The sequence below is a fragment of the Eubalaena glacialis genome, chromosome 1 (assembly GCF_028564815.1).
Source record: "Eubalaena glacialis isolate mEubGla1 chromosome 1, mEubGla1.1.hap2.+ XY, whole genome shotgun sequence".
NCBI classification, from domain to species: Eukaryota; Metazoa; Chordata; class Mammalia; order Artiodactyla; family Balaenidae; genus Eubalaena; species Eubalaena glacialis.
In genome coordinates this window covers 196,375,318-196,952,033 of record NC_083716.1, presented here as the reverse complement: position 1 = coordinate 196,952,033, position 576,716 = coordinate 196,375,318, and the positions used below count along the sequence as shown (strand labels likewise).

At 38.5% G+C, this 576,716-nt stretch overlaps 5 protein-coding genes and 2 long non-coding RNA genes across 15 annotated transcripts; 4 read left to right on the top strand and 3 right to left on the bottom strand.

Moving 5' to 3' along the window:
* Positions 1–29,174: 29,174 nt before the first annotated feature.
* STAT4 (signal transducer and activator of transcription 4) lies at positions 29,175–121,314 on the top strand. Of its 2 annotated transcripts, XM_061203425.1 has the most exons (24): positions 29,175–29,335; positions 31,819–31,947; positions 33,263–33,407; positions 82,546–82,644; positions 85,506–85,598; positions 86,523–86,601; positions 89,498–89,583; positions 91,090–91,241; positions 92,876–93,034; positions 93,840–93,932; positions 96,733–96,792; positions 97,094–97,111; positions 97,198–97,291; positions 99,081–99,125; positions 109,453–109,536; positions 111,060–111,158; positions 113,553–113,688; positions 115,285–115,334; positions 115,571–115,665; positions 116,800–116,936; positions 117,270–117,461; positions 118,926–118,992; positions 119,916–120,024; positions 121,074–121,314. In XM_061203425.1, the coding sequence occupies exons 2-24, from the start codon at positions 31,820–31,822 to the stop codon at positions 121,098–121,100; spliced, it is 2,247 nt and encodes a 748-aa protein (XP_061059408.1). In that variant the 5' UTR covers positions 29,175–29,335; position 31,819; the 3' UTR covers positions 121,101–121,314. The 2 variants fall into 2 exon arrangements, with proteins under 2 accessions (XP_061059408.1, XP_061059399.1); XM_061203416.1 differs by lacking the exon at positions 121,074–121,314 and having other exon boundaries at positions 119,916–120,066.
* A 9,225-nt stretch (positions 121,315–130,539) lies between these two features.
* Positions 130,540–173,108, top strand: STAT1 (signal transducer and activator of transcription 1). Of its 2 annotated transcripts, none has more exons than XM_061185905.1 (25): positions 130,540–130,705; positions 131,029–131,181; positions 133,814–133,942; positions 134,693–134,837; positions 141,505–141,603; positions 144,759–144,848; positions 145,851–145,929; positions 147,039–147,130; positions 147,323–147,474; positions 149,781–149,939; positions 151,742–151,834; positions 153,371–153,430; positions 155,940–155,969; positions 156,073–156,166; positions 157,378–157,419; positions 158,699–158,782; positions 159,229–159,327; positions 160,430–160,565; positions 161,961–162,010; positions 162,727–162,821; positions 163,968–164,113; positions 165,664–165,849; positions 166,814–166,889; positions 167,784–167,883; positions 171,952–173,108. In XM_061185905.1, the coding sequence occupies exons 3-25, from the start codon at positions 133,815–133,817 to the stop codon at positions 171,964–171,966; spliced, it is 2,250 nt and encodes a 749-aa protein (XP_061041888.1). In that variant the 5' UTR covers positions 130,540–130,705; positions 131,029–131,181; position 133,814; the 3' UTR covers positions 171,967–173,108. The 2 variants fall into 2 exon arrangements, with proteins under 2 accessions (XP_061041888.1, XP_061041897.1); XM_061185914.1 differs by lacking the exon at positions 130,540–130,705 and adding an exon at positions 130,712–130,813.
* A 2,734-nt stretch (positions 173,109–175,842) lies between these two features.
* GLS (glutaminase) lies at positions 175,843–255,784 on the bottom strand. Of its 3 annotated transcripts, XM_061185878.1 has the most exons (18): positions 255,122–255,784; positions 241,843–241,939; positions 241,366–241,487; positions 236,734–236,863; positions 235,920–235,999; positions 232,852–233,015; positions 228,271–228,329; positions 220,483–220,515; positions 220,335–220,393; positions 217,105–217,171; positions 216,472–216,522; positions 213,825–214,001; positions 211,516–211,647; positions 210,402–210,494; positions 182,669–182,730; positions 181,458–181,534; positions 181,309–181,372; positions 175,843–178,544 (listed from the first exon to the last, which is right to left on the bottom strand). In XM_061185878.1, exons 1-18 carry the CDS (start codon positions 255,529–255,531, stop codon positions 178,388–178,390), a joined length of 2,034 nt encoding a protein of 677 aa, XP_061041861.1. In that variant the 5' UTR covers positions 255,532–255,784; the 3' UTR covers positions 175,843–178,387. The 3 variants fall into 3 exon arrangements, with proteins under 3 accessions (XP_061041861.1, XP_061041871.1, XP_061041879.1); XM_061185888.1 differs by lacking the exons at positions 175,843–178,544; positions 181,309–181,372; positions 181,458–181,534; positions 182,669–182,730 and adding an exon at positions 208,749–209,366; XM_061185896.1 differs by lacking the exons at positions 175,843–178,544; positions 181,309–181,372; positions 181,458–181,534; positions 182,669–182,730 and adding an exon at positions 209,348–209,425.
* A 230-nt stretch (positions 255,785–256,014) lies between these two features.
* LOC133088075 (uncharacterized) lies at positions 256,015–508,250 on the top strand. Of its 3 annotated transcripts, XR_009700487.1 has the most exons (5): positions 256,015–256,254; positions 259,591–259,696; positions 397,124–397,208; positions 484,434–484,490; positions 508,210–508,250. It is a non-coding gene; the product is annotated as an uncharacterized LOC133088075 (long non-coding RNA). The 3 variants fall into 3 exon arrangements; XR_009700489.1 differs by lacking the exon at positions 484,434–484,490 and having other exon boundaries at positions 508,210–508,248; XR_009700488.1 differs by lacking the exons at positions 484,434–484,490; positions 508,210–508,250 and adding an exon at positions 445,970–446,016.
* LOC133099638 (endonuclease V-like) lies at positions 354,326–355,252 on the bottom strand. Its single transcript, XM_061203404.1, is given in 3 exon segments — positions 354,326–354,480; positions 354,483–354,799; positions 354,802–355,252. Coding segments are annotated over 3 exon segments (861 nt in total). The 3' UTR covers positions 354,326–354,387.
* On the bottom strand, positions 470,684–514,272 carry NAB1 (NGFI-A binding protein 1). 3 transcript variants are annotated; one of them, XM_061185844.1, is made up of 9 exons: positions 514,023–514,272; positions 513,090–513,193; positions 503,355–504,192; positions 492,681–492,814; positions 490,232–490,283; positions 479,320–479,409; positions 476,982–477,144; positions 474,763–474,879; positions 470,684–473,203 (listed from the first exon to the last, which is right to left on the bottom strand). In XM_061185844.1, the coding sequence occupies exons 3-9, from the start codon at positions 504,171–504,173 to the stop codon at positions 473,115–473,117; spliced, it is 1,464 nt and encodes a 487-aa protein (XP_061041827.1). In that variant the 5' UTR covers positions 504,174–504,192; positions 513,090–513,193; positions 514,023–514,272; the 3' UTR covers positions 470,684–473,114. The 3 variants fall into 3 exon arrangements, with proteins under 3 accessions (XP_061041827.1, XP_061041819.1, XP_061041836.1); XM_061185836.1 differs by lacking the exon at positions 513,090–513,193; XM_061185853.1 differs by lacking the exon at positions 513,090–513,193 and having other exon boundaries at positions 476,982–477,141.
* Positions 513,912–574,305, top strand: LOC133088088 (uncharacterized). Its single transcript, XR_009700490.1, has 3 exons — positions 513,912–514,014; positions 538,343–538,456; positions 574,044–574,305. It is a non-coding gene; the product is annotated as an uncharacterized LOC133088088 (long non-coding RNA).
* The last annotated feature ends 2,411 nt before the right edge of the window (positions 574,306–576,716 follow it).

Below are 576,716 nucleotides of genomic sequence, written 5' to 3'. Positions count from 1 at the left end.
CCAGGCTAGTGTTGTTTAAAGACTTTTTGTTCCAAAACCAACAACAGCACTTCAAAGTTACATAGTATCTTTCCTTCAGTGTTCTTACAACAGTTCCTAGACATCACCTCACGAAACCGACACCTTCAAAAGACTTTGATAAAGGCGAGAGTGGGTGCCAGCTAACCCCCCTGTCCCCCGCCCTACACTTGCCTTATCCGTGTGATATTGCGGAATGAGGCCTGCGCTGGAGGGAGGTGGTCTCGCTTCTCCACTTACTGTTTGGCTTGAGAGGGTCACCTAAGCTTTGTAAAGCTCACGCGTCTCATCTGAAAAATATGGAGGCTGAACCAAATGATTTGCATGCTTTCCAGTCCTGTGAGCCTATGAAATTCTGATATGGGGAAAGGTTCTCATTACGAGAGGTAGAGCGTCAACTTGCCACGCAGTGAAGTGGGCTTAACTTTAACATCAGGCTTTATTTCCTTGAAGGGAAAGTGAATATACTAGGCCCAGTTTCTGTGCCACCCAGATCCACTCATCCTCACCTATTCAATAAAACCTGGCCCTGGCCATTAGCCTTCTTTCCTAACTAGGAAGGGCCTGGCTGCAGCCCATCCATTGCTGCAGTCGTAAGGCCTGGCTTCTGCTGTTGCTGGAGCTGTCACCACAGACGGAAAAGCTTCCACAGACGTGACCAGCTAAGGAGAACAGACGGCTGTGACCACGCGCTGCCTGGATTGGGCCTTCAGAAGCTCCAGGGTCTTCCTGGAGGGGGTGATGAAACAACTCCGATGTGGCGGGAAATTGACATAATGGGGTGAAGTCTGACCAATGGGAGACAAGAAATGAGAGGCCACCTGCACATAAACTCCTTGCCCTTTCCCCCTCAACAGACTGTTCCAAATGCAGTTATTTTCATATTGTCCCTCTGGGGATGTCCTTATTTTATTTATTTATTTTTTGTGTGGCCCCGTCAGGTCTTAGTTGCAGCACGCGGGCTCTTCACTGTGGTGCGCGGACTTCTCTCTAGTTGCGGCACATGGGCTCAGTAGTTAGTAGTTGCGGTGTGCAGGCTTAGTTGCCCCGCGGCATGTGGGATCTTAGTTCCCCGACCAGGGATTGAGCCCTGGTCCCCTGCATTGGAAGGCGGATTCTTAACCACTGGACCACCGGGGAAGCCCCGGGATGTCTTTTTAAGACTGAGCAACTAATGTGTTTGTGGCGAGGCTCTGGCTAGCTCGGTCATGCACCTCCTTGTGTTTGTTCTTCCTCATTCCCGTCCTCATTTCTCTTTGCCCACTGCGATGCCACCCTACGGTTAAGTGTTAGCACAGAAAATTTTGCCTCAGGTTCTGTTTTCTAAGAACCTAGGCAAATACAGTGGTATAGGGAGTGCCCTTAGAAGTCAGACGTTCAGGATAGAAGTGTGGATCCCCATTTGTGGTGGTAAACTGAAAGCCCCTAATCCCTGGCATGCAGTGATGTCACAATTGCTAAGATATTCACCTGGGTTTAATTGGCATGTGGTATAGGTGGAAGGCAAGATATTGGTGTGTCAAGTGGCTGCTGTACCTGGTGGATGAAGGGGAAGTGATAATTAACAGAACTGTCTTATGGAGTAGCTGCTTTTGATGGCTTTGGAAGATTTACAAAATGGAATAACAGGCTCAGGAAAGCTAATTGCCCACTTACAGCATGCTGTGAGAGCCAGAGGGTATCTATGGCAGCTTTTAAAATTCTCTTGTCTCCTACAGCTACAAGGCAGACAAGGAAGAAAATCGTGTCCAGGATTGCATGTTATAGGGTGGCAAACTTTCAAAGTAGACAAAATGCACAGCCCAACGTGCTCGTATGTCAAAGTGAGGGTCTGGAGAGGAAGAGTAATAACCTGAGACCTAGAATGGGGACATTTGAGTGAACAAACCTGATCATCGTGAATGTCCAAATGTCCCTGCCCCTCCTTCCTGGCTGGGAGAAATGGCCCCTTCTCCCTCCCCAGAGGAGAAAAACTTCTACTTGTCCTGAACAATGTAATGATCTCATCTGAAGTCTTGTTCTCCTCAAGATCTGCCCCCTTGCCTTCAGGTTGATAATCACGGTAACATCTCAGAACAGCCTGGCCACAGAGGGTGCTTTGGTCCACAGGGATCGTTGGTGATGGGTAATGGATCATGACCATCCTAGGAGTGAGATGGATAGGCAGCCAGCCAGAATGTTGTGTTCTCACTCTCTCACTTTAGCTACCAGATCTCTATAAAGAAGGCCCAGTTTCAGAAGTGGCCCAGAGGCAAAAGGGATGTGCAACCAGTCCAGGCTGCAGCGAGGGCTGCTCTGCCACTTGAGCCATGTGACTCACCTGGCTGGAAGGTTCTAAATGTATCTGTGGGTGAGAATACTGCGTAGAATCTCTGAAAAGGCTCATTAGAAGAATCATAGCACAGACCCTCATGATTCTGGAGCACAGTTTCATCTTTTGTGGCAGAGAACAACTCCCTATTTGGAAAAATAGCATGATGCTCATCCCAAATAAAAATTTAGTCCTCATCACGGAACACCAAGTGACTGTGAAACACAGCTGCACATCATGAGCCGAGTGCTATCAGATCCACCAAATCACAGGGCCGGGTGGAGATGACCGCAATGCATGACACAATAGAAGAGGCACATTCAGGATTAGACTGAAGTCAGTCCAGGACACCTGAGTAAATTACAGAGGCAGGTGGCCTAGGCTCGTTTTCCCTAACTCTATTGTACCTGTCCTTCAATCTACACCTATGGCATCATCAGGGGTTCCCTATGGCAACTGTCAGAGGGAGAAAGGACTTGGGCCTGGTTCACAAAAGGGACAGTGTAATATGTTGGTTCCAGCCAGGGCTAAGCTGCTGCTCAAAACTGACCCTGAAGGAAAGTGGTTAAGAGAAATCCTTCCATTGGGCAGAGTTAAGGGCAATACATTGGTCATCCATTTCATATTGAAGGAGAAGTGGCCTGAGGAAAGGATGTATACTGACTCCTGAGCAGTGGGAAGTGACTTGATTGAATGACCAGTACTTAGACGGAACAAGACACGAGACAAGGATGTCTACCAAAAATGCACGTACACAGACTAATGGGAGTGAACAAAATGCACGCAGATCTGTTATCACATACTAATATGTGCCAGAGAACAGCAATCTCATACCAAGCTCTCAACAAACAATGTTAGTCAGCTCCTTACTGAGTCATCCAGTGCTTATGCAATGGGGCCATGAAACCAATGTGGCAAGAATGGAAACTAAGCATGGATCAAAAAGACATGGACTCCCTCTCAAGAAGGCTGAGGCTAGCTCCTGCCGCTACTGAATTCCCGCTTGCCAGGATCAGAGACTGACACTGAGCCTTTGATATGGCCTCAGTCTTGGAAAGACCTGCCAGCCAGCTGGTGGCAGGTCAATTACATCACACCCCTTCTACCTTAAAGAGAGCAGTGATTCATACTTGCCTAAATTGATACTTTGGAGATGGATTTGCCCTCCCTGCCCACAGTACCTGTGCCGACACCACCATCTAAGGACCCACATAGCACCAAATCTACTAACTTTATACATGTGACCTTTCCTCAGAGTAAAGGACTTATTTTATAACAAAAGAAGTGCAACAACAGGCTCATGACTGTATAGTTCACTAGTCTTAAAATGCATTCTATCACTCAGAAGCAGCTAGCTTGATAGAAGAGTGGAATGGCCTTTGGAAATCTCAGCTAAGGTACCAGAAAAGGGACAACACCTTGTAGGGTTGGGGTGCTGTCCTTCATGGTGTGATTGATTAGATAGATAGATGTCCTATATGATATAGCGTTGGCCCTGTTCCACCATAACTCCAAGTGACCCACCTGCAGAATTTGAGCTTCTCATGCCCACAGACTCAGTCTCTGCTAAATTAAGGTGTTCTGCCTCCCCGGGTGGGAACTCTTTGGCCAGGGGTTCCACTGAACTGAGGGCTAAAACTACCACCTGACCTCTTTGGGCTCCACATGCCAGTGAACCAGTAGGCAAAAAAAGAGTTACGATACTGGCAGGCATGATTGATGATGATTCCCTTGAAGAGAGAGGGTTGCTGGTACAGAGAGAAATATGTCTAGAACCCAGGGGATTCACTGGGACTTCTCTTGGCTCATCTGTGTCCAATAATATCTATTAAAGGGCAATGCATCAAAAATGATTTGATAAGAATAAGGCAACTAAGGGCTGAAACACTTCAGAAATGAAGGTCTGTGTCACCATACCAGGCAAACAACCAAACCAGACCAAAATGTTGGTCAAGGGTAAGGAAAATCTAGAATGGGTAGTGAGGGGATGAATGATGAGTGTCAGTGCTGCCCAGGGATTGGCTGCAGCAGCAAGGGCTGTAGCTTGGTTTGTTAACCTTCTTTAAGCCTTTTAAGAGATTACAACTGACCAAAGGACTGGATTGCATTCCCCCTTTCAGGAAAAGAAAGAACTTCTTATTATCATAAGGATAATAAAGTCAGGATACCAGGTCTGAGTAGCCCGAGGGAGGGGTCATGTCTGTGAAGGGACAACTACCATGTTGCCAGCATCATACTCACTCTCAGACTCTGTTGTGATGCTTCTCATCATCAAGGGAAGAATCAAGGTGTTTCTATGAAACCAGTCCAAACAGTAAGTCTTGATAAAGGGAAGCACTGGGATGGGGGAGGGGACGAGGTCAGGGGAGGAGTGATTCAAGAGCCAGTTCTTGATTCCAACACTGGTTCTTGGACCAGCAAGAAGAGCCGGCACATGCTGCCCTGAGGGTACGAATTGGCTAAAAATCTAAAGTGTGCTTGATGTTCAGCAAGGCTGAGGCTTGCCCAGCAATTTTCCACCAAGAAATGCAGAGTCATCAAGGAAAGAACAGACCTCCTGTCAACTAGATCAGCCACCTCAGAACCAAAGTGTGGAATGAAGAAAATGAGAAGACTTTTGCACTTTTTGTTTGTGTTAAATAAAACCTCAAATGGGGTGTGTATGTGTGTGTGTGTACGTACACAACACACATACGACAGCAGTAGAGGGTAAAAGGAAGAAAACTTAAACTTCTCAGAAAAACCCACAAAAGCAATCTGGGGAGATTCTGAGAGGAGCATAGATACATATCACTTTGTTTAAATCTGAATTGAAGAGGAAGAGAAAAGAAGACTAGGACTTTGTCATTGAACTCTCTACACTGATAATCACTGGATTGAGGTTCAGGTGACCATGAAATGGGCTGTACTTGAGACTCAGAAAGTAAAGACAATGAAGCTAAAGAATCAAAAAAATCCAGTCTATGTGACAAGTCAATACTCAATGAACTAAATTGGGCATCTATAAAGGATCTCCCTACCCACTGCCGCCATAGTTTCTGCTCACATAGTAAAGTAGTTTTGTATTCAAATTACACAAGGATGTGATGAACTATAGGAAGACTCAATAAATATTTATGGAATGAAAAATAGTTACTGCAGAATTCTAAGGCAATGCTAGAAAATCCCTCTAAATTTCTAAGGCCCAAACAAACAACTTTATCGAGATACTAGTCTCTAGTAAAGACTTTTTTTATTATTCCTGGTAATTGTAAAACTGGTTATTTGGAAGGAAGGACTTAAATTGTGTATTAGCAGTATAATAGGGTTCTTTGAGAAACAGAACCAATAGGATGTATGTGCATGTGTGTGTGTGTGTGTGTGTGTGTGTGAGAGAGAGAGAGAGAGAGAGAGACACAGAGAGCGAGAGACACACACAGAGACACACAGAGAGACAGAGCGAAAGATACACAGAGAGAGAGACACAGATACACAGAGAGAGAGAGAGAGACACAGAGAGAGAGAGAGAGATTCATTTTAAGGAACTGGCTCACACAACACAACTGTGGAGATACAAGTCCAAGATCTGCAGGGTAGGCTGGCAGGCTGGAGACTCAGGGAAGAGTAGCAATTGAGTCCAAATGCAGTCTGCTGGAAGAATTCAATTTTCATCAGAGGACATCTGTCTTTTTTTTTATTAAATCCTTCAACTGATTGGATGAGGCCCACCCACTGTCTGGAGGGTAGTCTGCATCACTCAAAGTCTACTGATTTAAATGTTAATCTTATCTAAAAAATATCTTCACGAAATAATGTTTGACCTAATATCTGGGTACCATGACCTAACCAAGTGGACATATAAAATTAACCATTACAAGCAGTAAGTGAATATTCAAGCATATTTAATTGGATTATAAAGTTGTTTCTTTGCATTGAGACAATGAGTGTATTTTTTGAGTTTGCAACATCAATGCTTTGACTTAGTTGTTAAGTAGTACGTTTAAAATACATGAAAGTGATTCATGCTCTGTGAACTCCAAGACATCAGGTCCTAAGTGTGGCCAGTTAACACCCTAAACTTTTGTGATGTGTTGGGTTGTGGTAAGGTGACCAATTCGTTTTGGTTTTCCTAGGACTCCCTTGGCTTTAGTACTAAAAATCCCACTTCCTCAGAGACTCTTCCATCCCAGCAAACCAGGCCACTGGTCACCATAGTGTGCTGTGCTAAAACCTTCCTTGCTTCCCAAGAGGAGCAGGGATTTAAGGATGGTTTGTGCTGACAATAAAATAATTTAGGTTTGGACAGATGTGAATTACTTCATGATGCTTTCTGCCTCTGCCTTGGAAAGAATCCTAAAACAAGCAAAGAGAACCCGAGATGGGGCATTATCCCTGGGTGACTTTATCATTTGATATGACTAATTGGGAATTTTACCAGAACAATTTTGGCAATCTCACATCCAAAATAAGGTATAACCTCACTGTTTGCTTCCGTGGGCCTGAGGACCAAAGTCAGGACCTCCGTCAGGAGGCAGCTGCCCTGGTGGTGGGCATTAAACCAGGTCGGTGATTGGTTCTGCCCTCCTCTAGGACATAGGAGCACCCATGACAACACAAGACTGGGTCCACCGGTGGCCAGGGCCCTCCTCATGGCCACAGCATTCCACCTTGGCAAAGATACACCTCTGTCACCTACACATGGCGTTTGTCTATTTCCTGGATTCATTTGCTTGAGCGGTATGTAGACAAATGTTTAGGATTCTAAAAATTATTTGGGACTGTAGACTAGAACCATAGAGTTCCTGAGTTTTGGGAAAATGGTTGAGAGGAGAGACCAGAGGATGCTGACACCTGGTCAACCTCCCACCTCCAAGACACACCCTGAGATACTCCCCTTTCATTTACTTTACATTCTGGGCATCCACACCAGGTTCTGTTTAATGAAAATATTCTTTTTTTGCTAAAATGTTTGAAAACAAAAATATAGGATACAAAATATTTAACATTCACCTCTACAGATATGATTATGAATACTTTAAAGCACTTGAGTGCCGAAATGACCCCAATATGCAATATCTTAAGCCACATAAATATTTTTTTTCTTTTTTTTTCATTTCCAAATATAGCATTCCCCCACCCTCCTGCTTTTTTTAAAAAAGATGTTAAGGCTGAGAACTTGAATGATTAGGTTCAAAGTCTAGCGCTGCCATTTTCTAGCTTTCTTACTGTGACAAGTAAACTTAAGCTATGTGAGCCTCTGTTTCCTTGTGTATAACATGAGTATAATGATGCTGACTTTCTGGGTTCTGTGAGGGTTAAATGAAATAATGCACATAAAGTGCCTGGCATGTAGTTGCTTAATAAATGGTAACTACTATTCTAATAAACTGACCACGAAACTTCACGACCAAGCCTCTGCATACCTCTCCAGTCTCACCTCTCACCATCCCCTTACAGTTCACCCTATTCTGGCTTGAACATCCTTTCAAGTTCTGGCAGACACTTAAATCACTTTCAGAATAAAGAAATTAAAGAGTTTTCTTATATGGATTTGGGAAAGGGTGGCAGAAGATGCCTAAAGTGTGAACTCATCATGCCATCCTGCCCCCAAATCTCCTTCTGTGCTTTGAATATGCTGTTCTCATCTGCCTGTGGTCCTGTTTCTCATCTTCTTCACCAGACTAATCATTAATGCTCCCCCAAGGTTCAGCTCAAGTGTCACCTCTTCAGGAAGCTTTCCCCTTACTCCTCCCACCTAGATTAGAGGCAGCCTCCTCTGCAATCTACCATGGAACCCATGAGAAGGCCCTGTAAATGTATGCTTTAACATTTTAGCCCTCACAAGACTATTGTAGCAAACACATCTCATGGTGCGTGTATGACCATAGCCTGTTGTAAGAGGATCTCGCTACTCAGAGCTCTGGGGTGGTCATGTTTTGTACACCCTGCTCCTCTCCACGCTAACTTTCCCCTCCTCAGATGAAACTGTAATAATTAGGAGCACCTGACCCAAGGTCTTCGCCATGAACTACAACGTATGACTTGTCACCTATGGCAGTAGTTTCAGTCCTATTTGTGCATCAGTATCACCACTGGAATTTTAAAACAAATACACATGCTGCGCTTTCCATCCGCAAAGATTCTGAGTCAGTAGGTCCAGGATGGGTCCATGCATGGATATTTTTTAAAAGCCCTCAGCTGATTCTGAGAGGCATCCAGGATAAATGACTCTCTCAACTAGCACAGAAAGAAGACCTTGCCTAATTAGATCTTACTGGAAATTTGAATAAAGAAACATGGAAGGAATTTTATAATGAGCTTGGAATGAAAACGGACAGAATTTCATGGGATTGAACAAGGGTTATGGAAAGTCAAAGGCACTCATCATATGAGGTGACCAGGGAGCAGAGCATACGTGGATGGTGAAGTTGGTCCTTAGAGAGAGGACAATGGAGCTGATGTGTAGGCAGAAGCTAACCAAGCGAGAGAGCAAGAAACACAGAGATGGAGCGTCACAGAGAAAGACAGAAAGGACAGAGGCAGAGAAAGAGAATAAGAGAGAGAAACAGGCAGAGAGAGAGAAAGAGGGAGAGAGAGAGGGAGAAAGAGAAACCTCTTTTAGAACTGCCACCATTAACCTAGTTCCCCAAAATAGAAACCTTGGCCTTCTCTTTTGTTTTTGGCAAGCTTCTACTCAGCCTTCAAAACCTAGCTCAAAATTCACCCCAGTGTTGCCTTTCACCTTCTCCAGGCAGTGTTAGCTTATTCGAAAGCTCCTCCCTTCCCCATTAGCCCGTGAGCTCCTCAAAGAAAAGGGCTCTTTTGTTTGTCTCCGATTTCCCAGAAGGCACTTGTGAGGTGTTATCACTGAGTCTGGGGGATTGTAGTAATCGGTGAGCAATAATTTGAGAGCCAGGGCATTGCTGTGTGCAGAGGCTGTGTGTATGATTCTGTACCCCCAGACTCTGCTCCTGCATTGCAATGTCTTGTATTCATCTGCATTTGCATGCACAGACCCTCTGGATGCTCCAAAGAGACTTTCCCCAAAGTTTCTGGAGATGACAGTTCTGGGAAGCAAAGAAAAGCAGGTGGGGAGAAGAAGCCATTTGTCCATGTTGGTATTTGGACTACCTAGATGTACAAAAGAACAATTTCTTTCCTTTTTATTTTGAATCCTAAGAAAGTGCCCCAATAAGAAGACTTAATCTTGAAAAGGGAGAAGATGGAAATGTGAATTAACTCATTCTCCATGACCTGAACCACTTAAAGCCTCTAACTAAGCTTGGGGGGCAGAAATATGAGTTCAATCAATGTTGAAACAATCGTTCTGATGTGGAAATGTACATGCAAAGAGCAATTGCTTTTCTTTTTTTTTTTTAATATTTATTTATTCATTTATTTTGGCTGCGCCGGGTCTTAGTTGCAGCACGTGGGATCTTCGCTGCAGCACGCGGACCTCTTAGTTGTGGCATGCGTGTGGGATCTAGTTCCCCAACCAGGGATCAAACCCTGGCTCCTGCATTGGGAGCACAGCGTCTTACCCATTGGACCACCAGGGAAGTCCCTCAAAGAGCTATTTCTGACCAGTTTTTATTTTGTATACTTTTTTCCCTTTGACAGTGATGGCAAATGGAACAAGACTTTTGTTCACTAGAGGAAGCTCAGTAACATGTATCAGGGCAATTAACTTGAAAGTCTCTAGTGGCTAAGCATGGTTCAGGGGCCTACTGAATGTCAATTCAAGGCCTCTCATGAATCCTGTTTGCTTCCACTAGCTGAAAAAATACATTAAAATCTTGAATTATGTGCTAAACATTTTCATTTTGGTCATGACTCCCACTTGAGTCACTTGGTATTAGATGGAAAATGAGTAGGAAGGGACAGATCTCTGCCAACTGGAAGGATAGAGGCTAGTCTGGGCAGAGCATTTCGTAGGATGCAGATTTGAGTGTAAGCCAACTATTTTTAAAATCCTCCTTCTTGTAAGCTAGTGCGTGACCTCCATACGGGGGAGGGGATTCCGGAGGTACATATTTGCCATCTGAAGTGGCCTGTGCAATTCATCTAGAAACCTGCATCACTGAGAACTTGAAATTAATCATAGTGATGAACAAGGAGAACAAGCTGGGGCAGAGAGGTCAGTTTCGTTTGATAAGAATGGAACGCGTGGTCTAGCTGGGAATGTGCTGACATTCATTACATTCAGGAAAATTCTCCACAGCCTCTCCCTCTGGAGAGGATTCCTGGGAAAGAGAAGGGCTCCCTGTGAAGCTATAAAAAAGAGAACCCCTAAAAACCCTGGCTTTTGATGGTGTCCAGAATCACGGTGACCCTAACACCATCAGATGCCACTCTTTTTAGTCCTGCAAGGGAAAACATCTTTCCCTTCACACCTGGTGGGGTTTCCTGTGTTTGTCCGAAGCATGTTAGAAGCAGAATGCCTAGTTAGTAACCAAGCACCAGCTGGAGCTGTTTTCTACCAAATACATGGTTTTTATCTTGAAGCTCTCTGTTCCATTGTTCTTCAGAGCTGTGAAGGGCTTGTAAACTAGCTAACCGCATCTCCCACTTTGGCCTGGGAAACCAAACGCAGATCTGGCTTAAACTTCAAGCAGGCTAGAGGCAAATTTTATTGAGTTTTGTTGCTGTTATTCATTTTTGAAAGAGGCAGCAGTGGGAATGGCATTTGAAGTTTGCTTTCAGTGTTTGGGGAAATAGGCATCTATCACTATAAAAGACATTTTCTTCAAAATATGAAAGAACTCCTCACTGTTTCAGCTTAGCTCTTGAAATTGAAATGTTTAGGGAGAAGTGGATATCTGGTAATAGAGGATGATGAACTTAAGGGGGTGAGAGAAGATATGAAAAGTCATCGAATACAATTCCTTGGTTTAATAAGACCATAATCTGTAATTTTCTTTTGAAGTGATGCAGCCTGGAAATAGGTATTGCAGATGAGTCTAGGTCCTTGTACTTCTCTGCTTCTATGTCTTGGAACTGTCATTCACAAATTCTACTCTGCCGTCTCTGAAGATGACTTTTGAATCTGCGTGTGCAGTGGAATTGGCATCAAACAGAGCTGGGTTAAAATCTCAACTTGGCCACTTTACTGCTGTTTGACCTTGCATAAATTACTTGACCACTGTGACTCTCCTGATGAGTCTAATACAAGTTGATATCTCACCTGGCTTTAACCTATTACAGTTCATTATTCAGTATTGGTTCTCCTCATCTATAATAATAATTATCTTGCAGGGATGATTTTTAAGACTAAATGAGATAATACTATTTCCCCTACTTGGGTAATGCACACAACTCCTTTTAAGTAAAAAATTGTGTGAAATTCAGTATTTACGAAATTATTTTTATCATAAGGTTACTTAAGTCTTGGTGCTGAGTTGTGAATAGTGTCATAGACACCCATACTTGAGTGGGCTTATGGAACCACACCCCTCTAAAATCCACTGAGAAATCTTCAACAGAGGAGTTATATGTTACCTGCATCTTATAAAAAGATCACTTTGGCAACAATTTTGAGGATGGCTTGGAGTGGCTGAGAAGTCAGGGGAGGCCAACTGGGCCCTAGAAATACTCCAAACTCATAAGCCTGACATTCAAAACACCACGGCTCTTTCACTGCTCGCTAGCATTGCCCACTTCTATTTGCCAGTATGAAGCGTCTGCTCCTTCCCAAAACTCACTGTGTTTTCCTGTCTACTTGGCCTTTACTGACACCTTTCTCATCACTTACAACATCTTCTCCCAGTCCTTATCAAGGATCCTAACCCCAACTAGGGTCCATCTTCTCCACTCAGTCTTCCTTAGTTTGTTCAAATGACCTAATATGAATCACAGATCACCTTGTACTGAGGTATTTATGTTCAGTACTATGATTTGTCTCTTTCAGCAATTGGGATCAAATTTGATGGCAGGGACAAGTCTTTTACAGGTTGGTGTCTCACTTGGCTTTAACCTATTACAGGCCATTGCTCAGTGTTGGTTCTCAGTAACTTACTGAATTAATAATGAATAAATAAACCACCCACTGACTCATCTTGTAGAGACATCTGTATACAGGTATAAGGAAATTATTTAGTAAATGCCTAAAATCTATTCAAATTGGATATTTTACATTAAGTTCATAAGTGAAAAGTGAGAGTTCATTTAAGATATAGAAGCTTGTCAGAGATTTTTAAATGAAGCTTATTTAATGAGCTATTTTACAAAAGAACATGTACAATAATGGAAAGCCACAGAAAGTGGGAGTGATGTAGAAACATGCTTTCAAGAAAAACATTTTACTAATTTACAAGGAAAGTAAAAATAGAAGCAAACAGTGAAAAGACTGAAATAATCTTTTTTCTATATGTTTTATGTTTCTTTTACTTCTGACCATGACAAAAACAAAGTTGCAGATAAAACAGCACTTTTAGTTGGTAAGAGCAGGTCACTGGTTTGCAATACATAGAAACTATAAAACAGTAAGAAAAAAAGTCAGAAACCTAGGATCTATAGACAAGGCTGGAATGCTACTCTAAACCGTAAGTTTAAAAAGTCAAAATGAAGCAAAGTCATAATTTAAAAAGCTATTTTAAGAACTGTTTTTTTGAATTCTTGTCCTAGTTTACACCAAATCTTAAAAGTACTTAAGGACTTAGTTACATCTTAACTGTTATTCTTGGCCACTTTACAATTAGTTTGATAATTTTTTAAATAGAAAAGTCAGTACTGATTAGATCATAATCAAAATGCTCCCCAATGCAGCTGTTCCCATTGGGGAAAAACTTAACGAGCTGTTCATAATTTTTATTTTCTTTACACCTCATAAGGTGCCTTGCAAAAACAAGGCATTTAATAAGTGTTTGGTGAATGAGTGAATGAATGAATGAATAAATGAATGAAGAATGAATAAATAAATAGTACTGCACAAAGCAGTCATCCACTGACAGCTCTTTGAATGATGGGCAAAGTGTCTCAAAGGAACAAAACCGTCCTCATTGGTCTGTGGTTGGAAATTCAGTTTTTTAAGGAACAGAAAAAGGCACAACATCTTAGATTAGCTCAACCCCCTTGGTTTTATACCCTGGTACAAAGTATGTCCCTAGCTGTGGTCTCCAACCCCCCTTACTCCCACCTGGAGACCCAGCCTTGTCATGGCTTCTCAGCTTGGCTGTGTACTCTGCACCACTGGTCCCAGCTCTGACACACACATATAATTTACCTATTATTTGTCAATAGATTAAAATACTAGATTGGTCTGGGGAAAATGTAGTTCATGTAAAGTCAGTATCTTATTCTAGTCACATTATTCACTGTGGCAATTTTTTCCCTTGCTATAAAAGTTGAGCTTACAGGTCTTTAATTTTTGGAACTAAACCTATTTCCCTTTTATTACACAATCGTTTTATGTTGGCTCTTTTCCCAGTGTGCGGGCACTTCCTCAGTCCTCCATGAAATGTTAAAGCATAACAGATGTAACTCGGCAAAACTTCAACCAATTCAGCAAGTTCACTGTGAAGTAAGTCATACTCCCTGTAAGTTTGAAGACAGCTTCTTTATAAACAATCTACTGTCAGTCTCTTGTTCTCTTTCTGGGGCTCTCTGTCCTTATTTCTAGTCCCTAGTGTGGTACTATTTTGATATTCTATCAATCACATTGCTTCTAATAGAAATTCAACTCCAAGTTGCTTAAGGGAATAAAAGGAGTATTCATTTCCTAGGTTAGCCAGGAAGTCCAAGGGTCCAGGGCTTTAGATACAACTAGATCCAGAGACATATGTTGGCTTTGTTGAATAACACCTTCCATAGACAGGGGAGGAGGCCACTGAGAGTTCCAGGCTTACATGGTCCTTACCATTCATGATCCCGAAGAGAGAGAGTCAGAGAGATTGAGTGCCCTGATTGGCCATCCTGGGTCCTACCATGAGTCTGAAAACATGGGTGATTCTGAGGAATAAGGCATTGCTGGGTTGAGATTACTGCGTTCTTCACAACAAAGACCAAATTGGAGTAGGAATCTGACAGCCAATCTGGATAGTCCTAGCCTCCCACCTCCAGATATTATAAAATGCACTTTGAGAATTTGAATTAGCCATATATGTATTCAACATTTGATTGTAAGAAGAAAATACACTCAGGAACAAGGTAGACTCTCCAGTTCATAAAAAGAGCAAAGCCTAGGGATGAGAAATCAAGCATTTCAGCTGTGCTATTGAATAAATTCAATCAGCTGAATAAATAAGCCTGAAACAATAGCCCTTTCTGAGCCAGAGTTCACACAATACAGTACACAGCAAAGGTGAAAGCCTCTCCAGACGCGAGGGCCCTCGAGGACTTTCCCCCTTGTTGGCCTTGTCCTGTAAAGGTGTTCTCGGCAGTAACCTGACCTTGAGTTTTGCGCAGGCGTCATTTACAAGAGTTAATTACCTTTCACCAGGTACCATTTACTCTGTTGGTTATCTCCAAAGAAAAGAGCAGCACTGTGTTGGAAGCTCCCATTTAAGGAATCAAGTAGAGAGGAGCACAGCCAACTAAAACAGATTTGGTGCTCTGTCAGTATTGCCAGAGAAGACAGCACAACGAAGTCAGTGTAGCTCTTACTACTTGGCCCTTTGCCTTAAATAAAGTGTTAGATTCCCTATCTGGGGATTCTGCCCTTGGCTGGAAAGATGAGTTGCCTGGATGATCTAATCATTTTTTTCTCCTCTTGCCAACCACTGTATGTAATCCATTGTTATCATTATTAAGCAACACAGAGTGGCTTTCTCTGGGAATGGCATAGGAAGTTAGAAATACAAACACAGGGAATACAGCCTTCCCCTATGATGTCAGCTTCTGTTTTAGCTTAAATATTTTTAGAGGATATCTCAGTTAAGCCAGACGTCTTGTTTACAATGGGGCAGTATTACAGAGTGTGAGAGAGAGGACAATACACTCATAGTACAAGTTACCACTATACAACCATGTCAGAGTTTCACGTTACATCTGGTTAACTGGCTGCTGCCGATACGGCCAAACATGACAAGCTTCTCTGCCCTGAATCTACAGATTGAACGCCATCTAAAAGGGAGTTTGAATAGCTAGCTAGCTCTTTGGTACATTACCAGGGATCTTAGTATTTATGAGAACGAACATTATTTTTATTAATTAATCTTTGATGTCATAGCAACACTTGATAAAGATGACTACCACCCAAATTTCCCTGTGGATTTTTCTGCCCCTTGTAGCAAATGAGGAAGTGAATGCAGAGACCTTGCCTTTATATGACAAGTGAATTGGATTATTAGGGAAAGTTCTCTGGAAAAACCAGTGAACCAACAAATAAGCAGTAGTGGCTCTAGAATTTCCATAAAGAGAGAACTTAAAAGTAGCACCTTTTCTGGAATGGACAGCCAAAGAATTTGTCTTGAAGGTGAATTTGTGTAACAAGTACACCATATCTACTTAGACAACGTGTTTTTTGGTGGGTGACGTGGTGAATGTTATGGAAAGGCAAGAGATTCCTGATCTCTTGGCAGTACCGCTCTGGGTAAATTTGAAAAACCCAAGTAAATAAAGTGCAAACAATGATTTTTATCTAAATTGACCAAATTCCTGGCTCAGATCTCACCTAGGCATGAACCTGACAGTGTCACCGTTCAGGTATTCAGGTTAAGCCAAGCCAAGAATAAAGCCCCACCATTCGTTGACCTAAGTATTATTGTTCACATCACCGCTGCTCCCCTACACATCCATCCTGGTGTAAAGTACTATCCAACACACTTGCCGTAGAGCAAGTTGGTGGGTCTAGTTTATCAATTCTGTAAACCCTGTGATGTCTCAGGGACAAGGCCGTTATTCAGTCACAGATGACAAAAGCCTAGAGAATAATACTTGTCTCGTTTAAATGTGAAAGGAACTGTTATAGATAAATTCAGAAGAAGCCTCCATCTTTAGTCGCTCTGTGAGTTGGTTTCCCTGTGAGAATAGTGCCCTCTGGTGCTTCTTTAATGTTCTAGCCTTCAAATTGGCTAGGGAAGAGAAAACCTTTACAACTTGACCAACTGGAAAGATTTAGGTAATAGGATTGGCTGTCCTTAAAATAGCACTTTTCCATTAAAGACTGTGTTCTTCATTGTGCCTCAGACTCCGCACCCCCATTGTTCTAATATAACATAAAACTAGGAAGAAACTCGGTAGTTGACACAGACAGATCAATGCAGGCAGCAGCCAAACAGACAAGATATACGTTTATTGCAGCTCAGCAGCGGTGATTTGCAAAGTCAAACATTTCTTAAGAGAAAAAAGATAGCAATCCTTCATTTTTAAGATTTAGTTCATTATTTTCACACCCAATGTAGCTACAGATGGAGGTTCACCTTCCGTGGAGACATCTAATTTAGTTTAGTTTCCTTTCGTTTAGATTGGTTTTGGACGGCACAGTCGTTGGTAATTTCTACATATGGAAGAAAAAAAATGCTATTCCCTTCTCATGACAGTTTTTCAGAAATCAGATATTTGTTACAGGTGGTTATTTGCTTTAGAGATTTTTTTTTTTCTTTCTTTTTTTGCTTGTAGCAAGGAATTCCAAGCTGGTGAAGATGGGAAACAGGTTTTTTTCTACAAAGATTTGTTATAACAACTCTCATAATCTCCAGATCTCCAGAGAGGGATACTAGTCTGAAATTTGGGGGGCAAAACTAAATACAAAACTATTGCTCCAACTAGTTAAGTCTGCATCTGGTTGCTTCATTCTTTTAAGATCAAGCTGATGAATGAGAGGGGAGAGAAAGGAGCTGTTTTGGTTCATGTCTTCCAAAATGCTCACATTCATCCATCTTGCCAAACTGGGTAGTATTTGCCTTGGTTCTCCTCTTCCTCCCTCTTCCCTTTCTCTTTCTTTTTGGGGGAACCCCCAGGAGATAATGTAACTGTGTGTAGAATGATTAGGGCTTGGAAATACTGCTTTAAAACTGAGAAGGCACACTAGTAGCATTCACGCCTGCAGATGTGTGTTATTTGGTTAGAACAGTGTAAGTCCACACTGTGTATTGTGAGGTGTACCTGTGTGTGCAGGGGGAGGGCTTACACTTTTTTGAATTATGCCAACAATTGAAATGCAAGAGATTTTTCCTTAAAAATCCAGATTTGCAGCTTCTCCTGAAAGACTTTCCAGAGAAAAAAGATTTTCAGGTATCTGTTAGAAAGGTTCTCCACAAGCCCATTATCTTCCTGCCCCAGGAGGCCTTTGAGTTCACAGCACCGGATTTACGGCCATTCCTTTTTTTTTTTTTTAAATTGAAGTACATTGATTTACAATGTTGTGTTAATTTCTGCTGTACAACAAAGTGATTCAGTTATACATATATATACATTCTTTTTAAAAATTCTTTTCCATTGCAGTTTCTCACAGGATATTGACTATAGTTCCCTGTGCTATACAGTAGGACATTTATCCATTTATCCATTCTATATATAATGTTTATCCATTCTATATATAATGGTTTGCATCTGCTAACCCCAAATCCCCAATCCATCTCTCTCCCACCCACAGGGCCATTCTTCATTGGTTGGCTTTCTGTTAATATACAGACCACTGGGGCTTGTGTTGAACTTCCGAAGGGTCCTATCAAAATACTCATCCGCAGCCCTATCAGCTCCATCTCACTAACCTACTCTGTTCCCTCCAACCATAATATGAAATTTCATGCTTTCCCTTTGCACTCTTTTTTTCCTAGTAGCCCAGGAAAGAAATGCTCATGGTTCAGAGATGATGCACCTTCAAACATCTCCACCTACCTCTCCCCATAGTGGCTCTCACGCTGAACCATCTTGGTCAGATGTCCGGAGGTAATTATCCTGTGACTACTTAGAAGGAAGGTGCCAAAGCTCCCACCCAGAGCCTCAGATGCCCACAACAACCTTAAAATTAGAAAAAGCATCCTTTCCTCTGACTAGATGAACCCCAGCACTGAGACTCATATCTTGGAAATTAAAACAGTGTAGATTTCAGTCCTCACCTATCCTCCCACCCAGTTCCCCTTGTGCAGTGAACAAACTGAACAGCTATTCTCAGAGGCCCTGGTACCAGCTAACTTTGTTTATGATGGCTCTTCCATAGCGTCTTTTTGTTCAGGTTATTTTCTTCGTTGTCCAGAAGGATACCAATCTAAGTCCTGCATCAGCGTCTTACATCTTCAGGAAGGCTGAGCATCACCGTCCCTCCCATGCCTGAATACGGTTCTTTCATCCTTCACTTTTTCTTGCTAACCATGTCTCCTGGATTTTCTGGCTACTTCAGTTCATTTTGGTCTTTAACTCTTCTGAATTCCTGTGGCATTCATGCCTAGTATTTTAGGTCAACTGAGAATTTATTAGTCTCATATATGCTTATTTTGTCTTCTCTGTCAATTTGATATCTCCTCCTGGAGATCCCTCCCTAAATCATTCTCATTCTGATGAGCACAGTGTAGGAGTTTAGTAAATATTTCACACTGAAGTGAGTGGATTTCCAAACAAGTATACAGCTCCAGCACCTAAAAGAATCTATGAGGACTTCTGCTTTGGACATGATGAATTAATAGGGATTAAGGTTGCCAGATAAAACCCAAGAAGCCCCATTAAATTTGAATTTCAGATATAATTATACTATAAGTATGGGTTATGATAAAAAGTATTTGTTGTTGGTCTGATATTCAGATTTAACTGGGAGTCTTGCCTTGATGAGTTTTGCTACATCTGGCAAATCTTCCAGGGGTGGATTTACCCTCCTGCCTTAAACAACTTTGAAAAAAACTGAAAAATATATGAAACAATGGTTTTCAGACATTGGTGAATAGGCAGTGCAAGAGAATGATCCCTGAGAGAAGTGAAGAAATGAGGCAATTTTTATGATTGCCCTAGCTTACTTTTTGGAAAAAGTTTCCAGGCTGCTGCACAGTAAGAGGGAACTCAAACAGAGCCTGGCAGGCTTGCTGAAGTTGAGAGCTTGGGGAGGCCAAGTTGGCTAGAATCGACAGGACAGAGCACCAGAAAGGAGACTGCAGAAGGCTCCCCTTGATTCTTCAGCTGAGTACTGATCACTACCTGTGTGTGAAGGAACTACCCAAAGTTGGGGGGAAAACCACTAGAAAGGAGAGGGTGGGACAATTTCTGGAGTTCACACAGGGCTAGGCATAGTTCATATTCCCAACAGCTAGAATGGAACAAGCCCATAATACACGACAAAGGCAGAAATTGGCAAACTGGATAAAAAAGCAAGATCCAATTATAGGCTACCCACAAGAAACCAGCTTCAAATATAAATTAATTAATTAATTAAAAGTAAAATATTAGGGAAATAATATGCCATGCTAACATGAATCAAAGAAAATGGCTATATAAATATAAGACAAATAGACTTCAGAGCAAAAAACATTATCATGGATAAAGAGGGATTTCATAATGATAAAGGGGGAAAGCATCAAGAGGACAAAATAATCCTAAATGTTTATCACTTAATAGTAGCGCTTCTAAATACATGAAACAAAAGACAGAACAGAACTGGAAGGAGAAATACACAAATGCAGAATTATAGTTGAAGATTTCAATGCTCCTCTGATAATAATAGTTTGAATAAATAGGTAGAAAATCAGAAATGATGTAGAAGACTTGAACAATACTATCAACCAACTTGACCTAATTGATGTTAATAGAACACTCTACTCAACAGCAAAAGAGACCACCATCCTAAATATTGACCAAGATAAACCATATTCTGTGCTATAAAACAAGAATCAATAAAGTTAAAATAATTCAAATAATTAAAAAGTATAATCTCTAACCACAATGGAATTAAATTCAAAACAGATAACAGAAAGATATCTGGAAAATCTCCACATATTTGGAAACTAAATGACACACTTCTTAAAAAAAACCCATATGTCAAAGAAAGAATCATAAGGAAAATTAGAAAGTATTTTCAACAGAATGAATGAAAATTAAAATACAGTATATCAAAATTTGTGGGATGTAGCTAAAGCAGTGGTAAAGGGGAAATATGTACATGCTTATATTAGAAAAGAAAGTCCAATCAATGATCTAAGCATCTATCTTAAGACACGTGAAAAAAGCAAATTGAAACCAAAGTAAGCAGAAGAATGGAAATAATAAAAGCAAGAGCAGGGATTAATAAAATAACAGAAAAATGGAGAAACCAATGAAACCAAAAGCTTGTTCTTTATGATCAATAAAATTGATAATCTTCTAGTCAGATTGTCTTGGAAAAAAGAAAGAAAGAAATTACTGGTATCAGGACTGAGAGAGGTGACATTACTACAGATTCTACAGATGTTAAAAAGAGCAAAAAGGGAACATGAACAACTTTATGTCTATAAATATAACAATTTAATTAAAATGGATACAGTTTTTTAATTGAAGTATAGTTGATTTCTAATATTGTGTTAGTTTCAGGTATATAGTAAAGTGATTTGGATATATATATAACCAAAAGAATTTTTAAAATATATATTTTATATATAAATAAATATTATATAAAAAAATATATTTCCATTATAATTTAGTACAAGATACTGAGTATAGTTCCCTGTGCTATACAGTAAATCCTTGTTGTTTATCTATTTGATATATAGTAGTGTGCATCTGTTAATCCCATACTCCCAATTTATCCCTCTCCCCCTTCCCCTTTGGTAACCATAAATTTGTTTTCTATGTCTGAGTCTGTTTCTGTTTTGTAAATAAATTCATTTGTACTATTTTTTAGATTCTACATGTAAGTGATATATAATATTTGTCTTTCTCTGCTGACTTACTTCACTTAGTATGATAATCTCTAGGTCCATCCATGTTGCTGCAAGTGGCATTATTTCATTCTTTTTTATGGCTGAGTAGTATTCCATTGTATATATGTACCATGCCTTCTTTATCCATTCCTTCTGTTGAAGGACATTTAGGTTGTCTCCATGTCTTGGCCATTGTAAATAGTGCTGCAATGAATATAGGGGTGCATGTGTCTTTTTGAATTATGGTTTTCTCTGGGTATATGTCCAAAAGTGGGATTGCTGGATCATGTGGTAACTCTATTTTTAGTTTTTTAAGGAAACTCTGTATAGTTTTCCATAGTGGCTGTACCAATTTACATTCCCACCAACAGTGTCGGAGGGTTCCCTTTTCTCCACACCCTCTCCAGCACTTATTATTTTTAGACTTTTTAATGATGGCCATTCTGACCTGTGTAAGGGGATACCTAATTGTAGTTTTGATTTGCATTTCTCTAATAGTTAGTAATGATGAGCATCTTTTCATGTGCCCTGTTGACCCTCTGTAAGTCTTCTTTGGAGAAATGTCTATTTAGGTCTTCTGCCCCTTTTTTGATTGGGTTGTTTCTTTTGTTGTTATTGAGTTGTATGAGCTGTTTGTATATTTTGGAAATTAAGTTCTTGTAGGTCGCATTGCTGGCAAATGTTTTCTCCCAGTCTGTAGGTTGTCTTTTCATTTTGTTTATGGTTTCCTTTGCTTTACAAAAGCTTATAAGTTTGATTAGGAAAGTTTAGCAAGGTCACAGAATGCAATGTCAATATACTAAAGTTAATTGCAATGAACAAGTAGAAGTTGAATTTTTTAAAAAACCATTTATAATCACACCAAAAAAGAAGCAATTTGGCATAAATCTAACAAAAATGTATAGGATTTATATACAAAACACTAATGAAAGAAATCAAAGGCTTAAATAAATGGAAAGATATACCACACTTTTAAAAATACTCTTTTCATTTCCTTCAATAGTACCACAACAAAAACCATGTTGGTCATTCATGAAGCCTGGAAGAGATGAAGGAGGTGGGCAACAGAGACAAAAAATAACTTGATATAGATCGTTAGACATGGGTCATTAGACCTCACTACTCAAAACTTTCCACTGACCCCCATTTTGAGGCAAGTTTTGTGCCATGTTTTGTTTTCTCTCCCATTCTTTCCCCATCTTCAACTTCCTCTATCTTCCTGTATCTTCCTCTTTCCCTTCCTTTCTTTTTTTCTCTCCTATCTGCTTCATTCTCCCAATTTCTATTTTTGTCTTTAAGTGGAGTCCTTTAGCTGTTTTTTTCACTTTTTCCTACCACCCCAAACACCTTAACCAGTCTTTTCCTAAGTAAAGATCATGCTCTCCCCAAAATATCTGAAAGAGAGAATGAGAGAGAGAGAAATTGAAAGATAACCTCCTCTTCCCTCTTCAACTTGGTGTTCAGATAGAATTGATGTACATTAAATCATTATATTAATTTATATAACTATTAATAATTGTATAAATGTGAGATATTATTATACTTTTCAAGTGTAGTGAAAACCTTGGTAGGAATTAAGGGACTCAACAAGAAAAGTCATCAGAAAGAGCCCTTCTCAGGACAGACTATGATAATAGAGCCCTTCATTAGCTCTTCTCTCTGTTCAGTAAACATTCCTTGAATACCTGCTCTATGCCAGGCACTGAGCTGGACACTGAAACACAAAGAAAAATAACATTTAGTCCTGACCCCCTAAATATTCTGTCCAGAGAAAGAATTGTATATGAAAAATACATAAAATAGAATAGGGTGGTTAAGGGCTATTTAACTGGCCACACAAGCAGATTTTTTTTTTTTTTGGAAGAGTCTACAATTCAAATATCCTAGCCTGGAGCTTCCCTGGTGGAGCAATGGTTAAGAATCCGCCTGCCAATGCATGGGACACGGGTTTGAGCCCTGGTCCGGGAAGATCCCACATGCCACGGAGCAACTAAGCCCGTGCGCCACAACTACTGAGCCTGTGCTCTAGAGCCAGCGAGCCACAACTACTGAGCCCGTGTGCCACAACTACTGAAGCCCCGTGCACCTAGAGCCTGTGCTCCACAAGAGAAGCCACCACAATGAGAAGCCCACGCACTACAACAGAGAGTAGCCCCTGCTCACCACAACTACAGAAAGGCCACGCGCAGCAACGAAGACTCAATGCAGCCAAAAATAAATAAATAAAATAGATACAACATTAAAGAAATTAAAAGAAAAAATGTTAAAAAAAAAAAAAACAAATAACCTAGCCTGCTGCCAAACTTCGTTTTCTAATTTGTGGCTCAGCAGAAACGGTCACCTCATATACAGTATAAACAAGATGCTGTAGAAGCACGTAATTTGCTAAATGTTTTGGAACTCTGTTGGCAATGTGTCTACCGTCATGATACATCAAGGACTTTTAAATGCATGGCTAATTGTCCATATGCTCCACAGAAACGCTGGAGAATCAGAGTACCTGCATCATCTCTAACCAATAGACTAGGTAATGAGCCTCTCTATTTTGGAATTTGTGCTTAGATCCTTAAATTTACCTCTTCCATAGCTCTCTGAGCAATTTATTCCTTTTATTATCAGAGCAGATAAGATTTTTAGTAAAGCTGAATGCTTTCAAGTGCTGTTTCTGGAGTCAGACAGGCCTGTGTTTGAATCCTAAATCTGCCCCTTACCATCGGATTAACATTGACCAAATCTTCTAGCTTCATTAAGCCAGGTCTCCTTGTCTGTCACTTGGAGATAAGAATGATACTTAGTCCTGGGGTGTATTGTGAGGATTAGGTAAAACAATGCATGTGAAGTTCTCAGCACCTTGCCCGCCATGGAGTTAAAGCTGAAAAAGTGCTATTACGGGAAAGTGCTATTACAAAGGCCCATTTGTAAGTTGCAATACTGCCGAGTGGGCAGTAGAGGGAGCACTGTCACTGGGAACTGGACTCGAGAACTCTAACTTAAGATAGGTAGTAAGCCCCTGTACAAGACATTGTTTTGGTGGAGCTTGAGTGACCTATACACAGATGAGCTACTAAGACCCACACCAGACTGCCTTGTCCCAATAATCCTGCTGTACCACTCATTTGATACCAGCTACCTCGGAATCCGGGGTATATTTCTGTATGTATTGATAACGTGTTCTGTCAGTCCAGCATCCAACTCTAACTCACCCCCGTTCCCTTGGGACACACAAGAGAGGAAGCTTGGACAGGAGAGGTAAGGTGCCACCACAAAAATAAAAACAAAACAAACAAATGTTTATATTCTTTGTATAAGAATTGGGAGAGGGGCTTCCCTGGTGGCGCAGTGGTTGACAGTCTGCCTGCCAATGCAGGGAACACGGGTTCGAGCCCTGGTCTGGGAGGATCTCATATGCCGCGGAGCAACTAGGCCCGTGAGCCACAACTACTGAGCCTGCGCGTCTGGAGCCTGTGCTCCGCAACAAGAGAGGCCGCGATAGTGAGAGGCCCGTGCACCGCGATGAAGAGTGGCCCCAGCTTGCCGCAACTAGAGAGCCTTCGCACAGAAACGAAGACCCAACACAGCCAAAAATAAAATAAAAGAAAATAAAATAAAAGAATTGGGAGAACGTGAAGCTGGCTTACACCCTGCGGCAGGGAGAGTGATACCCCTTCTCTTCCGGTCTCACTGCCTCCAAAATAAGCAGCTCTACTTAGCACAGCAGAAGAAGCAGTCAGAAGAATTGACTGAATCCTCTCTGCCTCCAGTTTACAGGTGTGAACCTGCTTATCTCACTTTAACTCTCTTCATCTCATCTCCATTTGAAACCCCGTCTGGACAACGATGGGGAAGGGAAGATGGAGGGTTAACCTAGTGACCTCCAAAGTTTCTTACAACCTGGTTATGTTTATTATTCTATTAGCAATAGCTACTGAGCATTTTTTCTTATCTCATTCCTGACATTAGATCTTTGAATCTTCCCAGCAATTTCGTGTGAGCTATAATATCCCCATTTTTACAGGGAGTTTGGGACTCAGAGGTTAGGTAGCTTAACCAGCTTGGTACTGCTCGAAAGTGGCAAAATCAGAACTAGAATCTATTTTTCTGAAAGCCTATCATCTGGTATTTCCTTCTTAAAATGAGGCAAAAAAAAAAAAATTAGTAGTAGGGCTTAAAACGAGGGCAATTAGGGGATCATTTAAAGGGGAGAGAGAAATCTCTGAAGGCCTTTGAGCTTGGGAAACTTTATGGGGATTGCACTTTAGAGTGTTTTTGTTTGTTTTGCTTTGGATTCTTTTGGGGGATATTTTTGGTTTGGGGTTTTTTTTTTTGTTTTTGTTTGGTTTCATTTCTTGGGTTTTTGTTTTGTTTTGTTTGTTTTTTGTTTTCTGGCTCTGAGGCACTGATGAGGCCAAGGCCAGTGTAGGGTCAAAAAATTGGGAACCTAGCTTTTTAGACTTGATTCTAAGAAAGAGAAGCAAAGTGGATATAGAGATACCCTTTCTTAGAAGCGTGGCTTAGTTCATGAAATAGAAGAGGAAACAGAGGTTAAGCATATGTTTTAACCAAGAAAAAGTATTCATTTGGGTGGAGATTCCCTCATGATCTATACCTCTGGGTGACTGACTACCATGTACAGGAGATGGATGGAGCAGGGGTTCTGAAAGTGCTGTCTAAGGACCCCTGAGGATAGTCCCCCAGGTCTTTTCAGGGGGTCCGCCAGGGTAAAACTATTCTTATAATAATACTATTTTGCCTTTTCACTCTGTTGACATTTGCACTGATGGCACCAAAGCAATGATGGGTAACGTTGATGCCTTAGCATGAACCAAGGCAATGGTGCCAAATTATCCTAGTAGTCATTGCATTCTTCACCACCACACACTTAAAATTTTCTAAATGCCAGTTTGAGTTAAGAATTTTCAGTGAAGCAGGAAAACATATTAATTGTATTAAATCTCAGACCTTGAATCCATGTCTCTTAATATTCTGTGTGATGAAATGGCACATACACATATTAATATATGATGGTCATTTCAAGGAAAAGCACTTGTGTGACTGTTTGAGTTGCCCGCCCACTGTCCCGGCCAATTTTACTTGAAAGAATGACTGACAAACTATGGCTATACGGACGTGGGAATTTGGAAGACATTTTCCTGAAAGCGAACAAAGTGAGACTGTCACGTCAAGGAAAACAATTGGTAATATCTGTTGCCAATAACAAAATTGGAGCTTTTAAGCAAAAACTAGAATTTGGGAAACTTGTATCTGTCATCATGAGTTTAACAGCTTTCAAATACTTAAAATACTTTTCTAATGAGATCAGTGGTGATATTAACTAATGTGATTTTCTGATATTGTATGATGAAGTGTGTCAGCATTTGGAAGAGCTGCATAATTCAGTGAGCCAATATTTTCCAAATGGACAGTGTGTGATATTACAAAATTATTAGTGAGTAAGAGTTCAATTCAAAATACAAGGTATACCAATGGATTTTAATGTAACAGTATATATAAAGTTCGCTGATATGGTTTCACATTCCACAATACAACTAACTCTTAAGGAACTACCACTTTTTGAGTTTTGGTATGGTATCAAAGAAGAATACCCACATTATCTGAACAGGCTGCTAAAATGCTCTTCCCTTTTCCGATTACATATCTGTGTGAGTCCAGACTTTCTTCAAATACTTCAACCAAAACAATATTTTGCAATAAATTAAATGTAGAAGCAGATATAAGAATCCAGCTGTCTTCTCTCAAAGCAGACATTAAAGAGATTTTTTTTAATGTAAATCAATGCCACTCTTCTGTTTTTTGTGTGTCTATGTTGGAGAATACGCTTGTTTTCCATTTTAAAAATGTTTAGCACATAATGGGTTTATGACTATAATTTTCGATGAATAGATGTTTTAATTTTTCTCAGATTTAATTTTAAGTACAATAAATTAAAAAATGAATACGGAATAGAAATACACAAAAATTCTTTGGGCTTGTCAACAATTTTTAAGGGTATAAAGGTGTCTTGAGACCAAACAGTTTGAGAACTGCTAGGAGCATCCCAAGGTGAGGTCCTTAAAAGGAAGAAGGGAACAAACTCTCTGCTTCGTACAGCAGTCACTCAACAGTTGAATATAATGATGATAAAGACCTGCAAAACCAATATGACTAATACTATAAGGCAGGAAGTGAAAAGTGTTAAGTGAGTGGGCTAGGTCTCCACTGTCCAGTATGGTAGCCACTAGCCACATGTGGCTACTAAGCACTTGAAATGTGGCTAGTCCTAACTGAGATATCCTTGAAGTGCCAAATACACACCAGACTTCACAGATTTAGTATGAAATAAGTTTTTTAAATTGAAGTATAGTTTATTTACAATGTTGTGTTCGTTTCTGGTGTACAGCAGAGTGATTCAGTTATACATGTATATATACATATTCTTTTTCATATTCTTTCCTATTATGGTTTATTATAGGATATTGAATATAGTTCCCTGTGCTATACAGTAGGACCTTGTTGTTAATCTATGGAATGCTCTCATTAATAACTTTTTATATTGATTATATGCTGAAATGTTAATATTCTGTATTTTTAATGTGGCTACTAGAAACAAACATATGTGGCTTGCATTTTTTTTCTCTTGGACTGCACTAGTTTGGACGGGAAGTACGATGAGATTTCAGAGCAGGGAAAAGTTGCTTATGGGTTGGGGTCATCAGTGAAATCACTGAGAAGGAGAGGATTTCAATAAGTAGACAAGTCGGGGGAAGAAACTGCAGTTGAAGGGAGCATCAGTACTGAAATATGAGAGGTTCATCTAGGGAGCAGAGAAGACTGGTCTTCATCAGATCATAGGCTTTCGTTGGGGGGGGGAGAAAAGTTTCCAGGAGAGGTTAGGACCAAGTTGTACAGAACTTTGAGTGCCTTGAATCTGGACTTTTTCCTATAGGCAGTGACCTCTTCCCCAGAAGAAACCCAGGCTTTGCCCCGTAGCTTACGGAACAGCTCAAATGAGGCACTTTCTTCAGGTGGGGACAGAGCAAGCATAAGCTCCTGGAAACCGCCCAGTGAGCAAGCAGCCAGGACCATCTCTACCTGACCAGTGAATTTAGAGGGATGACTTTGAATTTAGATGCGTGACTTTGGGGTTGATTGACTTATTTTTTGTGAATGAGGGAGAGGGGTAGTAAATTTAATCACATGATAATAATGTCTCCTGAAAGAGGAGGAGAATCCTGTGCGATGCTGGTCCGGACGATGGTGAAGCAAGGCCTTTGACCTTGGCAGATGGCTCTAGGCATGTACATAAGCAGATTGAGGCATTCTTTCTACCTCCTTTTGTCTATCTTCCTTTATTTTTGTCTTTATTTTCCTGAACTTTTGTAGAACTCTTACTGCGTGTCAGGGTGTTAACATCTGGCTCCGAAGAGATGAAAGGAAAAGAGCACTAAGGAGGGAGTTGAAACCCCCAGACTCTTATCCAGCCTCTGCAGCTAACTCATTGAGTAACTCTGGTCACCTCTCTGGGCCTCAGTCTTTTCAGATATGAAAGAGGAATCAGAACCAGACGAAGCCAAGGCTCCCTCCAGCTCTGTGATTCTAGGACCAGCCCATGTCACAATGGGAGAAGGGCACCAGGTGTGGGGAGGGAAGGAGGATACTGGGCTAGTAAGGGCAGGAGTCCACCTGCACAGGAGCTGGCCCAAACCTTTGGGTGAGGTTGTCCTCCTCCCGGCGAGCAGACCCTGCTGGAATCCGCGCACAGTGAAGTCTTCGATTTGCTGTTTTCATCCTGGCGACGTACCCCTTTCATCCCAGGGGCTGGCTCTTACCAAGATGAGTGGAGTCTGTAAGGAGGAGGCTGGGAAGCCAGGAATTTAGCTCCAGGCAAGTAAGTCTGCAGGGGGTCTCAGATGGTCTGGGGAAACCGGAAGAAAATGAGTGTGTGTGACCCCCCTCCCACGCCCCTCCTCCTGACACCCACGGGCCACAGGCAGTGGCCGGAGTGATTGATGGGGATGAGGAAAGGGCGCCCTGCGAAGCGGCTTCAGCCAGACTGTTTCTGGTCTTCAGCTTTTCTAGAAGAGAGAGTGGGTGGGAACGACCCAAGTAAAGTCCCAGAGACTCAACGCTGACGCACAGGAAAGCCTCAAGTGGGAGGAGAAATGCAAATCCCCTACTGACGATGGTGTCAGCGGCTGGGTTCTGGGGACCTTGAAGGGCGATTCCGACTTTGGACTTGAGCACCGCCTGGGACCCGGGCTGAGAGAGCCAGGTAAGGAGGCAGACCACACCTTGGCGTTGCTTCTCCGGAGCAGCGCGGGCCAGGAAATGCTCTGCAGGACGCTGCGGCGCCTAGCTGTTTCCTTGCTGTTTTGACAGTTACTTCACGTTAACCTAGCTGAGGATGGGTAGTTTTAAAAAGAAGCGATCGACTCCACGATTCAAAGGTGCGCCGTGGCGGGTCTCTCGGCGAGACTCGGGCGCTCTGCCCCCGAGAATGTGAACGGTGGGTGGGACCGTTGTGGCTGCTGCGGAGGTGTGTCCTCGCGAAGGGCGGAGTGGGCGCCCCCTTCACTTTCTTAGCCGTCTTGTCTCAACTGTAATGTCTGACATTAGATTGCATGCCTCGGTTTCAGCAGACAGCCCCGCAGCTGAGGTAGTTAGTGACTGAGGCTTTGAGGAGAGCAGTGATATTTTAGGGCAGGTCGCCTCCTTTGCATGCTGCGGCTCATCTCAGACCCAAAGTGGCACCATTAGCTGCCAGGCGGTGGGACAAAATGCCCGTTTATTGGGATCTTCTAGGACCAGGCATTCAAAGAGACTAGGCAGGCACTCAGTTTTCAAAAGAAATGCTCCATAGTTTTCTTGGGATGGGAGAATTAGCCCGTAGAGAGTGAAAGAAGTTTTTAGAATCCTTTAAAGGCATTTCTAGAAGCTGCAATAGAAAAGAATGTCCTAAGACTGTGAACCTATCTTTTCCCTTTTCAGCCTTGAGTTCAGCTCTCTGGAGGATGGACTCAGGTCCTAGGAGTGATCTCTCTAACTTTAGGATGGGTTCAGTCCAGTTAATTCTTAGTAAGAAAACAGATTTTCATCCAAATCATAGCAAGGGTTTAACAATAGTAGCAATTACAATTGTAATGCTATTTTCAGCACCTGTTCTCTTGTCATTAACTAGAATAAGTTGATAGAGCAGGGCAATGGCAATAGTAACATGGGAACAAATCTTCCAATTTTGGGTGGAATATGGTTACACCCAGCATCTAGAAAGACAACCATGTCTGGTGTCAGGAGACCTCAGGTTGATCCTTAGGAGCTGCGCATCTTGGGCAGGAGTCGTTTTGCCTATGTGTCCCTCAGATGTTTTACATTTTAAAGCTGGGGTAATACTATCCACCTGTGCTATTCGTAGCATCAGGAGTGCCACTCATTCTTCTCTTAATGAGCACTTATTGAGCACTTACAACACACCTAGGATTTTATGTGTAAATATAAAGTGATAGGAAAGTGAAACATTTCTTTTTTCCAGTTGCTTTCTTTAAGCAAAACATTGGCAGTAATCTTTTCCTAATACATTTAGGTCAGGGAAAAGGTGCCCCCAAATGGTTCCATTTGAAACCTGAGGAATATGTATATGAAATATATGAAATTTATTATCATGATGTTCTGTAGGCAAAAGTAAATCTTAACTTACCTACAAGATAGGTTGAAATACTATCGTGATTGATCACATAAAAGTTTTTTCGGTTTGATCTAGAATTACTGACAAAACAATAAAAAATTTGACTTAAAAAAAGTAAAATACTGTAATTTCAAGGAGAGATGTCATATTAATTTCCCTGAGTTAAGAAATATGTCTAAAGCTTCTAAACTGGACAGAGTGGGGTTATGTTGGGGAAACACATACTTTTGTTTTATGACGGGCTGCTAACTATGTATCAAGTGTGGTTTCTTCTTAAGTATCTTGAGGGTTTAACTACTGTCCGATGCACATCAGAGACTAATTAAAAGTAGACTTTAAAAGCTTTGCCCAGCCATAGCGGATCATTACAGAGAGAAAGAAAAATATTTATTTGTCCAGAGGTATTTTGAACTGAAAAATTTAGAGCCCACGGAAGTGTATACATGAAACTCTTCATAAAGATAAGTCTGAATTAGACTAGAAGTCTTAGAACATAAGGCTGACTCTAGAAGCCAGATAAATCTGAAATAAAGAAAAAAGAATTAGGGAGTTTTATATAAAAGAAGCTTTTATTGGGTGTTCCTCACACATAAAGCCCTAAGAGGGTCTTAGGAGGTATAGTTGAGTATGTTATTTGCCTTCAAGTTGCTCAAAGCCTAATAGTGTAGAGGCAGCAAGGGATAGGGAAGGAGCTTGTTGAGAATACAAACCTGTGTACACAGGTGTGGGGTAGGGTGAGGGGTGTTGAGCGGGAGTGAAAGCTTTCTAGAGAAGGCGGAACCAGAGTTTCTGTTAGAACAAAGAAGGACGTGGCTTGGGGGCCGAGAAAGAATCTTGTTTCCTTCACTAGTGATGACGTAGGAAAAAGCTCAGAATTACATTATCTTTGGATTGAAAACGTTTTAGCATTTCTGTTTTCTTTAATTGGGTGACTATAAGAGAAGAGAAATTTTTTCTCCAGTTACTTGATGGACAACATTGTCTTTGTCTGAAATCCAAGAAAAAAAGAAAACATGTACCATAGTTATTAATTAACATTATTTTTAAACTCTAATTTTCCCTCTTCTTTGTAGTATGACTCAATGGAATCAAGTCCAACAGTTAGAAATAAAATTTTTGGAGCAAGTTGATCAATTCTATGATGACAACTTTCCTATGGAAATTCGGCATCTGTTGGCCCAGTGGATTGAAAATCAAGACTGGTAAGATCAAACATTATTGTATTTTCCCTAGAGGTTGATGCACAAATGCTTTATGCTCTATCCACATGGATTTATTCTATGGTCCACTTTTGACTCAGTTGATACATTCTTATCAGGTAAAGAACTTTCTTTGAGGATTTGGAAAGCTTCCTTAACGGAGGAGAATCATTGTCCTTTCTGGTTTCATCCATTGTAGATGAAAACTTAATGGTTCTAGTGCTTTGTTTTTTATAAGCTAAACTCCAACGATTTCTAAGTATTAAAAAGACAAGAAGTAAATCTATTGTTTATATCAATTCTCTATCACAGACTCAATATAAATATTTTTCTTAACATGTGTTACGAACATTTTTAAAGCTCTATTCACCTTGTACAATTAAAAAAATTTTTTGCTTTAAATAGTTGTCTTAAAATTTTTCTTGTGATAAAATATACATAACATAAAATTTACCATTTTAACCATTTGTTAGGTTTACAGTTTAGTGGCATTAAGTATATTCACACTGTTGTGCATCCATCTCCAGAACTTTTTCATCTTCCCAAACTGAAACTGTGTACTCGTTAAATAATAACTCCTCCTCATTCTCTCCACCCCGGCCCCTGGCAACCATTATTCTGTTTTCTGTCTCTGAATTCGACTAGTCTAGGTACTTCATATAAGTGTAATCACACAATATTCGTTATTTTGTGACTGACATTTTACTTAGCATATTCTTTCAAGGTTCATTCATATGAGTAACATGTATCAGAATTTCCTTCCTTTTTAAGACTGAATAATATTCTATTGTATGTATCTACTACATTTTATTTATTCATTCATCCTTCAGTGAACATCTGAGTTGTTTCCACCTTTCAGCTATTGTGAATAAAGCTGATATAAATGTTGATGTCAAGTATCTACTCAAGTCCCTGCTTTCAATTCTTTTAAGTATCTACCCAGAAGTGAAATTGTATATAATTTTTTGTTTATAATTTGAGGAATCTCCATACTGTCTTCTACAGTGGCTGTACCATTTTCCATTGCCACCAGCAATATATAAGGGTTCCAGTTTTACATCCTCACCAAAACTTATTTTGTGTTTTCAATAATAGCCATCCTAATAGGTGTGAAGTGGTACCTCATGGTTTGATTTGCATTTCCCTAATGATTAGTGATGTTGAATATACTTTCATGTGTACAATTTAATTTTTAAAAACCAGTAAATGCTTATCACTGTGGGATATATTTATCACTTTAAAATGATTATGGTTAAAAAAAAAAGTAGACATTTTACTAAGTTGTTTCCTGCTGTGTAATAACACTTTTGTTTTTTAGGGAGGCAGCATCTAACAATGAAACCATGGCAACAATTCTTCTTCAAAACTTGTTACTACAACTGGATGAACAGTTAGGTCGCGTTTCCAAAGAGAAAAATCTGCTTTTAATACACAACCTAAAAAGAATTAGGAAAGTCCTTCAGGTGAGAATGCATTCTACTTTTAAAAAATATTTGGATTTACAAGTCTTAAATTTAGCAAAAAAGAAAAAAAAAAAAAAGTAGCCTTATCTTACTTCCAAACCAGATGTAAGAGGGAAAAAGCTGAATTCTCTTACTATTTTAAATTTTGTGCTTAATTTTATTTCATTACCCAATGTTTGTTTTTCACCAACTGTTGAATCTAAAATACACCACAAGTGGGAGGGTATGTGATTTGCATGTGACTGTTTACTAGTTATGATCAAATTGAGAATGTGGAACAGGGATTTGAAAGATTCTAGGTTCATGGCTATCTCTCCGTCCTCCCTTGCCTTTGTCTCTTATGTAACAATTTAGAGTTGGTAGTGTTCTCGTTCATAGGTGGAGGCATTATGGTTGTGTGTATCCTTCCCGATTTGGTTCAAACTTCACCTCCTTCAAAAGCATTCTGTGGTGCCCTGTAGCTACCTATTCCAAAAGTTCACCCAGGCAAAGCCCATCTCTCTGTGTTCCCATGACACCTCCAACACATCTGTACCATAGCATTTAGTATATTCTACATTAGTGTTATTTCTAAGTTTTTCTTCTCCCTCAAATTGTGGGTTACTTGAGGCAAGGACTTTATATTCAGCTTTGAATTCCCAGTGCCCACCACACAGCTGGACATATAGTAGGTGTGTAATATTCATTGATTAAAGGGATGAATGAATGAAGTAAGTGAAACAGAGATCTAAAGAATTAAGGGCAGACTAATAATGACCTAAACACAGAGATGCTTATGAAACAAACTCTGAACGTGGACAGCTCTAATATTTACTGAGTGCCTATACAACGTATTAGACAACATGAAATATACATATGCCATTTCTCAGTGAGGCATCTTTAGAATCTCAAAATTACAATTAATGCATTTTTACAAAAATTTTCCTAGACTATAATAGAAATGTGCTTGATGTTACTAACACTTGTGAGAGGGACATAGATATTAATTTTTTATTGTTGTTTAGATTGTTGTTTTTAATTGATGTTATTGTTTTATTGTTGTTTGGGTTGGATTTTTTCATTGTTGTTTTACTGTTACCTTTGCCCTTGTAATCCCCTACAAATTTGCAAGACACTTGGCTGTGGGTAGGAAATGAACTTGTTGCCAACAAAACAGGATTTTTCACAGTGTAAAGCAAACTATCTCTTCCAGAGGTAAGACATTTAACCTTGGCTTCATTAGTTAGTGCTCTAATCAATAAACCTAAGACAGGGGTGTGGCATACTGCTACCCACAAGTCAAATGTGGTCGCTGCCTGTTCTTGTATGGTCCATGGCTAAGAATGGCTTTTACATTAAGTGGTTGAAAAAGAATAAAAGTAAAATAAATAAGTGGCATGAAAATTATAGGAAATTCAAATTTCTGTATTTTAGTGGAATGCAGCTTGCTTAGTCAGTTACGTATTGACTCTGGCTGCTTTTGCACTGCAGTGGCACCGTTGAGTAGTTGTAACAGAGACCGTATGGCTCCAAAGCCTAAAATAAAAATGTGTATATGTGTATTGTGTGCATGTGTGTGTGTGTGTGTGCACACACGTGTGTGTCTGTATTAAGCGTATTTATCTGGCCATTTATAGGAAAGGTTGCTGACCCTTGGTCTTTGCTAGAGGGACATGGGTGGGTAAAATAGGTGATGCATGGCCTTTGGAAATTCTGATTCTCAAAATGTGGTCTTGGGCAAGTCACTTCATTTTTCTAAATTCCTATATCTTTTCATGTAAATGAGGTTGATTATTATCTACCTTTTGGGATTGTAAGAAGGACTGAAGCTTTTATTCTGGCAAAAAAAATAGGCTTTCAAAAAAGGGACCTTTTTGTTGATAGGGAAAGTAGCAGGATCTTCTTAGTGTAAATCAAGGGTAAGTGTCCAGCCCATCATTTTTCTGAGTGGGGTTAAGATTGTGAGGGAGCCCAAGAACCGGCGGTAATTCCCAGTCACATTTCAGCTCAAGCACAAACGTCTCTGCTTATGTCATGGGCCTTCCAGCATCTTGTCTCTGTCGACCTTTTCCAATAAACTGCCCCAAGCTCCTCAACATTCCTGCCCCAGAAAAATAGATCTACTCCTTGTTCCTGAGCACAACCAGCTCACTCTTGCATGACTCTGGGCCTTTGTCCGTGACAGTCTCATGGCCAGGAATGCTCTGCCGCCTCTCTTCCTCCAGTCCAGCTCCCATTCATCCCTCGAGGAGCTGTGGAGGTCCCAGGGCAGCAAGGAAGCCTTCACCAGTGCTTTACCCCTTATTCTCATTCCTCACAGAGCGTGGGCTGCAAGATAAGCAGTATCTCATCTGTGCTGGATGTGTCTAAGCAGGTCACAAGCTCTTTGAAGTTAAAAGCCTGAGTTCCTTTTGTGACCTTCCTCTTCCCTCCAGTACCCAGCATGGTTCTACTATGAACTTGAGACTCCCAAAACAGTTTGATTGGTTAGGATATTTTGTCTTTATTTTTTTAAATTTATTTTGGCCGTGCTGTGAGGCTCGTGGGATCTTAGTTCCCCAACCAGGAATTGAACCCATGCCCCCTGCAGTGGAAGCTCAGAGTCCCAACCACTGGACCGCCAGGGAATTCCCTGGTTAGGATATTTTGAATGGACAAAATCATTTGCTCTTTCCTTTGATTTATAAACTATACTTATTGGGTATTTATATTAATTCAGAACATCGCCAATTATGTTAAGACAAGTCTTTTTGATAAAACAAGATCCCCCTCCCCTCAAAAGAAAAAAAAAAACACCTCCTGCTGAAAGAATAGTATCACTGTTCTTACCTGGTTTGAACATTTTCATCCTCTGGCATTTTAAATACAATCCATCGTAACTATTATAGCATAAAAGAACAAACAGTATGGTATCAGGGGAACTAAGCAGGTATAGGTAAATTTATTTTAGCCCTTGACAGAGCAACTGGGATCTCCAGTTTCAATATTTTAATTTACTATTTATATCCCACCTACTTCTGATAAGAACTTGGAATGGCTTGTTATAAAAGACAAACAAAACCATTGAACCAAGAGTCAAGGCAATCTCCGAGGTGGAAGCAGCGAACACTAATGTCCAGGTCGCCTTAGTCCCTCTAAGGGGGGAGGTAGACTCAGGTGAAGGCCAGGAGCAAGGACTATGCTGGGTTGAATCCTGGCTCTGTGACTTCCTTGCTGTGTGGCTCAGGGCAAGATGTTTACACTCTCTGGCCTCAGTTTCCTCAGCGGTGTGAGTGGAATCACAATGGTACCTACTCCACAGGGATGTTAGGAGCATTAAAAAAAATTGTAAAGCATGTGGTAAGGACTGTATTAGGATTTGCTAAAAATAAATATCTGTCCCAGATATTTCAGGAATGCTTCGCCCTGTTCTTAGGACTTTTTTTAAAAAAAACAATAGACTTTATTTTTTTAGAGCAGCTTTAGGTTTACAGAAAAATTGAGCAGAAAGTACAGAAAGCTCCCATATACTCCCTCTCCACCTGCCTCTCCCCAGTTTCCCGTATTATTATCTGGCATTGGTTTTGTACATTTGTTTCAGTTGATGAACCTATTGTGGTACATTATTATTAAAGTCCAAGATTGCATTAGGGTTTACTCTTTGTGTTGTACAAGTCTATAAGTTTTGACAATGCATGATGTCATGTATCCACCATTTCAGTTTCACTGCCCTAAACATTTCCTCTGCTCCACCAATTCATTTGTCCGTCCCTCCCCCACTCCCTAACTCCTGGCAACCACTAATCTTTTTACACTATAGTTTTACCTTTTCCAGAATGTCATATAGTTGAAATCATACAGTATGTAGACTTTCCAGATTGGCTTTCCTCACTTAGTAATATGCTTTTAAGTTTCCTCCGTGTCTTTTTGTAGCGTGATAGCTCTTTTTATCGCTGAATGATATTCCTTTTTATGGCGGTACTACAGTTTGTTTATCCATGTTGGGGATTTATAAACAAAGCTGATATTAACATTTATGTGTAGGTTTTTGTGTGCGTATGAGTTTTCAATACATTTGGGTAAATACCTTGGAGCTTGATTGCTGGATCTTTGTTCTTGGACTTCCTAGTGAAAATCTCTTTTCCTTATTCATCTTCCTGTCTGTGTTAGTCTGTTCTGGATGCTATAACAAAAGTACGATTGATTGGATGGATTTTAAATAAAAGACATTTATTTTTCACAGTTCTGGATAGGAAGCCCAAGATCAAGGTGCTGGCACATGCAACGTCTGATTCAGCTTTCTGGTTCATAGATGGCTGTCTTTTCCCTGTAACCTCACAGGGAAGCTCTCTAGGTTCTCTTTTAAAAGAACACTAATCCCATTCAAGAGGGCTCTGCCCTTATGACCTAATCACTTATCAGAGGCTTCACCTCCTAATACCATCACATCAGGGGTTAGGATTTCAACATATGAACTGGGGAGACACAAATATTCAGCCTCTAACAACCCTTCTCTCTCTTTCTGCCTCAGAATGACTAAAAAAATTAAAATGGTACATATTCATAATTTTAAAAAATGAAGCAATACAAAAATATGAAATAATCCAAAATCTACTCCCCAGATATAACCATATTAATATTTCATGAACATCATTTCTAACATACATATATATATGTATGTGTATATATATATATATATATATATATATATATATATATACACATACATACATATATATATATGCAGATAGTAGGGCAGGCTGCTATTGACATTTTATACTCAGTTGCTATCAGTATCTTTGTAGCCTTCTGTGCCCCCACCCCCATCTCCACTCTGCTCTCTCCCCACCTGCAGTAACCACTAATCTAAATTTTAAGTTATAGAACCAAAAAAAATGTTAAACTATAAAACAGAACTGTGGGTAGGAGCTGACCTGGTGGCTGTCATATATTCTTAGATTCTAGAAATACAGGCCCCAAGCATGATAAATAAAAAGAAACTGCAGGACACCAGAGAGGAAGAAAAAGTCCTAAAAGTAGCAAGAGAGACCAAATCTATTACCTACATAAAAATGAGAGAGAAACTGAAAGCCAAATTTAAAACAGTATTAAGTGAGAGACGAGTGGAATAAACTCTTCACAGAGCTGGAGTACAATATCCATCAACTTAGACTTCTATACCCAGCTCAATTATTATACAAAATTAAAAGTTCACTACAATGGTATGCTCACAGAAGGAACTACGAAAGGGAATCAGACACAGATGTTAAGCGCACATGCTAAAATTTCAAAAGTACCACTACAAAAAGTGAAAATAGAGTGCATGAAAGATTGAAAGTGCCCAATAAGATATCAGAAAAAAATATCCATTATGTGGACAAAACTTAGCAATTCTAAGACAAACTGTAGTTTTTTCAAGGATGTATCTAAAACATGAAATAACAAAGTAATGAGATCAAAGAGGTGAGCTGGGCTGTCTTGTATAGAAGCTTGTGGGCCTTGGTCAGGAATCTGAGTCTTATACTGAGTGTGATAGGAAACCATTGAGAGGTTTGAGCAGAGGTGTGACATGAACTGATTTCTGTTCTTTAAGCTTACTCTGACAAATGAATTGTAGTTAGTCAAGGAACAATCAGGGAGATCTGTTAGAAAATTCCATTGATTTTTTAAAGCAACATACTGAAGTCAATCTTTTTCTATCACTGTGGGTTTATCAACTCTCCTAAACTTCTAGAAGTTTTTGCTTTGTGTATTTGTTACTATGTTGTGAGGAGCATAAGTACAAGATAATATTGGTGAATGCAACTTTTAAAAAATCAATGTAAAATATCCTCTTTGACCCCTTTATTAAGTTTGCATTTTGAAATTTTATTGTGTGGCTTTCTTTTTGTTACCATTTGCTAATAGGCACATGAATCCATCTCTTCATTTTCCTACCTTGTCTGTCACTTTATACTGAGTCTTTTATAAATATCACGTAACCAATCTTATTATCTAGTCAACAAATATTTAATAAGTTCTTATGTTATCAGTCACATCTTAAGCACTAGGAATACAATTGGAGGACGTCATGAAGCTTACAGTCTAAAAAATTCACACATTTTTGTTTTTAACTTATGGGAACTTCTATGGCTATCCCTCACAAATTAGTGTTAGGGAAGTAAGGGGAAACAGGCAACAGCAAACTTGTCTGAAAGTAGAAAAAAACTCCATCTATTAGAAGGCTGAGTTCAGGGTTTTGGTGTTAAGTCTGTGGTTAGTAATCCCACCGCCTACAGAGCATTTTTCACCCACCAGGGTAATGAGTCAATTAGTGAGAGTTTTAGACTCTGTGTGTGAGGGGGAGTGAGCAAAGGCAACCCACACCTAGCATGTTCTATTCTCTGTACCCCCATGTACACCTCTTTCTCAGAGGTGTTTGGATTTGCCTGAACAAAAATACGTGTTGGAGTTGAAAGCTCCTCAGAAGTTGGGCAAACAGTGGTTGCTTCCTGTCCCGTCTGTAAAAAACCTATTGTTGGTTCTGAGTATCAGGTGATGTGAGATTTTTAACATGACAAAGTGAAGAATAGGAGACAGTATTTTGCGATATGGGGGAGAAAAAAGTTGCTTTAACTGCTGAGCAGCTCTGAATCTGCCAGATTGTATCCTCTAATTCATGCTGCTTTCTCAGTTCACTCCTCTTCCTTCCTCTCTGTACACCACATGCAAGAGAGGCCACCTCAACCTCCAACCTGAACAGAGCCTGGTGTAGCCACTCGGTGTTAACTCTGAAAGAGCTGAATGGAGGGTTCAATCTTTCAGGTCATTTTCTGCACATGGGCGGCAGCCAGTGTGTCATTTTCAGGCCACAGTTATTTCCCCAAGTCCTCAGCACACACCCCCAAAATCTGTTTTCCTCTGAGAAACTTACCTGATGCCAATATCACAATGCTCATATTTCAAAGGCTAAGAGACCTGTATGTCGTGCCATCTAAGATGAAATGGGAGTTAGCTGTCAAGATTTTGTTTGCTGTGTAATCTGGGACAGCCAACAGAAGGTAGATGGTGTGCATCACAATCCTTGTCCTGTGCACGTCGCACTAAACTAGAAATCCAGCGTGATCAACTCAAGATCCCACCCACCTGAAACTTTATTCATGGATCATTTTGTGCATATTCCCCCAAGCCTTCATCTTATCCAAACCTAGATTGCTCTCCCTCCTTATTAAGTTTTTTCTCACAGTTTATTACTTGTCTATAACGATTTGTCCTTTCCCTCTTTGTGAAATAATTACTTTGTCTATAGTGCACATGTTTTTAAATTCCAAATGATAGTTTGGATTTCTTAAAGTAGGGCTCATATAATTTGCTTAGTGGGTATACTAAGTATCTACTTCATAGACATTTGTTGATCGAATATTGGTTTCATCATATGGATTTTAACAGCAGGCTTGTATTGATTGCAGAAAATACAAGGGGGAAAAGGACATAGATAAAACTCTGATGTTCAAAGAGTCTGTGATCTAGAATGGAGACCAAAGTGCAGATAAATATTTATGATGCAGTGTGATAGGCACCATGGTCAAGGGATCTGCAGTCATAATTGGCAGAGTTGGGAACATTTGAGCTGTTTCCAGTAGGATGATTCTGAACTCTCTGAAGAGAAAAAGGGAGGAAAGGGAATCATGTACAGAGGGAAAAGCAGGAGCAAGACTGGGGAATCCCTATTGTGCAAACAAGCTTCGCACTTCAAGCATTAAAGGGGAGTTGTATGAGGACCTTGAACGCCATGCTAAGCAATTTGGACTTTGGCAATGGGGAGCCATCAAAGGTTTTTAAGCCAAAGTGTGACATGAATATAGGTTTTTTAAAAAACATATACAGAGCAAGCTTTATCTCTAGAAAGACCCATCCCTTATCTGCTGTAGGCAAAAGAATATTGGAGAATTCTCCTAAGGCTGAAAGTTTTTTCTTTCCTCATTCCAGCCCCTACTCTCCCTCTCCTCAAATCATCTAAATTTAGAGAATGAGCCAGAGATTGGATACGTTTCATTTTCCCTAACACAAAAACCAGCTATGGTGTTCCCAAGGGAAAAAAAAAACCTAAATTATTCATATGATGAAAAATCAAGTCCAACTCTTGGTTTTGGGAAACATGAAACCTGTGCAATTTATCCAGGAGCTGTCAAGGAAAGTCCAGACACAGGGATGAGGCCTGAATCTGCCAGCCTGACAACTGTAACAGAAGCTTTAGAGGAGCTACCAACCCCAGAGAGAGCAGTCACCCCCAAGAATAAATTATCAATAGATTTCTATAGCCCTAGTGTGACAACTAACCTCACCACTGAGAACATGGGTGGAGAAACACAGATACCAGTTGAGGAAGAGGACATGAAAATGTTCAGTGTCGTAAGTTGACTTTTACTATCCATGGGTTTCATTTGCTGGGAGTGTCATGGTGGCTGTGAAGAAAAAGCTGAGCAGATATTCACCTTAAAAGTAGGAGAATTGTATCATTCTGCCAGCAGTTTTTTAAAAATTAGTTTCTTATTTTAGTTGTCCCTATCTCACGGAGATGAAGACGCATAGGAAAGCTAGCTACACTGTTCTAAATCCATTGTGACCTGGGAACTTTCCAAAAAGATACTTAGTCAAAACCAAGATAGCTTATAAGACTGGTTACCTTAGTATTTGCCACTTAAAACATTTTTGTACAAGTGAGTATAATAAAAGGGTAAAAATGGGAGCAAAAATAAACAAATCTACTTGTAAACAAGCTAGTCAATATAATCCAAGTCCATTAGAAACTAATTTATGTTTAGTTTTAAAATTGTGAATTGAGTGAGTAATGATCAAGTTGCTATCTAAACTTTGTGTATAATTAGATTTAGTTCATAGGCATTGAGTAACTGCCTTTAATTGGTCCAAATCACTTTAAAGGCATCCATTGTAATTTATCAATGAAAAGTTCATTGTTGGTTTTTTTCACCAAGTCACCAGGTACCCTCTGAGCTTACATTACTGATTTCTCCAGAAATGACCTGGGGGACAAAAGATTTGCTCAATTGACCTATCTCTCACACTTCTTCCTTTAAAAAAATGAGGATCCAGAGCCAAGTACTTGGTACTTGGTTGATCATCAGCATCTATTTACCATAATCCTCTGATTGGCTACTTTGGTTGAGAACATAGTGACATCACTCCCAGCTGCTGAGTGGGCTCCTAAGTGCACAGTGAGGTGCTAAAGTGGTACAGGTAGCCAAGAACTACGTTTACCAGAAAAATGAGAAGAACCTCCTGTGTGCCTATGGAGTCAAGAACCTGCCTATTTTCTGTCTTTGAATCTGTGATTTCTGCCTCAGTAGAAAGATGTGGAAATGAGAAAATAAGCAGTACCATATTAAACTTTTAAAAAACAGCTAGCTGCCTTTCCTACTTTTACCAGGCTTTCATAACTTACCTCATCTCTGTCAGGATTTATTTTGGGAAAACTTAATATCTCATTGGTTCTCTGTAGTTCAGTACACCATCAACTCACCATTTCTCCTCCTCTAGACTCTTCTATTTCTTCCTCTGAACAATAAAAAGTCTTCCAGAGAAAGAGGTAGAGATAGAGAGATAGAGATAGAGACAGAGACAGAGGCTTCATGGCAATGGTGTGGAGGATAGCGTGGCAGAGGTGAACATTGAGGCACAGAGACCTGTTTGCATATTATTGCAGTAGTTCAAGGGATGCTGAGCTAGACAATGACAAGGATAAAAAAAAAGTGCTGGAGTTGTGAGATAATTTGGTAAAAGAATTGACACATAATGAGTGAACAGCTATGAAATGTGTGAGAGAGCAGAGCAAGAAATAAGAGGTGATTGAGAGTTTTAGTCTGGGTTATTACATGATGTTGATGCATAATGAAGATTAGGTTTGGGGAAGGAAGTGAGATAACAAGACGAGTTTGATGAATTCTATGTGAAGTGCAGTGGGAAGTTAATGGGAAATAACTGGAACTAATGTGTCTACATACTTACCTGTCTCCTCCACAAGGCTGTGAGCTCCTTGGCTTATACATCTGTGCAACCCTAGAGTGCTTAACACAAGCCCAGCACGTCGTAGGGACTCAGTGTCTTATTTAATAAATGAAGAGTTCAATTGACGTTGAAAATGTGAATGTCACCTTGTTGCAATGAGTATCCCTAAATAAATGGAGCAAATATAATGTCATTATTGCAAATATAGTTTAGATCCCTAAACTCAGTTCACAGGATAAGATTTTCTTGCTGAGATCAGCAATTTCTAAGGATGGAGGAAATTGGCATTGGGAAGAAGTGTTTTTAGAGTGTGTGGTAACTGAGAATTCAGACTGGGTGGGACCAGAAGCAGCAAAAGCTGAGAAACCTTTCAGAGAAGGGAACACTAAGCATCTGGAAGCCTGGAAAAGATGTACTAACTCAGGAGAGGAGGAAGGGCTGAAGTGAAATTGAGTCTGAGACAATTGTTCTAGGACTAGCCTTCACCTGGGAAGGGGGAGGTGGTCTTTCTGAACCCATACCAGCTCCTCAGGAGCTAAGTGTCAAGAGCTCTAACTCTTTGTATTCCAGGAGTACAAAAGATTTTGAAGTTCCTCAGACAATAAAGCACAGTACAATGACAAAGTGATTGTTAGAAATTTCTTAGGAGGGCTTCTGCCATTCCTTTGCACTGCCCATTCCACTTTCATGATAATTGAATCTTTCCATCAATGAACATGGTATGTCATTATACTTAATCAGGTCTTTGTCTATGTTCTTTAGTGTTATTTTTAAGCCTTCATCATAAAGTTATAGTATACCTTTCCTTAGATTTATCCCTAAATTTTTTTTTTTACATTTTATTGATATTTGAGTGGTATCTTTATTTTAGGCACTCTAACGTTTATTTTTAAATATATTTTATTGAAGTAGAGTTGATTTACAATGCTGTGTTAATTTCTGCTGTACAACAAAGTGATTCAGTTATACATATATATATTCTTATTCATATTGTTTTCCATTTTGCTTTATCACAGGATATTGAATATAGTTCCCTGTATATAGTAGGACCTTGTTGTTTATCCATACTGTATATGCTAGTTTGCATCTGCTAATCCCAAACTCCTAATCCTTCCATCTCCCACCCCCCTCCCCCTTGGCAACAAGTCTGTTCTCTATGTCTATGAGTCTGTTTCGTAGATATGTTCATTTGTGTCAGATTTTAGATTCCACATATAAGTAATATCACATGGTATTTGTCTTTCTCTTTCTGACTTACTTCACTTAGTATGATAATCTCTAGGTCCATCCATGTTGCTCCAAATGGCATTATTTCATTCTTTTTATGGCTGAATAATATTCCATTGTGTGTGTGTGTGTGTGTGCATATATATATACTACATCTTCTTTATCCATTCATCTGTCAATGGAGTTTTAGGTTGTTTCCATGTCTTGGCTATTGTAAATAGTTCTGCTATGAACATAGGAGTGCACATATCTTTTCAAATTATAGTTTTGTCTGGATATATGCCCAGGAGTGGGATTGCTGGATCATATGGTAACTCTATTTTTAGTTTTTTGGGGAACCCTCACACTGTTTTCCATAGTGGCTGCACCAATTTACATTCCCACCAACAGTGTAAGAGGGTTCCCTTTTCTCCACACCCTCTCCAACATTTATTATTTGTAAACTTTTTAATGATGGCCATTCTGACCGATGTGAGGTGGTACCTCATTGTAGTTTTGATTTGCATTTCTCTAATAATTAACAATGATGACCATCTTTACATGTGCCTGTTGGCCATCTGTGTGTGGTATCTTTTTCTCTATTATGCTTTCTATATGATTATTGCTAGTCCATAGAAATACTACTGATGTTTGAATACAGATTTTCCTGAACTCTCTTATTGATTCTAACTTTGTGTGGACTCTCTTTTTTACTTTATCTAGACGAGCATATCATCCGCAAATAAGGAGAGATTTGGTTGTTCCTTTTTGAGATTTATGCTTATTTCTTTCTCTTATCAGTTAGGAATTTCATTACAATATTGAAGTGAAGTAGTCATAGCAGGTGAAATGTTTTATTAAGATAATGCTTGCTATAGGTTTATGGTGTTAAGGAAATTTTCTTATAATCCTGATTTACAGATATTTTTAGAAATCTTGACGAATATTATTATTATTATTTTTCTGGCCACACCATGCAGCCTGTGGGATCTTAGTTCCCCCACCAGGGATCGAACCCGTGTCCCCTGTGGTGGAAGCATGGAGTCTTAACCACTGGACCGCTAGGGAAGTCCCACCAATATTACATTTTATCAAATGATTTTTCTGCATTTCTTAAGATAATTATATACTTATCTCCTATAATCCATACTTAAGGTGTATAACATAGATTTTCTTATATTGAACCATTGTTACATTCCTGAGATAAACTCATTTTTATATACTGCTGAATGATTTGCTAATATTTTATATAGGATTTTGCATCTATTGCAAATATATCCGTTTCTTTTATAGTTCTTATCTGGTTTTAATATCAGTATTATACTAACCTTATAAAATGAGTTGGAAATGTTACCTCTTCTTTTATTCTCCAAAGTAGAGATTACTTGATGGGATACAAAGCCACAATCTAAGGGTTTTTTCTTTAATATATTTTATATTTTTTTAAAAAATTGTGTACAGTATGATGATTTGATATACACGTACATAATGAAAGGATTACTGCAGTCAAGCTAATTAATATTATCTCACTTAGTTATCACTTTTGTGTGTATGATAAGAGCACCTGAAATCTACTCTCTTAGCGTACTTCCATCATTATTAACTATAGTCATCATGCTGTACATTAGATCTCTAGACTTATTCATCCTACATAACTGCAACTTTGTGCCCTTTGACCAACATCTCCCCAATCTTCCTCCACCCCCAAGCTTCTGGTAATCACCTGAAACATCCATATGTTTAGGTCTTTAATCTCTCTCGGCAGTGTTTTACAGTGTTCTTCTGCAGGTCTTTCGTATCTTATGAATGCACCATACTTTACCCAGTCTTCTAGAACTGGGCATCTAGTTTCCAGTTTTCACTCCATTACATCTTTACAAGCACAGTGAAATTTAAAACCTCACCTCTAACTTTTGTTTGTCATTTTTAAGTGCTATAATTATCATCTTAAAGTGCTGTATTGTATCTTACACTCGCTACTCATTCTCCCCTTCCTATATTCTCATCTACAAGCAAGAAGTCAAAGGGCAAAGAAGGATAACTCAGGGTGTCCCACCCTTTGGTTTTTTTTTTTTTTTTTTTTTTTTAGCTGTGTTGGGTCTTCGCTTCTGTGCGAGGGCTCTCCCCAGCTGCGGCAAGCGGGGGCTACTCTTCATCGCGGTGCGCGGGCCTCTCACTATCGCGGCCTCTCTTGTTGCGGAGCACGGGCTCCAGATGCGCAGGCTCAGCAGTTGTGACTCATGGGCCCAGTCGCTCCGCGGCATGTGGGATCCTCCCAGACCAGGGCTCGAACCCGTGTCCCCTGCACCAGCAGGCAGACTCCCAACCACTGCGCCACCAGGGAAGCCCCCGCTCTTTGGTTTTGAAAACCACAGCTGAACCACTTCAATCTCTTTCCTGTTATTTAAAATCTCTAGGGAAGGGTATTGCAAGAACAGACTTTGTAACCTTCTAATACCAACATGGTCATCAGAAAATGCCTTCTTTTGTCATTCTGCTGTAAATTAAACCCATTTTCCCATTATTCACTTGTCAGTGAATGAAAAAACTTACCAGTGAATGGAAGAACATCTGGTTTTTATTTTTTAAAAGTAGTTCTCCGTGAATTAGAAAACAGAAACTGTATTTTGGGGGCTATTAATTTCCCATGTCTTTAACTCTTTTAGCTGTACATATTGGTCCTAATCTCCAACCTTGCTAATCAATTAATAAACATGCACTTGTTGGTAATCTGCTCTATAGGAGGCCTTTTAATAAGCATGTGAACACTTTTTCAGGTATCCTCAGAGGCAGCCAACTGTCACGAGTTATTAACCCTCAAACAATACAAATCCAGAGACTGACAGGTGGTTTATCTCTAAGTTCCTGTAGGTTCTATCTTTTTGCTAATGTAGCTCTATATCATACCTACTGATTTTTAAAGAACTTTATTTCTTATCACAAACGTGATGTACATCCAATAATGAAAGTTTAGAAAACATAGATAAGTAAAAAGGAAGAAAATCATCTGTAATCCAATCTTTAACTGATAACCACTGTTAACATTATAGTATTATAAAATAGTATATTATAGTATATTTCCTGCCAATATTTCTACTCAAATATATCTTTCAACTTATTTTAAAAATTGATATTGTTTTATATCCTTCCTAAGCTTAATACAGTCAGTTAAATAATCAACCAACCAACCATGGAATGGCATTCCATGCCATTAAATACTCTTTTTCAGTATCATTTGTATTCACCTATTAATTGGACATTTATTACTTTTTCCTGTTTTTTACCAATATAAACAAGTGAAGAACACATACCTATTGTCAAAATTTCATTCATATTTATGATTATTCTGTTAGAATGGTGGGTTTTAACTCTAGGCATCAAAATCGCTTATAGAGTTGTTGTTTTTAATATACCCACTATTGACATGAGTGAAAACTGATATATTATTAATGAGAATAACACTAGTTACTGTACTAAATAAACTATCAGACAATAGGATTTTATTTATCATGCACATAACAGTTTAATATTGGTTACTCTGTAGATAAGTGGGTGGATTTCCTTTTCATTGCAATTCAGGGATCCAAGTTTCTTCCAAGTATGGCTTGGCTATTGCAAAGGGATGTCTTTGGAGATAGACAGGAGCCAGAGAAAGAGCATGAAGTCACAGCCACATCTAAGATTCCTTGGCCTAGTAATGACACACTATGTATGCATCCCATTAGCAAGAACTAGTTACACTCCTTCCACACCATGCAAGGAATGCTAGGCAGTGTAATCTCTGAATGGGCTGCCACTTTCCACTTCAAAGGACTTACTGCATCCTATCAGAGAGGAAGCAGGAATTTGAGGGGACAGGTAAGTATGTCTGCCACATTTAGTAAAACCATTTTGGAAAGCAGTTTGTCAATATCAAAGTTTAGTGCAACTCATGAATTCCATTTCTGGATATCTATCCTACAGAAATTCTCACACAGGTAAAAAGAAGGATATCCATACAATGATGTTTTTGGTCTTGTTATTTATAATAACAAAATGTGAAAATGATCTCAGATGTCCATCTTTAAATGATCTCAATGGTTAAATAAATTGAATTATTAACATCCATAAACAGCTATTAAAATATTAGATCTGAATATACTGAAATAGAATAATAACTATAATATATGTTATAGAGTGAAAAAATGCAGAACAACGTGTTCTCTCTGATTACCCACAGGGAGTGAAGGGAGGAAGTGGAGGATGGGGAAGGATTTTAACTTTTTAAACTTTTTTAACTTTTAACTTTTTTAACTTTTTTAAAACTTTTTTTAAACTTTTTTAACTTCCAGCAATTTTAACTTTTCTATTACCTGAAATTAAAAAAAAAAAAAGCCCAAATGACAACAGTATTTTCAAAACCCAGGTTCCCAGACCTTGCCCCAAATCTACAGAATCAGAATCTCCAGGGAGTGGGGCCCAGAAATGTGTAGTTCATAAAAGCTTCACAAGGGATTCTGATAAATTGCCAAGGTGGAGACCACAATCTTAGGATAAATTTCTAAAAGTGGAATTACTATGTCAGAGGGTATGAAAAATGTCAAGGCTCTTGATAAGAATTGCCAAATTGTCCTTTAGTAACGTACCAATTCACATTACCACCAGCAGTGTGTAAAAGCTCATTCCACCATCAACACTGAGTGGTGCAAAGTGTTTTCATCTTTGCCAGTTTGAATAATGAAAAATGGTACCTCTGATTTATTTCGACAGAAGCGCTCGTTTGGTGCATCTGGTTCTCTTTCGGGGACATTCCGTCCCATCTGTCTTCCTCTTGAATTTTGTAGTGAGATTCATCACCCTAAGTTAGCATTTCGTTATAAAAATCACTTGGGGAACTTGTTAAAAATGTAGATTTCTAGCCCCCGTTTCCAATTCTGATCGAACAGCTTGAAGATGTGGTTTGGGACTATGAAGAGGAGGGGTAGGATTCAGAGAGTTTACAAAGGAGAGATGCATCCCAGGCAGAAGCAACAGAAGAAGAAATGAGCAGTGGTGGATTTAGTTTATGGGTATTTCATATCCCTAGGATAGATGCTTTGCTCATGATTTGCCAGGCCCTCTGCCCAGGACCTAGCTCCCCTTTCCTCCCAGCATTCATTCACCAGCCCAAGACCTATCTCCATGTCATTAAAATCCGCATCGATTTCTCCCTCCTCCGCACTCCCCCAGCCCTTAGTGTCTGAACAACTCACCCTGACACTTAATCACATGCTGCAATTACTTTAGATAGATGAGAATCGACTTACAGTAATAAAGATATAGTCTAATGAAAGTTGTAGAAATATTATTTCAGGACAAGAAGAAATGCCCCAGGATAGCCTGGAAAATAATCCTGCAATAAATTACTTTTGTGTTGACACTAAATTAGAAGCAATGGCATCTCTATAGAAGATGAAAATTGAAGTCAGGCAGCCTTAAAGAATTAGAAACGAGTGCTTCTCTGTCAAAACAAAACAGAGGTCACTTTTTACAATATCTTCCAAACTGGCAAAGATTAAAAACCCTTGATACCACTCGGGACTGAGCGGTATCGTGGACTGAGCAACCCAGGTGATTCTTATGATCAGACAAGTTTGGGAAAGAGTGCCTCTCAGTCAGTATTCTCAACATTGCCTGCTTATTAGAATCATCAGAAACACATTTAAAAATTAGCCATGCTCAGCTCCATCCCAGAGATTCTGTTTCAATTGGGATTTTTTAAAGCTCCTCAGTTGATTATAATGTGGAGCCAAGATTGAGACACCTTGCCCAAGGCAATGCAAAAAAAAAAATCATGTGTAGATAGCACATATAATGTATCTTATTATTTTTTGCCACTTTAAATGGAGGGGATAAATGAGTTGCTTTTCTAGTGGAAATGCTGGATTCCCAAGGATTTATTTAGTATTTCCCTCAAATCCATTGTCATTTGTGAGAAGTTTGAATAAGTTTACTTTTATTCATTCATTCATTCATCCAACAAGTATATGCATTGAGGAAGTTCTCTGTCAGGAGCATTGCTGATGTTGGGGATATTGACTTCATGGTGTGTATAATCTACCAGAGCAGATGGAAATTTAAGTAATTGCAAGTAATTACGTTGGAGCTGAATCTGTGGGTAGGCTTTAGTGATGTTCTGCTTTAGCCAAGAAAGTTAACCGTTATGGACCATTCCCAAAATATGCCACCTGTCTTAATTGAATGCATTGTGTTTAAAAAGAAGCTTTTCTAAATCTTTTAGGTTATTTCTTCTAATTTATTGTAAATCTAGTTATTTTATTAGAAGATAATTTTCTATGGTACTCAGGGGTATTTCTTTCTAACCTGAAATAACATTTCTCAACTTTTAACATTTCTCAACTTTCATTAGGCTATTTTTGTTTATTATGACTAAGCTGATTGTTCTTTATCTAAACTTTATATTGCAAAGTAAATTGTATACCAACAAGACCAGCTGACAAGGGCATGAGTCCAGGTTGGAATGTAGTGGCCAGTAGGATCCTGTAGAGAAGGGGGTTACCAGATCGTAGGTCTAAAAGCATTGCATTATCAAACTGTTTCCCTCTTGTCGACATCAGTGGACAAAGGGTACATGTGATGTTTGTCTCATGTTGGGAACTGGAAACAATGGAAGGAGCCATCAAGATTTCCATCTGTCAGTCATGACATTTACCCAAAGTATTTCATGTTATAAGCAGAGTACATTCCAAGTAAATGCAGTTTTTCTGACAATTCAACATCATTCAAAGTTTTTCTCATGATCATAAGGTTCATTTGAACCATAGGTTCCATGACCATACGTTCATTAATCCCATTTGACTAATCCCTTACTCCTGCAAGAATTAAGCGCTACTATATAATAGACACAATCTTAACTGGTCTTTTCACGTAGCCCTGCTTGAAAACAACAAAGGACCTAATATGTAGAATCAGAGTACATTTTTGGACCCCCAAGAATTGATATATATTGATTACTATAGTCCTGGTATAACGTATGTAAGATGATACCTAATTTATTAAGGAATTCTTCACTGTGCATTGGTAAGAAGTCATTATTTCCAAGGACCAGCCTGGACCCCCAAATACTTAAATGTAGCCCAAGATCCTCATTGGAAACATGGAGCTGTAAGCTATTGCAATTTTGCTACAGCGGGGGCATCATTCTGTCCAACTGTGCACAGATGAATAAGGACCCTAATTAAAATGCTGCATAGGCTTTTGGGGAGTCTGATAAAGTAGCATTAAGCACAAGACCAATGCAGATGTTTTCAAAACAGTAGAGCTTTCAAGGTCTTGAAGTATGGTTGACAGGCTATGACCTGCACAGATGTGCTAGGCTGGGGGGAAAGAGAGGACCCCTCTTATGAAGCTGTGTGTCCTGGTGTGAGACTGCCTAGGTTGCTTTATTGCAAGTCACATTAAGTTGTCCTAGGGCCCAACAGCTGCTTTGGTTTTCTTTGTGTTTTTTTTTTGGCCTCGCCACATGGCTTGCGGGATATTAGTCCCCCGACCAGGGATCCAACCCAGGCCCACAGTAGTGAAGTGCCGAGTCCTAATGCTTTGCTTTTCTTTAATTTCCTATCTGCCTATGAGCCCTGACCCTTCCTCAGCCGAGACACATCCAGTTTCTTGTCCTCTTGGGTTGGCATTGTTTATGAACCTGTCTGACAGCATGAGGCAAGACATGACCACCAGCTAGAAGGGAGAGCCCAGTGTACACACACTACTTCAGGAGCAGTTGAGGCGTATTACTGAGGTCAGGACTTACCAGCCCGTCCAACTTCAGGCCTGTATATGCTTAACTAAGAAATTATGGAGCTGGGAGAATGGAGTTGCTCTTTTTGCTTCAGTGAGGCTGTGTGAGTGAGGAGGCTGTGTTCAAATACTTCTTAAAAAATGATACAAATGAACTTATTTACAAAACAGAAACAGACTCACAGATTTAGAGAACGAATTTACAAATTTACGGTTTACGGGTCGGGGGGAAGGGTGGGGGGAGGGATAGATTGAGAGTTTGGAATTGACATGTACACACTGCTATATTTAAAATAAAATGCCTTTCCATTAAAAAAAAAAAAGAATTCTTATAAACACAAGGTGAAAGCACATAAGTAAAAGGAAGACCCCTCCTTGTGCTTAGTTTGGACCAAAGCCTAGAGTTCAAACTAGCCTTTAAAAAACATACCCTTTCCATCATCCTGCTTGACTTCATGAAGAAAAACTAAAGGACACAATACAGATTAAATCCAACTCCTCCTTAAGAGTACAGATCAAATCACACTTTCTCATTGGATTGATCTCTAACCCCAAAGAAGAATTATTTTCTTCTCTGGGCTTTGAACAATAACTTTGTTCACACCATTGATAAAGCAGACATGTCATGGCTGTTTACATATCTGTTTTCTATTAGATTGTGAGTTTTTGAGAGCAAACAGCCAGGAATCACTTTGGCAAATGGGCTTTTAGTGAACTGGTTTTTGACAAATTGACCTGGTGGTAGAATTATATTTTATTCAACTTTCCCCATTACTTAGCACAATCTCTGGCACGTAGCAGATGTTCCATAAGTGTTGGTGGAATTGAAAAACAGATAACATTTTTTTTTCTGTTTATAAAAGTAATGCACTTCCATGCTTGTCCAAAAAAAATGTGGAATATAGAGGGAAATATCAACAAATTTAACTTTTGAGCACACAAACTAGTTTTGAGAACCAAAAACTAATAGTAGCAATCAATGATGACAACACAGAAACCAAGGCATATGAAATGTTGCCATTGAAAGTGGGACTATACCTTCCCCTGACCCAACAAAACACTGGTTAGCTGCTAAATTGAATTGGAAGCAGACCTCCGTCCTCTTCCATTTTCATATTTGCTGTCTCCCCCTCAAAGGAATCCTCTAATCTCTCTACCCCTCAAGGGGCACGATCAATAGCACTGACCCTATGGCAGGTGAGCTATTTTGGTAGGAGAGCCCCAGTGCTTTGATTGCGATGAAGGTGACGTCACATGTTATAAGTTGTGTCGTGATGGTGTTCTCACTAGAAGTGACTTCATATTTCTAATAAATGCTCAGCTGAAAAATACACAGAGGATGGAAAACACAAATTATGCAACTGAGAACTGTGACTTCCTGTTGCACTTTGTGGAGGAGGTGAGAATAGAACAGTAAGAGAGAAACTATTCTTAAATGCTTCTTTTTTGACATATTGTTTCTTCTTTTGCTTTTACCACTATCTATACTATACAGAGAGAACACTACATTATCTGTTTATTACACTATATGTATAAGCATCCTAGAAAAATAGCATTTTAGATATAGAAAGGACCTTAGAAATAATGAACATCTATGCAACAAATAACCAGCAAAACGGTTTTTTTGTTGTTGTTGTTGTCATTTTGGTTTTTTTTAGAGAAAGGAACATTGTCTTGATATGTGGTCTCATTATCAAGACTTTGATAAGACTTCAGGCTATAAATCTTTTTTAAGTTTTATGTCTTGTTCAGCTTTAAAAACGCTATTAGCAGCTTAGCATTGCATACAGCAACACTTAAGCCTTGAGGTTTTCATTAATTTCATTGATAATTATTCCCCTGTCTCTATGACAATTCAGTTGCTTAAACTAAGTCTAAAAAGCTACCTACATTGTAAAACAATTGTGGCCCAGACTAAATTCTAAGAGCAGCTTCCTGTATATCACACTTTGCTCAGACCACAGCTTTCTTAAGAAACAGTGTATTTTAAACATCAGATTTGATCAACCATAACCTCTAGGGGAGCCTCCTGTCTGTGGTAGTTTTGAGCAGAAGAGAGAGAGGCAAAAAGTACATATGAAAACATTTTCTCTATATAAATCACTTTCTCTATTTTAAAAACCTATAACGTTCATACAACATTCTCTGCTGCTCTTGGGGAGAACTTCCTCTGTGAAAAAGCTGCTTTTAAAAAAATTTAAAATTTCCACAGATTTTCATTATACTGCTTTCTGTAATTATTTTTCCTTGATACTATTTCCCTGGTCCTTTTGCTGAAACTCCCACTTGAAGCACTCTCTAAAGTTTACCTTTAACCTATTTAATCCCTCTTTCAAATGACAAAAGATGGTGAAAGTTGGCCCTGGTGGCACCTAGTTGCCTTCCTACATCTCCCTGAGAGGCCAAAAGTTTCCTAGAGTTTCTTAAACCACTTCAGCCTTGTTCAAGTTTGGCTACCTTGTGTGAGATTCTGAGCATTATTTACATCAAACTTTTTTATTATATCATTTCAACACTTTCCCTTCTCTTAAATTAATAAATTTTGAATAAGAGTTTGTCTCCCACATCTCAAGCCCTGTACCATGCACCTGCCATAGCTCTCAAGGTTAAAGGAACAACTATGATATAGGCACTAAGAGTGAAGGTCAGATTCAAAGAAGGGAAATATGGAGGAGGTGATGCTTCTTTGGTGTGGTTTTCTCAGCACCCAGATCAGTGCCTGGCAATAATTGTTGTTCAATACAAATTTGTGGAATGAACCAATGAATGAATGAATAAGTGGCATCAGTAATATCTGCAAGCACTGGCAGAATCTTTATAAACAGAGGTGTGAGCAGGTGTCACAGGTGGACAAAACTATGTATGCAAAGGCACAGAGGTAGGAAAGCAGTGTGAGGAGACATAGGAACCTGGACCAGGCAATTTGTGGGCACCCTTGGCCCATGCACTTGAGTCATGGGAAGATGGGTCAGAGCAATGGAGAACTATGGGGATGCCCTTCACATGATGGAGCACAGTGAACTGGCATGGGGCGCAGGGCAGAAAATCCTTTTCCTTAATATTGGTTTGGCCAAAAAGTTCGTTCGGGGTTTTCTGTAACATCTTATGGAAAAACCCAAACGACCGTTTTGACCAACCCAATATTTGCTCTCCAAATACATATATATAGACATAGGACTACAAATTGTCTGTTTAATCTGAGTCACAGAATACTTATTAACTACTTTTGAGAAATGACCTTGAATTTTCTTCCTATGGTTTGTCCAAAGAGCCCTAGACCTGAAGTCGGAGTGTCTGTGTTCCACTCGTTAGCTGGATGACTTACCCTCCTTCTGCTTCAGTTTTCTTACCTGCAGAATGGGGGTAATATTAGGACTTACCTCACATAGCTGTTAAAACTAAGATGATGTCTGGGAAAGTAATAACAAAAGTTTCATTTTTCATAGATTGATTCATTGCTGCTTTTGGGTTCATCACTATCCTATATTATACATAGATTGTGCCACAATATCTGCTTGTATGAAATATGTAAATGCATACACATAGCCGTACATACTCATACATGTGCATGAATACATCTTAGAATAATGGTGCATGCTTAGTATACCCCAATACCTAATTTTATTAGCTCATTTAATCCTCACAACAACTCTGTGAGGTAGCTACTGTTATTTCCCCCATTTTACAGGTGAGAGAACTAAGGCTTAGAAAGGTCACACAGCTAGGAGGTGAGAGAACTAAGATACAATCTCAGTTTTTCTGAATCTAGAGCCTGTGCCCAAAATATTATACACATGTAGGTACTTTCCCCAATTTTTTCTTTATATTTCTCTGAAAAAATATAGTTTATGATAATTTCAATAATTTATTGAGATATAATGACGTACAATAAACACATATTTAAAGTATACAATTTGAGAAGTTCTGACACAAGTATCCACCCATGAAGCCATTACCACAATCAAGATAATGAACATATCCATCACCTCTAAAAGCTTCCCTGGGTCCTCCCTTCTATGCCTGCCTGCCCTGGGTCCCTTCCACAGGCAACCACTGATCTCCTTTTGCTTACTAAAGATTAGTTTGCATTTTCTCGAGTTTTTATATAAATAGAACCACACTTTGTACTATCCTTTTTAACTGGCATCTTTAACTCAGCATAATTATTTTGAGTTTATTACTTTTCGTTGCTGAGTAGTATTCCATTGTATGTATGTACTGTAACAAGTTTGTTTATGATCATTTTTAATAATTCCCTATACCCTGCAATATGCAAGAAGTAAAAAAGCAAATCAGATTCTTAAACGTGGTGATAGTCCGTTCCCCTTAATTTATATTTCTTTTAATACTTAGTATCATGTTTCCCTGAAACATTAAGTAGATGTCTAAACTGAAAAAGAGTGAGATAGAGAGTTAAGAGAGAAGAGAACAGAGGATGGGTAAGATTTGTCTCCCAGATGTAATATCACTCTGGTCTTTCAAAACCATGTTAATTTTGAAATTTTACCCTCACAGGCATGCATATAAAATCTATATTTTTGTATTCTATATATAAAGTTCTACATTTGAAATATTATGTTTGCAATTAAATTAATCCAATATGGTGCTATAAACTACGGAAACTCACTCCATGATACAGTGCTTCAATTGTAACAGTTGAAATTCATACTTCTTTTCTTTGGTGATATAGTTGTAAGTGACCAATAAATTTTCCCACTTTAGATACACTTATACCATGAAAAAACACTTTAAAGAAAGACTAATGACTCTTTTTTCCAGAGTTGCAGACTGAAATCAATATGACACCTGGCTCCAGATGATATAGTAGAAAGACCCATGGATCTTAGGCTGGGATCTGGCTTCCCTTCTCCTCAGTTTCCCTGTTTGTAAAACAAGAACAATAGCTCTCTTGAAGGGCGGCACTGGGCTTTAAGTAAGAAGGCGTTTGAGAACCTATGGCACATGGAAGATATTTATAAATGGTATTTCCTCTCCCTGCCCTTCCCGAGTCCTTTTTCCTAGAGACTTCCTTAGGCTCCCAGGGAACTTAAGGCTTAAGGACTCCTTTTACCATTCCTGTTTTAGCACTTTTCATATACTTTCTTCCCAACATGTATCACAGAGGCAGGCGCATAGCTGGTGCTGGAATATTTGTTGAATGAAGGCCTGAAGGGGACCTTTTCATCCTAGCACTGGGCATCAAACCAAATCCATGGTTGTGCAGACTGAGGAATGGGAGCGATTGTTCTGCGGCCTGTTCCCATGAAAGGCATGAAGCAGTGTCTCTCTGGGGGAACTGAGGCCATTGTGTGGTTGGCATTTGCTGCGGGGCCTTGTAGATTGTGCTGTCGGTTGGTTGTTGGATCTTGGGTGGGAGGTGACAGCTCAGATTGGAAACCAGGGGTTTGCTAATTGTGGTCTTTCTTTGTGCATGAGGCCACCTGGGAAATGTAACAGCTTATCAAGGGCCGTTTAGCATAGCTGGAGTGTTGGCACACCCTCAAAGCCAGTGATTAATAAACCAAGTACCTTGCCATTGTGCGAAGTGCAAATATCAGTTTCCAGGGAGTCAATCAAGAGACCCTTGTGAGACTTTAAATGCTTAGAAACTTGAGCATGTTGAGTGAGAAAGAGAAAATGGCAGAATTGTTGCCAACATCAATAGGTTTGCTTAGACAGTGTTTCTGGGTCTGCAGTTAGGCCTTTTTCCACCAGTGGTTTGTTCTGTGTGTTCTGAGCCTCCATCCTCTGTACTCGTTCCCGCTCCAAAAAAGAAAGCCAGAGTTGAACTCTAAATGACCACATAAAACCAACAGTGGGGTTGTTTTGAGGGATGGAGTGGGACATGAGAAATAACAAGACTGAGAAATAAAATGTTTTCAAAAACATTTTTAAAACCACTGGAATCAGAGAAATTCAATGCAATGTAAAAAAGAAAAATGGCTAACCTGTGTAAACTTCTCCCTCCACTATTATAGAAAGACTTCTGGAGGGGCAGGAAAATTTGGTCTGAATTTCAGGTCGGCCTCTAACAAGGTCAATGGCTGCAAGGAAGCCACTTCACTTCGAGAATGCTCATTTCCCCCATTTGTGAACTAGTGATTCATGGCATCTATCCTACTGAACTACTTAGAAGAGGACAGACAAATGCAAGCAAATTGAGGACAGACAAACTGAACACAGGACTTAGCACATAGTGTTCAATAGATCTTTGTTGCATGAATGCCTGAAGGAGGCCTCCTCATCTTAGCTATACAAATGGAAAACACCCTTCTGGCTTCCCTCCTTATCTTTAAAAAGATTTCATCATATTTTATAAGTTTCTCTGAAAAGCTGAATTTTCATCAGAACTAATAGAGTTTCCTTTCTGCCTCTGTTCTGGTATCTGTAAAATGGGGATAAATCCATCTGCCTCCCAAAGTGTGTGTGAGAACCATAGGAAATCAGCGAAAGTGCTTAATGCACACCCAGCGTGCCGCCGCTCAAAAAGCATCTAAAAACGCTGCTTTTCTCAGGAGCAGAAACACACAGCTGTTTGCTAATACTTGTCAGTATCTGAAACCATTCAGATAGGTGGAGAGTCTCTTTGATAATAGGAAAGTAAATAAAGCTAATACTTTGCAATTTTCCATTAGAAACCAAGAGGTTTCTGTTTTTGCCAAATGGAAAAAGATTTGTCACACATGCAGTTTTAATTTTCAGGTAGTTTAGTAGACATGGAAAATTCAATTAAGAAAAGCTATTTTGTTAGTGAATCTCTATCAAATTTTTTAAGGGCATGTACCCAGAGTTTTAGAGTTTTAGGGGAGTTTCCATTAGTGAATAGCACTTGTTTTGGCTGTGACCTTTTGGCTGGTTTAAACCTGTCAGGTCCAACCACAGAATCATGGTCCCAGGGCACAAACTTGTTTTCTCCTTTTAACCTATTCGCCACCCCTGTTTTGCTGATGCTGACCAAAAGGTTTCCTTTTCTAAGTAAGAAAAATTCATCTGCTTAACTTCGTATAACTTGTATGCATAAATTGAAGTGAAATAAGCAATATTTCATCTGTCCCTTTTCTTCTTCCCCCACCGCCTCCTCCTCTTCATTTCATATTTGACTTATTTGTCCTGAACATGCCAAAATCAGTTTCTGAATCTGTTTCTCAGCGCATCACTGCATGTAAGTGAAAAAGTATCTGTTTCCAAAAGAATATTCATCTAGAACAATACTGTAACTATCATTACATTTATATATAAATAAGTTCCCTTTTTTTCCCTGTTACATCTCCATAAGTTAAACAATGGATAATCTCTTTATTTCATCCTTGGTATGCTTCATAAATTACATAATAGTTTTCAGAGATCATAGAAACTACCTCTCTTTGTAAAATGTGGGCACTGATCAAGTAAGAAACATTCTATAGAAATTGGGGCCCTTCAGCCTATAGAAAATTTGGGACTTCCCCACATAATAAATACTTGATGAAAAACTAGAGCTATCATTGAGATTCTCTTTCTGTGACCAGACATTAAAACAGCAGGAAGGGGTAATAATAATCCAGATTGAAACAATGAAAGACAAAGAATTATACCTTGAATATTTCCACTTAGCCTGGGTAAACTGAAGCCATACTCACTGACCTGCTAACACATGTATATGGAATCTAAAAAGAAAAAAAAATGGTTCTGAAGAACCTAGGGGCAGGACAGGAATAAAGACGCAGATGTAGAGAATGGACTTGAGGACACGGGGAGGAGGAAGGGTAAGCTGAGACGAAGTGAGAGAGTGGCATGGACTTACATATACTACCAAATGTAAAATAGATAGCTAGTGGGAAGCAGCCGCATAGCACAGGGAGATCAGCTTGGTGCTTTGTGACCACCTAGAGGGGTGGGATAGGGAGGGTAAGAGGGAGATACAAGAGGGAGGAGATATGGGGATATATGTATATGTATAGCTGATTCACTTTGTTATACAGCAGAAACTAACACAACATTGTAAAGCAATTATACTCCAATAAAGATGTTAAAACACACACACACACACATTAAAACTAAAAAGGGGAAACAATTTTAAAACAATAGCATAATGTTTAAGTGCACATGCATTCATGAATCAGACTACCCGGGTTGACTCCTGGTTCTGATTTACTAGCTATGTGACCTTTGACACGTTACTCAATCCCTCTGCACCTCACTATCCTTATCTTCCCTATCAAATGGGGAGAGTAGTAGTGCTATGCCCATTATCAAAGGGCTGTTATGGACTAGATGACATAATTCATGTAAAGAGCTTAGCATGGTGCCTGGTACTCAAAAAGCCCTCAATACATGTTATTTTATAAATATTACCATATCTAGAACTGAGTGTAAATGACATGTTTCTTTAAGTCTGGTAACAGGACAATTACAAAAAAGAAATAAGGATGATTTGGGGAATTTCAGCTCATAAACATGCTTGCAGTACATACAGAGGTCATCACACTAGGTTTGACCTTGGGGATAAAAGGATGACTATCACACCATAGATCTCACAGAACAAGAAGGCTAATCTCTGAAACTTTTAAGCACTTTTCATCTTACTAACCTCCCTGGACACTGCATTAAAAAAAAAAAACCTCTATTTATTCCGTGCAATCACAAGTTTCTGCTGATGTTAAGTGTGTAGAAGTACTTGAATTCAGCAGCTATGCAGATCAGCAGATCAGTATCAAATGCAATATCACTTGACTGACACACTAGGTATATCACCAAACACTAAACATGTCACCTCTTCAGATAGCAACATCCTTGTGTAGTTTACTTTACCTAGAGGATTCCAGGAATGCTCTCTCATAAAACTGAGGTTTCTCCACATACTGTAATATTCCTAATGGGATCTGGCCTAATTCTAATGCTGGGCATAGGCATATGCTGTCACAGGGATGCAGTCTTGCTCTGCCCCTAAAGGATGTATGTTTGCTTTAACTAAAATGATTTGATGAATCATACACATTTTATTCTTCAGAAAGCTCCTTAAATTGGACACATTTTTATTTTTTTCCTATGCAGCCACGAAACCGTGAAACTTAAACAGAATTAGGCATGTGTTTTGACTTGTCTCCTGCTTTGCCAAGTTGGAAAATTCCCAGTACCGAGTGATCTGTTTGCCAGCAAAGCCACAAAAGTACAAATGAGACCCCAAGGGTTACGAGTTCTTTTGTAATATCTGTGTTCTAATGAATGGCTAATTATTTTTGGCTTGAGACCCATTAATAACAAAACAAAAATTAGGAGAGCTGGAATTCTAACACCATTTAATCCAACTCTTAATGTTACTGATGATTCAGTTGAGGCCATAATGACCTGACCAAAATTCCTCAGTAACAGAAAAGCTGACCAGCGATCTTTCTCCTGCTCATTCTCCTGAAGCAGTCCTCACAGCAAATCCCAGTGATACACCCACAGTCTTAGGTTATCATAAGCCTCTAGGCTGATGCCAACACTATCCCACTCCAGAAGTTAAGGGTTAGCTATTTTCCATTCATATGTGTTAGCAAGGATAGCAAATACTATATTTAAAAATCAGGAACAACCTGAATGTTCATAACAGGGAACTCGTTCCATAACTGTGGCCTAGCCAAATAATTCAGTGACACACATTTATTTAGCATCATGTTTTTGAAGGCTGTTTAATGCCATGGAAAAATTATCTTGATGTGTTATTTACTAAGTGAAAACTATGGAATACAAACTTTCATCTCAGTTTATATCATACTATATATACATATTAGGAAAAAATAATTTTAAAAACCTGGAAGTAAATTACATAAAAATGTTACCGATGCTTATCTTTAGTGAGTAAAATTAGGCATGATTTTAATTTTTTATGTGTAATTTTCTTGTGTTTCATATATTTTATACAGTGGATATGGATTATATTTATAATCTGAAAGACAAAGATTGTTATTTTAAACAATCCAATGTATTCATAATCAACTAGAAGAGAGGTGTCGGCAGCTGTAAGGACCATCCCCTTTTAAAAGTAAGATGTCAGCATGAATATGACGCATGATATACGTGCCATGAACTCATGACTTTGGCTTGACTAGGACAGTGTAAAGACTGTGGCTTTTATTTTGAAATGAGAAACCACTGGAAGGTTTTGGTAGAGGAGTGGCATGATCCAACTTAGATTTTAACAAGATCTCTCTGGTTGCCATGTTTAGCCAGGTTGAACAAGGATGGTCGTGGTAGAGGCAGTGAGAAAGTTTGAATTCCAACTAGTTATCCATCACAATGTTAGGTTTTGAAACCTATTTTCCTACAACCTATATTTATTATATGGGGATTTATATTTTTTTATATCTTTATTGGAGTATAATTGCTTTACAATGTTGTGTTACTTTCTGCTGTACAACAAAGTGAATCAGCTATATGTATACATATATCCCCATGTCCCCTCCCTCTTGAGCCTCCCTCCCACCCTCCCTATCCCACCCCTCTAGGTGGTCACAAAGCATCGAGCTGATCTCCCTGTGCTATGCTATATGGGGATTTAAATATGTATTTTATATATATTTTATCAGTAGAACTTGTGATGAACTGACAAAGCATTGGGTCTTCTCCATGAAAATAACACCAAGTCTGATTTTTCCTTTCCTTCTCAAACACCTGCTTCTATACCAACAGTTACTCTGTCTCTATGGAGCCAGGTAAGATGGGCCTTTGGGACTTCTCTGTCCAATCACCAGAAGAACCAAGTCTTAGTCCAGTGGGCATCAAGCACCAGCCAGGGCCCATCCTTAATAAAATTTTCACCAGTCAGCAGCAAAATAAGAAAATTTGTGAAGTCAAATTTATTCCTTTTAAAGGATTTTTTAAAAAATTCTATAATATTGTGTATCCTTTCCAGTCATTTGGGATAGGAATGTTCTGTTTTTTTGAAATGATGATGATATGCATGGCAATGTTTGTGGAGCTTTCCTTATACACTTATTTAAGCAGAATAAAAAAGTTGACAACTTTATATCAGTCACCAAAACTTCTACTATTTTCTGGTCCACGAAATCCTCACGTCTGGAAAACACAGCATTAGTCTGTATGGCAAAATCTTCTTCACATGTGCCTACTGTGAATGTCTTTTTTTTTGTTTTTTTTTTGGTAACTGAATGAGAAATGACCACTAATTCTACAATTTTGTATCCACAATCTACTTTTATCCTTTCCCAGAAAACAAATGTTAGTTGGAACTGAACATGGGAAAAACATAATTCATTGGTTTAATTCCTTCATCGTTAACGCTTTGTTCAGTTAGAACAGAGTGAGTTTTTCTTTGATTATATAAGTAATGCATATTAATTATAGGAAATATGGAAAATAAAGGCAAAAAGTAGATATTTATCCATAATTCTACCATCCAGATTTCTACCATGGTTGATACTTTAATGTATTTTTTCTTATCATTTAAAATGTATTATAGATGGATGCATGCATTTTTTCACAAAATGGAGATTATATGGTTGTTCCTTTACTATATTACATCAAAAAGCTATCACAGAGGCTCTGATACCTAGAAAGCTTAGCAACCCATTACTCATAGTCTCAAACCTTGTTTGCTCATCAGAAATGTACAAATGAAATTACATATATTTGAAAGGCTGGTGTGATGAAAAACATAGGCAAACTAGGGAAAAACTACAGATTCCCCAAAGTCTGTGAAACTTCCTTCATGTTAAAATAGAGATTAATAGACATTAAAGACATATTAGCAACTCAGTGAGACTAATATGGTAAAAATAGTGACAACCATTTTTTAAAAATCAAATTATGCTTCAGCTTGAATAGAACCAACCCTATGAGCAAGAGAAATAGGGCTTTCTATTTTTGCTATTAGGAACTCTGACAAGAGATTAAATTTTAGCACATCCCTAAAGATGTCTTTTTCAGTCTACTATAGTGCCTGGAAATCATACCTTTGACTTTGGTAACAAAGACTTCAAGTTTACAATTGTATATAAAAATCTCTCCAAGCTTTTAGATAAAATACATAAGAGGAAAAAAAAGACAAATACATACAACATTAAAACCTAAAATGACTGGACAGTTAAATACCAGAACATGAGTGAAATCTATACCAGTATGAGACAAATAAAAACTAAATCAGGAAAATCAACCCCACATTCATCCATTGAAACATTGCCTAAAGATACATACCCAGGATATGAAAAAATCCTCATAACAAGAGACTGCCAAGCTCAAATTGATGTATTGAAAAACCAGCACACTTCTGAAAATGATCTACTCCACAATATGAAGAGTTTTTCAGGAAACCATCTGAATAAAATAGGAACAGAAATCTAAAAGAGGCAAATAGGTTTAAATGAAAATTTCAAACAGATAATATGAAAAGAGGGAGATGATAACTAAGTTGGAAGGGATTTTAAGAGGGAAAAAGAGAAACAGTAGAATTAAATCCATGTTGGACACAGGAAAGGATAGAATTGATACTATGGAGAATAAATAAGTGATGTGGGATGTATGCTTGAAGCACCCAATGTAGTGAAGTGAAGGAAAATGGAATATGGAAATCAGAGACAGAAGGGCCAACACACATATAATTGGTGAAGAGACCAGAACAAATGGAACAAAAATAACAACTGAAAATATATTCTAGAAGAATACTTTCTTGGGATGACAAAGAAAAGATTTAGGCATGCACGTATGCTAAATTCCTTATTTTGACCTGGGAATTTCAAAGCTTAACTTTTACTCCAGATACTTAAAATGAGGCTTCAATGGCAGTGTCATACAGCCATGGCATCTTGTGACTGGTGCAAGAGAAAATGGCAGAATTAGAGATGGTGCAACTGGGAATTGTACATAATCCACAGCCCATTCTATTAATGTGGCAGTGCATAGAGGAGTATGTGGTGAATGTGAGGTTATCCACCAGGTGGTTGTGGTGAAAACTAAGTTGTGAACTATTGGGTGCAAAAACCAGTTTTGATAAATTCAATGATAATTGCTATAAGTATGTAAAACTGTATTTATATCTTCCAAAATAGTGGAGAGGGTGACAGAAAAGAAGTGTAGACTATATAGCAAAAGACAGGCAAAGGAAATAGAAAACTGGTGACAGAGTAAAACCAAACATATTAAATATGGCAGTGAATGCAAGTGGATTGAGCTCTCTTCTTAAAAATAAGAAGATTCTTACTTAGAATCAAAACAGAAAATTCAATGACATGCTATTTACAAACAACCCCTAAAATGAGGTATAAGAAAGCTAAAAGTAAAAGGTTGGGCAAAGATATATCAGGCAAATGGAGAGAAAAAGAAAGTATGATCACTATATATTGTTATAATAGCAATAATAAAATAGAAATGAGATATAATGGCTGACATTTATTTAGTGCTCAGGACATGTAACATCTCATTTAATCCTCATGGTGGTTCTGAGGTTGTTAGACAATGCCAAATTCCAGTTCAGAAGCAATAATCAGGACAAATATTGTATTATTATCAGAGACAATTTCAAATGAAACTATAACTTTCACAGATCAATATGCACCAAATATATTGAATCAAAATATAAAGTAAAAATTATAAGTACAAGAAGAAATGAGAGGGCTTCCCTGGTGGCGCAGTGGTTAAGAATCTGCCTTCCAATGCAGGGGACACGGGTTCGAGCCCTGGTCTGGGAAGATCCCACATGCTGTGGAACAACTAAGCCCATGTACCACAACTACTGAGCCTGCGCTCTAGAGCCCGTGAGCCACAACTACTGAACACGCATGCTACAACTACTGAAGCCTGCGCGCCCTAGAGCCCGTGCTCTGCAACAAGAGAAGCCACTGCAATGAGAAGCCCGTGCACCACAACGAAGAGTAGCCCCCTCTCCCCACAACTAGAGAAAGCCCGCACACAGCAACAAAGACCCAACACAGCTAAAAATAAATAAATAAATAAATAAATTTTTAAAAATAAAAAAGAATGAGAGAAAGCAAGTAGTAGTGGGCCACTTTAATAAACTTTTCTTAGTTTCTGACATATCAAGTAGGCAAAACCATAAATGAACAAGATCTAAATACTGTAATTTAATGAGGTTGGTTTAATCAAGAATATATAATATCACAGCATTTTAATGGTGAAAAATTATAAATAGTCTAAATGCCAACAGTGGAGAATTTATTCAATAAATCAGACTAGGGCTAAACTAACCATTCAACAGCTATTAAAAATGATATTGTAGATGTTTTAATGACATTGTGATTTAATTATCAATTAAATGGAAAAGCAGATATGTAATAATATATAAAGTGTGCTCTAAATTTTATTTTTTAAAATGTCAGTAAATATATGTACATTTGCACATGGAGAAAATAAACTAAATGGGCACATTAAATGTTAACATCAGTTATCTCCAGATCTTGTGATTACGGGTGTCTTTTATTAGTGATTTTTGCATTTAAAAATTTCTCTTCAAAGGATATTTTTGCTTCTGCAATCTAAGCAAAACATAATTGACCTTTGTTTAATGATTGACTCTGATCTTATGAACATCCCACTTGATTCTCACAATTTAAGAGAGAAAGGCAGGGTACAGATTTTAAAGGGGAGGAAATCAAAGCTCAGAGAGGTAAAGTGGCTTTTTTTTTTTTTAATGTCATAGTTAATGGCAGGGCTGGGGTAAAACCCTGACTCTGACCTCAAATCCTGAGGACTTTCCAGTGCCTTCTGTGTAAACCATGTCTCCACAAAGACCTGGCTCAGCATGGCAAGTGGTCCAGGCCCTCAGGTAATAAAATATATATAAACCCATGTATATTGTATAAACCCTTACAGCTTAATAGGATTTTCCATCCAAGATGATAGGAGAAAGAGGCAACTACATTTGATTATAGGCTCTATATGAGCAAGAAGTGTGGGGGAAGGAGACGAATACATTTTGATGGAAGCTGACAGTACAAATAGTCCTGGAAGCCAGAGCTGGTCATCTTAAAAGGCTCAGGCACCTGAGGGATGAATTTCACATGGTTAGCGTCTTTTCTAGCGTGGCCTTGAGAGAAAATGTCCCTTTAAATATAAACATGTTAGTGTGACTTGCATTTTAAGCCTAAAGACCACTTTGAAGTGTCACTCTGGGTATCTGTAAACCAACATTAGGATTCCCAGTTTTAGAACTAGCTCTGAGACCTAGGCCCATGGTCACAGTTGAGTAATAGGTCATTTGGGCACTCACTTTCCATTTTCATGAGCTATTAACAACCCTTCAGTTTCCATTTCTCTCAGTAGCTGAATGGTATTAATACCTCCACTACAATTCAAATAGATTTCAGATTTTTGTTCAATGGAAAATGTACAGGGACACTTTGAGGATTGCTTCATAAATGTCAATGATCTTCAGAGAATGGTTTTATTTCTTCCGGTTGGAATGATTTTTCCACTTTTGGATTTAGGAGTTCTAATTTTTGCACAATATGTAAATTAATAAAAAAATTTTACTGTGGTCTTTTTTTTTTTGAATCAAAAATGAAACTGCTTTATTATCAAATATTTTCATTTGAAGCTCTTAAAGCATTCAATACATAGGAAAATAATTTCAATAAACACATTTGATAATAAAAAAATGTCAGAAACTTAAAATTTCAAGATCAAAGAGAGTCAATGATACAATTGGAAGAGACTAATATGTTCTAATATATGTACTATGGTCTTTTTTGATATGATGAAAATAGCTTTCTAGTTTTCCCCCAATTGCTTAAATAACACAAATCTTTGTAAAAATTCAAACAATAGTGAAAAGTCTAAGAAGAAACTAAAACTCCCCTAAAATTCCACCAAAATAAAATAACCACCATTATCATTTTTGTCACTATCTTTTCATGTTTTTACTGCACACTCACATATAATTTACCATAAATTAGACATAAAACATGCTGCTTTTTTATTACAAACTTTTTTTCCTTTCTTTTTCCCTTACCTCCATCCACACCGTCACCCCCAAAGGCATCAGTGTTAACAATCAATGGGCACTCTTCCATACCTAGATCTGATTTATAAATAAAATGGGAACATGTATAATTTATCCCCACGTATATTGCATGTGTTTGTTTGTTTTTTATTTATTTTATTTTTGGCTGCGTTGAGTCTTCGTTGCTGTGCGCGGGCTTTCTCTAGTTGTGGGGAGAGGGGGCTACTCTTCGTTGCGGTGTGCGGCTTCTCATTGCGGTGGCTTGTCGCGGAGCACAGGCTCTAGGCATACAGGTTTCAGTAGCTGTGGTGCGCGGGCTCAGTAGTTGTAGCTCGCGGGCTCTGGAGCGCAAGCTCAGTTATTGTGGCTCACGGGCTTAGTTGCTCCGCGGCATGTGGGATCTTCCCAGACCAGGGCTCGAACCCGTGTCCCCTGCATTGGAGATGGATTCTTAACCACTGCGCCACCAGGAAGTCCCTATTGTGTGTGTTTTTACGGAATTTTGTAACTGAGAAGTTTTGTTAATTTCTCTGCTTTCCAAACTTTATATCACAGAAATCTCTGGATGTTAATGGTAGCAAATGGTCCATGGAGTGGATGTGCCATAATTTATTGAGTCATTCCCATTAGTGGAGCAAGCACTTTAATTCCAGTTTTCTCTACCATAGTGTTGTAACAAACAGCCTTGTGGGTGTGTTCATATGGGCTAGTGCTCTTATTTTTATGGGATAGATTCCTAGAAATGTATTTACTAGTCAAAGATATTGATATAAGTATTTTAAATTTTAATAGGTATTGTCAAGATTGCTTTCCAAAATAGGTTGTAAAATTTACATTTCCATCAGCAAAGTGTATGAAGACCCTCTTTCCCATAACTCCATTAATAGCAGGTATTTTCATTCCTTTTCATTTTTGCCTACCTGATTGTTAGGAAATAGTATCTCTTTTTACTTTGCTTTTCTCTGACTACATGTGAGGCTGGGCATTCTTTTTCACATGTATTAGTTACTTGGATGTGCCCTTTGTCAATTCCCCATTCACTTTCTTCTATTGGGCTCTCTCATCAATTTTGAAGGGTTCTTTATATATTAAAATGTTACTTTAAAAATATTTTTCATTGTAAATAACTCTTTCATATGAGTTACTAATATTTACCTCAATCTATCATAAGTCTTTTGGCTTTATGACACCTTTTCCATACAAAAAAATCTTTAAATGTGGTGAAAAATCCACCTTTTCGTATAGTTTCGAGGGGTCTAGCCTTGGTTAAAAGTCTCCCAACTCTTAAATTATACATGTTTTCCTGAATTTTATTCTAACTTTTCTTTAAAAATTGTCTTTAATCTACATAGAATTCTTTCTATCGAGATCCAACTTTTTCTTCTGGATTGATAGACAATTATACTAGCAAGATTCTTTAATCATTTTTTTCCCAACTGAACTGAAATGCCATCTTTTTGCATGTTAATTTTCTCATGTAATAATTCTCCACCACCCTCTGTTATGCTCTGCTAGTCTAGTTATATGTCAAAGCTATTGATTATAATGTAAGTTATATAGTATATTTATACCTTATAAATAAATATACTACACTTTGCAGTATATTTCAGGATCTTGTATGGCAAGTCCTCCTCCCCTCAACTTGTAGACAATGACCTGGTGGTTAATTGGTTGAAAGCACACACTCTGGAGTCAAATTGAATCTTGGCTTCAAGTTGCTTCACATCTTTCTATCTCAGCATACCTATCTGTAAAATCAGGATGATAGTACTGATCACAAACAGTTACTGTGAAGATTAAATGAAATAGAACATAGAACACTTAGAAAATTCCCTGATGTATTTTAAGCACTGAAAAATTAATTAGCTTTTGTAATTTTCTTAACTGTTGTGCAACATTTCTTTCATATGAACTTTATTGCCTCTTTCTTTCAATCCAAGTCCTCCAAAAGCAACTCTTGGAAGTCTAACTTCAATTGCATTAAATATATGTATTCATTTTGGGATAATTAACATTTTTAGAATAAAGTCCCACATCCTAAAATTCTGTTATGCTTATTCTATGTTGTGTTTTTAATCTATGCCATCTCAGATCTTGTTTAAAGTCTTTAGTATGACCCTAGTTTAATTGATGTAAAATGTGTACCTTTCTTGTTAAATTTATTCCTAAGTTTTAAAAATACTTTCCTTACTATTTTGAATGCAACATTATCCCCATTGTCAGTCTGAGATGATTATTGCCAGTGTAGAAAAAAAGTGTCATCTTGTTTATTCATTCTAGAATTTTTTTTTAGTCTCTTGTTTTTTCTAGATACACACTTATATCCGCAACAAGAAAGATGTGTGTATACCTTCTTTATCAATATTTACACTTAGGATTCCATTTTCTTGTCTTTATACTCTCATCTAAATATTCTTCGATTATAATGATGATGTATCCTTGTTATCATGAGAGCAAGGGTGAAAGGGTGACTGAAGGATCCTACTAGACGTAAGCAAAGGACATCGATTCTTTTACTATCAGTAAAGGATGTGTCTTACCATACAGAGAGCAGGAGACTCAGAGCATCATCCCCACTGTTCACATCTCCCCAAGGCAACCTCACTACCAGTGACAGTGGTCAACCAGGGTGAGGATCCCATCAGGTCTTTGAGAAGCAAAGTTGCCATCTCCAGGAATATTTCATACTTTGCTGTCCTCTTCCAACTAATCTCAAGACTCTAGTTTTATATCTTCCTGGCTACTAGGGTTAGGTGACTAATAAAAACTCCAGAAGAATTTAAAGACAGCATCTTCACCAACACTGAGATTGAATAATATGCTTTTTCTATTGTTTCTCAGGAAGGAATTATTGTAATTTATTTATCTTCTCATTTGATTATTCAACAAGCATTTATGAGGTTCCTATAAGGTGACAGCTACTTCAAGTTCCATCTTGAAGAAGACCAGTTCCTGATCTTGAAAGATGCTGAGTATAGATGGGGAATAAGACATAGAAATAAATAATGGAAATGCTACGTGGTAAGTTTTATGATACAAATTGGTATCGAGAAGTGTGCAAGATCTAGAATTTTACCTTCCTCTCAAACTAACAAATGAGCTTGTTATTGTTTCATGGGTGCCAGATAAAACATGAGACTTCCGGATCAGTGGCAAAGACTTTATTATTCACAGCAAAAGTAGTAGTCAGAGCTTCATGCCCATTTGCATTGGTTTCCCATGTCCCCCAGGTCCTACAGGGGTGACACAGATCCAGCACACTCAGTGGGTTGTGTAACAGGAGAGGAACAATGAGCTTGAGGAATTCACTGCTTTTATAACTAGGGGAAGCAAGCCTGCTCTTTAACTGGGGGGAGACGTTAGGTCATCACTTAAGGTTGCTTGCTGCAAATACAACCCGGAAAAATGAGACGATTTATGAGTGGTCAGGGCCTTGTATTCTTGGCATACCAGCAAGATCACACAGGGGCACTCAGGGTCCATATCAGATTGCCTCTACAAATAGCAAGTATAACTGCCAGAGGTTATTAAGACCTAAGTCATCTCAGGAAAAGTGATTTAATAATTTTACAATCAAGCACATGGTCATTTTCTGTTGGTTTGTTTAACCACTGCAACTATCTTGAGGTTCCATAAAGAAAGGTTAATCCTTGAACAGATTTATCATAGGAAATATTATAAAGATAATTTCCAGGGAAAATAAAATTAAATGCACCTGTGGCTGTAGGGGTCCAGTTAAATAAACAAGGAATGCATTTTTAATAAAGCAGTAGTGATTTGGAAAGGTCATAGTTTGTGGAATAAGATAAATCTGGTTTTTGAAGAGCTCCTTCACCTTAGCTTCTGAATTCTATGACTTTTCACAAATGACATGACCTCTGGGCTTCCTAATATGTACCTTGCAGGCTATTGTCAGCTTTTATAATGCACCCAGCATATAATAGGTATTCAGTAAATGACAGGTTCTGTTATTGTTATGTTCAAACATATAAATGATAAGTAGAGTTTGTTAGCATCTAACTTGTTCTCTTCCTGTCATTTTGAATTAAGCAATTCATTTATCTCAATTACAAGACTCTGAGTTCCCCAAAAGCATTGAATTTTAGTCATCATAATGATCTAACTAGGTTCCAACTCTCCTTTTTTCTCTTCTCACCTGAATAACAAATTTTCAAAGCCAACATTCATATTTTACAAAAACCTTTGCATAAATAAAGCAAAGAGAAAGATCTGATATGGAGTATATATGTGTAATTTATCACTACTTATTTCGTTTTAATCATATAAGTAACACATGCTTAATTATTTTTTAAAATTCCAACAATACCAAAGAATTGAGGTAAAAGTGAAAATATCCAGCCACCCAATCCCATTTCCCCAAGGATGATCATTAATGAGAGTTTGTCACATTCCTTCCCAGGCCTTTTTCTTTGCATAGAAAATGTAGTATTGATCATTTTCTTCCAAAGATGTTATGAATTATGCTCAGGTGGGAGCACTGTATTATTATTTCTAATTGCTAGCTTGTATGAGTTGAGTTTTTATTCAAAGCAGCTTTTAATGCATTTGTGCCCGTGTGCAAGTTAATCCTAAAGAAATGCTGGGAAAGTCCCTACTCTTTAATGTTTTGAAAACCCCCAATACATAGTCTTCCTTTTTCTGGAGTTTATTTTGTATTCATGTAAATATATTTCCCAGAATACAACTCGGTGTTCATTGGCTTCTTAATCAGTTTTCTTCCTTTCTGTGAAACTAATAAGAAGATTTTTATCTTGTTTTTACTGATTTACCATTTATGAGCTTTAAACTCTCCTAACACCCTGATGAGGCAACATAGAAAACTCCTTCTATTTTTAGAGCGCTTTACAAGTTACAAAGCTCTTTCTCAATTGTCTGGCATGCTCCTCACAGTGACTCTATGACGAATGATAAGTATTATTATCTCAACTGACTAAGGGGCAATTAGAGTAATGAAGGTTAAGAAGTGACTTGCCTAAGGTCACACAGCTAGTAACAGCCACAAATGCAGGTTCCCCTGACTTTATATAGAGAATGTTCCAGCTGCTTCACAGAGCAATTGTCTAGGATGAGTTAAGCCTTCACAGACATAGAACATGCTGCCAGAAATAGACTCCAAATTTATAAAAAACATACTTGATGCCTTTAAGAAGTATTTTCTTTTAATTTAAAAAATAGACCAAGACAAACTGTTTATACCTGCAGTTAATTTTTAGTTAGTTTGTTTTAAAATGGATGTATTATTATTAGCATAAATAGAAATGGGGCATTAATTATTTGTATCCATGGAGAATCTATACCTCACTTCTCTTTATTTATTTATTTATTTATTTATGGCTATGTTGGGTCTTCGTTTCTGTGCGAGGGCTTTCTCTAGTTGCGGCAAGCGGGGGCCACTCTTCATCGCGGTGCGCGGGCCTCTTCACTATCGCGGCCTCTCTTGTTGCGGAGCACAGGCTCCAGATGCGCAGGCTCAGTAGTTGTGGCTCACAGGCCCAGTTGCCCCGCGGCATGTGGGATCTTCCCAGACCAGGGCTCGAACCTGTGTCCCCTGCATTGGCAGGCAGATTCTCAACCACTGCGCCACCAGGGAACCCCCTACCTCACTTCTCTTTTATCAAGAAAATCTTTGTGGTGATGAGAGAATTTAAAACTAACTGAACGAGAGAGGCAGGCAACTCTAGTCATTTGAATTTGTTCATTCCTGGCAAAAGGAACAGCACAAAGATATGTGAGAACTATGACTTCAGAATGACAATATTTAAAAATAAGCTTAATTTTTTTTTTCTTCAGAGCTGTCTCAGTTTACAGAATAATTGAGTGGAAAGTACGGAGAGTTCCCATATACTCCCTTAGCCTCTCCCCCACACCCCCGGCAGAGATCCCCTATTATTAACATCTTGAATTATTAGTGTTGTACATTTGTTATAATTGATGAACCAATAATACATTATTATTAGATAAAGTTCATAGTTTGCATTAGGGTTCATTCTTTGTGTTACACAGTTCTTTGAGTTCTAACAAATGCCTAATGTCATGTATCCACCGTCACAGTAGCATACAGAATAGTTTCACTGCCCTGAAAATCCCCTGTGCTCCACCTATTCAGCCCTCCATCCCTCCCCTCAAACCTCTGGCAGCCACTGATCTTTTTACTGTCTCCATAGTTTTGCCTTACAGTATTCCCGTAGCAATATGTTTTCAAGTTCCCTCCATGTCTTTGTGTAGCTTGACAGCTCATTTCTTTTCTATCACTGAATAATACTCCGTCATAGAAGTCTACACAGTTTGCTTATCCATTCACCCATTCAAGGACATCTTGGTTGCTTCCAAGTTTTGATGATTATGAATAAGGTTGCTATAAATATTTGTATGCTGATTTTTATGTGAACATAAGCTTTTAATTCATTTGGGTAAATACCTAGGAGCATGATTGCTGGTTTGTATGATAAGAGTATTTTTAGCTTTGTGAGAAACTGCCAAACTGTCTTCCAAAGTGGCTGTACCATTTAATAGTTCCTGTTGCACCATATGCTCACCAGCATTTGGTGAGGTCAGCGTTTTGAATTTTAACCTAATAGATGTGGAGTGGTACCTTATTGTTATTTTAATTAGCATGAAAGAAAATTGCTTTTTAAATCTATTAGACTGACCATTCTACATCTAAATCAGCCTTAAGACAACTGAATTAGCTCTTCTTCAATTTAGTAGTTTTTTTTTTCACCGTAGACATATCCTTATGATTCTAGTGAGGAAATCTTAGGAAGAAGCCATTAAGAAAAATCGTGTGCTCAGAACAAAGAGAAGGAAACAATAAGAGGCTGAAGCTGAGAGCGTGTTGTCATGGCCAGTGTGTTTGACACTGGTAAGGAGCAAGGATAAACATGATTTAACAACAGTATTCGGGATGATAAAAGGGGAGAGAGTGAGCTGGCAGCCGGAAGTGTGCAGTAGATTGCAGATTGCCAATAAAAACGTGAATGAAAACATTTTACTCTGTAATTGGAGACAACTGCTTCATATCTCAGAGGTACCATAAAAGAAGAAATATCAACATTTGAGTGTAGTATGGTTGCAGGTAGTTTAAAAAAATGAGATGTCAAAAATTTCTCAAATTGAGGTTAGGAGGAGAGCTGGAATAGCAGAGGCAGGGGCTGCCCTGCCCATATCCCCTTGGACCTTATCATTTTAGTTCAATCAGGTGGACTTAAAAATGCCAGCATCTGTGTCTTTTTGCTTTAGGGCTAATAACAACAAGAGCTGATGTAAAAATACTCCAGTTCCCAAAGGCCTTGGGTAGATAACTCTAAGGCACATGTTCTACCCTATTCCCAGGGTTCCCAGCCAATCTTAGCCAATGGCTGGATAACACACCCTTTACTGGATGCCTTCTCTTCCTCCTCTCACTTACCCGCTCCCATAACTGTGTTTTTTGGGATAAACTCCCAATTATATTTCTTGCACTGGAATCTTTGTCTCAGGGTTAACTTCTGGAGAAATCTAGGCTCAGACACTTGTTGGTTACATGTTTCTTCAGAATCCTACTTCCCCTTTGGTTACTGTTGCCTTCCTCTTTAAAGGCTCTCCTGAAACTTCTTTTATTTGCCCTGGGACCCATTACTCTCAACCTGCAGGTGCCAGGTCACTGCAGCCAGAGAGCACATCTGATAAATCCTTCACAATGCAGAGGAAATTAATTAAATGTAGTGTTAACTCTCCCTCATATCTTTGCATTCTAAAGGGGATCCTGGGGGAAGAGACTCAAAAGAGTGAAAGTCTAGTTGTGAAATCTCAAATTTCGTGCCACCTGAACGGAGGAGGTTATTTTGAGCAGCCTTATCACTTTCTTTACCTCTGACTCTGGTAGTCCTTGGACCACCTGGGGGAAAAAGAGTAGATGAACTAGTCATTCTTTAGTGACAAGTCAAATTTAGAAATTAGATGGAAGGTAGTAGAATTTGAAGGAAAGCCAAGGAATTTAGCATAAAGCAGCAAAAATCATAAAATAAAACACTTGTTGATTCTAAGACACCTTTTTTCTGCATTTTAACATCTCTGAAATCAAAATGCATCTTATATTCAATAGCATTTCTTAATTGCTATTGTCAGGTAGCAATCACAATGGCATTGCCATTTCCTGTGATATAAAATTGGGTCATAGCTGTTCATGTTGTTGTCACTTCAGTTGAATTATGTGCACAGTTGGTACAACACATTGAATTTAATTGCTGTTTAAGTGTTGTCAGTATAATACTGTGATTTAGGATTGAAACAAATAGTTTTCATGTATGCAGAATGGGACAGGAACAAATCAGCAGGGCATAATTTGATATTTGTTAAACAAGTTAATAGTCACTAGATGGATGGTCCTAAATTCCATATTTTCTTAGAAAGCAACAATAAAGTGCTTTGCAGGATGTAAGAAAGGAAGGAAGATGTCCACTAGTAGAAGCTGTATTATATTTTATTACTGAGACTCATGCAAAAGGATTGCCTATGATACACAAAGCAACAGTGACAAGAGAAATCGGCAAATTCCTCACAATAGATGAATAAAACCTCAGCACAATAGCAGGCTGGAGTAAATGAATCATGCATTGCCCAGGATTATCATTAAGATGTACAATATCCATTTATCAGAAACTTCCTGCTGATTTTGAACAGAATGCACTTAACTTCCAGCATGATGCCATTGAGGAAAAATTAAAATATGTGTTTAATCAAGTAGGTAATGCTGGGAATTGGGGGTGGTTTTCTTTGACAAGACAAAATTACACTGTCAATGCAAAAGGATTTTTTTTTAATTTTATTATTTTTTTTAATTGGAGTATAGTTGCTTTACAATGTTGTGTTAGTTTCTGTTGCACAGCAAAGCAAATCAGTTATACGTATACATATATCCACTCTTTTTTAGATTTCCTTCCCATTTAGGTCACCACAGATCATTGAGTAGATTTCCCAGTGCTATAATAGGTTCTCATTAGTTATCTATTTTATACATAGTAGTGTATATATGTCAATCCCAATCTCCTACTTCGTCCCACCCTCCCCTTCCCCCCTTGGTAACCATAAGTTTGTTCTCTACATCTGTAACTCTATTTCTGCTTTGCAAATAAGGTCATTTGTACCATTTTTCTAGATTCTACATATAAGCAATATTATACAACACTTATTTTTCTGTTTCTGACTTATTTCACTCTGTATGACAGTCTCTAGGTCTATCCACGTCTCTGCCAATGCCACTATTTTGTTCCTTTTTATGGCTGAGTAATATTCCATTGTATATATGCACCACATCTTCTTTATCCATTCCTGTACTGATGGACATTTAGGTTGCTTCCATGTCCTGGCTATTGTAAATAGCGCTGCAATGAACATTAGGGTGCATGCATCCTTTCAAATTATGGTTTTCTCCAGATATATGCCTAGGAGTGGGATTGCTGTGTCGTATGATAGCTCTATTTTTAGTTTTTTAAGGTTTTTTAGGGTTTTTTAACCCTAACCCTAACTGTAACCTCCATACTGTTATCCATAGTGGCTATACCAATTTATATTCCCACCAAAAGTGTAAGAGGGTTCCCCAAAAGGATCTTTAAAAAGATCAAGAGTACGAGTTTGGATTATGAAAAGCAGTGTATCACTGTAATCTTACGCCTAACTGCCAACTGCTGAAGGTACCACCATATTTAATTTAAACTGTAAACAATGTCTACGAATAGGAACTTCTTCAAAGATGTTATTAGGAGTGAACCAAAAAAGTACAGGTGGCGGTTGAGCTGATAGAGGATTGGTTAGACATCTTCTGGAACAGACATCTAGGAACCTGCTATATAGTCTAGTTCTCAGTGACTTTATGGACATGTATCTGAACAGTTGCCTAATAGTTTCATGTAAAAGTACAATGGTTGTGAATCATGATGGCATAACTAGGCCACTGCAACCCCTCAATGATTCAGTCATCAAGTCATTTCAGGACCATTTGCAGAAGGAATATGAGTGAGTCCTGGTTCTTGTCTGAAAACTTTCTGTTGAAAACTTCTGGTAAGATCAAGGAAGTGCCAGCATCAAAACTCACAGAATGTAGATAATAGTGGTGCACATTTTAAAGAAATGCTGCATCACTGACTTTCTTGATGGCCCAGAGGACATTATTTTATGGGAAAAAACATGAATGCCAATGAATCTAATTTGAAAAGAGATTCAGAAAAGTTGAATTGTAAATATGCAAAGAAGTTTTATGAATACATAACCAATTTATTTCATATATATTTACCCTTTTACATAGGTACGATGTGAATATGTGGTATTAAATATCTATATCTATGTTTAAATAAATCAAGAATTCTTTCAATAGGATAAAATAAAAATTCTAAGTGATAATAAGCATTATGTCATAGTTTATATTTTTGTTTCAAGGCAAAAAGCATTCTTAACAATAAAGGTCGGTTCATAGTAATGAAAGATTTGACTCACTAGTAATACATAACAAGTCTGAATGTGTATGAAAGAACCACAAGAAGAAAAATTCACAAACTAGATTTTAACATGCCTCTTTCAATATTTGATAAAATTAATGAGGCAAAAAAATCAGCAAGGATGCAGAAATTTGAACAAAACAATTAACAAAGTTGGGTTAATAAACTTGTATAAGACATTTGCACCCAACAACTGCAGAATTCACATTTTTTACAAGCTCACATGGAATATTTACAAAAAGTCCATATGCTGGGCCACAAAGCAAGTTTCAATAAATTTTAAGTGACTGAAGTCATTCAGAACATCTATTCTTATCAGAATCTTAAAATCTATAACAATCAATAAAAAGGATAATAGAAAATCCCTATCTTTGGAAATTAACCAGTACATTTCTAAATAAATCATAGTATGAAGGTGAAGTTCTGATTGATATTAGATAAATGAAAAGGGGAAAAAATGTTATCAATACTCATACAAGATATGATTTGTATTTGCAGAAAATCCAAAAGAATCTATAGATGAATTTTTAGACTTGGTAATAGATATTACAAGTACATTATTAGAATTATTAAGAATTTAGCAAAGTTGCTGGATTTAAAGTCAATATATAAAAGTCAAATATATTTCTACATACCAGTGAAAACAATTAGGAAAGAAAGATACTATCCACTATGAAAAATACCAGCTACATAGAAATAAACCTAACAAAAAATGTATAAGATCTCTGTGGAAAATTATAATGCTTAATAGAGAGACATTAAAGAAGACTTAAATAAATAGATTAGAACACAAAGATGCCAAGTATCTAAAGATTTAGTGCCATTCAAATTCTCAACTTGTGTGTGTGTGTATGTGTGTTTGTAGCTTGACAAGGTGATTCTAAAATTTATGCGAAAAATGCAAAGAAAAGCTATTCTACTTGACGTCAAAAAACTTATTATACAACTCTAGTAATTAAGACAGTCTGTTGATAAAGCAGGTAGACCCATAAGATGGGATGGAGTCAGAAGCAAACCCATCCATATATGGGCACTTGATTTATGACAGTTGGCCCAGCAGAGCAATGGTAAAAGAACAGAATGTTCAATAAATATTGTTGGAACTGATGTTCATATAGAAAAAAGTGAAAGGGACCTCTCATTATTAACAAGCTCCAAGTGAATTACAATTAAGGGCAAAATTCTAAAGGCTTAAGATATATTTATATAGGAATAAACCTCCATGGCTGTAGATTAGGGAAAGATTTGTTAAGTCATAAAAAGCACTAACCATAAACAGAAGAGTTAATAAATTTGACTTCTTTAAAATTAAAAACTTCTATTTATTGACACTAAGAGATAGTGAAAAGAGAGCCACAGAGTAGAAGATATTTGCAGTACCTACACGTAAGAGAGACAGACACTCTGGAAAAAGGGCAATTTCCCTTCTGTCCTTCCTCCCACCAACACACACTTAGGGGTGGGTTTTCTTTTGTTTTTTTGTTTCTGTTTTTCTGTTGTTGCTTTTTTGGGGGGGTGGGGGTGTCCATGGTCCATATACATGGTAACTACTGAAAGGTGAACATAACTACATCTTTGATACGAAAATTTTAAATGCTAATTTGAGACTCACAGACATAGAAAACAAACTTATGGTTAACAAAAGGGAAAGTGGAGGGGGGTGGGATAAACTAGAAGTCTGGGATTAACAGATACACACTACTATCTACAAAACAGATAAACAACAAAGACCTACTGTATAGTACAGGGAACTATATTCAATATTTTGTAATAACCTATAATGGAAAAGAATTATACATATATGGCTGAATCACTTTGCTGTACACCTGAAACTAACACAACATTGTAAATCAACTATACTTCAATAAAAAAAAAATTTTAAAAACCTGATCATTAAGAAAAGTGCTACTTTGGTTTTTGAATCTATAGCGGTCAATTTTCCATAAGATGTTTTCGTCTGACACATTTAAGTGAGAGCTAAGTTAGGAAAAATGCAAAAGGAAAGTGAAAAAATAGCCTGAATAAAAACAATAGTGATTCTTTACTCTTAACAAAGGAGAAAAAAATGAATAATTTAACCTCACAAGACAAGGGGGAAACCAAATCTGAAAGGGAAGGTAAAAGAAGTTCAAGCAGGAAAGAAAAATGAAAAAGTATAGACAAAGGAGCTGAGAAATGCTGAAAGATAGTATCTGGATAATCAGCAATGAAGAACTCCTGTAACAGTGAGAAAAACAAAGACAAATAGTGGTGATTCTTGGGATCTTAGAGGAACTCCTGATCTTGGATAGGAAAAGCTTTCAACGTTACGTAAATAACAGTCTCCAAATTAGTCCTGGGAGAAACCCTTTATTTTCATCAGTGGAATATTTTTAAAATAAAGGCAAAATGAGCAAACATAGCTTTTCTTGGTGAGTTAAATGGAAGGTATATGGGAAAACAAATCAATGGGAAAATTTAAAAACAAGAACAAATTCAAACTAGGGAGAATCTGAAATTGTCAGCATGCAGGAATCAGAAATTTGCTATCCCTGCTTAATGAATAGGATAATTTTAATTTCTTTACCTTAAGAGTTTCTGTCAATTCATTTTTGTTTTTTTCTTTTGGAGTGTCCTCATTTAAAGGGGAAAAACGTTTTAAAAGCTATAGAATATGGAAAAGCAGGAAACCAGATATTTGGTGTTTACCCTAGTTTTTCAAATAGAAATGCTAATTAGAATGCATCATCTAATAGAATTGTGGCAATGGTCAAGGCCTTAAAAATGTTTACAACCAATAACCTCATTTCTTTCCAAGAAAGACCCTTTGGTTTACTAGTCTGTATAATCTACTTTTGATTATTAATTTTCCACTTTTATCTTTTCTGCTATTGCCCTTTTGGCCATTTCATGGATAATTAGCACCTCCTTCAGACAGGAGGGCAGAGGGAAACTAAATAAATGCATTTGTCTACATTTATTGTGTTTCCTGTTAATCCTGCCATGGAAGGGTCTAGTAACAAAGAAGTTTAACACTACTGACTAAAATGATGGTGTTGTTCAAATTAATCCTGTAAACCGAGAAAACCTATAGGTGCCTGGCAGGTAAAGTAAATGAGTGCCTAGGTCACTCAGTGGTGGATACTATGGTAACTATGGGTAGTACATGTTCCCCTGAAGGGATTACAATATTTCAACTTACACAACATACCTTATGGCTGAATTAGACCCACAGGCTGCCAGTTTATAATATCTGAACCATTAGCATTGGTAATAAAAAAATGTATATGCTTAGATGTCATAAAAATATTGTTGCTAAAATGTGTGATAGAGTTTCTCTCTAGCATACCGATATAGTTATGAGCTAATTGACATGAAGAGCACCAAACAGGGACCAAAAGAAATGCGTTAAGCACACCATGTAGTACAGAGTTAACAAATGAACAGCTGGGACCACCCTAGTTCATAACAATTTACAAAGAAGTAACTCTTGTAAAACTTATCCTAAGCCCAAAGTAAACTGATCCTCCTGAGTGTGTGTTCAGGGCCTTTCCTACAGAGGTGCTCAAGAACTATTTTTAATTATTAAAAATAACTTTTAGAGACAGAACAATATGCTGCATAGGCATCTACATTCACAATATTAGTTTCTGTGGCTTTATAATAGAATAGGTTGTTGAAACAAATCCCAAATAATTGCACATATTTATTTGGAGATTATTTTTGATTTGCAAATAGTTATGTATATATTTAAGATTTTGTGTTGTTTTTGTTCACTTTTTTTCAGGGAAAATTTCATGGAAATCCAATGCATGTGTCTGTGGTTATTTCAAATTGTTTAAGGGAAGAGAGGAGAATATTGGCTGCAGCCAACATGCCTGTTCAGGTAACATTTTCTTCCATTGTAATCTTGTTATCACCTGGAAGTCAATTTTTCTGAAACAGAAATTCTTGTCTTCTTTCCAGCCATCTTCTTCTACCTATGTTAATAGTCCCATCATCCTTCCACTCACTTGGAATCAAGGTCTTGGGATTATCTTTGAATAGTTCCTTTTCTCTGCCTCCTTATTGAGATAACTACCAAGTCTTTCCAGAGTTTGTTTCTGGAATCCTATCTATACATCCTTTTCTGTTTCCACTGCTCACACTCTGGTCCATGGTCTTACTATATCAGTTGAGGAATAGAGTAACCACCTCCTGGCTGAATTCCTAACTACCATTTAGGCTCTGTTTCTCTCAGCATGTCTATCCTCAGGGATTGATCTTGCTCAAACCCTTCAGTAGTTCCCAATTTCCTACCCCACAAGTCCAAACGACTCCACGAGCAGGAATTTTGTCTTACAGAAACTCCATAAATATTTGCTTGTTTATTGTTTCAGTGTGCTTTGCCCTGCCAATAATATTTTAGATTATATTTTATCCCACTATGCTGAATGAACTCAGAGCCCCCATCAAAGATAAGTAGAGGAATATGAAGTCCCTGGGAATACTTTTTCAGTTAATCCTTTTGAAAAAGGAAAGAGCATGTGAATAATCAGCTTTCCACATGTCACACTCCATAAGTTAGTAAATCACACTAGTGTATTTATTTTTGAAGATCCAAGAAAAGTATCTTTTTTCAACTATTAAAAATTCTCAGATTTAGTTGCTGTCAGGTTATGGTTGTTTTTAGAGAAGTATGAAGCTTTAACAACTTACTCTTATTTTTTAGATGATAAAGAAGAATGGTATCACCTTTATTTAATTTAAAATCTAAAGTTAGTGAGTTTCTAAAGTAAATGTAGTTTGATTCAGTGCTTTTGGGTGAAAATTGAGATGCTGTTACTAATATATGATATTCTCATATATATTCTGAGCTGTCTTTTTTTGTAGCCCTCTTATCTCTAGTCATTTTGTCTGTGTGTGTGTGTGTTGTTGTTGTTCTCTTCAAATGTCAGGTATCAGCCAAATTAGAAACATTTATTTGAATAGATGCTCATCAAAATCATTCCACAAATAATCTGCTAGTGCTACATAATACCACAAAAGAAACACTGGTTTGTAAATTTCGAACCAGTAGACAAATATATGGAGATACACACACACACACACACACACACACACACACACACACAAATAATGGGGGCCAAAATGAGAGTGAATTTTACAAAGGCTTTACCCACCTGAAGAATGTGATGTAGTTGAAAAAACACTTGATTGACAGTCAAGGACCTGGGTTCCACTTGAGGTTCTGCCACTGATTTGCCATAGATCTTACTTAGTCAAGTCATCATCCTTTCTAACCATACGTCCCCATCCAAGGGTAAGGTGAAGGGTTTACTGACATTGTAACTCTCAACTCCAGATAGCTACGTAAACGTTATATCTAAGGAACGTACTCAATGCCAGATTATTAGAGTGGCCAAGAAATGGGGCTTGCGGTTCCTAACGGCGCAGACCGGTAGCGGTCCGTGGCCCTGGGGTTGGGGACCCCTGCTATAAACCATCCTCTCCTTTGGGGTGAAATGGGGAGAATAAGGGGGAAGAGAAAGGGTTGCTTCTTCATTCACCTGCCTGGGACATAGAGGCTTCTCCCCCACTAGGGAAAGTAAAGCATAAATGAAGCTAGATCACATTTGGAGCCCAAAGTGGTTAGCACCAGAGTTTGGACTTTACTGTAGTTGGTGGTGAGCAAAATGGGAGAGCCTTGACATCTCCAGACTTGCCTTTGAATTTTGGTAAAGGACGAAGGAGAAGGATGGGGCTGGAGACCAGGAAACCTGAACTCAGGTGGTGGGAGGGATATGCAGAATGTCACACATGAGAATAAATCAAAGAGAAAGCTACTCTTGGAATTTAGGAAAGGAATTTAGGATCCTCAGATGAACACATCACTGTTAAAAAGTTCTTTGAAAAGAAGGAAACAATGTTGTCCTTCTGTGCAGCCAACAGAAACATTTCACAACATTCCACTGACCTTACAGCTTCAAACATAATGAGTACAGCTGTTAAAAATCATGATTTTCATATATATTTAATCACACAGAAAGCTGTTTACAATGTGTTACAGAATGAAAAATAAAGTTATAAAATCATACTTAATATGAAAATAAAAAAGAAAGAAATGGGGCTTGGAGTAGCTGGTTAGCCTTTCTATTTAACCAGCCTAACATTTTTACATATTCTTTAGCAAACTCCCTTTGTTCCAATGTAAAAATAAATCTCATCCTGGCAGATTCAACATCCCTAATTCTGAATTTAAGTCCAACTTAATGTAGTTTCACTATACTAATTTTTAAATTACATGTATTCATTTTATAGAATTTCAAAAGCAATATGGGTCTGTTATAGAAAAGTAGGGGGAAAAAATTTAACCATAAAATCATCTGTAATTTTACTGCTCAAAGATAGCACATGATAATATTTTGGTATGTGTGTTCTTCCAGTCACATGTACTTGAGTTTACATGTCTATACATATATCCAGATTTTTATAAATAAATAAATAAATAAGTATAAATATATATACATACATATGCAAGCAACAGAGATCACAAACATATGGTGTCTTATAATTTGCTCTATTTCTTAACAATTTAACACTACTTGTATGTCATTAAATATTTTTCTACAGCATGGTTTTTAATGGCTGTAGAGTATTTCATATCATACTCATCCATACCTCAGTTCAAAGTATATTGCATACACTACATTCTTCATAAACCTGTTTTATCAACATCATTGAAATTTCAAGATATTGATTTTCCAGGGACCTCTGGAGAAAACCTTACAAAGTTCTTCAGTTTCAGAACGACAGAGGAATGTGGAGCACAAAGTGGCTGCCATTAAAAATAGTGTGCAGGTGAGTGATCTCTTACAGACACCAGGAAAGTCTAGCTGTTGTCACCATACTATGCATCTTTCTCTTATGTGCCCAAAGTTAGTGCGTACAGAAATCATAGGGTAATTTGTTATAAGATAAATATCTCTCACACACTATGTTCATATTAGAAAAAATTTCTTTGTGGGAAGCTTTTAACTTCAATTTACTGGAGATTAGGGTTTCCGCACCAGACTCCATCAGTGAGAAGCCATGTGACCTTAGGCGAGTAAGCTGCTTCACACCTCTAAACCTCTGCTTCTTCATCTGTAAAAGTGAGGATAACCACTGTAACAGGATTGTTGTGAGGACTACGTGAGATAATACTATATGAAAAGCCTTTAGCTCAGATCTTGACACCGTTATATCTGAGCAGAAAAACATCACCAGGTTTGGAGAAGAGTAAAAGTAAAAATCTCAAAGACAAATGAACGGGAGGCACAGAGGAGCCACAGATATTTTTTTTCTGAGAGGTAGAGAGGAAAAAAATTTAGACTCAGTTGTCATAAACTATATCGTTTGAGAATGGAGATTTTAAGCAAAAAGATAGTTGGTACATTAATACAGAGTTGTATGGAGCTAAAAGGAAAAAAGTATCCATACTCTCAGATAAGAAAAATATTAGTTGCATCATTTGGAATTAACTGAGAAATGAGAGGCAAGATGCTGAAATTTGCAAACACTCAGGAAGAGAAAATGGAAGAGCAACTTCAGTCTGGTTCTTCTAGCGCTATTCAACATTCATGGGCATTAGCTCTTTAGAAATGTAGATTCTGTATAGTTAGTCTGGGATATTACTGGGAATTGCAAGCACCAAACAGTGTATTTTGAAATACTGATGATGGATGATGTTGTTGTATTGACGTGCTTAATTGTAACAACAGAGTATGTTTTCTTTGTAAAAAGATGACAGAACAAGACACCAAATATTTAGAAGATCTGCAAGATGAATTTGACTACAGGTATAAAACAATTCAGACAATGGGTAAGTTTTTGTTTTGTCTATAATTCCACATAGGGACATAAAGGCAATGTGACTAGGGTTTCTTCTTTCCTGCAGAATTGATAAATTGATCCCTTTTTTTGAAGAGAGGGTGCAGGAGAAGTTAATTTATTTTGCTTCATCCTTTTCTCTCCATATAAATATATCTTTTTACCCATGATTCAAAGTAAATTATAAAGCTCATGAGAAATCACCCCTATTTCAGGATGCATCTCCAAAAAGTAAGAACGTTCTCCTATAGAATCAAAATATCATTATCACAACTAAGAAAAGTAATAATAATTGTCTAATATGATCAGGAAATTACTAATATTATCTCTAGGTGAGTTATTTAATATAATTTTTAAAAATTAAAAGTAGAAATGTGACTCACTGTAGGAAATTTAGAAAGTAGAAAAAAGTATTACAAGATTAAAAACCACACAAAATTCTGCTATCTAGTTATAAACACTGTCAAAATGTTAGTATATTTTCTTCCAGCCTTTTTCCTACACGTTGAAATACATACATACCTATTTATTTACGAAAAATTGAAATCATCTTGTACATAGTTTTTTGTATAGCATTTTAAGCTAAAGTTTTATTTTATGTATTTCCTCATATAAAAAAATCTTCAAAACGTAATTTCAATAATTGTATAAATACCAAAATGTAAGGACACTGAAATTTATTTGACTATTTCATTGTGGTTAAATATTGAGGTTGTTTACAATTAGATGTTTTTTAAGAAATGTAAGGAAAGAATGATAAAATTTATAAAGTCTATGATTTACAAGTAATAACATTTAAAGTGTGTTGCATTTAGTGGGACAATTGGAGAAATTCTCATTAGTTCTAGATTAGTTAATAGGATTGTAGCAGTGTTAATCTTCTGGCTTTGAACATTGTACTATGCTTATCTAAGACATTAGAAGAAGCTGGATGAAGGATATATGGGAACTCTGTACTATTTTTGTAACTTTTTTGTAATTCTAAAATAATTTTGAAAAACACATTAGATATAAATTCTTTTTACAGATGATTTACAGAATCATCCTTAACTACTGAAACGTTAGCTTAAAATTTATCTGGAAGGAAGTAGTATGGATGATTGTGATCAAATTCTTTATTAACTTTCCATCTAAGATTTAAAAGAGAGGATATTAGTTTTTCCTGGCATAGGTGAGATGTGACATGTTCTTCTGGCACCTTCAGGATGTCTTGACTCCCATGAAATGTTATTAAATATGTTCATAATTGTATGTACAATGTTTTTACCTTTGGAAGAAATGACACAAACACAGGTTTCATCAGCTTATCAAAGGGGTCCATGATTCTTAAAAGGTTTAGAACAACTACACATTTAATCAAGCATTACAATTCATTGAAAGCAGCCTCAGCCTAAATTTCATATGTGAACTATGAATTTTATGAAATAGAATATACATTGAAATATACTGTTTTACATTAAAACAGTAAAGTTATTTTGAACTTAATATATTACAATTAGAGTTACTTTAGTATCTTACAGTGCTTCATAAGCATTATGAAGAATAAAAATGATTATTACTAAATCAACAAATATTTTGTTGATTATAAGTGAAAGGAAATGTTTTAAGGGAAATGAAAGATACATGGGAAACAAGTTATATCTTTGCTGGTGAAGACTGGAAAGTATTAGCTAATGAAGTTTTGAAATGATAAAATGCCATATCAGCAGGATTTTGCTACATATGGGATCTAGGAATTCGTGAATTTGTGAATTAATACAACCAGAAATGACTTCTTGGAGATCAGTGCTATTTTGTCGAGGACTTTGCCACAGTGTTGTTCAGGGGCCTCTTTTCACAATAACACAATTCAGATCAGCATTCCAAAACTTCATTTATTATAGAGATGAGCGGTTGGTATAAGCAGTCACTTACTATATACCAATAAAGTTTAAAGTTCAAATTAAATAATACGATGTTTATTGTACATCTGTCATTTAAGAGGATAAATCATTTTGGGTTTTGTTCAGTCAGAGATTTTTCTTAATTTGCAACTCTTTCCCACTTCTGGTTTTACTGTGAGGCTAGCCTGTTTTGCAAAGAAAAAGAGAAAGCAAAGGATTTAGTCTTTATTATTAATGAGACTATGTACTATAAAATGGCAACTCTTCCAGGAGATGGAGTAAAGGCATCAGGAGGGGTCAAGTATGATTTAATCATAGGCACAGAGAAGGGCCCCTTTTCTTTCTTACACATCCCAACCAACCAAGGTCATTATTAATGTAGAGATGATCTAATAAAGAATCCGTTACAGGGGCTTCCCTGGTGGCGCAGTGGTTGGGAGTCTGCCTGCCAATGCGGGGGACACGGGTTCGAGCCCTGCTCTGGGAAGATCCCACATGCCGCGGAGCAACTAGGCGCGTGAGTCACAACTACTGAGCCTGCGCGTCTGGAGCCTGTGCTCCGCAACAAGAGAGGCCGCGACAGTGAGAGGCCCGCGCACCGCGATGAAGAGTGGCCCCCGCTTGCCACAACTAGAGAAAGCCCTCGCACAGAAACGAAGACCCAACACAGCCAAAATAAATATAATAAATAAATAAATTAAAAAAAAAAAAAAAAAAGAATCCGTTATAAAAACATGTATATCTCCTCTCTCCTTGCCCCCAAAAGGACCATTGTGTGAAGAATGGTGTTCTCTCAAGGTCTGTAAGAGAGAGCTCATCTCTGGCATGCTTGGATGTAATCCTTCCTGGCAGCCAGGGATTTACTTTTAAACTCGTCACTAATGGCCCCATTTAGGCTCTTGCATCATGGGATCTTAGGATGGCAGGTTACAGCTGGCTTTGGCTTTCAGGACAGAGAACTTTGCCTTGGAGAGGACTCTAAGTCTGATCTCTTTTCCTTCACAGATCAGGGTGACAAGAACAGTGCCCTAATGAATCAGGAAGTTTTGACTCTGCAGGAAATGCTGAACAGCCTGGACTTCAAAAGAAAGGCTAGTGAAGAACTTTAATTTGGTCTTTTGCCTATTTTTCTTCTTTTTCTACATCTAGTCCTACTAGATTAAGCTCTGAAATTAAGCTCTTTGATTTTATCAGTTCCATTTATGCTGAATGAATAAAAGGCAGTGTTTCTAGGAAGAGTATCATACTGTTTGCCATGCTTCTTCACCTAAGTTTACAAAGCAGAACCCTTCTAGAGTCTATTTATCCTGCTTATGTGGTACATGTACTGTAGCTACCATTAATTTCAAGGTGAACATTTTACCCAGTTTTTATTTGCCACTATTTCAGACATGACTGTTTTAGTTGCTATACTTAATATGCTGGAATGGGTTCTACTGCACATGTATAATTAAAATATTACTTGACGACTACTAAAACTTTGTTGCAGAAATAAGTGTCCCAGTTTCTATTCTGAAAAATGACATTGTGCTAAATAATTTTGTAGATTTCAGGAGAGTCCATTGAGACCTGAACATGTTCAATCTAACCTCTTCCCAAGGAGAGGAAGAAAATTTTCTGGCTCAATAAAATATTTTAAAAGAGGAGAAATATCTCTCAATTCTACCTCTCCTTGAAAATAGATGCAATTGAAATTTAACCAGTCACTGAAATCAATAGTTTATTTCTAAAAGTTTGGCTTCATCTTTTTGTGCAGGAATTTGTGTAAGCACAAATAAATGTAAAATTTATTTTCACCCTAAATTAATTATAAACTTAAACAGTTATATATCAGATTTTAAACATGTAAATATTTAACCCAAGATAAACTTAATGCTTTTATGCATAATAAATCTATGCTATACATTTTATGCATGCCATCTTATTCTACTTTAAATAAGATTTTAAGGAGAAGGGGAGTCTTAGAAATAATTCAGTCCATTCACCTGACTGTATAGATGAGAAGATCAAGTCGCAACAAAGTTAAATGGCTTGTCCAAATTCACATAGCTGTGGCAAAGCCAGGGTAGAAATTCATATCTTCTAATCCCTAGGCCTTTGAAAGTTATATTTTCCCACTATGCTTCCCCAAACCCAGATAAAGTGGTACTAAAAACTAACACAGAAAGGCTTAAATTCTAGTCAGTACATTTAAAAATAAATGCATAAACATATTTATAAGAATATAAATTCAATTTATAAATGACTTGTTAAGAAGCAGATATATGGCTTTTATGACTACGGGATTCAATATTGTCACAGGAGTTACAAATTCAACCTACTTATAGTAAATGATATTATGAGAGTATTATGTGCTATTATGAGAATGTTAACTGTGGTCATGCTTCTTTCTTCATGACATTATTGAATTGCAATAATTTAATTATTTGAAAAGGCAGTGCCATGGCAGATAGAAGGTAGTATTTGGTAAAATATTTGGTCAAAATTTTAACCAAGGCTTTATCTCCCAGGTCAGACAAATTATTTTATAGGTTAAATTATGAGTAGCTTTGGTTGTGTGTCATAAGAATCTTCTCAGTAGTTACTTTTGTCTTCAGGAAGCCCTCAGTAAGATGACACAAATAGTGAATGAGACGGACTTGTTAATGAACAGCACCCTGGTGGAGGAGCTGCAAGACTGGAAGAGGCGACAGCAAGTCGCCTGCATCGGAGGTCCACTCCACAATGGGCTCGACCAGCTCCAAAACTGGTAAAACGAACTGAATTGAGTTTCTAGTGAAAACCACAGGAAGTACACAACAGTGTCGCTTAGCCAGAGAATACAGGCTTAGACCCAAATGTCAATTCATTCAGCTTATTGATGGCTTATTAGCAGCTGGAACTCTACCGTTGAAAACAAATGGATGTAATTGTCTGAGTGTTCTTAATTTCCGTTCCTTTGGGGAGAAAAATAAAGCATCTATAGAAATCTATAGAATGCATAAGAATTGCTTATTTTCTCATCTGATATATCAATCTTAAAAGACTCAAATGAACTTTTTCAAATCAGCAATAAATACACTTTCTTGAAGGGCATGAGAAGCACTGGCTTCAAACACTATATCTCATTTTTAAAATGTGTATCTTAAGGTGTCAGAGTTAAACATTAGTTCTGTGTTTTCAACAAAGTGATTTATTTTTGTATTTAAATGAAAAAATCTCAAATGGCTAATACAACATGGCATCCCCGGCCTGTGTACACATGCATACATGCAATTATGTACAGATATTATCCTTTGTATTAAAAAAAATGTTTTTTGGTTTTCCCCTTCATCGATGTAAAAGAAAACTATGTGAGTGAAAGAACAATTAGAAAATATAATGAAAAAGAAGGAAAAATTTCAGTTGAAATCTAAAATTGCTTCCCAAGGGTACAATCCAATACAATGAAAAAGCACAGTAACTGGGCACACTTGCACTAAAAGGTCTGCACTGCCAGGCCTGCTTCTCAAGAAAAGTAACTGGGCTCTTTTTTAAATTTATTGATTTTCCTTGGGGAGATACTTTGATTCTCTAACCTCACTGTACTCTGTTGTTGTGAAAACAAGATAAACAACAAAGGGAGCATAGCAGATAATGGTGCTCATACCAAATTCAGTAGGGGGTTCGCAGTTCTTTCTACACTGTTATGTGGGGAATAAACTTTCAGTAGAAGGAGCTGCTGTCAGGGCACATGGACTTAGCAAGTCTCACGAGACTTCTGCCTCCTCTTAGTTGGAGGCCCCTTCTGTGTGCCTTTCAATCTCCCTCTTTCCCAGACTTCCAGCCCAAGCTGCCACCTCTGTTTCTAAGGTAAGATCCAAGGTAAAACTCTAAGCAGATACCTTTCTCCAGGAAGATCCACTGATAATTTTTTGGCTAATACTTAGGACCTGTAAAAAATGTATATGGGGGGGGGGGTCATACAGTTTTTTTCTTCAGTATTCTTACACATAACATTCTTCATATCATGTATTTTTAAAGTTTTAAATTTGCTCTCTTTGCCCTTTAGTGAGTGCAATATTTTTAAAATATATGTGTTTAACAGACTTTTTAAAAAGGATAATTAAAAGGGATTTGGTTCCAGATGTTGACAAAATTTCCTAAACGATTTCTTGTCTATAACTGAAGGTAAAAATTTTTAAACATTGAAAACAGTTAACATCTATCATGCATTTTAGCAAAAAGCTGGGTTAGGAAAACAAACATTTAAAAAAAAAACTGTCACTAACCTTTAATGGAATTAAGTGACTAATTTAATTAATTTAATAATTATTTGGTAATATTTGCTAAATATGGTTAATAGTTAAAATGGTGGATTGTTAAGTGGAAAACTATCTGCGTTTTTCATTTGCTGTTCGATAGCTTTACACTGTTGGCAGAAAGTCTGTTCCAACTCAGAAGGCAGTTGGAGAAATTAGAGGAGCAGTCTACCAAAATGACATATGAAGGGGATCCCATCCCACTGCAAAGAGCACATCTGCTAGAAAGAGTCACCTTCTTGATCTACACCCTTTTTAAGAAGTAAGTCAACACTTTGCTATACACCTGAAACCAAAACAACATTGTACATCAACTATACTTCAATTTAAAAAAAAAAAAAGGAGTAAGTCAAATGTTATCCATTTAAATGCCTCCTGGGAGCCTCAGTCCTGTGGAGTTGGGAGGACACCCTGGCTAGGCTTTTGGTGTTCAAGTGAAGGAGTGGGAGGGAGGTGTTAAACAGTGAGCCTCAGGGTGCAGAGAATAAAGCTCCAGGCAGTTCCAGAAACATTTCTACTCTTCATTATTTATTCATCAACACTTCTCCCACCACCTAACTTGGTTTCTCATGAGCCACCACATCACCCACCCAAAGTTCATTTTTCATCTTTTAGAAGACACGATTTCAAGGATTTCTTCTCAAGTATATATCCAAGAAATGAAGGGTGGAGAACATGTTTATGTTTATAAGCTCATCTAAAGGAAAAAAAAAATACTAGTGTGTACCAGAAATCCTAATGTCTAGCTCAAAAATGGCATGAAATTAACTTTCTACTTGATGTTTAGTATGATAAAAATAGACTGGGGCTTTTATTCTTGACCCAATTATAACAATTAAGAATTCTTTACTGTTGTTACTTAGGGACAATCTTTAGGTATTTCCCATCTCCTGGTATTTATTTATGAGAAGTCTTGGAAAGATTTGAGCTTAACAAGGGTTTGAATGTCTTCTAAGTGTAGAAAGTTTGGATTTTATAAGAGGACAGCATCCTGTTACTCTGTGGTTTTCAGCCTGTCAGTGTTTCCAGTGTTTTCAAATGACGTGCTTTATTTCCTTTGAACGCAGCTCGTTTGTGGTTGAACGACAGCCATGCATGCCAACCCACCCTCAGAGGCCGATGGTACTCAAAACTCTCATTCAGTTTACTGTAAAGCTAAGGTAGGCAGAACGCATTCTCTCATTTCGTACTTATGATGCCATAGCCACTGTGTGATTAAGGCTAGTTTCTCTCATTGTGCCTTTCATTCAACTATTCTTTACTGAGCACCTCCTGCATGCCCAGCACTCAGCTATGGTAAATACCCACAGAAATGTTAAGGTGAGAGCCCTGCTTGTAAAGAGTAGAACAATGAAGATGAGGACGTGAGAGTTATTAGCATGAAAGTATGAAATCACAATATCGGACAACATGGGATTAATTGCTCAAAAGGCTGGCTTGAGAGAAAACTGGGGAGCCTGGAGAATGCTTTGTGGTCACTGAGGAAGGACCTTGAGGGAAGAGCAGGGGTGTGGGAGAGTGAGACTATAGAAATAATGACCTCCTGGGTCTGTTTTGTAAGCATGGGGAGCAGGGAGAGAGAGAATTGAGTAGATAGATTGGAGACAGATTATGGAAGGGTTTGAATATCCTATCCAGGAAATATAGTGGAACATTCTTCACCTGTGATCACCCAGCAACTAGCTTATTGGATTGTCCATGAAAAATCTCAACACCACGATTTTCAGTACATCCTTATTATGTACCTGATTTAAAGAGAAATGATTATGTTGTTGCCGCTTTATCTGTGTATCTGATCCTTTTCATTTGCATGAGCAAACTAAAGCATACAGCTTTCCCTAATGACACTCTTAAAATAATGAGTTTGACTTCAAACTTTCAAAGATTTTCATCATGCCTCAATCTCTGAGTCCCAAAGCTTTACATTTCTAATCACTAGGTCACCTCTGGAAAGCTGAAATTCCAGACTAGAGGTGGTGATGCCATGATAGATGGTGATTTAGGATCCCATGATAGCATCCCTGATCACAGATCACTATTGCAACTCCATTTTAAGTTTAGTTTAGTTTAGTTTCATTTTATCGAGATATAATTGACATACAACACTGTATAAGTTTAAGCATAATGACTTGACATACTTAAGTTGCAAAATGATTACTACAATAAGTTTAGTTGACATCTATCACCTAGGAACTTCATTTTTAAAAGGAAGGCATTTGTCTTTCGTTTGCATTTCAGAAACCCTTCTTGAAATTCTTAATCATTTCTTTTGTGTGAATTTGCACCAAGACTTTAAGAAACAAAAACAAAAGGCAGAGACCAGGTTCCTTTTTAAAATTTTATGATTTTCAGAAGGTGTTCCTTCCTCATCCCCACATCTCTATATAGCCCAGAAAATTGTAACACTAAAAGGAAATAGGATAGAAGGGTGGTATATATGCTACTTTTCCTTGAGACACCCCCATAGATGCTATGTTCAGTCTAAGATGCTCTGTGGGACGAAGGGGAAGATGAGTAGGGACTGCTCAGCAAAGAGTTCTGAGTGGAAGAGGTCCCTGAATGGCGTGGTGTTTGAACTGATTGCCAGAGGCATAGACCATTAATCCCTGGCTTAGGTGTTCTGCCTTCCTCTTCCATCTAACTGTTCGGTCCCCATCCTTCTTCTCTGTACACTGTTCTCCACTGTCTTGATAGATGATCCTTTACTTAGTATTCAAGATTTTCCCTAAAACTCCTCTCTACCATAGCATTCCATCCTCCTGTTTCAAAGGAAGGGGGTGACATGGGACTCCCTTTTGTCATCAGCATCCTACAGTGAATGAGATTCTTCCTGAAATAGGATAGAGAGGAATGCAGAGGGGAAAAACATCTTGTCTTACTTCATATGACCTCCTCACCCCTCACTACCAACAGCTGTACACTTATTATATCCCAAGCCCTGAAACCAATCCTGGCAGGATTTTTAAGGAACCTTTGCTACATTATTTTTGTTTTGTTTGGGCTGTCTGTTATCTATGATTGTATTTCTCTAATGCCATTCAGTTGCTTATTACCATTCTCTATATTCCAGCTCTTTGGCTAGACTTCTTCCTTTGATGTGTAGCCATGTCTACTCTGCTCCTTCCCTAATCTTCACTATGCCAGTTTCCCAGTGCCTGGGGCTGTACTGGGTCTATATGAGGAGTTAAATACATGCTGAGTGAATGAACAAGGTTTGGGATGAGTGCATAAATGAATGAGTGAGTGAGTGACTGAATGAACGTCTCTGAAACTGAACTGAACCTGCAGAGAGGGTATGTCAGAGGGTACAGCTCGGAAGAGTTGGGAAAAGCTAAGGAGTGAAGGAGGGCTGAACAAGAAGGAATTAAAGGAATTGTTATTCTGACCTTTGATCATTTGTTTGTTTGAAGTTAGGTCTTTTTTAGTTATGAACATTTTTGCTGTTACTTAAATATAGTATCTTTAAAGACTGCAAATGCATTTGAAGTGGAATTTTCCTTATTCTACCAGAGTCCTAGTCTTTCTCAGTATTTTACCATAAAACAGTTATCAAAACATTTAGTCTTACTAAGCTTACAATTTTTTTATAATATGATAATAAAATGGAGCCACATTAATAGACTTGCAAAATTTTTTTTTTATACATTTAACCCAAATTTGGGCTTTAGCCAAAATATATAACTATTTTTCTGACCTAGCCAATGTGTTATCCAACACACATCAACTGAAGCAATATGGAAACACTTTCCAAGTATGTGTTATATTAAGTGGCTGATGTCAATATTAGTAACATGGCAAAGTAAAGAGGAATTGGACATTTTAAAAACACACTAACATATGACTGGAAATAATGTGAGTTTGATTTATATGTATTTGCTGTAAATATATTTAAATCTTTAAATATAAAAAGGCTTTTAGCCATTAAAATTTTTATCTTTAATTCTTTATGTGTCTTTCCAGACTACTGATAAAATTACCAGAACTAAACTATCAGGTAAAGGTGAAAGCATCAATTGACAAGTAAGTTTCTAATTTCATTTTGAAACATGAAAATGTAAGACTTTTAAAAAAGAACTGTCCTTATTTTATAGAATAATTTAAAACTTTTAAATTTACTTCTCTAACATTACATATCAATGTACTTCAAATATTTGACTTTGAAGTTCAAACATTTTACAGAACTCCAAGGAAGACTTACTTTAAAAATTTTACTATAAAGACTTGAAATGAAATTTTATATACTATCCCCTAAAGTGTCATAGAAAAATTGTTATTAGATCTTTTAAATAACTCATTTTAAAGAATCTTCTTGGTTTTACAGGAATGTTTCAACTCTAAGGTAAGACATTTACTTTAGAATTTTCGGCTGTTCTCATAAATATATTTTACCTGAGACCATGTAAACAGCCAAGATTTTCTCTCTAGCAATCGAAGATTTGTGCTTTGTGGAACTCACGTCAAAGCCATGTCCATTGAAGAATCTTCCAGTGGGAGTCTCTCTGTAGAATTTCGGCATTTGGTGAGTCTGGCAGTAAAATTACACAAGCTTTTTTTCCCCTCCAAATTAGACACATTTAAGCTAATAGGCCTTATAATTTAACGTGTTTTGTTCTTTAGTGTTTCTTATGCGAATTAAGGGCCATACTGAGAAATAAAACATGCCATCATTGAAGAATTTTAACTGGTAAAAAGAACACTGAACCTTAACCCTGAAGGTGTGAGTTCTTAACAATGGTGATGTTGTACCTAAGTATATGTCTTAATTAGTTAAAATATTTTGGTAATAATGACAGAGATAATCTGTCTTACAGTTAATAGGCATTCCTGGTTTCATTTTTTAAATCTCCCAAATGATACCAGTAATGACATGTCTGGCTAAAGGCTCTTTCATTTTAGGAGGATTAGCCTGAGGAAATATGATGTTTCTGGGTGTGAGTTGCACAGTTTGCCTTGGCATTTCTAGAAAGCTTCTGACCCAGCCTCATCCTGTTACTTCTTGCTTTTACCACTTCCTCTTAACCTAGAGTTCTCTTCCTGCTTTCTTTCTAATTCTTTGCATAGTTCTTAGATTCCCAAAGACCCTGTTGCTTGTCTTGCCAAAAATGTTGCTCATCTGGTTTATCAGCATTTGGGAGGTACCTCACCTGAATGTTGGGGCACCACTGAAGCAGTCTCTAAAGGTCTACTTCCTAAAAGATAAAATTTATGGTAACAGAAAGATATCTGCATACATAAATTTATGCTGGTTTTCATTTTTTATTTTGTTTTTGTTTGGTCTTCAGTACTGAAGAGTACATTTCTTTGTAACTGAATCCCTCTATATGACACTGCTAAATCAATAAAATGTAATGAGGAGTGATGACATATACATCCTTATAACTAGAACTCTTTTTGCTTAAGTTCAATTCCTATTTTCAAGGAACTTTCAATAATGGCCAATGTTTGCTAATAAGTGAAGCAGTAAGATGCCCTTCTGTCTCCCAAAAGAGTCACTTGGAAAAGGAAGGACAAGGAACAAACCAAAAAGTGGTGGGTCTCTATTCCAGCAGAGATAATATATAAAATAACAAAACCTTAGTTTTCATGGTGCTTTTCTAGTTGCTAAGCATTTTCACGTATATTATCTTTTACATAATACTTTAATCACTTTTTAATACAAAAGTAAATATAGAAAATCAGAGAAAAAATTAAAAACCACCTATGAGCCCGACACCTTGACATAACATACTTATTTTTACATTTTCATTCGTATATATATATTCTTTTTGTTAAGTGGGATCAGATTGTACACACTAATTTTTTTTCTGTCCTTTTTTTTCCCATTAAGTAATCTGTGTCATGAACAGTTTTGTGTCTCCTGCTCTCATGGCATTTAGTAGCTCACTGTGCCATGTGGCACGCTGCCCCATTGTCTATTTCCCCAGGCCTGTGTGTTAGACTTGATTTCGTAGGCTTTGAGAATCATCACGGCTGAGCTCAGATGATACTTGTCAGGTACAAAGGAGTGCTGAATAGATTCTAAAACATCCCAGCATGAGTTCCTCTTTCCAAAATGTGACTGAAAAACACAGTCTTATGCCAGCTTGCTCCCTTATCTCAACCAAAGTTCCTAAAGTGGCATACCTTGAGATGAAACAGGAAGCTCCTTTCTGTTGAATCCGGGCAGCTATGTCACATCAGGTTTCAGTGAGTTAGAAAACATCTCGGTTACTGTTCTAGAAGTCAAAATTATGGGCCAAGAAAACCCCAACTTGATATTTAGCTGATAATGCTTCTCCATCTAAACACTGTTGTTTTCTTTTACAAAGCAACCAAAGGAAATGAAGTCTAGTGCTGGAAACAAAGGAAATGAGGTAGGAAATATTTTCTCCAAAAGAATCTTTCTAGGAAATAATCCTATAATGTCTTATTTTTACAAAGCTCTTAAACTGCCCTTTATATTTTTATATAAAGTCAAATTCATGTTTCTCTAATTATACATGTAAAGCTCGATAAATTGCAGACAGTATGAGAAATTTTGTTACTAAAATAGAAAATGCATATAACACCCTCCTAAGAAAATGACTATTAATATTTTGGTTCACATCATTCTAGACTTTTATCTTTTATCTAGACTTTTATACTTTGAAAGTATATATACACATTGTTTCATAACCTGCTTTTTTTAATCACATAGCAATGTGAGATGAACAGCTTTCCATAAACTTAAATACTCTTGGAGAACATGATTTAAAGTGGTTGCATTATATTGCTATAATTTCTCTAGTCAGTCCATTATTATAAAATATCTTAAAATCACTCATTTTCCAAGATAAGAGGTAAGTCTTGAACATCATGACACAGTATGTGAAAATCACAAGTGAAAAACAGTTCTATTACTTTATGGTATCAATTACCTTGCTCTTATATTAAAGTTGGCATTTCACTGGATGAATCGATTAAAAGAACAAACTGGTGCAGCCCAAGTGTTCGAGTTTGAGTCAATAAATAATAGAGTGGTCAAATCCTGGATTGGAAGTGGCTTTGAGAATCAGCTATTTAGGTGACCTAGATACTAAGGCATATGTTTATGCCCTACGTATTTGGAATTAGAAAACCTGGGTTTGAGTCCATTCTGACAGTGACCAAAAATGTGATCCTTGGCAAATGATCTGATGGAAAAATATTGCATTTTTTTTCCTCTAAGAGATCAGAGTAGTAATTCCCAGTGCTCCCTGCTCAGAGAAACTGCATATGTAAGACCACCTGCATGATGCAGTTAAAAAGCAATGAGGCTTGTTTCTAGTATGGATCCAATCTCCTGGCTTTATAGTCACAGCTCCTATGAGAAATCCCTTTGAATTATTTGGAAGAAAAAAAGCACTTTATAAATCCAGCCTTCAACTGCAGTCAATCTAGCCCACTCCACAAAACCACAAAGATCCATCACAACAGGTTTTATGCTCTACATTTTCCCTTCCAAGAATTCTTCATTCCCTTAATCGTATCTTAAAGATCTTTTGCCAAATATCACAGCCTCACCGAGGATGAGCTAAGCTTTCCTCCCAGGGTAGAACCTTGGCTTAGGGCAGAGCATCAGACAGGTTTCTCAGCCCAGATATCACAGGAGCAAAGCTTTTGAGTTTAAGGATATTCTAGTAAACCAAACAAGTAGGAGTTATTCTTCTCACCTTATAGAAATCCATAAAGGTTTTCCAAAATTCCTAGTTGAAACATTAGCTCATTATAAATAAAAGCCCATTTCATGATTATCCCTGGAATTTTGGCCAGAGTTGCAAACAGTATTTCATGCAGTGACCTCCCTGAATAGTATTTACTAAGTCTGAATAGACTGAGCACAATGCTTCTAAACTCTTCTTAAGGAAAACAAATCAAATGGGAATAAATCTAAATCCCTGAACTCTTTAGTACCTTGTCATCTTTGTGAATGTAAGATCAAAATCTTTACTTGGATTTCTCTAGAGACAGAAATCTAAGTAAATCATCTTCTACTATAGAAAAACAATGTCTCATTAACACTGCCTACTTATCTCTCTTTGAATTTATTTCCTCTCATTTTCTGATTAATAACAAAATCATATGGTTATATCAGAATGATTTTATTTCTTCCTTTTCTTTTTTTTCCGAGTTTGCTGGAGCTGGATAATTTTATTTTAAGCTATTCTTTGAGCTCCCCCTGTTGACAGAATTTTAATATGACTCCTAGGTACATTTAAAACAAACCATAGACTTGAATGCTATATTACGTGCCACAGGAACAATTGAAAAGTCACACAATATATGAAGTGGACTCAGAAAGATGAGCCTGGGGAATCAGGGGCTTGGCTCGGCAGTAGGGGTGACGAAAGGAAAGTCAGGAAAGAGTGGGGGAAGATCTGATGATAAAATGGGCTTCATAAATTAATGGGGCCAGGGATTGAAGTAACCAAACTTTAGGGAGAACAGGAAGCTAGGACGTTATAACCTCATTTTCGAATTTCAAACAGCAGCTGTCGCTTATCGCTTATCTGTGAGCACCTGAAGCAGGAGTTCACAGCCTGATAAGAACTTATTTGACAAATCCTCGTGTGGCATTTACTATATATCGGGCACTGTCTAAGAGCTTCACTGGCATTGATTTATGTAGCTCTTGCAAAAGGCTATGAAGTAGATACCGTCAGTGTCATACTTATTTTGGCTAGGGAAACTGAGGCACAGCGTGGTGGGGCTAAGATGATTCAAACCATAGCAGTCTGGCTCCCATGTCCATGCTCTTGGCCGCTGTGCTGTGCTCCCTCTGTAGTCATGACACTTTCCCTTGGAGAGGCTGCCCTGGTTGGCCCTCCTCTTTGACCCCTGCTGCCCCTTTATCTCATCCCAGCCCGCCACTTGCTGAGATTCCTATGAGGGAGATCTTTGCGGGTTTGCAAACAGCATCTCATCCTTTCCTCTCTGTTCCAGCTGCTGCTGTCATTGTCCTCACTTTACCCACCTGCTCAGAAATCACATAGCTACCTCGCACCGGAATCCTTACGAAGGGTAGAAGGAATTTAAAATAATGCTTCCTGAGAAAACGTTGACTTCTCCCTTATCTCCTGCGTGCATCGGTGCGGTGGTGGAAATAGCACTGCCCACGGCTCTGCATCTTACAGGCAGCTGACCTTGTGCTAGCTTTTTTTTTTTTAATTAATTTATTTATTTTTGGCTGTGTTGGGTCTTCGTTTCTGTGCGAGGGCTTTCTCTAGTTGTGGCAAGCGGGGGCCACTCTTCATCGCGGTGTGCGGGCCTCTCACTATCGCGGCCTCTCTTGTTGCGGAGCACAGGCTCCAGACGCGCAGGCTCAGTAGTTGTGGCTCATGAGCCTAGTTGCTCCGCGGCAAGTGGGATTCTCCCAGAGCAGGGCTCGAACCCGTGTCCCCTGCATTAGCAGGCAGATTCTCAACCACTGCACCACCAGGGAAGCCGTGCTAGCTATTTTACCTCACCAACTCCTTAAATATAAAGTAGTTTCATGTTAACCTGCACTTCATAGAGTTGTTGTGAGGACCACTCGAGATGGCGTGTGTGAGAGTCAATTGCCGTGTGCTGTGCGGATGTCTGCTGTGGGCTTCCTGATCAGCCCTCCAGGCTGCCCCCTCTATAAAGAGCAGATGGGGAAATGGCTCTAAAGGTGGTACCTGGCCTAGGATAAACCACTAATCCTTATCCTTCCTCCTCTGCCCACCTGCTAGCTGCTCTGCTGGAAACATTCCCTTCCAAGGGCCAGTGAGCATGGCTTTCTGGCTCCAGGTCCATGAAACCTCAGACCACCCCATATATAGGCCCCTTTTATAGGATTGCACGTCTACCTGCTGCCTGCCCCATCACCACACCCCACAGCTTTGGGTCCCTCAGTTCTACGTTTGTGGTTGTGAGAGCTTAGACTGAATACTCATTAAATGATCACGGACACACCATGACAGTTTCCCCAAGATTGCCAATCCAAACCTCCTTAGAATTGCAGCACCCCGTGTCTGTTTGACTCTGAGATTAGCCTGGAAGAGGGGACCTGTCAGGATGTGCATGGGCGCCTGGCTCTAGCATTGGGTGAAGGGAGAACGTTGATGTTGCCCTAGACTCATGCTGTCCCCAGAAGGCCAGGGAGAACAATGGCGCCACCTCCTTGGTTGGGGCTTGGTGAAGGGTGGAGCTCTGGGTCCCCCACCCCTGTTTCAATCAATCAGCTCTATTTTAAGTATTTTACAGATTGGGACCCAGGTGGGAAATTTACTTTTAAGAATATGCTCCAGGGTTAAAAAAGATTTGAAAACCGTTAGATTAGTCAATCTCTGCAGTTCCTTTGACTGAGATTCTGTAATCCTCAGAAGTGCAACAGAGGGTAGGGTCATTTTTTTCAAAATGAATTTGATTTTGAGAATTTGCTTTGAAATGAGGAATCTGTAGACATGCTATCTACAGATTCCCAGGAAGCAACCTTTCCCAGAGGTCCTTAGAGCCAGCTAGAGAGTGATTGTTGAAGTGCAGAAATTGTTTGAACAGGGAGGCTGGAATTGCAGTGTCTCGAGTTTGCTCTGTCAGTAGGCTTTAACTGATAAATGACAGTTTTAGTCACAGACTGAGGTGTTAAGTAATTTTGTTTATGTGGTGGAAAGTCATGAAGCACAAAGAAGCTATCAGTAAAGCCTGGGTGACTTGAGTTTCGTTGAACAAAATAGCCAGACAGATGTTCTTTCAAGGTTCAGTGTTCTCAAACACAGAGCCACCACTCACACTCCAACTAGCTTGAGCATTTTCACAGGGAGTTGATTTCCTTCTGAACTAGTTTAAGTAGTTGCAATGCTTTCTTAAGACAAGCGTTGGTACAAGAATAACACTAAAAGCGTAGACTTTTTCTGCAACACCCTCCATACAATCCCCTTATATTATGGGCTGAGAATTTGTTGTCACTTTACATTCGTTTCCTATGATTCTGTGATTAAGGTCTGTCTCTCATGTGACTGTACCATTATTCCCCCTCTTATTGTTTCCCAGCATCTAGGCCAGTGGTCTCCACATGGTAGGGACTCAACAGGTACTCATTAAGCAAACGGATTATTGCAGTTGTTTTCTATTCCACATAGTTTTCCATGTGCTGCATTATCATAGAGTATGGCTTGTTAAGAGACAAGCAATATAAACAATAAGGTCCTACTGTATAGCATAGGAAACTGTATTCAATATCTTGTAATAAACCATAATGGAAAAGAATATGAAAGAGAATATGTATATATATGTATTACTGAATCACTTTGCTGTACACCAGAAACTAACACAACATTGTAAATTAACTATACTTCAGTTAAAAAAATACCAAAAAATAAAAAAAGACGAGCAAGAAATTTAGATGAAAATCATCCTTATCCCAGTCATATTTTCTTAACAGAGGTTGTCTTTCAAGTCAAAATCCAAAAGCCATAACCACTTGTTAACATATTCTAGGTTTTCAGGGTGTGCTGTTAGATACTGAGCAGAGGTAACATAAAAGAATATGGTGACATCTATACCTACCTTTCATCAGTTTGTGTATTTTTTTTTCCAGGTGAGCCCTGGTCAGGTTGTTCAGCCAGTTTTCCAGTTTCTTAGCAGATTATCCAGTGGGTACAATACAGTCAATCCAGTTATAATATCAATGTCATACAATATAAATATCATAAATATGGATATTTTAAATCTCTAACCATCTCAGATGGTTAAAATGGCTTTTAATACAGACATTAATTGTACATCTTATCTATGATATTTTGCCAATGTGTAAGGAATGGACCCTGGGAATGTGAGATTGAATAGTGTCTCTGGCTTGGACTGCACTGATAAAATAATAAAGACTGTGATTGATGGCCATTCAAGCTTTGAAAATTAATGACACTCTCTTCTGTCAGAACTGCTCGTCTCCAGTCATGTGTATTGACCGTCAGCTTCCTTGTTGGATTTCATTCTAAATGTGCCTCACAGTTGCATCAGGGGTTTTAAGTAAACATTAAAAATTAGTTTGAATCACTGAGAAAACCTCTCACCATCCACATTACAGTTCAATAAAGTAATATTTAAAGTACAAAGTCTTTTTCCAAAGTTAATGGACAACACTGTGTGTCATTGCTCTGTTTGTGGAGTCCTGCCATTTACACAGTGAGCACACAACTGCCATAACCCAAAGATCTGAGGGAATTATCCATAATGAATTATCTTATCATATATGTATGTACACATTTAATCATATAAATTAAACTATAGAGGCTAGAATGGGGGAGGGATAAGCACTCAAAAGGCTCCCTTTGGCTGCCCTCCAGCTGTGGCCCTCCCTACAGAGAAAGATGTCTGAGCGGTCAAGGCTATGTGCTCACCCAGAGCCTAGGGCTGCAGAATTCCCAGCCCAAAAGACCTCAAGCCCACTTCCAGGGCTTGTACAGACCTCTTCCCCAGGTATACTCTTTCAAGCACAGATGACACCATCAATGCAAACATTTCTAGGCACAAGGAGAGACCTAGGGGCCACACTAGTCAAAGTAAGCCCCTCACAGAGGTGGGAGAGAGGGGGATGGGCAACGGTCCAGGATGGCCAAGCTCTCCCCAGGCCAGCATGTTTGTGGGACCTTGAGGAGTTAAAAGCTGGCCAGTTAGGTTATGTGAAAGCTTAGCTGTCAAGGCAGGAGACTAGACCATATTTTAACAGTTTGTTAACTTGCTTTGTAACAGCTAAATAGTTAGACATACGGTATGTGGTCTCCACCTGTGTGCTTGCCTCAGGCTTCTAAATGTGCTCCCCAGGCTTGTGTCCTGTCCGCCACTGAACTCAGTGAGAATGTGAGTAGCCCCCGTTAGTGAACGTGGACTTGTGGATTCTTCATTTGTCTCAGTGTTTGCATAGAGTAAACACTTCCTCCCCATGGGGCAGTGAGATTTTCTGTTGTTTAAAAAAATGTGGTTTTTGTTCACCTTGGTGCCTGAACATAGCCAACTACTTCATGTCATGCTCAATCAAAGGAAGAGCAATTTATTTATTTCAACATGTAAGGGGATGTCAGGGGAGGGAGCTGTCTGTTTGGTGTGTTGGGAGTAATTTTAGGGGTGGTCTAAGGGAATTTTCAAGAGGAATTTTCAGGAACATAACTTTCTACTAATCCAGTAAGAAGCAATCTCACCAGGTCAGTCTAGGTTACTCCAGGCAGTATAAGGTACCACAGTGATCTAGCCCAAGGGAGAGAGGAGTTTTTAATTTTCTATTTCCTTCTCAGTAACAAATTCTATTTTAATGTGCCTCATTATCACCAAAGTCTTCCCCATGTAGTCATTATTCATATCGTCATATTAGAACTATTTTTATTTTTTGAAATTTAATACCAATGGATTCCAGCTTATTGTCAACATATATTCAGCGGTAGATGTCCCTTTCCCTCAGAGCTGACTCAGCCACCCCCAACCCCACCCTGACTTTTCTAACCTAGATAATTCCACTTCTGTTCATATGTTCCCCCAGGGCTTGTTTTTAAAATTGTTTTGGCTTTCTGTACCATCTCTAAATTTTCCACATCCCTTTTGAGATGAAACACAATGTGGATACATCGCATTGAGAATAATTGCCTCATAAATTCCATCCGGGGTTTTTGTTAAAATGCAGAATCTGGTTCAGTAGGCCTGGGATGAGGCCAGAAATCCTGTTTTTCTAACAAGCTTTTAGATGATGACAGTACTGCTGGTCCTGGGCACATAGCAAGTTGCTGTCAGATTTCATCATGGAAAAACAGCAATTTCTGTCCCACTCCTTCCTGCTCCAAACCCACTCCCCAGAGATGACCATTTTTTGAGCTGTAGTTATCATGCTAATATCATACTGATACTTCCTGATTTTTTAATTTTATACACTTAACTCCTGAATTATTTCTATAAAAGATTAAGCTATGGCTCTCTCTCTCTTTTTAAACTTTTTATTTTACATTGGAGAATAGTTGATTAACAATGTTGTGTTAGTTTCAGGTGTACAGCAAAGTGATTCAGTTATACATATAAATGTATCTATTCTTTTTCAAATTCTTTTCCCACTTAGGTTGTTACATAATATTGAGCAGAGTTCCCTGTTCTATACAGTAGTTCCTTGATGGTTACCCATTTTAAATTAAGCTATGGCTCTCTTATACCAGCTCTTCATACATACGAATTTCACCCATCTTCAAAATATTATCATATAACGTATTTTGGTTAGTTAATATATTCAATGTTTACATTACTATGATTATATAAAAATTGTTAACAGCTGAACCATATAACAGTATGATTATATTTCCATTCTTGTATTATTTTAGTTTTCCCTGGATTTATTAGTTGCCTCAGATTTTTTATTTAATCAATTTATTTTATGTACCTGTTACTAATGTAGCCCCAAACTTTCCTTCAGAACTTGAAAACTCCTTAAAATATAGTCATACAGGTCCATCTGAATTTCTGTCTTTCTTTTTCTTTTTGGCAACATCCCTCTGGGAACCCTCCATCTCTTGCTCCAATCTGGGCTGATTGCCCTCTGATCCTGTTGCACATCATGTTTTGTTTTTTTGTTTTTTTAAACTTACTCTCACCATCATCCTGGGGAGTGCATCTCCTACTTTACTAGGTATTGAGACATTATTCTCAAAAAGTGATTGTACCAACTCCCATCAGAATGTATAAGAGTTACCATTGGGTTATGCCTTTGATAGTTCCTCTACTCCATTTCCTCTGTTCTCTTCCTGGAACTTCTGCTTGTTGTTTTGAGTTTGTTGATTCTTTATTTGTTATCTTTTCTATCCTATTTTTTATTTCTTTGGGGTTTTTTTGTTTTTTGTTTTTTTGTTTTTACTTTCTGGGACATTTCCTCAGCCCTACTTTCAACTCTTCTATTGTTTTGTCTATTTCTCTTATTATATTTTTAATTGTTCATCATTCTTTTCTGAATGTTCCTTTTGGTAGTATACTATTCTTCTTTCATGGATGTAATATATTGGTTACATCTGTAAGGATGTAACATCTGAAGTCTTTTAAACATCTTTAAGAACTCTTTAATGAACAAAACATATATATATATATACTAAAGTATATAGAGAAATACAATGAACCTTCATTTTTACATCACCCAGCTTCAAGAATAATTAACATTTTCCCTATCTTAGTTAATCTATTTTCCCCATAAACACACACATTTTTCCTGGAGTACTTAAATTCCAGATAGTGTAGCATCTTACTCATTGATATTTTGGTAGGTATCTCTTATCTAGAAGATAAAATTTTTAAAAAACCTAACCATAATACACTTATCACAAAAAAAACCAAAAATAGCATTTACTTAAAATCTTTCCTTAATAAAACTCCATTATTTGTTCAAATTTCTCCACTACCTGGAAAAGATCTTCTTAGAGCTGGTTTGTGCAAATCAGTATCCAAGCAATGTTCACCCATCACAGTGGTTGATTTGCCCCTTTCCTATGCCATTTATTTGTTGAGATAATGTATAAAACTGAGCCTGATATACGTTTTTTTATTATAGTTGTTTTAAACTTTTCATTTGCTTTTTGCATTATCTCTTTTTTTCTGAGTTCTTGGTTGTTGATTTTTGTATCTGCATTTCATGTGAGAGGCTTTGTCAAATGTTGGATGACCATTAGCTTACTGTTTAAGAGCACTAAAAAACTGGAAGTTCTGTGTGCATGGTAGGGATTTAGACTTAAGAGTGATTATTAGGACCTGGCTGTCTCACTGGGGGATCCCTGAAGGCAGTACCTGTAAGTTGTTTCTCCTTTGGTCTGGTTACCTCCCGGATATCTCTCCTGGAGGTGTCAAGCAGAGACAGGGGCATGGGCTTCCCCTAGATTTGACAGGATCTTCCCACACAGCACCTCACTCTGCCCTCATCTTGGCCTTGTATCCAAAATGCAGAGAGCCTCTCTAGTTCCTCTGATACATCCGCTCCAGAGAGTAAACTTCCTGTCTCCCACCAGTGTTGGGGAATGTTGGGAACCTCGTTGCATGGGTTGGGGCTAGTAACTGCTCCTCCTGTTCAGCCCTCACTCCGGACTCAGGGGGCCCAGTGCTTCCAACCCCTGGTTCTGAGACACACTACCCCTACTGCCACCCTCGCTCCACACTCCCCTACCTCTCATTTCAAGACCTAGATTACAGTTTTGTTTTCTTGGAAAGTAAATAAAACCCTAGCTATTACTTTACTGAAGTTTCTGGAAGGAGCTGGGGGAAGTACACGTTTTCCGCCTACCATGTTTAACCAGAAGGAAATCTTGCTTTTTCTAAAAAAACAAATCCATTATGACATTGACTTGTTTCGTTTATAGCTACACACATCTGGCTTGCTTTTATTAATGGTTGGTAAGTCAAAAGGACTAATTTCCAAAATTAAAAATAAGGAACAATTTGTCTGAATTCAACTGATGAAAATATGCTGGAATTGTAAAAACTAGAAATTATATTGTTTTGGAGACTTAAAATCATTCTGTTTGTGGAAATGAAGATTTCTCAAACTCTGTATATACTTTAAATAACCTTTTAAATAATAAGAAGGAATGTTCCATAATAGGAGGTGTTTGAGGGTATTTACTTTAAGAATTTACTAATGTTTATAAAAGCATGCCTAATAATAGATAACAACTATGTATTTGTAAGATAGCAATTTCTTTCTCCCCTTAGGGCTGTCACATGGTGACTGAGGAGCTTCATTCCATAACATTTGAGACACAGATCTGCCTCTACGGCCTGACCATAGATTTGGAGGTAGGTATTTCAAGGAATATCTACTATTTACTAATAACATTTTCAGGAATTGGTCATCATTGGAAGATGAAAGCTCAGTATTTTCTAGGTTTTAGTACATTCCTTATTCATCATTTTTGTTTTAATTTAGAAAATCAGTATGTCAAATATTCACTGATTAGTCCACATATATTATTCTGGTTAAATATAAATGATAAAATCTCACAGTCATTATGATTCAAGACTTATTGAATAATTTGTTGCCCAGACTGTTTGTTTGTCTGTTTGTTTGTTTGTTTTCTGGGATTCCCTGAGTCATGGATACTCAGAGGAAAGCCTAAAGAGAAATAAGTATACTTGAACCATGTCATGTATGATACATTTTCAAAATTTTAACGTGTACATAAAAATCCCTCAGAAGAAAGGTTTTTATAGTATAATGAGCAAAGACCAATGATAGGAACATTAACGGTACATTGTTTTGATCCTCTTATAACAGTTACTATTGAACTCAAAGAAGGAATAAGGAAACTGGGGATTAAGTTGAACATGATTGACAATGAGCTCCTTGAAGGCAGGACATTACACCTTTACCCCTCCATTACCTGTGCCTAGCACAATGCCTAGCACATAATAGATGCTCAACATTTGTTGAATAAATGAATGAGTGCATGAATGAACAAACACAATTTCACACGCTTGAATATGGTCCTATTTGTAGGATATGTTGTTTTAGAGTTCTGCCTTTGCTCTTTTATCTTAACGAATGTAAACCTGTTTATAAAATTTTCCATGGAATTTTTCCTCATCTCTTTTCCTTAAATGTCTGTTTCCATGAGCTATTAAGTTCCTCAGGTGGGTATTTCACTGTCTACAAGCAACCTAACCTCCGTTAATGGGAAGGGACTAATGTAAGTTTGTTAGAGTCCCAGACTAGTCTGTGAAGCCTGTTTATTCCATAAGGTTGAAAACTTCAGCACGATAGTACTAAGTTGAGTGCCATGACAACAGATGAGGCAGCTCTATCTCTCCCATAGTGCTTTGTATTCCAAGATCGCTTGCCTCTCCATCTTCTACAATTAAAACTCCCATATCTGATACTGACATTAATTAGATGTTAGATCATAATTTGAATATATTAATCCATTCCAGAGATAAGTTTTAAATAGATTCTTAATGTAATTTATTAAGAGGAAATTTGCTAAGTCAATACAAGCTCTAATTAGTTACATTTTAGGCAGTACATGATATAAGAAAGTAAAAATATCTCCACAATGTCAAGGAAGATATTGGAGCTGACTGACCAAGCACTCTGAAAGGATTCCTATTTGTATAGCTCCTTTCCTCCCTGTACCTTGACTCATATATGCTCAGAAGGTTCCAGTGCCTTCATGAATCATTTTAGTGACCAAGGCAGTGTAGACACCACTGCCTTGGAGGAGTGGGGTTGGCTTGAGATGGCCTTTTAGGGGAGAGGGCCAAGTGTAAAATCAGTGTAAGGTACTACTATCTGTAATAACTGTGCTATTTTTTTTTTTAACCAGACCTGCTCATTACCTGTGGTGATGATTTCCAATGTCAGTCAGTTACCTAATGCTTGGGCATCCATCATTTGGTACAATGTGTCCACCAATGATTCCCAGGTACAGTCTCTCTCTATTCCTGTTTCTCCTCCTTTAATTCTATTTGATTTGTTTTATTGTTAACAAAACCCATCTGCCCCAAAAGATGTGTGTGTGTGTGTGTGTGTGTGTGTGTGTATATAAATTTTGGCGTGTCTTTGTGGGTTGTTTATTCCAAAATTCCAATATATTCAGTTGTATGATTCCTCCCTCATGTCATATTTAAAGTAATATGTTCTGATGTACTTGGACCCTGAGAGAGTTCTGGCTAGCTGAAGTGACAGACAGGTATTCTTTATTTCTGAAGGTCTGGTCAGCTCCCAACTCTGTGCATCACAGAGGGTTCTAGGGCCATCCTGTGGCTCTGTTAACTAGGCTCTGGGGAGACTCCTCTCTCCAGAATTTGATGTCTGACTGTTGTGTTTACCTCCTCAACTACTTCTGGCCACACCTTATCCACACAGGCTCTTCCACAAAGGTAGAGAATTGGTTTCAAATAAGTGACTAGAATATTCATCAATCTCGCCTAACGACACTATACAAATTTTCAAGTTGATTATAGATTTAATCCATTCTAGGCTCAAATTGGGTTTTAATGCCATCTGGTGGTTATTTAAGATATGGAAGAAAAATTGGCCTCAAGTTTCAAAGCAAGCAGAGAATAGAAGCTCTTCTTAAAAGACGGCCAAGGAAGGGTGTGGCAAAAAAGATGAGTCAGCATTTCCCCTTGTTCCCTCTTACAAAACCCCAGTGTGTTGTCCTGGAAACCACCAAGGTCTAGAGAAAATAGGTCAAATGTAAATATTTCTTCTTGATTCAAAGCAAATGTTTCTTCCAAAGGGAAGAATTCTTTTACCTCAGGTCCTAGCAATAGGAATAGTCATGATGAGTCAGCTACAAGTGTTCCTTCCCTTTTGTTTTAATGTGCCTAATAAGGAAACAGCATGGAAAATGACTCAGCCCTGTTCCTTCTCATCCTCTGGTGCCCTGGCATCTGAGGGAGATTAACTGCAGAGAGGAACGCTGTACAGAGTGCCCTGTGCCTTACTTCCTCTCAGCCTGCAGTGAGAACAGAACTCACTAGAAAAGTTACCTGGTCTGTAAAGCCAAAATCAGCCAACACTTCTGAGATTTAATGTCATTCCCCATTAGGAGCTACACGTTTGGAGCTTTTCATCCAATTCCAGGATGTAGGAAGGAAGATGGAATACTCCTCTGTCCTCCAGCCTCAGAGTGCAGTGCTGCTACACTTAGCTTTCTTCAGCATCCTTCTTCTATAGGAAAGCCACCAAAGTTGTCACACTAACCGTCTCAGATTCTGCTCTAGTCTTGGATGAGGAATCTGGAGATGTATTTCATATACAGCTCCTAACACATAAATGCACAGCCTACATACAGAGTTCAGCAGAACAAGTAACTCTGGTTTCTCTTCCTAACTCTATTCTGCTTCAAAACCTAAGCTCCTAGACCTTGATTATGTTCTATGCTTTTTGGTCATTTGTCCAGACATAATCCTTAGGTTCAAGGAACACTGCCCCTCTAGGAATTCTTTCTCTCCATTCCTCCCCTACCTATTTCTCACTCCTTCTTGGATGCTGTGTCCTCTTTTATTGCCACCTTCTGAAGTCTCTTGAGTTGGTTCCTTTTCTTGCTGCCCAGCTTAGTTCAGGTTCGCCAAAGGCCTTCTCCCCATACTGCAATGGATTTCTTAATTCCTCCCCCCACCCTTCCCTTCTTAAAACATCTTTCTCGGCTTTCACACCTTCTGCTTTCCAGTAATCTGAGGTGAAGTCTTCTGTTCCACCACTGTTGACCCATTTTCTGGCACAAACAATCTTACTTACAGTTGATCATACAAAAGACCCTCTTGTCTAGAGCAAAATAAGAAAAGACCACAATCCTATCCATAAAACAGGAGTCCCAGGTTAATTATGATTCATATTATAGGGTCCCCTTCCTTAGCCTGGGACTTAACTGTTTTTGTGCTTTGGGATGCTTTGTCTGGTCAAGGTATAACTTGTACCAATCCATGATAAACCAATTAAATAACATGATATAGGTTTTGTTTAAGATTAATATTATTTCAGAAGAGAGTATTTGTCTAACTTGTTGAACAGTGTTCAGTACTTGTATGAGTTGGTTGATAGACTATAGTCCAGCGAAAGTTAAAGAGCTACCCAGTGATTCTTTCAAGGATAAGATAGAGCCATATATTATATTAGACTCAAAGAACAAGGGACTCTTTAGGAAAAGGCAAAATCAGTCTTACTATAAAAGCACAACAGAGATGAGACAATAGTGCTGTATTATTAACTTAGGCTGGCCTAAAGAGTTTAAATCAGGAATCCTATATGTTGAACTACAGTGTGTTCGATGTGATTAATACATATAATCATCACTACAACTCTGTTTCAGAACTTGGTTTTCTTTAATAATCCTCCATCTGCCACTTTGAGTCAACTCCTGGAAGTGATGAGCTGGCAGTTTTCATCATATGTTGGCCGTGGCCTGAACTCAGATCAACTCAATATGCTGGCCGAGAAACTTACAGGTAAGAGCTGGTAGATGTGGAGGACTTGCCCCTGTTTTTGGTACTCAAGCGTTTTAAAGAATGAGGGTGATATTACTATTAATAATAATAATGATCATCACAATTTATTGAGCGCCTACTATATCGCTGGGCATAGGGCTAAATGCTATATTATCTTTCTCACAAAATTTCCTTAAGGCAGAATATTGAGGATAATTCATTCTATCCATTTTATACATGGGGATACTTAAGTTCAGAGGTTAAGTGACTTGCCACAGCTAGTACATACTAGAGCCAAGATGCAGGCCAGGGCTGTCCAGTTCTAAAGCCCCTTCCTTTCCACTCCACACTCCAGGCTCCAGGGTGTTCTTATGCCATTTCCACTGAATGCACTGTGAAGCCTTAATGGTGCCTTGATCTTCATATTAATGTTGTAATGGTCATTAACCAACTGGAAAACAGCTGATCCCAGGATCAGGAAATTTATTAGAAATTTAAAACTATCCAGGTAATACTTAATTCTTCATATCGAGAAAATTTCAGTTTTGACTGATATTTCTAAAGTTTGCAAAATAGTCACTGGTGCTCCATGTAGTGACTACAGTGTAAGCTTTTTACAAAAGAATTTTAAAAGATATGTATATTTTGACAAGTATGGGGTGAACACATTTGGCACCAAGAAAAGAGTTAAAATTGAATTTGTATACATTTCTAGTTAAAGTAGAGCCAAAGATGAATTTGAGCAGCAGTAGTAGAATCGTGTGTGATTTGGTTAATTTTGACTTACAAGTGATGCTGGGTCGCCCTTGTCCTTACTATCCGATCAATTAGTGTTTAAATAAATTGGAAATATTAAAAAATTTACTTAATGTAAATATCCTTTTTGATCCTTATTTAATTCATAAACCACAATAGTAGACATTCAATAAATATTTGTTAATGAGTGAATAAATCTTTTAAATATATACAGTATAACCCAACACAGCCATAAATAAATTAATTAATTAATTTAAAAAATATATATATACAGTATAAATAGCAGCCATATCCTTTCGGATCTTCATCAAATTATTCTCATAATTTCCTTAAATTTTAGATAGAACCTCTTTTTTCATTGTCCTGGATCAAAACAGTCAGTGGTTCTTTATTGCCAAGTGGATCTCTAGTTCATTCTTTTCATGACAATATTCAAGACTTCTGGCATTCTGGCTTTCACAGATTTATTTTATAATGTTTATTTACCAACATTAGGCTGCTCTTACTTTTTCCTATATAAGCTGTGTTCATATCCACTACGCCTCATCCTACATTATTCTTGCTACTGGAGTGGCCTCTTCCTTCTCCTCTGACAATTTATATCCTATCCATTCATGGAGGTCTTGTTCTAGACACCCACCCACTTCCTAAGGCTATCTTTAGCTCCTCCATTGAAAAGAATTCTTTCCTAGATAAAAAAATTTCATGATATCTTTTATTTTTACTGTTTCTAGCATTAAATACACTGTAAACCCACTGCTTAGGAAATGCTTAGCAGCGGTCAGGGGGAGATCTAAATTGAGCACCAAATTGAGGAGTCTAATTGTTTAATAAAAATCTCATTCTTTTCTTTCATTTTAGTCCAGTCTAGCTACAGTGATGGTCATCTCACGTGGGCCAAGTTCTGCAAGGTACAAACAGGGGGAGGGGTAGCATCATTTAGATTTTTTTTTTAGTGTTCCTTTTTAAGCCCCCATATCATAATTTGGGATTTCGAGGATTTCCTGGATAAGGTTATTTTAAGAAGAAACTCGAAACTGTTTTTTCATTTAAAGGAAATATTTCATTGAAAAAAGGAACTTGAATTACCATACCAACATTACTATTGAAATAATCATTGACCTAACATGTTTGTTTATTCCAATAGGAGCACTTACCTGGTAAATCATTTACCTTTTGGACATGGCTTGAAGCAATATTAGACCTAATTAAGAAACACATTCTTCCCCTTTGGATTGATGGGTGAGTTACAGCCTATATTTTCTATATGAACTCATTAGGTTCTTATTTTTATACTGTCAATTTTTTTCCCTTTTTTAAAAAATTGAAGTATAGTTGATTTACAATATCGTGTTAGTTTCAGGTGTACAGCACAGTGATTCAGTTATACATACATATACATATATATGTATATATATATTCCTTTTTAGATACTTTTACCTTATAGGTTATTAAAAAGCATTGCGTATAGTTTCCTGTGCTATACAGTAGGTCCTTGTTGGTTATCTATTTTATATACAGTAGTGTGTATATGTTAATCCCAACATAAATCCTAATTTATCCCTCCCTCCAACTCCCTTTCCCCTTTGGTAACCATTAGTTTATTTTCTATGTCTGAGAGTCTGTTTCTGTTTTGTAAATAAATTCATTTGTATTATTTTTTAGATTCCACATATTAGTGATATCATATAATATTTGTCTTTCTCTGTCTGACTTCACTTAGTATGATATCCTCTAGGTCCATCCATGTTGCTGCAAATGGCAATATTTCATTCTTTTTTATGGCTAAGATTCCATTGTATAGATATACTGCATCTTCTTAAGCCAATTGTCAGTTGATGGACACTTAGGTTGCTTCCATACCTTGACTGTTGTAAATAAGGCTGCTATGAACATTAATAATAAATGCTGGAGAGGGTGTGGAGAAACGGGAACACTTGTACACTATTGGTAGGAATGTAAATTGGTGCAGCCACTATGGAGAACAGTGCGGAGGTTCCTTAAAAAAAAAAAAAAAATAGAGTTACCATATGATCCAGCAATCCCACTCCTGGGCATATATCCAGAAAAGACAAAAACTCTAATTTAAAAGACACATGCACCCCAATGTTCATAACTGCATTATTTATAATAGTCCCTTTTTCTTTTCTTTCCTTTTTAAGCATATCTAGTGTCATAGTATGGAAAGTAGTTGCAGTTTCTTACACTTTATAGAGTATTAATATTTACTTTAATCTGTATAAGAGTATTTCAGGCACTATTGACTTTTGATTATATCACAACAAATTCAGGTCTGTTCTTTGTGAAAGCAATAAATGCAAATGCAATAAATTATAGTCTTTGATCAGATAAAACTATGCCATGTTCTATTTTTAGGTATGTCATGGGCTTTGTTAGCAAAGAGAAGGAACGACTCTTGCTAAAGGATAAAATGCCTGGAACCTTTTTGTTAAGATTCAGTGAAAGCCACCTTGGAGGAATAACTTTCACCTGGGTGGACCATTCTGAAAATGGTACATGCTCACTATTATTTATTCACGTGAAATTAGTATTGTGATTGGTTACTGGTCTTTCCATCTTCAGAAGTGTGTGGCCTGTTGTTCTGTCTTTTATGTGTTCGGTGGGTTTGAATATTAGTTGTTACAGTTGTTTCAGAAGAGGGTAGCATGAATTTCTCACAGCCTATGTGGGTGTCCTCTATCACGTGGCAATCTGTACTGTCCACATGCAGAGAAGGGCTAGCATTGTTTTACAACCAGTGACATGAAGATAATGTGGGTAGGAAGAATGGCCACAAAGAATGCCTGCAGGAACCTGAATATTCCCTCTGTTTTCTCTTTTTCCAGGAGAAGTGAGATTCCACTCTGTAGAGCCCTACAACAAAGGCCGGTTGTCTGCTCTGCCATTTGCTGACATCCTTCGAGACTACAAGGTTATTATGGCTGAAAACATTCCTGAAAACCCTCTGAAGTACCTCTATCCTGATATTCCCAAAGACAAAGCCTTCGGTAAACACTACAGCTGCCAGCCATGTGAAGGTTAGGTTCTTTCCGTTTGCTTTTCTTCTTAAGATTTTGGAAAATAATCTCAGATTGGAGTAAAGTAAATGAAGTTCTTCCCTTTATGTTTACTTCGATCGTTATAAGATCTAAGAGGTATGTGGAGGTCAAAGCCGTAGAAATGAAGTGGTGTGTCAGCAGTTCCTGAAAAGGAACAGCTGGGGCTGTCCAGCTAGCAGAGCAGTTAGTAATCAGTAGCTGTAGCCGGACTTCGCCATGGCCATGGGAGCCTCTCAGCCACTGGTAGAGTTTCGGTTTTCTCCTTTCTAATAAGAGTGGCACCAACTTCACCTCTGCCTGGGGAGAGGAAAAGAAAGAGGAGGTAATGATTAGAAAGCTGTTAAAAGTTAGGCAAGGCTGTTTTTTTACAAAAGAAGCTCAGGGTTGATAAGCTTTATATTTTTTACTTACTGTAGTCTCACAACTCAGAAAGTATTGTTCATTTGCCAGGGAGGGGACAAGGGGGTCTGTGCTTCATACCCCGCCTCACAGCCTATCAATAACAAGTCTTGACGTACCTGCCTTTTCTGGTTGTATCCTAAGGGTCTAAAATGATACCTGGCCAAAACAGGCATTTGGAAAATATTTGTTGAATACATGAAAAGAACATTCATGAAATAGCTATATAATTGTAATGTAAGTTCACTATTCTGTTTCTTTAAATCGAAGTATATACAATCCATTACAATATTTCATCTGTAGCAACTAAATACATGAGCACCATCATGTGGAATATTGTACAGCTGTCACTCACAGGTGGTGACTTGCTGCCACCCTCCTTCATCCCCCTCCGAAGCAAACAAAAGACAACAACCACCACAAAAACCTGTGGCTTTTAAGTGTTTCTACATCTGACTGAATGAAATAACAAATGTCAATGCAACAAATTACAGCTGAAAAATTACAGTTGGTCCTTACGATTGGATCACGCACAAGTTCAACGTGGTATACCAGAGAAATCTGGGGGGTGGGTTCCAAGGTGAGGTTTGCACATGACTGTTACTACAGCGCAGCAGTGCTTTTAGTAACACTGATGTCTGTGCCTCAAAACTTTGTGTAATTATAAGATTATGATTGGTGTCAGTTTTAATGAAAAGAATTGCATTACTATAAATCCCCAATCCATGAATAAATCTGTCCTTATAATTAAACTTAAATGTAACATGGAAGACAGGTAATATAGTTGATTCCCAATTTTTCTCACACAGTTTAGAGCATTAATATGTAAAGTCAGATTAGGCCTGCCAAGAGATTTGTTTCTCTCTTCTTGCACATTTTATGCTCATCTAAAATGCTGTTTCATCTATTCAACTAAAAAAATTTGTGAATCACTAGACAATTGTATTATCTCTTCTTTTTAGTATCACATACCTTTTTAGACTTTTTTTTTCTAATTTTATCAATAATAATAACATTTTTCCCCAACATGCCTTTCTTTTCCAGTTTCAAGACCAACAGAAAGGGGAGACAAAGGTTATGTCCCTTCTGTATTTATCCCCATCTCAACAATGTAAGTAATCTTAGTCACATGTAAAATAATTCTTATTGAACTTGTCCAAAAAAAGCTGGAAATTTAAGAGTAGAGCAGGGTACATATAACTGAGAATAAAGCATTTTAATGCTCAATGTCCCATTACCTTTAACACATAAAGCTAGTCTTCAGGATGCACCACAGCCCATCACGAAGGAATTCTAAAGTTGCCCTTTTATATGCCTTATATTCCATAGCAGGCTGAATGCTCTGATTTCAAATGATGAATTAGGCATCTCAGTGTCACAAATAGATGAAGTCCTAGAAATGAGTTCTGTTGGGGTGATGGAAATTTCCCCCTCTACCCCTTCCAGTTCTTATGGCTGGACTAATAATAAAATTGACACAAGGTAGATTAACAGGATAAAAGGAACAAATTTTAAGTCGTGTGCATAGAAGTCTCATAGAAATGACTGAAGAAATGGCTAAAACAGGAAGCTTTTATTCTTTTTGGGCAAAAAGTCAATAAATTTGTGAGGAATCGACAGGACAAAGATACTTAGGCTTTGGGTGCTTAAGTCGTGAAGAATCTAAACAGAGTTTGGGCCTGGGGTATTAAATTAAAGAAGTAACAAGGTTCATTTGTATAGGCTTCTCAGCCCCGAATGAATCCCCTATCTCTGGCAAGAAGGATGTTCTTCCACCTCCAGATGCAAGGAGGGCGTCTCTCACAGAAGAGATTTATTTCCTGCTTTCAGGGAGGCAGAGAGGAGGGTCAGAGTGTCCCTCCTGCATTGGTTCTTTCTTAAGTAACTTAAGTCATTTAATTCAAAATAATCAGTATGCCACTGAGGCACATTTTGGGGTGGCCTGCCCTGAGCCCTAACAGTTCCTAACACAGTAAGTCACTACAAGCTATTATTTTTAATCCTTTTCCATATTTACCCTGTCATCTCTTTAAGCCGAAGTGATTCAACGGAGACACATTCTCCAACAGACCTTCTTCCCATGTCGCCAAGTGTGTACGCAGTGCTGAGAGAAAACCTGAGTCCCACAACAATTGAGACTGCAGTATGTCCCCTTTCTTTCCATTGCTGTCAAGGGCATTTCTGAGGAAGCGAAAGTGGTGTGTGAATCAATGGGGGGTGAAGATCTGCAGTGAGAAAACACATTTGTTGGAACAAATCCATGAGCATAACACAAGGGGTGTCCGTCTGTATGGTCCTGCGTGTTGCTGATGTTATGGGCATTGAAAGCAGATACCTACACTGACTTGAACTGCTTTGAGGTCTTTCCATCAAAAGCCATCCAAGGGCAAAATATCTCTGTATCCCCCTACTCCAGTACACTTCATCCCTACTTCCACCATCGGCCCCACCAATCCCCACCACTCTCCCCACTGTAGCAGACAATACTTATCTGTCATTATACGTAAGTCTAGTTTAATATTTTATTTTAGCAATTCAAGCACCACAAATTCCAATTTTTCTTGATTATTTGCCTTATTGGTCCTGTCCTGGGAGCTTCTTCAAGTAGTATATGAACAACAATCAATAGCAGCATAATAATACTCTTTGGAGAACTGAGTCATAATCTTATATGCTACTATGTGCTTTAGGATGCATTCTATGTAGTATTATTCCCCAATATTGTCAAGCAGTTCAAAACCCCAATTACATTAGGATGCATGTACATCAGAATAATAGATTCTTAGCGGGACCCTGAGCTCCAAGAGATTAGTGTCTGGCTATAAATCAAGTGGTTTTTAGTCCTTCTCTTGAAGATTTCCAGGGATAGAAAAACTTATTCCAATGTTAATTGTCCTTAAATCATTTAGTTATAAGAGGACTTTTGCTACATTTTACACCCGTTTCTTCATTACGTTTTTGTGGGATGAATAGGCCTCCTTAAAATCGTTTTTATTTATTTTAAAGTTGCCTTTTATTTTAGATTGATCAACCTTAGTTACTTTTGTAAGTACTGTACTTAGTAGTTAATTGGTAGAAAGATTATGAAGTAAAGTATGTATTTAGTAGACAAGAGAATGTTTACCTAAGAAATGGTGACTTACTTGCAAAACAATAGTTTGCTCAAAGGTCATTTTCATTTTTCAATTTTAGATGCAGTCTCCCTATTCTGCTGAATGACTGGATAAGCTCTTGACCCTCAAAAGAAGGAAGCAAATGAAAAAGTTTAAGACTGATCTTTGCCAACAATCACATCTTGTTTCTTCAGCTTTGTATATACTGGTTTCCAGGAAATGGTCAAGTCTGAAGCTTTCCTCTCACCAGTATGACACCCGCAAATGGGAATGTCATGATTGAAATGCTAAAAACCAAAGCTTCAGATAAACTTGTGAGATAAAACACTTTAAGAAACCAATGTTGATATAATATTAACAAAAGACTCATTTGTATGTATTTGTTTCATTTCTGATTCTGTTTCTCTTGTGTTACTTATGATTTTGGCTCTAGCAGGTTTAAGTGTTAAGATTTCACAACAGGTCAAAAATAACAAAGTCACATGCACATTACTCAAAAACCAGCAGGATGGCCTGATGGAAAAGCCGAATAAGCTAATGTCCTGAGTTCTAGCAAGTAAGAGTCATCACACTAGATACAAGATGGAAGTAATGACAGGGCATTAACAGCAGCAGTTCACACGGTGTGTGTCCAGGGGTGAATTAGGAAGCCTCTTGGTTGCTATGTCAACATTGTCCTAACTTCAGGATTCACAGCTGCTGGTACCACGGCCAGGGACACCTCTCCTATTAGGGAGAGGGATCCAGAGTCATTCCTGGTGGTATCTCAGGCAAACCGCACTAAAAGCAGACACATGGGTAAAAAATCTCATGAAATGAGGACTGGGAGGAAGATAACAACACTGGCCGTGGGTGAGTGATTTAATCCCTGGGTTGTGTGTTCTTCATCTCTGGAAGAGTTTAGGCTAGGTGGCCTATGGTCCTTTCCAGCTCTAAGAGTCTCCAGTCCCGTGAATCCAACCTGAGCCAGGGGAAAGGAATTTAGGATGAGAAGTTCCATCCCTGGTGATGCAGGAGGGGAGGTGGTTTACTGAATGGCAATGCATGTATACGGGCTGCAGGTCTACTTTGATCCTTCCCTTGCCCGGACTGAATGCTTAGTGGTGCCATTGAACAGCTGCTGCCCTTAGTAATAGTGTGGGATCTCCCAGTGCCCAAGCCCTGGGGAGCTCTCCATGTCTCCAGGCCCTAGAGAAGCTGCTGAGCCAGGTAAGGAAGTCATGATGCTGAGGCATCTGCCATGACCAGCCACAAAATGTCCTGAGGCTGGTGTCCAAGGTAAGCCCTGACTGCAGAGTCAGAGATGGCAGTCCCCTGTGGGGTGTTCCTCACTAACTTCTTTAACCCATTTCCCGTCTTCCAGGTAGGTCAAACAAGGAGAAGCTAATGTTTGATGGAAAAGATTTCAAAGAAAAAAAAAAAAAGCTTTTAATGTAACCTGCCTTCTCCCTTAGAGAGATTCCATCCTATCCATCTCATCCTTTATACCCCCCCGACATGATCCTAGATTGTTCCTATGGGACAAACTCTGCACCTGTCCCAAGGCCAATTCCCTTACTCCTTTGCAAGCTCTTGACAGTATTCTTTGGGTGAAGGTGTCTGTTCAATGTAGGACCACAGGCTAACTCAAGGTGCATTTTCCCAGTCTCCACTTCTCTTCACCAGACCAATTTTCTTGAAATTCAAATATATCAATTGGCAGCAGAAGCGGAAGAAATAATTTTAAACTTGGTTTGAGAAGGAAATTTCCTACCGGGAAATACTCATAAACAATTGGATTTAGATACCAAAAAATGTTGCAGAAGCTTTTTTTTTTTTAAATTTATTTATTTTATTTATTTTTGGCTGTGTTGGGTCTTCGTTGCGCATGGGTTTTCTCTAGTTGCGTCAAGCGGGGCCTGCTCTTTGTCCCGGTGCGCGGGCTTCTCACTGTGGTGGCTTCTCTCGTTGTGGAGCACGGGCTCTAGGCCCGCGGGCTTCAGTAGTTGCGGCTCGCGGGCTCTGGAGCGCAGGCTCAGTAGTTGTGGCGCACGGGCTTAGTTGCTCCGCGGCATGTGGGATCTTCCCGGACCAGGGCTCGAACCCATGTCCCCTGCATTGGCAGACGGATTCTTAACCACTGCGCCACCAGGGAAATCCCGCAGAAGCTTTTTATTCCCTGGAAAATATTAAAAGTATGATGGACTCTCACTTATTTCAGAAGAATTTTGAAAAGCTTGTAAATATAGAGCCTGGCAGAAGAATGTCAAGGTTTCGTATATGTGATCACAGCCATCTTTGTTATTTGGAGGTAGACAGTACAAGGACATTTGTAGTTTACTCCCTATAATAGAGGCAGAGGCCTCAGTAAGAATAAGAGTTCAGTAAGTGGCTATTTTTCATTTAGATTCAGAAAATCAAAATCAAGTTCTTGATCCCAGGGTAAAGAGTTATTTCCAGCGGTGTGAGTCTTGCATTCCAGAAACCATCTCTGTGGGGGTAATGGGATTTTGTCAGGAGATTCTTGGGGATACCTGTTTAGATCAGGATAAGGTGTGCTGCATGAGATGGAAATACAATGGGAAGGGAATTTAGACCACATTTCCACCAAATCCTACCCCAGAATATTTTTTTTTCTGCCAACTAATAGCAAAATAAGCAGCATTTAATGAAGCAAAATGTAAATTTATTTTCAAAATATTAATCACCTTTTCACTTCTCCCTCCAACCATCCAAGACCAATCACAGATGCCCATTTTGCTAATTCCTTTTCAAATTCTTATTAATGTAAAGACTCACTTTGACCAATTGTACTGAATATCAATGTCTTTATCTGGAATAAATGGTGAAAGAAGGCAGCTGCCAGTGGATTTCCTCAGTCATAAGGTAACAAGGAAGGCTCCCCAAAGAACCAGGAACAAGGAGGATACTTCTGGCAAAGCCGAGGGAGTTTTCTGTACCTCATATGGTTCAGGAGGCCCATGTACTCCCTGCAGTAGCAGGAAGAGAATTAGGGGTCAAAGCATCCTAGTGCTGAGTTCCAACAGCAGGTAATTATAGTCCGAACTGTGCAAACTGGTCTCGCTGTGCACACACTCCAATTTCTGACAGACTGTTTTTCCTTTTTTTCAAATTGACTGTGAACACTGATTGATTTGACTGACTGCACTTCTAAAAGTCTGGCTTAGTGAAGCATAATTTACACATAATAAAATTCATCCTTTTCCAACAAACCCATACAGTTGTGTAACCACCACTGTAAGACATAGAACATTTCCACCAGAGTCCTCACAAAGAGGACACTATGAAAACATGATGAAGGACATTCTCCACAATATCCTTAGAGTAAATACAACAAACAATTCCATGTGGCCTCTTATGTAGACAGAGGGCTCTATTTAGAATAAATCGGATCATTTTACTTCTTGCTTAAAATCTTCAAAGGGCTCATGGTGCTGTGGATTGGCAGTTCCTAGCTGGGGTATGTGGATAGAATTCTGGAGAGTCATGAGTTTGAATGGCAGAAGTTAAAGCTTTATATTCACAAACTTCTAACTGAAACTTAGAGTTTCCTTCAATTAGGAACAAAGGTAACAAACTGTAAACCACACCACGTTTTTGTCACATTACAGTTGTTACACTTATCTCAAAATATTGCTTATGCTAAGCACGATTTTGAAATTGCATTCATCCGACCCACTGCTAGATCTTACTTAATGCCATTAATAAAGAAGCACTTATATTACTCTATCACAAAGGTGGTTTTACTATTTTGATCTCTGTATTTCAATGTAATTGGTTTCCTATTTAATCTTATGCATTTTATTTTATTCAACAAAAAACATTAACCTTTGAAAGAGCTCATAGGTTCATCAGACTGCCAAAGGAGTCCATGGCACAAAAAATAGTTAAGAATCCCACCTCTGGATGAAGACTCTAATTCTCAACAGATCTTTCCAAAGTCATATATTATTTAGTCTCTTCTTAGTCTTCAACTTATTCCTCAACACTTCTCCCCAACAATAGCTTCTCATCCTCCAAAATATACACAAGACTGAACTACTTTCAGTTTCTTTCATGGCCCATGCTCACTCTCGCCTCCCTCTGCTGTATCCTCTCAGGTCTCCAACCCCAGCCCACCTACCCTCTCACCTCAATAACATTCACACATCCTTCAGGCTCTGGAAAGCCTTCCTGCCCAACACACACACACACACACACACACACACACACGTGCACATGTGTAGGGCTCAGGTCACATCATGCCTCCTCCATATCCTCTACATTACCCAGCACCATTCTTATCACCTTGGTTATAAATGCGTATCATCTGTCTTCATTAGACTCTAAGCAAGCTCTGTATGTACAGGGACAAAGAAGCCCTTGTTCACAGTTATATCCCTAAAATCTAGCACAGTCTGCCTCTTAATAAATACTAGTTAATGATTTAGTGTTTGAACTAAAGGACATACAGGACAGTAGTTAGTTCCTTTCTTTCCTTTGCTCCTTGATCCACCTGCAAGACAAGGCTAGAATTCCCTTTATAACCCTCCAAACTCTAAAATTGTGGAACAGTCCCCGATATTTTACTTCAAACTGATTAACCAAAACACACTTGCTATTGCTCAAAAAACATAGGACGTTTCCTCTACTTCACCTCACTCATGACTTCCAAACACTATAGAAATGCTCTGGAATTAGACTGTCCGTTAGCTCACTCTAACTTCCCTTTAATTTAGGTATCTCATGTGTGCCTAGCATCCCAGGCTTCTGTCCACCCACAGATGAATCAAGTGTTCCTGAAATTTCCCCTTAATTCCCCGTGATTAAACTCATTGCCTTTATTACTCCCGCCCCTGGTAAAAGTCCCACACTACTCTCTCTTACTTAGGCTGGACAGTCATCCACTGAGATGTCTCACAGGCTGCTGCAGATGGAAAGAACCCTAGAGGCCCTCCAGACAGCGTGGAGATGGGGGAGAGGTTGGAGGGGTGTGGAGGAGTGGTGCTCTCCCTGAAGTTTTTTGGAATACACCTGTTCTTAATCCTCCTCCCCCTCAATTCTAGCTCAATAGGCTAGAGCCTGTGCTGAGGTCTGAATGGTTGATTTAACCTCTGATTCCTTATCCCAGGGTTATTCATTCAAAAATATTTTTGAGACTATGTATCAGGCATTGCCTTTTTCAACCAGGGTTTCCTATCTGAACCACAAGACACAGAAAGTGATTTGCTTGACTATTTTCTCAGTTCTCCCAAGGATGGTACATAGTGCCATTCTAGATAAACAGGAGAGAAGGTAATTAATACACAGATGCCCCGGGCATTAGGCTTAATTCTCTCGTGCAACCTGAGATGAGACAGGCTGTAACACAGCACAAAGTCCCTCCTGTTGTGAGGAGAGATGAGAACAGACAAGCAAATAATAAAGGACAGATTTAATAAGTGCTATGAAGAATATAAATGTGACATAGAGTAACTGGAAGAAATGGTCATTGAAGGTCTCTCTGAGGAGATGACATTTGAGCTGAGACCTAAAGAATGAGAAGAAGCAAGCCCATTCCACAGCTGGGAACACAGCATCCTAAAGCAACAGCATACACATACATAGAACCCAGGCAGGTAAAAGCTGGGGGTACTTGAGGAACAGGAACAGAAAGAAGTCACAGGGTGGGGAGTATAGAAGAGCATGGAGAGAGTAGGACAAGATGTGTAGGAGAGGGAGACAAGATCAGATGGTGTAGGGCTCTACTGGGAGAGTGGAAGGCTCTGGATTTTATTGCAAATGCTTTAGGAAGGAGTGGTGTTATAATTCGTTTCTTCATTATATCTAAGTTTTCATTTGTTTTAAGTAAACATGTAACAAGGTTTCTATAGAAGAACCCTCCCCTCCCTCCAGTACCCCTACCAGGGACCTCATGGGTGTGCAATGTGTGCATCTATAGAGGGCAGAACAGTCAGAGGCTCCACACCTGGTTTAGTGCTCTGCCTTTGCCTTCTTGAAATTCTTAATAAGTTTGAATAAGGGGCCTCTTGTTTTCATTTTGCACTGGGCCTGCAAATCATATAGCGGGTCCTGTCCTCTCCTAACAGGAAAAATAGATGTCCATTTGCATTCTGGGAATTATGTAAAGTGCCCTTGCAGCCCTGGGGACTGGTGCTCACTGTCAGGAGGCCAGAAGCTGTGGTCCAGTAAGGTGGAGCCCATCACACACTGGAGGTCTTAGGTTGGTCCCCAGGTCACCGTAAGTAGATAGAGCTTTTTAAAGAATGGTTGCGCAGAGCCCAAAGAAACGCTGTCCATGCCTCCTAGAACCATTCAGTAAGTAACACACATAGCAGGCTGGGCCAAAACAATTTTTTCTGGTCCTGCCAAACTTTCAAAGTCATGGTCCGGTGACTAAATTATTCTTCTCCATTATACTTCTTCCCCACTCCCTCTGGTATAATCACCATAAGGAAGAAGGTAGGGATTGGGGGTGAGAAGTGGGAGCGGCGAGAAGACGCCAGAAGAAAGAGAAAAGCCCCCTCTGCAGATCTAGAAAAAGACAGTTGAAGAAACAGCCAGCCTCCCACCTTCATCTTTGGATTAAGGGCAGTCAAACCAGCTGGGTAAGGGTCAGAGCTGGAAAGACTAATGAGATCTGAGTTAGCATGTGTGCAGACTGTGTAGACAGAGAAGTGAGGGAGAAAAAAGGGACGTCTCCAGGCCACGGGAAGAAAAAGATGGAAGAGGATGGGTAAGGTTTCCAGCACATAAAGCAATTAGAAAACGTCCCCCGCCCTCCCTCCAAAGTTAAGAGGCACCCAGGCCCCCGCCGCTGCCTTTCATCGTGTCCAGGACCACTATTCTCGGACTCGGGCAGGGAGGGCGCCGGGCAGCAACGGCCGGGCCCGGGCGAGCGTGCGGATCCCGCCCTCGCGGAGGCTGCGAGAGGGAACCGGCGACTGGGCGGGCTGTCAGCTGGAAAGCCCCGGGCCCGCGCCTGCGTACTGCTCCCTCCATCTCTACTTTCACTTTTCGGTTTCTTGTCAATTCTGCTACTTCTCGCTCCCAGACTATTTCCCCGAAAGCACGTGGGGCGGCTCTTCTGAGCAGCCGCGTCCCTCCCGCCACGCGCCGGGCCAGCTATTTTGGAAACTTATCAAACAGCCTGACAGACTGCACCTCCCCGAGTGTACCTCATCTTGGGCGGGCCTGGGCTGCTCTTCTGAAAGCACAGGACTTCAAAAGGTGCTCGTGAGGGTGTTTGGTCTACGAATGTAATACTGCTCGTAATAGACATTAAAAAAAAAAAAGAAGAAGAAGAAGAAAAGTAAAGAAAATTATAAGAAGTAACCCACCACCCCGGAACATGTTAGGGACATTCTGTAGAGGATCCAGACTAGCAGGCAAAGTTTGTGTTTATCATAAATGCAATGAGAGTTGTCAAGACTTTTGAGCAGGGAATGACTGTATAAATAAGGTGCTTTAGAGAATTTAATGTGGCAAATACAGTCGAGGGGGAGAGGACAGAAAAAAGGTAGTGTAACTGGCATCTACTGTAGCATCGCAGTTCTGAACTGATGAAGGCCTACAGTGGGGTATTGTCAATGATGGGAAAACTAAGGCAGATAAAGGCATAGGGAAGGAAGCATCCACAGAACTTGATGACAATCAGAATGTGGAGAGCCAAAGAGAAACATCCTATTTGCAGCTGTTAAGATTATTTAATTTCCCTGTCAATACTGAAGCTAGTCTCTGTGCAAATTTTACAGTACCAGAAAAAAATATGTTTAACATATTATCTACCTTTCATAGAGCTTTTCTCAGACATTGTCTGGGCCCTTAGTACAGGGTGTTAGTAGAAGGGGAAGGACTTTTTTTGGTGTCCTGGCATCTTTTTCACAGAAGGCTGCTACTTTGGTACCAAGGGTCATTGCTATCAGTACCGGCTTTGTGAGGGTGAATATGTGACAAGAGGAAGGAGCATATAGATGTGAGAAGGGAAAAAACTATAATAGATACACATATAAGCATACCTCTGGGAAATTATTTAGAGCCTTTTCCTACCCAAAGTTGCGTTATTATTCTAGGCTTGATTCAAGTCCCACCTACTTAGAGGAACCAATTGATTTTCTGTGCACGCATTCCAAGAAGATCTAGTCTAGGCTGGCCTCAGAGATGCCTACCTGGGGAAGTGACATTTAAGCTTAGATTTTAGCTAAGACATAAAAGATGAGTTAGCCCGCAAAGAAGTTGGGGGAGGGGGACATTGGCTCAAGGGGCTTTCCAGATGGAGGACTACTGGTGAGAAGGCCCTGAGTTTGTGGAAAGAGCTTGTCTTATTTGAAGAACAAAAATGCTGAAGTAAGGAAAGAGTGGCACAAGATGGGGTTAAAGAAAGTGATGGGGAAACCAGGGCTTTATAGGTTACATTAAGAAATTTGGATTTTGTAAGAAAAGCCATCAGAGGATTTTCAGGTTGGCAAACACATGATCTGCTTTGCAATTAAAAGACAAACAAACCACTCAAACTGCTGTAGGGAATATGGATTAAACGGGAGTTAAGAACTGAAGTGAGGCAGCCATTTGGGGAATCTACTGCGAGAATCCAAATGAGAGAAAAGGGGGGATGGTGTGGGAGATGGCAAGAAGCGATGAGACTTGAGAAATATTTAGGTGGAAGAATCAACAAGGCTTGAGGACTGGTGGGGGTGAGAAGGCAATGTCAAAGGTGGCTCCTAGTTTTCTGGCATGCGCCAGTTCTAGAAAAAGGGCAGGTTTCAGGAGAAAGATGATGAGTTGGTTCTGAACACAACTAGTTTTTAGAGCTTACCAGACATCCAAGTGGAGGGTCAAGTGTGGGCTGTACACGTGGGTGTGGAGCTCAGAGGAGACGTGTGGACAGGGTACCCGTGTAGAAGTTCTACATATCTAGAAGGACATTGAAGCTGTGGATGAGGTCATCACAGGACAGCCTGAGAACTGTAGGTAAAGTAGACCAAGATCCGTACCCTGACCACACTTTGAACGGTTTGGTGGTGGAGGAGGAGCAGAGGATGGAAAAAGGATAGCAGAGAGGTAGGAAGAAGCAAGCGAAGTGTGTCGGCATCATGGCCCAGGAAGAAGTGTTAAAGGGTGGAGGTGTCAACTGTGCAGAAGGTTTCTGAGTGGTCAAGTAAGGTGAGGACAGAAAAGCGTCCCCTGGGTTTAGCAACATGGAGGTCAGCTGCTAAGCCGAGCGTCTAGAATGACAACGTCTCCACCTGTGTCCTCTGCCTCGAATTCTCAGGTTTGGGGCTGATATAAGGATCTCCAAGTTTGGGCCTCTGCAAACACATAACTTCCTTTTAGTTGTTCTCTAAAACATGTGTAAACATAACCCGCAACTTGCAACACAGAGCTGAGCTTCACCTCTTCCACATGGGGGCCCTCCCCGAATTCTAAGGAAAGACCCAGCGGGTTGGCAGAGCAGTGGCCCCGGGGGGGAGGCGGCGCGCGGTCGGAACAGCCGCTTCCTATTGGCCGAGAGCGGCAGCAACCCGGTGATTGGCGGGAGCGGAAGGAGGCGGGGCGTCTGGCCCTACCTTTTCTCCCGGGTGGTACTTTCGCTTTGCTGCGGTTAGTTTGCGGAGAGCCAGTCGCACCCGGGACGACGCCGGTCAGACCCCAGAAAGCAGAGGCGACCCGGCGCGCCCGGGAGAGGCAGCACGGCCGCGCCTTCGCCCACCTCTGCAGGATCCGGAGCGCAGAGTGAGTGGGCGTGAGGTTCCGGGTGCCGGGGTGGGACGTTCCTGGACCGCCGTGGTCGGGGCCCAGCGGCCGGATGCCCGGCGAGGGCGGGCTTCAAAGTGCTGACAGGTAAATCCGTTATCCGGGAAAGAACGCGTATCCCAGGTGTTGTTTTCGGTGATGGCACGGTTGCCCCAGCCAGTCGTGCTCTGGTAGTAGAAAATGTCTTGTGAAATAGAATCCTGCGCCCCTCCCCCGCCGAAAATACTGCATCTCCCCATTTACCCTCATTTTTCTCTCTTCGCCGCCGCTTCCATCAGAGTCATGTTTTCTTCTCTCCGCAGAAAGTTTTCATTTGCCGTGTGCCACCCCCAGAGAGCTAAGTTATACGCTCGCACGCTGTGCATACAAACCCAGCAGTCTTGGCATCTGACGTGCTGTGTGTAGCTGCCGCTTGTGCTGAATCCCCAGCCCTTCGCTGGGGCACAAGGTGACAGGTTAGTAAAATGTTCACGAAACGAATGAATGAGTATGTGACTTTGGAACTTAATTATATGTCTGTATTTAAGGATAAAAGAGCTTAATGTGCTCCTGGAATGTAAAAGTGATAATTAGTTCCTGCAGACCCCCAAATAATATAATTAGTCTTTAAAACAAATTCTGACTAGTACCAAAGAGTTTGGGGGAAGAAAAACAGGTGTGTGATTGTGCTTTAAATGTTGTTTGTATAAGTTGGATAGTTTGTTTTTATGGGACAGAAATAAGACTTGAGCCTCCAGCACAATCCAGTTTGCAGTTTAATGCAGGACTCAAACTTGTTGGACCATAATATGGTTTGCCCTTTACTTTCTAATTCAATCTGAAATCTACTAGATTTCACTTCAACAGACTACTATTGAGTACATAATATGTGCAGGACACTATCCATGGTGCAGACGATGTATAAAAAAAAGATAGTCCCAGCAACTCTGAAGCTTACATGCTGCAGGGGAGACATCATAGAGCTTTTTAAGGAAGACAGGGACTGATGCTCTAATAGAGATACAAAATGTAATGAGGCGCACGTTAATGAAAGCTTAATTATCTCTGGGTGAGTCTCAGACAGCTTATGGAGGAAGGGCTATTTGTACCTACCTTTGAATGCTGGTAGAATTTAGAGAGGCAGAATGTGGAAAAGCTGTTTTCAAGGGTGAGTGACAGCTGGAGCAGTGCAGAAAAAAAAAGTAGGTAATTTGGTGACTGGGTTGCTTTGTTAATGGATGAAAATAGGGTCAGAGTGGAAATCAGCCTGGTAATGGGCAAACTGTAGCAATTTTGAACTAGAGAATGATGTGGTCAAAACCTGTGTGCAGCAGAAGGCCAGATTGGGAAAGAGTGTTGGAGGCAAGGTGGTTGGAGGTCTTGGGACTGGAGAGGAAGAAGTCAGGTAACTGGGGGATGGTCTTGCCACTCCCTGTGCTGGTAACAAGTTTTGTGAGAAGAGGGAATGGATTCTGGATTTGTTAGCATGAATTTATTGATTGCCTGCTTTGTGCCAGGTGCTGTATCTGTATTAGGTCATTCAGTCTTAAACAACCACCGTGTTGAGAGGGAAGTGAGTAACTTGAGGTCACTCACCTAAACAGAGGTGTTGCAGTCCCCGCTGGTTGACCCTCTGGCCAGCATATTTACTTTAGGCGTATCCTTATTAGACACCTAGTAGGGAGGGAGAGCGCCAAAGATTTAGAGTCTTCCACTCAGGTAAAGTAAATTCGAAGTGAAAAATCAAATTGCTACAGCAAGTGTAGCAAAGGTGTGGACTTGGGTCCATTCGTACTGGTATTTGTGATGGTGACTAGCTTTGTAGCCTCACCACATCCTTACCTTCCTTTGGACAGAGATTTGTGGAGTAGACATGACTTCATGCCTGCACAGGTATGCTTGCCAACAAGCATGCATACGCTCTTCCACGCCCTGCTTGAAAATCCAGACCTCTTCCTCAGGCCTGGTAGGACAAGGTTCACTTATATCTACTCTGAATGTTGTCAGCTGTGCACTGATGTAAATCCTAATTTACGCTATGGTGAAGAGAGGCTTTTCATTTTCCTAATGGATGTTCGGACTTAAATCAGGTGTTTTAATTTTTAATCTTCAGAACTGCTATGTAAAAGTTGACTTGCTGTTATCCAAAGAGATAGTATTATTTTATCCTTTCAGATTACATTTAACAATGTTGTTTCAGTCTTTAAAAATTATTACTTAGGTTTAAGAATTCTTGTGCAGACTTGTTGTTTGCAGTAGGCAAAGAGGAAAATATATCTCTTTTAAAAGATATATAACCTGGGAATTCCCTGGCGGTCCAGTAGTTAGGGCTGTTCGATTCCACTGCAGGGGTCACGGTTTTGATCCCAGGTTGGGGAACTAAGATCCTGCATGCCGTGCAGTGTGGCCAAAAAAAAAAAAAAGAAGATATATATCAAAAATAATTCATTTTAATCACTTGAATCATAAAATATAAAACACCAGTTTAAAATTCTTTGGGTTAAATTACAAATGTTCTATAATTTATAAGAGCAATTTCAGGGAGAGTTCTTGCGATTTGTCCTAAAGCAAATCTAATTAGTGTTTTCCATTGATTTATTTGATAAAAGAGTAGATTCATTTTAAAGGCATATGAACACCTACTGTATGCCCAGCACTGTTCTGAAGATGCAGCAGTGAACAACCCCCCCCACTCCCAAATCCTTCCCTTCATGCGGGGAAAATAGACACTAATCAAAATAAAAAAGAAAATATGTGGTAGGTCAGATGGTGGTAAGTGCGATGGAGAAGAATACATCGGGGAGGAAGGATAGTATTTTCCAAGGTGAGAGGTGGTGTCAATTTAAATAAGGTGGCCAGAGGAGGCTTCCCTGAGGTGCTGACATTTGAGCAAAGACCTGAAGATGTGTTTTTTGGAGAAGAAAAAAACTTTGACCCAAAACTCAATTAAAAAACAGGCTTTGAAATATAGACACCATTTTAAAAGTATATTTCAAAGGCAAATTATGTTTTTAATTAAGCAAGATATTTAGAAGAAGCACAATGCTAGACAGGCTTTCTTTGGAGCTGTGGGCTTCCATTTGTGATCTGTATTCTGTTTCCCTATAGGATGTCCCAGTGGTATGAGCTTCAGCAGCTTGACTCCAAATTCCTGGAGCAGGTTCACCAGCTCTATGATGACAGTTTTCCCATGGAAATCAGACAGTATCTGGCACAGTGGCTAGAAAAGCAAGACTGGTAAGGAAAACTCACTTGACAGAAGAAGGAGTTTTTCTACACTTTTAAAATAACTTGTTGATTAAGTGGCTTGGAACTACATTGACTGGAAGATGAATCTCATCAGTAGCCATTGGGATTACCTGTTGCAGAAAAGAGTGTTGCCTTGAAAAATGGCATGTGTCTCTAGAAAACTAAATGCATTAGTCATTAATTTTATGTATTTGTCGATTTAATTATACATCCTCCTAAATGCTTTGCACAAGTTAGATAATGCTGACACCAATTATTTCCAAGTTAGGATCCAGGTTATAGAAAGAAGTAAGTTAAAAGTAATAATTAAAGCCAAGTTTTGGTAGAACACTGATTAGAAGTATGAAGAAAGTAAAAAAAAAAAATTAAGGAAATATCTCTTAAAACTGGTATATGTTCTATTTTACAATTTATTGTTTGCTCATTGCAAATATTTCAAATGTTCTGAAAGTATTTGACGTAGAAAGTGAAGGCCCCTGTTGATTTTTTGCCTCCAGAGATAATCGCCATTAACAGTTTTGTGCACAGTCTTGGAGTGCTAGAATTTTTCATGCTAATTGTATATAATAGAAATATTGTACAAACTGCTGCTAATAGCAATGGCAGTTTCAAAAGAAGGAAATAAAACCCAAGAAAACACTTTAAATTATTTTTAGTCATTTCAACATGGAAAGCAGTGTTTATTTTGTCGTTTTAAAGTAGTATCTAAATGAAATGTGTCAATTTTGAATCTCCTAGGGAGCATGCCGCCAATGACGTTTCATTTGCTACCATCCGTTTTCACGACCTCCTATCGCAGCTGGATGATCAATACAGTCGCTTTTCTTTGGAGAATAATTTTTTGTTGCAGCATAACATAAGGAAAAGCAAGCGTAATCTTCAGGTATGACCTAGTTTTTGCGTTTAAGTTGAAATGTTTCCATGTTTACATAAGAATTTTTTTCATTCAGCAAATACTATTGAGCACACACTCATTGGTATTTAGAAAAGTACAGACACTATAAATAAACTACCATTATGTAGCTAATATTTTATAGCAGAAGTAAAATAAAATATCAATTCATTTTGTAAACATAAGGAGTATTCAGGCTGAAGGGTATCACTTAGACGTAAGTAATTCTGAGAGAAATTCGATGCTATGATCTTGTCTTATTAAAAGCCGTTGATATTTAAATTGAAGAAAAAGGGTTTTATTTTAAGAGCAGTGAGCTGTAGTAACATGTTAAAGCTCAAAGGAACTTTAGTGATGAGTCCAGTCTAAGTGCTTGGTATACAGATGAAGAGTAAGTCCAGAAAGTGTTGAAAGTTTTGACGTCTCTAAGGCTCAGTAGTGAGGTGGTGAATTGGAGCTGACTCCACCTTGCCATGCTTCTGCTGAAGTTGCCCCCCCTTGGAAGAAAAAGTCAAAGGGAGTTGCACGCAGGTGAGAGTATGCTGCAGAGTTTTGGGAGTTCTTCATCAGTACTCCCAGCATCCCTTAAGCCTGGCTACCATTTTTATTTCTGTATTAATGGAACTTTTCTGTTTTAATGGAGGTGAGTGCTCTCATTTTCTTGTTTTACTCCTCACAACCAAACTGTTCAACTTAGGTAATTAGAAGCTTTTTTTTCCCCCTCTGTGAATGTGTGTATGATTTTATAATACCAGTGAGTGGGAAAGCCAAATTAACTTTGCAGAAATTTGCTCTCCTACAGATTTTGCTTGATAATACCTGTTATAAAGAGGCACGATTGCCGGTATTTTGCAAACTAGCTTTGACAAGAAAACAAAAACTGAGAAGAATATCTTTGGTCTAATTCAAATCAGAGGCCAACAGATAAATTAATTGAGGAATATCATGGATAATTTTTGTATCATTTGCATTATCTCAGGATCCTAACAAGATAATTGGGCCCAAGAACAATAAAATTAAAGTATTATAGGAACTACATATGGAAATACTTGTTTTTTTAATCAAGAAATAATTTAGGAACCTGCGCTTAATTGGACAGTTAAAGCAGCTTTTGTCATAGTTCGTAAAAAGAATATTTTGATTTTATCAAAAATAGCTTATGTAGAATTTAATAAGTGCAGGATGAGCTTTCTTTTTTTTTTCTTTAAAGCTGGTATTTATTTTATTGAACTCAGTAAGTACATAAAATTTAAAGACTCCACATTGCCATATATGCAGCTATTTCCTTTCACTACTAAAGATAATTGAAGTATAGCCACTGCCTTTGGAAATGTACCAACTCACTACAGAGCATAAAAGTATATAATAAACTACTACATGTTGGTTAAATGGGAGATTGCATTCTTTTTTTTTTTAATTTTTGAATTTTATTTATTTTGTTATACAGCAGGTTCTTATTAGTCATCAATTTTATACACATCAGTGTATACATGTCAATCCCAATCGCCCAATTCATCACACCACCATCCCAACCCCCCCGCGGCTTTCCCCCCTTAGTGTCCATACATTTGTTCTCTACATCTGTGTCTCAACTTCTGCCCTGCAAACCGGTTCATCTGTACCAATTTTCTAGGTTCCACATACATGCGTTAATATACGATATTTGTTTTTCTCTTTCTGACTTACTTCACTCTGTATGACAGTCTCTAGATTCATCCACGTCTCTACAAATGACCCAATTTTGTTCCTTTTTATGGCTGAGTAATACTCCATTGTATATATGTACCACATCTTCTTTATCCATTCATCTGTCGATGGGCATTTAGGTTGCTTCCATGACCTGGCTATTGTAAATAGTGCTGCAGTGAACATTGGGGTGCATGTGTCTTTTTGAAATATGGTTTTCTCTGGGTATATGCCCAGTAGTGGATCATATGGTAATTCTATTTTTAGTTTTTTAAGGAACCTCCATATTGTTCTCCATAGTGGCTGTATCAATTTACATTCCCACCAACAGTGCAAGAGGGTTCCCTTTTCTCCACACCCTCTCCAGCATCTGTTGTTTGTAGATTTTCTGATGATGCCCATTCTAACTGGTGTGAGGTGATACCTCATTGTAATTTTGATTTGCATTTCTCTAATAATTAGTGATGTTGAGCAGCTTTTCATGTGCTTCTTGGCCATCTGTATGTCTTCTTTGGAGAAATGTCTATTTAGGTCTTCTGCCCATTTTTGGATTGGGTTTTTTTTTTTTTTAATATTGAGCTGCATGAGCTGTTTATATATTTTGGAGATTAATCCTTTGTCTGTTGATTGGTTTGCAAATATTTTCTCCCATTCTGAGGGTTGTCTTTTCGTCTTGTTTATGGTTTCCTTTGTTGTGCAATAGCTTTTAAGTTTCATTAGGTCCCACTTGTTTATTTTTGTTTTTATTTCCATTACTCTAGGAGGTGGATCAAAAAAGATCTTGCTGCGATATATGTCAAAGAGTGTTCTTCCTATGTTTTCCTTTAAGAGTTTTATAGTGTCTGGTCTTACATTTAGGTCTCGAATCCATTTTGAGTTTATTTTTGTGTATGGTGTTAGGGAGTGTTCTAATTTCATTCTTTTACATGTAGCTGTCCAGTTTTCCCAGCACCACTTATTGAAGAGACTGTCTTTTCTCCATTGTATATCCTTGCCTCCTTTGTCATAGATTAGTTGACCATAGGTGCATGGCTTTATCTCTGGGCTTTCTATCCTGTTCCATTGATATATATTTCTGTTTTTGTGCCAGTACCATATTGTCTTGATTACTGTAGCTTTGTGGTATAGTCTGAAGTCAGGGAGTCTGATTCCTCCAGCTCCGCTTTTTTCCCTCAAGACTGCTTTGGCTATTCGGGGTCTTTTGTGTCTCCATACAAATTTTAAGATTTTTTGTTCTAGTTCTGTAAAAAATGCCATTGGTAATTTGACAGGGATTGAATTGAATCTGTAGATTACTTTGGGTAGTATAGTCATTTTCACAATATTGATTCTTCCAATCCAAGAACATGGTATATCTCTCCATCTGTTGGTATCATCTTTAATTTCTTTCATCAGTGTCTTATAGTTTTCTGCATACAGGTCTTTTGTTTCCCTAGGTAGGTTTATTCCTAGGTATTTTATTCTTTTTGTTGCAGTGGTAAATGGGAGTGTTTCCTTAATTTCTCTTTCAGATTATTCATCATTAGTGTATAGGAATGCAAGAGATTTCTGTGTATTAATTTTGTATCCTGCAACTTTACCAAATTCATTGATTAGCTCTAGTAGTTTTCTGGTGGCATTTTTAGGATTCTCTATGTATAGTATCATGTCATCTGCAAACAGTGACAGTTTTACTTCTTTTCCAATTTGTATTCCTTTTATTTCTTTTTCTTTGATTGCCGTGGCTACGACTTCCAAAACTATGTTGAATAATAGTGGCGAGAGTGGACACCCTTGTCTTGTTCCTGATCTTAGAGGAAATGCTTTCAGTTTTTCACCATTGAGAATGATGTTTGCTGTGGGTTTGTCGTATATGGCCTTTATTATGTTGAGGTAGGTTCCCTCTATGCCCACTCTCTGGAGAGTTTTTATCATAAATGGGTGTTGAATTTTGTCAAAAGCTTTTTCTGCATCTATTGAGATGATCATATGGTTTTTCTTCTTCAATTTGTTAATATGGTGTATCACATTGATTGATTTGCGTATATTGAAGAATCCTTGCATCCCTGGGATAAATCCCACTTGATCATGGTGTATGATCCTTATAATGTATTGTTGGATTCTGTTTGCTAGTATTTTGTTGAGGATTTTTGCATCTATATTCATCAGTGATATTGGTCTGTAATTTTCTTTTTTTGTAGTATGTTTGTCTGGTTTTGGTATCAGCGTGATGGTGGTCTCATAGAATGAGTTTGGGAGTGTTCCTTCCTCTGCAATGTTTTGGAAGAGTTTGAGAAGGATGGGTGTTAGCTCTTCTCTAAATGTTTGATAGAATTCGCCTGTGAAGCCATCTGGTCCTGGACTTTTGTTTGTTGGAAGATTTTTAATCACAGTTTCAATTTCATTACTTGTGATTGGTCTGTTCATATTTTCTATTTCTTCCTGGTTCAGTATTGGAAGGTTATACCTTTCTAAGAATTTGTCCATTTCTTCCAGGTTGTCCATTTTATTGGCATAGAGTTGCTTGTAGTAGTCTCTTAGGATGCTTTGTATTTCTGCGGTGTCTGTTGTAACTTCTCCTTTTTCATTTCTAATTTTATTGATTTGAGTCCTCTCCCTCTTTTTCTTGATGGGTCTGGCTAATGGTTTATCAATTTTGTTTATCTTCTCAAAGAACCAGCTTTTAGTTTTGTTGATCTTTGCTGTTGTTTTCTTTGTTTCTATTTCGTTTATTTCTGCTCTGATCTTTATGATTTCTTTCCTTCTGCTAACTTTGGGTTTTGTTTGTTCTTCTTTCTCTAGTTCCTTTAGATGTAATGTTAGATTGTTTATTTGAGATTTTTCTTGTTTCTTGAGGTAGGCTTGTATAGCTATAAACTTCCCTCTTAGAACTGCTTTTGCTGCATCCCATAGGTTTTGGATCATCGTGTTTTCATTGTCATTTGTCTCTAGGTATTTTTTGATTTCCTCTTTGATTTCTTCAGTGATCTCTTGGTTATTTAGTAATGTACTGTTTAGCCTCCATGTGTTTGTGTTTTTTACGTTTTTTTCCCTGTAATTCATTTCTAATCTCATAGCGTTGTGGTCAGAAAAGATGCTTGATATGATTTCAGTTTTCTTAAATTTACTGAGGCTTGATTTGTGACCCAAGATGTGATCTATCCTGGAGAATGTTCTGTGCGCACTTGAGAAGAAAGTGTTATCTGCTGTTTTTGGATGGAATGTCCTATAAATATCAATTAAATCTATCTGGTCTGTTATGTCATTTAAAGCTTGTGTTTCCTTATTTATTTTCATTTTGGATGATCTGTCCATTGGTGTAAGTGAGGTGTTAAAGTCCCCCACTATTATTGTGTTACTGTCGATTTCCTCTTTTATAGCTGTTGGCAGTTGCCTTATGTACTGAGGTGCTCCTATGTTGGGTGCATATATATTTATAATTTTATATCTTCTTCTTGGATTGATCCCTTGATCATTATGTAGTGTCCTTCCTTGTCTCTTGTAACATTCTTTATTTAAAGTCTATTTTATGTGATATGAGTATTGCTACTCCAGCTTTCTTTTGATTTTCATTTGCATGGAATATCTTTTTCCATCCCCTCACTTTCAGTCTGTATGTGTCCCTAGGTCTGAAGTGGGTCTCTTGTAGACAGCATATATATGGGTCTTGTTTTTGTATCCATTCTGCAAGCCTGTTTCTTTTGGTTGGAGCATTTAATCCATTCACGTTTAAGGTAATTATCAATACGTCTTTTCCTATGACCATTTTCTGAGTTGTTTTGGGTTTGTTTTTGTAGGTCCTTTTCTTCTCTTGTGTTTCCCACTTAGAGAAGTTCCTTTAGCATTTGTTGTAGAGCTGGTTTGGTGGTGCTGAATTCTCTTAGCTTTTGCTTGTCTGTAAAGCTTTTGATTTCTCCATCGAATCTGAATGAGATCCTTGCCGGGTAGAGTAATCTTGGTTGTAGGTTCTTCCCTTTCATCACTTTAAGTATATCATGCCACTTTCTTCTGGCTTGTAGAGTTTCTGCTGAGAAATCAGCTGTTAACCTTATGGGAGTTCCCTTGTATGTTATTTGTCATTTTTCCCTTGCTGCTTTCAGTAATTTTTCTTTGTCTTTAATTTTTGCCAATTTGATTACTATGTGTCTCGGCATGTTTCTCCTTGGGTTTATCCTGTATGGGACTCGCTGTGCTTCCTGGACTTGGGTGGCTATTTCCTTTCCCATGTTAGGGAAGTTTTCGACTATAATCTCTTCAAATATTTTCTCCGGTCCTTTCTCTCTCTCTCTTCTCCTTCTGGGAGCCCTATAATGTGAATGTTGTTGCGTTTAATGTTGTCCCAGAGGTCTCTTAGGCTGTCTTCATTTCTTTTCTTTCTTTTTTCTTTATTATGTTCCACAGCAGTGAATACCACCATTCTGTCTTCCAGGTCACTTATCCATTCTTCTGCCTCAGTTATTCTGCTATTGATTCCTTCTAGTGTAGTTTTCATTTCAGTTTTTGTATTGTTCATCTCTGTTTGTTTGTTCTTTAATTCTTCTTGGTCTTTGTTAAGCATTTCTTGCATCTTCTCGGTCTTTGCCTACATTCTTTTTTCCGAGGTCCTGGATCATCTTCACTATCATTATTCTGAATTCTTTTTCTGGAAGGTTGCCTATCTCCACTTCATTTAGTTGTTTTTCTGGGGTTTTATCTTGTTCCTTCATCTGGTACATAGCCCTCTGCCTTTTTATCTTGTCTGTCTTTCTGTGAATGTGGTTTTTGTTCCACAGGTTGCAGGATTGTAGTTCTTGCTTCTGCTGTCTGCCCTCTGGTGGATGAGGCTATCTAAGAGGCTTGTGTAAGTTTCCTGATGGGAGGGACTGGTGGTGGGTAGAGCTGACTAGGATGAGGTTTCTTAATGGATATGAACAAACTCATTTCAGTGTATAATACACAATGGTTTAAACATTCTGAAATTTAATTTATTTTTATTCTAACAACCCATGTCTAGGATAATTTTCAGGAAGACCCAATACAGATGTCTATGATCATCTGTAACTGTCTGAAGGAGGAAAGAAAGATCTTGGAAAATGCCCAGAGATTCAATCAGGTACTTTTTTCCTAATTGAACACAAAGGATAATAAAGAAATAAAAACTCATTCATTCATCCAACAAGTATTACTGAGGCCCTGTTTCAAGGCAGTGGTGACTAGCCCTCTGATTTTATAGCCCCAAGAAGTGGGGAAAAACAGATATAGAGATTTTGAAAGGACCCCAATCTAATGGAAGTCATCCTAGTGAGGGAGGGAGACAACACAAAAACAAAATCTTTTCACATAGTGATAGCTGTTATGAAGATGGTAAATCAGTATACTGTGTGGACAGTAGTGGAGTGTCAGGTTGTTTCTTTAGGTCATGGTCAGGGACACCTCTGGGGTGCTGGGGCAGGAAAGGAAGCAGAAGACAGTGGGCTCTTGCAGCAGACTGAGGGAGCGGAGGGGAAGTGCATGAGGTAGAGGTGCAGTCAATGGAGGTGGGAAGAAGTGGACAGATTCCGTTATGTTCTGGATGTGGTACCAATAGGGCTTATACTGAAGGATCAGATGTGAGAGTGAGAAGGAGCCAAGAGTAGAGGGTGAGTCTGATTTGTGACTTGCTTTTCTTAGAGATACTGTTTACTGAGCTGGGGAAGACAGGGAAGGGACAGGAGTAGGGCTTTTGCAGGGCACAGTAGGTTTTGGAGAAGAATGGGTTGATGGGAAAATCAGCAGCTTTGTTTTCAATAGGACCGAGATAACTGTTAGATATCTAAGACAACCAAACAGTGAATGAGTCAGAGTTATACTAATACCAAGACTTTTTTATCATGATTTTACTAATCCTAATACAAACCGTCCTGGTGATTAGGGTTCAGCAGGTTTTTGAAGTTGCCATGGCATTGATTCATGCCTTTCATTGATGGGGTGGTGGGAACAACCCAGCAGGGAGACAGTTGTGAAACCACTACAGTATGAGTTACTCTGGCTGAGACCATTCCAGTATGACAGGGAGAAGGCCAGAGTACGCAGTGGAATGTGTCCTATGTGCATTTCTCTAACGAATAACTAACAAAGTGTGCTGTGAGATTGGGAGGTGGGGGGTGGAGAGAGAGAATTTAAGTAGTGGCATTGAATGCCATTTGCCGTGCACTTTCTGAGCATTTGCCCCAGTCCTTGTGAATCTGCTGCTTCCCCGGGCATTTAGTTCCTGTCTCCCTGTCACGGTGAAAGCACCTTGCTGCACTGAGCATTTAAAGATACATATTATTTGTTCTAAACTCAGACTGGCTAGTTCATCCTGGACCCAGCCTAGTGAGCAAAGGTGTCTATCAGGAGGAAGAGCTGGCTGCATTGTCTCCTCTGAGAGAGGTGTGCCTTCTTCAGTATGGCATGCACCTGGGAGACTTTCAGCAGGAAATTTTGACTATCCTGTGGGATTTTCATGTTAAGAGCACTATGCAATGGGCTGCTCCTGTATCTCAGATAGACTTGGGAGGACAGTCAAGAAGAGAGGTGGGCAGAAGAGTGAACTGTCCACCTTGGTACCTAAGCATTTCTCTCCTCGTTTGGCCCGGAGTCAGCACTGGGAGGCAGAGGAGGTGATTTCTGCTCTCCCAGATCAGCCCCATCTCCTGGGTGTGCTTTGGTCTCAAAGGCATGTCAGCTTTTGACCTTTTAAAAATGTGAGGTTCCTGGGAAGAGGTTCATTTTCAGCCTCTCAGAGGACACCTGACTTATCCGTGAACCCCTGGGACGAGGTTAGTGGACTGCCCAGCTGCGAGCAAGAGAAGCAAGACCTTCCTGGGATTTGAGGGAAGGTCCTGGATGTCTGGGGGTATCGAAAAGATGCTGAAAAGGATGACAAAATCGAACACTCATCCCTGATTTTAAAAAATTCAATAAAATAGGAATTGATGGATACCTCCTTAACCTATTAAAATATACATCTCCTGGTTCTAAAACAGTATCTTACTTCACTGACAAAACATCAGTAAGTCAGAACCACGGCAAGGATGTCCGGTATTTCCACTGCTGCTTAGCATTGTATTAGTGGTATTGCAGTTGACAAGAGGAAGCCATTAGAAGCATAAGAATTAAAAACAACATCATAAATATATTGGCTTTCCCTGAGTTAATTCATAATTTTAATGTGATCCCGATAAAAATAGCAAATTGTTTTCTGGCTATCAAGGATGAAGACTAACTATACCCATTGCATCTGGGATGATATTCATTATTACTTTATAGGAGCAGATATTCATTGAAGTCCTTAATGGCAGTACTGTTCAATTTTTTAACGTTTTTTAAAAGTTAATTTTTATTGAAATATAGTTGATTTACAATGTTGTGTTAGTTTCAAGTGTTCAAGTGTACAGCAAAGTGATTCAGTTATGTACACACACATACACACACACACACACACATATATATTCTTTTTTAGATTCTTCTCCGTTATAGGTTATTACAAGGTATTGCGTATAGTTCCCTGTGTTACACATTTAGGTACTTGTTTGTTATCTGTTTTAAATATAGTTTTATATGTTAATCCCATACTCCTAATTTACCCCTCCCCCGACCTTTTTCCTTTGGTAACCATAAATTTGCTTTCTATGTCTGTGAGTCTATTTCTGTTTTGTAAATAAGCTCATTTGCATCATTATTTTAGATTCCACATATAAGCAATATCATATGATATTTGTCTTTGTACTGTTCAATTTTGATATACCTCTGAATTATCTGGAATCTTGTCAAAATGGGGTTTCTGATTCAGTAATCAGATTAGGACCTGAAATTCTGCATTTCCAACAAGCTCCCAGGTGGTAAGATTCTGCTTGTCTGGGGACCACACTGTGAATTGCATGGCTTTGAGACAAATGAGTACAGGGTTAATGAGAATAATGTTGTCTACAGAATTTGAGAAACTAAAATAACTTCCTGTGTGGTCCCATGCAACTGTATGAACTAATGGAAAATTCCAGAAATACTATTTATTTTAGGCATGAACTGAGCCTGGTCTTTCTGTAGGCTTGTTAACAGTTAGCCAGTATTTTCCGGGGCCTTGGGAACTGAGCTTTTCTTGTGCACACTCATGTGGGAGGCCTGCAGGAGGTTTTGGAAGGTCCGGGAGTTAGGTGGGGCACGGGGTAGACTTGACTTTGGAGCATAACCAGCAGGTAAATATGACAGAGGAAGTAATGGCTGTTAACTGTGTACCTTCCATTACAGGCTCAGGCAGGGAATATTCAGAATACTGTAATGTTAGACAAACAGAAGGAGCTTGACAGCAGAGTCAGAAATGTGAAGGACAAAGTTATGGTGAGTATTTAGTAACTGTATACATCTTCTTTGTAACTTTTTGTAGAGGAAAAAAGGTTTCAACTGCTCTAGTGTAAGCATTGTAACTGATTTCAGGCTTTTAAGTAGTTGAGAAGAAAAGTTTCGCTCAAGTTGGAAACCCTAAGTAAACAAATTGGTGAAACCAATGAGCAGATAGACATTTTTGGCCCGTTACAACTTCCAAACATTGAGCTTATCTTTTCCTTCCTTGCAAGATTGTGCAGTAACTGTTGACTTTGCCCTATCACCCAGTAAACTAGCTGTTGCCGCTCTAAATAGCCCTTTATGTCTGCACCTCTCAAATGGGGGTGTTCCTGGGGTTACATAGAGCCCTAGGATAAACATGGTCTTCCTCAAGCACCTGTTTTATTCTAAGACTTGGAAGGGGAACAAAAACATCTCAAACAAGGAAATTCTGATGTATTTCTGATTAGAATAAAATATCCACAATACTTTTAAGATAAAACTTCCCAGACATTTATGGAGGTGGTGCCCTTGGTGGTATGTGTCCACTCCCCTCCACTGTGGGTGCTGTTTGGGGGAAAGGGTGAGGAGTCCAGCCTTGCACTGGGCCTGTATCTGTGGAAACGGCCTTTCTGCTGAGGGGCCGGCTCTCCTGTGGGCCTTTGGGTCACGCCAGCATGGCCTTGACTTTATGCTTCAGATGGCATGTTGCCAGACTCCAGGTTCTTTGGAGCAACTTTGTCTTGCTGCCTCTGAGAGAAACACTTCATTAAAGTAGACATCAAGTGGCCCAGTCCAGAAATGGCTATATATTTTCTTTCCTAAAAAGGTTATTATATACTAGCTAAAGAGATAGAAATTATTTCATACGTGTGCTTAGAATTTTGCAAGTCTAATCCATCTTTGAGGGAGCAGGATTGCATCCATGGTTTTCTGGGTCCTATAGTACCAGTAATCTGTCTCCTAAAGTCTTTGTCCTAAGTATGGTGGGAAACTTGTTTCTGTCTTTATTTGTAGTGTATAGAGCATGAAATCAAGACCCTAGAAGATTTACAGGATGAATATGACTTTAAATGCAAAACCTTGCAGAACAGAGGTAAGAGTTAACATTTAAAACAGTGTCCATTGCCTGTAATTTTTTCTACCTACACTAGATAACAAAGGCAGATACTCCTTCATATTTACCAAACATTTTAAGACTCTGAATTGCTAGTCTTGGCTTCTTGGTGACCCAGGCCAGGGTTTTTTAACCTCAGTGCTATTGACATTTTGGACCAGATAACTGTTTTGGGGGTTGTCCTGTGCATTGTAGGATGTTTAGCAGCATCCCTGATTTCTGCCCACCAGGTGACAGTAGAACTATCCCCAGTCCCCAGTGGTGACAACCAAAACTGTCTCCAAACATTGCCAAGTGATCCCTGGGGGGCAAAATCGCCCCCAGTTAATACATACTGGTTACGTGCTATTCACTTTACTTACTGTGCCTAGCCCACTGATGGACATAGACGGATATGTGTGTGGAGCTCCCCTGCCCTAATAACTAAAGTTCCTCCAAATATTCCAGCCCCACTTGTATACTCCACAGGTGAAGTTTAGCATTTTTCACGTTTTAAAGCAGTTTCGCTCGGATTTTGTTGTTGTTGCTCGTTTTTAATGATGACAGGACATCCACTGAAAATAATCCAAAAGTGTGCATTGTGTAGAACAGGCAGGGTACTGCTGTAACCCTAGCAATCATTTGGAGGATACCATGGTAAAATGGAGAGATTATTAGTAATAATTTGATAATAATTTAATAATAAAAGTATGAGAGAAAGAAACCTCAATTACAATTTCCTAATTGTCTGCTTCTCTGTAAAGCCACAGAGATTCTTTGTATCAATTTTTTTTTAACTGAGGTTGTGAATTTTGTCACTTATATTCATTTAGGTAATATTCTGACAGTGACTTAAGAACCAGACAGTACTGTTTCCCGTTTACGTGAGTCATTGAAAACAAGGACTTTGTTTCAGTGTGTCCAGTTTTTGTACTTAGGCCATTTTTCCTGTTTTGTTCCTTCAGCAATGATTGAAGAAAAACCAACCTTTGACCTATCTCCAGATAGCATTTGGATCATATTTTTCCTAAATGGATGTGAATCTTGGCTTCAGTTGGTTTTGTCTTCTTTTATATTTATATTTATCTGCTGTCTCTCCCAATTCACAGAACATGAAACCAATGGTGTGGCAAAGAATGATCAGAAACAGGAACAGATGTTACTCCAGAAGATGTATTTAATGCTTGACAATAAGAGAAAGGTAGTGATTCACTTTCCAGAATAACATGTCGCTTTTGTCACAGACTGTAAATAATAATGGACTTGAAGTTTGGAATAGAGGCAAAATTATTTTTATTACCATTTCACTTAGAGCAACCCAGTTGAGATGAAAGAATAAAATTCAGTGATTAAAGATGAGTTTATTTCGCTCTGTCTCTTTCTCTCCCTTTAGGAAGTAGTTCACAAAATAATAGAGTTGTTGAATGCCACCGAACTTACCCAGAAAGCCCTGATTAATGACGAACTTGTGGAATGGAAGCGGAGACAGCAGAGTGCCTGTATCGGGGGACCCCCCAATGCTTGCCTCGATCAGCTGCAGAACTGGTAAGATTCTCCAAAGCAGAATATTGGCAGCTGACTGGCTGACCATATAAACTCGTAAAGTGCACGTTCCAGCTGTGTTGGTTGAATGGACTCTGTCAAACCTTTGTTTTAGAGTTTGATGTAGTCCAACTGCTTCTTGCCATGGAAACACTTGAAAAGCACAGTGTTAATCACACCTGTGGCCACGTTCAGCCCCATTCTGCATGGTTTGGAGGACTCCTCTCCCTGCTGTATGTGTACCGTGGGACATGTCATCTGTGCCAACACACCAGTGACATGGTCATCACACAACACAGTTAACAACTTGAGTCCCAAGGTTTTATTAAAAACAAAAGGGCATTATACAGGCTTACATGAAATAACAGTTTGTGGGCCATACGTTTCAGTCATCCGTCTAGTAAATACTTATGAAATGCTGTATGCCAGGTCCTGGGCTAGGACCTGGAACACAAGGTGAATGATTCTTGGTCGTTGCCAGTAAGGAGCTCTCAGTGTGGAGGCAGGAGATGGGCGTGGTAATAACTGTTCAGTGAAAGGTTGCCAGGGCTCCAGCGGAGACCGTCCAGAGTTCATGGAGGATGAAGGAAGGAGTCACCAGGAAAGATTAATGAGACAAAGTGGTCTTGCACGGACTCGAGAGTGAATAGGAAAACTTCACGTAGACCAGGAAGGAGAAGAGTGTGGACGGGGCAGAGGGGAGGGGAGGCTGGCATGAGCCGGGGCCCGCTGCTGGATGACTAGAGAGTCGGGTGCCAGAGAGGGAAGGAAGAAAGTGGAGCTGGCAAGAGGCTGGAGCCTGGTCACGGAGGTTCCCATACTGTGCTGGGGACTCCGGGACTTTACCCAGTGGACACCGGTGAGCCGGGCAGGCCTTTTATTTAAGTGGAGGTTCATTTCTCTGATTTTTTATTTAGGTCACTCTGGGTGAAGCCTGAGGATAGAATAGAGACAGAAAGGCCAGTTGGTCTGCTCTGAGGGTATTAGCGTAGTCCAGGGGAGGGCTGACAGAGCTGAGCAGAGGGGATGGAAGCGGTAGAATCAGTGGGTAGGAGGGGGTGGTGGCCTGGAGCAGTTCTGAAGGGCCCAAGGACCAGAGATCTCATGAGATTACTTTCTGGATTGCTGTTTTTAAAAATTCGCAGTAGTCAGCCATTGATTTTTATTCTGTGAGTTGCCATGCCATATCCCAGTTTTTTGTGGATAGGAATGGAGCTCCCCAGCCCAGTGTGCCCCCGTGAGCCTTGTGAGATGCTGACCTCCGAGCCCCCGAGGTGCCCAGTGAGGCCCCCTGCTGTCCGGGGCCCCCATGGTCACCTTAGGCCACAAGGAGCCTCCTGCAGAGATGTGAATACCCCTCAGTATCCCCCACTGTGCAGTACAAGGATTGTCGGCATTTTCCTGTGTGTCGTGGCCTGAACAAGGTTGGGAATCACCGGGTTAGAATCCCTCTGGAACTCACCCACCCACCGTTATCCTGCCTCTCATTTCATGGCCGTGGGCTGTGCTCTCAGTGCTTCAAACTGGATTCAAGGAATGGAAACACCGAGTGAAAGAGATGTTTTTCACTGGGGAATAGATGTTCTTCTGTCATTCCTCCAGGCCAGTGAAATGAACTTCCACAGCTTGACTTGGCTCAGAGGCTGCATCGTCTTTGGTGGTTTCCTGTCAGGACGGAGGAACCTGAAAGCAGTCGCTAGGTTTTCTCCTTGGTTTATGCATATATTTTGAGTGTCTAGATTGCGCACATTGCCTTCTCCTTTCAGTTCAGTGACACAGTAACCTCTGTTCCCTCGTCTCCTCCTAACCCGGCCTGCATCCCCTCTCGGCCTTGCTTCCTCAGCGTCCAGGTTGCCCTCTTGCTCCTCTCTGCACAGTGTCACTGCCCTGATAGAAAAATCTGCAGGGGCCCCTCACTGCTCCACACATCACTGCCCACAGCATCTGCCTTGTCGTGTCCCCTGCCTCTGTCCCCCCCCCACTCCCTTTGCCCTGTCCCTTTAAGTCCCAATTATCTCACAGCTCAGTTGAAGTCACAGATTCCCTAGCAGCCTCCACCCCAACCCATCTCTCCTTAGGTCCATCTCAGTGGGATGCAGAGGTTTTTTAATCTGGGCTGTAATCGTCCGTGCACGTTAGCTTTTTCACACAAATCAGGTTTGTTCTGTTTCTCCCTGCACTTCAGAGCTGGGCAGATAATATCGTGTGTTGTCTGTAAAAAGTACTTGTTGGTTTTCCGTGATTCTGTTTAATCCAGGCTGCTTTGGGACTGTTTCTGATGGAGACGCCTGTGGCTTGTACCTTCCCAGGTTCACCATAGTGGCGGAGAGTCTGCAGCAGGTTCGTCAGCAGCTTAAAAAGCTTGAGGAGTTGGAACAGAAATACACCTATGAACATGACCCTATCACAAAAAACAAACAAGCGTTATGGGACCGCACCTTCAGCCTCTTCCAGCAGCTCATTCAGAGGTAACTTGAGGGAGATGTTTTTGTACCTTTTGCAATTATTTTACCCAGAGGAAAATTTTTCTGGTAATTCAGATAATTTAGAAGGGTTTAATAGGTTATGTAAAATTTTTTATGGCTTCCCCGAATCAGGTCTTCCCGAATTCCTTGCTTATGTCGATGGCCTGTCATTCTTGTGACCGTTCAGACTGGTTACCAGTCTCCTTCCCCGTGGCCAGTCTGTGACGAGACCTGTCTAGTCTAACCTGATGATTATTTGTCCTCTCTTTCCCATTCCATGGTCTCATCACGTTTCAAGCTCTCAGATCCTCTCTACTGAATGTTGCATGGTAACCTCGCAAATGGTCCCTCCCAAGCCCCTTCCTCCCTGTCCCTGTGACCCTGTGCTCTCCCAGAGCAGAGTTCAATCAGGTTTTTTGCCACCTGCTAATCTCAGGGGAGCCCCGCATCTGGTCACCCAAGCCGCACCTGCACAGCCTGGCCCTCACTAGCCACTCCAGAATTAGCTTCTATACGTGCCCCATTTCCAGGCAGACTTGACTTCGTGCCCACCCTGGACATTTGCTTCTGCCTTCCTCTCCCAACAGTATTTTCTCTGCCTCAGAGCTTTCTTCTCTTGTACCTCATTTTGAAACCGCATCCTGAACGTTTCACCTTATATCTCATCGTGAAATCTTCCCAGAGTTCCCGGGCAGATGTTGTCTCCCTTCCGGATCTGCATAGTTCATTCTTTATTTTTCTCCCGTTCTGGATTTTATTATATCATTGTCTGTGTATTTCTGTTTTCTTTGTCGTAAATTGAAAGGTCCTAGTAGACAGAGATGTGCCTTTGTCATCTTCTTCCCCAACCAGGGCCTTACATAGTACCTTGCCCATGGGTAGGTGTTTCAGATATGCTTAGTAGGTAAACAAATGGCACTAAGTAGAAGAGTAGAGTTCATATTGCAATTTTTTAAATGCTAACATAATAAAAATGTCTTTGGTTCCCTGTGGCTAATGTCCAAACAGGAATGCCTAGATGTTGGATTTTGAAATAATCGAGGACATTTACTTAGGTTTTGGAATGCAAATTTCATTCTTTTTTTAAAATTAAATTTAATGTTTGGAAATGTTTATTAGATAATAAATATTACTAAACAATTTTAAAATCAATTTTCCAAAGGATGTTAAAATATCAGTTTCAAATTGCGGTAAGCAATATGGTGCATGGTTCACTTTCAACTGTAGTAAAATTTATTTTTATCTTGTTTTTATTTTTTTATTTTATTTTACTTTATTTATTTATTTTTGGCCACGCCACGAGGCATGCAGAATCTTAGCTCCCTGACCAGGGATTGAACCCATGCCCCCTTCAGTGGAAGCATGGAGTCCTAACCACTGGACCACCAGGGACTTCCCTATTTTTATTTTTAAATTGAGATATTATTGACATATAACCTTGTATTAGTTTCAGATGTACAACATAATGATTTGATATTTGTATATATTGTGAAATGATCACCACACTAAGTCTAATTAGCAAATTTGATTCTTAAATTTGTAAATGAACAGAATCCCATTCAGAATTTTCATTGTTGAAGAGTATCACAGTTCACTGCAGTTACTCTGATTTTGTTGAGTGCAATAGATTTGGGGATTTCTTTACTGACTAGAAAACCTCACTTTATTCATCCAATTTGTTAGAATCTTTCAAAACTTTTTTTTAGCTTGTGCCCTCTAACCCCCTCTCCTCTTTAGGGAAAATAACCTTTTACTGCCTCAACATTAATGGAAATGCTAATTTACCCTTTGCTGGGAATTTACAGCTCGTTTGTGGTGGAAAGACAGCCCTGCATGCCAACTCATCCTCAGAGGCCATTGGTCCTGAAGACTGGAGTACAATTCACTGTGAAGTTGAGGTAATAAAGAAAAGACCCTGCACCTCCTATCACAAAGTTTGCACCCCAGCTTCCTTTCACAACACTGTTATATATGGTGCTTTAGAGGAAGTAATGTTGCAGTAGGCATTTTAATATGAATTCTTATTTAGAATATCTAAGAGTCTTGTCTTTTCTATTCAGACTAGAAATATAAGAGATATGTGTATATGCACACACACACACACACAGCTGATTTTTTTCCAGTTATAGATGTAATGAATGTTTACTGTAAATAGGAATTCAAAACTGCAGAACTGCATATAGTAGAGAGTAGAAGTTCCCAGCAGCCTCATCCCCTCTTGAGCATAAACTCATAACCTGAGCTTTACATTCCCCCCAAAATGTATGCAGTGTGTGTGAATGTGGACTTAGGACAGGTACATTTTTCTGCTGAGTGTGTTCATAGCTTTCGTCAGATTCTCAAAGTTGTATGTGATCTAAATATCTGTAGACCACCGTGGTAAACAGCCTGGTGTCAGTCCTCCCAGAATTTTGTCCACGTCTACCTAAATATATAAATAAATACATTGTACTTATGCATTTTTTTTTTCATGCATAGACACACAAATATACATGACATACAGTGTTTCATTTTTAGAAACTAGGGTTCTGCTGTCTGTTCTTTGGCAGCCTGTTTTTCTCCTTCATAATAAATTGTGGAAGTGTTTCCACGTTAGAACGTACAGCTTTTACAGCTTTACTTCCTTCTGTTGCACGGCTGCATTCATTGAGCTCTTCCTCTGCTGACAAGCAGCTGGACTCAGAAGAGCCGCACTTGCCTTCAGAGTTGGCCCTAGTCCTTTTCTCCAGGGTGCTGCTGAGTTAGGTCCGCAGGTGCTACCTGTTGGCTGCCAGTGAACAGCACCACGCTTTAGCACCGGTGAGGTCCCAGAACTCACAGCTGGCAGGAGGAGAAATCTAATCCCATCATCTGCGTCACTAAAGGGAGCCAACCAGTGAGGGGCGCCTTCCCCAGGTCTCCAGCTCATCAGAGCAGAGCACACCTGAGTCTCAGCCCACGGCTCCTTGCATCTTTCCACACTGCCCTGGGGGTGATTATAGATGTGACCTTCACTTTCCTGATTATGGGTGATAGTTTTTATTTTCTCCCAGCAGAATAAGCATTAGATACAAGTTTTAGTAAAGGGCAGTGTTTGCTATTTTTACCTATAGAATTAGCCCAAAATAGAAATTTTGATAAAACTCAGCATTGGCGAGGCGATACAGGGAAGCAGATACCCTCACTAATGTTTGGTGGGAATATAAAATCAGTGCTGCTCTCTGTCAGAATTTAATGTTACAGTTTTGTCCCAGCAGTTTCACAGCTAGGAATTTATCCTACAAATACACTTTAAAAACATCCAAGTAGACATACAAGGATGTCACTTCCATTGTTTGTAATAACCAAAAACTGGATGAGGTGGGGGTTATTGAAATGTTCATCAATAGGGAATTGGCATGATAAATAAATGGTAACATAATTTTTAAGAGTAATTATGACTTTTTTCTTTTCAGATTGTTGGTGAAATTGCAAGAGCTGAATTATAACTTGAAAGTCAAAGTCTTATTTGATAAGTAAGATATCTTTAATATTATCTAAGATACATGTACTATTGAAATGCTGGTTTTGTTAACTAATCATGGACTTTTGCACTGGGGCTGTTTGTAAGTGATCCCAGCACATTGAAATTGATAGCTCCTGTTCTGGATGTTGGGAGCATCCCCTAGATCTGGTATCAAGGTGCTTGTGCCTTTTTAGACTATAAGTGAACAAAAGAATGAGTGCATTTTATGCATATGAGCTTGTAATGATCAAGTCTCCAAGCAGCTACCACCCCTCCTCCTAGGCCAGCCCTAGAGGAAGGGCCCTTGATCAAACTCCAGGCCACCATGATTCTGCAGCCAGTGTGGACTTGTTTCTGGAGTGAAGCTGACAGCATCCTGGGGGGCCTGTGTAGAGCCTGCTGGCTTCACACTTGTCTCTTCTGGGCAGTAAGAACCCAGGAATGGGCAGGATCTCTCATGGGGTCTAAATGGAGCAGGCCCATCCTGTTTTGTCCTTAGTCCCTGGAACTGAACTATCAGTGACCTAAGCACTTACATTAAGGAACAAGATGGCTTAGCCCCTGCCATCCCCCCTTGATATATTTAATGCTTTTGTTGGTGCGTGTAACATACTGGTTTACCAAGTTTCAAAACCATTTATGATAATCCAAGTCATTTTCCTCTGGCTTTTTATCTCTTTCCATTCCTGTAACTATAGCCTTCTTTGTAGCATAGTCTGTGCCTTTGCTTTTCTCCCATCATCTTTGGTTTCTCTGTGTATCAGTTTACTTTTGCTGCATAAAAACCCCAAAACTTAGTGGCTTAAACTCTAAAACTTATTAATTTCTCTTATGCTGTGGGCTGTGTGTGGTCCTTCTGGTCTGGGCTGGCTTGGTTGTTGCTGGGTGGTCTAGCATGGCCTTGTATGTGTCTGTCTCTGCTGGGATAACTGGGCCCTTCTCTGTCGGGCTTTCAAAGAGGCCAGCCTGGGCTTTCTCATACGGCAGCGATGTTCCAAGTGGGTCAGAGCAGCAGCGTGCTGGGCCTGTTAGGCTAGACTTGGAACTTGTACGGCACCACTCCCATCCATTGTATGGGGAAAAGCAAGTCAAAGTCCCCTGAGATTCAAGGGACAGGGAAATACATTCTGTCTCTTGAAAGGAGAAGCTGCAGAGGCTTTGTGGCCACTGCAGTTTACCACACTCTGCTTAACTCAGTCTCTCTTTCAGTTTGTTCTTGCTCTTTTGTCTTTTCTGTCTGTTCCAGTTCTGAGTTTTCTTCTTAGCTTTGACAAGGTAGCTTTGTATCACACTATTCCTTTTATTGTGAATTTTCTTTTTTTGCACAACAATGTGGGTATATTTAATGCCACTGAACTGCATGCTTAAAATACTTAAAATAATAAATTTTCTGTTATGTATATTTTACCACAATTTAAAAAACTGAGATGCCACACTGGAGAAACTCAAGTTGAAGGACATTCCATAAAACACCTGAGCAGTGATACTCAAAAGTGTCAAAAACTTCAAAGACAAGGAACGTGTGAGAACGTGTTACAGACCAGAGGAGGCTAGGGTGATATGATGACAAATGTAACGTGGGGTCCTGGCCGGAGTCCTGGGGCAGGAGAAGGACGCTGGGGGGGAAGTGATGAAGTCCAGGTGAAGTGTCGAGTTAGCTAATTGTCATATGCCAAGGCTGGCTTCTTGGTCATTAGAAATATTCCGTGGTTATGAAGTGTAAGTTCTTTTTTTTTTTTTTTTCCAGATGGGAAAATTGGTCACTGTTATAACTGACGGTGATTCTCATTCACAAAAGCATTGAACTTCTAGTTGAGACAGGAAAGGAAGCTAACTCACTTAACTATGAGTGCGCTAATGATCTCTTAACCTTCGCCTGCGCCTGACAGATACATTATTTGTCCGGAACATGACGACGTTATTGCTGCATTTGTATAAGATACAGGTCTCTCAAGATTTTAACCTCAGATTTAAAACTTAAACTTGATAGTCTCCCCAAATAATTGACTATTCAAGTACTTCTCTGAAAGCGTTAAAAATAACAGAGAACAAAAATAAGGATCGAGCTGTCACTTTGGAAGGTCCTCTGAGTTGTGTAGCCACAGAGCAGCGCTCTCTGCTCAGTCCCCAGTGCTTAGCTCGGTGCCTCGGAAAGACACCGACTGAGTCACTGCTCAACAAATAGCCATAACTCAGGCTTACGTTTACTGAGGGTGTGCTCTGTGCTCTCTTCACCGGGTAACAAGTTTCTTTCTCCCAGTGTCCTGTATGGTTGGTGCTATTAGCATGATGTACAGTGGAGAAAGGTGAGGCCCAGACAGTTTATTTGCCCAAGGTCACTCAGCAAAACTTGGCAGTGCTGGTGCGGGTTGATTGAGGGACTGAGTGAGTGAATGAAAGGGCTGAACAGCCCCATTATTTGTTATTGATCTTGTACTTTTATATTTTTGTTAAAACTTATCTCAAATTTTAAATACACGTATATGATCATATATATATATATTTTTTTTTTTTTGCAGAGATGTGAATGAGAGAAATACAGTAAAAGGGTACGTGAAGTACTTTGCGCTATATTTTACTATCGCTTTGTTTGTTTATGTGTTGGTTTAACAGTTCCCAGCCTTTTAAGTATTTGTACCCTGTATTGTCTAGGTTTAGAAAGTTCAACATTTTGGGCACTCACACGAAGGTGATGAACATGGAGGAGTCCACCAATGGAAGTCTGGCGGCAGAATTCCGACACCTGGTAGGGAGATCAGTTTCCCCCTTTTCTGTTGTGTCTGGTTTATTAGGACTTGATTTGTGATCGAGTGGCACTTTGTGCCCTGTGGGATGGGCAGGGCACCCCCTAGGAGAAGACTTCCTAGAATTCATGGCTGGTGACTTCAGCAGCACTTGGGGAATCTTGGTTCCTCCTCCTTAACCCAGGACTGTTCACTCTGTTTCCTGCCAGTCTTTCTCTCAGAGATACCTTCTTTGGGGGGTAGTGATCTCAGTAAAATATTCCATAAACCAGTGTGCACATAAGCTATCTGTACATGGTTCCTCCAGGACCTCAGTGATCACTCACTCTAGATTCTTGGAATTTTCCCAGAGGTCATTATTGCCCCACATCCTGACCGTTCCTTCTCCCGCTCCAAGCGTGGCAGGCCCCAGGAGTCTCTCTTTGGCCCCTTCTTCACCACCTCCCTCCTGGGGTCTTGCCCACAACCACTGTCTCCAGCACTTTGTCTCCAGAGGAGTAGGGCCCGGGCACCGGGCAGTGGAAATCAGCAGAGGGGTTTAAGTGGGTGGTGCCTTCTCTCCTCTCTCCCTGAGAATCGGGGCTGCCAGTTGTTCTGTAGATGTGTTGGTGCTGAGCCCTGCTCACTTCCTGGGCTGGAGCCTGCAGGGAGGTTCAAAGCATCCTTTTTTTTATTGGCAACCATTTCGTGAACCCGCAAACTCAGAGTTGGGAAGCTAGACCTTGTGTGAGAGCCTCGGTCCAACCCAGGAGTCTGAGGGTGTCCAGAGCTGCTCTGGGGGCTCCAAGTTGCTCCCTTATAACCTGCGTGGTTGAAGTCCTTTTGAGGGCAGTCTTAGAGGCCTGAGTCACAGGCCTGGGAGACTCTGCGGAGGGAAAGGCAAGAGAAGCTGTGCCCTGAGCCTGGGGAGCATGAAACAGAAGGAAGGTGATGGGGGCTGGTTCGGGGAAAGCTAGCCTGGGGAGGGAGCAGCACGGTGCTCCCTGGGATGCTTCCGAGCCCTGTGGTGTTCGCAGGGGGTCAGAATGCTGGGAAAAGGCACTCTGCCTCGTGAACCCACACAAGGGTCACTTCACCTCCTGTTCTGCATTCTGAAAGTAATTTCACTTCCTTCATTCTTTCTAAGTCCTCACTTTGGTTTGATTTGTAGATGAAAATAGCAACTTTGATGATTATGGTACTGTTTACTAAGATTTTTTTTTTTTTTTTGTAGCAACTGAAAGAACAGAAAAACGCCGGTGCTAGAACCAACGAGGTGAGTCTTTCTCTCTTGTGATTGGTCTCTAACTAGCAGGTCTGTCCAGTGAGGTTGGCTCCGTGGCCCCGGGGGCCAGGGACACGTCACAGAGGGGTGAGCAGCAGGAAGACCCAGCAGGCAAGGGCAGTGGACAAGCGTTGGGACATGGTGTATCTGTCATAACGGTAAAACCACTCTGTGCTTGTGCTTTATGGTTGTCAAGTGATTTTGCACATGAATTTATTGGCCCCTCAACAGACAGCCCAGCAGAGTAGGTACGGTGGGCTACTGTGTTATTCACATTTCACAGGTGAAGAAGTTGGACCACAGGAAGTTTGCAGGATTTAGCTAAGGGTGCACAGGGAGTTACCTGTCAGAGCTAGAACTAGAGGCCAGCTTCATGACTGCCCTGCCAAAAACGATGTGTGCCGAGAGGGTTTTCCTGCCACGTGTCCCCTACCCAGTGCATCATCCTTCTGTCAGTTTCATTTTCGCAGCCAGTCCTTGAGGAGCTGTGTTTGTGAGGCATTCAGATATGAAGCATGGGCAGAGGACAGAATGCCTGGAGCTGCTTTGGTTTGGACCGGTTGTCATCCTTTGTGCCTGCATGGCACGCACGCTGTCTTTCCCCACGACAGCCAGCAGAGGTCGTGTGGGACAGTGGGACAGGCACCGGCCCGGGCCTGACCAGCCCTGGTTTGGATCTTGACTATCCTTGTGACCTCCCAGAGATTTAGTTTCCTCTCCTGTGAGCAGGGATGGCAGCCACATCTCTCTGGTTCTAAGTTGTTGTGATGCTCGTGTAAAATAATATGTATGAAGGTGCTTTGAACACTATAACCTTTCTACCCATACCAAGACACTTTATGACCAGCCAGGCTTATGCAAATCAGCCCTCCCGATAGAAAATCACACCTGGAACACGTGTACACTTTCCACCCCATGTCAGCCTGAGGTGTGCAGCCCGCACACACCCTCAGAAGGGGCTGAGGGCCAGGATGCCTTAGGTCATGAATAAACCCATTAGAAGTTGCTGTTTCCCTATCGACATTTTTTTCCCCTTAATCCATATCCCTTGCCATAATATCAGAAATCTGATCTTTGAGAGAACAGTGAGATACTCGGGATAATGAAATCTGGGATAGATGGTCAAAAATTGGAATGTTCTTCTGAATTGCAGCTGGTTAGGTTCAGGCTTTCTGCAGCCTGTTGCAAAAAATGCTTAGTAGGCTCTTGCAAGTTGCAGGATCAGTGAATGAATCGCTATATTCCTTTTGTTTCCCTTTTCTCTTTTAAGGGTCCTCTCATCGTTACTGAAGAGCTTCACTCCCTTAGTTTTGAAACCCAGTTGTGCCAGCCTGGTTTGGTCATTGAACTTGAGGTAAGACTTACATGTTCCAGATGTGGAAAACTTTATTTTTACTTTAAACTGTTACGTGTATTTTTATTTCTCAATTTTTATTTTAGATGTATTTACCTAATTGCTAAAAAAGATTATTGTTTTCAGCCAGTACTATCTTGATGTTAATGTAATCGTTCAGGCAGCTAGAGAACTGAATTAACCTTCACATACTATAAGCTAAATGTTCCAGTTGAGATGTCCTATGTTAATTTTTTATATGAAGCATTGAAACTTATTTCTTAAAAGATATATCAAAGACAAATTCAACTACGAACCAAAGAACATACCTTTACATTCTTAATTTTCAAATATAAAAGATAATGCAAATGTACAAGGAATCCCTTGCTTAGTTGTGAGGCTGCATAGTGGTCTGAAGGTGATGTTTCTGTGATTCAGATGATTTCAAGGTCTTTGTCATCTTCTAGACGACCTCTCTGCCCATCGTGGTGATCTCCAATGTCAGCCAGCTCCCGAGTGGTTGGGCCTCCATCCTGTGGTACAACATGCTGGTGGCAGAACCCAGGGTATGGAAAACACATCTACTTTCATACCAGGGGTTAACCAGAGACCTCATGCTCTAGCCTCTGCATATCTGAAAGAGCCCTTAAGGGCCAGATGTTGAAGGAAAAGTGGCACAACTCAAGTGGCATTGCTAAGGATTGGAGTAATTCTGGAAAAGCGAAGCATGTGTATGTATTAGAAATGAGAATTATGATTTTCCTTCCATGTGAATAAGCTCAGGCAACAGATAATTTCATACGGCTTTTACTGTGGAAGAGGTCCTTTATTTTTATGCTTTTTAAAAAATGTATATATGCTAAATAAATCTGCTCCATTCTTAGGGTGTGGATACTCTAATACGGTTGATTAACTACAGTTGATTCTGGTTACTCACTGTACTTAAAGTCCTTTGAAGTCACTGTGAACAGAGTTGGCAGATACTGAACCACTGCGTCTAGGGGAAACACGGGGTTAGGTTCCCATGAGCCTCTGGCACAACCTTTGCATTTGCTGATCAATACATAACCTTGTTTTGTTTAAAGATCCCTTATCTAATATACTTGTTGATTCATTAACATTGAACTCATGGCAAGCAGCTTTATAACTCACATCTGAACAAAGCTTATATATCACATGCATTTTCTCCATAAGGCACTTTGGAACATTAGACAGCACTTCAGCCCTGCACTTGAGGGCCATGTTAAATATGAAATCACCAACAAAAAAGCATATGAACATGCCAAAACTGTGGCACTAAACAGACCTCAAAAAAGACACTCGGGTATAGTGTGAGAGCTGAAATAGGGAGGCAGATCATAGCTTTGTTTGACCTCACCTGGAAACATAACATGTTCGGCAACTCAAACTTTTCACTGCTGTGTGCCTGGGTACATCTGCAAATGACTGCAGACGTGCCACGAATATTGATTTGGGAGTTAAATTTTAGTGAGTTGATGAATTCCCAAATGTGAATCTGCAAATAATGAGGATTTCTCTTCTTTAGCTGTGAAAACATCTGTGTGTCATAGACGAGAACTGAACTTTGGCACAGATCCATGTTTCAGTGCCAAGCTTGTGACTGGTGGCTCGTCAGTAGCCCTTAGCTTCTTGGTGTTTTCTCTCTAGAATCTGTCCTTCTTCCTGAACCCACCTTGTGCACGATGGTCTCAGCTTTCAGAGGTGCTGAGTTGGCAGTTTTCTTCTGTCACCAAAAGAGGTCTAAATGTGGACCAGCTGAACATGCTGGGAGAGAAACTTCTTGGTATGAGCATATTCACTTTTTACGTAACTAACAATTGAAATTAATAAAATATCTTGACTTGCTCCTTTCCTCCTCTTTGCTCTTTATTTTGTTCAGGGTAGGAGAGTGTTAAAATCTATTGGCTTTTCCAGCAGCAGTTTATTATAGCTAAGTGAGAATGATGCCTCACCTTAGAAGGAGATAGAGACCTGATAAAAGATTTAAATGAATCATTTCCCCATTATCTCATATTCACATTTCTGAACAGGGTTCCTAGGGGAAAGATGTCTAAATTATGTAAAATATATTACTTGCGGCTTAAATAAATTCTTTGAGAAATATGAAGTTTTATTAACCTTGGGGAGAAAAACAGTAAGCCCCCAACATGGTAAGAATAAGGTCCTCGGGCTGCCCACCACACAGCACACGCCCAGGTCTCTTACATCAGGTGGCCCAGGTGTGAGGAGACACTGATGCCCGTGACCAGCACTGCCTGATGATGGGCAGGGTGCAGCCCATGATAGAGAATTCCCTTTCAGTGGCTAATGTCATGGATTTATTAGTGTCCCACACTAAGGAAATCTAAGACCTACTAGTCTCAAGGTCAGATCTTCAATGAATGGGACTATCTGAACTATTTCTTTAAAAATCCACGGTCACCTTTTTTTCCAAATTTGCTTTCTATATAGCAGAACTGCATGTACTGCAAACACCAGTAGGCTTTTCCTAACCAAATGGCTCTCAGCAGTGCCTTCTCTTGGCCATGCAGCTGTCACAGTGAGAGTCTTGTGCAATTTAATAAAAAGTAAGAAGTCATTCCTATTCCTTTCCCTTATTTGGTGAGAGTTAAGACAGATATCTTTTCTGCCTACAATGGCTTATTTGGGGTTCTCTGTGAAGAGAGATGTCAGGCTCACCACCTCTTACGGCCAGGCTTCTTCAATTTATGTAGCTGATAACCCCGAGGCTTCCTTCCCCTCTCACTTCTCTCAGTGGGCTTTTGACTTGCATCGACCTCCCTGAGCCTGTGTCCTATTTGGAGGAGGGCTGAGGGAAATGCCTAATTAATATCTAAAATAATCTTGTAAAGTCAAGTGTCAGTTAAATCGATCACCTAGGGGTGATCTTGGTCTTAGTTTGAACTTGAAAAAAATTCCTCAGGGTCACCGGGAGAGGAGCCTGCCAAGGAGGGAGAGGGAAGCAATGGGAAATGATATTGCACAAGGGGGACCAAATCGAGGCTTCTCCAGAAAGCACAAGTGATTGTATTAGTGAATCTGAGAATATCCACTGTGTACCCACAACCTTCCTTTGTTGAGTGTTGGCTCTTTGAGAGCAAATACAACAGCCATCAGTCCAGCCAAAGCTTCAGAATTGATTTCCATTTCCTTAAAAAACTTATTTTTATTTGTTTAGGTCCCAGTGCTGGCCCTGATGGTCTTATTCCATGGACTCGCTTCTGTAAGGTGGGTGCTGTCTGGAGTTTATGCTCTGAGTGCTTTCCGCTCTCTGTTGAGGGTCTCGGATTTCTCGCCCTGGTGCCGGCTGCACTGTGCTAGCTTTGGCGTGTTCCTCTCGCCCACGGAACCCCTAGGGCAAGTTGTTTACTTTCCTTCAGCGCAATGAAGGTTAGTCTCCAAGCGCGAGTCTGACAGGAAGCACCTGCCTGGGTGATAACATTCTCTCATATCCGACATGAGTCTTCTGTTTGCTCACGCTGACCCCTGGCCTGGCAGCGTTTTAGCCCCGTCCATGAGTAACGTGTGGTCTGTGCCGGCGTCGACAGCCTGCTGGGCCGGAGGGGTGTCTTGAGCCTGCTCAAGCAGTGAGACCAGTTGGGGGGAATAATCAGACCCCGCTAGGGTCACCAGACAGTGCTGACAAGCTCACGCTACTGGAGTTAAGTAGTGTGAAGGCAACTGGTATTCTGGGATCACCCTGGAGGTCATTCCCTGGCTGGGTCGCTAATGTTTGGAGAGGGAAGCAGACAGAGCCTGGCTCAGGAAATGGAGAGCTTGGTGTCTGAAAGCTGGTAAGAGGGGAGGGACGGCTCTGTAGGGGGCAGTGCTAGCTTTGGCAGCTGGGCAGTCTTTGCAAACTAAAACCTGATGGCGGGAGGAGACATGCTAAGTCACTGTTTTGGCTTTCTTGGTTTCTAATGTGTGCATCTGTATACTTGCAGGAAAATATAAATGATAAAAATTTTCCTTTCTGGCTTTGGATTGAAAGCATCCTTGAACTCATTAAAAAACACCTGCTCTGTCTCTGGAATGATGGGTAAGGGCCATTGATAGGTGTATTTTTTTTTTTTTTTTTTTTTTTTAATAAATTTATTTATTGATTTATTTCTATTTTTGGCTGCATTGGGTCTTCGTTGCTGCATGTGGGCTTCTCTCTAGTTGTGGCGAGCGGGGGCCACCCTTCACTGCGGTGCGCGGGCTTCTCATTGCGGCGGCTCCCCCCGTTGCAGACCACGGGCTCTAGGCATGCGGGCCTCAATAGTTGTGCTTCGATGGCTCTAGAGTGCAGGCTCAGTAGTTGTGGCTCACGGGCCCAGCCGCTCCGCGGCACGTGGGATCCTCCCGGACCAGGGCCCGAACCCATGCCCTCTGCACTGGCAGGCGGACTCTCAACCACTGTGTCACCAGGGAAGCCCGATAGGTGTATTTTTGAAACATATGTTGAGCACACACTCCATTACTGCAAGGCTGAGATAGGCCTGACCCAGACAGACTTCATTATTTGGCAAGACTTGGGTGCATCTCACAGAAACAGATGCTTGCAGGCTGTCCCTTCAGGCATTCACGATAGTAGACCCTCATAAGATTAAAATTATATTTCCATAGTATATGTATATGAATTTTCAAAGCTAAATTTAAAAACCCTGAGTGCCATTCATGCCTTCATTCATTCTACAAAAATTTCTTGAGCACCTGCTTTATTGCCTCCAAGTAAGGAAGAAAAAACTTTTTTGGCTCGGTAAATTGTTTCTAATTTTTTCCCAGGGTCAGTTGATATTTCAGCAAAGACTTTAACTTGGTCAGAGGTCTAGAATATGAAAATGGATTGTCTGAGCCTTTCTCTTCACTAGAAAGGATGCATGAATTCAGACATTTTCATGGCCTTCAGAATCCCCAGGTGAAAATGAAAGCCTCATTAATCCAGCAAGTATTTATTGATCATCTGTAGCATCCAACGGGCACCATGTTAATGAGCTTTTTTGGGACTTCAGCATATATATGTATGAGTGAAATGCTTCCTGAAGTGTCAATGAAATAGATTTTAAAGCATCTAAAATAGTCGATACATTTCTATCCTGTGTTCTTGTGTCAAGTTGCAGTCATCTTGATTTGTAAGTGAACGTGAAAATTACAGTCATGACTGAACCTCAGAGTACCTCCATCAATCCCTTTCCATGTGCAGGTGTATCGTGGGCTTTATCAGCAAGGAGCGAGAGCGGGCTCTGCTGAAAGACCAGCAGCCGGGGACATTCTTGCTGCGGTTCAGTGAGAGCTGCCGGGAAGGGGCCATCACGTTCACATGGGTGGAGCGGCCCCAGAATGGAGGTGGTAAGCCAAGACACCTGCACACACACCGATTCAAAATGTGGGTGCAAGCCCTTCTTCGCTGCAAATCAACTCATACAAATAATGAGCTTTTGACATACAATTGCAGCTCCTCCACTTATCCCCAGCTGAGCTTCCCCAGTAGGATTTAATACATCACCAAGGGCTATTTGGGATTCGTTGCGTGGAACATATTGTGCAAATGATGGTTTTTTTTTAAAAGACAAGGCCACATTCTTTCCTTTTTGTCAGGTTTGTCACCTGTAGGTGAAAGATGCAAGTCAGTATGACTGGCAGTCATTTATTGGGAGGAAACCCATAGTGCACAGGCGTGAGCTTCCAGACCCACGGAAGGGAATCCCATGTGGATGTGCACAGATGAGGGCAGGCTCTGTGAGAGGGGTCCTGGGACTGGGTGCAGCCCTCCACCCTGCCTTCTGACAGAGAAGGCTCGTGCACGTTTATCTGGGTTATATCTTGGGTTTCTGTTTGACCAAGTGCATCCATGGCAAAAACAATTCCGAAAACCTACGCGTTATGAAACAGGTTTCTGGGGAATGAGAAACAGGTTTCAGTGGAGACAAGAAAGTGATAAAGACAAACTGGTGACTTTTCACTCTTGCTTGTAGTTTGCTCTGTTTGAAGGATTGGAGGGAAAACTGATTTGTTCCAGTGACTTGCGCTTTCAGTTAGAAGATGCAAAAAGATGGGATACTTTTCTTGTTCTATTTTTTTTTTCTTCCGGTAAAAAAACAGGAGAGCTGGGATTAGAGCCCAGTGAGGACAGGAGATGGTAGAGCCTGCCCTTTTCTTCTTCTCCCCTGGTAGTTCTTTCCTGAACTTGCTGAGAGATGGAACTAGCAAACCAGACAAAGATGAAAACCGTTGGCAACCGGAAAGTTGAAAGCAGGGCAGCACCAGCTACAAAGCTTTGGTCTGAAGTTCTAGAGCAGAGTCCCCAGAGCACCTGACAGCAGCCTCTGGAATGTGTGCCCCAAAAGTGAAATCCTGGATCAGTTAGGAAGCGGGATTCCAATGAAGTCTGGGACTAAGACCAAGAGTGAATTAAACTGTGTTTTTTTACATTAAGGGTTAGAGAAAAAAATAGCAAATAGGGTCTCTTTTTGGTTTGTTTAAAAAGTTGTTTTCCATGTGTTGTCGTTGTTTATTTTCATTTTTCAATATGAAAAGAAAGACAAAGTGAGTTTATCTTCTAGTAACTTAATCTATGGCTTGAGCCAAGAAGACCCAATTAGTAATTAGTTATTTTAAAGGTATTTAATAACTTTCTTTTGGCTAGACTTACAAATCTAAGTAAATAATGACAAATGCAGTATTACCGAGAGTAATGATGGCCTTTATTTTTCCTATTTTAAAGAAAGGATAATAATCTATTTAGGAATAAAGCAGTTACATGCTCTGTGATGTAACTCCTAGATTGTGTTTAGTTCTTACCAGGTTCTGTCAAATCCATGAACTCTGCAGTGTTTGTTTCTCTCCTGTATTGTTGCGGGATATTCTGTGGGACTCACTTTGCTTTTTCTTCCTTTTAGAATCTTGCTTCCACGCGGTTGAACCCTACACAAAGAAAGAACTTTCTGCTGTTACTTTCCCTGACATTATTCGCAATTACAAAGTCATGGCCGCTGAGAATATTCCAGAGAATCCCTTGAAGTTTCTGTATCCAAATATTGATAAAGACCATGCCTTTGGAAAGTACTACTCCAGGCCAAAGGAAGGTAAGTGGGCAGAGTGTGCAAGCATTGCCCGATGAGTCATAGCACAGCTCAGTCGTTCCTGTGGTTGTGTTCTCCCTTCATCTAGTCCAGAGGTTTGCGGGAGACAGGCTTTCACCCCACACACTGCCCTTGCCTTCCTATCAGTGCAGGGTGCCAGCACAGACTCCCCCATGCCATGTCACTAGCCCACCCCTTCTTTTGAATTGGTAAAAGCAGGCTTTCTAATAAACAGCGCAGTTGAAACATAATACATTGTTTGGCCTGATACAGATAGTAAGAAAGGAGTAAATGGTTTTTGATCTTAGGGGTGTCGGAGAAGGTCCATTTCTGGTCGCGTGTACTCGTTACATTTTTACTTTTTCTACGTGGAGGGGTAAAATGAAGGACCTGTGATGGTCACCTGCTTTATGTCAGCCTGCTCCTGAAATTGAGGAAATGGAGGCCCGGGCGAAGTGAAGTGGTCCCTTCATGGTGACCTGATAAGTTATTAGGTCACATCACTGAGAGCACGTCTAAGCTTAGCACACGGGTCTCCCGCTGCTTAGTCTTCATTGAACCACATTTGAGAAAGTGGAAGTTAGACTAATCTGGTTTGGAATGCACCAGCAAAGTTAATGGATCAGTAGTCTCAATATTAGCACAATTACTTTGGGGAGAAGATGCACCCAGCTTACCTTGACAGATGTGTTTATTACACCAACCAGGCCAGGACCATAAACCAGATTAAACTTCTGTAGGATTTCAAGCCTTGGAAAGAGAACCGTCTTAGCTTGACTTCTGTGCTGAAATGTGCCTCCCCTTTTCGTCTGGTTGTTTCTGCATTCGCACTACAATTTCAGGTGACCCAGGCAGGGAGTCTAACCTGACCGCCAAGGAAAACAGTCCAGTCTTGATCAAAGAAAAAGTTGATTGTTCTTGTGTAATTTCTGCTAACGGAAAGTGTACATGATGTGTTTGCTTCTAGCGCCAGAGCCTATGGAACTTGATGGCCCTAAAGGAACAGGATATATCAAGACTGAATTGATTTCTGTGTCTGAAGTGTAAGTGAACACAGAAGAGTGACATGTTTAAAATCCTCAAACAAGCCCCCCTCCTGGCTGGGGCCTGTTGAAGATGCTTGTTCTTTGCTTTTCCATTGTAATTGTTGCTGCCACCATCACAGATGGACCCGTGGAAAGATCCTAATTAGAGATCCTGGTGTCACTGCCTATCAGCGTTTTATTGCCTTTATAAAAACAAACAAACAAACAACAAACCCAAAAAATCCAAAAAAACAAAGTTGTATTTAAGGTATATAAGTTCTCCCCAAACTGATATTTTGAAAAAGTGTAAATAAAATGAACAAAAATTGATCAGAGTGGGAAAGCAGTTCTTTTCAATCTAGAAAAGGCCAAAGTAATGACTGAGATACATTTTTTTCCGTTTGCTTTTATTTTGTTGTTTCATTTTGTAAAAGGTAGAAAAAATTTTGGAAAAGTCATTGTCAGTTATTTGGCCTGCAGCACTGTCTTGGGGTGAATGGATGTAGCCTTCATGTAAAAACCCTCTGGAGCAGCTTTATCTGCATACAGACCTCAAGGTAGGGATGAGGGACTCCCCAGACATTTCTCTGGCGCTTTTCGGGCCAGGGTAGGTGACACAACTGCACAAGCTCGTGCCCATGTTCACCCAGGCAGAAGCGGTGCAGGATCCAGACTGGCTATTTCTGGCTCACATCTCTAGAGTACAGTGTGTTTCCCAAGGGGCCGGGCTGGGGACATGAGCCTCTCGAGATCTGTCCTTTTTCAAATGTATTTTACAAGTGTATACACTTCCCTGAAATAAAAATCTAAAATGATGATTCAGTCACAGGCCAAAGATGAAATGGCAAAGTTTGCACCACTGCTTTCATAATCTAGATGTTAACATTTCCTGTTTCCTTCTCCCCATTTTAGTCACCCTTCTCAACTTCAGACCACAGACAACCTTCTTCCCATGTCTCCTGAGGAGTTTGACGAGGTGTCTCGGATAGTGGGCGCTGTAGAATTTGACATGGTGAGTACCACACGGGGACGCTTTCAGCACGCTGAGTGTTTGCTCTCTGAGGCAGGGAGGGTGCCTGGCAGACCCTGGGCCTGTCTGTGAGCTCTCAGAAGGAGCCTCTGGCAGAGCCCAGAAGGGTGTTTTTTAGATTAGCTATGACAAGTTGGAGCCTGCTGTGTTTGAACAAGCTACATCGTCACCAGGATTTTTACTCCTGGCCTTCAGCACCTTCCAAGAAATAATGACATTTCAAATATTTAAAAGCTCCCCCTCTGCCTTTTAAAGTTGTCCACATAGAAATCTCATATGTTAAGGAACTAGGATTTCTCTGATAAGAAAATGTTTTCCTTTTGGCCCGTTGTTTCAGCACTGTGTCTGGGTGAAGAGGTGTTATTTTTAGGAAGGGAGGAGACTAATGCTTGGTATACAGTCATTATAGAGACTTGGGCAGCCACAGCGAAACACTTTACCTGATTTATGTTTGAGAACTAACTTGTACCGCTAGCACCTGGGGCTGTGAAGGGCTTTGCCAAGAGTAAAAAGTTCAAGGACTGAAGCAGAGTGTCATGAGTACCATGATAGGGATGGGAACAGGGCTGTCCACGAAAGAGTGCATCTTTCTTTGGGAGAATGTTTTTCAGTGTGTCAAATAGTATTGTTTGCCTGTCAACCTGAAATCCTTACCCTTAAAGATTTTATTTATTTATTTATTTTGATTGGCTGGATTTTTGCTCATGCTGTTTTAGTTTTAAGCTCTTTTCCACATGAAGCTATTCCAGTTCATTTTTTATAAATTTATCTATTTTATTTATTTAGTTTTGGCTGCGTTGGGTCTTCGTTGCTGTGCGCGGGCTTTCTCTAGTTGTGGCGAGCGGGGGCTACTCTTCATTGCGGTGCGCGGGCTTCTCATTGCGGTGGCTTCTCTTGTTGCGGAGCACAGGCCCTAGGCACACGGGCTTCAGTAGTTGTGGCACGTGAGCTCAGTAGTTTTGGCTCGCGGGCTCTAGAGCGCGGGCTCAGTAGTTGTGGCACACGGGCTTAGTTGCTCCGCGGCATGTGGGATCTTCCTGGACCAGGGCTCGAACCCGTGTCCCCTGCATTGGTAGGTGGATTCTTAATCACTGTGCCACCCGGGAAGCCCCCCAGTTCATTTTTTTAAATTTGCTTAATGTTTTAAAGAAAAGCCTCTCTCAGTCATTACTGGCCTTTCTCCATCACTGGTGCCTGGCACAGACTGCTCAGCGATGCAGGAGGGAAGACAGGATGAGGGGAGAGGGCACCATCTCCCAACGTTCAGGGTCGCACATCCCTGCGTTCAGGGAATGCATTTGTGCGGCATTAGTAATATCTGTTTAGACTCAGGTTTCTGGTATGTAATCTTTTCCTTATCCTTTTCCCTCACCTGAAGAAGTACAGGCTAAAATCTTTACACCCTCCTGATTGTTAAGGCTGAAAAAAAATCACTTAGAAAAATGCTTAGGTAGTGTAATAGCACAATAGTTCTGTTCCTATTGGCGAGTGAAAGATGAACCTTGTACCTGTGTAAGGTTGCATCCTCTGTTGGAATGTAGCTCCCCACACTGCTCTGAAGTGTTTTGTGAGCCCTACACAAAAATGGAATAACTGTAAAGCCCTATTTAGAAAGTGTAAGATCGATGGACAGAACCAAAGAACGGCACGATCTTCTTTTTCTCCTCCTTTGCTGTTCCTGAGCAAGTTACATCATCATCATGGTCATCACCACCATTAATCGGTGACACTTGTTAAGCACTTACTGTGTACCAGGCACTCCACGGGTAGTAACTTAGTCCTCACAACAGCCTTCTGAGTTAGGTATTACTGTTTTTCCCACTTTACAGATGTAGAAAAAAGAGGCTCTCCAAAACTATGAAACTTGACTAAGATTAAGTAGTTAGTAAATGAGGGAACGAATATTTGAATCCACCTGGGGTGTCTCTAGACTGCATGTTCTTGTCTACTCTCCTGGAATGCCCCCCACAGAAAGCTGATCTCTGATTCATTCAAAACCTGCACCCAAGAGAAGCTGTTTGCACTTGACACTGAGTATGTGTTGTTCTGGTTTGTTAAGACGAAGGCAGTGTAGCCTTTGGGTGAGAGGCCTGTGTTTGGGATTTGGAAATCAGAGCTCCAACTCTGTCATACCATTATGCCCTGTGACCTGGAGAAAATAAGATGGATTAGTCCCCTCCATCTGTGCATGCAGTATGACTGCTTTCTCTGTGCTCTCGGAACGATACTGTGAGAGCAATTTAATTACTCTAAATAAATGCCAGGAAATGGTTTTGTGGCTCTGGATCCCCTCTCCCCCTGCCCAGGAGCCATCCATTTCATTCCAGCTGATTTCATTCATTTCATTTGTAGAATAAAATAAATCCATTTTTATAGACACGCACACACACAGATCTCCAGAGTAAACCCATAGAAGATTTAAGAGCTATAATATGGGCACAGCACTGGTTAGACAAAATTAAAGTTGGATTAGTCTCTGCATTGGGTGGACTCCACCTTGTCTGTCCCAAATTGTCCTCAACCTTGGCCACGATTTCCTTTCCGCATCCATCCACTCTTGGAGTTAGAGCATATGCTCTGAAATAGACCTTTCATGGAGCTGGCTGGTTTCGGCCATGTCTGGAGGTTGCAGCCCTGGACCAGGGGGCACTGGGGCCAACGCCTGGTGCCGCCTCAGTAGCAGAAGGACCGCAGGCTCCTGAGAGACAGAGCACCAGTGTTTTCTATAGCCTGGCTTCAGTGCTTGTTTAGTCTGGCTTTCCTGTACAATAAACTTTTTCCTCTGGGACTACATGAGAACCAGTCTCCTCTCCTAGAGGCCTTTGGGCAAAGCTTGGACAAAGCTGATAGTAATTTAATGATAAATATTAAATAACACTTATTAATTGTCTGCTATTTTCCATCTAGTCTACTAAGCATTCTACATATGCTGTATAATTTAATCCTCTCAACAAATCTATCTGTTAGAGACTATTAGTCTCCTTTGAATAGATGAGGACCTTGGGATTTAGAGGTTAAGTAACATGACTTGGTCACACAGCTAGTAAGAGACAGTGACAGGATTTGAATCCAGGGTCGCTTGCTTTCTCTCTCTCTCTCTCTCTGAAGACCACCATCTTTACATATTTTACTCTCAGCCAGACTGAAACATAGGGGCAAAACCTTCATTGTGCTTTTTAATCCAAAATATTTTCCTAGGAGCCACTATGTACCACCCACTATTGAGTCCTCGGGATTAAAAAAAAAAAAGACTCAAGAGGCTTGTAGTCTAGAGCTGTGTTGCTATTGGTGTTTTGGGTCTGAATGATTCTCTGTTATGGGGCCGTGCTATGCGTTGCAGAATGTATAGTAGCATCCCTGGCCACTACTCACTAGATGCCAGTAGCACACACACCTCCACACCCGGTCATGACAATCCAAAATGTCTCCAGATGTTGCCAGAGGACAGAATCACCCCTGGTCGAGAGCACCTGGTCTAAGGGGAGAGCCCAGCATGGAAGTGAGATAGGAAGTCGGTGGCAGGCCGGTGTCCTTTGGATGAGCAATTCACTGCCTCCGAGGGGGCCTGCTGGGGGAGGTGGAGGGGTCCCTAATGATTCTACTTCTCTAGCCTCTACCTGAGACTCATTCGTTTGTTATTCCTGCTGAGTGGCCTTTAAGGAAAATTCGTCATTTCCCCCAAATCCCTCTCTCCCTCTGGCATACAGCTCAGCATTGCCTCACTCTTGTTTTGCATGAGCAGATTTGCCACGTTGCTCTGTCCCCAGACTTGCATACTAGCAAAAAGCTTTATGCAGCTTGGATGAATTGACAGAATTAAGCCAGCAGGCTGCAGAGTAATAATCCATCAGCTTAGGTGACATAAAAGGTCTCTATTAGTCCAGGAGAAAGGATAGCACATGCTGAAGGCCCTCTAATTCCATGGTGGTTTTTTGCCGGGGGATGTGTCTTTCTACTACTCCATTGTAGAACACACAAGTAATGTTAAATATATGAGTCTGCGTTTTACAAGAGCAGTGTAATAAATGTAACCACATTTTCTTTTTACAGATGAATGCGGTATAAGAGCATGAATTTTTCTCATCCTCTCTGGTGACATTTTTCCTTCCCACCTGTGATTCCCTCCTGCTACTCTGTTCCTTCACATCCTGTGTTTCTAGGGAAACAAAAGAAAGGCCAGCAAATTCGCTGCAACCTGTTGATAGCAAGTGGATTTTTCCCTAATTCAGAAACATCTGTTACTCTGAAGGGCTTCATGCATCTTATTGAAGGTAAAATTGAAAGGCCCTCTCCACAGAGTGGGTTTTACAAATAAAAAACATCCAGATACACCAAAAACATCAGAACTAGAATGAGAGTCCTTTGGGAAAGGTGAAATATTTAGCAGCATCTAGCAAATGCCATGCCTAGAGTCAGTGCTCAGTTGTTATCGGTGGTTGGGTAGATCACACGGTTATTTAGGCAACTGCTTCATGCAGGATTGGCATATTTCTATTCTGGAGAATTCTTATTTGTTCTCTCTGCTTTAAACGTGGCTAGAAGTTTTCCAATGGTTTGCCTATGAAATAGTGCAAAGTTAAGTTTATATAGAATTACCTCACCTCTTTATTGAAGGTAGCCGTCCTGTGTCTGGGCAGAGGATAAAAGTTGTGTTCTTTATTATATCTTCCACACTAGCCATTGAAAGCTAGAGACAAATTCTCTCTCGGGAGAATTAGTTTTTCTGTTTGTTATGGCTTTATGATACTGGCTAATATCAAATGGAAAGAAGTAAACTTTCCAAATTCGTGAGTAGTGTTTTCCGTTTAAACTTTAATATCCAAAGCTGAATATATTCTGCCTTCATCACGGTCACTAGTAAATGAAATTGTCTTCACAGTTCTATCAAGGGAGCCAAACTATTAACAGCTCTCTTAAGGTAAATCCTGTTATTTTTCAAAAAGTTGAAATTAATTGTAGATGTAGACAAACTCAGAAATTTAATGCATGTTTCTTAAATGGGTTCACTTGTCTTTATTGTTATTAGCTGGTATTTAGTCTTAGTCATAAAATTTTCAAATTGAGAAGAGAAAATAGTAACTGACAAATCATTAACCAGAGATTATGAGAGTCAAATAATTTGAAAACTCACCCTGTGTAACTGCATTGAGAATTGCGTATTTTTCACTGATAAATGTGTTTCTCTCACAAATACATTGCAAATGGTTCCACTGTCTCTCTTGTGCTTTTTCTAGACCCTTTTTGGACTGGATGATGTTTTGTGAAGTGTGTTGTGTTACTTACCTTGTCCCTTCATTAGCACTGACACGCAAAAAAGTGGTTTAGGGAGTGGGTTTGACAGGGTTCTTCTAGATAACATTCACAAACTGCTGTCTGCAGCTGCATCTTATTTTTCTCCTGTCACCACCACAATCGTACTGTTATGTAAATACTGTATTTTTCTGGTGGGAATAAAGTTTCCTTGAAGTCTATCTCAAAATTAAAGCTAAAGTATATGTACTGCATTAAATATAATATGCACATGGTACTTTCCTTCGTATTAAACACAAATCAAGGCCTCCTCTCAGATTTTACATAAGATGATTGACATCAACCTGACTGGGTTTGCGTTGACTTTTTAAATTGAAGTGATGAAGGAACAAAGATGACAGTTAAAAAAAATTGTTTCTAATTGCTAATATTTAACTATTTGGTATATTTTTGCCCTCTAAGAATGCTTTGGCATAGTTTCATTTTACTGCACCAGTCAAGAGACTTTGTTTACTTTTAAAAAGTATTAAAATTATAAAGTTAGTCTCTTACAAATAATATATTGTATAAAGATTTAAAAAGTTACTGGCATTATGTGTAGGTTTGATGTTTTTCTCATCTTATGATTAAGCATAAAAATATATCAGTCCTTATTTTTAAATACGATTAATACCGTTTTCCTAAGTGTTACCCTTTCTTACCCAGATTAAGATAGGTTGGTGGAAGAGATCAGAGGAAACATTATTGAAACAAGCTATAATGAGTACCATAAATAGCAAACAAACAAAAGTCCTTTGGTCTTGGTGACCACCAGAGCTGCCTCCAAATGCAGAAATAATTTGGCATTTATTTTAAAATGAATTTCAGTACTGCTATAATGCAAGTTTTTAACTTTTAAAATACATGTAAAATGGGACTCTGTATTGTGTCCATAGCAGCATCTAAACTCCACACCTCCTTGATGAGGTGAGGTATTACTTTCTGAGAAGTTACTACACCCACACAAAAAGCTGCCATTTTTTCCTCCAAAAATGTTATAAGCTAGAAAGCTGTGCCCTTCTCAAAGTAAAAGGCATTGTGTGCTGGAAAAAAATAGTAAAATAAAAGAATCGCCAAGTTAGATGTAAGTCTGGCAGGTTAGACTCAACTGTTGTTTGATGAGCTATCAGGGAATAGTGGTATAAGCTTGAATTCTGGCCTCATAGCAAATATGACTGTTCTCACCTCCCTATCTGTAGTATTTACATCTAGGAAATATAAAGTTTCTTCATAACGAACATGAAGAGTTGTATTTCTCCAAGGAGTGAAGTAGATAATGCCCTGCCTAGCCGGTATGTTTGTATTTCTATATAATTGATCATTGTAAGAAGTCACTAAATAGATCCTGGCTAAGGGATGTTTGTGTGTTTTAAGAGTATTTCTGGTATGGGGTTTTATAAGCCTAGGACTTTATGCACCACTCAGGACAAATTTCTCCCTTTTCAGGAAAGTGTCTTCTGAGATGGCAATAAATAGATTTTGCTATTTAGTCAGCATTCAATGATGGAAGTCGATTTGTTGCCTGTAAGTTGAAATGGAGTATTAAGTCTTAATTGAACAAAGCACTCCTTTCACATCTGACTATCCCAGGAAAATAGAAGTTGTTTTGAAAGCTCTGGTACCTACTTTTTGAACTGGGATGCTGTGCCCAGAGTAAGGGGTGCTTACTCAAGTGGCTTCTTTGGTTAGTTAAGATTCATTCATTTATTAGTTCACCAGATATATACTGAGCACCTGCCATGAGCCAGGCACTATTCTAGATGGTTGGGAAACGAAGTCGGTAAACTAAAACAGACAAAGATCTCTAGTTTGGTGGAACTTAAGATGTTCTGAGATACTGGATCATATGTTCTGGTACCAACATCTTACCTATTAAAACTTAAGAAAGCTTTTGTGAAGCAAACAGACAAAAGCTACAAATAATTTAAAGAGTATACAAAAATATACACAGTTTCAAAGTAATGGCATTCATCTATGAAAGGGTGAGAAGATTAGAGATTTCAGATATCTCTTCCAGTTCTAAAATGTCAGTAATACAGACAAATAAACACGTTTGACTGCTATAGCAAAGCAAATTACTTTGTGACAAACAACTTTGTTGAAAATGGACAGCCATGGTATACGTGGTGTTCGTGTGCCTTCTCTGTGGTTAGAAAACTGTATGCTAACCCTAAACCAGAGGTTTCTGGCATTGGGAGTGAATGCCATTTCACACACCCATGGACCAGGTGGGAGCTGCCATTACCAGCTTGTCCTACGCAGACCCCAGTGTGGCAGCTCCACAAATAGATGTCAAGACTTTTGTGAAAATACCCTCTCTTCTCATTAAAGGAGGTTAGAACCCTCCTAGTGAAAGATTCAATGCAGCAAATATTTACTGAGCACCTCCTAACTGTAAAAGGATAGTGTTAGCTTCTAAGAGGACTAGAAACATGCCTGCCTGTCTTCTCACCTTCAGGGATGAACTGCTTACAGAACTGTCATCTTAGTCATTGCGGTAACCCCACTGGACACCGTGCATAGTACCTGGCCCACAGAAGGCATTAAAAATGCCTCGACATAGTTCCTGTGTTCAGTGGAGTTCCCAACCCAGTGATATAAGAGAAAACCTTTAAAAAAATTCATTTTCAGTTTTTTTTTGATACATGTATTTATTAAGCTGTAAAAAGCAACACTACCTAATTTCATTTAAAATAAATATTTTCCAATTTCAGAATACTTACAACTTACAGTTTTAAGATTAGATTCACTTTGGGAGGTTCTGGAAGCAAATACATTCATAGCTGTACAATCCCCAGGAAGAATCTAAATCCAACATCAGGTCATTCAGTCCCTGCCAGGCAGGTAACAGCATTAAATGGTTGATAGCTAATCCAGCTCTGCAGCTAAAGGGCAGTGTGGGCGCAGTGGGGTACAGCACATTACACTCAAAGATGAGATGATAATTAGAACTGAGACCAGCAAAAACAACAGTGTATACAAAGCTTTAAATAAACACCACCATATAGAGCTCTGTGGTACAGAAAAAGCACATATGATCCTAAAGCCAAAACAAAAAGATCTTTGGAGTATACTGATGGCAGCAGTTAACAGCACAGTTAAAAGCATTTAAATCAAATGTAGTCATTATTATCACCAGCCAACAGCAAACAGCCAGAGCAGGAACCAGTGTACAGTCATAAATAACCTCATGGGTAAATAAGGGCATATTTAACTAAACCACAAAGATTTCGCAAAATAGTTATAATCTGAGAAAAGATGAAAACTCTTTGTTCCCAAATAATAGTTAGAACCTCTTTTTATTAGAGAAAAACCTCAAAATCATTGGTAATCTTTAAGCTGTGTAATTGAACCATCTTAATGTTTCATTTAAATCACACAGAGCAAGCTGCTGTTTGAGCAGTTATTTCAGTTGATTTCTATTAAAGAGTGTCTACCCCATAATATCTTTGGGAATAATGCTGTTCCTCTGCAGCGTTTTACAAATACCACCTGTCTACATGTCTTGATAGATCCATGAGGCAGGAACACAGCAGCAAGGCTGGACACCCACCCACCATACTCCCCACAGAAGCACACACACGAGAATGGCTTCATGCCTGATGCAGCTCAGTTAAGGAACACCGGCGTGTTCCACCAAAAGAACACGTCTAGGTTAATAAGGGGGCAATGGCTGAAGTCACTGATTTATACTGGAAGCAATAATCGAAACACTTGGAGGCTGCTGGAGTGGGAAAGGAGCCATCAGGCATGATAAAGCTTGGAAGCAGCAGTGTGTGCTGATAGAAAAAGAAAAAAAAATAAAGGAATTTGGTATATTAATGAAACAACCAGCATTCATGTAGTTGAGGATTCTGCACATTTCACTAAACACAGCTTCAAAGAAGTCCATTTGTGTGTGTGTGTGTGTGCGTATGTGCCTGTGTGTGTGCTTAATATCAGAAGTCCTTATTAACATACCCTTTTACCTCTGAGGTATGACAGGATAACGTATGTGTGCAGTTCCTCTCCAAGACAAACGATGGGTCTCGATTTAAAATGAAATGGCCTTTTCTTATGATTAAACTCTAAAAAGTCCACAAAAAATATAAGGTAGAAAATCAATCAGGAGAAAACTGGAGTGATCTAGTGATCCCCCAAATATCTTGATGCAGACTTTTAATGACAGGTTTAAAAACAAATGTTATTTGTAGCAGTTCCCATACCTTCATAATAACTTTGGTAGCTTAGAGCACTTCTGAATTTATCTTTATCCTGAAAGCTGAAAAATATCTTCTTAAAGAGCTGCAGTAGCACATCCCTTCCTTTTATTGGCCGATGAATTTGACTAATTTGTACTTACTTAGCTTAGTAATTTGTCTCTGGTTCATCTCCTATAGACAAATGGCATAGTTACAGCTCAGATGCCAGGGACATTATTGTGGAAAACATGAAAACTGCATAGTATGCCAGCACCCACTTTCCCAGCTAAAGGAAAGAGGCAAATAGCTAAACATCTGGGAAGAGAGGCTGGTCTAAGGGGATACAGAAAAAGGAAATTATTTCAAAAATTATTTTAACTACATTCACACATATGTTTTGGTCACCAAACATATCTTAAACAGATTCCCTGATAAAATCTAGTCAGAATTGGTCTAGCCTACTAATATTATTAACTATTATAATTTTTAAAGAGTCACATCATGAAGCTAGGGTGACAGGAGATATTTCAAACACATCACCATAAGTGCATATAACTGTTCAAACACTCAAACGAAGTACATATTTGAAGTCATGAAAATCACACTGTTTTGCTTCTAAAGGCAGCCTTGACCCATTTGGACAGACTGTACAACAGAGTTTAATTTATAAATGCATATCAGCAGGTCATCACCATAAATTGAAAATTCACAAAATACACAAAAATAAATCACGAAGACCACACAGTTAAGCTAGCATTGGTAACTGTTTCTTTTACATCGAATTATACAATGCGCGAGGTAAATATTGCTCACATTATGGAGGGAGATTGTTTTATTTCTATTTTTTCCCAAAGAGATCAGATTTGTCCTGTGTGCACAATGAAGAAAACTCCAGTAACACTGAAATGACAAATGTTGTAAAATATACATCACTACCAGATAGAAATACACATGTTCTTCATAATCATTTTCCACAATTAAATAGGTAAGTGATTTAAATCTTGGGCTTAAGACCATTATAACAGTCCATCAAGATTCTTATGGACGGTTTGATTCTCCTTTCCATTGTCGGAATCTCCTTGAGGCGTGTACTGGACCTGGTATTCCTGCAGGATTTTAAATACATCATGGTGTCCAAAGTGCAGCGCTTCATCCATGGGAGTATTATTCCACCTAAACAAGTAGCACAGCATGGACTGGGTCATTAGGTAATTTCTGTACAAAGATGATAATCCAGCATTCTTAGATTTTAAATGCTGGTTAAAGGGCCATTCAAATTTAGCTATTTAAGCAATATTACAAGTAATATTGATGAAAGGCAGAAAGGGATTTATAATCCAAAAAGTGGTCTTGGAGACAACTTGGGATATGGGGAGGAAGAGAAAACTACCTTCTGCAAAAGGGTCTTGTTCACATTATCTAAGTGCTTATGAATGGGAAGTTCTAGTGTTGACAGATAGATAGACTCTAGTATTTCTAAATTTTAACTTCATGGAAAGCCCAAAGGATCACTCTTTAAATAGAATGTTCAAGGAAAAATCAGCTCTATAGCATCTATCACCCTAGCCTTTGGTAGAAAATTTGTGTTCCTGTCAATGTAAAATCACAGTAAATCTCAGAAGTCTGGTAATAACCACGATCTTATTAGGGCTCAAATATACTTTGGAGGAGCAAGACTGGCCTCAGAGGAACTGACATTTTCATCATCTCCGGTAAGGATGGGACTCTCGGGGCTCAACTGGACCACTGCACAGCCAGAAGAACAGCTACCCTTTCCACAGGAAGTGTGTTTCTGAGCTGTGCTCTTTAGAGTCATATAGATGAAGACTGGAGACAAGAAGAAAGGAAGAGTTGCCAGCAGTGGTTAATCAGCTAATTAGCCTTTTGAAAGAGGAGCCAACCCTGTAAATCACAACCCAAGTAAATGACAGAGCATGATAATTAGCTCCCTAGTACTTCACAAACTATTAAGCTTCTCTTCTCATCCACTCTCTGCTTTATGTCACTTCACTTCTCCATGGCTACCAGGCTCTCTGACTCCACTTTTTCACACGCCACTCTCACCAGCTTCTGGTTTTCCTTCTTTCTTTATTCTTAACCTTTTACCTTCTCAGTGGGGCCCCAATATGGAACTCAAAGGTTTTTAAAACAATCTCATTTAAAAAATATTATTGAATAAAGTTTGTAACCCGGTCTTAATTTTTAAAATCAGGTAAGTAACATTTTACATGTATCTTTGTGCTTCTCAAAAAACTGCTAAATTAAGTTGCCTTTTACTTCTACATTGGCCTTCATTAAGTTAGGGAGTCAGTGGCCTGAAACCGGGAGGTGGGGTGACTTCTCAATCACCTACAGCGTATAATTATCTCTTTCTGGAAAAACTGAATGTTAACTGCAAGTTATCTTTTTTTTACAACTCTTCTTTTCCATGAAGTAATGCAAAATATCAGCTCTAAAGTATACACTAAATCTGCTCAAGCCTATTTTACAATTTGAGGTGACACTGATTCAATGAAATAGAGAAAAAAGACGTGTTGGTCTAGCTTACATTCTCAAATCATGAATACTCAGTTACCAAGTTAGTTACTGAGCTAACTTTTGCCTCTCAGATGGGTGTTTCTGCTTTCACATTCCTAGAGGCCAATTTAGGGCAAAAACCAGAACAAAACATTTTGATCCTTAAACATGCAAAGCGCAGTAAATATTTCCAGCCTGTAATAGTGTTTTACTTGGGATTATAAATACTGGGGGCAGGGGAAAACACTCTCTTCAGTTTCTTGCTCTAGAAAGAGCTGGTATGGGCATTACATTTGAGGATAAAAGGGAGAATTGTCACCCTAACATGAGGTTTTAGAATATTGCCAATAAAGATCATGATTTTAGGTAATCAAAGTGTTACCATACTTATAAAATTGCTAACAGTTTTCAGACACTGATGTCATAACTTTTCTGCATATCTTGCAAGCTGAGCTAATAAAACCCAAACCACTAATATAAAAAATAGTAAAACCTTACTAAAACAGAAAGATCTAATAGCTAGAGAATAATCAACTTGCTCCAAACTTACTTCATATAGACCTCAAATACCCAAACTTCTAATCATAAATATCAAACCTCTCCCACCAAGTATTTTTTTTCTGTTCTTCTGAACCTTTATTCTCATTACTCACTGACTCATCCAGTTATGTAACTCCAGTTATATAACATGCCAGTATATTAGTACAGGCTTGACTTTAAGCATATGTATATATGTACGCTGCACTCTTACCCCTCCCTTGACTATCCACTTTGTGAACAGTATTTTACGGCAGGATGAATGTAAATTTGCCATGTGGACCAGAAGGGAGAGGAGAGGAGCAGAACATATTCCAGGCATATTTCTCCCCCTCTGTCTAGAGTGCCCTTCTCTTCCTTCTGTGCCCTCAAATCTCATCTCTTCCCCAAAGCACTGGTTAAAATTCAACTTCCATGAAGCTTTCTAAAACTGACTCCAACCAAATCCAGGAATTTCAACAAACTCCAATATATTCATTTTAGAGGTCTGTAACAGTAGTCTCCTTACACGTATTTAATATGCCCCTGCAAATGTTTATCTTGTCTACCCTGTGTAGTCAAAAGGCCCACGAGGATAAAATTCCTATTTTATCTTTCCAGACACCAAGCATTGTTTTCTTCATACAATACGATGACTGACAGACTAACCAAGAAAATTCTAAGAGAACTTCCTTAGGTAAGAAAGAGGATATAGGAGAGAGAATGATCTACTGAACAGAAACAAGGTTTTGTTGGTTGCCTTTATAAGGCTCCATAGCAAGTTCAATAACGACTCCAACATATACATAGTGGATTTAAATATACCACCATTTAACTATTATAGCCCTGTATGATAAAACACTGGCGTGCCAATTATATGTTAGAAAGTAACTTAAGGGCTCACCTGTCCTTGGGGAAAGGATTTACTTTGCAGGCTTCCAGCAAAAATTTAACAACTTCAACATGACCTACATCCAAAACAAAACAAGCAGGTTTTAGTATTAAGTAGAAATTAAGTCTGAAAAAAAAATAAATGAGTGGTTCATATATTACCCTCTGCAGCAGCTACATGGAGTGCTGTTCTAGAATCGTAGTCTCGCTGTTCCATGTCCATGGCTGACAAAGCAAATCTGAAAATTTGTTAAGTATAGCTATTCATTATATAAAAAATTTAATTCACTCTTGTAACATTTCCTCCATCAGTTCAGTCTAAGGTCCTGTGAGACAGGTGTCATCCTTCACCAGGCTCACTAATGGGACACCCTGTTTAACCAGTACACAGACACCTTGAGTAAATGCCACTTCACCGTTCTTCCTTAGCTTTGCTCTTTTTGGATAAGAAGAAATGTTCACCATCTCTCACAGGATTAAGCTTCATTACATTATTGTCCAAAACACAAGAATGGTGGCACAACGATACCCTAAATTTGCACATGGGAAGGGCAAGAAACTAACAACTATACTAAAGTTAAATGTTTTCACTAAGGCTCCCATTCTTTAACATTTTACAGTCTACAGATTACAAGTACTAACCAGACTTTAAAATTAAAAAAATACAGTGCACATTTTTATTGAAATAAAGGTATGTGAGTTTAAGGTATACAACATGTTGATTTGATACATTTGTATATTGCAAGGCGATTACCACTGTAGTGTTGGCAAACATCTCATTCATGTGACATAATTTTCATTTCTTTTTTGTTGTGAGAACAATTAAGATCTATTCTCTTAGCAGCTTTGAAGTTTATAATACAATACTGCTGATGCAAGTACTAATCACACTTTAAAATGAAGGTGGAAATTAAGCATAGACATTTTTCCACCTTAAAGTTCAGTTGCAACTCTCTACAAGAGACCTTATGTTAAGTATACAGTCCTATATGGCCTTTCCAACACTGGGGATCTGCAGAACACCAAGTGCCCCTATTTGCCCACCCCCCTCACCTCCAAAGATGGAGAGTGGTGGGTAGATGGGGATTGAAAAGTCATTGTCCAATTCCAGTAAAACACTAATACCAATTAGCCAGATTAATTGAACAGTTACCACTTGGGAAAACAGAGGACTGGGCTTTTATAGGAGGTTGAAAAGGGAAGACTGTACAGCAAGACTAAGGCACTGGAAGTGGGAACTTAATATAACTTTGGATCATTTTTATTAGAGGAAAATGGCAGTGAGACTTTATTTAGCTTTAAAGTGGCCCTTTGCCCAGAAGCAACTTCATAAACATCTGTAAGCCATATGCTAACCCACCCTGTTAACATACCTTCGAAGTGCAGATACATCTCCAGTATACGCAGCAAACAAAAGGTTTATCACCGACTTTACCTGTGAAGAAAAGAAAGTTCAGGTATCCACAGGGGAAAATAAATACATAGAATGTACAACTGTCACCAGGTAAGTGATTTCCATGTTCTTTGAACACTTCAGCTGGGTCACACACAAAAATTTATCGTAAGTATACTGCTGTAACCAAAAAGAACACACGTGTGTTTTTTTCTTTTTAAATAGAGGATTATGAGGGGAAATCCAACAATAAAGAGACATGAGGGAAGGAATAGAATGATATCAATTGGCACAAAAGAATGGAAACTTCTGACCTGTGAAACACACATAGTTGCGGCAACTGAAAATTGGAACCTTTCTCATTTAGTATGTCTCAGTGGTGGGAGCTGACTTATATACTCATAAAATTCACATCACATCATTATTAAAAACTAAGTCATGCTATATAAATGTCTAATCCCTGCCAACAATCCCTGTCCTCACCAATCACTGGCTTCTTTGGAAATCTTCAGAGACAACATTCAGTATTAATCATCTCAAACTTACTATACTTCAGTGAACTATACTTCACTGGAAAGGCAGTCTTCAGTTCGATGGCCAGGCAGTACAAATGGGGGCATTCTCAGAGCCTGTGACACTGCCTCGGCCCAAAAGGTGGATAAACTCCCAAAATATTAAGTCACTGACATTGAGCGCTCCAAGAATTCATAGTGTATCTTCTTTTGATATTATCCACTTTCTTGTCATTAATTAAGGAAGAGGCTAGTTATCCTAAAGGCCACTGGATTTTGGTCTGCTTTCATAAAGACTATCCAACCCTGTTTTTGAGAAACCAAACTATTGAACATACACTGTTCATAAATACTTCATAAATCCCCACTTTTGTCTTAAACTTTGCAACTTCAACATTCATATTGATCATCCAACTGATATTGGACTCAATGGTAGAAAACAGTTTACCTGGAGGGATGGAAAGTAACCCAGCTATCCACAAACAAAGCCACAGCCCTGGAAGATCTAGATCTTAACCTGGACATTCTACCTTTCCACTACAGCTTCCCTTTCCCACAACCTGTGAACTTTTAAATCGAACTGGAACTAACCATTGCTGGACTTCCCTAATTCAGCATTTTCAAAATGTGTTCTGCAGAAACTAGTTCACAAAGGCGCCATGAAAAAAAGGGTTCCGTGGTCAGCTATTTTCTTAAAATATTAAATCCCCTTCTTGGAGATACAGAGCCTTTCGTATGCACATGAAAAGTTCTGCAGTACAGGAACGTAACCAGCTGAGCACACCCCCCCAAATTTTACTGCTACTTACTGTTATTTTTGAGATCACTCCAAAAAACCTTACTCTTCATCTTTCAGTCCATTAGCTTCCCTTCGGGCTACCCTTTACTACTCCTGCCCAGCCTGCACTCTGTCAGTCTCCTACTAACCCCCAAGTCAAGAACAGTTTTCTCAACGTGGGTGGGAGTTTAACAGAATCACCCAGAATGTTTTACAAGTATATGTAAGCATCTCTCCTCCCATTTCTAGTCGTCCTATTCCCACACCTCAATTTGACACATTTTAGGGGATACAATATTTTGAAAAAAGTCTCCAGGTGATTTTGTTATGCACTCTTCTGGGTTATGAACCACAGTTTCAGGTGCCCTTAACGTTTAAAAATTGGATCAGTTTGGAATTCTCAATTCCCTTGTGCTCTTGGGTCCACAGAAAAACACGATGGGCTATTACAAATTATTCTTCATATTTCCAACTGGTCTCTCATCACTGCTTGACAATTTTTTCTCTTATTGGTTCCCTTTTATACTTTATTCAGACCTTTAATACCAGTGGTGACCCCCAAAACATATGACCCCTAACCACAACTTTACTAAGATGATAAATTGTTTCCATCTCTCCTTCCTCTCTTACGCAAAATACCGGCTTCGAATACCTATTCTCTCTTCCTTTCCTCCTTTACTGGTTCCCTCATCTCTGCCTTAATACAGACACAACCATCCTATTTTGAAAAACCAATATATAACCCCATTGTTACCCCCTTTCAGTGCATATTTTCTGAAAGTAGTTTATATTTTTAATTCCCTGCAAATTACCTTCATACCCACTATCACCTCTCAGTAGTACCCTCAAAAGCTTCAGCAGCCTTCCTTAGCCCTGATCCTTTCTGACCTCTCCAACATGCCCCGCCCTCACTCCTTGTTTTCCATAATGCTGATTACCAGGGTCTTCCTCCTGTTGACTGCTTTGCAGAGTCATTTCCCACTTTCCACTGCCTGATAATACCCCAAAGGCAGTCTCCATACTTCTTGTTTTTCAACGTAATTTCCCTCAAAGGTTTCATATATCCCTTTGGGCAGAATGACTTCCCAATACACATCTTTAATCTAAATCTCTATTCCTAAACCCTAATTCTACAGCTCCACCTGCTTGTCATGCTGTCATTTCAAACTCAAACTACAGAGAGCAAACCTCTCTGTAGCCCCAATGGCCTGGCCTCCAAAAGTCCATATCCATCTGCCTACTTGACACTGCTCGAATTAGAATTTGATTTCCACCACCTTCCCTCACCCCAAGTTAGCTCCTCTTGCACAGTCCCTCATTTTGGGATGACACTACAATTTATCCAGTTGCTGAGGCCAAAAACTGAGTCATGATCCAGGGCTGCTGCATTTGATGGCACAGACTGAGCCCCCCACCAGGATGCCGGGCCAAGTAGGGGTACTCAGCCCGTGCTCCTCTCACCTACCTCTGGTGCCCAGCGCCCAGGTATGTCTATGGGAGGAAGGGAGCCCTCTTCACAGAAACGTGCTGAGAGGGTCTGCTTACACCAAGAGGCAGAACTAGCTTTTTCTAATTCACGCAAACCGACCATATAGACTCTGGGAGTATTCCTGCATTCTATTTCATACAACCCACATCGAGCTCAACACATTTGCTCCACCTCCAAAATATACTTGGAATCCCACCACTTACCACCTCCATTACTATCACCCTAGGCTCTGAGTCACCACCTTATCTCACCTGGCAGACTGCCTCCTAACTGTTCCACTTGTTCAACTCTGCTGCCACAGGGATCTTTTGAAAACATAGATTGTGGCACTCCCAGTGACTTTCTGTGAAACCTAGAATAAAATCCAAACTCCTTACCGTGGCTTTCAGGACACTAAATGCTCTGTTCCCTGGTTACATTGTGCATCTCATTCCCTACCGCTCTGCCCCTTGCGGCTCTCTCCAGGCAGGTGTGTCTTCTTGCTGGTCCTCGGGGCACTCAGGGCCTACACTTGCTGTGCTGCTGCCTGGGATGCTCTTTCCCCAGGTAGTGAGGAGGCTCCACTCCTCACTTCATTCAGGTCTCTACTCAAATGTTACCTCACTGACTCTAAAACATTGCCCTCTTTTTCATCACTCCTTATCCCTTATCTTGCTTTTCTCTTCAGAGGACTTATCATTATCTGACATATATACACTTACACACACACACACACACACACACACACACACACGTTTCTTGTCTCCCCCACTAAACATAAGGTCCAATTAGGCAGAGACCTTGTCTTTTCTCTTCCCCACTATAACCACAGTGCCTACCACACATAAGTACTCATTAAATATAGGCTGACTCAAATCAACACACTGTACAAGTTAAACTTACACAATGGTATATGTCAATTATATTTCAATTAACAAGTGTTGACTGACTAAATCAATATTCTCTCCAGAAGCATCAAATATTCAAATTGCTACTGGCATTTGGGGATTAAACTGTAATCATTATTAATTCTTCTACCTCCCTTGACTTTTACTTCTTCAAATGTCATTACCACATCTATTCAAGCCTCCTAACTGGGGCCTCTGCTTCTAGTCCTTCTTCCACCCTCCAAAACCTTCCCACATATGTCTAATCATCTTCTCAAAACGGTGCTGTGACCACTAAAGATTTCTCAGCAAGGGAGTATCCAAAAAACAAAAACAAAAAATCCCCAAATCATTCCTGATAAAATTTAAATTCATTAGCCTTGCATTCAAGATTCTTCAGTGTAAACCTCAACTTCAACAGAGTAAAACTGGTCTCTCTCACTACCCTTGTTTTGTTTTTATCTTAGTGCCTATGCTCCTTTCTTTGGAACATCTAGATTCCTAATCAAATCCTTCCCGTCCCGCAAGGGCTAGCTTGAAAGCCCCTTCCCCCAAGCATCCCATCCAGCATTCACTATCCATGTAGCTTGTTGTCAGTTACCCACATAGTGCTTTGTGACAGCACGTGCCAAGGAGTCATCAATTAGATACCTTCTGCTCCTACTAAACCATAGTACATACTATTTATTTCCTGAAAGTACCTTTTCTCCACCCATTTCTCACTGCAATGTTATTCTTAATCCCTTCTCTGTGAGCCCTACACCAATCTCTTAAATCAGAAGTCATCTCTGCTACATTTGCCTCACTATGGCACTATCACATATGGTATATTTACTTGTGTTTCTTATCTCCCCCACTACTCAAGAGAAATCCAGAATTCTTATGTGCAAATCATTGATATATTAACTACCCATAGTTCTTACTCTTTAAAGTATATTATCCTTCTAAGCAATAAATCCTTGACCTATTTCAGTTACTGTATGCATGAACTACATCCCTTTTTAAAATTCTGTATTTAGACCAAGCAAGTTTGAAGATATTTTATTATATATCGTATATACCACTTAGTCACTTAATTATTCAATATTTCCAAAGCTCTAAAAGAAAATTCCTTATTAATGAGACCCAAGAAAGGCTGATTTTAGGGTATAATCAATTTCTTGAGGGTATACTACTAACAAACACTTTATTCACAAGCATGTTTCAGCTCACAGAGAAATATAAAATGTGTCATTCACTCCAAGACAGAAAAACACTAGGAGGCAGCACACGCACAAAGCACCATTTAAAACTAAAACTACGAATGCCTCTTTACTCTAGCAAATAGCCACCTATATTTTTAAGGTTTGCATAAATCAAGAAATGAGCTATGAGTAGAATGCCAAGAAAGACAATGGAACAGTTTAACAGTTTTGAGACAGCAGATGGAGTGTTATTTCACTTAGGGACAGTCCACTTCGTGGCCTGTTAAAAGAGTTCCATAAATACTCCTCAAACTGACACACCCTCTGGAATGACTGCTATGACAAACCAAACTGAAGGAGAGGACAACCTATAAGATGACTCATCCAACTCCAAGCCAACTGTTGCAAAGGATGTAGGTGTGCTAGCCACTGATCAAGCCTCATTCTCCTCATCTCCCAATGGATACTTGAGTTATATTAATTTTGAAATACCTGTCAAGAAGGCCAGGGTCCAGAAAACAGTGAGTTAACTAACAGTAACTGCCAGAGGCATGGACCCTGTGTTTTGATGAATCATTCCTCAGTACAAAGAAACAGAGCTTATACAGCAGAACAGTAGCCCATGTAAATCAAGGACTCTGATGTTTAATGTATGTCTCTGCCTAGCAAAAAGAAACTTCACTTGGGCAGGTAGCCACTAAAAATTTATAAATTAAATGTTAAGTTCTCCTTTTATTTGCAGATTTTCCAGTACTACTAGATTTTCCTTATCAAATATCTTTATCGGAACCTGCCAGAACCAGGCAACCTTATCTTAGTTTATTTGTACAAAGTTATGACAACAGTGGAACAAAAATGTAACAGTTCATATGAGTTCATTTAACACTGGCATGCTTGGCATATCAAAATCATACTTTTTTTCCCAAAAAAGCTAGAAGCAGTTATAGATTCTACCAATTTTACAAGTCTAAAACATGACATTCCTCTCTCCAATCCTATCATTCTATTTATTTTGAGCCTGTTTAAAAGTTGAATTGTGTATCTTTTGTATCTTCCTCCCAAATACCCTAATTCTGTACAAGTAGCAATTTTTAGAATTACATAAGCATATTACTTTGTATTTATAGTAATTTATAGTGAATGACCTTGAAAAATTCAACATAAAAAATTATAACTGTTTTTAAACATCTTTGACAGGCTTGCTGTAAAATATAATTTTATTTATTACTACCACTAAGGTTAAAGGCCTTGGCTCAAGGTCATATAGCATATGAATTAGTAATGTAGCTGGGATACATTTCCAATTCTTAATAGATCTCAGACTGTATCCAAAGGATAGAAGTAAACTAAAAGACTAAATAGCAATTTAACTTTAATCCATAAAGATCCTTTGCCAAAATATTGGAAGGAAGGAAGGAAATATGGGAGGACAGGAGTGGAGAAGGTAGAGGAGGAGAGAGATGAGGGAGGGAGGGAGGGAAGATGCATACATTGGCTTGACACTTCAAGTATTTTATTTCCAATTCTATTACCAACTGCAAAACTGTGGTTTCCCTTGTTTTTCATCATTAGTTTCTGTCTTCATACAAAGACTAATTCGTCCTTTTGGAAAGGCTTTAATGAAAAAAAGCAGGTAACTGAAAATCCATCCTTCTGTTCCTACTATGTCCAGTTTGACGTAAGCTGCTCTCTCATTTCTAGCTCACTACAGTATCTGTTGCTGTGGAACGGATACTCTTCACCATCTGTTAAATAAACCATCATCACTCCAGATCCAATTCTGTTTTAAATGCTTACCTCCAACTTGGCCTTTTATAGCCTTTTAATGAAAATAAATTTTCAGCCTTCTTTCATAAATATTTTTCTTAAGGTCAGGTTAAAAAAATACAAGCCTGTATAGTGTAGCTAAAGAAAAACTTTAAATTTCCAGCAAATGTAAATTAATCACTTGCCAACAAGGTTAGAAATATAAACCTGTACAACGTGTATGTGATCAAAGATATTCTCTCTTTCCCTTACTACTGAGTTTAACACTTGTATGGATGTGTAAAACAAAGTTATGATTAGACAGTCTGAGTATGAGGCCACATGTTCCTAAGCTTTCCAATGACTTATTCAGACACAATTATTAATATATAGTTGGCCTTCCATATCCGTGGGTTCCGCATATGTGAATACAGAGGGCTGACTGTAAGCATCCTCGGATTTTAATATCTGTGGTGGGATAAGGAGGAATCCTGGAACCAATCTCCAAGGATACTGAGGGACGACTCTTGCTATATATAGACAAAACTAATCCAACTGACATGATCAGAGGATTAGAGAAAATCCTTTATAGGAATAACAGTTCAGCAACTTCATGACCACATTTCCAAATTTCTACACAAATGCAGGAGGTTCTCATACTATAATTTTAGTAGAGAAGAATAAATCAAACAGTAAATTTTACTCTAAAAAGAGAGTATAGAAATTTCACTTACAAAATACAACCTCAAAATGGCAGCTCCAAACACTGCATTTTGCTCTCCGTCAGCTAAGTGATAAACTCTCTTAAGCATACCATTTTCAAAATTTCTCAATGAGTAGATTAATTTGTAATAAATTTACTTACTCTTAAACTAAGAAGTCACAATTATATCAAAGAAATCTAACAACCCATGAAGACAAAATAATTAGGATTATGTATTTTTTACAACAAAATAGCTAATATATAGCACCTACTCTCCCTGGACTGAACTAAGTGCTTTAAGTGTTGTTGTCCCTGTTATTATTCAAAGGAACTTGAGCAAGGTAATAGTGCTGGTAAGTGGCAGAACGAGGGCTCAGGCGCAGTCTGTCTGACGCCAGGGTCTGTGTTTTTCAACCTCTACTCATTATCCACTGGGCCAAGAGATTCCTAACAAAACCTGAGATGAGATTTCCTCACCAATATGGTACCAAGACGAAAATATGTTGTGATAGAAAATCAGAAAATAGCATCTAAGAAACAATTTACAGGGAAATCAGAGATACTAATTTTCTATTGAGGTGCTTTTTTTAATTGAAGAGAAAATAAGGGAACAAAACAAATCATTCAATTCAGCATATCAATACCAAAAAGAAAAAAAAAGAAAGTATCTTCATTCTTTAAGTCTCTGAAAATGAAATACGAGTTTTGGGTTAATGTGAATAGAGCAAGTATGACTGCTACAGCATTGGCAGCAAATAAACTTCTTATCTCAGTGGCTCATATTATTCTGGTAAATGCCAATGAATGGTCTAAAGATACCAATGGGCTCATAAGCAACCCTCCTTTTATATCCGAGTATTAAAGTAGCTAACAACATATCTTTGTGTGGGCTGACAAACAGCACTCTAATTAAGAAGCAAGCAGCAAACAGGAGAAAAATAGAAATGAGCAGGGCAAAGGCAGCTATTCCTTTGAAGAACAAAAGTGCCTTTTCCATGTGGCAGACCTAAGAGTATTTGTACTGCACTGACAACTATCAAAGTTTTATTTATATTCACTATCTTCCTGGTTCTCTTCCTCTCTTATGCAAATAAATATTTATAAAACTCTATGACGATTAGTTAACATTCATTAGTGTTCAGATAGAAAACAAGGTGCCACACTTCTGGCACGATAAAGTGTCATGCTTATTTACAATTATTATTAACAAAAAAGACAAGTACACAAAACTCCAAAGAGTCAAAGAAACTAAAAGCAAAGAGTAAGAAGATAGGAAAAAAAATTGGTCACCAAATGCTTGTACATACTACTTTAAAAAAAATCAGGATCAGGGCCACTGGAATTACAAGATGCTATACTATGTGGTATAAATTAAAAATAAGGAAATACAAACAAGTTCCCTGAAAGAGATAGGGTTCTCTTTCTGATGAGAAACAAAACAAAGTTTTGGCAGCAATAGAGACAGAATTATTTCAATTTAGAGTTAAAGGACCTGACTCTCCTTTGCATGCCCTGAATACTGCTACCACAACAAAGCAAGGCACATGTACATGACTACTCTACAGTTATTCCAGTCACAATACATCCTTACTGATTGCTTTTAGGAAAAAAAATCCCTCATTTTCATCGGTCTCCAGAGAGCCATACTTAAGTCTCTACATTCTTTAATGTTCATTTCACAGTTCTATTGTGAAAACTCCAACATGTGTGCTTTATGGACAACACACAGAGAACAGGTACATTAACGATATGTTTCTCTAGTGCTATGTACTTTTCAAAACGCCTTCACAGACGTTCTAATTTGATTACTATTCAAGTTATGCGAACATATTCCTCCCGCATATGATACAAGAAGCTGCTGGAGAATAGGATGTTTTTAAGACCCTCAAAAATAAAGCAACAGGGAATCCCCTGGCGGTCCAGTGGTTAAGAATCTGCGCTTCCACTGCAGGGGGCATGGGTTCGATCCCTGGTTAGGGAACTAGGCTCCCACATGCTGTGCGGCACAGCCAAAAAAATAAAATAAAATAATAAAACAGAACAATGGAAGAATTAAACAACAGAAAAACATATTTTAAAAAAATAAAAAATAAAATAAAGCAACATAACATTTTATATATACATAATTAGGCCTTATCATGAGACTGCTTACACCTATCTATATTTAAACATTTATAATTCTTATCAGTAATACTTTATTCTGTGAAGCAAGGAGGATGGACATGACAAAATTATACCCAAAATTCACTTGTTAGTGTAATCTATATTAGTTAAAAATTCTTTAAGTAGAACCAGCTTCTAAAAGGAAAAAAGACCTTCTAAGTCTAAAAGACCCTAAAAGCATGCCTTCTATGTAGGAAGGGTCTAAAGTACATTCGAAAGCCTACTTTTAAAATCAATTTCTGGTAAATGCTCTAAAACCCCTTGCCTGATCTTCTGCAGTTCCTAAACCCAAATTTGGGATACAGCCATAGGATACAGGGTGGGGTGGGAGTGGGAGGTACAACAGAACAGATTGCCAGGACTATAAATCTGTGGTTACCAACATCAATAGTATTCTAACAATGTCACCATGTTTCTCTCAGCTCTCTCTCCCACTCTCCAAGAACAAACATTTCCTATCTTCTCTATGCTCTGAAACCTCACAGCCTCACTCCAACCCCACAACTCATTCTTAGCAGAAAGCCTTCTTTCATATTCTTCAGGAAAATGGAAACCAGTGGACAGAAACTGTCTCAACCTCCTCCTACCATGTCTGCAAATCTACCTACCTGCCTGCTTGCCTCTCAATGACCTACTTTATTGGAGGAGATGCTATTCCTTCCACCAAACCTAATCTTCCACTGTGCTAAGAGCTCCATCTCTTTCCAGGGATCTCACTTTATTGGCCTTTTCTTCTCTTTTGTATCTACTTCAAGCTTTCCTTCTTTACTTTTCTATCAGCTGCCAAACCTGCTCTACTCCCAATAGTTCTCTGACCTTTAAATCTCAAAGCTAATAAAATATTCTTAGAAGGTGGGGAGGAAGTTACCAATATGGGCTACCAATATTGTATTTTCTGAGTGCAAACAATAAAAACAATCCTACCATCTACTATTATCATTTACTAAATAAAAAGACATTGTAACACCAAAGGAAAGAAAATTAGGAAGGACATCATGTAAATGGATACTCATCTTACTTAACACTCATCTGCTTTGGTACAGATGACTGCTCAGAAATTCTTAAAATACTCTTTGACTTCTGATAACTACACTATGCTGGATTTTCTCTTCTCTGGCCTCTTTTCCCAAATGGAGCCCTACCACTCTTACTTTCAAAATGGAAGTTCCTTAGGGTTCCTTCTCATTTCACACTGTCTCCTGGAGCAATCTCACATACCTCCCCACAGCTCTGAATCTACTCTTCCATTCTGACCACTCACACAATTCTGTCTCCAGCTTGGACCAACCTCCTAAATTCTAGGCCTGTATCTGACACTTACTCAACATCACTACTTGGATATCTCACAAATACAGACATGCCAAAAAGACGTTAGCTTTCACACACTGCTAATTGCCTACCCATTATCCATTTCCTACCCTGTTAGTATGGACTAATAGAATTTCTATTTGTTAGGGGTAGCAATAAGCCCAATTAAAAAATAGTTCCCTAGATTCCCTTACATCTAGTCTGGCCAGTGAGTGTCAGATGGGTGTCTGGGAAACTTTTTTTACCTGATTTAGGTGTCACTCTTTCTTCTACTTTGACCATACAAGTGAGGCCAAAAGTGAAACACCTATCTGGCAACTATAAGGTGGCAGGCATGAAGTCTAACATCCACACACTAAGGTTGGTCAGAGCAGAAAGCATACCTTACTGATGGCACTAGTCCTAGATTATCTACCCCCAGACTTGTTATATTAGAAAAATAACCCCATTTGTCTAAACCACTGTTGATCAACCTCCTGATATCTATAGTCAAACAGATCCCTAATTGTTACAACCAAAATTAATTTGTTTCTGTACTTCCAAAGTTTGCAAGAGGAAACTGCCCTTTTGTTCTTACTAAAAACATGGTAGTCAACTTGGTATCTCATTCTTTTTCACCCACCAAATACTATCAACAAGTGCTGACAATTTCATCTCTTAAACATATATATCTATCTACTTTTTCCACCTCCAATACCCTATTCTAAGCCACTACCACATCTCATTTCGGGCCCAGAACTTCTACTTTTGTCTCCCTCTAATCTGTTCCCACAGAGCAGTGTTTAAAGACCAAATCATGTCATTCCTCTTCTTAAAAGTCTTCAAGTTTCCAACTGCACTTTGAATAGTCCAGAACTCTTAATATGGCATATAAAACCCTACATAAATGTTTGCCAAACTGTGTTCAGAGAAGTACCTGGAGCAGAAACACCTGGGATGCTTATTAAAAATGCAGATTTTAAAATCAATCTTTGGGGTTGGGCTTTAGGAATCTCCATTTTAAAATTAGGACACTAACAATTCAGATGCACATTAAAATATGAGAAGGCCTACCCTTACATAATGTGATCTTATCTCTAAGACTCATCCAGGGCCAATCTCTGTTCACCTTGCCTCACATTTGCTTTCTTTCACCTTCTGAAATGTGCTAAACTCCTTCCTGTCCTGGAGCCTTTAAAACCAGACTATTCTATTAATCCTACTCTGCCCTTCCTCTCATTCTAAATTTAACTATCACCTTTCATGGAAAACCATACCTCTTCATCCAGGTAAAATGAGGTCTTTGTGTTATACCCTCTCTTAGCACTCTCCTCTGTACTTTTCCTTTCATTTATTACCATCATATTTGATTAGTATTTTTTAAAGATATAAAATATTAAAGATACAGCTAACTATTTCCCCTGCATCCACTCCCTTTCCTCCCAGAGGTAAGCTTTACTGAAGACTGGAGTGCATGTTCTTATACTTTAACTACGTTGTGTATTTGTCTCAAAAAGTCTGTTATGGGTATATAAAAAGTGTCATATGGTATATATCATTTCACCTCCTTTATAGCAGTTAAAATGAACTAGATAGATCTACATGTATCAGTATGAACATATTACTTATCACCTTTTAATTATTTTAGTAATGATTTATTCAATATCTGCAACCCCCTCTAGATTGCAAACACCAGGAGCTGGATCATACTTGTCTCATTAACCACTGCAAACATTAAGCACTCTGCAGTTTCTAGCACATAATAGGCAATAAATAAATAAACACTAGTTGAATGAAGAACTAATTCATGAATGAATAATGAACAAGATAATGCTAAGGTTAGTTTATATAAAATCTGACTCTCTGCCAAATTAAATTAGTGAAATATCTTGAATTAATTCTGTTACGTGCTGTTTAAACAAAAACTAATAAATACTGAGGGATAACTGGTTCTTAATAGAAAGAAAGAAAAATAATTTTAAAGGTTATATGTATTAATTTATATAAAAGGATCTAATTTTGGACATTGGTGGGGGACCTACACATAGCAACAGAAAAGAAGAGGAGAAAACACACACAAGAGGAAAACAAAATTCTTGGTATATAGAAGAGATGAGAAATTGTTTGGTAACTAAGTAAAACAGGGACTAACAATATTGAAGAGGAAACCTAGAGACCAGAAGAGTCTTAGCCACTTTCTTACAGCTACATAAGTGGGAAAGCAACTTCATAGAAAAAATGGACTACCTGACCACTTTTGTACCGTACTACATTATTATAAAAGCAATTCTGGAAGAAAGGAGAACAGATGGAAAATATGTACATTTACAACTCACCACCAGAATATAGGCACAGGGAAAGGCAGAAGTTATTTTTTAAATACACTTTAATAGCAGAATTGTTTCCTCATAGTCTAGTATACATGGCATATTTTTGTGATTTTTGCTTATATTTAACAGTCATTAAACTAAAAATCAAATGTATAGGACAACTGTAAATGTCTCTAAATGAGGATAGAATATTTCATTATTTCATCTTTTCATCACTGAATCATTCTAGTTTTGTTGGTTTCCAAAAAAAATTTATACTAAAAACAAGTGCAGGGGCTTCCCTGGTGGCGCAGTGGTTAAGAATCCGCCTGCCAATGCAGGGGACACGGGTTCGAACCCTGGCCTGGGAAGATCCCACATGCTGCAGAGCAACTAAGCCCGTGTGCCACAACTACTGAGCCTGCACTCTAGAGCCCGCAAGCCACAACTACTGAGCCCGCATGCCACAACTACTGAAGCCTGCGTGCCTAGAGCCCATGCTCTGCAACAAGAGAAGCCACAACAATGAGAAGCTGACGCACCGGAAAGAAGAGTAGCCCCTGCTTGCCACAACTAGAGAAAGCCTGTGTGCAGCAACAAAGACCCAACACAGCCAAAAATAAAAATTAATTAATTAATTTAAAAAAAAAAGTGCAGATGTGAACAAAGACACATTCATTTTTGGTAATAAAGTTCCAGATCACAGAACTTTTATACATAAATAGGATTAATGAAAACCCCTAACTTTGAGTTCTGTGAAAAGTAAGGATTTATAAGAGTTTTAATAAATTGAGTTTAGCTAATAGACATTTAGAGGAGACAAACAAACGGACGGAAAAATGCATCTTCTGAATCTGGAAGGGGAGGGAACTCTTCCAAGCTCATTTTACAAGGCCACCATCACCCTGATACCAAAACCGGACAGATATCACAAAAAAAGAAAATTACACGTCAGTATTCCTGATGAACATAGATGCAAAAGTCCTCAACAAAATATTAGCAAAGCAAATTCAGCAATTCATTAAAAGGATCATACACCATGATCAAGTAGGATTTATTGCAGGGATGCAAGGATGGTTCAACGTCCACAAATCAGTAAATGTGTTCCACCAAATTAACAAAATGAAGGATAAAAATCATAAGATCATCTCAATAGATGCAGAAAAAGCATTTGACAAAATTCAACATCCATTTAGGATAAAAACTCTCAACAAAGTGGGCATAGAGGGAATGTATCTCAACATAATAAAGACCATATATGACAAGTCCACAGCTACCACCACACTCAACAGTGAAAAGCTGAAAGCTTTTCTTCTAAGATCAGGAACAAAATAAGGATGCCCACTCACCATTTTTATTCAACATAGTATTGGAAGTCCTAGATAAAGCAATCAAGACAAGAAAAAGAAATAAAAGAAATCCAAATTGGAAAGGAAAAAGTAAAACTGTCACTATTTGCAGATGATATGATATTATATATAGAAATTTAAAGGCTCCATCAAAAAACTGTTAGAATAACCAAATTCAGTGAAGTTGTAGGATACAAAATCAATACACAAAAGTCTGTTGCATTTCTATACACTAATAACAAACTATCAAAAAAGAGAAATTAAGAAAACAATCTCATTTGCAATTGCATCAAAAAGAATAAAACACCTAGGAACAACTTTAACCAAGGAGGTGAAAGACCTGCATTGAAAACTACAAGGCATTAATGAAAGAAACTGCAGACAACACAAATAAACAAAAAAACATTCTGCGTTCATGAACTGGAATACTGTTAAAATGTCCATACTGCCCAAATTAATATACAGATTCAATGCAATCCCTATAAAAATTACAATGGTATTTTTCACAGAAATAGAAAAAAAATCTAAAATTTGTACAGAACCACAAAAGACCCCAAATAACCACAGCAATCTTGAGAAAGAAAAACAAAGCTGGAGGCATCACACTCCCTGATGTCAAATCATATTACAAAGCTACAGTAATTAAAACAGATGGTATTGGCATAAAAACAGATACAGAGATCAATGGACCAGAATAGAACCCAGATATAAACCCAAACATATATGGTCAATTAATTTACAACAAAGGAACCAAAAATATACAATGGAGAAAGGACAGTCTCTTCAATAAACAGTGTTGGGGAAACTGGACAGCCACATGCAAAAGAATGACACTGGACCACTATCATACACCATACACAAAAATTAACTAAAAATGGATTAAAAAACTTGAACCTAAGACCTAAAATCATAAAACTCCTAGAAAAAACATAAGCAGTAAGCTCCTTGACACAGGTCTTGTGATGATATTTTTGAATCTGACACCAAAAGCAAAAGCAAAAATAAACAAGCAGGACTATATCAAACTAAAAACTTCTACACAGCAAAGGAAACCATCAACAAAATGAAAAGGCAACCTACTTAATGGGAGAAAATATTTGCAAATCGTACGTCTGATAAGGGGCTAATATCCAAAATATGTAAAGATTTCATACAACTCAGCAATACAAAAAATAGTCCAATTAAAGAATGAGATCTAAATAGACATTTTTCCAAAGACATTCAGACGGCCAACAGGTACATGAAAATATGCTCTACATCATTATCGGGGAAATGCAAATCAAAACCACAGTGAGATATCACACCTGTTAGAATGGTTATTATCAAAAAGACTAGAAACAACAGGTGTTGGCGAGGATGCAGAGAAAAGGGAACCCTTGTACACTGTTGGTGGGAATGTAAATTGGTACAGCCACTATGGAAAACAGTACGGAGGTTACTCAAAAAATTAAAAATAGAACTACCATATGATCCAGCAATTCCATTTCTGGGCATTTATTGAAGAAAATGAAAACACTAACTTGAAAAGATATATGCACCTCCATTTTCACTGCAGCATACAGAAACAAAGTGTCCATCAATAATAGTCAACATACAGAAACAAAGTGTCCATCAATGGATGAGCAGATAAAAAGTTGTAAGACACACACACAGGAATATTACTGGGCCATAAAAAAGAAAAAAATCTTGCCATTTAAGACAACATGGATGGACTTCAAGGGCATTGTACTACATGAAGTAAGGCACACAGAGAAAGACAAATACTGTATGATCTCTCTCATATTTGGAATCTAAAAACAGAAAAACAAGCTCATAGATACAGAGGACAGATTGGTGGCTGTAAGAGGTGGGAGTGGAGGGTGGGGAAAATGGGTGAAGAGCCCCCAAACCGACTTCTAGAGCATTGAAGAGCCTACTCAGAATCAGGCAGAAACTTTGCGAACGGGCTATTATCACCAGTATCAGTTCTTAAAGAAGTTCTTTATTGTTTCCTATACTTAAAAATATTTGTAATTTTAACATTCCAAAAAGATAAACAATATTCTGTCAAGTAGCCCAGGTGGCCATTAACTCCAAGAATCCAGCTAAAGAAGGCTTTTTCTTGATTCAACAATTAACTATGTAATGATACAGACTGAAGTACCTAAGTTAGCCTTTTCTGGGGGTGCCTGCTTAACAAAGTTTGAGATTTCAAAATTATTAAGATACAACAGTGACATAAGTTCATTTTTTGTAGATACAACACTATTTGAAATTATCTTATGTAGTTACTTATCTAGGCTGTTATTTTCTGTATTGACTCCTGGTATTTATGGTCTATGAGATCATGTCTCATGTGATCTTGCCCAGAACATAGAGTAGTTCCTGTCTTGTAGTAGGTGCTCCAAATTGCTGCATAAAGGCAAATGAACAAATGAATAAACTTTTGCACCTATTTTGCACGTTATTTGTAAAACACTTTTTAACTTCTCTAGTAGTACTGCCTTCCTCCCTTTTCCTTGCATCTCTACAAAGGAAGTTGTCTAGGGCAAAATAAATTACAACACGGTCACTGGGTTTGGCCCCAAGTCCTGTAAAACCTGTTTGTTTTTGTGCATTTGGTCCAGCAGCCAGCAAATACTTCATGAAGACAGCTAATTGTAGTTTTCTAATCAGGAGGGTGGCACATTATTACTTCAGTCTGAACCAGTCCTTTCTCTTTTCTCCTTTCTGCTGAAGATTTACAGTCAACAAGAAGCTTAATGAGATGGTTTTAAAGTGAGCTTAAAAAAAAAAAATTCATGTGTTTATAGACTCTTAGGCTTATATTTAGTCATCTATTTGGTAGGAGTGGGTGAACAGATAATTGTACTTTAAATAAATGTCAGGATTTGAAGGGTGAATTTTATTAACTTACCAAATTGGAAATATTTTAAGAATTATATTCTTAATTCTAAATATTTTAAGAATTATAGTGAAAAATCAGTGGTAGATTGAGTCACTGTACAAAATTTCCTTTATCTATCAATATTAGACTTGAGCCGTACAACTTTAGGTCAAACTCATTTGGCATTATGTACATTTACAGACAAGTCAGTGTCTATTATTGTTACTTACTGAAGAAAAGCTGACAGTGACATAAAAATGTTGGCTATTATTTTTTCTCTTGGTACATATTTAAAGATTTTTTGGTTACCACCCTTCATTTTATCCCTTCAACCTTCCAGGGATTGCTTAGTCAGTTATCAAACACCTGGCATTTTTTTCAAGTTTTATATTCTAAAGTTTTCTAGATAAGAAATGAAAAAAAGTAACTCACTGATTTACCGTATTGAGTTGGCACAGGGTAACAAATTTGTGCCAATATAATATTAAAGAATGGCATATTTCTGAACCTCTAGCTGAGTGGAATTAAGTGAGCCAAACATACAATTGATGAAATTGAAATTTTATCTAGGAGTCCCAAGGATGTTTAGATGCCAGTGTTATTTAATGTGCTTGCTGGTATATGGCACAGAAAACTCAGCCCCATCAATCCTAGAGTTAGAGAATTGAGGCAGCCTCCCTGTTTCTACAGATTGTAACCATCACAGGGGGAGGAAACTTGCCTCTTAGAGCAGCATCTCCAACACCTAACATACTGCCTGAACACTGTGTGTGTGTGTGTGTGTGTGTGTGTAAATAGAAAAATGAAAAGAAAGGCAAAACAAAACTCAGAAATTCATGCCCACAGTACATCACATCAGGCTACCCACTCAGATCCTATGCCCAACCACCAGCACTCATTGATGCTATGTAAGTCCAAAAAATACTAGGTACACCAAAAGTTTCAATCTATTAAAAACTTCTGCAGAAGATCCCAAATTCTTAACTAACGCAAAATTCTAAATCTCGCCACGGCAATGAATAAGAACTTTCGCAAAAAGCAAAAACTGTGAAACACAATATGCAAACAGCAGCAGCTCTCTATCCAAAAGCCCCATATGTACAAGGTAAGTGTACTAACATGCCACTAAGTAGATCATTACATGACAAAGCCCAACATGTAAGGGATACCAAATAAACAACAGTGATGGTTCTGTGGCAGACATATATGGTGGATGTAAAATAAAATTGCACAACAGAGACAAAATAAAAATTAAAGCTTCTCCAGTTTTTATTACTTGGCTAAAAACACAGCAATTAGTTTTTTCTCCTTTGCTTCTCCTTTAGGTGAAAAAGAAAAAATGTCATACGATGACTGTTGTAACAGCATATTTTAGTTGAAACACTTCACAAACAGGTAATAGAAAGTTAAGCTCTACTTCCCTCCTCCCGAAAACCATTCTCTGAAGTTTCTCTTTCGGGTAAAAAGAGGAAACATTAAGGCAGACATATTTTATTGGTATGATTAAAGAGGATTAATAGTATTAGTCACCACAAGAATTTTAACAAAATCACTTGTCCTGCAACTTTAAAGGATGTGATGTCAATGAAGTTCCATTTTGCAGAAAATATAACATTTATTCATTTCAATTCAAAGTAGAAACAATATTATTCAGTTCATTTCTTTATTTAAGTTATAAATCTTGTGCATAGACCTGGACCCACAGATGCATGTATTCAAAGTTGATTGTAAAATAAATTACCAACAATAAGCTATATCATATTGAAAAAAAGTTTACACTTTAACACGTATGGATTAAAAAAAATTTTTTTTAATAAAAGTAGAGTGGCAAATGTCAACAACATTAAAAGATTTGGAAATGAACATATCAGCACTATGAAGATTTGAAAATGAAAACCCACTTTATGAGCAACTTTGATATAATTTTTAAAGTTACCTCATTTTCAGCCAATAATTAATTATGATAGGAAAGGATGAAAAAGAAAGTATACTCAAGATTAACAGATTTTGAGTTTTTCAATTAGGATCTTTAATTTTGAGGGACTATAAGAAAGAACAAAAAATAGACCTTGGATTGAGTTCAATAAATAATTTATATCACATCATTAATCTCTTTTAAATGGAAACAAGACTTAAGTTTTATGTTATCCCCTCAAAGGACGAATTGTAATGATCCTTAGCGATGATTCGTGAAAGGCATACACAAAATAATGAAAACTAAAAATTCTAAGCTAAGGAAAAGTTTAACAAGAGGCTGAAGATCATGATTTTAATTTGGATCTTACAATGGAATGGTCCAAACATGAACAGTTATATTTGCATAACTGATGCTAATATTTCAGCATCATTCTAATTTTAATAGATATAAGGTGAAAGCAAGCAGAGCTTATTTGAACAAGAGCCAGTCATTTTAAAGTTCAGGTTCTCACCTATACAAACTTGTGGGGAGAAGAGCTTCCTAGGCAAGTTTAAATTTTGAGAAGAAACTGGTACTTTTTTTAAAGAGTAATAATATTTAAGTTTTAACATTTAAGTCCACTAAGTCTCTTAAAAATTAATGCATTTCAAGAACAGCAATATATTTACTTCATGAATAAAAAATAAAAATCCCAGAACTATGAAAAAGATGGATGCTAAGGACAAGACACACAACAGAGTAATAGACAAATACAGAGCCTTATTCTGAAGCCATTCAAAGATCCAAACATCTAAAATAAAAACAATGTGCTGGGAAAAGCTAACCTGAAAAGAAAAAAAAAAATTTTTTTTTTTCCCCAGAAAACATTTGTTTAGAACTCCAATAATCTTTTCGTTACTTAAAATCTTTTTACTTATATATTTAGCCTAATCCCAAAGAAATTTAATTTAAAAAGCCAGTGGTGCAACACTTATTTTTAAAGTCACATTTCTGCTACTCTTTACTTTCTTTCAAAGGTTCTGGGGTAATGTTTTATTTTTAGAACTACTGTATAATTGTGACATTCACTTCTAACTTTACTAGTCTTTATAAACTTGGCATATAACTATATACTAGAAAAATACAATTAAGTAGTTTTAATAAACACTGATGGGACAATCAGTTTGCCAAATAACTTACAGTCATATTAACCAGTACTGCTAATTATGCTTCTCAATAAAAATAAACCACCAACAAATAACTGTCCCAAAAAACATAAAATAAACTAACCCCATCAAAAAAGAGAAAATAAAAGTAAATATGTTAATTGAGAAAGCAAGGTGCTACCTGGAAAAGAGGGTTGGGAGGAATGGGAGTTTGCACCAGATAATCTTTAAGATTACTTTCTAGCTCAACCATGTGATTCTAATAAATTACAAGATTACGGTAAATGAAAGAACATCAAAGATCTAGAAAGCATGAACTATGTTTTAAAAATAAAACAAATTCTTCAACTGTTTACAGGATATGAATTAAAATTATAACTAAGGGTTCCAAGTGGAATTGCTAGGCCAAAGAGATTTTCATTATATAAACAAAAATCACCAGAAATATAATATGAAACAGACATTTAAAACTGTCTCAGGTAAGAATTTTTCCTTTTAAAAGCTAAGCCCTCCAAATAGATAATTTTAATCATCTGATACATTAGGACTGAAAACATTTCAGCAAGGTAAATACTTGATGAAATAAAAATCATTATTTTTTATAATACTATATTCAGAAAAATCAGGTCCTCACATATTAAACTTTGGCTTAAAGTATATCAAATTGTTCTCTACCACTGAGATTTTAACTAAAATATTTTCGAATTAGTAGATGAAATTTAGAGTTAGAAGTCTAATAATAATAACAGTGTTATGAGATCAACTGCCAGAATTTGTCATTTCATTACTCTTTTCTATGAGCCTCCATACTGGACTGCTTACAGAGTTCATCAAAGCACTTGGAATCAAGGATCATCTCTTGTTCACTTATTTATTTAACCAAAACATAACAGTTCCCAATAACAAGTGCTTTGTAATTTATGCCAAAAATACCACGGACACCACCAGAAAAACAATGTGATAAGTGCTAATTAGTAGCCTATTCATTTTAATTAAAGGTCAATGGATCAGGAAGCCATTATAAAAGTTCTGATCAGTGCTGGTTTTACACATTTTACATATCTTAAAAATCTCTATAGCTACAACTTATTAAAATTACTAACAGATCTACAATCTACAAAACAGGTACGGTTAACTAAGTCAACCTTAAAATAAATTTCCTTCCTTTTGTATGCTCACAATATAAATTTAGAAAGGAATGTTTTAAAACCACAATAAAATCAGTTCATTAAATAAAGATTTATGATCAGTCTATTTAACAATTTTTTTTTTTAAAAAGTACCTTTTCTATTACTATTTAAGTAGTTAAGGACTCTAAAAAAAGTCAAGTTTTGCCAGCTCTGTTTTATATTGGATAGATTTTTGCCCTAGATGACCTTATAGTAGTTTTAAAAGCAAAAAGTCCAGACTAAGACAGTGTAATTTCTAAATTTCTTCAATGTGCATTGTATGGTATTCACATTAATAAACTACTACTGGATCAGAAAGAGGGAGAAGAGGAAAAAAAGAATCTCTCCTAGTCCAGTTAAATTCCTTCCATTTCTAAACAGTGTAGAAAACAAATGTTTTAACTGTGTTACAATCTGAAATAAAAGTGGTTGAACTTGACATACTTTTAATGTATGTTCATGTATAATTTTGGCCTTGAACTACTCCATGACAGTGAATGGACTAAAGTAACCTGAATAAATGTGCGTAAAAATCTGAGAGATGGGCCATGATGAATCATAACAAGCCCCATCTCCAACATCTGGTTTTAATTAAATATTATATTTAACATAAAATGGTAAAGAAGGAACTGAACAGAAAGCATGTTACTTTAAAAAAAAAAAAAAAGCATTCTAGCATTTTCAAGACCATCATGGAGAAAAAACAAATTTTTACAAATGAATAGCAAAGACTCTTAAAACTAAAAATTGTGTACTATTTTTAGAATAAAACTATTCCATAAAGTAAACTGTTCAAACTAAGAAGTACATTATTTTAAGTTGAATACAATCCTTCAATATAATAATTTTGGACACTACTTCAGCTTCCACATGAAATCTGATGTTCTTGCTTTCCGTTTTGTGGAGTTCTCCAATATCATTATTCTACTCTGACAGTGCTAGTAGTGAATGGGAGCAAAACAGAAACCACAAATCTTTAAAGGTAAATTGAACAAGTAAAATATGTTATATTTTATAAATTCTGGGGCAGCAAAAATGTTCCAAGTTCTCTTACGACAAAACCTGGAATAGATCGATGAACCATTTACACATGACGTACTATGAAAAAATAATTGTTGCTGATTTTTAGGCTATGGATAATGGACATAGATAAATATAAAGATAGATAGACATCTATTAGATATACACACACATACATTGTATATAAATTATCAGGATACAGACTGACAATATCAGTCTATATCAGTGGTTCTTTCCACATACGTACATGCCTATGAAACTACACTGTCAGATCAAGCTCTGAGTTACCTCTCTGCTTCAAATGGATTAAAAACATCAACAACAAAAACAACCCCAAATGTATCTTTAATAGCAAGTGATCACAAACTTACATATTGAATATACCATGACAATGGAACTGCCTATTTACTAATCCCAAAAGAACTTTATGAAAAAATCCCACAAATACAAATTCCTGTAAACAACAGTATTTCCCCTTCAAACAGTTTTAAAAACTTCTACAATATATTGGGGATGTCTTCTCTGGATATGAATGGAAGGTTTCATCAAACAAGAATTTAAAGTACTGTATTTGACCTACAATGCATGTAACCTCATTATAATTTAGATCATGCTGTGGAAATATACTAAGTTCCTTCTGAAAGTTAAATTCCTTAAAAAGTAGTTAGGGTGAATTTCAATATTACAGTTATTCTACTCAATATACATTCTACTGGGACTGACAGTTCTATTCTAAAGCAATAATACTCTTCATTTGATTTTAGCAACATGTTATTCCTACTCTGGACAACAGGTAAAACAACAATTACATAGTGAATCATGGATATTCTTCCTCAGAAAGCAGAAAGAACCTGCAAATGGGGTAGTGGGTTTTTGGGTTTTTTTTTTTTAAGTTGTCAAAGGGAAAAACAAAAAAAAAAAAATTGGGAGAAAAGTCTTTCTTCAAATACTTCTAGTACAACCAATAGAAAAACATCCTCCCCGCAAAAAAAAAAACCCACCAACGCTATACTGCCTTAAAAAAAAAGTATCGGGCTTCCCTGGTGGCGCAGTGGTTGAGAGTCTGCCTGCTAATGCAGAGGACACGGGTTCGAGCCCTGGTCTGGGAAGATCCCACATGCCGCGGAGCAACTAGGCCCGTGAGCCACAACTGCTGAGCCTGCGCGTCTGGAGCCTGTGCTCCGCAACAAGAGAGGCGCGATGGTGAGAGGCCCGCGCACCGCGATGAAGAGTGGCCCCCGCTTGCCGCAACTGGAGAGAGCCCTCGCACAGAAACGAAGACCCAACATAGTCAAAAATAAATAAATAAAAAAAAAAAAAAAAAAAAAAAAACTAATAGCTGTTGCATGTTGGAAAGATCTTTATTAAAAAAAAAAAAAAAAAGTATCAAATGAAGCCCTTGAGTATTTCTATACTTCCTCTCCACAGCAGCCTCAGAATTAACTAAAAATATAAAGCATTTTAATAATATCTTCATAAAGGATGACTTTTTAAGTTAAAATTCCAACTATTGTACTTAAAATGCTGAAGTTGCTTTCATTAAAAAAAAAACAATAAAATCAGCTTAAAATAAATTTATTGTACAATACAAAAAGTAGGCATACTGGAAAATAAAAGGTACATTAATATACAAAGCAAATAAAAGAAAGCTAAATAACACAAATGGTTTAATCCAAACACTAAGATAAAATGCACAACATTTATGCTAAAAATAAAGTATTTCAGAAAGGATATGTATTTCAAATGAAATGTTAATGATGGAAAAAAAAGAAAAACAAATATGCTAACTTCAAAATGCTTGAATATCAAGAATCAGTAATGGCATAAACATTAAATCCAACAATACTGGGTACTTTTCAAGAACTTTATTTGAAAAGATATTTAAAATACTGAAAGAATCAAAATAATGTCTTTAAATCCAGCAAAGGTTTTCCTTTTTTTTTTTTTTGAAAAATAAAGTTTGGGGGCCTATTCACAATATCTTCCCTCTTCTTCCATTTATACCTTCCTACAAAAATTTCTGGATGCTCATCCTTAACAAGATTCTATAAACGAAGTAACTTAGGTAACCCTACTCCACTGGTAAGTGTGTATTTAAGCCTTACCAACATAATAAGTGGCACAAATTAACATAATTTTGAAATCTATACAAATATGGACACAATATGAAACATTAAGTTTCCATTTTATAAAGTAAAACCTACCTCCAAATGAAATAGTAAAATGTAACAATTAGAGCACAGGGGTGAAAAAAATAAAGCCTGTTTTGCAAACTATAAATTAAGACATTCAGTTCCCCAAAGCACAATAGCTCTGTGAAACTAATTCGAATGACACTGTTCAAAGGTACAGCAGAGGTAAGGCCTTCAGACACACCATTCTCATGTAAATGGCCAAACCAGAAGCATCCAGTTAGGATATGCATCTGTACATCAGAGAAACATTGAATTAGCCATAAAATCCTTGGTAATATCCTCTAAAACCTAACGTATAATTATTTAAATATATGTTTAATACTTCAGTTAGGCCAAAAGACTTTTGACCAAGTTTGGAAAGGAACTTCTTTTCCTAATATCATAGTTCCCAAACTCATATAATCAAGACTTTCTATATCTGTATATCTGTATTTGCACTAGCATCTAAATCATCCAGGAAAAAACTTTTTGCTACACTACAATTACTTTTATAGACTTTACCCTACCACATGTATGCCATGATACTAAGAAACTATCAACTTCTCCTTCTGACCTCACCCCTGCCCTCCAAAATCTTGAAGCTGTGGGGGAACTGCGGGGAGAACCAGAGAGGTATATAGAGGAAGGAAGAAGTGTGAATAGGTCCTACACAGTTTTACAATCACTTTGCCAAGACTGACTTTAAACATTGTGAATTATTGAAATTAGGTTGTGTAGAACCTATAGTCCTTTTCTTAAAAACAAGTTTTGATTCTCAATATCGCATTTATATAACCAAACAAAAGGATTCAGATCTAACAGGCATTTTAGTAGCATACTAACTACCTTCAGACTGAATTCATTTCCTAAATATTCTAAAAGAATTCAAATAAAACAAACTTTATGAGATGTTATTATAATTTATCATAAAAGATTCATTAGCATTTGTGAAATTATTAAAAGCTAAAAACCAAGATTCACCATTCATACTTAAATATAACATGGAAAAAGTTACGTGGATATTACGAAAATAAAATTGCTCAGGTAAACATTTCACTTGAAGACACTCCCTGTTGCTCCTTCTGAGTAACCATTATAGCTTTTTAACAATGAAACATGTCATATTACATCTGAAATTCTTTGGCTGGAATGCTTTAATAACATAAGACACTCCTGTACATGACAAATCTGACAGAACAAAGGAGTTGCAAAGTGAAAAAGCAAAGACATTTTAAAGTGTTTGATAAAATTTTAAATAAATTTTTAAAACTTTAAAGCCAAAAAAAAAAGTTAAAGCCAATCTATTACTAAAAATAGCATAATATCTTAAGCTAATTTTATAATCTACTGCTATATTAAATAATTTGGAATTTATTATTAAGTCTTTTTATTTTTGTATTTAGCACAGAAATACTTTCTATTGCTACTAGAGACATCATGTCAGTTTTAAAACTGGAAAAGAAAAAACAAAATGGATGAAATTTATGAGTTCAGTGTGTGGGTTTCAGAACCAAGAAATTACAAATTTCTGTTACTATTTTAAGATGGGATTATCTGACTGCATATATAGTTAAAATTTTAATTACACCAAGAAAAATTTTTAAGAAATTTTTCCTTTCATTTTTTAAAAATAAAGCAAATTTGCTTTATTTACTTATAAATACTTTTTAAAAGACTGACAAATCCACTTTTTAATCTATTAACTTTACACAAAGATTAAAAGAAAAAAAAGCTTTATGGCTCCAGCACCCAAGGTTGAGAACACAAAAAACTCAAATAAATATAGTATGCCAGAAAACTAAAGATGTTTGAAAGGTTAAATGAAGAACATTCTGAAACTAGAACCCATTTCTTTAGCTTTTCTCTCCCAGACTTTCCATTCTATATACTACAGTTGTAGAGATGTCCTCATTTGACTCAGGTGACACTTTTTTCCATACTGTCTCTTTTAAAGCAAGTTCTTGTTGGAGACTTTCATAGTCCAATGGTCCAAAGGAATGCTAGTTGTTCAAGCAACATACATAATTTATTAGTGCACTTGAGTGAAGAAAGGTCCAAGCTATAAAACGGTATTTTTCAATGAATGTTATTAAAATCTGTTAACATTTACACCCACCACCATCTGATGTTTTGCTCCATGTTACTCATGTTGATGCCCATGGAAGTTTCTATTCTGTTGGCTTTGCATAATTCTCATATATTATTAGAAGTTACTTTGATTGGAACTAACGATAGGTAAATTTACTTAGTATGTGTTAAAATTTTTTTCTACTTATAAGTGCTTCATACATATTAACTTCAAGTCTAGTTAGGTAATTTTACTCTAAACATTTTCCATTTGGGATGCAAAGAAATTTAAATTCAAAACAAGTCCTTTAGTGAACAACAACAAAGACAAAAAAAAATCTTGTTCCTGGAATGTGAGCCCTGACTCCTTTAAAAAGGAGTATGTATGTGCAAAAATATGAAGCCAAACACACTGATAATAAACAAATATTACCTTAAAATAAGTGTCAGGAATATTGCATTAAATATTGCACTTCTACAGAAAAATACTTCATCTATGGTGACCTATAAAACTTACTATGAAGCTTTGTCAGGTCTCTCACTAATACTATAATCCTTTCCCATTTACATATCCATCCACATCAAAATAAACTTCAATTTAAGACTATAACTGACAAATATTAAGAGTAAAAACAGACTTTCTCTTTACAGCATGTAGCACTTTCCAATTTGTCTTCTTTTAACAGAATCAGTTTTTTAAAATATTGCTTAAAATAGCAGAAAAATGGGGAAAGGGAGAAACCCAACCCCTGCTCCTAGGCTAACCAGTTCCAATTTAAATAAAACAGTAATATTTAATATCTATGTACTATTGGTCCAGGATGATAATGTCAACAATTTTTTTACACTCATTTGTTATTAGTAAAGATATGAGGCCACTAACAAACTAAACTAAGTTTTACTTAAACTGGTGAACTTCATTTTCTCTCTCAGAAAAAATTACATAATAATCTAAGAATTTTGCTTACCCTTTGATCACCACCTTCTCTTCGAGGATCAAGTTTTTTTGCAAAGTGTCTCAAATTATCATAGTTATGGAAATTACACAGAGAAACAAGATCCTGTAATTAAACAAAACAGGTATAAGAAACTGGCTAGTCATTGGCTATAGTTTTTTCATATTTTAATAAATTACACTAATACTGTCCAACTTAACTACTATCTCATGGAAAGGACCATTGCATGTTAATAAAGCAGCATGATGCGTCAAGAAGAGAACTGAAATCAGAATAAGAAGACGTGGATTACAGATTTTGAAAACACTGCTTACTAGCCTGACCCTAGGGCTCAGCCACTCAAATTGTTTAACTGCCGTTTCCTGTAAAATGGGCATTATAATAATAGGCCACATGAAATAATTTTTCTATCAAATAACTATAAAGCTGCACAAAAATATAAAGAAATATTATGGTTATAATCTATTTTAATCTATAAGGAATCCAATGTCACTCTCTAGTTTTTCTAAAATATGTAAAACTGAAAAATAAATTGGAATTTTAATTGAGAAAGTCTGCAGAAAAAATTATACTTAGTGCAGACTATAGGAAGTAGTAAATGTAAATAAAACCAGAAGATAAAATATTAGCAAGACTTGGGTAACAACATAAAATACTGAACTAGTTAAGAGTAGTAATAATTTTAAATTGCAGTACTTATGTCCTCAAAAAAAAAAAAAAAAAAAGACTTTTAAAGGTAGTTTATGGATAAAGATATTCAACCATGCAAATTAAAGATGACAGTGTAAACTATAATAATCTTTCATTTATGTTGGGATTTAAATGACTTCTTCAAGTTTAATATCTTTTGCTGAGCTTTGGAAACTGAAAACTAATTATAACCATGAAAATTAAAATATGAGCATCAAACAAATGTAATTTGTAATTAGTGAGGATGATTATATGGGAGCTGTGTGGTAGAGGCAATTTAAAGCTCCCTTATGAACATGTCCATGGCTACCGAGTAACTGACAGACTGGCAGTGAGAGTGCCAACAATCAATAAACTCTGGAAATGAGCAAAAAAGTAGAATCATCAGATGGCTCAACTTATATGATCATTATTTTCACTAAGAAAATATGCTTACGTGACAGAAGTGAATTCCCTTAACACTGTTGCCCATCTTGTCCAGGGGAGGAGACCAGCACATCATGCCCATGACATTGGGGACAACTAAAAGAATGCCCCCAGCAACTCCAGATTTTGCAGGAAGACCAACCTGAAAATAATTTGAAAAAAAAATGGACATTCATGTTAACATTTTAAAATAAGAAAAGTCATGTCCAACAATAAGGGAACTGGTTAAAATATTATGGTATATATATCCATATAGAATTCCAACATTAAAAATGTTGTAGATATGTATTTATCAACATGTTTATAATATAGTAAATGAAAAGAGTTATAAAACAGTTGGGATATATTTAAATATAGGAAAAAATTTGAAAGATATACTCTAAGGAATTAAAGTAGATTACATCTAAGTTGTGGGGCTATGCACATTTTTATTTTATTCTTTTTGACTATATTTTCTTATTGCTTTATAACAAACATGTATTGCTGTAAAGTATGAAGTGATTTTCAAAAAATATTTTATGACTAAAACAATGAGAAATTATCTCTTCTTAGAAGATTCTCTATGGTATGCTGGCAGAGAAATTCTAAAGAATAGAGATAAGATGGTACTAATTCAAATTAATCCTCTTCAAAACATTTAAGCTTACATTATGTCAAATTTGACAACAATTATGACAAAAGACAAAATTAATGTCATCAGGGCAGTGTTCATTAATGGCTTACTAACCATTCAGACCTCTTGCTAGAAGTAATCTTGCACAAAAGTAACAAAACAAAATAATCACCTGAATGGGACCTACCAATTTACAGGGAATACCAGGGACAAAGGAAGGGACGTAATAAGCAAAATCAAAACTCTAAGAAACTGTACAGGAAAAAATGACCTAGTTTTTTCAACCAAAAATAACAAGAAAAAAGAGGTTAAGGGGGAGACTAAAGATTTAAAAAATAATAATAGAGGCACAACCAACCACAATGTATGGCCCTTATTTGTAACCCAAGTGAAACAAATTGTAAAATAATAATTAAGATAATCCAGATAATCTGAATATTGACTAAATATTTTTTAAAATTTATTTTATTGAAGTACAGTTGATTTACAACATTGTGTTATTTTCTGCTGTACAGCAAAGTGATTCAATTATACATATACTCTTTTTCATATTCTTTTCCATTATTGACTAAATATTTTGATGATATTAAAGATTAAAATTCTTTTCAGATTTTTATACATAACAATGGTGCTGTGTATTTTTTAGAGCCCTTATCATTTAGAATTACATACTGAACTATGAAAAGGGTAGGGGAACTGGGTGTAATATAGATGAAACAAGATTGGTCATGTATTGATAATTACTGAAGTTGAGTGACGGGTAACTATTTATTTATTTATTTTTATTGAAGTATAGTTAATTTACAATGTTGTGTCAGTTTCAGGTATACAGCAAAGTGATTCAGTTATATATATATGTTTTTTGTTTGTTTGTTTTAGATTCTTTTCCCTTATATGTTATTACAAAATATTGAGTAGAGTTCCCTGTGCTATACAGTAGGTCCTGTTATCTATTTTAAATATAGTAGTGTGTATATATTAATCCCAAACTCCTAATTTATGCCTCACCCCCTTCCCCTTTGGTAACCATAAGTTTGTTTTCTATGTCTGTGGATCTATTTCTGTTCTGTATATAATTTCATTTGTATCATTTTTCTTTTAGATTCCACACATAAGTAATACCATATGATATTTGTCTTTCTCTAACTTTAAATGCATCTATTTTTCTATTTTTAAAATTTTCAAAATAAATTTTTAGGGCATTATGACTAGACATAGAATGAAACAAGAAAAGTCTGTAACATTTCACAAGTGGCAAATGCACAACAGAGCTTAAAGGAGTATATTTTTGTTAAGTTTTAACTTTAATATACTTTAAGTCCTTTAAAACACCTATGGCTGTAACCAAAGATGTTAAACATCACAGTTACGCACTCCTTCTGAACTTAAAGAATTCCTGAGGTACGTAATCACCATAATATTAAACATTAGCAACTAAAAGTAAAGTCTGTACTAAGCCTGTACAGTGAAATGCCTTAAAAATAAAAGTGATAATGTTCTATAAATTAAGCTTCAAGTTCTTAAGAACATGTCGTAGACTGCTTAACTCTATTTCTTACCAATTCTGTAACAAATTAACCTTGAAAACAAGCCTCTCTCTCAAAAATTAATGTACAGCTCTAGAAGCAAAGTTCAAACTGTATTTTTAAAAGAACTAGTCCAGACTAGTTTCCTGCCAGAGAAATTAAGATTAAACAATTACTTACATGGAAAGCAAACTGCCCCGAGAAATCATACATGCCACAGGAATGCATCAAACTGAGTGTATTTCGAACTGCTTCAGGACTCAGTACTCGTTCACCAGTAATTGGGCAGAAGCCACCATTAGCCAGTGTTGCTGCCATCACACTAGCTGATTCACAAGTTACTTCAATGGAGCATAGCTAAAAGGAAGAAAAAACTAAATTCTGAAAATTTAGGCTCACATTATTTTTAGTAGTACAGTTGACCTCTAAGATAATCTGTGTCATCTGGTATTTCAAACAGATCTGAAATATTTCTTCCAAAGGGATAACTTGATGACATAGAAAGATTTAAATGTGAACAATGTTCTAGCCCCTTTAAGGTTTATCCTAACTTGCCCAGTTATTCAGTCTTTTAATGGCAGACCTAAGATAGGAAGAGCCAGCTCCTAAGCACTAAGATTTGTAATTGCCTCATGTGATATTCATGTGATATTCAAACTTGCTTAAATATTAATGCTTTCTGTAGGATACACAAACATAATTATTTTTAACTCAACAGGGAAAAAAGAGCCGTGATCTATTTTTAAAATAAAGCAACATACATCAGTATTATGATAGTTAGCATCTACATGAGAAACTGCTACTTTAAGAAAAAAATTACTGACATCTTGCCTGTAACAAAGCTCAGCATCCCCATACGGCAACATGCAAAGGACTAAAGGAAAAAAATCTAAGACAGTTCTAGCCTGCATGTTCTGTGTGCCCCAAACCAAAATGTTACATTTTAAACCATTTATTAACATTCAAATAGTTATTTGATATTGACTATGGGTGCTAGATATACTATAATGAATGAAAAAAGCAAAGTCCAGGTACACTGTAGGGTGAAATTTTTGCATTTCAATATAATCAAAATAATGGCAATAGTTTACCACACCAAACCCAAATTTACCCATAAAACTAAAACAATAAATAAATGCTCTATTTTACTTTTCACTAACAGCAACCAAAACTGAGAGGAAAGTGGAAGAGAAGGAGAAGGTAGGAAGTAGGAAGAAAAAGACATGACAGTTCTCAACTTATAATTTTCCTTTCTCATACCAAGATCTTTAAGAGGCACAAAGGGGTTTAGAAATAGCAATAAGGAAACTAACTGCAGTGAATTTGAAAACTGATTAGGAGCCACTTTTTGACTGACTTCCACTTTTGCCTATTTATGTTAAAACCCCTTCTCTATTTCTTCAAAACTACAGAATCTACTTATTATATGGACCCACATAGCAAAGACTTATAGTACAGGTGATTTAATTATGAAAGGTTTTCGAAAAGAAGTAAGATTTAAACTCCAATGACCAATTCCTACTTTATAATTAGGATTAATGGAAATTTTGTTTGTCATAAGGTGATACACTTCCAATTTGACAAATAGCAATTTAAGAGTACTCTCCTGGTAGCCTGAAAGATGTTCAGTTAGATGCAGCCCTTCTCCAAGAGAGCAAGTAAGTTTTCTATTATGGCTGTCTCTTGATTTTTGCCCTGAAGTATAGAAATTTCACAGTAGATTAGTAGCACCTAAGCTATCACAGCCAAAGTTAAATACGTGTACCAAAGGAAAAGAAACTTTAACATGTGGAAGAAATCCATATAGGCTAGGGAAAAAATAAGGGACACTGGATAAAAAGTAAATATGACACTGTATTTCATATAACATTTTATAGTTTCAAAGGAATTTCACATACATCTCATGTACTTGTCCAATGTAATGCAGGAAGTTAGGTCAAGCATATGCTACAGATAATGAAACCAGGGTTCAGTAATTGAAACCAAGTCACATGGCTAAAACGTAGCCAGGTTAGACTGATTTTCTATTGATAGTCTGGATTCCCAATTCATAGTTCTTCACAATGGGCAGGTGACAAACTGTGACCTGGACTTCCATCAAAATCTACTCGTTATCAACTTTCCTTATATATTCTTTACGATTACTAAAAGGTTCCCTTAAACAGTAAAGGCAGGCAACGTAAGGTAAAACAGAAATTAACAATAATTAATTTGTTATTATGTAGCTTCACATTACAAACTCATCAGAAGCACCAATGGCATTAAATCTGTAAGAATGAATTGAACTGAAAATATGGGGGAAAGAGAGGGATGTCCAGGAAGGCTATCTTAAATTGAGTTATATACCACAGAAGATTATGTAAATGGCCCCCTCCCCCATGAATATGGAAAGCTACTCTAACTTATTAGAAAATCTATTATGTGACACTGTAGAAATGAACTAAACAAACTGAGAAAATGCCATTTTAGAATGTTGATATGAACCTTCTGATAAAGAAACAAGTAACTCCTTCAAACAAAATTTTAAAACTAAGAAAACAGAGCTCGGTTTATAATAAAGAGAAGCCAATTGCTGAAGCTGTACATTATTTTTCATACTTCTTAAATATAATGTTTTTATAGAAAAAAACATTTCCCTGTTACATTCTGAGACATCACTTTTTAGGAGATACAGACACACGATTGCCTTTAACAAGGACATTTTTTCGAAAGTCAATGGGAAATGTATTTTCTCTCGGCCTAGAGCCAAGATTTCAGAGACATCTATATTCTGCAAAATGTGACACACCCATTTATGTACATAATTCATATAGTTAAAATAAATTACCTGGAAATAGAAGTCTAATATACCAACCATGTCTGTGCCTTCTGGAAAACACTGAAAAAATAGAAAGGCAATTAAAAATATAGGCATACAGGGAAAAAAAAATGCATACAAGTAAAAGATACATGGAGATTAAATTTAAAATATACACACGTTTCATTCTAATTGAGAACAAAATAGCACACAACCTATAAAAGGGTGCAAACATGAAATAATGAAGAACAATAAATCAAAATTACACCACGTAATTATCTAGATTTCTAGATACTACTTTAACTGGCAATGATAAACTGATTCATAATTCATGAACCAAGTTACTAGACCAGCCACTTAAAATTTAAAAATCAAGTGTAACCAGCAACAGTCAAGCATTATGCTTTTGAAAAATGGGCCAATCCTTAAGCAAAATTTGCAATACTATAACTAGTCAAATATTTGAATACTACCAAATACAAATTGCTTGAATATTAACACTTTGATAGTATTAACTCAAGAGTGTTTAGCAAAAACCTCTGCACCTTAGTCATAGGTAGCTGCTTAAAAGCTATTGTTGAGTTTTATTATACTTCATGTATTTTAATAAAATTTTTTATTTAATAAATAAAATAATCTGAAATAGAAACAGAATTTAAAAACCTTTTTTTCTTTTAAGTAATATCCTATTGCAAAATTTCGATCTCCACTTTCTCTTTCAGACTGAAACCTAAAAGAAAAAAGAAAACATTTGATCCATTTATTTACTTTCTGTAAAAGCATGATTGTTCTGTAGGTTAATTTGTATAGCAAAGTGCAGTATAAAGAACACTGACCTAAGAGTCAAGGCTGCTGGGTTCCAGTCCCAGTTCTGTCAACAGGTTAGCTATGTGGCCTTGGGCAAGTCATTTAAGTAACAATTCTTTCTGCCTTAATTTTCTCAGCTGTAAAAGGACTGAAATGAACTAGGTCCTTTCTAGTCTTCATATTTTGTGAAGAAGCTAATTTTTAAATTATCAAATATTCAACTGTTAAAATTTACTATTAATTACAGACTCTTCTGACTCCCCCCAGAAGTACACTAAATAGTCAATTCCAACTGAGGGAATCCATGGAAATTTCACTGAGAGAGAGAGACATGAAATGGACCTTACAGCATTTGCTGGATTAATAAATTTCTGGGGGAAGCCTAGGAAGTGGCAAATATTATACAGCATGAACAAAGTTATAAAAGACAAGACTTCATTAAAAAATAGCAAATATTCTGATGTATCTGGGAAAACAGTTTCATGGAGAAGAGTGGAGAAATACCAAACCAACAAAGGAGACTAGGACCAAATTATCAAGACTGATAAATGCTAAAAAATGTAATGGCTACTGATTACCTACAAAATGAAAGTTTGAAGGCTTTTGAACAAGTTACCTTATCAGATCTACATTTTAGAAGGATAACTCTGACATCAGTTTGGGAAAAGGGAAAAAGAAAGGATGAATGATATTATTAGAAGACTACTGTAATGAGAGCTATAGGAAGCCTTAACTTAGGTAGTGATAGGAATGGAAGGAGAGGTATGATCAAACATGAGAGCAGTGGACAAGTCTTCCGACCTAATGGGAAAGAGGAGAAACAGGGTAAAGTCTGGTACAAAGCCTAGATTTCTAACGTAGTCTACAGAAAGGATGGCAATATCAACTGACATTGGGATCCTTAGGGCAACGAGCAGTTCAGTAAGGAAGAGAATGAGTTTTGACTTAGATTTTATCTGTGGTACATTTGAGAGCTCAACCTATAAGAGTTCAGAAGGGGGACTTTCCTGGTGGCACAGTGGTTAAGAATCCGCCTACCAATGCAGGGGACATGGGTTCGAGCCCTGGTCCAGGAAGATCCCACATGCCGCAGAGCAACTAAGCCCATACGCCACAACTACTGAGCCTGTACTCTAGGGCCCGTGAGCCACAACTACTGAGCCCACGTGCCACAACTACTGAAGCCCACGTGCCTAGAGCCCGTGCTCCACAACAAGAGAAGCCACCACAGTGAGAAGCCCGCACACTGGAACAAAGAGTAGCCCCCGCTCGTCGCAACTAGAGAAAGCCCGCGCGCAGCAACAAAGACCCAACAAAGCCAAAAATAAATAAATTAAAAAAAAAAAAGAGAGTCCAGAAGGCTGCTGCTAAAAGAGGAACTGTGTGTGACACTCTTCTTATTATTGATCAGGGGCGGACAGCTCCTTCTAACTGCACATTTTAATATTTCTATGGTCGGAAAAAAAATGTTGGATATGGAAAAGTTCTTGGAAATTAACTTGTCAACTTGTCATACTTTTAAAAAAAAATCAATATAGTATAGATAAAGTACTGACAATTCAGCAATGATCACAGCGCCTACCACATAGTTCTGTTCATCAAACACTGTGTTCAGTACTTACTATCCACTAGATAACAGGAATACAGAAATGAATTGGAAGATACTCTATCCAGGTCTTAAGGAAGTCAGAGTCTAATGGTGATGACGAGGCAAAAAGAGACATAGAATCATAGAATAAGTTCAATAAAATATGGTAATATGAGAGCACAGAAGGAAGGTGAGATGAGATTCATAAAAAACTTCCTGGAAAAGATCCTTAAGCTGATGAATAAAAGCTGGTAAGGCAGACAGCGTGAAATACAAAGCATCACCTAGTTTAGTTTTCATGCCAAAACTGCTTAAGCTTTATCTAATCACAAGGAAACAATCAGACCTATTCAAAATGAAGAATGTCCACTACAGCCCATGGGTCAGATGTGGCCCATGCTTTTATAAATAAAGTTTTTTGGAACACAGCCTCATAGTGTTTATTGCTTGCTTTCCTACTGAAACAGTGGAATTGAATAGTTGCAACAGAGACCATATGGCCCCCAAGTACAAAATATTTACTATCTGGTCCTTCACAGAAAAAGTTAATTCCTGTTCTATAAGACAAATGGTTGGTACTCTTCGAAAAAAGCCAGTTAGTAAAATTTTAAAAAGGGTCTAGGGTAGGGGGACTGTTCTATTTTAAAAAGACAAAAAAGACATAACAAAAGTTATGCATGACACTGATTTGTTCCTGAAAAAAATAAAGGCCATAAAAGGCATTTACAGGACAGTTGAGGACATTTATATATTGATTAATATCATGATATTTTAAAATTAATGTTAATGTTCTTAATAAATGTGTTGATGGCATTGTGATTATAAAGGAGAATGTCCTTATTCTTAGCATACACATGCTGAGTAATTTAAGGGTGAAGTAGCATGAGGTCTACAACTTAATTTCAAACAGTTCTGAAAAAAAAAACCCCCACATATATGTATATTTACACATATGTACATGTATATGTATGTAGAGATACACACTTATTTTAAACTGTCCATCTAAAGAGAGAGAGACAGGTTGAGAAAAAGCAAATGAGACAAAATATTAATCAGAAAATATAAGTGAAAGATATCCAGATTTTCATATTTTGTCTTTCAGCTTTTCTGTAGATTTGCAAATTTCAAAATAAAAAGTCGGGGTAAAAATCAAGTTAGCCAGGCACAAAGAGATTATGAGGTAAGACAGTATTATAGGCAAAGAGAAAATTGAGAAAGTGCCAGTCACTTAAGGTAAACTTAGGGTCTCTTCTAATTCTATGATTTCCCACAAGAAGTTTATCAAAACTAGTTAAAGCATTATAGGTGTCCTCCCTCAGGTAATTTAGAAATCATACATTTCTCTCTAATGACCAAATTCTAATTACTTATTCACTGAAGTATACATACATGGAGTAACAAAACAGTATTTAAAATAAAACTCTATAATCTAGATTTTTAAAATTAATTTCACGAGATCTGACCTATCATAAAAACCTAAATCATAAATCAGACTCACGTTGCATTATTGAATCCAACATATTCATTACCAGCCATCTTATTCAAAAACTGCATTACCTATAAACCAAAATTAGAAAGTATTTTTAGTAATCAAAAAACAAATATAAAGAATGTAGCATGAAAACTGAATTCTATATTGTACTTACATAGTCAAATTTTTCAGCATTATTCACTCCTTGCTGCAAAGAAATGAGACATAAATATGTTAATATAGGGCCCCACCCCAGTTAAGCTTTAAGTGAATATAATATCAAAATTCCAAACTGCTATCATTATAATTAATATACTGCACATTAGTACTTTTAAATCTAGGAAATACTTCTAAGGTAATTTAATATTTACATAAGCTTTTTTTATATGTTCTTACATTAACACCCATATGTTGAGAATGGATCTGAATTACAAAGGGAATGCTTTATTTTAAGTATAACTTTTCCCAACCCAAAGTTACAGAAGTTTAAATATAAGCTCCTCAAACCCCCTTATCCTTCATAACACCACATAATCTGTTCGAATGTATGTTATTTATTTAATTTCACATTTTAAAAAAACTTAAAATAAAGTTTTACCCTTAGCAAAGAATTAGGTATATATAAATTATGGTTTTCAATCAAGAACAATCTACTTATATTTCTAAAATAAACTTAAACCAGTATTACTGTTAGAAAATGAGTTATGTTGCAAAGCTATCTTTTACAATTCTAGTATATGTAAACATTCTGGATACATTTTACTAATGTAGAGAAAGCTCTACCTTTAATATCTCACTTGTTACAACAATACTTGAACTAAAAAAATTATATTTCATAGTCTAAAAAAATTAGCTACATTTGTATTTAGCATTATGCCAATTCAGAGTATGGAAGATGTATTGTTTCATCACTTCTATTTCTGACATGTTAGCTACTGCAAATGTCAATAGGAAAAACCTATGTAATGTAGATCAGTTCAAGTAGCCAAATGGTTTCATTTTACCTCGGCGAAGTTTACAAAGCAGTAAGTTGTAGATCTGAAATCAAACGTATTAATTGGTGATGTGCACCCAAAAGAAACAATACATCTCTAATTTTTAAAACAAGTTTAAAATGAAGTAATTTGACAACTAAAATTGTAAAAACGAAAATTTTTAACTGTACCCTCAAAAAACCCAAAACAATACACTTTAAAATTTTATTTGGTGGGGGGGGGGGACTTGTACCAGAGTATTATTTAATTGAATAAAGCCAGGTTCATTATCCACTTTACAAGTGGATTAGGATGTGGCTGATAATCTGTGAAACCTTACAAATCAACTTATTTGAGAAAGAATGTGCAATCACATACACAATCAGTAGCTGGAAAGAACACCACACTATTTCATCAAAATCAGGCATTAACAAAGTTTAAACAAGTTAAGAATAATTTAGCTACAACCATATAGTAATCACTATCTATGTATTTTCTCTAAAGCGTCCTTTGACATATTTTTAAGTTTTCTTTCTTTAGAATACACCAGAAATCAAAATGTAGAAATGTAACTCCAAAGCTGTTCAATGAAAAATAATTAAAAGAAGAAATTACCAACTTCATTGAACTGTTGCAGTTGTCAAAATATTCCATAGATCCTAATGCTGTAAAATATGTAACAACATTTAAACCACAAGAACCTTTTTAACCTTTGAAAAAGCACAAAAAACAACTCTTTTGGAAAAGGACGTCAGCATTTGCATTGGGATGTCACATGGATAATTACTGGTTATACAATTAATCAATGTAAAATAAACAAGTTATATTTGAACTTTCATTCTCTGACATAAACTGTACCCTATAAAACTAATACAAATTTTCTTTGTTTAGCTGTCATGTTTAATTTTTAAAAAACCAAAAACTGTCTCAACTCTTGACTATGGTCACATTCTTGGTCTACTTTGCAGCATACTAAATTAAAGTACAATTAGGTTTTACTTCTATGCTATTTTAAAGAAACAACTGGTATTTATCAATGTCTATCATAATATAACATTTTGGGTAAGCTACTTGAAATGTCCTGGCAGATTACGTAAACAGGCAAAATAAAATATTTGAATGATTGTGTTGACTCAAGAAAGTCTCTACTCAAAACTTCCCAATTTAAATGTAAAAGTACTTGATTAATGTTTCTTCTTCTTATCTACCTAGAAAGAGCATTTAATTGAAGTCAATAAAATATATTCCCCCCTGTATTCTCTTGGAAAGATTTCACGTACCCCAGGGATATGTGGGATTTAGTAATCATTATAAGATGTCACGTCATTTTAATTTTCAAAAATTTACAGTATAAAGTTTATGTGCAAAGATGTTAGAAAAAAACACACATACACATACCAAATAACCTAGAGTAAATGCCCCCAGCCCCTGCACCGCCCTGCCAAAGCAAAAACACAAACTGTTAAAAAAAAAAATCATCATTTCTCCAGTAGTGAGGTACAGAGGGGTGAAGGAACAGATGTTATGAAAATTGAAGCCAGGAATGGGTAGATGGGGGATGGTTATACTTTTCTGCTTATTTTGTGTATGTTTGAAATTTTTCATACAAAATTAAAGGAAAAATGTTTATTTGCTAATAATTTTGCACAGTAATTACAAAACTGTTCCTTTAGAATATTTTCTTTCTTTTTTGAAATAGTAACTGATTTTTAATTAGTTCATGTATCAGTGGATATTTTCTATTGTTAGAATAGAAGTTTAAATTCTCTTACTATTCTAAATTTTTACAGATGTACAAGTTGAGAAATCCTGCTGACAACAGATGAGTAGATGGAAATAGGAAAGACTTTGTTATGGCAATGCACTCAATCCTTTACACATTTATCTCATTACATACAAAGGTCACACAGTAAAATATACCCTGAAAAACTACACTTAATGCTCTCATTAACTAACAACTTGATCAGATCCTCTTTCCATTTTGTTGAAACCAAAAATCTGGAAACAACCTGGTATATAAGATTTGTTCCCAGTCATTACAGTGATTCACATCCTCAATACCATGACCACAATATTTCAAAATGTTCTCTTTTGATGGTGCCCAAGACGTTTTTACAACCTGAAGCAGTGCACCACAGTAAAATTTAGGACACGAGAAGTATATACCTTTTGGAAAATGGGAGGAAACCTAGACCAAAGGCAGGTTAATTTTAAGAAAGGCACATATGGAAACAGATTTAGAAACTGATAGTCTTAAAACTATCAATGCCTCTTTATCTCTTGGAAAAATATTCCCATGCCCAGGGATATGTTTATTTCAGTTTTAAGTCACTGCACAAGCATTATTAGATATCACATTATTTTAATCTTAAAATTACAGTAATTTATATTAACTATGGTAGGAAAACTTAAAAAAGATAAACTGGACAAAATACAGTTACCAAAATTTCTAACCCATTTACCACATGACTTTTAAAAAGCAAACCATGTGGTTTGTTTGAAAAGGTTAGTAATCAGACCTTGAGATTAGAAAATTATACAAATTTATTTTTCTATAAACATATCTATCAAGTTAAAGAATTTACATTCCTTTGAGGAAAACTTTTATGAATGAAAATTTGATAAAGAAGCACTGAGTTTTAACACTGGCTATTAAAAGAATTAATAAGTATACTGGAGTAGTTTTATAACGTGTTTATACAACATACTCATGAACTGAATCATGTATTATACATCACAACACAAGTGAAAATATCACTATTAACAGGGACACGTGCCAATAAATTTAATATTAATATGACTCATTTAAAGTCAATGCATTAATCACAGTTATTTTGTAAGTAAATCACTTGATTCCATTCATAAAGTATGGAGGTGTAGAAGCAAACTGAAAATTAGAAATCATAGAGGAAAAAGGCATAGGAGAAAGAGGCAAAAAGAGGTAACTAAAAATGATTTTACAAAACACTTGGTTTAATCTCTCCAAAGAAAATGTTTTAAAGCTAAATAATACGTGAGAATTAATATAAATATTACAGGTGAAAAATAATGTTCTAAATCTAGTATTTTCATAGATTAGCCCTAAAAATAAAGTAACAAAAAAGGGAATTCTGTTGACAACAAATTACCCGCCTTTTATTTGAGGAAAAAAACCCTCAAGCACATCAACTGATATGATCATGAAGTAAATAAGCCAATATAATCCTTTCTTATGAATGTTACCAAGTTCAAGGTATCATCCATTGCTCCCCAGAGCCACAAACTGCCTTAAAAATGTGGCTTATAAGCATGTGTAACAGGTGATTGCTAACATGACCAAACTGAACATTACACACATATTAACTAAATTTGTCTTGATTTTTTAATGGAGCATGATTAAATTATTTTTTTTAAAAAAAGAGAGGAATAAACCTCCAATATTTTAAACTCAAAAATACTTCTGATTAAAAAAAAAATCAAGTCCTTCAAATGACAAACACCAGAAACTACTACCAGAATAGAGACACAAACATAGAAGACAATGTGACTTGCTCTTTATCTTTAAAATTAAAAAGCAGAAGTGTGACAATTATAATATGTTGTCCTTATTTTTCCACTCTAGCCCTCAAGTTATGAGAAGATCTTAACTTCTAAACTGAAACTAAGTGAGATTCAAAAATTATGTAAGGATGCTGCTATTTCATCTGGAGTAACTGTGCTTTCAAATTTATTTTTACTCTTTCCTTTAAATCAAGCAACCACATTATCATCATCAAATAAAACCAAGTGCATCAAAAAGTATTCCTTTAAGTTTAGCAGCTACCACAGAGAAAGAGAGAGGAAGTATAGTACCTTCATGGTTTTTTAAATTATGTGCCTTTTAAGTACAAAAATGACATTTGTTTTTATGAAGGTATTTACCTATATAGTGTTTAAAATTTTAAGTATTGGAATTTTCCTACAAGTTTAGTAGTTAAGAATTTATGCAACACGTTCCTTCTGTCCAAATTCTCCTTTTTTACACAATCTGCTAATCCTTTTGAACATTTGCTCTGCCTCTTCCCCCATTTTCCTGAGGACCACCACCAATCCTACAAGGGAAAAATATCAATACTACAAAATTATGAAATAGAGTCTTACTAAAGACTCCAGTAATTTGTGTGTGTGGGGGGGGGGGGGAGGGGGAATAACATGAGGGGAACGTTTTAATAGCTCCATAATAAAGTTCTGAATTTTGAAAGAAAAAAATAGCCTTACGGTCATCAGCTAAAAGCTAAAAAACAGAATTCACATCTAATAGCCATGGTAAAATGGCCACACTTTGTGTACTCAAAGTGCAAGCTCCTTGAGAAGAAGCCTAGTTCCTTATGGATAGCAAGCACTGACTAATGTCCAAAGAATGACTGTATACACTCACTGAAAATTAGATTGACTTTTAATCCAAAAACTAGTATCTTCTGTAAAAGTTAAATTAGGAAAATAAAATTTCTGCCTTTTGGACAATATAACTATGCTAGGTAAAGACAAAAATGTCATCAAGAGAAATAGCAAACACCTACATTAAAAATGGTAGAGTGAATTTGAATGAATAGCAAACAGAAAATTGGGAGACTTAGCTCAAGCCCAATTCTACTGCTGTTAGAACCTATCCAGTCTGTTTCCTCATCTTATCTATTTATAGAGTAAGAAGGCTGAGCTTGAAAACCCCTTCAGCCATGGTTTTATTACTTCAATTTCAACTACCAATTCATCAATATTATCTGATCATATAATCTGCAGAGATCACAGATAGGTATTTATAAAAGTTTTGAATTCTTTTTTAAAAAGTCCAAGAAAAGTATTACATTCTGGGACAGTTTTACACAGAGGTGTGTCAAGCTTATCCCTTCAAGATTTAGATGAACTTCATTAAAAAAGAAAAAAAAACCCAAACCAAAAAAACCCCCAAAACTCGTGAAACAACTTCTAAAAATAAAACAAAAAAGGTCAAAGAAACTGACCTTAAATATGAACCACATCCCAAAGCCTCATTTCCAACTTTGTCAGTAAATTTACAATTTTTCTAAATTTAAAAACACTGATCAAATTTGTAAATACAAGATGACTTAGTTAAATGTTTGCACAGTTGGATGCAACCACACTTATGCTGTGTATGTGTGTTTTTTTTAACTGTTTCTAAGTACTCACATTAATGTTGCTCATTGTATAGTTTATGGCTTGTGACTAAACATCATATCATGATGTGATATGACCAGACATGCATTTCCCACATGCAGCATTTCAGTGTAGCATATTAAGCCCATGAATCATTAAACAAAAGATGTTTAACTGCATGCAGTTAAGCAAGACTTCTATTAATCATTTACATATGCCCTTTCTTGAAAATACTATTGGTGTGCTATGTTAATCTTTTTCCAGTGTAAGAGTTCTTAAACTGAGATCCATGGGTCAGCTTCAAAGGGTCTGTGAATTCCCTACAGTTTATATAAAATCATGGTATGTGAACATTTTTTCTGGGAAGACCCAAAAAAGGTTCAGAACCATTCTAGTGGTTTTCTCATCAAGCACTAATACACACATTTTATTATCATAACTTTCCTTACCTCTAACTTAAGTTACTTGTTCAAATCTGAACAATTATTAATGAGACTTTTCTCTCATCACAGTACTTACTGAATTTCATTGTAAGGGCCCATTTACTGGTGTATACCCCACGTTATACTGTAAGTTGTGGCATGACTGTGCCTAGTACATATTCATATTATTATTTTCTATAATAAACACATAGTTTCTTTCACCTCAAACTGACAACTTTTCTCTTATGTAAAACAGTGACAACTAGATTATAGTGAGCAAACTGAAAATTTTCATAGCCTAAAATTAGTTACATTAAAAAATAATACTTGGCTATAATATCTACATCACTAGAGTTACAAGGATTAAGTGGGCCAGTGCTTATGAAGCATTTGCTCTAAAATAACAACATATATATTCTTAAGATAGTACTCTTCTATTTTAAAGGCTTTTCTCATGAATGAAGAAAAAAATTCATTAAAGTTAAGAGAGGATTTCTAGCATACAAATTAGATGAATTTTTATTAACTGGGCCAAGGGTATAATTTATATTCAAACATTCCTTGTGTAACTAGGGTATCCCATCTTCAGAAATGCATCTACAAAGGAATATAGCTATGTTTTTTTCAAGCATGGAATAGATGCGTACAGATTTACTGAAGAAAGTATATAAATGTTCCAAACACAAATGAAATATAATTGAATACCAATGAAACTTATAATTAGAAATTAAAAATCTAAGCAGTATCACAGAATAGAACCATTTTCAAATACTTATTTCAATACATTAGTGTTTCCAATTATTAAGGCAAACTAGACACTTAACAAAAGAAACAAAACATACCATGTAAACCAGAGTAGGAAAATAATATAACTCAATAACTGGAATAAGTGTTATTTAGTTATTACATGATCCAAGTAAAACAAATGAAACAAGTTCAAATGAAAACTGTGATTACAGCTAATGAAAGTATAAAGGACTTGAGACCAGTCAAGGGTACATGTACTTTGTTTTAACACAAAGTACCAGAACATTTTTCCCTACATATGCTGATGACAAACATCAAACAGTAACAGGCTGTTACTTCTGTTTACATCTGTTCATTCTAGAAGAGCCAAAAAGAAGAGAAAGAAAAAAATATTAAAACTTTAAGAAGAAAAACTTCTGTGACTACTGTTCAGAAGAGACTTCTTTTTGAATTTTTGCCAGATCTTCAGGTCAAGAGTAACTGTTAGAATTTATAATGAGTCATCTGTTTTTAATTTTGTCCTTGAAATTACATCATTTATTTTGAAATAAATAAAAATCCTAACCTTATGCCATACCATTAAACACCAAAAGAAAATTTTTCACATTTCTACATAAATTAAGATTCCTCTTTATGCCTTAGTATTTAAAATTTTTACTAGATTAAAAGGAAATGTCAACATTTTACCTTTATTAATGAAGTCACAACAATTGCTCCAGCATTTACCATAGGATTGTGTGGTTTATCTGAAAATATAAAAGCAATAGCATTACTTTAAGTACCTGATATAATTTTCTGTGATGCACAGGTACTTCCCATGAACATACATCTATTTTCTTTATGTAAGCCACTGTTACAGTTCTTTTTGGGGGTTGGGGGTGGAGAGTGGAGGAGTGCATTAAAACGTCAGTTACACATCAAACCAGTAATACACTTCTAAGAAGCTGCTATAATTATACAGGCAAACAAAGATTCAGGTACAGAAAGACAGTGAATAGTGCTGTAAGAGCACATCCAAATTTCCTAACTCTGCCATTTGATCCTGGGCAAGTAACTGAACTTCACTGTGCCTCAATTTTCCCATCTGTAAACTGGGAGTAATAAGAGCACCAATACCTTAGCAAGTCATAATACTTCAATGAATTAAAAAACATGAAATGCTTTGGCACAGCACTAAGCAATCAAATAATATTATTATTAAAAATCACCTTGGAAAAAGCATATCTAGTGTGGACCCAATTTTACTTTTTTAAAGTATTTTATTTTTGTGTTTATGTATATACATATACATATGCAGGAAATGAAAACAGGTGATACAGATAGCATAAAAAGATTACAGGGTATTTAAGTTGTATTCAGCATGCTTTCTATATTTCCTGACAATAAGGATGTATTTCTTGTATAATTACAAAATTTCTTAAAATATAAGTTCATCCAAAATTCTACCTCTTCTCCTAATTCTTACAACAAACAGAATTTCAAATCTCAGCTGATTATACTGTCATTCATAGCACAGCACAAACGCCAAACACAAAACTCTTAGGGCACTGAAAACATTTATTTGAAAGCATAATTCCTAATCTATCTGTTCGTGGTAGTAATTTACTTCTTTGGGAACAAGTTCTTATCTAACTTGACACATCTAGTAGAATTCATAAGTTATTGCTACATTATTAGTCTCCTTGAATTTTAAGCAAGTTACCTTCTGTGAGATGAGTCTACAGCTAAACAAGGAAATTCTTCAACTGTTCAAGAGTTACTATATGACCCAGCAATTCCACTCTCAGGTATATAACGAAGAGAAATAAAAACATGTGTACACAAAAACTTGTACACAAATGTTCTCAGCAGTATTACTGATAATAGTCAAAAAGTGAAAAATAACCCACAACCCAAACATCCTGCCAAATGATGAATGGGTAAACAAAATGTGGTATTATTATCCAAACAATGGAATATTATCCAGCAATTAAAAAATGAAGTACTGACATAAGCCACAACATGAAAGCACCTTGAAAACATTATGCTTAGTAAAACAGGCCAGTCATAAAGACCAAATATAATGATTCCATTTATATAAAGACCAAATATAATGGTTCTGTTTATATGAAATGTCCAGAACAGGCAAATCCATAGAGACGGAAAGCAGATTACTAGTTTCCATGGGTAGAAGAGAAATAGGTATTGACTACTAATACCCCTAATACCTAGGGTATCTTTTGGGAGTGATAAAAGTGTCCCCAAATTGACTGTGGTCATGGTTGTACAACTCTATGAATATACTAAAAGCCATTAAATTGTACATTTTGAATGAGTAAATTATGTAGCAGGTAAATTATATTTCAATACAACTGTTAAAAATGTTTAGTTAAAAAAATCAATAATGACAAAAAATTGGGTAACTTAACAGTACAACATTTTCCTCAATATAAGATTAACAATATGATTTAGTAGCTAGCTATGCTTTAAATAGTGTACACTTTGGGTTATCCATGATAATGACAAGTTCCAAAAGTTAAAATAAAACAGTACAGGTATACTATCTAAGTAGTACAGTCAGGATTTCACCTATTTCAAATTATGCTAAGGGAAGTCTGCTTTCTTTGAGATCACACAAAATGACAGCAATAGTTGTCATAGAATACTACGCAACAAAAGGGAAGCCAAGAAACAAAAAATTTCCAGTATTATCTAAAAGAAAAACCACATGCAGACACAGAAATCAAAATATGGAAATCAGGCTGTGCTAAATTAGTTTATACTCGTATTTGTGTATATTCATGTATCTGTCCTTTCATTTTTTTTTTTTTTGGACGTTATCAGGTTTAGACTCTAGGGACCTAGGAGGTAGCTAATGTGTGTATTCCAAATGGTACCACATAAATGTGGGCATTTACTATTTTCTAAATCATAACTATTCAGCAAAAACTACATAAGCTACATTTAAGAAGATCTTCCAAGAACACTAAAGCATTTCATGGCATGACAGAGCAATTTTCAGATGTAAGCACTGCTCACTCTGACTTTGGCTCAAAAGCCAGACATCTGAACACTTGGAAATACACCAGAGATATTAAAACACCAGCTTTACTGCATTATAAAACCTCAGTCTAAAAGTGGAAATCTCCTTTTCCACTCTGCTCTGCCATAGTTAGAAGGGAAGAACTGAAGGGTTCAGTTTAGAATTTTTAATTTAAAAAGAATTATGACAACAGAAATAACACAAGCTAATTAATAAAGGCTACTATCTGAAGTAATGACATTATATTAGCTTAGTATAATGACAAAATGGACATGGGTGACATCTGAAATTTTGGGGCATGTTTTTAACTAGAATGCAAAAAATTGATTAATTTTAACAAATATTTATTCTTTCTAAGGGGATAAAACAAGCAAAAAATTCTTCCATATTATACCAGAAAAAGCTTTTCAAACTAAGTATATGAGCCTTACAAAGATGTGGTTCATGACTGAGGCTGATATTAAAAGAGTAACTACTATAATTTCTTTATCTATTCATTATATTCAGATTAATGTTAATTTATCATCACAATCTTATAAAGCTAGGATAATATTAATACAGTTGTTTCTTTTAATTTTATAATGCTAGGTAGACACACATGCACATACACAGAGTGTAGTTTCACCACCAATTACCCTTGAAATTTTCAATATAAAAAAGACCCACAAACTTTTCTTGCTGGGGCTAATCTAAAACCAAGACTCTAGAGCACAGAACCTATGCAGAACTCAAGAAGGAGTGGTATGGTATAGTGAGGCCTTCATTTTCCCATTATTTCCCAGATTCCTGGTATTGGCTCAGGCTTGGAAAAAGTCAAAGAATATCAAGGCAAACCTCTTGTTAAACTTTATATTCAGTTATTACAAAACAGTGCTAAATTCCTGAGTTCTTATTGTGATTTTTGTTCTTATAGACTTAGTGTCAATAAAATGTACGTGGCAAAAAAATGTATTACTTACCATGTTAAAGTCATTTACCCCAAGCCTATTTTATTTTTTTGTTTTTGAAATACTTCTTCACATTCAAATTCCTATATTTGTTAATTTCTACTCTTTAAATACCTCTCTCAAAACCAGTCAATTCACCAGAACCACCTAGTTTATTCAAGTTTGTATTTTTGGGAAAATAGTAATTTTTCTTGTAAAATGTTTAATCTTGTGAGAACAAAAATATTCTTTCCATATTAAATCTAGATGTCAGTGAGTTTAATAAATAAGGTACTTCTGCATATGATGTCCTTATTGAAGTTGCTAGTTTACAGTAATCTCCATAAAATCAAATGTAGCATCAGGATAGAAAGATTATGGTAAAATAAGTAGGAAAATGCAACTGCCCTCAAAACAAACAGAAAGAGAAGCATAAGAAAGTATCAGTCTTGTAACTTCATTTAAAAAACTCATAAAACAATACTGAGTATAAGGCATATTTTTTATTTTTCATCCAGCAGAAAGAAAAAATACAAAAGTATATTTCTCACAACCATTACTGTAATCACTGAATTCCTTCACTCTTGTTTTCTTCAATTCTATTTTAACTTGTCACACAATGAGGAACCTAGCATATGCCTGAAAGATTAAAAAACAGAAACAAATCTATAGGTTGGTGTTTAGATTTAAAACCTCTATCAGATCAAAAGTACTAACTACCTTTGTCCTCCCCTTTTCTTTTGGATTCCTGTAAAGCAATAAGACTTGTTAGTTATCCAACTATTTAACACAAGATATTTCTTTCAAATACTAAATGTTATGAAGGAGAAAAAACAAAACACCACCTCAACCACGGCCACCATTATAGCTTTCTATTATGGAAGTTTTCAAATATATACAATATACAAAAGTAGAAAGAAAAGAATATAAGCATGCATGTACCCATCATTTAGTTTCAATGATTACCAACATACAGTAATGATCACATGCAGCACTCCCAGCTACACTCCACTGAATTATCTTAAAGGAAATTCCGGACCCTGTGAGATTTTATAAGATATTCCCTTATAGGTGGTTATAAAGTGAAAATCTTACTTCCTGCCTGTCTTTTCTCTAGCCCACTTTCCAGTGGTATGAGATGCCTAAAAAACCTGTTTTTTAAAGTAGGTTAACTATCTCTATGGGTTTCACAGAAATTCCATGACAAATGAAAAAGTATCAATGCTTTTAATTTTCTTCTTCTTCGAAAAAAAAACTAGTTAGATTTACACAGGAAAATGAGGTATTTCTTCTTCCCAGTAACTTTTATATAATTCTTACCATCTTCATTTAAGAACAGTTTGTTGAACCTTAATCCACTTGGCTCTTTCCCAACATATCGATGCACATATTCTGTTCCAAGATCATTAACAGCAATGGCATATTTCAAAGGTTTTACACAGGATTGAAGGCAAAATGGAACTTTGGTATCTCCAATAGAATGCCTATTTAAAAAATAATTAAGATCAACTGTGAAAAAATGTAACAATAACTGGAGCTGTTATTTACATGTTAATTCTAATTTATAACAGTTTTCCCATAATTCAACAGCAAGTTTACTTGGATATTGAAGAATAAATGTAAGTATGTTTATTTTAAGAGGGATACTGCAATAAAAAGGCAAAAGCTTACAAGTACTCAGGTAATAGACTGGTTCAAAATTAGATAATAAGTAATGTAAAAAATTGCCTCTGAGGGCAAGAGGGTATGGCCCTCCTTACTCCTATCTGTATTCAATCATATAAAATGAACTAGCCCTTTTAGAAATTAGTCACAATTTTTTTTACTCATAGCTTTAATCATGGCTAAACTGTGGTTAGTTTTTAAATGGAGCTCAGTTTATTCAATACCACTCTCTGAGACCCTGTCTATAAATGCCTCATCTTGTGAACCATATCTATTGACAATTTCAGCCCCATTAAAAGAAACAGCAACCAGTTTTATAAACCTGACAGAGCTGGCACTAACGGCAATCATTATCACCATGTAGATAAACAACAGAACAAACTAAGATGCAAATGAAATAGAGAATAGGTTTGAAAATGAAAAAACTGTGACTGGCCCCATTACAATGTAAGCTTCACAAGGGCAGTGATCTTTGTTTTATTTGCTGAAGTATCCCAGGTGCCCCAAACAATGTTCCAACACATTACAGGCACTCATTTATTCGAGTGAAATTTATTCATAGGGAAACTGGGCACTATAATAACTACCCCTGGGCAAACAGGGGTTTAATGGAGACATCAGAGAGACACCTTACTTCTAAGTATATGATGGAATATAAATAAATATGTATATATATGTATAAAAATATGTAATATTTTTCCTGTCAAATTTATGAATAACTTCTAATTCAGACCATAACTTCAATTTGGCAATCATTCTGAAACCCGACAAAAGCCTGTCTTACTACCTTTGGATTTAAAAATACCTATGTTCTAGCCCAAAGTCAAGTTTCTTATCTCTAGATAAGAAAACTGAACTAAAAGAATCATCTCTACACACAAAGTATGTTTAAGAAGAAAAAACACGTGTGCAATAATTAGGTGATAATAATTTCTTCAATATAAAAATTTCCACTACATGATAAACCATTTCCTCCAAATACAAAAAAATAGGAATACCACTCCCTACTGGAATTTGCTCCGTAAGGATAAGCTATGTCTTCTCACGCATTTGTGTCTGTTCATAGCATCCGATATTTAATTCAACACACAAGTGTTTAGTACATTTCACAGGCCCAGATAAGGATAAAAGCCTGTCATAATGGAGAGAACAATGGACTGGAATTTAAGAGACCCAGGTGCTAGTTTCACCTCTGCCAGTTTTATACAAACTCTGAGCCTCAGATTCCTTATTGTAAGAATGAATGAGACAAACCACATTTTTTTTTTAACTGTAAATATTTGAGGAAGATAAGTGGTAAAAAATAAAAGGATCACTTACAATGAAGGCACTTAAGAGATACAAATTTTAATAAATGGGTGGAAAAGCTTTAACTGGGACACTATCTTGAAAAATAAAATATAAAATTATATGGCTAAATGACTTGTAGTTTTAACAAAATTTAGGATAAAATTGTATCTCTGATATAAATTCATCAAGCTGTATACACCTAGGAGTTGTATATCTCATTTTATGTAAGTTATATTTTAATGAAAAAAGAAATAATTACCTTAGTGAAAGCAAAGAAAAAACCAGAAAGATTATACCTCTGAGCTAAAGTCTTCAAATGAGTAAAAAAAAATTGATTTTTCTTTTTCTGGCATAATTTTTCTGACTGATAAAACCAAATTGCAACATGATAAGAAATCTTATGTCTGACTCATAGCATAATAAAAAAGGTCATGCTTAAAAAAATATTTCAGAACTCTGTCCATTTTTAAAAGGGCCTCTCTTAATTTACTTTTTATTGACTTTTTTTAAAATTAATTAATTTATTTATTTATTTTTGGCTGTGTTGGGTCTTCGTTTCTGTGCGAGGGCTTTCTCTAGTTGTAGCAAGCAGGGGCCACTCTTCATCGCGGTGCGCGGGCCTCTCACTATCGCGGCCTCTCTTGTTGCGGAGCACAGGCTCCAGACGCGCAGGCTCAGTAGTTGTGGCTCACGGGCCCAGTTGCTCCGCGGCATGTGGGATCTTCCCAGACCAGGGCTCGAACCCGTGTCCCCTGCATTGGCAGGTGGATTCTCAACCACTGCACCACCAAGGATGCCCTTTTATTGACTTTTTAAATTAAATCATTCTATTTGAAGTGCCCTCATATTGTTATCCTTTTTATAATTCTGCTGGATCATCAAATGTCAGTGGTTATGCCTGGAAGGTGAGTACATCCCAAAGATCACCTTCATAGACTTCATGAAATCCTGTGTCTTTTGAAAATGACTGATGGGTAAGAGACTATATTACATTATGTTGCCTTAACTACCATGCTAATCATATAAGCAGCAAGAGGAACAAAGATAATGACAGGATAGGTAACCCATGTTAAGCCAAGAAAGGTGAACTAATTTTATTAGTGGTCAGTTCATTGGTGAATAATTTCATGTTCTGCCAAATCCACTTTTCCTAAGCAAATGTATAACTGTAGTTCCTTGAACAATAGCATTCAAGTAACAAGACTACAACTGGGAATAAGATAGATGAAATGCCTCATAAAATTTAGTATAAGGTATTGTTTCAGTTGAGTTTTCTAACTTAAACTAAAATCTAAACTTCTTTACCTTCTTGAATTTATGTCAGGTCAGGGGGCTAATTACTATTACAGAAGAGGCTCCTCTCTACCTCATGTTCACTGTTATGCAAAATTTAAGGCTTAGAGTTGGTTTTGATGGATCTGAAATAAACTTACCTCTGTCCATCTACTGTACAAACGGACACACCCCACAAATCAGGACTGAACTTGGCTAACTGAGGAATATAATCTGCAACCTATCCAAAACAATGGCAAGAAATTAACAGATATAATATAGGCAAATAGTATTTTCTTCTACCAAAAAATTGATCTCAATTTAGCTTCCACCAATGAACAGTTATTTTATAGTACTCAGTGGTTTTGTAGTCTATCTTTTATAACAATATTCATAAAAACTAAGGGCACAACAGACTTGAGGATTACAAGTGAAATCTAAGTGACTTCTCTCAGTCTCCATCACCTACTATGTTTTCCAATGCATACTGTCTTCCTAAAAAAGCACAGTCTAAAAGAGGAACTAGGACTTGATATTTTTTTTAAGGGAAACAGAGAATTTCTTTAATCAGGGTCATGCTAATACGGTTTCATTACCTAAAAACTTTCAATATGGAGAATACATAAAATAGCACTTATATTATGTAGAGGATTTTTAAAACTGGGAACATTTTATTTAATGTTCAAGGATATCATACCTGCAGAAATTCCCAGTAAGCTACTTTTTAATTAATTAAAAATTTAAAAGCCATCTCAATCATTTGAAAATCAAAAAGAACTCTTAAGCTTAGATCTCTTTTTAGCCAAAATAACAATTAACTATTTGAAATATTTTAAAAGCACTTATTCCAGTGGCTTCCCTTAAATTTCTTAATTAGCAAAACACAAAACTACACAATTTTACTCTCTATACCTCAAGTTTAGTTGAATTTATTAAGTGATAGGCTTAGGAAAATATTCACATCAAAAACATTACCTTTCCTCCAGACTGCTTTTTAGCACTCTCATATAACTCATCAATGTGTGAAGTAAAAGACATAAAGTCAGGAATGACAAACTTTCTTCTAAAGGCTTGTGTCAACAAAACAATGTTGCTTTGAACACATCTGTGGAATATGAGAAAAAATTAATAGACTGGGTACCTTTCAAATATTAGTACTTGCTAATAATAACAATATTAATCAGGAGAATACTCAAACAATAAAGAAATTCAACATTTTAAACAACAAACTAAATTCTATAAATTATACTCTTTCTACATTATTTTCTTTCCTTCAAGCAGCCTTTCATGTAGCTGCTTGTAAGCTGTTGAACAAGTTAAAGAAATAAATTAGCCTAAAAATTGTGTCAAAGATTAAAACAGCAGAGCATTCCACCAGATTAAGTACCAAGACCATCTAAAAACAAGCTTTTCAGCCTACCAGAGTTGATAAGCATTCAGCATGACATTTGGTTAACAAAAATCAGACTTTAATACATAGTTGAGATCCTGTTTATTTTTCCATGAAATAACCTCAGCCATATATCCTTTAATTTCTACGTATTACTAGTATTTCACAAAAAAATAAACATTTTGTATTTTAATATATTTTTCCTAAACTACATTTTGAAAAATTTGCATTTCTAAGCTAAAAAAAAGGGAAATAATACCAACTTTATTTAGTCAGATTTGTCTCTTATATGAAATACTTATTAAAATGCTTATAAAAATAATATATAACTTTAAAAATTATATACAGTAGTATAATTTTATATTATTTGAATCACCAAAAATATTAAATTACATTATTCTATTCACTGTAAGATGTGTATTACATTGTAGAATAAAATTGTTTCACTGTTAAAAATTATTTAAAAGATATGGTAAACCATTTGGATGGGAGAGCATGAAATCTAATGACGTGAACCAATATTCTACTTTGTTTTAAAAAGGATTCAAGCTAGAAAATCAATTTATTAATGTAACCTTAAAGAGTTTAAAAATAGGTAACAGCCAGCCATATACTCTAAACTCATCTTCTTAAGAGAGTCTCAGAAACTTAGTAATAGAATAGTTAACTGATAAAGGAAGACATTTGCAGACCTGAGCATCAAGCCATAATACCAACTTAAGACTAAGCCCATAACAGACTAAAAAGTACTAAGTTTCAATTACTATTTATCCTGTTTAACCCTCAAAACATGAACACTTTGAGAAGATGATTTCCCCACTTTACAGATAAGAAAAATCTGTGTTTAACTTGCAAGTAAATAACATGCACTAATTATAAATGGAGAGTCGGAGAAGTAGACACTCTCGGTATTTCTTTTTCAATCCATGGTAAATGATAAATTTTTAAATCTCAGTATCTTAATTCAAGTTGTTCTAAATGAAACATCAAATTAGAATTAAAAGTCAGCTATCACACTTTAACTATTAATAAAAATCCAGAATATATACTCACTTGGTCAACATAAAATTAAACATTGATTTAAAATAAAATAGGTTATTTTCACTGATAAAGATGTGTTTCAGTTACAACATGAAAAAGTTACAGTCTTAATTTCCATTATTAATCTACAGACGTAGAAATAATTGACATCCAAGAGATAACAAATATTTACTTCAATAAACTTTGATAAATTTTGACACAGTTTCAATGTTAATCTAATAAATACTTTTTGCCATTGACTTAATATTTAATATGCTCCAACCAGCAATTCAACTTGCACGTGAGTTGCAAGTAATATATAACAAAAGACACATTTCTCAGCAGAAAGAAGTTAGGACAATTCCTGATCTTAAATCACTATATCTGTATCAAATCAAATCTACATGCCCCCTTTTTTAAGAAGTATTACATGAGAAAATATGAGGACTGCCAAACAAACATAAATTATTAACCTTACTATTTAACTACTCAAAATTAAACAGCACTTTTAAAAGGAGGCTTTATCATTAACAATATTGTACAGTCAGTGAAACTGGGATTTTTTTTTTTGCTCTATCAGAAGGTGTTCGTAAAGCTGTGCTAACAGCCTTCACTGGTGAATTACTACGGCCAACCAAGGCAATACCATTCAAAAGAGTGTCTAGCTGCACACTGATGAACAAACTGTAATGTTTTTCTTGGGAATTATTTTAATATAGATGTCATGAATCTAAGTAGAAAATCAGAAGGCATATAAAGTGACCTGAGGAGGAAGTGCTTATGCTTTTCAACAAGTCACATCTTTCTCATGCTTTGTTCAGTTTTCTCATCTGTAAACTGGTAATAATAATTTTTCTTTCCTTCTTTACTTAAATGTTTAGGGTTAGCAACTGTAATGTACATCAATGTTTTACAAAATATCTCACATATAATTTTTCATTAGTAAAATAACACAGTGGATAAGAATTTTTTAAGAAAAAGCAAATACAAAGACTACCATTCATTTCCTCCAAAACAAAAAAGATAAAAAAATTATGATCACACATAAAAATACTTCTAATATTTATATGGCTAAAGATGCATGAATAAATAAGGCATTCCTTTTCAACACAAATTTTCTACTTCTATTGAGATTATCAGCATTAAAAACAATTTATTATCTAGATAGGTACAGGCAGTCTCCAACTTTCAAATAGACCATGCTCCAAAAAGTATGCATAGAACTCATCTTCCCATTCAGAAAAAATTCTACATATTAGTTGTTTCTCAATTACCCTCAAAGGCTAAATATATTAAGCAACAATGTATTTTAGGTAAAATATCAACACATTGACTTCAACCAAACCTTTCCACTTTCCTTTATAAATTACTTCTTTGGGAAAATGAATTCCATTGTACCCACTTGCATGGAGGTGAGATAATTTATTTCTGGCAACACTAACTAGAAAACTTCTCATTTTGAAAACAGAGAAAAAACTTCTCTGAAGCAATCACCGTTCCAGGCGACCTGAAAAGGTTCATAGTCAGAGGTTTTGAATCACCTCATTCTAGGGATGAAAAGAGAAATCATATGCCTATAGACGTAAACTTCTCCACTGCTTGTTCACATATACCACTAAGCATTTGTCAAGTTGGGAACTGCCTATATTACAATCATCAATTTTTTTAAAAAATTGGATTAGTGTTTAAAATAATGCTGATTGTTATTTTTTAATATACTTATGGATAGAAAATTTTATGATTGTTTCCTGGCTTCATACTCAATGTATTTAAATTACTTTTAATTTCATATTTAAACAGAGCAATATGTTTATGAAGCACAAAAGAAATTTAACCGGTACTAAAAAGGTATAAAATACTGCTTTCACTTAGGAATTCCAAAGCAATTCCTTATACCCATTATCAACAGACCTACCTACCAACTCTCTGACAACTTCATTCTCAGATATACCAAAATAACTCCCCAGAAGGCACCACAATCAAGATACTTTGCACAGAGAGTTCATGAACACTAAAAATAAAATAATCTTTACTGCAAAGGCACAGCTAACTAGCAGTGATTTCCTTCCCTTCACAAAGAAACAGGTTCTGAAGATTCAAAATTCCTAACACCAATTCCAACATGGAACTAAAATCTACACTTTATAAGGTCAGCTGAGTTCACAGAATCAAGAACCTTGTGGTGAAAAGACAGATCTAAAATTGCCAGCAGTGCTTCACAGTATGCCAAGATACTTGGGAGGATCTCAGTTAAATACTTATACCTTCAGATTACTTAATATTCCAGGATATTCCCAGGAGATATCTAGAACAAATCATCCAGTCCCCAAAAGACAATAAAAGAAAAAATAAATAAAAATGCATACATACAAATAAACTTTCAAGGTAGATGCTGGAATTCTTTGGATCTATTCCAACCTAAGCCTACGGTCTGGAAAAAGCCAGTATCTTACAGTAGTGTTTACAGTTTTATACTAGTTTTCATTTAATTTTAGTTGTAAAATACCATTTACCTCCTTGGGATCCATAACAAACTTGCTGTCTATTAAATCATTAAGCAATCAGACAAGTAGGAACACATTTATGAAGATAAATAATAAAGATATGCAAATATAAGGAAGTCAAAATAAATATTCTCATTCAACCAAATCAAGGCATTAATGTCCAAAGTTAGCATTAAGTTTAAATATTATGAAAAAAGCAAAAATAGCCAAAAGCCTATGTAATAATATCTCTGAAGAGAGGAGAGAAGCAGACAACAGAGACATATAAAACTAACGAATACAGGCTGCCTGAAGCCTTCTCATATTATGGTGTCATCTAAAACACCTTGCAGGAAAGAACAGAGACCACGTTGAGAAAGGCTGCAAGACATGCAGATGAATTAAGAGATCAATTTAAACCATGACAGGACAAAGAGTGTGCTCTATTCAAACCGAATGCAATCTCCAGGTACTATAAATTGGAAACATCCGTGGCTACATTTCCTCAGAACAGTTTCAAAGTATATTCTTAGCCCCAATGTATTATAGAACTTTAATGTGCACCAAGTTGTTCCAAACAATTTATAAGTCCCCTCCCCCCTTTTTTTCAGTTACACAGGAAGCACTGGCCTTCAAAGATGCCATTTTGTTTTAAAAGAAACATCACCATATAGCATAGCAAATGACCATTAAAGGTTTGGCAGAAATTTTTACTTTTTAAAAAGATCTTTGTCTAGCATGACACCATCTGATGTTGTTTGAAGAGTTAATCTTAACATATCCATACACTCTTTCAACCTGGGATCAGACGTTCGCAATCCTGTAGATTTGAGTGCCTGTTTTTAAAAAAATAAGAGTTTGTAAATATATAGTGCAAATAAGGTATATGCTTATTCCAACTACAAGTTTTTAATTCTTGTATATAAAAACTTCTACACAAGACCTGAGTATGTATATGGCATTTTAGTGTCACTATTACCCACTTTCTGGACAAGTTTCTCATTGTTTCTTTCATTTTCTTTCACTGATTACCTTGAAATGAGCATGATGAAAATTTGAAAATAAGAGAAACAGTGTCAGTCAGAATCTACACGTCGGATGACCTTTAAGACTACATTTCAATATTACCATATTATTGATTCAGTATTACTGATTTTTAAAAAGTGAAGATAGAAAAATATAAAAACTTACTGTAATAAATTTATGAACAGGTATTTTCTCTTGTCCTTCTGCGATTGTATAGAATAGCAAATCTTCCAAGCTAGGTAACAGACCCTGCTTTATTTTACTAAAGGGGGAAAAAAGAAGACAAAATTAACCCTTATGTGAACATTCAAGTGGATTTTAGCTATATCCATTTAAAAATAATCACTGAACCAGACTACAGTTGAGTTGATCTATTCATCAAGACCTACTATCATAATAAATGCTGATTTACCAAAATCAAAGAGTATTACTGAAACTGCACTGAAAAACAAGTTTAAAAAATGATTCATTAATTAATACAGATATCTTTTAATCCCAAGTTTTAAAATCTTGAGTACTATTTCTAGTGGTGCTAATGCCTAGCCATCTGTTATGGTAATACCTTCCTGTACAGCCTAATACAATCACCCAATACTAATTATGGAGCTTAGCAAATGTTCAGGTAAGAGTCAATACTTTGTCCTCTTGTTGTTATTGTTTTTTAATATGATGACTCTACATATATATTGTTCAAATAGTTAACCTGATTGTAAATCTGGGGGAGAGAACAATTAAGTACTGGACAGTGAAGACTAGTGCATAAGTTCTTGAATCCTGGCTACAATACTTACTAGCTGAGTCACCTTGGATAAAATTAATAAACCTTTCTGTGAATCAATTTCTTCATTTGAGAAAGGGAGATAATAGGGCCTACCTCACAGGGTTCTTGTGAGAATCAGTTGACTTAATACATTCAATATCTTTAGAGCACTGCCTGGCAGAGAGTAAGTACTCAATCGTTGGTAGTTGTAGTTACTATTTCTAAAGTGACCTAGGCTTTTACATGTACAGATCAAATGCCACAAATCACAAAGACTGTTAGAATAAAAATATTACCATAAAAATACATTAAAATCTAGTATAAGGTGCTATGATTAACCAAACTTTTAATCAAGAAAAATTTTTTCCTATCTGTTGAAAAGCTTTCAGGTAAACAAACTATAATGAACCTATTTAATGCCTTCTTTTTTGGGGCTCTGAAACTGAAATGAACACATTTCAATATTCTGAACATCTATGACTGTCATAAGTATTATAGTGATGTTATAAGAATTTTAGATCTAGGGCAGACCAATCCCCTCTCCATCCATCACTATTTATTAAAATCAAAGGTAGAAATATATTATGTGTGTGTATATGTATATATGTGTATATATATAAAATATCTGGGAAGACTTTACCTGTATTTCAAGAAAGAGAGAAAATTAGAGAGTGGTCCATATATTTCTAACTTAAAAGACAATAGAATACAGTGTTGTTTCACAGAGCATGTACATTTACATATGGACATATAAAATTTCTCCTAAAAGACACATTAATGTTGGCATTAATATCATTTATACTTCTTTTCAAAGCTGTTATACCAACTTTTAGTTCTTAAAGTCAACCCTAAAGTATAGAAATTTCATACCAATGTTTAAAAAAAAACTAACACATAGGATTATTGTAATTTAATGATATATCCCGGATATATAATTATTCCCTGAAACAATTTTGGCTCTTAAAGACCTTTTTAAAATGTATTTGGAATATTTTAATAATAAGAGTTAAAATTTATTGATCACTTTTGTTAAGTACTCCGCTGTTTTACATTCGTTCTAATTTAATCCCTCCAATGATGTCATAACAGAAGGTACCATTATCCAAAATATAGTATGGTTCCTGGTACACAGTAGAAGCTCAATTTATTTATTGTTTGTTAAAAAAAATGACTGACTCTATCCCCATTTCACAGAGGCTTAGACAGGTCAACAAACTTCCCAAAACTGCAAAGTGGTAGAGATATAGTTAGAACCTCTGTTTCTCTGAATCCAGAGTCCAAACTATATACCACTACAGTTTTACTGGCTCTCAAACATACCAGCTAGTTATTACTTTTATAAGGTACAATTTTTCTAAGTTTTACCCTGATCTAAAACCACTAAACAGGATTCAACAATACTGATGACTTAATATAATACATTTAAAGAAAAACTGAGCCAGCTGTCAAAAACAATCAGTGGAAAATAACATACCAATTATTTACAGAAAGTGGTTTGTCAAATAAACTTCAGATCGTGGTAGTTTATCACTTTAAAAAACTGCGGAATAAGCTTTCTATGTATTTATCACACCAGTAAATGGTATTTGTTTTGCCTAAAAGCTATATGTAAGTAACATAAAATATACACTTCTTTAGCTTATGGTACACATAGGGCAAAAAAATTAAAATGACCATGTTTACTTCCACAGCTAGCAAAAAAAGGTAAATATTTATTTGCTTTTGGACAAGAGACTAATTTTTATCCATAGGAGAGAGATTTAAGGCATCCCTAAAAAATATGCTCGCAAAATAAATGTTCAAAATTGATTTTTTTTAAAAAAGTACTACCAATCTCAGCATTTAAAAGCTCAGACTCTGATCTGAGAATGAGTTCACTTCAACAGTCTGGTGAACAAATGCAAAGATTCTCCGCAAACAACACACAGAAATTATTCCAAAGACCTTTCTTGGTATTACCCGCTTTTCTTTCCCCAAATTTAATATGGCTTTGTGGCAACGCTTCATGATAATACATTTTGCTCTTAAAACTCAAAAGCTAAAAATTATAGTTTTCAGACTATATAGTAACTAGGATATTCTTGAGAAGTATTTAAGTTTTAATGACAAAAAAATAGACTATAACAGGCTTTCAAATTGTAGTATCAACAATTGTTGATAAGCCCTCAGATTCCCTAAGGAAAAACATGAATGGTTATGACACTCAGCAACTAAAATGGGATATACATAAAAGATTAGTAAATCCAAAGTAAAGTCCTTGTTTCATGCCTTGTTATTCCTTCCCTTTTATTCTCCCTCATTTCCTTTCTAATTTCTGCCTTTAAGATCTTTTCACCGCCATTTTGTTCCTTCTTTTACCCATTCCTTCTCCAACTTTACCCTCACAAAATACCTGCCTACAACACAGAAATGATTTCTTTAAAAAATTTTTTTAAAAAATCCCATGTATTTAACTGGCATCTATAACATGTACAGCATTATATTAGTCATTACTTACAGTCTAAAAGGGAAATAGAAGACATACATCATGAGGAATTACAAGAAAGAAACAATGGGATCCAATCACTGGAAAATTACTTCACTGTGGACTAATAAGGTAAAGTTTTAGGAAAGGTGGAATTAGAGCTAGACTTGAAAGATGGGTAGAAGCTGGAAATATGGCAACAGAAGAGGATTTCCGGCCAAGGAAATAGAATGACCACAGCAAAGAAGGTAACCATTCACTGGGTATTCACAAAGAACAGCAAACAGAGCACAGTATATGTGAATTAAGGTGCCTGTTTCCACCCATGAGCTGTTAAAATACCTAATTTTCAGGGTTGAGAGAGATCTATATAAATCAACCAATAAATGAAGAGACTACCAAAAATTTACATATGGAGTTTAAATTCAGGGGCAATTTCTGCAAACATGAAAAGAGACACTGTCTTTGATTACTGATCAACCAGTTTCCCAATACCAAAGGACAATTAAAACTCCTCAGTCTGATATTCAGTTTATAATTTGGCTTGGTACTAACTATTCTATCAAAATTTTCTAAGTAAAAAACTGTACTATCAAATTAAAGGAGGAAAATGAACTGCAAAATGAGAAGAGGAAAAGAAATGGAAACTAACTATATTGTTTTATTGTTAAATAATGTTTCATATTACTTGACCTTTCCAAACTATAAAGGCTGGAGTAATGTCTGTCTTTCTTTTCTTTTGTCAACCCCATATAACTCAAATGCATAATATAGTGAGGTAAACCTATTAGATAATCAAAACCTTTCAACTAGATTAAAAAAAAATGATGCCCACTGATAGAATAAAAAAGAATGCTTTGGTGTTTTTACTTGTCTTCATTTTAAAACAATGATCTTTAAAAAATATTTGGAGTTGTTTCCAAATCAGTTTATCATTTTGATTTTCAGAGTGATCTGATTGATAGAAAGTGTCCATCAACACCAGTAAATTAGCAGATTAAACCTGTGAGGTTGAAAGTTGAATTGATAGTGGCTGACCATATACCATTGTAAGTCTGACAAAGTGATAAATTCTGCTCATCCTCTAAATCATTTTGCCCCAAGGCTAATTATTGGGGAATTTAAAAACAAAATCTTACATCTTTTAAAGTTTTATTGTTAAAAAAGGACTTTCTGTTGTTTCATCTTATAACTTCATGTGATAAAGCAAAGTGGGTAAACTGTCCCCTATTTACAGATAAGGACAGAGTCTCAAAGTCAAGCAATATGTATGTCCAATGTCACACAACTCTTAAGTGACTGGACCAGATTTAGTCCTAGAAAGCCAGTACTTGGCTCCTAATCCCAGATTCCTCCTGCTATGCCACACCGGCTGTGCTGAGTTGTTACGCTCCAGTTTATGAGGAATACCTGGAGTTTACTCAGAATAATGAAAGATGAGACTCCTTACATATTGAAGAATTTCTAACCAAAATGCTAATAGGGGAATTACTTATGTTAGATGACTAAACTGTTATTCTGCCTTGTTGAAACTGTACCTTGTACAAAGCAAGGATGAGATTATATTAAATTAGGGCTGCTGTTTTGGCTGGACTTTATTTAAATTTATTCAAGAGCAAGTCAAAGTAAGAAGCACAAAAGCCAGCTTTACGTAAGGAAGTGGCCAGGCTGTCCACATCAGCTGATGGCAATCTGTCCATGTGTAGAGCTTTAGAAGTCTAACCCAGGGGGACAGTCTGCCTGACTCCGATGGGAGAATGAGGACCTGGGCAGATCAAGTCCCTAAAGTCCAACTCTGTTAGTCCTTCCAACCTTGTATTCCTTCAGTCAAGTATCGGTTAACAAATCATTCTAGTTGTAAAAATACAGATGTGTGAATTCTGTTACTGCAATCACTTTGATATCACACTAGAGATGACTTCTTCAAAATAACTAAAATATATAGGTAGAAGTTAACAAAAGGCAGACCAGCTACACATAAGGAAAAATAAAACAACTCTGAAAATGGAATGGGCTGCCTTCAAAGGGACTAAATTCTCTTGTCAAGAAGTATTCAAGCAGAGATGAATAACAACCTGTAGGGAGTATAACAGAAGAGAAAAAACCTTCAGCTGTGGAGATGGGTTTTTAAGGTCTCTTCGAATACTGAACCTAAAAAAGTAATCAATTCAATAAAGTACTTTATTAATCTCCTAATATTGGAAGAAAAAACAAAATAAGTCCTAATATTGTACAAACTCGGTTAGGTCATTTAATACCTGTAGCCAGTTTATAAAAAATGTAAAATGAGGTGGAACTAGATGCCTTTAAAGTCACTTCCAACTCTAATTCTCAGTTTTTTAGCTGCTCAAAATGGACGTCCTCCTAAACTCCTACACTAAAGATCATAAACTTTACTCACTCAGGACCTATAGATACATATTTTACATATAAAGCTTAATTATCTGGGTTCTTTAAAAAAGTAATGGGAGTACTTAATACCACTGAACTGTACACTTAAAAATGGTCAAAATAGTAAATTTTATGTTACATTAATTTTACCTCAAATTTTTTTTAAAGCTAAGGGAAATTAGATATAGAAGGTGAAAGTGAGGGAAAATAGCTAAAGTGGGGACATGGAGGCCAAGAACAAAATGTAGCAACTGATATAAGATACAAAAATCCACAGAAGAACAAACCATTCAAAACAGAATCAATCAGAGTAGGAGAGAACACCTTACACAAATAAATACATTTTAGAGCAGGGGCCGCTAATAGCATACTACCGCAATGGCCACAGGTTTTTGTAAATCAAGTTCTATTGCAAGACAGCCATGCCTACTCATTTACCTATTGTCTATGGCTTCTTCACTACAACAGCTGATCTGAATAGTTTTAACAGACCAGATAGCTTGTGAAGCCAAAAATATGTACTATTTGACCCTTCAGAGAAAAAGTTTGCCAACACTTGTCTTAGAACATCACTGTATTTTAGCACAGTATAGTAACACCCCCTTACAGTAAACCTAAGTTGAACAAGAAATGTTAAACTCTATTTTTTATAATATAAATTTTAATATGGCAGAAAAATAGGCAACATTTTCTAAGGAGACTTATGCTGAAAACAGTTTAGAAATTAAAAAGTTTGATGTTTGAGGATAAAAGAGAATACAACTGGATAATGCCGATAAACAGCTGTACAAATCCATTCATAATCTTTTTCATAACTTTTTTCAATGTGAGGATGCTTACTGTTATACATACTAGAAACAGGCTATTAGGATAGCAGACTAGGACAGTAGGGTAGAGATTTACAAATTTAAAATTTAACAGATGTGTTTTCTCTGATGATAGAAGTTATCATAATGAGAAATCTTAAAAGTAACTATAAGGAGGCAAGGAAAAACAACGTCTATTCTCACAAACCACAACTGCTAACATCATTTTGGTTTATTTCCTTCTATTACTTTTTGTAAGCAACTTGAGATCAAACCGCATAGAAAATTTTGTATTATAACTTTTGACTTAACATTATATTTTCCTGTATCCCTAAAAAATATCTGTATTCATTTTATATTACTGAATAAGAAATTCTCATGTGGATGTACCATAACTGACTTAACCATTCCACTTATGTGGACCACAAGTTTTTCCCCACTTTTCTCTAATAAGCATAATACTGTGCCAAAAATATTAGTGAATAAATCTTTCTGCACCTCAGTTTGTTCTGTTAGCCTAGATTCCTAAAAAGGTACAAATATAGTTAAAGTTTTTCTACAGTTTAAAAACTGTTCTTCAGAAAGTCTGTACTCTTTTAATAACTCCCACCAAGAATCTAAGTGCCTATGTCATTCAAAATATCCTCATCAAGGTGACAATTTAAAAATCTTCTTTTGAGGCCTATACCAGAAATTAGTAGGGGGAAAAAAAAAGTCTAAATCCTGAAAGCTATCAAACTTTTGTTCATTATGCAACATTGATAATTCATTGTTTTAAAATAGTACTTCCACTGTAAACATTTCTTTAGAAATCACCAACCAGAGAATACTTCCCAAAGGAAGCCAAGATTAACATTTCCTTCTATTACACTGTAGGTGGTCAGAAAAATCACCAAGCACAGTTCTCAGTCCTATGCACCTGTCTCTTATAACCAAAGCAATTTTATACCTGAGTAGATTCCAGGATAAAATCATAGTAACAGCATCTCTACCTGAAAGCTATTTACCTTATTTAGAGATATCTATAATTAGATATATATCTGTTCACTTAGCTTTAAGCATTCCCTTTAGTATCAAATGACTTAACAAGTGAAATGGCACACAACGGCAATTCCTTGGTTTATATAGGATTTGAAGACTGAGGTCCTTAAAAAATGCAAATCCTACAAGGAGACTTTCAGTTTCTACAGTCATAATTTTTCTTCACCTCAGTGTCACAAGAAGGAAGTAGTGCAGCTTTTTACTGATTTTTTAAAACCTGAAGAAACCCACAAATATCTTCCAACAAATTTCTCTTCAAGGTGACTTTTATCTCTTTCAGACTAAAATTGTGTCTCCCCCCCCTCCACCCCACCCCCACTGTTCCCTACATACAAGCCTTCACCAAAAAAGACTGAATTCTATTTGGTAGTCACTTCCTGAGTTAGTTGATTTTTAGGTAGGCAGACTTCTTTGTAAAAACGTAAAGCCTAGAAACAAGAAGCTGAAACTCAAGTAGACTAAACTTCAGAATCTCATTTATGCTCCTTCAGTGAACTACATCTAAGTATTAATTAAGAGCATGCAGTTTATTACAGATTATGTCCAGATATTATCAATAGCTAAATAGATACATGTGGTTTAAAATAAACATTAGGCAGCAAAAAATTTTATGATGTACGTTATGGCTGGCCATTCAAACAAAACTAAAACTCACTGATAACTGTAATCTAGAAAAAAATTTTGATATTGAAGAAATCGCAAATAAGATGACTGAGGGGTTCACTGAGAAGCCCCACACCCAAAATTAAATACATTTTCAATCCTGATTTTAGTTTAAGTGAATTGTAAACATGTTCACTTTTACAAATTAAAAGCAAATGCATTATTAAAGGATCATAACAGAATTTGTCCCCTATTTCAACACAGGTTCTTTCTACTCCAAAATATATTATGTATATTTCCCAAATACTGCTTCAACCTCGTTATCAGTACTATTCTATACAGTAGACCTAATTCAATGTTGCTGAAATGCTTAAGTACTTAATCTTTGAAACTCAATTTGCACAGCATGTGGGGTAACGATTCTTTCCCCCTTGATTTCCACTGATTAAGAATAAATATGAACTACTAAAATAAAATCATATTATCTGAAGCTAGCGGAAATCATTTTTGTTTGCACCTTCTCTTTTAATATATTTCTAACTATATAGATGAACAAACATACAATTAACTGCATCATGGGTATGCAGTTTTTTACAGATACTACCAAACTGCCTTCCAAAACAGTTGAATTTATACTACCATCAGCAACGTAAGAGTTCCTATTTCCTATACTTTTGGCATCACTTAATTTAACATCTGCCAATCTGACAGGGGGAAAATGATCTTGTTTTAATGGAATACTTTCAATATTGTAACCTGTATGAATTACCTATTTTCTAAAGAGCATACACGTGCTGATACTTTCGCAGCATGGTCCTTCTTTCTCTTTCCCTTTCTAATTAAACAATAAAATGCCGAAACAAAAAGTAACTTAAAAATATGTGCCCTCTTTCCCACCTGCCAACCCTTCCCAGAGATCCTTCACTAAGACAGAATATACACTTCTGGGTTTTACAGAAATGAAGCATGGCATTCTTTAGAGAGAAGAGACAGTGTGATAAAAACGTTCATGTTGGGCAATAATTGGCATAAAATAAAGGTTAATCAAGAATCTCAAATGTTACATAGCATTGTTTGATATAATGCTAATCCCAGTCCATACTGGTTTTCTGGAAGGAGTGGTATTTTGAAATTAAAACTCTATAATTAATCTTGAAACAACATGCAAAATAGATTGAAATGAGACAAAAGAATGGATATGGAGGTACAGATTTTAAATCTGAAGTCATCAGATATGTGGAGATAAATATGAGAACAAAGCTTGGATGAAAGATGAACTATTATCTACACGAAGATTAGAGGATATGCCATGGAGAAGGTAGACAAGTGGGAAAGAAGCAAAGGCCTCTCAGCCTCAGGGTTTACCCAGTGAGCAAACCCAAAAAGAGCCACAGAACAAGAGAGAACAATTTAAAAAATGAAGAGATGCTATAAAGCACAGGAAGCTCAGCTCGGTACTCTGTGACAACCTAGATGGGTGAGATGGGGGGCTGGGCTGGGAGAGGATACAGGTATACGTATAGCTGATTCACTTCATTGTACAGTGGAAACGAACACAACATTGTGAAGCAATTATATTCCAAAAAAAATACTACTAATAAAATCTGTGAGGAAAATAAAATAAAATAAAAAATGAAGAGAGCCATGCAAAGTGGTTTCCAAAATGATGGAATAATAGTAACAAAATTAAATAAGAGCACTGCAGGGAAAACTCAGCAATGAACATTATATTTTTCTGTAAGATATTTAGGACAGTAGTAAAATCTTAACCTTAACCAGTGACCTAAACCAGAATTGAAGTTGGTTGAAGGAGATGGCTAGGATGACAGTGGTTCAAAGAGTCTGACTATGAAAAAAGATAAGAAGATAACTCACTTACATCCTACCTCCTTCCAGAATATAATACGGTATGGTTAGTAAAATATAAAGTTAGACCAAGGGAAGGAGGAAAAGCAAATATCCCAGCCACATAAACTAATAAAATTGCTATGGTTAAGTATTAAATTCACTCTGAGCTTACTGGTAAGCAGGGCAAAAAAGTAAACAGTGCATATCACATTTTCACAGAAGTACAATGATCTCTCAAGAGAAATTTTTTCTGGAAACCAAAAAAAAAAAAGAAATTTCTCATTTGAGCCTAAAATTCAAAGGCCAAAGTCCTTGTAAGGTTTTACAAAAAATGAAGCAATTTTTTAAAATGAGAAATTATAGAGTATTTAACAAATGCCCAATATTGTCCTAATAAGCCTTTTACAAAATGTTAACTCATTTAATTTTCACGTGGCTATTTTTTTTAATAATCCTCTATAGAATCTGGCAGAAACCTAAGTGAGTGCTGGCATTCCAGATGGCTTGATGATTCAGGGATGACCTATGCTTTGGAAGCTGAGCATAAGAAAGGATAACAGGATCAGCTGGAATCTTACCTCCCAGAATGAGAGAAATGTTTACCACAAAGTCAAAATGGATGAAGTCAAGGGAAGAAAGCTACATTTAAAAACCAGATCATTCAGGAAATAGAACCTTTAACCAGATTAAAAATTTTTTTCACAATCTTGAGGCCAGTGCTCTTAATTTTATAATGCAATTTGGAGATAACTGGGGTTCACTCTTGAAATCCTTGATTGAAAGCTCTCAGGTTTATCATATACCTAGATTGCCCCTAAACCCATCTAGCTATTGCTCCAAACTTTGGTGGCAAAAACAGACTCCTTTGAACTAAGGTAAACAAGGTTTCGTTATTGGCCATTCAAACTCCCAGGGCATCTGAGCAAATATTCTTTTTTTAAAAAATTTTTTTTAAAGTTTATTTTATATATTTAATATAATTATATTTAATACTTTTATTAATTTTAATATATTGAGGTTTTTCTGTTTTTGGGGTTTTTTTTAACATCTTTATTGGAGTATAATTGCTTTACAATGGTGTTAGTTTCTGCTTTATAACAAAGTGAATCAGCTATATGCATACATATATCCCCATATCCCCTCCCTCTTGCGTCTCCCTCCCACCCTCCCTATCCCACCCCTCTAGGTGGTCACAGAGCACCGTGCTGATCTCCCCGTGCTATGCAGCTGCTTCCCACTAGCTATCTATTTTACATTTGGTAGTGTATATATGTCCATGCCACTCTCTCACTTCGTCCCAGCTTACTCTTCCCCCTCCCAGTGTCCTCAAGTCCATTCTCTACGTCTGCGTCTTTATTCCTGTCCTGCCCCTAGGTTCTTCAGAACCTTTTTTTTTTTATATTCAATATATATGTGTTAGCATACGGTATTTTTCTCTTTCTGACTTACTTCACTATGCATGACAGACTCTAGGTCCATCCACCTCACTACAAATAACTCAATTTCATTTCTTTTTATGGCTGAGTAATATTCCATTCTATATACGTGCCACATCTTCTTTATCCATTCATCTGTCTATGGACGCTTACATTGCTTCCATGTCCTGGCTATTGTAAATAGAGCTGCAATGAACATTGTGATACATGACTCTTTTTGAATTATGGTTTTCTCAGGGTATATGACCAGTAGTGGGACTGAGCAAATATTCTTGAAGGATTCCCTCACTAGACAGGTTTTTTTGGGGGGCTGGGAGGGACAGGATGGGACATTTTTTATGTAGAGTTGTCAGTAAGTATTAGACAAAATAGTGTTTCAAAGTTATTGCTATGAAATGATTTCTTATTTTGAAGGCAATGGAGCTAGAAGCTTCTGGGAAACATGTAAATCACAAAAGCAGCTCAATTTTCTATCTGACAAAAGGGGAAAAAAGAGGGATACAAGAGCCACTGAAGAGAGAGAATGCAAGACATATTTTCAATAGAAAGCCGTTCCCATCATATAACCTTTAAGGACAACTTCTAAATGCTAGTAACCTCATTTTTCAATTCTGGGCACCTGAACTTAAACTTGTTACATGCCTGGTAATTCAGATGATGTTAAGTAAGGTAAGTGAGTACCAAATGAAATTAAGCATACACATTCTAGTCTCTCAAGAACATTAAAGAGGTAGATATTTGACAAAAGTCTAGCTTTTTAGAATGTGAACACATTTGAGTCATCCAACTGAAGATGTTAAATGACCTGCCCACAGTCATAAGGCTACTTTGTGGCACAAAACCATTATCACAGGATATCACAAATTTTGCTCATCACCAAGTGATTTTTTTTTAAATAACATTTTTCAGCCTGGGAGAACAACTTTAGCTTGGAATGCTTTAGAAAGGTGCCAATTTCAATTACAGGAAACATTAAGCCAGGTCTGAGACTGAAAGTATAAGAATCACACTTTCAGTTTGACTTAAGATACTGTGGGGCTGGAAAAAGCAATGTAAGTAGAAGGGAAGCAAAACAGGTCACATAACGTCAGTGCAAAGTCAGAAAAATAGCAGGATATAAAGAAAGAAGGCAGGTAAATTTTTACCTACAGTGAGAAAACAAAGCTTGCGTCCATTTATATTAACTCAAGACAAAATATCCAGGAAATTGCCTCACATACTGCGTAGGAAAAACCAATTTTGTTTTAAAACTCAACTGCTGTGCGGAATAGATGAGTTAACACCCTATCACTATTTATGTAAGCCACAAACGCTACTTAACTCGGGTTTTTTCAGAGTTAGCGTTTTACCCGTCACATTTCATCTTGGCTATTTTGAGTTGTATTTTCAAAAATTCGCCCATCTTATGGAAGATGTCAGGCCAAAGCTGGTCCCCAGTGCCAACAGGTGGTCTGTACTGCGTGCCCCGTCTCCTCGGCCACATGACCCTTTTCCTCCTAATCTCCTTTCGGAAGCATTATTTCCGGTGCCCCAGATGGCTCTACACACGCCTTAAGAAGCCACTCCAGAAATATTCAGAATACTCTGCTACGTTAGGCTTCCAAAGAGACGGTGGCAGAGATGGAAGGAGGGCAGGCAGAGGGGAAACTGGAGCCTAGAAAAGCAGCGAGTCAGGAAGGCACACGCTTTGCCCATCGCCCGACTCCGAAATGTCACTCGGTGATGTTCGTGGGGCACCACCCACCAAGAGCTGGGCGGGCGGCCAGGCGCTGCAGCCCGGAGCCGGGGCGCTGAGCACGCGGCGTGGGCCGGGCTGCCACAGCTCCAGAGCGGGGGGGTGGCAGACGGGCCCCTCCGGCCCCTTGGCTGCTCCACCCGGCGGCGGGGAAGGGAAGTGAGGGCCGAGCGAGGGGCTCAGGCGGGGAAGGCGCGGGCGGGGCCGGGCCTAATCACATGGCGCAGACTGCGCAGACCGCCCGGCATCTCTTTCTTTCTCCTTCTCGAACCTCCGCTCCCATCCCGCCCCACCGCAGGCCCCTCCCGGGCCCGGGCCCCACGCGGGACAAGGCCTCCTGCGCCTCGCGGAGACACTCACTTTTCGCCTGAAGCCACCAGCTCCTTGCCCTCGCTGTTGCCGAACCCGTCTGTCTCCCCCGGGCCGTCCTTGGGGTCGGACGCCGGCGGGGCCGCGGGCGGCGACGCCCCGGGCTGCGGCTGCTGCGGCGGCGGCTGCTGCTGCGGCTGCTGCGTGCCCCCCTTGCCCAGCTCCTGCAGGATCTCCGAGGGGGAGCTAGACAGGCCCCTCACGAGGGGCCCCGCCGGCCGGCCGCCCCCGCCCCACCACGGGTAGAGCCGCGCGGCGGCCGCCGGGCCCGCTCGTCCCTCGCCCCGGGGGCGCCGGCACAGGGTGGCGAGGGGCTGCGCCCGCCTCAGAACCGCGCAGGCGGCGGCGGGCGGGCGAAGGAGCAGGTCCCGCAGCATCGCCGAGCCTCGCAGCCGCATCATGCCGCCGGGTCCGTCAGTGCCCGCTCAACAGGGGAGGATGCTCCGGACGTGGGCGGGCGCTCTCCTCCGGGAACTTGGTCTCCGGCGGGACGGCCAGAGGGCAAAAGAGGGCAGGGACAGTGAGGTGGGTGTGGTTCCGGCTGCGGCTCCCACAAGCTCCGCCACCGCTGCCGCTGCTTCTGAGGCTGCCCGCGACCGCTTCTCTCACTGTGGAGGACTCCGCACTGAGGCTGAGGCGCAGGGGCGGGCCCGAGACATTCGGCGCTCACCCTCCCGGGGGCGGGAGGACGCCGGCGGCCTGCCCCCTTCGCCTGCTCCGATTAGCTCAGATCCCCGACCTCGCTTCTGATTGGTGACTGGAGCAGCCAAATTTCTCTCGGCGCCCGATGCGCGGAGAGTCGTGCGGAGGACTGGCGGGGGACGGGGGAGGGGAGGAGTCAAACTGACGTGTGAGGCAGGGCAGCCAAGCAGGGCTCTGGAGTAGTCCTTTACTTCTCGCTTCGTCAGCACCGAGAGTGCCCTCGTTGGGAACTGGGGCCTTAGCGGTCTCGTCATTTACGAAGCGGATGGGCTTCTGGACTCTGGGGCCTCGAACTGTTTCGAAGACTGATGGGCAAGAGCCCCTGCAGCCCAGGGGCCGGCGGTCAGGGGGCTTGGCCGGGGCTGGAGTTTGGCCGTCGGAGCTCGGCTGGTCAAAGCTTGCCGCTGGTCCCCGGCTATCCGGTAAGGGCGTGTGGCGACGCCTCTGAGGGCCGCGGACCCGCGGCGGCAGCCCCAGACGAGCTTGTCCCTCTCCCAAATGTTACATTTACTTGAAACTTTCCATGGTTGGCGACTGTCCAGATGTGAAGTGTTTTGGAAAAAATGAGCAAAATCCTTTCAGCTATGCGACTTAGCCATTTGGAGGATTGGAGTTCGGGGGACCTCAAAGAGAGAGGGGGAAATTCCAGAACACGACAGCTTTCCTTTTTAAAAATTGCTTTTTAAAATGCAAAATTGTAGACACTTTCCTACTTTAAAGCTGCTTCATCGTTGTAAAATAGAAGCATACGGATACTGGTTCTCTAAATCGTTTTCAGCCTAGTATCACTTTATCCATTTATCCTTTTGGACCTGTAGGAAAAGAGTTCTAAGGTGGTGATAAACTCTGAATTTTTCTTTAAGCCTACATGTACAGTCCACGCCAAAAAAACAAAAAACAAACAAACAAAAAAACGAAAAACACAGACTTTAGATGATATCCTGAAGCAATTAGGTTTAAATGCATGGATTCACAAAGGTTACTGGGATAATTTTTATGAAACGGGAAGGGTGTGTGTCAGGTGCATCGTTAACTGATCATCAGATTTAGTAATCATCATCTTAAAATATTGCACTAGATTAGTAATTAGGAAATCTGATTGTACCTACAGGTTATGTGACCTTTGGCATGTCACAGGCTTGCCATGTTTAAGTTTTTTCTATCTACTCTTTAACCAGAAGAACATGGAAAAAGCTGTATGTGTAGAGCACTTAACCACATTTTTTTAAGACAATTGCAAATTATTTAGAGGGCTTTTATTACTACTTAATATTACCTGTCACTAAAATTTGGTAAGAGTCAAAGTAACAATATATTCAGGAAAAGGAACATTAAGTTTTGGAGGAAAGGTAACATACTACGTCTGCCTAACATTTCCAGTCTGACTTATCAAAGACATGAACCTGAATATTGTTCCATCTCTTAGATATAACTAGTTAAAGGACTGCCTCCTTTCTCTCAGCCACATCCAAGCTACTGACAAATCCAATTATTATTTTCCTCCTGCTTTTTCTCTTAGTTTCTCTAATTTTCCTATGAAAATTCTTCCCAGTGTTTAAGGGTTTAAATACTTTATAGTATACTTAACAAATGTAGAAAGTAAACCTAGTAAAAGATAATTTTTTAGAGTTTCAGCTTTCAAGGATGAGCTGGTGAGAATGGACTGATGTTACTCCTGACATTTAGAAGAGTCCGCTGAAATTTAACCCCTTGTTTGAGAAGACCAATAAAAAGTTAGCAAATTGAAACTACTATAAATTGAATTAAAATGTGACTCATTAGTACTTTAATTTGATTATTTTCTTCATCTTATATAATTTTTTAAATCTTTAGTGATTTTTAAAATCAAATACAACTTTGGAACTATGAGTTGGAGTTAATTACTATTTCCATTAGGTTAATTATTCACCTATTGAGTCATATAATCATATAAAATAAAGTCTATCACTGTACAAGCATTTTATACACATACAATAGTCTACCAAAATTCCTACAAATAGAAAATGGCTCTTCAGATTAACATGCGGCTGGGTTGTCAGAGCTACTCTTAGACTTCCTCTTTGCTACTAGATACGTGCAGCTATCCTACAATAGGTTGTGGTCTCATAGCCATTGAGAAGGTAGTCAATCATAGAAAGGAAAAATTGGAATTTTTGCACTTCGTATTTATTCTAAGTAGAAGAACAGTTCCTGAGCTTCTGTGTTCTTTTGAAGATTAGAAAAGGCTAATGTTTCAAGATGGTAATGTAACCTATATATAAGTTCCAGATCTTGCCCTTCGTAAAAACTAAAAGGGTATTATCACAAAAACTAAATAGAAAATAGTTCTCCTTTGACTAACAGCTTAAAAGAGTTGCCTAAGTTTTTTAGGTTTGTTGGTTTGTTTGAAATTCTTCTGTTTAGAGAATAGAGTAAGGTTCAGGAAACCTCTAAACAAGCTTCTGCTACTACTTCCCTTTCTTTTCTTGGTTTCCTGCTTTAACTGGCCAACTTCCTAGCCTCGCTGATAAACCCTGCCAAACATAACTTATTTTTCCAAAGCTGAATTTAGATCTTTATTAAAGTATTATAAATCCCTCATCTATAAAATGGGGATAATATTGGTATCATATCTCATAGGGTTGTTGTATTAAATGAATCAATACATGTAAAGCACTTGGAACAATGCTAGTTGCACTCTATAAGTGTTAGCTATAATTATTATTTTTCCATGAGTGAATAAATTTTGTTGTGCAATGTGATTAGTTGCCACATCTATTATTGAAAAGGCAAACTGGGAATTGTTTTAAACCATCTAATCATAAAATAGCATTTAAGAAGAAGCTAGCTCCCTAAAATGAGATCATTTTCTTCATTTTTAGAAAACAAACCAATAATTTCCAAAGTATCTTAAAATACAGAGAGACTGCTGCAAAGACAGATTAAGCAAAGCTGGGCTCAGTGCCCAACATACCAGCTACTTACAAATAACTAAAAAAAAAGTAGTAAACAAAGAATTGCTAGACCAAAAAAAAAAAAAAAGCTGGCCTGAATATACATGTCACATACAATTAAGGCTAAAAATCTATCCTTTGCCATCTATGTAAAGTAAAATGAACTTCTGTTCCTTGCAACATCACACAAAAATGGCAAGAGAGATTTTAATCACATCTGAAGAGACTATTTGCATGGTCTCATTTAAAATACTAACTATATGAAATTCTTTTTGAGGGTCCCCTGATGGCTGGGATGGAAGTGCAGTGGTAATCAGTCATTTTTCTTCATTCAGAGTGATATGGTAAAGATTTCAGTTAGTTCAGTTTATAAATTAATATTGTTTAGACTTAGATCACAATTACACGCATGGGGCCTCCAGATATTTATTGATTTTTTCAAAGTGATTTTAATTTCTTATTTTTTTGTAGATTCATAGAAAATATTAAATTGGACTAAATCCCATCCTAGATATCAGAAGGTCTTACTTGTATATTAGCAAAACCTAAAAAAGTTTTGATTTTACAAGTATCCTAAAAGTCAGTCAAAAGGATACCTATTTGACTATGAAAACAACCTCTGTGGTGGATTGTATTACTGTTCCCAAATATTTTTGTCCCTCTCAATGGGAGGTCTTTACTTCCTCACCTTGTTGAATGGCAGGCTTGGCCTTATGCCTTTGTTCAACGAAATGTGAATGGAAGTGATGTAGGCCACTGCTGAGCAGATAATGTGAGTCATCACTTGGTTCTATCATCTCTCTTTTCCTTTTGGTACATGAACAGCAGGTTCCAAAGAGGGGATGATTCCTTTACCTGGGTCCCAGATTGATGGAACAAAGCTGAAGATGACTGTGGTTGACAAACAACATGAAGAGAAATAAACCTTACTGTAAGTAATTTCAACTTGGGCATTATTACCATAGAATGACTTAGGTTGACTGATAATATCATCCAACTTGAATGAAAATTTGACAGCCATGAGACTAATATTGATAACAAAGAGTATTTGAGAACTCTGAAAGATAGGCAGTCGTCCTCTAGAGCAGTGGTCCCCAACCTTTTTGGCACTAGGGACTGGTTTCCTGGAAGACAGTTTTTCCACGTGTGCGGGGGGAAGGGTTCAGGCGGTAATGTGAACGATGGAGAGTGATGGGGAGCGGCAGATGAAGTTTCGCTCTCTCACCTGCCGCTCACCTCCTGTGAGGCCTGGTTCCTAACAGGCTGTGGACCAGTACCTGTCTGCAGCCTGCAGGTTTGGGACCCCTGCTCTAGAGCAGATGAAACTGAGAACCACTGAGAGGACAATCAGAATAGGCATATTCAGAATAGGCATTCTCTTTCAGGGATGATTAAAACCAAAGTTCAGCTAGGAGATGTTTGATATATATATATATTTGGACACTTTGGGGAAAATTAACAGTGGTTTGAAGTATGAGCTCCATATCAATTATGCTATGTTGGTTTTATGCTCTGAAATCTAATGTTGGTTCCACATCTGAAATTTGTCACATTTTCTAAGCCCTGGAAAAGAAAAATGAACCTGGACTTTTGTCACTTTATGCGCATCAAATGGTAAGATCATATTACCAGTTTGGAAAACAATTACTGAACCCTGCTGAAATCATTATTTATGGAGCTAAATCCAAAATTCAGACATTTGGGAAAATAGCATCAGAGTCCACAGCAATGTATTTTGATGTTCTGAGGTGAAGAGAAATCAGTATTCATTCTCTGTAAAGAGCAGGTTCCTTCAAATTATCTTTACTTTTCAAGCATCTGACATCTACAGTTAGCATGTGAGTCCCTCTGTCTAATTATAAGTCGCAAGAGGCAACTCTACAAAAGAAAGGTTGACTTGTGATAGCGCTGCTTCTCATAGTGACAACACCATGTGGTATGTTGTGACGCAGAGCTTTATTCATATGCACTCAGATAGTACAACAAACAAACGGTGTGACGTATAAAAAAAATCTCTGTAGAAACAATCTAAACGTTTATCAGTAGGAGAATGGAGTAAAATGATGTGATATTTCTACATAATGAGATAAAATATGTTATTTAAAATGAATGATCCCCAGTATCATGTATTAAAGTGGATAAGTTTCAAAAACAAATTACAGATGGATATGTATTTTATGATACCATGATTATAAAATTGTAAAATGTGCAAAACAACATATTATTTATAGATGTATACATATGTGGTTTCAAAAGTTTCAAATGTGCATAAGAATGATAAACATCTAATTCAGTGCAGTGGTTATTATCTCTGGGTATGTAAAATGGGGAATGGGATTGAAGAAATGTACAAAGAGCTTCAACTGTAATGAATGAACTGTCTGTAATGACTGAATTTTAAATTTAATTTATTTATTTTTGGCTGCATTGGGTCTTCGTTGCTGTGCCCAGCCTTTCTCTAGTTGCAGCGAGTGGGGGCTACTCTTTGTTGCGGTGCGCAGGCTTCTCTCATTGCGGTGGCTTCTCTTGCTGCAGAGCACGGGCTCTAGGCTCGCCGGCTTCAGTAGCTGTGGCACGTGGGCTCAGTAGTTGTGGCTTGCAGGATCTAGGGTGCAGGCTCAGTAGTTGTGGCGCACAGGCTTAGCTGATCCTCAGCATATGGGATATTCCAAGACCAGGGCTCGAACCCGTGTCCCCTGCATTGGCAGGCAGGTTCTTAAGCACTGTGCCACCGGGGAAGTCCCTGTAATGACTGAATTTTTAAATAATAATTTTTTAAATCTGAAGTGAATATGGTACCGCGATAATTGATACACAGGTGTTTGTTATATTCTCTTTTTCTCTGCGGTTGAAATATTTCCTAATTAAAGAAATGAAGCTTCGTTATAATGTTGAAAGCCATTACTTTTCTCTAAAAATTATAAGTGTAGAAAATCTTACAAATCCAGTATTCAATTTTTAATGTTTCCTTTTAAACCTTTTTTAATTTTGCCTAACCAATGCTGGGTGATACAAGTAGTAGGCATATATTTACCTTGTAAATATAGTTCAGGTGTGCAACCAACAAACAACATCCTTGAACTAAAGGCTTTACAAAAGGTACAAATGACTAATATTTAGCTGAAAAACCTATATAAAAAATTATCTGGTTCTTGACTATATCAAACATAAATATGAAAGCAATTCTTTAATTAATACAATATGAATAAAAGTACATCCTTTTTTCCTTTGAATTTAAAGAAGTTATTTATCTTTGTAACATTCCTGTTGGGGACAGGTGTTAATTGTTAAATTTTATGGCTATAGAAATTATAAGTTAATAAGATAACGCAGCTAATTAATAATACAGTTGGCAAAGACATGCCCTCCAGCAAGATGTGGCCCTTGCCCTCATTTATTTTGAACCATTGAAGAAGTGCCTACAAGAGATATGCTCATTGGTGCAAAAACACCACATGGCTCTTAAAAATCTTTAAGAGTAATTTCCCCAGTGGGAGGCTCCGTAAGTAACTTGAGTAAAGCAGACCAGGTTAATATGTTAGGGAATGATGAAGCCCAGTAAGGTGGAATCGGAATGGTCTGTCTAAAGGGGCAGTAGTTAATCCACTCCAGCCAATTTTAGCTAAGTGGAATGCAGGCACATTTAGATAAACCTTCGGATTCTTTAAGATAATACAGAAATATGATTTTAAGAAATAAACAAAATTATCTGACTTTTAAATGCAGCTCATTCAATTTTCTTTTAACACTGTGCTAGTCAAACAAAACATCTACAAGAATAATTTGGCGCATGGGCCATCATGTTTCCAACTCTGCCCAGAACAATCAGATGATGATAGCAATATAACGTTTTTGAGGTTTATTCCTGGAGCAGATTCTACTCCAGACCATTAGTCGTAGCCAGTCATGGAAATTCCATTTCCCTTGAAATTGCTGCAGCTATCTTAGTACCAGGAGAGAGCCAGCCTTAAGGCAAACCCAACATGCCAAGGCCAACAGAGTGGAGAGATAGAAAGAATCTGGAATCTCCATGATATTCATGGGCTACTGACTCAACCAACTCTGATGCCTTCCCTCCTTAGTTACACGTGATACATTTCTTTAGTATTTAAACCATCTTGGATCTGGGTTTCCATTAAGACAACCTGACTGATTCAAAATCACATTATAGAAGACTCTTTCTCTGTGTTTATCTTTCTCTTTGTCCTGAGTGCAATTTATCAAACCTTTTTCTCTCTCATTTTTTAACCCCACTAAATTATATTATCTATGTTTTAACCTATTTACATATTATATGACTCCCCCAATTGTTTGGGGACCATATATGATACCCTTGCATGATTTAAAATAAAGGGATGGAGTTAGAGATAAAGTAAGCATTAAGGAGCCTGCCCCAACCTTCAGTTTGGATCCTGAATCACTTCTATAACTCTAGATTTGCTTCCCTTCTGTCCCAACAAAAAATACTGAGACATATTAAGACAACCAACTTTACCTTTTTGCTAAACTAGACTTCCCTACCTGTTTCTGATTGGTTAGTGTTTGAACCTTAACTTGCTGCTATTTATTCTTGCCAAAATGATCAATTTTCCTTGGCTTAACCAACTTTCCTCCTTGGAGTCTTTCCTTACACCATTCTTATCACCTTATATGTCCTCAGCCCCTTTCTCTATCCATCAAAATTCCACTGACCCTTCAAGGTCCCCATCATATATCTTCATGGTGCTCTCCAATTTCTTACATAATAGCCTTTTGCCTCATAACAAGCCATTTGAGATGGGCAGGTACATACAGTCTCATTTTGCAGGTGAGAAAATTGACACAAACATTAAATAATCTGTTCAACATTTTAGTGACTTGCCTTAAAAGTACCACGTATTTCTTGACTCTATCCTTACTATTACCCCTTACCATTCCCATCTGGATATACCTTCTGTTTCCTAAGAACTCAGCTCAAATATTGTCTCCTCTTCAAAGCCTTCCTTGACCTCTCTGGGAAGAGTTCAAGGGTTCTTTCACTCTATATCAGGGCTTATTTGGTAATATATTCATTATTCTATTACTCTAATTATTCATGTTCACCTCTGTCCCAACTGGACAGGATAATTTAAATATTTTAGCTTTCAACATATCCACTATCATTTTGAATAATATCATTTGCAATAACATAATTGAGGCTGTTTAATATAACGTAGGAGTTTATTAACTAGAAAATAAAAGAAATATATTAGAACAAATAAAACTTTCACAATTTTATTTGAATCTTGAGTAAATTCCTTCCCTATTATATTATACAAAGAGGAGGATGCTTATTAAAAATTCAAACTGAAAAAGGACTTTATAAGCACCCTGTTTTTTAGTGACTGTCTACCTGTGCCAACCACCGTACGGGAGCTTAGATTACACAGATGAATAAGACATAGTCTTTTGGTCTAAGGAGGTAGATGAAACACAGATACATAAAGTCCTAATTAAAATACAGTATTCTGGATGCCATAAATATTATGTATATATGTATATTCAATGGATAAAGATGATATAAAATAAGTTCTTTCAGGGAGATTTTGGAATATTCTAGAAAGTAGGTGATATTTGCCAGATAGAAACTCAGGTGTAAGAGGTTAACAAGGGCATTCTGTCAAGAACAAAAAAGAGTGAAGTTAAATGGTAGGTTCAGGGAATTACCAGAGCAATCTGGTGTGGTATTATTAACACTCTCCACTAAATACTTCCAGTCTCCTCCTGTGTAGGATTGCATGTCCCTGCTCCCTAGAAGTTGGATGTATCCATGCAGCTTGCTTTGGCCAGGGAAATGTGATTATAAGCTTAAAAAGCCAATGCATAATTTTTTACTGTCTCTTTCCCTATGCCATTCTAACTATTAATGCTTAAAGCTGGTGGCTGCTGTCTACCTAGGTCTCTGAGTTCAGAGAAAGAAACTGTTACTTTTAAGTTTCTCTGCTTTTGGGGCTGCCCTTTCCTGATTGATCCATCTAATATGAGAGGAAGGTAGGAGAAAGAGCATTGGATCATAGAGAAGCCGGTCCTACTGGCAGCACGTAGAAAGGTCAGCCTATAAAATGACCATTTACCTAAAAGTGTTTGCACAAAATATTTGAATCAGTGAATTCATGTAAACATATTTTATGCTTTTTCAGTTAAATTCCACTTCTGACTAGCTGTTCTTATTTCCACAACTAACTCTGAAGCTGACAAATGTAATTTGAATCAAGAAATAGGTGTCTTCATAATCCATCTTTACTTAATCTCACAGTTACATAATAACTGACTTATTCCCATCAGTGTTCCAGATGCAGAAAAAAGTATCCAGAGGCATCTGCCGCCTTGATATATATTAGCTACACTTGGTGATTAGGACTGGATGCTAGTACATTTCTACTGCAAGAGGCATGGTACAAAGGAAAATGCTTACAATTTCGGAGGGGGACAGGCTTATGTATTAATTCCAGCATGGTGTAGTGCCTTCACACAGTACTGTCTTCATGGATTTTACCTCCCAGCTAAAACTGATTCATTTTAACAGGGGTTTGTAGAAATAATGTCTTAATCCAAGAGAGTGACTAAAATAGTGAGAACTTGACATCTCGTGATAGGCAAAAACAGGAGGACTTTGTGTTAGTTAGCACATGAGCTTTGCTAACATACTACCTGAAAGGAGGAGCTAAGAAGATAGTATATACTGTATAGGTAAGTTTATAGGAAGAGAAAATGAGGTCTAAAAAGGTCTAGATGTGAAGGGGTATCCTAAGCTGTAAGCACATGAGGCCAAGGGCCCATGAATAGGTTGGGATACACATCTTAAGACACCAGAAACACTAAGAGGAAAACCAAAGGGAGAGGATGGGGAAAAAAGACAATGACTCTGGAGATAAACTTAGTTTCCTTCATAATGTTGTTTTTCCTAAGTAATTTGTGACATAGGCCAAAGGAAATGCCTCAAGTGTTTATACTTGGGATCTGCCCAAATATTGAGAGGAAAATCAAGTCCTTGTACAGTAAGAAATACAATAAATAAATTTTAAGTCTAATTTTGAAGACTAAATTTGTGGTTCTTTATTAAAAAGTGTAAAAATGTATATGGGTCTCTAAAGTCTTTCTGAACTGAGAGTCAGGCAAGTAGAATTTAGCTTGAGCCTGGCCATTGCACCGCTGGTGGACCTAGGAAGTCCCTTGATCTGTCACTGCCTCAGTTGCCTTGTGGGAAGATTAGCCTAAGTGACCTTAAATGTGCCGCCGTGAACTGTGATTCTGAGCACTGATTACAAGCAGTTGTGGCTCTTATCTAGAGATTATTATCACTTACTGATGAAATCTCATGTCTATTTTTTTCCAACAGATATTATGGGAATTGCAGGTGATACATTATAAATATCAAACAAGGTTACAGAATGTTTCAAGTCCAGTCACCAGACAAAACTTATAAGGAGCCTAGCATATAGCAGTTTTGCAAGAGCAATGAAGGGTTCACACACCTTTTGCTTAATAATCAAAGATTTTTAAAGGAATGGTATGAGAAGGGACAAAGGCATACACAGCTAAGAACCTCAGGGCCTGGGTAGGAACTTGTCCCAGTGTGTGGAACAGTGTCCCTGTAACCTGGTTGGTACAACTTCAATCTCGATGGATTTTCCCCCAGTGGTAGACATTATCAGAATGTAAAGGCAACTATATTCAAGGGTAATTCATGTACTGTGTAGCCGGCTGACATTCACACTCATGGCAGGGGGCTCTGTAGTCACTCAGTGTGCACGTGCTCACTGTCATTAGAGGCAGCTGTTGCCTCTAAGAGCCCTGCAGACTCTTCCAACAGTCTCCAGGACAGTATTTTGGTGCAAACCTTAGTGTGTGCTTTCAGAGAATCATTAGCGAAAGGAGATAACCAGAAGTAAATAGAAAGCAGGTGGACTGGTACAAATGGTGTTGCAAAAATACTTTTCAAGTCAATTACTGTAGGCTTTTTTTTTTTGTACTTTTTAAGGGGATGGGATATCTAGGCTCCACTTATCTCTAAATAATAAAACTTTTCACTCCTAGCAACCGCTTCCTGGAAAACAACCTGACAAAAAGATCAAAACAGTGAAAAGAGGTCTTTCGCATATTTAACAATGATAAGAGAGGTTTTAAGAGCAGAATCCTGTAATAGCTTCAATCGTACGGCTATATCCACTCTCTCTCAGATGAACAGCCAGGGTCAGGAATACCCTTGCTGAAAAAAAAACATGTATTAACCTTTCTGTGATCACTGCATTCTGGATATGACTATCAACTACCTACAGAATTTTATGAGGAAACAAACATTGGATTTTATTGGCTGTAAAGTAAGCCCTATGCATTCACTGCACAATAATAAGACAAATTGCACTCATTTCCTTGCTTCTCCCTGTGCTATGCTGGGCAGTTTATATAATCTCAAAGGGCCTCTCAGTTCCCTTACTTGTAACATGAAGATGCTAACACCCACTCTGTGGGGCTGTTGTGAGAATTAAGTGAGTAATGCATGTGTATTGTTCAGGGACAGGCCCACGCAGAAATTCAACAGATGTTAGCTCCTTGTCCCTTGCAGTTCATTTCTATCCAGAAGCCAGAGTGATCTTCTTAAGCTATAAATCAGATCATGTTACTCTCCAGCTTAAAACCGTTAATGGCTTCCCATTACCCTTAGGATAAAATTAAAAATTTGCAATCTTCCTTAGAAGGCCTCCTTGGCTCTACCTAAATTGTAGCTGCATCTTCAACCAGTCTCCCACTGAGGTTTATGCTCTGGCCACAGCTGCCTTCTTTCAAGTCTTCAAATAAGCCAGACCTATCTCATGGCTCCTGCATGGTAGTAGTACAAGGGGAGAGTTGGGGGGCTTTATCTTTTATCTTTTAATATTCTATTCATCAAGCCCATCTTTTCTTTGATATGCACAATTGATATTTTAAAAATCTATGTAAAATGCTATGCAAAAACAGCTTGTAGCCCACCACTCAGAGTCAAATCGCTGCCTCTAAGGCCCTCCTAAATTGTAATTTGGGAACTGTCACTGCTTCTGCACGTGCTGTTCCCTCTGCCTGAAACCCTCACCTTTCCTCTTTGTTGCTGGTGAAATCTTACTCTTTAGGTCTCAGCTTAAATGTCACCTAGTCAAATATGCTTGCTTGTTAAGAACTCTCATAGCTCCTGTTCTTTTCTTTCAAGAAAATGGATAATCCTATGTGACTACTTCTCTTCTACTGGACTCTAAGGTTCATAAGGGCCAGGATAGCACGGCTGCTTCATTCAAGGCCATAGTCTGACATAGAGAAGGGATGTGGGAAATGCTTTTTGCTGACGTTAAAGATTTACTAACTAATAAAGTCCACCCAAAGTTATAGCAGAAGGTCTGACCCTGACATGAAAAATTGAAGAGCATTACTCCAGCCATCCTGATGTCAAATTTTGAGGGTCCTTCTTGAGTCAACATGCAGGAGCAAAAGAGAAAGAAAATGCCTCCATCAAAGACTGTACCTTTGTACCCTGGGCTCTTTCTACTTCCTCTTTAACTCACTTCCTTTCTTCCGTCCTGTTCACTGCACTTCAACAGATGGTTCTGGAGCAAAACTAAACTTTATGTAGAAAGAGGGATTTGAGAAGGAGGAAGTGCAGAGGCCACCAACTATGAACAGAAGAGATGAGCCATGAGTACTGCCTCAAGGCATTCCCTCTCCCGAGCTCTCAGCAGAAAAGACCCTGCCAGGTATATCTTTGTACCTTGCTTCTAGTCTGTGTCACATGTGCTTTGGATCATTTATCAATGAGCTAAGCTACCTGTTTTAGTTTCCTGAGTTGTGCTTTTGCATAGGTCTCTGAAGAGAAGTAGTAATATCCTTTTCTGTTTGGATTCCAGATTTGGCCCCATGTTTGTTTTAGTCATGACAGCACACTTTATGGCCTGCCACCTCTTCCAACAACTCAGGATGCTTTTATAGGAGACCCTGTCTTCCCTCCCTTCCTTCCATGATACTTAATGAAATGTCCCTAAGTGCCAAAGACAGTGCTAGGTACTATCCCTTCTGCATTCTCTGGCCTTGGCAGTCTATCTAGATTGACAGTCTCTCCTGCATTTTCTTATCCATTTTGAGTCTTCGCTCCTATCTAGCTTTGATTTTTCTTTAAGGTTCCTCTCCCCAGCCTGGTCTCACATCATCCTTTAGACTATCCCTGTTTGGAAACTCCCAATGTGGAAGGTAGGTCCTAGGGAAGTTCTTGGAGAGATTTCCATGTCTGTGTTTAAATATATATTACCACTTAACCACCCGGTCTGAGGCTCCTCTGAGTGAGGACCCGAGGCCCTTCCTCTGAAGTATGAGAACACAGTGGCATCTGCTTTGTCAGGGCCCTTTGTGTTTTAAGTTTGCTCAGAATTTCTATCCTTCCATTAGTTGAGATGGCCACATATTCTGGTCTTTGTCTCCAAAATTCTACTGTGTGTCTTGCCTACTGAATAAGATAAACAGAATCAGAACAGTCATGGTGTCAATGATCTATTTTTTATACTGTATTTCATTTGCTTTCTTTGCCCCCTTCACTCCAACTTTCTATGGCAGTTTTCCCTCGCTACATTAAAAATAGCTTTCTGGAAACTTTCATGGAAATTCTTGTGTATAATAGTGTGAATTTAAGAAATCATCTTCCAGGCAGATATCTTTAAGTTTTATCTTTACAGAGTTTAAGGTTTTGGCATTCAGCTGCTTAAACCCCTGTAAAGAAATTTCATCCCATAGTGTCTTTGTCTCCTCTAAAAATCACACCCCAGAAGATCTGTCTGTTCCACCCATAAGTGAGCCCTGCCCTGTCCTGATGTTCCAAACCCTCCCCTTTGGGTTCTAACAGTCACCTCAATTCTCAGGGCACATTCCTCCTCTGCTCCTATTTACAGAAACTACCCACTTCAGTCCTAATCTTGCAAAACCAAGCAAACTGCCCAGGAGATGAGAATGGGGAGAGACCATAGTCTGTAGCCTGTGGTTTTATTTAGTTAGCAAAGACTAACTTCAGAAAGGTGTCGGTGCTTCTAGTCACACATTTTCTACACTTTGGCACAACCCCTCATCTTGCAGGAGCGTCAGTAGGGAGAAAAGAGGCTAAGAAATCTCTCCATACTGTGCCTAAACACCATGGATTCAGATGTATTATGTCTAGTCCAAAAAAGTACAGAAGTGTAGAATCATGGAGGTGAGAAGTCAGGGACTTGAGAAATATAGCCCACTCCTCTATCTGTTCATGAATCCCTCTAACATTCCTCAAATTGGCCATCCAGCCACAGTTTTAAAAAAAAGATTTTTAAAATAATAATGAGCCTAATTCTAAAACCCTAATCAGTATTTCTCAAAGAATGGTTTGCAGACAGCCTGCATCAGAATCACCTGGGTGCTACTGATGGGTCCTTGGGCTCTACCCTAGTTGGACGGAATCCTAGACTCTGGGGGCAGGGTGCAGGGGGAGTCTCTACCCCCAGGTGTTTCTTGTGCATGCTAAAGTCTGAGACCCTGCATTCTAACAGGGATCTGCCGAGGCAGATTTACCAGGGCTGGAGAAAGACTTTTTGTGCCTTGAGTGGAGCAGTCCGTGCCTGCAGGCATTTTCACAAGAATGTGGTAAAACAGCTGCTACAAACCTACCCTCAACATTTTTTTCCACATCACACTCAGGGCAGCCAAGAGCGGTTATGAAGCTGGCAGATGCATAGGTTTCTACTTCCCGATGAAGATGAAGAAAAGAAGCCATTCCCTGTACCAAGGAGAGGGAGACTGAGCAGAATATTAACATCGCACTTAGTGCTGGTGAAATCATGTTCCAGGCCCTCTGGCAGTATATCTAGGCAACCATACTAAGGGAAAAGGTTTGAACATTAATGACAGTCTGGAGAAACTGTGATTTATAAGGAAGCATAAGTAAATGCATCTAGGCCATGTGGAGCATATCATAGTCAGTTTGTTCAAAAAACCAGAACACAGGACGCGAAAAGGAAAACTATGAAAGTAATTTAGCTACAATTCAAAGTATAGTAAAACAAGCCTTAATAGTTTAACCATTTCAACAAAACAGCGTATTTTTAGAACAAGGAGGGCAGTGCAGCTCTCCCTATGGAGGAGGCCCGTGTTGAGCATTCCAGAAAACCACGGAGCCCCTGAGCTCAGTATACAAGGGTCGGCTGTGTTGAAAATGCAAGAGCCAGAAATGACACATACCAAGCAGATGACCAAAAACTGACCAAAAGCTAACCAAGAGAGAACAGAGAAATCCATTCTTCTTTCTCCTAGAGAGGAAAAAGTGTCACACTGCACCTCTCTTAACCTCCTTCCACCTCCCTCCCTGAAGAAAGAGCATTAGACTAGGAATCAGAAAACCTAGATTCTAATCCTGGCTCTGCTACTCTATGATTTTAACCACCAAATTTAATATTCCCAGCTCTTCATTTCTTCACCTAGATGTAATAGGATGTCTTGACTAGAATGTACTTTAAAATTTGTGAACTTTTTTTGTGTGTGTTTTTGGTTTCTACAAATAAATATTAATTCATCTTTCATGTGAACTGTTTCTTTGTTTTAGGAAGAAAAAAAATAGAATGGTTTCTTTTAGTTACACAAAAAAAGAGCAAGAACCGTTAACCTGAATGGGACATTAAACACTATGGTTTGGTAAGGGAAATGGCTGATTGTGTAGCCTTGGGCTAGATTTCTATCTCCAAGTCCCCTGTGTGAGTGTGTGTGTTCACGTTTACTTGTATTTCAGTGGTAGGGAAAGAAAACATTTTTCTTGGAAGCATATAAACAGAATAGGGAACACACAGAGAATGCTGCTTCTCCCTTCTGTTGAGACAAGTTTTTGTTTAAAGGTGATAGAGGAAGAAATTCTATTTTGAGAGACACTGGGTGCTAGCAATGGGGGTCTTGGAGACCAGTTGACTGTAGAGGGGGGCTTTCTCCCACCTTCCATGGCTCTGCTGGGTAAAGGCAGAATTAGGAGTGACATCCCTGACATGCATCATGCTTAACAGTGTTTAGCAGTAGTGGCAGCAGTTTTCTTAAGGAAGCTTCAGTTGCAGTGGACATTGGCAAGAGGGAACCCAAGTAGGAGAGGAGAGACTTGATTTGTCTCTCCATGTGAGGCACCCCTGTCGGTGACTCTCAGAAAATAACAGGGAGAAGATTTTCAAGTTGGTAGGAGTAGTGTGTGAAGTACAGCTATCATACAAGACTTGTACTGGTGGCATTCGAGGTAAGCTTTGTATAGGCTCAGCAGCGCTGCTCAATATACACTGGCTGGCCTGCTGTGCAGAGCTGCCTGAAGAGAATTAGGGCCTGGGGACAGGATTATTTGACACCCAGATATGATGGTTTTGCTCATCTTACATAACTTGCTTGCCTCTGGTAATCTGGGGAGCCAACATATAAATCCTGTGATCCTCCCATCATCGTAGGATTAACTCCTCCTTAAATTCTACTAGTTGCTGCCTTGTTACTTCCTCTGTTATAGCCCATTTAGTAGTGAATGGAATGACCTGTGGCCCTTTCCTCCACTAGAGGGCAGAGGCTTGTCTTATGGAAGCCTCTATCTCCTGGTACAGTGCCTTACTCCTACCAGGCACTCAATAAATAAACCCAGGTCTTAGAGACCTAGATTTGCAGTTCAGTGCCATGTTATCCCAAACAAATTACTAACCTCTCTAAGATCCAGCTTCTTTATTTGAAAATGTTGATAATAATGCTTGTGCCATGAGGTTGGTTTAATAATCAAATGAAATAATGGTCATCTTGTGTCTGGCACACAATAAATGCATAATGATACCTTGTTACTAACAATCAGAGTTTGTTGAATTGAATATGGTTCAGGGGAAGAATCACCAAGAGCTATGGCTATCACACTAGAAGAAAAGAATGAATGTTTTTCAACTCATCCACTCCTTCGAGGGCCTTCTATGGGCTAAGCACTGTGCTCAGGCACTGGAGATAGAATAATATCAACATGGCCCCTGCATTCCTGAACTCAAAGTAGAGTCACTTTATTTTCCTATGTTGGTATCCGACCAACACTTGGACCATTAGAGAAGAAATATAATTGACTTTCTTATCCACATAACCAAAAATTTAACCACCTATATCACACCAAATCAGCAGCATTATGTCCCAAATGTCCAATATTTAAAGTGGAAGCCAATCTTAATCCTTAGTTCGGAAATAATCATTAATATTGTGAGAACATGTCCATTTTCTCAAAAGCCATGTCCCTACCTTACATCCTCTCAAAGCTACCACAGATATTATATATTTTACTTTTAAATAAACTGCTTTAAAATTTATTTTCCGTATGATTTTCTTGTCAGTCATGTTCTTTGAGCATTATTTAATAAAATAGCACTATTGCCATTCATGAGCCTTCTACACATATATCTTATCTAAATGAAAACAAAAGGACTTTACTCCTCCAGTGAAACTCTTTATGGCCCCTGAAACTTTGATCTACCCACCATAAACTGGAAATGCATTTTGCTATGATGTTATGTAGTGCTTATCCTTACCCACATCTTTAAACCATTTAATCCTAAGATTGTGAAAAATTAATGACTAATAGAAATTGACTTATTAAAACTGTGTCCAGTGAGAAATTTTTTTAAAAAAATCTATATTTTAGTGGGTTACCATGGCATTTGAGACAATGGTACTTCCATTCTTATTTTTCCTTATGTACTGATTCTTTAAAAATGATCTTTTGAATGAGACCAAATGTGACTCCAACAGTAGTTAGATGAAATTCTGAAGTTATGTTCCCCCCAAGGGAATAGTTTCTTCCAGGGATGCTGTCACAATATTAGAAAGATCAATGTCAAAGCACAGAACGACTCCTCACTAAGATGCCATCTGAAGAAAGCCTTGATTTTCAGAAAAATTTCCCATCCTTTTAGTCTGAATTTCTGACTCATGTTAAGAGAGTCGACTGGCATTAGTCTGAAGATATTGAAGGGAAAGTTCATGTCAGCTTTTGCCCATTCACACACTGTATTCCTGAACAGAGATATGGTCTCTGGAGGTCCAAGGCAACTCGACCCCTTGGAGGATGTGGCTGTCGGAGCATGTTGTATTTCCCATTAGAGAAGGTTCTAACGGGCCCTAAAAAGGGTTGGCTGAAAGTTCTCACCAAGGTTGTTCCACACATTTGGACATTTGTAGGAGGCATGTTGGTTGTCACAGTGACTGGGCAGGTGGGCTGGCAGGGGATATCCTTTTGGAATTTAGTGAGTTGAGACCAGGGATGCTAAAATATCCTGCCATGTATAATACCATTTTATAAAACTAAGAATTGTCCTGCCCCAAATGCCACTTTCATCCCTTTTTTGAGAAATAAGTTTTCTTCCAATAGGAACTGTGGAAAACTGGGCTGGGCTTATTGAAACAGAGAATGCTACAAAGGCGGGGAAGAAACCACCTGCCTCTCACAGATTTTGGTAAGCATGCTATTAGGAACTCTTCTAAGCAATGCAAACACTTAGCCCATTTCTTTTTTCCCAGCCCTCCTCAGGAGAGGGGAACAATGTTGGCAGCCCCTCAAATGATGTATTTGATGGACACAAGAAGATTGATCAATCATGCATGTGGAAATCCCCACCATTAGAGTCATTTCTATGCATTTAGATATTGTCTCTAAAAAAAGGAGAGTAAAATGTAAATATGTTACTCAAAAGGATAAAATTAGAACATACCTTAGCATGGATTAATTTACCAGATTAGCTAGTTGGCATTTTGGCAACTAGTCCTTAAGAAAATAGATTATAAGCAAGTGATTTTGATACAGCCGTATTAAAAGAAGGAATTGGAATGCAGAGAATTTCCAGAGCTGAGCCATGAGACCTCTGAGAGATCAGGAGAGGCTATTGGGTGCCTCAAATAGAGATCAAAACAGAGAAGACAGCTAAACAATTTTGCCCATATTGTACCCATACTGGTGCTGCTATAAGCTTTCTGAAAAGAAATATTTCAATGAGAAAATAACCTTATTTGAGGGCAGAAACAGTATCTTTTCTTTGCTTAATTCCACAGTGCTTTGTACAATGAACACAATAAAATTTGACACTTAAGGAGTAAAAAATAATGTGTCTTAGATTGGCTTGCTGGAAAGCTATCAAATTCCAGGTTCAAGAAAATATACACCCACACAAAGTTTTGTTTTGTGTTTTAAGTTCACAGTACAATTTTTATGAACCTGAGCATACAAGCTGCTTTCTTTAAGCATGAGGAATGCTTCCAGGTGTTTCAGAGCAAATTGAAACTGGATAAAAGTGAAGTGGACTTTAAACTCCACATCAGCACTCTATATTTGAAAAGATTAGACCACTTTCTCTTATTTTATGTAGAATCACAAATTTTAAGATCTGAAACAATGTAAATGAAAATAATCCTGTCGAAATAATAAATGACCGCGGTTTACCTTGGAAGTTGGTGTTTTTCTCAAGTAAGACGATAATAGTAATAATAACAAGAAGTTATTCTTAAAATTCTTAAAATGTATTCTTAAAATGTTATAATACAAATGTAAATAAGACATGAGTATTTTGTTTTATTTAACGTATTGCATCTCAAATGTTCTTAAAGTACACTCTCGAAGTAGCTCTTAAGCCCCGTGTTAAAAAATCTATTGCTATAGCTTATTGTAAACCCAAAATATATACCTGGAAGTCTTGAAAAATATGCTCTTGAATTCTGTACATGTGAGAAAATTGTAAAGAAGACCCTTGATTGAGTGCAGAGTATCAGCACTGCCAACTGTCACTCTCCTTAATGTTTTTAGTTTTAAAGGTACACATTTGGATCCAGGGACACAGCCTATGCAGTCTTTCCACAAATTAAATAAAGGTGCCTGTTTTTAGGGGCAGATGAAGTCTCCCCCACCCCTCAGAGAATGAATTTTGATAAGTGAAATTGGGTCTGGATTTCAGTTCCCCTAGCTGTTCCATCAAGTGTCTGCGTAACACTCACACTAAAAATCTGTCTGTGGCTGCCCTACTCACATCTCATAGTCTTAAGTCTTCTCACCTCTAAGGTCTATCTGCATTTTCTGTTAATCTTTATTTTTGCCTAGACTCTTTGTTGACCCCTTAGTATTCTTTTTCTGTCTCCTTTCCATTCCTTCCTACACTCACCTCTCCCCCATCCTGCTTTCTTAGGGAGAGACTTCCACAGAGCCAGAGGAGACTGATGACATTTGATGTCAGGAACTGTGGTATTTCACCTGGGGGTTCCCAGCACCTGGCATGTAGGTGGCATGATGTACCCCATTCATGTTTGATGGATGAATAAATGAACACATATGAGGGTATCTCACTAGTTAAGCAATCCAAGTTCCCATCATTTGATTAGTGGAAAATCCAATATTAAAACCCTGAAAAGAGGTAATTTCTATACCTGTGGAAGGATTTCAACTTCCACATTGGCTCCCCTTGACTCCTCTTCCAGACAACCTCCCCCATCAGACTAGTCCTAATACTAACCTGTGAAGAAAAAATTTTAGTCAAACCTGCTGGGGGCAAAAATCCTACTTAATATTTTTAAACTTAAGAAATTATGTTTGGTTTATTGCCTGTTGAGAATATCTGGACTGCATTATGGCAATAATGCATTAGTGCCTCACTGCATTAGTGGCAACAATGAAATGTTGACTGCGAGGTTTCCTCTTCCATTCTCTGGGGCCAATTGAAAATGTTTTACACATTTAAAATTAGCTTTCATTCAATTTCAAAATGTTTCTCCTATCTCAAACACATATCAATTTCTTTCTTTTTGAGTTTAGTGTTAGTAACAAAATAACTTAAAATGTCTGTAGACCAGATGGAACAATGATAATAACAACAGAATAATATAGGGACACTTTTACACGTGTTATACTGAAAGAAGAAAAATGAGTATTTCAGAATTTCATTTTTCTGACAGTGGTAAATTCCAGTATCCAGGGCTCTGAGCCCCATGTACTTTCCCTGTTTGGGAACTGTACTAATGGGGTTGACTTAAAAATACATCATGATCATTAAAAGATTTTCTTCTGAATCTACTTTACTGTTAATACAAACCTGCCTCCATATGCTCTAGTGTCAAGAAGTCATTGGTTAGGAGTGATGTCAGTTAATAAATATAGAAGAAATAATAGAAACAGAAAATTACCATTTGGCAGTCATCACTATAATAATTTATTTAGGGAGGTGTGTGTGTTTGTATGTGTGTGTATGTGTGTAAAGAGAGAGAGAAAGACTGCAAATGTAGCAAAATGTTAACAACTGTTGAATTTAGGTGAAGAGTATATGGGTACTTTTTTATTTTTCATTCAACTCTTTTATAGGTTTGAAAATAATAAGTTTGAAGAGAAGGTAGTTGATTAGAAATTTTATATGGAGCTTGGGACTGTGAACTAGGGCCCAAAATACGAAATTTGGTCTATAAAACGCTTTTTTTTTAACCCACTAAACCAAGGATAATATAACAAGGTGACAAGCCTGAGTCACTGGGCCTCTAAGTTTTGGGTGAAATTGAGAGATATGCCGTCTTGAAAACAGAATCAAATTTTGTTTTCATTTATTCATTCAGCAAACGATTTTTGAATCCCTATCATATGCCGATATGTTCTTTGTGCTGCAGAAACAGCTGTCAACAAAACAGAAAGGTCCTGCTCTTAGCGCACACTGCATGGAGGTAGAAACATCAACAAACACATAAACAAAGAAATGAACAAACTAATTTTAGAGAATGGTAACCATGGAGAACATCAAACATGATGTGATAGTGGGTGACCAAGGTGGAGGAGTGTTACCTCTGACTGCAGGCTTCTTTGAGCCGGCAACATTAAACTGAGGCCTGGGATGACACAAAGGACATGCCACACAAAGAACTCTCAAGGCAGAGGGAGAGCAAATGAGAGACATACACAAGCTTAGTGTATTTCAGTAGCTGCAATAAGGTGAGTGTGGCCAGAGCAAGGAAGAGAGAGGAAGAGGCCCAATAGGGAGTTGTGCAACAGGAAGCCTCTGGAGGATTTTCAGTGGGGGAGTCATGTGACCTGATGGGCTTGCTGGGTGGAGAACGTGATGAAGAGGGCAAAAAGTGGAATTACGAACACTAGTTAGAAAGCTATTGCTGAGGTCCCAGGTGAGAGATGATAGTGGAGTAGACTCAGGTCCCAGGGATGGAAATGGAGAAAGATGGACAGACATTTTGAAGTATGAGTCAGTATGGATCGGATATTAGAGGAAAAGAAGAATAAAGATGAACAATATAAATGAAATATCCAAACCAATTTCAAGGCTTGATCAATGAAAGGTACAGTCACGACTATTTTACTTCTACTAGAAAAATGAATTGGATTTGAAGAGCTGATATTTTATCTTTACAAGAGTGATCCCCTGGGGGACAGGTCCAAGCAGAGCAGAAAAGGCTGAACTACAGTAGACATCCTGCAAGGAATCCTATGAGCTAGGCTGACCTCTGCCTTTCCCAGTCCTTGACGGTGCTGAGAAAAGGATGGAGGACCCAGGGAGATAGTGCAAAATCCTCCATCACATTGGTCCACCTGTCTCATTTTGATACCTCACTGACATGAAGAGCTGTTTGATATTTTGAATTTCCAAAGAGATTTATGTTATTTCCCTAATTTTTTCCATTTAAATGTACAGATTTTTCCAGAAACTGGCAGGCTTCCCAGATTCTGGAAATCAAGATTTTTGAGTATCTCAGCAATAACTTTTGGATACTAGCTTTGCCCACAGAACTTGTTTATGACACATCATCATATTTTACCCTATTATGAGATGGCATGTTTCCATTTCCTTACACATTTAAAAGGGGAGAGGGCGGGAGGAGTAATTAGTAGTTCCGAGCAATACTAACAAAATGTGTTTTGCTATGGCTTCATTTTGAAATCCCTAAATGTATGATTACAAATTAATATAATGCAAGAGAAGCTTTATTTGTTTGATCAAAAATCTAACTAAGAAACATTCTAAATAGAAAAGACTGATTATCCTATTTTTAAAATCCTGAACCATTCTCTCTTACTTTATAGCACTCAAGTTTTAAGTTTGGTTATGGTGGAGCTGATAGAGATTGTATTTAGAAGTCCATATTTTAAGGTTCAGTTTGCTTATTCAATTATTGATCAATGAAAGATTCCAAATGACAAGGGAATCCTATGGTCTGGTATATTTCAGAGTCTATGTCTTTCTATAAAGTTAAGACCACATAATTGGCAGAATTTTAAGGACTCATTAACTCTTTATTATTAGTAGTATCACTATTGTTATTTTATAACAGCTTTTTTGAGATATAATTTACATACTATATAATTCTCCTATTTAAAGTGTGTAATTCAGTTTTTTAGCATATGTCACAGTATTGTGCAACCACCACCCCAATCAACTTTAGAATATTTTCAACATCCCAAAAGGAAACTCAATTACCCCTAACATTCCCTAGGCCCTCATTATGGATTTTTTTTCAATTTTTTATTGTGGTAAAATACACATAACATAAAATTTGTCATCTTAACTATTTTTAAATGTACAGTTCAGTGGTATTAAGTGGTACTGTTATGCATCCATCACTACGTATCCACTCCAGAGTTTTTTTCACTTGTGAAACTAAAACTATATCCATTTGGCAATAACCCTCCATTCCCCCCTTACCCCATCCCCTAGCAACCACAATTCCGTTTTCTGCCTTTATGATTTTGACTTCCTTAAGTACCTCATGTAAGTGAAATACAACATTTGTCCTTTTGTGGCTAGCTTATTTCCCTTAATGTAACATCCTCAAATTTCATCTACATTGTAGCATATGTCAGAATTTCCTTTCTTTTTAAAGTTGACTGATGAAGGACTTATTGTGTCATTTGCTATTTGTTTTCTATATGCTTTCTGGCTTTTTGTCCCCATTTTCTGCATTTCTGTCTTCTTTTGTGTTTAGTTTTTTTTGTAGTGAAATGTTTAAATTCCTTCCTCATTTTCTTTTGTGTATATTCTGTATCATTTTATTTATAGTTACCATGGGAATTACATTTAATATTCCAAAGTTATAACACTCAAATTTGGACTTATGCCTCTTAACTTCAATAACATATAGAAGTTCTGCTCCTGGGCTTCCCTGGTGGTGCAGTGGTTAAAAATCCACCTGCTAATGTAAGGGACACAGGTTTGAGCCCTGGTCCGGGAAGATCCCACATGCCGCAGAGCAACTAAGCCCATGCGCCACAACTACTGAGCCTGTGCTCTGGAGCCCGTGAGCCACAACTACTGAGCCCACGTGCCACAACTACTGAAGCCTGCATGCCTAGAGCCCGTGCTCTGCAACAAGAGAAGCCACCGCAATGAGAAGCCTGCGTGCTGCAACGAAGAGTAGCCCCTGCTCACCACAACTAGAGAAAGCCCGCACGCAGCAAGGAAGACCTAACACAGCCAATAAATTAATTAATTAATTTTTTAAAAAAAGCAGCTCTGCTCCTTTGCATCTCCATTCCTACTGCTTTTAGTTGTTGATGTCACAAAATTACATCTTTTTACATTGTGTGTCCAAACCATAAAATAATTTGTAAGTTATTAGTCTCTTGAACAATGCAGAAAAAAGGGGAGTTACAAACATTGTAGCAAAAACACTAGCTTTTATAATTGCCCATGTGTTTACCTTTATTGAGATCTTTATTTCTTCACATGGCTTCAAGTTACTGCCTAGTGTTCCTTCATTTCAATCTGCAGAACTCCCTAGAGCATTTCTTGCAGGACAGGTCCAGTGGTCATGAACTCCCTCAGCTTTTGTTTATCTGGGAATGTCTTAATTTCTCCCTCACTTTTGAAGGACAGTTTTGCCAGATATAGGATTCTTGGTTGACTTTGTTTTTTCTTTTATAACGTTGAATATATTAGCCCACTGCCTTCTGGCTCCAAAGTTTCTGATGAGAAATCTGCTAGTAATCTGACTGAGGATCCCTTTTATGTGATAAGTTGCTTCTCTCTTGCTGCTTTCAAGAATCTCTTTGCCTTTGGTGTTTGACAATTTGATTACAGTGTGTCTCAGTGTGTGCTTCTTTGAGTTCATCCTGCTTGAGTTTCATTGAAGTTTTGAATATTTATATTCATGACTTTTATCAAATATGGAAGGTTTTTGTCCCTTATTTCTTTAAACATTCTCTCTACCCCTTTCGCTCTCTCTTCTCCTTCTGGGACTTCCACTATCTGTATGCTGGTCTGCTTGATGGTATCCTACAGGTCCCTTATGTTCTGTTCACTTTTCTTCAATCTTTTTCTTTATGTTTCTCAGGCTCAATAATTTCCATTATCCTATTCTGAGTTTGCTGATTCTTTTTTCCACCTGCTCAAATCTGCTTTTGAGTCCCTATAGTGAGTCTTTCATTTCAGTTATTATACTTTTCAGCTCCAGAATTTTGGTTTCTTTTTAGGTTTTCCATCTCTTTATTGATATTTCCATTTTTTTTCATGTGTTTTCTTGACTTCCTCCATGTCTTCCTTTAATTCTTTCAGCATCTTTAAGACAGTTGTTTTTTCTTTCTTTTTGTTGAAATATAGTTGATTTACAATATTACATTAGTTTCATGTGTACAACATAGTGATTCATAGTTAAATAGTGATTTTTATAGATTGTACTCCATTTAAATTGCTCTGGGAACTTCCCTGGCAGTCCAGTGGTTGGGACTTCGCCTTCCAATGCAGGGGGTACAGGTTCGATCCCTGATCGGGGAGTTAAGATCCCACATGCCTCCCACATGCCTCGGCACCAAAAAACCAAAACATAAAAACAGAAGCAATATTGTAACAAATTCAAAAAAGACTTTAAAAATGGTCCACATCAAAAAATCTTTAAAAAAATAATAAAGTTATTATAAAATATTGGCTATGTTCCCTGTGCTGTACAATATATCCTGATAGCTTATTTATTTATTTAACATCTTTATTGGAGTATAACTGCTTTACAATGTTGTGTTAGTTTCTGCTGTATAACAAAGTGAATCAGCTATACGTATACATATATCCCCATATCCCCTCCCTCTTGCATCTCCCTCCCACCCTCCCTACCCCACCCCTCTAGGTGGTCACAAAGTAGCTTATTTATTTTATACATGCTAGTTTGTACCTCCTAGTCCCCTACCACTATGTCACCCCTTCCCTCTGACCTCTTCCAGCTGGTAACCTCTATATCTATGAGTGTTTGCTGTTTTATTATATTCATTAATTTGTTTTATTTTTTAGATTCCACATATAAGTGATAACATACAGTATTTGTCTTTCTCTGTCTGACTTATTTCACTTAGCACAATACCTTCCAGGTCTATCCATGTTGTTGCAAATGGCAAATTTTCATTCTTTTTAAATGGATGAGTAATATTCCATTGTATATATGTACCACATCTTCTTTAACCATTCATTTGTTGGTAGATAAGTAGGTTGCTTCTCTATCTTGGCTATCGTAAATAATGATGCTACAAACATTGAGGTGTATGTATCTTTTCTTTTTTTAAAAAAATGTATCCACTCTTTTAGATTCTATTCCCATACAGGTCATTACAGAGTATTGAGTAGAGTTCCCTGTGCTATACAGTAGGTTCTTATTAGTTATCTATTTTATATATAGTAGTGTATATATGTCAATCCCAATCTCCCAATTTATCTCTCCCCCCACCCTTGCTCCCCTGGTAACCATAAGTTTGTTTTCTACATCTGTTACTCTATTTCAGTTTTGTAAATAGGTTCATTTGTACTATTTTTTTAGATTCCACATATAAGTGATATCAAATGATATTTGTCTTTTTCTGTCTGACTTACTTCACTCAGTATAACCATTTCTAGGTCCATCCATGTCGCTGCAAATGACATTATTTTGTTCTTTTTTTATGGCTGAGTAATATTCCATTGTGTGTGTGACATATATATATATATATATATATACACACACACACACACACACACACACACATATCTTTTCATATTAGTGTTTTTGTTTTCTTTGGATATATACCTAGGAGTGGAATTGCTGGATCATATGGTAGTTCTATTTTTAGTTTTTGAGGAGCCTCCATACTGTGTTCTATAGTGGCTGCACCACTTTACATTCCCATCAACAGTGTACAAGGGTTCCCTCTTCTCCATATCCTTGCTGACATTTGTTATTTGTCGTCATTTTGATGATAGCCTTTCTGACAACCATGAGATGATATCTTATTGTGGTTTTCATTTGCATTTCTCTGATGATTAGCAGTATTGAGTATCTTTTTATGTGCCTGTTGGCCATCTGTCTGTCTTCTTTGGAAAAATGTCTATTCAGGTCTTATGACCACTTTTTAATTGGGTTGTTTGTTTGTTTTTTAAAGCACTTGAGTATCTTTTTTTAAAATTAATTAATTAATTTATTATTTTTGTCTGGGTTGGGTCTTCATTGCTGGGCACGGGCTTTCTCTAGTTGCAGCGAGCGGGGGCTACTCTTCGTTGCAGTGTACAGGCTTCTCATTGCAGTGGCTTCTCTTGTTGCAGAGCACGGGCTCTAGGCACGCGGGCTTCAATAGTTGTGGCACGCGGGCTCAGTAGTTGTGCCTTACGGACTCTAGAGCACAAGCTCAGTAGTTGTGGTGCACGGGCTTAGTTGCTCCATGGCATGTGGGATCTTCCCAGACCAGAGATTGAACCCGTGTCCCCTGCATTGGCAGGTGGATTCTTAACCACTGTGCCACCAGGGAAGTCCCGGTTGTTTGTTTTTTTGATATTGAATTGTATGAGCTATTTATATATTTTGGATACTAACCCTTTATCTCTCATATAACTTGCAAATATTTGTTACCATTCAGTAGGTTGTTCTTTTATTTTGTTGATGTTTTCCTTTGCTGTGCAAAAGCTTTTACATTTAATTAGGCCCCATTTTTTATTTTTGCTTTTGTTTCCTTTGCCTGAGGAGACAGATCCAAAAAAATAATATTGCTATAATTTATGTCAAAGAATGTATTGCCGAGATTGGTTCAAGATGGCGGACTAGAAGGACATGCTCTCACTCCCTCTTACAAGAACACCAGAATCACAGCTAACTGCTGAACAATCATTGACAGGAAGGCACTGGAACTCACCAAAAAAGATACCCCACAAACAAAGACAAAGGAGAAGCCACAATGAGACAGGAGGAGGGGCACAATCACAATAAAATCGAATCCCATAACTGCTGGGTGGGTGACTCACAAACTGGAGAACACTTATACCACAGAAGTCCACCCACTGGAATGAAAGTTCTGAGCCCTACACCAGGTTTCCCAATCTGGGGTCCGGCAACGGGAGGAGGAATTCCTAGAGAATCAGACTTTGAAGACTAGTGGAATTTGATTGCAGGGCTTCAACAGGACTGGGGGAAACAGAGACTCCACTCTTGGAGGGCACACACAAAGTAGTGTGCTCATCGGGACCCACGGGAAGTAGCAGTGACCCCATAGGAGACTGAAGCAGACCTACCTGCTAGTGTTGGAGGGTCTCCTGCAGAGGCGGGGGGTGGCTCTGTGTCACCGTGAGGACGAGGACACTGGCAGCAGAAGTTCTGGGAAGTACTCCTTGGCGTGAGCCCTCCCAGAGTCTGCCATTAGCCCCACCAAAGAGCCTGCTTAGGCTCCAGTGTTGGGTCACCTCAGGCCAACCAACCAACAGGGAGGGAACCCATCCCCACCCATCAGCAGACAAGTGGATTAAAGTTTTACTGAGCTCTGCCCACCAAAGCAACATCCAGCTCTACCCACCACCAGTCCCTCCCACCAGTAAACTTGCACAAGCCTCTTAGATAGCCTCATCCACCAGAGGACAGACAGCAGAAGCAAGAAGAACTACAATCCTGCAGCCTGTGGAACAAAAACCACATTCACAGAAAGATAGACAAGATGAAAAGGCAGAGGGCTATGTACCAGATGAAGGAACAAGATAAAACCCCAGAAAAACAACTAAATGAAGTGGAGATAGGCAACCTTCCAGAAAAAGAATTCAGAATAATGATAGTAAAGATGATCCTGGACCTCGGAAAAAGAATGGAGGCAAAGATCAAGAAGATGCAAGAAATGTTTAACAAACACCTAGAAGAATTAAAGAACAAACAGACAGAGATGAACAATACAATAACTGAAATGAAAACTACACTAGAAGGAATCAAGAGCAGAATAACTGAGGCAGAAGAACGGTTAAGTGACCTGGAAGACAGAATGGTGGAATTCACTGCTGTGGAACAGAAAAAAGAAAAAAGAATGAAAAGAAATGAAGACAGCCTAAGAGACCACTGGGACAACATTAAACACAACAACATTCACATTATAGGGATCCCAGAAGGAGAAGAGAGAGAGAAAGGACCCGAAAAAATATTTGAAGAGATTATAGTAGAAAACATCCCTAACATGGGAAAGGAAATAGCCACCCAAGTCCAGGAAGCACGGAGAGTCCCATACAGGATAAACCCAAGGAGAAACACGCTGAGACACATAGTAATCAAATTGGCAAAAATTAAAGACAAAGAAAAATTATTGAAAGCAGCAAGGGAAAAACAAAAAATAGCATACAAGGGAACTCCCATAAGGTCAACAGCTGATTTCTCAGCAGAAACTCTACAAGCCAGAAGGGAGTGGCATGCTGTACTTAAAGTGATGAAAGGGAAGAATCTACAACCAATATCACTCTACCCGGCAAAGATCTCATGCAGATTCAATGGAGAAATCAAAAGCTTTACAGACAAGCAAAAGCTAAGAGAATTCAGCACCACCAAACCAGCTCTACAACAAATGCTAAAGGAACTTCTCTAAGTGGGAAACACAAGAGAAGAAAAGGACCTATAAAAACAAACCCAAAACAATTGAGAAATTGGTCACAGTAACATACATATCGATAATTACCTTAAACGTGAATGGATTAAATGCTCCAATCAAAGGACACAGGCTTGTTGAATGGATATAAAAACAAGACCCGTATATATGCTGTCTATGAGAGACCCACTTCAGACCTAGGGACACATTCAGACTGAAAGTGAGGGGATGGAAAAACTGATTCCATGCAAATGGAAATCAAAAGAAAGCTGGAGTAGCTATACTCATACCAGATAAAATAGACTTTAAAGAATGTTACAAGAGACAAGGAAGGACACTACATAATGATCAAGGGATCAATCCAAGAAGAAGATATAACAATTATAAATATATATGCACCCAACATAGGAGCACCTCAATACATAAGGCAACAGCTAACAGCTATAAAAGAGGAAATTGACAGTAACACAATAATAGTGGGGGATTTTAACACCCCACTTACACCAATGGACAGGTCATCCAAAATGAAAATAACTAAGGAAACACAGGCTTTAAATGACACAATACACCAGATAGATTTAATTGATATTTATAGGACATTCCATCCAAAAACAGCAGATTACACTTTCTTCTCAACTGCGCACGGAACATTCTCCAGGATAGATCACACCTTGGGTCACAAATCAAGCCTTGGTAAATTTAAGAAAATTGAAATCATATCAAGCATCTTTTCTGACCACAGTGCTATGAGATTAGAAATGAATTACAGGGGAAAAAACGTTAAAAACACAAACACATGGAGGCTAAACAATACGTTACTAAATAACCAAGAGATCACTGAAGAAATCAAAGAGGAAATCAAAAAATACCTAGAGACAAATGACAATGAAAACACGATGATCCAAAATCTATGGGATGCAGCAAAAGCAGTTCTAAGAGGGAAGTTTATAGCTATACAAGCCTACCTCAAGAAACAACAAATATCTCAAGTAAACAATCTAACCTTACACCTAAAGGAACTAGAGAAAGAAGAACGAACAAAACCCAAAGTTAGCAGAAGGAAAGAAATCATAAAGATCAGAGCAGAAATAAATGAAATAGAAACAAAGAAAACAATAGCAAAGATCAATAAAAATAAAAGGTGGTTCTTTGAAAAGATAAACAAAATTGATAAACCATTACATTAGCCAGACTCATCAAGAAAAAGAGGGAGAGGACTCAAATCAATAAAAGTAGAAATGAAAAAGGAGAAGTTACAACAGACACCGCAGAAATACAAAGCATCCTAAGAGACTACTACAAGCAACTCTATGCCAATAAAATGGACAACCTGGAAGAAATGGACAAATTCTTAGAAAGGTATAACCTTCCAAGACTGAACCAGGAAGAAACAGAAAATATGAACAGACCAGTCACAAGTAAAGAAATTGAAACTGTGATTAAAAATCTTCCAACAAACAAAAGTCCAGGACCAGATGGCTTCACAGGTGAATTCTATCAAACATTTAGAGAAGAGCTAACCATCCTTCTCAAACTCTTCCCAAAAATTGCAGAGGAAGGAACACTCCCAAGCTCATTCTGTGAGGCCAACATCACCATGATACCAAAACCAGACAAACATACTACCAAAAAAGAAAATTACAGACCAATATCACTGATGAATATAGATGCAAAAATCCTCAACAAAATACTAGCAAACAGAATCCAACAACGCATTAAAAGGATCATACACCACGATCAAGTGGGACTTATCCCAGGGATGCAAGGATTCTTCAATATATGCAAATCAATCAATGTGATACACCATATTAACAAATTGAAGAAGAAAAACCATATGATCATCTCAATAGATGCAGAAAAAGCTTTTGACAAAATTCAACACCCATTTATAATAAAAACTCTCCAGAAAGTGGGCATAGAGGGAACCTACCTCAACATAATAAAGACCATATACAACAAACCCACAGCAAACATCATTCTCAATGGTGAAAAACTGAAAGCATTTCCTCTAAGATCAGGAGTGAGACAACGATGTCCACTCTCATCACTATTATTCCACATAGTTTTGGAAGTCCTAGCCACGGCAATCAGAGAAGAAAAAGAAATAAAACGAATACAAATTGGAACAGAAGTAGTAAAACTGTCACTGTTTGCAGATGACATGATACTATACATAGAGAATTCTAAAGATGCCACCAGAAAACTAAATCTCTTGCATTCCTATACACTAAGGATGAAAAATCTGAAAGAGAAATTAAGGAAACACTTCCATTGACCATTGCAACAAAAAGAACAAAATACCTAGGAATAAACCTACCTAGGGAGACAAAAGACCTGTATGCAGAAAACTATAAGACACTGATGAAAGAAATTAAAGATGATACCAACAGATGGAGAGATATTCCATGTTCTTGGATTGGAAGAATCAATATTGAGAAAATGACTATACTACCCAAAGCAATCTACAGATTCAATGCAATCCCTATCAAATTACCAATGGCATTTTTTACAGAACTAGGAGAAAAAATCTTAAAATTTGTATGGAGACACAAAAGACCACGAATAGCCAAAGCAGTCTTGAGGGAAAGAAACTGAGCTGGAGGAATCAGACTCCCTGACTTCAGACTATACTACAAAGCTACAATAATCAAGACAATATCGTACTAGCACCGAAACAGAAATGTAGATCAATGGACCAGGATAGAAAGCCCAGAGATAAACCCACGCACCTATGGTCAACTAGTCTATGACAAAGGAGGCAAGTATATACAATGGAGAAAAGACAGTTTTCAATAAGTGGTGCTGGGAAAACTAGACAGCTACATGTAAAAGAATGAAATTAGAACACTCCCTAACACCATACAGAAAAATAAACTCAAAATGGGTTAGAGGCCTAAATGTAAGACCGGGCACTGTAAAACTCTTAGAGGAAAACATAGGAGGAACACTCTTTGACATCAATCACAGCAAGATCTTTTTTGATCCACCCCCTAGAGTAATGGAAATAAAAACAAAAATAATTCATAAAAAGGAACAAAATTGGGTCATTTGTAGAGATGTGGATGAATCTAGAGACTGTCATACAGAGTGAAGTAAGTCAGAAGGAGAATAACAAATATCTTGTATTAATGCATATATGTGGAACCTGGATAAATGTTACAGATGAACCGGTTTGCAGGGCAGAAATAGAGACACAGATGTAGAGAACAAACGTATGGACACCAAGGGGGGAAAGCAGTGGGTAGTGGGGGTGCTGGTGTGATGAATTGGGAGATTGGGATTGACATGTGTACACTGATGTGTATAAAATGGATGACTAATAAGAACCTGCTGTATAAAAAAATAAAATAAAATAAAATAAATAATAAATAAATAAAAAATAAAAAATAAAAAAGTGTATTGCCTATGTTTTCTTCTAGGAGTTTTATGGTTTTCAGTCTTACATTTAGGTCCTTAATCTTTTTCGAGTTTATTTTTGTATGTGGTGTGAAAAAATACTCTAGTTTCATTCTTTTACATTTAGATATCCATTTTCCCAGTGCCACTTATTAAAAGACTGTCTTTTCCTCATTGTTATTCTTTCATCCTTTGTTGTAGATTAATTGACCGTAAGTGCATGGATTTATTTCTAGGCTGTCTGTTCTGTTCCGTTGAGCTTATTGTCTGTTTTGTGCCAGTGCCATACTGTTTTGATGACTGTAGCTTTGTAGTATAGTCTGAATTCAGGGTGCATGTTACCTCCAGCTTTGTTCTTTTTTCTCAAGATTGTTTTGGCAGTTTGGGGTCTGGGAGGTGGGGAATGATAGCTGCTACTGTGCTAAGAGCTGAAATTGTCCAAAATTAACCAAAATTTACCATCCAAGCCTTCCCCTGGAAGTTGTAAATCTTCAAAGGACTCCAGAGTTTCAAAATTGTTACATCAGACAGATTCCGTGAGTGCAATTGTTGTCTAGCTGGAGAGACATTCCTAGCGCTTCCTACTCTGCCATCTTCCCCAAAGACTCACTAACTTTTGACTAAAAGTCTCTTTCACTATGAGGATCTTGTTCATCTGCATCCTAATTATTAAACCCTCAGGATTAGAAAAACAGCCATCTTTGGCCTCCAAAGCATTTTCCAAACTGTAATATTTTGTATAGTGTTCTACACTTTGTTTTTATCATATGTATTATTTTGATTCTTTACAATAACATGGGGGAAGTAGTAAGGGCAAATAGTGTTATCCCTATCTTATAATCAAGAAAGTTAAGCCTTAGGGTACGAGTAAATATTAATGATTACTCAGTGAGCGATAGAGTAACAATTTGAACCAAACATTTTTCACTCAAAGCTAGAGCTCTGTCTGCCACCCCAAACTACCTCTATAGAGCAACAGTAACTTCTCTATAAAATCAGAAAGTTTGGCTCTGAATAGTGAGCACAGTCTAAAAAGAAATATCCTCGCTGTCAAAGCTATCACTGACCTTGGAAACCATCACTAGCTCTCTCTGCATGTTCTGATTGTGAGTGAACTCACAGAAGAGTGAGAAGAAGGCAAAAAGGAAGAGGATGCTATCTTTTTTATCTCCTCCAGCAGTTTTTTTCCACTTGCTAGAGAGAGAATGAGATAGGTAAGAAGTTAGGAAACTGTGTCTAAGCAAGCTCCTCATGGCAGCTGTGCAATTCTTGCTTTTACTTGAAACTAAGAGAATGATCAGATGCCAAATTGGTTTGAAGTAAAAAAATATATAGCCTCTCTAGGAGGGCCCTGATTCCTTCAGGATGTGGATTTAGGATGAATATCCAAATTTCTGTTTCAGTGAGAGGATAAGAACAGCGTTAGAATAAAGTAATTTAAAGTAGTTAAGCATTAGTGAAAAACATATAAAATTATACCTAAAATTTGGTCATTTAAAAATACGTTGATCACTGTATTAATTTTCAATTATTGTATTCCTTGATGGTACAATGTTGTTTTTAGCAACAAAAGTTAAAATTTTTACTTAAAGAAGTCTAGAAGGTTAATGCATATAGTCTTTCTTGTAACCATACTTCCTGCCTTAGCCCGATTATTTGGATGAAGAGTTCACACACTAAAATGCCACAGAGGCCAGGCAGGTAACCTGAAGCAGGCTGGGTGTAAGCACATGTGCATATATTATATGAATGATGGAGTGCTGGAGACAGCCTGGCTCTCCAAATGGGGCAGCTGGAGTCAGCTACAACCAACTGTTATCTTGAGGAAACACAGAGCCAGTAATTGCTAGATATTCTGATTTTTTCCAGAAAAACTGAAAATCTATATTTTTATGTGAACACTCCTGATTTTTAAATGTTGACTTAAATTTAAAATGAACAAGCCAACAAACCACTTGAACCAAACAAAATATGGCTGCTGGCCACTAATTTATCTCTGGTTCTGACCATGTGATAAGATATTTATTGCCACCTGGTGGTAGCTTTCCTCAATTCTAGCTTTAATTTTAAAGGATGATGTGACAGCAAATTTCAGTGTTTGGCTTACTTGTGTGAGGAGCATGGTCCTGCTGGGTGGGCGAATTGCCCACTTCCAATATCCATGCCAGTGCCTCCTTATATTGGCACAAATGGCCAAAGTGAAAATCAGCACTAAAATAAGAGTTGGTGATTCAAATACTGAAAATAAATGTTCATTAACACAGATATTTATGTGATAATCAGTACAATATGGAGTTATTTTTACGCCTATGTTATCAAATATTCAGGGTGTATGTTGGGCACAGCTAAAGCAAGGAGTCAGAAACGTGGGGTTATTGTCTTGGGCCCTTGCGGCTGCAAGACTGAGCATCAGGACCATGACTCACTCAGGCAGTTGGCCAATTCCCCAAATGGTACTAAAAACGACCTGAAATACAGTTTTCTCATCTGTAAAATATGGGGATAATAATACCACCTGCCCCATAGGGCTATAAAAACTCAGTGTCCTCAGCACGCTTTTTTTTGGTGCGGGGGGGAGCTTTTCTTATATATGAATGCAGTGAGCCCAACCTACTGCCATACCCTTTGGTCAGCAAGGCACACAGGTAAGACGGGCTTATCTTCTAAGCACACCCTCTGCCCAAACTGGGTGTGGCTTTTCTGAGACTTCCTCATTCTCTTCTTTAAGGTTGATTTCTTTTAACCTGATGTTCCCATATAAAAATGTTTGGAGCAGAAAATGGGAGAATACAGTGTGATTTGGGCTGGTTTCCACTCCCACCTCAATGTCAACCATGTAGTTAGAGCATATGAAAGATGTGTTTGCTTGAAAGGATCTCGAATACTAATTTGTGATGGAAAATTACAGGAACCCATCAGAAAAGAATTATTATAAAATACCACCTTTCACAGGGGAGTTGAGAGTGCCTTCATCTGCACTTTGCTTACTTTTTTTTTTTAAACTGGGAGACTGGAATAGTAGAAAAGTTCCTAAGATTCCAAACAAATAATTTAAAACCATGAATTACTAGGCCCAGGAGTTTTTTTAAAAACCAGTATAATACAAGAAATTCCTCTAATTAAAAAAAATCTTATAGACACTCACTTTCATGTCTTTCATATTTAAATGTGAGGATGTATTGAAGGAAAACAAGGGCTGCTAAAAATTAAAATCTACCCAGTTCTGAGAGTTATTAACATGAATATTAAAACAAGAAGATGTCATACTCCAAAGAGAAAACAGACAGCGTATTAATACCAAATATGAAGTGAGAGTATGAACAGTGTGAATAACTTTGTAAAAAAAATACTACAGTACTTACATATTTAAAGGATTCAGCAGAAAAGAAGTTATGTGCTTGTTCCAATGCTAAGATTTGTGGAGTTCCTTTTCTTGCACTATCTTCAGTTTTTGTTTACTTTGAAAATTCCTCACATTGGCTTATAGTCATGCTTCACATTGAAATCATTTAGGTGATGGTTAGGTTTTGTATCTACATTACATAAAGGTGATAATATTTTGAAGGTGACCTTCATGGGCAGGGGGAGCAGGAATAAACAGGAAGTGACACAGGGATTGAAGAAGGTTTATCAGAGAGGCAGAGAAAGCAGATGGAATCCAAAACAATCTAAAACCAATCAGTCAAGGCATTTTAAAAGTTACATAAATATTTATATAGCCATAGAGATATCATGAAATATTTCTTTGTGACAAAATATTTTTTCTACCCTAAAATAATACTGTAAGCAATAGAGCAGGGTAAATGTTTTTTTCAAATAAATGTGGTATTTTAATAAAAGGGGGAAATGAGAAAAATATTTCATCTCATGCAGCAACTCTAAAGTCCTGATAAAGAAATATGAAACAAAGCAGAGCAAGTTAAACTATTAAAGAGAACAGATGGAAGCTTCCCCCTGAGATAATCCTGAGCAGAATCCTCAGTACCTTCCTGGAAAATTTTGAGTCTATCCATCTCATCAATTTCCTTTTTTTTTTTTTTTTTTGGAAGAGAGAAATGTTTATGAAATGAGTTTGTACGAGACTGGCTGCAGTTCAGCTTTTGCAGGAACAAGCTGCTTATCTAATTCCTGTCTGAAGGGCATTTATTTTTATTAGTGGACATTGTACCAGCTATCCAATGCCTTGCCTTCTCAATGAGGGAAAACAGATCTTGAGAGCCTCCTGAAGACTTTTTATTATACCTTAGGTAATTACGTATTTGTATTGCCGAATGTACACACACATGCACAATAGTGAGAAAATGCATGGAGAAAGAGGTACACACATTTTTATAAAAACAAAAAGGAAAATTTATTAGCACATTTATAATAAAAACCTTTTAGCACTTCCCTGGTGACGCAGTGGTTAAGAATCCGCCTGCCAGTGCAGGGGACGTGGGTTCAAGCCCTGGTCTGGGAAGGTCCCACATGCCGTGGAGCAACTAAGCCGTGAGCCACAGCTACTGAGCCTGTGCTCTAGAGCCCGTGAGCCACAACTGCTGAGCCCACGTGCCGCAACTACTGAAGCCTGTGCGCCTAGAGCCCGTGCTCCACAACAAGAGAAGCCACCGCAATGAGAAGCCAGCACACCGCAACGAAGAGTAGCCCCCTCTCGCCGCAGTTAGAGAAAGCCCGCGCGCAGCAACGAAGACCCAACACAGCCAAAAATAAAAAATATAAATAAATAAATTATTAAAAAGATAAAAACCTTTTAAGTAGTTCTATGTGAAGAATAATAAATTTAGGTTTTAAGACCTTGTCTCAATTACAAGTATATATGGAAATATTGACTGAAGGTAAAATCTTGCTGTCTGAAATTTGGGTTTTTAAAAATTTTTTTTTATCGAAGTGTAGCCGATTTACAATGCTGTGCCAATCCCTGCTGTGCGGCAAAGTGACTCAGTTACACACATGTAGACATTGTTTTTTTATTATTCTTTTCCATTATGGTTTATCCCAGGATATTGAATATAGTTCCCTGTGGTATACATTAGGACCTTGTTGTTTATCCATTCTAAATGGAATAGTTTGCATCTATCAACCGCAAACTCCCAGTCCTTCCCTCCCCCTCCCCACCTCCCCCTCAGCAACCAAAAGTCTGTTCTCTTGAAATTCAGTTTTGAAATTCAAGCATCCGGTCCTTCACTGAAAAGAATGATTTTTTTTTTTTTTTAAGTGTTTATTTATTTATTTATGGCTGTGTTGGGTCTTCGTTTCTGTGCGAGGGCTTTCTCTAGTTGTGGCAAGCGGGGACCACTCTTCATCGCGGTGCGCGGGCCTCTCACTATCGCGGCCTCTCTTGTTGCGGAGCACAGGCTCCAGACGCGCAGGCTCAGTAATTGTGGCTCACGGGCCCAGCTGCTCCGCGGCACGTGGGATCTTCCCAGACCAGGGCTCGAACCCGTGTCCCCTGCATTGGCAGGCAGATTCTCAACCACTGCGCCACCAGGGAAGCCCAAGAATGATTTTAATGAAGTTAAAGAACTTTAGTTCAAACATGCAAAAGACTCCAATAACATAAGAATTATAAATAGGAACTGTATTTCATGTGCAAATTTGTACCTTTCTGAAGCTCATTCTTCCAGAGGGTCATGGCCATACCCTGGAGACCATTACCCTGACAATGGTGGTTGGATTTTTGTCCTGAAAGCATCTTCTATCTTATCTGTCACTTCTCTGCCCACGACCCCAGCCTACATCTTTCTACGGTTTATCCTATTGACTTGGCATTTTACTAATTGGAAGTTTCGTGTCATATGCCACTTTGGAGATTTCACACATATGCTCACCTCTGAATCATTTACCAAACTTTTCATAAGAATGCTTTAGAGCCAATCCCTGGCATACCCTGATGTTTAAATCTCTTCATCCAGGTGGAATGGAATGTTAGTGGAAGTTTCAGCTGAGATCCTAAGGTATCAGGTACCTAAGGGAATTGTTAATTGATGAATTTTAGATTTACAACACTCACATCAAGGGCATAAAATGGTGGTTTTACTTTGCATTTGTAGAAGTATTTTTTTTTAAGAGCGAGAGAATTAGAAATATTACTTCCCCCTATATTTCAAGTCAAGAGAGAATCTTAAAGTGAACCAGCAAAGTGAGCTCTTCTTACATAAGAGTAAGAAGAAAAGCCAAGTTTTTACCGAGAAGCAGGGGAAGGACCAGACCCACTGAATAAATGTAAGTGGGCAATTGAAGAGAAAAGGAAAATTGTTTTACTAAGTACATTCCACAAGTTAGTGCTTGTTCAGTGTACTAATACATGCAAGTGCCCATTTATCCTTATCCTTTGTTTAGTGCTTTTAGAGCAGTTCTTTACCCACAAAATATTTTCCATGATGATTTTTGGGTTTTTTAAGTGTTTTTAGTATAGAATCTTATCAAAGTATACTAAAACATTACATTTGTTGTTGTGCTCTCATTAAGATATTTAATTTTGCTTTCAAAGGAGTCTAACACATTATTTAGATATGATTTCCCCTTAATGAAATAAAATACATTTTCTATCAATATGTAAAGTTTGTGCAAGTTTTCAATGATCTTATACTCCGTGGTACATTATATCAATAAAGCTTAGATAGAGATAAGACTGTGCTGCTCTTCCTGCCTTTTAAAAATCAATAAAAGACAGAACAATAAGCTAAGAAAGAGAAGTCAGAGAGGTAGAGGTCTCCGAGAAGCCAGTGGCAGAAAAATTTAAAGAAAGTCAATAGAGTCAAATGATGCAGAGACATCAAGAAGGATAAAAACAGAAATTATTGTGATTTAGGGAGTCAGGACTGACCTTTTTTGAATGTTTTTGAGTGGAGTGGTAAGATGAAATACAACAGTGAAAAGGCTGAGGAGCAAATGAGGGGTGAAGTAGTGAGGATAAAGATGTACGTATAGTGCTTTTTCCAAAAGTTTGGTGTTGGAGGGCAGAGTAAAGAAAAGATTTAGTGTTTTTTAAGTCAGGAGACTTGAGCCTACATGGCAGCTGAGGAAAACAAGCCGCAGAAAGCACAGGAGTAATGGTGTGAGCATGTAAATGGGTATAACTGGGCCCTGGAAGGGGAGAGGAGGAAGTGCCCAGGAGGATGGAGCAAGTCTGGAAACAGTATGTCTTCCAGACACGAGGGAACATGCAAAGACAGAGTTAAATCTGAGGTGGAGAAGATGGAAGGTGAAGTTCACAACTCATGGTCTTAATTTTCTTTGAGATTTGATGGTAAGTTCATCCACTGAATGGGTGTGTGAGTGGATTAAGGTTGTGCTCTTCACAGGGTAGAGTGGACGCTGAAATTCCTGAGGGGATGCCTTTTTCTAATTCTTACAAAGGTACCATAAAGACTAACCACAGCCTTTGGTAAGAGCCTTAGTAAGAGTGGTGAATTATTGGAAAAATATGTTTCTAAGGAGTTATCCTATAAGTTGTTGGTTAATTAGTTGTACAAGGTGTAAACATTATCACAATTTGATCTAATCATTCTAATTTGGTTGTTCAGAAGAAAATTTGGGCTTGGAAATCCTCTGATGCCTCCTAAAGGGAGACAATTAAATTTGTACTTGTTATATTTTAACTGGACTCCGTCATTTAGGGATTTTAAAGAGTCTCTTAGTATTGGTTTTTGAGTCTCTCTAGATGCTTGAGTTTTTCTTGAGTTCCTTTTTGACATCTAGATTTTAGTTGATACGTTTAACACCAGTACTTCTGTGATATTTTGTGAAGGCAAACGTTGCACTTTTTGAAAGTTGCCTTTCCTCCTATAGCAGCCTCTTTTGTATTGCCAGTTGGGCATTTAGGTTTTGTTTTGTTTTTTGTTTTTTAATTCCTGAAGAACCTGATCTTTCTATCCATGGTTTAATTTTTTTCTTGTGCTTTAAGGTTCTTTCAAATGCCCCATTGTTTTCATTTTTTTTGACTTTTCTCGTAAACAGTGCCCATATACTGTGTTTGTTTTTTTTTTTCTTGAAGTGAATTACTCCGTATGGAACAATTGGAATTGTCCTTTTCCTACCAGGATGTTGAATCATTCAAGATTTGTCTGGTAGCTTGAGACATCCAGTAGGGGAGTCATAGGGTTGGGCACTTTTTTATGAGCTCACTTCTGATCTTCTCCTGTCTCACAAAAGGTGTAACAGATACTTCACAGAAGGCAAGGAGAAAACAGGCTAAAAGTAAAAAGAAAACAGGACTTTAGGCTTGATTCCCTCATGTAAAGTCCTTACCTCTACATCTTGGGTTACTCTGACAATTCCACTCATCATCCTTGCTTTAATGGTAAACTTTTATTAACTCAGTTTTCTTAAGGTGAGTCCATTTTTTGTGCTGAGGACTTATGGAGAAGAGAGGTGAGGTGAAAAAGAGTTGCTGATCATCTGAACTACTGGTCCAGTTCAGAGTATGTGTATGTTGTTACAAATGCAGTGGTTGAAAGGATTACAGAGGGTATGTTAATCCAGGTCTCTTGGGAAGCAGACAAGAAGAGATTGGATGAAAAATTTTATTTAAAAAAAGGCCTGTAAGGGAAACAGTGAGATGGGAGTGGCCAAGAGAGCCATCAGACCATAATGCAGGTCTACCTTTAGATAAACTGAGAAAGAGAAGGAAGGGAGGCGGGTAGAAGCATCTTAGACTGCAGTGCAGTTCTAAGAAAGTTAGGTAAGGCTGTCAGGAGTCCTTAGGCAGAGTCACCTTATGGGGAATCCTGTGCCCTTCTGGGAATGGGCCTGCTTCACTCAGTCACTGCCTAGGAGCAACCTGTGGGAAGCGTGATTTCAGTGCAAATGCAGTGATATTCAGAGCACAGCAGCTAGGGCTGTCAGTCAATTATGCTTCCCAAGGTTAGAAATCTGAAAGTCAAATTTTCATGGCTATTACTATCCACCCCATTCACCAAACAGATCCAATTTCCCACATAGGTTCAGGGAGCAGCAACTTCATGGTTATCATGGACCTATCTTCCTAGGGGGAAACAAAGAAGAGGGAGGTTAGTGAGATGAACTACAGACCCTGTTACTGCAGTAGGTCTCAGAAAGGCAACTGGTACTTATTCTCTCACTCCTCCAGATAGTGGTGATAGCTGAGGCTCTGTGAGCAGGAAAGGCAGACCCTAACCTAGACTAGGTATCTATCCCTTGCACATGAACCAAGTCCCCAACGTAGTCAACATTAACCACCAAATGGCCAGCTGGTTTCCTTGAGAAATAAATAGTGCCTTACTGGGGGCTCAACATTGGTCTCTGTTGCTAACAGGCTGGACATTCAGAGACAGCAGTTGCTAAATTAGCCTCCATATGTGGTAGGCCATGCTACTAGGCCCTTATATAGCCTCCATGTCTGCCACCATGGTTACTTCATTCATGTACCCATTGTGACAGTTGTGTGATGACCAATGACAAAGACTGGCTAACATGAACTAACTAGTCATTTTGTCTACTTAGTTGCTGAGAACTTCTTTCATGGTAGATGCTTTATCATGAGCATTAATGTACAATACACTTCATGTCCCCTCCCACATGTTTGCTCACATACCTTCTAGCCTATACCCCCTTATCTCTAATCTTCCAGTGTTTTTCTTTCCAGATCTCTGATAGCCAGGCCATTGGCTACTACCCAGGAACTTGTACATATTCTCACCTTCTACATTAAGTAGATGCCAGGTGTACTGCTTACAGCTCTGCCCACTGGAAAGATTTTCCCTCTCCACTGTCTTTCAGGGCCACCCTCAATATGGCTGAAACGCAGCCTATTTTTGGTTCACTCTCAAGTATCAAGCCAATCTTAACCAAGCTCAGACTTTTTCCTTCTCTTTCAGCTGGTCAAATAGACTCCTCATAATGCTATGGTGCAGAGGAAGGGGTATGGTGCAACTGTGATGGGTAAGAAAAAGTCTGGGCTACAAAATCATGGCCTTATTCCATATTTCAGGGTCCCACATTGTGAAACTCCTATGGAGGTCTGTCATAAACACCATCCTGCCTATTTTCTCACTACTGTCACCTCCAACATCATGGGTTTTACCAGATCATATGGCTTAAGCAGCAAGGCTTCAATCACAGCCTAGGCTTCAATCAGAGCCCTTTTCTGCTCTGGGCTCCACTTAAAGCTGACAACCTTTCATGTCACCAGGTCAATATTCCTAGGTGGTGAATGTGTTGCCTGCAGAACACAAAGAGGCCTACCAGGTACTGTGCTTTCCTCTTTGTGGGAGAGTATGCAAGATTCAGCAATTTGTCTTTTGCTTTGGAAGGCATCTCCCAGCATGTCCCTGACCACTGGACCCCTAAAAATTTCACTGAAGTGGCAGGTCCTGAGTCTTCAGATAGTTTATCTTTTACCCTCTGGAGCACATGTCTTACCAAAGCCTTCAGTGTATTAGTCACCTCTTCTTCTCTTGTCCAATCATTATGATGTCATTGATGTAATGAATCAGTGTGATGTTCTGTGGGTGTGCAGGGGATTCAGATCTTTTCAAGCAAAATTATGACAGAGAGTAAGAGTACTAACATAACCCTGAGACAAAACTGAACATTAATTTCATTGTCTATCTCACATGAATACAAATCATTTTGATCTTTTCTAAGTGGAATGAAAAAGTACACATTGTTCAAATCAATGGCTGCGTACCATGAACTTGATTTCTTATTAATCCCCTTAGCACAATACCATGTCTGGCATATGATCAGGTTTACTACTTGATTAAGTCTGTAACAATCCATAGTCATTCTCCAGGATCCATCTGTTTTCTGCAAGGGGCCACACTGGTGAGTGAAACAGAAATAGAGAGCTCACCACTTCTGCATCATTTAGGTCTTTAAGAGTAACAACAATTTCCACTATATTTATGGGATATGATATTGTATTTTATTTACTATTTTGGTTGGGGGCTGGGGGCAGTTTCAGAGGTTCCCACTTAGCCTTTTCCATTACGATAGCTTTCACCCACAGCCCAAGGACCCTATGTGAGGGTTAGTCCAACTGCCAAACCAATTTTAATAATACTTTCAGGAAATGGCTAAATGACCAGTAGGTGGATCTCTGGATCCAGTGGGCCAACTATGAGCCAAACTTTAGCTGACTTATTTATTTCCTGGCCCCTAGACCCTCACACTAGCAGGGGGCCATGATGATACTTTGGGTTTCTGGCTATCAATGTCAACTATGTTTTTGTGTAATAGTTCTAAAAATGTTTGGTTATTTGTAGGCATCTTTCCCTCCCCTCCACCTCCTGCTGCCATATATTTCAGATGTCTGCACCATTGTACTTGCCACAGCATTCCCCTTCACCAGGATAATTTCCCAGGTCACCAAGAGTGGAATCTTTAGCAATCTTGAGCCACTACTACTTAGTGCCAGGGACCTGCCAATCTGGATGATATCTTCTTCATCCCCCAAGTGACTAGTAAACTACCATTTCCTCACCTGTTTTCGCAATCCATTCTCAGTACACTTGTGTTAATCTGGGTCATCCAAGATTCAGATTCCGAGATGGGATTAGAGGAGCAAGAGATTTATTAGAGGCAATGCCTGTGAGGGAAAAATAAGGCAGGAAACGGGTAGGGAATGAAGGCCAGGAGAGTCATCAGATTACAACACAGGTCAATAAGAGAAAAAAAGAAGGAAAGTTGAGGAAAGCATCTTAGACTTCATTTTAGTTCTGAGGAAGTTTGGCAAGGTCATTGGGAAATCCTGGAGTCAAAGTTGTCCATCAGAAGTAGTCCTGTGCCTCTCAGGAACAGGCCTGCCTTAGTATTCCCAACTTGCTCTGTCACTGGCTGAAGATAGCCCATAGAAAGCATGATTGTGGCTCAGATGCAGTGATAGATTTCAGAGCACATTAATGAGGGTGCCCACAGTCAGGGATCTGGAAGATACATTTTCATGGCCACCACAAAGTAGAACAGTTGGAGAATAGTGGGGAAGAATGATCATTCTCTACGCAGGAAAAAGAAAAGAGATAATGGATACAGAATAAGAAAAAATGATGATCTCTAGTGAAACAAATTATGTTCTCTTCCCCTCTAGTTGACCTGTCAGAAGTTAACTAATGTGGAGCTATTGGTTGAAAGCCGGTAAATCAGCAAATGTTCACCCACACATATGGATACCCAGAAAGCAGCAAATATAGATACTTGCACCAGTCCCCAACAGGAAAGTAGGTGGAAGCAGAGAGCAGCTCTGCTGATTCAGATTAGATGAGACTGTCCACCTATCATCGGGGTTTGGTTTATGTTCTAGAATCTAGACAGTGAAGAACAACATATCCCAGTAAGTGGGTGCTCTGCTGAAATTGAGCTCTGAGGTATTTCTGGAAACTCTGGTGTCCATGACGAGGGAAAACTTCCCATTTTAAGTGACAAGAGTGTTTTTGTGTCCCTAAATGTGGAGTTTGTTATTTAATTTTGGAGCAAATCGCTACTTGTTTTGAGAAATAATCACTGTATCAGACATTTTATGCAAAATTAAGTGTGGCCCAGTTTGTAACTGAGACATTTGAGACACTGAGGCATTAAACTGTCAAAATGAAAATTTATCTTCATTGAGGATAGAGATACATTTCTGCAGATTGTATCTTTTAGGAAAATGTTGCTTTTGTAAACATGAAATTTAGATTTCATTGTCTCTGAAAACTGTTCTTGAGTGATGCTTTTGTGTCATTCTGAGCAAGCATTCAGAATGGAGGTTAGGAGTGGAGAGCAACTTTGGCAGAAAGGATCTGGAGATACACATTTACCTTCTGCTAAAGAAGAGACCCTAGAGAGGAGCGACCTGACCTTGCAAATTCCCATATTAGACCAGGCTTTTCTGGGGTTATACTGAAATAAATAAACTCTGGAAATGTACCCATTATTGAGTCTTGATTAATTTTTTTAGAAAAACAAACCGTTTAATTCAATCCTTGAATTATTATTGAAGGCCTACTATGTCAAGGTACTGTTTCAGTCACTTGGAATATGTCGGTGACAAAGCAGATAAAAAAAGCTCTCTGGAGCTTATGTCTTCTCTCCTGATGTCATATCACTGGAGAAATGAGTCTTGGAGTAGGAAATAGAAGAAGGAGAAAGAGTTTCCTCTCTCTTGGCCTTGGGCATGCATTAGGGCCTCAGCTCTGGGAGAGAGCAGAGTCCTCAAGAAAACTCTCAATGGGGGAGTAAGCCAGCCCTGTACCGTATGGGCAGGCCAGGAGCCAAAGTGAGAGATGTCCAGTAGGAAACTCCTCTGGAAGGTCCTTGGCTTGTAGATGCTGAGAACTACTATAATACACCTGGCATAAGGTTTTAAGCTATTAGGGAAGTTCCCCTCTATTATTTACTAAACCTCTAGGCAAGTCTTGTTAAGGATTACATCCTGGTCTTAGATACTACTGTGTGGATTTGAATGAAGGGCCCGGGATCTCCATGGTGGTAAAGTGGTACAAGAGGAAGTTTCACTGGCTGACAGTAATGAACTTTGACCTGCAGAGGAATAGAGCAGCAGTCCAGAATCAGCTAATGGGCTGGGGTGTCAAGTCAGGGTGTATTTGTGGAACAAGAAAGCCCTTCCTGTGAATTTTCAGGGATACTTGGGAAGCAGAAGCTGGTAAAAATTGGACTTCCTGCAGTCAAGCAGGATTAGAGGCTTGAACTATTGTTGATACCCTAAAGAGAAGAGTGACTTCTAGGCTGGAAAGGACTGGGACTTCTGTGTTATGGCCCCTGCAGGCTTCAGGGAACACTAAAGATGATGTTTGTGTGAGAGCTCTAAGAAAGGTTAGAGGTCATGTCACAGAATAGGGTATGAGTCAAAGTTTTCAACACAAACATAGTGAATAGGATTTTACATTCAGGGCACTTAAGAGTTCTGTGTCTAATTATATCTGCACATGGTTTAATTAATAACTGATATACGTGTTACCCAATATTTCTATTTATTGTCTTCCTTCTGGTAAAAGTGGCCAACATTTCAGGTCATCTTAAGAGTAATATGGGGTAAAATGCATGCCCCAGAAACAATCTATGTAGCTAATTTCCCTGAAGAAATGCATCTACTTTAAGAGAGATTTCCAAGATGAAAACAGTGAGAAATGCTAAGTTATATAGTGTCCAATCCTCATCCATCCTTTCCTCCCTCTCAGATATTTGTGAAAATACTGATACAGCCATACACATATTACCACAGAAACAAATACACTGAGCATTTACAGTCATATATGCTATACAAAGTATATCACCCGAATGATAGGAGTGGGAAACTCACAGAACTACCTAAGGTACATTATTATTTAGCATTTTATGTTCACATCATTAAAGTTTGGTACTCCCACAATGTAGAATGTAAAATGTAGGGGACTACACCTGGACCGTATAGATCAATAAGTACTGACAATCTGCTAAAGGTGATGCACCTATAGAAATGAAGTTTATACGTTTATATGAAGTTTATAATGCTGTAATCTTATACACTATAGAGCCTAAATTCTGCAGCAGAGGGGCCTGGACCCTAAACTTCCAGTCTGTTGCTGTTGCTTTTATTATAATTCAGGTGTCTGCTTTTAGATATAAGAGTCTTTCATAAAGGTCATGTAGAACTCTGAAATTGGATCAGGCGAACTGAGCAATATTATAATGTTCACTAGAATAGTGAAATTTGACCAAAGTTTGGAAGAGTAGTAAGAAAGGAGTGTAGAGGAGCAATCTTCCTTTTCCTTTCCTCCTTGTGGTTGATTGCAAAAATATGTGGGAAATACAGTGCGCAACAATACTTTGCAGCTCCTACATCAAGAGGTAGAGTCTATTTCCCCATCCTCAAGATGAGGTGGGCAACTCTTGTAATGAGGTGATATTTTGTGAGTTTTGAACCTAGACCTTGAGAGACCTCTCAGCTTCCTCTTTCCTGCTCTTGAGACTCTCCTGGGATAGCCTGAGCATCCGAAGAGACCATGTGGATCAGAAGGCTATTCTAGTTGAACCATCTTAGACCAACCAGCCCTAGGTGACCTGCCAACTGACCACACACACATGAGCAAGCCCAGCTGAACAGTCAGCTGAGCCTGGTCAAGGCTAGAACCTTCAAGCCGAGCCCTGTCTAATTTGCCAAATTGCAATTTGTTTTAAGTTACAAAGTTTTGGGGAAGTTTATTAAACAGCAAAAGCTAACTGATAGCTCTACATATCTCTATGAGTCATACAGCTTAGAAATGTTTTAAAGTAAATACTTTCCTCAAAGTAAGTTAAAGTTTTATTGTCACTTAAGCCAGTGTCACTAAAATGCTGATCCACAGAGAGATAAAGAGCTTGCCTCAGAATGTAAATCTATCCACTGCTTCCTTCATCAAGAAAGTCTTGGTGCAAAAAGAACATCAGCTTAATTCAATAGTGCGCCTGTGACCTAGTTGGTTTCTATTTATAGTTCATGCAAGCTCCTCATATTACTGAAAATTGGTAATAAATAAATAGTACATAGACTAATTACAGTCTGTAAACCACACTCTTGATAGCAATGACCTAAGGCTTAGGAATAAACAAAAAAACTTTTTTTTTTCTATAAAGAACGAGATAGTAAAAAATTTAGGGCCATACAGTCTCCGTCAACTTTGTCATTATAACAAGGAAGCATCCATAGACAATATGTAAATGAATGGGCATGGCTATATTCCAATAAAACTGTTTTAAAAACAGGCAGCAGGCTAGATTTGGTTTGTGGGCCATGGTATGCTGACCCCTGAATCCTAAGTCGTTTCTGAGGCTCAGCCCAATCAAAGCTCATTATCGGGTCTGTTTTTGGTCTTTTTTAAATTACTGTCAAAAGAATATAGGCAAAGGCAAAAAGAGAATTGGAGATAGCCTTTATTGGAGAGAGGAAAAACAAATGCCTTAAATAGTTATTTCAGATGTCCCAACGCAGAGCCAGCCAGAGGGATAAAATGAAAAGTGGAAATAGATACATAATTATTTTTTAAATAATTATGAAAATATAAATATAAATATATGGGAAAAACAGTGAGCAAGTACTGCGAATAAAAGCCCTTGGCTAAATCTTGGGAAAAAACAAATATTCTAAGAAGCTTTCATTTCAAAATTTTGACATCTCAAAGATACAGAACTGTTTAACAGTAGAGATCCAAAGTATTCCTTTCTGCATTTTTTTCCTCCCCTCCCTCTCTTCCTGTTTGCTTCCTTTTCTTTTTTTTCATTAAACTCTTTTCTTTTGCTCTTAACCCAGAGGAAAAGATTTCCAACACCATTAAAAGCAACCAGTATTACATTCTTGAAGAGCAGGTTCATAAGAGCAGCTATTAATAATTTACAGTTGCCTCATTTGATTCTCCTTCAGTGTAGTTCGGGAAGAACATATTTCTGTGTCATTAAAGTATTAGACAACAATCCGTCTTTAGATTTACCCTGAAAATGGGCAGGGTATGCCCCTGTGAGGGAGTTTCAGGAAGAGGCGCAAAAAAAGAGATGTCAACCATCGCCATCCATTTCTCAGAAAGCATGCTGGGCAGATTTCCAAATTCCTGTTACATTCTGTTTTTTTTTTTTTTTTTCAATGCAAGATGATTAGCTGCTTTGACAAATATGCTCCTCCCCAATTAACAACAGCCACGATCAAAATCATTAGAGTGAAAGAAAAATCTGAAGTACTGTGTGTTCTGTTTATTTTAATGACATATGAAATGCTAAACTATTTCTTAAGGATCTCAAGCTCCTTAACCCAAAGTGTGGGTTAGCTTTGCAAATGGTTTCCTTTATTTAGTTTTTAATATTCACTACACCTTTTGATTAAGCCACTGAAAATCTCTAGCAGAATGCATGTTTGGAAAGATTAACACATTAAGAACCAAAGCCATTGTCAGTCATTAACAATTTGGTTCAGCTCTTCCCCTTTACAGCCATCGCTGAAGCATCAGCGGCCAAAATGAAGTTCAATCCTTTTGTGACTTATGACTGAAGCAAGAATTGGAAAAGGCATGTCAATGCACCTTCCCACATTCACAGGAGGATTATGTCTCCCTCTCTTTCCAAAGAGCTGAGACAAAATTGCAATATAGAATGATAAGTGCAAAATCGAAGTATGTACAAGGTATTGTTTTGTTCAGTGGAAGTAGTGAAGGACTCTGTTAGGCTGAGGAAGAAAAGACTTCCCTGAGTGGGAGAGTTTGAGCTGAGTGATGAGAAATAATGGAATTCACAACAAAGGGAGAAGCAGGAACAATCACTCTAGTAAAATTTGCTGTGAACAGGGAGTTCATGTAGAGGATTGTTAGGAGATTTTAGCCCTAGTGGCAGCAGAACTAAAAATAGGAATGGCTAAGTATGAGAGATGTTGAGGAAATGAAATGACGGGTAGAGTTTAATTATACAGAAGAAGAAGGTGAACATGACTTCCAAGTCTCTAAGTGTGGAAAGAACCTTAGGTCTTATTTATTCCATTTCTCACTCAACACAGGAGTCTCACCCACAGTATTCCCAAATGGTGGCCCACTAGCCTCTGCGGGGACTCTTCTAAGGGGGGATGCTGTCTGCCTCACAAGGCAGCAGTCTGCTCCATTCTGGACAACTTGGATTTTAGAGAGAGCTTCTTTACATTGACCTGAAATCTGGCTGCCCTTAAATTCTAACCATTGGTCTTAATTCTTTATTCAGCAAAGACTAGCTCTGTTTTCTTAGGTCTAAGTCCAAGTCCTCTATATTCTTAGAAACAACTATTTTGTCTCTCTTTAGTGTCCTCCAGTCTTCTTCCCTCAAAACATTTCCAAGGCTTCAGGAAAATCCTGACAAAATCTCTGTTAGTCACAATGCTGACATATATAAAAGGCAGCTTTTCACATTTCTCCAGAGGTTGGATTTGGTGTCAGAAACATTTAGTGCCATCATCTTAAAATATGAAGCTCTCTGACTGAAGCTGTTAGCATATCAGCCTCTTCAGCAGCCCCAACAAAGGAATAAGAGGACAAAACAAATGTTGGAGAAATAATAGCATACATTCTTAAAATATTATTCATCAAGGGATTGTGCCCTTTTCCACTGCTTTAGTCATTTGAAGTAACAGTCTTATTACTGCAGAAGAAAACCAGATATGGCTTGATTCAAATAAAGTCAACATTAGACCAAGAGAATAAACTAATGTTAGAACTGAAAGTTAAGATGATCTTGTCTAACCCCTTCATTTTATGGACCAGGCAACAGATGACTACATTATGATGACAAATAGTAAAATCATTTGCTAAAACCATTAGGAGAATAGCTGACGGGTAACTAGACATTCCTATCATGCCACCAGATTATTTTCTAGTCACAAAGGAAAATATCACTGTATAAGGGAGGGATCTGGTAGTTACCACACTAAAATGAATAGTTAAGTTTCATATTGCTAATGATGGTTCACCCAGAAAATATCTTCTGATGGGATTTAACATCACCTATGATGTAGTCTAGGCAAAAATATGTAATTGGAATACGTAAAGTTCAACAAATGGTACTGGGACAACTGGATATCCACATGCGAAAGAGTGAATTTGCACCCCCTTCCTCATACTACATACAAAAATTAACTCAAAGTGGATCAAAGACTTAAATATAAGCACCTAAAACTATAAAGCTTTTAGAATGAAGCATAGATGTAAATCTTTGTGGCTTTAGGCAATGGTTTCTTTTTTTTTTTTTCTTAACATTTTTATTGGAGTATAATTGCTTTACAATGGTATGTTAGTTTCTGCTTTATAACAAAGTGAATCAGTTATACATATATATATATATCCCCATATCTCTTCCCTCTTGTGTCTCCCTCCCTCCCACCCTCCCAGCTGGTCACAAAGCACCGAGCTGATCTCCCTGTGCTATAAGCAATGGTTTCTTAAATATGACAGCAAAAGCACAAGAAGCTCAAGCAAAAAAAGAAAAAAATAGATAAATTGAATTTCATCAGAACTGAAACCTTTTTTGTATCAAAAATCATTACCAAAAAAGTAAAAACATAACCTACAGAATGCAAGAAAATGTTGCAAATCATATATCTGATAAGGTTATAGTATCCAGAACACATAAAGAAACAATCCAATTTTAAAATGAGCAAATGATTCTAATAGACATTTCTCCAAAGAAGATATACAAATGGCCAACAAGCACCTGAAAAATGCTCAACATCATTAGTTATTAGGAAAATGCAAATCAAAATCACAGTGAGATACTTCACACCCTCTAGGGTGAATAAGAGTTTTTCAGAAGTGGAAAGTAACAGGTGTTGGTGATGATGTAGAGAAATTGGAACCCTCATACATTGCTGGTAGGAACGTAAAATAGTACAGCTACTGTGGAAAAGTTTGGCAGTTCCTCAAAAAATTAATGATAGAACTACCATATGATGCAGCAATTCCACTCCTAGGTATATAGCCAAAAGAACTGAAGATCTATGTTCACATAAAAATATGTACAGGAATTGTCATATCAGCATTATTCATAATAGCCAAAAAGTAACTCAAATGTCCTTCAGCTGAAGAATGGATAAACACAATGTGGTACCATGGAATATTATTCAACCATAAAAAGTAATAATGTACTGATACATGCCACAACATAAATGAACCTTGAAAACATTAAACGATGTGAAAGAAGACAAATACAAAAACACAAAAGAGCACATATTGTATGATTCCATTTATGTGAAATGTCCAGAACAGGCAAATTCATAGAAACAGAAAGTAAATTAGTGTTGCCAAAGGATTGGGGGAAGAAGATATTGGGAGATTTGCGGTTTCTTTTTGGGGTGATAGAAGTATTCTGTAATTAGTGGTGATAGTTGCACAACACTGTGAATACATGAAAATCCACTGAGCTATACACTTTAAAATGGAGGATTTTATGTTATGTGAATTTTATCTCAGTAAAGAAGTTTTTTTTTTAAAAAGAATACACCAAGTTTTAGATGTGGCTTTCATTTTACAGTTAGTTCAGGCAATAGAGAAACAAGCTAAATGATATCAAGTGAGTTACAGGACAAACCCAGAAAGTGGCCCAATCTGTAGCACAAGTGGACTGATGTTTTTCAAAAAATAATAACATAAAAAGGTGACTGTGTAAAGACTGTGTACACACCATTGTAAAGCATGTGAAATATATGGCAGAATATCTTATGAGGTGTGTGATCTTGAGTGATAAGAATATGGTGTTTTAATTGATTTGTTTCTTGGTATTTTATTATTTTCTAACAAACACCTGTACTACTTTTATAATGAAAAGTGTATTAAAAGTACTTGCCTGAGGTCATATAGCTAATTTAAGGAACTAAATTAATTATTAGGAAAGAGTATTTTACTAAAACAACTCAGAAAAAAACTGAAAACCATAGGATAGGACTTAAACCTTAAATATTAGCTCCAAGGGAGAAGTTCTAAATGGCTGGGTTTGTAAATGGGAATAATGTCCATGTGTTGGTATAACATGAAGATTTTACTGGTTTCCCCCTACATTTCTGTTTCTTTAAATATTCCTTTTTTTTTTGCTTCTCTTTTTTGCTCCTTCCCTCCCCGCCACATATACCAATCATTGATCCCCCCCCCTTTTCTATATTAATATTCCCTACCCATCTCCTTTTTGTTTTCTGGGTTTCTTGCTTCGGCTCTTCTTTAAAGGTCTGAGTCTTCCCTTGTCTCTTCCCTGACAAACTGTTCTTTACTCAAGGAGCAGCAGTAGTTCCCAGGATCAGAACTTGGTTTGTCTCTGGCATAGTTCACAGAGGAAGTTACTCTTTCCAAGCACAGGCACGGGAAGTCAGTGTTGCCCTCTTAACCCTGAAGGCATCAAAGTTTGTAAGGAACTGTACTGTAGGAAATAGTGGGTGAAACTCCTGGCTCCATCTATAGTTTGGATGGAACCTTAAACACACTGGGAAGAGGAAATTGGGGAATTTGGAGTAAGCAGATTCTTCTTGTTTTTTGTTTATTTGAAAAGGAGGTCTATAGCCCTACAGGTAGAATTGGACTAGACTCAGGGTTCGCTCCTGGGTTGATCTGGCATTGTCTGATATCATAATTTATCTACAAACTGCTTCGGCCTTTGAGAGCCTGTGTGCCAGGTCAGCAGTCAAAGGTGGAAGTTAGAAAGATGTGGGAGAATTCAGGGAGATTGATAAATTTGATAATTTTGGGTATTTGATAAATAATGTATATTAATTAAATGATAAAAGGAAATTATTATATGATGAATTTGTTGACTGGCGCATAGATTTTGTTTTTAACATCTTTATTGGAGTATAATTGCTTTGCTTTTTTCTGCTTTTATAAAGTAGAAACTAACACACAATGGTGTGTTAGTTTCTACTTTATAACAAAGTGAATCAGCTATACATATACATACATCCCCATATCCCCGCCCTCTTGTGTCTCCTTCCCACCCTCCCTATCCCACCCCTCTAGGTGGTCACAAAGAACGAAGCTGATCTCCCTGTGCTATGCGGCTGCTTCCCACTAGCTATCTATTTTACATTTGGTAGTGTATATATGTCCATGCCACTTTCTCACTTCTTCCCAGCTTACCCTTCCCCCTCCCCGTGTCCTCAAGTCCATTCTCTACGTCTGCGTCTTTATTTCTGTCCTGCCCCTAGGTTCTTCAGAACCATTTTTTTTTTTTTTTTTAGATTCCATATATATATGTGTTAGCATACGGTACTTTTTTTTCTCTTTCTGACTTACTTCACTCTGTATGACAGACTCTAGGTCCATCCACCTCACTACAAATAACTCAGTTTTGTTTCTTTTTATGGCTGAGTAATATTCCATTGTATATATGTGCCACATCTCTTTATCCATTCATCTGTCGACGGGCACTTAGGTTGCTTCCGTGTCCTGGCTATTGTAAATAGAGCTGGTGCATAGATTTTTAAAATTCTATTTACTTAACTACATAGTCATCTATTACTTGTGTTTCCCTACATCTCACCAGCCTTTGTGTTTATAAAAGGAGTTAAAAAGTTTATTCTATTTTTTTTAAAGTATATTACCCCAAATTTATCCCACTTGCCCATGTAGGACCTCAGATTCCTGAAATGCTTGCCCTAAAGTATTTCCGGGAATCTACAGAGCATCCAATCAGCTATAAGGCATTCTTCTGCTGGGTGCCTCCCCTGGGAGAACTGCTATTTCCACCAGTCTTGCCTCATTCTCTGCCAGGCACTGCTGCCTTCCTGGCTGACACCCCACTGCTTCTCAATCACACCACCATCTGCTGGTCAGTACCTGAGTCTCTGTGATGGTTAATTTTATGTGTCAACTTGACTGGGCTAAGGGATGCCCAAACAACTAGTAAAACATTATTTCTGGATGTGTCTGTGAGGGTGTATATGGAAGATACTAGCATTTGGATCAGTAGGTTGAGTGAAGAAGCTCCGCCCTTGCAGGGCATCATCCAAAGCATTGAGAGCTCTAATAGAACAGAAAAGCTGAGGAAGAGCAAATTTGCACTGTCTCTTCTTGAGCTGGGACAGCCATTTTCTCCTGCCCTCAGACATCTGAGCTCCTGGTCGTTGGGCGTTTGGACTTGGACTGAATTACACCACCAGCTTTCCTGGTTCTCCAGCTTGCAGACAGCAGATTGTGGGACTTCTCAGCCTCCATAACCGCATGAGCCAATTCCCATGATAAATCTCCTCTTCTATATATCCATATATCACACTGGTACTGTTTCTCTGGAGAACCCTGACTAATAGAGTTTACTTCCCTTGGGAGGCCGAACTTAAGCTGTGATCTGTGGCAAAGTGGGTGGGGACACATCTCTCCATCTTACTTTACAATCTTAAGAGGGGGAGCTGCCTGTGCCCGGAATGTCATACAGCAGGTTAGGAAACAACCCTTTCAGCTTTAACAGATAGAAATCTGAGTGGCTGGACCAAGGATAAATGGCTCAGAATCACCTCTTCCCTCATTACTCCTTTTTCGCTAATTATGTGTGAACATAGAAAAAACATTAATAACAGAGAAAATGGACTAACAATTTGGCACACATTTAAATGTCTACATAAACATATAATTTTTACATAAATGGAATCATCATATTCTATAAACTTATTTCAAATTAAAGATCTACTTACTATTTTTTGCATGGTCATGTAGTATTCTGTTGTTGGAGGTGCCATAACTTAATTAGCCAGATCCCTTTTAATGGACTTCCATGTTGTTTATAGTTGCCTGACTATACACAGTGCTGTTGTAAACATCTGTGTACATATATCTCTTAGCTCTTTAGGAGAAATTCTAAGAAGAATTGGTGAATCAATGGTAAGTAGACAGTTTTGATGAATATAGGAGAGAATGATCTCTACAGATTTTGTACCAGTGTGGAGGATGGTTGAAGGGTCTGAGACCCTCTGTCAGCTGTAAATAAGGCTAGCTATTTTCTCTCATCTTCACTAGATAATATCCATATTACTAACTTTTTTCATCTTTGCCAGTCTGAGAGACTTAAACAAATGATTCTGCATTCTTGTTTTAATTTGAAATTTTTAAAAATTTTAGTGAACATTCCATATTGTTAATTCTTCTGTAATTTTCCTGTTCATATAATTTGGACATTTACATTGAGGTATTCATTTTTTTTAAATTAATTAATTAATTTTGGGCTGTGTTGGGTCTTTGTTGCTGTGCAGGCTTTCTCTAGTTGTGGCGAGCGGGGGCTACTCTTCGTTGCGGTGCGCGGGCTTCTCATTGAGGTGGCTTCTCCTGTTGCGGAGCACGGGCTCTAGGCGCGCGGGCTTCAGTAGTTGTGGCATGTGGGCTCAGTAGTTGTGGCTCACGGGCTCTAGAGCGCAGGCTCAGTAGTTTTGGCGCACGGGCTTAGTTGCTCCGCGGCGTGTGGAATCTTCCCGGACTAGGGCTCAAACCCGTGTTTCCTGCATTGGCAAGTGGATTCTTAACCACTGCACCACCAGGGAAGTCCCTGGGGTGTTCATTTTTTTATCTGATTTTAAAGGGATATTTATATATCAAATAATAATAATATATGTCAATGTTTATTGACATATATGTAACATATGTCAATGTTTAATATCTAAAATTTCCCCCATAATTTCCTTGCTGAGGGTAGGCTTTCTCCATGAAGCTCTTACTCCCACTGAACAGACTTCTTTTAGATTATCCTCACCAATTTAAAAGCCATGCCCATGTATGCCTGAATTTCTGCTGGGATCCCTACTGGATATCCTATATCATATCATAATAGGTATGTCAATAAAATGTGTACATATAAAGACACATTTATTCAAAATGAAAATTACAGTGTTAGATATTACAGTTTGTTTTCTAATGGAAAGACATTCAAAATAAGAGGAGTATGCAATGTAAGGTAATAAGTGGCATAATCAATTTAGAAGACTGGCACATATGTACAGAAATTTATTAACCTAAGACTGGAAGTTTGGAGGAGACTCCTTCGGTGAGATTCTCAAAAAGAAAAAAGCCACATACAATCTGCCTGTCTTCCTGCCCCTCTAACCCTCCTTTGATTGTAGCTGAGCCCCTTCCCCACCCGCATATCATAGTGGTTCTTAAATTGGCTGTGCATTGGAATTATGTGAAGAACTCTAAAAACTACTCATTCCTGAGTCCTACTCTAGAGGTTCTGAAGTAATTGGTTTTGAACAGGATTTTTTTCAAAGCTCCCCAGGTGATTTTAATGTGCAGCCAAGGACTCAGCACCTCCCATAACTTTGGGAGTAATTTAAGCTTAGACTGGAGAACTATAATGACTTCTAATTCAGAGCACGCTAACTTTGCTGGTTCTTACCTACTTTTGTAATTCCAAAAACTGGGCTTCTGCCTTTTTCCCGACACAAAGTGCCTTACCTTACACTTTTTAAAAAATGGAATCTTGCCTTCTTGTTTCTATGGGTGCTGCTACATAATAGTATTTCCTTTCTGTATTTTCACAAATTACTTAATCTTAGATCCACACATCATCTTCACACATCAAGTAGTACTTCTTGGGACTACTCTGATGCTGAACCCTATCTTGGGTTACCTCTTGTTGCTTTTCATTATACTCTGCATATCATGCTCTACCTACCCAGATAGTTATTCACTTGTTTGCAGCTGGATTCTTCCTCCTGGTGCCTGACTTATCCCTGGGGACATGACGAACTCCAGACCTCAGCCAGCACCCCTCTCTCCCAAATGTGCAGTTTGTTTTGCTTTGCCTGATGATGTTATTTTATAAAATCTATAGTTAATGTTGTCAAGGAGTAGATGAGAAACTGCCCAGGCCAATGGAGGTTATGAAAGTTTCCTTTTTAAAAGCAAATTAAGGAGCGAGACTTTCAGAGTAAGTTTAGCAAACTCTCTCCCCAGCAAAACAACTATATAACTGGTGAAAATTATTTTTAAAAAATTATCTAATATCTCTGGAAATTAGATAAGTGAATAGAGAAAATGGAGAAACATTCATTCAGGAAAATCTACTAAATCTCCATACGAATGTGAGAGTCTGTGGCATTTGAGCCATGACCTGCTCCCTCCTCTGCCCCGCCTCCATGTTGTGGAAACTCTGCTCTAGGTGATCTACTCCTGGATGATGTGGACAAAAAAATGGTAACTCATTCTCCCCATAGCTCACAGTCTAGAGGTGCAATTTCACCCCAGCAGAGGCAAGCCATCAGCATTTCTCACACCCTCATCCCTGTGTTTTAGAAGCTCTATTTTGGACAATGCAGCCGAAAGGACTGACACTTCCTTCACCCACTCAGCCCCTAGTCATAGGGGAGAAGCTCTACTCCAGGCTTGGCAAGCCCAAGACACTGGGGCCTTGATTACGCCTTCCAGAGCTCACTCATAGGGCAGAGATTCTACACTGGGAGGGCCAAGCAGAGATGATCAGCTTACCATCCTCCACTCCCAGCAACCACACGTGTTGCTAGAGTGTCATTCTGGGGGAAACAGGCTTCTGTCCCTGCCCCCAGCTCCTTGCAGTGCTTCAGAGATTATGTTCAGGGAGAGAGGCAGGCCATAAGAACTGCTGATTTGTTTGGAACAGAATGTGGAAATTCCATGCTTAAGGGTGTTGTTCAAAATAATGAAGATTTTGGTGGAGAACAATTGAAAGAGTTCTGTTAGCTCCATGACACTAGTATCAACAAGCAAAATGCCAAAGCAGCCAGATATTTAACAGAGAGAAACAGGGAAAGAGACAGCCAAGAAAAGCCCTCTTGGGACTACAGTCAACCTCAGAGATCAAGAAGACTGTGCAAACGTGCTAAGCTGCACCCATTCAGGAGCAATCAGAGCAGGATGTGGGACAGAATTGAAAGCATTCCCAAGTCACACAGAGATCCATCAACAAAGGGCAGAAGCATCACTGGCACAAAGGACTTAAATGCAATCTCTGCATAAACACTGACTGAACAATAAGCTACTCTGATTCAGGAGCAACTCCCATGAAGCCAGAATTGAAAATAAAATCACATCCTTGGCAGTCTGGAAGACTGTGTGCCTGCCCAAGGCTGCACTTTTTCAAGAGTGATACGAAAGGGAATTTCTAAGATTCTAAGCCCTGATTGAATTTGAGTAAAAAATGTAAACTCTCTGAACTACAGTAGCAGCCTCCAAGCCACACACACATCCAGTAGTAAAGGGTAAGAATCAACTAGCTAAGGGTGTTTAAGCACAATATTTAAACAATAAGTGACTTGTGCTGACTCAGGAATGAATTCTAGATATCCAGGATAAAAAGCAAGGATAAAATATGGAAACAAGAGAGAAAAATCTGAGCAGGGGTATCAGAAATTGCACACTGCATGGAAAATAGACTTCACAGAGTTAGTTCAGTCAAGTCATTGAACAAATAAACTAATGACCAAGCAAAAACCAAAAACAACATCAATCCCTAGGGTCAGGGAAAATCAGTAACCAGAGTAATTACAATATATTTTCTAATATGTCCAGATTTCAACAACAATGACAAATAGACATGCAAAGAAACAGGAAAGTGTGATCTATACACAGGAACAAAAACAGGCAAACAGAAACTGCCTTGAGGGAGGAGCACACAGATCTTGGACTTAGCAAAGACTTCAAAGCAGCTATTATAAACATGTTCAAAGAACTAAAGCAAACCATGCTTAAATTATTAAAGGAAGCTATGATGACAGTGTCTCATCAAATAGATAATATAAAGAAATGGAAATTATAAAAAAGGACCAAATGGAAATTCTGTAGTTGAAACTTACAATAACTGTTGTACTGAAAAGTACAATAACTGTTAACAGCATATTTGAGCTGGTAAAAGAAGAACCTGGATACCAACTAAATTTGAATTTAAGATAAACAATTAATAGATTTTTAGTATAAGGATATACCATGCAATATTTTGAAATTATTCATTGTTTGTAAGATATTCTAATTTAAATGGGTATCCTGTATTTTATCTGGCAACCCTACCGCCAGGGGACACTTGGCAATGTCTGAAGACATTTTTGGTTGTCACAACTGGGAGTGTGGGGGGAGAAGTGCTACTCGTATCTAGTGAGTAGAGGCCAGGGATGCTGCTAAATACCCTACAATGCACAGGACAGTCACCACAACACAGAATTATCCAGCCAAGGTTGAAAAACCCACTGGACTCCCCAGGAAGGAAAGAAAAACAAGTAACTCCATGATGGATTTCCCACCCCCTCCCTTTTTCCCTCTGTATTTCTTCCTGTGAATAATTGCACAGTTGTTTTTTTTTTTTTGATTTCTCCATCAAATCTGAATGAGATCCTTGCTGGGTAGAGTAATCTTGGTTGTAGGTTTTTCTCCTTCATCACTTTAAGTATATCCTGCCACTCCCTTCTGGCTTGCAGAGTTTCTGCTGAAAGATCAGCTGTTAACCTTATGGGGAGTCCCTTGTGTGTTATTTGTTGTTTTTCCCTTGCTGCTTTTAATATGTTTTCTTTATATTTAATTTTTGATAGTTTGATTAATATGTGTCTTGGCGTGTTTCTTCTTGGATTTATCCTGTATGGGACTCCCTGTGCTTCCTGGACTTGATTAACTATTTCCTTTCCCATATTAGGGAAGTTTTCAACTATAATCTCTTCAAATATTTTCTCAGTCCCTTTCTTTTTCTCTTCTTCTTCTGGGACCCCTATAATTCGAATGTTGGTGCGTTTAATGTTGTCCCAGAGGTCTCTGAGACTATCCTCAGTTCTTTTCATTCTTTTTTCTTTATTCTGCTCTGCAGTATTTATTTCCACTATTTTATCTTCCAGGTCACTTACCCGTTCTTCTGCCTCAGTTATTCTGCTATTGATCCCTTCTAGAGTATTTTTAATTTCATTTACTGTGTTTTTCATCATTGCTTGGTTCCTCTTTAGTTCTTCTACGTCCTTGTTAAATGTTTCTTGCATTTTGTCTATTCTATTTCCAAGATTTTGGATCATCTTTACTATCATTTTTCTGAATTCTTTTTCAGATAGACTGCCTATTTCCTCTTCATTTGTTAGGTCTGGTGTGTTTTGACCCTGCTCCTTCACCTGCTGTGTGTTTTTCTGTCTTCTCATTTTGCTTAACTTACTGTGTTTGGGGTCTCCTTTTCACAGGTTGCAGGTTCGTAGTTCCCATTGTTTTTGGTATCTGTCCCCAGGGGCTAAGGTTGGTTCAGTGGGTTGTGTAGGCTTCCTGGTGGAGGGGACTAGTGCCTGTGTTCTGGTGGATGAGGCTGGATCTTGTCTTTCTGGTGGGCACGTCCACGTCTGGTGGTGTGTTTTGGGGTGTCTGTGGCCTTATTATGATTTTAGGCAGCCTCTCTGCTAATGGATGGGGCTGTGTTCCTGTCTTGCTAGTTGTTTGGCATAGGGTGTCCAGCACTGTAGCTTGCTGGTCGTTGAGTGAAGCTGGGTCTTGATGTTGAGATGGAGATCTCTGAGAGATTTTCGCCGTTTGGTATTACGTGGAGCTGGGAGGTCTCTTGTGGACCAGTGTCCTGAAGTTGGCTCTCCCACCTCAGAGGCACAGCCCTGATGCCTGACTGGAGCACCAAGAGCCTTTCATCCACACGGCTCAGAATAAAAGGGAGAAAAAATAGAAAGAGAGAAAGAAAGAGGATAAAATAAAATAAAATAAAATAAAATAAAGCTATTATAAAAAAATAAGAAAAAAATTATTAAGAAAAAAATGTATTAAGAAAAAAAATTTTAAATAAAAATTAAGAAAAAAATTATTAAGAAAAAATTTATTAAGAAAAAAAATTTTTTAAGTAAAAAAACAAAAAAAAAAAACGGATGGACCGAACCCTAGGACAAATGGTGAAAGCAAAGCTATACAGATAAAATCTCACCCAGAAGCATATACATATACACTCACAAATAAAGGAAAAGGGGAAAAATTAATATATCCTGCTCCCAAAGTCCACCTCCTGAATTTGGGATGATTCGTTGTCTATTCAGGTATTCAACAGATGCAGGTACATCAAGTTGTTTGTGGAGCTTTAATCCGCTGCTTCTGAGGCTGCTGGGAGAAATTTCCCTTTCTCTTCTTTGGTCGTACAGCTCCCGGGGTTCAGCTTTGGATTTGGACCCGCCTCTGCGTGTAGGTCGCCTGAGGGCGTCTGTTCTTCGCTCACACAGGACGGGGTTAAAGGAACAGCTGCTTCGGGGGCTCTGGCTCATGCAGGCTGGGGGGAGGGAGGGGTACGGATGCGGGGCGAGCCTGCGGTGGCAGAGGCTGGCGTGACGTTGCAGCAGCCTGAGGCACGCCCTGCGTTCTCCCGGGGAAGTTGTCCCTGGATCACGGGAGCCTGGCCGTGGCGGGCTGCACAGGCTCCCAGGAGGGGAGGTGTGGATAGTGACCTGTGCTCACACACAGGCTTCTTGGTGGCGGCAGCAGCAGCCTTAGCGTCTCATGCCCATCTCTGGGGTCCGCGCTGATAGCCGCGGCTCGCGCCCGTCTCTGGAGCTCGTTTAGGCGGCGCTCTGAATCCCCTCTCCTTGCGCACCGCGAAACAAAGAGGCAAGAAAAAGTCTCTTGCCTCTTCGGCAGCTGCAGACTTTTTCCCGGACTCCCTCCCGGCTAGCTGTGGTGCGCTAACCCCTTCAGGCTGTGTTCATCCAGCCAACCCCAGTCCTCTCCCTGCGATCCTACCGAAGCCCGAGCCTCAGCTCCCAGCCCCCGCCCACCCTGGCGGGTGAGCAGACAAGCCTCTCGGGCTGGTGAGTGCTGCTCGGCACCGATCCTCTGTGTGGGAATCTCTCCGCTTTGCGCTGCGCATCCCTGTGGCTGCGCTCTCCTCCGTGTCTCCGAAGCTTCCCCCCTCTGCCACCCGCAGTCTCCGCCCGCAAAGGGGCTTCCTAGTGTGTGGAAACCTTTCCTCCTTCACAGCTCCCTCCCACTGGTGCAGGTCCCGTCCCTATTCTTTTGTCTCTGTTATTTCTTTTTTCTTTTGCCCTACCCAAGTACGTGGGGCGTTTCTTGCCTTTTGGGAGGTCTGACGTCTTCTGCCAGCGTTCAGTGGGTGTTCTGTAGGAGCAATTCCACGTGTAGATGTATTTCTACTGTATCTGTGGGAAGGAAGGTGATCTCCGCGTCTTACTCTTCCGCCATCTTGCCCAGACCCCCCTGTTTTTTTTTTAAAGTAAACTTTTTATAAAAGCATTACATACATTCCAAAAAGTGCCCAAATGATAAGTGCACAGCTGGACGAGTTTTCACAAAGTGCACACAGCTGTGTAACCAGCCCCCTAGATGAGGAATCAGGCCACCCATCAGTGTCCCAGAAGTTCTGGTGCCCTTTGCAATCACTATCCCCTGCCCACTCAAGGGAACCCACTGTTCCGACTTCTATCACCATAGATTAATTCTACCTTGATTTTGAACTTTGTATTCATGAAATCATACCATACATACTCTTTTGTATCTGACTTCTTTTGTTCAACGTTATGTTTGTATGCACATATTTTAATGGTTGCCACATAATGTATATATATGTATATGTGGATGTGTATATAATATCATATTCTATTTTCCACACTTTTATATCATCAAAAGTGTTCCATGTACCATAGTCTTCATAGTTATTTTAATTATAGTATATTTCATGGGATAAGTGTGCCATACCTTATTAAACCCTTCCAATATTTAGAATATTAATAATGTAATAAACATTTTTGTTCATATTAAAAAAAAAAAGAAGAACCTGGGAACTTGAACTTGAGATTGTGCTATCTAAAGATTGTGCTATCTGAAGAACAGAGAGAAAAGAAAGAAAATGAGCATAGCCACAGACGAATGTGGGGTACCACTAAGTGTACCAACATACATGTAATGGGAGTACTAGAATATGAGGAGAGAGAGAAAGAAGCAGAAAAAAAATATTGGAAGATATAATGGCTGAAAACTTCAAAATTTGATGAAAAACAATCTACACATCCAGGAAGCTCAACAAACTCCAATTAAGATGATATAAAACAATCCCCACCCAGACACATCATAGTCAAAATGTTGGAAGCCAAGAGAAATTCTTGAAAGCAGTAAGAGAAAACAACTCATCATATACAAGAAAATCCTAATAAGATTAACAACTCATTTCCCATTAGAAACAATGGGGGCCAGAAGGCAGTAACATGTTTAAAGTACTAAAAGTAAAAAATTGTCAATTAAGAATCTTATATTCAGCAAAACTATCTTTCAAAAATGAAGGCAAAATATATTCTCAGATAAACAAAAGCTGAGAGAATTCATTGCTAGCCGATGTGCCTTGCAAGAAAGATAATTATGTAGGTAATTATAATAGTATAATTGTATATTTATTCTCCTTTCTTCATTTAAATGATTTAAAAAGCAATTGCATAACACATAATAATATAATATGCTTATATATGTACAATATGTATATATACAATGTATTGTTGGGCCTAGAGCTTATGGAAATGTAATATATTTGCCGAAAACAGTACAAAGTGGAAACAAAGCTGTATGGTATAAGGAAATGACACCAGATGGTAATTTTCTATAAATATATACTTGCTGTCCTTTCTTCTCTCAGCTTCTTTAAAATACATCAGATTATATAAAGTAATAATTATGATAATGTATTGTTGGGTTTGTAACTTATGTAGACATAATAACTATAACCATGATAGCACAAAAAAGGAGAAGGGCATAGGCTATATAGGTGTAATGGCAGCACATATTTCCATATTTCACAAGAATTTGGTTAGTATAACTCTGAAGTAGCTTTTGCTAAGTTAAGAAGTGTATTGTAATCTCTAGAATAACTATTACAAAGTAACTAAAAAATATACTTTAAAAAACCATTAAAGGAATTAAAACATTACATTATAAAATATCCACTTAATACAAAAGAAGACAGTAAGGATGAAGAGAGGAACAGAAATACGGGAGAAATATAGAAAATAAAAAGCAAAATGGCAGATGTAAATCTAAACATATCTAACAAAATATAAGCATACAGATGTGAATGTGAATTAATCTATAGAAGAGTCCATCCAACAACAACAGAATGTTTTTTTCCTGAAGTGCACATGGAACGTTTTTCAGGATAGACCATATTCTAGGCCATAAAACAAGACTCAATAAATTTAAAATGATTGAAATCATACAAAATATGTTCTCCAACCAAATGGAATGAAATTAGAAATCATAACAAGGAAATTTGGAAAGTTCACAAATATGTGGAAACTAAACAACACACTTCTAAATAACTAGTGGGTCAAAGAAGAAATCACAAGGGTAATTAGAAAATACTTTGAGAAGAATGAAAATTAAAACTATGAAAAAGTGTATGTCAACAAAATAGATAACTTAGATGAAATGGACAAATTCCTAGAAAGATACAAATTACTGAAACTGACTCAAATAACTGAAGATCTGAATAGATCTATAACAAGATATTGCATTAGTTATCAAAAAAAAGTCCTCACAAAGAAAAGTCTAGGGGCTTCCCTGGTGGAGCAGTGGTTAAGAATCCACCTGCCAATGCAGGGGACACAGGTTCGAGCCCTGGTCTGGGAAGATCCCACATGCTGCGGAGCAACTAAGCCTGTGTGCCACAACTACTGAGCCTGCGCTCTAGAGCCCATGAGCCACAACTACTGAAGCCCGTGTGACCTAGAGCCCACCCACCACAACTACTGAGCCCACACGCTGCAACTACTGAAGCCTGCACACCTAGAGCCCATGCTCCGTAACAAGAGAAGCCACCACAATGAGAAGCTCATGCACCACAACGAAGGGTAGCCCCCACTCGCTGCAACTAGAGAAAGCCCGCGTGCAACAATGAAGACCCAACATAGCCAAAAATAAATAAATAAAAAAGAAAAATCTAGAACCAGATAGCTTCTCTGGTGAATTCTACCAAATATTTAAAGAAGAATTAATGATAATCCCTCGTATACACTTCCAAAAAAAGAATACAAGGGAACTTGTTCCAAATCATTCTATGAGACCAGTATTAGCCTGATACCAAACTGAGATGAAGATATTTCACAAAAAGAAAACTACATATCAATATCCCTTAAGAATATAAACACAAAAATCCTCAACGAAATATCAGCAAACCAAATCCAGTGACATATAAAAAGGATTACACCCCGTGACCAAGTTAGATTTATTCCAGGAATGGTTGGTTTAACATTTGAATATCAATTAGTGTAATGCACAATAACAATAGAGCAAAGGACAAAAATCAAACAATCACCTCATAGATGCAGAAAAAGCATTTGACAAAATCAACATCTTTTAATGATAAAACATTCAACAAACTTGTATTAGAAGGGAACTTCCTCAACTTGATAAAGGGCATCTACAAATATCATACTAAGGTTAGGAAAAAGACAAGGTTGTCTACTCCTGCCACTTAAATTAATCATTGTACTGGAGGTTCTAGACCAAACAGTTAGGCAAGAAAAAGAAATAAAAGACATCCACATTGGACAGGAAGAAGTAAAACTATCTCTATTTTCATATCACATGATATTAAATGTAGAAAATCTTATGGAATCCATTAAGAGGCTCTTAGAATTAATAAGTTTAATAGGTATACTCTTCCAATTCTCTGACATAAACTGAGTGTCCAAGAATTAAATTCAATACTGACACTAACCACCCAGAGTTAGTACACACCCCACAAGTTAGCAGCTCCGTCCCACAAGACTGCCCCCACTTTAGACACCAGCTTCAAGTGGGATTCCCTGGCTATCCACACTTCTGCCCAGCTGACTAAAAATTTGGGGGTTACTATGACCCCCTCAGATTTGGTAATTTGCTAGAACAACTCACATAACTCAGAAAAGCACTATACTTACAATTACATTTTTAAAATAAAGTTTTAAATGAACTCAGGAACAGACAAATGGAAAAGATGCATAGGACAAAGTATGGAAGTGAGGATGCAGAGCTTCCATGCTCTCTCCAGGAGCACAACATGCGCAGCACATCAGTGTGTTCATGAATCCAGAAGCTGCCCAAACCTCATTGTTCAAGAGTTTTTATCAAGGCTTCATTATGTAGGCATGGTTGATTAAATCACTGGCCACATGACTGAACTCAATCTCCAGCCCCCTCCTCCCTCCAGAGGTCAGGGGGTATGGCTGAAAGTTCTAGCCCTCTAATCACTGTGTGGCCAGCTCCTTCCTTGAAACTATCTGAGGGTCCACCATGAGTCACCTTGTTATCAAAACTCAGTTATGGTAATGAATAACAAAAGACACTCCTATCACTCAGGAAATTCCAAGCATTTTTGAGCTCTATGCCAGGAACTGGGGGAAAGGACTATACATAGTCCTTATTATTATTGTTTTTTTTCAATTATACTACAGGTAAGGAATCCACTAGAAGACTACTAGATTTAATAGACAAGTTTAGTGGAGTTGAAGGATACAAGATTAATATTCAAAAGTTAATTGTATTTTATATGGTAGCAATAAGCAATCTGAAAATGAAATTAAGAAAAGAATTCCATGTACAATAACATTCATAACAATAAAATAGGTAAAAATTTAACAAAATTAAGTACTTGTACACTGAAAACTACAAAACATTGTTGAAAGAAATGAAAGAATATCTTAATAAATGTAGACACCTCATTTTCATGGATTGTAAAACATATTATTGTTAAAATTGCACTACTGGGCTTCCATGGTGGCACAGTGGTTGAGAATCTGTCTGCCAAGGCAGGGGACACGCGTTCGAGCCCTGGTCTGGGAAGATCCCACATGCCGCAGAGCAACTAAACCCATGTGCCACAGCTACTGAGCCTGCGCTCCAGAGCCCGCGAGCCACAACTACTGAAGCCCGCGCACCTAGAGCCTGTACTCCGCAACAAGAGAAGCCACCACAATGAGAAGCCCGTGCACCGCAATGAAGAGTAGCCCCCCCTCACCACAACTAGAGAAAGCCCGTGCGCAGCAACGAAGACCCAACACAGCCAAAAATAAATAAATAAATAAATTTATTTTTTTTAAAAATTGCACTACTTTCCAAATTATCTACAGATTCAATGCAATCCCTAACAAAATCCCAACTAGATTTCGTGCAGAAATTGACAGGCTGACTCTAAAATTCATATGGAAATTCAAGAGACCCCAGAATAATCAAAGCAGTTTGAGAAGGACAAAGTTAGAGGACATAATACAAAGCTGCAGTAATCAAGACAGTCTGGCATTAAGTTAGAAATATAGATCATTGGAATAGAAGTGAGAGTCCAGAAATTAAATTATTGTCAATTTATTTTTGACAAGCATGCCAAGACAATTCAATGGGGAAAGAATAATCTTTTCAACAAATGGTGTTAGGACAACAGGATATCCACAAGTAAAAGAAAGAAGTTGGACTCCTACCTCACAATTATATACAAAAATTAACTCAAAATGGACCAACAAACTAAATTAAGTGCTAAAACTATAAAACTCTTACAAAAAACACAGGAATAAATCTTAGTGACCTTGAATTTGGCAATGATTTCTTATATATGACTCCAAAAGCACAAGCAATGAAACATAAAATAGATAAGTTGTATCTTATCAAAACTAAAATCTTTTGTACATGAAAAGATACTGTCAAGTAAGTGAAAAGATAACCCACAGAATGGGAGAAAATATTTGCAAATCATATACATGATAAGGATTATATCCAGAATATATAAAAAACTCTTAAAACTCAACAAAAAGAAGACAAATAATCCAATTTAAAAATGAACAAAGGACCTAAATAGACATTTCTCCAGTGAAGATACACAAATGATCAATAAATACATGAAAACATGCTCAATATTATTAGTCATAGGAAATGCAAATCAAAGCCACAGTGAAATACCTTTTACACCCACTAGTATGGTGTCATAGGTAAAATTGTATCTCCCAAAATTCATATGTTAAAGTCTTAACCCCAGAATGTGACCTTATTTGGAAATAGAGACATTGTAGATGTAATTAGTTAAGATGAGGTCATATTGGAATAAGGTGGGCCTCCTAATCCAATATAGCTGATGTCCTTACAGAAAGGGGAAATTTGGGCACAGACTGCACACAGGGAGAACACCATGTGGAGACTGAAGTTATGCTGTCACAAGCCAAGGAATTATCAGAAGCTAAAAGAAAGGTGTGGAACAGATAATACCCTAGGGACTTCAAAGGAAACATGGTCCTGCAGACAACTTGATTTGGACTTCTAGCCTCCAGAACTGTGCAACAATAAATTTCTGTCGTGTAAACCACTCAGTTTATGGTACTTTGTTATAGCAGGCTTAGCAAAACAGTACAGATGGGTGTAATTAAAAAGACGGACAATAATAACTGTCAGTGAGAATGCAGAGCAATTGGAACACTCAGACATTGCTGATGGGAATGTGAAGTGCAGTCCTTTAGAAAATAGACTGCAGTTCCTCAAAATGTTAAACATATAGTTGCCATATGACTTGGCAATTACACTCTTAGGTATATACCCAAGGGAACTGAAAACAGGTATTTAAATAAACACTTGTACTTCAATGTTTATAGAATCATTATTCAAAATAACCCAAAGGTGGAAACAACACAAATGTTCATCAAATGCTGGACAAATAAAAAAAATGTGGTATATACACATAATGGAATATTATTCAGCAGTAGAAATAAAATATTGATACATGCTACAACATGGATTAACCTTCAAAACATTACGCTAAATGAAAGAAGCCAGTCACAAAAGGCCACATATTGTATGATTCCATTTATATGACATGCCCAAAATAGGCAAACCTATAGAAACAGGAAGTAGATTAGTGGCTTCCCAGGACACAGTAGTGCATCGTAGGTAGGGTTGAGGGCATGGGAAAGGTTGGGAGGCATGGGGTGTGACTCAGCAGATACAGAGTTCCTTTTTGAGATGATAAAAATGTTGTAAACTTAGATTGTGGTGATTCTTACACAAATTTGTGGATACACTAAAAACTATTCATTGTACACTTTAAATGAGTGAATTTTATGATGTGTGAATAAAGACATTTTTAAAAAAGCAAACCCTGATCATGAACTACCCACTTGAGCTTTTCCTGGAATCCTGACCTAAGAAACAAAGAGAAAGAATAAAATAATGTTGATTTTAAAAAAGAAAGCTAATTAGAAAATTCCCACAATATACTAGTTATAGGAGGTCTGAATTAAGTAGATATATATGTGGCAATGGCAGTCTTTTAAAACAGGACATTATTGTCTTGCCTTGATATTTTTAGAAATGCTCCTCATCCACCAGAGGGCAGACAGCAGAAGCACGAAGAACTACAATCCTGCAGCCTGTGGAATGAAAACCACATTCACAGAAAGATAGACAACATGAAAAGGCAGAGGGCTATGTACTAGATGAAGGAAAAAGATAAAACCCCAGAAAAACAACTAAATGAAGTGCAGATAGGCACCCTTACAGAAAAAGAATTCAGAATAATGATAGTGAAGATGATCCAGGACCTCGGAAAAAGAATGGAGGCAAAGATCGAGAAGATACAAGAAATGTTTAACAAAGACCTAGAAAAATTAAAGAACAAACAAACAGAGTTGAACAATACAATAACTGAAATGAAAACTACACTAGAAGGAATCAAGAGCAGAATAACTGAGGCAGAAGAACGGATATGTGACCTGGAATACAGAATGGTGGAATTCACTGCTGTGGAACAGAATAAAGAAAAAAGAATGAAAAGAAATGAAGGCAGCCTAAGAGACCTCTGGGACAACATTAAACGCAACAACATTTGCATTATAGGGGTCCCAGAAGGAGAAGAGAGAGAGAAAGGACCCAAGAAAATATTTGAAGAGATTACAGTTGAAAACTTCCCTAACATGGGAAAGGAAATAGCCACCCAAGTCCAGGAAGCGCAGCGAGTCCCATACAGGATAAACCCAAGGAGAAACACGCCGAGACACATAGTAATCAAATTGGCAAAAATTAAAGACAAAGAAAAATTATTGAAAGCAGCAAGGGAAAAACGACAAATAACATACAAGAGAACTCCCATAAGGTTAACAGCTGATTTCTCAGCAGAAACTCTACAAGCCAGAAGGGAGTGGCATGCTGTACTTAAAGTGATGAAAGGAAAGAACCTACAACCAAGATTACTCTACCCGGCAAGGATCTCATTCAGATTCGATGGAGAAATCAAAAGCTTTACAGACAAGCAAAAGCTAAGAGAATTCACCACCACCTAAACAGCTCTACAACAAATGCTAAAGGAGCTTCTCTAAGTGGGAAACACAAGAGAAGAAAAGGATCTACAAAAACAAACCCAAAACAATTAAGAAAATGGTCATAGGAACATACATATCAATAATTACCTTAAACGTGAATGGATTAAATGCTCCAACCAAAAGACACAGGCTTGCTGAATGGATACAAAAACAAGACCCATATATATGCTGTCTACAAGACACCCACTTCAGACCTAGGGACACATTCAGACTGAAAGTGAGGGGATGGAAAAAGATATTCCATGAAAATGGAAATCACAAGAAAGCTGGAGTAGCAATACTCATATCAGATAAAATAGACTTTAAGATAAAGAATGTTACAAGAGACAAGGAAGGACACTACATAATGATCAAGGGATCAATCCAGGAAGAAGATATACCAATTATAAATATATATGCACCCAACATAGGAGCACCTCAATACATAAGGCAACTGCTAGCAGCTCTAAAAGAGGAAATCGACATTAACACAATAATACTGGGGGACTTTAACACCTCACTTACACCAATGGACAGATCATCGAAACAGAAAATTAATAAGGAAACACAGGCTTTAAATGACACAATAGACCAGATAGATTTAATTGATATATATAGGACATTCCAACCAAAAACAGCAGATTACACTTTCTTCTCAAGTGCACATGGAACATTCTCCAGGATAGATCACATCTTGGGTCACAAATCAAGCCTCAGTAAATTTAAGAAAATTGAAATCATATCAAGCATCTTTTCTGACCACAACGCTATGAGATTAGATATCAATTACAGGGGAAAAAAAGGAAAAAACACAGACACATTGGAGGCTAAACAATACGTTACTAAATAACCAAGAGATCACTGAAGAAATCAATGAGTAAATCAAAAAATACCTAGAGACAAATGACAATGAAAACACGACGATCCAAAACCTATGGGATGCAGCAAAAGCAGTTCCAAGAGGGAATTTTATAGCTATACAAGCCTACCTCAAGAAACAAGAAAAATCTCAAATAAACAATCTAACCTTACACCTAAAGGAACTAGAGAAAGAAGAACAAACAAAACCCAAAGTTAGTAGAAGGAAAGAAATCATGAAGATCAAAGCAGAAATAAATGAAATAGAAGCAAAGAAAACAATAGCAAAGATCAACAAAACTAAAAGCTGGTTCTTTGAGAAGATAAACAAAATTGGTAAACCATTAGCCAGACTCATCAAGAAAAAGAGGGAGAGGACTCAAATCAATAAAATTAGAAATGAAAGAGGAGAAGTTATAACAGACAACACAGAAATACAAAGCATCCTAAGAGACTACTACACGCAACTGTATGCCAATAAAATGGACAAATTCTTAGAAAGTATAACCTTCCAAGACTGAACCAGGAAGAAACAGAAAATATGAACAGACCAAACGCAAGTAATGAAACTGAAACTGTGATTAAAAATCTTCCAACAAACAAAATCCAGGACCAGATGGCTTCACAAGTGAATTCTATCAAACATTTAGAGCTAACACCCATCCTTCTCAACCTCTTCCAAAAAATTGCAGAGGAGGGAAAACTCCCAAACTCATTCTATGAGGCCACCATCAGCCTGATACCAAAACCAGACAAAGATACTACCAAGAAAGAAAATTACAGGCCGATATCACTGATGAATATAGATGCAAAAATCCTCAACAAAATACTAGCAAACAGAATCCAACAACACGTTGAAAGGATCATACACCATGATCAAGTGGGATTTATCCCAGGGATGCAAGGATTCTTCAATATATGCAAATCAATCAATGTGATACACCATATTAACAAATTGAAGAAGAAAAACCATATGATCATCTCAATAGATGCAGAAAAAGCTTTTGACAAAATTCAACAACAACTTATGATAAAAACTCTCCAGAAAGTGGGCATAGATGGAACCTACCTCAACATAATAAAGGCCATATACGATAAACCCACAGCAAACATCATTCTCAATGGTGATAAACTGAAAGCATTTCCTCTAAGATCAGGAACAAGACAAGGATGTCCACTCTCACCACTATTATTCAACATAGTTTTGGAAGTCCTAGCCATGGCAATCAGAGAAGAAAAAGAAATAAAAGGAATCCAAATTGGAAAAGAAGAAGTAAAACTGTCACTGTTTGCAGATGACATGATACTATACATAGAGAATCCTAAAGATGCCACCAGAAAACTACTAGAGCTAATCAATGAATCTGGTAAAGTTGCAGGATACAAAATTAATGCACAGAAATATCTTGCATTCCTCTATACTAATGATGAAAAATCTGAAAGAGAAGTTAAGGAAACACTCCCATTTACCATTGCAACAAAAAGAATAAAATACCTAGGAATAAACCTACCTAGGGAGACAAAAGACCTGTATGCAGAAAACTATAAGACACTGATGAAAGAAATTAAAGTAGATACCAACAGATGGAGAGATATACTATGTTCTTGGATTGGAAGAATCAATATTGTGAAAATGACTATACTACCCAAAGCAATCTACAGATTCAATGCACTCCCTATCAAATTACCAATGGCATTTTTTACAGAACTAGAACAAAAAATCTTAAAATTTGTATGGAGACACAAAAGACCCCGAATAGCCAAAGCAGTCTCAAGGGAAAAAAGCGAGCTGGAGGAATCAGACTCCCTGACTTCAGACTATACTACAAAGCTACAGTCATCAAGACAATATGGTACTGGCACAAAAACAGAAATATAGATCAATGGAACAAGATAGAAAGCCCAGAGATAAACCCACACACCTATGGTCAACTAATCTATGACAGAGGAAGCAAGGGTATACAATGGAGAAAAAGGCAGTCTCTTCAATAAGTGGTCCTGGGAAAACTGGACAGCTACATGTAAAAGAATGAAATTAGAACACTCCCTAACACCATACACAAAAATAAATTCAAAATGGATTCGAGACCTAAATGTAAGACCGGACACTATAAAACTCTTAGAGGAAAACATAGGAAGAACACTCTTTGACATAAATCACAGCAAGATCGTTTTTGATCCACCTCCTAGAGTAATGGAAATAAAAACAAAAATAAACAAATGGGACCTAATGAAACTTCAAAGCTTTTGCACAGCAAAGGAAACCATAAACAAGACGAAAAGACAACCCTCAGAATGGGAGAAAATATTTGCAAAGGAATCAACGGACAAAGGATTAATCTCCAAAATATATAAACAGCTCATGCAGCTCAATATTAAAGAAACAAACAACCCAATCCAAAAATGGGCAGAAGACCTAAATAGACATTTCTCCAAAGAAGACATACAGATGGCCAAGAAGCACATGAAAAGATGCTCAACGTCACTAAATATTAGAGAAATGCAAATCAAAACTACAATGAGGTGTCACCTCACACCAGCTAGAATGGGCATCATCAGAAAATCTACAAACAATAAATGCTGGAGAGGGTGTGGAGAAAAGGGAACCCTCTTGCACTGTTGGTGGGAATGTAAATTGATACAGCCACTATGGAGAACAGTATGGAGGTTCCTTAAAAGACTAAAAATAGAAATACCATATGATCCAACAATCCCACTACTGGGCATATATCCAGAGAAACCATAATTCAAAAAGACACATGCACCCCAATGTTCATTGCAGCACTATTTACAATAGCCAGGTCATGGAAGCAACCTCAATGCCCATCAACAGACGAATGGATAAAGAAGATGTGGTACATATATACAATGGAATATTACTCAGCCCTAAAAAGGAATGAAATTGCGTCATTTGTAGAGATGTGGATGGATCTAGAGACTGTCATACAGAGTGAAGTAAGTCAGAAAGTGAAAAACAAATATCGCATATTAACGCATATATGTGGAACCTAGAAAAATGGTACAGATGAACCAGTTTGCTGGGCAGAAATTGAGACACAGATGTAGAGAACAAACGTATGGACACCAAGCGGGGAAAGCCGTGGGGGGTGGGGCTGGTGGTGTGATGAATTGGACAACTGGGATTGACATGTATACACTGATGTGTATAAAATTGATGACTGATGAGAACCTGCTGTATAACAAAATAAATAAAATAAAATTCAAAAATTCAAAAAAAAAAAGAATGGATAAACAACAAGGTCTTACTGTAGAGCACAGGGAACTATATTCAGTATCTTGTGATACACCATAATGGAAAATAATATGAAAAAAATAATGTATATATAGGTATAACTGAATCACCTTGCTGTATACCTGAAACTAACACAACTGTACGTCAATAAAATAAAATTTTTTTTTAAGTAAGAAAAAAAAAAAAGAAATGCTGTGTATGTTAGAAAAACAAATACTTTGCAGTTTAAGCACATTTTGTGAGTGAGAAATTCCTTAGCTCTTGGAACCCCTCAGAAGTGCTAACATATCCAATCTGAGTGACCCTGGGCCATTCCTTCTTCTAGAGATCTCCTTGTCCTGTGTATGAAGGGGAGGTACCCTAGATAATATCTAGGGGTGCCTCTCATCCCAAATATCTGCAGCCAATACCTTGTGTCCTATACATCACTCTGAGAAATGCGCCAGCGGAAGGAGAGCTGGGGGCATTAGAATCACCTTTGGGGAACATGTTAGAAATGGAGATGCTAGGTCCTACTGAAACCATGCACCTCAGATTGGGACTTGAAGCCACGTGCCAGGAGTCGAATCCAGCCTAAACCCAGATTGGGACTTGAACCCACACGGCCGGGACTTGAGCTCGGCCAAAACCCAGATTGGGACTTGAACCCACACGGCTGGGACTTGAGCCCAGCCAAAACCCAGTTTGGGACTTGAACCCATGCACTTGGACTTGAACCCAGCCAAAACCCACAGTCTTCCAACTGAGTTCACACACCTGGTTTCAGGACTTAATGAAGCTCAGGTTCTTGATGTCTCATCGCAGAACGTATTCAGTGAGAGACAAAGTGATAGGTAAGAAGTGGATTTATTTAGAGAGAAACACACTCCACAGACAGAGTGTGGGCTGTCTCAGAAGGTGAGAAAGGCACCAAGGTATGGAGTTGTCAGATTTTATAGGAGTGGGTAATTTCATAGGCTAATGAGTGGGAGGAGTATTCCAGCTATTTAGGAAGGGGCGGGGATTTCCAGGAATTGGGCCACTGCCCACTTTTTTTTTTTTTTTTTTAGTTTATTTATGGCTGTGTTGGGTCTTCGTTTCTGTGCAAGGGCTTTCTCTAGTTGTGGCAAGCGGGGGCCACTCTTCATCGCGGTGCGCGGGCCTCTCACTATCGCGGCCTCTCTTGTTGCGGAGCACAGGCTCCAGATGCGCAGGCTCAATAATTGTGGCTCACGGGCCCAGCTGCTCCGCGGCATGTGGGATCTTCCCAGACCAGGGCTCGAACCCGTGTCCCCTGCATTGGCAGGCAGATTCTCAACCACTGCGCCACCAGGGAAGCCCCTCACTGCCCACTTTTTGATCCTTATGGTCGGTCTTGGAACTGTCATGGCACCTGTGGGTGTGTCATTTAGCTTGCTGATGTGTTACAGTGAGCATATACTGAGGCTCAAGGTCTAGTGGAAAAAGTCGACTTGTCCCCCATCTTGGACCCATTTGGTTCTAATCAGTTTATGTCATGTCCTTGGGCTATGTCATTCTTTCAAATGTTGTACCCTGCCTCCTTCCCTCCTGTTCTACCACCCCCAGAATCCTATTTGCTTGGGTGAACTCTAGGAATCGGCATTTTATAGAAGCATGCCAAACAATTGAGAAACACTGGCAGGAGTCTTTGGAAACTATTTGCCTCCACAAATCAGAGGCCGTCTTTGTCTCCTGTGCTTAATGAGGTATGATAGACACCTCAGTTGCCATGTGTTACCTCTATCTCCAACTCTTGGACTAACCCTCTTTCTTTTATTTAATGTTTTTGAAATTAGTTAATATCACCATTAATTTGCTTCTCTTTATATGCCAAACACATGGAGTGCATGGTTGAGGTGTTAAAAGATCCTGTTAATTCCACTTAAGCCATGTAGGTATTACTGATCAAGAAATAGCTACAATTTCACTTTTCACCTTTGAATGGGAGTCACAACAGATCAAGAGGGGATATGTTATATAAAATTATAGTCAGTTATACGAAATATAACTGCTCCCTCTGAAATCTGACCCTGAGGGGAGCATAGCACTTTGAACACAGATGTTACAGAAGGAGTTAAAAGGAAGTAGGGAGAGATACCAGAAATAAGACTTCCATTTGCTGAAATAGCTTTCAGGCCTTAGGGGTAGCTTTGTTCAGATGTCAGAAAAAGTAGCCACTTACCTACCTTAAAATGAGATTCATGTTCATTTGAACCATTCCTCAAATTCAAAGAGAAGGGATCCAAGTTCTTACTGTCTATCCTTATATCCTTAACAATAACTCACATGGTGTTTACTATGTTCCAGGCACTGTTCCAAGAACTTTAGCTACATAAACTCACTTAATCTTTGCCACAGGTCAACAGGCAATTATTATCTCCATTTTAAACATGAGGAAATTGAGACAGAGAGGCTAACTAGATTACAAAGATTCCAAACTAGAAGACCAGAGAGCAGGATGTGAATCTAGGCCACAAGGCACCAGAGTTCATGAGGCGTAAACACTAAACTTTAGCCTTGTTCACCAGAGTTAACTATGCAACAGAATACAATGTGCTTCTCGTTCCTGGATTAGCAAAATCTTTAACCACAGCAGGATAATACTGTGCAAATTTGTATTTAATGAAAAGAGCTTAAGGTTTAGCTGGAGAAGCATAATGCTAAGTTTGATCTGTTAATTGAAACATTATTCTCTGCGAAATAAAGGGATAACTGAAGTTCTATTAGAAGTCAGCGACTTTAAAGAACTTATAGTTAAACATTATTCTCATCATGTATCAGGAAACGACCCTTAGTAAGTATGGATTTTTAGCAGAATGCATTTAACACTAACCTGAACACTCCCAGTTTTAATTATATATTCTTCCCTCCCTGTTCAGGGACTCAGAGATTCAGAACTGACCTGATTCCAAAGAGTGAATCCAAAGTGCTAGAAATTTGTTGGCATTGAAATTACTACACATCCATTGTAAGACATCTTTTTCACCTGGTGCTTTTCATTCAAGGACTCTTAGGAATGAGCAGGTTTTTGGACTAAGGATGTAGTCTATCAAAAAAATTTTATGTTTCTTTGCTATATTTAGTTTTTGGATATACACAACCATTTAGCAGTGTGTTTTAAGCACGTACTATACAGAAAGCAATATGGTAGGTATTATGAGGATACTTGTCCCCAAAGTGTCTAGTATGGGAGATGAGATTAAAAATTGTAAAACAAGACACAGAGTAGATGATGGTACACAAGTAGTATAACTAGTGACTCTGGTTGTTCAGAGGAAGAGGACTTAGGTGGTAAAGGGAAGCTTCTGGCTGATAGTTCCATTTGAGAGGACACTGAATGCAGGGTAGGATTTAGATACATGGAATTGGAGAGAAAGACTGAACTTTTTTAACTGAATCCTCAGAGTGGGTTGGAAGCTCTAGCAATAAGTGATATAAAGCAGGGACTTTGTCTCTTATGTGATTATGGATCCCTATGCCAGGCACGGACTAAAATGAGAAAGGAAGGAAGGATGTAAAGAAGTAAGAAGCCAGTCAGTCTGATCTCTAGGGAAAGAGAACACACGTACCACTTGACCTGATGGACCACTCTGGTCCATCAAGCTCTCGAGCTTTGTACTTCATTCAGGATGAAATATGGTCACATCTAATGAATGCCAAAAGAATGCATGCAAGTGATGAACAATCACCTTTCCCTTGTGAATTGACACTACCATTCTCAACTAAGAGCAAAGTGTCAAATATGTAGAGGTGTAAAATTAAACCATAAGATTGTTGAAATGACAAAGGTAGTATCTGAAAACATCAAATTGTTAAATAATGTTCAAATGATGAGGTGTTGAAAAAGTAATGGTATCAATGATGGACACAGAAGTATATTTAGTTTTTCTAGTAAATATTGCCATAGTATCTCAAAATATGTCTCTCTGTGCTCTTCTTAGAAGACTGTAGCATGTTGTGTTTACAGATTTGTCCTAGGAAGCCATAAAATCCAATATCTGAATCCAATATGGCCACCCAAAAGAACAAGAGCTGCCTCTTATTCTTCACCCTTCACTGAAAGCACTGAAATGAACTAGAAACTCATTTTTCCTCTTTAACTAGGAACATTGCCTTTAAAAAATTTTTTATTGCAAATGATGAACACTTTCTCTGAAATTGGATGTCAGTTCTCACTAATGATTTTTTTAAGCTACAGAAATCAGTCACTGCTATATATATATTTTTACTTTTGTTGCTTGTTTCTATCAAATGCTTTCCCTTGGCCAGTGTGACAAATGTGTCCCCAATCCTCTGTGCAGACATTTTTCAGCTCTCTGCAAGCTGAGACAAGATCAGTCCTTTGACTTAACCCCTCCCTTGGTAAATAGAACCAGAAAAGCATCTTTACACATGCCATTCTGGTCTCAGCGTTTCTAATGTTAGCACAGAAGGAAAGGAGGTCAGAAGTAGTCTAATGACAATATGAATTTTTTGGAGGGTTTACCACAGATTAGAATACCTTTACACACTGAGCGCCACCATGGACGCAATCAGGCATTTTTCTGTTGACCTGTACATTGACTTGCACCTTCTTCTGGGAGAGAAGCTGTTTGTTGGCCAGCATGGATGCTTCAAGTAAAATGAATGGCCATTCAATTGGTGTGATTTAAGAAACTATGAGATGTTTCCTCCACCTAAGATTATTTTCCCTGCCTTCCCCCCACCCCTTATACTGCCTGAGATTGCATCCTTATAGACTTGTTCCTATGAATTAACAAGCATCTGGGCCAAATCCCATAAGACACATTGTGATGGTGTCAGTCAGTACTCTTTGGCTTGACTTTAGCTGATTAGATCTTAGTTCTTCCCTGCTGACTCACTGAGGTGCAGGCACTTTGGAAATTAGAGTTTTGTTGGGTGGGTACTTGAGACACTGCCCACGACTGCAAGTCTAGGTGGGGTACCATACAAGGGCACTCAGTGACTAGGAAAAAGGGAAGAGAGCCTACAGTTTGTATTAGTTTTCTAGGGCTGCCATAACAAAATTATCTACAAACTGGGTGACTTAGAACAACAGAAATTTGTCTCATAGGTCTGGAGGCCAGAGTCCAAAATCAAGGTGTCAGCAGGACATCCTCAAAGGTGTGCTAGGAAAGCATCAGTTCCAAGCCTCTCTTCTAGCTTCCGGTAGCCTCAGGTGTTCCTTGACATGGATGGCTATCTTCTCCCTATGTCCCTTCACATTGTCTTCCTTCTGTGTGTATCTCTGTGTCCAAATTTCAGATTTTTATAAGGACACCAGTCATATTGAATTAGGGCCTCACTTAAGCTTGATTACTTCTGTAAACCCCTATCTCCAAATAACATCACAGGTACTGAACATTAAGAGTACATTATGTGAATTTGGGAGAGGACACAATTCAATCTGTAATAAAAGTACGTGTATGTGTTGGGCAGGGTCTGAGGGAGAAAGTATGTGAAGATACTTGAATACAGAACTTAACTAATTCACATTATGCCTTTGGTTGGCCCTGCCTATTCAGTGACCTTGTGCATTAAGAAGCCTTAGCTAGTTAAGGTGTGACTCGTGAAATCAAGAAAGTTAGCTGATCAGGAGGATCAGGTGAATGTCAGAACTAAGAGAGTCAGGCAGCAGTCACGTTCAGAGCAGTCAGGAGGTCAGGAATCCAAACAGATAAGACAAGGGTAGAGAAACAGAGCTTTTAGAAGCCATGAGAAGGCAAGAGATAAGATATCTAAAGAAGCATTTTTTCTCAGCTTTTATTATAAAAATGTTCAGACATATAAAAAAACTTAAAAGAATTGCACAGGAAACACCCATACACCCAACACCTAGATTCTACAATTAATATGTTTCTATATTTGTTTTATCACCTCTCTATGCATCCCTGTATCTATACTAATCATGCCTTTTTATTTTCTGTATTTCTGATGCTTTGACTAACAAATTCCTAGAGACAGTAAGTGACTAGTCTGCAAACTTGCCGTTCGTTTGCTAACTAACCAATCCAGAGCCCACATCCCCACCACCTCCTCTGCGGGGCTTTCACCCTCAGGGCTGCTATTTCCCTGTCCTTATCACCCCAGGGCCAGGTACCAGGCAATTAGAGCCCCTACATCTCAGAGCCTGCTGAAATTAATCAAACCAGCCAATCCTAAACCTGCTTACCCTTCCTCGCAATTCTTTTCCATGGAAGCCACAATCAAGGCTCTTGCCCACATTTTCCCTGGCTCTGTCTGCTGCCTAACCAGCCCTGGTACTTCTCCATGTGGCCTGTGTGGCGTGTCATGTCCCCTCCTCTTAGGAACTGTAAGGAGCAAACTATTTTTTCAGGGACAGTTATCTCTTGGTCTATTGGCCTCACCATACCTGAATAATAATAAAACTTACATTTTAAAACACTATTCATTAATCTTACTCATTCGATGCATTTGCTTGTTTTTTAAAAGTCATCTTTATTGAAGTATAATTTACCTTCAATAAAATTCACCTATTTAAAGCATACAATTGAGTTTTGTTAAAAACAAAACCAAAACCAAAAAAACTGTCCAAAACTACCACCACAATCACAATATAGAACATTTATGTTACCTAAAAAATGTCCTCATATTCCTTTAGAGCCAATCTCATCTTCCCCACAGCCCCTGAAAACCACTCATCAACTTTCTGTCATTTATAGTTTTGCATTTTCTAGAATTTTATATCAATGGTGTGTGCTCTTTTCTGTCCAGCTTCTTTAAATGAGCACAATAACACTTTTGAGATTCATCCATTTTGTTGCTTGTATCAACAATTCATTCCTTTTTATTGCTGTGTAGTATTCCTTTGTATGGATATACCATAATTTATCCATCCACCAGTTGATGGACATTTGGATTGTTTCCAATTTTGGGTTACTATGAATAAAGTTGTTATAAACATTAAGTACAAATCTTTGTATGGACGTATTTTTTTCTTTTCTCGTGAGTATGTAAGAGTAAGATTGCTGGCTCATATAGTAAATGCATGTTTAATGTTACATGAAACTGTCAAACTATTTTCCAAAGTAGCTGTACCATTTTGCATTTCCACAGCAATATATGAGTTCCAAAGACTCTGCATTATTGACAAGATTTGGTATTATTTGTCTTTGTAACTTGGGCATTCTGATGCATGTGTAGTGCTGTCCTGTTGTGGTTTTATTGCATTTCCCTAATGGCTAATGATGTTGAGCATCTTTTAGATGTACTTATTTTCCACTAGAATACTTTTTTGTGTGAAATATGTCCATTTCTTTTTCTATTTTTAAATTTGGCTCTTTGCCTTATTAAGCTGTAAGAGTTCTTTGTATATCCTGGGTAAAAATCCTTTATCAGATATATGTTTTGCAAAAATTTTTTCCCAGTAAAGAAGCAATTCTTAAGTAGGAAATATCTGAGTTCAGAGGCGACAAAGGGTCCCAAGTCCAGTCAGTTGGGTGACTGAGGTCAACAAGTCAGCAATGAGAGTGCTGAATTATGAATCTCATTCAGAGGCAGAAGGTCTGGCCCTGCCATGGTTCTTTTACATACTTCTGGTTAGGAAGAACCACTTGCAGTGCATGAACAGCCCACTGTACATAGTTTGGGGTGACTCTGTCTGGAAGGAAAGAAATTATATGGAAAGGAAGGTAATGTCCATTTGCAACAACATGAATGGACTTAGAGATTATCATACTAAGTGAAGTAAGTCAGAAAGAGAAAGACAAATACCGTATGATATCACTTATATATGGAATCTAAACTATGACACAAATGAACCTATCTACGAAAGAGAAACAGACTCACAGACATAGAGAACAGACTTGTGGTTGCCAAGGGGGAGGAGAGGTGGAGGAGGTATGGATTGGGAGTTTTGGGTTAACAAATGCAAACTATTATGTATGGAATGAATGGGCAACAATGTCCTACAGTATAGCACAGGGAACTATATCCAGTGTCCTGTGATGAACCATAATGGAAAAGAATATAAAAAAGAATGTATATATACATATGGCTGAATCACCCTGCTGTGTGGTAGAAGTTAACACAACATTGTAAATCAGCTATACTTCAATAAAAAATAAATAAATAAAAAAGGAAGGCAATGTCAATTCTGGCCACCAGCAAGGAGTAGAATACCCATTTATGGCATTTGCTGCAGGGCATTTGGGGAGCAAGGAGAAAGAAGAAGTCAGGAAAAAGAGGGGATTGGTAAGAAACTAACAGGAACTTGGGGGAAATGGGAATGCTGGCCACAGTATCCATGGAGAAGGTTAGCTTTCAGAGAGCAAGTCCTAATAAGAGAAAAGCAAATTCAGACCCATTCTGGGCAAACATTGGTAGTCCAAGGAAAGGCTAAGTCCAAGGTTAATGGAATAGTAAGACAAGGGAACATATTCAGAAGTCTAGAGCAGAGAGGGTAGAAGGATCAAGGAAGACAGGATACTTCCAGGAAATCTGTGGGGAAACAGAGCAGGAAGGAAGAAGAGGAAGACTTAGCTTCAAGGCACTAAAACACTGGTAGAAGGAAGAAGTGTTAGTCAGGTGACTCAGAAAAGAAAGGGCCCCTCCTCGGGTACCTGTGATCTTGAGAAATACAGAGAAACCCCCGGCAGAAGATCCTAGAGAGGTAGCTTTACCTTCCCACAGTGGTATTAGGGTAGGTGCGGAAGCCTGCTTCTCAGTTAAGTCACTGCCTATTATGACTGTTTCCAAACCCCACTACTTTGTGGGATTAAAGAGGACTATCAGTGTGCAAATTTACTGACTTTTTATTTTAATTCCAGGAGAGGGGCAGCAGCAGGCTAACTATTTGCCTGTTAGAAACATCAAGAATGAGGCCAGGGTCTGGGGCAGAAACTGAATGGCAGGTTGGGACAAGGGGAGCAAATCCATGACAGTGTGCTGGCCAACCTGGTCTTTTATTATGATGTCAAGGAAGGATGGAACCTGAGGGGTCATAACTCTGTGACTAGCATTCGCATACTACTTGTATGTTTTGATTCACCTTCCAGAAATGTTTTAATAGAAAACTTAGTGAGTTTTGTAGACAGAGCCTTAGCAAACATCCTACTCTGCAGTGTCTTAGGGCTGACTTTGTACACATGGAAGTCAGCCAGATCTCATGGGTGGGTCATTAAACTAGAATTACTTTCTTGGCACACTAGTACCTTAATGTGTGACCTTGACCTAAGTCAAGCCATCCACCTGTCAAGAGGAATGACCCCAGGAGTAAGGCCTTGCTGCCTCCACTTAAAAGACTATTCTTCAAGAAAGAGGCAATATAATCCCTTCTGGTTTCTACTTGTTTAAAGAGAATATTATGAGGATTCTAAAGATAATATCTGTGGAGGACTTTGAGCTGTTTCAATAAAAATGTTGTATAAATATAACTGAAGGAATTGTGGTAGACAAACATTGCGATATTGTAGATCAGCTTTGTATCTATATTCAGATTTTTTTTAACTTGGTTTGTGTCCAGAGATCTGCACAGGTATAGATAGCAAGTGCATATTTAACTCAATCCCATCCTTTAAAACAAGGGCATGGAGCAGATTTTCATCAAAGCTCAGGGACCTGAACTGTAGGCTTCCCTCACAGTGAGAAGTAAAGCTAAGTGATTCCTGTGTGACAAATAATTTAATGAGAACTTTATATGTAATTTGAATTATTATAATACATCTTTCAGTGAAATGATTGTCAACCAATATTATTTCAAGTGTTATTTCAATGTTACTTCAAGTTCTATAGGTTTTACATAATTATCAATATAAAGGGCTTGGAATTTTCATGAAACATTCTAAGACATGATTTTGGTTCTAGCAGTTTATCCTTGACATTAGTATTTAACTCAGAGAATGAGATCAAAGTGCTAAAACGGGATGTTCATGAACTTTGAAGGAGAAAAGATCATTGGGATTTCGAGTGTATGTGTGTGTGTGTGTTTCCTTTAAATTTTAAACATGAGGTGGTTATATAAAGGGGATTTCTAAAAGAGGAAAGGATGAAAATGGGCTGAACATTTCAAACAAAGTTCAGTGTGAAATCAGTAGTATATTCAGTGGGGCTGACAGGGAACAAAGTTGTGGAGGAGAAAGGAGAACAAGAAAATCAGGAAGCAGTAAAAATAATGATTGGGGTCAGGAGGTAACAATAAAATCAAGAAACTTGAATCTGACGGAAAAAACCATGGGTAGCTATAAAAGGGGCATTTGAAATAGGAAATGATGTGAGAGAAGAAGATAATTTTAGTATAGTTAAATGAGGTAGCAGCTATGGGTGTGAAGAGAGAGGATTAATTTTAAATGTGTCTCAGAAGTAAGAGAAAAAATGTTTTGAGGGGTAGGGGAGGATTAATGAGAAAAACCTGGTTGAGTGTTGTATGGTTATTTCAAGCAAAAGTCTTCCTAGAGTGTTATGGCCATTTTTGGACACTGGGTTCTCATAGGAGCATTGATGAACTGGAGGTCATTCAAGACACCAGTGTGGTGAAAAATGTGTCAATGGTGCCTCCACCTAGGGAGTTAAGGTGACATGGCAGCTCTCCTCGAACATCTGCCAATGGAAGAAAGATCACACTTGGCTCTAAATTGTTCAAAAGAAAGAAATAGACCCATGGAAAGTTAGAGGGAAGCAGATCTTGCTGAATGTAATGTTCTGACAATTAGATGTGCCCCTGTAACAGAATGGGCTATTATAAAGTAATGTTTCCCATCTTTGCAAGTATTCAAGCAGAGGATATTCAGTAACCCGACTAACTAATAATAGAATGGTTTCTTTTATGTTAAAATGTCCTTTCTGACTGGAGGAACATGTGGTTTGTGGACAGTGAATTCAGGTCCTAACAGCCGTGATGCTGCGCTCTGATCTTCTTCCCCGGGGACTATTTTCCCAGCACCGCCCCCCCGCCCCCCCCCCCCCCCCCCCCCCCCCCGCCAGGACGAAAGGAAGACAGACATGCTTGTTGTGACTGTCATTTTGTCACATTCCATTGGCTGGTGTGTTCAGTGTCAGCTACTGCTTTTTACTTCTCCTTACCTATTATTAATTCTGGGCCCCCAGCAAAAGTTTCTGAAGGCCTTTTCTCCTCCTTATTAATTATAACATGATATCAGTCAGGGTCCAAGCAGAAACAGACAAGCAGTCAAACTGGGTAATTTGAGGAGAGTTTAATAAAGGAGCTGCTTACAAAAGTGTGGGCAGGGGCTTCCCTGGTGGCGCAGTGGTTGAGAATCCGCCTGCCAATGCAGGGGACACGGGTTCGAGCCCTGGTCTGGGAAGATCGCACATGCCGCGGAGCAACTAGGCCCGTGAGCCACAACTACTGAGCCTGCGCGTCTGGAGCCTGTGCTCCGCAACGGGAGAGGCCGCGATAGTGAGAGGCCCACGCACCGCGATGAAGAGTGGCCCCTGCTTGCCACAACTAGAGAAAGCCCTTGCACAGAAACGAAGACCCAACACAGCCATAAATAAAATAAATAAATAAATTAAAAAAAAAAAAAAAAGACAAACTCTATAGATGGTTCAATCAGGAGAAACTAATAGCCAACATTAGAAAAAAGAAAGGGGTTGTAACCACACATATAGGATTGATACTTCAAAATTATCATCAAAAAAAAAAAAAAAAAGTGTGGGCAGGGTTTACAGAAACTAGCAAGGTATGGTGCAGTCCCCCAGGACTTGTGTAATGGGAACCTTTACCACCCCAGGCCTGAAGATCAAGGGATGGAGCTGTTTCAGACCCTGGAGAGGGTGGTTATATGGAGAGGACTGCCTGAAAGGAAAGTTTGCAGCCAATGCACAGCAAGAGAGCCAGGGGAAGAAATAGCCCAACCTCACTCTTCTGCTGGTGCCTCCCACTGCCAAACCTGACAATGAGCTGGGCAGGAAGGGAGTAGGCTGACATCTGTATGGGTTAGCCTCCCGGGGCACAGAGCAGGGTGGAGCTGAGGAGAGACTGAGTCTGGAGGGGCTAATGGAAGAAACCACAGAAAGTAAATTCTTTTCTAAGGTATGGCTGGTGCTTGAGCAGTATTTGTACTGTTAGGAATGCAGCAATGTGTCTTGGAAGAGCTCAGAGCCTCAACCCTCTGCTAACCACCATGAGCCCATGCCTGCCAAGGTTACAGCTCTCTGCGGGGATTTTCCTGATGGTCAGTGTTTAGTGCCCTCCACCTTCAAGGAAAGGGCACATAGTAATTTTATAGAAAGGAGGACATGCATGTAGAAGTCCTTCATTTTAGTTAAGTATTAGTTTCCCCATCTTGGAGCAGAAGAGAAATGCCTAGATAGAAAGGCAGGCTTTCTATGAAGTAATTGAAGCCAAAGCTTAAGACCTCTTGCTTGCTTGGATCTCTGTGAGCATTGGGGGTTGAGAACGTTCTAAGTGGAGAGAGAAGTCAGATTGCATTTCTATGTAAACTTTTCTGGTAAATTGCCTAGAGAAGTCAGAAAAAAGGGATCTGGACTTCCAAGCCTCCTGTAATTTGTCAAGAATCCTTTTCTTATTCTATAAATATTCAATTTTGTACCTAACTCTCTATTCGTAATTTTATATTCTTTTTCTTAAAAAGGATCAACCAAATAATATCAGCTTTAGCCCCCACAAGACCGGGATCCACTTTACCTGCGTGGAATTTTAATTATACTCAAACTAGGTCAGGTGTCAGTTTATAATGTAGGGATGTGGGTGGCTTCGGTATGGAGAGTCAAAGGGACTTTGTATGGAAGCACGTGGAAAGTATATGCACAAGAGAGAACGAGCACATGTGCAGGTGGTACCTGTGGATAAAAGAATGGCTCCCAGCTACTAGCAAATGAGCATCGAGGAATCAAAGTTTACCCTTTGCCACCTTTTCACTGCTGCTCCATCTCTCCCTTTCACGTTAGTGTTCCTTGAACACACATTTTACCTGAGACATCCATCTCTTAACCACATCTAGGGCTTTGAGTCTCTTTACAACTTTGTTCCCCTTCCCCTTGCACCACTTCCATCCCTAGAAGCTGCCATTCTCAACTAGAGAGGGCAAGTAAGTTGCCCAAAGTTATAGATTGGTAAGGGTCTCAGCAGTGTTTGAACTCAGGTGTCTCTATCTTGGAATCTGTATTCTTAACCACTGTGCTAGTGCTTCTCAGAACATGGGCCATTGACCAGCTGCATCAGGGTCACCTGGGGGTGCCTGTTAAAGTGCAGATTCCTGGGTCCCACTTCATATCTGCTTAAATGATGAAAAGCAGCCTGTTTTATGAAGATCTAGTGAAGGAATATTCTAAGCATAGAGAACAGCAACTGCTGAGATGGGAATAAGCAAGGACCAGAATGAAGGCTGGTGAGGCTGGAGCACAAGGAGACCAGAGAGACGGAGAGGGCCAGATCATGGGGATCCAGAGGCTTTGGATATTTCATTTAGTTAGACAGGAAGCTCCAGGTCAGTTGTAAGAAGAGATGAGTAATAATCCCTGCCTTACATTTTAACAGATGGCAGCTGCCCACTAAAGAGCTGTAGAGTTGTGGAGTTGTTGCAGGGAAGCAGCTGCCCAGCCAGAGCATCTCTCTGCATCAAGAGAGGCCATGGATGAATTCTTGCCATTGGAATGGGAGCAGGAGCAATTTATGCATCACTCTTGGGCAAAAGCATCAAAGGAGTAGATGTGCCTGCTTCATTCTCTCTTCCCCCTTCTACCAGCTAGATGGATGTTAACTTCATGTATTGAAGATAATTGTGCTTTGCCCTGTCCCCGCCTGGCACTGACAAGGAACTCTTATATGGGACTATTAGGTGAGCTAGAAATAAAACGCATGTTACTCAGATTTGGGGGTTTCCTTGTTACAGTAGCTACTGTTACCTTAAACAATGCAAGTCACATGACTTACGCTTTGCCAGGATCATGTTGGCTGCTGTATGGAGAATAGCTTGGAAGTGCTAGGGGGTGGCAGCAAATGTGGGAGCAGGGAGACCAGTTAAGTAGTCCTAATGGGACTGATGATGACTTAGATTTGGTTGGCGGCATCGGAGTGGTGTAAAGTGGAGGTACTAGGTATATTTTGGAAGAATTTTCTCTGAAACCAGCAAGGTATATGGATGGATTGGATGTTGGGTGTACCAGTAGAGCAAAACCAAGGATTGTGTGGTTTGCAGCTTGAACTCATTGAAAAAACAGATTCCATTTTTTCAGATGGAGACCAGAACTCGCAAAAATCTCCTCTGCTTACAGTTCTCTTAGTCAACTCAGTTCGCTCTGAACGATCCAGCTGTGGCCCTTAGACCACATTATTTATCACTTGTAGTCTCATCCATACTCTAAAGACCCCACATATATTTCATGTGTTGATGCTAAAAGAAAAACTTGGCCTACACTCTCTCAGCCTGAACAACTGACAACTTGATAAAAAGAAACTTGTAAACATGAAAAATGGCAATTTTAACCTCACATGGGTTTGATTTACTTTTCTTATTCTTATCATGCTGGAGGACAGATAGAGAAGGATTGTGTCTTTCATGTCTGCAGTTGGGAAATAAGGTGATGGTGCTAATCATAGGGTTTCTGTTAGTTCTGGGCTGACCTTGATTTGGAGCATGGTTACAACACATTTTATGACCATAACAGCTCTGACAGGATTTATGTTTATTGCTTCCTTTCCCCTCTGTGTCCTCTGAATGTGGGTCTACTCAGTGTCAGTGTCTCAGGGCAGGACTCTGTCTATCTCATTCTGCACTGGGCTTCACTTGCCATGGTGCCTCTGACAGAGCTGAGTAACTAGGACCTTTGAAAAATAATGCCCTGTGAAAGATGGACAAGGTACAGGAAAGAGAAGTAATATGAATGAAAGAGAGAGATGAGTAGATGTGAAAAAAGGGGGAAAAGATATGATAGTTGGTCATTTATTTATCAGTTAACCAAAGAGAGTATATATCAGGGTTTTACTTTAAGACCTTTGCTTCACTGTTGTACGAGTTCAATCGGGAAGCATTAGATACGGCCCTTAATCTTAGGAGGTTTGCAGTCCAATCACGGATACTCAATGCTGGAGATGGAACAATGATTCTCTAACAGGATTAGACCACACTAGTAATGCTGTAGGGCTTGGAGATGAAGCTGCTTTGTCAGCCCGGAGTGGTCAGCCTATGATAGTTTTCCCCATGGGCCCCAGGAAGGGTGGCTATTTCATTTGGAGCATGGTCATGGGAGGAGCCCTGTGTCTACCTGGGGACAGTAAAAGAGAACCCCTAGAAAGGTCAGATACCTGGAGCTGGTCCCAAAAGACAGGCTTTTCATGTGAATACATATTATGTTTTAGGGGAAGTCCTGTAGTTTGTTCCTTCACTTCCGACTTCCATTATTAGCACTTGAGTCCTCTGTGATCATCACTGCCATCCATAAGCATGTGCAAGTGGAACTAAGCCAAATCCCCAGCTGTGAGATAGTTTGTCCCTTCAATCATAGGGAAGAAGAAGATTGAGGGTGAAGGGAGAAGGTAGAGAAAGGAGAAGCTCATTAAATATCCCTTGAAAAGCTATTTCTGCTGACCCATCACTTCCTATTCTCCCATCCATGCCCTTGTCTCTTCCTTTCTCATATACTCTGTAATTCTCTGTTTCTAGCCCAGTCACTGAGAATTGAATATGAGTGGTTCTGTAACCAACCAAGTGAGAGAAATGAGCAGTAGTATTGACTATATAAAGACTTTTGTTCATTCATTCATTCATTCATTCACTCATGGTGTCTAATCCAAAGATGAAGAAGACACAATCCTTGTCGTCAAACTGCTCTACCTGTGAAAACCATAATAGTTAATGAGGTAGCAGAAGTGTGAGAACAAGGTACTCTGGATGCAACAAGGAGTGACCAATTAGTCCTGTGGGTGTGTCTTTTCGTTTGTGTGTCTGTGTGTTGTATGCAAGCAGACTATGACAAAAGGCAAGTTTCACAAAGGACATGATATTAGAGGACTTTTGAAAGACGAGTCAGAATTCATCATACAGAGAAGGGGGAAAGGCAGAGGAGAGGAAGGACAGGAAATAGCTTGTGAAAATGCATTATAGACTATTAAGTCAAGGAATTCTGTCCTTAGGATATTCTTGGCTGAAGAAATCAGGATGTGTCATCATACCATAATATAATGATCTACCAATAGCAGTAATGACCTATTTGGAACCGTGGAATCTCCCACTGGTGTCATTAGTGATGTGAGCTGGAAACGTGAACATATCCTGTCGTAAAGTTATTTGTAACATAAGGCAGGGTTTACACTTTGTTTCATCTGCTTTAGTTTTATTTTCAACCAATAATTTGTTAAATGTACCATTTACCAGGTATAATGTAGTTGATTTGCTACAAATGAAAAGTTGGAAAAATTGATGGTAAATAATCTACACAAAACTCAGATAAATCCATTTGAGTCTCCTGCTAGATGGCATAGGAAGAACCTAGAATAGCATAATACCTAATTCTCATACTAGGCTCAATAAAAAGTTTTTATTTCTATGGTTGCATAATTCTGAGCATTTACTCCTAAAAGCAAATACTCTATAAATAATATCTCTATAATTATATTTCTTTATTAACAATGATTTAAAGTAGGTAATAAATGTATGTGGTTTAAAATTCATAGCAAATAGGAGAATATGGTGAAAGCTTATTAAACTTTTTAAAAATAGATTAAAACCATCCTTTTTTCATCAAACTGCTTTTTTAAAATTCATTCTTAGTTTTTGTAGGCTAGCATTTTTCCAAATGGGTTCTTGGGAAGCCCAAGTCAGAGTTTATCTGAGTGGCATCACTCTCACAGATTCCTGACTTGGGAAAGAAAATAAAAGTTAATAATTCTGTATTATTGTGACCCTGAGAGACAAGGCACTATCATCCATGACCTACAGACTTTTTAGAGCCATTTAGAGTGAAGCAATACATATTTACTGATTAGGAGTAAGCGATAATTATCATGTGACCTGTGTAAGTCAGTCCACATTACTTTAAGAACACTAATAAGTATTGCCCAAGGTAAAAAGAAACCCTACCAACACTATTCTCTAACACTTGGCCATTAATAACAGTACCTGTCTAATCCCCATACAATTACTCAAAACATTGAGTCCTAATTAATTTCCTCTTCACATGAACCTCACCCAAACCCTAGTCTAACTCTACAATGTTGATGGAATGTGATTTTTGATAAGCTACCATAGATGAATTGTGTGTAGCCAAAGCTGTATCTGGAAAATACACATCAGGGCACAAACTTTCCAAAACTCCTAGTCCTCAGTTACCTGGAGTAGAGCTACATTGGATGGGAACCCAAGTCTTGGAATGACTTCTTAGTCATGACTACAAAGCCAAATAAATTTATCTTCCAATTAAACTACAATTAAACTAACCAATTGATATTACTGGTAGTATAGCACCACAAGGATTCCATTTAATACATATTTATTGAATGCCTTCTTTGTGCAACACTCTGTGCTGAATCCCGAGCTAACTTCAACAATCTGGCTCTATAACGCTGGGGCAGCAGATAAGGAGGAAGGAATAGTGTCCCCTTCAACAGTGGTCTTTTACTGCAGCAAGAGCCTCATAAATCACTGTGGTTTGCCACACTAGAATCAAAAGGACACTTAACTTGAACCACAGTGCCCCCTGGCCATTATAAGTGATATTCTACTTAACCAGTGAAGAGTTCTCACTGAATGTAGAGTACTGCTCAGTTCTATTCCAGTAGTTACAGCAAGTGGGAGCAGAACAACCGATTTCTGCTGGATCTCAGGGCAGTGCTCCTAATGCAAGATTTTTTTCACACTGTGTTAAAAAATGGATCCCTTATCGAATCAAGTATCTTTTCTGACCACAACACTATAAGACTAGATATCAATTACAGGGAAATAAACTGTAAAAAATACAAACACATAGAGGCTAAACAATACACTACTAAATAACCAAGAGATCACTGAAGAAATCAAAAAGGAAATCAAAAAATACCTAGAAACAAATGACAATGAAAACATGATGACCCAAAACTTATGGGATGCAGCAAAAGACGTTCTAAGAGGGAAATTTATAGCAATACAATCCTACCTCAAGAAATAAGAAAACTCTCAAATAAACAACCTAACCTTACACCTAAAGCAATTAGAGAAAGAAGAACCAAAAAAACCCAGAGTTAGCAGAAGGAAAGAAATCATAAAGATCAGATCAGAAATAAATGAAAAAGAAATGAAGGAAATGATAGCAAAGATCAATAAAACTAAAAGCTGGTTCTTTGAGAAGATAAACAAAATTGATAAACCATTAGCCAGACTCATCAAGAAAAAAAGGAAAAAGACTCAAATCAACAGAATTACAAACGAAAAAGGAGAAGTAACAACTGACACTGCAGAAGTACAAAGGGTCATGAGAGATTACTACAAGCAACTATATGCCAATAAAATGAACAACCTGGAAGAAATGGACAAATTCTTAGAAAAGTACAACCTTCTGAGACTGAAACACGAAGAAAGAGAAAATATAAACAGACCAATCACAAGCACTGAAATTGAAACTGTGATTAAAAATCTTCCAACAAACAAAAGCCCAGGACCAGATGGCTTCACAGGCGAATTCTATCAAACATTTAGACAAGAGCTAACACCTATCCTTTCCAAACTCTTCCAAAATATAGCAGAGGGAGGAACACTCCCAAACTCATTCTATGAGGCCACCATCACTGATACCAAAACCAGACAAAGATGTCACAAAAAAAGAAAACTACAGGCCAATATCACTGATGAACATAGATGCAGAAATCCTCAACAAAATACTAGCAAACAGAATCCAACAGCACATTAAAAGGATCATACACCATAATCGGGGTTTATCCCAGGAATGCACAGATTCTTCAATATACGCAAATCAATCAATGTGATACACCATATTCACAAATTGAAGGATAAAGACCATATGATCATCTCAATAGATGCAGAAAAAGCTTTCAACAAAATTCAACACCTATTTATGATAAAAACCCTCCAGAAAGTAGGCACAGTGGGAACTTACCTCAACATAATAAAGGCCATATATGACAAACCCACAGCCAACATCATTCTCAATGGTGAAAAACTGAAACCATTTCCACTAAGATCAGGAAGAAGACAAGGTTGCCCACTCTCACCACTATTATTCAACATAGTTTTGGAAGTTTTAACCACAGCAATCAAAGAAGAAAAAGAAATAAAAGGAATCCAAATCAGAAAAGAAGAAGTAAAAGTGTCACTGTTTGCAGATGACGTGATACTATACATAGAGAATCCTAAAGATGCTACCAGAAAACTACTAGAGCTAATCAGTGAATTTGGCAAAGAAGCAGGATACAAAATCAATGCACAGAAATCTCTTGCATTCCTATACACTAATGATGAAAAATCTGAAAGAGAAATTAAGGAAACACTCCCATTTACCATTGCAACAAAAAGAATAAAATACGTAGGAATAAACCTACCTAAGGAGCCAAAGAACTATATGCAGAAAACTATAAGACACTGATGACAGAAATTAAAGATGATACAAACAGATGGAGAGATATACCATGTTCTTAGATTGGAAGAATCAACATTGTGAAAGTGACTATACTATGCAAAGCCATCTACAGATTCAATGCAATCCCTATCAAACTACCAATGGCATTTTTCACAGAACTAGAACAAAAAATCTTAAAATGTGTATGGAAACACAAAAGACCCCGAATAGCCAAAGCAATCTTGAGAAAGAAAAACAGAGCTGGAGGAATCAGACTCCCTGACTTCAGACTATACTACAAAGCTACAGTAATCAAGAAAGTATGGTACTGGCACAAAAACAGGAATACAGATCAGTGGAACAGGATAGAAAGCCCAGAGATAAACCTATGCACATATGTTCACCTTATCTTTGATAAAGGAGGCAAGAATATACAATGGAGAAAAGACAGCCTCTTCAATAAGTGGTGCTGGGAAAACTGGACAGCTACATGTAAAAGAATGAAATTAGAACACTCCCTAACACCATCCACAAAAATAAACTCAAAATGGATTAAAGACCCAAATGTAAGGCCAGACACTATAAAACTCTTAGAGGAAAACATAGGCAGAACACTCTATGACATAAATCATAGCAAGATCCTTTTTGACCCACCTCCTAGAAAAAGGGAAATAAAAACAAAAATAAACAAATGGGACCTAATGAAGCTTAAAAGCTTTTGCACAGCAAAGGAAAACATAAACAAGATGAAAAGACAACCCTCAGAATGGGAAAAAATATTTGCAAATGAAGCAACTGACGAAGGATCAATCTCCAAAATATACAAGCAGCTCATGCAGCTCAATATGAAAAAAACAAACAACCCAATCCAAAAATGGGCAGAAGACCTAAATAGACATTTCTCCAAAGAAGATATACAGATTGCCAACAAACACATGAAAGGATGCTCAACATCACTAATCATTAGAGAAATGCAAATCAAAATTACAATGAGGTATCACCTCACACCAGTCAGAATGGCCATCATTAAAAAATCTACCAACAATAAATGCTGGAGAGGGTGTGGAGAAAAGGGAACCCTCTTGCACTGTTGGTGGGAATGTAAATTGATACAGCCACTATGGAGAACAGTATGGAGGTTCCTTAAAAAACTAAAAATAGAACTACCATATGACCCAGCTATCCCATTACTGAGAAAACCATAATTCAAAAAGAGTCATGTACCACAATGTTCATTTCAGCACTATTTACAATAGCCAGGACATGGAAGCAACCTAAATGTCCATCAACAGATGAATGGATAAAGAAGATGTGGCACATATATACAATGGAATATTACTCAACCATAAAAAGAAACAAAATTGAGTTATTTGTAGTGAGGTGGATGGACCTAGAGTCTGTCATACAGAGTGAAGTAAGTCAGAAAGAGAAAAACAAATACTGTATGCTAACACATATATATGGAATCTAAAAAAACAAAAAAGGTTGTGAAGAACCTAGGGGCAGGACAGGAATAAAGATGCAGACGTAGAGAATGGACTTGAGGACATGGGGAGGGGGAAGGGTAAGCTGGGACGAAGTGAGAGAGTGGCATGGACATATATACACTACCAAATGTAAAATAGATAGCTAGTGGGAAGCAGCCGCATAGCACAGGGAGATCAGCTTGGTGCTTTGTAACCACCTAGAGGGGTGGGATAGGGAGGGTGGGAGGGAGATGCAAGAGGGAGGGGATATGGGAATATATGTATACATATAGCTGATTCACTGTTATACAGCAGAAACTAACACACCATTGTAAAGCAATTATACTCCAATAAAGATGTTAAAAAAAAAAAAGGATGCCTTTCATCAGAATCTCCTGGAGTACTTGTTTTAATGCAGATCCCCAGGCCCAACAGGAGATCACTGAATCACAACTCTGGATTGCTTGACCAGGAAGCCAGAGCCGAAAACATGAGTGAACCCATTTCCAAGCACACTTGAGACCACCACAGACACTCCACGAATCACAGGGAGATTTGAAGAACTCAAGATATGAGTTCCTAAGCATGTCCAGAAACATCACAATTTGGGCCTTGACATTAATGTGATCTCATTTTCTGTTGTTTATCTTAGATAAGGATCAATTTATAAGTGTCTTCTCTGAGAATGAACAGAGGGAATTAATTGACTGAAGGCACTGAGTATGGTTTCTACTTAAACAATTTTTTTACAGGAAAGTATTTAGCTGAGATGCTTCATTTTATCATTAAGTTTTTATTTATTGTTTTTTTTATGGGAGGAGTGGCTCTGTATTAGTTATGTTCTGCTGCATAAAAATATTATTCCAGAACAAAGGTGAGATACTCAGAAACTGTGAGATAGGAACCTGGAAGCAGACTGGCTAGGTGGTTCTGTCCCAGGGTCTCTCCTGAGGTTGCAGTCAGATGACAGCCAGGGCTGGGGCATCTAAAGGCTTGACCAGGGCTGCAGGCTGTCCAAGATGACTCCCTCACATGGTGACTGGCAGGTGGGCTCAGTTCTCTGCCATGTGGACTTCACAGAGCAGTTTACAACACAGCAGCTGACTTCTCTCGAAGTGAATGATGAGGGGGGAGAGAGAAGGAGGGGGCACCATCAAGACAAAAGTCCCAATGTGTTTTAGGCCTAGTATCAGAAGTGACACACCCTCACACACCCACACCTCCATTCGTCATACAGATGGACCAGGTTCAGTGTGGCCACAGGGCTACACCAGCCCCAGGAGGCCATCTTGGAAGCTGGCTGACACAGGCTCCGAGAAAAAAATAAATTCAAGATGGCCTGATGCTTTTAATGTACCAAAAAGAGATTTATATTTCCATTGCAGGGTTTGGGAATAAGTAATGAATACAGAGAAAATAAACCAAACCCAAAACATGAGGCAATTATCAAGTGCAGGAAAAGCAAGAGGTTGTACAAAAAAGGGGATGTAATTACATTACATTACTCAGCTATGAGTAGTATGTGCAAAGAAAGAATAACGCAGACATTGAATTCTGATTCAATGAAAATGAGAAGATGGGTGGAAGGAAAGTGTATGAGAGGCTATGTGAGAGGGAACAAACTCTCAAGCCCCATGGCAGAAAGTCAATGGATAATTTCTAAATCTGTGGGCTCTTCTGAGACTCCCTGGGGGCACGGCTTTGGCCTCTGTGCCTTCTTGCTCCTTTCGGCCGCAAGGCAGGGGCCCCTTGGACTCCCAGGGTCCTGCGGATGTAGTCTGGGGAGTGGATGTCAGCCTGGTGCAGGGCCTCCAGGATCCGAAACTTGCAGCAGCCATGGGTCAGGTGCACGGCTGCCTCCAGGCTCATTTTGTGGCCCACAGAGACACAGAGGGGCTTGGTGCTGTGGTCGTGGCTCTTCAGCGCCATGCCCAGGATGGTCCCGGAACCTCCCATCAGAGGAAATGAGTCTCCTCCAGCCTTCAGGAGCCGTATCTTCTCCTTGTGCAGAGCGTTGTTCTCCAGCCCGTCCACCTGCAGGAGTTTCTTGGCCACCAGATGCTGGACAGGTCTGTGAGGACACCAAGGTGGCAGGCCACCCCAAAGCCTCGGTGGTGAAGCACCCCATTTCCAACCACAAAAAGGACCTGGGGCATGAGGCGGGGCTCCTTCTGCCGCAGCCACTGTACCACGTCCACCAGGAAGGGCACCTCTCGGAAGGCCAGGAAGCCTGACACATAGGGGCCTGTCAGGCTCACCATGCGACAGTCCTCATACATCACCTCGGGCTCAGGGTAGCTGAGCACCACCAGGGAGGCACAGGCGCTGACACTGTCGCCCTTCACAAAGGACACGTCCACGCCCCCGACCCTCTGCAGGCCCAAAAAGGCGGGGTCCCGTTGCCACGCCTCCGTGTCCCGGTCCACAACAAGGGTCTTCAACAGGGCTTGCTCCTGTTTCCAGAGCGACAGTGTTTCCTCTGGCGGCCTCCCAGCCGCCTTTCGGGCCATGGCGCGGCCCTCCATCATTAAGTTTTAATACCAGCAAAAGGTGATGAGGCTCTTCCACTGCCTGGTCCTCCCTAACTCATTAAAGCATAGAACTATCAGAAGTCAAAATGCAGAGAAACACCAACATGGAGTCCCCACATGTGCTGGTAAATGTTGCTTCAAAGCAGAATTAAGTTTAGGGAACTTGTATAGAACGAAGGTCAGAAACTGAGTTTTTTTCTTTTATGTTTGTTTAGTATATGTGTGTGTGTGTGTGTGTGTGTATAAAGGACATAGTTTCTGCAATAAGTCCAACATTATGCTGGAAATTTAAATGTTTTATTTCCTAATTCTCATAATAGGTCTGCTGGGTAGTAATTATTGTGTTACCCCATTATACAGTGTAGGAACCTGAAGCTTGAGTAACTTGCCCAAGGTCATATAGCAAGGAAAGTCACAAGGCAAAGAAAGATCTTGAACCTCCAAAGTTCATGATGTTTCCATTATACCATGCTTATAAAGAAACATGGAAAGAAATTAATACATAAAAGAAAGATATTAAATGTTAAAACTCCTATGACAATTTTTTCCTTTGCAATCTCAGAATTATCCAGTAGGCTGTACCCCTGAATCAGTTTTCTATCGAAACCCCAAGCCATTAAACAGTGATTTTCTTAAGTGCTTCATTTTTTTTTTGTTTTTTTAAAAAATTTTATTTAGTTTTGGTTGTGTTGGGTCTTTGTCGCTGCGCGCGGGCTTTCTCTAGTTGCAGCGAGCGTGGGCTATTCTTCGTTGTGGCGCGCAGGCTTCTCATTGCGGTGGCTTCTCTTGTTGCGGAGCAGGGGCTCTAGGCACATGGGCTTCAGTAGTTGCAGCACACTGGCTCAGTAGTTGTGGCTCGCGGGCTCTAGAGCGCAGGCTCAGTAGTTGTGGCGTGTGGGCTTAGTCGCTCTGCTGCATGTGGGATCTTCCCAGACCAGGGCTCAAACCCGTGTCTCCTGCGGTGGCAGACGGATTCTTAACCACTGCACCACCAGGGAAGTCCCCAGTTGTTTTTTTATATATAAATTATTTTAAATGAAGTCTGTAACAATAATTTACAAATTTTTATATGTACACCTGAAAGTCAAAAGAAAATACTGTTTTTCATGCATTGGTTTTAGGTCCTTAACTGATATTTTAGATTAAAATAGTACCCTATTAAAATTGTTGTTGAAAATTATTGATGCTTCCACAGCTAGGGACAAAGGTTTATTTTATTCCATCCCTGTGAAAGCCAAGCCCTTTTATCACAGGCTGCCATACAGGCTTAGCTTGATTTGCAGAATTGTGATTAGTTTATCAGTATGGCTCCAAATGTAGCCAAGGCACAGTTATTTTAAAGGTTTTTTTTTAAAATTAATTAATTAATTTATTTATTTCTTTATGGCTGTGTTGGGTCTTCGTTTCTGTGCGAGGGCTTTCTCCAGTTGTGGCGAGCGGGGGCCACTCTTCATTGCGGTGCGCGGGCCTCTCACTGTCGCGGACTCTCTTGTTGCGGAGCACAGGCTCCAGACGCGCAGGCTCAGTAGTTGTGACTCACGGGCCCAGTTGCTCCGCGGCATGTGGGATCTTCCCAGACCAGGGCTCGAACCCGTGTGCCCTGCATTGGCAGGCAGATTCTCAACCACTGCGCCGCCAGGGATGCCCGGCACAGTTATTTTAGAATCACCTAAGACTGTGGTTCTCAAAACATGGTCCCCAACCAGCAGCATCAGCATCACCTGGGATCTTGTTAGGTAAACTCTCAGGCCCCACTCCAGACCTATGAATCAGAAACTCTAGATTCTGAGGTCCAGAAATCTGTGTTTTAACAAGCTCTCAGAGTGATTCTGATACACACTAAAGTCTGAGGACCACCAACCTAGGATAGTTATTGAAAGTAGAGATTTCTGCTCCTCACCCAGATTGAATCAGAATTTCTGGGGTCTAGAAATTTATATTTTAAAACAAATATCCTAGTGATTCTTAGACACAAAAAAGTTTGAGAACCACACTGGTCCATGTGGTGTGATTTGAGAGAACAAGAAAGGATACTTCCCTTAACATCTCTCTCCACTTATTGATCAAAAGTTAATTAATTTGTAGAATTAAGCAAGGATATCGTCATTAGTTTCTAAATTCATTAAGTCGTAAATATTTTAGAGTGAATTTATGTTATTAACTAGCTATTTCACCTTAATGGGAGAACTAGGAGAGTGGGCAATTAAAAGGGAGGATGTTACAAAGAGAGGCTACAAAAGCCTAACTTGAATACTTTGCCTTATAGTCACCTAAGATCTGAATTCAGATACAGTACCTCATATTTTTCATTAGGGGGATGTCATAGTTTCTGTGTAACATCTTCAGCATCACATCCTTTGGCCAACTCCCACCCCCGGAAAAGAGAACCTAAGTCTACTTGGCAGTAATCAAGCAATACTTATATTCTGAGTATAGGTAGTAATGTATTGTGGTGTTTATTTGGTGTGGGGTTTTTTGTTTTTGTTTTTTTAGTGTAAATAGAACCTATATATTCAAGGGCAAAAAAACAAAACATGAGCACATAGGAAAATTAATCTCATTTACTTTGTAATATCACTTAAACTCTTTTCAAACAGTATATACTCAGCCAACTGACCAGACTAGGCTCTATTTGACTTCCTGTTGCTTCAAAACAAATACAGATACAACATGGATGATCCTCAAAAACATTACATGTGAAAGAATGCAGACACAAAAGGACACATGTTGTATGGTTCCGTTTATGTGAAATATCCAGAATAGGCAAATCCATAGAGATGGCAGATTAGCCGTTGTCAGGGGCTAGGGGAGGGGGTAATGTGGAGTAACTGGTTTTTGAGCAGGGGTGATGAAAATGTTCTAGAACTAGATCGGTAGTAATGGTTGCACAACATTGTGAAGGCACTAAATGCCACTAAATTGTATACTTTAAAATGACAAATTTTATGTTATGTGTGTTTTCCACAATAAGAAACAAATACATACACAAAATAAAATCTTCCCTCAAAGGATGAAGATTGATAGTACTCAGGATATAGAAAAAGATGAGCCGTTGGAGTAGAAGGGAATTCTAATAATATACGCCAAAATGTTTTAAGCAGTGACAGTAAATTTGGGAAGAGTCAGGTTACAATGTTAAAAGCCAGCTCTCACTTAGATATATCCTTTGGCTTGCCAAAAACTAAAGCAAAAGCAAACAAAGCTAAAAATCCCTTAAAATCTCCCCACAAACAGCTACAGCACAGCATATATTGATATAATTGTGATTAACACATTCGTAGGCCAATCAGAGTCCCAAGAGGTCTTCTTAGTGGGCGGGGCTTCCTAGGCAGCAGCCCACAATTGGTTTCTCACGTATCTCTACAGAAAGACATGGAGTGGGTTTCATGACTTACCCCTACCCTGACCCCTTTGCCACCAAGCCCCCAGGGCAAATATGGGTCCCTCCTATGAAAAAATGTAGGAATGAAATCTTACACTGGCATTAATTTAATGCCTATCAGTGTCTATGTAACTAAAAATAAAGGCTATTCTCACTTTAATTTACTCCTTCAGCGAGCTCAGAGATATTTACAGCTGTGACCTCAATTCTTGCCCTTTTCTATTCTCCCTCCTACTGTCTAGAAATCAAATTACCCTCCTAAAAATTCATCATGTCCCATCAGGTTTAGATTAAAAACTTTGTGTCTGAAAGCTTCAACTGAAAAACTGGAGAAGGTTGTGAACTGCTTTGGAATGAGACAAAATGGTGTCTGCTGTGCCTTCTGAAGAAGGGCTGCTCTTTGTGTGGGCGATTTTGTGAAATTCTGTGTCACCCACGCTACCCATTACAATGCTCAAAACATTCACATATCTGATGCAGAGGAAATGTAGCTGGTGCTGTATTTATTCCTGTTACCTCCTGTCTTGAAGCAAAATGCCAGTGCTTCATGCAGCCCGGAGTGGTAAACATCAGCTGGGAAGAAGCCTTTATTTAGGGAATTTATCACAAAATGAATTTCTGAAGACCAATATTAAGAAAGTGGAAGCACTGTTTACAAAGTATACCATTGGTGAAAATAAATATTTTTAATGGTGAATTTCTGATGCATTCATGAGCAGCATCACTTCTATTGTGGTCTCCTATATTTGTAAATGATACACAGATTATTCCACTTTGGATGCCCACCAATTGTGTGCATTCATAAAACAGATTTTTGTGCTGTTAAGGAGACATAATATAGGCTGAGGATTTGATACAGTGCTAATAAAATTAAATTTTTAAGAAGACCTGCCAAATGGGTAAGATGTTTGCCCTATATTAGTGACTATCATTTTGATGTGAAATCCACTTTAATGAACACCTGACAGAGAAACCTTTTAAAGGAATGATTATCTTTGACATGAATATATTCAGCTACTGTTTATACAATGAAATCTTAACTAGCTGGTAAAAATGGCACAATATTACGATGAGTATAGATAACACTATATAAAGAAAATGTAAAGGCTGCCTGAAGAGTTAATGACTAATTCTGTTGTCTGAGCTGGTACTTCAGTGACGATTTGCTCTAAGAAAAGCTTATGTTTATGGTATTTTGGGTGCAGTCTGTACATTTGAATTATACCTAGGGCCTCATCAATGCTGTGTATAAATTACAGAAATTACCAAAGCAAGAAAGCTTTATGTTTGCATTCTATTTTCAGATACAAGGTAAGGTAATTATAATTTATTACCCAGTAACTGTATTTTATGTCTTAAAATTGAAAAATAAGGTAAAAACTGGAAAGTATTTGAGTATGAAGGTAATGATTCTTAAAAATGTTGACCTCATTGCATTTTTCACCTTTAGATGACATGCTAAAACAAAGGTAAATAACTATTTTATTACACAGTGCTCTAATTATGTTCAGAAAGAAGGAATGAAAACTATAAATGGTTATAAAATATAGGCCATAATGACAGGTTAAGTTATTATTAGCCTGAAGAAAAGAAGGCTAAGTTTTGAATTTGTGAGTCCGCAACTAAAGAAAAGATAAACGGGCAATCTATTCATTGTTCTTCATTTCCACAAAAGACAGCAATTACATTAAATTGGTTAAGTAAAGAACATTCTCAGCAGTGTGGCAAAGATAACAAAAGAAAATACAAAATACTTCTCCTTGATGACTTTGAACAAAGAGGACATGCACTATAGGTAAAAATTTCCCTAGTGGCTGGGGTTTGAATGATATGCTTCTTGCTGATCATGTGATTCTATGGAAACCTATTCTCTAAAATAATGCAATACTGTGTTGTCCCAAGCAGGTGGAAATGTCTTTTGTGTTTAATGTAAATTAAATGGTTTTAGCATTGAACTGCACTAATTTAGGAAGTTCCCACTGGTCATCAGTGAAATCCAAATGAGGACTGTGCATTCTCAGTGTCTCCCAGTTAATCGTAGAGGAGGACATCAGGGAGAAGTTGGGAAATGTAAACAAAAGGATTGAAAAATGGATAAGGACATTAAATAAAACTATTTTAGAACAATGATTTTCAATCTTGGTTGCAATTATAAACATTTGGGGAAGCTTTTTCAAAAATACCAATGCCTGAGTCCTGCTGGCTTGGGCTAGGACCCTGGCATAGGTCTTTTTAGAGCCAGGTATGAAAATCACTGTTTAGGACTTTTAAGGATCTTCAGTGCTCATAAAATCAAGCAAAGTATGATGTAAAAAAATCTCTACACCATCTATTGTTTCAGAGTATTTTTTAAACATAAAATACAAATAAATACTATCAACTGCCCATCTAACCATGGACCCATGATTGGTATGATTTAGTAGAAGTGTATGATGTAGTACTAAGAAGAAGAGCAATGAATCAGAACAGGTGCAACCTAGCCCTGGCTCCACCATTGGTGAGATGTGTGACTCTGGACAAGTTACTTTTTCACTCCGGACTTTACTTTCTTCATTCATAAAGTGAGGGAACTACATGGCCTTCAGGTCTCTTCTGGTTTCCTGATTCTCTGGCAATATGTGATGATTGTGCAGCTTTTTGCAGGAATCTGTGCTGAAAACATATTTTCCAGTTTGAAAGTTATAGCAACAGCCTTACAATAGAGAGTATCAAGGTATCTTACTAATTCTATTTCAGTATATTTCTAATAACCAGTTTTTTTAATTGAGGTATTGTTGGTTTACAATATTATATTAGTTTCAAGTGTACAACATAGTGATTCAAAATTTTTATAGGCTGTACTCCATTTAAAGTTATTATAAAATATTGGCTATATTCCCTGTGCTGTACAATGTATCCTTTTTCTTATTTATTTTATACATAGTAGTTTGTACCTCTTAAAACCCTACCCTTATCTTGCCCCTCCCCACTTCCCTCTCACCACTGGTAACCACTAGTTTGTACTCTATATCTATGAGTCTGTTTCTGTTTTGTTATATTCATTCATTTGTTTTATTTTTTAGATTCCACATACAAGTGATAACATACAGTATTTGTCTATCTCTATCTGACTTATTTCACTAGGCATAGTACCCTCCAGGTCCATCCATGTTGTTGCAAATGGCAAACTTTCATTCTTTTTTTATGGCTGAGTAGTATTTCATTCCATTTTGTGTGTGTGTGTGTGTGTGTGTGTATCACATCTTCTTTATCCATTCATCTGTTGACGGATACTTAAGTTGCTTCCATATCTTGGCTATTGTAAATAATGCTGCTATGAACATTGGGGTGCATGTATCTTTTTAAATTGTTTTTGTTTTCTTTGGATATATACCTAGGAATGAAATTGCTGGATCATCTGGTAGTTCTATTTTTAGTGTTTTTGAGGAACTTCCGTACTGTTTTCCATAGTAACTGCACTAATTTGTATTCCTACCAACAGTGTACAAGGGTTCCCTTTTCTCCACATTCTCGCCAACATTTGTTATACATGGTCTTTTAGACATTCTGACAGGTGTGAGGTGATATCTCATTGTGGTTTTGATTTGCATTTCTCTAGTGATTAGCAGTGTTGAGCATCTTTTCACATGTGTGTTGGCCATCTGTATGTCTTCTTTGGAAAAATGTCTATTCAGGTCTTATGCCTATTTTTTAATAGGGTTGTTTGAGGTTTTTTGATATTGAGTTGTATGAGCTGTTTGTATATTTTGGATATTAACCTCTTATTGGTCATCATTTGCAAATATTTTCTTCCATTCAGTAGGTTGTGTTTTCATTTTGTCGATGGTTTCCTTTGCTGTGCAAAAGCTTTTAAGTTTAGTCAGGTCCCACTTGTTTATTTTTGCTTTTGTTTCCTTTGCCTTAGGAAACAGATCCAAAAATATTGCTACGATTTATGTCAAAGAGTGTTCTGCCTATGTTTTCTTCTAGGAGTTTTTTGGTTTCCAGTTTCACAACCAGTTTTAAATGACTATTGACCTAAGTCAACTCATCAAGTTGAAGACAATATTGTGACAGAATTTATGCATGTGTAACTCAGCAAATATTTTTGAGCACCTATTGTGTTCCAGACACTGTTCTAGAAACTGTGATGATGCAAAGATAAAAGAGACACAGTCCTTATTGTCAATAAGTTGATGGTTCTGTAGAAAAGACAAAATGAAGAATGGAGTCCAGGTTTTTTAACCTTTAAAAAGCACATAGTTTTCTATCAATATTCCCACAAACGATAGCAATAGCCCTCGGGGAGAATTGTGGGAAATCTGTTCTTTTACTGGATTTGCTTCCCAAATAAGTTCTATAAATCTCCAAGGAACACTTCCATGTTCCACAATCTGTCCCGATGATCACTGACCAATTGACTAGCCATCTTGATCTGGACGTTATAGCTCCATATTCCACAGTTTATTTTTTGATGTCCTGTAAGTGCCTTTTAGTGCTGCTGCTGCTCTTGTTTGCTTCACACTAGATGTGTGCACAAAGTTCTCCCTTAATTCCCTAGAGCACAGCCAAACCTACTGAAATACTTAACGCTTAACTGAAGGCTTAGGGATAATTCAAGCACAACATAGAAAGTACCTTTTAACTCAGCTGCCATTAAAAGAGACTTGCTACTCTTAGGATCTTCCATCAATATTAAATATAAATAAATTGATATTGTATGTCAGAGACTGTTCCATGTGGCCGGTCACCCCAGGCATCTACACATTGTGGAGTTTCTACACTTACCTCTCCTTTGTCTATTAACTGGGAAGAAGTCTGCCCTCTCCCAGTCCATGCCCAGGCCTACCTCATCTCCCACCCCAGGATGATTGACAGTGGAAACACCCAATTCCTTCACGCTCACCCACCAGGTACTCTTTAGCCTCAGGGGAATAGACAAGACAATGCCACAGTTTAGAAGACGTACTTCAAAGTCTGGGTTATTCAGTAAAAAAACCCATGGGTGCGTTGCCAAGAGTTCAGCCACGGTAAAGCTGTTCCAAGGCCATCCCAGATCTTCACTCTAACACGATGTTAAGTGAAAGCCCAAAATGGACTGTTCCAAACCAGTCTGTCAGAAAAAAATTATTTTATAAAAGATATACATATCTCCTGGGTCAGGGGTGGGAGGTGGGTTCAGAGGCAAGATTAAATACTTAGGAAAAAACTTAACATTATCCGTCTCTGTCTCTGCAAGGGTGTATTTATGCTAAAGACAACAGAATGTACAATGATCAGTGGCTTGTTTCACATCTCTGTCTGAAGTACTAGTTTTCAGATTAAAGATCACTTAATATTTTTCTCCAAGAACAATGGTGGTTGTTATGTTTATAAAAGTATTCTAGTGATTTTCCTAAAGCAAAAGAATCTGCTTCAAAGGTGAATGATTGTTTCCACTACTAACACGTTTTAAATGATCTTTCCAGTTAAGAAAAAACCAAACTTGATTTCATTTTAATACCCTACTATAAGGGTGAGAAAGGCCCCTATTTAGACTGGGGACAGCAGGAGTGAGGACAGAGGAGCCATCCAGGACAGAGAATGACTGAAGAGTGCTGATGTTTGGGTAGGAGCCAATGACCTGAGGCAGGGAGGTCAGGAGAGCATGATCCAGACAGGTGGAGCAGCATTTGTGAAATCTTAGAGACTGGAGAGGAGGATGCCTTCAAGAGGAGGTGACATTTTGGGTGCGAGTTCGCAGAGGGGGTGACATTTTGGTTGGTCAGTTTTGACATTTGCACCTATTTCGTGACTCTAAAAGTACCAAGCCATTAAACTTTGATTTTTGAAAATCACTAGGTAATTTGTATTGTAAAGTGTAAAACAGACACTTTCACTCCCTCTCTTATTCAAAGTTGGGGGGCGGCACCAGGGAGGGATGGTTAGGTTGAAACTACAATGAATTGTTGCAGACTCTATCAAAGACTACGTAGTTTGTAAACTATGTCCAAATGGACATAAAAAGTCCTCTTTCCTAAGGTTTTATCATGGAAGATTCTCTGTACCTAATACTGTACCTGTAGGTATTCTATATACTTTTAATGAATGAATGAATGAATCATTATGGGGAGGTTATGAAGGATTTTAGTACAATTCCTTAAATAAGTGTCTCATTTCTAATCCTCCCAACCCCAGATAAGAGATTCAACTACCTTAATGAGATACTCTCACTTACATTATCTCATTTAATCATCATAACAACCCCATGAAGTACATAATGTGATTTTCATTTTATGGATGTAGAAACCTAAGCTCAAGGTAAGTGATCCAAGGTCACAGGTTAGAAATGAAAAAAAGTGGGTTTTGAATCCAGGTCTGTTGCTTCTGTTTCATTAATTCAATAAACATCCACTGGGGCTTCCCTGGTGGCGCAGTGGTTGAGAATCTGCCTGCCAATGCAGGGGACATGGGTTCGAGCCCTGGTCTGGGAAGATCCCACATGCCGCGGAGCGGCTGGGCCCGTGAGCCACAGCTACTGAGCCTGCGCGGCTGGAGCCTGTGCTCCGCAACAAGAGAGGCCACGATAGTGAGAGGCCCGTGCACCGCGATGAAGAGTGGCCCCCGCTTGCCGCAACTGTAGAAAGCCCTCACACAGAAACGAAGACCCAACACAGCCATAAATAAATGAATGAATGAATGAATGAATGAATGCCCCATGTAGTAAACAGAAATCTATTTCCCTCTGCCTTTTAAAAAAATAAAATAAATAAATAAATAAATAAACATCCACTGAAGTATGTCCACAATTTCTCCTATTGAAACCTCAATCGAAGCAACCCACTGTTGAAACTCTAAGCCACATGAGGACAAGTACTTAGAAATAGACCCCATTATTGACTAGAACCATTTTGTGAACTATATTAAAAGCTTCCAATATCTGTCACAAATAAAGAATTTGGAGGGATTCTGGTTGATCAATTGTATTCTATGTCAAACTGTTCTACTCTGAGATATAAAGAAGGGTTGATTGCCTTTAGTGGCTTCAACCTCTGTAAAGGTTATGATGCCTCCCCGTCCCCTCAACCTCTCAAACATATTTCAAAAAAATGTTTTAATCTGATTTATAAAATCAGTGTAATGTGGTTTATTAAAGTATACTTCTCTCTCCTAATGACAGCTTACATGCTATTTTAACTTTTTGTGGTACCCTAAGCACATACTTAAATTTGCTCTTTGCTTAATCTAGTCTGGGATACCAGATGCATTTGTACATTTTCTTTGGCATTATGTTCTACTTGTATACTTGTTGATTAATTTGGAAACCAGAGATCAGTTGATAAACTAACCTACTGGATAAAGGCTATAATTTTATTCTCAAGTGGAAAGAGATTATGGTCTCCTGGGCTTCGAAGGGAGTAATACAAGCTACAGAAGCTTCCTTGCTCCTGCTCCAGGTGGGTGGAATGGTTGATGTGGTGTGGTGTGGTGTGGTATGTAACTCGTGTGCCATAGAAATCTTGTTCAAAAATTGTGGCCTGTGTATTTTGGTATAGGAAATTTTGACACTTTTGAACATAAAATGTCTGAAGAGGTTCTTGCTGCCCCCAGTGAACTAGAAATTAACATTTTTGAAATAATGCCCTTGCCATCTTGAAACTGAGCCTTGTTGGAAAATGGAGGGAACAAAAGTGTCCACAGAACTGAGAAGTCATTGTGAGACCAAAATTCGAGGCAGGCAGCTCCATATAATCAATGGATCAGTTTATCATAGGGTAACTTACTCACAGGGTAGGATCTGGATCGGATGGACAACGATCTGGAAGCATTCGCAGCTGCACTCCTCACCACTGAGGGGCCGTTGGATAATTTTATAGTTAACCTGGGGTATGAAAGTAGGTGCTTGGAAGCAGGACATGCATTCCTAAATCAAGGTTTATGAGTGGGTAACTAGTCTCATGGTCACCAGGAATACGTCAGCAAGGGTTTTCATCATTGTTTTGGGACTAACAGAGCATAGAGGCCACCTGGTCCTAATGATTATTAAACAATACCTGTTAACTGCAAAGCCCTTGACGACAGAGAAGTGATTTACTACACAGTACAGTCCTGGGTAGGGTCAGTGAAAGGACAGGAGGAACTGTAAGACACAAGGTTGTGTCAGTTATACTAACAGCCATACAAGCCTTCATTAATTATTTTTAAATCAGTGGTGGGAACTGTATAATCTTATAATTGTAACCTACCAATAAAGCTCTCTATACTCTTCTTAAAGACACATATTACAAGCAATCTGAAATATATAATTAATTAGCAATTAACTAGAAAATTTGTCAGACAACTAATACTCTATTATATCGATAAAGACAGATAAATCTTGAGTTACAAATTAAGTCTTGTGTTAAATTTCTTTTCTTTCTTGAGGGTAAGGGGAAATCAAGAACACAGAAATATTTTAAAATATCAGAATCATTATATTATGGAGGCAAGGAACCCAGATATTTTCCTGACATTGAGCAGTGCAAAATTTGGTTTGAAATATCCTGAACTCTGTGGATGTCCTGGCTCTGCCATTTTCTAATTGTGTAACCTTAGGTAAGTCACTTCTTTAAACTTCAGTTACTTTATCTATAAAACAAGTATAATAATAGTACCTACTTCTAGGGCTCTTTTAAGGGTAAAATAAGAAATGCAGTCAAGTGTATAGCATAATGCTAGAATCTTGGACATTGTGTATGTTCAATAAATTAAATACTATTATAATTATTTTATTAAAAGCATTTTATAATTCATAGCACTAGCTGTTCTAATCAGAACCATCTATCAAAATTGAGAGTCAAGTGAGATCTGTATTTTCCTCCACAGTACCAGTGGTAACGACGTCCCTCCACAGATTCCCCACACAGCACTTCACTCATACTTAAAGACTAGCATCTGATGTCTATAGTCAGAAATGACTATGGCTAGTAGAAATGTCTGAGCCTGTCTTTCCCAGTAGATTATAAATTCCGGAGGATAGGGATCATATATTTTGAACTGAATTTTAGTTGCATCCCCAACTGCGATTACACTGCCTGCATATAGTTTAATGACCAGCAAAGATAAAATTTCAGTCAACAGTCCATCTCTGCAATCTTGAGTTGTACAATGGAACAACTGGGAGGGAACCTCCACCTGACCTGTCTCTAGTCGGGGACCCAGCGCTCTAGGATGAATGCTAATGCGGGTCCTATATGGAGCTGCAGGGTGAGAACCTTCAAAGGGTGGGAAGAGGACCTGGGCTTTGCTGGTCTCCAGGAGGAAAGGAGTAACCGGAACTCCTGATGTTAACATGGTTGCTGGCACCCTGTGTCTTCCTAGGGGCCAGCCACCAGACCCCACTTTGCCCCAGTCACTGTCTGCTCTTTGCAAAGAATATTTGTGATGGTATTATGAGACCTGAAGTCCTATTTCTGCTAATAAATCTGCTTCCCTTCTAAACATACATACTCATGCACAGGTGCACACAACCACATGTAACCACACGCACCATCCTCCTCATTCAATGTTAGTCCTGACCTGAACTATAATTGGGCTCTTTATAATACCACTTGAATGGTGTAAAACTCCATGGAAATAAAATTAGAAAAGCCCATCATGCGATGTGTTTATTGTAATGCATAGGTATATCCATTTTAGAAGTGGGTGGTATTTTACATGGCTTTTTGGTATTACTTGAGGATAATGATTACTTCAGATCTTTTTGCTGATTTCACTGTAGTGTTCTGGAGAGAAATTTTAGACATAAGTTATATAAAGATCTGAACACAATTCTGTCAATTCAATTCACCAAATCTCTTTTGAGCTTCTGTTACAAAGAATTGAACTAGGCAGTATTGGGGATACATAAACAAGTAATAGGACATAGTCCCTCGTCTCTAGAGAGGCCATAATTTAACATCATCACCATTGTCGAAGTGTATTTCTTAATGATTCCATCATACACAGTATGCTGGATGGGGTATGAAGCTGGTTAAGCAAACACCAAAGCCTCCTCAAATCCTCTTTTGAAAAAGAGAATGTATATAAATAAATAAATAATAATATGCGAGTTCCCAAGACTTACTCTTGACAAGCAGCACAAACACCAAAAATACGAAATACATTCAGTTAAAAATTATAGTGAAGCCTAATTTATCCAGTGTTATCAAAGAATGAAAATATTTATGTTTTAATTTTTCTGATAATGGAAATGTTATTCCTTTTAAAGCACCGAATCTTTTTAAATATTAACCAATGAAAGGTGTATCTTTCTAAAATGTATGATCTATTTCCCCTGCGTTGTAAAATTACATATCCTGAACTAAATCTAACATTTTCTTAGTGAGACTGGAATATCATTGTGAGCATAGTATGCTGTACTGTAAATAGGGAACTTTTCAGGAACAATATTGAGGTGTGCAGAGCTATTTTTCCATACTAAATGGACTCAGACTATACTTTTTTGGTTCATCTTTTTACTTATTATAAGTATTTTTTAAAATCTTGTTCCCTTAGTGGTTTAACTGTCCCACTAAGTTACTATTGCTCTGCAGTAAGCCACCCCAAATTTAGTGGCATAGAAAATTATTTTATTATGCTCTCAGATACTGTAGCTCAAGAATTCAGAAAGGGTGTATGGAGACAGTTCTCTGCTCTACCACGCCTGGCCCCTGAGCTAGGAAGACTCAGGTGACTAGCAGTGACTTTAATAGCTGGAATCTGGAACAGCTGGGACTGGAGGATTTCTCTCCATGATCACTCACTCACCTGTCTGGCACCTGGGCTGGGACATCTAAAGGCTGGTCTCAGCTGCAACTATTGACTGGAACACCTACACATGGCCTCTTAACATGGTTTAAGATTTGCACAGCATGGTGACTGAGTTCTGAGAGGGAAAACCCCAAAATGGGGCTTCCAGAGGGTGAGAAACAGGTGGAAGCTTCACGGCCTTTCCTCAGGGCCTCAGAAATCATACAACACCATTGGTGTTGTCATGAGGTCAGCCCCAAATTCAAGGAAACGAGATTTAGAGTTTACTTACTAATGGTGCAGTGGCAAGGTTACACTGCAGGAGAGCATGAGGGATGGGAGAGATTGCTGGGACCATCTTTGAAAAATACAATCTGTCAGCAGCCATTTCTTATCATTATTGACATATCTCCCCTGTAGGCTTCCCAAATGCTTAAGGTTTCAGTTCTAAACTTCTAAAGTGGCAAAACAAACTAGCTTTCCAAAATTGAATGTAAAATCAAATATGCAGTCATTTGGCTGAGGCAGTCATAAGGGTTCTCTTATGAATGAGGTGACTGAGTTTTAATATATGCACCTGATGGTAGCCACTCTGGCTTCCCTGAGGCTTTTCCTCACTGTTTTCCAAACAGTGCAGCCAGTGACAGAGGCCTCAGGAGAAACCAAACCTGCCAACTCCTTGATCTTGGACTTCCAGCCTCCAGAACTGTGAGGAAATAAATTTTTGTTGTTTAAGACAGCAGTCCCCAAACTTTTCGGCACCAGGGACCCGTTTCGTGGGAGACAATTTTTCCACGGACCTGGGGGCGGGGGCGTGGTTCAGGCGATAATGGGAGCTATGGGGAGCAGCAGATGAAGCTTCGCTCGCTCTTCCGCCCGGCGCTGACCTCCTGCTGGTTCCTAACCGGTAGTGGTCCTTGGCCCGGGGGTTGGGGACCCCTGGTTTAAGCCATCCAGTTGTTGGATTTCTATATGGCAGCTCCAGATGACTTACACTGGATGACTGACTTCTCAGAGGGTGTGGTCCTTGTGCTACTGCTCTACTGCTCCTCTCATCTGTGCTTTCCTTTCTCTGCCCATGTATTCTCACGTTCCTATGCCATTGCTTATGCTATTCCTTCTATGTAGAAGGTCCTTTCCTCTGTGTCTGGGCCTATTAACTCATCTCTCAAGGCTCAACTCAGATGTCATCTTTTCTGTGTTTTACTTAACCATAATCACTCCATCTCTGTGCACATACCTTGATTTCATCATTTTTGATATTGAATGATAATTAGCCATCTCTGAGCCCCTCCCCCTTGCTATAGAATAAGGTGTTTGAGGGGAGGGACTGCATTCTGGTTCCCCCAGTTTCTGATACAGAGCCTGACATTAGTAGGTGCTCAATACGTTTGTTGATTTAATACATTATACTAGAAACCTATAAAATTTAAGACCTGGACGACACCTTGCTGATGATCTAATCCAGACTCTCATTTTACAAGTGAAGAAAATGCAGTCTGAAAAGGTTACTTCAGACAGATATTCTAAAGGATATTACCATCATGCTTCTAGTCAGTACCAAAAAGCATCCTGAAAGGTAATAATTTGGGGGGATGATTGAACAATTGAAAAGGCACGAGCTCATATAGCTGAGAATGAGAATGTGTTCCAGACACTGGGTAGGGCATCCAGGAAGGTTTGGAGACAGAGATGGATGACTGAGCCAATGTGTGCACATTAAAAATATGTTACTGTGATTTGGAAGGTCTGTTCACAAATCTTCAAAAAAACCTATACATTAAATTTTATTATTATTATTATCTATATCCCCCAATTTTTCCTGCCTAGTTTTTGATGAATAGGTTGTTAGAGACACAAGCTATAGCTTTATTTAAACATAAATTCCTTTATTTTCTGAACAAACCATTGAGAATTGCGCTGCATGTATATCCTGGTAAGTGCAGATAAGTTAAAATAATAAAAGCACATTTCCTCTCTTATCTCAGTATTCCCACCCAATTAAACCTTGAGTAAGAGCAAAGATATCAAGCATCACCTTACAGTTTATTTTTCCTGACAAAATTCCAAGGATAGGTGGGGCTACCATCTTTGGTCCCTCATCCATCCTCCCTCAGAAATACTTTACATTCAATCCATAGGGGAAAAATGCTAAGAGTTGTGAGAGTATGGTTAGTCTCTTGTCTCCTAAAACCCATTGACAATTTGGACTCCAAAAAATAATGTGTGAGAAAAACCCGTTTGTTTTCTGTTTTTTGAATGGTCTTTATGTCTAAAGAGATAAACAAAACAAAAAAACGTAACAAACAGCAGAAAAGGCACAAAAGAAGTCTAAAATTCCATGTTTTCATTATGGAGATGATGATATTATCAATACATAAACATCACAAGGGGCTGTTGTGAGACTTTAGTCAGATGACATAGTAATGAGCTTATTTCAATGACTGGCACTTCCTGTGTGAGTGCTCACAAAGCTGTAAAATGCTTGCCGCAAACATTGGCTAGTAGTTCCATGTGGCAGTATCACTTTCCAAGTGGGTGAACTTGTGATAATTACTTAGGTTTATGACCCTCAGTTTTCTTACCTGTTAAGTGGGGAAAATGATGCCTTTCTGTGGGGTGGTTGTGAAGATTTGGTGAAATGATAAAAGAGAAGTGCACACTGCCAGGCACTTCACAAAGTTAGGCTTCCTTTTTTTTTTTTTTGAATTTTTGAATTTTATTTTATTTATTTTTTTATACAGCAGGTTCTTATTAGTTATACATTTTATACATATTAGTGTATACATGTCAATCCCAATCTCCCAATTTATCACACCACCCCCACCCCCCACCACTTTCCCCCCTTGGTGTCCATACGTTTGTTCTCTACATCTGTGTCTCAATTTCTGCCCAGCAAACTGGTTCATCTGTACCATTTTTCTAGGTTCCACATATATGCATTAATATACGATATTTGTTTTTCTCTTTCTGACTTACTTCACTCTGTATGACAGTCTCTAGATCCATCCATGTCTCTACAAATGACCCAATTTCGTTCCTTTTTATGGCTGAGTAATATTCCATTGTATATATGTACCACATCTTCTTTATCCATTCGTCTGTCGATGGGCATTTACATTGCTTCCATGACCTGGCTATTGTAAATAGTGCTGCAATGAACATTGGGGTGCATGTGTCTTTTTGAATTATGGTTTTCTCTGGGTATATGCCCAGTAGTGGGATTGCTGGGTCATATGGTAATTCTTTTTTTTTTTTTAACATCTTTATTGGAGTATAATTGCTTTACAATGCTGTGTTAGTTTCTGCTTTATAACAAAGTGAATCAGTTATACATATACATATGTTCCCATATCTCTTCCCTCTTGCATCTCCCTCCCTCCCACCCTCCCTATCCCACCCCTCTAGGTGGTCACAAACCACCGAGCTGATCTCCCTGTGCTATGCGGCTGCTTCCCACTAGCTATCTATTTTATGTTTGGTAGTGTATATATGTCCATGTCACTCTCTCACTTTGTCACAGCTTACCCTTCCCCCTCCCCACATCCTCAAGTCCATTCTCTAGTACGTCTGTGTCTTTATTCCCGTCTTACCCCTAGGTTCTTCATGACCTTTTTTTTTTTTTTTTCCTTAGATTCCATATATATGTGTTAGCATACTGTATTTGTTTTTCTCTTTCTGACTTACTTCACTCTGAATGACAGACTCTAGGTCCATCCACCTCACTACAAATAACTCAATTTCATTTCTTTTTATGGCTGAGTAATATTCCATTGTATACATGTGCCACATCTTCTATATCCATTCATCCAATGATGGACACTTAGGTTGCTTTCATGTTCTGGCTATTGTAAATAGAGCTGCAATGAACATTTTGGTACATGACTCTTTATGAATTATGGTTTTCTCAGGGTATATGCCCAGTAGTGGGATTGCTGGGTCATATGGTAGTTCTATTTTTAGTTTTTTAAGGACCCTCCATCCTGTTCTCCATAGTGGCTGTATCAATTTACATTCCCACCAACAGTGCAAGAGTGTTCCCTTTTCTCCACACCCTCTCCAGCATTTATTGTTTCTAGATTTTTTGATGATGGCCATTCTGACTGGTGTGAGATGATATCTCATTGTAGTTTTGATTTGCATTTCTCTAATGATTAATGGTGTTGAGCATTCTTTCATGTGTCTGTTGGCAATCTGTATATCTTCTTTGGAGAAATGTCTATTTAGGTCTTCTGCCCATTTTTGGATTGGGTTGTTTGTTTTTTTCATATTGAGCTGCATGAGCTGCTTATAAACCTTGGACATTAATCATTTGTCAGTTGCTTCATTTGCAAATATTTTCTCCCATTCTGAGGGTTGTCTTTTCATCTTGTTTATGGTTTCCTTTGCTGTGCAAAAGCTTTGAAGTTTCATTAGGTGCCATTTGTTTATTTTTGTTTTTATTTCCATTTCTCTAGGAGGTGGGTCAAAAAGGATCTTGCTGTGATGTATGTCATAGAGTGTTCTGCCTGTGTTTTCCTCTAAGAGTTTTCTAGTGTCTGGCCTTACATTTAGGTCTTTAATCCATTTTGAGTTTATTTTTGTGTATGGTGTTAGGGAGTGTTCTAATTTCATACTTTTACATGTAGCTGTCCAGTTTTCCCAGCACCACTTATTGAAGAGGCTGTCTTTTCTCCACTGTATATTCTTGCCTCCTTTATCAAAGATAAGGTGACCATATGTGCGTGGGTTTATCTCTGGGCTTTCTCTCCTGTTGCATTGATCTATATGTCAGTAGTACCCTACTGTCTTGATTACTGTAGCTTTGTAGTATAGTCTGAAGTCAGGGAGTCTGATTCCTCCAGCTCTGTTTTTCTTTCTCAAGATTGCTTTGGCTATTCGGGGTCTTTTGTGTTTCCATGCAAATTTTAAGATTTTTTGTTCTAGTTCTGTGAAAAATGCCATTGGTAGTTTGATAGGGATTGCATTGAATCTGTAGATGGCTTTGGGTAGTATAGTCACTTTCACAGTGTTGATTCTTCCAATCTAAGAACATGGTACATCTCTCCATCTGTTTGTATCATCTTTAATTTCTTTCATCAGTGTCTTATAGTTTTCTGCATACAAGTCTTTTGTCTCCTTAGGTAGTTTTATTCCTAGATATTTTATTCTTTTGTTGCAATGGTAAATGGGAGTGTTTTCTTAATTTCACTTTCAGATTTTTCATCATTAGTGTATAGGAATGCCAGAGATTTCTGTGCATTAATTTTGTATCCTGCTACTTTACCAAATTCATTGATTAGCTCTAGTAGTTTTCTGGTAGCATCTTTAGGATTCTCTATGTAGAGTCATCATGTCATCTGCAAACAGTGACAGCTTTACTTCTTCTTTTCCGATTTGAATTCCTTTTATTTCTTTTTCTTCTCTGATTGCTGTGGCTAAAACTTCCAAAACTATGTTGAATAATCGTGGTGAGAGTGGGCAACCTTGTCTTGTTCCTGATCTTAGTGGAAATGGTTTCAGTTTTTCACCATTGAGGACGATGTTGGCTGTGGGTTTGTCATATATGGCCTTTATTATGTTGAGGAAAGTTCCCTCTATGCCTACTTTCTGCAGGACTTTTATCATAAATGGGTGTTGAATTTTGTCAAAAGCTTTCTCTGCATCTATTGAGATGATCATATGGTTTTTCTCCTTCAATTTGTGAATATGGTGTATCACGTTGATTCATTTGCATATATTGAAGAATCCTTGCATTCCTGGAATAAACCCCACTTGATCATGGTGTATGATCCTTTTAATGAGCTGTTGGATTCTGTTTGCTAGTATTTTGTTGAGGATTTTTGCATCTATGTTCATCAGTGATATTGGCCTGTAGTTTTCTTTCTTTGTGACATCTTTGTCTGGTTTTGGTATCAGGGTGATGGTGGCCTCATAGAATGAGTTGGGGAGTGTTCCTCCCTCTGCTATATTTTGGAAGAGTTTGAGAAGGATAGGTGTTAGCTCTTCTCTAAATGTTTGATAGAATTCTCCTGTGAAGCCATCTGGTCCTGGGCTTTTGTGTGTTGGAAGATTTTTAATCACAGTTTCAATTTCAGTGCTTGTGATTGGTCTGTTCATATTTTCTATTTCTTCCTGGTTCGGTCTCGGCAGGTTGTGCATTTCTAAGAATTTGTCCATTTCTTCCAGATTGTCCATTTTATTGGCATATAGTTGCTTGTAGTAATCTCTCATGATCCTTTGTATTTCTGCAGTGTCAGTTGTTACTTCTCCTTTTTCATTTCTAATTCTATTGATTTGAGTCTTCTCCCTTTTTTTTCTTGATGAGTCTGGCTAATGGTTTATCAATTTTGTTTATCTTCTCAAAGAACCAGCTTTTAGTTTTATTGATCTTTGCTATCGTTTCCTTCATTTCTTTTTCATTTATTTCTGATCTGATCTTTATGATTTCTTTCCTTCTGCTAATTTTGGGGTTTTTTTGTTCTTCTTTCTCTAATTGCTTTAGGTGCAAGGTTAGGTTGTTTATTTGAGATGTTTCCTGTTTCTTAAGGTAGGATTGTATTGCTATAAACTTCCCTCTTAGAACTGCTTTTGCTGCATCCCATAGGTTTTGGGTCATCGTGTCTCCATTGTCATTTGTTTCTGGGTATATTTTGATTTCCTCTTTGATTTCTTCAGTGATCACTTGGTTATTAAGCAGTGTATTGTTTAGCCTCCATGTGTTTGTATTTTTTACAGATCTTTTCCTGTAATTGATATCTAGTCTCATAGCGTTGTGGTCGGAAAAGATACTTGATACGATTTCAATTTTCTTAAATTTATGAAGGCTTGATTTGTGACCCAAGATATGATCTATCCTGGAGAATGTTCCATGAGCACTTGAGAAAAATGTGTATTCTGTTGTTTTTGTGTGGAATGTCCTATAAATATCAATTAAGTCCATCTTGTTTAATGTATCATTTAAAGCTTCTGTGTCCTTATTTATTTTCATTTTGGATGATCTGTCCATTGGTGAAAGTGGGGTGTTAAAATCCCCTACTATGATTGTGTTACTGTCGATTTCCCCTTTTATGGCTGTTAGTATTTGTCTTATGTATTGAGGTGCTCCTATGTTGGGTGCATAAAGATTTACAATTGTTATATCTTCTTCTTGGATCGATCCCTTGATCATTATGTAGTGTCCTTCTTTGTCTCTTGTAATAGTCTTTATTTTAAAGTCCATTTTGTCTGATATGAGTATAGCTACTCCAGCTTTCTTTTGATTTCCATTTGCATGGAATATCTTTTTCCATCCCCTCACTTTCAGTCTGTATGTGTCCCTAGGTCTGAAGTGGGTCTCTTGTAGACAGCATATATATGGGTCTTGTTTTTGTATCCATTCAGCCAGTCTGTGTCTTTTGGTGGGAGCACTTAATCCATTTACATTTAAGGTAATTATCGATATGTATGTTCCTATTCCCATTTTCTTAATTGTTTTGGGTTTGTTATTGTAGGTCTTTTCCTTCTCTTGTGTTTTTTGCCTAGAGAAGCTCCTTAGCATTTGTTGTAAAGCTGGTTTGGTGGTGCTGAACTCTCTCAGCTTTTGCTTGTCTGTAAAGGTTTTAATTTCTCCATCAAATCTGAATGAGATCCTTGCTGGGTAGAGTAATCTTGGTTGTAGGTTTTTCTCCTTCATCACTTTAAGTATATCCTGCCACTCCCTTCTGGCTTGCAGAGTTTCTGCTGAAAGATCAGCTGTTAACCTTATGGGGATGCCCTTGTGTGTTATTTGTTGTTTTTCCCTTGCTGCTTTTAATATTTTTTCTTTGTATTTAATTTTTGATAGTTTGATTAATATGTGTCTTGGAGTGTTTCTCCTTGGATTTATCCTGTATGGGACTCCCTGTGCTTCCTGGACTTGATTAACTATTTCCTTTCCCATATCAGGGAAGTTTTCAACTATAATCTCTTCAAATATTTTCTCAGTCCCTTTCTTTTTCTCTTCTTCTTCTGGGACCCCTATAATTCGAATGTTGGTGCATTTAATGTTGTCCCAGAGGTCTCTTAGGCTGTCTTCATTTCTTTTCATTCTTTTTTCTTTATTCTGTTCCACGGCTGTGAATTCCACCATATTGTCTTCCAGGTCACTTATCCATTCTTCTGCCTCAGTTATTCTGCTATTGATTCCTTCTAGTGTATTTTTCATTTCAGTTATTGTATTGTTCATCTCTGTCTGTTTGTTCTTTAATTCTTCTAGGTGTTTGTTCTTTAATTCTTCTAGGTCTGTGTTAAACATTTCCTGCATCTTCTCGATCTTTGCCTCCATTCTTTTTCCGAGGTCCTGGATCATCTTCACTATCATTATTCTGAATTCTTTTTCTGGAAGGTTGCCTATCTCCACTTCATTTAGTTGTTTTTCTGGGGTTTTATCTTGTTCCTTCATCTGGTACATAGCCCTCTGCCTTTTCATCTTGTCTATCTTTCTGTGAATGTGGTTTTTGTTCCACAGGCTTCAGAATTGTAGTTCTTCTTGCTTCTGCTGTCTGCCCTCTGGTGGATGAGGCTATCTAAGAGGCTTGTGCAAGTCTCCTGATGGAAAGGACTGGTGTGTGTAGAGCTGGCTGTTGCTCTGGTGGGCAGAGCTCAGTAAAACTTTATCCCGCCTGTCTGCTGATGGGTGGGGCTGGCTTCCCTCCCTCTTGGTTGGTTGCCCTGAGGCGACCCAACACTGGAGCCTACCGGGGCTCTTTGGTGGGGCTAATGACGGACTCTGGGAGGGCTCATGCCAAGGAGTACTTCCCAGAACTTCTGCTGCCAGTGTCCTTGTCGTCATGGTGAGACACAGCCACCCCCCGCCTCTGCAGGAGACCTCCAACACTAGCAGGTAGGTCTGGTTCAGTCTCCCCTGGGGTCACTGCTTCTTCCCCTGGGTCCTGATGCGCACACTACTTTGTGTGTGCCCTCCAAGAGTGGAGTCTCTGTTTCTCCCCATCCTGTTGAAGTCCTGCAATCAAATCCTGCTAGCCTTCAAAGTCTGATTCTCTAGGAATTCCTCCTCCCATTGCCGACCCCCAGGTTGGGAAGCCTGACGTGGGGCTCAGAACTTTCATTCCAGTGGGTGGACTTCTGTGGTATAAGTGTTCTCCAGTTTGTGAGTCATCCACCCAGCATTTAAGGCATTTTATTTTATTGTGATTGTGCCCCTCCTACCATCTCATTGTGGCTTCTCCTTTGTCTTTAGATGTAGGGTATCTTTTTTGGTGAGTTCCAGTGTCTTCCTGTCGATGATTGTTCAACAGTTAGTTGTGATTCCGGTGTTCTCGCAAGAGGGAGTGAGAGCACGTCCTTCTACTCCGCCATCTTGAACCTGGTATCTAGGCTTCCTTTTGTCTAGTGGACAAACTTGGGTTCTACTCTTAGCTTTTTTTTTTTTTTTTTTCAACTAATTCCCTAATGACTTTGGGCAAGTCATATCAGGCCTTTGGAGCTCATTTTTCTCACACAAAATGAAGAGTTGGACCAAGTGTATCTCTTTTAATTGTAAACTTCTTAACAAAAGGTGACCCCCTCAATGGGGCCATTGGTGATCATTTGAACTTGGCTACCTCTTTTCTCCCATTGCTTGTTGGGGTCACCGTGAGACCTGTATTAGGAATCTTTGTGAGATGATGATGAGTGACTTGTCTACAGATAGGGAGAAATTTATCTACATTCATGGATACCTCCAGAAAATGTTGAGATCATTTTAAGTCAATAACACATAAAGATAAAATGTTCAGTTGTGTCTTCATGGCCTAGGCTGGTAGCAGCACAACATTCCTCTTGGTTGGTCAGAGCTCAGATACCTTCAAGTATCCAGTTGTAAAACCCCCAACTTCCCACACTTTGTAGGAGCCATTGGGTCAGCATTTATGCCTAATAAAAATGGAGATTTGAGAGTTAATTTGGAAGGACTTAACTGTAACATTTAAAAAAAAAAAAAAATCAACGAGAACAGAATGTTGAAAGCAGGAATGTCAAGCTCTAGGTTGACTGTTTAAATTGCCCAGGCTTGGGATTTCCTGTGTCTCTGCCAAGGCGGAAGCTTACGAAAATGACTCCATTTTCTCCTTTGTATTTTGGAGGGAAGGTGATAAATGTCCAGGGTCTCAAATCCTACTTTTCCCTAAAATATGCAAGAATTAATGGATAGCTAATGAACACAGATTCTATGATATACTGAACACGAGTTGTCTTCAGTGACGGGAAGAAAATTCTTTAAGAGTTGTGGTTTTCTAGAATATAAAGGGAACATAATACAGAATGAAGAAAAAAGCTTCCGAAAAGCAAGAATGTCCCTCTACAAACAGCACTGAAGTGAAAAGGAAATGGCAGTGAGAAAGGATGGGGGCGGAAGATGATTCAGCCAGAGGGGGCTGGGTGAGTACTGTGGGCTGGCCTGCCGAGGTGTGAAGTAGGCGGGCGGCTATGACTAGCATTGAATGGAAGATAATTAAGAACAAGTTGGTACCAGTAACTGCCAGGGAAGGGAAGAGAATATGTCTAGAAAAAGCAGCTCTATATTTCAATGCTGAATTAAAACACCTACCCATTAGAGGCTTGAAAATTTCATTTTGAAATGAAAAAATATTTGCTGTAAACAGAATGCAGATGATTGTGAAATTGTACATGCTTGCTTCTAATGTTGTGATGGGAAAGTTTTAAAATGGCATAAGTGGGGCTTCCCTGGTGGCGCAGTGGTTGAGAATCTGCCTGCCAATGCAGGGGACACGGGTTTGAGCCCTGGTCTGGGAAGATCCCACATGCCACGGAGCAAGTAGGCCCGTGAGCCACAACTACTGAGCCTGCGCATCTGGAGCCTGTGCTTCGCAGCAAGAGAGGCCGCAACAGTGAGAGGCCTGCGCACCGCAATGAAGAGTGGCCCCCGCTCGCCACAACTAAAGAAAGCCCTCGCACAGAAACGAAGACCCAACACAGCCATAAATAAATAAATAAATAAATTTTAAAAAAAATTAAAAAATAAAATGGCATAAGTGTGCTGGATACTTTCTTAGAAAGAAACATATATGTTAAAATGTCAGTCATTTTTTCAAAGGAAAAAGCATTGCTGTTCAAAGCCATTCATCACACAAGTTATCAAGTTTCAGTTTGGGATCAGCTACACATATATATTTCTGAATCTTTTTCAAGAGAAAGGACTGCAAATTTAGCTTCCATTGTCCTTTAAATAGCTTTCTGGATTGAAGAGCATTATAATTAAACTGCACCAAGTGTCACTGCAGAGAAGCTTCTAAATTATGGGTCTGAGTGGGGGTGAGAAATGCTATTTAATTGCTTGACAATCAAAATCAGAAGATGTTCAGATATGCACAACCCAGACTTACTGTAATTATATCAGATGGAGAAGAAGTGGGAGGAATAGGTGTAGCCTTGAATTCAATAATCACTTGTTTATCTCTCTTTTGAAAAAAATTTTAAAGAAAAACTATTCATAAATACTCAAAATGCATATTCACGAATAGTTTTGTAAAAGAAAAGACATATTAGCAAGTAATCAGTCCTTTCAGTGTGTCCCAGAAATAGGTTGTGAAAAAAATGGACATGGATATCCTCAAAGTACTCTCAAAATTTTAAATCTAGTACATTTAACTCTCCAACAATTACTTTATTTCAAATATAATGCCAAAAGTGATATTCATAAGGGCTCTGAAACCTACTTGTCACACTATTTTGCACTATATTTCGCCCAGCTCTTGGTTCTCCTGAAACTCTCCTTTCTCTTAAAATGGGAAGGAATGTGTAGGAGATGCTCTCAGGACACTGCTCAGACATTTCAGAACCATTTTTGCCTCTTAAAGAAGCCCAAAAGTTGCCTCTTGTAAAGAAGCTGAGAATTTAATACTATACCAGCACCCTTACACAGTGTGTGACACCCTGTTAGGTAGTACATACGAGAACAAGCGTTAAACACTCGACTGGGAAACGTAGAAGCCTGAAAACTGTCAGGCTGAAAATGAAGACATAGTACATTTTTCATGATCCTTTCCCAAGTGAAAAACTAAAACCATAAATTTTCCATATAACATATATGTGTAAACAAAATGATCCCATGTCCTTTGGATTGATCCTTTTTTTAACCTTTAACTAAAAATGGCTCTAGTTTCCATCTCACATAAAAGGGAAAGTCCAGTATCCTCCTACAACCCCCAGATTTCTGGGGGTTTTCCTTCTCCTGGGCATTTTTCATTCCAGATTCTCATTACTGGCTTTGTGTACCAGTTGACAGTTTTTTTCCTAGATAAGGTGAGTGAAACGTTGGATTTATTCAAAGACAATTAAGCAGCTTAAGAATTGGGTTGAATGATTCTTTCTAAAAAGGGAGATTTCTAGACAGGTTTACACAACAGTATATGGTCCCATAGAGTGAAGCTTTAGATGCCATAGAAAGACACTTTCATCTCAGTAAGGGGAAGATATTTCTGTGGGTCAGAGATTTCTCAAGATACTCTCTAGGGTTTAGGAATGCAGTAAGGCCCTCATTTCTGGAGTTATTCAAGTATTCACTGGCTTCATTAACTTGAAATCAACTCTCAGAAGCAGACCCTGAGATGAAGATTCACATACAAGTAGCTTATCTGGCAGGTGATCTCAGGAAAAACTGGTAGGAGATGGGGAAGTAAAACAAAAAAGGATGTTGGAAATAAAGGATATACTGTCACACAAGAGTCCACTGTGATAAAAGGAACTCTAATTTCACTTGGGAATTCTGGTGGCCAGTGTAAAATACTCACCTTAGTTAATCCCCCAACGAGCTGAGAGAGCTGGGATATTTATACACAAATTTCCATCAATGGTCGTTGAAAGCTACTCCAGGAGGGTATCATTCTCCTGCCACTTCCGGCCTGCCTGGTGGGAGGGAGGCAAAGCCGGCGCTGGGGTTTCAAGAAATCCTACAGCAATTAAATGCTATGCTGGCAATTGAAAGCCAGACTGGCACATACTGAACTGGTAAGAGTGAAAGGATGTGGGTCAGGGTCTCAGGAGTATCTATTATACTAGCTAAAAACTTGGGAAGGCTATTATAGAAGAGACTGCAATGTGACCACCCAAGGACTAAAGCAAGGCCAGATATATGTACTTACTGTTTTTTCAGTGTTTGTTTTTAAATTGAATTTGAGTGACCGTGGGTACTACCATGCTCTCTCCAATTTGCCTCAGGCCCCATCAGTCTCTCCTGGCTAGTTTCATACATTTACATTACTCATCTGCTCTTGGAGTTTGCCACCCCTGGAGGTTTGAATTTCCCTGGAGGAAATTCAAATCTAAGATGATAGGCAGGTGTGAAGGTCACTGCCAACTGTGAAAATCTGTGATGCTATGACTAGATGATCCCTTAAACTCTTTGCAGCAATGAAAGTCTATAATTTAAGTATATGCTATCTTTTAAATTATCTCTGCAAGGTCCTTGAGGGCAGTAACATAGGCCTGTAAATGCTCTTGATTGATTAAAATGCAATTATGCATTTCTAAATGCTAATAAACAGAGATATTCATATATAAATTCACTGTACCACTATTACTGTTTGCACCGTAAAAGTGTAGCTTGAGCCAACACATCAGAATAGATTACAAAGAGAAACTGCTTGGTATTCAGCAGGTTTGATTTAGGTTCTACAGTCATACTCCAGTGAATCTGTTAAGACGAGCATGAACATTGATGCTCACCCACTTAGCCTTGGCTCACAAGGAAAGATGACCTTGGCAGACAACATTAAAGCTTTTAAAAACTGGCTTTGCATTATGTTAAGTGCAAGAAGCCTGACACACAAGACTATATACTGTATGATTCCATTTATATGACATTCTGGAAAAGGCAAAACTATAAGGATAGAAATTGTCAGTAGTTTCCTGGAGGTGGAGGTGTTGACTACAAAGGGGCAGGAGGGGACTTTGTGGGGCGACGGAAGGGTCCTACGTCTTCCTTGTGGTGTAGTTATACTACTATACACATTTGCCAAACCTCATCAAACTGTACACCGAAAAAGGGTAAATTCTACTGTATTATATATTAAAACTCAATAAATCTGACATTTTAAAAGACTGGAAAAAAAACCTCCTAGGCCTCAGGAGAGCTCCTTACCTGCTGCTACAAGGGAAGGTTCCCAGCATCCTGAAAAAACAAGGGGAGGCTGGGTAGGACGTCTTCTGAAATGAGAAGAACATGTAGTTCCTGCTCCTAAGTTACCTCTTGTTTTTTAGCATTCAAAATGCTCTTTGCTCCTCAAATATGATAAAATAGGTCAATGAATGAAATAAGACTCGTTCTGTTGTTGCTCTCGACTTCCTGCACCAGTCTCTGCCTTAGTCCTTTTAGCTCCAGTGTTTTTCTCTAGGTCCTATTTCAGAATTCACATTTTATTATTTCAACATATTTGTTCTTTTACTTGTTTAAAGGAGATTTGCAGAAGCTTTCTAATTTCCAAGTGAAATCCTAGGCTATAAGAACCGTAAGTGAGGAGGAGAGTTAACATGGTTTGACAGAGCCTGTAGGCCCCAAGATTCTACTTCAAAAACTGAAGGGCTTGTCTTCTCTGTCAAATCCACTTCTCTTTTCTTGAATTCCCTGCACACAGCACATTCCTAAAGGACCTTGACCTAGATTCTCCCTTGGGTAAGCCGCTCTCTGGATGTGCTTATATCTGGGGCAGCTTCCAAAGGCACTAATCCGGGGAGGAGGCCGCAGGACAGAGTGGCAGGTGCCGTTTGCATCTCCCTTCGTGACAAGGGAGAGCACTCATTCTGCTCCATTGAAGGGGGTGGGGGTGATGCAGGATGATTATAAGAACCCGGGGCGGGTACCAAGTGCTCTAGGTCTCTGTTTCCCTGTAGCATCTGGCACATTCCTCAGCCTCACGTTAACTATTTTGGTGATTGTCAGTTATTTGACTGACTGACCTCCACTCTCTGTGTCAGAACTTCCCTCCTCTACTGCTCTTGAGTGAGACTCATACTCATCCCTCATAATTCTGCTCCTCATCTCAAACCTCCGGAACCAGCCCTTCCCTCCTGGACAGCCCTAAAGTCTACACTAGGCGTCCCTTCTTTGAGCTTCCCTAAGACCTTCTGCTTATACTTATCATAGCCTAACCATTCTGTATTTTAATTGTATCCTGACTTCCCTACCTTTTCCCCACCTTGTTCCCCACCACCTCTCCCCCTACACTAGGCTATGAGCCTATAGAAGGCAAAGATTTTTTTATTTCTGATGTTTCTTTTTTTCCTATCTGGAACATTATAGATTCCTTATAAATGTTTGCCAGTGAATAAATAAGAATATACTCATGCTGGTTTTGGAAGTCTGCTTTATCAGGTGGAAATATCAACTACAAGTAAAAGAAAAGCTAACTAACTTGTATTGGCTTGTATAAATAGATGTTTCTTTTTCTGGTGTAAAAAAATTTTTGGAGAAAAGCAGCTGCTGACTGTGGTTTAGAGGTGCAAGTGGTCAGGGTCAGGGGCTCTGTCATTCACTTGGTCTTTCCTTTATGATCACAAGATAGTTCTTATAAGTGCCCAGCTTTTGAGATTAAGTGGAACAAGGTTGTATTAGTTTTCTATTGCTGCGTAACAAATTACCACAAACATAGCAACTTAACACCAATTTATCTTGCAACTTCTATATGTCAGGAGTCTGGTCACTGGTTAACTGAGTTCTCTGCTCGAGAAATCACCAGGCTGCAATCAAGGTGTCAACTGGGACTGCATGTCATCTGAGGCTTAAGGTCCTCTTTCAAGCTCACTGGTTGTTGGTAGAATGCATTTCCTAGGGCTGAGGTCTTCAGCTTCTGGAGGCTGCTCCAAGGCAGTTCACAACATGGCTGTTTGCTTTCCTCTAAGAGGCCAAAAGGAAATTGTCTCTCTTTTGAAAGATTCATCTGATTATATCAGGCCCACACAGGATAATCTCCCTTTGATTGACTCAAAGCCAACTGATTAGTAACCTAATCATGGGGGCAATATCTCTTGATTCTACCCGTACTCCAAGGGAGGGGATTATACAGGGCATGTATATCAGGAGGCCATCTGAGAAGTCTGCCTGCCACAGGAGTGATGTCAACTGTGCCTTTCTCTTTCATCTGGAAAGCAATGGCTTCCCAGAATTCCCTTTAATAGAGTTCTGCTTACATCTCATTGGTTAGAACTATATCACATGGCCACTTCTAGCTGTAAGAAAGGCTGGCAAAGAGGATACCTGGCTCTTCCAACTTCTATAGAGAAGGCAAGGAAAGGAGAGGGGCTGGGAATGGGTATTGGATTAGTCTATTAATAGACAAAATCACCCCGTCAGATCTCCTAGAGACCTTAATTATACAATGTTAGATCTAGAAAACTAGAATCTTCAGAAACTAAAGGTCATTCAGTACAACTTTCTATTGATATTTTCTAGATAATGAAGCCAAGGTCCCGAGAACTCATGCGACTTCCTTGAAGTCATGTATTATTTCCTTTGAAGCACCAACCAAAATTTAGTAACCCTAGCATATTCAGCTTCTTCAGGAGTTTATTTTATCAAATCTCCAGAAAAAAAGTTATACAAATTAACTGATGATGGAATAATCTCTCTTGAAGTCGATCACTGAGCCACTTTCCTATCACATAAAACTGCTTTCTATATTCTAATCATGATTTGTGGAGCAACCAGCTTGGACAGGAGGGATGGCTGGTAAAGCATAGGCGCAGAGGGTAAGTCTGCATGAATTCAGAGAAAGAAGACATACTCCTGGCCTGGGAAGTCAGGGAAAACATCAAAGAAGACTGGCATTTGAGATGGGCCTTAAAGGACAGGTAAAGTATAGCATGGGGAGATCAGAGGAGGGTATTCCAGGTAGAGAGAAACATAGAAACAGGAACAGATGTGTTAAACTACAAAATGTGCAAGGAGAAAAGAGATCAACTTCATTTGACCAGGCCAGCTTCAGAAAAATCTATAAAAGGTTGATTTATTAGCCTAGGAAAGAGGTAATGCTAACTTGAACTTGGAGGGTGACAGTGGGAATGAAAAGGATTGACAGTGGAATGGAAGGAGAGTTGTATGCGTGATTGGACAGGACTTTTCATTGAGTCTGTAAGTACAGTGTAGAAAGTGAGTCTTGTTGATCTCCCAGTCCCATGGCCAGTGCCTGCATATACTAAGTACTCAATAAACGCTTTGAGTTGAATTTATGAATGATTTGGGACAGAAGATAAAGGAAAGGATGATATCAAGGACCATTTGAAGCTGGGTTGGAGGTTGGGAGGAGGTACAGAATTGAAAAGAGGGTGTGGAATTCAGTTTTAGACATGTTGAGCTCCAGGTGCCTCCTGAAACCCAGGGGTGGCACCCAGGGGTGCCTCTCTGATGTCTAGAGAGACACCCAAGAAGCAGATGTGCCTGGTTGTGTATACTGCAGTTTGCAGCTATGAGCACAGAAAAAGAAGGTAGTGGAAAACTTTGGTGGAATACCTGCATTGAAGAGGGAAGAAGATAAGCCAGAACACGAGGATAAGGAGCTGTGGAACTGACTGGAGGAAAAAGATTGTGGCTCCAAGAAGACAAGGGATAAAGGTATTTAAAGATGGTAGCCAACAGTTTCTGAACAAGGAGTTTTCAGAGAGAATGGAGAGAGAAATAGCAAGAGTTTTAGGAATGAGTAGGGAGGAAAAGAGGACAGCTAATATAACGCACTTTCGGAAGTTTAATGATAAGAGGAAAATCAGAGATGACAGAGTCATGGGAAGGTGGTTTGGTTTATTTGCATTTTAGAATGAGAGTGACTTAGGCAGAGCTTCTGTCTGGGGGAATGTGTTAGAGGAAAAGGGGAGGGTAAGTATAAAAGAGATCATGCTAAGAGGGGAGTCATAGCATCTGGAGGGTGCTGAAGGCTGGATTGAGAGAGGAATTGTCTTTTGAAGCATGAGGAAGAAAAGAGGTGAGAAAAGGAAAGGAAGGCTTTCTCCATTGACCACCATGTTACCTCCCTGAATCTCAGTCTCCTCATCCATAAAGTCAAGTCGTTGGCCTAGGTGGACACAGAGTATGACAAACTCTATAATTTTTTGCTCTAGACATTTTATTTGGGATTCTCTCCACTCCCTTGCTGTCTTCAACCAGTCATTGCCAATAATGGTGATAATAGCAATAACTGCAGACACTATTTATTGCATGCCTCAAAGATCAGATCCAGTTAGGATAAATTCTGAAAAGCTACATGGTGAAGAAATCATTTGACTGTAACTTGAAGGATAGCATGGATATGTATGTATGTATTTAAAATGTCTTAGTATGTATTATCTAAAATCTTACAGGTAATGCAGTATAATGTTTATTTTATTGTTTCTTCTATTTCTTTCCTGAGTTCAATCAACTCTCATTTTATTTCTTCCTAGTTTTTTTTTTTTTTTTTTTTTTTTTTTGGTCCATTTCTGTACTTAGCTTTTGAATTTGTCATTCAAAGTGTTTTTCATTATTCTCAAAAGCTTGTTTGAGGATATATAATTCAGTTTAGAGAGTTGTGTTACAGTTAGGGAGTTTTCTTCTATTGTACTCTGCCATTATTGGGGGCAGAAATTTGTATCAGTTGAACTGGATTCTTTCCTATTTTAGTAATTAGATGGAGACTAATCTACATTTCTATGGACAGAGCTGGAGGTTTGGGGTTGTAGGATTCCTAGATCAAGAGCGCCCTCTTCTGTCAGTGTAGCAAAGTATGATTTCTTTTTTCTTTTTAAAATTTTGTTTGTTGGTATGGTTTTTTCTTGTGGAAAAGAAATAATAGGGGTAGGGATTGGGTTTACCTCCATTTTGGAGGGAGAGAGGGTCTGACAGGTTCCTAAGTTCCCCCCTCAAGTTCCCCCCCACACACACCCTTCATGATTTCCAGAGGAACCCTCTAGACCCTTTTCCTTGGACCCTTTTCACTTGGAAGCTTTATTTTTCCAAGACTGTCTCCTTGCACCCTGCACACACAGTTAAGTGCCTTCCATGTAGTAAGTGCTCTACTTAGATGAAGACTTTCTCTTTCTGGTAGTTTTAAATCAATCCTAAGTCCACCACCATGGTTTTTCCCAAACTGACTTTGTTTACCTGAGAGGATTCATCAGCAGTATGGAAGGCAGCTTTCTGGGATTTAATGTTTGTTTTTCTATTTACAGTTAATTTGAAATTTGGACATTCTCTGTTTTCTAGTTATGCTGAAGACATGGGTTTTATGTAGTTTTATTTGATCTCTTGTTCTCTGTGTGTGTGTGATTGTGTGTTTTTACAGGGGAGGGCAGTATGTTGGGAGATTTAGATTTACGCCACCACCATTATCTTGGCTACCTAGAATTCCTCTACAATGTTCACTGTAAGTCTCTCTAATTTGCCAACAAAATACATAGGAGTCCACTGACTCAGATTATCTCATTGAGCTTTTTAAGCTTTTATCAGTTAAGAATTAAATTGGTCTGCTGGTTAAGAGAACCAGAAGACAGTGGTCTAAACTAAATAGGGGTTTTTCTTGTGAAACAAGAGGTAGGTGGTAGTGGGCCTTGGTTGAGCAGCACAGTGATGTCAGTGTTGATATCTCTGTGACATCTTAACCTTTCCCTCATGGTTGCCATAGTTATGAGGGCTACTACACCTTCATCATTACATCTAGAAGCCAGCTGGGAAGAGGCAGAGTGCAAAGGGCAAAAGGCATTTGTCAACTATCAACTCCATTTTAAAGATCTTTCCTGAAAGCCCCATGCAAAAATTTTTCCTTATGCCTGATTGTCCAGAGCTGGGCTAATGACAATCTCTAGCTGAAAGGAGAATGAGAAATGTAGGGTGCTGTTTTTTTTCCGTTTTTGTTTTGTTTTGTTTTTCCTAAGCACATTATTGCCCACAACAAAATTGGGGAAGTAAGGGAAGTGAGGGGGATATTGGGTAGGCAATTAGCAATTCTCCTATACAGCTCCCAAATTCCAGAGTCAGAGAGTTGCTGATCTCCCACCATTGACTCAGAGACAATTCCTAGACTGATGATTACTGACCATCTTTGAGAGGTCCTGGGAGATGCCTATGTCAGGAAAAGGAAGAGAATGACAGAGGGACTGACCAGCTATGAAAAAGGGCCAAAATAAAGCAACACTAAACCTCTGTCCCAAGCTGATTGACCGTTACCTTGGGAGGGGGCAAAAAAGAGCCCAATAAGCAATTATTTTTTTAAAAAAGCACATTAAGGAATGTCCCAGTTTGTAAACAAGGACACAGTTCTTTTCTCTTTTCTCCACTCTTTCTCTTAATGGAAGTAATTCTATAATGAAATTAGTTCTTTAGGAGGTAAAGCCTAGTGGAGGGTCATCTGCTGTCAGTGAGGAAAGATCTAATGGGCTAAATTTATTCCCAAAATGACACTCCTAGAAACTCCCATATATGATGCCCTCATAGATACATATCTCCAGATAATCCATTTAAATTATCTATTGAATAACCATATTTGCTGAAATATGTACACCTTTGTGTACATATGGGCTACTTTTGTAAGTATACCAATCCTTTGTGTATCCCAAGATTCATTTGAATCCTAAATGAGCCTTAAGATTCATTTAAATGTATACAAAACCAGATACTGAAAAAATCTCCATACCCAAAGACAAGCATCCAAGTTTATAAACACACTCATTTATTTACTCCAGCAGACAGAATGTTGGCTTAAAATGACTACATTTTGATCCACAGGAAAATCTTAGGAGATGTGAACTTCTGGTTCTACCACTAGCTAACTGCTATTTGGAACAATCCAAACAGAATTGTTATCTTCTCTGAACATTGTTACCTCATCTTTAGAGGAATAGAATTGGTATGAGTGTTTCCTCGAAGTTCTAAGAGCCTATGATTTTAGAGATTCTTTTATTCAATTAGCATTTGCTCAATGTCTGCTATGTGCTAGGCACTATTTTTTGCACTATGGGCACATTATAGTCTAGTAATTACAGTGGAGGATTTCAAGTCAATTAAAAGGAGAGGGTAAAAAAATACCTAGGAATATTAACCACAAAGGTGAAAGACTTGTACACTGAAAACTACAAAACATTGCTGAAAGAAATTAAAGACCTAAATAAATGAAAAGACATCCCATGTTCATGGGTGGCAAGACTTAACATTGTGAGGATGGCAATCATACTCAAAGCAATCTACAGATTCAACAAAATCTCTATCAAAACTCCAATGGCCCTTTTTGCAGAACTGGAAAAGCCAATCTTAAATTTCATATAGAATTGCAAGGGGCCCTGAAGAACCAAAACAATTTTAAAAAGAACAAAGTCAGAAGACCCACATTTTCTGATTTCAAAACTTACTACAAGCCCACAGTAATCAAAACAGTGTGATTCTGACATAAAGATAGACATACAAATCAATAAATAGGATTGATAGTTCAGAAATAAACCCATACATCTACAGTCAGTATTTGACAAGGGTGCCGAGTCCATTTAATGGGAAAAGAGCAGTCTCTTCAGTAAATAGTTCTGGGATTTCCACATGCAAAAGAATGAAGTTGGACCCCTACCTCACACAATATACAAAAATTAACTCAAAATGAATCAGTGACCTAAATATAAGAGCTGAAAACATAAATATCTTGGGAGAAAACATAGTAGAAAATCTTCATGACCTTGGATTTGGCAATAGATTCTTAGATATGACACCAAAAGCATGAGCAACAAAAGAAAAAAATAGATAAATTGGATTTCATCAAAATTAAAAACTTTTGTGCCTCAAAGGACATTATCAAGAAAGTGAGAAGTCAGCCTAAAGACTGGGAGAATATATTTGCAAATCATATATATGATAAAGAATTAATATCCAGAATATATAAAGAATTCCTCTAACTCAACAACAAAAAACAAACAACCCAATTAAAAATTGGGCAAAGGACTTGAATAGACATTTCTCCAAAGATATACAGATGGCCAATAGGCACGTGAAAAGATGCTCAACATCACTAATCATTAAAGAAATGCAAGTCTAAATCACAATGAGATACCACCTCAAGCCCATTAGCATGGTTATTATCGAAGAAGAAGGGGGTGGGGGGTAAGGAGGAGGGGGAGGAGGAGGAGGAGAAGAAGAAGAAGAAGAAGGGGAAGAAGGGGAGGAGGAGGAGGAAAATAACCGATGTTGGCAAAGATGTAGAGAATTTGGAACCCTCATCCATTACTGATGGTAATGTAAAATGGTGCAGCCAATGAGGAAACAGTTTGGTGGTTCTTCAAAAAGCTAAACATAAAACTACTATATGACCTAGCAAATTCAACTCATAGTTATATACCCAAAAGAATTAAAAACAGGAACTTGAACAGATACTCGTATGCAAATGCTAATTTCAGAATTATTCACAGTAGCTAAAAGGTAGAAACAACCCAAGTGTCCATTACAAATAAACAGAGAAATAAAATGTAGTATATACACGTAATGGAATATTATTCAGCCACATAAAGGAATAAAGTTCTGATATATGCTCCAACAAGGATGAACCTTGAAAACCTTACGCTAAGTGAAATAAGCCAGACATAAGAAGGACAATTATTATATGATTCCACTTACATGAAATATCTAGAAAAGGCAAATTCATAGAGATAGAAAGTAGATTAGAGGGTACCAGGGGTTGAGAGAAGGGGAACAGGGAGTTACTGCTTAATGAATACAGAGTTTCATTTTGGGTGATGAAAAATTTTGGAAACAGATAGTGGTGATTGTTTGTCCAACATTGTGAATGTAATTAATGCCACTGAATTATACACTTAAAATTGGTTAAAATGGTAAATTTTATGTTGCATGTATTTTACCACAATAAAAATAAAAATTTTAAAAACCCAGGAGGATAGCACTGCTAGAGAGGGAAATTTGGAGGCAGATGGTCATACTTTATAGGAAGCTATTGGCTGCGCCTTAAGACACACATACAGATGAATACAGATGTGGACTTATACATACATAAACACAACCCAGGTACCTAAACACAGATACCCAGATAAACACAAGAGTTTATACCTCTTGGTATGCACATACCTACAGACATACAATTTGCACTTTGTATATACAGATGGGTGATTTAAACCATCATCAGGATTTAACCTTCTGCTCAGTAGAGGTGCACACACCTACACATTATGTCATGAAACAATATAGCCACACAGGTTAACCAAAGAACCTGTTCAACTAAAGAAAACCATGTTCTAGAGGTGAAAGGAAACAAATGCCTACACATACAGAAAGATATTCCATAGAATACCCTGATGCATGTTGTAACAGTTAAAGGGTTCAAGGGCATGTAAATGGGTTCACTGACTGGTAGGTGGGAGAAACAGGGTAGTAAGCAAAAAGCTAAGTGTTGTATGGAAGGGAGGATGACTGATATGGGTGAGTAGGAAAATGAGTGGGTATCATAAGAAAGCATTATGCAGCTTCTTTGTCAAAGAGATTCAAGACAATTAAGCTTGAGTTGCCAAATTTTACTCTTTTATTTCTTACTATCCGATCTCTGGTTATCAGAGAACAAGCTGTCCACTTACTTACCTTTATAATTGCACTAGTCCCTTCAACTGGTCCCAGCAATATTCCAGGATAGCTCTCAGGTGAAATCAATGAGCTGCTTAGTATTCTTTCTGCCCAGTACAGTGGACCCTCCTCACACATTGTCTGAGCTCGGCAGTGGAAAATCACCATGCCCATTGGCAGCCAGTCAGGGACCCAGAGTGAGGAGGGTCTGACCAAGGTCTTTTTAATGATGGTCCAGCTGAGGAAGTGAGATGCTGGGAATGGTGAGTCAGGAGCGAATGATCAGCATTTACAGCTGGTGCTCAAAGGGAGTAGCCAATAAGGGGAGACAGACAAGATCCTCCAGAGGAGCAGTAACATTGAGGTATAAGCGCAAGGCCTCCCCCAGAACACACCTTTTATGTTGATCCTGTTGTCCTTTGTGGTAGCAAAAGCTGTACCTTAGAAAGAGAGTTACTTATGGCAATACTAGCTAGAGTCTTTCAGGACATAATGAAGGAGGCAAAGGGTCCTGCCACTAGTCTGTTTCCCCGGCCTTTTCACCTCAGCACTGACACTTTATTTCCTTACCCCTCAGGGAATAATTCCCTTCTACCTCCTATTAAAATCCTGAATGATTATGATAATTAACATCTTATCCTTCTCTGTTAGGAAAGAGATTTCTTAACTTACTGCTAAGCAGTAAAATCAGAATGAGTTACATACAATTATCAGTATTTCGTCTTTTTCAACCTGCTTCCGAAAACCAAAAAACAGCCTAGGCTAGTATAGGCTAATTATAATTATAATTCAGCAAACAAAGTGACATCTTGGTGTGTTCTGTTTTTTTTTTCTGAGTTTCATAATTTTTGGAAGAGAGTATACTGATTGAATAAAGTTGGTCTTTAATAGAAAAGCAAGACTGGCTTTGATTTTTTTTTTTTTTTATAAATTTATTTATTTATTTTTGGCTGTGTTGGGTCTTCGTTTCTGTGCGAGGGCTTTCTCCAGTTGCGGCGAGCGGGGGCCACTCTTCATCACAGTGCGCGGGCCTCTTCACTGTCGCGGCCTCTCTCTGTTGCGGAGCACAGGCTCCAGAGGCGCAGGCTCAGTAGTTGTGGCTCACGGGCCTAGTCGCTCTGCGGTATGTGGGATCTTCCCAGACCAGGGCTCGAACCCCTGTCCCCTGCATTGGCAGGCAGATTCTCAACCACTGCGCCACCAGGGAAGCCCTGGCTTTGATTTTTGAGCGTAGGTGTTATCTTTTTTAAAAGTATACTACTTTGAATTAATTTTTAAATGAATATAGCTGCTATAATTTTAACAGATATTAATAAAATTTGGGATGTGTGTTTGTATGTGTAAGTGACAGAGATATATGATTTTGCTGAGTGAAGTCTACAGGTCATAAAATCACTATTCTTAATACTGAAAGCAATTAAAAATGTTTTCATCATTGGGCTGTTATAAATCCATATTACATTATTTGAACTGTAAAGGATGTTGATTCTTGGATAAAATTATCATGTTCTGGCTCTTCACTTACTTTGAATTCAATTGTGGTGGAATTTCTTTGAAAATAATTTAACTTTTGTAAGCATGCATGCATGGATAACTCCAAAAATGAATATGAACTTGAAAAGCTGAACCTCTTCTGACAGCAGCTTGACTTATTCTGGAATAAATTAAGTAAAAGAAATATCAGAAGCATGTACTCTCTTTTAGGTGTAACAAACTCGAGACAAATATTCTTGACTTGTGCCATCTGAGAAACGATTCTTCGTATCTTTGCATATAACTCACAGGCCTACACAAAATATCACAAGCCAGCTGCCTCTGCAGGTTTCCTACTCAGAGGAAAGAAAGCAGACCATTGTCAGAGTGAGGGAGGTGAGGAATGAAGAGCAGCAGCTATGTATGGACTCCACAGTTAGCTTAAGCCGGGCACTAAGACGAGGGCCTACCAGGAACTTGGCTCCCCCCACCCCCCCCTCCCCCACCATGATGGCTGGGGCTCCATCAGGTGCTCAGGCAAGGGGGCTGTCTGGAAGACAGAGCCAGTGTGGGTAGCCAGGTGGTATTTTGTTTTGTTTTTTCTTTGAGATGCCTATGGATTAAAACTCTGTGTTTCTGCTTTAAACATTAGGGGTTTTCGTTTTTTGCTTTAAAATTAAAAAATTAATTTCTTTTTTTAGAAAAATATCACTTGTTTACATAGAAAAATTTTAAAACACAGATAAATAAAAAATAGTATATGTAAAATATCAGTTTACAAACCTTCCATGTCTAGAATATTCCCATTTTGATTTTGATTTGATATATATTATGTATATAGTCTTTCTTAAAATAAAAATGGGAATATTCTAGACATAGAGATTTGTAAACTGATGTTTTTACTTAATGTATAAGGAACATTGTTCAGCATTACTGAATAGACATCTATGGCATCGTTCACAACCACATGATATTTTATTAGAAGTAACATTATTATTATTATTATTATTATATTTATTTATTTATTTTTTGGCTGCGTTGGGTCTTCGTTGCTGCGCACGGGCTTCCTCTAGTTGTGGGGGGCTACTCTTCGCCACGGTGCGCGGGCTTCTCATTGCCATGGCTTCTCTTGTTGCGGAGCACGGGCTCTAGGCACACAGGCTCAGTGGTTGTGGCTCGCGGGCTCTAGAGCACAGGCTCAGTAGTTGTGGCGCACGGGCTTAGTATCTCCGCGGCATGTGGGATCTTCCCGGACCAAGGATCGAACCCGTGTCCCCTGCATTGGCAGGTGGATTCTTAACCACTGCGTCACCAGGGAAGCCCTAGAAGTAACATTATTAATTTACCTTCAATTGCTGGACGTGTATCTCATGAAAGTGTTTCCCCATTATTAACAATACAATGATAAATATACGTGTACATGCATCTGTTTATATTACCTGTTTATTTCCTCAGGATAAAATACTACAAGTAGAATTGCTGGCTATACTCTAAGATTTTTGATTCATATGGACAAATTTCCCTTCAGTAAAGTTCTTTCAATTTACATTCCAACCAGATGAGTGGCATCATGTTCATTTCTGTATACTCTCAAGAAAGTGGGGTGTTCTTAAAATCTCATTTTAAAAGAAAATAAAAGGAAGAACTTGCACAGAAGCAATATATAAGTATAAATGAAGGAAATAAGAACAAGGCAATAGAAATAATGCTCTTTTCCCCAGACATATCCAACTCTGGTCAGATTCCTCTTTTATTTACTTATTTACTTAGGTCATGTTAGGGACATTGTGGTAGAGACAGTCACCAAAACTGTTTTCTTTTCCTCCTGTGCACACAGCTGGACTACATTTCCCAGGAAGCCTTTGGGGGAAGTGTGATTATGAGTTCCAGCCAACAGGATGTGGATGGAAACGATATATGCTGTTTCCAAGCCTGGCCCCTGATCCTCCCAGCTGTTCTCTTCCTTTGTCTGTCTGAGGCAGGGGAACCTGCAGAGGACTCTAAAACCCTGGAAGACGTCAGTCTCAGGAAGGAGGAGCCCAGTTCCCTGAATCGCCTTATGGAAGGCCACTCATCAAATATGTACACAGAACTGTCACATGTGCAATTAATAAATTCTATTGTCTTAACCAGTGAGATTATAGAAAAACTATAAAATTCAGATATACAAAAGAAAAAAAGTACCCAGAATTCCAAAGACCAGAGATAACTAATTGTTACAGAAATTAGTCTACCCTGACAAATCCAAGCCTGTTGCTGCTTTTAGTCAACCCAAATTGGAATTAGTGGTTAAAAATGAGGGTTTGGTAATGTGTTCTCTTTCACAATCATCTTCCTCCTTCTCGAATACCTGTTATGGACAATAAAAATGTATTATGTATACAGTAATTATCTTACGTATAAAAAACTGTTTATGTATAAGGTATAATATATTCTTCTTTACATTCTTCTCACACTCAAATATTCATATCAAAGGAGTAAAAAATTGACATAAGTAAATAATATCACTTATCTGATTTTGGATGATGTCAGCCTGTGTCAAAAATGCATACTTAGGTTTAAGGGAGAGACAGCTTTAACTAATCATTCCGTCTGTTCCCTAAATTCCCCAGCTTCTTTGAAGTTAGGAAGACCATGTGATTAGCTGTGGCCAATGAAATGTGAGCAGAAGCCGCAGGTGGTCCTTCTGGGCAGCGGTAGTGAAAAACCCATCTGAGATTCTCCTCTCTCTCTATCCCTGCTGCAGTGACCAAGGAGCTGTTGTAGCCACAGAATGGCAGAAACTCCATCATCATCGTCCTTGAATAAGATGGCCTCCCCATCTGTAATGGGTATGTAGCAAGAGCAAGAATTAAACCTTTCTTGTGTTAAGCCACTGGGATTTCAGATTAATTGGGTAACTGCAACATTAGCCTATCTTGTCCTGACGTACACAAGGCTCACACATTCTATGTATCTTGTTCATCCTCCACGTCAAAAATTCAAAACGTCGTGGAGGCTCAAAGCCACCACTAATCATTCTCAGACTGGTTACATGGGATTTGACTTCCTAGCTATAAAGGTAAAGAATCAGGACTTTAGAGCAGAGACAGGTGAGAGCTCCCTTCTTGTGAGTGCAGGAGTGATATTAATGCGAATAAGAGGCAGATATAGTTTTGGATATTTCCAGGCCTAAAGTAACTTATGAAATAAATGTATATTATGCTTACAGTATGTGAGAACCAATAATGGTATATGGACATATTGCTCTGCTAGGCAAGTACATTGTATCACTTACTCCCCACTAGTTAATCATGAAAAGCGATGTATGGCAAGGAGTGGAGAAGTTAGTTTACAAAAAGGGAATATGAGATGAAGCACAGACTCTTTATACTCCTTCGGTATCTAATGGCTTTAAATGAATTCTCCTTAACTCATTGAATGATGCTTTTCTCTTGTATCTGAATTTTTTATAATGAGCGTGTTTTTTTAAAATATATTTTTAAATTTACTTATTTTTATTTATTATTTATTTTTGGCTGTGTTGGGTCTTTGTTGCTGCACGTGGGCTTTCTCTAGTTGCGGCGAGCGGGGGCTACTCTTTACTGCGGCACGTGTGCTTCTCATTGCGGTGGCTTCTCTTGTCATGGAGCATGGGCTCTAGGCGCACGGGCTTCAGTAGTTGTGGCACACGGGCTCAGTAGTTGTGGCTCGCGGGTTCTAGAGCACAGGCTCAGTAGTTGTGGCTCACGGGGGACTTAGTTGCTCCGTGGCATGTGGGATCTTCCGGACCAGGGATCGAACCCGTGTCCCCTGCATTGGCCGGTGGATTCTTAACCACTGCTCCACCAGGGAAGTCCCTATTATTTTTATAATTAGAAAAAGGTATTTTTATTTTGGAAAAAAAAAATCACTGTTGGTGAATGAAGAATTAATAATTGTTTCCAGGGCTTCCCTGGTGGTACAGTGGTTAAGAATCCGCCTGCCAATGCAGGGGACACAGGTTCAATCCCTGGCCCAGGAAGATCCCACATGCCGGAGCAACTAAGCCCGTGCGCCACAACTAGTGAGCCTGCGCTCTAGAGCCCATGTGCCACAACTACTGAGCCCGCGCGCCTAGAGCCTGCGCTCTGCAACAAGAGAAGCCGTGACAATGAGAAGCCCACGCACCACAACGAAGAGTAGCCCCGCTCGCCGCAACTAGAGAAAGCCCGCGTGCAGCAACGAAGACTCAATACAGACAAAAATAAAAACAAATAAATAAATAAATTTATTAAAAGAAAAGAATTGTTTCCTCCATTGACCTGGCAAAAACAGTGCTTAGCAGCTTCCTTAACTATAATTCAAGGGCTAAGTTCCTTGACGGCAGATGCAGGTTGTAATTCTAGAAGCAAGCACAGCAGGGAGGCACATCATAGAGGCTCAAATATGGGAGTTGCATACTGAATGACTACCTATCCTGTGCCTATTGATCCATCATCTCTGTCATTCTGGAATTATTTCATTTAGTTTCAAATGATATTCTTAGTAGCTTTTGTCGGCTCTGGACTTGCCCATGAATTCACACTTGCCAGGGTCTAGAGATGCAATCATGGAATTGCCCAAAACAGTGAAAATCTGTGAATTTCTTGTTAAGTAAAATCTCTGTGCATAGACTTCACTTCACCATCATCATTATTCTCCCAGGTAAAACAAGGCAAGCAATTACATTGCCAATTCCCTATCTTTTTACATCTTTGTATTGCCTATTTACTGCATGTAGATAAGTATATCAGAAATTATCTTGTTATAACTGTAAATAAAATTCTTCTTATCCTATTACGCATTTAGCTCCTTTTTCTGTGGCAAGTTATTTGCTGTCATTTCTTGGTCTATGAACAGCTGAAGGTCACTTTTTAGATAAGAAATGCTGCCAAAGTATCTCAATTTTCCCATTTTTAAAAAGTTTTGACTATCAGGAATGTAAGATAGGGTTTCATTTGTGATAATTACCAAATTTCAAGTAAGTGGTAAATGAAAATTGCCTGGTATTGTGTAAGGAGGGGGTAATTTAGAGTCTTTGTGGGAAGCAATTGGTATTTTAAATAAGCCTGTCTGTAGACATCATGCGTCTAAAACTATTTTAAAGGGCTCTATGAAGCTCTATGCCTTTAAATTTATCTTACTATTATAGTCATTTTACTAGCTAAGGAACTGCAGCCATCTATCTCTGGCTGTCTCTTTCTGACACCCACAGATGTATATACACCCACACACTCACCCACGCAAACCTACACTCTGACTCACATTCAAAACGATTGTCAAAAAATCCCCGCTCCTTGTCTAACTAAAGTGTTCCTTTCAAACACATGCTATTTGTTTGATCTATTTCCATGTATCTGTGAGTCAGCTGAGTCTTGTCTGATCTACCCAGTAGACTAGAGCCTACATGTATGTTTTTTCATATGGATTTGGCAAACCTGATTCATATTCTAGCATATGGAAATCATAAAAGCCTGGTGAGCTATTTTTTTTACTGACAACACTTCTGACACCAAACGCGTGGGTTTTTCCCTCACACCAACCAATTTTCCAACTCTCCAGACACCAACTAGGTGTCCCACAATTCAGTTCTGACACTAGCTACCAGTTAGTGCAGACCCCATAGGTTAAGGACTCATTCCTACAAGACTGCTCCCACTTCAGACAACCATCTCAAGTCCCAGGCCACCTGTACTTCTGATCGACAAGCTATAAATTGGGTGTTCCCATGACCCGCCTCTTCAGGTTCCATAATTTGATAGAACAGCTCACAGAACTCCAAAATAGTTTACTTGCTATTACCAGTGTATTACCAATGATGCAACTCAGGAGCAGCCAACTGGAAGGAGTGCACTGGACAAAGTATAAGGTGGAGGGGGGGAAGGGGTGGCACAGAGCCCTCTGGGCATACCACCCTCCCAACACCTTGATGTGTTCACCAATTAGGAAGCTCTCTGAAGTTTATCATTTAGGGGTTTTTAATGGAGGTTCCATACATGGGCATGATTGATTAAATCATTGAACATTTGTGATTAAATCAATCTCCAGCCCCTCTCTTTCTCCTTTGGAGGTCAGTGGGGTGGGCTTAAAAGTTCTGTCTCTCTAATCATAAGGTTGGTTCCACAACCAACCCTCATCCTGAAGCTATCTAGGGGCCTACCAAGAGTCACCTCGTTAGCATATACAACTCAGGTATGATTGAAAGGGGCCGCTATTGGTTTCTTGGATGCAAGACAAAATTCTAAAGTGCTGCTGCTTAGTTCAATGAGTTCAATCATCAATGCTTGGCTGACTCAATGTCCTTTTTAAAATATGCCAACAAACCTAGGAACCCTAGTAGGGGTCATAGGAATAGGGCAGGCAGTTTGGTTTAGCAGGAGGGCTGGCCTCTTGGCCTGATTACCTCCTGATCCCCTGGTTCCCTTTCAAATCAGGACCAAATAGAAAAACACCAACCTTCCACCATTACCATCACCTTGTCTTCAGAGACAACTTCTAACAGGAGCTGACTTCCCATGGGCCCCAAATCATCTGAGTCATGGGCTCTAGGGCCTGATAAGTCTAACAGGAACCTGATGTGTATCAAAAATATCTATCAGAATGAAAGCAACTTTTTTTATTAGATTGAGGGATAAAGAAGGGCATTTAAAACGATAGTCAACATCACGGTGCAGAATTTAAATATATGCTTACACCATTTGAGGTAAACGCTTGCTCAGCAAGAAACAAATTTCCATTTTTAACCACTCTTTTCTTGTGACCTCTGTGTAGATTGCAATTGAGAGACCTATCTGTAGGAAACTTAACATTTTCAGAAGTAGCACACGAATTTTCAATGCATTCAACATACAGATTAGTCTGAGGTTATCAAAATAGAGTCATATTTCAAAAAAAGAAGTACTGTGAGTCAGGACAGCCCTACCAATTATAGCAACCCTGTTTCTGAAAGGCTTAAGGCCTGGGCCAGCCTCCATGGTAGCAAAGCAATGTTTTATCAAAATGGTATAATTAGGAATGTGTGGCAGTATTTTAACCCCTCCTCCCAAGAGTTCCACAACACTTTTTAACATGTTTATAAATATTTGCTTTTGTGCCATTTTAGGGGGAGCTTTCCATACAAACATTTGGCTTCCAGTGAGTCATCCCCAGTCTGGTTCACACCCAAAAGCTGCCTGCTTGGCTATCAATGAATATTGGGCTCAATAACTTGCCTTATTTTTATAACTGGCTTGAATGAAGATGGAAAAGGTGGTAGAAGGAGAAAGACATATTCAGATAAATATAAGAACACTCTTGTTTCCTTACAAGAGTTTGACAACTATGCACCATAACCTAACTACCATTTAAGCTTAGCTCGATGCCAAATTGTGATGAATTTGTGTTTGGCCTTTAAAAAAACATCTGGATAATTTTACCTAATAGTGTTACATTTTTCTAGTCATCATGTGTATTTTCTAGCTAAGCACATCCCAGAATTCAAATTACTAATGAGAAATTTTACTTTTACTGTTATAATTACGGTTATTGGATCCTAAAGCCATCAACTTAAAAAGCAACTGGAAGAATAAATCACCTTTCCACCCATATTAAAATTGAAGAAAATAAGGGTCCTTAGCTGAGATTTTAATTCTTTTCTGAACTGGAATTGCAAAACTTTTCTTTTTGTAAATAAGGAAGCAACAGTTATTAAGCATATGAACTAGCAATGATTTCTATTTCCATTCCCAAAGGGCAAAATTTGGGAGTTGAAGTGGGACAGTATATATCCTGGAGGGAGGATATCGACATGGAAAGAAAAGAAACTAAAATTGCTTTGCATAATAATGTGAATTATAGAATTTCTTTTAAAGAGAAATAGGTACCTTGCAAATTAAGTAGAATATACTATTTATTCTTCTTTATTGGATTAGGAAGGATTGCAAACTCAGGCTCCCTATATCTTGAATTGTACACTATGTTCCCAGTCATATTTTGTTTGCATATTATGAATTAAATGCTTAGGAATGATCTTTGTGCTCTCTTACCTTCCAAAAACATTCTTCCCATTTTTCTTGAAATGTATACTTCTCTCTGTCTACATTTCATTCTTCCCAGTGTTTATATGGACTTGGATATAAAACTATATCACTTTCCTCTTTACTTTAAGAAAAATGATCCTATTCATACACTGATGAATGGCAACTCTCACTTAGCCTTAGTGTGAAAGAGACAATAAGGAGTGGTGAGGACTGTGATAAAATAGAAAAGCATATGCCCATCTGAAATGAGTATCTACGTCTAAGCACCAGAAAAAATGGCAATAGCCAGATCTTCCAATTTGTCAAAAGAAAGTCTGAAAGTATTTCAATGTTTTATGAATAACTCAATGCTTTAAAAACAAGCAACTCCATTCTAAGAAGCTCAAAACAACAATAATTACCACTGGAAAACATGGGAGATTAAATACGTATACTTCAACCCACACTGGGGGAGGAGAGATATAGAAGGTACTGAGAAACTTGGTGTCCTTCATGGCCTGTCTTCTACCTCTCAGCCCATTACCAACACATGTACTGTCCCACGGGACACTTGAAGGGCCAAGAGTCATCTCTGATCCTCCTGTGGAAGCCTTCCCTAATTTGCTCCAGAGTGAACACTTCACATTTGAATTCATTCTTGCTGGAAGAGATGGAAAAATCTTAGGGGCAACTATAAGAATAAGAAAAATAAACTTATATTGAGAGTCAGTCACTACTAATTCTTTCACTCAGCAAATATTTACTGACCGCCTGCTATGTGCTAGAACTATAAAGTTTCTGTGACATGTTAGGCATGATGTAGGCACAGGAAAGAAATAAGTTTTAAAAAAGACAAAAATGCCTGCCCTTGCAGAAATTATATCCATTGGGAAGATAGACAATAAAAACGAATAAGTGTGATATATGTTAGGTTAGATGGTGATAAATGCTATGGAGAAAACTAGGGTAGGAAAAGGTCATTTCTCTGACTCCCCAATGTATAATTGGAATAGACGTATTTGGCGACTTGCAGAACTTCCACACTGATCACTTGTACTGTGGGATAAAAGCTATATTAGTGGGGAAGACCAAGTGGTATATCTGAAACATTTGCTCCCTTACCAAGATAGTAAATTAAAAATAATATCACATCCTGGGGGAAATGGCAGAGATTAGTGCTACCCTTTAAGACCTAAAGAATGTAGGGTGATAATGCTCATTTATTCCCATTTAATTCACCAGTCTTGCCCTGACAAAAATGTCTGATCCTGGGGAATACGAAACTCAACCAAATAGTTGCCCTAATTGCAGTTGCTATGCCAGATGTATCAATAATATCTCTGCTGGAACACATTAATATGGCCTCAGGTACCTTGTGTTGATTAGCAGATGCCTTCATTTCCATTCCTATCAAGGAGAGGGAACAGATACATGTGAATAACACAGACATTTACAGTCTTGACCAGGGTTAATTCTTTTGCCTTTGGTCATGATATAGCCCTAAGGAACCTGGACTGCCTGGACATTCTGCATATCATCACAGTGATCCACTATATTGGTGATATCATGTGTGGTGATTTTCAAGTATGCCCACAAATCCTTTGGTATTTCTTTCTTCAAGAGGTGGAGCTTAATTTCTCTCCCCTTGGGTGTGGACTGGACTTAGTGACTTGCTTCTAACAAATAGAGTAGTGCATAAGTGATGATGTGTGACTTCTGAGACATTACAGCTTCATTCCTTGCTCTCTCTTGGGTCACTTGCTATTAGGGAAGTCAGGTACCATGTGATAAGGACACTGAAGTAGCTCTACAGAGAGGTTCATGTGGAAAGGAACTGAGGCCTCCTGCCAAAAGCCATTTAAGCCATCATAAAAGCAGATCCTCTAGCCCAGTCAAGCCTTCAGATGACTGCAGCCTTGGACAGCATCTTGCCTATAACCTCATGGGAGACCCTGAGCCAGAATCACTCAGGTATACCACTCCTGAATTCTTGACCTACAAAAACTGTGAGATAATAAACATTTACTGTTTTAAGCTGCTATGTAATTTCAAAGAGAGCAGCAGATAACTACTACATCAGGTTAATCAGAGCAGGTGATTAAGCAGTGTCAAGAATGTTGGAGGCCTGGGCAAGAAACATGTGCTCTAGAGGGTAAAAGATATATCCTAAGAAGATTCAGAGGTTCTCCACCTCACTGTCTAGTGGACTGGGACATGCCAGGTGTCCCAGCCCTAAGAAGAAGCATAGTGCCCAGTGGGCTTTTGGGGTTCTGGAGTCAGCATATTCAACCCTTGGAAATACTGCATTTAACCATTTCCTGAGTGACATGGAAGTCTGCCAGCTTTGAGTGGGGTCCAGAGGAAAAGCTCTGAAGAAGTCTCAGGCTATGCTACTTGGGCCATACTGCCTAGCAGACCTATTAGAGGTATCTGTGGTGGGAGAAGAAATTTTGTGGCGCTTTCAGCAAGCCCTAGTAAGAGAATCGCCATGTAAACTGTAGAGTTCTGGAACAATGTCATGCCATCTGCAGCAGCGACCATTCAAAAAATAGTCCCTGATATGCTGCTGTGCCCTGGGAGAGACAGAGCACCTGATCTTGGAATATCCAGTAACCATGCAGCCAGAACTATTCATCGTAAGGTGTGTTCTGTCAGATCCACTAAGTCATAAAGTCATGTGAGCCCCAGCAGAAGTCCAGTAAGACAGAAGTGATATATCTAGGGTTGGTCCTGAGCAGGGCCAGAGGACAAGTAAGCTGCATAAGTAGATGGCTCAGATTCCTGTGTCACCCACCACTATGGCATTGTTGCCCCTTCCTCAGTTTACACATATGGTTGTTTTGGGGGGCAGGCAGGGAGATTCCCTTATGACCAGCTCTTGGAAGAGAAAAAACCTGTGCTTGGTACACAGATGGGTCAGCTTCGTATGTGGTAAAGTCAGAAATGGACTGTTACACTATAACCCCATTCAAACATGGCCCTAGAAGACAGTAGTGAAAGGAAACTCTTCCAATAGGAAGAGATTTGTGGTACACCTAGTCATCTACTTTGTGTGGAAAGAAAAGTAGCTTGAAAAAAAATATATGGGACTCATATCAGTGATGAATAGTGTGGCTGCTTGCTTCAGAGTTTGGAAGGAGAAAGGTTAGAAAATTGAGAAGCAGATCTAGGGAAGAGGCATGTGGATGGACCTGTAGGAGTCCATTTCTCCAGCTTCTGGAAGTATTAAAGGACTCCCATCTAGAAGATATTTTTTAAAACCTTCACATCTCAATTATAAGGAAAGAATCCCATTTTTAAATGGATTTGAACAGACACTATCAAAGAGTATACATGAATGACAAGCACATGAAAATATGTTTAACGTCATTAGTCACTAGGGAAATGCAAGTTAAAACCAAAATTTAAAACACTATTTCACAGTTATGAGGATAGCTGAAATTAAAAGACTGAGCACACTGTATACTTAAAACTAATACAATGTTGTCTATCAATTATATCTCGATTTTTAAAAAAATTTTTAAAAGATTGAGCGCATCAAGTGTTTGTGAAGATATAGAGGAACTGGAACTCTCATACACTTCTGGTGAGAATGTAAAATACTTTGGAAAATAATTTGGCCATTTCTTTCAAAATTAAACCATTACCTACTATATATAATCCAGCCATTTCACCTTTAGTTATCTACCCAAGAGAAAAGGAAACATATGTCTACATAAAGACCCATGTATATAGTGATTTCATAGAAGTTTTATTTGTAGCAGCCCAAAACTGGAAACAACCCAAATGTCCATTAATGGGTAAATAAATAAACGAATTTTGGTATACTGATACAATGGAATATTACTCAGCAGTGAAAATAAATGAACTCTAGAGTCATACAGCAACATGTATGAATCTCAAATTAATTATGCTGAGTGAAAGTGGCCAGATTAAAAAAGAGAACATACTGTATGATTCTATTTATCTAAAATTCTAGAAAATGTAAATTAACTTACAGTGACAGAAAGCAGATTAGTAGCTGCCAAGGTGGTGGATGAGAGGGAAAGAAGAGGGTATTACAAAGGGACATAAGGAGTCTTTTGGGAATATGCTCATTAATTTACCAAATTGTACACTTGAAATATGTATAGTTATTGTATGTCATTATGCTTCAATTAAGCTGTTAAAAGAAAAAAAGAGTAAATCTCATGTCAATGATATCCAGTACCTCACCCTTGGTATGATCAAAGACCATGATCTGGGAATGCTATTCCCACTGTAACTCACAGGGAAGTGACCTAAGTCAAGCCAGGGAGCTTAGATTCCTTGGAGTCAGTCAGGTCAGCATTGCAGATTGTTGAGAGTTTTAAGTCAGGAGATAAGCAGATGGTATTCATTCATTCATCTAAAAAAGTTGTGTGTGTGTGTGTGTGTATGTGTGTGTAAAATCTGTGTGGTGCCAGGCATTATGCTAGGATCTGGAGACACAGAGCTGAATCAGATATAAATCCTATCCTTAAGGAAGTCAAGGTTATGAACCAGGTAAATGGAGCTTCTTAAGTTTGAGACCATCCAGAAGTATGTGAGGGTCTGATAGGATGAGCTGTGAGTGTGGAAGTGTCAGACCCAGATCAGGCAGAACTAGGGTTGGGCACCGAGGTAGAGCTACATTGATCCAAGGGGATCTCTAAGGATCCAGTTTCTGGCCTTTTGACATCTAATCTTGAGCCACTCAGCAAGGGTTGTGGGCAGGGACAGACTCCCTGACAAGGAGTGGGTAGCGTAGGTGCCCCCAAATATGTCTATACAATGAGCCAAAGAATGAAAGGGCACATGTATGGTAATGGTCAAAGTGAAGAATACTGAAGAAACTGGCTGGCCTAGAGTAGAAAGTTCATAGTAGAGAAGAGAGAAAAATAATGCTCCAGGAAACAGTTTGGGGATTGGAGGAGTGGACTCAAATTGGAATCGAAGGGGCTCTTAAAATCCAGTCTGAACAAGTGCAGCTCAGTGGGTACCAGACAGGGATTAGCACAATGGAGAGCAGAGAAGCAGAGTCTTCCTCAGTGTAGTTAGGGGTGTAGCCAGATCAAAGGATGAATGGGAAGCCTTTCTTGTGGCTATGAACTCAGAAAGAATAGCCAAGGACTCACAGCCAATCAGAGGAATACATTAAAAAGAGTCAGGGCCACTGTTCAACCAAATGATAGGGGGAGGAGCCAGTCCTTGCTCACTAGGCAGGGCATGCATAGATGACCTCTGAGGAAGGAAGTCAAGGGGCTTTTGACAAGGAGCCTAGGAGAAGAAGGTATTCAGATCAGGGCAGAAATAGGTGCCTGTGGGGTACTGATGGGAGATGCTCAGGTGTGGCGGGGGAGGCCAAGCTAAGAGGGCTAAAAGCCAAAGATTACAGCCAATTTTTAAAAAGAAGTTAGGATACACAGGGACTAGAGTGGGATAAGTGGCCCTGTGAATCTGGGTTGGCCATGCAACTTGATTTGGTCAATGGATATTAGCAAATATGACATATGCAGAGGCTTCAAAAGTGCTGGGCATTGGGACTTAGCATTTTGCTGATCTTGGGAACACTGTCAGCTACCATCATATAAATGATCTTGGGCTAGTCTGTTGGATGATGATAGACACGTGGCCTAGTTACACCCATCACTCCAGCCAACAACCAGCCAACCACCAGACGTGTTCATGGACCATTGACTGTCAGCTGATCACAGATGCATGACTAAGCCCTGCTGAGGGCAGAAGAACTGCGCAGCTGAGTCCATCCCAAATTGGCAACCCAAAGAATTGTGAGCAAATAATTGACTGCTGTTTTAAGCCACTAAGTTTTGAGGAAATTTGCTATGTAGCAAATGCTGACTGGTACATTCTACTCTGTATCCCTTTGACTTCATTCCAAGGGAGGTCTGTGCTAAGCATACCCTGTCTGTCTCTGACTGGCTCTGCAAATATTCAGGGAGAGGTCAGTGGTATCTTGGGGATAGAGAAAGATGACATGGGATGGGGACAGTGTGACATAAGGAGAAGATGACATGGGGGTAGAGCCAGTGTGACATGAGGGCAAGGGTCCTCACATGATAAGGGTCAGTGTGACATGGGGGAGGGCTCAGTGTGTTAGGTGAGAGGGGTCTGTACCTCATAGAGGAGGGAGTTTATTTTTAAGTTGAGGGCTGGTAAATGTCACACAGAGAGGTAGAGATCAGCCACACTGAGTGAGGACAGGTTAGTAAACCTAAGGTAACCAGGGGGCTGAAGTATTACTAGAGACAGTAGACTAGGACAGACAGGATTGGCCAGTTGAGATTTCTCTATGCTAACAAAGGAGAACAAAGTTCTTGGTTTATATTACATCCCCCTGGGGGTCAGGCATCTCACCCTGGATAAATTTCCCAGACCGCAGTGGGAAGGCAGACCCTCTAGAGAGATAGGGACTGTCTTTCCTCCCTCTGATGTCATCCTCCCTTAGTTCACAGCCACTTGCTCCCTTGAACCTCCCCACCCCTTTTTGTAATTTCTCCCCTTGCAAAGCTTCCAGAGCATCAGGCTGGTTGGTAGTTCACTCCCTTCCCAGGTCTTCTCGCTGGAAGAGGGTGTGGAGACAGCAGACACGAACAGCCTCCTCACTGTTCTGACAGTGACTGGTGAGTGCAGGTTCCTATTTTGGCTTAAAATTTTGAAAAGGTCATATTGGAAGAAAGTGTAGGATCTCTTCACCCCTAGATAACAGGGGTGAAGAGATCATCAGAAAGATAAGAATTCAGGACCCCAGGGATTGGTAGTTTCCTAGAACGTTCAGAGATAACTAGAGTCCACTGATTTTTCTCCTGGCTCCATGAGCACAAGAGAAGATTCAGACCAAGATGAAACTTTACACAAATAGATGGTGGATATTGGCGAAAAATGTGATTTTGCTGTATAGCTGGGAAGGAAGCTTGAAGAAAAGAAGGAAGAATCAAAAGGAAGAAAGGAAGGGAGAGGAGGAGTGAGTAAGAGGGAGGACACAAATACAGAGGGAAGTCCAAGGAGAAATTAACAAAAGGATTCTGAAATAGTTTAATAGTACTTTAAATACCAAAAACACATTAACCAATTCAAAGCACTTCCACATAAAACATCTCAGACGTCCATGCTCTGGAATGTCTGCCCCTGTCTCTAAGATTCTGCCTTCCTTCCCCATCTGACAGCAGTAACAACAACAACCGTAACACCAACACCAGAACAAGCAAAATCAGTCAGGCAATTCAGTCAGGCAAACAGCAAAATTGTATCAACTTTTCTGGTTTTCCTGAACTCAGAAAATGAGGCTTGTTTGGGGACCCCGATCCACAAACAATGGGTTCTCACTGCAGTGCACTGCTTCTTACCGTGAGTGATGGGGGTCCTGGAGGGAGAGGTGTTCCCCCTTAGTCACTGGGATTGCTCAGCCCTGAAGAGACTTGCCCAGGGGACTCTCAAGCCTAAGAAGTGGTTGGAAGGAGGAAGGAAATAGTTCTAGGTGGTTATGAGTTAGATTTCTGGGTAGGATGATGTAGACGGAGGGGATTGGGGAAGCTGAGGACCAGGGAATGAACCAATAGGGAAGAAAAGACTATATGCAATGTGGTACGGATCAAAGAATTATAGAACAGCAATGGAAATTGTTATTTGCCAGGCAAGGAGATGGGGGTCTTGGCAAGTTTAGGAAGGAACTTGTGTAAAGTCACAAAGCAAGTTGGGGGGAGAAAGGATGCAAGTTGAACAATAGAATAATATCTATTTCCTCTACTAATCCTTCATGGCCTGTTCTAGATTTCTTGAGATAGAGATTGCTACTTTAAAAGGGAGTTTCCAAAACAAGATGAAGAACCTAAGACCCATGCTTACTATCCAACATCCAAGTTTCACCTGGGATTCTGCTGAGCATGACATCATGCTCATCAAGCTGACAGATCCCCTAGAGCTCAATGATCAGATGAAGCTGGTGGTTCTGCCCAGTACCACGACTGACAGAAGACTGGACAATTGCACAGTCTTTGGCTGGGGCTGGTCATGGAAGAATTCCAGTGAGTGACCCTCAAGACAGACGCTTAATGCTCCTTGAATGTCCGCTCAGTGAGGATTATCAGATAATTGTTACTATAGATCAAGAAAGCTGTTAGGGTCCTGAGAACTTATATATCTTAACTTCTAATTTTATTCATGTGGAAATTGAGGCCCAAATTGGTGATAAGATATACCTAGGGGTAACATGACTATTTATGGCTGGAGGTCTCTGGAATCCAGTATTCTTGACTCATTTACCACTCAGATGTGGGTGAAGGGGTGTATGGGTGAGGAAGGGGTTGGAGGATCATCCTGCTGGTGATGCTGAATGTGGCTCATTCATTAGAAACTTACAGACATGCATTTACAAGTAAAAGCATGCACAGTTACAAGCCCAAGGCATGTAGTTTACAACACTGGAACCAGATGTTGGTTTTCTCATTTCGTCTCTGTTCTTCTTCTCTGGTTCCTTTTCATTTTGGTTTTTTCTTTCACTGAATGATAGAGAGGTCAATTACAGGTAAGAGGGAGGGAAGGAGAGAAGAAAGGGAGATGGATATGTGAAGGATCAAAGGAAAACAAAGTCCTTCTCTCTCTCTCCCCTCCCCCCCACCCCGTGTGTGTGCATGTGCTCAGATGTAAAACCTGATGTCGAGATAAACCAGACTGTCTTTTGCTTCCCTAATGAATATTGCCAAGATTCCCCTATAGGAAAAATGCCTGTTAAAATCACAGAGAACATGTTCTGTGCAGGATCATCTCTGGAGAGCACACACTCATGTAAGGTAACTCTTTTCCCTTGGCCCCTCCTAAGTTTGCTCTGGGACACTGTTTTGGGGTCCACATATCTCCCTCAACCCAATCCAATTTCCTGTCTACATCCAAGAAGAGATCAAGGTAATTGCGGTCCAGGAAGGAATGTGTCCTCCTTCCAATCATGAATGAACTTAGATGTCAAGGTGGAAACAGCTGAGTGTTCTCATTTCTCCATGGCTTCCTCTGATGTAGCCTAGGGTGAGTGATGGGATGGGCCCAAGATGGCCACCAGACATTTCTTCCAAACTTTATCACCTAAATCTTTCTGTTCTGGGCTCCTCAGATGGGGACTTGGTACTAGGTCATCTTTGTTCTGGCTACTCTGCTTGACCCATCTCTCCTCTTTCTAACAGGAAGTAGCTGCTGCCCCAATTCTGTGCCAATATCAGCTCCAAGGGATCTTATCCTGGTCAGAAGGGTGTATTCTGAGAGGTGATGTTGGCTACTACACCAAGGTTTCTCACTATACAGACTGGATCCTCAAAGTCATCAACACCTACTGAGCTCTCTATTCCCTCTCCCAGCAACCTCAGAATTGGGTCTACCATCCTTGACCCTTTTTTTCCTCTAGCCTCAGAACAAGATGGGAATAGACTCTTTGGCTGTAAGAAGTTTTCTGTTCCTTCTTTTCTCTTGACTGCTCTTCTGCTTTCTCAATCCCAGCCTGAATGATCATCAAAGGATTTGAGCTGAATAATGTTCTAATAAATGGGATGACTTCTCACCACTCCTTTCCTCTCTTCCTACTTTCTACTTATCTGCTGTGTTTCCTCAGACTTTTCTGGAGCAGTTCTCCCCACCACAACCCTCCAGAGGACATATGGGCCTTAGGAATGTGACAGTGAGATTGTGAGCACCTCTAGGGTGACTCCTTTGTCTGACATCACTTAGTGTTGAGTCAGGCTTCAGCCTGTGCTCTCTCACTCTATCATATCTAATAAGGTGGTAGCAAATTCTGGGATGTTAAATAGGCTGCTGGCAATATTATTATTAGAAATGGAGGCTAGAATTTTATGGCAATGAGAATTATAAAAGCTTCAAAAGGATTAGGAAATGAAGCATAAGGGGGTGAGGGAGGAGTTAAATGGGTCAGACCACCAATAGGAAAAGATGAATAATCTCCTGAGAGATCTTTCCTAATGTAAGCACAGAAAAATCTAAGATAGATGGCTAGAAAGAGAATAGTAGAAACAACAAGGAAATACTGAAACCTAGGTGGCTATAATTGTGTTCGTGTGTGTGCATGTGTGCGTGAGTGTGCATATGTACATATGCATGTGTAGATTGGAGGGGGTGTGCACAGAATGATCTCACTGAACTAAAATCTTTCCTATACTAATTACCAGTTCAGCTGATTTTCTTCAAACTCTGCTTTCACCTGCTCTTATCCTACCTTTATAAATTGTTAAATTTTTAAAAACTAAAATATGTCCTATACTGTCATTATAACAATTTGTTTTGGAAATGTTTAAGGCAAGAAGTTGCAAAAAATATTACAAGAGAGTTTCTGTGTACCTAATATTGCCCCAATGATAGTATCTCCTATAACCACAGTAACATGTCAAAACCAGGAAATTCACAGTGGTATTGTACAATGCTATTCACTCAGATACAGACCTTATTTGGATTTTACCAGTCTTTCTTTACATACACTCTTTTTAGGGGCTAAAATTTGAAATCTTACCACGATTGTGGATTCCTGTAACCATCACCACAATCAGAATCCAGAACTGTTCCATCACAAGAAAGAAACTTCTTCATGTTACACTTAATCACACCCTCTTCCAATCCTAACGCTTTGCAACCACTGAACTATTCTCCAATCACTATAATTTTGTCACTTTGAGAGTGTTATACAATATGTAATCCATATGACTCCACTGCTCTTTTTTTCATCCGTGATGTTCCAAGTGTCCTTTCCTTATCATTTCCTTTCTGTCTGAAGAATTTCATTTAGCCATTCTTGTAGAACAGGTCTGCTGGTGACAAATTCTCTTAGTGTTTCTTCACCTTCCTTCCTGAAGGATATATTTTACTGGATAAAGAATTCTGGATTGACAATGGTTTTATTTCAGGACTTGAAAAATCTTTGCCTCTTCCTTCTGTCCTTCAAGTTTCTGAGGAGAAATCTGCTGCTGTTTGAATCATTGTTCCTCAGTAGGTAATGCATTGTTTCTCTCTGGCTGTGGTTGCTTACAAAAGTTTTTCTTTGTCCTTCATTTTCAGAAGTTTGATTATGATGTATCTGGGTGTGAATCCCTTAAAATTTATTCTATTAGGGGTACACTCAATTTCTCAAATCTGGAGGTTTATATCTTTTACTGAATTTGAGCCATCGTTTCTTAAAATGTTTTTCTGCTCAGTGTTCTTTTCCTTCTTCTGAAACTGATAACATGAATGTTAGATCTTCTGTTACTACCCCACAGGTCCCCAGGGATCTATTCATTTTTTTAAAATCTCTTTTCTTTCTGTTGTTCGTATTGATAATTTCTATTGCTCTATCTTTAAGTTCACTTGATTCTTCTGGCATCCCATTTCGCTATTGAGCCATTGTTTTAATTATGTTTTTTATTTTTCATACTTTGTGATGCTTTCACATCTTGGGGACCATGCCAAGCAGAGAGAGACTGGCCCTCCCAGAACTAACTAATTCCTTGAGATAGCAAATGACTCCCCTACCTTGTGCTTTTTATATACAAGCCAACCAATCCAGAGCCCATACACCCAACAACCTCTTTTACCTAACATTCACACATCAAGCCAATATTTCCCCTGCCCTAAATCACCCCCGGGGCCAAGTACTGGACAAGTAGAGACCACCACTGTAACCGCGAGCCCCCTGAAGTCATTAAAACTATCCAATCCTAAGGTTGCTCAAACTTGCCTACCCATTCCTTCTTTTGGAAGCTAAAATGGCTTGTGCCCATGCTTTCCCCTCACTCCTCCTGCCTCCTACCTGACCCTGGCACTTCTTCATCTAGCCCTGCATGGCACAGCATGCCCCTTAGATAAACTCGTCCTTCAAGAGCATTGACCTCTCAGTGTCCTCACTCAGTTTCCTCTATAAATTAAATCCTGGGTACGATCAAAACACCCACCAATGAGTTTTTATTTCAGTTTTTACATTTTTAAATTCTAAAATTCCCATTTGGTTCTTCTTTATATCTTCTATAAATATTTTCTAAGATTTTCTGTGTTTTTCATTTGATTCAAGAGTATTTGTAATTGCTTATTACAACCTTTTTGTAATAGCTGCTTTAAAATCCCTGTCTGATAATTCTGACATCCGTGTCATCTTGGTGTTGGTAACTCTTGATTGTCTTTTCTTATTTGAGTGAAAATTTTCCGGATGTGGTGAGTAATTTTGGACTATATCCTGAACATTTTATATTATAAGATTCTGGTTCTTATTTACATTTCCTAGTTTAGTATGTAGTTAAGCTGCTTATATCCAGAATGTATATCCTGGCCTGCTTTTGTGGGCTGTGGTTCAAATTTGGTTTATTAAACCTCTACAGAGCTATTCCACATTCTAATCCTCAGAACCTATGAATATGTTACCTTACATGGTAAAAGAGACTTTCCAAATGTGATTAAATTAAGGATCTTGATTATGCTGGATTATCCAGGTGGGCCCAATGTCACCACAAGCGTCTTTATAAGAGGAAGACAAAAGGGTCAAAAAAGGGAGGGGGGATGTGATCACCGTAGTAGGGGTTGGAGTGATGTACTTTAAAGATGGAGGAAGGGGGCTTCCCTGGTGGTGCAGTGGTTAAGAATCCACCTGCCAATGCAGGGGACACAGGTTCGAGCCCTGGTCCGGGAAGGTCCCACATGCCGCAGAGCAACTAAGCCCATGTGCCACAACTACTGAGCCTGTGCTCTAGAGCCTGTGAGCCACAACTACTGAGCCTGCATGCCACAACTACTGAAGCCCACATGCCTAGAGCCCGTGCTCCGCAACAAGAGAAGCCACCACAATGAGAAGCCCGTGCACCACAACGAAGAATAGCCTACGCTCGCTGCAACTAGAGGAAGCCTGCGCACAGCAACGAAGACCCAACACAGCCAAAACTAAATAAATTTATTAAAAAAATAAATAAAAGATGGAGGAAGGGACAATGAGCCAAAGCATGTAGGAAACTTCTAAAGGCTGGGGAAAAAAACAAGGAAACAGACTCTCCCCACAGCCTCCAGATAGAATGCAGCTCTGTGGACACCTTGGTTTTAGCCTTGGTTTTAGATCCATTTGGCTTTCTGATCTCCAAAACTATAAGATAATAAATTTGTGTTGTTTTAAACTACCAAGATTGTGGTGATTTGTTATAGCAGCAACAGGAAACTAATACAGCAGTGGAAGTCAGAGTTCTGCCACCCAGCTCCACTACTGCAGCACCACTGGGGTGAAGGAGGGCATGGCTTTTTCATAGTGTTTGTCTCAAGAACGGCAAGTTACCAATAACTTAGTGGTTTAAAAGAACACAAATTTATTATCTCTTAGTTTCCCTGAGTCAAGAGTCCTGTAGCTCAGGTTCTCATAAGGCTAAAACCAAGATGTGGGCAAGCTATATCTCCACCTGGAAGTTCAATTACGGAAAGACCCGCTTCCAACTCCTTCACATTGTTGGCAGAATTAATTTCCTTGTAATTCAATTAATTACACTGCAGTTGTAAGACTGAGGTCCCCATGTCTTGCTAGCTGTCAGCTGGGGACCATCCTGAGCTCCTAGAGGCCACTCTCAGGTCCTTGCCATGTGGACCCCTGCATCTTAGCAAAAGAAAACCTCCTTCATGTTGAATCCCTCTCATGTTTTGAATCTCTCTGACTTCCTCTTCTACCACCGCCCAGAAAAAATTTCTTGACTTTTAAAAGACTCGTGTGTAAGACCAGGACCTCCTGGGTAATCTCCATATCTTAAGATCAACCATACCGTATAGCATAGACTAATCACAGAGGTAAAGTCCATCAGATTCCCAGTTCCAGGTCAGGGCATCACTGGCAGGAAATTTGGGGGGGGGGGATGGCTTAGAATTCTGCCTACCATATACAGCTAAAAGATTTCTGTTTTACTGGGCTGCCCCTTTCCTGATCCTTTGGCTGGAGAGGGCAGAATTTTCTTGGGGATTTTTTTGTCCTTTCCCACTGGTATTTCCAGATTGCAAACTTTTCTAACACACAGGCTTGGATATATAGAGGGCAAGAAAAAAACTCAGGAAACCTATTCCTCAGGTCTCACGTTTTCTAGCTAATTCATCTTCTTTTCTTCACTTTTCAGATCTTCTGGTAAGTGATGTGTGTTTTGTTCAGGGTTTGTTTGCTGTTTTTTTTGTTGTTGTTGTTGAAGTGTAGTTAATTTACAATGTTGTGTTAGTTTCAAGTGTACAGCAAAGTCATTCAGTTTTACATACACACACACCCATAAATATATACATATATATGTATTCTTTTTCTGATTCTTTTCCACTGTAGGTCATTACAAGATATTGAGTATAGTTCCCTGTATACAGTAGGTCCTATTGTTTACCTGTTTTATATATAGTAGTGTGTATATGTTAATCCCAAACTCTTAACTTCTCTCTCCCCCGTTCAGGGTTTTTTGTTATTATTATTGTTGTTGTTAGCAGGAGGTATGCACTTACTCCATCTTGTCTGGAACAAAGCCTGCCTTACACTTTAGTTCCATTAGATATTAGAAAGATGAAAAGCAGTAAGTTCAGAGGAAACACCTCTGAAGTCAGGAGACCTGGGTTCTGGCCCAGATTCTCTTACTGACTGGTACAGTGGTTTAATGTTGTATGTGTATGAGCCCCAGGAGAATGTGAGAAGTGAATATTAGAAATTTTATTTACAATTATTTTAGCTCATCCTTTAAATTTTTCTGTTTTGCTTTATGTTTTGTGACATGACATGTCAGTTCATATCTATGTTAGTAAATACATGTATAAATAAACAAATATACATATATAGGTGGTGCATGCTCTACAATATTTTATAGGATTGATGACAATACCAGATATCTAAAATTAGACTGCCCCAGAAAATCTGGGGCAGAAAATCTGGGGCAGTCTAATTGCCTTAAATATGTTTTATTGATTTAGGACAAATCCCTTCAACATTGAACAGACTGTAAGTATATTTATCAATTCTTTAGCTGAAAATATAATTCTTAGCTCAAATAATACTTCCTACATTCCTTAGAACTTTCATATGGAGAAATGACAAAATCAGGGTTAATCATTCTTAGAAATTAACTCTTTAAGAATAAAACCCATGTTCATGAGAGGGGAATGTAAGAGCATCAAGATGGTGGTTCAAGATGGTTCAAGATAGTTCAAGATCGTGATGTAAGAGTATGCTGAACTCACCTCCTTACATAAACACACCAAATCTAAAGCTATATTTGGAACAACTTTCTCTGTGAAAAAAAGAAACCAACAAACAAACCCTGAAAACTGGCTGAATGACTCCTATGCATCAGGCAAATGAGAGAAGGCCCACATCTAAGTGGGGGACACAATCCACTTTAAGCCTCACCCCCAGCATAGCTACCCACAGTCTGGAGGGAACTCAAAACCCAGAGCTTCTCACTGAGAAGCAAAAAGTTTGAACCCCACATCGGCACCCCAACTTTTAAGACCTGCACCTGAGAGACAGCCCCAAAACATCTAGCTTTGAAAACCAACGAGACCCACAGGCTATAGCAGTCTGAGGAATGGCTCTTAAAGGGCTCACCTGCCCCCAGGGCCCAGCACAGCAGTCATCCACTCTGTATGGGAGAACCTCATTTTCTTGTCTGGGAGCACTGACCTGAGGGGCAGGCATCTGATTTGACACACATTTGGGGCCTGCTTAGGTGCTCTCCAGGGATGGAGACTGGTGAGCAGCATTTTGCACTTAACCCTTGGCCTTTCTCCAGTCAGTGGATGCCATCTTTTTTTTTTTAATTTAAGGCTTTTTCTTTTTTTTCTCCTTTAGCCATTGAGTGCCATCTCTATCCTCTCTCTCTGCCTCACTTCAGCCAGCGGGCGCCATCTCTGAACCCTCCCTTTGCTGTTCTCCATAGTGCCAGTATCTCCCAGAGGGGAGTTTTTATACATGTCTGGTGCCCTGGCTTTACATCTGGTGCCCCAGATTTTATGTCTGCCACCAGGGGATACCTCTATATAACTTGGCTCTGTTGGCTAGTGGGACTTATAATGGAGGAAGAATTCTTAAAAGGCTACCTCCTTCAGGCCACAGCAAGAGGCAATAGACCCAGGCATTCAGTCTTTCTGTGAAAGAGGCCTATTAGCTTATCATCATAGCTGCAGCCTGAGGGGCAGGCTTCTAGTTAAACACGTCTAAGGGCTGACTGTAATCCTTTCTAGAGACTTTGAAAGACAGGTGCTATCTTCACGCTCTCCCTCTGCCTTGCTCCAGAGTGCCATTATCTCTGGGAGGGGAGTTTTTACACATATCTGGTGCCCTGGTTTTTACTTCCAGTGCCCAGGTCTTTTCAGCTGCCACCCAGGGGATGTCCCTTGATAACCTGGCTCTGGTGGCCAGGGGGGCTTGCATTCCTGGGTCCAACAGGTCTGTAACAATTAAAGAGACAGTTCTTTATAGGCTAACAACCCCCAGGGCACTGCACAGACAGCCCACTGAAACACACCCCCGTCTCTCTGTATCACATTCCTAAAAGGAAGCTGTTTGCCCTTCAAATCTTCTTGCAGCTTCCCACGGGCTGGAACACAGTTGCGATGGTGGTTAGCCAGCTTCAACCATGCCTATGAGGAAAACAAGGAAAAGGTGGTAGAATAAAACAGAAGGAAGCTGCATGATTTACAGGAGCGGAGATACCTTCCTACCAAAACTGCCCAGAGGCTCCAGACTGCTCTGTGAGAGAGAAATGAACGTGCATCTTGTTTGAGCCAGTATATGTTGGGGTCTCTTTGTTGCAACAGCTTATCCTATAACCTAACTAATATACCTAACACCTGTTTGTTCAACACACATTAAATTTCTACTATATATTAGATACTATCCTAGGTTCTAGAGATTTTTTTTAAAAAGAAGAAGAATCAGGCATACTTCCTAGTCTAAAGAACTCTCAACCTAAGAAAGGAAAATTTGACTCAAAGGGTATTTTTTAACCACCTATACTTTCACATGCATTGGTTTATTAATCCTCACCAAAAAAATGAGTTGTAAGTGGTATGATTGTCATTGTACAGCCAAGGTTCACCCATTTATTAGGCAGATACGCCACTGATCATCAGTTTCCTTGGCTATATAGTGGGTTCACTATGCATTTTTATCATCACCTTTGATCTAAGACTACTTGTTAATTGGTCCTGACCAAACCAGTAAAACCATATCTCCATGGCCACGATTGAGATTTCCCCCTATAATAGATTACCCCATAAATGTGTGTTTTGTATTCCAGAATCCCATCTACTCTCCATCTTCCAGCAACAGCTCGCAATTTTCATACTGAATTTTACTCTTTCCTCACTCTTCCCCAGTTTAGTCCATGTGCTTGACGAAGACTACACCTTTGTCCTCACTCAGATATAAAACATACTTCTTAGGCCTATACCAGTCAGTACATCACATTCTCTTAGCCATGGTGATTGGCTCAGGAATGAGCACAAGACTCAAGTCAGTAACTCTGAGTTCCTGGGGAAGCTGACTTGCTCTTGCTTTTTGGTCTTGAACTTGAGAGGATGGTAGGACTGGAGCACAGCTGTGTGGAGCACGATACTGAAGCCACACAGAAGGCAGAGTCAAAAGATGGAGAGCAACCAAGCACTTGTGAATTGTTTAGCCTGCATCCAGCTATGCTTGAAGTCTGGAATCTACATTTGGGCCTTTCAGTTACAGGAGACAATAAACTTCCTCTTAAGCCAGTTTGGGTCAAGTTTTCTGCTACTTGTAAACGAAGTCCATTCATTCCCTAGAGTCTTAGCCTGTGCTGAAGGTGAGCTATTTCTACTCATTAGTGGAGGAAATATACACCTTTCTAGTCCGTTTTTCATAATTTTGTTGATTTCCAGAACCTTTAAGATTCTTGATAAATAAAAATTTGCCATGCAAAATACAAGATGCTTTGTCAGCAGTAGTAATATACAGTCAATGGCCACCACTTTTAGAGAGATTTTATAACATTCATCTTATTTGATAATTTTGAATTTGCCACAGTTCCTGGCTTGTGTATTTTTAGCAATAGCATTGTTGACTTTCCATATTTGTGTGCTTTGAAATCTGATATTTGACCTAATTGTATCCTCCTAAACCTAAATGTAGTAGAGAATCAGAAAAACTTCAGGCTTCGGGGCAAAACCCCTAATGCATTAAATTTAAAGTCTTCCTGCACCATCATAAAAAGATAAAACTATTATTTTCTTTAGAGCTAATTTAATAGTACTGTTTTAAACCCCTTTCTCAGGAAACCATCAATTTATTATATTTGTTCAGATATATTGTTATAAAAATGGAGTGGATTAAACTGAATCACAATCTTCCCATCTAGGCTCATTAATTTGGTCTGGAGGAGCTAGCTATATATTCATTGATTCTACTGAAAATTAATTTTTCTGAAATAAATTAAAGTTTATTTCACTGAAAGCTTTTTTCCACAGGCTTTGTGTAGTACGCACATTTATACATTATGCATCTGTGCTCGTGACTTTCATTTCTCCTTCGTGCTATCTCCCATAGATGAAGAAGGTGGAACAAAGGCGTCAGAACTGTGTGTGAGGGACTCGTGATGGCTGAAAGTGTAGGTGTGCACATGGGGACGTGTGTTTTAGACTGCATCTGTTGGTGTGTGGGAGCAAAGGTCAAAGAGCAAGGATATGTGTTAGAATTCAGTGGCTGCTCAAAACTCTGCATAATGGCTTTATTTTTTATATCAGTCTTAAATTAAAACTCTGCTTTTCTGTTTTTGTGTGTGTGTGTGTGTGTGTGTGTGCACTGTTACAGATCTCAAATTAACATAAAGCAGATCTAAAAGAATCCAGGAAATTTTAGGAAAGGGCTACATAGACCCTGATGTAAAGTGTCATCTGTCACCCTTAAAATGTAGCTGACATTTTACAACTTTACATTACTGTTCTCTAATGTGTTTATTTTCAAATTATTTATATCTTTTTTCCACATACTGGAACTAGAAAATGTCCTTAATACTATCACACACTCACCTCAAATACCCCTATTCTTGTTGCAGTTTTTTTAACATAAATTCTTTTCTTTTTTTTTTTTTTTTAAATTTATTTATTTATTTTGGCTGTGTTGGGTCTTCGTTTCTGTGCAAGGGCCTTCTCCAGTTGCGGCAAGCGGGGGCCACTCTTCATCGCGGTGCGCGGGCCTCTCACCATCGCGGCCTCTCTTGTTGCGGAGCACAGGCTCCAGACGCGCAGGCTCAGTAGTTGTGGCTCACGGGCCTAGTCGCTCCGCGGCACGTGGGATCCTCCCGGACCAGGGCTCGAACCCGTGTCCCCTGCATTGGCAGGCAGACTCTCAACCACTGCGCCACCAGGGAAGCCCTAACATAAATTCTGATACTATAATTTTTGGAAAGACTGATTTTTATAAACATAATGGGAGTATATTTTTTACTGTGATTTTTTCACAAAAATGCAATACATCAAGGGCAACTGTACAAGAATCAGTATTCTTGGATTCTACTTCTAGTCCTGACACTAATTTGGCACATAATCCTGAGTAAATAATCTTGTGATCCAAGACTCGGACTTCTCATCTAAACTGAAGTGGTTTAATTACATAATCTCCAAGATCCTTTCAAGGTCCATGACTTCCTAAAAGAGATGTAATTTATAAATCACAAATATTACCTTGGTGATTAATAGGAAAGAATATGAAGTACTTTAGAAGCCTTACCCAATTATTTAATCTTAATTCTGGATAACGGATTTTTACATTTAGTTGGGAATAAAAATGTTTGAAGTTATCCGTGAATCTTGCCCTTCTTGTCTTAATTTGAGATAGCCTTAGAGTAAAAAGGATATTAAATAATTACAATGCAATAAGCTTTGCAAAGGAAAGGATTTTGTTTTGGTCACTGCTAAACCCCCAGTTCCCAGAACAATGCCTGACATATGGAAGGACTTAAAACTTTTTAAATGAATAAACAAGAAAATGCCAAGATGGAGGGACTTTAAAACCCAATGGGAAAACAGAGTGAAGGCTTTGCAGGAAGGATGATAATTGAGCTAAGCCTATAGGGGTGAACTAGAGCTTGCCAAGCAGAGAAGGAGGAAAAGACATTCTAGGCAGAGACAACTGTGTTGTGGCAGAAACTGTGAGTTGTCTTCAATATTCATCCTTCTTCCTTTCCCAGGAACAGAATTCCTATGCCCATGACCACTGGAGTGAAGACTATATTTCCCATCTCCCTGACTAGGTTTTAGCCCACAGGGTTAAGTATCCCTTTGAAGTAGTGTCTTTAAATGGAGGAGGATGAGCTTTTCTTCATTTCCTTCCTCCTCCTCACTGGCTGGACTGCAGTGGATTATGGTGACTTACAATGTGCCAATTTAACCAGTATGAATTACTTTCCACAGAATTCCCTTTCCTGTATGTTTCCATTTAGGGCAGGCCACAGGGAGATTTTTGTGGGAGATCTAGAGTGCTTCAGCCATTTTGTAGCTCTCACACCTTGTTGCTTATCTGCTGACTCACCTCGTTGGTATGAGGCAGCAGCTGGGTGTAAGGCAGCAACAGCTCCATCTTCCCCTGGATTCTCCTTGAGTGGCTGACTGCTGGGCCAGGTGTGAGTGTTTATCTCTGTGACAATGAGCCTTGGCTTCTGCAGGATATTCACACCACCAAAGTTAGAGGCAATAAGAACTGGCAGGGGTTTCAGTCTGTCCTCATGAGGCTCAGACCTCATGCTTTTGGGTTTTAGCTTGTTCTTGATCTCCATCATCCCCTCCAGACTCTGCCTGACTGTTGGACTTCAAGCTCCAGGTTCAGATGTGAAGACAACAGGCTTAAGAGACTTCTTAACCAGCTCCCACAATTCAGGAAGATCAAACCCCTGTGTATACATACATGCATACATATATCCATCCTAGTGGTTCTTCTGGTCTGATTGAACCCTGTGCTGAGAGTGGTGTGCTGCCATAACAAATGCCTAAAAGTGTGGGAATAGCTTTGGAACCAAGCAGTGGGTGGTGGAGGCTAGAAGGATTTTGAGAAACATATTAAAGAAAACCTAAATTGCTTTGAATAGACTGTTAGTAGAAATCTGAACTTTGAGAATGCTGGTGGTGAAGGCTCAAAGGGAAGTGAGGAACAGTGGAGGAAGGGAGATCCTAGTTATATTGTGGCAGAAATCTTAGCAACACTGTTGTCTTCAGTTATGTGGAAAGCAGAGAATATGCCTAATGAACTTGATGATCTAGCTAAGAAGCTTTCCAAGCAAAGTGTTGAAGATACAGCCTGCTTATAGTAAGATGTGAAAAGAAAGAGATAAATTGAGAGAAGGACTGTTAAACTGATGATTTAAAGAATTCTCAGCCTCTTCAGACAGCAAAAGTTGATAAAATCAGGAAATGGTTTTTGAGTAAAGTTCAGATCCAAGGCACTGCCAGGAGAAAAAGTCTAAAGATAAAGCCACAAGTATGACTAGAAAACCCTTTGTTAAGATTTTCAAAGGTCAAAAGTGGATCCTCAGAGTACTATTCAATCACACAATGGGCCTTTAAAAAGATGAAGAGTGTGCCTCACAGATCCTCTTAATCAAACACTACGGACTCCAAGAAGTTTAAGAACTTGTCCCTCAGAAGTCTCTGCAGGACAAAAGGTAGAGAAGGGATTTTGTAGGTGTTGCTTTTGTCTAATGGATGAACTGCAGTGAGATTCACAAGAGTCCCACAAATTTTTGAGAGAATTTTATCTACTAAAACACTGCCAGCTTGGACTGAAAGGGACAAAAACAGTATAAAATGATGTTGTTTTGATAGTACAGTATTGGATGGCATGTTCCCCCAAATATCCAGAACTAATGGTTATTTTAAAAATAACTCACTATGAAGATCAAAACCTAACAAACCCAAGCCCACTTTATTAATTTTAACTTAATTTTTAATAAAGGAATTGACAGTAGTTGCTGTAACAATTAAATAAAAACAGTTGTCCAATATAAAATGCTTTCTATGCAAATAATAGTCACTCAAGTCCCAAACTACTCTACCCGTCCACTCCTGAATTTACTAAAATGGTTCCGGGAAGCCTTGAATTGGGAGTCAAGAAACTAGTGTTCCAGGCCTAGAGACATCCATCAGCACTGTGACTTTGGGCACACCTATGTACCTTTCTCATCAAATGATTATCAGTCCCAATCCAGGGACCATCATCTACCTTTGCAATACAGCCTGAAATATAATTTCAAGATGAAAAATTATAAAGCTGCGTGTAGTGAGCTGCTTCATAAATATGCCCATATATTAACATTTTAATGGCTAAGAAACAGTTACTCTCTCATTGATGTTTTTCAATTCAATTAATTGGGTAATGTAAGTTCAAAGACTTTACTTTTCTCCATGAAACCTAAAAAAACTGTTTTCAACTTGGAAGGGGAAAACTGAAACCTATAAACACTTTATATTCCTTGATTCCAAGTAAAGTTTGCTCACGTCTGGATTGGATGCTCTCTCTCTCAACGATGCCTTTGAATTCTAATGTTACATGGCTCTATCCCAATTTTGGCCCAAGACTGGGTCATCTTTCCTCACAGTCTAAGGCTACAGGAACTATTCTTGTCTCACCTAAACAGTCACCTTATGCTTAAACAACTTTCTGCACCTCCTACATTTACCCTTGATGTCAGCACATTCCTGGGCAATCCGGCTAATGGCTAAGTCAGGTTATCACAGTTGAACTAACCTGTCAAACTCAATGAATCTAAGCTGATAGTTAAGGAGTTCAAAGATGGATAGGGCCACTGGTAGTGAGGCAAACCCTCTCCCCTCTTCCTATCTTTCATCACCCAGTACACATAAGCACACATACTACATAAAATGCAAAAAACACCCTTAACTCATAAGTCCACCATGCAAATTACCATTGGCCTTTGGGAATTTTTAACCCTTTTAAAGAAGTCTTTGGTCATGTAGGTATACAATAGAAACCATTGGCTTTCTGAAGTGGTGTCAGATTAAGACAGATATAAATACAGAGAGGGTATATGTACATTTAACTTATGCAACTTTAGGTATACATGAGAGAGGGAAAGAAAGAAAGAACAATTTACAGAGTGAGAATGATTCTGCTCTCCATTCTACTCCATATGCTTAGGCACTGAAGTGATCATCATATGAGAAATGGCTTTCATTCCATCCTCGAGATCCTCATCTTTATGCTCTCGAGATGGTTGCCAGAGCTCTGGTCATTGGGTCTTCATACTTTTAACCAGGAGCAGAGGGAAAAGCAAAGAGAAAAAGTACACCTACCAACTGATTTTGCCCTTCCCCTAAAAAAGATGCTCTCCTAGATGTTCCTCCCAATCACTCTGCTGACTTCTTATTGCCTAGAACGGGATCCCATCACTCTGCTTATATGGGAGATCCAGGGATTTTTGCTGTTTTGTCTTGTTTTTTCAAACTGGGATCATTGCTACCCCAATAAAATAAGGTTTCCTGGAGCAAAAAAGAGAGTATCGCAAGGGATAATGCGTAAAAAGCAGTCTCTGTCGTGCACCACTTTTGTTTATTCTCACAGCTAGCTACAACTTAGTCATACCTATATTTGCTTTTGACCCATGAGCAATAGGAAAAAAAGAATTACGCATTCTCTTTCTCACTTTCATGATATACAAAAATGAATAGAATATAAGCAGCTAAATTAATCATAGTCCATTCATATAATGGAATATTATGTAGCCATAGAAATTTGGCGAAAAACCTTTACTAACATATAAAATACTCATTTTATATTCAGCTGAAATAAATAAGCTTCCAAAACAAAATGGGTAGTATAATCCTATTTTGAAAAAAAAAGTGTTACAAATGTATATGTGTTACAAAGGTGTTTTATACACACACACACACACACGCACGCACACACATGCATAGGAAAAAATGACTGAAAATACACACCAAAATCTTGATAGTGATTAGCTTTAGAATGTAGGATAATAAGAAATTTTAATTTTCCAATTAAATTGAAAAAAATTTTAATTTTCCAATTAATTTTCCAGTTAATTTCCCAAGAGCCCATAAAAGGGCTCTTCTGCATTTTCCAGTGTTTTAATAATAAATGTATTACTTTTGTTTTGAGTAAGCGAATGCCTTAAACTATATTTTAAAATTATTAGCTCCCTTTCAATTAGAAAATATTCTAAGGTAAAACCCAGCTATCTTTTTTGCAGCAAACCAATATGAAGTTTCTGTGTATTCTTTAAGATTGTATTTGTTTGGTTATTTGTCACCAAATCTATTGCAAGGCATTTTTATTTATGAATTATCAAACACAATCCTAAGTCTTTGAAGGAGATAGAAGAATCATGAGATTCAGTAAGAGTTACTGCTGGTTTCCTCTTTCAAAAATTGGCATTCTTCAAATTATCTCATTATTTGTGCAATTAGTGAGCTCCTGATATACTGTGAAAGGCTATCAGATGCTTTATGAATTTCATTCTGCCCATTGAAGATAACTGATGGTATTAGTTATCTATTGCTGAGGAACAAATTAGCTCAAAACTTAGCAACTTAAAGCAGCAAATATTATCTCGCTATTTCTCTGGTTAGGAATCTGGGTACAGCTTAGCTAATGTCCTCTGGCTCAGGGTTCCCTGTAATCCAGGTGTTGACCAGGGCTGCAATGTAATAAACTATAGTCATTTTGAGGTTCAGCTGGGGAAGATCTGCTTCCAAACTCACACATAATTGTTGGCAGGATTCACTTCCTCCAGGCTGTTGGACTAAGGACCTCAGTTCTTCTCTGGCTGTTGGCTGGAGACCGCCCTCAGTTTCTTGCAATGAGGGCCTCCTTATAAGGCCGTTCATAACGTGACAACTGGCTTCAAATAGAGTGAGCAAGTGAGAGACCAAGAGAAGGTAAGCAAGATGCAAGCCTTTTGTTGCCTAATCTTGGTGGTGACATCTTATCACTGCTTCTATTCTATTCATGAGAAACAAATCACTAAGTCCAACCCACACTCATGGGCATGAATACCAGGAGGAAAGACCCTTGGCAGCCATCTCAGAGCTGCCAACCACACTAACCAAAGCATAGTTTTCCAGCATTCTTATTTCAAAGTTGTATGCAAAGTTTTGCTACAAAGATACAGAAACCTGTTCAGCATCTTTGTCAACATATGCCTCTGTATATTGGGGATAGGTGTAGGCTCTTACACATCAGTGAAAAGAGTTCAAAGCAGAACTAAACTCAAACTTTTAAAACCCACAGCAAGAAAAACCATGTGGTTCTTCCTGGTCTTCAGGGTAGAGCTGCCCACAGGTGGATGTTATTGTATTCTAGATACTGATTCCCTAGTGGAATGGGGTGTGACGGTGTGCCCCAAGATTCCTGCAAATGACAAGCAGAACAATGTCCTTTACTTCCACTCTGTCAAGATGCAAGAATTGCAGTCCAGGAGGTGCTTTACCACCTGGCACCTCCTTCAGCGGGCCACTTAGAGCACACCAACACGGACTCAACATGAATGATGAGGCTATGGTCCTGCTGGGGGAGTATGTGCTCTGGGTACCCAAATTGCAGAGAGGGTGGGATTGGGGAGCTTGGATGGAGACTTCTGACCTGTGTAGCTCCTGACCCAACATTAGCCCTAAATCTCTATTTTCATATTTATTCAATGTTCTCATCCATTTGCAGTCAATACGGTTTTTTAGGTATATCTAAGCTAGCTGCACGGTAACTACACTACAAAGCATGCATGATAGTAACACACTAAGTGAATTTGTAAATTTTTAATAAAATTCAAAACCATTCATAGTATGACAAGAAATGTCAACATTATATTTGTCAGTGAAGGTAAGGAAGAGCTATTACTCTTTAAATATGTTTTCAACCACAGTGAATTTTTGAATTGCTATTTTTAAAAGGTTTTACTTTTTCACGCACCTATTTGTGAACAGTTTCTCATTAATAGCGACTATCAAGAATCAGAAGAGCTCTTCACTGAAGAGCATTGATAAGAATTACATGTAGCCATCTCAAGCATAAATTGCAACAAAAAATGAGTCATGTTTATGGACGCAAGATCAAATTTATCATTAAAATTTCAAAATATTTTATTTGGAAATTTCAGATAAATTCAAGATCTAATAGCTTCCCTTATACTTTGTATTGTACTTCTTTATCATAATTATGGTATAAATAAAATGTGATAGGTGGTTTTACCAAGTCCAACATAGAGGTCCCCAAATCTCCTCTGGTTTATCCCAATTTTAATATATGCTATGACCTTAAAAAAAGTTTGCTTCTCAGCTTTTTACTTAACATTTTATAATCTGCTCTGTATTGCTTAGATCTGGAGGTCTGCAAATTACATTTCTCAGGCTCTCTGCCAATGGCAGGCATTGGGAAAGATCAGAAGGTTGGAGCAAGGGAGAAATGTTCTACTTCGAAATTCAACAGCAGCAGCTACTATGGCAGCAGAGGGGCTGTTCAGCTACAGACTCCAGCAGCCAGGCAGCAGCAGAATCTCTTTGTTGATTACAGCCCTAGCCCTTAATTGATTACAGCCCTAGCCCTTAATTGATTACAGGGACAACTGTGACAATTCCAGTCCCAGAAGTGGCAGCATCCTGAGCTGCCCAGTGGCTGGAACAGGTTCATGGGGTCCAAACAAGAAGAATCAGGAGCTTTCAGATCTCTGTGTATCACATTTTCCTCCTTTTGCTCCTTCAGCCCTTTTGATACTTTGTATTAAATCCCTCATGTTTGAAATACCTACCATGGTTTCCATTTTCCTGACTGAATGCAGAATAAATAGTATATTGAGTTTTATGCGAAGAGGAATTACTTTTCTATTCTGAAAGGCTCTGACAGCTCCTTGGAAAGGAGACATGAAGGTTGGGTTAAATCTGGGTCCATGGGGAGTGTTTGAAGACATGTCACTCCAGTTTGTCCCCTTTTTCCTAAAGCATGGAGAGAGGGCACTGAGGATAGGCAGTAGACAAAGAAAGAAGGATAGTAGCAGCAAATGACTTACAAATCTACTGAGTGGACCCTTAAAAGCCACTGGCAAGTCCTGATTACCTGGATGGGGATTCTCCTTCAAAATTGACCTTGGTGTCAAAAAAATATTCCTGTATTGCTGATCTCTCATAGTTGCAATCTCATCCCTTAGTTACAGTCTATACTTTTCTTTGGTGTTTTCTTACTTGGTATTATTAGCAGCTTTGCATCCCATTAGAAAATTATTACCTCTAAAGAGCATGTTGAATCAATGTATCCAGATGGCCTGAATTACAAATGTCAAATATTATTATTTCCCCAGAATTAGAGAAAAACTTATATATATTGGTGTGACCCTTCTCTTGGCTCACCAGCTATTGAATAAGTGAGGTGCTTTCTTCATTCCTTATTTGATCTAAGATCAACAGAATAAAAGTTCTTAAAATACACACTATAACTCTAGAGAGATATAAAAATCACTTCATTTTTATTTATTTATTACTTTTTTTTGGTTTTGCTTTATTTATTTATTTGTTTATTTTTGGCTGTGCTGGGTCTTTGTTGCTGTGTGCGGGCTTTCTCTAGTTGCAGCGAGCAGGGGCTACTCTTTGTTGCAGTGTGGTGGCTTCTCTTGTTGTGGAGCACGGGCTCTAGGCACGTGGGCTTCAGTAGTTGTAGCGCACGGGCTTAGTTGCCCCATCAGCATGTGGGATCTTCCCAGACCAGGGATCAAACCTGTGTCCCCTGCACTGGCAGGTGGATTCTTAACCACTGGACCACCAGGGAAGTCCCAAAATCACTTCCTTTTTAGACTCTTTCTGTATCAACTGATTAGTTGCATTCCAAGATATTTTGTAGCATTTCCAGAAATGTCAGCTATTGGTTAAGATATCATGTGAATTATATTTCACTCTTAAATTCCTCATATAAGGACTTCCCTGGTGGCGCAGTAGATAGGACTCCATGCTCCCCTGGCCAGGGAACTAGATCCCACATGCATGCCGCAACTAAGAGTTCGCATGCCACAGATGGGGACCCCAAGGGCCGCAACTAAGGAGCCCGCGAGCTGTGACTAGGTAGCCCACCTGCCGCAACTAAGACCCAGCACAAACAAATAAATAAATAAATATTTTTTAAAAAATTCCTCAAATACTTGCAGAAAAGGCAAATATGCCTATATTAATTACCTTCACAACTTAATGTACATTTGGTTGTGTGCAAACAAGGTTTTGCTGTGCAAGAACACGACAACACAGCAGACTCAAACTGCAGCCTCATGCTCTGCATCTGCTTCGTAATGCCCTGGAGTGATTGTTAGAGAGTATCACAGGTTTTCTCCACTTCCTCTTTGCCTCTACCTCCCCTGGAGCCATGTGAGAATGGAGAAGTGTTCAAGGTAAAGGCTCATTCCTGGAGAACCTGGGTAGGCATAGAATATACCAGCATGGCTGAGAAGAAGAAAGCAATTAATTATATATCCTTTCTGCCCCATTTATTTTGACTTTCATTGAAACGAAATTTCCACAGGGAAAAGTACATTTTGCTTTAAACCCCAAACTGTCCATTCCTAGTAGTGGGCTGGTGATTGGATATGAAACATTATACTCAGAGCTAGCATGTGAACGGCAGCCCTTCTTTACCTCTGTTGTGTGGGGTGTGTGGGATGTATGTGAAATGGCAATTAATGATGCTCAGCTTGCCTTTTGGAGTCATGGTATCTATATGTTTTTAATGGCTTTCAATGTAGTGATCTCCAGTAAGGCTTGTTTGCAGAAGTAGAAAGAGAATCCATTGTAAACACAAAGGTCTCAGTTGATGTTAATCTTAATGCAATCATATTAAAGTTATGCAGGGAAAGTTTACAGAATACTAGCCCAAAGATTTATTGTATAACATCAAACCTCCACCTTCCTGGGCTCTCTTTAATAATTCAAGTTCAAAGATCTTATTTAATCCAAAATTGTATAAATATCCTTTTGCAATATGCTTTCTTTCTGAGACTTACTCTGTGTCATATTCTTAAATTTATGCTTGATGCTAATATACATTTGAACATATTTCCCGAAAATCTTTCTATAGTTATTTTTATGCCACCACCCACCACCTTCCTTTATGTATTTCTTGTACTCCTGTTTTTCTGCTTGGATTGCTCAAGAGTCTGTTGTGACAGCAGAAATGAGCTGAGAACTTCACATAATTAAGGTCACTGCCACTGAAAGTTCTGCATTATCAAACTGGATCTGTCATCACTAGGGAAAAATATTTTGCCTCAACCTGCCTGCAGCCCAGCCCAGACTTTGAAATGTCTTTCTAATCATATAGGATCTCAGAAGGTGTGGTTTGAATGTACAACCATCAAATAATAACAGAAGTCTTCAGGGCCTACCTGAATATGCTGCCTTCTTTAATAAAAATGATTGATTCCCTTTGGAGAATCTCTGGCTAAAGGGGCAGCTAAACTACCAGGACCTTGCCCTGCTCATGAAATTCACCTTTCCCTTGACAAAGATGACCTTTTTGCATTCTGATCACAAAGAAGTTAGTATTTCCTAGCTTTGCTCATAGCACAACTGAAAAAGTCTTTTGATTCAAGGCAGGGAGATCACAAAGGGGAAACGAAAGGGAGATCAAAGAGGGGAAACGAAACACACAGTCCTGAAAGGAGCTCACACACCTCAGTGTAAGGGGACTTGCTGGGGCATAGGATGAAAATATTAAGATATTCTACATCTATTTTTTTATCTCATCCTTTGAACATCTTGTGTATGTTCTGTGATGTACAGAAAATGTCAGTGTAATGTACATGTATGTAATATATACATTAGTACATGCAGAGTTGAAGATATATGTTCAAATTTGTTTTGCGGTACATAATCCAGAACATTTGGAGACCACTGGTCCAGAGTATACAGCTTATAAACCATGGATGGTTTTCTAGCCCATAAAGAATAAAAATTCTTGCTTAAGGATTTCCTTTCGCTTAGTCAAATCTATTGATCCATGTCAAAGGAGAAAGGAGGGGGAGGCTTGTTATTATTTTTGGAGACACACATCAAAGGGAGGTAGGAGACACAGTAATCTATTTTTGCTGTAGAAAAGAAGAGGACGAAATTTTAATTCTGCCTTGAGAGAGATTGGGAAGAGTTTATGGAAACGGATTCTCAAAAGAAGTTTGGCATTGAAAATGGTAATAGAATCTTGATAAGAGAAGATGAGTAAGGGACTTTTTGAGAGGGAATTAACAGCATAGACAAAGGAAAAAGGAGGTAAAAATACAAGGCTTTTTCAGCGAGCAGTGTGAGGTTCCATATGGCTAACAATTATAGTACAACAAGTGAGAGAGAATCAGACAGGCATGTGGCTGAGGCCAATTCATGGAGGCCTTGAAAGCCTTGCTAAGCAGTTTAACATTGTTCTGAAATCAATGAGAAAAAAAACTGAAATTGTTTTGATTTTAAAAGTAGAAACTCATTTATTCCAAGATTTACATTAGGAAGATGAAGTTGGCAGCACTGTGTATCAGTGTGACTGGGAAAAGAACAGTTAGGGGAACGATTGTCCGGAGGAAAGTATGATGGCCTAAATTATAAAAATAATGGTGGTGAGAATGCAGAGCACACATTCAGGAGATGTTATAGAGATATATTTGGAAGCACTATCAGCCAACTGGATGGGAGAATTTTGATTCTGAGATTATAAGATTAGGGGACTGGAAGAATGGTGGTACCATTGACAGAAATCGAGCTTCAAGTTAGAGTAGTTCTTGGGTTAGCAGTGAGGAGGGGGGTAACTTAGGTTTTCTGAATGATGGAGATTTACATGCAGGAAGTTTGGGGGAGTTCGGTGATTTTCTAGGAGGACTAACAGGACTTGGTACATAGTTGTACTCACAGATATAATTAATCACAGTAAAAGGATATAAGGAAAAATTAGCAAAGGGGAAAAGGTATATGGGACAAAGCCTGGAGGAAATCAGGCACAAGTTTCCCAGAGTCTTCTCCCAGTGGAGTCACGCAGGAGTTGTGAGGCAACATGCATGCAATGTTGCCTACCAGGGAAGCTCATTAGAGACTCAATGCCCGGGGTTTTATTTGTGGCTGGTCACGTAGGTATTCTTGACCTAGCACATACAAAATTTCAGATTCCCAGAAGGAAAACAGGTGTTTAGCATAAACCACCTCGTTTTTACAAACAGTCTGGGCACTGTGAGCTGCTCCTGTCAGTTCTGGGAATGGTATGAACCCAAGCTCCCAGATACCAACCAAGGGCCAAACTTCTAAGCAGATGTTTTGAAGGATAGCAGCCTCAGGCTGCTATGCCAGCTCTTTTCTGCACAGGTGGAATATCACCTATGTAGAGGAAAGGGAAGCAGGACTGGGAAGAGAGAAAATTTAAACCATGAAGCAGTTGCATCAAAGGCCTCAGCCAATCCCAAAGATAGCTCTGAAGCTGGGTGACCCTTCAAATCTATCCTAAATCAAGCCCAGGGGGCCAGAGTTTCCTACCCCAACACTGACCAGGCATTGTGAGCTCCCTTTAGCTGAGAGCAATTCTTAGAGAAGGAAGGAAGGAAGGGAGGAAGGGAGGGAGGAGGAAGGAAGGAAAAAATTGAGCCCTCTGTAGGCAATCTCCCAGAAAGCTGGGTCAGTGAGTGTTCTGTCCTATGGTCAGCACACACCAGCATCCACCGCAGAGGACATAATGAATTGAGTGCTCTTGGTTGTATAAATGGCACCATTCCTTTTTTGCTAATGGGATCCAACCACTTTGAAAATGTTAGCATTCTAATAGCAGAAACTGAGTTCCAGGGGGTCTAAATACAAGCATATAATGGTGTATAGGTATATAAGACAAGCTATAAGCGTATGTTGAACAGAATGTTTCTAAAACATCTTGGCACCTAAGGGCCCTCAGAACAGCCCTGACTTTTCTCTAGAAAATTATATGAGTAGCTTTACCGATCGGGTACTGACATATGCCTAAGTCCTATTACCAATCCCCCATTAGCCACTTAGAGGAATTCTGCATTGGAATGCTTTCCCCAGGACAAAGGAATCTGCTCCACTGTCAGACAGAAGTAGCGTCCTATCCTTTTTTTTAAAAAATAAATAAATCTATTTATTTATTTATTTATTTATTTATTTATTTATTTATTTTTGGCTGTGTTGGGTCTTCGTTGCTGCATGCGGGCTTTCTCTAGTTGCAGCGAGCAGGGGCTACTCTTCATTGTGGTGCGCAGGTTTCTCATTGCAGTGGCTTCTCTTGTTGTGGAGCACGGGCTCTACACACGCGGGCTTCAGTAGTTGTGGCTTGCGGGCTTCAGTAGTTGTGGCTCGTGGGCTCTAGAGCACAGGCTCAGTAGTTGTGGCGCATGGGCTTAGTTGCTCCACGGCATGTGGAATCTTCCCAGGCCAGGGCTCGAACCCATGTCCCCTGCATAGGCAGGTGGATTCTCAACCATTGCACCACCAGTGAAGTCCCAGCATCCTATCCTTTAAATGAGAAAGAAAGAACCCAATTTCCAAGTAATTATACTCACAATGATAATCATACATCATTTTACTTGACATCTTGGTTTTCACATCTCTTTTACAGATTTTAGGTCTTCTGATCTCATGTAAATTTCAGCAGGCAGTGTTACAGTTCTTATAACTGAGGAAGTTGAGACTTAGTGTTTACAGGATGAGCCCAACATTCCACTACCAGTAAGTAATAGATGCGGGCCTGAGATCTGATTAGCCTGATCTCCAGCATTCTTTCCACAACTCCACACATCTCTGCATTATCATCAGATCCCTGTCCTACAAGACAGAACCAGGGTACTGCATGTGATTTAAAGAAACAGGAAAAAAAATTTTTAATTAAAAAAATTAACATCAAAAAAATTCTACTTTGTTTTATTTGGGGCCAAATTGCCGGAATTACTAGCAAATGAGAGACTAACAGACATAAACTTAATGAACAAGGAGATTGTGGAGGTCTGCAAAGAGCAATTCCTGCTTTGGGAATTCAAATATTCTGCTGTATGAGAGAGATTCTGTTGGTTTTGGAAAGACCATGAATCATTTCCTCAAAGAGCAAAATAATGGAAGCTTTTCATTCCAAGTTTCCAAGAAATGTTGTCTAAAAGCAGAAGATACTTGGAACACCACGCCATGTGTAGAGAGGCCTTAGCTGTGTCCTGGTCAGGATTGGACCCTTCATCTTAAACCCTGGGCAACCATTTAAGAAGCATCTATGTACTGGCAGGGTCTTCTTCCTCCCAAGTGGTCATGCAGTTAAGGGAGAATATTCATTTCTCTTTGTTCTCACAGGTAATACTGGTTGGGAATGCATTACTTGGATAGTCAATGGGAGGTATCAGAGCCTGGAGATCCAATTTTCAAAATGGTAGTAAGTGTCTTTTTACCAGGGAATTTCCAGTGAAGTCAGCATGTCTGCTGTCTTCCTCACTGATAACCCCACAAGAAACTCAGAAGTGCAAGATTCATGTTTGCATCTGTGAGATTTAAGTGGAGTAGATGCTTGTTAGCACCAATAAGCCAGAAAGCAGTCAGCATTTCCACTGTAAACCTCTCATGTTCCCCCTCAGTCTTTAGCCCTTTGTAAGTCAACCATAAAAATTCACCACAAGTTGAAACTTGAGAATATTTTTTTTAGGCTGGGAACCTTTTTTCTCAAATGATAGAGTGGAGATCACTCTGACCTTTCCCAGTGAGCTGCAGGGAAGGAGAGTGGCTGTGAGATGTACAACACAATAAAGGGTTCTGTCTCCAAGACTGAAGTTGGGTATGAATTGTGTCCTACAGGAACCATCTTTTTGAGTTTCACCCAGAAGACAGAGAAAATTATGGGGATTCTGTAGATCCCAGAACAATCTTTTTCCCAGAAGCTCTGGAGCTGTGTAGAAGTGGGTAGCAGTTGACAAAGACAGTCTCTGATTTGTTAAAGACAGTCTCCAATTTCTGTCACATTGCCTTTGCTGATAATGAAAAATAGCTTTCTCAGTTTGACTCAAATGATCTATTCGTATTTTTGTGTTATTTTCTTACTGGGGAGAAGCAAAAGCTCAAGCTGTATTGATTACAATTGGCAAGTTAATTGAGCTTCTTAACATTGTTGAGATCTTTCTTGCTTTTTTGAACAAAAGAATAGCAGGATGTAATAGGTGATCATGTGACAAAAAGTCAAGTGCTCCATACGGTCAGTTGTTCAAAGGCAAAAACATAGACTAAAGTGCTCAGATGTGCTCTGTTTATGTAACCATGTTCAGCTGTGTCTTTTTATACTGATAGTTGTCTCCTGTGCCTCACACACCAAGAAGGTGCCTAAAGAGAGGATGAATGGGACTGGTGGAAGCCTCTCAAGATTTCTACATCAAATATGCCTCTAAGTGGCTGGTAAGGCTTTAAGAGCCTTCTGGCTAAGCTGCTTGCCTGTATCCTTAAAGCTAGGTAGACCATTTGTTTCTTATGGTGATACATATACAAGCTTGATCAGTTGCCTGCAAACCAATGAAGTGGAGCTGTATGTTTTCATTGCACCAGGTTATGGGGCATTAGAGTCACAAACACTCTGTCCACACATCACAAAACTGAAATGCTTAATTTAGTACTATTACAAAAATCACAGGCTTTGATCGTAACACCCTGGCAGTGTATTTGTGAAAGCTGAGTAAAATAGCAACTTTTAATTTGGCAACCAGCTTTTGTATAATGACACTAAAGCATTTTACAAATTCACTCATTTCAGGAAAAGCTTGGTACTTAATAAATTATAGATTCTTAGAGTTGTAAGGAATCTATTTAGCCTAAAAATGTTGGGATGTTCTTCAAACCCTAATGACTTTCACCACCTGTTCATTTCAGCCAACACACCCAGGGTGACCCTATGCATCATCTCATCATCTGGAAGTGCTCCAACTCAGAAACCTTAAGAGTCCAAATCTTCTCTCAGAAAACAACCTTCAAACATTTCCACTGGCCCACAGCTGCTTTTTCTTTGTTTTGTTTTTTTTTACCATCTGGCTCATGGCCTTCCATGATATCTGCTACCTTATCAGCACTTCCTGCCTTGCCCTTTACATTCCATGCTGACATGCTTGGAATCCCCACCCCACCCCCGTCCCCCCAAAGCAATGTTGTGTCTTGACTAAATGACTTTGCCCATGCGGTCATTCAACTACTCAACGGGTATTTATTGAACTACCTCTCTGTGAGGTTGTTGGCCATTCTGTCTAGAACATCAGCCTCCTCTCCCACCCCGATGGTGCTTCTTCCTTGTAATTCCTACACATCATTTAAGAAACGGTCTTGGAGACACATCCTCTAAGAAGCCTCTCCTGACCATCTCCTCCATTCCACTCTTCCCCTGTCATTATGCTAAGTCATGTGCCCCCTAACAATTTGTGCATAACTGCATCAATGAATCAATCTGTAATTGTGTGTTTCAACTTCCCCCACTAGACTAGCATACTTACCCTTGGGGTGAGTACAAGGCAGTGGTTAGAGTTAGACAACCTATTGTCACACCCTATCTCTACTGCTTATTAGCTGTTAAGATCTTAAGCAACTTCTAAGCCTCAGTTTCCCCATCTATAAAATTGAGTTACTAATAGGGATTGTATGTAAAGCACTTAGCACAGTAATCCAAAAATATTGGGTTGGCCAAAAAGTTCGTTCGGGTTTTTCCATAGGCTGTTATATGTTGAATAAATAAATGTCATAGGAACACCCTTAGAAGACTCACTAAAAGGAAAATATTTATCCTTTAAACACTTGTAGTGACAAGGAGCTTGTTCCATTGCTAGGTAACTCTAATTATAGTGTAACTCAAACTATATGGCTTGACTCACACTAGTTTTATTGACATAAATTAGCCCCTCACCCCGAGGGTCCCCTGCTATGCTTAAGAATTTTGAGACTCTCTCAGGGTCCCCTGTCGTGTGTTTCAGCAGCCAGTCCCTCAAGTACTCCCATTTTGGCCACTACCTCTGATGTGATCGGCTATTGTGAGATGGTCACTCTTGGGCAAAGCTCTTCTCAGCTAGTGCCCAAGGCTGGCCACTACCAACATCACTGCAGCCTCAGGACAGGAGTCAAGACCCTCCTCTGTACAGCTTTGCCCCACATGTAGCTGTGGACTTTTCTCTTTAATTCTCCCCAGTATATCAGAAGTCAAAATATATGAGATGTTGATCAAATCTTAGGAAGGCTCAGGGACAATGAATGGAAGGGGAACACAGAGAATGAGTCGATTGCCGAGCATAGGCTCAGTCACTCCCAGGAGGAAGCTCGCCATTCCTGGGGGCCCACATGCTCCGGGAAGCACCTCAGGGCCTCAGGAGGTGCCCTTCCTGGGAGATCTACTCAGACTGACTCCAGATCCCAGAGTTCTAATTTCCTGCCCCACTGCTGACCTCTTCTGAGGACAGCTGGCAGTGAGCAATTCCAGCCCCTTCAGGGGAAACCCCACCCACATTACACAGTGATTCATCGCCGGTGCATTTCCCCAAAGCTGTATCGTTCAGTCTTGCCTGCTGCCACTTTGTTGTTAATGAAAATAGTAGCTACCAAGTCTGGTGTATCAAGCAATCCTAGTGCACAGGAGAGTCAAACATGAAATGCTTTTACGTTTCTGTAGTCACTGCCTTCAACTCTGCAATGTTCACAATCTCCTAGTTGTGCCCACCCCACCCCACCCCCCAAGAACATCTCAGGCAGATCTCTAGGGTTCCCATCACTCTCAGGAATACAAAGCCCATCCAGCCTAATACGATTTAAAACTTCAACCTTGCTTCAATACAATGACTGTATCCCCTCTCTCCCAGACCTGGCCAGTCCCCGCACCAGAGAGACTTAGAGCGCTGAGGTGCTTACCAGCTCCTGGGCATTCCTCCTCTCTGTGTGGAGACAAGGAAGAGGGACAGGAGAAACAAACAAGTGTTTCTTATCTGCCTGGGGTGTTGAAGGCCTCTCTGGCCAGTGCTGGCTGGTTGTTGGCTCCCTCTCTGTGGCAGACATCCAAATCTGGCTCCTTTGTTGGTGCTTTTGTGAATTTTCCAGAGGCCTCATAGAAGACCTCCTACTTCACCATCTTCACCATCTGCTCCTACCCTTGGTGATTCACCCCACTGTTTCTTGTTACCAGGTCTACTTTCCTGGCAACCAGTTATCTTGGATGGTATGGTATACTGGTGAGACAGCCTCAAGCCTGGCTGCCTTCCACAGCGTCCCTTTGATCCACAATAAAATCCCATATTCGTCACCAAATGCTAAATGTGGGACATGAAGCGGCTGCACTCTACCCCTTCTCTCTGCTCTGCCTTCTCCTTCCAACTGTGTATTCCACTTATTAAATTGGACAGAGGTAAACCAGCCCATCTGTGGTATAAGCAGACACCCAATTGGTGAATGAGGAGGGAGCAGGAAAAGCATCTCATCACAATGCAGCCCTGCAAGGATGCAGATGACTTCCCGGAATTCTCTCCTCCTGATTCCTGTCTAGTTATGTGAACTGGAAGCAGGTGGCAGATATGAAGGCCGGGGAAGCAAAGCAAGTTCACCTACTTCTTCATAAGCCCTGAAAAGAATGTCTGATCCCTGGTCATTTATTATTTATTTTTTGGTCCTTGATACTTTGCTCTCAGTTTTGGATTCCAGTTACTAATTCTGTAGCAACAGGAAACCTTCCCATGAACAATCCAGGCATTGTATTAGGGCCTTTATATATATGATCTCATGTAAGCCTCAAAAGCCTATATTATTACCTATATTTTATTGGTGAAGAAATAGTAACTCAGAGAGGATAAGTACATTTCTCAAGATCACACAGCTAATAGTGATAGATCCAGAACTTAGACCCAGTGCATCAGACTCTAAAGCCCTGGTTCTGCTTCCTTTAGGCCACTGGCCCACAATCTCCTGGGAAGATTTTAAACTAAAATACCTGGGCTCACGCCCAGTCGATAATGATTTAATATGCCTGAGGTTGTCCCCAGGCAAAGATAGGGTTGTAAAGCTCCTCAAGTGAATCTAAGATGCACCCAGCATAGAGAACTACTGCTTTAGGTGAAGTTCAGCTTCTTAGCCTTGTCCCACCCACTGCTGTGTTGCACTGATGATGGTTATCTATTCTGCAAGCTCGTCTGCTCTTATAAATCACTACAGTGGATCTCAAGCATTTTCTTTTTCAGCCCCTCTTGAACTGCCCACTATTTTCCAGTTGGAGAGAGATCCCAGTTCTCCATTAATTTTGGGGGCATTTGTGATTGGCTTACTCTGAGTCCATGGAATAATCAAGCTCTTCCTGACTTGGGTCACCAGCTTTGTTTACTCTCTCAGACTTTCTCTGGTGATCCTTTCAGGCAACTATTCCCCCCTGCCTCTGCTTCTCTGGAAGGGTCTCTCTGAATGTCCTCATTAGTAATAAAACTAACATGCCTAAAGCCCCAAAAGGCCAATTGGCAGTATTCACACCTCCATACTTCCCACAATCATTCTAGACAGTGCTAATCAATCAGGCAATGGATTCACCTGAGCTAAGGTATGGCCTTGGCATTCTCCTCAATGCAGTGCCACTCAACGCAGGTGGCCACTACTAACCAACTGGAACTGGCACGGAAAATAAAACCTACCAGGCTTAAAGTCACAGTGTAAATGGCTGTAATAATATCCAATGAGGGAAGATGAAGGGCATCATTCTTAATAGCTCAGATCCTATTTTTTTACACCTTCCTTATAAGGGGCCCTCAAAACAGAGAGATAACATGCCTTGTGATAATTAAGTTCAGATGTGATGCAACCAGTGACTGTTTTCCATCACCCAGGTCATTCACTAACCTTGCAATAACACTGACCCTCATATTACTTGATTAAACTTTTTGGACTCTGCTTATAGCATAAAAGTGGGGTTTTGCTCTATGTTAAACTATGGTTTGCCTATCATTTTTGGCTGAATGTTTTTGTCCCCCACCAAATTCATATGTTGAACCCCTAACATCCAAGCAGTGGTATTTGAAAATGGAGTCTTTGAGAGGTAATTAGGTTTAGATGAGGCCATGAGGGTGGGACCTCTATGAAGAGATTAGTGCCCTTAAAAGAAGAGAAAGACAGAGCTCTCTTTCCATGTACATGCACAAGGAAAGGCCATGTGAACACACAGTGAGACAGTGGAGATCTGCCACCTAGGAAGTGTGCTCTCACCAGACACAGAATCAGCTGGCACCTTGATCTTGGACTTCTAGCCTCTAGAACTATGAGAAATAAATGTCTGTTGTTTAAGCCACTCAGTCTGTGGTATCTTGTTATAGCCGTCCAAGCTAACTAAGATATTTATGCCCACTTACACAATACTTGAGAATGGGTTAAGACCCAAAAATAAAATTTAACAAATTAAGGGCTGAAGGAAGCTTTTATCCATCCTTTTTGTTCTTTCTCTTTCTACCCATCTCTTTCTAGTCTTATTTTCTTTAACAGAAGAATTGATATTAAATTCTCAATTCTTGTATATTAAGGTTAAGAGGTGAAAAGGGATATTCTCTATTCACAATATATTCAGCTTTAAAAAATATGCATAAGAAAAAAAACAACTATGAAATTTAAAAGTCACACCAGCATGCAAGCAGTTGCCTTTTTAGGCTGATGGAGTTAGAATTGATTTCTTTCATCTCTAGTTCCTACATTTTAGAAATATAATGTGGGTCTATTATTTGATAATGAGAAAATTGATGATTCATGTTTTGAAATGTCAGAAGTTTAAATTAATAAAATTAGTATTATCTTTTAAAAGAAGACAGATTGTTACTTTTTTATAGATGTTCTCTCCTTGTAGGGTTTTATATAAAATAATCTCTGTGTGATATTGAGACAACAGGAATATTGAATTTCAGTTTACAAGGAATTATTAGATTAGTTTACCAGGGTTTCCTTTTTCTTTTTTGGGGGGTGCTGCATTGGGTCTTCATTGCTGCACACGAGCTTTCTCTACTTGCAGCTAGTGGGGACTACTCTTCGTTGTGGTGTGCAGGCTTCCCATTGCAGTGGCTTCTCTTGTTGCGGAGCATGGGCTCTAGGCGTGGGCTTCAGTAGTTGCAGCATGCGGGCTTCAGTAGTGTGGCTTGTGGGCTCATTAGTTGTGGCTCATGGGCTCTAGAGCACAGGCTCAGTAGTTGTGGTGCATGGGCTTCACACAACTCCACGGCATGTGGGATCTTCCCGGACCAGAGATTGAACCCGTGTCCCCTGCATTTGCAGGTGGATTCTTAACCACTGTGTCACCAGGGAAGTCCCCTCATCAAATTTTTAAACCATCAGAATTGTACTGAAACATTTCTCAAAGGAATATACAAAATTTAGGTTGCAAAAACACATCATTGAAGGAAATGGCATTTACACATGAAGTTGGTGAACATATCTTTTCTGAGAATCCTAACTTCAGTATAATTAAATCTTTAGTGTAGTAAAGATTGGCCTCTCTATAGTACTAGATGAAACAAGCAAGGAGGCTCTTCCCCATTCTGACTCCACCTCTGAAATGTCCTGGAGAATCTCCTTGCCCAAATTTTACCCAATATTGGCAGTTCCTGCCCAAGCTCTCAGTGACCCCTAGCATTCCCTTTGCTCATGATTTATTATATTTCATACATTAGTCTCTCTCTGGTTATTATTATTCTAAAGTTACATTAGAGGACAGTTGAAACCAGAGGACTTCTGGGTTTGTTTTCACCTCTAAGACTTGATGACTTCTTGAGAAAATTGTGGTTGATTGAATAGCTGGAGAAATGGGCAGGTCTCATCTAAACTGGATTATAAGTCCTTGGGGATGTGTTTTCCTAGGTACACTTCTTGTCATTTTCTGTATTTTTGAAATGAATGGTATTAAATTTAAAGCAAAGAAATGTAAATGAAAATGTCTATTCTGGGACTTCCCTGGTGGTCCAGTGGCTAAGACTCCACGTTCCCAATGCAGGGGACCTGGATTCTATCCCTGGTCAGGGAATTAGAGCCCACGTGCCGCAACTAAGAGATCACATGCCACAACTAAAAAATCCCACACGCGGCAACTAAGACCCAGTGCAGACAAATAAATAAGTTAATTAAAAAAAAAAAGTCTATTCTGCCATAGTGCAAAAATTGTACTCCTATGGAAAGCTTATGTTATCAAAAATTTTGTCATAAACTTAATTGTTTCCATGTGAGGTGGGGTTAGGATCTAGAGAGTCTCTTATACACAATTCTTATCACTTTCATTGTTATTACAAGCTAAACAAAATTGGTGTAAGAGATCAACGAAAGAAAGCAGAGTGAAATGAGCAGCCAGCCACACAAAGCAGCAATGTATTCCTAGACTATGTGAGCCACAGCATTTTCATTTTTCTTATTTTGGTGCCAGTTCTTGATTGAAATTGTTATAATCAAAGGAAATCTGTGTTAAGCAAAACATGTTTCCTAATCAGTCAATTGTCTTTCAAGCAATTCATGTTAACAAAACTTGCTCTGAGGAAGACATGTCTGTACTTAATACCCATGAGTGGAGTTATTCCACCTCATTCCAATCTTTTAAAAGAACCCAGCCCATTCACTGAAGCCCTTCAGAATTCTTGATTTTGACTCTCTGCCCTATTTTTGTTCCACACCTTCACCCTCAGTCTCCCCTCAGGCCCCCACGCTGGCATCCCAATTTTGGATTTAGCATGTCAGAAACCTCTTCAGGACAGAATTCTCAGCTACTACCACCTGGTCTCAACCATCCCAGCCATGGCTAAGAAGAGATGCTTTGTCCCTGAGCACTGGCCACAGTATGTGAGATCTGCCCGGTTGTGCCCAGTTCTCACCTCCTAGAGGAAGGATGCTGTATAGGGGTGACCAGTAAGTAAGAAACACACAAGCAACCTCAATTCTTTTTTAGCGTATCCTGTGGATACTCATTGATGTGGATGAGCAGAGCAAGACAAGATTCTTGTACCTCTGGGAGGTTTGATATAATCTAGTTTGGAAGAAAAGGTTTGCACTAGACTAAGATTTCTTCTCATCTGGTGATTCCGTAACTTATTCTTATCAATGCTTGCAACTACAGAACAGAGTTATTTTGAGCGAGAAGTTGTAGTTTACAGCTCAATTCCTTCAGTGTGAGCAAGCAGTGCTATTTATAGTTATCTCATTTTATTGCTTTAATTTATGTATCTGAAAGAATCTGCTATAATTGTGGGCAATTATCAGGAGGGAAATGTGCTCTCATGCACCTCAGGAGATTTGTTTGTGGCCTATGGTTTTAAATAGCCCATTTATTCCTCAGTGGGTAGAAAATCAATTTTGTGGATCTTCAAACATACATAATAACCATCATGAATAATAAAATTAAATATTAAAGTGGCATTATCACTTTATACATTTGCTTTAATGGCTTTTCTTTTTTATCTATAAAAGTTACCTATGTTTGTACTATGTACATACTTCCAAGGGTATTTCTAGTATAACACAATACGAAGAAGAGCTTTGACCCACTCTTTGGATTACTAGGAGTAATCAAGACTGGTTAATGGCACTGATGGGAGACACAAGGCCTCAAGCAACAGAGAAGACCCTCTAAGGCATAAGAAATGGAAGAACTGAATTTCTTCTGACCGCAGATGACCTTAAGGAAGCAAGATCTGTCTAAGCAAAGTTCACCAGCTCTGTCAAGTATTTGATATGTATCTTTCCAATCCAGCTTTCTCACTGACATATAGTTATATTTCTCAACCAAAAGTTGAATGAGAATATCATCTTCTCAAAAACTGGAAGTGCATTTTTGTTGCTTATAGAATAAAGTTAGAAATCCCTAGCTGGCTTCTTTACCCATATTGTTCTTCCAGCAATGCCATATTCTCTAACATTTTAGGCCTTGCTTATGTAATTTCATCTGACCCTAATGCATTGTCCGCCTATCAAAACCCTGCCTCACATTGAAGGATATTAAATGACACCACTCCTAAGAAACCTTTTCTGATCAAAATCAACCCTCCCCAATTAAAATCAACACCCCTCCAACCTATCAAAGTAGTTATTTGATATAGTATATCATGACTAGTTGCTGACATACTTATATCTCCCATTAACGTCTGTACTCCTGGATTTCAGATTGTCTCATTTATCTGTGCATATCCCACAAATTCCACATGTATCTCCTATGCATAAGAAGAAGTTATGTAATTGCTATGTGAGCACAATACTGAGAGATGGAATAAACTAGAATATCCCCATCATTGTCCCAATCCTATCAAGGGGAAACTTGGAATCCAAAGAATCTGATCAAAGCCTGAGCCACCCCTCTTAGGCAGCTGGTATGGTGGCTCATATCTTCAGGCCAGGTCCAGTAAAGAAACAATTGTTCCTTGGCACAAAAAAACAGCAGGTTCCATTTTTTTTTTAAAAGGATAAGAAAAATAGTGGTAACAGGAGAAATATACTTTCTTCAGTGTGAGTTTAGACTATGTTGTCTCAGACAAAAAGTAATGCTTGCACTGGTGAGTTGTGATTACTTGCTGGCTAAGCAGTGGGAAAATCTATTGCAGTTCTCATGGTCAGGAGACTGAACTGGGATTACAACAGCCACTTTCACTCTCATTTAGGGGTCTGGATCCTGTCCCTTCACTCCAGAGCTGACTGAATCAGAATTAGTACCACAAAGAACACCTTGTCAAAGCCTGAGGATGTCAAGTTTTCAAGATTTAAAAATGTTTCTCTGGACAGAGCTTCCTCTTCCTCATTGGAAAGAATTTCTCCAGAGAGAGGATGGGGCCTTTAATGGGGAGTAGGGGAAGATGAAGGGAAAAAAGACATAAGGATGGACCTACAAATGATATCTTCCCTTTAAAGCCCATGCTGGGAAGGGCCTTTGCTTGGATGGGACAAGGGAATGCCTTGGATAGAGCCACAATCAATGTTTCTTTCACATAGCCCTACTACACTGAGATGCGACACAACCATGGAAAACAACAACAACACACTTCACAGACTTGGACTGAGGCTCTGTTTGATCAGGTACAGACTGGCAGGCCAGGGGGTCAGGCAGAGACAGAGCTGGAGGGGACTTTGCCCCCAAGTGAGTTACTAGGAGTAGTCATACCTGGTTAATGGCAGTGATAAGGAGACCCACTGTCTCCAGAAACTGAGAACATGACGAAACATAGAGATGGCAACACTGGACTTCCAGGTGATTGTATCCATATGTCAGCAGGGAACATCCTAAAAACCAACAGTAGCGGCCTCACTCTGGTGATGAGTAATAGGGATTCTGATAAGGGAAAATTTCTTTTGGACTCTCATTGTTGGGGGCTTAGTATGGATGAGTAGAGATTTAGAGAACTATAGGTGGACTCTTTGCTGAAATAAATCATTTGCATAGAGAGAGAAGGCAAATAATACATGTGGAGGCCATACTTAAGAGAGCATTAAAGGCTATCTGATCTCCCTTTCCCAGCTGGTGAATGCCAGGGTTTTGCTTCCCAGCTGAGTCAAGTTTGTCAGAGGACCTCATTGGCTGCACTATATGGAGCTAGATCCCAGAGGCACCTTTTGGGAAGAAGCTCAGTCGAAAGCCAAGCAGGTATCCAAACTCACTATTGATAGAATGGGGTAGGGCAATGAGAAGTCTGGTGATAGGGCACAGGATAGGCTTAAAGTGCCAGGTAGAAGGGTCCTCTGAGCCAAAGCACATACTTTGCTTTTTCTAGTGAGCCAGGGGCACTGATATCTGGATAGGGAGAAAACTCTTAATGGTACTGACTGCCCCCCAAAAAATGTTTGCCTAAGGAATTTGGATTTTATGCTATTAGCAATAGAGAATCATGGAAATTTTTTGTAGTGCTATGTTTTGCTTTTCTTTAGCAGGGCAATGAATGAGAAAAGTAGTGCTGAGGGGAATTATTCTGGAAACAATATTCAGAATGAATTGGAGGATAGAAAAAAATAGAGGTTGAGACTGCATGAGATGTTAAGGGACTGAACTAAAGGATGACAACGAGACTAGAAAGAAATGGATGTATGTATGAGAAGATACAAATGAAGAATCAACAGGACTTGGTATCTGGCTGAATAGAGAAGGAGAATTTTCAAAGATGATTCAAGTTTTGAATCTAAGTGAAGAGGAAAATGTTGGCACCAATCAGGAGTAAGAGCAGTTGGCCTTTCCATTGTCTCCCCTTCAAGTTTTCCCTGAGCATATTTTGGTGGAAATAGCTCATTTTAGGGAAGTTAATACAGCTAAAAATATTTGTATCAGGTAATTTGAGCAGAGAAAGAGAAAGAATAAACCTCTTTCCTGATTACAGAATTCTTCCAGCTAGATAGGAAGATAATATAAGCAGAGTTCAACAAAGATATAAATTCAAGCTAATATTCTTTAAATATTGTTCCACATGTGTTTAGTAGGGGTGTAAATAAACTGATATTTTTATTAACAAAAGTTATATGTCTTTTTATGTTAAAAAGAATTGATTTATTACATGACCTGAATGTAGCATACTATTTTCACATTTCATAGTTTTTAAATCATTCCTGCCAATAATATCATTCAAATTTTATTTTGCTGAACCCATTGGAATTTGCTTCACTTGGAAAAGCACACTGTTTCAATTTCAATCAGCTTTCAGTTATAGAATCTTAAAAGTAATCATCTGACACAGAAGACATCCAACACTGTTCTATTGGATTTTTCCATATCATAATCAGAAAAAGAAATTTATTCTGCACAAGAAATGTTTACAGAAACAAGAGAAAAACACATTCATTTAGGGATTTACTCCTGTAGCCGAAAATCAAGACTGGAAAAATTTGGCCAAAAGATCCCACTTTTCTGTGCTTTTTTGTTTGTTTTGGGTCCCTCTCTCTTCAGTTTCCTTTTGCAGTTTTTTGAATAGGAAACTTCTTGGGAGTCTATTAAGGGTTCAAAATTTAGACAATAAAACAAATCACTTGTTCCCAGTAAACAGCACCATGCCTTGCAGTAGTTAGTGTCATAATTTTAGCTGACTGAGACTTCAGGAGACTGTCAGCTAATCTCATGGTTGATATCCAACTTATAATTGTACAGTGCAGTGTGCATTTATGTGTTGCAAGATTCTCACCAGAGATTGTTGTTTGGTATTTCTACTCAAGAACACCAAAGGAGCAAGACAGCCTATTATTCAAGGAGTTACTTAATTAACCAGAATGATATTCCCAATTAATTCCAGTGTGTCCACATGAATTCCTATAGACTGGAGTCCCAAGATGGTCAACAAGCTAGTTACCTTTTAAACCAGCTCTGAATTTAAAATAATTTCTGTTGTGGGAAATCATGTAGGATTCAATCATTAAACAGCTAATTGGTTTGTTTCAGAGAACATTGTTGCAAAATCACTTGAAAATGTGGCCATTTTGCTACCTACCAGGCCATCAGTCACTAGCTGGGCTGAAGGTGTACCTTTTCTTCTATTCTATAGCAATGTGCTTAGCTTTACATGGATAATACCAATGTCTTCTCCCTGTTGCTAAAAAACCACAGTTATAAGTCAATAAATCTTTTAATCTGTGATATTAGGAAATCCATAAAATTCAGAGGCCAAGAAATTTCCTTTGGAAAACAATGTTCTGGTTTTACTTTTCCAGGGCTGCCGTAACAACGTACCACAGACTCAGTGGCTTAAAAAACAGAAACTTATTTTCTCACAATTCTAGAGGCTATTAGTCCACGATCAAAGTGTCAGCAGGGTTGGTTCCTTCTGAGGGCTGTGAGGGAGGGACCTGTTCCAGACCTCTCTCCTTGCCTTGTAGATGGGCACCTTCTCCCTAAATCTTCATATTGTCTTTCCTCTGTACACTGTGTCTTCTGTCTAAATTTCCTTATCTATATAAAGACAACAGTGATATTAGGTTAAGGCCCACCCATAAGACCTCTTATATTAGGTTAAGGCCCACCCATAAGACCTCTTATTTCAATTTAATTACCTCTTTCAAGACCCTATCTCCAAATATGGTTACATTCTGAAGTACTAGGGTTGGGGGGAGTGGTTAAAACTTCAACATATGGATTTTTAGGGGAACATGATTCACCCCATAACATCTGGAGACAAGGTTTTATGGATCTTAAAGGTCTTTAGCCCCTATTGGAGTCAGTGTAGACACTGGCTGTCAGGCAAAGTGAGTCCCAAATGTGTCCCCAGACCACACCAGTACTGCCTGACGTGCACCCTGGGCTTGCTTTCTTCTATTTTTTTACTTCAGCTCCAGCTTCATCACATCTGCTCCTCAGAAGGCTGCTGGGAGAAGGCTCACTGTGGCCACCAGCCTGTGAGATCTCCAGAGTCTTTGTCCAGGATGCAGGGTCTACTCCCACAGCTGCCAGTCCTTGGGGTGCCACAGCCATGCTCCCAACCACACTTGTCATCTGGGCTCCGGAAGCAGCCCTGCCTGTACTCAGAGTCTCACAAAGTCTTCTTGACTAACTCACTCAGCTCCAGCCTCCAACCCTCACCACACAGAGGACCCCAAATCAGTCCAAGGCATTTGGAGGAGAGACTTCATTCTGCCCTCTCCAGCCTTCTCCCCTCCCCACTCCACCTCAGCCCATAAAACCTACAAAATGTCCTCATGGTTTCAAGACAGGGACTTTAACTCTGAGGAGTGGAAACAAGCAACCTCTGGCTTACAAACATATGTGGGGTGGTGAGGGTGGGCAATGTGGGTGGGTGGGTGGTAAAGTGCTGTGCAGGTGGGGAGAAGGTGTGTAGTGTGTTTGTATGTATAGACAGTATTGGTATTTTAGCACAGAAGTTGATTTTTCAGTCCTAGCTCTCTGAATGATCAGCCTGTCTACAGACATTTACAGATGTGTTAAGATAATCATAGAATCTTAAAGAGTCTTAAGAAATCTCACAGATCATTAAAATATTATCTTTAGAGTTTATGTGAAAAAACTGGGGCACAGAAATATTAAATGTCCAAGATTACATAATAGTTCATAAAAGATTAAATTTTGTACGTCTGAATGCTAACATATTGTCTAATGATCTGATACTATGAGTTATAACTGTGTAAAGAGTTTCATATAAGCACTTTGGAGTGTCTGCCCAGTTCATGACATCCCCCTAAAATATTCCCCGCACCCCCTGCTCCCCCCCTCCCCACCTAAAGTAGATGAATCTCCACTCTCTTTTCCACAGTTGGTTGGACTGGAGTGGACACCTGACCCAGGCTATGCCAATCAGAATTCCTTCCCTGGGAATTTGGAATTAACTTGGAGATAGAAAGCAGCAATGTGTGTGATCTTATGATGAGGTAAGGTTCTCCACTGCCCAGTAGTATCCAAGTAAAGGGAGAGTGGCATCTTGCTCCCACAATCACTACCCACCTTTGCGGTCAGGGCCCACCCTCTGTGGTGAAAAACTTAGGAATGTCCCACTCTGTTGAAATGGCTGATAGTTCACATGGGAAGATCAGTTGGAAATCCTTAACTTCTTAAGTCCAGGAGGCCCCCTTCTGCTGGATGGGCCAAGATGATGTGATGTGCTAGCTGCTGTCAATGGAAGGACCTCTACAGGTAGCAAAGCACAGAGCCCAGCTAATTGTGGCTCCCTTACACAAGGACCAGGGCAATTGTAGCCTCACTCCAGTGGTGACCCAAGGTCTGCAGGCCTGGCTGGCCTCCCCCATGTGGCTCCCAGCCCTGCTGAGTAAGGTACTCATATCTTCTCCAGGCAAACTCTGCCTCCATCCATGTGGCTCCCCCAAGGTCCTGGTCCCTCATCCCCAGCTCCACTGACCTGCCTCCCTTCTCCCTGGGGGTAGGGGGTAGTTACATTCAGCGTCTTCTTCCAGCCTCTTTCCAATGTATTGTTGTTAGGATATAAATTCTATACCCTGCTTCCTTCAAGGCCTTTTCTTTCATTTCTCACAATCTTTTCTTCTCTCAACAAAACCTACCTCATTAAAATCAAAAACTTTGGCTTCTATACATGTCTTCATGAAGGCTTTGGTTTTTATGCAAGACTTCTATGAAGTCTTCAGGGGAATTTGTCTACTGTGGGCAGGTATTCCAGAAATAACCCCTATGGGTGAAGAACTTTGGTATCTGGCTGCGCTATGACTCCCAGAGCGGTACCCACCACTATACCGAGAGTTCAGGGACCTGACCACCACGGGTGCCATCACCCAGTGCTACCGAGATGTAGATCTGGATCCAGATCTCTGCTGCTGCCCAGCAGTGGTCAAACGGTTCCATGACTCCAAGGTCAAGTTCCCACTGCCTCATTGGGTCCTGAGTCACTAGAACAAACCACGCTTCACCATCAAGAGGCTCAACACCCTCCTATTTTTTTTTTCTTTTCCATTATGGGTTATTACAGGATATTGAATATAGTTTCCTGTGCTATACAGTAGGACCTTGTTGTTTAGCCATTCTACATAATAGTTTTTATCTGCTAATCCCAAACTCCCAGTCCATCCTTCTCCCACCTCCCCTCCCCTTTGGCAACCACAAGTCTGTTCTCTATGCCTGTCAACACCCTCTTTTAGATGCAGAGCCTCCCCACCCAAGTCTGCCCAAATAAACTCCTTGGGAAAGGGAGGGGGGAAAGGCAGAGAATATATAGGAAATATCTGTACCTTCCTCTCAATTTTACTGTGAATCTTAAACTATTCTAAAATGTAAAGACTTACCAAATAAAAAGAAGAAAAAAAAAAAGTTGCTGCTTCCAGTACTATTGTTGCTGACAGACTCTTACAAAAGAGCTTATTTTGTTCAAAAAACAAAAAACAAAAACAAAACAAACATTGACTGTTTCTTTATCTTTGCATACTGGCTGGAACATTCTTAATTCTCTTTCAGTCAGTGTGGATGGCTCTGGAGGAGCAGAAAGAACTACAAAACAGAAACACACACACAAATTCTTATTTCAAAAAACCACCTCCTAAGTGGGTAAACTCACTATTGCTGGCAGTCATATTCCACTTCATGAATTAAGGAACAAGTAAAAGCCAGGTGGCAGGGATAATAAGGAAGTAGACTCAGAGAAGCAGAGAAGACAGTGGGAACAGAACTATGTGGGTTCCTGATAGTGTCAGTTTCCTAGTTTCTGCCCAACTAGAGCTGTCCTTTTATCCCCATATTCTTAAACATCACTATATTTTTAAAATAAATTTCTAATTTTTCTTAAGCTAGCTCAAATGAGCTTACATATTTAGCAACCAGAACAGTGCTAATGAATACAGTTTTAAAGTTTCAAAGCTAATCTACATTTTCCCAACAGTCTTAAAAAAAACCACTTTAAAACACATTAATAGATGGTTAAATGGTCCTACAATTTTTATTGTGAAAATCTGTGTTATTTACTGCAACTCTATGGTTAACATTTTCTTGATGAAGAGTTCAGAATGCAGTTGTCACATAAAATCTCAAGTGTTGATATCCATCTGGAAAGAGATACAGGCAAGAGAGTAAACTAGCTCCCTGATGCTAACTGGTAGCTGCTGGGCTATGGATGTCTTCTGCAGATAAAGGCTCCCTCTGAGCGTGAAGAGTAGCAGGAAGAGACTGGACTTTGGGAGCAAGCGTGAGTGCTCCAACCTCAGTCACTACCAACAAGCCTCAGATGCTCCTGATGTTGTTGATGCCCTCGCCTTGACTTGAGATCTGCCATATGCTAGGGATGAAAGTCATTTCCTTTCCCTATTATTTTCACTCTTCCTGACACCCTCTTTTAAGGAAAGCTTATGGGAAATTTTGCCCCCATGACTCCTCCTGCCTTAAGCTGGAGCAATCAAATCCCCCCTGGAGGAAATTTGGAATTGGACTTTCAATCTTAGTTGGGATCTGGACAGAAAGTCATGCTTAGCTGGGCAGCCATGAGTATTCTGAAGCAGACACTGCTAGTGGGACAGATGAAGCACATGTTCAGAGGGAAGGGGAAACTAGGAAACATTTAGCTTCTCTGAGAGAGTGGAAACAAATAAACATCACTTCTGAATTCCCAGCTTCTTGGGCATTTGTTCTTCCTGAGGCTGTACTGATATCCTGCCCTGGATTCCTTGCGATATACCTGTATTCTTCCAAAAAACTTCCCTGTGTGCCTAAACTGATTTGAATGGACTCTTTTGCAGTCAACCAAGAGCTCACAGTAGTCATTATATAATTGACAGAGTATGTAGTCTGTCACCCATTCACCTGATTCTCAGAACAGGTTAATATCAAAAAAAAAAAAAGAAGAAGAACATAATCCAAGTTTATTTCTTCCCTTCCCATGTATCTTTTCAAGGAAAGAGGGGTTTTTCAATTTCTTAAATTTCTTTTTAATACGAGCAAAGATTTAAGAACTTGTTATATAAAGTGCCATTGTATTTTAGTTGTTGGCCTAGATGTGAGAGCCAAAAATTACCTATGCTTAAGATATGGGATGACAGATTCAGGAGTTCCTATTTTAAATAATACTGAGGCCATCAGATCCTTTTCCTCACAAATTTCAACTACTTATGGGGTGATGTTGTGCCAGAAATCTCCTACCATCTGTAGGATCCAGGTTGAACTCTAATGAATAAAAAAAGCTAACTGAAAATGGAATGCTATCTTTGTCCAAAATAGACATAGACAGCTTGGTTGTAGCTTTCCTAGACAATTAAATCCAGAAGAGACAAATGAGGTTAGGGATTCCTAACCTGGAGTCCATTCTATATTGGGTGAAGCTATGAGTCCATTGAAATTTATGCAAAAGTTAAGGCCTGGGTGAATTATGAGGAGAGGATCAATATACTTCATCAGATTATCAGAAGGACATGAGTTAACAACCAGTGAAAGCCCAACCTTCTTTTTACTGAAGAGGAAATTAAAGTACAGCAAAGATGTGATCTGATAAGTCACACATTAAGACAATGGCAGAGCCAAGGACTGGAATCCAGCATCCCGAACCTCAGTCAGTGTTCTTTTGCTGCAGGACAGCACCTCCCAGGTGCTTGAATAAAACCCTTTTTATTTTTTAGATCGGATTGTAACAAATAAGCAAAGCATGTTCTTTAATGGAAAGATAGGTTGCAGACTCCAATAATTTTTTTTCCTCAGTTACTATTAGCAATAACTTAAACATTATAAGGATAGCCTCCTGGATTCTTGGGGATACCCATGGAATCAGGTAAGGCAATATCTGTATCTCATAAAAGACCGTGACTGTTTACAACACTTTTATGTCTTTTATATGCCATAATTCCACTGCAGTCCTGGGATTTGGAGAGCATCTCTTATGATCCACATCTTACAAATGAGAGAACTGAAGGTCAAAAAGTTTTAATGACTTATTTAAAAGTCTCGTCACCTGAAGATAAAACCAGTTATAAAACAGAGGCTTTCTGGGGACTTCCCTGGTGGCACAGTGGTTAAGAATCCACCTGCCAATGCAGGGGACACAGGTTTGAGCCCTGGTCTGTGAAGATCCCACATGCTGCGGAGCAACTAAGCCTGTGCGCCACAACTACTGAGCCTGCGCTCTAGAGCCTGCGAGCCACAAGTACTGAGCCCGAATGCCACAACTACTGAAGCCTGCACACCTCAATGAAGAGTAGCCCCCGCTCGCCGCAACTAGATAAAGCCCGTGCGCATCAACAAAGACCCAACGCAGCCAAAAATTGATTAATTAATTAATTAATTTTTAAAAAACAGAGGCTTTCTGACCCCCAGTCCTTAACCTATATAGCACATGTCTTTGAATTACCAAAGTGTACTTCTCTGGTTAAAGGAAATGCAGCTATAGATGTAGAGATATAAGTGACTTGTTGATGGCAAATAAATGGTAGATGAGCCAGAACTCAAATTCATGTTTCCTGAATTTTCTCTAACCACTAATAGTAAAGTTTTTTGTTTTGTTTAGGGGTGCACTCTTCACCTAGTGGAGAGGCAGGACGGTGCAGGAGAGAGAGCACTGGACTAGGGAGACAGGGACCTAGGGTCTCGCCGTGGGTCTATCACCTCTCAGTTGTGAGACCTTTGACAAGTCACTTAACAGCTGGGCCCAGGTTCATTTAGGGAATTGGGCAGATGATCTTAACCTTCTACCCTCTTTCAATAGAAACAGTTCCTTAGATTCTTCCATCTATATGTGTGTATGTATGTATCACCACCCATGTTATAAATTCTACCTCAGAATTCTGGTGCCCCATCTGCAGTCAAACAAACATAAAATGGACATCTTGTGAGAGATTTTGAGAGAATAAAGTGACTTTCAAAAGCTACTTTTATTAAGTTAAAAATAGCAAATTACAAAGAATGAGGCTAGTGTAATTTTCTTAACTCAAAGATTTTTACAAAAGTTAATGACCTTGTACTTTAACAATAGTGGATTGTAGGCTACTACATAGAATAGTTCAAGAATATCGGATTGTAGGCTACTAAAATATTAGTTTTTATAGCTCTTTACTCCCAATTCCAATGTTGAGTTTGGGCACATCCTATCTTCCCAAAGCTGCCAGGATGTGGTTGGGCACATATTCCTTCTTAGGCTCTGCTATGTATACATTCACTCCCTTTGGTGGCAGAAGCAAAGAGCAGATGTATCCAGTTTACTTTCATAGAATTAAAGTCACCAAATTCATCATTTCTGTGAGATCAGGGAGAGTATGTTTTGGCTAAACTACAGCTATTAGAGTGTTTTAATCATAACTCAAAGCTGCCCTTAGCATGAGGAAAACAAGTACATTCTAGAGGTTAAAATGTATTTTAAATCTTTAAAAATACATATACATTGGTGAATTTTTACTGTTTTCTTCTAAACATTCTCTTCATTCTTGTTTTTTACTACCTATTTTTGAAGACATAAAAACTGCAAATAAGCAGTGATAAAATAAATGAAGTGTTTTAGAACAAATAAACACAAGATTATTATAAACAGCCAGATGTTTACTTTGGTAACCTGGCATCATGGGTTGAGTCATTAGTATTTTACAGTTAAAAGCTCATTTTACTGAGATGCATAGAAAAACAAAACAAACAAAAAACCCAAATGTTTTCTTTTACACAAATTTGTTCTGCTGTGAAGTTTGGTGTTCCTGATCAGTTGTTGTGGGATTCTACTTCAGCCTTTTGAGATGCAGACTGTGTGACAGGGGCAGAGCTGAGGAGCTTAAGGGATCTAGATGCACTGAATTCTGGCTTGCATAGTGAGCTGGGGTGTGTCAAATAGCTCTAAGTAAATCTGTCTCATCTGTGATGAAGGAGGGATGTGGTGTTTATCAAGGAATAGGCCACCCTTAGATTTGAATAAAAGATGCCCTATATCAAGGCCATTACTAATTTTCATACTCTATTTACTTTTATCAGTATGTTGTATTTTACTTTAGCGAATTGCATTAAACAATTGCACCAATTCTTTTCCCCAATTACCCTGTTTGGTAGCACACTCTTAGAGGTTAACAGTGCCCTACTTAATAATCACATCCAACAGCCTGTTCTCATCCTAAGTGACTCTTGTCTAATTTGACATTACTGATGACTTCTACTCTGTAGCTTCCAGGATGTTACTCTCTCTCTCTGTTCTTCTCTCTAACTGCCCTTTCTTTTGTATCTCTGGAGGTTCTTCTCATTCCACATGCTCCATATGAGTTAATATTTCCCAGGATTCTATCTTTAACTTTCTCCTATTTCTACCCTCTCTCATTCACTCCCATGGCTTCAACTACCATTTATAAGACACCAGTAACCCCCCAATGCATGACCCCAGTCTTGACCTGAGCTCCAGGCTTTCCTGATCTCCAGACTTTTGTTTCCAAGTAAATCCTAAATAGCTCCACTAAGATAAACTGATGGCCTCTCAAACTCAGCATGTCAAACAGAGCTCATTGTCCCCTCCTGCCCGTGGAAGGCAGCCTTCAAGATGGCCCACAATGATACCCATTCCTGGTATGCACATCCTTGAGTGAAGGCAGAGTATGGGTCTGGATGGTGGGCACAGTTTGTAATTTTTTCTCTTATTCTTTAAATTTGTTCAGAATAATGTCATCTGTTTTGTATTATAAATGTTTCAAGTTCAGGAATCATACCTTAATTTGTTCTTAAGGTCACCTTGTCCTTAGATGCATGCCTAAAAAATGTTCATGATAATTTTTGTTGGATTTAGAATACCCTTGAGTTTTAAGAAAATATTTAACAAAACAACACATGATTTTGCTATCTTAAAAAAAGACTCTCCATTTAAGAAACAAAGTAACAATCTTTACATTTGATTTTGAATTTATCTTAAGCCATCAGTGCCTATGCTGCTTCTTCCTCAACCTTTTGTAATTGTCTCATTGGAGCCCTCACGTTGGTCCACATAAAGGGGCTGGAGGCAACCTATATTTTTTAAATGCACAGTCTGATTTTCTTTCCTCATTAAAGACAGAAATCAAAGCAGAAACAATTGTCACTTGCAAACTAATTCCTTCTCAAAGTATCGGTGAGCTCCTAAACCTCTCAGTGCAGTTTTTCTTTCATAAAATGAGAAAAGTAATGCCAAATTTGCTGGTTTGTGGAAAGGATTAATTAGGTCACAATTGTAATGATAAAGATAGCCTTGCAAGCTTTAAATAAAGGTGCTGTTTCTAGAATTTTTCCACTCATTTCAGGAAAGGATAATAAACTAGATTTCACAATTGTAAAATTAGCTTTTTCCTTTTGTAATAAATAATTTGTGGGTGAAATTTGGAGGCGCAAATGAAGTGAAACATGGTTTGAAATCTAGCTAATTTTTTCCTTCACTCAGTCCCTCCTTCCTGTCTTCCCTCTAAACGACACACACAAAACACACCTAAACCTTTATTCGGGAGTCCTTTTAGGTTTATTTGTGGATTATCAGTTTATCTATAACTAACTTTGCTCTTGTTGGAGTCTCTCTAGGAAAATGACTTTAAATTCTCAAAAATCCACTCCAGCTTAGACCATCATTATCATTGGTTTGATATTTCTTGCTGCCTGCAGGGCAGCGCTCTCGCATATACCAACAACTTCCAAATTGAACCTGTCTGAAACAAAATATTATTGAACACCAAAACTCACTTTCCTTCCTAAATTCCTCTGTAAAGTGGAATTACTTTACAGTAATTACTTTACAGAATTACTATTCCCTCCTTTTCCCAGGGCCACAAACATGGATAATTTTTTATCCAGTTGACCAATATGTTCCCTTCACATGAGCCAGACATTTATTTTAGTCTATTATCAAGTCCTGCCAATTCATCATCAACAACCATCACTGTCTTCCTCTGCTAGACAGTGAGTATCTCTCAAAGGGGGGGACCATGTCTTATGATCTTTTCATCCCCAGTTCCTAACACTGTACCTGGATATTTTTAAGCAGGTGGCTTAACAAATGTTTGCTGAATTAATGAATTATTGAATGATTGGACAGCCTTAACTATTATTCCCCTTGCTCCTTATTCTCACTGCTCGCGTTTAGTTTGACCACCTGAAGGTTGAACACTGCAACAGCATCCTAGTCAGTCTTTCCACATGTCAGAGCCAGAATCAAGCTTTTTGGAGGCTCCTTGGAATACCTTATATTAAGGATCTGATTTATATTACTTTTTCCTGTTTCAAACATTTTTGGACTGTTTCACTCCCCTCCTCAAAAACTCCTAATTGCTTCCCAAATTAAATGAGAACTTTGTATGAGTTTCAAAAGACTCCATTTAGTGGGCATTTTTTTTTCTAGATGTTTCATCTCTAAATTTTTATCTAAATTCTCTGCTCCAGTCCATTACATTTCCCAGTGGTACCTGAATGTGACTTTTCTGCTCCCCAACCCGGGCCTTTCATATGTGCTAGCCCTAAAGCAGTGTAATGCCCCTTAACTTCTCTGCTGCCTTCAGAATGGCTTGACACTTACTTCCTTTAGGAAGCTTTTGCTGGAATCTAGACACCACTAACAACTAACCAGTGGATCTATACTCATATGCATATAGCCCAATAGTTCCTTTTATAAAAAAATATAACATAAACAATATTTTACTAACATTACTGTTACATCTGAGAATTTACCAGTATTTTAAGATAACTATTTTTAAAATTTTGTTTTATTTGTTTATTTTTCATACAGCAGGTTCTTATTAGTTATCTATTTTATATATATTAGTGTATATATGTCAATCCAAATCTCCCAATTCAACCCACCACCACCCCGCCCCCAACTTTCCATCCTTGGTGTCCATACATTTGTTCTCTACATGTGTCTCTTTTTTCTGCCTTGCAAACCGGTTCATCTGTACCATTTTTCTAGATTCCACATATATGCATTAATATACGATATTTGTTTTTCTCTTTCTGACTTCACTCTGTATGACAGTCTCTAGGTCCATCCATGTCTCTACAAATGACCCAGTTTCGTTCCTTTTCATGGCTGAGTAATATTCCATTGTATATATGTACCACAACTTCTTTATCCATTTGTCTGTCGATGGACACTTAGGTTGCTTCCATGACCTGGCTATTGTAAATAGTGCTGCAGTGAACATTGGGGTGCATGTGTTTTTTTGAATTATGGTTTTCTCTGTGTATATGCCCAGTAGTGGGATTGCTGGGTCATATGGTAATTCTATTTTTAGTTTTTTAAGGAATCTCCATACTGTTTTCCATAGTGTCTGTATCAATTTATATTCCCACCAACAGTGCAAGAGGGTTCCCTTTTCTCCACACCCTCTCTAGAATGTGTTGTTTGTAGATTTTCTGATGATGCCCATTCTAACTGGTGTGAGGTGATACCTCATTGTAGTTTTGATTTGCATTTCTCTAATAATTAGTGATGTGGAGCAGCTTTTCATGTGCCTCTTGAACATTTGTATGTCTTCTTTGGAGAGATGTCTATTTAGGTCTTCTGCCCATTTTTGGATTGGGTTGTTTGTTTTTTTTAAATTGAGCTGCATGAGCTGTTTATATATTTTGGAAATTAATCCTTTATTTGTTGATTCATTTGCAAATACTTTCTCCCATTTTGAAGGTTGTCTTTTCATCTTGTTTATAGTTTCCTTGGCTGTGCAAAAGCTTTTAAGTTTCATTAGGTCCCATTCTTTTATTTTTGTTTTTATTTCCATTACTCTAGGAGGTGGGTCAAAAAAGATCTTGCTGTGATTTATGTCAAAGAGTGTTCTTCCTATGTTTTCCTCTAAGAGTTTTATAGTGTCTGGCCTTACATTTAGGTCTTTAATCCATTTTGAGTTTATTTTTGTGTATGGTGTTAGGGAGTGTTCTAATTTCATTCTTTTACATGTAGCTGCCCAGATTTCCCAGCACCACTTTTCTTTTTTTAATAAATTTATTTATTTATTCATTGATTTAATTTTTGTCTTCCTTGTGTCTTCGCCGCTGCACGCAGGCCCTCTCTAGTTGCTGAGAGCAGGGGCCAGTCTTCACTGCGGTGCACGGGCTTCTCATTGCGGTGGCCTCTCCTGTTGCAGAGCATGGGCTCTAGGTGTGCAGGCTTCAGCAGCTATGGCACATGGGCTTCAGTAGTTGTGGCTTGTGGGCTCTAGAGCACAGACTCAGTAGTTGTGGCACACGGGCTCAGTCGCTCCATGGCATGTGGGATCTTCTCGGACCAGGGCTCGAACCCATGTCCCCTGCATTGGCAGGCAGACTCCCAACCACTGCGCCACCAGGGAAGCCCCCAAGCACCACTTATTGAAGAGACTGTCTTTTCTCCATTGTATATCCTTACCTCCTTTGTCATAGATTAGTTGACCATAGGTGCATGGGTTTATCTCTGGGCTTTCTATCCTGTTCCATTGATCTATATTTCTGTTTTTGTGCCAGTACTATATTGTCTTGATTACTGAAGCTTTGTGGAATAGTCTAAAGTCAGGGAGTCTGATTCCTCCAGCTCCATTTTTTCCCCTCAAGATTGCTTTGGCTATTCGGGGTCTTTTGTGTCTCCATACAAATTTTAAGGTTTTTTGTTCTAGTTCTGTAAAAAATGCCATTGGTAATTTGACAGGGATTGCATTGAATCTGTAGATTGCTTTAGGTAGTATAGTCATTTTCACAATATTGATTCTTCCAATCCAAGAACATGGAATATCTCTCCATCTGTTTGTGTCATCTTTGATTTCTTTCATCAGTGTCTTACAGTTTTCTGAGTACAGGTCTTTTACCTCCTTAGGTGAGTTTATTCCTAGGTATTTTATGCTTTTTGTTGTAGTGGTGAATGGGATTGTTTCCTTAATTTCTCTTTCTGATCTTTCGTTGTTAATGTATAGGAATGCAAGAGATCTCTGTGCATTAATTTTGTATCCTGCAACTTTACCAAATTCATTGATTAGCTCTAGTAGTTTTGTGGTGGCATCTTTAGGATTCTCTATGTATAGTATCATGGCATCTGCAAACAGTGACAGTTTTACTTCTTCTTTTCCAATTTGGATTCCTGTTACTTCTTTTTCTTCTCTGATTGCTGTGGCTAGGACTTCCAAGACTATGTTGAATAATAGTGGCGAGAGTGGACCTGCTTGTCTTGTTCCTGATCTGAGAGGAAATGCTTTCAGTTTTTCAACATTGAGAATGATGTTTGCTATGGGTTTATCATATATGGCCTTTATTATGTTGAGGTAGGTTCCCTCTATGCCCACTTTCTGGAGAGTTTTTATCATAAATGGGTGTTAAATTTTGACAAAAGCTTTTTCTGCATCTATTGAGATGATCATATGGTTTTTCTTCTTCAATTTGTTAATATGGTGTATCACATTGATTGATTTGCGTATATTGAAGAATCCTTGCATCCCTGGGATAAATCCCACTTGATCATGGTGTATGATCCTTTTAATGTGTTGCTGGATTCTGTTTGCTAGTATTTTGTTGAGGATTTTTGCATCTATATTCATCAGTGATATTGGTCTGTAATTTTCTTTTTCTGTAGTATCTCTGTCTAGTTTTGGTATCAGGGTGATGGTGGCCTCATAGAATGAATTTAGGAGTGTTCCTTCCTCTGCAATTTTTTTGAAAGATTTGAGAAGGATGGGTGTTAGCTCTTGTCTAAATGTTTGATAGAATTCACCTGTGAAGCCATCTGGTCCTGAACTTTTGTTTGTTGGAAGAATTTTAATCACAGTTTCAATTTCATTACTTGTGATTGGTCTGTTCGTATTTTGTATTTCTTCTTGCTTCAGTCTTGGAAGGTTATACCTTTCTAAGAATTTGTCCATTTCTTCCAGGTTGTCCATTTTATTGGCATAGAGTTGCTTGTAGTAATCTCTTATAATCCTTTGTATTTCTGCAGTGTCAGTTGTAACTTCTCCTTTTTCATTTCTAATTTTACTGATTTGAGTCCCCTCCCTCTTTTTCTTGATGAGTCTGGCTAGAGTTTATCAATTTTGCTTATCTTCTCAAAGAACCAGCTTTTAGTTTTATTGATCTTTGCTATTGTTTTCTTTGTTTCTATTTCATTTATTTCTGCTCTGATCTTTATGATTTCTTTCCTCCTACTAACTTTGGGTTTTCTTTGTTCTTCTTTCTCTAGTTCCTTTAGGTGTAAGGTTAGATTGTTTATTTGGGATTTTTCTAGTTTCTTGAGGTAGGATTGTATAGCTATAAACTTCCCTCTTAGAACTACTTTTGTTGCATCCCATAGGTTTCGGATCGTCGTGTTTTCGTTGGCATTTGTCTCTAGGTATTTTTTGATATACCCTTTGATTTCTTCAGTGATCTCTTGGTTATTTAGTAAGGTATTGTTTAGCCTCCATGTGTTTATGTTTTCTTCGGTTTTTTTCCCTGTAATTGATTCCTAATCTCATAGCGTTGTGGTCGGAAAAGATGCTTGATATGATTTCAGTTTTCTTAAATTTACTGAGGCTTGATCTGTGACCCAAGATGTGATCTATCCTGGAGAATGTTCCGTGCACACTTGAGAAGAAAGTGTAATCTGCTGTTTTTGGATGGAATGTCCTATAAATATCAATTAAATCTATCTGGTCTATTGTGTCATTTAAAGCTTCTCTTTCCTCAGTAATTTTCTGTTTGGATGATCTGTCCATTGATGTAAGTGAGGGGTTAAAGTCCCCCACTATTATTGTGTTACTGTCGATTTCCTCTTTTATAGCTGTTAGCAGTTGCCTTATGTATTGAGGTGCTCCTATGTTGGGTGCATATATATTTATAATTGTTATATCTTCTTCTTGGTTTGATCCCTTGATCATTATGTAGTGTCCTTCCTTGTCTCTTGTAACATTCTTTATTTTAAAGTCTATTTTATCTGATATGAGTACTGCTACTCTAGGTTTCTTTTGATTTCCATTTGCATGGAATATCTTTTTCCATGCCCTCGCTTTCAGTCTGTATGTGTCCCTAGGTCTGAAGTGGGTCTCTTGTATACAGCATATATATGGGTCTTGTTTTTGTATCCATTCAACAAGCCTGTGTCTTTTGGTTGGAGCATTTAATCCATTCACGTTTAAGGTAATTATCGATATGTATGTTCCTATGACCATTTTCTTAATTGTTTTGGGTTTGTTTTTGTAGGTCCTTTTCTTCTCTTGCGTTTCCCACTTAGAGAAGTTCCTTTAGCGTTTGTTGTAGAGCTGGTTTGGTGGTGCTGAATTCTCTTAGCTTTTGCTTGTCTGTAAAGCTTTTTATTTCTCCATCGAGTCTGAATGAGATCCTTGCCAGGCAGAGTAATCTTGGTTGTAGGTTCTTCCTTTTCGTCCCTTTAAACATATCGTGCCACTCCCTTCTGGCTTGTAGAGTTTGTGCTGAGAAATCAGCTGTTAACCTTATGGGAGTTCCCTTGTATGTTATTTGTCGCTTTTCCCTTGTCGCTTTTAATAATTTTTCTTTGTCTTTAATTTTTGTCAATTTGATTACTATTTGTCTCAGCGTTTTTCTCCTTGGGTTTATCCTGCCTGGGACTGTCTGCGCTTCCTGGACTTGGGTGGCTATTTCCTTTCCCATGTTAGGGGCGTTTTCGACTATAATCTCTTCAAATATTTTCTCGGGTCCTTTCTCTGTCTCGTCTCCTTCTGGGACCCCTATAATGCAAATATTGTTCCATTTAATGTTGTCCCAGAGGTCTCTTAGGCTGTCTTCATTTCTTTTCATTCTTTTTTTCTTTATTCTGTTCCACGGCTGTGAATTCCACCATATTGTCTTCCAGGTCACTTATCCATTCTTCTGCCTCAGTTATTCTGCTATTGATTCCTTTAGTGTATTTTTCATTTCAGTTATTGTATTGTTCATCTCTGTCTGTTTGTTCTTTAATTCTTCTAGGTGTTTGACCTTTAATTCTTCTAGGTCTGTGTTAAACATTTCTTGCATCTTCTCAATCTTTGCCTCCATTCTTTTTCCGAGGTCCTGGATCATCTTCACTATCATTATTCCTAATTCTTTTTCTGGAAGGTTGCCTATATCCACTTCATTTAATTGTTTTTCTGGGGTTTTATCTTGTTCCTTCATCTGGTACATAGTCTTCTGCCTTTTCATTTTGTCTATCTTTCTGTGAATGTGTTTTTCATTCCACAGGCTGCAGAATTTTAGTTCTTCTTGCTTCTGCTGTCTGCCCTCTGGTGCATGAGGCTATGCAAGCTTCCTGATGGGAGGGAATGGTGGTGGGTAGAGCTGGGTGTTGCTCTGGTGGGCAGAGCTCAGTAAATCTTTAATCCGCTTGTCTGCTGATGAGTGGGGCTGGGTTCCCTCTCTGTTTGGCTTGAGGTGACCCAGCACTGGAGCCTACCTGGCTCTTTGGTGGTGCTAATGGCAGACTCTGGGAGGGCTCACACCAAGGAGTACTTCCCAGAACTTCTGCTGCCAGTGTCCTTGTCCCTGCAGTGAGCCATAGCCACCCCCCACCTCTCCAGGAGACCCTCCAACACTAGCAGGTAGGTCTGATTCAGTCTCCTATGGGGTCACTGCTCCTTCCCCTGGGTCCTGATGCACACACTACTTTGGGTGTGCCCTCCAATAGTGGAGTCTCTGTTTCCCCCAGTCCTGTCAAAGTCCTGCAGTCAAATCCCCTAGACTTCAAAGTCTGATTCTCTAGGTTCCTCCTCCCGTTGCTGGACCCCCAGGTTGGGAAGCCTGACATGGGGCTCAGAACCTTCATTCCAGTGGGTGGACTTCTGTGATATAAGATTTCTCCAGTTTGTGAGTCACCCACCCAGCAGTTATGGGATTCGATTTTATTGTGATTGTGCCCCTCCTACTGTCTCATTGTGGCTTCTCCTATGTCTTTGTATGTGGGGTATCTTTTTTGGTGAGTTCCAGTGTCTTCCTATCAATGACTGTTCAGCAGTTAGTTGTGATTCCAGTGCTCTCACAAGAGGGAGTGAAGGCATGTCCTTCTACTCTGACCAAGATAACTATTGATAATTTTTTCTAGTTTTTAAAAAAAATATTTTCTTGAAGTATAGTTGATTTACAATATTGAGTGAATTTCTGCTGTACAGCAAAGTGATTCAGTTATACATTTATATATTTTTCATATTCATTTCCATTATGGTTTATCACAGGATACTGAATATAATTCCCTGTGCTATACAGTAGGACCTTGTTGTTTATCCATCCTAGACATACTAGATTGCATCTGCTAATCCCAAACTCCCAATCCTCCCCTCCCCCACCTCCCCTCCCCCACCTCCCCTCCCCCTTGGCAACCACACATCTGTTCTCTTTATCTGTGAGTCTGTTTTGTAGATATGTTCATTTGTGTCATATTTATTTGTTTTAAATTTATTTATTTATTTATTTATATTTTTGGCTGCGTTGGGTCTTCATTGCTGTGCACAGGCTTCTTTAGTTGTGGTGAGCGGGGGCTACTCTTCATTGTGGTGTGCAGGCTTCTCATTGCGGTGGCTTCTCTTGTTGCAGAGCACGGGCTCTAGGTGCATGGGCTTCAGCAGTTGTGACTTGTGGGTTCTAGAGCGCAGGCTCAGTAGTTGTGGCGCACGGGCTTAGTTGCTCCATGGCATGTGGGATCTTCCCAGACCAGGGCTTGAACCCGTGTCCCCTGCCTTGGCAGGCGGATTCTTAACCACTGTGCCACCAGGGAAGCCCATTTGTGTCATATCTTAGATTCCACATATAAGTGATACCATATGGTATTTGTCTTTCTGACTTACTTCACTTAGTGTGGTAATCTCTAGGTCCATCCATGTTGCGGCAAATGGCATTGGTTCATTCTTTTTTTATGGCTGAGTAATATTCCATTGTATATAAACACCACATCTTCTTTATCCATTACTCTGTCAAGGGACATTTAGGTTCTTTCCATGTCTTGGCCCAGTAGTTTCTATATGTGTGTATAGTTAAGCTGTATCTGCATTTCCAAGTGTTTATTGTGTTAAACATTGATATAATACAGGCCACTCAGTTGAGAGGAAATTTGACAGGATAGGGTGCACATGGACTGGCATCCAACAAGTGGACTGGCCCAAGTTACTACTTACTAGGGGTGTGATAACTAATTACCTAATCTGGGGACCTCCGTTTCCTCATCTGTAAAATGAGGGTAATAATAATTACCTCCTGGAGTTGTGGAGAGGATTAAATGTACAGCAGTTAGCCCAGTGCTAGAAAATGGTAAATTTGATATATGGCACTACTACAACTGTCACTAGAAGTATAAGCCTCAGTTTTAGATCATGTGCTTTGCAAAGCACAACTAGTTGTCCTTTTAATAAAGGAGCATACAAGTGACTTATTTTTCCTATAAACTATTATATACATAATAGTTAAAATCTTGGGAAATTAGATCTTTATCTCTCCTCACTTTTAAATATTACAATATATTATTTTTTTCTTCTCTTTGAATAAGTTAGGTAACCTAAAATTTATTTCACCTTCCATGTTAATCTTTTTAACAAGTGGATATTGCTTTTTAATATTCTAAGAATTGGAGTTAAGTACCTGGTTATATCTGTGATATGTCTGTCTTATTTTACACAAGCTGTATTCCCATAAGTAAAACTCAGAAAGATGTGCTCCAATTTGAGAATTAGCTGATGCATGCAGAAGAAATTCACTCAATGAATGTATGGGCATGTTCTGATGATAGAATAACTGGCTGATTTCAGAAAGGAAAAAGATGACCTAATCCATTTTAACTGTTGATGGAAAACATCCTTACATTATGTTGTCAGAGACCTGAGGGTAGAAAGTGTGTACTCCTTTTTGGAATTATAACTAAAATCATGTGATTCTGGAGGACCCACAGTATGAGAACATGCTACCAAAAAGATCACTTTGTCTTCTGGGAAGGATACTAAATAGCAGGGCATGGGGCTAGACCACAGATGTTTGGCTTAACAGTTCACAGTTGAGGATGGTAGGTAGTCTCAGAAAATTATAAAATGCCTCTGCTGAGCCAGTTACCGCTAAGATTCCACCTACGTGTGCACTACTTAAATACCTTCCTACATACTTGAGCCTTAGTGACCTGTCAGCAGAGGGTGTCTGTGACAGTTACATGAGAATGGCCTTATTTGCTTAGGATTGTGTGTGGGTGTTGAACACGGCACTTTTAGCATAAATTTATGAGGTGCAAGCTTTTAATGCAAAGATGACTCATAAGGTTTCAGAATGTGTAAATATGAAGCACAATCTAACTTATACCGTCACTGGTACTCACCCACAGCAAAACTAGCCTGGGTTGATTACCAAATTGTTTGGACTACCAGGAAATTCACAAAATTTGTCACTCTTAATAGGCTGATGACAAAAATTCTCGGGTTGATTGTAACACTTGTTTGGCGCTACCATCTTAAACCAGTGTTACATGTACTTAATCTGCATTTTGCAATATTATGTTTGATGGCAGCATTCAATTAACTCCATTTCCGAGATTGTGAAGAAGTCAATTCTTTTGAGAAGTTACACTGGAAAACTTAAACAGACAGCAATTGTATAATACAGTAAAAAAAATTAGAGGCAAGAGAAAAAGGATCATAACTAAACATTTGATATGGATGTTGAAATAAAACTAAGATCAGCATTTTTTGTGATTCGTTTCTGATGAATCACAAAACTCGCATTTCTCTTGCAAGTTTTATGCAATTGCTACAAAAATGTCATAAAAATTTCCTTTAACTGAAGATAAACTGGTAAAGCATAGACCTTTAACCTTATTGGGAGCAATACTTGGAAGTAGATTATTTAGCTGTCAGAATAATAAAACCTTGGAAACTGTGACCAAACAGACACAACCAGGAGACCCAGAATTCAATAGGATATTGTTTTAATACTTCAAAATGTTGTGGCCCTTAGTAGACAGGAAGAATATGAAAGAATAAAAATATAAAGGATCTTAACCAATTTTGTAAATGGAATCAACCATTATTCATAGTTCCCTTAATATTGCTATTGATACTATGTATAAAATAGATAACTAATGAGAACCTACTGTATAGCACAGGGAACTCTACTCAATGCTCTGTGGTGACCTAAATGGGAAGGAAATCCAAAAAAGAGGGGATAGATGTATACATATAGCTGATTCACTTTGCTGTGCAGTAGAAACTAACACAACATTGTAAAGCAACTATAATAAAAATTTAAAAATAAATTTATGGATAGAAAAAGATTTATTTATAAGTTGAACTTAAAAAGTTAAACACAGTTAAGTTTTTGGATTCTAACTTTATCAGTTGATTGTGAACTTACAAAATAAATTTCTGATTAGCTCTGCATAAAAAATTTAAAACACCATAGAGGTGTTTTTTTCCTTTTTAAAAAAATTTCGTAGGTTAGTAGAAACAAAGGCCAGAGAAGAGGTTTTAAAGCTTTAACTGCTGAATACTCAGAAAGTAAGAAAAACACTGGCATTTAGCTTTTGATCACTTCTATGTAAAATAAGAATCATAGAGTCACTAAAGAAACAGTCAACAGGAAGGATTTTTGAGATTAAACATATTTACAATAAAAACAAATTTCTGGACATTGGATCATTCTTTTATTAACTTTGGAGGCCCACTTGAGAATCTCATTTATGAGAACACCCACAGATAATAACAAATAAATAAGCCTGTATTCCCTGAAACACCACCCATGCACACAGCTGGACCATAAGTTAGTTTTTAGTTAAATAGCAGCTACCATATTTGGTCTTATGCTTCAAGCTGTTACAAACACAACACGTTTGCTCAATTCTAACTTCAGCTTTTTACTAACTGAATTCATTTCCTATAAGAGATAGACCTCCTAGTTTCATTAGGTTAATGTCTTGTTGATTTTCTTTTGAAGACTCAGTGCAGTATTAAGTGAAGTCACCAGTAAAATGGGTACTGTGTCAGTAATACTTAAAACATTTGAGTAGCCAAGTGAGCAGACCATATGTTAGGAAATTCCTTGCATGCTTATTTAGGTTTCAAGTCTTTCAATACCATCAACTATAATTGTAAAGGTACACTAGGTGCTCATAATCACCAAATCTTAAAGCTTTTACCCAAGTGGTTTTACTAATTAAGGACAGGAAAAAGCACTTGTTTCCCCCTGCCTTCTGACAGGTTCAACGGGACTGTCAAAAGAATGATTATTCATGGCAAGCATTATTTTCAAGCATTCAGCTTAATAATTTTTTAAAAAGTGACCTCAAGGTGAAATATACTACCATTATGACTTTATAAGCACACCCCACCTCTTTCTGTTAACTATTCCAGTCCTGGCTGATTTCGAGTCTCACTCACTAAATGTGCTTTCACCTGTAAAGTATCTACTACCATAATGCCTACTGCACACAGAATGCAGTTCTGTGTTCAGTAAATGTCAGTTCCTTATTCATCCCTCTGTAACACACTGAAATTTGGATTTTATCTGAGTGGTAATAGTTCCCATTCAACTAGGTATTGGGTTCCCAAAGGGCAAAGATCATGTCTTATATTTCTTCTGTGGCCTCCACCCTCACCTGAGTGCGTGGCTCAGCACTGAAGCTCTTTATTAATCTACCAAACTCATCAATTACAATTTTGTTGCAAAGCTTCTGCTAATTCTCTACCACAGGTTAGTTGAATTTCATATAATTAGCCCTTAATACTGAGACCAAATCACATTAACACTTTGCAAATATTAGGATATCATGAATGTTAAATCCTAATGTTCCCCCTTTTATTTATTAATTTAGTTGGTTAGACACGGTGGGTAGTTTTCAAAATGTCTTTGTAACATTCTCTTAAGTGAGAACAAAATAAACCAAATTCTCTCTCTGACAGACCAGAGTACCTGTCTGCCAAATAACTTCATAAAAATGAAGGTAGCTGACAATAATATTTAGTCTTAAGGTATAAGCCCCTGGCCCCTAACACTCAAGCGCAGACCAAATGAGAGAGGGGAGACAGGTAGGCTAATAGTACTGTGAGGAGTGCTATGCAGAAAGCTCTATAAACAGAGATACGTGGGGCACACAAAGTCTTTATTGCCACAGGAAGCAACTGCACTCATCCCACCTCACCAACAGCTTTAATAGTCACAGAAACGCAGACTTCACGTAATAAAGTACAAAACAGACTTGGGGAGAAATGGTCCCTTGGACTATATTGGTTGTAATACTGAGGTAACCAATTGACCTTGTTCAGTGAAAATACCTCTAACACAATGAAAAAAATCAACTAGTTATAACATCCAATTCATATATACAATTCAAATAAAAATATATATTATTTGCTTCAATGTATAGCAAGTTTAATACATTAGTGTTTACAAAATAAAAACTGTATTCTACTGAAATTTTTCTTGTGCTTCCCCCTTATCACTAAGCATGAAAGACCAGAAAAGTATGATACTTAAGGAAACTTATTTATGGATTTAAAGATGCAGTTTGTGCGGTCATGAAAGACAGATAAATATTAGTTGGAAGATTACCACATCTTTAAAAATTTTTGCTTATTAAAATCTACAAACTTGAACCATAGACACAATTTTAAAAAAACCCACAGAATTTCTCAAAATAGATTAGAATACAGGAAACGTTTCATGAAACTACTGAGATACTAACCAGTTCTATGGCTAATATTAAAAACTGAACAATCTATGTAAATTGTATTCATACTATTTCTACGCACAGTGAACAATACAATCACAATAATCAACCTCAAGCTAGCAACAAAGTTGCAAGGTCCATAAAAAGCTTCTTCAGTGGGCAAAACACTATGGTACAATTAAAACATTTAGGAAGGGAAAAAAGCCTTTTAATAGTATAAAAGTTGTTTACTGGTGTTTCTACTGTAAAGCTATTCTACAAATCAAAATGAAAAAGGAATTATATATGTGACAGTGATCAGAGACTACAGTGCAGACATTTCATCTAACATTTGGCTGATGAATTTTAGTATAACAGATTATAACTTAATATTTTTTACATAGTTATGACCTAGAGCAGAACCGAAAACAACACAAAAAACACATATTCCAAGTCAATACACTCTTCTCAGCAATATCTGGGTTTAGATGAATCTGGAGGAAGTAGGTAAAGCTGTCAAACATCTTCTCGTAAACCAACAGAAAAAATGTAAATTGGTAGAAGTAGTATTTGTTTTTCACTATGGATTCCAATGTGAAATTCTAGTAAGTATGCAAGTATGTTATTAACATTTAAGCATACCCTCATACATAGGCATACAACCCATTAATTAAATAGGGAGAATTAAAACAGATTTTCAAGTTAAAATGAGTTTTAAGAAAAAACTGCATTCATAAATCTGAAAAGTATACGAAAATGAAATTGTAAAATAAATAATATGTGTCAACTAAACCTCCATAGAAATATGCCTGCAAATGTGGATGCACTGATTGTCTAAACTTGTGATGGTCTGCATGGGAAGACATTCCCCAGGGAGAGCCATCTAGCTTCTCTGACTCTGGTGCGTAGAGAATTTCTGGATATAAAACAGTACTTACTCTACTATATATTATAGCCTTTGTTAACAGTCACCATCCTTATCACATTTAGGGTTAACTTACTATGTCTTAATCTATATAACACATTCTGAAATAATTTTAAGTCAAGGCTTTTACACATCTGTCCACTTGTTTCTAGTTCTCTGTCCAACTAATAGCTTCCTATTTTTGTTATACCTTAAGTAGCTATTATAAAATGCAACCTGGGTCAACTAGGTAAGAGAGGTTTTTCTACTCTATTGCTCATTTTTTTGACCTTACTCCAGTATTTGTTAACTATGTGCCTAATTAAGCCAGTAAAAATGGCATTTGACTACTAAGAAATGACACATTTCCTATTAAACAAAATCAGTTTTATCAGATATTAAATCTACAACATTTTCCTGACTTAAATTGAGTATTTGCTTTCCATTTTTCCAAAGTCATTGCAACTTTGCCAATAACTACATCACTTAAACTTTCTTTTTTATGACTGCAAAGATTCTAAACTCTGATATACAATAATATTTATGCAAAACACACAAAGTAGACAATGAAATTTCAAGTAAGATAAACTGTATCCACACCTATTGGCCCAAACAGGTCTCAACATCTAGATTTTACTTCTATAAATTATACAAATACATTGTACATTCTTAAATAATTAATGCTTACAATATTAATTTGTAAGCCTTTCCACATAAAATGACTTACAGAGGAATGTGGATCAGTATTTCTGTTACAGATTGTAACATTCTCTTAATTTTCTTTTGTGGCTGTAGTTTTGTCTTCCTGGTTTCCACAGATTACTGTATCAGTCCTTAAGCTTTGGCTATGAAATCTGTTTGTGCTGAATGAGGCAACATTGGTTATTAAGGCTTATTTCTATGATGGAGCATTATCCTTAAATCTGATGCCATTTCCAGAGAACAGTGGGAGAATCATAGCTATCTTGAATCTTCAGGCTCTGTTTTGATGACTTTCTTTTCTAAAGTAAAAGCTGAGTGAGGGTAGTCTTTTAAAATCCCCAGGCTCTCTGAATAAAAAGAGAAACACAAAATGTATTGATACTTTAAATCAATGGTCACAAAAAAACAAACTCAAACAAACTTATAAACAAACCCCCAAACTCCAAAGCAAGCAGTATCAACTATTCATGACTCTGCAATTCCATATAAAATTTTTATGTTTACAGAGTTGAGGTTAAGAGTTTGGATTCTGGATTTATATTCCATTTCTGCCAATTACTAGCTGTATACATCTCTGGGCAAATTACACACCTCTCTAAGCCTTAGTGTCTCCATCTATAAAATGGGGATAGTATCTATACAGGGTGATATGAGACTTAAATCATAAAATGTATGTAAAGCACACAGCATATAGAACCTACTGATTTTTATTTAATGCTTGGTCCAAAGTGATACATAAAATATATAAAATAAAACTGGTCACTCGTATACAACAAAGTTACTGTCTAAAATATTTACTATCAATGAAGACATGAGGCAGAAAAACAACTTCCATGTTTAAACATGAACTATTTTTAAAAGTTTCTCTAGCCATGAAACCTTAAGGTGGGAGAAACAGGGATAAAAGAATGAAGATTCTATTTTCTTAAGGACTCATTCCTCCGAGTTACATGAATAATTATTTCAACCTCAAACAAATACTACAGAATGACAATAAAATGTAATATTTACATGAAGTACTAATACTGGGGGATACACACACACACACCCACACACTTTAAAAAGGATTCTAGAAAAGTAACCAACATTAATAGCTTATCTGAAATTAGGCAGTTCACTTTATGAATTTCCCTCTCTATACAGAAATTCAGCTTAAGAAAAGGAATAAAAATAGTAGCTACCATTTACTGAGTTCCTATCAGCCAGGCAATTCATATAGGCTATCTTGTTTAATCCTCATAACTATTCTATGAGGCAGAAATTATTTCTGTTTTACAGATGAAACAACTGACTTCAAGTAACTCCTAAAGTTACTTTAACTCAAAGATTGGATGATACCAGATTCTTTCAAATGGTGTTGGTGTCTAATACTTTAAGTCTGTATAACTCACTTTACTTGGATAAAAACATGAAAACACCAAACTATAATAAGGAACAGCTTGTCCTTTTATGGAGTTCAGTTTACTTCTGAAATACAAATATCATCCCCCAAATGCAGCTGCATGAAAAGTTTAGATTTGGGTACACAAGGTTTTCTTAGCAGGACAGCAAACATACAGTCCACCAATTTCATATTATGAAAGGCTGGAAAAGGGAATTACATACCTGAAACCAGCCATTTATTATCTGGTTCAGAATTGTGTATAAAGTCACCATTCATGTAATAGCTAATCAAAATTATCTCAATCTTCAAGAGCTTTTCCCTGTCAGTCCTTTGGAATATCATGTTCTCAAAAAGACTGGCTATTAATATGGCAATCTATTATTTCCAAGGGGAGAAAACGGACTAGTAACATTATTAGTAATGACCCTTTTTTAAGGAGGGGGACAGTGGAAGTTAAGAGATTAGAATAGAAAGATGTTTTATTCAAATATTACTCCCTCTAATCACATCCCACATTCTCACCTGATGAGTGGGACTTCGCCTCACTGGAGTAATGTCTACTCAGTTCCCCATCCACCACAAAATGATGGAGTTGTCTGTTCTGTAAACTAGGCATTCGGAGGTTCAAAGGTCTTTCGCCTAATGAAAAGAAAAAAAAGCAATATGAGTAATTAAAGACACATCATGGTTTTTCTTAAAAATAAGTTTTCACAAATCGTCTGAACACTCCTTAGGAAATAAGTAAGGAAAGTCAACAGGCACTGAAGAATTTAAATAGCTGGAGAAATATCTACAATAATAGTTTAGGAGGAAAATGGCAACTCATACTAGTCTCAAGATTTACCATTCTGCCAGGACATTTTGAAGAGCTAATCACAAACTAAACAAAAGACTGAGATTTCCAGTATGCACTCCAACTCTGGCAGATAATGCATCACCTCTGTAGAGCATTTTCTTACTAGTGCAACCATTTTACCAAGGCAGGTCATTAACCACATAACAACAAATACTACAGAGACAGAGATGGCTTCAAGCCAACTGCCCATTACTAGAACAACAACAACAAAACCTATGGCAAATCCACGAAAAAATGTAATTAGAACAGATATGGTAAAAAAGGTTTCATATGCCAAATCATACTCTATCATAAACCTAAATCCATCATACTTCGGAAATTGTTGCCCTACACTGGATTATCCTGGGGTCACATATCAGAGGCATCAAATCTTTCATTAATGCCTTTGCATCTTAACTCCAGTCTTTTTTTTAAAAAAAATTAACTAATTAATTAATTTATTTTTGACTGTGTTGGGTCTTCACTGCCTGCGCACAGGCTTTCTCTGGTTGTGGCGAGCGGGGGCTACTCTTCATTGCAGTGCGCGGGCTTCTTGTGGTGGCTTCTCTTGTTGCAGAGCATGGGCTCCAGGCGCAAGGGCCTCAGTAGTTGTGGCTCATAGGCTCTAGAGCACAGGCTTAGCAGTTGTGGCGCATGGGCTTAGTTGCTCCATGGCATGTGGGATCTCCCCGGACCAGGGCTCGAACCCGTGTCCCCTGCACTGGCAGGCGGATTCTTAACCACTGCGCCACCAGGGAAGTTCCTTAACTCCAGTCTTAACTGTCAAGGATGACTGGAGAAGTTAAACAAGACTTCCACTACAAAGTTTCTGTAATATTTTAAAAAGGAAGAACGTTCTTTGCCAGTACTCTGATATGCTGATGTGTAATGTTTTACTCTATAGTTGAAGAATGCTGGTTAAGATGGTATTCTTACTTAGAAAGAAATCTTATTTTTTTGACTACAGTAACCACTCTCTGAAAAAAGTATAATAATACATAAAAAAAAAAGTCCTACAAAATTGTTTTTCTTCAAACACTATCACTACTTGAAACTAGAGGATCTATTTCTATACCTATATGCTATACATCTCCCTCCACTCAAGTGCAAACTCCAAGGGAGCAGGGACTTTATCTTATTCACTGCTGCATTTTCAGTGCCTAGAAGTGTGCCTGGCACATAGGAGATACTAAAAAAATATTTGTTGAATGAGTGAATGACAATGACTTGGGATTTTCTTCACATGTGGATACAAAAAAAATGAAATAATTTTTAAAATGGTAAAAATGCTCATGAATCAAAACTTTCTACACCTGAGTTTAAGAGAACAATTTCCAAAGTATACACCACACAAAATATTTTCATAGGGACTACAGGCCAATGTGAAGCTTGAAAGAAGACAAAATTTCTACAAGTCTCTCCATTCTTATACTGTCTCTTCAAATCTCTGTACTCTGTCATAGTACATTAGAAGCAGTCACCACATTCTCTTAGGAACCAAATGTTATAAATTTCAGACAAATCTGTTTATGAAGTCTAAAAAAATCCAAAGTTTTAATCTTTTAAAAAATGATAAACATCTCCCATGGAATCCATTTCTTCAGGAAAAATGATCTGTACTGTTTACATCTCCCATTCCCATCCACCCTCTACAAAATACATGTCAATCACATGTGCCAGCTATTGTTTAGGGATAATAAGGTTAAAAAAAAACTCTACAAGTTATATTTGCAGGAAGAATTCTTTCCTTTTTAGAAAAAGGGACAATTTAAAAATTAATTTTGATAGAGAACCTATAAAATAATCTCCATAAAATATCAAGTTTAAAAAATCAGCAATTTTTTGTTTCCCTTTGAAGTACACAGAGTAGCTGGCTCTAAAGGTGTGGGTCACTCGAAAGATGTACCTTGTCCATCAGCATTATCAGAAGTCAAGCCATTAGGGCTGTGCTCTTCTGAGCTTTGCCTGTAAAGTCCTGCACACAGTCTTCTTTCAGCATGCTGCAGTCTGTCATAGCCAGCTTGGGTGCAAAGGAACTCCATCTGCTTTGCCATCACCTTTTCAGGCTGCTAGTAAGTAAAGTGAAAATAAAGTAACTAAAACATTCTAGATTTTTTAATGGTTTAAAGATGCCAATTTCAGACTGCAGCAAATATATTTAGTAGTCATTAAAATTAGTTCATACTTCATGTGGTATACACGTTCCATAAATATGCACTGATGTCTATATCATCATGTTAAAACACAGAATGTTAGATTTTGTACGAAAGGAAAAAAGCTTTCTGCTCAATCCTATAAAGAGAATTCCATTCTAGCTCAAAAGCAAAATAACCTTAGCTTTGTTTTCTAAGATACCGAGTCCTTTTAAAGATTTTTTAAAAAAGGAACCTCAGAGCAACAGCAACATCTGTTATAAACTGCTTCTAAAACACAGGGCGAAGTCTTGGCATTTTTATTTTAGGATCTGCCAGTACACAAACTCTGATATGATGACAGTATATTTGGGGGAGAAAAGGTGTAAAACGGCTGTCTAGAAGAACAAGACAAACACACCTCCCTCTAAAATTAAGCAATGCAAATTATGCAGAAAAACATCAGTGCCGACGAGGATCTTCACCTTCATCATGGAATGAAACTGAAGTATTTTCCAACCCATCATAAAAAGACATGTTTTAAAGTACACAATTAGTTGGCTGACATATAAATTTATCTCTGCATGTGTTCTCTAAGTCCCTTCTCTATGCACTGCTCTAAATTACCTATGTGTGATAATACCTATGATAGTCAAAGCAGTGATATTCTTCCGAGGTAATAGTCAAAATACACAGATAGGAATCACTGCCATGCTATATAGAAGAGCAATACAAGGCATCTACTATATAAAACTATATATATGTTACAAACAATCCTGATTCACAGTAGTAAAAATCAATAGGTGAAATATATTAACTCATAGAATAGGACAAAAGCTTATACTATTATTCTGAATCAAATAAACGAATGGATAAAGAAGATGTGGCACATATATACAATGGAATATTACTCAGCCATAAAAAGAAATGAAATTGAGTTATTTGTAGTGAGGTGGATGGACCTAGAGTCTGTCATACAGAGTGAAGTAAGTCAGAAAGAGAAAAATAAATACCGTATGCTAACACATATATATGGAATCTAAAAAAAAGGTTCTGAAGAACCTAGGGGCAGGACAGGAATAAAGACGCAGACGTAGAGAATGGACTTGAGGACACGGGGAGGGGGAAGGGTAAGCTGGGATGAAGTGAGAGAGTGGCATGGACATATATGCACCACCAAATGTAAAACAGCTAGCTAGTGGGAAGCAGCCACATAGCACAGGGAGATCAGCTTGGTGCTTTGTGACCACCTAGAGGGGTGGGATAGGGAGGGTGGGAGGGAGACGCAAGAGGGAGGGGATATGGGGATGTATGTATACGTATAGCTGATTCACTTTGTTACACAGCAGAAACTAACACACCATTGTAAAGCAATTATACTCCAATAAAGATGTTAAAAATAAATAAATAAATGAGATCAAAAGGAACCATAACTTCAATTCATTTAAATTTGTTACTAATTAATTAATAGAATTTCAATAAGATTTCTGAGGGGGAAATGTATTTTTCATCCTCTTAACATGAAAACACAAAACTTGGCACTACTAAATCTGACCAAAAGCAGTCACTAGTGAGAAGATCAACAGGAATAAAACTTACAGTACTTTCTAAAAGGCAAAAATGACTTTTTAAAATGTTAATTTCTGTGTACACGATTAAATAACTTAGCAGCAAAGCACCTGAAGCTACATACTAATTTTTCATTATACATGAATTGAAATGATTCAACAATAGCTACAATGTTGACTATTAATATTTTATTGAGAACTAGAACCATTTTATCTCAAAGTTGTATTACACACATAATCAACATGGCTGTTTTCCTGGTATCAAGTTGCTTCTTTCTTAAGTAGAGAATCTGTATTAATTCCTACAAAACTTCAAAGAATAAATAAGTAGCAGATGTCGGGTTCTGCTCACAAAGCAAACTAAACCTAGTTGATACTGCTATCTTATTGATACAGCTGTGGATCAGATGACATTGTAAAAACAACCAGAAATAAATTCAGTCTTTGGATGAAACTGAATTTAAAACTGAAGCTAGTCGAAGCAGCCATTTGTTTTTTAACCTACAGATGCTGTTATGAAATAGTAACTGGTGGTTGACGTTACCTGTGAACTAAGAGCAGCGAGTTCCTCACTCTTAGCTTTAGCCTGCTGGAAGAGTGTCTGCACGGAGTCCTGGAAATCTGGAAACCCATCCTGTGGGTCAAAGAATATGTCCTTTTTACTTTAAAATAACCATATTATCAAAAACTCAGAAAATGAAGTAAAGAAATCCACCTTAATCCTATTACCTGAATAATCATGATTAAGATTTTAATGCACAATACTTCATTTCAGTCTCTCAAGGTACAATTACCTTATTTCTACAGTTGTAACCTCAATAAAAACATAAATGAAAAAGATTAAAAAGTTTATACATCCACAGTGTTTTACACTGGAACATAGATTTTATGATCATTGATAATAATGATTATATAACATTTCATCTGGTGGTGTGACAATTTAATCACTATCTTCATATTGGACCTTGAGATTATTTGCCTTATTTTTGGTTTTATGAAAAACACTGCAAAAATATTTTCATGGAGACAGCATTTTCCATAGTTTAGATGATCTAATACAATAGGTTCCCAGAAGTAGAATTAGTGCAAAGGGATGAACATTTTTATGTCCTTTACATATGTTACTCAAGGGCCTTTATTGCTTTATTGTATCATAAGCAATATATGACAGTTTTCCTTGCCAATACTGGGTGTTGTTTTCTTAATTGTTGCCAATTTATACTTTTGTTTTGATAATCAAAATAATTTTTAATTTTGTATACTATAGTTGTATATACTTATATTTTACTTTGTGATTTCTTCTATTACTATACAATTCAAATAGACATTCTCCTTTAGAGATTTGAGAAGTACTCAAATCTACCCTCTAGTTTTCTAAAGCTTTATTTTATTGTTTCTTTTGTTTTTTAAATTTAACTCTCTATCCCATCTGGAATTTATTTTGTTATATGTAATGTGGTAAAAATCCAAAGTAAATTCCCAACCTGAATTTCTGCAGAATTCTTCCATGCTGACTTGTGATTTCTCCTTTACCAGTTCAAAGGACAGGAGATAGGGCTTTGGAATTAGAAAGACCTGCACTTGTGTTCCGATTCCACCACCACTTACTAGCTACATGACACTGGATGAGTAACTTAACCTTTCTGAACTTTAGTTCCTTCATATGAATAATAAGGATAAAAGAACCTATCCATTAGGGTTGTTGTGAGCTAAAGTAAATGAGATATTGCCTTTAGCATACAATAACTGCTGAGTATCAGTATGTATTCTTATATATTCTTATTTATATGTATTCTTATAGTAAATAGTATATTCTTATATTAAACATAAGTATATTCTAAGTATACTCTTATATTAAGTAGAGTGTACTTGGGGCACTGTACTCCTGCACAACACTTCAACTTAAATTATTTCCATTTTATACCATACACACACACACACACACACATATATGCAAATCCATTTACTAATTTTATCAAGTCTTTTTTTGGCCTGTTTAGTGCTCCACATGAAATTTATAACTACAAACATCATGATAGCATGGTTTTACTAACTTTACTGAAAACTACTCAAGGAACCCTCAAAGACATTGTCATTAACCTCCAAAACATTTCTCTCCTTGTTTGATAAAGCTGTATATTTGTAGCAAAGGGTGAATAATGAAAAACTGAAGTTGTTATATAATAACAGAGCAGAAAAAGTTGTAATAATAACAAAATATGTACCTTATTTGAAATATGAAACACTGGTTCAAAGATTTTCCCCATTGGGGTCTTTTCAAAAAATTATTTCTCCACTGCAAATCTCATGTTTTCAAATACTTCATCTACCAAAATTCATTTCCTAAGTAATAATTAATTTCCCATTTTTTAAAATTCAAAGACATGAAATAAAATAATTAGAATCAAGAGCAAATAAATTTAACATCTTGAAATAGTCTTATGTAGCTCCATGGTGGGTTATACAATCAGCCTTTTAAAATTATTAAAAATAGCCACCTTTCTAGGCCCCTACAAGACCAAGGACCCTAGGCTTAGAGGAATGTATAGAATATAATCATTAACTGAGCTAGAATGAATTTTATACAAGTGTATACACTTGAAATCTAAATGAAAAGTGCACTTTTCTTAGTCATTCCATTTTTCTCCTAAGAATTTACTTAGGCCTAAAAATCCAGCTTTATCTTTAACAAACTCTCCTTTAATTTAAGTTCTAAAGTTCAGTGAGGTAAGCTAGTAGGAGATTTAGAAAACAACATCAATAAGAGCAGCTATCATTTTTCAGGTGCCTACAATGAACCAGTTCCTGAATATGTTCTGTAATTTACTTATATTGTCTCATTTAATCCTCACACAAACAACTCTGGGTTTCCCTCATTTTACAGCTACAGAGATTAGCTTCAAAGCCTATGCTAAAATCACAAAATCCTTGAGTTGCCACCTTTATGAGACTCACAACAGTAAATAGAGGCATTTCTTTTATTTCCTTTACTTTAGAAGACAGATCCAAAAAAATATTGCTGTGATTTATGTCAAGGAGTGTTCTGCCTGTGTTTTCTTCTAGGAATTTTATAGTATCCGGTCTTACATTTAGGTCTTTAATCCATTTTGAGCTTATTGATGTATATGGTGTTAGAGAATGTTCTGATTTCATTCTTTTACATGTAGTTGTCCAGTTTTCCCAGCACCACTTACTGAAGAGACTGTCTTTTCTCCACTGTATAGTCTTGCCTCCTTTCTCATAGATTAATTGGCCATAACTGTGTGGGTTTATTTCTGGGCTCTCTATCCTATTCCATTGATCTATGTGTCTATTTTTGTGCCAATACCATACTGTTTTGATTACTATAGTTTTGTAGTATAGAACTACCATATGACCCAGCACTTCCACTCCTGCTTATATATTCGAAAGAAACAAAAACACTAATTCGAAAGGATACATGCACCCCAATGTTCATAGCAGCATTATTTACAGTTGCCAAGATATAGAAGCAACCTAAGTGTCTACCAACAGAAGAATGGATAAAGAAAATGTGGTATATATATATACAATGGAATATAACTCAGCCATAAAAAAGAATGAAATTTTGCCATTTGCAGCAACATGGATGGATGTGGAGAGCATTATGCTAAGTAAGTCAGACAGAGAAAGACAAATACTGTGTATCACTTATATGTGGAATCTAAGAAAATATAACAAACTAGTGAATATAACAAAAAAGAAGCAGATTCATAGATACAGAGAAAAAACTAGTGGTTACCAGTTGGTGGGGGCATAATATAGGGGTGGGGAGTAAAGGTACAAACTCTTGGGTGTAAGACAGACTCAAGGATGTATTGTAAAACACGGGGATACAGCCAATATTTTATAATAACTCTAAATGGAAAGCAACCTTTAAAAACTGTATAAAAAATAATTTTTTAAATAAATTTTAAAAAATTCTTTAAGAAAATTTTTAAAAATGGGGATAACCACAGTACCCAGCTAACTTCAGAACAATTTTAAAGAGGCAAAAACTTCTTGAAAAACACTCAGCATAATGCTTGGCATGCAGAAATTAACCCAATAAACATTTGTTACTGATACTTATTAAGTTAACCCAAAAAGCCACCAGATTTAATCAAAGTAAAACAATAGCATGCTGTAAGTGATATTACTATATCTCTGTGATACAGGGGGAATAAGATAAATTTTAGAAATATTTACATAGTATAGCTATCTTAGAGAATGAGCTAGGCATTTAACACTAAAACCACCAAGAGAATATTGACTATATTGGTGGGGAACTATTTTAGTGAAAAAACAATGGAAATCTAGAAACACTTGTTTATTCAGTCAATCTTGTTTGCCTAACAGGTTCTATCCTCTGAACTCAGTGATGGGGATACAATGACTCCTGCCCACCTGACAAATACAGTGTAGAAAGGGAAATGGACAAAGAGATCCAGAGCACAGGGGAGTCACTGTGTCAGGGAAGGCTTCCCAGAGGGCATGATGTCTTGGCTGAGACTTGAAAGAAAAGAGATCTCTAGGGAAAGAGAGCAGCTTTATATAAAGGCCTAGAGGCAAAAAGAACAAGATACCCTTGAGAAACTGGAAAATACTTAATACAGTAATATAGGTAACACAGGGAATACACTAAGAGGGAGTGGTCTGAGAAGCTGGAAACCCAGGGCCAAATTCTATGAGGCCTTGTAAGTCATGTTAAGAATTTTAGATTTTATTCTAAATGCAAACAGAAGTCCTTGAAGGTCTAGGGAAAAGACTAATCAGATCTGCATTAGAAAACCCAATCAGAATGAGATGGGGATAATATACTGGGGGAGGGGGGTCCAGGATGGTGGTTAGAGGGCTGTAGTGAAGACAGAGACTAGTGGCCTAGTCCCACACAATGGCAGATGCAACAGAGAAATACATGAATTCCTGAGATATGGCTTTGGCAACTGGGAGTTTGGTGATAACATTCACTAGAATCAGAAACTCAAGACCAGGAGGTTTGAGGAGAGAGCAGAAGTTGATGAATTTCGTTGGGGACATATTGAGTCTGATCTGCTGCTGGTGAGACCTCCGGTAGGCAGATGCACTGACTCTGGAACCTGGGGTAAGGTCAGGGCTGGAGAACCAGATTGGAGAGTTCCAGCCCATCAGGCCCTGAGTGGAGTGAGCCCAGGCCAGAACCCCCAGGAGCTCGAATATCTCAATACTATCTTTGATGGAGTTCGCAGAAGGAGAAAGGAGTGATCTAATCTTCTCATGTTAGGAACCAGAAGTGTAATCTCAGGCAAGAAAGTTAACCTCATTATTTCCAGTGTTCCCAGTTTTTAAACGGAGATTAAAACATAGCTTAACTGCCCAATGGAGATTTGTGGGGATTAAATAAAGTAATGCAAATAATAAAGCTTGAAAAAGTATACATTGCTATACAAATATATGGTGGCATCATTATCAGGATTATTAACCATGAGAATATTGAAAAGCCGGAAGGGGGAACTTCAAGCTCTACATGCAAAAGTTTTTAGAAAATGGACACTGCTCCATCATTAATAAAGAGAAATACAAGCATGCAATAAGAAATAAATAACAATAAATAACACAGATCAGTGGTCTTTCTGCAACTGGGTACATTACTCATTCTGATTTTCTCTCAATCTTTGACAGTTCATCGTGGATGGGAAGACTACTGGACTGAGTAGCTATCACTTCATGACATATAAAGTAGGTTTGTACTCCAAAATATATGACTTAGAAATAAAAGTGAGAACATTCCCAAGAAAATGGTCTCTTTCACATTATGTTTGCTGCAGGACTCTTTTTATATGTCTCTGAAGCTTTTTTCCCAGGAACCAGCTGTACCATGCTATGAGCAATTTATCTTCTTGTCATATTCTTGGCTGCTGCCATTAATCACAGTGTTCCCTTACGAGACTCTGAGTCTAAGCACTGAGAAAATAAAAGATATAGGGTGGGATGCTGTTCATGACCTAATTACTCTCATCGCATTGGTCTCCACCCCCATTCCTCCTCATCCTTTCCACCAAATACTAGCAAAAACCACTGCTTAGCTATCTTTAAAACAACTTGTTCCAACAGATGTTCTCGGCCTCACACGTGCATTTTCCCTTTCTCTACTCACACTTTCTATATGAATAGCAGACTGTAATGCTTCTGTTTTTCTGATCCAGAGGGGAAGAGTCTACATCAAATTAGACAAGCTTTCTTTTCAACAAGCTCAGTAACAGCGTAGGTGGGTATTCTGACCCTCTTCCCTCCCCCTTCCTCACTCTGCCACCCCCAACCCACTGGAACTGCTAGCAGATGTTTCCTCTAAGTCCTTCTTTTTCAAGCCCCGATTCTCTGACTTTCTGGTCTCTATTAACAAACTTCATTTCTTTCATCCAGTTATCTCTGATTGCTTTGCACTCCCAGCCCACACAGGATGAAGAATGCTGTCACCTCTCATCTCTTTGCCTAGTCTCCAGCAATTTCAGTGAACGAAGAAAACTGACAGACGAGATATGAACAGTAACCGTCCATTTAGTCAGCTACCATCGCCAGGGCTGAGACTGGTTGTTTTACACATCCTTCCTCTCTTCTAATACTTATTATACTGGAGGCAATGACAGGGTTTGTTCATAGGAGATGTTCTTGATGAAAAAGAAAAGATATCAACTGAATCCACTTATAACTAATTTTAAAAAAACTGAGAGGAAGACAAGAGAGCCAGGGACTTTGGCTCTTGATTTTTCATCTCCTTTAACTAGTAGTCAAGCCATCTTAAATATGTTCTGTCACAGGTAGAGTATAAATAAATCAAACTAATTTTTCTTGATTTACTGTTTATCTTCCCAACACACTGTTTTTCTTCATTGTAAAAAATGAGTATATCAAATGGTGGTATCTTATATTTAAGTACATTTTGTCACTTATATTGTTAAATTTTCTACTCAAAATGTATAACTGTTAAACTTCCTTGCATTAGAAAATAACTGTGATTCTTTCCCCCTTCTTCAAAGACTACCAATCCTGTGCACACTTTGCCCTTCTTACCGTACTAGCAGGAGGAAAGGTATAATCCAGATAGTGTTTTTCACACCTAAGATGCTTTGTGAATGCTCATTAGCACCCAGGAGAGTGGTATTGCTTTGAAGTTTAGAAGTCAGACCTAGATTTGAAGCCCTGGCTCTGCCACTGCAGTGTGCAAAGTTGGGCAGGTTACCAAGCCCTTTCTGAGTCTCTCCTTGGCTGTAAATGGAAATCATAAAGCCTCCATATAGAGTAGACAAGGTCTGTGATAATTTCAAATGCCTAGCAGGGACAGGCATACAACAGATTCAATAAAAACAGTGATTTAAAAAAAAAAAAAAAAACAGTTATTTCTACAACTGACCCAGAGCTGGATTTGAGGCCTCTGATCAAAAAGAATAAACGTAATCCATTTGCAGTTTAGCTGAAAGCAGATTCACACAGAAGGTTGTATTCCAGGTGGACAAGCTATTCATTTAGCCTCAGTAGGATATTCCCAAACCTCACGTACTGACATATAGGGCTAAAGAGGCTTTCCTTAGAGGCTGCATTCCAAATGACAGGCTACCCTAATAAGGCCTCCCGAAGTTAGCAGGCTTTTTCCTCTGTGACTATCTCATATATTCTAGGAACTATAAAGTTCAAAATCTCTATGTTTTTTAATGTCTTACATGCCCTGTAGGAAGGAGCACTATTCAAGGACAAGAGATTATCCTGAGTACTTCACAACATATATCCTGATATTAAACAACAACAACAACAACAACGACAATCAAATAAATAGTTAACTATCCTTAGGGCAGGAACAACCTACTATATAATAAGAGGAGAAAAATAAGACAAGGATTTTAAAATTTCATTCCACCCAACCCTTCACAAACATCAGGAAAATACATCATTTAGCAATAAGTAAACAACTACTGAGCTTGAACAAAGCACTAGTTTTTTTTAGTGTATACTTATGCACTGAAAACGGCATACAAGAAAACGTTTCTCTTTCTTTACACGTCTATTTTGAGTTATTTCTATTTCATCTACTGGACATTACATTTCTTTTTGTTTTCTGATCTTAAAAATGATCTTTTTAATTTTGTGTATTTTGTGTATTTTGCAAAGGATTACACATTACACTATATACATGTGCAGGTATAAAAATGATCTTTTTACGATTGAAAAAACTTAGCAACTTGGCATGTATGCTCATTGGTTGCTGTCAAGGATTTTGGAAAAATAAAGATGAAAAGGAAGAGAAAAAAGGACTCATTAATTTGAGCCTAGTAATTAGGAATCTTATACTGCTTTACAATGGGCTAAGCTTAAGTTTATTTTTATATTACTTTTTCTTAATAGAGAGTTAATAAGCTAAGAATCACAAAACAAATAATCAAATAAGACAAACAGTATGTTCAAAGAATTCTAAAATCTTTGTAGTTTTACTTATGACTGTCCTTTGTGTCAGCCACATATTCTGGACAGACTGGTCTCATTGTTCTCTAAACACACAGAGTATTTTCTTACCTCTGTGTCTTTGCCCATGCTAGTCTTTCTTTGCAACTCCCCTCCACCCTCCACCCCACATCCCTACCTTCTGAAATCCTACCCTTCTTTTAAAACCCAGCTCAGATGGTATCTCCTCAATAAAGCCTCCTCTAATCTCTCCTCATGCCAGAAATTCTCCTCCTCCCCAGCAGACACAGAGAAGGTAGACATAAATAAAGTACTAACACTTGGTGAAAAATCTTCTTAGTGGAGTAGTAACCCTATATGACCAATACTAACTACCTCAGTATCAGCTTCCACAACCAAATGAACAGCTCCAGTATCTCGAATTAGACTTAGAGTATACCACAAGAGAATTTAGACAGCATTTATGCCAATATTGTGTATTTTGCAAAGGATTACACATTACACTATATACATGTGTAGGTATACACACATGTATAACACACACATTTTGCAGATATTGATGCTCTGCAAAACACAATCTTTTTAAAAAACTAAGCAAAAACAAGACAAAATTAAAACAAACCAACAAAAGTAAACTACTGTCCTAAATTCAAAGCTAAAGTCGCTATTCATTTCTGGGAAACAAAATCAAGAGTTTAGTGTCTATAAGAACATTTATAGACACCTGGGGTTGATTAGTCACTTGTCTATTTAGGAAGGGTTAGAATTGTTATTCACAGAAAAAGGAAACACTGATTATCTTAATTCTAAATCTGCAACTGTTCAAATGGCTTTGTGATGTCTAGTAAAGTAACAAACTAATCATATAGAACTATAATTCAATTATCTCTAGTGGAATATAAAGGACTAGAAGGGTCACATCTAATGCTATAACCTAACATTGTGAGCTCCTAAAAAGAAACTCACAACACTGTAACTAGATACAAGAAACAATTTGTTTACATTTCAGATCAGGGCCATTGAGAGGGTCAGAAAGACTTATCAACACAGCCTAACAAGAAAACACTATAGCTCCAAGAGTCCATGAGATTCATTATTTCAAACTTCAGTGTTCACTAGTGACCTCTAAAGCTAGACAAACCAGGGCTTAAATGTGAGAACAGCTTGAGTCATGATGACATGGAGGGCCAATGGTGAGAAAGAGAGGCGGACGTAATTTCTAACCTAGTAGCTGCCTACCTTTCCTGGCCATTGGGTAGGTTTTGTACCTTCTTTCCTCTAAATCCTCCAATGGCACATGCCTTTTAGCAGTTTCTTTGTTTATCCAATTTCCCTTTCAGTGGTAGAGTCACTAACAGCTAAATCCACAGGGATACTCTCTTACTCATTATCTTGAGATGCAACAGGAGAAAACTATTTCACTAGTTAGCTCTTTCAATGGCCTTAGGTCATTTCAATAAATTTTTTGAGTGGTATCTGAGGCTAACCCATCTTAAACATTATTCCAGAGCTAACAGTGAGATAGATTACAAATATAAGCACAATTTTTAAAAAGGTGCTCGTTTTGGACAACATTTTTCTCTTCTTTGAGAACCACTGCTTGGGGCTAAAGCTTTCAGAAGTCAAAGATGTTTACCCATGGCCATTCATCATTTCACCTAACAGATTTTATTAAGTTCTATTAAGTGCAAGGCACTATTATAAACTAAGTAAAAGTAGTGGATAGACAGATAAGAGCTCTATTGTCATCTAATGGGGCAGACCAATAATAAATTAAAAATAAATATATAATAATTTCAGAAACTGGTAGGTGCTATGAAAACAAAACAAGCCAGGACAAAGAGCCTTAATGTGATATTGGGGTAACAGTGCCTCTTTAGAAAGGGAAGCAGGGAAGTCAGAGGAAACTCTCTGCTATGAGCTGAAGCCATGTGAAGATCTACAGAAAGATCTACAGAGGAGGAACAAACAGAGAGGGCCGAGGCACAAATGAGTTTGACGTGTTCCGGGAACAGAAAGTCAGTCAGTGGAGCTGGGTGGGACACAGTAAGAATGGGGAAGTGTGGTAGCAGATGAGGTTAGAGATGCAAGCCAGAGTCAGATCATGCAGGGTCTTAGATGTCTCAGGAAAAAGCGCAGATTTTATTCTAGACACAGTAGAAAGCCACTGGAAAGACTGAAGCAAGAAAAGGGATTTATGTTTTTAAAAGATTAACTCTGGCTTTGGTATAAATGAAAGATTATTACATACAAACAGATGCTACTAACAAATTACTAGTAAGAATAATTTGATCATGGAAATTTAGGGTAGTTAAACATAGCTTGTTTTCTTTAACTTGAAATTAAATAATGAATGGCTAAGAGTACTGACCTTCATCCCCCGCCCAAGAAAAAAAGGAAGGAGTTTCCTGACTTCAAATTTCTGCTCTGCTGCAGACTGGCCTTTAAAAAAGTATTCAATCCAAATTAAGGAGCAGTCATTCTGAAACCAGTTCTGAGAGCCCTAAGAAAAACACATTTTTCTTGCTCAACTCACCTTACGACTTGCAGGTCTAAAATCAGAAGGACTGCCTCAACCATGATCCCCTAAAAGAGGCTTTTAATTACAGTAAAGTCCCCATAACTTGCAGCTACTAAATTGTCACTTCTCTCAGATATTTAATATAAAGAAATTAAACCTTAGCTCCTCTCAGTCTATTTGATAAGATGACTAATGATGTAAATAAAATTATAAAAGGAATAGTTTAACCAGTAAAGAGTTTTAAATCTGTAAGAAACATCTATTTACAAATCAACCTTTGTTAAACTGACTGCACATCAAGCTCATCATTGTTGTTTCTTTCTAAGAACTTTCTGAGTATCTTAGTTCAAATTACTATAGATACTTCAAAGCAACCAAATTCTATATAATTTTTAAGATTCTACAATTCACATTTTCTCACTAGTTGATGGGACCATTCTTTTTTTTTAGTTTGAACTAGTAAGCAAACATTATTAGCATAAGAAAATATAATATATAATCATACCTCCACTTTAATTCTCTTCGGGGATAATTCATCTCTTTCTCCACATTTTGATCTGAGGGGAATGGGGGAGAGAGAAAAACTTGAGAAGGTAACAAATTTTTCTAAAGGCACCTCAATCTATAAGCTTCCACCAAAACATATAACCCTGGAGCCCTGCCACCAGAAATAAGACTTCATAATGAACATTAAAATAGTGAAAAAGAGACTTTTTATCATTTCTAAATTAACACTGGGGAAATAGGCAGACACAGTTATATTACACATTTTAAAATTATTGCACACTACCTAAGAATGTCTCACACAGAAAGTACTCAATAAGTATTAATGAGTACCACATAATGAAAAAGGAAAAAAATCAAGGAGGACTGTATTCCATGACACCCTTCATGGATCAGTATAATTTAGGATAAAATGAAAAAAAATGGCCATTTAAGACGAATGCTTAAGGCTACATGAGATTAAAATGCATTTTGTCTATCAGAACTATAAATGCATTTTCCCTTGACCTAGGGATCCCTCTGCTGGGAATCTCTCCCACAGAAGCACCTACATATACATGAAATATAACTGCCAATTAAACGATAGCAAGTCATAAATTTTAAGTTATACCTCAACTTGAAAGATGTTAAAATGTGGAAAAATACACCTCAGAATCAACAAAATATGATATGTATGATGTTATTTACTGTGGTATTACTTATAATGGCAAAAGACTAGAAACAACTCAAGTATCCATCAACAGGGGACTAGTTAAATGAATCATGGTATATCCACACAAGGCAGTATCATGCAGCTGTATAAAATAATGAGTAAGATGTATATGTACTAATATAGCAAGATCTCCAAGACATGTTAAACTAAAAGCAAAATACAGAATAATGTAGACACATGCTACTTATTGTTTTTTCAAAAAAAGGTATAAGTGAGAAAACTTATTTATATTTATTTACATGTGCATAAACAAACACTAGAAGGATGAAAAAGAAATTAATAAAAACTACCTACAATGAGAAGAGGAACAGAGTAAAAAGAGACAGAAATGAGAGTGCAACTTTTTTGCATTAGCTTTATACATAGTTTTGGCTTATAAATAATGTAAAAGTCTTATGTATTTTAAAATGATTTAACTTTAAAAATACATAAATGTAAATAAATACTACAAAAAATAACTAAAAGTTGTTGAAAGCAGTTGCCTCTGGGTCGTAGTATTCAGAAAGAAGGGGGATGGAGCAGGGGAACTGCTGAATTTCGTGATAAGCCTTGTGTACTATCTGACTTCATAAATCATGTACACATACTACTTTGATTAAAGAAAATTATTTAAGTAAAGCAGTCAGAAAGAAAATATTGTATAATACAGTGAAGAAAACAAAGTCACAAAAATCAGCTCTTGATCACTCAACTCAAAAAAAATCTTGTAAATAATCCTATAATACTGCTGTATATTCTTATCCTGTTCATTTATTTTGCATAATTTTACTTGTTCCCAGTTTGTAAGTATATGGGCTCTTGAGATAGGACAGACAACAAAGCTGCTACGAGTTGAGGAAAATAATGGTGATGACAGCAAGTACCTGTATCGGTGGTTTTCAAACTTGAATATACACAAGAATCATAGGAGATGCTTGTGAAAGTTTGGACTCTAAGGCTCCATCCCCCCAAAATGTGATTTATTAGAGCTGGAAAGGGTGCTCAGGATGTGTTTTTTTTTAACACACACTCAGTCATACTAATGCATCTCCTCAGAGAAGCAATGGCAAGCACAACCGATGGTGCACTGGAAATCAGGTCCATGTGGAACAAGTGAACAAAATCAAAATGGTCTGCTATCTATAGACAATGCTTAGGCTTCAAGTGAGGATAAGATGAAGAATAATAAGGTATGTTTACATTAAATTTTAAATCACCACTGCTTTTCAACATGGGGTTTTTTATTTCAAACACATGTTCCATATTGCCCTTGCTAGTAACCTAGTATTTTCCAATTTTCCTTTAAATACTGGGCAATGGAGTCTTTTTATCTACTCAGCTAATCTCATTAGATCGCAGACACCTTGCAAAAGGAAACACGTTGCTTCTGCAGAGAGTTCAACAAGTTCATGTAGTTGGTAGGGTATACAAATAGGTCTATAAATGATGACTAAATCCCATCATCACACTCAAAACCAAAGAAAGCATCTGTGTGAGAGAAGAATGTTGAGAACCACACCAAACCAATGCTATAGTCCTAGGGAACTATCTTTCAAAAGACAATAAAAGAGGATTAAACAAATCAATGAAAACCACTTCAGCAATAATGTTTTGAAAAGTCACTTCACTGTTTAATCTTATTGAACTATAATCACACTTCAACTTTTTCAGATACGCTTATATTCTATCAATGGATGGTGTTTCAAGCTCTACTTCTAACAAACAATGCAAAAATACTGCCAATTAGTTAAACACTTACTTGGTGGTTCTGTAAGTATATTTATAGGTGACTTCTCGAGAAATCTGCCTAGCCAGAGCAAAAAGTTCATCTCTTCTTGTCAGTAGAGCGTTATCCTTCACACAAAGCTGAGCAGCCGCCTCATTAACAGTGAGCTGCATGTTCAAAATAAAGTTTTAAAAATTATAAACATTTTTATTTCATCAATACAGAAAATGTTTCACTTAAGAATATAAGAAGTCACATCATTATATAATGAAATCATAATTTATGAAAATCAGGATAGCCTTTACTCCTAATTAGTCCTACTGCCTAATTTCAGAAGAAAATCAAGTTATCTACATCTCTCAGAACTCGAACTAATCAAAATAGTCATCTTGGTTTTATTTATTTATATGCTTTATTTATTTTTGTTTAAGTAGGAGAGTTTATAGAAAATAAGCAAAATAAAAAGTTTAAAAATGTTCTGCATCTTATTTTGCTTATGATAAACCAAGGGATATGATTATATGATATGCTGGTAATATTTCCTTAACTACAAGTGAGTATACATGGTCTGACAGACATTTTTTTTAATGTGAACTGACATGAAAATTCTTAGGAAGAAATAAAAAACGATTTTAGTTAAGTATTTATAAAATCACTTAGTAAAGGACTGCATTATCACAAATGAGGGTTATAATGGAAAATCAAGGTCTTGGAGTCACTAAATCTCTAAGATTCATCTAATTCTACTCTTTCATCTAAGTGTTAAATATTGCCAATATAGAGTTGCTAGTTGACCAAACACCTGTACTAAAATTTAAAATATCAAAGGTTATTCTAAACTGAAAATCTATAATTTGCTTAGTAGACTACAAAATGTTTTTCACATAATTTTGTCAACTTAAATAGATGTAAGGAACTGCCAAGAGGTATATCAGACTTTTTTAAAAAGCAAGAAACATACTCATTCCAGGCATGATTGACAGCAAACTGATGGGATTTGATGGCAGAGAGACCTAGGATGAGTCTTGCTCCATCACTTACCAGCTGTGTGATTATGGACATGTAAAAACTTCTCAGAGCCTCAATTTTCTCAGAGGCAAAATGGGATAATATCACTACCTCCAAGGACTGTAACAAGAAGTGAGAACACAGCTGGCACAAAGTTGTTGTTAGTGTTAGTTCTCGTTTTCCTTTGACAAGGAATCAGGCATTTACCTTTCTCCCTACCCAGGTATCCCACTTTATTCACAGTTTTTCTTATTTAAAAATTTTGAAAATACAGAGAAGCAAAAGAAAATGAATGCAACATGCAGTCCTTCCATCCAGAATGACTATTAATATTTTAATGCATATTATTCCAATATTTCTCTGTGTACATATATACGTGTGAATGTAGATGTGTAACTTCCTTTCCTTCACTTACGTATGCTGCATTTTTTACTTTTTCATATATTAAGGCAGAGACTTAGCTTGTTTACATCAGTATCTGGCATGGTTAGTAAGCTTAATAAACACTGATTGACTGATGAATTTAAATATCCTTTACAATGTAATTTTTGCTACCTAGACATATAATATTACATTGTAGAAAATAGCAATACATTATTTAAATCAACCTCACTCTGGACATTACCCTCATTTTTCATGTACTACAAAGAAAGCTGCAAAGAGCATTCTTAAATGTGCATCTTTACACACATATTCAGTTATTTACTTGGAATAAATTAGTACAAAGAGACTTCTTGGTCACAGAATATACTAAATTTTAAGAGATTTACATATTTCATCAAATTACTCTCCAAAAAAATTGTTTCAAATCTTAATGCTACCAACAATTATATGAAGAGTTCATTTCCCAGAATCTTGACCAACACTGGCTGTTATCTAAAAGCTTTACCAATCTGATGTATTTTCAATGATGTTTGGTTATAATTTGCATTTCTTTGGCTATAACACTGAAATTTTTATGTTTTTGACTTATTTTAAAATCTGCTTGCTCATGGTAGCTGCCTGTTTCTTCTATTGCACTATTTTGTTTCTTAGGGACTTGAGGAATTCGTTATGTATTAAGAGCATTAACTCGTCATTATATGTAGTGGTTTTGTTTTTTTATTTTTTCATAGTTTGTCATAAGCCCTATAGTTTTGTCTTGAGTGCTATGCACAGAAGCTCCCTTCTCACCCTAATACATATAAATGTTCTCCTATAATTTAGTCTAATGGTTTTATTTTTTCCACATATTTACTCCATCTAGAATGTGTTATGGTATACAGTATATGGTATGATATAGGTATCTAACATCCTCCTCCCCAGATTTCCAACTGTAGGTTACACTGGCTTATTCTCAAATACAGGCATACCTCATTTTATTGTGCTTCACTTTATTGCACTTTGCAGATACTAATTTTTTACAAATTGAAGGTCTGTGGCGACCCTGTGTTATCAGATGATGGTTAGCATTTTTTAGCAATAAAGTATTTTTTAATTAAGGTATGTACATTTTTTTTTAGACATAATGCTGCTGCACACAATACACTACAGTATAGTGTAAATATAAGTTTTATATGCACTGGGAAACCAAAAAAAATTTGTGTGTCTCACTTTATTGTGGTGGTTTGGAACCAAACCTGCAATATCACCAATATGCTTGTAATGTGGCTACTGGCAACAAGGTTACAATAAGCCCAGGCTTCTTATTTTAAACCCATAACTGAATATAAAAACATAATAGGAGGAATTTATTTTCAGCTTTCTCCCCTCCTCCTAAAGAATCCTCAGTAGATCAATTTCTTCCCTAAGTGCTTTTGACAGGCACAATGTTACAGGAGTTAAAAGTAAAATATACTTCAAAGAATAATTTCCTAAATAAATTAACTTCAATTTCAGCTTAGCAGTAGCTACAATGACCTTGAAAGATCCTTCTCAAGTTGCTTTTTATGTAGCTGGTTCTTTTTTGTACTCATAAATCTAAATTAGTATGGAGAAATTCTGATTGTCAGTAAGATATTTTAATTGACAACATTCAGAGGTACCAGCTCATTCACAACCGCAGAAAATAAAACAATATTCTAGTATTCCTTCCATCATCCTACCAGAAACCAAGAAAAAAAAAACATAACACAATCTTTGTTATTGAATTCAGGCTCCAACAGACCGAAAAACTATACTGAACTCTCCAGGACCTCAGAGAGCCTTCTGGTAGAAAAACTGAGGCTGGAGAAATAACTATAGCTCACCCCAAGTTGTAACATGAAGCTGATTCATCAAGCTTTCCCCTCGAAAATGTATTTTCTGTATCTTCTCGATTTCATGCTCCCAGTTGCTAATAATTAAATCAATAACTATTATGATATATTTTAAATAGAAAAATGATACAAATACTCCAAAACCAGTAGTCATTCACTGCAGCACCAAGCTAGCTTTTTAAAAGTTCTAAGTTTCTAATTTTGTTAAAAGTATAAAATAAGATATTCTCCCTCATTGGTTTACTTACTTCCTCCACTTCCTCTTTTCATGGCTAAAAATACCAAAATTCCATTCATATCTTCATGTAAAATATTTCTTAAAGTTAGCTTTCTATTATTTTTAACTAAATTTTAAAACTTTCTCTACTGGTAGTTATAATCTTTAACAATCAAATGATTGTGACTTTCCATTAAGTTTCAAGTAAGTGTTAGCATAAAAATACTACATGAATGCTGTGTGATAGGGAGGCTCTAAAGGCAATCAAGACTTTCATTTCTAGCACAGGGAGGGCTAGGTACCATGACCGGCTCCTCTCACATTTCTCACAGGAAAAATGTTGGCTAAAATAGAAGGAAAAAATATCTTAAATGCATCAATAAGCCAGCAAGACAGTAAGAACGATTCAGGCCAAAATGAATGAAGACAGTATCTCAAAGGAGTAAGTTGAGGACAGTTGCTAAACCAGATGAACTTCAATCTTTACACCCTCTTTGGGCTGGTGAGTGTGGGAAGAGAATAACAGGAAAAGCCGAGTATCCATCAAAGGTGAGGCTGAGGAGTCTATGAAAAACAATACGAAAGTACTACAGCCTGATGCAAGACAGAATTAGAAATATGCCCATACCCCACAGGACAATGCAAAGAGAATTACCTGTCTTTAACCTTGTTACTAAATGGGAGAGAACAGAAGATACTCTCCTGAGATTTCATAACCCCAAATCAGCTCTTCACATGGATTTTCAGCCCTAATTCACACTAAACAGCCTGAGAATTAATTTTCATAGGGTCCCAGAGTTGTTATGTGCAGAGTACAGGTGCCTCGTAGAAGCAAAAGCCTCTAGGAGAATCCATTTTCTTCCTAGGCCTCAAAACATTTCCACAGTTCCAAGAAATATGAGTTCATAGACAGAAATCATAAAACATCCAAAGAAACAAGGAACCAAAAGTAAAAACCAGCAGAAACAACAGACAGCAGAAACAGACCCTCAAAGACTTCATTTAAAGAAATAAAAGGAGTTGAAAATATGACTAAAGAGTAATATAGTAAAAATGACTAAGAAAAATTGAGAAGTCAGAAGGAGAGAAGAAATTGGGGCACGGTAAAACAGAAGATTTCAAAAGCAGACAACAGTCAGATAACCACTGGCTTCTAAACACAACAATGAAAGCTGAAGGCCAAGGAAATGATATCTTCAATTACTAACAGAAAATAACTGATAATATAGAATTTGATACCCAGAATAAGTAGCAATTAAGAATGAGGGCAAAATAAAGATATTTTCCAATGGGGTGAGGAAGGACAGAGTTTGCTATCAGTAGGCCTTCATTAAGAAAATTCTACATAATGCACTTCAGGCTAAAGGACACTAATTCCAGATGGTAAATATGAGATATAAAGAGGAGGAAGGGAAGAAATACAAAATAAAATAAAGGAAATAAATTCAAAACATCAGTCATTATAATAAATGTAAATGGACCAAATGTTGCAGTTAAAAGACAAGGAATGTAAGAGAGAATTTTTTAAAAATCCAATTATTGGTATTTACAAGAGATGTATCTAAAACATGGATTCAGAAAGACTAAAAGTAAAAGGATGGAAAAAAGAAGTAACAAGAAATTACTAACAAGAAGAAAGCATATGTATTTATATTAGTATCAAACAAAAAAGTTTTTTAAAACAAAATGCATTATTAAAGATTAATAAGGTTGCTGCATAATAGAGAAATAGACAACTCCACAATCAGGGTAGGTGATTTTAACACACAACTCTTAGCTACTGATAGAGCAAGCAGACCAAAAAAAAAAAAAAAGTCTATCGAAGGTTTGAAAAACAGAGTTAATAAGCTTGTTAAAACAGACATATACAGAACACTCTACCAACAACTGCAGAAGCACATTAAAAACACTGACCACATACTGGGCCATAACTCATATCTCAACAAATTTTAAAGGGCTGGCATCATACAAACAATGTTCTCTGACCACAATGTAATTCAGTTAGAAATCACTGGGAAAAAGAATAAAGGAAAATCCCCCTCATATTAGGAAATGAAAAAAACTTCTTAATAACTCATGGATCAGAAAAGAAATCATAAATACAAAGAGAAATAATCAGAATTAAAAAATAATAAAATAACCACATATCAAAACTTTGGGAATAATGCTAATTCAATACATAGTGAGAATTTATGGCCTTCACTCCTTACATGAGAAAAGAACAGCTGAACATTAATGAACTCAGGACGAAATATGAGTTAGAACAATAAACTGTAAGAAAGTAGATGTAAACACAAACACAGCACAACTAAAAATATCAATTAAGCCAAAAGTGCTTCCTCAAAAAGAAGTTGGAAAGCTTTGCTGTAAAAGGTCAGATAGTAAATATTTTAGGCTTTATAGGCCAGTCTGTGTTACAACTACCCAATGCTACATCATAGCTCAAAAGTAGCCACAGATAATACATAAACAAATAGGCATGGCTGTATTCCAATAAAAGTTTATGTGCAAGATCAGGAAGTGGGCTAGATTTTGCTCACAGGCTCTAGTTTGCAGATCCCTGAAAAGATTAATATAGTTGACAAACCTCTGGCAAGACTGATCAGGGAAAAAGAGACAAATGTACAAACAATATTAGGTCTTAAAAACGATAAATGACTTTATGCCAATATGTTTGAAAACTTAGATGAAATGGACAAATTCTCAGAAAAATGTGACTTATCAAAAGTGACTCAAGAAGAAAGACTACCCTAATAGTGCTATAATCCACTTTTTTAAATGATCAATAGGAAATGTCCAACATTTCTTTTCAAGTATTAGATGTTGAAATTGATACACTCAAGCTGAGAGTTCGGAATTCAGCATCATAACTCACTAGTAATATGTTCAGGTCTAAGAGGTTCCCGGATTTGGCATTCCCCCTCTCTCAGAACTAAGACTGTTGGGCTTCTCTGAAACACTCAGCCTTGCCTTCTCAACACTACAGTGGTAACTGACCTAAACTTGGCATCACCATGTATTCTATGGGCCTAGGTCCTTATGTTAGTAACCCGCTTAGCACTCCAGTTCCTGTAGCATTTCCACTAGGTCTACAACTTACCCACTAACTCCACATTCTCCTCTTCTTCCCCTTCCTATCTTTGAGTTCCAGAGCTCTTCGGCTGGAAGTTGCTATCTGCTGACAAATATTCTATTGATATAATGCTGACTTGTCTATGTGCTTTTATTTCTGAATATTACAAGCCCCTACATTCTCCACGGCCTTGCTATTCTCAACTTTCAGTTTCTCTCTCTTTATCCATTCATTGCTCTAAGATTTGATGCATACTGCTTACCTAGTTTACCATATACTCTGCCAACACACCTTTGGACAGATGGAACTCTGCCTGCCTGGACTTCCTTCTAGTACTGCTTCTGGGTTTGTCCCTTAGCACCTGTCCCACACCAATAACTAGTGTGGTTCTAGGCCTCAGCCCCTCACACCATCTTCATGGTCTGACTCCTATGACCAGGCCATACCTAGCCATGTCCTAAGACCATCACTGATTCTCTAGCTTAAAAACAGTGTGTATAACAATGATTCATTCTACAATTCTTTACTGTAAAATGTAAAGAATTATACAATATATTTACAATGTATACTTGGAAACAAGTATAAAAATGCATATAGAATAAGAATTTTATATGCTTGTGAGTTGAAAAAATTTTTTCAGGTATAGGTAACTTCCTGATTTTCATCTGCTCGTGACCTACTTATATGTCTTGAAAGAGAGTGTTCAGTGTTTATATGAAGAAAAATCTCAGAAATACTACCAAAAGTGAATTAAGAATAAGTCACATATTTCCTTATTTAGAAATTGAGGACAAATTAGTAACATTCTTTAATCTTAGGAATTTAGAAAAACTCAAAAATCTTTCTCTCATTGTAAATAGTCAAATGAAAAAATGTGAAGCTATCACAAGTGTACCTAAAAGATACACTTCACAGTACCTTCTTTCTTTTAATTCCCTCAGGATTTTGTGATTTCCACCAAACTCTTGAATGGTTACTAGTTTGAAGAAAGTGTCCTGATTCATAAACTTCTATCCTAAACTATATTATTAGACCAGACTCACATACTTGAGTTACAAATAATAAGTGGTCTAAGTTAAGCTTCACAAGCCACACTTTCCAAAACCCCCAACCCCACATCTCAGCCACTGGCATTCATTTTGACTGTTCCCTTATTTTGGGAAACCCACAATGGTCTCATTACTTAAATACCACCTGTGCCTATTTATCCAAAGAAGCAAAGAGCCCCTTAGCAAAAGCGAAGTGTGAAATAGTTCATTTTGGATTTTTTTAAAGTAGGTTAGGATTTTTTAAGTGAGGTTGACAGGCTTTATTAAAGTCATCTCTTTAACATACTTTTGCTTTAATAAAAAGACAGGCCCTTGACTGTGTTTCATCTGCTCTGTTTTAAAAATTATATGAAAACTGGATTATAGCATGAACCTAAAACTGCCAACATGTTTTGCCCTTTGTTTCCTATTACTGACGACCTTATAGTAGATTTCTCTATTAGTTCATAGGTAATGAAAGTGTCAAAGTGTATACGAATTATAATGCTACCTGTATTTCCTAGATCTACTCACAAGTTCTTGTGAGTCCATTATTGTATGGCAACAATATATAACAATTACAAAAGGACATGCCCAAAATAGATCAAATCACAGAATCCCCTGTGACTAATTTTGCTAACCACTTCTCCGATATTAAGCACCAGTATCCATTCATATCTAAAATAATTCATTTTAAAATATCAGATGGTGAAGTTGCTGAAGACAAGATTAATATACAAAAATGGCCAGTGATAGTAATTTTAAAAAGCAGGAAAAAATTTCATTTATGATTATACACCTTTATATCTTACATACTTGTATATATAAGCAAAATAAATATATGTTTATGATACAGACATTTAACATACATATATAATACACAGTATTTGACCTAACAAGAAATGTGCAAAACCTATGAATAAAGAACTAAGAAATTACTGAGGAATATAAAAGAGCTAAGTAAACACATATACTATATTACTGTATGGGAGTTTTCATTATTGTAAATATATCATTTTTTTCCAAATTAATCTATACCTTTAAGGCATTTCTAATCAAAACACCAACAGAAATTTTGGAGAAATTTGACAAATGCATTAAAAATTTCATTTGGAAGGAGAAATGTGTAAGATTACCTAAAAAAACAGAGGCTGCAGAACAGTACTATAGAAGGGGCACTTGCCTTTCCGTATATTAAAACACATTATTTAGCTACAGTAATTAAAGTAAGTCTATACTGGTGAAGGAATAGAGAATTAGACAAATGAAATCACACAGGACAAGATCAATGAATATTACTATATAAAATTAAACTTCCACACGGCAACCAGTCTGAAAGGTCAAAGGACAAATGATAATCTGGAAAAATGTTTACAACATAAGACAAAAGGTTAATATCCTTAAAATATAAAAAGTTCTTACCAATATTTTAAAGGTTAGACAAAACAACCAAACAACTCCAACATTAAAACAAAGGATATGAATATAAAATTGGATGTCTGTTAAACATAAGAAAAGATACTCATCCTCACTAAGGAAAGTTAATTTGAGCAATGATAATTTTTTCATCTCTTAGACTGACAAAGATTAAAAATGATAAATGCAAGAGAGTGGAAAAATGGACACTTGCATACAACGATAGTGAAAATGCACATTGCTGCAGCTTTTTTAGAAGGCAATTTAGCAGTATCTACTAAAATATTAAATCTACTTATTCTTTGATCCCATAAGTTTACATGTTGGGACTCTATTCTATAGGAAAACATGCACAAGTCTGTAAAGATATATATGTGTAATGTTCATGTCCTACCATATATAAAATTTAAAAAATGGAAACAACTTAAGTCACATCAAAAAGTGAATGGCTAAGATAAATAACAGCACATTCATATTGTGAAATATAATATAACCCATAAATGAATAAGGTACTTTGAGTATATTGTTAACTTTAAAAAAAAAGAATTTGGAGGAAGAGTGTACAAAATATGATCCCACATTTGTATATGTAAAGAAAAGAATCTGTTTACAGATTCAATTACTTCACATCCTTTTGTAATGATTGAATACTTTTTCAATAAATATATAATATTTTTTGTGTTAAAGTATAAGTCTGGGGGGGAAAGATCTAATGTTTCTACCGTGATATACTGCATTCAACTGAACATTTTTTTCAAGGAGAGTTTCTCTTTTTTCTAACGGATAAATGGCTATAAATTTTAGCTATGAAATCGTTTTTTAACTTTTGAAATGCATTTATTTTTCAAGCATTTATTGGGTACATTAGATTCTGAGGATATAAAAATGAATGAGACATTATCTCTGCCTTGAAGAATCCCAAAGTATACTGTGAGGGATAGACCAGTATATATATAAGTATGATAAAGTGTTGAAGTTACTGTGACAGAAGTGTATATTATACAGGGATAAAAATGGAAAGGAAAGGTCACTTGGGGGAAAACATATCAAAAAAGACTTAAGCTTATGCTTGAGTCTTAAGGTCTTAAAGATGCTTGAGTCTTAAATATGATGTGTTGGCCGGATAGACAAGAAAAAGGGAGTAAATGAGAAAGACATACGTATATGCATTCTTCTGCTTAAGCAAAGTATTTCTGGATAGAGTGCTACAAAAATAAAATGAGAATTTTTAATGCCAAATGTCAAACCAAAACAATATTCAAAGCTATAATAATTCTTCTAACATTCATCTAAAATAATTTTGTTTTCTATGCTAGCTGAAAATCACTTTAAGTTGTGGTTATTGTTTACAATTTTTTTTTTTCTAAAAAAAGTCTACAAAAATGATTTTTGTTCTACTTAAAATCTCATTTTATTTCTTAATTAAAAGACAAACTGCCTTGTACATGCAAAGACTTTATGCTTTCACTGCTTAAATTCTGATATTTTTCTAAAAGTCACCCTACACTGTAGTTCCAAAGCTCAACATGTTTGAATTCAACACAAAAATACCCTAACACACACAATAAATATGGTCTATTTTCACTAAAGAGTTACATTTTGCTAAACCTAAATGTCTTTAATACTGCTTTCAGGTAATGTATCTCCTTAGCTGCAAACTATTACCAAATTAATCTCTAAGAGACACAACACACCACATATGCACAAAGAAAAATGTGGGCTTTTTACCTCATGAAGCGTGAGATGTTTCCCATCCTTTCTCTTGGAGTCAAATCTGCCATATATTGCACTATATTTTCGAATTTCCTCCTCTTTGTGTGGATCATCATCACTCATCTCAAAGATGTGACCAATCATTTTGGCCAACTTCTTGTTGGTTTTTAGCAGCTCTTTCACTTCGTTCAAGTCACTTTTCGGCAGCGTGGGGGCCATTCGTTCCACACACTCGGCTACAGAGAGCGTGGCAGCAGCATCCAGCGCCTCGCTACTTTCTTTTGGGGAAGCTGGAGAGCCAAGGTCAGCTGGGGAGAGGCTGTGCTCACTCTCGGTGGCATGGTGGCCTTGCCAGAGTCGGGACTCACTGATACTCTGCAGCGCTAAGCTCCCCACCACGTCTGATTTCCCCTGTCCCAAGCTCTGCACACAGGTGGTGGCAGCACACTTGGGGATTTTTAAATGAGGTTCCCGGGCACTGCTGTTCCTTTCATAACTGCTGCAGGATATTCCCAGCCAGGTTGGTGATCCCTCTGGTAATTTATAGATGGGTATGCTACTGACAGGCAGGGACGTCAGCGGCTGATTGAAAAGGCCAGGGTTTGTAACCCAGTCTCTCAAAGCCTTCTGTAGCCTCCTAACATGAAGGGGCTTGCTAGCCATGCCCACGAGTGCCATGATTTCCAAGAATTCCTCTTCTCCAGCTTCACAGAGTTGCTGGACATCATCACCACCTTGTTGGATAAAGGCATCAAAGTAAGAAAGCAGATTGGCTTTTTGTAATATTCTGTACAGCTGCAACTCCCCCAGGGTCCTGGGTAGGGCCGCGGCCATTACTGTGGATGGGCTTAACCTGCAAAAAGAAGAGGAAATACTCATCACACTTGCTCCAAACTTCTTAAGCCTATTTGTTAGACACTATAGGATTTAAGAGTTCAGTATGGGAAGAATAAAAAACAAGGAGCATTTGCATAGCAACTGACCGTTAAGGAAGCATTCTCTCTATGCATAAGTTATCTTATTTTACTCTCCTATCAACCTTAATGGTCAATATTCAGTAATAGTTTCCATTTTAAAGAAAAAAATATAAAGACTCAAAGAAGATAAATAATTTGCCTGAGATCTCACAACTAGCTAAGCAGAAGTCTAGGGACTCAAACCAAGGCTCACAGGGCTCTATATCCCATATTTTTGACTATTCACTTTGCTGCTTCCATGGTGTGGACACAGAGGCAAAGTGAAGGATAATCAAATTCAGAAGGGGGTAAGAAGTATACTATGCTACCATGCGCTGAATACTTATGTTGTGTCACACTGTATGACAAACACTTTATATTATGTCTAATCCTCACAACACCCCTGTGAGATAGGTATAGTTAATTCCCATTTTATAAAAAAAAAAGTAGCAAGATTAGTCTGGCAGGCAGAGGATGAGAGAATTCAGCATGAACTGCAGTTGATAAGATAGAAGGTGGTATATTTAGGAACTGAGAAAAAAAGAGGCAGGAAAAATTCAGACAAGACTTGGTGATCACTTAGGTATAAGTGATGAAAGGAGAGGAAATGTCTAGAACTGCAACAGGCATTGGGGATACAGAAAATCAGGGATGATGGAATTCCCTTTCAAACACATGGCACTTGAACATGGCACAAGGTAGAATGCTTAAGTAGAACTGTCCTGTGTGCAAAATAACAGACTGGAGCCTAAGTGTGTCTCAGGGTTAGAGACAGAGGATGAAGCCAAGGAGGGTGGGAGATCCCTACAAAGAAGCAGCAGAGAGCCTAAGACAGAGACAAGGAACTAACACTTTTAGAGCTCAAGCGAGGCAGAGAAGTCTGCCTTTAAAGAGACAGAACAAGACCCAGCAAAGCACTTCTTGACCTCTTAGCAGCCTTTAAAAGTTATTCACAGTTGCCTGGAGACCTTCCACAGACAAAGAGGAGTTGGCCAAGTACTTCCACTTAAGAGAAACAAACTTGTAATCAATGGACCCTTAGGATTAAAAGGACCCTATAGCCCTCTAAGGGCAAAAATTATAGTAGGCCAAAAGAATACATACACCAAAGGAAAGTGAAAGTTCCACTCTCAACTCGGAAAGTAAGGAGCAATTGTTAACTGGGAGATAAGACAAGCAGAGGAATATTAGGAACACCCCTGAAGGCCAGATAACCAAATTTGGGACTTCTGCTTTATGCCATCAACCAGAATTCTACCCAAAATTCCAGTTTCAGTCATCCCATCCAAGGAGAATGCATTTCCCTACCACCCTAAGGACTGACTCCTGGGAAGCCCCCATCTCCTGGAACCTCTGTGTCATCCACAATCTGCTCTAATCAATTACTGACCTCCTCAAATTTTATGGTTCTTTATTTTATAAGGGTATTGCCAGGTGACCTGATGACTTCCCAAGATACATAAAAAAAGATTGAATCTGAGCCCACTAAACGTCTGCTGATAGCCAGGAAATCATGTGGGGTGCTTCTGAAAAAATATAATTTCCTAGGTCCTTGGGTTGCATCTCAGGAGACTCTCATGATTTGGCAAATTTGGCAAACTACACTAGAAGAGCCCTATTTAGTACACTCTCTGGGCACCACGAACTCCTACAGGTTTTGAGACCACTGTCATGTTCATGCCACCTCAGTTCTCCGGAAAAAACATTCCTGCATCTTCTGAATCACCCAAAGGAGGATCTACTTTGTCCTCCCACTCCAGGGGAGGCTTTTTGGGGAGAGAATCTATCATCCAGCTGGACACTAACCCACAAAAACAAGCTCTTGGGAGTTACAGACACAAGTTAAAGTCTGTATTGAACAACATTATACCAAATGGAAGGGTTTCTAGAAAGTGTCTGAGGTAGAGGAAAGGAAACCTACTTTCCCTTCATACACCTAATGCAATAGTTCCACAGGCTTTCAACTCAAGAGTATACACACAAAAAAATATCTATACACACATATATATATGTATGCACATACACCCACAAAATCATTTTTATAAGAGGGCTGTAACCTTGCAAGATTTATGGTGTCATTAATGATCTCACCATATATACTCCCCCAAATTATGGAATAAAGTAAAAATGACATGAGAAAATCTAGAACAGAGTTCTTGAATCTTTTTATGAGCAATAAGAGAACAAAGAATATATGATGGACAAATGTAAAAGAGAAACTTAAGGAGAACTAAAAACCCAAACTTAGGTTTTATTCTTCTGAGATAAGGCAATGATTTTAGAAAATATTAATTTTCAACTTTTATCCTTTCTCATCTTTACCCAGAAAGAAAGGAAACCCCCTAGTTCCTAAGAGAAAGCCCTTATGCTCCGGTAAGAAAGTAGTTATGATTATAATATCCCCATAAGGACTGACAGGACCCAGTGTACATTTCCAAAGTCAAGACACCAGATGAAAGATAAATAAGTGAACTATTTAGACTCCCAGGAGGCTTTCTAAAGGCCCACACTTACTGCTGGGAAAGGAGTTTTCTCCCTAAGCTTTTTGCTTTAAGAGAATGTTTCAGTTTCCTACAAAGCCTGTTGGGATAATTTAAACAACCACCACTTCATACATTAACTTGATTTGATTTAAAAGAAAATTTTTATGAGATTTTCTGTTTTTACAAACTCTGTATCTATTCGTGCTTCGACATGCAGGTCAAATAAATCAAAAGAAAACTGCATCTCTCCAATCTGAAGTAAACATAAAAGGATCCTAACACAACGCTATATAATATAGGAAGCTGCGAGTAGAGTAAATCTACTCAGCTGCAAACTCCAGTTACCTGGCCTGTTCAAGAGATGCTGGAACAACCATGCTGAGTGTGACCTTTTTATAAATTCCACAATTAAGAGAAATCAGTTACCCATTTTTTAACTGCATTCAAAAGCTAAACCAAGGGCCTATATACAGCAAACCTCCACTTGCACCAGCTTAAATGTTCCTCAGCCTGGTCAGTTCCAGAGGAAGAGGAATTAAACAATGGACTCATTTAAGGCCATTTGTTGTTGTTTGTTATTCAATGATCTATTTTAAATGGTAATGATTTGTTCCTGAACCTTTTAAAAACAAACTCACTTTGGCTCCTTATGGGGTAGGATCAGTCATCTGCCAGATTTAAACTATGCTAAGTGAAATAAGGAGCTGGTTTGGCTCAGAAAACTTGACTGGTCAACTCCAGCTTTGTCCTCGAACCACAACACAGCACTTAATATGAATATGGGAAACAAAACTTCTCTGACTTTCTCCAAGCTGGGACGTGGGGATTTAGAGTAAGGCAGAGTCTTTAATGGTCACAAGGGAAAAGAAGAATCATTCCTTCAAACCTGCCTCAATCTGTTCCAAGAAGCTTCAGCCTGCCTTCTGTCCTGACTCCTCGATCAAAACTCTCAGAGTAACTCCTGAGTGATCACCAGCTTTTCTCTTTAACCTCTCTGCAGCTTGACATCACTCCTTGAAACGTTCTTCACCTGACTTTTTGCTATATTATGTTGCCTTCCCTTACTCTAATTCTAAGTGCAGGAATTCTCCAAAGTTTTATATTAGACCCCATTTCTACTGTCTTTCCATATTCTCCCATGATGATCTCGTCCACTCCCAGGCTTCAATATCACCTATAGCAGACTGACCTCCAAACTGCTATCTGTAGCTTGGACCAGTGGTTCGTGGAGTTCCTGCAAAGTGTTCTCAAATCCAAACATACACCAAGCACTGGCTCACACATATACATCTACTTTGCAAATAAAAGTAAATAAATACTTTGTGATTTAATACAAACTCATTTAAAAGTGTAACTGAATTCACAGTTGTTGCCATTATATCAACAAACACTAAGCAAAATTAATGAGTACCTGCTTTTTTTTTTTTTTAGTTTAAAAAGTGATCTTCATACCTGAAAAGTTTGAGAACCCAAACTGTTTTTCTGATAATTCAGCATTTCAACTACCATGTGGAGATTGTCAAACATCTCAAATTTGGTAAGTCCCAAAGCAAGTATGTTATCTCATTTTCCTCCCTTCTTCCAGATTCCCGAATCTACTCTTCCCAACGCTCATTTCTTTTAGTTGCACCACTACTCTTCCAGTTTCCTGGATTAATAAAAGTAGAGATTCCTTTTTTTTCCCCCTAATTTTTATTGAGGTATAGTTGATGTACAATATTATATAAGTTTCAGGTGTACAACATAATGATTCACAATTTTTAAAGGTCATATTCCATTTATAGTTATAAAATATTGGCTATATTTCCTGTGCTGTACAATATATCCTTGTAGCTTATTTATTTTATACATAGTAGTTTGTACCTCTTAATCCCCTTCCCCCTCCCCACTGGTAATCACTTGTTTGTTTTATATCTGTGAGTCTCTTTTTTGTCATATTCACTAGTTTTATTTTTTAGATTCCACATATAAGTGATATTATACAGTATTTTTCTCTGACTTATTTCACTTAGCAAAATACCCTCCAATTCCATCCATGTTGTTGCAAATAGCAGAATTTCATTCTTTTTTATGGCTGAGTAATATTCCATTGCATGTATATACCATATCTTCTTTATCCGTTCATGTTTTTGTTTTCCTCTTCCTTCCTCCAATCTACATGTCCTTAGGCCACATCACCACCCTTTTTCTTTCTCTGCCTCAAAAGCACCTAATTCTAATTTTCCCCTTGCTTCTTGCCCCAACTTTGAAAACAGCTACCTCACCTTCAATACATCCCATACTGCAATGCCAACTTTATCTTCCTAAAGTACAGGTGTGGCTCTTTACTCACCTATGCAAATCTCCCCACTTCATGGAGGAAAAAATCCAAACTACTCATATAGGCATCCCAGACCTGTCCAGCCTCCTCTGTGGTCCTTAACCTGTCCCTATGCTCGTGCCAAACACTGGACTTTCCTCAAATGGTTCTTCACAGAGAAACTGTTAAGAATCAGGATACAGACGAGTAAGCACACACTTAACCACTCTGATACATGCTATGCCAAATGTTATCTTCAATACATAAGGAGCCATGGAACAGAGAAGCAGACTTACATGGTCCTGTAGAACAGGTTACCTTAGACTACAAGCTCCTTGATGGCAGGGTCTAGGTCTCATTCATCTTTTATCCCCCTCTACTCCCAGCAAAGCGTTCAAGGTAGAACAACATCTCTATAAAGGCTTCTGTTGAATGAAACCCAACGTTTGAGTCAGAATCTGATCAGCAGCCTCCTTTTATATTCCAAAAGAAATAACCTCTGTGTAAATTAGGGTCCAATCTAACAAAAGCACATCCTGCTACTTTACCTACAATCTTTTTCATTCTCTCATCCTCGATACTTCCCCTTTTTTATAGCCTGTGTGGTGGATTCCCATAAGATGGCTGGATGCTCTCCCTTTACAGGAACACACATGGTTGTGGCGACAACAGACATCATGTTAGCCCAGCCCCAACAGCAGCCTTTTAAGTCAATTTCAGGCATGAGAGATCCCAGGTCTCTTTCCTCTTGGTTTCGACGAATTAAAATGTTATCCCCTAATAGACCTCAATCCTATACATGATCATTAGACTCAAATGGATGCACGAACACTACACTTGAATCCTCCTCTTCGTGATATAGGAAATATATATGTATACACATTTTATGAAATCCATGGCATTCCAAAGAAGAGAGACTCTGCCAGGAGTGGGGAGAAACCAAGGGCAAAACCCTAGTAAAATCTGACTTATTTATGCAGAGGACTATAAATTCCTGCCTCCCAACACAGCCTGAAATTTTTACTTTAAAATTATCTAAGTTAACAGCAACCTCTTACAGACTTCTAAAAAAATGTGAAAAAAATTGGGAAGTGTTAGCTCATGAGTCACTTACAGATTAAGGTGAATTAGTTCCACCAGATTGTTTTCCTCTAACACCTAGATGAGATCCAGTACACGCTAAGGGAATGAAAGCTAGAGATGGGAAATAGCAAGGAAGGAGATAGGAAATCTGAGGCGAGTGACCGCGTTTAAAGCCTCAGAAGTATTGCCAAGGTTGGGAGAATGTAGCCTGAAGGTATAGGAGCCTGGGGAAAGGGTACAATGGGTACACTACAGGTTGAGACTGGAAAGGTTTATGACAAGCCAGAATTTGGCTTAGGGAAGGATAAGCCTTAAGCCTAGAAAGTGAATTCTTCTCATTTTTGTCCCAGTCCCAGAACTCAACCTAAAATAATTAAATGTAGTTTAGTTACATCATGGGTTATTTAAGATAGCAGGTCGACCCAGGTCCTCACTCCTGTGTATGTGTTTCAAGTACCAAACAATTTAACTAGGCATATTTATTAATAAGCATGCGGGGATATATCTTAAGTCAAGATATTTTTGGATCTTATTACTGTAATAGCTATGAATTAAACATACAGCTTCTAATGAATTAACAGTAATTTAGGAAACTTAAAATGTTCTCTCCTACTGATTTTTTCTGAATTCTGAATGAAGCTGGAAAAAATTTCTTATAAACCTCAAAATTTTAATTAAAGTTTCAATGTATAACCCTAAATTTATCAAAATTAGAAAAAAATCAGATTTTGCAATTAAACAATAACTATGCATTAACTTAGCTGTGATACCAACAGGTAAACACTAGTATTTCATATAATATGGCTGGAAATTCTTCAATCAACTAACAGTCAAGTTATTCAACAAACATTAAGTGCCATTTGAGCATGTAGTATGCACACAGGACATATAAATTTTATCATTTTTTTCCCAGAAATTTATCTTTAAAAATTATTAAATTAACATACTGTACAAGTTAAGGTGCAACTCTCTAAATACAATGTATTGAGAAATGACAAAACTATTTGAAAGCTTAATGGTATGTTTTAGCTGTGAGAATTCTGACAAGACGAGGATTGCTACTTTTTCCCCCAAAGTCAACTTCTCTAATTTCCCACTTGTTCCATTGTTAAGTTTAAGGGAGTATATTCTACTACTGCACTAGTTTTTGAAAATGTCAGATCAAAAAGGAAATTTGCATTTAATATAATAACTGTACTGTTCTTCATTCTACTAAAAAGAATGAACAAAGCAGTTAAAATAAAACTAAATCCAAAGCAAAGGGGCTAGGAACCTTGTATTATGCTTAAGTGGGCATTATTTATTCCTTATTATTTTTAATAAACTCCACATGAAATATGCATACACAAGATGATTATACGAGCAAGATCTTAACCTGTTCAAAACATATTAAAAAATGGTCATTTCCATGAAAGTAACATAAAATATATCATGCTTCTGTGGTATCCAGAATACAGCTTCACACTTAAAGGTAAATTGTACAAAGCTTTTATTTCCAATAATGCACATGAATAGCACCAACAAAAACAACTTGACTTAACATAATGGAATAGATGAACCCCAAGTCTTAGGACAGAGTCTAGATCAACAGACACAAAAACCTGACATACTTCTGTTTCCATGCAACCATCTTTTACTTTAAATTTTTAAAGTTCATGCAATAAATTCTTCAAAGGTCTCCCCCACTGTGTCATACATTATAATTTCTTCTTTCAAAGCAGCCACGGTACAAACACCCAAAATGTTTAATAATAAACCAATATGCTCTTAATATGTGATTAAAAGAAAATATCTAATACTTTAACTGATTCTCCAAATAGCAACAAGGAGAATGAAAATATATTAACTTTTCTACAGGGCAATGGATATTATTTACTAGTCATCAAAAAAGAAACTTTTTAAATTAATTTAGCTGAGATTATTCAATTTTATTAATAATTCTGAAACAAGATGTATTCACCAGATATATCAAATTATTTATTAGCTATATACGCTCACTAAATTTCCTTGTATCAGCTATAGTATTCCTAACGATTTCTGTCATGTTCATTACATCCACAATTAGCAGGAAGAATGAAATAAAAATCTACACTATCTCAATGTTTTTATTATTATTATTGATTTATTCACATATAATAGGCAATCACCAGAGCCAAGGAAAACGAAATTTTTCCAACACCAGGATGGCATATTAACTTTTGTGCAAGATGTTAAAAATAGTAAAATTAAAACAAGAAAGCTTCCAATGGTTCCTTAACATTTTCTTTCAAGACTTTCAATAACTAATACTCAAACAGGAATAAAGAAGTCTGACCTTACCAGACATCTATAAACTCTCAAGAGAACACTTACATGCAAGGTAATACCTATAAGGACAACATATTTTTTACAACTTAATGAAAATATTAAATGTTTCAAATGCTGGAAAATGGAGGAAAAAAAGGATATCCCCTGAATCTAAGCCACTTTTACTGGCACTTAGATTAGACTAGAAGCAGCTCTTTAGGTCTTCTGGAAAATATCAGTCCCCACCCAAAATAGAGAAAGTAAATCCTCTGCATCCTTTCTCCCAATATGCCTTCTTAAAACCCACACATAAATCAGGACGTGTCATAATCTGGTATGTTTTAGAGGGGAAATTTTTCAAAAAAGTGAAAATCTAAGAAGGTATTTCATTGCGTGCGCACTTCTCTAACAAAACAGCCTAGCATTTCCTACGTGACTAATCTTTTTAAAATTCAGTTCCTATGCAATCTAATATTATCTATTAAAACTGCCAAAATATTTTTAAACAAGATCTGAGTATCTCGCTCTCAGCTCTGATCTTTGCACTCCTTAAGTTTGCAGACACGTCACTGGCAAACCAATTGGTAGTGACAGGTTACTCCAAATCAACTCTTTCGGAAGGAAATTTTAAATTGACATCTACCCCCAAATTTTCCATGCCTCCCGGATCTCACGTAGTGAGGAATTAAGTATATGCAAGTCAAGGATTCCTCCTGATCACCTGCTGCAAAACTTGGTCTGCGGAACCTATAAATGCAAACATATTCCAATTCAATTATCCTTTCCCCCAACATCTTACAACAATTAGGCTCACTCGAAGTGTCGTTTCATATCTTGAGCCTTGTGAACCCTGACAATGCAGCCCATAAGCATTTGATTGCACTTGCAACGTTTCTCCATGAATAAGGTCACAGACTACTGCATCCAAAGCTTGTATGTCCCACATGTGTTTGCAAATTCCACACTCGGCCTTAACGAGCACGAGTCTCTCGCTTCCATCGCACCTCAGTGCCAAGTTTCTGTAAGCCACTTCCAAACAAAACTCTCCTTCCGCTTTCAAAAAGAAAACTACATTCCAAAGGAGAGGATACCCAGGACGAAAATTAAGGCTCTAAGTGCAACACTCTTACAAAGTAAACAAACCAACAAAAAGATTCTGCCCCTGCGAAAGGTGGCTGAAAAACTCTGGGGCCGGCGCGCGCACCCACCGCGCACAACACACCACGCAACCCACCACCGCTCCGCGCTCCGCGCCCCGCGCGACGGCCCCAGCCGGGTCAGGAGAATGGACGCTGCGCCCCCGGCTTTCTGGGAGGAGAATGCACAGGTCGGCCCCGCTGCCTTGCTCGCCCTCTTCTCGGTGCCCCTGCGCACCGAATTTCTCCGGGAATCGCCCACACGAGCCCGATGCCGCCCTCTCCTTCCGGCGGCGGCCGCGCGGGGCCAGCTGCCCTGGACGCCCGCCCCCCCCCCCCAAGTGCCGGCGCGGCCCGGAGACTCCGCCGCTCCAAGTTCGCCCGCGGTCGCACGAGCTTGAACGCATCCCGCAACTGGCGGACACCGAGATGGTACGTACTCGGCCAGCGGCTGCAGCGGTCTTGGCGCGCTCTCCCCCAGGACGCCTCAGCAACTCCGAAGTGACGGCCCCCGGTTCTCTCTCCTCAGTCGGCTGCTGCGGCCGGGACGCCCCCGCTCCCATCGAGGGGGGAAGGAAAGGTGGTGGGCGCTCTCTCCCTGCTCCCCCCCCCCCAGCTCGGGCCCGCAGCCCCTTCCCGCCCGCCAGCCCCGACGGCGCTCGCTCGGCCGCGGTGGCGGTGGCTCCTCCCGGCGCGGGCGGCGGCGGCACCTCCCCCGCCGCGTCCTCCCCCCTGCTGCCCGCCTCCCCTTCCCTCCCCGCGCGCGCTGCCCCTCCCCCTCCCCCGCCCGCCTCCGCCGCCTCTACCCCCACCCGCCCGCTGTCACATTGGGAGATTCCGCTCTTGCTACATTCGCCGCTCTAGCTCCCGCCCACGCGCGGCCGAGTGACGCAGATCCCGGCGTGGGCAGCGGCCGGGCGGGGGCGGGGGCGGCGGCCGCTGGGGCCGGGGCTCGGCCTCGGCCTCTTCCCGCCGCCCCCTCCGCGGAATCCGGAGGGCGGCCCATTCACTCGGCAGCTGGGAGGAACCAAGTGGGCGCCCGGGAGGGGGCGGCTCCCGCGAATCCTGCTCCCGGCGGGGGGAGGGGGCGGGAAGGAGGAAAACGGGGGTGGCGGGAGGGAGGGGACGCCGCCTCGGGCCTGCTCTCCAGCTGCCGAAGGAACTGGGAAGGTTTGCAATTTTAAAAAAAAAATTTTTTTTTTAAATGTGTGAGGTTCCCAATATAGTGTTTCAAAGAGCACGCCCCGCCAAATCCAACATCCCCCGGGAGACTGACTTTAAAAAAAAATAGCACGCTCAGCCCACTAATCTGGGCGCCCGTCTCGCCTCTGCTCCTGCCCGCGCCGGCTCGAGGCTGGTGGGCCAGGTGCGCCCCTCCCGGCCGGCCCAGGCATCCTCCGGGAAGTGGGCTGCCGACCGCAGGGAGTGGGGGTAGCAGGTGCGCGGCGCTGGGAGGAAAACTGGCAGTTCCAGAGCATCTCAGCCCCGCCCATCTTGCCCCATCCCCACCACCGCCCTGGCGTAGGGAGGAGGGGAGGAGTGGGAACCCACAAACCCGAAGTGCGGCGTTGACAACTGTCTTGTTTGCTGGGTAACTTAATTCCAACCTTCTCAACCCTCCTGAAAAACTGCTTGTTATTTTACTGGTTAATATTTTCTATTTCCACGGTGTAAAAATCCGACAGCGCTAGAACAGTCCTGGCGTGTGTTCGAATAGAGTTCCCAAGGCACGCTATAGAATTTTTGAGTTTGGTTTTCATTAACTTTTTCTAACCAAAGAAAGTATTAAAACACCTCCAAAAATGTACTTAAATTATTGCCAAAAAATTTGGAAATTTGTTTTAGGGTCTATTTTTCCTTTCTTTGCAAAAACGGGAAAAGGGAAGAATTCCTCGAATTTTAGCATTGTGTTCTTGAAGGGTAGAGAGGATCTAGTAAATCTGGAACTACTGCAAATACAGGTAAAATTCCGTTTAAACGTACATATACAAACTCAGCTTTATAGGAGGCCAGTCCCACATCCTGGCTGGCCTCCCAGAGTGTGCCTACTTTGCTGATGGGGATACAAGGCATTCTTTGAGATGGGAAATTCTTCATACCACATCTTTATGTTGCAGCAATGGATGGGGATGATAACATTGAAAGAAAAAAACCTTATTAAAGTACTGAATCTTTCTTTTACTTTTTGCAAAAACATGTTATAGGAATGAGTAATGCCACAGTGGAATATATGTAATTAAATCTCTTTCTCCAGTATTAGTGAAGGGTTCTGTCTGGAATAGTTGTGTTGATTTTCATATGAATAAGCATGCTTACTTCCTTGAATTTTTCTTCAACGGAAGAATCACTACTGGAAGTGTATCTTAGCCTAATTGTCTGGGTTTTGCAGCTGTGGACCCTGTTCTGCTGAAGAGAAAGTTAACTTCAGTTGTAATAAAATAAAGACAGCTTTTTGGAAAGATATAGGTTAACAGATTTTCAAATGAGCAAATGAAATCTGCAAAATTATTTTCTTCCAGTTCCTCTCTGGAATCCTGATGTTCTGCAAACATTGTTTGTTCTGAACAGCTAGAGAAAGATAATTTTCTTCCATAAAGATGTACAATCAGTGATTCATAAGTCATGAAATGAGTAGTCTTACCTGGACTGTTGAGCCTCCCAGTAAAATTGTTTCCAGAGTTGGAAGAAATGACATTAAATCCTCTTCCCAAACTTGTATCTGTCTGACCAGCACTGAACATAATGCTGAAAAGGAAATGTGTCAGGGCAGATGGTTTTTTTTCTGACTTGTAACTGGTTATTTCTACAGTTAAGCACTGAAATCTCTCCTTGTTTGTTTTCTGAGCACATTTAGGTAGTATATTTTTCCCACATTAAGAATGGCATTTTTGGGCCACTCTGCATTGCCTTAAACACCCATGGTGCTGGGGGAAATGGGAGGAAGGCAAATGAAGGAAAGATAAAATTTTAAGCTTTTAGCATCTAATTCTGTATGTCTGTATGACAACAGTGTAGTTAATATGGCTGCTCAAAAAGAGAATGGAGGCATTCACCCGTATCTAAGACAGCTCAGATAAAGAAACATTGATTCTTATTTACCTCCTTACCACTTACTTTCATCGCCAGTGCTCCCCCTGAACACCACCTCCTCTGCAACACACACACAGTCTTCTGCCATTCCCAGGCCCTGGTGGTTTGTCAAGGAACAGCATTCCATCCTGTAAGGTAACAATTATGGTTTCTGATTATCTATATTCCATTCTATCCTGTAAATATGTCTTACAATTCCCTTGAATTCAGTAAATGTATGTTTAATAGGATCTTAAAAAAAATTATTAAAAATACTTCGGTGATTAGTGCATTTGCAAAAATAAGGGGTTTTTGGACAAAAAAAAATTTCCACATTGTGAAACTAAAACTAAAGATTTTAATTAAAAAAAAATGTAGAAAGTTGATAGTGGTTCTGACATTAGAGTGAAAGTTTCCCTGAAAGAGCATTAGTTTATTACTTTTAGAAAGATTTCTTTAAAATGCTTCAGTGATTCAAAACAAAAGAACAAATGATTTTAAATGTTCTTAAGAGGAGAGAAGGAATAACAAACACTATGGCTTGTGACCTACAAGATCTAAGATATAGTATAATTCTATCCTGTTGTTCTTCTGTTGCCTTAGAATGATTCCATACTTAACGAATTTTCCACTCTATGTGGTGGTGGTCCTAGAGTTAACTGAGTCCTGTGTAATATTCATAATATCAGAAATATAATTTAAATTTCCCTTATTTTGCAATATGAAATTTAAAGTTTTGGTTGTATACGTAGATTAAATAGATTTTTTAGTGCATAGAGATTTGACTATTTTAAAATATAGGGAGATTATAAACAAGTTTCTTAAAGGTATGCTAATAGGAGTATATATAACTGATCATTCCAAGAGCCGTGACTTTAAAAACATTTGCTCTTCTAAAACAATAAACAAATCTTCATACATTGCATTTTATTACAAGACACTATAGAATTTTTTTTTAACATCTTTATTGGAGTATAATCGCTGTACAATGGTGTGTTAGTTTCTGCTGTGTAACAAAGTGAATCAGCTATACGTATACATACATCCCCATATCCCCTCCCTCTTGCGTCTCCCTCCCACCCTTCCTATCCCACCCCTCTAGGTGGACACAAAGCACCGAGCTGATCTCCCTGTGCTATGCGGCTGCTTCCCACTAGCTATCTGTTTTACATTTGGTAGTATATTATAAGTCCATGCCACTCTCTTGACACTATAGAATTTTAAGAGGTAAAGGATTGTGAAGTTCACCTAGTTCAACCTCCTTTGTATATTCAAAGTATTTTCAAATAATTTTCAGAAATTCAGCATACAACTAGTCTAGCTTCCAATAAGTTGGTTATTTGGAACTTGTCTTGCAATCCCTGCTGGGAAAAAAAAGGAAATTGTTATATTCCCAAGATGGACTATAAATCCTTATAAAATGCAAGTGAAAATACATAATTACAGACTTAGTGGGGAGCAAGGTAGGATCTTAGGAATCATCTAATCCAATTGACTTCTACAGATAAGGACATTTATACTATACCTTCCTGATATAAAGAGCAGAAAAATACTAATATAGTATTAGGCAGTAAATACAGCCAAACGTTTAATTGAATGAAGAGTAATTCTGGTTTCATTAACTGCTCCAATATAAAATAAAAATTTCTTAAAAAACTGGCATTCAGGGACAATAATCCTCTCATTTTGCAAATAAAGATTCTTGGAATTTGAGAGAAAAAGAAATAATGTTAAGTGGTTAAAAAAATAATTAATTAAAAAAATAAAAGTTTGTCTTCAAGACAGAAGAGACTATAAATGGAAACTTTTGAAAAGACTCTCTAAAGAGAATTTCTGGACAGTTTTTAGGGATAATGCCTTGTTTTTCTTCCTCCTCTATCCTCTCTGGCAGCAGTGGTTACAACTCAGCTACTCTTTCTATTTTCTTCCCACCTTTTCCCATTTTTCTGGCATTCACTGTGCAGGACCTGTATAGTTAACTGTTCCATGACACTATTTCAGGCCTCAACAACACTGACTACTGTCCACTCATTCCTGACTGTTACAGACTGAATGTTTGTGTCCCCACCAAATTCATATATTGAAATGCAAACCTCCAATGTGATGCTATTAGGAGTGAGCTGTTGGGAGACAATTAGGTCATGAGGTCGAAGCCCTCATGAATGGGATTAGTGTTCTTATAAGCGAGACCCCAGAGAGCTCTTTTGACCGTTCTGATATGTGAGGACATAGCAAGAAGACAGCCATCTATAAACCAGGAAGTGGCCCCTCAGATACCAGATACAGAATCATCTTCCAGTGCCTTGATCCCAGACTTCCAGATTCCAGACTGTGAGAAATAAATGTTTGTTGCTTAAGCCATCAGATGTATGGTACTTTTTTTTTTTAAATAAATTTATTTAGTTAGTTATTTTTGGCTGCATTGGGTCTTCGCTGCTGCGCGCAGGCTTTCTCTAGTTGCCGTGCGCAGGCTTCTCATTGTGGTGGCTTTTCTTGTTGCCACCGCACGGGCTCTAGGCACACAGGCTTCAGTAGTTGTGGCACGCGGGCTCAGTAGTTGTGGCTCATGGGCTCTAGAGCACAGGCTCAGTAGTTGTGGCGCACGGGCTTAGTTGCTCCACAGCATGTGGGATCTTCCCGGACCAGGGATCGAACCTGTGTCCCCTACATTGGCAGGTGGATTCCTAACCACTGTGCCACCAGGGAAGTCCCATATGGTACTTTTTGTTATAGCAGCCTGAATGGACTAAGGCACTGGCCATTAATAATTCTCAGCTAACTACACAAGGCACAGTGGAGAGTAGGTTAAAAAAAAATACTCTGCTCAGTACTCTGGAATCTATCTAAACCGTCTTCCATTTGCACACTTCATTCTTGGCTCTCTTTCTTGTTCCTCACAATCCCATGTTTAGCTTTTGCTCTTCTCCACCCAATTTGCTTGGATTGACAGCAAGTCTGTGCTCACTCTCCCACCTTGTCTCTCTGCTTGTCTTTTTCTTCATATCTACACTCTGCCGGCAGAGGACCCACCAGCTCAAGTCCCCCTTTTAAGCATTCCACATGAGAGTGGATGGAAGATTTTGTTTGTTTCCTTAACAAAGGTGTATGACTTGTTAACCAAGATGTGGAGCAAAGGAATAAGAAAAGAGCATGTGAAGGAAGAGAACCTTTCTTGAAGTAAATGGGCAAGAGTTGGAAGAAAGTGGGAAGAGATGAAGAGACAAAAAGAAGATAACTGCATTTGTGAGAAGCTGACTAAAGTGGACATAACTCTTCTGGAAGAAGTGAAAAACCAAAGAAAAAGTACCCGAGTCCATGGCTCTCCTGAAGGAGAAAAAAGAAGAGACAGAGCAGAGATCATCCCAACATAAATTCCTCTAAGCTCGCCACTAAAGTGTGCTCTTGACCTGGGACAGATGGCAATGATGGGATGGAGTATTGGGGATATATGTGCAGGAAGAAGGGACAGAGAAACAGCAGGCATCCTGCTCTCTTCACTTGAAGAGAGCCTGTATATTATCTTTAAGTTGGATTGGAAGAGGTGGTGAATGTATCAGGTACAAGTGTGTATCAGGAAAAGGAAAGAAAAGCAGAATGGGTTCAAAAAACACCCTCTGCACCAAGTGCTTTCACCACACTATTGTTCACACATGAAGAAATTGAGTGTGTTAATATTAATGATTGGGCTAATTGTCACAACAAATTACTCAACACTGCCTTCTAGGAGCAGACACTAGGAAAGGACAATGCATGTATTGTACAATAAGAGACTTAGAACTATTGAGATAAAAGTAAATCACACATGGTTCTGTTCACATATAATTGCCAAGTTACAGTTTGGATTATATTGTTGTGCTTACCCAGATTTACACATCGTGACTCATCAGCCTGCCCAGGATTGGCAATAATATATGGTAGTCAAAAATTTTAAGGACCTTGATTTCTTAATAATAGAAAGTATTGCTGCATTTTTTTTCACTTTCTACTGTAACAACAGTCTCTAATAGTGACAGAGTGAGATTTTTTTCCAACTACAAATATATTCCTCAAATAAAATTTTCCAAATCTGGTGTCGGGGCTCTTATGCAAATTGCTGGTCAAAGGGTAAATAATCTTTAGAAGGGTAATTTGGCAAATTGAGCCAGGAGTTTCAAAAGTGTTCATACAATTTGATCCAACAGATTCACTTCTAGGGTATTATTCTAAGTTTATAAACATTAAGAGGAAGATATTTATTACAACATTATTTACAAAATTGAAAAAGCAAAACATCCGAGATGATGAATTGGTTAAGTTATAGTACATCGATGTAATGGAATACATTTAATAACATTGGGAAATGCTCCTGATACAATAGTAGTGGTCAAAATAGGACAGAGCAGAACAAACTATAATCACTCTACCTAAATATGAAAGGAAATTTACCAAATGTTAGCAGTAGTTATCTCTAGATGATGGTATTATAGATAATTTTTTATGCTTCTTTTAGTTTTCAAAACTTTAACAACAAACATGCATTACTTTAAAAATCAGGGGGGAATTTTAAATGTTATTTTAAAGAAAGATCCTGCTTCAAAAGCAGTTTACAATGAAATAAAAATGAAAACAAAATTGTATGTTTATCTATTTGAAGACAGCAACAAAAATCAGGAACTTATCCAACAAATATGTATGTATGGAGCCCTTCGTACGTTATTAGTCCTGTATAACTCTGTGTATTGTGAGCCTACCATGTGTGAGATGTGAATATATGTGTGTGTGTGTGTATATATATATATCATTATATATATGTGTATATATATATCATTATATGTGTGTATATATCATTATATGTATCTGTATATATATATATATATATATATATATAATGTTACAAATATAGTCATCCTTCTTTTATTTTTCTGATTAATCATTCAGGCAGGTATAAACTTGTATCTTCTTGAAGGTGCCCCTACTCCAGGGACGTATGCAGTCCCTGGGCTTTTGTAATTCTTTCATTGGGCTTCCACAGGCAAACAGCGACAGAATTGGCTTCTGGGCAGCCCCTGGTGTCACTGTTTCTCACTGCCCCTGTTTTGCCGCAGTAAACTGGGCCCACCAGATGCAGTGCTGGTCCAGTACTGCTGAGACCCTTCTGCAGCCTGCGTGGTTCTTTAGGGGAGGACAGAGGAGCCCACTCTCCATCTCCAAGACTGCCCTTTGCAGGGCTCTGCTCTTCCTTCATTTCACAAACACAACCACCTCCCAAGAGTGTTGGCTCCATGCTGGCCTTGGTCAGCTCCAGACTCAAAGCCACTCCTATCCCCATCCCAGGAATCAAAACTGCCGGCAGTGGCTCTCTTTCAGACTACTTTCTGATAGATTTTAAATTTGTCTTACAGTATCTTTTCTGGATTATATAAATTTTGAGTCATTCTTCTCATTCCTGTTCTTCCAGCCTCTCAGCTTGCCTAACAGTCGAGGTTCATTTGCGTAAGGACTGTTTACATTGCTGAGAAGGTTCCCGTGGCAGGCTGCCCAGATGCTTACGATCCAGATCCTCTGAGCACCAGGGTAGTTGCACAAGGCCCCTCTGTGTGCCTGGTTGTCGCCCTCCACTCCTACTCACACATACTATGGAGGAGTAGGAGTTTTGAAGAACTGAACGCTCCACCTTCCTTGTATGCTAAGGTCAAGAAATAGGCAGGTTACTTACAAGGTGGCGTTTTTCAAACAAGAATGGACACCCAGAAACAGATGGACAGTGGGACGGCCATTAGAGGCAGGACAAGATGTTGTAAAGAAGTAAGAATTGGGGCTTCCCTGGTGGCGCAGTGGTTGAGAATCTGCCTGCCGATGCAGGGGACACGGGTTCGAGCCCTGGTCTGGGAAGATCCCACATGCCGCGGAGCAACTAGGCCCGTGAGCCACAACTACTGAGCCTGCGCGTCTGGAGCCTGTGCTCCGCATCAAGAGCGGTCACAATAGTGAGAGACCCGCGCACCGCGATGAAGAGTGGCCCCCGCTTACCGCAACTAGAGAAAGCCCTCGCACAGAAACAAAGACCCAACACAGCCAAAAATTAATTAATTAATTAATTAATTTAAAAAAAAGTAAGAATGGTCTAGGCTTCCCACTCAGCACAGCAGTCTGACAGCTAGGTGTCCTGTTTGAGAAAGAAAGGAGGACTCAGGTGAGGCATGTCCCCAGTGCTCCCGGGAACAATGTGGTTGCTCCTTTCTCTGCAGGGCCGCACAGAGATCCAGGCAACATCACTTTGGATTTCATCCTACTTCCTTCACTAGCTTTCACCCTCCCTGTCAGGCACCCAGTGTTCTCCTGATGTCTGAGTTTGGTTTGTTTCCTGAGAAGGAAGAATATGATCTGATCCAGATATACCTGGAGGTGTTAATGTTGCAGTGTGCTACTTTTCCAAAGATGTGCCTACCTGGAGATTGTTTGAGCAACAACTAAACACCTACTGAAGGACACACACACTGTACTATACTCAAGAGAATTTGAAAAATAAATAGATAAGCCTCTGCCCTAATTCCTGGTCTAGAAAGGGGAATAGACATGTGAAAGAATAGTTGCTCCACATTGTAAGATGTTCTTAGTCACACAATGGAAAGGGTGATGATTTTGCCTTGGATGGGGCACAGGGGTGAAAGTCATGAGGCTTACAAGAAAGTGACAATTGGACAGGTCTTGAAGGATGAATTTAATAGAAAGACTCAGGAAGTACGGGCACTCCCCAGCAAGTACAGAGGCAGTGAAACAGCATGAAGCAAGAGCAGTGAATTAGGGCAATAATTGTAAAATGAAACCTAACTGGTTCCAAATGACTTCAGAATGAAATGTGAGGAGGGCAGAGGCAGAAGATGAGCTTGCAAAGAACAAATTATGTAGCATCCTCATATGATACTCTAAGCAGTTGTGGGTTTTATCCTGTTGGTATAGTCCTCATCTTCAGTGAGTGCAAGAATCAAACTGGTAGTGTTAGACATCAGAATAGTAGTTAAAATTCGGGAAGAGGGAGGTGATTGGAAAGGGAACAATCAAGACTTCTGAAGTGTTGGCAAGGCTCTCTTTCTTGTTTTAGGCTGTGCTTATATGGCTGTTCACTTTGTAAGAATTTATTGAACTGTATATTTATGATTTCAGTACTTTTCTTAATGCATGTTACACTTCTCAATTGTAAAAAAGTTTTCTTTTTAATCAAACTGGGTAATTTGTTCAAAACACAGATTCCAGGGCCTCACACTCAGACATTCTTGAGTGTAGGCCTGGGCTGGGACTCAGGAATCTGTGTTTTTTAAACAATTACCTTGGAGGATCTAAAGCCAAAAGGGACCCCTAGACCACACTTTGAGAACACTGCTAGGGCTGTTGGGGAGTCACCCAAAATGTTTAAGCAAGAAATTAAGAGCAAAGATTTGCCTGTCTGAATGTGCTGGATTAGGGAGGGGAATAAGTTGAGAATGGCTTCCATCTTATACCCAATAGCACTTGCAGGTCCTATATCCCATTCCCTCTTTGCTTTTGAAAGAGATGTGACAAACAAGGTGCTAATGTATTTTTTGAGATGTGTTTTCTTTTGGGGGTTTCTTAAATATGAAAAAATTTGACCCCAGTACAATAATTTCTAATAGTCAAATTTAAGGCATGGAACAAGTCCGTGGGGTAGATATTCTGGGGCAAGGAGCGACTTTCTAGAATTTTTTAGATGAGTGCATGCTTAACCTATGAGTAATAGTTGTTCAGCTACTGACCCACCATTGTTATGTCATGTACTTAAGGATAAGTGATTTACATGGATGCAGCTAAATTCTTTTTCTTGTGCCCCTTTATAATCAGAGGGATATTTTTGTGACATAAAGCAGCCAACATGGTATTCTTCCAAACCGTAATCCCTATGGGAAAAAAAAAGACAAATTTTGTTTTTCCTTTGGTGTTCACAGAGTTGGAAAAAGAAAGGGGAAACTTTACTTGGCCTAAAACAGAGAATGGGAAAGTCCAAAAATATGACACAAAATGTGCGCAGATTTTTTTCCTCATGACTGGAATACTGAGGAAATGCCGCAAGGATTTTTAATTGCCAAAATTATTACTTTGTAATCAAAGTCTGTCAGTCCATTCATTAGATCAGCAAAAATGTTTAAGTCTGACAACACAAAGTGTTGGCTAGGATTAAGAGCATAAGGACTCATATACGTATAAATTGATATAATCACTTTGGAGAGCAATTTGGCAATATTTAGTCAAGTTAAAGGTGTGCATACTCTTTGACCCAGAAATTGCACTCCCAGGTGTATTCTCAGAGAAACTCTCTTACCTATGCCCAAGAATATTCACAGCATCACTGGTTGCAGTACTTAAAACTTGGAAACAACCTGTTGATATATTATATCAATAGGAGAATTTATGAGTAAATTGTGATATATTCATACAGTGGATATAGCTGTGAAAATAAATGAAATAGATCTACATATCTTCCATGGGAGAATCTCACAAATATGATGTTGGATAAAAGAGCAAGTGGCAGATAAATGTGTACAATATGATGACATTTATATCCAGGTTAAAAATTGTAAATACTATTGTTGTGTGGGAAATTACCTTGCTGCTACGGAAGCCTATTAAGTATAACTACAGGCAAGCTATCCAAGAGATCACAGAACAGAAGGGCTTACAGACCAAAATGAGGTGCTTAAATCTCATGGTTTATTAAATCAATTGAAAACACACAGCAAGAAGCAAGGTGAAAGAGCTGGGGTAGTTTAAGATGCACTACCTGAATCCTCAGCCCTGTCCCTATCTTCCTCGATAAGGGTATGCTAGCAAGGACCAGAGTTGAGATTTGAGCAAAGCGACCCAACACATAGAAGGTGCCTAGTGTCAAAATGCACACTTGCTCTGCAGGTTTGGGAGCAAGTGCATCTGGCTGATAGCTGTATTGTAATTAGCCTGATGAGCAGTTATGAATTTTATTTTGCATTAGTTGTGCAGAGGACGTGAGGAGCCAATGGTCAGCCGAACTAAGACCTCGTAAATAGTGAATGCCTCATGTGCCTCCTGTATCTTCAGTGTGTCATGAGTATTTGATGATTCATGGCCTCATATATGTTTAGTGTATCATGACTATTAGGTATTTCTTGGTCTTTCCATCCATTTAGAATTATGTTCATTATAGTTCATTATTCAAATGGTCTACTTACTTTATCTATGTCTAACATGTCTCAGAAGTTACTGACTTATCTTACGTATTTTACAAAATTTGCCTGTCTCATAAGCTATTTGCTTTAATTCTAGTTTCACTTTTCTCCCGATGTATTCATTTCTCTTATTTTTTAAAGCAGAATTGAATATTCTTTGTTAATTGAAATATAGTTAACATATAATATCATGGTAGTTTCAGGTGTACTACATAGTGATTTGACATTTGCATACATTACAAAATGATCACCTTGATAAGTCTAGTAACCATCTGTCTTCATATGAAGTTATTACAGTATTATTGACCATATTCCTTATGCTGTATATTACATCCCTGTTACTTATTTATTTTATAACCAGAAGCTGTTACTGCTTAATCCCCTTCACCTATGTTGCCCATTCCCACCCCCCTCCCTTCTGGCAACAACCTGTTTGTTCTCTGTATCTATGAATCTGTTTTCATTTTGTTTTGTTTGTTTTGTTTTTTTAGATTACACGTAAAAGTGAGATCATATGGTATTTGTCTTTGACGCATTTCACTTAGCATGATACCCTCTAGATCCATCCATGTTGTCACAAATGATTTCATTTTTTATGGCTAAGTAGTATTCCATTATATATATATACCACATCTTTATCTATTTAACTGTCAATGGATACTTAGGTTGCTTCCATATCTTGGCTGTTTTAAATAATGCTGCTATGAACATTAGTGTGTATATTTCTTATAGAATTAGTATTTTTTTTTCTTTGGGTAAATACCCAGTGGGGTTGCTGGATTGTGTGGTAGTTCTATGTTTAATTTTTTGAGGCACCTCCTTACTGTGTTCCACAGTGGCTGCACCAGTTTACAAGCCCACCAGCAGCACACAAGCGTTCCCTTTTCTCCACATCCTCATCAGTACTTGTTATTTGTTGCCTTTTTAATGATAGCCATTTTGACAGGTGTGAGGTAGTATCTCATTGTGGTTTTTTGCATTTCCCTCATCATTAGTGATGTTGAGCATCTTTTCATGTGACTGTTGGCCATCTGTGTGTCTTCTTGGGAAAAATGTCAACTCAGATTCTTTGCCCAGTCTGGTGCTTGTTTTTTTGATGTTGAGTTATATGAGCTATTTATTTTAGATAGTATCCCCTTACTGGATATATTGTTTGCAATTATCTTGTCCCATTCAGTAGGCTGCCTTTTTGTTTTGTTGATGGTTTCCTTTGCTGTGCAAAAGCATTTTAATTTGATATGGTCCCATTTGTTTATTTTTGGTTTTGTTTCCCTTGCCTAAGGAGATCCAAAAAATATTGCTAAGACTGATGTCAAAGAGCATACTGCCTATATTTTCTTCTGGAATTTTTATGGTTTCAGGTCTTATATTTAAGTCTTTAATCCATTTTGAATTTATTGTTATATATGATGTGAGAAAGTAGTACAGTTTCATCCTTTTGCATGTAGCTGTCCAGTTTTCCCAGCACCATTTATCAGAAAGGCTGTCTTCCCCATTGTATATGCTTGCCTCCTTTGTCATAGATTAATTGACCATATAAGTGTGGGTTCATTTCTGGGCTCTCTATTCTGTTCCATTGATCTGTGTCTGTTTTTGTGCCAGTACCATATTGTCTTGATTACCGTAGCTTTGTAGTATAGTCTGAAGTCAGGGAGTCTGATTCCTCCAGCTCCGTTTTTTTCCCTCAAGACTGCTTTGGCTATTCGGGGTCTTTTGTGTCTCCATACAAATTTTAAGATGATTTGTTCTAGTTCCGTAAAAAATGCCATTGGTAATTTGATAGGGATTGCATTGAATCTGTAGATTGCTTTGGGTAGTATAGTCATTTTCACAATATTGATTCTTCCAATCCAAGAACATGGTATATCTCTCCATCTGTTGGTATCATCTTTAATTTCTTTCGTCAGTGTCTTATAGTTTTCTGCATACAGGTCTTTTGTCTCCCTAGGTAGGTTTATTCCTAGGTATTTTATTCTTTTTGTTGCAGTGGTAAATGGGAGTGTTTCCATAATTTCTCTTTCAGATTTTTCATCATTAGTGTATAGGAATGCAAGAGATTTCTGTGCATTAATTTTGTATCCTGCAACTTTACCAGATTCATTAATTAGCTCTAGTAGTTTTCTGGTGGCAGTTTTAGGATTCTCTATGTATAGTATCATGTCATCTGCAAACAGTGACAGTTTTACTTCTTCTTTTCCAATTTGTATTCCTTTTATTTCTTTTTCTTCTCTGATTGCCGTGGCTAGGACTTCCAAAACTATGTTGAATAATAGTGGTGAGAGTGGACATCCTTGTCTCATTCCTGATCTTAGAGGAAATGCTTCCAGTTTTTCACCATTGAGAATGATGTTTGCTGTGGGTTTGTCATATATGGCCTTTATTATGTTGAGGTAGGTTCCCTCTATGCCCACTTTCTGGAGAGTTTTTATCATAAATCGGTGTTGAATTTTGTCAAAAGCTTTTTCTGCATCTATTGAGATGATCATATGGTTTTTATTCTTCAATTTGTTAATATGGTGTATCACAATGATTGATTTGCATATATTGAAGAATCCTTGCATCCCTGGGATAAATCCCGCTTGATCATGGTGTATGATCCTTTTAATGTGTTGTTGGATTCTGTTTGCTAGTATTTTGTTGAGGATTTTTGCATTTTTATTCATCAGTGATATTGGTCTGTAATTTTCTTTTTTTGTAGTATATTTGTCTGGTTTTGGTATCAGGCTGATGGTGGCCTCATAGAATGAGTTTGGGAGTGTTCCTCCCTCTGCTCTATTTTGGAAGAGTTTGAGAAGGATAGGTGTTAGCTCTTCTCTAAATGTTTGATAGAATTCGCCTGTGAAGCCATCTGGTCCTGGGCTTTTGTTTGTTGGAAGATTTTAAATCACAGTTTCAATTTCAGTGCTTGTGATTGGTCTGTTCATATTTTCTGTTTCTTCCTGGTTCGGTGCTTGATACCTCCAGTTTTGTTCTTCTTTCCCAAGATTGCTTTGGCTATTTTGGGTCTTTTATGGTTCCAATACAAATTTTAGAATTATTTGTTCTAGCTCTGTGAAAAATGTCATGAGTATTTTGGTAGAGATTGCATTGAATCTGTAGATTGCCTTGGGTAGTATGGTCATTTTAACAATATTAATTCTTCTAATTCATAAGCATGATATATCTTTCCATTTGTTTTTGTCTTCTTCAATTTCTTTCATCAGTGTCTTATAGTTCTCAGAGGACAAGTCTTTCAGAATTGAATACTTATAAATAATTCAGTAAACAGACATTATAAATATATGTGTAACATGGTTAAATTATAAATAAATGCTTGGAAAGAGTAATCCCCAAGTTCAGCATTTGGGTCAAGATGGTGGAAAGGGAAAAAAAATGTATTCAGATGGAGTTCACAGGGCTTTAATTACATTAGTAATGTCTTATTTTTCAATATGGATGGTAGATGTATGAGTATTTATTATATTATTCTTTAAATTTTTCACATCTGAACTTTTTCAAAATAAATTTAAGAAAATTTTGAAATAGTAAATATCTGGTGTCTTACATGTAATAGGCATTTAATACATATCATTTTGATTTTAATAAAGTTAAAGAATTTGACTGGGCTAACTAAATTGATATGTCATCCTTCTATTTCTGGTACATACATATATTTTTCAACAAATATTTGCTGAGTACCTACTATTTACAAGGAAGGCATTGCACCAGTTGATATGGACGATGAAAAGTTGAGTGAAAGAAAATTCTTACTCTCAAGTAAGAGTTACTCTCAAGGTTGCAATTTAATCAGAGAGTTGAGACTACTGAAAAAATAAGAACAATACCAGAGCATAATATAAGTGCCTTTAGAGATATACAGATTGTGGCTAGTCAGTCTAGGTGTGGCTAGTCAGTCTAGGATGAGATCAAAATGCCTTTGAGAAGTGGCATTCAATCTGGGCCTTGAAAGAAGTACATGTCAACAGGTGAAAACAGTGAGGAAAGCATTCCAGGAAAAGGAAATACAATGGACAGAGAAGTAAAGTGTAGGGCATGCTCACTCCGTGTCAAGGGTGGGTATGGGAGAGTGGCACAGAGGGTGTTAAGTCAGGACAAGAATCCTTCTATACAACATTAGCAGTGGTTACCTATGGTTGAGATTATGGGTAATTTCAATTTTTTTCTTTGTAATATTCTGTATAGTTAACATATTCTACAGTGACCATATATTACCATATATTTCAGTGACCACAAAATTGATTTTTGTTGAAATAGCTGGACAATTTGAGTATGGAGCTCTAACCATCTGGAAAGGCAGGAACAAATACTCTATTTTGCTCTTTTTGAGATTTATCAGGATTGCCTGGCTAAAGCCCATTAACAGAGAACAGTAATGAGGCCCTGAAATAAAATTATCTTTAGGAATGGGCAGACTTAGGTGTCCTGTCATAAACATAAGAGCCTAGGCATTCTTGGAGGAAGCATAGCACATGGCTAGGCTGGAAGCTCCTTGGGACCCAGCCACCCTGGCCCAATGCTGTGCATTAGCGGAAAATGGTAACTATTGCTGAGTATGTGAAGGACTTGAAGAGAGCTGTAACTGCAGATCCACAGGTCAGGGCCCTACCATGGCTGGGCAGGGGCCAAAACCAGCAAAGGCATTTTCACAAAATGGACTATGTACTAATGAAAGGGCCTAGATCTTTCCCTCTAGACCTGGCATTGGAAACACAACTCACACTTGTCCTTTGGACTAAACCCCTGAGGTCTTTAGACAGTTTGAGGAGAGTCTATATTAGACTTTCTGCTGATAGGGCAAGTAAAGATCTAAGAAATTTATTATAAAAATAAAGATATGACTATAGCAATAAAATGGCTTTGTGAGTTAGGCCAGAAAATATTGGCCTATTTTATGCAAATATTCTGCATTAAATACGTGTTAATTTATAATCAGATAGATGTTATTTTTATGAGTCCTATTCTAAACACAAAATTAACTTAAAAATACAACATGAATTTTGATCCATAATCAATATAAAAGTGGCAAAAATATTAATATAAAGATTTCTATACTTTAATCTCTTAAAATGACTTGATATTATAACTGGTCTCTGACAGTGTCTAAATAAGGTTTGTCACCTTGATGAAAAGGACTTTGCTGTACTGTCAACATAGATAGCCTGGTTCAAAATTCAACATGATCATATCAAAGTTGGTGGTTCTACACAACCAGAGGAGGGAAGTTAAATCGTGTGTAATCTGCTTCATCTGGCTGGACATGTAAGCATCTTGGAAGACACTGTTTCTTCCTCATCTAGAACTCTGCAACACTCATCCAACACCTTTGAAAGAATTTTAGTTAGTCAAACCTTAAAAATTCTTGAGATTTTTGTAGCTGATGCTCATGCTTGGCTTCTTGAAATATGAAACATAAAATCTACAAAGTAGTATTATAATTTCTTAACACGGAGATTTTCATTGAGAGCAGTGTTAAAGGAGAATGAACCCTTTCACCAGTATACATTAGGGAAATCTGGTACACTCTTCTTATTTAACTTCCACTAGATAGAGAGCTCCTAGGAGGCAGGGGCTGTGTCTTAATGGTTTTTAAACCTTCAGTATTTGACCTGGAATAGAGCCTATAGCAGCTGCCCAATATATATATGGTGAATTACTGGTTTTTTTGAGGAAGGATAGTTGGCAGGGTTAGGCGCAGCTGCAAGTGATGCTCTGTATCATTCTGGACCGAAAACATACCTTTTACTATTTGGATATATCGTAGAATTACTTCTGTGTTCTAAAGTTCTTGCGAGTTTGATAATTGAACTTGATAAAAGGACTACGATTGTGCTTTGTTGTCAGATAACTTGTGGAGTCAGTGCTTTAGCAAAGACTTTTTAACGTTGCACAGAAGAGAAGTGAACTTCAGGCCAAGGGTGGAGGCAGCCCTGTCTCCTGAGGGACTAGAACCAAGAGCCAGGAAGCCTGCAGGAAGCAGGGAAGCTCGCTCTCTTCTCCTCTCTGCTTTTCTCTCTGTAGATTTCTTTCCTTTTTTTCTGCAGGTGTTTTTACTTCCTCAGGGCGCACAGCTCCAAGCACTGCTGATCCACAGCTCCCCATCTCTCCTCTCTTCTGTTGGAGAAACCAGGACAGACTGAAATGAGCATTTTTGTCTCAATTTCAAACTCCAGTGAGAAAGACTGATCTGCCCAGCTCAGGCCGGGGGGATACTCTTCACTCAATAATTTGTGTGATAACAGAGACTGAAGTTACAGGCATTACAGAACTGATTTTATATTTTCTAAGGAAAAATGTGTATCGTATATATCGCTAGTTAAAACCACGTTACACTGTTGGGCTCTAAATTCTCAGAAGCCTGGGAGGTTTCCTTCCTTGAAGGGTGAAAAAGTAGTGAACAGATGGGCCTCCCACCATCAGGCCCATCTCCCTGGGGGCCTAGAACACATCTTTGGACCTCTGCTTTCAGAGGAGACTGACCAACCATGCCCAGGATGTCACAGCTGACAGTCAGCTGGCCCCAGTGCCTCCCCAAGTCCATTCCCGATGGCCAAGTGTGAAGAGTAAACAATCTGCAGAAATTCAGTGGTGTCAAAGGAGCTAGTCCAAAGTCATGCCGTGATGCTCTGATTTTAATGACGCCCAGGAACAGCCCCAGAGGCGAGTGTGCCAGCGGAGCAGCTGGTGGGCTTCCCGCTGGGCTACGGGAGGCTGGGCCCTGGGGGGGGCGGGGAGGGGTGGAGAGGAAGAGCGTGGCAGGGGCGCGCGGAGGCGGCCCTCCGCGCCGCAGTCTGTTTCGCTCGGCTTGTTAGGTTGGCACGCGGATTGAAAAATGTACGTCTAAATCTATTTCTGGCTTTTAAATGTGTGAAGGAAACACATAACTTTATTATTTTATTTTTGTCAAGTTAAAGACAGAGCCAGATGCCCCTAAAGCGTATGCATTCTATAAGGAGTTTCTATTCTTTGGTGGAGCATCTTTGGAAGCAAAAAATCAAAGACAAATAGGTCATCTCCTCTAAGTTTTCTGGAGGAATATTGGCAATAAAGAGAATAGAGTCAGCACTGGTAACTAATGGAGATGAAGGAAATAAAACCAGGGAAGATGTTGAAATTTTTTTAAAAGAACTTGTAAAGGAAAAACAATGAAGTAAGTATTGATGTAATATGAATATGTTATTACTTGTTAAAATGCCAAAAATACTGCAGATATAAATAACCTTTTAAAATTTAGTGAGAAACATGAACAGTTGCAGAAATTCTCTCGCCAGAGGAGTTTGGAAATCTTCAAAGCTTAATATCCTTTTGTGAATGGTCAGTCAGAGTGATTAGGAATGAAAGAAATCTGGAAAAATAAAAGCACATTAGCAATACAACAGATATATTCCTGGGAGGGGTTGTTATGATAAATTTAACTTCAACTGTAGTGCTTCACAGTCAAAGAAAATCTTATAAAACAAAATACTGTAGATGTGTGTTTATTTTGTTCAATAACAAATGAACTGCAACATCAGGGGAGCAGCTGGTGGGCTGCTCCCCCAAAATACTGTAGATGTGTGTGTTTATTCAAAAGATATTTTTTGAGCACATGCTATGTTCCAGGCGCTGTGCTAAGCATAGGGAATATACTGGTAAATAAGTTGGATGCTGTCCCTACACACATATCCCTGCCTAAGCTTTGAGTTGATCAGAGAAAATATCATAATCACCAAATCAAATAGCTGCATGGGACCTAAGAGATCAGTTAGTCCAAACTTTTATTTTACACAGGAAACTGAGGCCTAAAATATTGTATAAGTGAAACTGACTGTGCTCTTGGCCTCTCTATTTTTGCTCTCGAAACGAAGCATTTCTTGTCCTATAGGTCCTTCTCAAATCTCCGAATTGTATGCCATGTAACAAATGTAGACATTAATCTATTTCTATTATAGACTTTCAATATTCCTATGCTTTTCTGGAAATGAAACAGGAAATCAAATTTTAAAAAAAAACCCCAAAGTCCAATTTTCAATATCTAATCCAGTTTTTTCAGGAAGTGTTAGCCATGAGATTTCCATTGCCATCAAAAACAGTCATGTCGTGTGATACTGACCATCTGTTTAGGAAATGGCAGATACGCTTGGAAAATCCAGAGTAATAAGAACTCAAAACCATCATTGGTTAAAGAGGTTATCAGTCCAAGAAGATGCCACTTCGGTCGGATGCGGATGAAGCATTATTAGATGGACCATCTGGATTTCACGCCTACCTGTGCTCTAGACTTGTTGTGATAACTGTGTGTCCCTTGGTTGTCTAACCTGCAGTTGTACTGCACTGTTAGCACAATGCTTGCCACCCACAAGGATGTTGTGACAATTGTTCAGGTAAATGCTATAAAGCAGTCTGAGCAATTCAAAAGAAGGGCGCTGCATAACCACCCAAAATCATTATACAGGTACAGCTCTTTTTTTATATTTATGTAGTCTTAATACAGTAATGTAAAAGATTCCTCAAGATATGTTTGAATGTCTATGTGTGTTTCATTCCATTTGTTATTCATTCTAACTTTTAAATTACTATTATTAACCTGGCACTAAACGGAACCTATTCGCTAGAGCCCCGCCTCCCCCACCTGTTAATCTATAACATAATGAATTGGGTCGTGATTTCCTGGCTGAATCTGGATCATTTGGCCATGGACTCAGATATGTTGGAAACACATGTTTGAGAATCTATTTGGCTGGATGACTTGGACTGAAGCCTCAACGTAAAAAAAAAAAGGAAAAACACAACTAAATACAAGCTAATAAATCCAAATACCTGACAGCATTGAAGCTGTCAGGGATGATGGTGACCTAACCATCACAGATGAGTTTCTATACAGCCGTCTTTATTTTTCTTACCCTCCCTCCCTCCCTTCCCTCCTTCCATCCTTCCCTTCTCTTTCTTTCTTTTTCTTTCTTTCTTACAATAGGTTTATTGAGATGTAATGCACATACCAAAAAATTTACCCTTTCAAAGTGTGCAATTCAGTGTTTTTAGTATATTCACAGAGTTGTACAATTATCAGCCAAAATTCCACAACATTTTCATCAGCCCCCAAAGAAACCCCATACCCATTAACAGTCACTCCCCAGTGCCCCTCCCCCAACAACTACTAATCAACTTTCTGTCTCTATGGATTTGCCTACTTTGGACATTTTATGTAAATGGAATCATACAATAAGTGGCCTTCAGCGTCTGGCTTCTTTCACCCAGAATAATGCTTTCAAGGTTCATTCATATTCATTCCTTTTTATGGCCAAATAATATTCCATTTATGGATATGCCACATATTGCTTATCTATTCATCAGGACATTTAGGTTATTTCCACTTTTTAGCTACTATGAATAATGCTGTTATGAATATTAGTGTACAAGTTTTTGTGTGAACATATATCGATATTTTTAAGTAGAATTGCTAGATTATATGGTAACTCTATGTTTAACTTTTTGAGGAACTAAAACTGCCTTCCAAAGTGACTGCATCATTTTACATTCCCACCAACAAATAATAAGGGTTGAAATTTCTCCACATCCTTGTTGGCACTTGTTATTGTCCAAATTTTTGCTTATAGCCATCTTGGAGGGTGTGAAGTGGTTTCTCGTTATGATTTTGATTTGCATTTCCTTAATGACTAATAACGTTGAGAATCTTTTCATGCATTTGTTGGTCATTTGTAAATCTTCTTTGAAGAAATATCTAAGTCCTTTGCCTATTTTTAATTGGGTTATTTCTTTTTTATTGTTAAATTTTAAGAATTCTTTGTATATTCTGGTACAAGTCCCATAACAGATAAGTGACTTACAAATATTTTGTCCCATTCTGTGTGTTGTCTTTTCACTCTCTTGAAATGAAGCACAAAATTTTTAATTTTGATGATGTCCAATTTACCTTCTTTTGTTGTTGCTTGTGCTTTTGGTGTCATATTTAAGAAACCATTCCTAATCCAAGGTCACAAAGATTTATTCCTATATTTTCTTCTAAGAGTTTTGTAATTTTAACGTTTATATTTAGGTCTGATTCATTTTGCGGTAATTATTTTATATGATGCAAGGTCAGAATCCAACTTCATTCTTTTGTGTGTAGATATCTAGTTGTTCCCTTGAATTGTCTTGGTTAGCCTCCTCGTAGAAGATCAGTTGACCATAAATATGAGGGTTTGTTTTTGGATTCTCAGTTCTGTTCTGTTGATCTGAATGTCTATCCTTATGCCACTACCACCCTGTCTTGATTGCCATAACTTTGTAGTAAGCTTTGAAATGGGGAAGTGTGAGAAAATTTCTGCAAAAAAGCCAGCTGAAATTTTGTTATGTATTATATCAAATCTGTAGATCAATTTAAGGAGTACCACTACTTTAACAATATTAAGTCTTCCAATCCATGAACCTGGCGTGTCATTTCCATTTATTTAGATCTTCTTTAATTTCTTCCAATGATGTTTTAAGAGTTTTCAGTGTGCAAATCTTTTATTTATTTTGCTCAATTTATTCCTATTTTTATTCTTTTTTGATGTTACTGTAAGTGAAATTGTTTTCTTAGTTTCGCTTTCACCTTGTTCATTGCTAGCGTATAGAAATATACTGACATTTGTATGTTGATCTTGTATCCTGCAACCTTAGACGTTGTTTGTTAGTTTTAGCATTTTTTTAGTAAATTCCTTAGGATTTTCTATATACAAGAGCATGTCATCTACAAATAGAGATAATTTAACTTTTTTCTTTCCTATTTAGATGCCTTCTATTTCTTTTTCTTGCCTAGTTTCCCTGTCTAGAGCCTCTAGTACAGTATTGAACAGAAGTGGCAAGAATGGATATCCTTGTCTGTTTCCTGATCTTAGGGGGAAAGCATCTGGTCTTTCACTATCATGTATGATCTAAGTTGTGGACTTTTTGTAGATGACCTTTATCAGGTTCAGGAAGTTCCCTGTGTAGCTCTCTTTAAATGCCATTGATGGGCAGGGCTGAATTGTTCAAACTAATGAGATCTAAAAGTTCATTTGGGACTTTATGTTCTTTTCAATGTTGTAATAAGATATGGAAACAATGCCCACTAGAGCCAGATTATCTATTTTTTTTCTGGAAAAGGCTGCATGTTGCAGAAGGAACTTTTCTGTATTTCTCTTTTCCTATTCCCCAAGCATTCTTCCTTATCTCCTACCACATGAGAGCAAACAACTGATTGTGGCAGGTAAATATAATAGCTTCTCTCCATACTCTCCTTATGCTTGTAGGATGCAGTATATTTGTACACAAATTTCAATAGCACATATTCTATGGATGATATATAAAATAAGCTGCAGGAAGTCAGTAAAGGTGTCAACTCCAGAAAACCATCTCAACAGACTTCTAAGAAGACAAGACATTATCAAATCCAATTTAAATTTTAGTTCTCGGGGGATCTGGCAAATTAGGACTTGCTCTGCATCCTGGAAAAAGAATTGCTGATTTGATGGTGATTGTGACAATGATAAAGATGATGATGATGCAGCCTCATCAGTTTACTGTATAAGAACTACCAGGTGCTAAGTGGTACCTTTAAGAGGCGGAAGTCAAAGAGCCAATACAGGACTGGCCACCCAGGTGAAAACAATCCCAGCCAGGGAGGACACAGTATGGCAGAATTAATTGAATGGCTTTGGTTCTATTCTCTAACTTCTATTCTCAATTTTCCAACTTCCTATTGCAATTAGACTGCCATTTTCCCTAGTGGCCAGTATTCATCTCTCACTCTCAACTTTTAGCACTTTGCCTTTTGCTCTGTGTAGTGTCTAGGGACAATAAGTACTGCCCTTGGCTGCCCCATGAACCTCTCCCTTAAATGGCAGAATAGAAACACTGCATGTCTCTTGTGTCTGGAACTGATCCTGCAGGCACCCCAGGTTTGACTTTGCTTAGCCTTGCATTATTTATGTATGACAATTAGAATCTGAAAAGCAAACCGTAACATTAAAAAAAAAATCTTTAAAGTCCACATCATGTGCTTTCAGAGCCAAGTAACAAATGTGTAGTACTCTAAGTCTTAATAGCAAGACCAATTCTGCTCTTTGAATTGAGAGCCAGCTTCGCGACCTCTGATAGAAGAGAGATTATTCTTTGCTTATTTCCATTCTTTTTTTTAGCATTCTCATGCATTTTATTTATTTTATTTATTTATTATTTTATTGGATTATAGTTGATTTATGATGTTGTGTTATGCCTATTTCCATTCTGCCAACTCCCAACATTTTAGGCAAGAATTGTCAGGATAAAAAGAACTTTAAAAGAACAGAGAATCTTCCTTTGCTTTCAGATGAAACTACAGCCCAATCACAGAGTAAGTTAGAAGTTAGGTAATTGGGAATTATTTCTTCTGCATAAGGTTGACATCATTTATCCCTATCTAATAACTTCTGCTTGGTGGAAGGGAAGGAAGAAGGAATGATGGAAGAAAAAGGGGTTGGGATATATGAAAACTCACAACAGTACTGTACCTTTTTCAGGTCTCAGTGAAGGAGTTTGGGTGTTTCTCATGAAGTGCCATTGATCCCTATGAGAAATATGTTTGTAGTGCTCCATGCCTGCTCGGAGAGTCCAAGAACTGCTAAAAACTGATGGTAAGAACTAAGGAACCACCTAGAACAGCTGGCCAAGGGTGAAGAACTGATAGACAAGAGGAGATGAGATTTGATTTGTAGTTTGGGTCACACTAAGTAAACAGTGAGGCAAAACAGTGGAAAGGCAGGATTATTTTTGCTAAAGCCTTGATGAGTTATCACACTAAGTTGTGAGCAAAGTGGAGAACAAGCTCAGGTCTTAGGCTCTGACTTAGCTTTATGATGAGACATCATGTCCTCGGAGGCTTCTCATGTGGCCTCACTAAGACTCCCAGGAGAGGGATTTTCCATTCAGCTACTTGGTAATAAAATTTAAATCCTGATTTTCAGGCAGTTAAAAGAAAGGACAAAGCTAATGTCCTCGTAAAAGCCTGAAAAACGGAAACAATTAAGGAAATGATCATGAAACTCTAAGAACCATTTCCAAGATTGAATCATAAAAAATGTAGACTAAAAACTTATTAGCGATAATCATGGTGATGAGGATAAAGAAGACTATACTGCAAGCACAGAAATCGTTCAATTCCCACATGGCTGTCCTAAGAGAAAAGAGACTCTGGCCTAAAGGAAATATCAAAACTTATTTTTTTAAATGTATGATCCTGTTGTTTTTTTCAGAGAATTTGCATTTGGAGGTTTATTCTGAGTAAATTTCCCCAGAGAAACGTTATGCTCTCTTACTCTGAGGATGCAGAGAGTACAGATAGTGTCAGAACAAGAAATGGAAATGACACTCAGAAATTAAATAGGGGCCAAATGGAAATACTGTGCAGGTGAAATGTTTTTCAATCATTAGTGTATTTTCCCAATCTCTCTGATAGGGGTAATTTAGTTTTGGGTGAGAGTGGGGATAGGATGGGTGGGGTGGAGCTGGGGGGAAATTGTGGTACCCTTAGAACCACAGGACTAGAAAGGGAAAGGAAGAATATAAAATCCACCTTTTGTTCCTCCATCTGGATTACCCTAAACAATTTCCAAATAAATAATACCTTCTCAGGAATACTTCTCAGGAAAAAAAAACAGAAAAGGTTACTGAGCCTCCAAATGGAGTCTAACTTCAGATGACATAAAGGCCTTGGGAAGACCCTGGGGTAGTGGACATTAATTAAAACTGAAGTGGAGTGGGTTACCTAAGGACTAGGAATTGAAATGTTCATAAATCCAATTATTCAAATAGTCTAGAAACGATTTTTAGGAAAAAAGTCACAAAATGTATTTACAATGCACAGGTAAGATGGTTAAGGAGAAATTTGTATGAGAAACAAGTCTCAGAGTTTAGAATTAGGAACTCAGCACATGGGTTCTGCATCTGTGAGAGCCAAGGGGGCTGCAGGAGGGATCCAAAAGTACAGTTTCCTTCAACCCAAAAGAGGTTGCACTGCAGTGAACATTTCCTCTGATGTTTTGAGGTTGTGAGCAGATCTCCAAGATAGGTATCTACATGTTATCTTACAGTTTATGAAGTCCCTTATTTGTATGTAAGAGTTCACTGTTCAAATGCAACTTGAGATAGGATTTAATTTTAACACATTTAAGTTTTAACACATTTTACTATACACTGAATTATTGCACTGCATAATAATTAGACATAAATACTAACTTCGTATTTTTCTTCTTCTCATTTTGCCATTTCTTCAGCACGCAAAACTAAGGTCAATGTTTATGTCCCTAATGCCAAGTACAATTTAGCTATCATACTTTTTGGTCCTAACTTTCTCATCATGTACCTGCTTATTTGATTCAGTATCTGCCCCTCGGTACCTGAGTCCATGCTCCTGGCCTGGTATTCTCTGTGCCTAAGTATTTTATCCCAGCATCCCTCTGCCCCATCTACCCATATTCCAGGATTTGGGCAACTGCTTTCTGCTCCCATTCCTGCTCATTGTGTCTTGGGCAATGAAAGGCTTGAGGTGGCAGGAACTCTGGGCCATGACTTAAACTGCAGTCTTCAACAGAAGGGCAACAGTAATGTTTCTATGTTGTGGGTGAGGAAGAGAAGGACCAGGGATGGCAAAGTAGAGGGTGAAGAAGGGAAGGGATGGGGTGGGCCTAGAGAGAATAGGCTGGGGATTCCTGGATACCTTAGACTCCTCTCTAAATTATAATGAAGTGCCAGTGGCACCCCAGCACCACGAGGCCAAAGCAAGCAAGAGGAGACCTCTTTGCAATGTGGTAGATGATGTGATATGTCACTCAGGTCTCCTTCTAGGAATGAAGGCTTTATTTCTCCAAATGCCAGAAGTGCTGGTAGCCAACAGCCTTCAGCTGTCTGCCTTCTTTAGAACTGCTTGGGCTGAAGAGAGCTGCCTCGCCCTCAGTCACAGCCCCTTCTTGTAGCACCCTTGTGTCCAATGACTGGTCAAAATCAAAGGCCGTTCCCTTCACCCCCAACAAAGAACAGCTCTGAAAGTCCATCTCAGCCTCACTGTGGTGAGGAATGGGGAATTAGTGTTTAGTGGACATAGAGTTTCATTTGGAGATAATGAAAAATTCTGGAGATGGATGGTGATGAAGATGGTTGCACAATAATGTTGAGTGTACTTGATGCCACTAAACTGTACACCTGAAAATGGTTAAAATGATCAATTTTATGTTATGTGTATTTTACCACAATAAGAAATTCATAAATTAATTAAGAAAATACAGGGGTAGGATCAGATGTGCTTTCAGTTTCCCTCCAGTTCTAAAGGTCCATAATTACATTGTTAGCCTTTGCAGCCAAATTTGGGTTGGTGTGATTTCAGGGGCCAGATTATACAGCAGTTCTCAATTTTGGCTGCATACTAGAATCACTTTGGGAGCTTTAAAAAAATGATGCTTCAGTACCCCCATACTGATTTATATGTAATTGTCTAGGGACCCAGGTTTTGGTATTTTTAAAAGCTCCCAGTGATTCCAATATGCAAAACACAGTTGAGATTTACTGGGCTAGAAGAACCCTAACCCACACCTTCCCCACCCACTTGCTCTTACTGCTGAGGATCTGGCCACTTGCTTATCTTTCTAGACTCATCTTTCCAACTCACCCCCTCCTACACATACCCAAGGTACAGCTGAACCAAATGACTTGTCATGTATCCTCTCCCATCAAACCCTGTCTGACTTCTGTCCCTTTGCTCCTGTTTCTTCTGGCAAGATTGCCCTCATCTGACTGATGTCAGCCCCAGTGGACCACTTCTTTGAGCCCTCAGCACCCCTCACTAGGCTGTGCCAGGTACCCTCCTCTAAACTCTGGAAGCGCTTCATGTGTAGACCCTTATATTGCTGCCCTTATCACAGAGGTGGGAAATCCAACTCCCCAGTGCTGGGATCGAGTCTTTCTTCCTGAGTTCCCAGGTGTAAAGAAAGACACTAAGGAAGTTGTCAGTAGATATAGTTGAACAAGTAGGTTTCTTTAATTAGAGATAATTCATCCCACAATTGAATAGCATTTTTTGAAGTAAATGCATTAGGAAAAACTAGCATATCAGTGTAAATAAGGCAGTTTTCATTTAACATTAATTGAGCCATTATTATGTGTCTGGGATTGTGCTAATACTTAGAATTTCTTACTGCATCTCTGTGGCAACCATAGGAGGCAGGTACTATCATCTCCATGTTGTAAATGAGGAACCAATTTCAGGCAGGTTAAGAGCTTGCCCAGGATCCCAGCTAGTGTGTAGCAGAGCTGGGAGTTGCCGTTGGTATACAGGTGATGATTCTAGATCCTTCCTGATTTGGGGAAAGGGACAGAGCAAAAAATGTATGAGGTCACTGGGAATCTAAAATGGGAAGAGAGGAATTTCCCTGGTGGCGCAGTGTTTAAGAATCCGCCTGCCAATGCAGAGGACACGGATTCGATCCCTGGTCCGGGAAGATCCCACATGCTGCGGAGCAACTAAGCCCGTGTGCCACGACTACTGAACCTGCGCTCTAGAGCCCGTGAACCACAACTACTGAGCCCACTCGCCACAACTACTGAAGCCTGCACACCACAGCTACTGAAGCCTGCGTGCCTAGAGCCCGTGCTCCGCAACAAGAGAAGCCACCGCAACGAAAAGCCCATGCACCGCAACGAAGAGTAGCCCCCGCTCGCCGCAACTAGAGAAAGACCATGTGCAGCAACAAAGACCCAACGCAGCCAAAAAAAAAAAATTTTTTTTTTAAATGGGAGTAGAGGCTGTTACTGGTAGGAAAAGGGAACCAAAAAAAGGTGAGGTCGCAGACAGAAAAGACAAATGTTGAAATCTTGCTTATTTTACTCAGGCCTCAGCTTAATTGTGAGTAGGTATTTAAATCACATTCTCAGTCTGGAAGGTAGGTGCTATGGGCCCCTCATTCCTCAGATACACTTCAGTTAAGCTCAGCCCAACAATATTTACTGAGGATCTATCACACGCCAGAAACGGTGCGAGATATCTGCATTCCAAGCACAGATGATACTAGATCTCTGCCCAGAGAGAGTTCTCCGTCTAGTGGGGGCGAGAGGTACACTGTCAGCAGACACCCCAAGTACAAGGGTATGTGTTCTTATCATCAAGGTATGTATCGGCAGCTGTAGAAGTGCAAGAGGACCAAGTATCCCAGAGAAGTTAGGGAGGGCTTTACAGCATTTGAACTTGGGGTTAGTGTGTGAATAGGGGTGGCCATGTGGAAAAAGAAAATGAAAGTTCAGCAGGTGTGAAAGCATGGATTCAAAGGACATAGTAGTTTGGGAATGGGCCAAGGAGTCAGGGTTGTGTTAGGGAATAGGGATGGGAGGAAGACAGGGCCATCTATGCCAGGCTAAGGAATTCTGACCTTATCCTGTGAATTTATAAGCAAGAGAGTGGCATAAATAAATGTGTATTTTAGAAAAAAACGTATTTTGATGGCAACATGGAGGTTTGAAAGAGAGAACAGTTAGAACTCTTACAAAATGAAAAATGAGAGTCCAGGCGTAGGTCTGCACTGTATGTGTATGTATGTATGTGTTTGTGGGAGAAAGAATCTGTAGGACTTGGTGACCAGTTTTTTAAAAAGAGAGTGAGAAAAAGGGAAATGTCAAGGGTCCTAGGTTTCTAGTTTAAGCATCTGAGTTGATTGAATTAAAGACTGGGAACATAGGAGCAGTTTTGAATTCAGTTTTGATCAGGTGGAATGTGAAGTACCCCAGAGACATTCAAGTGAGGGCAGAAATAACATAGGAGGCATGAGGCTGTGATTCAAGATGTCAGGTTAGGGAGGCAGCAGAATAAAAATATCGTCAGTTTTTTTAAAATGAATGCCAGACTGCCAGATGCCATTAAAACACATCTGGGAGTCGACATGGGCTTTGGAGCTGCAAGACTCAAGCTTCTAGACTTGGCCACTTAATGCTGTGATCTTGGGATGTTACCTAGCCTCTGGGACTCTCAAATGTAAAATGGAAACAATATTAACCTATCTTGCAGGGTTGTATTCAGATTAGCAATAAAGTTTGCAAACTCCTAACAATGCTGGTCCAACTGATTTGGCCCATGGTAGTTTTTGTTAAAGTTCATGGATGGAAGGAGTAGGGTTAAATTTGGGAGAGGGGACTGTCCTGTGTTCAAAAGAAAGAAAAAGAGTCCAGGGAAGGGACTATTTGCCTAAAGTGGCTAGGGTACAAGGTGGACTTACCCTCTGTAGAGAAATGGATCATCATCATCCATAGCCCTGTTCAGGTCCCGGAAGTAGGTGTTTGAGGTAGAAAAAGACCACAACCACCTTTTCTATTTGATTCCCTCTAGTCACCCTCAAAGAATTAAAATCAGTGTACTGGGGACTTCCCTGGTGGTGCAGTGGTTAAGAATCTGCCTGCCAACGCAGGGGACACGGGTTTGAGCCCCGGTCCAGGAAGATCCCACATGCCGCAGAGCAACTAAGCCCGTGCGCCACAACCACTGAGCCTGTGCTCTAGCGCCCGCGAGCCACAGCTACTGAGCCCATGTGCCACAACTACTGAAGCCCGCGCGCCTAGAGCCCGTGCTCCACAGCAAGGGAAGCCACCGCAATGAGAAGCCCGCGCTCCGCAACGAAGAGTAGCCCCCGCTCGCCACAGCTAGAGAAAGCCTGCGCGCAGCAACGAAGACCCAACACAGCCCAAAATAAAATAAATAAATAAATTTATTAAAAAAAAAAAAAAAATCAGTGTACTGCTAGGGTTGGTCTTCAGAGTAACCCACCCTTTCCCCAAGAAGGAAAGCAGAAAGGAAGGGAGAGAAGGAAGGAGGCACCTGTAGATGGACAGGAGGACTGTCGCCATCTGCTTATTCATACCTGGCTTTCCTTTCAGAGTGTAACACACTCTTTCATTTTATAATAGAGAAAAAATTCAAATGAAATTCATTAATTCCAAATTATAATCAGTTGATTAATTTACAAGCAAAAATGATTAAAGTGAGGTCCTTTCCTATTTCGATAGGAGGAGGGAATGAAGAGGGTAGGGGAGATTTGAACATGGAAAAGGGAAGGATGGTTGGGAGAGTTGTTTAAAAAGAGAAATTTTTTTAAAAAGGTGAAGAGTGAGGATATAGAAAACATACTTCAGATTTTGCCTACAGTTGGTTTCCAATATTTGACAGACATTAGCTGCGTGTAAGATTTTTGTTGTGTGCAGCTGCCAACAGTTGCAGCTGTGCATCTAGAAATTTGTAGAGCTGTCGTTGTTATAATGTTGTTGACTTTTGTTCTAAAGGAGCTTTGTTCACTGAGAATTCACAGAACTCTCTACCTTCCTAAGAGCCCAGGCTCCCTGGATACCAATGTTTAGTGCAACTCAACACACACTGATGCAGTAAACTCTGTATGTCAGAGACCACACTGGGAGTGAGATAAATAAAGGTAGTTTTTGTCCTCAAGGAGCGTCCAGTGTGGAGAGGAGTAGGGGTAGCAGCCATGGTGGTGGAAGCAGATGAGGGTGGGGGGAGGCAGATGAATAATGGCCACATAAACAGATACGTTTATTAATTCCCCGATGTGACTGGGACCTTGACCCATTTGCAAACATTATGTAATCACTGAAACAAGTCCAGCTAAATTATTCAAAAATCTCTAAATGCCAATTCCATTTAATTTTAAATAACAAGCATCCCTGAGAGGGATGATTTTCAGAACGATGACTAAGGGAAAATATTTTTCCAGCAGGGTTTCTGCACAGGAAAAAATTCATTGCTTCCATCCCCACATCCCACACCCCGCATTCCACACCCCTTGGTGTAAAAATATTTGTATTTAAATAATTTTAAATGTCATGCATTTATAATTAAAAGCAATTCTGTGCTCAGAGGAACAGAAATTACTGACTTTAAATCAATGAGAAAAACCAAATTTTCCTCAAAGGAAAATTTCATGAGATTCAAAGGTAGTGTAGATCAAGCTAATGTGATATAAGCCTATTCGTTGCATATGGTCTCTGGTGTGACCACTGATATAACGGCCCACCTCCAGTGGCAGGAGCGTATAGGACATTCCAGCAAGAACCCTTCATTTCTCCCAAAGGGTCTCTTCTCTCTCCCTTCTCCTTCCCTTCTCCTTCCCATCTTTAAGTACCCAAGGACTGGATTTGCACAGAATGTTTCCTTTTCCTTCAAAACCACACTCCCCTACCCCATACCCTTGGTTGGTGAGATCCTTCTAGTTAAACAGCTCCTGATGCCTGCTCAGCATCCCTTCTGAAACACAACAGCCTCTCTCCCCATTCTCGACCCTAGTCAGGGCATTGCATTCCCTCAGCCACAGTGATTGGTCCAGCAGGGCATGAACTGGAAGATGAGCTTAGCCAAAGCCTTCACCAAGGAAGATGGGGAGGGGTGGGTTCCTGATAACTTTGGGGCACTCCATGGATTCTACTCTGCCTGTCGTGGTTAACTTTATGTGTCAACTTGCTTAAACTGTGGTGCCCAGTTGTTTAGTCAGACACCAGTCTAGGCATTTATGTGAATGTATTTTTTAGATGTGATTAACATTTAAATCAACAGACTTTGGGTAAAGCAGATTACCCTCCATAATGTAGGTAGGCCTCATCCAATCAGCTGAAAGCCTTAAGAACAAAGATAGATTTCCCAAGAAGGAATTCTCCTCAAGACTACAACATAGAAACATTGCTTGAGTTTCCAGACTGCTGCCCTGCAGAATTCAGACTCAAGACTACAACATCAACTCTTACCTCATTTTCCAGCCTGCCAGCCTACCCTAAAAATTACCCTCACAATCACATGAGCAAAGTCCTTAAAGAAATCTCTTCTCTCTGTCTCTCCTTCCCTTCCTCCACCCTTCCCCTACCTTTTCTCTCTCCATTTCTCTGTCTTCTGTTGATTCTGTTTCTCTGGAGAACCCTGACTAATACACTGACTAAGTCATATTTTCACCCTCAAAAAACACAGGGTTTTATTTGTGTGTTTGTTTAAGCCAGCTTGAGTTGTGTTTCCATCACCTGTACTAAGAGTCTTGAACATTCCTGGGTGTAAATGGACAGAATGCCCTATAGGTTAATAGATGAAAGATTCTTCCAGAATTCTGCCTTATTAGTTACTATACAATAAGCTACTTAAGGACTGGGATTGTGTCTGATGCTTTATTCAACTGCCATTGCTTAGAATTCTTGATACATAGTCATGTTAATAAATGTTGGTTGAGCTGAATTATAGAAGGAGGTGACCTGGAGTGCTCAGCTCCTGGAATTGCCCTGGTAGGTGGAGATACAGATCTGCTGACATTTAAGAAGCCCAAGAGTGACCGCAGGTTTTTATCATTTGGTTATGATAACCATAACAAGTAGCTTCAGCAATTATTATTTTCATGGAGTTTCTTAGAAATTGTTGCAGTGTGTTTCCGTTTATGTCCTTACATGTATATGTCTATTATCAATACACATGGGTTTCATTCTAGGTGTTTGGATTGGATGGTGCACATTTCTTAGCCGCATCAAAGCTGCACCCCTCCAGGGAGATTCTAGTCAAGAGCAGGACAGCTCCATCATTGCTACATTGTTGTATTAGTTTGCTTGGCCTGTCTTTTAACAAATTACCACAGACTGAGTGGTTTAAACAACAAAAATCTATTGTCTCATGGTTCTGGAAACTGGAAGTCTGAGATCAAGGTGTCAGCAGGGCCTTAATTCCTCTGAAAACACAGGGAAGGATTGTTCCAAGCCTCTCTTCTGGCTTCTGATAGTTCTTGGCTTATGACAGCATAACTCCAACCTTCATGTGGTATTCTTCTTGTCTGTGTGTATCCATATACAAATTTCCCCTTTTTACAAGAACGCCAGTCGTATTGGATTACAGGCCCACCCTAATCCAGTATGAGCTCATCTTAACTAATTACATCTGCAGTGACCCTATTTCTAAATAAGGTCGTATTCTGAGATACTGGGGGTTAGGACTTCAACATATTTCAACCCATAACAATTGCCTGTACTTCTTCAACTCATTTCTGAGCGGCCTTCATATGAAGGCACTAGAGCTGTGAGTGACAGAAGGACAGGAATGCTGGCTGCCAGAGCTAGGAAACGCATTGCTAAGATTCTGGCCACTTGGTGGCTCCATGATTGCAGCTACACATTCCTACACCAAACAAATAATTTCTATCTAGAAGCAGCAGCCTTATTCCAAAACTAATACTGATCATCTTCCTCTTTACCCTCCTCTAGCAGGCCTCCTTTCCTTCTCCAATATCTTCTAGTTGGTTTTCAACCTACTTCTTCTCCCTTCTTGAAAAGAATAACCAAGAAACAAGAATTAGAAACAACATAAAAAGAAAAGAATGAGAGGAAGAGCAAGAGAGGTTTTAAAAATAACACTGTTAAAGATAGCAAATGTACTGTTTTCTGTGACGTATAGAGCTGAGGTTGGAAAGCTTCGAAAAGTCATTTTCTGAGGTTCTAGGTGCTTTGTACCACTCAGACTAGCTAGAGATGTAGGAGGTGACAGATGTAGAAGCAGCAAGGATGGCGCTCGGCAGTGGAAGTAGAAGAGTGTGAGGCCATTGTGCTGCTGCAAACTCTCCATTTCAATTTAGGAGGGGGTCAAAGACAGTTCTTTCAGGTGACTGGGGAGAGGGAATGTGACTAGGATGGTGGGCAGGGAGCTTGGAGGAGGTTGGTGAGTTTGTGGAGAAAACTTGCCTAAGGGACACTGCAAATAGGCCCAGGTGCTGTCTTTGTCATGCTTGCTATAGGTCACAGCCACCTACTCTTGGAAAGCTTTCAGTGTAGTCCCTGATGCATAAAGAGCTGTGAACACCTGGCCTATATCAGTTGGATAATTTTACATAACTCCTCAGCCAAGTAAATCGACACCAGATTAGGGGCCGGCACCTAACACAGAAGATAGCATCTAAAAGCAAGTAAGAATTAAAGTTAAAATTAAAACTCTTAAATGTATTGGCAATATTTATGCTATTCCTATTTACTTACATTTAACATATTACTAGTAAATCAGTAGCAAATATGGAAAAATATGATGAATAATTTATAGGCCAGAAAGTATATATTTTTTTCCAGAAATTGTCTGAAACAGATGTTTCAAGAGTTTTACCTGTGATGTTCTTCTGGGCCTGCCATCCATCTAGCCGAAAATAAAAATTTAGCCCAAGAGCATTTTTTTGTTTGTTTACTTGTCTACAAGTAGTAAAACAATAGGAAACAGAATTTTCACCACATAGTGTAGTCTTATAAAGCTAGATCTTTGGCTTTATAAAAACCCAGCCTACCTTTTGTAGAGTCCCTCTCTCCTATTCCTTGATTTCTGTCCTACATTTACAGCTGGAAAAGCCAGTAGTTTTTGTGGTAATCTTCATTAATATCAAAATAATGGAGAAAAGATTAATTACAGCACAGTTTTAAAAGAAATATATCTTATTTTTCTGTGAAAATAAAATCTGCTTAAAATTGGTACAAATCCTGGTCCACAGTCAGTGTTCAATAAGTGATAGTTGAAATAAATTGTAGAAGGAAGGGGCCTGGAATGCTACTACCAACAAACACACACATACACACACACACACACACAACCTTACCATTTGTGGTTGTTTTCTATTCTTTAGGAGCAAAATACAAGTCAAGATAAGATGTAAACACTGAATAAGGGTGTATCCTGAAGCTTCAGATTAAGGTATATTAATTCTTAGTCACTCTGAAGATAATGAGGTTTGGTCATAAGGTTATTCAGTAAGGTCAGTGTTGTCTGCAAATTACAATTTTGCTGGTAACAAAATATTTTGTCTGTGTGGCAACATGGTAAAATGGATCTAGATAACTATGTCTCAGTTATGGTAAGAATAAAGATAGTTGCTCTCCTAGCTAGTAGACACAGTGGGTTCTTAGAGAATCACAGTAAAAAATAAGTTATTCTGCTAAAATGTGTTTTCAGCAGTGTTTCAAAGTAATTTGCAAAGTTTGGGGGAAGAAAGGAAAGCACCACTTGATGCTCTTCCATTGGGAAGGCCGCAGCGCCGCAAGTGATGAAACAGTGACTGAATCAATAGCATTCTTCAAGGCAAATGCTTGAATCCAGTAATACATTCTGTCGAAAAGCAGTTATAAGTTACAGTTTAAAATAATATTTGTAATATTGGCTTGCTTGGAATAAGATCAGGTTCCTCAAAACACTTGTAGGCATCTTTGAATAACTTCCATAAACATAATAACTTCAAGAATAAATATCTGAATCTTTCCTCACTCTCTTGGAATCTTCTCTTCCCCTTCACTAAAGGTCCTCATCTCAGCCTAAAGCAGTGATTTTCAACTAAGGGAGATTTTGTCCCCCAGGAGACTCTTGGCAATGTTTGGAGACGTTATTTGTTGTCACATCTGGTGGAGTGGGGGCGGGAGGAGGGAGGGGCCCCTGGCATCTGGGGGATGAGGCCAGGGCTGCTGCTGAACATCCTACAATGCACAGGACAGCCCCACAGCAAAGAATTATCTGGCCCAAAATATCGATAGTTCAGAGACTGAGAAACACTAGCCTGGAAGTATAAATGAGGCAGGTGTGTGTGTGTGTGTGTGCAGCATTGTCACACAAACAAGTAGACTATACACATGCTTAAACTCTAAAAGCCCACTGAAACCCACGTAAACTGGTAGCCTTACAGATCAGCAGTTCCAGTAAAGAAATTCTACTTTCAAGCTAGATGTGAGGCAAGCTCAGAAAGGGTTTTTTTATTATTTGCTCCACCCCAACTCCTCAAGTAGAAGTTCTAAAGGAAGCATTGTGGTAAACAATCAGAGGGACCGTTGACTTTATTCTAAGGTTTTAGTATTGTGGCTGGGCCTTAGCCTGAGATTCTCCACTACTGGATGGGGCGCCTCCATGAGTTTGTTCCTTCTATCCTGAAAGTTTTAACTGTGTATTTTAACAGTGACTGCCACTTGAGCATTCTTTATGTCATCCTTTTTGGTTACATGTTGGTTTTTTCTTCTCACCCTCCAGGCCCTTGTTCAAGACAACAGGAAATTTTCAGGTCGCGTGTTTCCTTTCCAGAGAGTTGTTTTGTGGATAGCAGTGGAGTCTTTAGCATTCACAAGATTTAGAGGACTTCAGCATAATTTTATTTTCACATACCAACAATCACTTATGGCAAGTACCTTTTCTCTCCTGACAACCACAGAGCACACTTTTGTTTCCCCATCCAGTCCCCTGTCTCACTGGCCACAGCTCTGAAATGGCTGTGTTCTTTACCACAGTCTTCCTGAGACAGGTTGCTGCCTCCTTTTAGGAATGCCCATGGTAAACCCACCTGAGGAGGGTTTTGACTCAACTAAAACTTCAACCAGCATCAGAGGCTTTCGAAGTATAACTGATAGGTACTGAAAATGTCAGTAATGTTGGTAGATACCACACAAGAAATTTTAAGCAGATAAAGCACCGTTTAGCAAAACTACCTACCGACATCCTTTCAACAGGCAAAAAAAGGCAAGAGGGAAAAAAAAAGCAATGACTTATATAATTAATCTGTACAAGATAACACAATTGATATATTTTTTAACAGTAATAATCACAGAATGCTAAAGCTGGATGGGACATTCTGTACTGCTTAGGTGGGCTGCCTGGTGTAACAAGTGCTGGCTTCTTTCCTTTTCTCTCTCTTGTTTTACTTTGGTGATGAAGACACGAAGGCTCAGGGAGGGGAATTGACTTGGCCAAAGTCACACAGGCAGCTGGGCAAAGTCAGAATTGGAAACACAATGTGCACCTTCTTCCACATATATAAAAGGCTGAAAACACAGAAGACTGTGATATTTATATGCATACTTTTCCAATTTTTTTTCCAGTGTTTCCTTTTTTCCCTGTTATCTTTTAACCCAAATTTCCCAACTCCTTACACAGACTATTTTGGAAATTAGAAGACATAGTTTTAATGCAAATAATGCCTTTTTAAAAGAAGTTGTAAGCACCCACAACATTTTTACGCTTAGTGACTTGATGCCAACTATATATATTCATGGATGGATGGGTATATCTGGATCTATAAATGTCATTTGTATACTCATATACATTCGTACACCAGATTTCCAAATCTAGTTGTTTCCCCTCACCTCCAAGGAACACACCACTCCTGACATTTCGATAGCATAGCCTAACTATACAGTTCCATCATGGGAGTTTGTATTATATATAAGTTTATGGTAAAGTTAAAAATACGGGTCTTGATAGTTTTCTTCCAGTGATACTATCTTTTGCTAGGAAAGATGAAAATATAAGCAATCAGTGCTTTTCTGTGGAAAGGAAGGAGAATTAGGTCTAAATAGGAATAAGCAGCATCTCAGGCTTGACAAACTTTTCTGGAAATTTTTTTTTCCCTGCTCTGCAGAGAGCCCCTAGCATGGGACATGGGTCTGGCTGCTGAAAGAAGTGTCCATGCAAATCTCATTCTCTATTTTCTGTAATCACCACCTGAAATATGTAAGTAAAGCACACAGTCTAATGTATCTTAATGTTCATCCTCATACTTTAAAATAAGCATTATTTCTTGGTGAGTATACTTGAGAAGTTTTCTATTTAAACTGCGTATTCATATGATACCAATTTTTAAAAATCTTGTGTGTATTCACATATATAGGAACAAAAATCTATATGTATGTTTACCAAGATGTCGACGATGGTTTTCTTTCAGTGGTATGACTTTTCTTTATACTTATCTCTATTTTTTACAACGATTATTGATTTCTTTAATGTTCAGAAAATTATTAAGCACAAAATATTACGTAAAGCCTTTTCAAATGGCATCCCTTGTCTCTCTGATTCACTGGAGTTTGTAGCTACTTCTATTCATTCAATAAATATTTAATGAATACCTACTATGTGCAAGGTCCTTTGCTAATGGCTGTCAGATAAATAGTTTTACTATTTTACAAAGCTCAAGCCTGTCAGCTAACAGATATTCACGGAGTGCCTGCTCTGTGTTCACAGCTGCCCAGTAGGAGTTCTGGATACAGTGGTGAACAAGATAGTGTTCTGTCTCCAGGAGCTTATATGCTATAAACACGTAAACAATAAATAACAGTGGTCAAGACGCATGTTATGAAGGACACTTTGAGGTAATGTCGCAGATAGTAACTGGGAGGCTGAGGCTGCTTTAGCTGAGAGTTTGTGGAAGCCCTCGCTGAAGAGGTCACATCTGGACTGAAGACTGAATATTAGAAGGAAACACTTTGTGAAGATATGACCTCAAGCAGAAGGAACAGCAAGGGGGAAAGACCCAAGATGAGAACAAGCTTGGTGTATTCAGGGAAAACAACAAAAATTGGCAGGGTACAGAGAAGGAAGAGAAGTAAGCAGAAGCCAGTAGGGCAGCCTTCCAGGCCACAGTACAGAATTTAGATTTGATTCTCTGTTGCGAAGAGAGGTCTTTGGTGAGTTCCAAGCAGAGAAGTGATGTTGCCTAGTTTACATTCGAAAAAGATCCTGCTGGCTTCTGTGTCAACAATGGATTTGGGGGAGGCAAGTGTAGTGGCAGGGTGCTGTTGAGGACATAGCGAGACGCTGCCACATAAGGATAATTGTTGAGGAGAGATACTGAAAACTTTAAAATGGGAGACTACTTCTTGGTTGGGGCAAAAAAAAAAAATGTGCTCTACCATTGTATAGCTACTCTTCTCTTTTAACTTTTGTCTTTTAGAGTGTGGCTGAGATTACTATCATCTCTCGGTATCCTTTCTCCTCTATTTTTGTAATAGAACTCCCTGAGTTCTAGCTAGACACATGGCCATTAGGTCGTCAACTACATTTCCCAGCTTTCCTTGCTACTGGGAGTGACCTTATGACTAAATTTAGACCACCGGGAAATGAAGTAATGTGTGCTCAGTCTAGATTATCTCCTTAAGGACATAGTCACTTGGTAAACTTTCTTCATTCTTCCCTTGGGCTGAAACTCAGACATGCATCAGCCCAGCTTTGACCCCGGGGCGTGAGAACATCCCCCTAGGGCATGGCGGAGCACCAGATGGAAGGACCGACTTCCCTGAATGACCTCATGGGACAGCCCTCCGGCTGGCCCTCAATGCTCCTGTTCAGTCTATATCACGTGAGAAAAAGAAAGTTCTTTCTTTTTAGAGCTGTGCTGTATTCTAGGGTCTTTTGGTTAGAACCGCTTATCCCATACCTTAAGTAAATGAGGAGCTTTGGGGAAGCCAAAAGAAGCATTTACAGCAGAGAAACCAGGGCATGACAGATGTCTTTGGGCCGATCAGTGCCCCCTTGTCTGGAATAGGAAGAAAGCATAGCCAAATGAGAGAAAAACTATTTGGATACTAATCTGCTCCAAAGCCTTAGGGCCATACCCAAGCCTTGGGAGAGTCCTGACCGCCAGCTAAGATTTAGGGTGAGTAATAAAGGAACATTCCAATCATGAACTCTGTATAACATTAAGTTGTGATAAGCTGATAAAAAAGAAACTGAAAAATAACATAAACTCTTTTTTTTTTTTAATTCCTTTATTTTTATTATTTATTTATTTATTTTTGGCTGTGTTGGGTCTTCGTTTCTGTGCGAGGGCTTTCTCCAGTTGCAGAGAGCGGGGGCCACTCTTCCTCGCAGTGTGCGGGCCTCTCACTGTCGCGGCCTCTCTTGCTGTGGAGCACAGGCTCCAGACGCGCAGGCTCAGTAGTTGTGGCTCACGGGCCCAGTTGCTCCGCGGCATGTGGGATCCTCCCAGACCAGGGCTCGAACCCATGTCCCCTGCACTGGCAGGCGGTTTCTTAACCACTGCGCCACCAGGGAAGCCCTAGACTCGTTTTCTTTACCAGTTATTTTAAAGAAACTTTACAAGTGAAGAAGTATGTATATACTACACACAAATGGAAAATACACCAAGTTCTATATCAATGGAGCACATTTACACATGAGGCCTTGTTCCTCCATCTGTACTGGGTGGCTACAGCTAACTCTTCTCATCTGGTTACAGTGTGCCTTAATTTGGAACCTTACTAATTTTTTTAAGAAGCCCATCTCAAGGTTATGAAGGTTTACACACACACAAAACAAAATGAATTAAGTAATACTAATATTATGTTAGGTAAGAAAATAATCTTCAATATGGAAGAAACACAAGCTCCCTTAGAGAGGTTTTTTTTTTTGAGGATTAAAAAAGAGAATGTATGTAAAGCAACCAGCAAAAAATATTGTTGTTGTTGTCAGTTTCTCCCTTTCCTATACTCACTCAATTATTTGTCTTTCAAATTCCAAAATACTCTGAAATCTGCCATGAATCCCTGAAAGAATGACTAAATGATCATTCTCAGTAAGCTGGTAATTTGGCTTTTCTACATCACTCAGTATAGGATGGAAGTGAAAGGTGGGAGGGAAGGGACACTAATATTTATGGAGCATCTACCATGTGTACACTTTAGGTTGGTTATTTCCTCTGATGTTAATAATTCAATGTGGTGATACCATCATTCTTTTTTTTTAATTATTGCAGTAGTTAATTTACAATATTGTGTTAGTTTCAGGTGTCCAGCAAAGTGATTCATTTATATTTTTTTCACATTATATTCCATTAAAGGTTATTACAAGGTTATAGTTCCCTGTGCTATACAGTAAATCTTTGTTGCTTATCTATTTTATGTATAGTAGTTTGTATCTGTTAATCCCATACTTTTTTTAAATTTTTAAAAAATTTTATTGGAGTATAGTTGATTTACAATGTTGTGTTAGTTTCAGGTGTACAGCAAAGTGAATCAGCTATACATATACATATATCCACTCTTTTTTTAGATTCTTTTCCCATATAGGTCGTTACAGAGTACTGAGTAGAGTTCCCAGTGCTATACAGTAGGTCCTTATTAGTTATCTATTTTATATATAGTAGTGTGTTTATGTCAACCCCAATCTCCCAATTTATCCCTCCCCCCCCAACCCCCCCCCCCTTACTCCCTGGTGACCATAACTTTGTTTTCTACATCTGTAACTTTGTTTCTGTTTTGTATATAAGTTCATTTGTACCCTTTTTTTAGATTCCACATATAAGTGATATCATATCCCATACTCTTAATTTGCCCCTCCCTCCCTCCCTCCCTCTCCCCTTTGGTAACCATAAGTTTGTTCTCTATGTCTGTGAGTCTGTTTCTGTTTTGTATATACATTCATTTGTATTATTTTTTTAGATTCCATGTATGTGATGTCATATAGTGTTTATCTTTCTGTGTCTGACTTACTTCACTAAGTATAATATCCTCTAGGTCAATCCATGTTGCTGCAAATGGCAATATTTCATTCTTTTTTATGGCTGAGTAATATTCCATTGTGTGTGTGTGTGTGTGTGTGTGTATATACACACACACTTACACATACTTAGGTTGTTTCCATGCCTTGGCTATTGTAAATAGTGCTGCTATAAACATTGGTGTGCATTTATCTTTTCAAATTAGAGTTTTTATTTTTTCCAGATACGTACCCAGGAGTGGGATTGCTCGTCATGCGGCAGCTCTATTTTAGTTTTTTAAGGAACCTCCATACTGTCCTCCATAGTGGCTGCACTAATTTACATTCCCACCAACAGTGCAGGAGGGTTCCCTTTTCTCCACACCCTCTCCAGGATTTATTGTTTATAGATTTTTTTGATGATGGTCATTCTGACCGGTGTGAGGTGATACCTCATTGTAGTTTTGATCTGCATTTCTCTAATACTTAGTGATGTCGAGCATCTTTTCATGTGCCTGTTGGCCATCTGTAAGTCTTCTTTGGAAAAATGTCTATTTAGGTCTTCTGCCCACTTTTTGTTTGGGTTGTTTGTATTTTCAATATTGAGCTGTATAAGCTGTTTGTATATTTTGGATACTAACTTCTTGTTGGTCGCATCATTTGCAAATATTTTCTCCCATTCCGTAGGTTGTCTTTTCATTTTGTTGATAGTTTCCTTTGCTGTGCAAAAGCTTTTGAGTTTGATTAGGTCCCATTTGCTTATTTTTGCTTTTATTTCTTTTGCCTTGGGAAACTGATCTAAGAAAATATTGCTACGATTTATGTTGGAGAATGTTAAACATCATTCCTATTTTAACAATAAAGAAACCACATTGACAGGGGTTAAATTCCTTACTCAGTCACATAACTAATAAGTGGTTGTTAACGGTTGAGCTACAGTTCAAACTCAGAGCTGTGTGACTCCAAAGCTTCCCTTTCTGGCTGTACCTCTGGAGTGGTCTAAGCCTCATGGTACACAGGATGCAAGGTTGTATGTGACAGTCCCAAACATAGTAGTGGACCCCAAAACCACTTCCTACTCTCAATTTTCTTTTTTAATCCCAGGCAGAATTAATCATTTCCTCCTCTGTATTCCCATTTAACATCTTGTATACACATCCATATGTAGAGTAAGTATTGGTTTACAGACCTATTCATGGTTGCCTTCACTAGACTGACAGCTTTTCATCAAACATTTAGGCAAACATTTTGGCATCTGTGTACTCTTCGTGTCTAGTATAATACCTGCAGGTAGCAGACACCTAATGAATGTTTATTGAATCATCCACAGATTCCTGAACAGCAATAACATAGCATCATCCAGTTGCCCATGACCATCGCCAGGACTGTCTCTGAGTTATCTTCAGTCTAGGCCCCCAAGCTTTGTGAGGTTTCCATGAGCAGCAGGTATCACACGTGTGTGAAGACATGTGAAGCACTGCCTGTCAGAACTGTCACACATTGACTAATATAAACAAAAACCTTTTGAAGTTGTGCTTTATGGTAACTGCAGAAACCTTTCTTAGTAAATGAGAAAACAGCTTTTTCACTCTGCCTTGGTTTGATGCATTAAAATGTTCTGAAGGGCAGCACATGTGCACACGTACACACACACACACCTACACACACAGTGAGAGCTAGCATTATCCCTACAGGATCAGGGACCTCCTGAACTGTAATCTCACCACATGGGGGCTGAATCACAATAGTAAACATAAGAGGAGCTTTCACAACAAATTCTTTAAACATATTCATAGCTGTCAGCAATGATATTAGATTTAATTAGGCAACCCTGATTTGTGCCGCATACAATCTTTAATTAGATTCTTTGTTGTACACATTTTGTCACCACTGAGGAAAGGTCATTAAGAGGCACACTCTCCTATAGGTAATCGCACCCTGGACCCTATAAGCATGACAGTAACTGGCAAAGAAAATACACAGCTTCTTCCCTTGCATGGTAATACAAAGGGAACAAATAGTGCCTGAATCTTACTCATTTCCATTTTTTGTCAAAATGTTCTTTGTACAATCTTGCTGAGTCCATACGAGCATGTAACAGAATTATCACTATCAGTTTGACAACACTAGGCAGAAAGGTAAAAAGCAAGCATCATTTCTGTAGAGCTCTGTGCTGTGATTGTTGTTTTACAATCCAGACTGTTGTTCAATGTGGGGATAGTGTCAAGAACTATGGAAAAGTCTGATATTGTACTCTACTTGCAAGCTGACAAGTTAGCCTGCCATAGTTTCATGTATTCTGGTAGAAGAAATAAGAAAATAAGAAGAAATCAGAGACAAAGGACAGCTTATTATTCACAGCAATAGTAGGTGAACCAACTGTGCTGGCCTGGGGTTGCCATTAGGAGAAAAGTTAAAGCATCTTACCTAGGAATGGTCAGAGAAGAATCCTAAATTTTCTAATTGGGATTATATAACTTCCTACCCCTTTCATCCCAATCATTACCCAGGAAGCAGCTGAGAGAAACTGATCCCCTTCTGGGGAGAGTTGCATTCAATGATCTAATTGTCTGAGTAAGGTGTGTGGACCAAGAGGAGGTGAGGGAGGTAGAGTTGGAAACATTGTTGAGTCAATTATTGAGGATGCCATTCCAAAGCTCAACAATACCAGATGCCCATGGATGTCAGGAGGCATGGAAGGTCCATCAGATAGCTTGACTATCAGTCCATTGTTGAGTAGCTTGTGATAAAAAGCACACCATTGTCAGACTGTAAATGTCCAAACAGCCAAAAACTTGACCTGGATTAGTTTCAAGGACCACAATAGTGTTGCCAGAGTTGGCAGATCAGACTGGAACAGAAATAGCATAACCTGAAAAAGTATCAACAGCCCTGAGACCCCATGGATAGCCCTGGGAAGGGACCAAAGGTCAAATGTAGTTCTTCTGCCAGGAGTCGGTAGGGTTGATGGCCCACATGATGTGTCCTTCCTTGTGCAAGACAGATGGGTCAACTTTTGGCAGGTGTTCCAAGTCTGGCATGCAGCAGTAATCTCTGTGCCAGAAACTAGAGGCCTTTACTTTGTGCCCAGCCTACCATGCTTCCATAGTAAGTGTTTCCATGTCTGGTACAGTGATGGATTCAGGCAAGGATGGTAAGAATCTGGACAGTAACAGCTTAATCAGCAGCTTGAGTCAAGTCAGTCTCACCAGAGAACAGACTCTTAGCATGGGCTTGATCCAGACAGTTCTGTCGGCAGCCGCAATTTATTCCCCCAGTTTGCAGCCCCAAAGAGGGTGTCTCCAACCTGCCATTCTTTAGTTTCTAAGAGGCAGATCAAATAGCTAGACCACTGGCAACAGCCCAAGAGTTGGTAAAAAATATAACAAGGTTCTTCAAGGATAGTATTATCTAGAACTATGAGGACAGCCTGAGTTCTGCCCACTGAGTGGAGCAACTTCATTCTCTTTTGGTTTTTGCATCACAGCGCTGAAGTTGAACAGCCATAACAGCCCAGTGAATACCACCACGTTTCAGATAAATGGAATAAGTAGACCCAGGCATTTAGGGAAACTGCTGTGAATTGACAGCCCTGTAAGGGCCGGTGAGTTTGCTTCAGTTGACATAATGGGACATAGAGTTTCCCGCAAAGGAATAGGTACCACTTTTACATGTAAAGCCTAGATGCTGCTGAGGCCAAGCTGGCTGTGTTTTTGAATATGCCATTTTCATTTGACAAGTGAAGCTTGTTGGGGCTGTCCCCCTTTGTTAGTCATTGAATCTGAGTTGACTCACCCAAAAATAGAAATATCATATCAGAGAGTCACAAGGTTTCCATGGGTTAGGCATTCAGTTTTGATAAGAGCACAGTAGCAAGCTAATAGCTACTTTTCAAAAAGAATGTTTCTGGTAGTTGCATCAGGGAAGTAATGAATCCAAAACCCCAAGGGAGCATCCCTGGGTGGAGACAGCCTCCTTTTACTAGAGGCACCAATCAAAAAATCATCAGTCACAGAGGACAGGGGAATATTGACCTCCATCTCTAACTGTTTCTCCATAATGTGGCTGAGGTCAGAAGGGTAGGAGGACATCGTTTCCTCATTCTCATTCATCAGCATTGTAAACCCAATCCAGAGTAGTAAGAGCCTGGATCCTAGTCAATGCCACATCTGTGGTCTCCCACAGGAGTTTTGCTGTGTCAGAAAAATCTCTCCATGAAAGCCAATGCTTGCTTATAGAAGCCAGGACCCACTGCAAAAGAAGTTGAGACTTTTTACTGTCATCTCCAAATGGATCTAAAGTTAGCATTGTAGATTGCAGGAGGATTTGAACTATGAGAAAGCCCAGCTGTTGTCATTCTTCCTTGATAAGCATTACACACCCCATTCCCTCCACTCCCAGGCAAATCAGCCAAAGCTCTATTGATTTGTCTGGTTTTTGCCTACAACGATAGCAATTTTCCTTCCTTTCATGCTCAGTGTGGATTTGGGTCTTTGTAACTTGTCTGAATGGAAGTGGAACCTTCTGCCCACCCGAGATGAATCTTAGTACCTACTAGCTGTTACAGTGGGACAGATTTGAGGTTGACCCCTGGGTCGATGAGGAAGTTCCCCCACCTGGAGGAGAGTTAGCAACAAGCAGGGCCCTGGTCAGGCACCTGTCTCTGAAACTCCCTCCTGACAACTCAGCCTGCAACCACCTTCCCAATTTCTTCTCTTTAACAGGCAATAAAGTAAAAAACAAACAGACAAACAAAAGCATTTATTTTCCAGTTGGCCATTAACATTTGGTCAACTCCCTACTGATTCCCTTGAACTTTCCTCAAATCCTGTTAATTGGCCTGGGAGGCACTCATGCTTTCTCTTTCAGAAAGCCATGTCTTTGTCAGCATCCCACCATCATTGTCCAAAATGCCAAGAACTGTGAAGGGTCTGCCATTTACCCTACTTGCAAACTAAAAAGTTAGCCTGCCATAGTGTCATGGATGCTAATAGAAAGCCTGCGATTCCTAGGCCAGAGATGCGGTTTATTACAGCACTAACAACAACCTAAGCATCAGCATTTTTATATCCGTTCCTAATTCCCATGGAATGCAAATAGGATCAGGTAACATCCGCCCATGCAGTAGGTTGTGTTACAGAAGGACCCCAAGCTCAGGGAACCGGGATCTTTATATAATGGCCCATAAGTATGCCTGCCCTTTGTTCCAGAGAGAGACACTACCTCTCACTTCCAAGGCTCTTCGCTATACAAACATCCTTTTAAAGGAACAAAGGGCAAGTCAGTGCTTTGGCTCACAGGTGTGCAGAAATATGAGAAACCCTCAGAGAATTGCCTCCATTAGCAAAAAGCAATAACTAGCAACAACAGTATGGGAGTGGCACTCAAACACCCGTGACTAGGAATTGAGTCCACAGCTCATGTCATTCTGTGGATTATATACCTGGAGGTATTGGGAGCTTATGATTACACAGATAAATTTTCAACCTTCTGCAAGAGGTTAAAATAAAAATCCTCACAAGAAGAGGAAGAATCTGAGAATTTCAGGCATCAAAGTGACAGTAGAAGTCAAGGCATTTTTTTTTTATACTAGATTAAATTCAAGAGCTATTGAAAATTGTTGAAGCAGTATGATGGGTATCTGGGGGTTCTTTTTACTGTTCACTCTATTTCTATGTGTTTAAAATTTTTTGTAATAATTTTTAAAAATTTTAATTAAACAGTGTGAAAATAACGAAATTCTCCATTGAAGAGAAAGTGCTTAGGATAAAAACTTCTCATGGTTGAAGTTGGTATAGAATGTTTCTCCCCCAGAAAACCTGTGGTAGGAAGAAGAAAAATATTCAAGTATTTCATCTATAGATATTACTGAAATTGACATTTAGTTTTAGAAATACTTGATCTATTTTAAATACAGGGACAAAGACCTGGGATGAAAGAAAGTTGAACAACTGAATTTTACTAGATGATTAACTGCTGAGGATCTAACATATAACCCAAACATCACTAAGATTCCAGTGTTCACTGAGCAGAACAAAAAGGAGGGACTTGCAAATGTTTACAGCAGAGGCTGCTTCTGTATAGCAAATGGAATCAAAACAAACGGTAAGGGGAGTCTAGTCATTCATTCTTGCATTGAGTATCAACCAAGTGTCAGCACTGGGCCAGGTGAGTGTATCTAGAAAGAGAACAGGTTTAAAGATTTTTTTTTTTAAGAGGGGGAATAAACTCATGATCTTCAGTATTTTTCTAAAAATTGTATTAACCTTATATTGTGATAGTTCTTGTATTATTTAGGATTTGAACATATTTGGGGAAAGGAAATAGAGAATGAAATCTGAAAGGGGCAGGTACAGGTGATACAGATCTGAACTGACGAAGATAAAATGCAAAGATACCTCATCAAGCTTGGAAAATGAATAGAAAAGTATGCAGTAACTCTCTGCACAGGCCACAAGGTGACAGTGAGTGAGTCTTGGGCAAATTAACCTAAACTGTGATTATAAGATGATCATCTCTGAATTATTTGAGTCATTAAAAACCCTGGCAATAGAATCCGTTATTGTCTTGTTCCTCTGGCCCCTGTTTTATAGCTGCCTCAACCCCACATCCCAAGAAAGGCAGAGAAGGGTCAGTAGGCTCTAAATTAAGAATTAATAGGAAGATTAAAATCCCTTAGGAAGATGATTGCTGAGAAAGGATATTATCAAAATATGTAAAACCTTGGTGAAGCCCAGAAGTGCTGTATAATACTGTACAGTTGCACCAAGCAGGGGCACCAGGCAAGGGCATGGTGAGGGGGAGGGAGTCGGGAGGGGACCAAGCTGGGAGCGAAACCTAGCCATGCTCTGCTCACGGAGCCGTGCACCTGGCAGAAGGCTGCATCTGCCTGAAAGAGGGAGCACCCTTTCCTCAACTGAGTGCCCAGAGGGGGTGCTTTTTTCTTATGTGCATAAAGCTCTGTCTGTGCTAGCTACGGCTCTAGTGTGAGAACATCCTCAAATCCTGGAATGTTTCAGGGCATCCACTGAAATTCTATGAAAGTAGTTTAAAGATAAATAAAAGATGGCATTACTTTATACAGTGGGTAGTAAACATATGGAACTCATTATCCTCAAGATGTTGCGTAGTCCACAAATATAAATAGGATAAAGAAAGATTTAGATAAATTCATGCTTGTTAGATTCATATGAGCTGCTAGAGCGTTGTTAGAAACACACAGGGAACGTCTCCAAATGCTTTCAGGGAAAACACCATGTTTATCTTCAAAATGTCCTGTAGTGCCAGTGCCATGAATTGAACAGGCAGACCTCTGGCTCTCCAGGTTTCTCAGCATCCATAATACTCAAGTTTTCCAGATAACTGAGGGCTGAGCTTCTGTATCATAAGGATCTTCTTTACATTAACAAATTGTATAAAAATTTTTTCTCAGTGGTGGTATGAAGTTTTATGTGATCTTAAACTGAGTTTGCCGAACTTAACCTTTTCTTGAGAACTCGGAAATGTCATGACAAATGTGCATTTTTGTACTGGGCTGTAAGAGTAATATTTTTGTACTGGGCTGTAAGTGTACCCAGGGCATCAACTCAGATGTGTGGCACTATTTGACTCTCACCTATTCCCACAGAGTTACTGTGGTTTGTTCTTTTCATTTCTTTCAGTATTTGTGCTTACTTTACATAAAAATTTTAATCTTCTCTCCTGTTCTTCAAGCTTCTGTTTTCACTCTTGTCAGTGGGCTTGCAGGGAAAACCCTTTCACTCCTAATATGCTGCTCCCACCTCTTTGACTTCGGAGGAAAGCATCCTACTCTCCTCTGTGTCATGTCACCTCAGCTGTGAAACAGACCTTACCTTAATTCACTACAGCCCTCAGAGACCAGGCTGCACTTTTAACAAGCTTAACTGAAGGTTGGGGAGTAACAGAAGAGAAGTACATTTTAGTACTGCTGCTGGATTTGGCTACCAGATGAGCTTACTCTGAACCCAGCAAGGTTCAGACCCATTCTGAGTCTTCCACAAAGATATGCCTATTTAGTTCCCATCCCTGTCCAGCTCAATCCAACACCAGAAGCAGGTCAAAGGTATCCACAACTCCAAGCACAAGCCCACTGCCAAGCTCCAGACATGGGAAAATGTTTCCTTTCTCCAGTTCAAGGCCCATTTCTCCAATCATCATTCATTGGTGCCAGCATCTTATTACTTTCCTAAGATGACAGACCAACAGAATCATGAACTTGTCCCATGGTTCCCAGTAGGATAATGCATCAAAACACAACAGTGCAACATCAGTACATCCTAGATTATTTGACCTTATGTAGCCCACAGACATGAGCCCTACCAAGTGCAATTCTGTCCTTGGTGTAGTGTGTCCACTAGTGTGAGATGCATGTCTTGTCTACTCATCCTTCATGCAATCTCCAGATTTTGCTTCTGAGCAAGGGTGCACACAAATCTCCAAGTGAATAAGTGGTACTTTTCAGGCATGATTTAGTCTAGATAATAAATATTTATCAAAGGGAAAATACAATGTGCAGAGATGCAATTCTGCATATTACAAAACAGGCATTTGTTGTTAGGTTATAAAACAAAGATGTTTAGCAACTCGGAGTCACCCTTATTGAAAGTCACCAGCTCAGAACAAGGCCTTTGCTTAGGTTTGACACCTAAATGACTCATTCTGATGATTTTCCCAAAATAAGAGAACAGTCTACCCTGAAGGTGAATTCTAGCTGCCATCTCTAGGGAGGAAAAAGCTGTCTGTAGCTTTTAAATCACAGAGCTTTCTCCCTCCTTCTGTCCATCAAGTTTTCAAAGATCTTCAAGCCTGAGTTTCAGTGCAATTTCCTCCATAGGTAAGCATGCTATTTAATAGATTCTAAAACACCCTTGGGCTTCCCTGGTGGCGCAGTGGTTGCGAATCTGCCTGCCAATGCAGGGGAAACGGGTTCGAGCCCTGGTCTGGGAAGATCCCACATGCCGCAGAGCAACTAGGCCCGTGAGCCACAACTACTGAACCTGCGCGTCTGGAGCCTGTGCTCCGCAACGAGAGAGGCTGCAATAGTGAGAGGCCCACGCACCGTGATGAAGAGTGGCCCCCGCTTGCCACAACTAGAGAAAGCCCTTGCACAGAAACGAAGACCCAACACAGCCAAAAATAAAAATAATTAATTAATTAATTAATTTTTAAAAAAAAGAATGAGGTTCTCATTTAAAAAAATAATAATAACACCCTTATTTTATTTTATTCATTTAAATTTTTACATTTCAGCATCTCTGAAATCAGGACACATAATCTGTGGCAATCACATTTTGCCAGGCAGCATTCATGACATAGTTGCCTACATCGTGAGAAATTAGTCCATTAAAAAATGAGCTTCCTGAAAATATAGTGACTTGGTTGTTCCCATCAGGGCCTGACTGGACAACTGCACAGCTTCAGACAGCAAATTGTTCGCGGATATCTGAGTTAGGAGTATAAACCTGTTGTCTGAACACCTTCCAGCAACTTCCAGGAGGATTCATAAAGCTCCAGATTTAAAACTTGCATAATGGGTGTTACTGGCTTGAGGAAAAGTCATTGAGATAATAATGAACACTCTTTTAAGAAATGCTGCCTCACCCATGCTCTTGGTGGCACAGTGTCTATAGAAAACCACAGATACCAGTGATTCTGAATTCAAAAGTGATTCAGAAGCACAAGCCTCTAAATGTGCAGAAGTTTTAGAGAGTACTTTTTTTTTTACTGAAATATAGTTTACTTACAATGTTGTGTTAATTTCTGCTATACAGCAAAGTGATTTAGTTATGCATATATATACATTCTTTTTCATATTCACTTCCGTTATGGTTTATCACAGGATATTAAATATAGTTCCTCATGCTATATGGTAGGACCTTACTGTTTATCCATTCCGCATAGAAGAGTTTGCATCTGCTAACCCCAAACTCCCAGTCCACCCCTCCCTCGCCCTCCCCCTTGGCAACCACAAGTCTGTTCTCTATGTCTGTGAGTCTGTTTCTGTTTCGTAGATATATTCATTTGTGTCATATTTTAGATTCCACATATAAGTGATATCATATGGTAATTGTCTTTCTCTTTCTGACTTACTTCACTTAGCATGATAATCCTTAGGTCCATCCACATTGCTGCCTTATTGCATTATGGCATTATTGCATTCTTTTTTATGGTTGAGTAGTATTCCATTGTATATATATGTACCACATCTTCTTTATCCATTCACCTCTCAATGGACATTTAGGTTGTTTCCATGTCTTGGCTATTGTTAATAGTGCTGCTATGAACATTGGGGTGCATGTATCTTTTTGAATTAGAATTTTGTCCAGATACATGCCCAAGAGTGGGATTGCTGGATCATATGGCAACTCTATTTTTCGTTTTTTGAGGAACCTCCTTACTGTTTTCCACAGTGGCTGCACCAGCTTACATTGCTACCAACAGTGTACGAGGGTTCCCTTTTCTCCACACCCTCTCCAGGATTTGTTATTTGTAGACTTTTTAATGAGGCCCATTCTGACTGGTGTGAAGTGGTACTTCATTGTAATTTTGATTTGCATTTCTTTTAGAGATTACTTTTACCAATTTATTTTGATTAATTTACCCTCTTCATTATGCAAAAGAGTGATAAATGATTTTTTTAATCTGTTGTCCAAATAACTCATTCTGTGTTATAAGAAAGCCTCAAGTCATAGTTGGACAGTGGTTTTTTTTCCCTTAGAGACATATAAACGAATGGTTTATGTGACTGAACAATGTACTCACCCAATCTGCCCCCCAGACTTGTGCTCTTTTAAGTAGGCTGTGCATGTGACTAATTCTGGCCAGAGGATATGGATGGAAAGTGACTTGTGTTATTTCTCAATCCAAGCATGGAAAAACTAGGTCTTGACTTCCAGTCACTTTTCTCTCACCATAGTAAACCCTGAAACTTCTTATAGAGATGATGGAGCCTTCATCAGCATGTGTCTCCTGAGTGACTAAGTAGAACAGAAGCCTCAAGTGACCTTCATTGTAGCATGAAACGAACTTTTGTTGTGTAAGGCCCTGATGTGTGGGGTTTGTTTTCACTACACCCTGAGGCTAGCATATCCTTACTGTAATATTATAACGCACAACAACAACCAATGATATCTTACATTTGGTGAAATACAGTACAGGCACGCTAAGTGATGTGCTAGTAAGTGCCCAACAACCAGCTCTCATGGGGGTGGGAGGAGTCCCTGACTTGTAATATTTGCTTATTTTTGCGGTGTAAATACTCCATCATAGCCGATTTTGAGTTATCAATGTGACATCCACCAGCTTGCTAAATTCCAGAAAATTTAACAATTGGCTCTTGTGAACCAATATAAGTGAGCTCCAGCATACCACCAGACATATGCTATAAACCTCCCCAGTTTACTTCTCATACAGCATCTCTTGGTTTTTGACACCCAACTTCACAGAACATATATCGCTCTCAATATATCATTTTGGGGCTGACATTTTTATGGGGAAAATATACATTTACATACCCAAAACTCAGTAGAACATTTTTAAAAAGCAATTCGTGGGGGAAATAACTGATAGAAAGTTAGAATCATGCACGGACTTTAAAAAGTGCACATTGTCAATGAAGGTGAGTTTCTGTGTCACTGGTACCAAGACATCGAAGCATTCAGAGCAGCTGTTAACTTCTGTGTCCATTCTTTCATAATCAGTAAGCTTGCTTAGTCCTTTTACATCATAATAAGTCATTTGTTACTTACATATACACATCTTACTATGGTTTCATTACCTTTTTAGAAATTTGTCGGTGGTTTGGGGCTAATGTGTGACACATTATAATTTTTCCCATTTGAAATAATGGGAAACAGGCATCCAGTCAGTTTGTTTCATGTAGAACAGCTGATTTTCAGTAATGGATTACTGACATGAGGTAGGAGATGTCGATTATATAAATTCTAAGACCTCTAGTTCTTATGAGCTTGAGCATATGAATTTAATGACATCTATTTTGCCTACTCCGGGAACTTTTTGCATAATTCTTGGTTTGTAGTTGTGTTCCAGACGGACAATACTTCTGGGGAGCTAAGCTGTGGATGGCTGAAGCAAAGAATTCCTACATTTCTAATATAGTTAAAAATATATGGAACAACATTAGTTATTACCTATTCTGAGGTGAGAAACAAGGTGGAATCTAATTATTTCTGATTCATTGATGCAAAATAAATCAGTAACCATTCAGAGAATGGTTAACAACCTTAGCTAATTCATGTGCTCAAATGTCTTTCCTCTGGACCAAAACTTTCATCCTTTGACCTTCTCAATCCTGATGAGTCAGAATGAGACTGAGACCCTTCTTAAGACTTTTCCCAGCGCTATCACTTTTCCCCACTCCTTTTATCCTGGGCAAGGTCAGTCTGTGGAGGAATGAAAAGGCCATTTAAGCAAGTCCACCTATTAAAATATACTTTTCTGCTTGTCACAGGGTCTGACATTTTCCTGATAGAGCTTTATCCTTTTGTGTCTTGAAAATCTGGAGTCTTAAAATAAAGACTCCCCTGGGAAAGGTCACACCTTAAATTCTTTACTGTCTGTTTCCTTGGAGGAGATTAAGACAATTAGTTGAGGTCAAAGTCCTGAGAAAAAGAGATCAAAGTAGCCTCTTAGGGAAAAGCATGTTCTAAGAAGGGAAAAGACAAGCAGGTAAGAAAGAACTAAAACAAACTTCATTTCCTTGACAGTGTAGTTTGGAATTCCCAAGAAGTCCCTGACATTTACCCTAATAGACCATATTATCACCACCCTAAGGAGACACCAATCCAGCTCCACACAGATTTCACACTCCCTCACATAATAAATTTTGGCCAGTGAAAAGAGCCAAATTATGGTTTTCAGATGGCATCACAAGTCTCCTTTCCTTTTACACTATTAATTTTGTGATTCCATGGATGGGATAGTATTGAATCTTATCCTCCTGATGCAGTGTGTGTCCTTGCCTAGGAAAATAGGTGAGTACCTGAAATTCCCTCAGTGCTTTCATCTACAGCCTTGCTTCTTTTTTTTTTTTTAGCATCTTTATTGGAGTATAATTACTTTACAGAAGTGTGTTAGTTTCTGCTTTATAACAAAGTGAATCAGCTATACATATACATATATCCCCATAACTCCTCCCTCTTGTGTCTCCCTCCCACCCTCCCTATCCCACCCCTCTAGGTGGTCACAGAGCACCGAGCTGACCTCCCTGTGCTATGCGGCTGCTTCCCACTAGCTATCTATTTTACATTGGGTAGTGTATATATGTCCATGCCACTCTCTCACTTCATCCCAGCTTACCCTTCCCCCTCCCCGTGTCCTCAAGTCCATTCTCTACGTCTGCATCTTTATTCCTGCCCTGCCCCTAGGTTCTTCAGAACCTTTTTTTTTTTTTAGATTCCATATATATGTGTTAGCATACGGTATTTGTTTTTCTCTTTCTGACTTACTTCACTCTGTATGACAGACTCTAGGTCCATCCACCTCACTACAAATAACTCAATTTCGTTTCTTTTTATGGCTGAGTAATATTCCATTGTATATATGTGCCACATCTTCTTTATCCATTCATCTATCGATGGACACTTAGGTTGCTTCCATGTCCTGGCTACTGTAAATAGTGCTGCAGTAAACATTGTGGTACATGACTCTTTTTGAATTACGGTTTTCTCAGGGTATATGCCCAATAGTGTGATTGCTGGCTCGTATGGTAGTTCTATTTTTAGTTTTTTAAGGAACCTCCATACTGTTCTCCATAGTGGCTGTATCAATTTACATTCCCACCAACAGTGCAAGAGGGTTCCCTTTTCTCCACATCCTCTCCAGCATGTATTGTTTGTAGATTTTTTGATGATCAGCCTTGCTTCTTTGAGTGGCTTGTGGACAAGCGTGATTAGCATCTCTTAGAAATATAGAATCTTAGGCCCACCCCATACCTACTAAATCAGAATCTGTGTTTTGATAGATCCCCAAGTGATTAAAATGCACGTTAACATTTGAGAAGACTGATCAACAGTACTTGGAAAGCTAAGGAAGCTCTAAGGACTTTTGGACCATCTCTCAAACGAGTACCGCATATGTATCCGAACTTGGTGCTTAGCAAATATCTGAAAGTTTTTATCACTGAGGAGAACACTTCTGGTCTTCTTTCAGTACTACACAAAGTTGGACTGGCTGGCTTATAGGAATACAGGCTATTCAGGAATGACTGATAAGCGTTCCAGCCTGTTTTTATTAAATAATTCTCCCTAGTACATAGCAGGGCCTTCTCTATATTCAGTTTGCTTTAGCGTTACTGTGGAGGACTTGGGCCTCAAGTTCTCTCTGCATTTATATGTTTTACATACAGCCTGTCCAATAATAGTGCTAATCACACAGAGACATTCTTTTGTTAGCTGATCATTTAATACCTTGATCATTTCATATCTAAGGCACTTTAATATTTGAAATAATTCTGTATTGCTAAAAGCACTGTATAGTCCTAGAATCATAACATCTTAGGGTTTTTGCATAACTCTTCAGGGTATCTTTAGTACACCTCTCATTTGCTGCTGGACAGCCAACAACTGGTCGTCTTCCCTCTGTTTGGACATTTCTAATGACACGACACATACCACTGAAACCACACAACTCAGATTGGGACTTGAACCCACTGTCCTTTAATTTAAATCACACATCTGGTCTCAGGACTTAATGAAGCTCAGGTTCTTTATGTCTCAACGCAGAAAGAATTCAGTGAGAGACGAAGTGATAGGTAAGAAGTGGATTTATTTAGAGAGATACACATTCCTTAGACACAATGCAGTCTGTCTCAAAACGGTGAGAGCAGCCCCGAAATACAGGGTGGTTAGTTTTTATGAGCTAGTTAATTTCATAGGCTAATGAGTGGAAGGATTGTTCCAACTATTTTGGAGAAGGGGCAGGGATTTCCAGGAATTGGGCCACCGCCCACCTTTTGGCCTTTTATGGTCAGCCTCAGAACTGTCATGGAGCCTATGGGTGAGTTATTTAGCATATGCTAGTGTATTACAATGAGCGTATAATGAGGCTCAAGATCTACGAGAAATCGAATCTTCCGCCATCTTGGGCCTAGTAGGTTTTAACCAATTTATGTCATATCCTCAACAACTACGTCATTCTTTTAAAGGTTGTGCCCTGCCCCCTTCCCTCCTGTTTCACCTCCTCCTAGTTTTGAACAATTCTAATTAGTAGAAGTTCTTTCTCATACTGGATTAAAGCTTATTGTCCATTTGTCTTTATAATCATTTATTCATTGCAGTTATTAATTCTACATCATATTTTCCTTAGCTGGTTGATATATTCTTTCTTGTTACTAGGAAAATTGGGAACCAAGACACAGAAATATTATAGCACAGTTCCATCAAAAAGCACATGAAGAAACCAAGACACTAGCCTTTCTTTCTAATTTATAGTTCTGTTCACTAGACTGTCTGCCAAGAAATGCTGCTCTGTGACCAACACTGTGATAATACGCAAGTAAAAACATCAGTCCCTGGGAAAGATCATGGATCAGGGTGTGGTAAAAATCCAGAAACTCTGTCCCTCCCTTCTGGGATCAAAAAATCTGGCAAACATCCTGCGGTAGGATCTGTGGCCAGAATCCACCGTGGAGAGCTGATTTGTTCCCACAGGGAGATCTGAGTCTCTGGCAGCTGGCAGTTTCCCTTTGTGAAATGGGTGTTCCTGGCACTCCATAAAAGTCCTCCCTCCCTCCACACTCTTTTTTCTCTCCACCCCCGCACTCCACACCCTACTGCACACACCCTCCCACTCCTACATCAATGAAACCCCTCCCTAACATACATTCTGCACACACACATGCCCCCAGAGCTTCCTCTGCAAACACGCCCACACCTCTCTCAGACACACCAGGCAGCACAAGGCTTTCTGTCTCACGCCCTCATCCTTGCTTCCACTCAGCCTCCTCAGAGCACCTTATACCATATCTACCACCCCTACTTCCTGTTCTCATCACCTCTTCTATTTTACTTTATTTTGTGATTTTCCTTCACCTCATCCCAGCTCACCCCACTTTGCTCACGGGGCCTGGGAATGCTGGCACTGTAATTTTGTTCTGCACGTGTGTAATCTGGAGCTGTCACAGGCAGGAAAGTAGTCAGCCTGCATGTGCCTGCCTGTCCTTCTCCCACAGCTAGTCTAAGACGGAGGATGGGAAGGAGCTGGCAGTCAGTCCTATTTCTGGAAACTACAAAAACTCTTGTTTTCCCTCTTGAAATTCCTGGAGGAACCAATGTTGTCTCTACTATAGTCATTCCTCCTTCCCTCTAACTCTGTCGCAGGCTTTCCCATCCTTTCTTCAGATGTCCTTCCAATATGAAGCTGAGGGTGGCATCCCTCACATCCTGCCCATTATAACCAGTCACTCAGGGCTAGGAGACCCCACAGAGGATATAAAGAACAATGAAAGAGGGCAATTAGTTTGATCATGTTTAACCAGAACCTTAGATAATTTAAATATATGCTAGTCTTCTGGAATCTACCTACAGATATAGCATTGAAAAACATGCTGAATCAATGAAATACAGAACATATCAGTTTATAGAACTTCTGTGCTCATAGTACCTGATAACTTCGCTAGGATTTAAAAGTGGTCTTCTTGGGCAAATGATTTGCCACAGTTGCCTAGGTTTCTTATTTTCCCTTGGTGAGGTAGATGGTAGTTTAGCTAAATAAATGTTCAGAACAAAGGGGGTCCTTTATTCCTTTCATACTAATAATTCTTGAATTTTTAATAACAGCTGTTTACATCAACTAGATATTAAGCATAGCTACCACATTGCATTGGACATTAAACAAGCAAGTAAAATAGATATTGTTTTTGTTCACTGAAAATTTACCATCTAAAAAAAGATCATATCAATAGGACAAAAAATGTGTGAATAAATAGCCACAAACAGCTTTGATCACTTTCTTTTCACATTAAAAGGAAAATAAATTAATGAGTCCCTGCTTTCCAAAGAATAAAGTCCTAACATAAATTTGGTATTCAGGAACCTACTGATTTGAGTCCTACACTCCTCTTCAACTCTGTCTTTCTTCCATTTTCCCCACCAATGTAGTAGTCTACGCACTGGACTCATTGATTCGCAAATATCGTCTGTGCTTTCCCACATGATCCAGGGATCCTGTCATTTCTGCATTGTATCCCTCACAGTTCCTAGCCATTGAGTTATGCGTAATTTTATAGTTGTTGAATAAACATTTGCTGAAGGTAAGCTTCATGAGAACAGGGCAGTTGTAAATAGGGCAGAAGTAGAATTTGGAAAGCTCATTGAATAAAAGAAAGGTATGTCATGTCCTCTTAGCCTTCATAGTGCTTGCTGTTTCCTTACATTAAGCCATCACCCTTTAAGCATTCTTATTCATCAACACTGTTTTTCTGTTGCCATAACTGCCCAACAATGTTGATACATTTCATAGCTTTGGGATGTGCTTATTCAGCCTCACATGTCCAGGCTTCGCTTATCTTTGGATTGGGTTTTACTAGAGACTAACAAGTTGCTATCACCACATGTATCCAAAACACACAGAAAACAAGTCAGCACAGCACAAGTAGAGACTAGAACCAGACCCCCATAAACTAGTTAATTCATCCTCAATTTAGTACATCGTAGAAATACTGTCTTCAGGGGTATGTAAGCATTCACATGTTTCATTAATTTCTTCCCTCCTAGGGAACAGTTCATCTCTCGCATCCTCTTAATGCTTTGGTGCATTTTGTTGCTTCCTATTTTATTTAATATCAATACCTATGATAAAGTTTAATTTATAAACTAGGCACAGTAAGAGATTAACAATAATTTAATAATAAAATAGAACAATTACAACAATATATTGTTGGGACTTCCCTGGTGGCGCAGTAGTTAATAATCTGCTTGCCAATGCAGGGGGCACGGGTTCGAGCCCTGGTCTGGGAAGATCCCACATCCCGTGGAGCAACTAAGCCCGTGCGCCACAACTGAGGCTGCGCTCCAGAGCCCGGAAGCCACAACTACTGAGCCTGCATGCCACAACTACTGAAGCCTGCGCGCCTGGAGCCCGTGCTCCCCAACAAGAGAAGCCACCGCAATGAGAAGCCCGCGCACCGCAACGAAGACCCAACGCAGCCAAAAATAAATACGTTTATTAAAAAACCCAACAATATATTGTAGTAAAAGTTGTGTGAATGTGGTCTCTCTCTCTAAAAATATCTTACTGTACAAATTTTTCCATCTTAACTAAGCACTTAACACGTACGGTGGCCGTCACTTTTGCAGTTTGAGGTGCGACAGCAAAACTAGCATGAATTTCTTTTTCCTTCTTCACAATTTCGCAGGTAGAAGATTCATTCTTACCATAGATCTTAGCACCCTTGGCATATGATTTTTTTCTTTCCTTTTTAAGTAGAGAAGCTTTTCACTTAAAAGAAGCACTTTACGGCTTCTCTTTGGCATATTCGAATTGCTGGCATCACTACTTTCGCGCTTTGGGGCCATTAAGTAAATAAAGGCTTACTTGAACACAAGCACTGCAGTACCGCAGCTGTTGACCTGATAACCCAGATGGCTACTAAGTGACTAACGGGAGGGATGCGCTGAACAAAGGGATGATTCACATCCCGGGCAGGATGGAGCTGGACGATGAGAGATTGTGTCACACTACTCAGAATGGCACACAATTGAAAACTTATGAATTGTTTATTTCTGCAATTTGCCATTTAATATTTTTGGACATGGTTGACTGCCGATAACCACAGAAAGCATAACCGTGGGTAAGGGGGACTACTGTACCCTTTTGAACCGTTGATTTCAATTTCTGCCTTCTCCTAACCAACACTTTAAAAATAAGAGAGTCATAGGAGAGCAATTTTAATTTAATCTCACTTATTTGACCACTTTATATAATGAGTCAGAGGTACTAACAAGCTGTGAAATGTCTCATAAGAGAACAATGGAAGAGAAGAAAAAGTTTGAAAGCTCTACAAACTAGATAATCAGGTCATGAACAGATGAGAGCTTTAAAAAAAATCATATATTTTTTAAACCTCTAGTAATATTGATACATTGCAAGGAAATTCTAAGTTTTTAGTAAAGTAAAAAAGAAACTAGTTTCTTACACCAGATACTTTAGAATTTAAGCTTTGAATTAAAAATAATTGAACAAAGCTTTGCAGAGTTGGGCGTGGTGCTAGAGTGGTGGGATGGGGGAAGAACCACTTGTTGGGGATGGAGGGAAACTGAAATTCTGGGATCCACTGTAAAAAAAAGACAGAGTCCAGAAATTAAATTAGTAATTGTCTAGGGCTGGGGGGTGAGGTGAGGGGTGGATGGAGAGATTCAAGTGATGGCTAAGGGGTGTGGGATTTCTCTTTGAGGTAATGAAAATACTCTAAAATTGACTCAAATTGATTGGGGTGATGAATACACAACTCTGTGACAATACTAAAAGCCATTGAATTGTAACTTTAAGTGGTTGAATTGAATGGTATGTGAATTATATCCTAATAAAGTTATTAAAAGACAGAGAGAGAGAGAGACAGAGTCAGTAAGTGTCTGGTTTGAGAATTTACTTAATCTGACTCATTCTAATCTGTCTCATTCCACTCCAATTTTGAAACCATTTTTTACTTTTTATAAGCATATAAATCTTAACTGCTCTCAGGTATATTCAAGCCGAGAAAAATGTAAAAGGTACCTGGGTTCATGTGGTTTCTTCTGCGGAACAAGCAGGGGCTTGAACAGCAAGCTACTGTACCTTTGACTCAATTTCTGTTTATCTTCCAGCAAGTTTGAGAAAATAGAGGTTTTACTGCAGGAATAAATATGAAGTTTAGAAAACAAATGTTAAAAAATTCACATAATGATGTAAATAATAAAAAATAATGCCATAAACTTCCAAAAACAAAGAAAAAAGATAAAGATGGAAAGAAACACACCAGGTTTGAATCCCAGCTCTGCTGGATGATGTTTGTTAGGCAAAATACTAATCATTCCAAGCTTTGCTTTTCTCCTTTATAAATGGAGGCTTTTATAATATGCAGGGTTGTGCTGAAGATTAGAGATAATATATAAAAATACCTGGCAAGGAGAGGGCATTGAATGAATGGTAGTAATTATTATCATAAAGGATATATATTGAGCCTCTACCGTTGGTCCAACATCTCATTCATATTATTTTATTAATCCTGAGAAAACTTTCAGCAGTCAGGATAGGCTAGGTTATGCTGCAATAAAAGACAGTGTCAAAGTCTCAGTGGCTTAAAAAAAAACCTGAAGATTTATTTCTTACTAAATTCACATATCCATCACAGGTTGGCTTAATGCTTCGCTCTGTGCCATCCTTACTCTAAGACTCATTTAAAGAGCTGGTATGATCTGAAGTATTTCCGATCACGTGGCATAGGGAAAAAAGATGTGGCATATAACACACAGATCCTTAAAATGTATGCCTGGAGATGACACATGTTACTTTTGCTTCCATTTCACTGGCTAAAGCAAGTCACATGGCAGTATCTCTCGTCAGTAGAGCATGAAATTGCATTTTCACCTGTGCATGATGATAAAACAGATAAAGCAGATGAT

Excerpts from the sequence above, each read along its gene's own strand:
- STAT4 (XM_061203416.1), top strand. The coding sequence starts at position 31,820 with ATGACTCAATGGAATCAAGTCCAACAGTTAGAAATAAAATTTTTGGAG. Across the intron at positions 82,645-85,505 it reads CAGCCAACATGCCTGTTCAG|GGACCTCTGGAGAAAACCTT; the intron begins GTAACATTTTCT and ends TTGATTTTCCAG. Across the intron at positions 113,689-115,284 it reads GCTGGCCGAGAAACTTACAG|TCCAGTCTAGCTACAGTGAT; the intron begins GTAAGAGCTGGT and ends CTTTCATTTTAG.
- STAT1 (XM_061185905.1), top strand. The coding sequence starts at position 133,815 with ATGTCCCAGTGGTATGAGCTTCAGCAGCTTGACTCCAAATTCCTGGAG. Across the intron at positions 149,940-151,741 it reads TTCCAGCAGCTCATTCAGAG|CTCGTTTGTGGTGGAAAGAC; the intron begins GTAACTTGAGGG and ends GGGAATTTACAG. Across the intron at positions 158,783-159,228 it reads GTTTGGTCATTGAACTTGAG|ACGACCTCTCTGCCCATCGT; the intron begins GTAAGACTTACA and ends GTCATCTTCTAG.
- GLS (XM_061185878.1), bottom strand. The coding sequence starts at position 255,531 with ATGATGCGGCTGCGAGGCTCGGCGATGCTGCGGGACCTGCTCCTTCGC. Across the intron at positions 241,940-255,121 it reads CTGGTGGCTTCAGGCGAAAA|TAAAATAAAGCAGGGTCTGT; the intron begins GTGAGTGTCTCC and ends TTCCCCCTTTAG. Across the intron at positions 210,495-211,515 it reads AGGGAATTCACTTCTGTCAC|GATCTTGTTTCTCTGTGTAA; the intron begins GTAAGCATATTT and ends GTTTAATTACAG.
- NAB1 (XM_061185844.1), bottom strand. The coding sequence starts at position 504,173 with ATGGCCGCGGCCCTACCCAGGACCCTGGGGGAGTTGCAGCTGTACAGA. Across the intron at positions 492,815-503,354 it reads AACATCTCACGCTTCATGAG|CTCACTGTTAATGAGGCGGC; the intron begins GTAAAAAGCCCA and ends TTGAACATGCAG. Across the intron at positions 474,880-476,981 it reads TGATAATGCTGATGGACAAG|GCGAAAGACCTTTGAACCTC; the intron begins GTACATCTTTCG and ends TCTTTTCATTAG.